The sequence below is a fragment of the Muntiacus reevesi genome, chromosome 15, assembly GCF_963930625.1.
Source record: "Muntiacus reevesi chromosome 15, mMunRee1.1, whole genome shotgun sequence".
NCBI classification, from domain to species: Eukaryota; Metazoa; Chordata; class Mammalia; order Artiodactyla; family Cervidae; genus Muntiacus; species Muntiacus reevesi.
In genome coordinates, this window is record NC_089263.1 from 53,625,481 (window position 1) to 54,186,981 (window position 561,501).

The 561,501-nt window shown below is 47.4% G+C and overlaps 5 protein-coding genes, 1 non-coding gene and 2 pseudogenes across 7 annotated transcripts; 6 read left to right on the forward strand and 2 right to left on the reverse strand.

The window, feature by feature from the left end:
• The first annotated feature begins 24,038 nt into the window (after positions 1 to 24,038).
• Positions 24,039 to 208,123, forward strand: SLC24A4 (solute carrier family 24 member 4). Its single transcript, XM_065906763.1, has 17 exons — positions 24,039 to 24,308; positions 26,379 to 26,489; positions 140,925 to 141,001; positions 144,134 to 144,208; positions 146,962 to 147,046; positions 147,575 to 147,678; positions 148,499 to 148,573; positions 151,287 to 151,312; positions 153,801 to 153,854; positions 155,655 to 155,797; positions 160,914 to 161,083; positions 164,577 to 164,781; positions 189,118 to 189,284; positions 193,734 to 193,848; positions 198,130 to 198,242; positions 198,581 to 198,646; positions 200,709 to 208,123. Exons 1-17 carry the CDS (start codon positions 24,179 to 24,181, stop codon positions 200,859 to 200,861), a joined length of 1,869 nt encoding a protein of 622 aa, XP_065762835.1. The 5' UTR covers positions 24,039 to 24,178; the 3' UTR covers positions 200,862 to 208,123.
• A 21,690-nt stretch (positions 208,124 to 229,813) lies between these two features.
• RIN3 (Ras and Rab interactor 3) lies at positions 229,814 to 360,143 on the forward strand. The gene is made up of 10 exons (XM_065906609.1): positions 229,814 to 230,288; positions 271,080 to 271,287; positions 289,078 to 289,195; positions 319,125 to 319,197; positions 325,291 to 325,382; positions 332,668 to 334,239; positions 336,753 to 337,061; positions 349,387 to 349,518; positions 355,790 to 355,953; positions 358,993 to 360,143. The coding sequence occupies exons 1-10, from the start codon at positions 230,245 to 230,247 to the stop codon at positions 359,311 to 359,313; spliced, it is 3,033 nt and encodes a 1,010-aa protein (XP_065762681.1). The 5' UTR covers positions 229,814 to 230,244; the 3' UTR covers positions 359,314 to 360,143.
• On the reverse strand, positions 255,439 to 255,557 carry LOC136147538 (5S ribosomal RNA; annotated as a pseudogene).
• Positions 360,144 to 367,167: 7,024 nt separating the features above from the next.
• Positions 367,168 to 403,267, reverse strand: LGMN (legumain). The gene is made up of 14 exons (XM_065906230.1): positions 403,148 to 403,267; positions 393,203 to 393,370; positions 383,083 to 383,180; positions 381,888 to 381,969; positions 380,439 to 380,524; positions 379,232 to 379,307; positions 378,524 to 378,586; positions 377,177 to 377,243; positions 376,161 to 376,279; positions 375,985 to 376,074; positions 373,696 to 373,896; positions 371,687 to 371,857; positions 369,528 to 369,595; positions 367,168 to 369,228 (listed from the first exon to the last, which is right to left on the reverse strand). Exons 2-14 carry the CDS (start codon positions 393,338 to 393,340, stop codon positions 369,186 to 369,188), a joined length of 1,302 nt encoding a protein of 433 aa, XP_065762302.1. The 5' UTR covers positions 393,341 to 393,370; positions 403,148 to 403,267; the 3' UTR covers positions 367,168 to 369,185.
• Positions 403,268 to 406,366: 3,099 nt separating this feature from the next.
• TRNAC-ACA (transfer RNA cysteine (anticodon ACA)) lies at positions 406,367 to 406,439 on the forward strand. The gene has a single exon. It is a non-coding gene; the product is annotated as a tRNA-Cys (tRNA).
• Positions 406,440 to 440,650: 34,211 nt separating this feature from the next.
• Positions 440,651 to 441,593, forward strand: LOC136147366 (serine/threonine-protein phosphatase PP1-gamma catalytic subunit B-like; annotated as a pseudogene).
• A 12,135-nt stretch (positions 441,594 to 453,728) lies between these two features.
• On the forward strand, positions 453,729 to 480,668 carry GOLGA5 (golgin A5). 2 transcript variants are annotated; one of them, XM_065906582.1, is made up of 13 exons: positions 453,729 to 453,894; positions 455,991 to 456,567; positions 461,340 to 461,564; positions 462,488 to 462,707; positions 463,179 to 463,302; positions 464,762 to 464,965; positions 468,692 to 468,862; positions 471,278 to 471,406; positions 473,600 to 473,698; positions 474,434 to 474,659; positions 476,653 to 476,758; positions 478,657 to 478,720; positions 480,061 to 480,668. In XM_065906582.1, exons 2-13 carry the CDS (start codon positions 456,021 to 456,023, stop codon positions 480,139 to 480,141), a joined length of 2,196 nt encoding a protein of 731 aa, XP_065762654.1. In that variant the 5' UTR covers positions 453,729 to 453,894; positions 455,991 to 456,020; the 3' UTR covers positions 480,142 to 480,668. The 2 variants fall into 2 exon arrangements, with proteins under 2 accessions (XP_065762654.1, XP_065762653.1); XM_065906581.1 differs by having other exon boundaries at positions 453,730 to 453,894; positions 461,337 to 461,564.
• A 64,032-nt stretch (positions 480,669 to 544,700) lies between these two features.
• CHGA (chromogranin A) lies at positions 544,701 to 557,740 on the forward strand. The gene is made up of 8 exons (XM_065906525.1): positions 544,701 to 544,928; positions 545,712 to 545,758; positions 548,294 to 548,387; positions 549,235 to 549,303; positions 551,795 to 551,893; positions 553,624 to 554,064; positions 554,766 to 555,244; positions 557,375 to 557,740. Exons 1-8 carry the CDS (start codon positions 544,883 to 544,885, stop codon positions 557,456 to 557,458), a joined length of 1,359 nt encoding a protein of 452 aa, XP_065762597.1. The 5' UTR covers positions 544,701 to 544,882; the 3' UTR covers positions 557,459 to 557,740.
• Positions 557,741 to 561,501: the final 3,761 nt, after the last annotated feature.

Genomic DNA, 561,501 nt, shown 5'->3' on the forward strand with positions numbered 1-561,501 from the left:
TGCGTCCCCCTGCCCCCACGTCTGCTGGAAACTTGAAAAGACACCTCAGCGAAACCAAGCTGGGCTACAATGAGAAGGGTTTGTTCCTGAGCATGAGATCTGGGGCCAGCAGAACCTTAATCAATAAACTCAAATTCCAGGTGAGCTTGAGAGGCAGGGGCAGAGTGAGATGCTAGAGCCTGCCTGGCTTGCAGATTCCAGCTGATATAGGGCTTCTCCCAGACTTGGTCACAAACAGATGCGGAGGACATGGGCGACCTGAGATGTTTCATGATGTCCTATTTAGATGAAAATGCCATCTTCTGCCTCTCTATCTCCTTTCATGCCTGAAGTGTCCAATGGCAGGCCAGTCTTTTACATTATTGGAGGCACTGGGTCCCTAAAGCTTCTCTCTAAATAATGGAAGTAGGAGATGCACTTATTGTCACCACCATCCACATCACTCTCCCCGTGTTAATAAGCTGTGCTCTGATTCGCGTTCACAGTTACAAGGGGTTCCTGTTGGTTTGCCATTTAACCCTTGCAATACCCTTGATTGAGGTACGTGAGGCAGAGACGTCCACATTTATAGATGAAGAAATGAGACTCATATAGGTTCAGTGACTTACTCAAGGTCACCAGCAAATACACAGTACAACCAAGGACTCTTATGTTTGGGATGGACTCAGAGCTCATCTAGTCCCAGGCATCTCTTCTCAGATGCCTCTTAGCCTCCTCAGCAGGCAGTCACTTCACCTCCACTTGGATGCTTCAGGCAGTGAATTTACATCTGCACAAGACAAGTGCTTGGTTCCACTGTTTCTCAAGCCTCCTCGTCATTCTGTTCTTCTTTATATTACGGAGCCCACGTCTGTCTGCCTTTATTTGATAACCCTCTTCAGCTACATGGAGTAGGTTGAGCCCTTCTCCATGACAATCGTTTTTGTCTTTGAGGATACTTATGCCTTCCATTCCCAGGTCTTCTTTAAGCCAAACAACTCCCCAAAGTTTCAAGAAACCCTCACACTCATTGTCAACCTTTCTTGAATGTGTTAAATTGTCAATATTTCTTTAAAGATGGAACCTATCTGAAATTGACATGATAGTCTACCTGTGGCCTGAGAAACAGTTGAACTGTTACTATCCCCTTCTTGGGTTAGGACCCTGGATTTGTATTAATACCACCAGAGTCTGCATAAAATCTACCTTTCACCTAGAATAATGATATGTAGGGAAGGTAAGGTTTGATAAACAAATCATAGAATAATGAGACAAAGGAAAGGTAAGACTTACCAAAAGATCCTGGAACAGTAAGTGAGACACAGGAAAGGTGAAATTTGATAGGAAGAAAGCATGGAATGCAACAGTAGAGAGGTTACTCTGGGGACAGGATGGTGGGGATCTTGTAGGTGCTGGAGCTGCTAGAGAGGACAGGCAAAAAGTCTAAGAAAAGAGGCCCTTGGGTCAGCCACGCACCCACCTTCTCTGCCCTCCCCTGCAAGGTCCCAAGGGCTGCTTCCATCCCCCCTCTTGTGATGGCCATGGTGACCGAGGACATGTACAGCAGAAATGGCTCATGGTCCACAAAGTCTGTGCTCTCCTGCCATTAGTTAGAGAACAATAGGATCAGAGCTGGAGAGGCGGCTACCAGTTGAGATGACATTTCCCAGCCCTCCTTACCGGTGGGCGTGGCCATGTAACATTCTCACCCATGGCCTGTGAGCCGCTTGCTGGTCCAGGTCTGAGAAAAATTGTCAGAGCTTCTCTAGGACCTTCTCTCTCTCCCCCTCCGTCTACCAGCTGGGATACAGGATGTGGCAGGGACCCAACTTCAACCATCCCCAAGAAGATAAAATCTGTGGCAGTGGTTCTCAAACCCAAGCTCATCAGAATCACCCAGAAGGCTTGTTAAAACACAGATTGCTGGGCCCACCCCCAGTGTTTCTGGGGTGGGGTCTAATAATCAATTCTAACAAGTGATTTCCTTTTTTAAAATAATTAATTAATTTTAATTGGAGGCTAATTACTTTACAATATTGTGGTGGTTTTTGCAATACCTCAACAAGAATTAGCCACAGGTGCACAAGTGTTCCTCCTCCTGAACCCCCCTCCCACCTCCCACCTCCCTCCCATCCCACCGACTTTGACTGCCCTTCTTCATGCATTGAACTTACACTGGTCATCTATTTTATGTATGGTAATATACATGTGTCAATACTATTCTCTCATATTGTCCCACCCTTGCCTTCTCCCACATAGTCCAAAAGTCTTTTCTTTACATCTGTGTCTCTTTTGCTGTCTTGCATATAGGGTGGTCGTTACCATTTTTCTAAATTCCATTTATATGCATTAATATACTGTATTGGTATTTCTCTTTCTGGCTTACTTCACTCTGTATAATAGGCTCCAGTTTCATCCACCTCATTAGAACTGACTCAAACGTGTTCTTTTTTATAGCTGAGTAATATTCCATCGTGTATATGTACTACAGCTTCCTTATCTGTTCGTCTACCAATGGCTATCTAGGTTGCTTCCATGTCCTAGCTATTGTAAACAGTGCCACAATGAACATTGGGGTACATGTGTCTCTTTCAATTCTGGTTTCCTCAGTGTATATGCCCAATAGAGGGATTGCTGGGTCATATGTCAGTTCTATTTCCAGTTTTTTAAGGGATCTCCACACAGTTCTCCATAGTGGCTGTACTAGTTTGCATTCCCACCAACAGTGTAAGAGGGTTCTCTTTTCTCTGCACCCTCTCCAGCATTTATTGTTTGTAGACTTTTTGATGGTAGCCATTCTGACCAGTGTGAGATGGTACCTCACTGTGGTTTTTATTTGCATTTCTCTGATAATGAGTGATGCTGAACATCTTTTCATGTCTTTGTTAGCCATCTGTGTATCTTCTTTGGAGAAATGTCTGTTTAGTTCTAACAAGCGATTTCTAACAGGAGATACTGCTACTGATAATGAGGGGGCAGTCTGCAAATGATACCTTAAGAATTTCTGCCTCGAGGGGTTGCCTGAGTTTAAGGACCCAGTGAAGATATCAGAGACTAGACCTCAGTGAACCTGGGTACACAGAGGCACCTCTGAGGGATTCCTGAACCATACAGGGTGGAGGACGCAGGAACAAAGTCTGGGCATCTCTGGTCAAGTCGGCATGCAGAAGGGTGAGCCATGCTCTGGCCTCTGCTGTGTGGTGATACAGTTTGCAGCTCTGAGCCCACGAAGCAGGATGTACCAATGACTCAAGATTTTGTTCCTTTCAGGTCTCTTAAACTGGGCTCTGCTCATTTCTGCTCATTTCATTCCTCTGCTCATCCAAGGAAATGTCACCTTGGATGTGGGGTGCCGGCCCCACCCCTGACCTGGGACAGGGAGACACTGTTCTCCTGCCATCCAGCAGACCCTCTGCTGTCAGCCACAACTGTCCTCCTGGGATGGGGGCTGTTTGGCTGCAGGTTCCCCATGCTGACCTGCTGGGGGACCTGTCAGGACCAGCCGGGAGCAGCCCTTTGAATGCCCCCTCTGCCCTCAGGCACTGTGCCAACTCTTCTCCGTGCTTTCTCCTGTTTTGATCCACTCATCTGTTTTATTCATATCCTGAAGGCTGGATTCGCCTCAAAAGGATTTTAAGGTGAATTTGTTTTTTGGCCCTCACAAAAGCCTGTGAGGTAAGGATTATTATTTCCATGTTAAAGTCCTTGAACTGCTGCTTAGAGCTGGAACATAGCATAGCTAGTGGCCATAGCTAATGGCAGAACTGGGATTGGGACATTGATCTTTTTGACTCCAAATCATGTTCTCTCTTCTTCACCAATAGGTTTGTTTGTTTGTTTTTAAAAAAATATATGAAGAATTGATACATATAAAAGAATATATGTAAACTTATGTAGATTATGTACTATGCTTAGTTGCTCAACTGTGTCCAACTCTGTGACCCCATGGACTGTAGCCCACCAGGCTCCTCTGTCCATGGGGATTCTCCAGGCAAGAATACTGGAGTAGGTTGCCATGCCCTCCTCCATGATGTAGGTTATAACCCATAAAAAAAAAAAAAAAATGCCCCCTGTGAACCTGCCCTTGGGCTCTCCATGGGACATGCTGCCTCCACACAGATATTGCCAAGGACCCTCCAGGAGCCAAGCTGAACTGAGGACCTACTGGTTTTTCCCTTTGTTCTGTCACTCTCACCTCCCCTGGGAGTCAGGCATGCCATGCTCAGCTTGAAGTCAGAGAAACCAAGGTGCTGAACCTCTCCCACTCAGACCAGGATCCCAGGTGGGGTCCCAACATGACCTGAGGTTCACAGAGCCCAGGGCTTCCTCACCTGGCTGTTGGTCACAACCTCTGGGCCCATTTTCGAACATGTGGATCCCTGGTCTCCATCCCTGATCTCCAGGGCTGTGGTCCAGGGCAGTATGTTTTCAGAAGTCCATAGATGATGACCTTGGTGCAGCTGGCCCACAGTCCAGGTTGGGGAACAAGGTTCTTGGGCCCCAGGCTACACCGAGCGACCAGGGGAGCTGGGGATGGAGCTGCAGAGCCAAGGCAAACACACCTACTTGGCTTTGCCCCCTGCCAGTTCTCAGTGACCTGCGGCCATGGGAGGGTGGGGGTGGGATGGGCTCCTGATACAAACATGTAAACCTTTTCCTCAGCACTCCCCCCCAAAGGCTGTCATTTCACATAAGACCAAGGTTAATGAACGAGTGTCAAGGGTTTCTAATATTTGTTGTTTATAAGGTAAAATGAGCCTATTGCAAGAGCTGACTGGGGACTCTTAATTCAGTATTCTACTGAGAAGCCTGGCTGTCACCCAGCCCTTGGCATCAGAAATGGCTGGGAATCCTGCAACTTTGGGAAGGAATACACACTGCCAGAGTCCCACTGGTGCTGCCTTGCGCTGCCTGTGTTTCCAGCTTCACCAGTGGCGTTGGTGGCCAGCTGTCTGGTTAAGGCTAAAGTGTGCAGTGATGTCCATTTGCATCAGCCGTTTGGGGAGTCTGTAATTTTCCAATAACCAGATGCTAATGTTATATTCGGGCTTCCCTAGTGACTCAGTGGTGAATCAGTGGTAAAGAATTCACCTGCTCATGCAGGAGACATGGGTATGATCCCTGATTCAGGAAGATCCCCTAGAGAAGGAAAAGGCAACCTACTGCCATATTCTAGCCTGGAAATGCCCATGGACAGAAGAGCCAGGCAGGCTGCAGTCCATGGGGTCGCAAAGAGTCGGACACAACTTAGTGACTGAACAGCATCAATAACATTAAATTCACATGCAAACTATCCACATGCCTGTTGCAAAGGCAGATGTGAACATGCACTTTGGCACCCTCAAATTTGCTTGGATGGTGGCACTGCATGTTACCACACAGTTCCTTTTCTACTGAAAATTGGGACAGGTGGGGGAATCTTTTATCCAATCAGGTTGCCAGGCGACAAAGTTTGAGATGCCTGAGCCTCTAGGCATCACCTCCTAGAGTTGGGAGGGACTTCGGCCCCAAAGTCAGGGAACCTCAGAATCTGCTATGGTTTCTTTAATAAACTAGACCCAAGAGGTAGTGTCTTCCAATTTCTAAGACCAGGCACATGTACAGTGGCTGCCTGCCCAATAACGTGCTATTTCATTTACAGCAGCCCAAGAGCGTGGCTTGTGCGTGTTAATATTGGATTATTTCTTTTCCTAGTTAGCTGCCTCCTCACTTCTCTATCTCCATGGCAACACTTCTCAAACACCACTTCATACTCTGAATACACAATGTAAACAATCTGCAGTTGAACATTTCCCAATTTAGGGGTTTGGAGCCACAGCCAGCAGGCCTGCCGTTAGAAATAAAGGCGAGACTCCAATCCTGGGAAGCCGCTCAGAAGCAGTGCGCTGTGGGAACACACGACAAAAGATGCCCGAGCCAAATTCTTGATGGATAAGGAGCCCAAAAGTCACTCACCAATACTCTGTTTTTTCTTAGTATATGAGGGACTCAGGGTGACTCACTGAACTGGCAGGGACTCCTCTGTCATTCAGAGACAGAGGCCTGAGAGAGAGAGAGAGAAGGCAAGTGACTTTCCTATTGTCACACGGGTTGTGATGGAGCAAAGACCAGAACCAGGGTGAGTCCAGGGAACTGCACATGCTCACCTCACTTGCGGTCCCCCAGAACCCCTGTGCTCACGACAGACATTGTTGGTCCGTCCTGGAATTCTCTCCCGTTGAGCCTAGACTTATGCTTCTCAACTCTAGCATTAACACTCTGGGAAGTCATTGCCAGTTGTTTGGAAATGGCATGTGAGATGGTGATGGGTTGCCATCCAGCATGACCAGTACTAGATCCCGCACCACAAAGAGAATGGCATCAGTGTGGGTCACTCGTATGTTCCAGAAGCCTGGAGACCCAAGAAATAGGAAGAAAAGGCAGAAAGAAAGTAACTCAATTGAGCATTTTCTGGGAGCCAGATGCTGACCAAGGTTGGTGCTCCCTGATGCATATGACCCAAAAGATGCCCATTCAAGGGGCATCAAGGGTTAGCTCAGTCCATGCAACAATCAACAGAGGGGCAGAGCCAGGTGGAGAATGTCAGAGAGGAGCTAAGTGTGGACATAACAAGAAGTATAAGACAAAGCGAGTCCATGAATGGGCTCCAAGGAATGGAGGGGGGAAGCCGAGATAGAAGAACAACCCCAAAGGAGGAAGGTGGAGCCAAAACCAGGAGACCAAGCCCAGTGCTGGGGGTGTGGGGCCTGGGGGGAAGCACAGCTGATAGGCAGAAGTGGGCAGGAGTGTGGCAGAGTAGAGAAACCTTAGGCAGGAAACTGGTGAGGGTGCCCCCTTTCCCCCAGGGGTCTGGTACAGGGGCACTGCTGGTTGTCCAGAGCCGCCTGACTTGGGGCTTCCTCAGTAGCTGGGGGCCACTCCATCTGTGTCTCGTGTCTTGAGAATTGCCTCCTCTGCTGGCTGCAGGAATGTTCCCCGAGACAACCCAGATTGGCACCCCACCTGTGCTTCAGGGAAAGGCATTGATCCATCCAGGCAGGGGCGCCTGGAGGAAAGTCGCATGTCCTTTTCCCCCTCAGCCCAGAAGAACACCCCTTGGTGCTAGAAGGGCCTCAGTGGGCTCCAGACGCAGGCAGCTCCACTGTAGTAACTTCCTCCACTAAAGAAAATAGGTACTCAGCCTGCTAGGTGGGGAATGGTTTAGGACCCCAGTAAAGGGATTGTTTTTTTCTCTTCATCAAAGGAGATATTTTTCTTTCTAGTCTCTACCCACATATAGTAATGCACACATTTTCCACATAGTTATAAGCATTGCAAGGATGATTGTTGGGTTTTTTAAAATAGAAAAATCTCAGACCTTTTACTTTCAAAGTCTTAGCAACACTTAGCATCCTTTGATTTCTGAGCAAATGATCACATGATTGTTGTATCTTTAGCAAAGAACCAAAGTACACCCCTAGTCTTAGAAAGTTGAAGAGAGACTCAGACAGTGGGTCCAGGAAAATGCCACCAGTGGTGTCTTATGGGAGGAGGACCCTTTGCCATTCCAAAGGGTCAAGACTGCGGGAAGTGGATGAGGAGGGGGGATTCCCCCGTTTAGCTGCCAAACAGGCTTTGGAGCAGTGGGAGAATGGAGTCCATGACTTCCAGGTTTTAAACAAGCAAACAGAAAGGGAGGCTCATCCCCAATATAGTTGATGCACAGTTTCTGCCTTGTCATCCACCTCCCAAGGGCCCTGATCCTGCCCCCTCAGCCATCAGAGTGTTGATGACAAAGGAGTGCATGGCCAGTGGGGTTTTGCCAGTTGTCTGTACTCCCAGGGATGGCACATTGGGTTTCCCCGGTGAGACCAGGGGTGGGGGTCCCAGATCTAAATGTCCCTGAGAGTCAGGCCTGGGCTTCAGGTCCCCATTCAGTAACCTGTGCTGGGCTGGTCTTGCCTGGCGCCCTCTTAATGAGGAGGCAACGTCCTCAGGACATTGTCATGGAAGGAAATTCACATTCACATCAAGGTTCTAGGCTGTGATGACCTGGGGATCTCATCTGAGCATTAGACCTGGGACGCTGAGAATGCCCTCCGCCCTCAGTGCCTCGGATATTGTTTCTGCTTTCTGTTCGTTCTCCTGCCTCCTCTCTGAGGAAGGACAAGGCTGATTACAGCATCCCCTGCCAGAGAAGCCCTCTTTGCTGGGGCAGTTTGCTGAATGGAAAGAACTCCAAGTCAGGACACAATGGTCTGGCTTCAACTCTGACTCACTATGACCTTGGGAAAGTCTTGTCCCTTTTCTGGGCCCCAGTTTCCCCATCTGTAAAGTGCAGGGATTATATAGCAGAATTCCTCAAAACACCAGTTCTGTGGGATTATTAACTGGAGGTAAGAGAAGAAAGGAAAGTGGGGCCAAATTAGTTTGGGAAATGTAGAATTCAGCAAAATAAAAATGCCCCATTGCTGTGGATGTTCTCAGCGACTTTAATACACATTGCAGATTTCCAAAAGATTATAGCCTAAGGTATTTCCAAAATTTAGGCTTCCTTAGTGGCTCAGTGGTAAAGAATCCATCTGCCAATGCAAGAGACACAAGAGATGCTGGTTCTATCCCTGGGTCGGGAGGGACAGACAACTCACTGAAGGAGGGAATGACAACTCACTCCAGGATTCTTGCCTGGAGAATCCCATGGACAGAGGAGCCTAGCAGGCTACAGTCCACGGGGTCACAAAAGAGTCAGACACAACTTAGTGATGACAGCATATTTGCAAAATTTATTTAAACACAGACCTTATAAACTCTTTCAGGGTCAGTATTAGAACTCTTTTTCTCTCCTTGGAGAGTCTGCAAAGTCATTGATCTTCACTTCTTTGAGCATCTCAGGCTGTTTGGTTTTTCAGTTTGCTTCTAAAATATAAATAGTCCTTGCAAGGTCTTGGGGGTGGGGTGAGGATTCACCTTAAACCAGAAGCTCTTGAAAGTCCTCAGAAGGTGGTTTTGGTAGGGAAGGGTTTGGTTGGGAAGTTTCTGCCTCCCCGGCAGAAACTGTATTCCAAAGCAGATGTGTCTACTTTGTACACTTTTCCAGGGGGACCAGAGTAAAGCATTTGTCAAATTTTCAAAGGCATTTATACCCCAAAGATGGTGAAGCATTGTGTTCTGGCTCTTGGCAGAAATGGTTTGATTCTGTCGGAATTTGAATGAGACTTTGAAACCTTTAAAAAGTATTTCTTTGTTCATTTTTGGCTGTGTTGGGTCTTAGTTGTGGCACGCAGGATCTTTGTTGAAGTGCACAGGCTTCTTTCTAGAAGAAGCTCGTCGGCTTGTCGGCTCTCTAGTTGTGGCATGCGGGCTTAGCTGTCCCACAGCACGTGGGGTCTTGGTTCTCTGACCAGGTATCAAACCCGAGTTTCCTGCATTGGAAGGTGGATTCTTAACCACTGAATCACCAGGGAAGTGTCAAGACTTTGATATCTTGGTTGTAATCAGGGCAGTGAGGAACAGGGAGCAGAAGTGACTGCAAAGTGGACAGAAGATGGGGAAAACAAGAGGGTCCAGCAGTGACTGCATACGGGGCAGTGCACAGCATTCCTGAGGTTCTTCCCTCTTCCCCCTGTGAGTGCCTCTAAAAATCATCACGTGATTCTTAGTGATGGAACTCAGCTACTGAATATTAATGCTCCAAGGCAGGGAGAAAATTACCACTGCCCCAGAAAGTCTCCATCTCTTACAGGTCGCAGGGCTCCATTTATTAAATTCTTGCTCAAGGGCACAAATGTCCAGAAAGTATCTGTCTCCTCAAGGCCAGATACTTTCTCTTCCTCAAAGACACTGGGGCCCCCACCTTGGATTCTGTACATGAAAACCAGTGAGGTTGCTGAAAAGCTGAGAAACGGTGGCAGCAAACTGCCCTGGTTCCACAGCAGAGTCCAAACAGACCAATGTGTCTGGAGGCACTGGGGCATTCACTGGGGTGGCTCAAAGCAGATTCCGGTGGAACCAAAATCAGAAGACCACATCCACAGAAGAAGACTTTGAAGTGTTAATTCAGCAGAGTTCTGAAGTTTACCACTCTGACCATCCTTTGATCACTGGCCTTTGCAACAGAATACTAATCATAAGTTTATGCATTATTATTTATCAGCAGCTCGGGGGATTAGAATTCTCTCTGCTTGAACGGCCTCATGACTGTTCACACACATGATCCCAGGAAGCATGGGGTTAGCAGCAGTCGGAGGGGAGAGCGTCACTTACTGTGTGTGCTCTCACAAAAGCTCTTTCTTTATATCTTCGGAAATATCTCCACCCTTCAGGTAAGAATTGACGTTCAGAACCTGGGTCAAATGGGGGAAGACAGGAAGGTCAGACCCCAAAGCTAATTGACAGCATTCATCCAAAATCCTTTAAATTAATTTAAAATGATGAGTCATACCCATCTATCCACATTGCATAACAGTCATGAAAGTATTAGTGTTACTTTGGGGGACTCTTTATTATGCAACCCAGTGATGAATCTCCTCTGGGCCTTCAATTCCCACAAAGAGTTGCAGTTTGCTAATTTATTTTCCAGTGGGTTGAGTCTGGGTTGATCCCGGCCTTCTATTTAGCTTTTTGTCTCAGCTTAAGAATCGTGGACCATGTGAAAGCTGCTGTCTGGCCTAAAAACCTTGCTTGATGTTTTAAAAAGACTTTAAATCATCTACCAAAGGAAAATCACCCATCCATTCACTTAGCAGGTATTTACCAATGGCTTAGATGTGCAGGTGTGGGGGGAAACACAGACTGAAACCACCCACCCTGGCCAGGCACCACAGTGACCATTTGCATGAGTTATTTTATGACGAGAGGTCCTGATAAGGAATATGGAACTGACAAGCCACCATCAACCGGAAGAATTTGGGGACAGGTCAATAGGAGACACCAGTCCATAATGTCCTACAAACCTCCCAGAATCCTCCTGGCTGGAATCCACCTTGACTGAGCGATCGGTGCACCATCAGGAAGGAGGCTGAGTAAGAATGATCATCCAGAGACAATCTGGAAACTACCTGTAGCATCATCATGCTTCCCAGGTGGCGCTAGAGGTAAGGAACCTGCCTGAAATGCAGGACACATCAAGAGACATGGGTTCAATCCCTGGGTCAGAAAGATCCCCTGGAGAAGGGAATGGTAACCCATTCTAGTATTATTGCCTGGAGAATCCCATGGACAGAGGAGCCTGGTGGGCTATATAGCCCATAGGGTCAGAAAGAGTCGGACACCACTGAAGCACTTCCACCATGAAAGGTGAGTCCTTGGACAATTCATTTCTGACTGCTAGACAAGAACCTGCTCCTGGGGCCAGGAAGGGATTCTCCTCCGTGCAACACAAACGGGTGAGCTCTGAGCTTCCATCTTGCTCTGGCTTTTCTGGGTCTCAGTTTCCCCACCTGTCAAAGGAGGGCTTGGACATGAAGCCACCTTCTTGGGGCAGGACAATGAAGTGCAGAGATCCTGGATTCAGACTGCCTGGCTTTGAAGCCCAGCTTTATCATTTACCAGTTGGGTGACTTTAGGCAAATTACTTAACCACTCAGAGCCTTGGACTCCTTCATCTATAAACTGATGATTATAGCTACAATTATCAGTAAACTGCTGATCACAGAGTAGTTGGGAGGATGAAGAGGGTCGATAGATATAAAGTGCTTTGAACATTGCTTGGCCCCTGAGCAAGGACTGATAAATGGGCTATACTGTTATGATTGTTCTTGTTGAGGCCCTGGCGAGATGACTCCGTGTGCAGGGCATAGACCCCTCACCATATTCTGGGCTCCCCAGCTGTTCAGCTGGACTGCATGTCCAGCCTCCCTTGCAGCCCTGGCACGTGGCTGAGTTCTAACCTCCCAGTGTGGGTTGAAGTGAAATTGCCACGTCCAGGTCTGACTCACAAAAACCTCCCCTGGAGGTTGGATTTTTCCTGTTTCTCCCTCTCTCCTGCTTCAGTGAAGGTGAGCCTGGCACCCCTAGAAACCCAGTGCTGAAGATGGTGTGGCCACGAGAGGGAAGTGATTGGGAACTCCGTCTCACTGCTTGGAGAAGTGCTGCCTGCCTCGACATCCAGTTCAGACTAAGCCAGTGAGATCTGTGGCCAGGCACCAGGCTAGGGTGGACATTCATGGCAACTCAAGCATCTTTCTGGAGGGGCCGGACCTGCTTGTGGGTGTTCAATGTCTTGTCTCCAAGTTTCTGATGTTATCTGGGTGACTGAGCCAAAGGACACGCAGTTCTCTGGCTGGGGACAAGAGCTTGTATGTCCAGCAAGCCCTGGACTTCTCTCTGGCAAGCTCCCTACAGACAACTGCCCGAGTCTGGCCACCCGGGCTGGCTGCCCTCACTTTCTGGACAATGGGGCTGTATTTCTGCCCAGATGCCACAAAAAGCTACTCAGGTTCCCCGGCAGCAGCCGATGTTCAACGTATTCCATTTCAGTCATCAGGTCTTGGTCCTCGCTTGTCTTCGCCATGGTGGTCCCTTGAGTGGGAATTAGCAGGAGGGTTGTGGAGAAGCCTCCAAAGTGGGCAAAGTGAAACTTTTCCTCATTAGAACTCAAACTGTAACACCCTCCCTGATGAAGCCAGGGCTAGAAGGATGCTCACCATGTGAAATTGGTTTCTGGTGGGGAGTTGTTTGCTGACAGTGTACCTGAGTTGGAGACACATGTGTCCCCGTGGTCCAGAGGCACTTATTAATTCCCCTTGGAATTAACAAGAGAGTGGAGAGTCCCTCTCCCTTTGATGAAAATCTCTTCCAACACTTCCTCTGTCCCTCTCTCCCCACCCTTGTCATTTTCCTCTTGGCATGACTGACATTTCTCCCCATGTATTCAGGCCCTTCTGGAGATGCAGAGAAGTCAGGGCTTTTGAGGTCTGAGCCATTAGAAAGAAAGAAAAGTGAAAACAAAATAGAGCACTTCCACAGAAAAACAAGAACCCAAGCTGGCCTAGCCTTGGCTGAGTGGTACACCAATTATAAAGGAAAACCCAGCTTTTGTGCAATGTCATGTTATATACTGAGGTGGAGAGGTCAATCCAAAAGAAGAAAATTAGCAAGGGTCTAAATTGGAGGGACCTTTAGCTGCGTCCCTTGCCAAAGAGCCCTTCCAACTGTCCCTTGGGGTCAGCCCTACCTGCCTCATTTCTACTCTCAGACTGACAAGCACCAGGTGGTCAGAGAGGCAGTGGGCAGAGGGCACTTGGGCGTCTGCACCTTTGAATGGAGGCTTGGACTGTAGCTGGTTACCCTGGGGATTTTGGCCAAGTCACTTAGTCTGCTTAAGTCACAATTTGACATCTGTGTGGAGGCTGATAGTGGCCCACCTAAATCCCTCCTCCTCTGTTTCCCCAAGAACAGGATCCTCCCGGGCACAGGCTGCTCAGGTAGGCGTTTTCAGGCTTCCTCGGGGAGGCTGATCATGTGACTAGGTTTTCACCAATGGACTGTGAAAAGTGACACAGACTGGGCTGGGACTTCTGACACTGGGTGTTTCTGTTTTGTGCTAGCCTCCTCCGTCCTGTGGATTGCAACCAAGGCATGCTGTTGAATCAGCTTTGACCTTGAAGATGCTGGGAATGCCCTGGAGGATGGCAGAACCACAGCGTGGCAGGAGTCTGCGTCCCTGAGGGACAAGGAGGAGCAGAGCTACCCTACAAACCTGGATGGCCCTGAGGGGGCTCTTGCATAACAGACACTACTTGTTCTCAAAGACACTCTTGTTTAGTCACCAAGTCATGTCCGACTCGTCTGAGACCCCACGGACTATAGCCTGCCAGGCTTCTCTGTCTGTAGGATTTCCTAGGCAAGAATATTGGAGGGGGTTGCCATTTTCTTCTCCAAGGGATCTTCCTGACCCACAGCTCCTGCAGCTCCTGCATCGAAGGCAGATTCTTTACCACTGAGCCACTAGCGAAGGCACTCTAAGACATTCTTCAGTTCAATTCAGTCGCTTAGTCGTGTCCGACTCTTTGCAACCCCATGGACTGCTGCATGCCAGGCTTCCCTGTCTATCACCGACTCCCAGAGCTTGCTCAAACTCATGTCCATCGAGCTGGTGATGCCATCTGATCACCTCATCCAGCTTTGACTAGGTGGACCTGTTTAAACATCTTTCCTCTTCTAGTTGGCCTTGACTGAGGTTTCCCATCATAGTCAGTAACCAGGAGCTGACCCAGGCAGTAAACAAGGACGTAATGTATAGCCTTCTAACTCTGCCCAGTGAACTAGCTAGCACACCTATGAGACCTATTAGAAGGAGGAGCTGTGGCTTGGTGTGGTAGGTGACGGGTATGGCTAATGGGCAGAATACGTGTGTACTTAGTCACTCAGTGGTGTCTGACTCTTTGCGACCCTATGGACTGTAACCCACCGGTTCCACTTCTCCTCCTGCCTTCAATCTTTCCCAGCATCAGGGTCTTTTTCAGTGCGTTAGTTCTTCACATCAGGTGGCCAAAGTATTGGAGCTTCAGCTTCAGCATGTCCTTCCAATGAATATTCAGGATCGATTTCCTTTAGGATGGACTGGTTGGATCTCCTTGCAGTCCAAGGGACTTTCAAGAGTCTTCTCCAACACCACAGTTCAAAAGCATCAATTCTTCAGTGATCAACTTTCTTTGCAGCCCAACTCTCACATCCACACATGACGATTAGAAAAACCATAGCTTTGACTAGACAGATTTCGTCAGCAAACAATCTAGTGCTGGATTTCTTTGCCATGGTTTTTTGTTCACTGTTTAATCTTCTTTCCTCTGGTGGTTGGCCTTGCCTGGGAGTTCCCATCATAGTTAGAAACCAGGAGCTGGCCCAGGCAGTAAACAAAGACATTGTGCATGGCCTTCTACGTCTTCCCAGTGAACTAGCTAGCACACCTACGAGACCCATCCGAAGGAGGAGCTGTGGCGTGGTTGGTAGGTGACGGGTATGGCTGCGGGAAGAGTATGTGTGTGCTTAGTCACTCAGTTGTGTCCGACTCTTTGCGACCCTATGGACTGTAGCCCACCAGGCTCCTCTTACCATGGGATTTTCCAGCAAGAAACTGGAGTGGGTTGCCATTTCCTGCTCCAGGGGAACCTTCCAACTCAGGGATCAAACCCATGTCTCCTGCATTGGCAGGCAGATTCTTTACCACTGAGCCATCTGGGAATGGGCAGAACACTGGCTTCAAATCCTAGTTGTACCTCTAACTCCTTCTGCAACCTTAAGTATGGCACTTAATTGTGAGGATCCTTAGCTTCCTGAAGCATCCGTAAAATGGGGATCTTAATTCTGGCTACGCCTGTTCCCCAGGGCTATTATGGGGGTCAAAACACAAGATGGTGAAAACACCACATATGGCAGTTGCCAATGGGAGAAACAGGTCAAGTCATATTTGTGGAATGTGGAAAATTGTCTCTTCCTTCCATCTGTATTTGCTGAGTATCTACTAAGTCTGGTGAGTGTGCAGGGGAGATGTGGTTCCTGTCCTCACAGAGCTTGGAGTCTGCTGGAAACTATACACAAGGAAATGGCCAATTACAAAATAGCATGATGAATTCTTTGACAGAAGTACAAGGCACCAGAAAAACATAGAAAAGGATGCTCTTAACTCAGACTTCAGCGGTCCTAGGAGGCTTCTCAGAGGAAATGATATATCCTTTAAGATTGGAAGCAACAGAAAGAGTTAACCAGGTACCTTAGTCCAGGCTGCTTTAACAGAAGTACACATAGCAAGTATAAACAACAGAAAGTTATTTCTCAGAGTTCTGAAGGCAGGAAAGTCCAACATCATGGTGCCAGCAGGTTCAGGGACTGATGAGATCCACTTCTGATTCATAGATGGGTAACTTCTTGCTGTGTCCCAACAAGGGGAGAGGGAGCCCTTTGGGGTGCTATTGTGTGTGTGTGTGTGTTTGTATGTGTGTGTGTGTGTGTGTGTGTGTTAGTCGCTCAGTTGTGTCTGACTCTTTGCAACCCCAGGGACTGTCTCCTGCCAGGCTTCTCTGCCCATGGAATTCTCCAGGCAAGAATACTGGAGTGTGTTGCCATTTCCTTCTCCAGGGGTGCTATTATAAGGGCACTAATCCTATCAACAAAGGCCCCACCTTCAAGACTTGATCACCTCCTAAAGGCCCCACCTCCTACCACCATCAAATTTGACAATAGGTTTCAACATGTGAATTTTGTAGGGACAGAAACATTCAGTCCATACCACCAGGAAATGTGAGCTTTGGAGGTGGCAAGGCATGGTCATGGAAAATGAAACAAGGGTCACCTTTGAAGAGCAAGAAATAGCCTGAAAGAGGTTTGAACAGCTGGGGCCTGGAAAGTAAGGGGATAATGAAAGATTGAACTGGAGGGGCCAGGAGGTTCTGGAGTAGGTTGGGTAAAACAATCTTGTCTGCAGCTTGTATGAAATACCATTGCCCAGTTCCAACTCCCAGGTGGTTAAAAAAAACCCAGGTGAATTGAATGCAGCCAGTGCTGAAAGTATTGATTAGATCAAGCCGTATCTTATTTGTTTAGTTCAGGAGCTGGAGGTCTAGCTTGAAAGCAGCAGGGTGTCTCTGAGGATTCTGTGGGAGGAAAGGACATAACTGGATTTTTCCTTTATCCTAGCTGCTGGGTAGTCATTTCCAGTAGTCATGTGCAGATATGAGAGTTGGACCACAAAGAAGGCTGAACACTAAAGAATTGATGCTTTTGAATTGTGGTGCTGGAGAAGACTCTTGAGAGTCCCTTGGCCTGCAAGGAGATCAAACCAGTCATTCCTAAAGGAAACCAACCCTGAATATTCATTGGAAGGACTAATGTTAAAGTTGAAGCTCCAATACTTTGGCCACATAATAGGAAGAGTCAACTCACTGGAAAAGATCCTGATGCTGGGAAAGATTGAAGGCAAAAGGAGAAGGGGGTGGTAGAGGATGAGATGGTTAGATAGCATCACTGACTCAATAGACATGAATTTGAGCAAACTCTGGGAGATACAAAAGGACAGAGGAGCCTGGCGTGCTATAGTCTATGGGGTCACAGTCACACATGATTGAGTGACTGAACAACAACAAGAATAGCTGCTGGATGGAGGAAGGAACGTGATGTAAAGACTGGTTAAGAAGGCTGCTCTGGGGTGCAGGTGAGGAATGGAGCCAGAGCTGATATGGGGGTGACAAGAAGGGGACAAACCTGAGGCCTAAGTGACAACAGACTGGAGGGAAGTGGGGAAGAGGCAGGAAGACAAGATAAGAATGAGCCCCAGATTTCTGACACAGGGCTCAGAATTCCTGAAAAGACTCCAGATATAGACATATGAGTCAGGAGCAGAGAGTGGATAACTTCAGCCAGAGAATTGATGAGCTTTTCTGGGAAGAGGGGTATAAAAAGAGAAGAGAGCCTAGGATAGAGGCACAGAGGACCTAGGGAAGAACTGGTTAGAGAAGGAAGAGAAAAACTATAAGAACACACTGTTAAGGTCTTAAGTTAAGGATGTGACTATTGTAAGAAGGGTGTGTTCAGAGTGTCCAGTTGTGTTGAAATGTATCCACAGGTCACTGGTAGCCTTGACAGTGAAGACAAATGGGAACTTGGGGTGGCACTGAAGTGATGGGGAGAGCGGGCTCCACCTAACAGAGGCAAGTATTCTTTATCTTTTTCACATTCTAACCAAGACGAGTTCATTTATTCATTCCATGAATACTTCATTTATTAAGCACCTAATGTGCTGGGCACTGTGTTCGGAGCTGTGGATAAGACTTCAGGTCCTTGAAGTCCTTACTGGCCAGGAGGAGACAGATAACTCTCATCCATTTCACGAAACCACGTGATGGAAGTGCTATACCGGAGATGCACGCCAGGGGCTTTGGAACAAGCTGGACCTCTATCAGGGAGGGGGAAGGGGCAGGCAAGAAAGATTCCAGAAAGCAAGGAAGCGGATTGAGGTTTGCACTGGTACGGCTCTCATGGGGGTTGCCCACTGCAGAATGCAGAGCTCAGCCAGCAGGGGAGGAAGGTCACTTCCGGCCCCTCCCAGGATGCTGGGGCCATGTGACTAGCTTTAGCCAATGAGTGGTGAGTAGTGGTGTGTGGAGCCCAGAGTCCTCGACTGCCCCCTGAAGTTCCTCTAGAGGGCTTTCTACCCTCGGGCATGACAAGCAGCAGTCTTTGAGACTGGCTGCTCCCAAGTACCCAAGTACCTGCCCTCAAGACACACACCTCTTTATAGACAAGAAACGCACGGGAGTAAAAACTATTTTCCATCCACCTGTCTTAGGTTCATTGGCTGGGCCCTTGTAAATTAGACCAACAAAAGACAGACTAACAAGAGGAAAACAAGTTTATTAACATGTGCATCATGCATACACATGGGATTACCCAGTAATGAGTAATTCAAAGGGGTGGTAAGAACTTGGGCTTACATAACATTTTAATGTACATTTGATACATACAATGGAATATAAATGAAAGTAATTTCATATACACAATAGAATATTACTCAGTCATTAAAAAGAACAAAAGAATGCCTTCTGCAGCAACATGGTGGCCCTAGAGAATGTCATGTTGAGTGAAGTAAGTCAGATAGAGAAGGAAAAATATGACATCCTTTAAATGTGGAATCTAAAAGGAAATGATACAAATGAGCATATTTATCAAACAGAAACAGATTTATATTGCCGGGGGGGGGGGGGGCGGGAAATAGGGGGAAGGGATAGTCAGGGATGTACACACTGCTATGTTTTAAATGGATAAGTAATGCAGTCCTACTGTATGGCAGAGGGAACTCTGCCCAGTGTTATGTGGCAGCCTGGAGGGGAGGGGAGTTTGGGCGAGAATGGATACATGTATATATATGGCTGCAACCCTTTGCTGTCCACTTGAAACTCTCACAACATTCTTAATCAGCTGTACTCCAATATAAAATAAAAAGGTATAAAAGGTACATTTTCAGGGAAGTGAGAAGACAAAGGAAAAAGACTTTGTGTTTCTAGGGGTGGCAAATTGTGGGAAGGCAAATGTAAGGGCTTCCCTGGTGGCTCAGTGGTAAAGAATCTGCCTGCCAATGCAGGAGATGCAGGTTTGATCCCTGGGTTGGGACAATCTCCTGGAGTAGGAAATGGTAACCCTCTCCAGTGTTCTTGCCTGGGAAATCCCATGGACAGAGGAGCCTGGCTGGTTATAATCCATGGGCTCACAAAGAGCTGGACATGACTTAGTGACTGGACAACAGCAACAACAACAAAAATATAAGGGGAGATCAACGGTGGATAAGGGTGAGTTTTAGCAAAGTCTGTAGCTGGATTCCTCTGGTGCTGTCCCTGGGTTGAAAAGAATCTAGAGTTGTTCCAGTGATTAACTTCTGTCCTTCCTGGTAGAAAGGAGGGGGAGCATCTCTACAAATATACTTCCTACATTTAGGCAAATAAGGGAAAGGCAAGTAGAGGAAGCTTTTCTTGTATTTGCTTCTTCTTATTTACCTTCAACTCAAAATAATCCTTATGCCAAAGTGGCATGTTTTGGGGTCAAATATTCTGCTACCCTGAAGCAAACTTTTGTTGTTTTATCATTTGTTATGGTTATCAGGGTATAACCTTGCCTAGTGGTTCTCAAAATATGGTTTCTGGACTAGCAGCATCAGCTTCACCTGGGAACTTGTTAGAAATACAAATTCTCAAGCCCCACCCCAGACTTCAGTTCAGTTCAGTGGCTCAGTTATGTCCAACTCTTTGTGACCCCATGGACTGCAGCACACAAGGCTTCCCAGTCCATCATCAACTCCTGAAGCTAGCTCAAACTCATGTCCATCAAGTCGGTAATGCCATTCAAACATCTCATCCTCTGTCGTCCCCTTCTCCTCATGCCTTCAATCTTTCCCAGCATCAGGGTCTTTTCCAGTGAGTCAGTTCTTCACATCAGGTGGCCAAAGTATTGGAGCTTCAGCTTCAGGATCAGTCCTTCCAATGAATATTCAGGACCAATTTCCTTTAGGATGAACTGGTTGGATCTCCTTGCAGTCCAAGGGACTCTCAAGAGTCTTCTCCAACACCACAGTTCAAAAGCATCAATTCTTCGGCACTCAGCTTTCTTTATAGTCCAACTCTAACATCCATACATGGCTTACTGAAGCTGAAACCCCGGGGTGGGCTCAGCAGTTGGATTCTGAAGCATGAAAACTGCTGTCCTAGGTGTTGCCAACTGATACTGCCATCTGGAAGACACAGCAGGAGGAGTTACAATTCATAGAGAAAGTCATTCTGGTAAACTTGCAAAAACTAAGAAGAATTAAATGGTGAGGCTCTTCTTATCATAGGAATGAATTTTTAAGAAAAAAAAATATTTTACTTATCTCCACCAACTGAGCCTTCCTAACAGAATGGTGAAAACTGGTCACTTGGACGGTCTGCTACTGTGTCACATGACAGAAAACACTCTTGCAGAGGGAATACTCGGAATACAATGTCACTGAAGCCAGAACTAGGCTAACGAAGACAAACCCAGAAATGCACTTTCCATTTGTCTCCATGGCCCTGCTTAGAGAATGCGCCTGGATGCTTTGAATTGAAAAGAACATAAGACCCAATTCTCTCTTCTGCAGGGTGAGTCATTAGAACCGCAGCAAAGGCTATTTGGTAATGGGCACTATTTAAATGAAGCAAAAAGTACAGTTTCAAACGAATTGCTTTTTAAACTGTCAAATAAAAGGAATCCATTTGTGCATGTGAAATTATTTCAAGGGTTCTATTAACTGAGAGCAGGTGAAAGATGTCAAAGAAACGTTCTATTAAAGAACAGGTTAAATGTTTAAAGGCAGACACTGATGACTCCTTTGGCCTGTTTTCTATTCAGAAATGTCTCTTTTCGACAGCCCTACATGAGCTCCATGGACAACAGTTTTAAGAAAATATTGCATGCTCGGTGTCTAAGTCACATCCAACTCTTTGCGACTCTGTGGACTATAGCCTGCCAGCCTCCTCTGTCCATGGGATTTTCCAGGCAAGAATACTGGAGCTAGTTGCCATTTTCTGCTTTAGGGAATCTTCCCAACCCAGGGATTGAACCCAAGTCTCTCTACCACTGAACCACCTGGGAATCCTAGTAATAAGATTCTGTTTTTAAAGCTTCAGTAAGTTTTTTTAAATTGAAATATAGTTGATTTACAATGTTGTGTTAGTTTAAGCTATACAGCAAAATGATTCAATTATACGTATATATGTGTGTATGTGTGTGTGTGTGTTTTCAGATTCTTTTCCCTTATGGGTTATTACAATATATTGAGTATATCTTCCCGTGCTATGCAGTAGGTCTTTATTGGTTATCTCTCTTATATACAGTAGTGTTATATATTTATCCCAAACTCCTAATTTGTCCTCCCCATTCTCCCCCCTCCCCCATCACTTTTTCTTTTGGTAACCATAATTTTATTTTCTATGTCTTCAGGTCTAATTCTATTTTCTAATACAAGTGAATAAGCTCACTTGTATTATTTTTTAGATTCTACAATAAGTGATATATAATATTTGTCTTTTGCTTATTTCACTTAATAATCTGTAGGCCCATCCATGTTGCTGCAAATGACATTATTTCATTCTTTTTAATGGCTAAGTAATATTCCATTGTGCAAATATACCACATCTTCTTTACACATTCATTTGTCAATGGGCATTTAGGTGGCTTCCATGTCTTGGCTATTGTATTATAAATGTGCTGCAATAAACACTGAGGTGCATGTATAATATGCCATTTTGTTCATTAGAGTTGCCTTAACCAGTGTGACCTGAATGCTCTTGTGGATGGGATGAAAGCATATTATCACTTTAACTCTTTTTCTTTTGGCGAAAATAGGATGCCATCGGCTCTTTGATAGCTTTCCAAACGCCACATTTAACACTGTTTTATGGCTTTTTATTTGTTATTGCTAAATAGCAATCTTTGTACAGCCTGGTCATTAAGAAAAATTTTCAAACATATGAAAAGTGGTTTTTTTGTCACCGGCAGGGATGCTTGGCAGAGGTCACCCATATAGAGGGAGGTCCTCAATGGTAAGGCTGCTCTACAGGCAAAACAGATCTCTGAGCTGTTCTATACAAGGCCTACCCAGCTGTTTCCATCTCATTTACTCTAGGGGTTTCCACGGCAATTAGTCTTGTGTTCATGCCTCCAGTATCCGTGGGCACTGAAAAGGGACATCGGAAAATAATTAGTGAAACTTCTCCCTCCCCTGGCCCTCCAGCTACCTCTCACTTGTGTCACTATGCCAGGCCAACACAAGCAAGGCTTAGTTGGAAAGGAACTGTGCAGAACCCTAGAATCAGTGGGACAGATTTGAAAGGGTCACGCTCCTGACACTTGAATGTGCACACAAACCTCTTAGGGGGTCTGGTTAAAAATTCACAATTCTCAATAGGTCTGGGCTGGAACCCTAGAGCCTGAATTTCTTGCAAGCTCCCAGGCAATGCTTATGCTGCTGTGGACCACATTTTGAGTAATGATAAATAAAATAACACACGTTCTGCAAAAACAGTGACTTTTGTAACTGACTCTGTTAAACCGGCATTTATCCAAGGGTCTGGCTCCCCTTTGATTTGGGGTTCCTTGAAAGCAGGAACTGGATCGTACACATATTTTGGTGGTTTTGTTCTCTGACTGGCACTTGGCACTGATCCTGCGCTCGGTGGGTGTGTATTTATTTAATTAAACAGACCTGGCCTTGTTCCAGAAAGGATTTTAAATGGACTTAACCCCTAGCACGCTCTAACTAGGTGCTCGATGGCCGGGGAAAGAAGTCATTCCCAGGGGTTGAGGCCCTCACGCTCAAGGTCCCCACCACCTGCTTGCACCTGGATTACAACTCAGCGGCAGCTCTTCTGAAATTCTGCCTCCTGCCCCATTTTTAAAGCGGTTTACACTATAGGGCCGATCAGAGAGAAGGAGGAAAAACAAAACCAAACCCAGAAAGCCCCGTGAAGCTGTACGGCTCCAGAACATCAAAAGCTCAACTCTCCGCGGCGGGGCGGCAGAACTCTCGGGTTTCTCTCCAGCGGGTCTCCAGCGTTTTGCAGGTCAGCGTTGCGCCCCCGCCGCCGGCTCCCCCGCCCGCCCCGAGAGCCCTGCAGGAGCCGGTCCCCGCGGGCGCGGGCGCCTGTTGGCTTGGTGCAAGCGTGTTTGTTAGCTCAGCTCGAGCAATTAATCTTCTTCTGCATCTCCCGCCCCGCGGGGATGTGGGGGCCTCGGGTCGCCTCGGGGGTCGTGCAGAGCCCGGACTAGAGCGACCGCTCTACGGAAAGCCTCGTTTCTGAGTCCCCGCGGTGCCATAACCTGCTCCTCTCTGCAGCGGCCCCGCAGGGTTAGAGAAGGGCTAGTTTCGGCTCTGTAGGGGCGGGGGGAGAGAAAAAGAGAAGGAGGGCGCTTGTGCGGGTCAGTAGTTGAGCCTCGCCGGGGAAGGGAGGAGCGCACCGGCGAGTGCGCCCTAGGGGAGGAGTACACGTGCTGGGGAGGAGGGGCTGGAGGGGAGGAGAAGGGAGGCGAGAGCTGCGGGCGGGAGGCGCCACGGCCTCGCAGACGCAGGCGCCGGCAGCCGGAGACAAAGTTCCTGGGGAGAGCTCGCCCCCGGAGGGCCGACGTCTAGGCGGCTCGCGGCGAGGGTCACAGGTCCCGTGCGTCCAGTCTGCTTCCCCACTTCAGCGCACTGGGCCGGCCCGTCTCGGCTCGCCGGGAAGCAGGGGAGCATCGCTGGCCGGCGACCGCCGCCAAACTTGGAGGGGGAGGATGCTACGAGTGGGAGCGGCGGCGCGGCGCGCGGGGGCGCCCTGAGTGCTCCCGCGGGCGCCCCCGGGCACTCTCCCAGGGCTGCGGCCGGGCGAGGGCGCCGAGGCTGAGCGGGCAGGTAGCGGCATCAGCGCCGGGACTGCGCCAGCCCTGCGATCCAGGGCCGCCAGCGCCACCGTGCCGGCGTCGCCTCCTTGCCACCGAGCCATGGTGCGCAGAGCGCGCACACCGCGCGCGGGACTCTGAGCTCCGGCCGCGCCGCGCGCCCCCACCTCCTCTCCCGGCTTCCCTGCCGAGCTCGGCAGCGGGCCATGAACCTTTGGCCTGGAGCCCCTGGCCTCTGAGCCTCGCGTCGCCCGCTCTAGTCCACGCCGCTCGGCCCCAAATAGCACTCCGGCCGCTGGGGCTACCCATCCTTTTGTCAGAGGCGGCATCCAGGCGCTGCGGGATGGCGCTCCGCGGGCCCCCTGGGCCGCGCAAAGTTCGTAGGAGGCGAGAGATGCTGCCGCAGCAAGTTGGCTTCGTGTGCGCGATTTTGGCCCTGGTGTGCTGTGCGTCTGGCCTCTTTGGCAGCTGGGGTAGGTAATGGTGCGGGCCTGCCCGAGGAGCTGGGGGGTTTGGGCTGGAAAACCGCGGGGCAGTTTGGGAGGTCTTCCCTCTCTTCCCAGCCAGGTTAGCTCCAAGGGTTCATCCAGTCCCCTCCCCATCGGACAGGTAGAGCGCACCCAGGAGGGCTGATGGCTACGCTCTGAGCGCTGGTGCCTGTTCCCCTGAGCTGCGCGCGGCCCCTGGGGGCTCAAAACGCGGCTGCAGGTCTGTGTTACTAAGGCGAAAGCCTGAACCATTGGCCCCTCGGCGCCAGAGTTCTGTCCCTGGGGGTGCCCAGGGAGCGTGGGCAGCGCAGCGGCGAGGTCCAAGTGTGGATTCTTTTGGCCTGGGGCGGACGAGACTGAATGGACCGCCTTCTACTTTTGTAGAGCAGGGAAGATTGTTCTCCGCGTCCCTAAAAAACCCAGGTTTTGAGGCTGGGAACTGAGTCTCAGCTCTCGCCCCCGCCCCTGCCGAAGGGGCGCCCGGGATGTCCTGACGCGTCCTCTCCAAACCCTAAAAATGGTGGGACAGTCTGTCCCCTGGGGAGGTTGCTGCTGTGCTTCAAAATCACTTTTCAACTCCTCTTAATCCCCGCGGAATTAGTGTTGGTGCCTGGAACCACTATCCACACGCCTTCCATCCGAGAAGAGACAAGGAAATTTGGAAGTTGCTTAGGATATCCAAATTTAAGATGGAGAGAAAAAGAAACTTACAAAAAATGTTAGGGATAGAGTAGGGGATGTGAGCCCAGGTGGAACCTTCAGAAGACAGTCAGGGTGGCTAACGTTCCCATTTTTATGGATGCTGGGGACCCTTTAGTATTGTTTTTAATATTCTATTTTAATTTTTAATGTTCTCTGGCAACTTTATTTCAACTTTGATATTGAAGTATCCTTGATTGATAATGTGTTAGTTTCAGGTGTATAGCAAAGTGATTCGGTTATACATATATGTGCATATGTATATATGTGTGTATTTTCAAACATTTAAGAAAAGGAAAGAAATGCTGTGATTTATCAATCAGAATATGGGGAATAAAGCAGATGCTACCTTCTTGAGTAGTTAGGGACAATTTAGAGAGGCTCATGTTGATTGCTAAAAATCAGGAACTTCATTAAGCTTTATTAAACTTCATTAAACTTTATACAGCCTTTCAAAACTCAAACTTTGTGATTTGAGGATGAAAGATTAAATAAAACTGGCCCTTTCCAAAAGAAATCCAGAAAGGTTATTTGAACACCATAGTACCTGGTGTTTTGCAATTGGGCAAGTTGGTGTGTTTTCTCCCTCAATTACACACCAGAAATAACAAAATACCTAGAGGCTCTTAGATGTCAGCATTATAGAAGAGGTATTATTACCCAGCTGAAGCAGTGTGCACCTCAGGAGAGGTAAATGAATACTTTAAAGGTCTTAAAGTGAGAATTATTTTTTATTTGCTGGATCAGGAAGGCCTTTAGGAGTTCAGCTGCACTTGGTCACCAGCGTTCACACCAGTGATCTTCCTTGTTACTCAGTATGGCCCTTGGACCGTCGAAATCAGTGTCACCTGGGAACTTGTTAGTGCAGAATTCCCCCTCCTGGCCCAGACCTACTGAATCAGAATGTGCATTGCAATAAGTTTCCCAGGTGATTTGTATGCACATTCAAGGGTGCAAAGTCCCGGGCCAGACCCCATCACCTTTCTCCACCTGTTTGCTGACTTTATCCTTCAGGGCAGGGATACCTGAGCATGTTTACTGGCTAAGAACTTAATGGCCACCTGTCTAAACCTTGTATTGCACTTGTGAGGGGCTGAGACCCAAGCAATCTTGGCCAAGGTCAGAGCACATACTGACCTATCTGGGACTAGAAACAATAAACTAGATCTAGGAAACAAATTACTGAAGGTGAGCAGGTGATACTGTGCTTCCAGTCACTGTATCACTCCCTGAAGATGACTTTAAATAGTCAAACAGGGCTGTTGCTGACAGAGCTAGATGTACGCTGTAAGGCCATTGTGAGGATGTAGGTGCCATGTTGATCTCATGGTGTTTGTGACTTATTTTCCAATCCAGGGCACAGAACAGCTTCTGTGAGCAAATATGTTCTCCCAGATACATGGAGAAATAGAAGGCTGATGGCACCAGTGAATGGGACTGAGGCAGCTAAGAATTGCACAGATCCTGGTAAGAGATTCTTCCCAAGGCATTTGACTTGGCCTCAAGATGGTATGGATGTAGACAGTCATAACCAGAGCTGAGAAAAGATGGTTTTGTGACCCTGAATGGGAAAGGGTAGCAATAAGGAGTTGAAAGGTAACGTATAGGCGTTAATCAGCTGTGCTGCTAAGCAACTCACATTCTTTATCCAACAACCGAAAAGGTCACATTTGAGAGTTTTCAATTTTCAATTTTGTTCTCACAATGCTCCTAAAGGGTCAGGGTTCTGCCCCCGCCCCCCATTTTGTTTGGATGTCTTCGTTTTCTTTCCCTTTGGTTGCTGAGTCCATCTGATGGAACTCCAGGGGCAGCACACCCAGCTGCTCTGGGAGAGGACACTTCGGGATGACCCACCAGGTCATACCACCCGGGGTCGCTGCAGGGGGCGGACACGCTGGGGTGCTGGGGCCCCTTCTTTGGGACAGGAATTCCAGGTATTATTGCAACCTGAGAGATGGTTGTGCTCGCCCTGGGAGGTGGTTTGATGTTCCTCTTCTGTCTTTTCCAGGGTGTCAGAGGCTGTAGGGATCCATTCTTGTCTGTTCTCCTTGCCAGACGCAGGCTTTACTTAAATGGGTGGAGATTTCTTCCTAGGCGTTGTACTGGCCAGCCAATGGAAGCTCAGACAGGCCAGTCCTAGGTTTTAGCTTTGGCTTCCAAACTTGGGGCTCCTTGTGAGAAGGACTCAATGGGATGATGCATTTGAAAGCTCTTTGGGAACCATGAAGTTTTATCTCCTTACTTAAAAAAATTGAACTATAGTTCATTTCTAATGTTGTGTTAGTTTCAAATGTACAGCAAGGTGATTCAGTTATATGTATATGCCTATTCTCTTTCAGATTCTTTTCCATTTAGGGTATTACAGACTGTTGAGTATAATCCCCCGTACTGTACAGCACATCCTTGCTGTTTACCTGTTTTACGTGTAGTAGTGTGTATATGTTAGTCCCAAGCACCTAATTACCCCCACCTCCCCACTATCCTCTTTGGTAACTGTAACTTGTTTTCTAAGTCTGTGAGTCTATTTCTGTTTTATAAATAAGTTCATTTGTATCATTTTTTAAGCTTCCACATGTAAGTGATATGATATTTGTCTTTCTTGCTTGATATGATAATCCCTAGGTCCATCCACATTGCTGCAAATGGCATTCTTTCTTTTTTTTTTTAATAGCCAAGCAATATTCCCTTGTGTGTATATCTTCTTTATCCATTTATTTGTTGATAACATTTAGGTTGCTTCTGTGTATGGGTTGTTGTAAATAGCACTGTTATGAACATTGGGGAACATGGGGTGCATATCTTTTCAAATTCTAGTTTTCTCTGGATATGTGCCCAGCAGTGGGGGTGCAGGATCACGTGGTGACTCTATGTTTAGTTTTTTAAGGAACCTCCATACTGTTCTCCATGGTGGTTTCACCAATTTACATTCCCACTGAAGGTGTAGGAGGGTTCCTTTTTCTCCACACCCTATGGAGGTTTTATTTTAGATGGATACCACTCAGCTTTTCCACCAAGTTGCCAAGCAAGTCAGTCTTTTTAGGTGTCTGTTTTCTTACCTATAAAATGGGAAGACTAGAACTTGGCCTCCTACTCTAGGGTTGTTGGAAGAACCGGGCGGGGCTCTGCATGGGGCTGTGTGAAAAAGGAACTAGAAACCCAGGACAAAGGAGCGGGTTAGGAGGGCATCTTCCCGTGACTTATTCTCATGGGAGTGCCAGCAAAGCAGTGCTGGGCTCAGTTGCATCCAATACTTTGTGACCCCAAGGGCTGTAGCCCACCAGGCTCCTCTGTCCATGGGATTCTCCAGGCAAGAATACTGGAGTGGGTAGCCTTTTCCTTCTCCAGGGGATCTTCCCAACTCAGGGACTGAACCCGTATCTCTTGTGTCTCCTGCATTGGCAGGCAGATTCTTTACCATTAGTGCCCCCTGGGAAGCCCTTATTTTCATAGGCAAGTCTTATCCACATTTTACAGGTGGGTAAATACCTAGGGAGGAAACCGGAGTCACTCAAAGTCATGAAACTTTTAAGTGGGGAAGCTGGTCCTGGAACCTAGGCCTGTGGGTCTGAAATGTTTGGCTAGTTCCATGCACTTATGAAGGTCAGGCCCTTCCCTCAAAGCCTATTTTCAACACCATCAACTTCCCTTCCCTCAGAATGCTGTCTGAGGAGCCCATCTGGGACACAGAGGTTTAGCTAAATCTCTAAATTGCTCACCTTCTGCTTGACGGGGATGGGGCCGGGGGAACTTGCAGAGGAGCAGCTGGGATTCCCTTCGAACTCGCATCTGCCCTGGTGACCCAGTGGGCAGCGGTGCTGTCCCGTCATTTCACCTCCCTCAGCACATTCTTCCAGCAGCGGGAAGCGGCTGACGCATGTGTGGACTAACCCGTGAACATGTGTACAGCCAGGAACTGTGGCGGGGGCCCATCCTCTCATTCCAGTCTCCTGAGATGCTAAAATCAGCACCATCCATGTGGGGAACGCTTTTTCACTCTGGGTAAAGGGGGGGAGTGGGTTTTGGACTGAGCTCTCACCAAGCTCTCATCTTGGGCTGGCTACTCCTCCTGTAGCTCCTGTCACGTGTAGTCTGGACACCTTGGCTTAGTCAGGACCCCATTTCTTAGGTTAGAGTCTCCTATGCCCTTCTGTCGCTCCTATCTCTTCAGTGTACTGTCTGATCAAAAATTATTCCACTAACTATGAAGCAGTCAGCCCTATTTTGGGACGCCTGGTTTTGTCCCCCTTCAATGAGGGAAGCAGGGAAACTGGCAAAGTGTTTAGCAACAAGTCACTTGGATTGGGCTTCCCAGGTGGCGCAAGTGGTGAAGAACCCGCCTGCCAATGCAGGAGACATAAGAGACACAGGTTCAATCCCTGGGGTGGGAAGACCCCCTGGAGAAGGAGATGGCAACCAACTCCAGTGTTCTTGCCTGGAGAATCCCATGGACAGAGGAGCCTGGGGGGCTACAGTCCATGGGTTTCCAAAGAGTTCACTTTGTATCAACTGTTTCTGGGATAGTGTCCTGCACATTAGAAAGGATTCAGTAAATATTGGTCAGGTGATGCAATGAAAGTGCCCTTTCCAACAATAAACACCTTAGTGTTTTTGCAAAGATGAGGAACACAGGCCCAAAAGTTTAGTGACTTCCCAGGATCTCTTGGCTGGCATGAGCATCCTGGGGTCACCTGGCTCTGCTTGCATGCCCTCCCCATTGCACTTGCCCCTGCTCTCCGCCCAGCCCAGAGGGGGTCAAAGCCTGGGTTCCCTTCCAGCCTCCTCATCCGAGGACCATGAGAATACCTAGCCCCTTTTTCCATTTCACAAGTGGGCACTTGGTGGAGGTAGAAGCAAGTATAAGAGGCAGCCCATGTCATCAAGCAGATCATAATCGAGTAGAGAAGACAGAAACCCAACCCAGGGCACTCAGTGACATGGGAGGCCTGCAGAGGTCCTCCAGGCAGCAGCCTCACGGGACCGCATCAGGGGCTCAGAGAATGGTGAGTTGAGTCCAAGGCAGTTCTGCAGAGTCTGGGGGTCTAGGTGAAGCAGGCCTTTGCCGCAGTGACAGAAAACCTCCCCAAACTGGGTTTAGCAGAAAAGGGGATTTATTGGCTGAGATCAAAGGTGAACTGTGATGCTCACTTTCTGCCTCTGAGCTCAGGTATCATCCAGCATGCGGTGACTCACACCTCTGGCTTTAGGTCCTCCCAGACCCCAAAGTGCTGGACAGAGTGCTGCTGGCTGAGGCATTTCTGCAGAAGCCCCGAGGTTCTGGTGGGTTGGTGTGACTTGAGTCACATGACTTCCTTAAGCCAGCTGCTTGGCTAGGGGAGTGTTGGGCCTGGACCCGCTTAGTTAGGTCACAGGCTCTGCCTCTGGAGGGATGGAACTGAAGCTTCCTCCTCCAACCTGAACTCCCCCTGGGAGCCGGCAGGGGTAGGCATTTTCAGGAAGTGGCTTTGTAACAGTCCTGTTCTGGGGCTGCTGTGATGAAGGTAGACCGGAGCTTCCTACCAGTTAGTGTCAGGGTGCAGGGGGGAGTGATGACAAGGTGGCATTTGCTGACTGCCTTTTCTTCTACACAGTTATAGGAGCTGCCCATAAAGAACCACAAGTTTCTTGTATCCTCTGAGACATCCACTGTGCATCCCTCCCCACCAGCTAGACTGCCCCCTTCGTGATCTACCAGATGGGATCTTTTAGGGATGTGGTCTCCCCATGCGGTCTCTCCACATGTTTCTTCATGTGGAGCTTGAAGAATGACCTGCTATGTCAGTTCCCAGACCGGAAGCATTGCCCACAGTAGGTGTTCAGCAAACATTAGTTCACGTTGCCTGCAATAGGTGTTCAGCAAACATTAGTTCACGTTTTCATAAGAACCTCCAGGAGGGAAACATGTCTTATTTTCTCTCCCCGCAGAGTGCAACCTGTGCGCCTGTCAGAGAGACAGCGTTGTGTTCTAAAGACACAAATGGGACCCTGCTCTTGTCATCCCTTAAGACTTGAGGTGGAAAGTGGGCTCTTTTCTCAGCCTGGGGTCATTTCTTCAGATCTTGGTGGTGGTTCTGTCTTGTTATTTGTGCTTCAGTGTAATTCCTGCTTGCCCCCCTCCCCCCGACCCCCCGCTGACCCCATCACCTTATCCCATGTTGTTTTTATGACATATGTCTCTGCTGTCTAAAATAATTTAGTTATTTCTCATCTGTCTCCCCTTGAGGGCTACCTAGCTCACTGCTCTGTGTCCAGAAGAGTGATTATTAACCCTGGCCGCACGTTCAGATCACTGAGCACTTTATTTATTTTTGGTTGTACCGAGTCTTCAGAAAGCTGCGCGTGGGCTTTCTTTAGTTGAGAGTGGAACTACTCTGCGTTGTGGTGTCTGGGCCTCTCTTGTGGGGCTCTAGGGTGCACGGGCTTCAGTAGTTGCAGCACGCAGGCTCAGTAGTTGAGGTCCATGGGCTTAGTGACTCCAAGGCATGTGGAATCTTCCTGGACCAGGTATCAAACCTGTGCTGCTTGCATTGGCATGTGGATTCTTATCCATTGTGCCACCGGGGAAGTCCCCACTGAGCACTTTTGAAATGCCTGGGCCCCACCTGGAGTGTCTGATTGCCTTTGTCTGGGGTAGAGCCCAGAAATCAGGGCTTGTTCAGACCTCTCCAGCTTATTCCAAGTTGAAGCCAGAGTTGATGCACTTGCTGGGCTGCAGTCTTGCTGCTCAGGGTGGTTGGCATCACCTGGGATTGTTAGGGATGCAGACTTTCAGGCCCAGCCCAGACCTACTGCAGGGTCAGGGTCTGCATCCTAACGGAATCCCCCGGGGGGCTCCCGTGCCCACTGAAGGTCGGGCAGCACTGGGTTAGAACACTGTCTGCCACGTTTAGGCTTTCAGTAAGTGTCTGAATGTTAAATGAAGGCTCAGACTTAGTCTGACATAGTGAAACACAGTTTGGTTTCTTTTTAAATGTAGGGAAGCTAAAAAAAAGCAAAATAAAAAAAACAAAATAAGCTTCGTTTTGACCACTGAAGTCTATGGAAAAGTCATTTATTTTTCTTCCCCCAGAGGCATTGGGTCCCTCCCTACAAAATGCATGAAATAGGAATGAAGGGCAGTGACCCTGAATCCTGTGGGAACTGCCTTAATTTGGGATGACAGAACAAAGCCTTATAGGCTGGGTGGCAGACATTTATTTCTTCACTTTTTTTGGAGGATAATTGTTTTGCAATATTGTGTTGGTTTCTGCCATACATCAACATGAATCAGCCACAGGTATACATATGTCCCCTCCCTCTTGAAGCTCCCTCTCATCTCCCACATCATCCCACCCCTCTACGTTGTCACAGAGCTCTGGGTTGAGCTCCCTGTGTCCCACAGCAAATTCCCACTAGCTCTGTATTTTGCATATGGTGATGTATATGTTTCCACGCTGCTCTCTCAATTCATCCCACCCTCTCCTTCCCCACCGTGTCCACAAGCCAATTCTCTATGTCTGCATCTCCATCACTACCCTGCAAGTAGGTTTATCAGCAATATCTTTCTAGATTCCATATGCACGCATGAATGTATGATATTTGTTCTTTCTCTTTCAAGAGCAGACATTTATTTCTCACAGTTCTGGAGGCTGGGAAGTCCAAGATCAAGGTGTTGGCTAGTTCCATTCCTAGCTTGCAGATGGCTTTCTTCTTGCTGTGTGCCCATATGGTGGAGAGAGAACTAGAGGTCTGGTCTCCCTTCCCTGTCTTAGATAGGCACTCATCCTCTCATGGGGACTCCACCCTCATGACCTCAAATGAATCTAACCGTTTCCCAAAGGCTGCACCTCTGAACACCATCCCATTCGGGGGTTAGGGATTCAACGTAAGAGTTTCAGGGAGACAGAGACCTTCAGTCTGCATCAGGACCCAAAGGGTTTCCACACATCTCTCGGTGGTGACACCTGGAGTGTTTGAAGACAGTTGAGAGTGGGACCTGTGACTCTGGGAGGTTCTGAGAGTTACAGATGCCTGAGCCTGGCGCTGGACCTGTGAGATCCAGAGATGGGCACATTCTGTGGCTGACTTTTGGAGCTTCTGGGGACCACTTACTCCTCCACCCCCAGTCTTCCAAGGTGGGGTCTTTTGTGTGATTGCCAGCTTCCACTGGTCTTTCCTGATCACCCAACCCAAAGTAGCCTTCTATGTCATTGATTCTCTTGGTTGAGCTTTTAACAGACTCTATATCTATTGTTACATTATTTGCCTCTCTCAACTAGGATATAAGAGACAAGGCTCATTTGCTTTTTAAAACTGTAATAGGTACTTCAGTGTTTCCTTTTGTAAAATGATGGTGGTAAGGGGGTGATAATTGCATTCATTTCATAGGGCTGTTAGAATTAAATGAGTTAATACCCATCAAGCATTTATACACACATGTTCACACATCAGCTTCCATTTTCATGATTATTTTTTTAATCTACTTACCCCGGAGATGACACAGTGCCTGTGTATTATAGGGGCTGGAAAACTATCTGTCAATTGAATTTTATGAGGACAAGTTAAGAAGTAAACATCTTACCACACACTGTTTATTTTCTCTTCTGGAAATACTTTTATGTTTCTTATTTGTTTTTAACCTTTTGGAGGTTTGGGATGCTGGAGGATGGTGTACCTTGCAGAACTTGCCTCTGGATAGAGAAACTGGTTTTGTCTCTTGGCATTTAGGTGGCGTTTTATCCTTTGGCTTCTCAGCTGGGGTGGGAATGCCTTCCCCCATTCTTATACTGCCTTTTTCTACACATTTGAGATGGAACCAGTGGCCCTGCCTCGGCCACGTCACTCCTGTTCATTTGGGCTCCCAACATCCTATGCCTTGTGCTTGAAAAGGAAGAGAGGAGCTTGGTTCCCACCATTGATGCTGAAGGAATTTTCTTCATCATGTTTGATTTTCTTGCTTTTCACATATGTCTTTTGAAAGGGCTCATGGTTCTGTGTCTTTGCTTGGGTGGCCATAACAAAAATACCGTAGACTGGGTGGCTTAAACAACAGAGATGTATTTTCTCACAATTCTGGAGGCTGGAAGTCCAAAATCAGGATACCAGCATGGTCAGGCTCCTGTGAGAACGCTCTTCCTGGCCTGTGTGTCTCTTCACGTGGCAGGAGAGAGCGAGTGAGGACAGCCCTGCTGGCTCTTCCTGGGAGGCCACCAATCCCATCAGGTCCAAAGCCATCCTTCATGACTTGTGTCACCCCGTGACCTCCCAGAGGCCCCATCTCTAACACCACTACCTTGGGAGGGGGGCGGTTAGTGCTTCAACAAAGGAATTTTGTGGGGACACCTTCAGTCCACGTGGAGTAGGAAATGGCAACCCACTCCAATATTCTTGCCTGGAAAATTCCATGGACAGAGGTGCCTGGCGGGCTGCAGTTCATGGGGTCACAAAAAGTCAGACGCGACTGAGCATGCATGCATTCAGCCCATAAGAGTGTCCATAGAGGGAAGGCTGGAGGGACGAGAGGGCAGACAGGTTCTTGAGAGGCATGTGAAGATGAAGGGAGGCACTAGATTTCCAGGAAAGCAGAGGCGTTGGATCACATTCTAGGTAGGGGATCTTTTGCGGTCAGCCTGCCTCTGATCTACTTTCCCTTTCTGTTCTGGGTCAGGGCTGATGTACAGACCAGGGGGACAGGAGAGGGGGTGAGTGGGGGGTGTGATGTCCTGCACATAGCAGCTGGCATTGAGCTGGGTTAAGAGGACACGTGATCACGGAGCAGGAACCCACTGCTGTGGGTCCCTGTAGGCGCCCCCGGTGTAGGGAGCAGAAAGCACGAGAAGGCAAGAGTAGGAGGAGGGGACCCAGAGCTGCAAAAAGTACATCAGGCCGCGTGGGTGTGGAGGTGAGGTGGTACCGGAGACGAGATGAAGTGTCTGGATTCTGAACGAACGTCTGTTCGGAGGCTGCTCCAGCAGGCTTGGGAGACAAGTCACACATCCCAAGTTTGAAAGTTGTTATGTAAAAGCAAACGCTGCTTTGGAAAAGCAAGAATTGAACTTATCCCTGTGGGCAGGGAGATCACGATTCAGTTACTGTCCCAGGCGGCAGAGCAGGCGGTCCAGCCTGGGCAGGGGCTTTCCTGCAAGGAGCAACCTCCAGAGGAGCCAGGTGACTTCTTGGGGCCGTTGTCACCATCTGCCTTGGAACAGCGATAGGCTGGCAGAGCCACCACCCTGATCACAAGTGGAGGCCAAGGAAGAGAGCAGTCTGTCATCACAGCCAAGGGTGATCAACCAAGGGTGATCACTCTTGGCTTTTCTTTGTGGGTGGAGTGGATATGTTAATACAGCAGATCAAGTGGTTTGGGAGCCAAAGTCTGGGTTCTAGTACTGGTCTGCCAAGATCCTACTTGGCCTTTGGAGTCGGTCTCTCCCCTTCTACCCCGCCTCCCTCTCACACACCCCTGTCCCTCTCCCACAACCCCCCACCCTCCAAAGCGAGATTACATAGGATAAGTGCAAAGCCTTCCAGCAGCCAGACAGTGGCCCTGTCCAGGGAGCACCAGCTCTTTCCTTCTTGGACTTGGCAGCTTGTGATGGGGAAGGCAGTTGTGTGGGTTTGAGTCCCAGCTCACCCTTACTGACCAGCCATGTGACCCTCAGCGAGTTATATAATCTCTCTAAGCTTCAGGTTTTCTTTGTTGTAAAATGAGGATAGCAGCATTTCCTACCTGCCTCGTAGGGCTGCTGCAAGCCTTAAATCCCATGATGGATGATTGAAGTATCTCTGGATCGCTGACACATGGTATCTGTGGTCATCCTTGTAATCATGGCTAATACCAGCGTACTAGGGGCAGGAGCTATTCCTTCTGTGTATCAGCTTACTTACTTCTCATAAAAACCCTTTAGGTCAGTGCTATTAGCTTCTTCATTTTGAAGATAAGGAAAAGGCCACTCAGGTTAAGTGACCAGGTCAAGGTCCCCCAGCCAGCAAGAAGAGCCAGGTGTGTGCATGAGAGAGAGAATCCACAGACTTTGTTTTAGAGTCATTTTAGGTTTTTAGAATATTCGAGAGGAAAATAGAATTCCTCTATTATTCCTCTTTTTCCCAGCTTCCCCGTTAATACTTGGCGTTACTGCGGTACATTTGTTGCAGTTGATGAGCCCATATTTGTACATTATTGTTAACCACATCCACAGCTTACATCAGGATTCACCTTTTGTGTGTGCATTCTCTGAGTTGTGATATAGACCTCTAATGACGTATCCACCAGGACAATATCCTGCAGAGCGCTTTCACTGCCCTAAATGTCCTCTGTGGGGCCAAACTTTTTAATTTGGATGGTCTGAATTGTGTGCCTACATCCTTATCCATAATTATGAATAAACCAAGTGGAAAAAAGACAATTTAGAGATGAGGACTTGCGTTGCAATCCCAGCCTCCGTCACTGACTGGGTGCCCCCCTAAAGGAACAGGGAATGCCTGCCCATCGCAACAGCAAACATCTGTGTGGGCCTCTCTTCTTGGTATGCTTCTAATACCAATTTGTTTGCAATCAAAAGTTTTTTTTTTTTTTCTTTTTGCCTTATCCAAACTATGGGGGCCATCTGCTAGCAATCTCGCCTCCTTGCTGGGCCATCTGCTCCCCCCGTTGACTTCCAGATTCTCCGCTCCTGACGCCATGCGGGCCTCCCGCAATCCAGAGCACCCACTCGGCTTCCTCTTGAACTCTGAGGAACGTTCCTCCTTGAGTTAAAAATGGAAATCATTAAACATTGCCATGTGTTGCCTTGGGTGGAAGAGATCCAGCCGTTCAACTCAATAGCAAAGTCAAATACTTGAAAAGGGTTTTTTAAAAAAAAAAAAAAAAACAAACAAGCAAACATCATCCATTATGAAGAGGCCATTGGAGCATAGCATTTGACGAAAAAAGAAGGAAAATAAATGTGCCGGAATAATTTACAGTTTCTTCTGAAAGGGCAGTGCATGTCCCCTTTGGGAAAGGAATAGGAAGGTCACGATATGGCTGAGAAGCAGAGGAGCTCGCTGCCCAGTGGCTTGTCCCTTTGCACATGGGAAGGTGCCCCCAGATTCTGAGTCCATAGCAACCTTTGCTAATTCAGCACAGAAGGGGGCTGCAACTCTGGGTCTCAAGACATTGCCTGAGGACGTAATGGCAATGTGCATTTCTCAACTGTCTACAAAGCCTGAGATGTACTAGGCTGTGAAGCTGGGGGGGATCTAGTCTCCACTGTCAGGGAATAGGCTTTGCATGGAGGAGTCGGGGTCTTAAATAACAGAGTCACCTATGGGAAATATCTCTGGAGGAATGAGTATGGTGGATCAGGGCAGGGGTCCCCTCCTTGGAGAAAGTGATGCCTGATCGAGCACTGGAACGGTAGGAGGTGGCCGTTGAAGGGTGTTCTGAAGTGGAGGGCTTGGTCCATAGAAAGTGCTGCACAAGAAATCACAGCTTTATCTCCTACCTGAGCAATGCTCACTAGCAACCACCACCTCATGCTCATTGGCTGTCCAAGGGGAGAGAGAAAACAAACACCTCCTAAGATTACCATGCACAATAGTTAAGTAATTAGGCTTTGGGGATTTAGCAGGGAGTCAGTGCTCAACCAGGGCTAGGCTGAATCAGATTACTTTGATTTTTTTTTTTCAAGCAGAAGGAGGTAGGGTCGGACAATATGCTGGGGCTGCTCAGGATGAAGTTGATAAATGATTTCACGTTGCCCCCACCCCAAGTCACAATTCAGGCAGTTCACCCCAGTTCACAGGTGGTGCTGGGCCCAGCACAGATGGTAAACTAATAAAAATATTTGCTAGTCTTTCCACACTAGCCTGGGAGCTTCTTAAGGGCAGGGCTGTGTCCCCTGCGTCCTTGGCTCTAGAACTGAGGCCAGAGTCAGGCATGAACTCAGTTTGCGGCAAATAATGATTGGACAACAGAGGTCCCCGTTCTGCCTGGCAGGGAGCTGCAGCCCACGAAAGCACTGTCCCCACTTGCCTGTTGTTGCTTTGGGACAGATCAGGACACCCCGCCAAGAGGAATTAAGAGTTAAGAGCTCAGAGGTTAAGAACATGAACTCTGGAGTCAAAGTGCCTGGTTTCCAATCCTGCCGCTGCCCTTACTGCTTACCTGACCTTGAACTAGTTACTTTATCTTCTAACCTCACAGAAGGGGCAGGGTTTGTTTTGTTCACTGATATAGCCCAAATTCTAGAATAGCACTGTATGTGTGTGCATGTAGAAGCCCATACAGTACCTTCCTCATGGGGTTGCATGTGCTTAGCATGTTAGTCTATGTAATGTACTTACAGGAGAGCTTGGCACAGACCAAGTACTGAATAGATTTTTGCTGCTGAAATTACCTCCTAAAGATAACTCAAATGGAACATAATTTTACAGGATGAATTTTTTAGAACCAAAGGAATGAGGGTGAATTTTGTAAAGGCAGCACTTGCTTCATTTCGAGTAGAAAGGTTAAGAAATCGATATCTGGGCCTATGTGTGCTGTTGGCCTTTTGCATGGTTGATGCTAAGATGGCCCGGACTGTGCAGGATGAAGGAGGCCTCTGTGTGTTCCACATCTGGTCCTTTTTGTGGGTGAAGGGGGACTTGATGAATGCGATCTGGAATTTGGAGATCAGAGTCTGCATTCTGGTCCTGATACAACCTGCACAAATGAGTCATTTTGGCTATTACAGCCTTAGTTTTCTGCCTGTGAAATGGGCATCATGATGATGCTGTTTATCCAAGGCTTTTAAGGATCAAGTGCCAGGTGCTGCACAAGTATTATTACTACTGTTTGCATAGCTATGTTGTTGTTTAGTCCCCAAGGCATGTCCGACTCTTTTGTGACCCCGTGAACTGTGGTCCGTCAGGCTCCTCTGTCCCTGGAATTTCCCAGGCAAGAATACTGGAGTGGGTTGCCATTTCCTTCTGCAGGGGATTTTCCTGACCCAGAGATTGAACCAGTCTCTCCTGCTTGGCAGGTGGATTCTTTATCACTGAGCCACCAGGGAAGCCCTTTGTGTAACTATAATATATGCCTAACCTTTTGAAGAACATTCCTTCATTGTGAAATGGAGAAAATCAATTATTTGGGACTTTTCAGAACTGACTCATTAAACCACAAGTAGGATTTGTTGCAATTGCTGCACATGGCCCATATGCAGGAAAGGCTCCCTTTCATGGAATGTCTGGCTAGAAAAAAAAGATGCAGGAGGCCTTTTAGAACATCTTTCCAAATACCAGCTTTTATGACCCCCCACATTGGTTTATCTCATTTCACTTTATAAATGTCTGACTGTTGATTCCATTATACATGCCTAGTTCAGGGACTAGCCTTTTAGCTGGTTCAATCCCATACCAGCTGGTTCAACTCTGTACTTAAGATTTATGAACGATTTAAGATTTATTAAAATAATCACGTGGATGAAAAAATTACTTAGAAGGCCTCCTGAGGGCAGTTTCTTTGAGCTCAGGTAGGAAACCATCTTTGAGTTTAGTACTTGGCGGCCAGATGAGTGTTGATTGAACAACACTATCTCCTAGGCCCGTGGGGAAGTGAAAACTGACCTAGATGTGACCCTGCCTCCAGGGAGCTCTCATTCCAGTTGAGAGGCTCAAATGCGAAATCGAGTATAATACAAGTAGGAATATGAAGTGTTCCAATCCTGCAGATTAGAACCCAAGAAGGACAGGTAGGTCGTAAATATCAGGATCCAAGAGCATCCTGTCAAAAGAGGGCCCTGAATGTGGGCCTACACATTCCCTTGCTGAGCATTGTAGCAATCCTAGGAAGGTAGGTGGTAGGTGGGTACTGCTATTGTTTTTATTATATTCAGTTTACAGAAGATATGAGGAAGGCACAGAGAGCTTAAATAGTTGGCCCAGGTTCTCCTAACTTGGAATTGGCAGAGCAGGAATTGGAACTCAGGCCACCTGGCCCCAAAGCTTGTATTCTTTGGGGAAGATGAGGAAGTGTCCCCTGGGTGAGGGACAGTTAGGTCTTGGGGTAAGCTTGGAGCACAATGTGTATGGGCGGGTGTGGGAGGCTAGTCATCATGTAACAAGCATGTTGGACCAAGAGACTCAAACATCTGAAGGCCTTTTGACCCCTATCCTGTAAGCAGTGAGGGCCACAGATGGTTTCTGAGCAGCTGTGTGTTTTAGGAAGACGACTTGCTGTCAACATGGGGGATAACTTTAAGGTAATAACTTTAGGGTAATAAGGTGAACATTCTTAGCATCATGCCTAGAAAAAAAAAAAGTGAAGACAGGGAGAACAGTTATGAGCTATTGGAAAGAAATTAGGCAAAAGTGGTCATCTTGTGCTGGATGTGGAGGACTAGATGAAGAAAGGCATCTTCTGCAGGTCTCAGCAGATGTTGGAGGTAGAAGATGTCATTTCTGACCACAGATGCAGATAAAGGGTCCAGACAACCCACCATTTTCCAAGATGGGGGCCTGGGAAGCGTCCGTTCCTTCTTTAGACTTGGACTCCTCTTCAGGGACCCTCACCCAGAACCTTCTATTGAGCACCATGGCTGGTTTCTGTCCTCTGTTTTGTGTTCTGAAGTACACAGACACTCATTGGCTCTCCGTGTGTGAGGCCCTTGGTCAGTGCTGAGGGTCGGGAGAGAAGGCCCTGTTCTCGGTGAGCCCACAGGTATGACTGCCACGTGTGACCTGGAATGACACTCTAATGCCCGGCGTGGCTGGAAGACATCGTGCACCATGCAGGGTTGAGATGTGCTTTGACGCAAGTGGTATTTGCTGGACAGATGGAAGCATGCAACATTCCTGGTGCTGGGTACAGTGGTTGCAGAAATAGGGTGGTAAGAGAGGACCCGGCTGGATCAGGCGTGAGCGTGGCTTTTTTCAGCTGGCTTTGCTCTGGTGGGCCCTGTGGCTGCATTGTGCTGAGCCCAAGGGAGCACTGCTCCTCCATCTGGCTCATACAGGGTGACAGATGCAGTTCTTAGCCTCGGGGAGCACAGCTGACAGTCAAGGGAGCACAGATCCCTCTGCACTCTGCCCCCCGTGTTGGGACACCCGGGTTATGACACTTTCTATATCAGCCAGGCTTAAGCCCCATGGGATTTTCCAGAGGCTTCAATTGCAGAGGTTTTTGCTGTAAGTGACACATAGGCATTTAAACAAAACCAGATTTAGCAGAGAGAGAATTCTGTGGCCCTTGTTCTGGGTGATAGCCAACACTCAGAGCCCCACAGAGTCCCGCTTCTGCAGCTCTTTGCCCACTCTGAGTATGCAGAGGGGCAGCTGAGTGCCTGTCCTGGAAGGATTTGTGTCATCACGAGGACCCCTGGCAGAGTGTCAGCACTCCAGCCTCCCTTTGTGGGCTGGTGGCCTTTTGGTCCTACCTTATTTGGAGGTGAACATCAGGACAGGGACCGTTCACATGCCATGTGAAATGCCCTCTCTGCTGAATGGGCTGCCACAGAATGGCTGATGACCTTGCCTGATCCTCCCCTCCCCCAGGGTGTGGACGAGGATTGGGTGGGGGCTCCCGGGATGCAGGACTGGCCTTACAGGGCATGCATGAGAGCCAGAGATGGGAGTCCTGAAGTTGAAAGGCTAGTCTGCAGTCTGGAGAAGCCCATTACCAGAGAGAAGTGGAACTTCCCTGGAGACCTGGAGGAGTGTCGATAGAGGTGATTAATGGAGTAGATAGAATGACTTAGAAGCAGAGATTAGAGCAGCTAAGTCACTCTGGTTTATTAAGCCTCTGTCAAAGCGGGCTGTGTTGAGAAGGGGCACTTGACATGGTTTGGCAGTGATTTCACCGGGTTGCAGGAGGTTGTACCTGGGGAATCCTCAGACCATGAGGGGAAGAGCCTCTTAAAGGAAACCTTGGCTTGTCAAACAGCCTCCCCAGGAAAATGGAAGCCCCATCACCTGGACTCTTTAAATTAGATGGGCCAGCATGCTGGAGTGTTTATTAGGGAACTGGTAACAGAATGAACTGGCTGTGCTGTTGCATCTTTTCTCTAATTCTGAGTAATTCTTCTATGGGCCTCAGAGGGGGGAAACCCTTGAAAGAATTGCTTTGAAATCTTTTTGGTCACTTAAAAACCTTGCTTGTTTTTCCTTCGCTGGCAAAAAATCCCAATGTAGAGTGGTATGACAAGTATCCAAATGACATGAGGGCTTTGGGTGGCCCATATACATTTGGAGGAAGAAAGAAAGAAGTGGAGGAGATTGGTGTCTAATTTGCAGACCACAGGCACCGGGCAGACACTGCTGCTGCTTCCACAGCCTCCAAGCTCCAAGCTCACGGTGAATATTTAGACACTGTCAATGAAGTCAGAAGGGCCCCGAGAGATCACGGCGCTGCATGTGTTAGAGCACAGAGCCATGCGTCCCCATCGTCAATGTGCCCACGGTCACCTGGGGACTTGGTTAAAATGCAGACGCAGGAGGTCTGAGGGAGGCCTGAGGCTCTGCATTTCTGACAAGCTCGGGGGAGATATCAGCACTGCTGCTTTGGAGTACAGTAAGTCCCCTACCTACGAAACTTCAAGTTGCGAACTTTCAAAGATGCAAACGTGTGTTCCATTAACATCAGGCACGAAAGACATTGCAGCTTGCCCTCTCTCTCCTACTGCTGACGTCCCTTCAGTTCTGCCATCTTCCACCTCCTCTCCCTCCTGCCGTCAGAACCTCTTCTTGCCTGTTCACTCGATGCCAGCCCCTGTATGCTAGCTGTTGTACTCATGTACTTTTCAAGGTACTGTGCTTTAAGATTAAAAATGTTTATTTTTTTGTGATGGTTTTTTATATGTTGGTGTGAAAGGCATAAACCTATTCCAGTACAGTACTGTATAGCCGATCGTGTTAGTTGGGTACCTAGGCTAACTTTGTTGGACTTAAAAAACACATTGGATTTACAAACGTGCTCTTAGATGGAACTTGTTCAAATGGAAGGAACTTAACTGTAGTGGGAGTAGAGTCTGCCTGTCTGAGATATGAGTCCCAGCCCTGCCAGTGAGCTGAGCAGCCTTGGGCCAGTTACTTGGCCTCTCTGAGCCTCAGTTTCCCCAGCAATGAAATGAGGGCTATATTGCTTACCCCGCAGGGGTCTTGGTAGAATTCAGTGAGATCCTCCCATTAGCCGCTTTGCTTAATGCTCCAGCAGCCACATAGCCAGGGTTCGGATATGGAAAGCTGGTACCTAGTGCTTGGTTCAGCATTCTCCCAGTTGCTTCGAGGAGCATGGGTCCTGAAGATGATCTGCCCCACTCCCCATCTCTTGTTCAAAACAGCATTTGTGATCAGATAACTTTGGGGAAGACTTGTGAAGTCTGCCTCTCATGGAAACAGATTGGGTCACAGTAGCATGTTCAAGTTTCTAAAATATTCTGCAGTCAGAAAACATTTAAACTTAAAAATCTGTATCATGGAAAAAGACATGAAAGTTACCATTTAAACCATTTTAAAGTAGGCAGTGTAGTGGCATTAGGTGCAGTTCGCCTAAGTGTGCAGCCCTTACCACCATCCCTCTCCAGAACTTTCTGGTCATCCCCAACTGAAACTCTGGCTGAAACCAGAGCTGACTCCTTTCCCCTCCCCAGCCTCTAGCAGCCCCCATTCTCCTTTCTGAGTTTGACTACTGTAGATACTTTGTATAAGTGGAATCATACAGTCTTTTCCTTTTTGTGACTGGCTTATTTCACTTAGCATAATGTCCTCAAGGTTCATCCACACTGTAGCATGTGTCAGAATTCCCTTCCTTTTTCAAGACTGAGTAATCTGTTGTTGTGTACAGACCACCTTTTGTTTATCTATTCATCCATCATTGGATATGTGGTTCTTTCCACCTTTTGACTGTGGTGAATGATGTTGCTGTGAATATATGTCTACAAGTATCTGAGCTTTAAACTTTATTCAACCTACTATTTCCCAAATATTACGGGAGTTGGGGAGGAGTTTGAATGGAGAAATGCTGAACAGTCTAGCCCGCTCTCTCCAACCCTGTATATTACAGGCCTGGTGGGACTCTCAGGTCTGTAAGCTGAAGTTCTTAACCTGCCTGTATTTTAGACTCACCCAGGGAGCTTTAAAAAAAATTATCCATGCCTGGGTTTCACCCTGGACCAATTAAATGGGGACCTTTAAGGTTGGGACCTGGAGAGAGGTATTCTTAAAGCTCCCAGGTGACAGTAACAAGGAGCTGGGGGTGGGAGGACTTACAGAGGTTCACACACAGTGGCGGTGCAGGGCTGGGGTGAGAGCGGGGCCCACTGAGTCCCAGGATGTTGCGTGCTGCAGTCCCTGCATGAGTCTCCATCACCCAGATCGAGCTCCTGCCCTGGCATTCCTGCCATGGGTGCCCAAGACTGCTTCGCAGTCCCTCGAGTTCCCGTAAACCCAGGCCATATTGACAAGTGTATTTTGTCCCCCTCTGCTGGGGAGGTCCTGCCAGGGGCAGGCCTGCGCATGCATGAAGTCACGTTTGGTGCCCAGACGTGGACTTGCCTCAGCGTGGCATACCTCAGAGCTGAATACAGAGGAGACAAGGCCTTCCTTTGGGAGGCTTTTTGTTTACAGAGGGTAGTAGGAGCACCACAGTTCAAGTACTTCTCATCCAGGAAGATGGCCGTGGATTCTCCTTGTCACTTTGAGAGATTGAGTTTCTGGCTTTCTTGCCGTCGGCCAGATGGCCTGGGCTGGTAAACGCTGCCCCTCCCTGAGACAGGGACTTACCTTAGCAGGATTTGACCTTAGGAGCCATTGTTTAGTGGTCTGCTGTCCATGTTTAACTTCCAGGAACTGGTGATCTTGATTGCCCGATTGTACTTTGGTCTGATGTGTCATAGTGTGGAGGAAAAACTTAAAGGCATTTAAATTGTTTTTTTTTTGGTCTTTTTTTTTTTTAATAGCGTACCATGGACCCAGGAAACGTGCCAAAGGGCTGTTTTTCTTCCAAGTTAAGCCATCCAGCTTGGTCCTCTCTTCTTGAGAGTGCCTGGTCCTGGGGTTTTCTGTAAGGAGACCTTCAATCCTGAAAAGATCATGCAACATTTGCTCTGTCCTGCTGGGTAATACACCGGAAGGCGGGGGTGAGATAAGCACCAGGGGGTCGGCTCCTTTCCTGGGCCCAGGAGCACAATTTGCAGGAGCAGAGCTGGTAAACCCATGGTAACCAAGCCCACACATTCACTTCAAACTGGTAACCAGTCCCCTCAGTAGGCAAGCTGCGGAGCCCAGGGACAGGAAAGTCCCTTTCTGATTCGGCACCTCTGACTGTGGTGTAATGGTGGTGACCTTCTTCTTCACCCTTTCCAGTTGGAGAGAGTGGCACACGTGGTTTGAACAAACTGGCAGAAATGTCTTCAAGCTGTTTTACTCCATAGAGATACGTGATAGCAAAGGAATGATTTTTCAAAAACCCTCACGACCACAAGAAATGATTTCAATTCTTGACCACATCGTTCTCTTAGGGAGTCTTTATGACTTTTTATACCCGGGTCTCTATCCATGGTGCAGAAGGAGGATAAGGGCTGTTTCTTCCTTTTTGTGCATCAGGCTCCTCCATGCCCATCGTCTCCTCCATGCCCAAAGTGGGTGCATCTCCTCCATGCCCAAAGGAGCAGGCGCTCCTTTGAATTGGCTGTGAAAATCTATCACGAAGAGTAGACCATGAAGCCCATTTGCATTTTAGGTTTGAAGAGTCAGGCTAGGAGCCTGTGTGGGTGAGTCGGTCTGGAGCTTACTCTGAGCTGCAGGCTTTCGACATTGATCATCTAGCAACCAGCTTTGCTGGCTGTTGAAGGCACATCACTACTCAGCTCATGCCATTCATGGTGTAGCTGCCTGTTCAGTTCACCTGTCTTAAAAGTCCACCATTTCCCTTTCTGCTGCGTTCCTGGTTTCATATAACCCAGTGTCAATATAGCAACAAGGGACAGAGGTGACCCTGAAACTATGTAGTAGACGCAATCTTTCATGGCTTGTTTGCTATGGTTTGTTCTGGCTCGTCTGTTTGGTCACCTCTTTTCCTCTCCTGTAATTGCACCTTGGGAGTTGTCTTTTGGACACAGTCTGTATCTTAAATGGTAGTACCCTGTTGTCTCTTTCTAGGAGTAGTTGGCAGAGTAAGATGCAGTTTGCAGACTTATCAGAAATTCACTGTCATTCTCCATTCAATTTGAATAATCATTATTTTGATTTTAGCTAATCCTCGAAGCCAGATTTTTCCAGTTAGCTTCTCCCTGCCTCTCAGATTGACTGGGTCCCCCCCCACCTCACACCTCTCCTGCTGCCTCTGGGGTTGAAGTCTGCTCAGACGATCTGCTCACTCATTTATTTACTCATTTGCTCATTTACCCAAGAAATTCAAGAGCCTCTGATGTGGGAAGCACTTTGCCAAGTGTAGATGAATCGAACAGGGCTCACCCTAACATACAGTGTGGAAGGAAAGAGGAAACATGAATCCAGTTATTAGCACATCATGATGAAGAAAGTAACTGCTTTTGCAACAACAACAAAAAAATCCCAAAAGTTAAATGGAAATCTAACTCTTTATTCTGAAAACTCATTCTCACATGAAATAAACATTGCTTGAATGCCCACCCTGTGCAAATACTATAGGCAGAAAGACCAACTCCAATTTCAAGGATCCTAAATTATAATTTGGCATCCCTGGTGGCTCAGTGGTAAAGAATCCTGCAGTGCAGGAGATATGGGTTCAATTCCTGGGTTGGGATGATCCCCAGAGAAGGAAATGGCAACCCACTCCAGTATTCTTGCCTGGGAAATCCCATGGACAGAGGACCCTGGTGGGCTACAGTCCATGGGGTCTCCACAGAGTCTGACATGACTAAACAACAAAGTTAAAATCTGACAGGAAGGTGAACTGTGAAGGACTAACAACTGAAACACTCTCTAGGGATACAGAGGCTTTCAGATCTACATACCTTCAGAGGCAGATAAAGCTGTGTCAAGGCTCAGAGAAGCAAGAGATTTTCCTTCGTGGTTGATCGTGGAGCTGGCCTTAAAGATGGCATGTACAACTTAGACCCCACAGATGGAGGGAACTCCATGAACCTAGGCCCTAATCCAACTCTTTAAGACCCCATGGACTGTTGCCTGTCAGACTCCTCTTCCCATGGGATTCTCTAGGCAAGAATACTGGAGTGGGTTGCCATCCCTTCTTCAGGGGATCTTCCCAACCCAGGGATCAAACCCAGCTCTCCATGCCCTAAGGTAGAACTTTATGTGATTATTTGTTTCATGTCTGCACTTCCTTATCTCCAGCTCTCCCCATCTAGGTAGAAATGTGACTTGCATTATAGAATATTCAATCCATTGATGTTGGACAGGGACATGAAGCTTGCTTTGGCCAGGGGCACATGAGCAGATGTGACTTATACTGTGTCTGAACAGAAGCATTAAAAGCCACTGTGTGTCTCTGCTAGCCCTTTCTCTTTCCCCTTTCTCATGAGGATGGCATGTCCTGGATGGGCCTTATCCTTCTGCCTGGATTCTAGAATGGGAAGACAAGAGAAACTAAGTCATGATTGCCAGTATACAATGCAAATATGAAATAAATGTGTGTTGTATGCCCCTGATAATTGGGACTTGTTTGTTATTGCATCATAACAGTCATCTAGTGAAAGCTGACTGATGACAATCTCAGAATGGTGTGTTTTGCTTACATGTAAAGTGAGGGGAGATTTGTAGAAGAGAAGCAGATGGACAACAGGCTTCTGTTGCCTTAGAAGCAGATGGACAACAGGCTTCTGTTGTCCAGTTAAGGAGTTTGGATTTCTTAACTGAGACAGTGGGAGTTGGGGGAGGCTTCTGAGGGTTGATGGGATGAGGATCATGCTTTGGGAAGATGATTCCAACCTCAGGACAGAGGATGGAACTGGTCCTAGGGAGATGTTTGAGGCTGTTTGGGTTCCAGGCAGAAGAAGAGGAGGGCAGGAACAGTGGAGTAGAGACAGGGTCCCATTTCAGAGACTAGGTCACGGTCAGATTGACATAGACCTGGCAGCTGCCTGAAGGTGGGGGAGAGAGCGGCACAGGGACCATGTTCTTCCTGGGGGTGGGGGGACGCTTTGCCTTGTTAGACCCTCCATAAGCAGGGAGGCCAGCACCATCTGGCCAGCTCACCACGTGCCTCAGTACCTCCTGTTTCCAAGATGCTTCGTTTTGCTGTGTCAAGACGAGAGGTCTGGAGAGACATGCCAGGCATGGGGTGGACTTCAAGTTCACTCCCAGCTTTGAAACTGACTAAAATTCTGCTGCTGCACAAACTGTTTTGCTAACAGGGTAAAGGTGTGACAGGGCCTGACCGAGGAGGCAGATGGAATGCCTGGGGGATGGGGTCCTGTCGGGGTGCAGTCACCCCAGAGCAGAATGCAAGGGGACCCCATGAGGGACTTTGGGATTTGGCTTGCCCCCATTCATCGATCAGTGTGCAGTTGTCCCCTGTGTCCACGGGGGATTGCTTCCAGGGACACCTGCATCCCAGGATGCTCAAGTCCTTTGTATAAAATGGAGCAGCAGAGTCAGCCCTCCTTGTCCACAGGCTGAGGTGTGAATTTTGATCAGTGGTTGGCTGAATCTGGGGATTCGGAGCCTGCAGAGATGGTGTACCAATTATAGTAGCATCACTCCTTCATTAATCATTCAGCAAAGTGGTTGAAGTACCAACTCTGAAGCTGGATTGCGTAGGTTTGAATCCTGGCTCTGCCATTCACTAACAGTGATGTTGGGCAGGTTATTCATTAACCCTTCTGTGCCTTAGTTTCCCCATGTGTAGGATGGTGATGACGTCCCTGAGGTGAGTTGTCTTAGGGTTCAAAGCATTAACATGAGTGTAGTAGTTAGAATAGGACTTGATACACAGTAAGGACTGTTGAAGTAGTGGGGGGTGGAGGGCAGGGCGGTATTTACTGAGCACCTACAAGGTGCCAGGTACTGTTCTAGGCACTGGGGATACAGCAGTGACCAGAGTCCCTGCCCTCATGAAGTTTATTTTAGCGAAGAGGGCAGCACATAAATTTGCAAATAAGTATATGTCTAAGATCAGATGGTAAACAGCACAAGGAGACATAAACTAGGATAAGGAGATAGTGAACAGGGTGGGTTTGGGGGCTTTCAGGGGGCTTTTCTGGTGGTCTAGTGGTGAAGATTTTGCTGTCCAATGCTGAGGGTGCAGGTTCGACTCCAGGTCAAGGAACTAAGATCCCACATGCCTTGGGGCCAAAAAAACCCAAAACAAAACAGAAGCAGTATTATAACAAATTCAGTAGACTTTAAAAATAGTCCACATCAAAAAAAATCTTTAAAAGGATAGAGTTTTCAGAAAGGCTTCTTTGTGGATGGGGCCTCCGTATGGTGAGGGAGGGCTGTCTAGCTGTCTGCCAAAGGAAAGGGAAGTTGTGTTTTTGGCTAAGGAAATAGAAAGTGTAAAGGCCCTGAGGAGACTTTTTCCAGAACAGCAAGGCTATGTGACTGGAACATAGTTTGCTCATTGAAATACGTCCACTTCTTTTTTAAGGAAATTGAAGTTTTCTGCTGCTTTTGCAGGGTCAGTTTGTATGGCAGATGGGATACACAATGGTGATGGAATATATTGTTCTCAAATCTAACGTTTTTTTTGGAGCCTCAGTAACATGAGCATGATCATCAGCAAATGGTCCCATCAGCAAAACGGGAATGGTCTTCCTTACTCCCTTGGGATGGTTGTGGGGAATACATGAGGTCATGCGTCCTCAATCTCAGCCCCGAGGACGTGTTCAGTAAACATTAATTATTAGAAGCCTTGGGAGAGAGTGATCTGAGGGAAGGGATGGAAATGTCTCCCCAGTATAACATGTTGGGTTCAAATCTGAGGTCATAAGGGAGTGATGGATCATTACTGTAACCACCTAATTAAAAAGGCATTATATCCAAGCTGTTATCTATATTGCAGTAATAGCTACTTGTGGTGGTGATTTTACTTGCAAAAGGGGGAAATGACCATGGCAACTGTGAAATGGCATTGAACAAGGGCTGTGGTTCTCAAGTTTGGTTGCTCATTAGACTCATCCGGGGGATTTAAAAAATCCTGATGCTGAGGCCACATCTCAGACAAAGTAAGTCAGAATCCCTGGGTGTGGATCAGTCTGCAGTAGTTTTTAAAGTTTTCCTGGTGATTCAGATGTGCAGCCATGATTAAAAACCACGGAGCTGGGTTGGGGGTGGCGTGTGACCTCTTGTTCTGGAAGATTCTGCAAGGAGACTTGGGGGCTTGTGTGCCAGACGCATGATCCTTCCCCCTGGGATATAGGACTGTGGCAGCGGGTGGTGCTGGGGTAAGAATGACCTCAAGAGTCAGGACTTCACTAAGCTACTTCCTCTATAGTGGTATAAGCTACTTCCATTGCCAGTATGGTTCATTTATGCAGTGGGACATAGCTTGATTTTTAATCTTCTAAGAAAAGTGTCATAAAAATGAGGGCTTTACAGTGGCCTCCCTTTGTGTCACTAAAAAGAGTGCAGGCTCTCCGGTAGGTTCTGATGTCAATCTCCTAGTTCTTCCTTCTGGGGAGTTGGTAATAACCCTTAGTCAGTGTGGTGATGGGAATTAATGTGATACATTCTTGAACCCGTCCAACGTCCTACCACAGATTCATTCCACCTGGTTTGTGTTGGGATGCACCAAACCTTTCAAGGATCCAAAGACACCAGCTGCCTGGTATGTCTCTCTGTGGGTTAAGACCACACTAATGGCGCACACAGAGTCAGAAACACTGGAACTTCAAGGTAAAGTAGCAGTCAGGAAAGGAAGAGGCGTCTCATTAGGGAGTGAGCTTCCAGTTCTTTGTAGTGTTTCCCTTCTTGCTTGGGCTGCCAGGGAGCCCTTATGCTCATTTGCCTTAGACTCAATTAAAAAGAAAAACACTAATTCTCAAGTCCTTCTTTACCATTGCTTCTCCACATAGCTACTCGACTTTCAGCTGTTTTCCGATTTCAAGTATTTGGGCTATAAAAGCACTTATAAAGAAAATAAATGCTAGGTAATTTGGATATTACCCTGTGCCTCAGTAGTTGACTACAGAAGAGCTGCTCTTGTCATGTTCAAAGAAGTTGTTGGGATGTTAGAGCTTCTTTTGTGACCTTGACACCCAGACCCAAGGAGCAGAAAGATTTACTCAGGAGATAAGATGATGCAATGGAGCGAGTCAGGCACTCCGTATCAGATGCACAGGAGTCTGAATCCTGGCTTCTTCATTTACTAGACATGGGAACTCAGGCAGGTTTTAACCTCCTTATAAATTCCTTATTTATGAAATGGAGACCATCCTAGCCTTGCAGGTTTGTTGTGGGGATTGGATGAGTTAAGGCGTATAAAGCACTTGGCAGGATGCCTGGCACTTGAACACAGACACAGTAGCATTTTTATCATGATTATTGCCAAGTCTGGGGTCAGCAAAAATCTTTCTATAAGGGGCCAGATAGTAAATATTTTAGGTTTTTCAAGCTGTACGGTGTCTATGGCAGTCGTTCAACTCTGCCATTGTACGACAAATTTGTGTGTGTGGACGTGTTGCAATAAAACTTTATTAACTCTGAGCTGTAGTTGGTGACCTGCCCTGGGTCACACAACCAGTTGGCAGTTTCCTGATTCCCAAGTCTCTGGGAATCAGTTCCTCTGGACTCCCCACTGCACACCATCATAAACGGAGACTGCACAGTAATTAGTCTCCTGTTGTCCAAGCTATTAGTTTTCTGGGTTAATGTCTTTTTCCTAAGGTTCGTATGAAGACAGAGTTTCATCTTGAGAAATTGGAAACAGGATCAGCATGCCCATGCACTTCCTCTGGGCTTCATCATCATCTTTTTAAAATTTATTTTTGGCTGCACTAGGTCTTTGTTGCAGCACACAGACTTTTTTTCTCTAGTTGCAGTGCTCAGACTGTCCATTGCAGTGGCTTCTCTTGTGGAGCACAGGCTCTAGGGTGCTTGGGCTCAGTAGTTGTGGTACACAAGCTTAATTGCCCTGTGGCATGTGGAATCTTCCCAGACCAGGGATCGAACCCGTGTCCCCTGCAACTGACAGGTGAATTCTTTTTTTTTTTTTTTTGACAGGTGAATTCTTTACCACTCTACCACGAGGGAAGTCCTGGGATTCATCTTCTGATGTGCATGGGGAAATGTTTTTGAAGCACGTGGTTCTGAGTGCTCTCTTTGGGGAAGGCTTGTTGAAACCCAGGGCTGCCAAGGGATGGAGCCAGGTTCTTATGAATATGGGAGCATCATCACTGAGAATGTTACATAGGAGTGAGAGTCTAAACTCAGGAAGGAAAGCAGGCTCTGCCTAAGGTTTAGCCACTGACCTTGGCTGATGATCTGAAGTTACCAGCTCGTAGGGAGGCAGCAATGCATGCAGGAACTTCAGGAAGGCTCATAACAAACCATCATGGAAGAGCAGGCAAAAATGGGGACACTCCCCATTCCAGGTAGGAAGGGTGATGTAAGAATTACTGTGAATCACAGCCCTTCCTGCCCACCTCCCAATTTTCAGTGTCCTAAATAATAAGTGACTGGATGATATTTCTTGAGCGTATAATGCATATTCTTTTTTTTTTTTTAAACATCAGCCCCCACCTTTTAGGGTTCTGCTGGTAGCTCGGCTGGTAAAGAATATGCCTGCAATGCAGGAGACCCTGGTTCAATTCCTGGGTCTGGAAGATCCACTGGAGAAGGGATAGGCTACCCACTCCAGTATTCCTGGGCTTCCCTGATGATTCAATCCATCTGCAATGCAGGAGACCTGGGTTTGATCCCTGGAGAAGGGGGCAGCTACCCATTCCTGTATTCTGGCCTGGAGAATCCCATGGACTGTATAGTCCCATGGGGTCGCAAAGAGTCAGACACGAGTGAGCCACTTCCACTTCACCCACCTTTTCAATGATTTATGTATTTGTTTATGATTTATAAATACATTGGTTTATGTATTTATGTCTATGACTGTGTTGGCCCTTGGTTGCTGTGTGCATGCTTTCTCTAGTTGCAGTGAGTGGGCTTCTCATTGTGATGGCTTCTTTTGTTGCAGAGCACGGGCTCTAGAGAGCGTGGGCTTCAGTTGTTGCAGCTCTTGGGCTTAGTTGCCCCACGGCATGTGGAATCTTCCCAGACCAGAGACTGAACCCCTGTCCTCTGCACTGGTGGGTGGATTCTTAATCACTGGACTATAAGGGAAGTCCCTTTCTAAGTTTTTTTTTTAATTAAACTTTTAATTTTGAGAGCTGTAGATTCACACATAGTTGCAAGAAATAGTACAGGGAGATTCCGTATACTCTTGTTTTCCCTAGTGGAAATATTTTGAAAAACTATTGTGCAGGATCACTGTCAGGATATTGCCACGGATGCAGTAGAGATACAGAACATTTCCATCATCCCAGGGATCCCTCCTGTTGTCATACAGCATTTTAAAGTATAAACTTTTATTGAATTTTGGGGCAGTCAAATAGGATAGCATGCCAGCAGAACGGTTCAATCATTTGAATGACTTTCTTTTTCAAATACTATCTGTGGCTGAGGGTCTTGTTTCCAACAGCAGAATGTCTTTCTGAATTAAGGATAAAGGAGCTTTGTAATTGTCTTCCTAAGAGGCCGTTCTTGTGGGTTTGAGGATGCTCCGTGATGCTGATCTCACAGGACAGACACTTGCCACTCAACCTGGTGGATACTTGGTCACAAGGAATCCTTTTAGGGATGATTGTAGAGGGGAAACTTGCCTGAGCTCAGAATAGTGCGTTTATAAACGATGGCTGCAGGCTTCCAAATGTGTTGCTGTTGCTATTTAGTTGCTCAGTCGTGTCCAACTCTTTGCAGCTCCATGGACTGTAGCCCACCAGGCTTCTCTGTCCATGGGATTCTCCAGGCAAGAATACTGGAGTGGTTTGCCATTTCCTTCTCCAGGGGATCTTTCTGACCCAGGGATCGAACCCACGTCTCCTGTATCTCCTGCATTGCAGGTGGATTCTTTACTACTGAGCCACCAGACCCTATTAAAGTCTCTATCTAGAAAGACAGTGGAGAGTATTAACTGGTGAACTGACTCTGCTATTTGATCATGGGCAGCTAAGTACTTTGTGGGGAATTGCTAACACTGGAGGGTGGAGGAGCCTGAGGAGCCAGTTGCTCCTCGGCATAACCTTGCTGCCAGCTTATAAAGACAGGAAGCTACCAGTCAGATTCTGCCACGTGTGAATGTACAACCGCTAGTAAGATAAATGAGGCTCTAACACACTATCGTTGTAGGTATGCTGAGCACAACTTGTAGGGAAGTTCAAGGTAGAACTGATCATATATTCATGTGTCAGGATTCAGTTAATCTCATAGTCGGGATCAGATAATCAGAACCCACCGTGAGCCAACAGTCGGGTTCAGACCATTTGGTGATCAGGCAGCATCCTTAACGATGCACACTTCACTTCCTAGTTGCCCTGGGTGGGGATGACCTCCAAAATATCTCAGCCTATCCACCCATCTCCAAGGTCACTGATTTAATCAGTGAGAGTCCATTTCTAACACCCAGTATGTTGATCATCAAATTAGGATTCTGGTTACCAGTATATCTAAGTCATTATGCAGATTAGCAGAGTCCCTGAATTGATGGGGAATAGAGGCAGCTGAAGGACCTGGGGTTTGGCCATTCATCATGCTAACTCACTACCCTGGGGGTGGGAATTCTAGATTAGGGCACCGGCATCCTCTAGGGCAGGGGTCCCCAACTTCTGGGATCTAATGCCTGATGATCTGAGGTGGAGCTGATGTAATAATAACAGGAAAAAAAGTACACAATAAATATAAGGCACTTGAATCATCCTAAAACCATCCCTGCCCCTCTTTCCTGGTCTGTGGAAAAATCGTCTTCCACAACACACACACACACACACACACACACACACACACATGCACTGTCTATACTGAAAGCTCAGTAAATTACAGGTATCTTTTAAAAAGTGGCTGCAGGACAGACTGAAATACAGAATGCCACCCTTAACACTTACAGACTGTGGGACTCAGATTTTTTTAACTGCTGTTTCCCCATCCATGAAATAAAGATAAGACCTATCTTAAGGGTTGCTGGTAGAGCTTAAGAAATGTTAGCTGCTGTTGTTAAGTGAAAAGAAATGCTTCTGAGCTTTTCTTCTGTCTCCACTGATATGAACAAGACACGTGCCCTTTAGAATCATTCTTTAGTGCTCCTTCTCTGATGGAAAAGCTATAGGCTTCATTATTGCTGGAGAGATGGGAACAAGAATGGCAGGGGCTGGGGGAGTAATAGGAGGAAAGGAAATGGCATTTCAGCACCTGCTCTTTGATCAACACTGTTGTGGATGACAGTGAACAAGAGTCCTGACCCCCAGGGAGAAGTGGGGGCTCTCCTAGGGAGGAAAGGCCTTGAACAAGAATTCAAGAGTGAGATAAACTGTGAACAGGGGCAAGAGGCAGTCAGAGCATAAAAGGGGCTTGATCTCATAAGAGAAAGCTCCCCCAAAGCAGGGATATTTGACTTGAGGTATCATAATAGACAAGGTAGGAGTTACCTCGGTGGAGAAAGATGGAATATGAAAATGACAGGTGCAAAGGCCCTGGGGCAGGGAAAGGTGTGGTATATGATAGCAATACAGCCAAGTCTGGAGTGTGTAGAGTGATAGAGGAAGAATGTAGGAGGTGAAGGTGTAAGGGTGTTGTTGTTGTTCTAAAGGTTCTAAAGGTCGCTCAGTCATGTCTGACTCTCTGTGATCCCATGGACTGCAGCACACCAGGCTTCCCTGTCCTTTACCATCTCCCAGAGTTTGCTCAAATTCATGACCATCGAGTCTCTGATGCCATCCAACCATTTCATCTTCTGTCATCCCTTTCTCCTTCTGCCTTCAGTCTTTCCCTGCATCAGAGTCTTTTCCAATAAGTCGGTTCTTCTTTGCATCAGGTGGCCAAAGTATTGGAGCTTCAATATCAGTTCTTCCAGTGAATATTCAGGACTGATTTCCTTTAGGATTGACTGGTCTCCTTGCAGTCTAAGGGACTCTCAAGAGTCTTCTCCAACACCATGCTTCAAGAGCATCAGTTCTTCGGTGCTCAGCCTTCTTTATAGTCCAACTTTCACATTCATACATGACTACTGGAAAAACCATAGCTTTGGCTAGATGGACCTCTGTTGGCAAAGTAACGTCTCTGCTTTTAAATATGCTGTTTAGGTTGGTCATAGCTTTTCTTCCAAGAAGCAAGCGTCTTTTAATTTCATGGCTATAGTCACCATCTGCAGTGATTCTTGAGCCTAAGAAAATAAAGTCTGTCACTGTTTCCATTGTTTCTCCATCTATTTGCCATGAAGTGATGAGACCGGATGCCATGATCTTAGTTTTCTGAATGTTGAGCTTTAAGCCAACTTTTTCACTCTCCTCTTTCACTTTCATCAAGAGGCTCTTTAGTTCTTCTTCACTTTCTGCCATAAGGGTGGTGTCATCTGCATATCTGAGGTTATTGATATTGACAATCTTGATTCCAGCTTGTGCTTCATCTACCCCGGCATTTAGCATGATGTACTCTGCATATAAGTTAAGTAAGCAAGGAAGGTGACAATATACAGCCTTGCCGTACTCCTTTTCCAATTTTAAGTCAGTCTGTTCTTCCATGTCCAGTTCTAACTGTTGCTTCTTGACCTACATACAGATTTCTCAGGAGGCAGGTAAAGTGATCTGGTTGGTATTCCCATCTCTTTCAGAATTTTCCACAGTTTATTGTGATCCACACAGTCAAAGGCTTTGGCATAGTCAATAAAGCAGAAATAGATGTTTTCTGGAACTCTCTTGCTTTTTCGATGATCCAGTGAATGTTGGCGATTTGGTCTCTGGTTCCTCTGCCTTTCCTAAAACCAGCTTGGACATCTGGAAGTTCACAGTTCATGCATTGCTGAAGCCTGGTTTGGAGAATTTTGAGCATTACTTAACTAGCGTGTGCTGCTGCTGCTAAGTCGCTTCAGTCGTGTCCAACTCTGTGTGACCCCATAGACGGCAGCCCACCAGGCTCCCCCGTCCCTGGGATTCTCCAGGCAAGAACACTGGAGTGGGTTGCCATTTCCTTCTCCATTGCATGAAAGTGAAAAGTGAAAATGAAGTCACTCAGTCATGGCCGACTCATAGCGACCCCATGGAACTGCAGCCTACCAGGCTCCTCCGTCCATGGGATTTTCCAGGCAACACTGGAGTGGGGTGCCATTGCCTTCTCCGACTAGTATGTGAGATGAGTACAATTGTGTGGTAGTTTGAACATTCTTTGGGATTGCCTTTCTTTGGGATTGGAATGAAAACTGACCTTTTCCAGTCCTGTGGTCACTGCTGAGTTTTCCAAATTTGCTGACATATTGAGTGCAGCACTTTCACGGCATCATCTTTCAGGATTTGAAATTGCTCAACTGGAATTTCATCACCTCCACTAGCTTTGTTTGTAGTGATGCTTCCTAAGGCCCACTTGACTTCACGTTCCAGGATGTCTGGCTCTAGGTGAGTGATCACACCATCGTGATTATCTGGGCCATGAAAATCTTTTTGTATAGTTCTTCTGTGTATTCCTGCCACCTCTTCTTAATATCTTCTGCTTCTGTTAGGTCCATACCATTTCTGTCCTTTATTGAGCCCGTCTTTGCATGAAATGTTCCCTTGGTATCTCTAATTTTCTTGAAGAGGTTGCTAGTCTTTCCTATTCTATTGTTTCCCTCTATCTCTTTGCATTGATCACTGAGGAAGGCTTTCTTATCTCTCCTTGCTATTCTTTGGAACTCTGCATTCAAATGGGTATATCTTTCCTTTTCTCCTTTGCTTTTCGCTTCTCTTCGTTTCACAGCTATTTGTAAGGCCTCCTCAGACAGCCATGTTGCTTTTTTGCATTTCTTTTCCATGGGGTTGTTCTTGATCCCTGTCTCCTGTACAATGTCACGAACCTCCGTCCATAGTTCTGTCATTCAGTATAGGGAATTTTTAAAAAATTTAGCCTTTGAGTAAGTAATGTATTTGTGTGATTCAAAATTTCAAGAGGACAAAAGGTAATACCTAGAAATTCTCTGCAGCCGTCCCCCCCATCCCCCCTCAGTTGTGTCTGACATTTTGCAACCCCATGGACTGTAGCCCACCAGGGTCCTCTATCCATGGAATTCTCCAGGCAAGAATTCTGGAGTGGGTTGCCATTCCTTCCTCCAGGGGATCTTCCTGACCCAGGGATCGAACCTAAGTCTCTTGAATTGCAGGCAGATTCCTTACCGCTTGAGTCACCAGGGAAGTCCTGCTGTCTGGCAGTTACCCATATCTATTTTGCAAGGCAACCCTTCCCCAGTTTTGGCATGCAGCTATACATAGAGCATGGGGCTGTGTGATGGTTTATATATTTCACACAGTTAGCATAGCAGACACATTGTTCTGAACCTTCCCTTGCTATTGAAAGCTATCACAGATCATTAGTAAATTAAATGTGAGTTTCTTCCTCTTTAGCCTGCATAGTATTCTGTTGTAGGATAGGGCTGTGATCTATTGAGCCGGCTCCCTCCTGACCCACCTGTGTAGACAGGTAAAGCAAAAGAGAGCAAGGAACAGAGCATTCCCTGCTGATCCAGTGGTTGGGACTTTGCCTTCCAGAGCAGGGAGTGCAGGTTCAATCCCTGGTTGGGGAGCTAAGATCCCATATGCCGCATGGCCAAAAAAACTAATACATAAAACAATCAGTTGTTATAACAAATCCAATAAAGACTTAAAGGATCCACATCAAAAAAACTTAGAAAAAGAGAGAGCAGGAACAGTGTTGTGATGAGTAACTTAGACGGGGGACTACTGGCCAGAGAGTATGTGAATTCGGGATTTTGACAGCTGGTACCAAATGACCCCCCCATCGAGTTTGTATCAATTTCCAACCTCTGTCCCATGAAGCCAGGGATGAAGACCCCATGGTGTCATCAGACTTGTTGAGGCTGCCAATCCGGCGGCTGGTTGGGGGGTGGGTGGAGTTTTTGCTTCTCACTCATGAGCAAGGTTGAACATCTTTTCCTGTTTGAACCGTTTTGTGTCCCTTTCTGTTTACTATCATTTACATTCTTTTCTATGCGGACACTTAATCAATTGCACATGATGGCTGTCTTGTCAGAAAGGGGAATTGCCCCCCTTGAGGGATCCTGAAGATGAGTTTAGAGAGCCCTGAAGTGGAGGGCCTGGCCCAGCAGGCTAGGGGAGGGGCAGGGGGTGCTCAGCTCCCGAGGCTGTTGTAACCCTCCAGGGGTCGGGGCTCCCACCCACTTGTGCTGCCTACATCTACTGAGATCCTCTCCCCAGCTTCCGGCGTAGCTGGCCTGGACCTGCCTGCCTCTACTGCGGACTTCTCTCCAGCTCCCTGCATAGTTGGCCTGGACAGGGACAGGGACTGTCACCCACAGTCACAAGCTATGAGAACTTGAACTGAATCACCTCCTGGTTTTCCAGGCCTTCCTAGTGAGCTAGGCAATAGGGCTCTCTTGTTGGAACCCAAGGCCATATCTTAGACCCTCCCCTGCTCCCTGGTTGGGTGTCCTTAGCCCCTGGCCACTCCAGCCAGGGGATCGTGGCCCTCACTGTCCTGACCTTGACTGCTTTTCAGTTCATTCATTTGTTCATTATCTATTGGTCTGCCTACAATGTGGCCAGGACCTTTGTAGTTTGGGGGCCACAGTAGAGATGAGAATGGATGAAGGCCCAGAACTTACAGCCCAGGTGGGAGAGGAAACAGACAGGATACCCAGGCAAAGTATATATCCGCTGTAATCGACCCTCTCTTGTACACGCAGATGCCCTGGTGCACCTTGTGAAAATGCAGATTTTAATTCAGGCGAAGCCCGAGATGTTGCATTTCTAACAAGTTCCTAGGAGATGCTACTGATATTGGTCTCCAGACCAGACCACACTCTCGGAAACAAGGCGAAGAAGGTGTTAAAAGCAATGGGGAAGGTTATAAGAATCCACCTTCCAAGGCAGGCGACATGGGTTTGATCCCTGGTCAGCGAACTTAGATCACAGATAGTGCTGGGGCAGTTGAGGCCCAACTACTGAGCCTGCACACCACAACTAGAGATGCTGGGTGCCACATCTAGAGAGACGCTTGAGTGCTGCAGTGAAGGACCCATGCACCGCAACTAAAAAGCTGGATGCAGCCGAAACTTTTTTTTTCCCTAAATTAAAGGGAGGGGGAAAGCAACAGGGGAAAACATAGAGCAGGGAAAAAGGGCCCTGGGTGTTCTTGGGGGTGGGCCAGCGGAAATATCTCATGGGCTCCCCACCCCAGGCCTCGCTGAGAAAGTGATGTGTGAACAGGAATAGGAAGGAGGTGAGGGACAGGTTTGCAGACACTGAGGGGACAGCCAGTGCTCGGACCTCGGCAGCAGGAGAAGCCTGGGTCATCAGGGAGACAGCAAGGAGGTGCATGTGACTGGAGTCTTGTTTAGTCACCACGTCGTGTCCAACTCTTTTGTGACCCTGTGGGCTGTAGCCCATCATGCTCCCCTGTCTATGAGATTTTGCAGGCAAGAACACTGGAGTGAGTTGCCATTTCCTTCTGCAGGGCATCTTCCCAACCCAAGGATCGAGGATCGAACCCGAGTTTCCTGCTTGGCAGATGGATTCTTTACTGCTGAGTCACCAGGGAAGCCTGGCTAGAGTCTGGTGGGGGTCATCAGGAGAGTAGACTGTAGACGTGGGGCAGAAGGTCTCGTAGGCTGTGGAAACACAAATGCTGCCTTCATTTAGATAATGACAGTGGCCCAGTGGGTCTCACATTCAGATCGAAGCCAAGGTCAGAGAAATTTGATGGTTTGTCTGAAGACAGCCCCTGAGCCCAAGTCCTCAGCCTGCAGATTTTTCTACTTGGAGATGCAAACCTGCAAAGTGTGGGACCTTTGTCAGTTCATGCAGAAATTGGTCTAGTGTTTCAAAATGCCTTTTTGCCCAAATATTGGAAGCAGGACTTGCTGGGGAAGGGCAGAGGGGAAGCTCAGGGCAGCTGGGCCTGGGAATGCCATCTGCCCAGGCTGGGGGTGTCCACTGGGGCTGGGCCCCCAGGCTTTGGAGGATCCCTCTCAAGCTGGGGTCGCATGCAGTGGCCTTTAGTGATGCTGGCCCCATGAGCTGGTGGGTAAATGGCCCTGAGTGTGGTCTCGGCAGGAAAGTCTTTCCATGGGCGGGCACTCACCCTTCCTCATAGTCCCCTTGTTCCCTGAGAACTGGGTTCGCCTCTTGGTGGGTGTCAAGCCAAAAGACCCAGCCATACCAAAGAGCCAGAGGAGGAGGGACTTATTACTTGCAGCAAGTAAGGAGAACAGCAAGGATCTTTCCCAAAGGAGTGTGTCCCTGAACAGCACAATTGGGGGGCATTTTAAGCTAAGGGAGCATGCATCTTCATGAGGGCACTTGTACAGAGAGGAACTGAGCATAGACTTGGGACAAGAGTCACGCTAGGAGTCCAGGTCCTAGTTGCTGGAAGTCAGGAGAGGCAGCTGCGTGGTCAGCACCATCAGTTTTCTGGCATCATTTAGTCTGGAGGCCTATTGTCCGAGGGGGTCTGGACCCTATAAAACAGCTTGAGAATGTGCGTCAGGCTATTCTTCACCTTTGAAACAGAACTGGGAGTCTTTGTGATTGATTTATTGTCTCCGTTATGGTTATTTCCCCCAGCCAGGCAATAGCTGCTTGTTCCCGCTTTCTTTTGCTCCCTTAAAATCGTTAAATACTGAGAGCTGTTCTTCTGCACAGGCAAGCATGGAGGCCAGGGTTAGACCACAGAATGGCCTCAGCCTACAATGGCTGCTCTTAAGTCAAGAAAGCCAGGCCTGGTTCTCTTCCCTGGGGACCCCAGCCTTACCTGCCTACAACCCTGACTGGCTGACGTCATATTTATTTCCTTGTGGGTATGTGCATGTTACAGAAGGTATGAAGTATACACTTGCCTCACGTACACCCAGTCTAAACACGAAGCATAGAACTCTGATGACATTAATGTGACATTTGCCATGTTTTTCTCTCTTGCAAACCAGCATGAGCGTGCCGCCCTGCGGACTGTTGCAGGTGGGAAAGCTGAATCTCTGAAACCAGAACTCCTGAATTTGAACCCCAGATCCTCCACTCACTAGCTGTGTGAAACATTTGGCCTTTTGGTGCCTTAGTTTCTCTGACTGTAAAGTGGGGACAGCAATGACAGTGCTTTGGTTGTCGTAAGGATTAGAGGAATTAGTGGATTTCATCGTATGGCGTGGTGCCTGGCACATAGAACAAGCTTAGTGAATTGCACCATGTCCTCCTCCTTGATGACGCTTCAGTGGATCCCGTGGATACAGGATGAAGTCCACTCTCTGTAGTGGGATGCTGTTCAGCTCTCTCTGGCTCCTCTCTTCTCATGCCCCTCGCTTACCTGATAACCCAGGTATACAGATAACCCACTGTCACAATACATTACAGCTTCATGTCCCCGAGCATCTAATGCTAAGCTGAAAAGCTTTACAGCTCTCAGAGTACAGAGAAAGCACTTTAAATGCCAAAGGAATCTTACGGAGATGTTGGCTGCTGATATCCAGGTTTCCCAGGTAACTGGACATGGGACATTTGCTTCTGTTGGGCCTGAGTGGAGTTGTTCTCTTTCTATTTTACTCAGTTGTATTTCTAGCTTTGATGAGTAGTCATTGGATAATTACATCTCCTTTCAGTATTAGAACCACATTTCTCAGTTTCTTGAGACTTACACTCGGGCTATTTCATCAAAAAAGGTCAAGTCAATGCTACAGCCTTCCTTGAAAGGGTAAGATTAGGATCGTCTCTGCCAGAAGGACTTGGCATAATTAGGACCTAGGGAGAAGTTCTTCTAAAGTCAGTAAAGATCCAGACAGAAAGCTTGGTTGCAAAAAGGAATTGGATATCCTGGTCTAAAACCAGAAATTGGTCAGCTGAATTAAATTTCATTTAGGAAGCTTAGCTATGTAGAATACACGTTGCATTTTGGGACTTGAAGAGACATTTGTACACTCACATTCATAGCATTATTCATAGTTGTCAAAAGCTGGAAGCAGCCCAAGTATCCATCAATGGATGAATAGATAAAATGTGGTGTATACGTACAGTGGAATGTTATCCAGCTTTAAAAAGGACCTCCCTAGTAGCTCAGCTGGTAAAGAATCCACCTGCAATGCAGGAGACCCTGGTTCGATTCCTGGGTCGGGAAGATCTGCTGGAGAAGGGATAGGCTCCCCACTCCAGTATTCTTGGGCTTCCCTGGTGGCTCAGCTGGTAAAGAATCTGCCTGCAATGTGGGAGACCTGGGTTTGACCCCTTGGTTGGGAAGATCCCCTAGAGAAGGGAAAGGCTACCCACTCCAGTATTCTGGCCTGGAGAATTCCATGGACTGTATAATCTATGGGGTCACAAAGAGTTGGACACACACTTTAAAAAGGAAGGAGATTCTGATATGTGCTACAACCTGGATGAAACTTGAAGACATTGCATTAAATGAAATAAGCCTCTCGCAAAAATATAATCCTGTGTGATTCCACTTATATCAGTTATTTAGAGCAGTCAAATGATACAGAAGTAAAATGATAGTTACCAGGGGCTGGCGGGAGGAAGGAAAGTTATCGCTTAAAGGGTCCAGAGTTAGATTTTTACAACATGAAGAGAATTCTAGAGATGGAAGGTGATATGGTTGTATAACAATGTGGATGTACTTAATGCCACTGAACTGTGTACTTTAAAAATGATTAAGAGGGTAGAGTTTACGTGTATTTTACCACAGTTTAAAATTTTTAAAGAATATATGTTTCAGAAATGTGACAAGTAAAGGAAGATCATCTCAACCTGTCTTGGGCTGTTTTTAGTGGAATGAAATCAAAAAGTCTCTCAGATCTCCCTAAAACACAAAACTAAATGTGAACAAATGTTTGTTTTTGGTTAAGTTACCTTCTGAGGATGTTCCTGGAAGGCCTGCTATTTAAGGCTGCTTTGGCAGAGAGTGTGGAGTGGAGAGAGAAATTAAAGTTGGTTCTTTTCTCCTGAATTCTCCTCTTCCAAAAATTGCTTGTTTCAGTTCTGCCTAGAGGGGACATAAGGTAGAAATATTGGGTAGGAAACTGGAAAAGAAAAGGAGAGTATGCTCAGAGAGGCCATTTAAATGCATTCAACTGGTATAGGTCTTTCTTTTTCTCCATCTAAAGAGCAAACAGTGGTGACCCATTTTGAAACATGTTTATGTTTAATTAAGTTGACCCTTAGAAATGATGGACTTCTCCGGTGGCTCAGATGGTAAAGAATCTGCCTGCAATGCAGGAGATCTGGGTTCGATCCCTTGGTCGAGAAGATTCCCCTAGAGAAGAGAATGGCTGCTGCTGTTGCTGCTGCTAAGTCGCTTCAGTCGTCTATGCAACCCCATAGACGGCAGGCAGCCCGCCAGGCTCCCCCGTCCCTGGGATTCTCTAGGCAAGAACACTGGAGTGGGTTGCCATTTCCTTCTCCAATGCATGAAAGTGAAAAGTGAAAGTGAAGTCGCTCAGTCGCATCCAACTCTTAGTGACCCTATGGGCTGCAGCCCACCAGGCTCCTCCATCCATGGGATTTTCCAGGCAAGAGTACTGGAGTGGGTTGCCATTGCCGAGAATGGCTACCCACTCCAGTGTTCTTGCCTGAAGAATCCCATGGACAGAGGACCCTGGTGGGGCTACGGTCCATGGGGTCACAAAGAGTCAGACACAACTGACTGACTTTCACTTCACTTAGCAATGATAATAATGCTTGTGGGTTCTGCTGTTTGCAAGCACAGGTTGAAATCCTATGACATAGGAGAAGATATTACTTACTGATCCACCGGTGTTCTGTACGTGCCAGGAGTGGTGGGTGGCTTGACTGGGCTGCCCCGTGACCACTGCTGAGCAGTCTTCACTCGTTCTACAGTGGAGAGCTCCCATATCCAGTGGCCTCCTGGACACCTCCTCTGGGATGTCTACCAGACACCTCCAAGTTCACACGATCAGTGCAGATTCTTGATGTCCTCCTTCATCCCTCCCATGCTGGCCCCAGCTCCTCACCATCTCAGTGATATCACCTGTCCAGGTGCACAAGCTAGAAGCTATCAGATGTCCTTCCTTCCCACACCCCACCGACAGCCCCATCAGGCTCCAAAGCCATCCTGAATCTGTCATTTTCTTCCATCTGTGTTATCACCTCCCCAGTCCTGGTTCCCGTCCTCTCTAATGTAGCCTGGGGTGAGAATCTAACCCATGGGGCCTGTCCTGTCTAGTCTAGCCTAGGGAGCTAGTCTCTTCTAGTCTAGCCTAGCCTAGGGAGCTGTCTGCCCTTATCTCGCCGAGCCTCTTGGGCTCCTTGAGATGAGTGGGGGAGCATCTTACTGAGCCCCCGGCTGTCCCCCCACCAACAATCCACTTTTCAAACAGCCACGATGATTGTTGAATCCTTTCTAAAATTATCAAATACTATACCACATGTGCAAATATATGCATAAAACACAAATATAAGTATGAAAGTGAAAAAAGTGAAAGAGTCGCTCAGTTGTGTCCAGTTCTTTGAGACCCCATGGACTGTACTGTCTGCCAGGCTCCTCTGTCCATGGGATTCTCCAGGCAAGAATACTGGAGTGGGTTGCCATGCCCTTCTCCAGAGGATCTTCCTGACCCAGGGATCGAACCTGGGTCTCCTGCATTGACAGGTGGATTCTTTACCATCTAAGCCATCAGGGAACACAGCATTATAAAGTGAACACTTAGAGAAAGGTCACTCAGGTCAAGAAATGGAGCGTTGTCACAGCCCCCAGGGGCTCCCTAGCGTGTCCTCTGCCAACCACAGCCCTTTACTCCAGTAACCACCTAAGATGTAGTCTAAGATGTAGTCACTGCCTTGCGTTTCCTAAACTAGGTAACACTAGTTTTATTTTGCTTTAAAAGCCTTTATATTAATGGAGTTATATGAAAACACATACACACATTTATGTCTTTTTCTTTTACTCTGTTTTTGTCCATGGGTTCCTTGTAGTTGTAGTTCCTTGCCATTGTGTTTATTTCAGACATTACTGTACATTATTTTATACACTACTATGCATTTTATTGAATGCAATTTATTTATCCACTTGCAGTTGTTAGATGTTTAGTGCTAATACCAGTCATGCTCCTGTATCTATTCTTGTCCATGTCACCTGGTCCATGGGCTAACCCTACTTCTAGGGCAAGCCCTAGAAATGAAATTGCTTCCAAACAGCTTCCACGGGTTTTGTATCAATATACGTTCCCTCTAGTTGCATTTGTGAGTTCTAGGGCACCATGCTGTCATCCACACATAGTATGGTGGCCTTTGTAACTATCACTCTCTGCATGGGGCTGTGTAAGTGATATCTTATTGGAATTGCACTTGCCCAGTGTCTTAAGAGCTGGAACACATTTTCATCAGTCTAATGACCTTTAGACATCTTCTGTGTGAGCTGCCTGTTTTCATCTTTTACTCATTTTTCTATAAGTTGTCTTATTGACTTGTAAAAGTTGTTTGTGTTTTAGATATGGGTTCATTGGCTTTTGCTCCAATTACCTCCCAGTCTGTGACTTGCTTTTTTTTTTTCTCTTAAGGGTGTCTGTTGATAAAGGGAGGTCTAACTTTAATAGAGTTAAATGCATCAGTCTTCCTAGTTGGTATGCCCTGTGTTTTGATAAAGATTGATTTCCCTACCTCAAAGTCACAAGGATATCCTCTTGCCTTGTCTTCTAAGAACTCTGTTTTTAATTTTCACCTTCAATTCTGTAATTTGCCTGAGAATGTGTAAGAAAGAAGTCCAGTGACACTATTTCTGGTGGATAAGCCCAGTGTTCTATTAATGAAGGGTGACCTTTTAAAAATGCAAATCATGGAGTGTCACCTCCTCCTTTGAATCAGCTGTATTTAACCCCAAATAGCTTCTAAACCCCTTACCTCTTTCTTACCCTCCTGTTTAACCATTTTGGCTCTAGGTCTGTTTCTCAACTGGGTAGTATAGCTGAGAGGTCTAAGGCGCTGAAGTAAGGCTCCAGTCTTTTTGGAGTTGTGGGTTTGAATCCCACCGCTGCCAAGAAGCACTTTGGGCTTCCCTGGTGGCTCAGATGGTAAAGAATCTGCCTACAGTACTGGAGACCTGGGTTTGATCCCGGGTTGGAAAGATCCCCTGGAGAAGGGAATGGCTACCCACTCCAGTACTCTTGCCTGGAGAATTCCATGGACAGAGGAGCCTGGCAGGCTTCAGTCCATGGGATCATAAAGAGTTAGACATGACTAAGCAACTTTCACTTTTGTTTCTCAAACAGACCAAGCTCATTTCTGCCTCAGGGCCTTTGCCCTTGCTGGTCTCTTTCCCTGGAATATTCTTCTCTCAGAGTTTTGCCTGGATGTCTCTTGTATCTTTAATATCAGTACCACCCTCTCAGAGAACCTTCTCGGTTTACCCATGAGATCTCTCCCCTCATTGTTCTTTCTCTTGTATTAAAATCATTGATCATGTCTTAAACTATTTTTCTTTAATTTCTCTCTCCCTGGTCAAATATCACATCTTTGAAAGCAGAGATTATTTGGCTTGTCTTCTGCTGTGTTTCTGGTCCCCAAACATAGCCTGGTTAATAGTAGAAGCTCATACACTGTTGAATAAATCAATCACAGTTCTGTGAAATAAATTCTGTGAAAAACAGCCACCAGGTGCCATAAAGGACTTCTGAAAAAATTTAAAAGGTGGTTGATGTATGTCGTGATGATTTTCATTATTGAACGCTTTATGTAGTGTTTACATGTACTTGGCACTGTTTTAAATTGCTTCCTCAGATGAGGAAAATGAGGAAGAGACACAATAAATACTTAAGGTCACCAAATTGGAATGTTGAAGAGCTGGGATTCAAACCTAGGCAGGATTCCTGTGAGCTGTAAAATTCAATGAATGAGAAAGGGAAAAAGTGTGAGAGAGCGTCAGTGTCTCTCTGGAAATTTGCAGGTTTCCCTGGGAAGCAGCAGAGCTTACTGAAGCATCTCCCACTGTGTTGCATAGAGTTCTAAACCCTGAAGATGATCCATTGATAAAAGATGCTGGGAAATGTGTATTTTGTGTCCTTTGGAGAGTCCCAGCCCAAGTTCAACATAATAAAGGGAAATCCTTTATCATGCAGCAGGACCTCTCTCCTGTTGAGCCCAGCATTTCCTCCTTTCAGTTTAATTATCAATACTCCATCAGTTAGTGTTCTAGGAACACATTTTCAACATACAAATAACAGTGTGCTATAATAAATAAAACAGCATGTGTGTGTGCTAGTCACTCAGCCGTGTCCGATTCTCTGCGACCTCGTGGACTGTAGCCCACCAGGCTCTTCTGTCCATGGGGATTCTCCAGGCAAGAACTCTGGAGTGGGTTGCCATGCCCTCCTCCAGGTAAAACAGCATAAATATGTATATATGTATGTATATATACACACACACATATATATATCTTGCTTCTATATCTTTACTCTGGGTTTTTTTGCTACAATAATTATTCATAGGTATGTACTTATTTGCCATGTTATTGATTGTTTTCTGGTTATTTTTGTAGTTTTTTCCCTGCTCTTTTCCCCTTGTGATTGGGTGACTGTCTTAGTGTTGTGTTGGAATTGCTTCCTCTTGTGTATGTGTATCTGTTGTAGGCTTTTGATTTGTGGTTATCATAAGGTTCATAGATAACAATGTCTCCGTCTTTCTCTCTCTCTCTCTCCTGTGTGTGTTCGTGTGTGTATGAAATGTATACATATGTGTGTATATAGAATGTGTATATACACACACATTATTTTAAGATGATGAACTCTTAGGTTCAAACAGATTCTAACAACCTTGTGTTTTTACCACTCCCCACACATTTAATGTCTTTGACATCATGCATTCTTCTTCTTGTATGTGTGTTCAGGCATGTCCAACTCTTTGTGACCCATGGACTGTAGCCCACCAGACTCCTCTGTCCATGGAATTTCCCAGGCAAGAATACTGGAGTGGGTTGCCACTTCCGTCTCCAGGGGATCTTCCAGACCCAGGAATCGAACCCACATCTCTTGCGTCTCTTGCATTGGCAGGCAGATTCTTTACCACTGTTGCCACCTCAGAAGCATATTTTATTTTTTTATTTTGAGTATTCCTTAACTGGGCCTTCCCAGGTGGTTCAGTGGTAAAGAATCCACCTGCAATCCAAGAGAGGTGGGTTTGATATGAGTTAGCGATTAAATAACAACATTCCTTTACTACTAATTGTGGGTATAGATGATTTTATTCCTTTTGTCTTTTAATTTGCCTATGATTTTTGTAAGTGATTGATTTACTGTATGTTTGCTTTTACCAATGGGGTATTTTCTTCGATAACTTTCAGATTTCTAGTCACAGTCTTTTATTTTCCACTTGAAAAAGTCCCTTTAGGATTCCTTGTAAATCTGGTTTAATTGTGCTGAAATCTTTTGGCTTTTGCTTGTCTGTAAAACTCTTTATCTCTTCTTCAAATCTAAATGATATCCCTGCTGGGTAGAGTACTCCTGGTTATAGGTTTTTTCCATGTCACTTTGCATATATTGGGCCATGCTCTTCTGGTCTGCAAAGTTTTTGCTGAAAAGTCAGTTGATACTCTTACTAAGGTCCCTTTGCACACAACTCATTGCTTTTCACTTGCCGCTTTAATATTCTCTTTATGTTTAATTTTTGCCATTTTAATTATAGCGTTTCTCGGTTGGGACCTCTTTAGGTTCATGGGGTTTGGACTCTGTGTTTCTTGCATCTGGATGTCTGTTTCCTTTCCCAGGTTAGCCAAGTTTTTCAGCTATTATTTCTTCAAATAAGTTCTCTGCCCCTTCCCCTCTCTCTCCTCATTCTGGGACCCTGTAATGTGAATGTCAATATGCTTGATGTTGTCCCAGAGGTCTCATAAACTCATTTTAATAACTTCTTTTTCTTTTTTTCTGTTTGGATTGGGTGGTTTCCACGACCATCTTCCAGTTTGCAGATCTGTTCCCCTGTATCATTTAATCTGCTTTATCTCATTTATTGTATTCTTCAGCTCTGTTTGGTTCTTCTTTATATTTTCTAACTCTTTGTTAATCTTTTCGTTGTGTTCACCCATTCTTCTCCCATGTCTGAATATTTTCATGATCATTATCTTGATCTCCACTGGGTAGTTTGCCTATCTCCACTTCACTTAGGTCTTCTGGGGTTTCCTGTTTTTCCTTTGTTTGGAACAGTTCCTCTGTCTCCTCACTTTGCCTAATTCTGTGTGTTTATTTTTGTGTATGAGGTAGGTCAGTTACGTTTCCTGATCTGGAGAAGTGACCTCATGGAGTAGACATCCTATGGAGCCTTGCAGCAGACGCCCCTCTGGTCACCAGAGCTATATGCGCTAGTTGTTTTGTTCAGCCACTAAGTCGTGTCCAACTCGTTGCGACCCATGGATTGTAGCATGCCAGGCTTCCTTGTCCTTCACTATCTCCTGAAGTTTGCGCAAACTCATATCCATTGATCCGGTGATGTCATCCAACCATCTCATCCTCTGTTGCCCCCTTCTCCTCCTGCCCTCCTATATGCTCTAGGGGTGCCCCCTATGTGGGCTCTATGGGGGTGGGGCTGACTGCAGTGGGTGAGCTGGGAGGTGCAGCTGGCTCTGAGCCCAGTTGGCTGCCAGGCCCTGCCTTGTGTGGTGACTCTGGCACCACTATTGTACGGGGCTGGATCCCAGGGAGGGAAGCAGGAGTCCCAGCGCTGCTGCTGGACCACCGGAGGACCCCAGAATGGCAGTCCCAGTTGCTCTTACCCCTCAGTGAGGCTCTCTAGCACGGCCAATAGGTTTTCTCCACCCAGGCTCCTTTAACATGACCACCTCTGTGCTGGGACTTAGCATCCAAGAGCTCTCGTGTGTGCTTTTTAAGAGCAAAGTCTGTTTCCTGCAGCCTTCCGGCTCTCCATACACCAGCCCCGCTGGCGTTCGAAGCCAGATGTTTCAGGGGCTCCTTTTCCTGTTGTAGGACTCCTGGGCTGGGAAGCCAATGTGGGGCTTGGACCCCTCATTCCTGGGGAAGGACCTTTGCAGTCGTAAGTATCCTCTCATTTGTGAGCCACCTATCTGATGATGTTGGTCTTGACTATCCCTCCTCTCCATCCCTCCTCTCTTGTTCCTTCTTTATGTCTTTGGGCTTCCCTGATGGCTCAGTGGGTAAAGAATCTGCCTGCAATGCAGGAGATGTAGGAAACGTGGGTTTGATCCCTGGGTTGGAAAGATCCTTTAGAGAAGGGCTTGGCAACCCACCGCGTTATTCTTGCCTGGAGAATCCCGTGGACAGAGGAGCCTGGTGGGCTACAGTCCATGGGATCGCCAAGAGTCAGACACGGCTGAAGTGACTGAGCACACACACACATATCTCCTCTCCATCCCTCCTGTCTTACTGTGGTTCCTTCTTTATATCTTTAGTTATGGAAAATCTTTTCTGCTAGTCCATAGGTTGTTCTCATAGATAGTGACTCTGCAAATGGTTATAATCTTCGATATGCTCACAGAAGAGATGAGCTCAGGGTCTTCCTTCTCTGTCATCTCAGTCATGCTTCTCTATGTATTCAGTTCCGTTCAGTTAAGCACAACTCTTATTAAAATCTTTGTCCATTTCCTTCCTGTAACATTGTTATGAGTTTTAAACATACCTGACTATATTGAAATCTTTATAAAGATTTCAATAAAAGATAAAACTTTCTATTAATATTTTTGAAAGATTTAAATTTTAATATTTTTGAAAGATTTAAATTTTTGAAAAGATTTTATAATTTTTGAAAAGATTATTTAAAATTAAAACAATTTGATCCTCCCCTTTATGATTTTATGCCCCCTTCACCCAACCATTGATCTGTTCTTTGTATATATGAGCTTGTTTTGTTTTGCATTGATTTAATTTTTTTAATTCTACATATAGGTGAGATCATATGGTATTTGTCTTTCTCTGACTTATTTCACTTAGCATAAATGTACTCAAGGTCCTTTCATATTGTGGTGAATGGTGAGCTTTCGATCTTTTTTATGTCTGAATAATGTTCCATCGTATATATACCACATCTTCTTTCTTTATCTATTTATCTATGGATGGACACTTAGGTTGTATCAAGAGTTTGGCTATTGTGAATAATGCTGTAGTGAACTTAGAGGTGAATATATCTTTTTGAATTACTGTTTTCATTTTCTTCAGATAAATATCCAAAAGCAAAACTGCTGGATCATATGGTAGTTCTGTTTTTACTGTTTAAGGGAGTCTCCATACTGTTTTCCACAGTGGTTGTATCAATGTACATTCCCACCAGCAGTAAGCCAGGGTTCATTTTTCTCCACATCCTTGCTGACACTTGCTATTTTGTTGTCTCAGATAATACCCATTCTGACAGGTGTGAGATGATATCTCACTGTAATTTTGATTAGCATTTCCCGGATGACTAGTGATGTTTGAGCCTCTTTTCATGTGCCTGTTGGCCATCAGTAGGTCTTTGGAAAGAAGGTCAGTTCAGATCCTATCCTCAGGTTGTTTGGGGGGGGGTTGCTTTTGAGTTTGTGTAAGTTTTTAAAATATATTTTTGGTATTAATCTCTTATCAGATACATGATTTGCAAATATTCTCTCCCATTCAGTAGGCGGCCTTTTCATTTTGTCGATGGTTTCCTTTGTTGTACAGAAGATTTTTATTTTGCTATGGTTCCACTTGTTTATTACTGTTTTTGTTGCCTTTGCTTTTGGAGTCAGATCCAAAAAATCACCACCCAGACTTGATTACCAGGAACTCTTGTGTTTTCTTCTAGGAGTTTTATGGTTTCAGGTCTTAACATTGAAGTCTTTAATCCATTTTGAATTTTTGTATACGGTGTGAGATAGGAGTCTAGTTTCATTTTTTTGGATATGGCTGTCTGTTTTCCCCAACACCTTTTTTGCTTTTTAATGTATTTGGCTGCATAGGGTCTTCAGTTGCCGCACGTGGGATCCTCATTGTATCAGGCGCGTGCTCTTTAGTTGCAGTGGACAGACTCTCTAGTTATGGCATGTAGCTGCTCTACTTGTGGCATGTGGCTTAGTTACTCCAAGCATGTGGGATCTTAGTTCCCTGACCAAGGACTGAATCCATGTCGTGATCATTGTAGATTCTCAACCACTGAACCACCAGGCAAGTCCCCTCCAACACATTTTATTGAAGAGACTGTCGTTCTCCCACTGTGTATTCTTGGCTCCTGTGCTGTAACTTAATGAACTATATATATGTAGGTTAATTTCTGGGCTCTCTAATTTATTCCATTTAGCTATGTGTTTGTTTTTATGCCAAAGATTACTTGTTATAATTACATCCTGAGAAGTGGCTACACCATTAAATTTAAAAAAGACTTTAGTTGTTAGATTTCTAGGTGGTTTCTAACTTCTGCTATCATAAATAAATAATGTTGGGATAAATGCCTTCTGTGATAAAGCTTTTAAAAAAACACTTAAAATGGTTACCTTAAGATAATTTCCTGAAAATGGAATTACTTGGGCAGAGTATACACATTTTTAAGGCTTTGCTCTATTAAACTGTTTTTTAAAAAAGAATCATGCCAGTTTGCTCTCTGCAGAGTATAAAATTCTTGGTTTTTTAAATAGATGCCGGTGACCTGTTTTTAATTAGAAAATTCTACTACGAGGTGGATAATGGGTGCCATGAATTTTTGTATTCTTACAATTAAACTTGTTTCCTATGTGTTGAAGTGAGACTGTTGTTCAGGAATCATTCTCCCACATTTCACGGTTTGTATCTTTTCTGTAAATAGCTAAAAAGTCTGTTCCTTATCTGTCTGGGGATTTTGTGGCTTTACAACAAATGTGGATTTAAACAGACTAGAGGAAGGCCTGTGAAGATACTAAGATTCAGCATGGTTGCACAGGGCTTGAGGATAAATAAGAGCTGGGGCCTTGGTGTGGGGGTAATCCCTTCTAGGTCAAGCCCAGTCTAGCATTTGAGACCCTCAAAGGGTCTGTATGCGGTTCCTTCGGCTCACAGTGGAGCTGACAGAAAATATGAATTTACTTCTTCCAGGTTATTTACATTTTAACAGCGTCTTGAAAACACTCCTCTGTGCAAACCTTCAAGGTCTGTAAATGAAGGGATTCCAGGTGCTTTAACTGGTTAGTGGAGAAGATGTTTTGGTCTGAGATGCCTGCCCAGTATTGATAATAATACAGCTTATATTCCTGTTTAATTCCCAACACCCCTGCGCATTTCCTCCTCTCACTTGATCCTCGTGGAGGTGCTGTGAGGGAGGGAAAATGCTCACTGTCTGTTTTTAGATAAAGTGATGCCCCCCTGGACAGGTACAGGAGCGGCTCCTGGAGGAGTCAGTGCTAACTTACTGGACCATCCATCACCACCACTAGATCTGTAAATGTTTTGAGGATGAGTGTCCTTTTATCTGTGTTGGTGGTACCTGCACATTGCCTGTCCTCCAGAGTCATTTATCAGGGTGATGGATAACCTTGATCCTAGGACTCTAGTCTTCCTTCTTCATACTCGCCAGGCTTCCAGGTTACCATGAGGTCTGAGTTTCTACAGCACAAAAATCTCCAATGCCCAACTTGGCTACACAATATCATCTTGTTATTTCAAAGGACAGGCCATTCTGTGTGCGTAAGTAATTAGAATAAAACTGTCCAGCCTCTTAAGTACACAATTGAAGTGAAACGGAACATTTTAATCTTATAAAAAGACATGGCGTTGCCATGCTCCCAGCAAGCTTTCAGGTAGGAGGCGTCAGGATGGAAAAAGCCACAAGTGTTCACGGCCAAAATCTGCCCGTGGCTGGTGAACGTTTCAGGTTGGCCCACAGTTGGCATCGCTCCCCACACGTTTCTCATCTCGAGGATGTTGACGGATTATGTAATAGAACATTTTTTGCTGAAGATAGCATTTGAAACTGCAAAAATGTTCCCAGCACTAGCTAAAAAATGTCTGGGGGGGAAAAAAAAAAACATCTTAGGCTTCAGGATTTCTTCTTGGAAAATGCCAACAGGGGTGGAGAAGAAGAGTAGTTAGGGAGAATGGGGTCCTTGTGAAGGTAAGAGGTGGGGCTCAACTGATTCCCTAAAGCTAAGCTCTCAGCTGCTAAAGTTTCTGGTTGCTAAGTCGCTTTGTAAAGATAAAGCAAACGAAGGTTGAGATGGAAAGGAAGTGAGTGAATGGAGGACGTTTCAGAGGCAAGGGCAGCATGCCAGGAGTCGTTCGGTCAACACATTCAGTAAATCTGATGCTTCCTGGGTGCTGGGACAGCAATTAACTAAAAGTTCTTGTCCTCATGATGCTGTGGTCTAGTGTGTGGGCAAAGAGAAATAGTAAACAAGCACTGTATTTGGTAGAAAAACCAGGTGACAATTACAGAGACGATAAGATTCCACTTGAGTTGGGGGTGTGTGGGGTGGGGGTGGGGTGAGACGATGAGCTTAGCTTTAGTGTTGTTGAATTTGTGGTCTCTGTGGGTCCTCAGCTTGGTGGTTGGAGTTGGAGCCTGGAGAGATGCGGGCTGGATATGGGATCTTCCAGGGTTGGGAGGGGCAAGGAGAGCCTTGCGAAGCATCCCATTCTGGGGCTGGGAGGAGAACCCGCGCTTTGCCTGGCTCGCGGTGCTCAGGGAGGCTCCATCATAGAGTTCCATGGCCTGGAACAACACGGGGAAGTTAGAGTGGACGTGGTCCCCGGACCAGGTAACTTGGGCATGCAGCCCAGGACTTTCCTATCTTTGCTTGGCTGGAGTGAAACAGAAACCCCAGGCCTTGGCCTCCCTGTGGGATCCCAGCCTGATTCGGGTGGCCCTGGGGGCTGACCTCAGGGGCCCTGAGGCCTGACTTCAGGGGCCTAGACCCTTAGCAGCTCAGGCCTAACCTTTCCTGTGTTGCTTCCCCTGGTCTCTGGAAAGAGAACTTCCTTTTCCAACATGCCTGGATGGCAGCATCTTAGGACCACATCCCTCTAGGCTGGGGTGCTGCCTGACTTCCGGCCCCTTCCTGTGCTCTTCGTTCCTACATTTCTCCTCCTGGCACTTCAGTCCTTCCCTTCCTTCCAGTCCCTCCATTCTCAGCTCTCCTGTGTTCACCTCTTGTTGCTCAGAGGGGCCTGGGGGTTGGGTACCAGGTCAGCAGCTGTAGATTGGATTGACTCCACTGAAATTTACTATCAAGTCATTACGCCAATATATTCACACAGCCATTGACGCAAATGGGCATCCCTAAGAGGGATTTTGAGGGGCATGGTAGAGATGGCTTCTGGCTTAAGAGCTTCCAGGGAAATGGAAATGTGGGCTTAAAAATGAGGACTTTAAAAGACAGTTCCCTTTACCCCATCACCACCCCATGTAGCACTGGCATCTGTGCTGGAGTGAACATGTTTTTTGCTCAACAAATTTTGCAGAATGAAGGTGCAAAGAGAGGAGACAGCTTGGGGCAGAAGCTGCAATGCTGTTGGTATTCAGTCGGCAAACACTGAATCCCTACTGTATGCCAGAGGGTGGCGGCTGGCAAGGAGCACGCACACTGAGGCCGTTTCCCTGGCTTTCTCTTAGCCAAGCCTTGTATGCCTCCTCAGTCGCTTCAGTCCTGTCCGACTCTTGGCGACCCCATAGACTCTCACCCACCAGGCTCCTCTGTCCATGGGATTCTCCAGCAAGAATACTGGAGTGGGTTGCCATTCCTTTCTCCAGGGGATCTTCTTAATCCAGGGATCCAACCCGGGTCTCCTGCATTAGAGGTGGATTCTTTACCCACTGAGCCATCTGGGAAGCCTAGTTAAGGAAATTTGGAGTTTGTTGGAACAAAGAAAAAGAAGGATCACCGAGGAGGGGAGAATTCCTCCCATTTCCCAGTCCCTTGTCTCTCCTTGGGTGGCGGGTGCTGTAGCGGGATGTGAGGCGCGTAAGTCAGGCAGATGGCTCAGCTGGTGCCTGGAGGACAAGCCTGTCCCCACCAGGGTCTCGGGTGACAGTTACAGGACGTGAAGCTGGAGCAGACCCGCTGGGTGCTAAGCGCCACATCGGGATGCGGGGGAGTTGCCGCTGGGCAGCGGGTGTGGACGTCTACAGTCCAGGAGAGATTCTGTTTCCGCACTCTGTCCGAAGGCCACCCTGTGTCCTGGGGTCAGGTGGCCACCAGCTCACGGCCAGTGGCTGCTGCTCGGCCAGCACCACTTAGGACACAAGGCCCTTGAGGATGCTACGCCGTGTGAAGGGTTCAGGGTAATGATGCTGAGGGTCTGTCCTCGGCTCTGTCGTCCATGTGACCAGGAGACCGCCCTTGTGAAGGCGGTCACTGCCAAAGGCCCTGCTTTGGTAAAGTCTCCAGAATGCACCTCTGCGCTCGGGATGAAGAAGAAACTTTTCAGCCGAGCGCCTGGTGCTCTGGGCCCGGCTGCCAGGGCCCCTTCCTGCGCACTTCTCGGCCGCGTTTCTCACCCTCGGAAGCTTCCTCGGTGCTCGCTCACCTGTCCCCTTCCTCTGCCCCACATCCTGTCATCTGGTGACTTCAGCTTCTTATTTCAACACCCAAATAAAGAGCTGACGCCCTCAGACTGGGTTACCTGCTGTTGGGTTTTTTTTTTTCTTTTCCATTACTGCTTTTGTAACATAATTCAGTTCAGTTCAGTTCAGTTGCTCAGTCGTGTCCAACTCTTTGCGACCCCATGAATCTGAGCACGCCAGGCCTCCCTGTCCATCACCAACACCCGGAGTTTACTCAAACCCATGTCCATCGAGTCGGTGATGCCATCCAGTCATCTCATCCTCTGTCATCCCCTTCCCCTCCTGCCCCCAATCCCTCCCAGCATCAGGGTCTTTTCCAATGAGTCAACTCTTCGCATGAGGTGGCCAAAGTATTGGAGTTTCAGCTTCAGCATCAGTCCTTCCAATGAACACCCAGGACTGATCTCCTTTAGGATGGACTGGTTGGATCTCCTTGCAGTCCAAGGGACTCTCAAGAGTCTTCTCCAACACCACACTTCAAAAGCATCAATTTTTTGGCACTCAGCTTTCTTCACAGTCCAACTCTCACATCCATACATGACCACTGGAAAAACCATAGCCTTGACTAGACAGACCTTTGTTGGCAAAGTAATGTCTCTGCTTTTTAATATGCTGTCTAGGTTGGTCATAACTTTCCTTCCAAGGAGTAAGCATCTTTTAATTTCATGGCTGCAGTCACCATCTACAGTGATTTTGGAGCCCAAAAAAAGAAAGTCAGCCACTGTTTCCACTGTCTCCCCATCTATTTCCCATGAAGTAGATTATAATAATTAATGTGTCACTTTACTGTCTTTCCAGATGTGCTTAGAAGAGCTTCCCTGTAGCTCAAACTGGAAAGAAATCTGCCTGCGATGCAGGAGACCTGGGTTCGATCCCTGGGTTGGGAAGATCCCCTGGAGCAGGGAATGGCACCCCGCTCCAGTATTCTTGCCTGGAGAATCCCGTGGACAGAGGAGCTTGGTGCTCTGTGTCCATGGGGTCTCAAAGAGTCGGACACAACTGAGTGACTCGCATTACTACTACCACCAGATGTGCTGTGAGCAACTCAGCTCTCCATCCAGCACCCAGCCCGTGGTTGGCATGTGATGGTCCCAAGCCTTTAGCAGAATGGCCCGAATCTGTCATGGTTGTGGTCCCCTCCTTGATGACCCCCTACTTGGGGGCTGGAGAAGGGTGGGAAGGACAAGAGGAAGTGACAGGGGGGAGCCCTGAAGTGAAGGGGATGGGATGACTGCCTTTGAGGGTGAAAGGGAGAGACAGGGACTGCTCGAATGTTTATCCGTAAACACAGGAGGAAACAAATGTGTACACAGACGGCAACACCTGTGCAGGTGTAGGGGGCAGGTGGGGCGATCGATGGTGGCTATAGGCATGAGGAGGTGTCATTGGAGTGCAAGGCCCATCAGAAAACAGCCTTCTGCTCAATTACAGAGGTTCTGCCCCGTCACAGGAGGCCAGAAGCGGGAAGGAAGGACTAAATGCACACTTGCTGTTCCCTTTGCACAGAGAGAGCTCCCCCCACCCAGGGGTCTCCTTCACCTCCATTGGGTATTTCCTGGTGGTCCACAGGAAATCAGAGCACCTCCCCCTCCCCCTCCAATGACAGACTGCACTAGTGACCACAACAGCCTTGGCTCCTGCTTGAGTGTGTCTAGCAGAACCTCCCCCAGCATCCAGCACACACCCGGGGCTTAATAAGTGTTTGTTGAATGAAGCCCCTGCCCTGCTCCCTCCACTGGGGCCCAGCAGCCTGCTGACTTCCCCAGCCCACCCTGTGGGCCCCGTCTCCCTGCCTTGCTCCTGTCTTTGCCTGACTCTCCTCCCTCTCAGCCTTTCCAGCTTCCTTTGTGCAGTGCCTCCCTCGTGAATCCCCCCTGGATATACCCCACAGTGTCAACCGGGCCCTTCTCCTTCTGTATATCTGGGCCACATGGTGTGAACAGACTCACAGTCTGACTACCACTTGTCTGTCGCCACCCCATCCTGGGGGCTCCCTGAAGACAAGAGCCACCTGCTCACCCTTTGGCTGCCAGGACACAGAGTGTTGTCTGGCACATCTGTGCCCATTGGGAAAAGTCTGAGTTAATCTTCATTCACCTCCCAGGGCTGTTGGAGCCTTGATGAGGCTGTCTTGATGAGACTGGGTCTGCAGATCAGCCAGATACCTACAGTGATCTCAAGGCTTGCTATTGTCTTTTTTCCCTAAATATTTTTAAGAGTCAGTTCTAATGAGGCAGATGAACCTAGAACCTGTTATACAGAGTGAAGTGAGTCAGAAAGAGAAAGATAAATACCATATTTTAATGTGTATATATGCAATCTAGAAAAATGGTACTGAAGAGTTTATTTACAGGGCAGCAGTAGAGAAACAGACATAAAGAATAGACATATGGACATGGAGAGAGGAAAGGAGAGGGTGAGATGTATGGAAAGAATAACATGGAAACTTATATTACCATATGTAAAATAGATAGCCAACAGGAATTTGCTGTATGGCTCAGGAAACTCAAACAGGGGCTCTGTAGCAACCTCGAGGGGTGGGATGGGGAGAGAGATGGAGGGAGTTTCAAAACGGAGCGGATATATATATACCTATGGCTGATTCATGTTGAGGTTTGACAGAAAACAGCAGAATTCTGTAAAACAATTATCCTTCAATTTAAAAAAAAAGAATACAAACTTAAAACATTGAGTGAATGAGTGCTAGAAATCTAATGCATAGTGTAGTGAATATAGACAGCAGTTTTTTTTATTATGTTCTTGGTGCTACTTCACTTTTTTTTTTTTTTTTTTCACTGCATTGGGCTGCATGTGGTGTCTTCATTCCCTGACCAGGGAACCTGCACCCCTTGCATTGGAAGTGCTGAGTCTTAACCACTGGACCACCAGGGAAGTCCCAACAGTCTTGTATTATAATCATCAAACTTGCTGTTGTCTTAACAATCCCTGTTTTGGAGCAGGTCTGAATGGGCTCATCGCTCACATGTCCAAATGGTGAGAAAGCCTCCTTGTCTGGCTGGGCTGGCCTCTGAGCCCTAGCATTCGTGCTGGGGAACCAGGCTGGAGCTTCTGGGCGCTGGTTTGTGCTTCTCCCTTCCTCCAAGGCCCTCCCCTCGTGCTCCCCCCTCTAGCACGTCTTAGCTGTGACATGTTTTTGGCTTCCTTCTCACTGTGAAGGCAGGACTGTAGCTACTCACCCCGCTGTCCCCAGGGCCTGAAGCTCAGAGAGGGAGCACAGTTAGGGAACGAGCCAGCCTCGGGTCCTAACATCCCTGGGGTGGTGTGTGCTGTGACAGGGAGGTCCCCAAGCAGGTGGAAGATGATTATAATAGCAGCTCATATTCATTGATGACTTCCTATGTGTCTGCCACTGTTCTTGGCATTTCATGCATAGACTATAACTATTCCTTTTATTGGTTTTTAATTTTTTCTTTATTTTATTATAGTATAATTGATGTGCAGTTCTAAAATTCACTTTTTTTAAAGTCTTTATTGAATTTGTTATAGTATTGCTTCTGTTTTATGCATTTTGGGTGGTTTTTTGGGGGGCCATGATGTATGTGGGATCATAGCTCCCTGACCAGGGATCAAATCTACACCCCCTGCGTTGAAAGGCAAAGTTTTAACCACAGGACCACCAAGGAAATCCCAAATTTCGCCCATTTTAAAGTGTATAGTTTGAGAATTTTGTTCATTGTGTGAGATTCTGTAACCATACTACAGTCAAGATGCAGAAATTTCCTTCACCCCCCAAAACTTCTTCATGCCCACTTTTGTCCTTGACACCTCATTGCAGACAATGATTGATTTGATTTTTGTCACTATAGTTTTGCGTTTTCTATAGTTTCATACAAATTAAATCATACAGTGTGTAGCCTTCCTCTTTGGCTTCTTTCATTCAGCATAAATTTCTTAGGATCCACCCATGGTAACGCATGTCCAGATACTGTAATCCTTTTTGTTGCTGTGTAATATTCCACACAGCATGCTGGGACTAGACCCCAGTCTCTTGTTCTTAGTTCAGTGTCTTCTTGGCCACTCTGTAAAGCCCTCTTCCTAGCTTTGGTTGAGGAATCCGAGCTTTCCATCTGGCTTTGAGTCTCAGGAGTGGAGTGAGGGAGCAGGTGGCTGTCCCACATATCATCCAGGAGTTGTTGGGTCCTTGTTGTCACTTTAATGCCTTCTGGTGCAGCAGGCATAAAGGAAAAGGCTCACCTGAGGTCTTGCTCATTCGGAGGTTGGGAGGTCAGTCCTTTGACACTAATCACGTGAAAGCAGGAGTGCAATCACTGCTTCTGCCCAAGCTCTGTGCTATTTTGGCGAGAGGCGGAGACACACTTCCAGGAGCTATTGAGCACTTGTTACATGAGGTCAGAGGCTGCTATTTTTTAAAATTAATTAATTTTTAAATTGAAGGATAATTGCTTTACAGAATTTTGTTGTTTTCTGTCAAACCTTGACATGAATCAGCCATCGGTATACATATATCCTCTCTCTCTCGAACCTCCCTCCAGGGGCTTCTGTTCTAACAGTGTTGTACTGAGTCGCTGGATCCTCACCACAAGGCAGAGGGAAGTCAAGGTTATTCTGCCCAGTTACTCAGCAGCAGAGCTGGAGTTCCAACCTCAACCCCCAGACATGCCCTTAATCCCACATGGTTTACGGAGCACTGGAATGGAATTTTTACTTTTCCCCAAGGTTGGCCCTGGCCTGGTTTGGAAGATGATGAGGTTTGAGGTAGTAAACTGAAATGCTCTGCCTAAGAAATGAACAAGAATAAAGGGATGCCAGCGGGTAGAAGATAGCTCTCTATAAGAGAAACAGCGAGAAAAAGAGGGTCGCAGGCTGCTCAGGGGGAGAGACTCCCCGTCCTGGGTCGTGGTTCAGAGTGGCTCCATAGGCTCCGTTTCAGGTGGTGTTTGCACTGTTACACCAGACCTTCAATCGCTGCGATGCTTTTTCTGGTCTGGGGTGCTTTGGGGAATGGAAAAGCAGGAGGTGACATCAGAGCGTGGGGCAGAGTGCAGAAAGACCAGTGTTTGATGCCTGTGAATCTCAGGGTGGAGAATGGGCATTTGAGAGAAGCAGAAACTCAGAAGCAGGAGTACTTGGAGAGTTGTCAGAGTATAGTTTTGAAAAAGATAAACATAGTTCTCATACAAATGGAGAGCAAACACTTGTCAAAGACTTACTAAACTCATTAATGACAGAACCAGCAGGATGACAAAGGTGGTTCTAGGAAAGATACAGACGGAAGACATCCCCATGACTGAAAGGATGCTGGAATCCAATTCTGAAGGGAGCTACCAAATCAATGGGCATCCTTTAGGAAGTGAAGCTACCACCTTTGGGATCATCTTTTATCCCTCTAGACAGAAACAAATGGCTGTTTACCAGTTCTCAGTGAGTTATCCTCTAAGTTTACTAAGTCTGAGCCACAATGTTGTGTTTGTTCAATAATGAGTCCTGTCTGACTCTTTGTGACCCCACGAACTGCAGCACACCAGGCCTCCCTGTCCTTCACTAGCTTCCGGAGCTTGCTCAAAAAGATGTCCATTGAGTTGGTGATGCCATCCAACAGTCTCATCCTCTGTTGCCCCTTTCGCCTCTTGCCCTCAATCTTTCCCAGCTTTGGGGTCTTTTCCAATGAGTCAGCTCTTCTCATCAGGTGACCAAAGTATTGGAGCTTCAGCATCAGTCCTTCCAATGAATATTCAGGGTTGATTTCCTTTACAGTTGGCTATTTTGATCTACTTGCTATCCAAAGGACTCTCAAGAGTCTTCTCCAGCACCACAATTCAAAAGCATCAGGAAAAAATTATCAAAATGACATGCTCAGGAGGACCAGATGACCTTTTGCTGAACAGGTTAGATGCTGCTCCAATGTGACTTTAAAGGGACAGCAGCCATTCATCTGCCTTATTTCAGAGTTGGATAATTTTTCCTTAAGTTTTTAGTGACATCTGGGGAGAGGTTCCTCTGAATTTCCTGTCATGGATGGGTTTGGGACTCTCGCTGCTATTTAAATATTAAAGGACACAGGCTCACTGTCAAAGGTGGTGGATTGAAAATACACATCACCTTCAGTTCTTCCCAAAATCCCATTGGAAGACCAGGAAAATGGTTTTTCTTAAGAACTGGAATCCAGAAAGATAAGAAAAAGGAAATATTAAGAATTTTGGAAGCTGGGGGGAGTAGAAATATGAATAGTAAGTCATCTTGCAAGTGGAGGGGACAGCATAAATTGTTGGGGGGAGAGTGCAAGCACCTTTATAAGTGTTGGGGAGGAGGTGGTGGCTGAAGACCCAAGGGTCAGTGGGAGGTCAGGGAAGCAGTTTGATGCCCTCTCCTCACTCCTCCTCCACTTAGGACAACCAGACGACCCTCCCGCTTTCTACTATGGCCAAAAAAAAAAAAAAAAAAAAAAGAGGGATTAGTTTTTGGAGAGAGCAGAGCCAAGAAAAGGGATTAGGAGAAGGTTTAGAGAGCTGGCTGGAGACTCAGAGCTGTCTTCCCCTCTCAGCTTTCAACAAGCTGGCAGCCAATTCTGTACCCACTCAGAGGAGACTGGGAAGTTCTCTGGGGACTGATCAGCCTGAGAGTAAGGATCTGCAGACCTAACCTCCAGAGGTCCCCACCTAAACACCCTGATTGTGCTACGGTGAGATGCTCAGCCACCAGCTTCACGCGTGTGCCCTGCGTGTCCAGGCAGCGCTTCATACCTCTGTCTTGAGTCCAGATGACCAAGGGTCACCTGGTATCCAAGAAGAGCATTGACTTTGTAAGACAAACAGAAGAGAAGCAATTTAGAGTCAACCCAACTATGCCTGGGTGGGGGCAGATGAAATTTGGGGCCCGGCATGTATTCCTAGCATGAAGGTAGATTTTGCAGTACTGTGGCTCAGTGGTAATGAATCTGCCTACAATGCAGGAACTCCTGAAGACACAGATTGGATCCCTGGGTTGGGAAGTTCCCCTAGAGAAGAAAATGGCAACTCACTCCAGTATTCTTGCCTGGGAAATCCCATGGACAGAGGACCCTGGTGAGATACAGTCCTTAGAGATGCAAAGAGTCAGACACGACTGCGGCACTGAACATGCACACATGTAGTATTCTTGCCAAAATCTTTAGTGTGGATCTAATCCCGGGGACACAGACAAATTCTTGTGTGGATCAGTCTGCAGGAAACTGATGTGGAGACCTCAAAGATAGCAATGAGAAGGAAAGTTGACCTAACTCTAGAACAAAGGAGATGAAGATGGTGTGTCTACCAAATGCCATGGTTGGATCCTGAACTGGAAAACGTTTATATTTGCAAAACATATTTCTGGGATAGTTGAAGAAATCTAAATGTGAGCTCTATGTGAGTAGTATATCAAGATTAAATTGCTTGACAGTCACGGTAGTGATGTGGGTAGAAACAGGGTCTCTAAATTTTGATGCTATTGATATTTTTGGTCAGATCATTCTTTGTGGGGAACAGGGGTGCCGCCCTGTACATTGTAGGATGTTTAGTAGAATTCCTGGTCTCTACCCCCCAGATTCTAGTAATACCCTCTCAACTCTTGACAATAGAAACTATCTCCAGACACTGTGAAATTTCTCCTGGGAAAGAAGGTGAGGAGAGGGTAAAATCGCCCTTGGTTGAGACCCCTTGGCATGAAGGAGAGACTTCTTTTTCTAAGGAGAAAGGCATTAAAGTATTGAGTTGGCCAGAAAGTTCATTTGTGTTTTTCATAAGGTGTTATGGAAAAACCCGAATGAACTTTTTGGCCGACCCAGTACTTAGGGCTGAATTTCACTTCAGCAGTTGATCTTCGAATGGTTTAACAAAACAAATGTATGGTACAGAAAAAGTGTGACAAATATTAACTGGTTAGTCTAGGTGAAGGGTACATGGGCGTTACATAATTTTTTCTTTAAATTTTCCTTTAGGTTTGAAAATTCCCACAGTAAGATAATATAACAAATTGGCAAAGGAGAAGTCATAGAACTCAAAAAAATGGCTAAAAGGTAGAAGTGAGAGTCATCTAGGTATGGAGCAGAAATTAAATACAGGAGCTGCCTGAACCTGCCACATATTAACCATCTGACTTTGGACAACTGTGTGACCTCTACAGATTTCAATTTCTTTGTTGGGAGAATGAAGCTCATCATTTCTGTCTTGCCTCCCTCATGAATGGAGAAGGCGGTTGCCGTCTTTAATGTGAAACACATTTCTCTGACCCTTAGACTTTGTGTGAATGGGGTTTATATATATTCATTCATTCATTCATTCACTTGTGAAATATTCTTTGACAATAGTTCTATGAATAAACATGCTTGTCTTAAACAGGAGGGGAAAAATAAGAAAATTAGAGATCAGAAGGTCCAACATTAGAATAATATTCTAGGAAGAGAGGATAAGAGAAATGGAGGGGCAAGTTATTAAAAATAATTCAAGAACAGTTTTTGGAACCAAATTTCCCAATGAAAGCCCACTAAGTCTTTGGCAATGTGGATTAAAATGGGCCTTCCTAAGGCTTCTCACTGTGGAATTGTCCCCAGTGTTTAGTAAAGTGTCTGAAAGTTTCCAGACAAGGAGAAAGAGGTCACATCAGATGTCTTGAAAGACCAGGGAGTGACACCTTGGAAATCCTGGAAAAAAACCACTCCAGCCTAGATTCTCTGTCCTGATGAGCCTCTGATCGAGGTCGAGTGCAGAATAAAGGCATTTTCAGACATGCAGGGTCTCAAATGTATCTCGACATCAGCCACTTTGCAAACACACACTCATGTCACACACACTCTTGGGTCTGCTCCTCAGGTGGCCTTTGGGGCCTGGCTCAGTGTCCCCAACTGGCGCTGGGCCTTCCTCGGCCACCAAGGTAGGGGACGCCCATCCTCTCTCCCACGGGCTCTCGTGTCTGTGCTGTTGGCCAGACACTGACCATCACACCAGGCTGGGCTCCCGGTCCACCGGGGAGAAGATGCCCAGTGGCGTTAGGTATTTCCTCAAGTCCGACACTGGCTATGAACTTGGCCTGTGTCTCAGGAAGTGTAGACTTCAGAGGTCGTGACCCTGACTCTCTCTCAGACTGTTACAGTCGCGAGTGTGTGAATCAAGAACAGAGAGATTTGTTCAAGAATCCAAGGATCTGGGATGCAAGGGTGGCTTGGAAGGAAACAGGCACTGATGAGTTTATGTAAGTAAAATACATTGTGAAAGGAAGACTCCAACCTGTGAACTCCAGGAAGGGCTTTCAGGGTTCTGAGCTGCATTTTGAAGTTGGGGGGTGAGGGTGGGCAGGGCTTAGGCCAGCAGAGGGGGGCGGGGTCTCTGTGAATATGTGCAGACATGAATCAGTACTGGGGAGAGGGCTTACAGGTAGAGGGGTCCCCTGTGAGTTTGAGATTCCTTGCAGCCCTTGGGGACCAGTCAGAGCATATGAGTCTCAGAGGATGGACCCACCTTCCACGCCACCTCCCCCTGAGTGAAAGCAGCAAGGTGTACGGGGAACCCACAGCCAGGCTGGCTCTGACCTTGAGTAGCCACTGCCCACAGGTATTTGCCACTGAGGACCTGAGTCTGACCCAGGAGAGAGGAGTATAGGGGCTCCACTGTGCTCTGCCCCTGGGGGTGTCTCAGAGGTAGGCAGGGTATGGGTGGAGGCTTCTCTCATAATTTCTACTGCATAGAACCACGAGCTCTGTTTGACCATATGGATTGTGAGCTGGGATATCTCAGCAGTGCATCATCAGGGACTTTTAGGCAGTGTTTTTCAGCGAAGTGTGCCCCAGAATCTGGAAAGAGATTCACTTCCTTGGACCATCATCAGGCTCTGAGCCATTCTGATCTCACTTCTCTTGTCCATAGAGTGGGGATGATGTCAGCCTCTGGGTTTCACAGATGTGGGTGGAACATTGCCTGTTGCATTGCATTTGTAATTCCATCGAGTCTAAGAGAACAGGGTTGGGAGCAGGGCATTACTGGAGTTCTTAAGAAAATTGTATATTTGGAAACAAAGGCTCTGGGAGGAGAATGCCTTGCCCAGGGTCCATAGGGAGCCAGGGTTAACTGAGATGGGTACCCAGGGTGCCCGGTATCCAGGGGTGCATGTCCCCTACATGGGGGCCACAGCCCCACTTTGCCTCATTGATTGTTTTGTTCTGTGGTCACTTATCAAACATCCTGAGTGACAGCATTGTTAAGTCTTGCAATAATTATTCCCTTTCCAAGTCTTTCAGATATCAGAGAAACTCACCACGGAGAATAAGGCTGGGGAAGAGATCTGTCTCCACCCCTAATGAATGTCTTTTTTTTTTTTGGCCGTGTTGGGTCTCTGTTGCTGCATGTGGGCTTTCTCTGGTTGTGGCAGACGGGGGCTGCTCTTTATTGTGGTGCTCAGGCTTCTCATTACGATGTCTTCTCGGTGTTTCGGAGCACCAGCCCTAGGTGTGTGGGCTTCAGTAGTTACGGCATGAGTGCGCCGTGGTTGTGGCTTGTGGGCTCTAGAGCATGGTCTTGATAATTGTGGGACATGGGCTTAGCTGCTCTGCAGCATATGGAATCTTCCTGGACCAGGGCTCTAACCCCTGGTTAGATCTAATCCCCTGCATTGGCAGGTGGATTCTTAACCACCGAACCACCAGGAAAGTCCCCCCAGCTGGGGATGAGGGCAATGAACTCCATGGATTTGGACAGCCACACAGCACTTTTCTAATGAGAAAAAACACCCTTCACTTAGCTATGTGTGGGTATGTGTTTAACCATGGCCAATCTTATCTAAAACAAAAAATAAAGGAAATTTCAAACAAGTATAAAATTTGAGATAATAGTATAATGAGCCCCCCCCCACACACACATATCCATCATCCAGGTTTGTGGCCCATCCCATTTTATGGCTATCCCCCTACTTGCCCCTTCCCATTATTATTTTGAGGCAAACTCCACATATACAGGATATCATTCATCAGCTATTCAGCATATATCTCTAAAAGGCTTTTTAATGACATCACCACTATTGCATGCCATTCTTGCATCTGAGAAATGAACTGTTTTTATACTTTTTTCAAACTAGACCTGGGTCTCCACTGCCTCCTTGGGAAAAGAGGGCCCCAGCCCAAATGCAGAGGGGAACTCAGAAGTTCTTTGCTTTCGTTCTTCTCTGGACGTGGCTCCTGGAGACAGAAGAGTGGGTTCATGGGCTGTCAGGAATGATTTAGATCCTGGGTAATTTTTACCCTACCTCTCCTGAGCCCTTGTGGCTCAAGCGATAAAGAATCCGCCAGGTGGCGCTAGTGGTAAAGAACCTGCCTGCCAATGCAGAAGACCTACGAGACTCGTTCGATCCCTGGGTGGGGAAGATTCCCCGGAGGAGGGCATGGCAACGCATTCCAGTATTCTTGCCTGGAGATTCCCATGGACAGAGGAGCCTGGCAGGCTGTAGTTGATAGGGTCGCAAAGAGTTGGATGTGACTGAAGTGACTTAGCACTCAATGCAGGAGACGCAGGTTCAATCCCTAGGACAGGAAGATGCCTGGAGTAGGAAATGGCAACCTACTCCAGTATTCTTGTGTCTGGAGAATCCCAAGGACAGAGGAGCCTGACGGGCTACAGTCCATGGGGTCGCCAAGAGTCGGACACAAGAGTTGGGTCCCTCTTGTGAGATTAAATTGGATCATCTTGAAGGGCGTGATTCTCTGGTCATGGTTCTATAAGTCATTAGTCTCTTGGAAGGTGGCATCAAGTCGCAAAGCTGAACTCTGTAAACAGAGGATGGGTGTTCTCCCACAGCCAGTGGTACTCCCATAGGTAGGTGCCTGGCAGGTGGACACCAAGCCTGTTGTATCTTTTACGGAAAGCTTGGGCATTCTGGAAAGAAGAGTCCCTGGCAACAATCCCCTGCATCCACCTTCTCTTCCTTAACTCTCAGCATCACCGGCTCTTGCCACATTTTCTTATTATGCTCAGTGTTTGAGATCTCAGCCTGAATTTTAAATTCATGTTCTCAATATACTGAGCCTTAAAAAACAGGACATTTTAACACTGTATTACACAAAGTTAGGGGACTTTTAAGCATTGGGTCCAATGTTTTGCAATTTGCTTGCTTGCTCTATTTTTGTTAATAGACCTTTAATTCTCCTTAAACATTTGCTCCTATCTTTTGCTTTTATTAAATTTTGAAATGCACGTGTGTTTTTGAGTCCTCTGGGTAACAAAATGTCAACAGATTATAGAGTACATTTTTTTCCATGCCTGCACTCCTGCAGAATTACAACAGTAATCTAAATCTGATTAGAAATGAGGTCATGACCCCCCAACACTCACCCCAGAACCTCTGATAATAAGACCAGGGAAACATGAGAAATTAAACCAGTGATTAGGTTCCCTTCAAAACAGTTACAACTTTGTGCCAGATTTGTTTCTAGGGCTTAGTAGGATGTATCATTCAGTCCTTATGCCCACCAGTGATCTGAGTGCCTATAGAGTAAGGTTCATGAAGCATGTGATCGAGAGAGAGTTTGGGAGATGCTGTTTGACTCCCACTGGGGATGGCTGTAATTAAAAAGAAAGAAAGAAAGAAAGAAGGGCTGGTAAGAATGTGGAGAAATGAAACTCTCCTATACTGTATAGCTTGTGAGGATATAAAATGGTGCAGCTGCCAAGGGAAATAGCTCGGAGGTCCCTAAATAAGTTAAACACAGAAGGTGTCTGTTTTTACCCCCTCTGTGGTCCATCTGCTGCACGCTGCACGCAAGATTCTGGGCTGGAGCCGAAAAGCCCCGGAAGCCCCTTTGCCAGGTGCTGGGCGGGCCCATTCCTGTCCAGCTCCTGCTGAGGGGTGATGCGTGTGCCCTCGTCCCCAGCTGGGACCTGCAGGTTTTTCCAGGCATGGATTAGCCCAGCACCAGGATCAGCTGCTTAAACCAGCTTTAGTTCAGGTGCCAGCAGAGTTTGGGAGTTCCTGGGACCAAAACCAAAGTCAGTGGTTCTTGACCGCCTCCTAGGGGGACATGTGTCAAGGTCTGGAGACATTCTTGGCTGTCACAACCCCCAGGGGAAGGGATTTTTAAGGGCATCCAGTGAGCAGAGACCAGAGATGGTACCAAACACCGTGCGATGCTCAGGACAGCTGTGAGGACAGATGACTTTCTGGTGCAGAATGTCAGTGGTGCTGGGGCTCAGATCCCTGCGCTGAACACATCTGTCAGGAGGGCGGGTTTGTCTGTTCATGGCTCTGCTTGATCTGGTTGCAGTGCCTGGGCTCTTCATTACTACACTCGGGCTTTCTCCAATTGCAGCAAGCAGGGGCTATTCTTCGTTGAGGTGCCCTGGCTTCTCTTCATGTTGTCTCTTTTGTTGCAGAGCGTGGCACGTGGGCTTAGTTTCCCTGTGGCATGTGGCTTCTTAGTTCTTGGTCCAAGGACTAAGGATCAAACATGTATCCCCTGCGTTGGCAGGCAGATTCTTAACCAACGGACCACCGGGGAAATCCCAGGAGGGCGGGTTTATAATGCCAGGGGAGCACCCCAGAGGGGACCGTTCCTGCCTGCCACACGTGTCCCATTTGTTATCTCAACATCCGCATAGGCACCTCCCTACTTCATGGAGGAAGACTAGTGAGACCCAGGAGGGATCATTGTTCAGGGACCATTAGAAAAGACCCTGATGCTGGGAAAGATTGAAGGCAGGAGGAGAAGGGGATGACAGAGGACAAGATGGTTGGATGGCATCACTGACTCACTGGACATGAGTTTGAGCAAGCTCCGGGAGATGGTGAAGGACAGGGAAGCCTGGCGTGCTGCAGTCCATGGGGTCGCAAAGAGTTGGACTCGACTGAGTGGCTGAACAACCACAGCAACAGGGAACACACCTGCCACGTGGCCAGGCTGGGATTTGAACTGAGGTCTGCCTCACTCCAGGACCTGATTCTTCAACTCTTCATCAGTAAAAGGGAAAATAACACATGTCTAGGACACTTTATGGAGACCAAATGGGTCAAGTATGTTTTATTTAGAAAAACCAACATTACTCACTGCTTCTTGCCTGGGAGCCCTGGGGTATGATCCTTGCTCACAAGGCACCTAGAAATGTGGTGGATTGGGGGCGGGGGGCAGACCTTAAAACAAATTAAATCTATCATGCTAAGGATGAAGAGCTTCAGGGAGAAGGGTGCACCCACACTGAGGAGGTGCTGCCCGAGCTGAGTAGTCGGCCTGAAGAAGAAAAGCAGAGGAAGGTGTTTCAAGTAGGTGGAACAGCATGTCCAAAGGCATGAACCGGCGTGGAGCTGTGGCAGGAGCTGAACGCCAAACTGGCTCTGGAGGCCCAGGTGACGGGAGAGAAGCGTGCTGCAGTAAGGGAACCTGGATGCTCTGCAGAAGGGCTCAGACTTCATCCTGAGAGTGAGAGGGGAGCGACAGTTGCATTCTTGGTCAGGCATCCTGGCTGCTATGTGGAAGAGCGACCTGGGCAGGTGATGGGTCAGGATGTCTGTTTGCTTTAGGCCGTAAAGTTGGGCTGAATCAGTGGGGATGGAGGTGGGGTGGGGAGGAGAGGACAGATTAGAGGCAGGAGGTGAACCAGGCAGAACTCCGTGATTGGTTTGCACTTGGAGGAGAGGTGGGAGGTGTTTCTAGCTTGGTGAAGGGGAGTGCTAGGATCCTACCTAAAAAGGAGGATGCAGGAGATTTGGGGGCAGGAGGTCTGAGTGAGTCACAGTGGGACCAGTAGTGGGGTTTGTCCAACACGTGGTTGAGTGTGACCTCAGGGCAGTGGGTGTGTGTGCGGTCTGACTGATCTCACTCACGTTATCTGTGAGATTCCTCCAAGTTGTGGGAACAACAGCTCGCCCTTTTTCACTGCTGTAATTCTATGATATGACTATATAAGGAATTGGTTGGTCCATCCAGCTCTTGGCGAACATTTAGTTTGTTTGGAGCTATTAGGAATAATGCTGCAGTGAACATCCTTCTGTTACCAACTCCAGTCCTTGGATTCTTTCATCAACAAAAGTGGGTGAGAGGTCAGAGGAGGAATTCAGGGAAGACTTTCTCTGGGCTCCTATAGCCCAGGGGCGTGAAAACAAGTAGCAGGTGCCCTTGCTTGTTCCCTGAGTGGGGGTCGAGCTGATTCCCTAAATGGGGTGAGGGTCAGGGTCGGAGAAGAGGGTGAGGTGGAGGAGGGAGGTAGGCTTAGGTAATCTGCCCACCTTCTTGCTGATGCTGTGTGCTGGGATCATGCCCAGTTCACTGCTTTTGCTCCTGGAGCCTCAGAAATAGCAGTTGATTTGTGGCCTTTTTTTGTATCTTCTTTTAAAAACAGGTTTTATTTATTATTTTTTGTTTTAAAAATTATTTGGCCATGCCGCATGGCATGTGGGCTCTTAGTTCCCCGACCAGGGATTGAACTCATGCCCCCTGCATTGAAAGTGCAGAGTCTTAACCACTGGACCACCATGGAAGTCCTATATCTTTTTGTTTATAATTGTCCCAACCATGCATGTATGCAATTATTATATTTTGTATGTTATAGTTTCTATGTGTTCTGTTGCTTGAGGAAATGTGTGTTCAGGTATAAGTGCAAACTCGGGTTAAGGATGCCAGGTCCCAGCCTATCTCACTTATATGTGCTTTTTGGGAGCCACGGTCTCTCATTTTTGTTGAGTGTTTAGGAGTAGAACTGCTGGGTCATGGGGATGTGCTTGGACATCTTTCACAGGCTCGGCCAGACAGTTTTCCCAAGTTTACCTCTCTTTGCTTCCACTAGGGCATATGGGGGGCTGGTTCCTTTATGTCCTGACCAACATTTCTTTTCCAGTGCCTTGTTGTAATTTTGAGCTTCCCTGGAGGCTCAGACGGTAAAGCGTCTGCCTACAATGATGAGTGGTTCTGGTCACCTTCACCTGTGTTTATTGGTTATTCAGTTATCTTTTCTTCCCCCTGTGATGTGTCTGAGTCTTTGTCCAGTTTCCTATGCCTGCTAGGTCACTTCAGTTGTGTCTGACTTTGTGCAACATTATGGAGTATAGTCTGCCAGGCTCCCCTGTCCGTGGGATTCTCCAGGCAAGAATACTGGAGTGAATTGCCATGCCCTTCTCCACGGGAATCTTCTTGAGCCAGGGGTCGAACCCACATCTCTTAAGTCTCCTGCATTGGCAGACAGGTTCTTTACCACTAGCGCCACCTGGGAAGCCCTCAAGGTTTCTATTATATTGTCTTTTTCTGATTAATTTGTATCCAAGTCTCTTGATTGTCAGATTTGTGCGTTGTGAGTATCTTCTTCCCTTGTGGCTCAGCTGGTAAAGAATCCGCCTGCAATGCAGGAGACCTAGGTTCGATCCCTGGGTGGGGAAGATCCCGTGGAGAAGGGAAAGGCTACCTACTCCAGTATCTTCTTAGATCTTCTAAGAGTATCTCCTTACTCCCATGTGTTTCATTTGCACTCTTACTGCTATTTTTGAATGAAGGTTTTAAATTTTAATACATTCAAGTTAATAATGACAGCAATGAACATCTTTATTAAAACCAAAGCAAGCTGGTAGTTTAGAACAGCAATTCTCAACGTTTTTGAAATTAGGGACCAGTTTCATGGAAGACAACTTTTCCATGGTCTGGTGGGTTGGGATGATTTCAGGATGATTCAAGTGCTGTAGGGTCCGCGCTCCTATGAGAATCTGATGCCACCACTGATCTGACAGAAGGTGGAGCTCAGGCAGTAATGCTAGCAATGGGGAGTGGCTGTAAATATAGAAGAAGCTTTGCTCACTGGCCTGCCGCTCACCTCCTGCTGTGTGGCCCAGTTCCTAACAGACCACTGACCAATACTGGTCCATGGCCCAGGGGTTAGGGACTGCTGGCTTAGAAGACAGAGGAAGCCTACTACTCTGACTAGTGTGACATTTTTTTTGGCCATTCAATGTGGCTTGTGGGATCTTAATTCCCTGATCAGGGGTTGCACCTGCACCCTCAGTGGTGAAAGAGAAGAGCCCTAACCTCTGGGCCACCCGGGACTTCCTGTTAGTGTGATTTAAAATGCCTGGTGTCTTGAGAGGAGAAGGGAGGCCTCAGAGTGATCTTGAGTCTTGGATCACTATTATTTAGGTGGGTCCCCAGGTCTCTGGCTCTAAAGGGGATGCCGTCTGCCTGGCTTCCTGGGGTGTGCGGAGAATCCAGGGAGTTCACATGGATGAGTCGTATGTTCTCAGAGATTCTGCTCTGAACCCAAAGGCAAAAGCGAGGCCCCAAACCACCTCCTCTCTGGCTACAGGGGCAGCCTCGTCCCCCACAGCCACAGCAGGGGCTGCTGGAATAACTAGGAGGAAGTGGATCAGGCTCAGGCCTCAGGTGGGATGAGGGGAAGCTGGGTACCCCTATCCTCTCTGCCTCCCCAGGGTCTCCAAGACCTAGGAGCCCTGGAGAAAGAAGGCTTCAGGAGGCTGGCTGGTCTGGATCCCTAGCACCAGGGATTGGGCCACCCTGGCAGGTGCCTGGTTTGAAGGGGCTGAGGCTCATTCCCACAAGGACCAGCACTCCTGCTGGAAACCCAGATCCCTACCGCTCAGCGCAGCCTCCCTCCCCATCACTTCTGCTCCAGCCACTTGACCTTCCTGTTCCTCGATCACATCACCACTTCCTGCCCTTGCCTAAACCATGCCCTGAATTTATTCTCTCTCCTCGCCCGCCCGCCAGCACCACCCGGCCCTGTTTTCCCGTCGTCCAGGTCTCTGCTCCCTGTCTCCCCCGTTCCGTGGCCCTTCCTACTCTCACCCTCGCCTGCCCTGGTCTCTTCTGGAGCTCGCCTGAAGCTCCCTGATGCTGGGCTGCATGCACGACTGGGTAGGTTCCCCCTCCCTCCCGCACGGACCTCACCCGGTTTGCTGCAGCCCCGTGGTCTGTACGTGTGCCTGGCACGTCGTAGGAAGTCACAAACCCTGAAGATGACAAGGAGTCGGTCCTCCGCCACGGAAGGCGGGACAGGGTGGCTGAACGAATTCCACGACCAGAGGTGAGAGGACCCCCCTTCCATCTGTGCCCTCTGATTTCAAGAGGACTAGGAGCAGAGCTGGAAGCTCCAAAGGCCAGGTTGAATTTTCTAAGAGGCGGCCAACCATGCTCTCTCTCGTAACCCTTGGCCCCGTCGGTCTGAAGGAGGGGGCCAGCAGGTGGCCACGTTTCCCAGCCTCAGGGAGGGCTCTGCCCTGAGAAGCCTGCTTCCTGCCCCTTGAAGTCACGCGTTGCCATGACAACCACAGCCCCATGCTGGGCTCGGAGCAGCGCCAGGTGGCCCTTTGCTGGGGCAGGCAAGTGTAGGTGCGAGGGTGGCTTTCAGGTGTCTGGGCAGACTCGGTCAGTGTGAGATCCTGCTAGCCTGGGGTTAGGTTTTCAGCACCCCACCCCTCACCAGTGGGGCTCCTCTGACCGTGAGAGCAGGACACGCTGCTTTTACAACAATATTGGCCTTTTCAGAATTCCACTTCTGAGACAGGTGAGGTTTATCAGCCCCGGAAGGAACTTGTGGGTCCTATCCAGGGTCCCTCAGCACCCAGGACTCTCAACCTGCGGGCGAGGCTGTTCCCCTTGCCCCGTACATGTGCCAGGCTGGGTGCCCCGTGGGCCAGAGGCTCTGGAGGCACAAGGAGCCTGGGCTGGACATGAGCTGCTGCTGTTTGTGAGCCAGCGACCATGGACGAGAGTGGTGAACCCTCTGAGCCTTGGCTGTCTCTTATGTGAAAGGGGCATCGCTCCTTTTCCTGGGACATGTTGTAAGGATTCAGTCAAAACAGCAATCCCAGGAGGATGTGCACCAAGTAAGGGGTGAATGGCACAGATGCCCACTGAACCACAAAATGCAACCTGATAGTCACTTTAAAAATCTGAATTGCATTTGTATAACAGTACTTTGAAGTTCTTCAATTAGGTGATATTGTTTTGCTTTGCTTTTTAATCTCCTAGGCTCAGGATTTTCAACCATGCCTGAAGAGTGGAATCACCTGGAGAACTTTAAAAAGTTAAAAAAATTATTTTTTTAAATTAAAATTTGAGGTTCCCCATCCTCTCCCAGCATTATGATGTCACCACAGGGGCATAACCTGGGCCCCAGGGTTTTTCCAAGCTCCCCAAGTGATTCCAAGGCTGAGAAGCCCCTGTTTTAGGACATTGTGTCTGTATTTTTTTTAAGAAATATAATTTATTTGTTTATTTTTTTGGCTGCACAGTGCAGCATGCAGAGTTTTAGTTTCCTGACCAGGGATCAAACCCTCACCCCCTGCAGTGGAAGCCTGGAGTCTTAACCCCTGAGCTGCCAGGGAAGTTCCACATGTATTCTTTGATTCACTGCCTTTTGGAAATCTGTAGGACACCCAAGACAGGTAATTTTAAAAATCATGGAGGTTCTTAAAAGAAACTTTGCCTTATTGTGTCAATTTGTATCTATCACCTTGTCTGTTATTTGAAGTGTGTGGGTCAGCTCCCTAACTGAAAATCTCCACTGATTTTTTTTTTACCTCTAGTCCTCTAAACCCCTTCCTGCCTCACGGCTTTTGCACTCTCTGTTCCCTCTTTCTCAACACTCTTCCCAGACCTTGATAAGGCGGGATCCTTGAAATCTATTCCCAGCTAGCTTAAATGTCACCTCCTCAGAGAAGCCCTCTCAGACTTTCCAGTCTCAAGCCACTCTCTCCCTAGTCACACCCTATCGCATTACCCTTCGTGGCCGGAACTGCTATAATTACCGTGTTTATTTCCTTACTTATTGCTGGCTGCTCTGTTCTGGAGCGTGAACCCTTGAGAGCCTCACTCTCCGTTCACTGCTGGATCTCCAGGCCTGGCACGTGGGAAGTGCCCAGTGAGGCCTGCTTGAATGTAAACAGGCTTGAACGTGCATCTCTGGCATTTGTGAGACCCTTGAGCCCAGGCCCAAGGATTGTGTCCCTGTAAGGCTTTTTGCAGGAGTAGAGGCACAAATGGTGCTGATACATAAAAAACACATCAACCAACTTGTTATAGGATGAGGCGTCTAAACTAGAAAGACGGCTCTGTTTTAGGATTTTCTCTAGACTGTTACAGGGAGAGGGGGAAATGAAGAAGGTACAAAATTGTAGTAGAGAGTTCTCCCTTGAGGTCATGTGGATATTCCTATCAGTTCAATTTAGTCACTTGGTTGTGTGTGACTCCTTGCAACCCCATGGACTGCAGCACTCCAGGCTTCCCTGTCCATCACCAACTCCTGGAGTTTGCCCAAATCCATGTCCATCGAGTTGGTGAGGCCATCCAACCATCTCATCCTCTGTTGTCCTCTTTTCCTGCCTTCAGTCTTTCTCAGCATCAGGGTCTTTTCCAAGGAGTCAGTAGTTTGGATCAGGTGGCCAAAGTATTGGAGCTTTAGCTTCAGCATCAGTCCTCCAATGAATATTCAGGGTTGATTTCCTTTAGGATTGACTGGTTTGATCTCCTTGCAGCCCAAGGGACTCTCAAGAGTCTTCTCCAACACCACAGCTCAAAAGCATCAATTCTTTGGTGCTCAGCTTTCCTTATGGTCCAACTCTCACATCCATACATGACTACTGGAAAAACCATAGCTTTGACTAGACCGACCTTTGTTGTCAAAGTAGTGTCTCTGCTTTTTAATATGCTGTCTAGGTTGGTCATAACTTTTCTTCCAAGGATATTCCTATGGATATACTGTAATGCTGCTGCTGCTGCTGCGACCAAGTCGCTTCAGTCGTGTCCGACTCTGTGCGACCCCATAGACGGCAGCCCACCAGGCTCCCCCGTCCCTGGGATTCTCCAGGCAAGAACACTGGAGTGGGTTGCCATTTCCTTCTCTGGTGCATGAAAATGAAAAGTGAAAGTGAAGTCGCTCAGTCACGTCCGACTCTTAGTGACTCCATGGATTGCAGCCTACCAGGCTCCTCTGTCCATGGGATTTTTCAGGCAAGAGTACTGGAGTGGGTTGCCATTGCCTTCTCTGTTACTGTAATGACAGAGGCCAAAACTATTATGCTATAACCATGAAGATGCCAAAAGTCAAATGGTAATCTCTGGGTTGAAGGATAGCCAGGAATTTCATTTTATGATTATTTCATATTTTTAAAATTTTCTCTGGGCACATTTCCTATAACTAGATATATTAAATTTTATATGGGGAGATTTATAGTTTTTCAAGCTTCTGGTACAGTGGTTTAAACACTCTGACTTGCAAATATATATATATAAAAAATATATATACTATATGTATACATACATATATATATACATATATATGTATATATATATATGTACACACACACACATATATATATATAAGTAAAAGTAATACCTCTGGCTCTACAGCTTGCTAGCTCTACCTTAGGCCAATTAACCTCTCTAAGCCTCAGTACATCATGAGAAATGCTGGACTGGATGAAGCACAAGCTGGAATCAAGATTTCTGGGAGAAATATCAATAACCTCAGATATGCAGATGACACCACCCTTATGGCAGAAAGCAAAGAAGAACTAAAGAGTCTCTTGATGAAACTGAAAGAGGAGAGTGAAAAAGTTGGCTTAAAACTCAACATTCAGAAAACTAAGATCATGGCATCTGGTCTCATCACTTCATGGCAAATAGACAGGGAAACAATGGAAACAGTGACAGATTTTATTTTCTTAGGCTCCAAAATCACTGCAGATGGTGACTGTAGCCATGAAATTAAAAGATGCTTGCTTCTTGGAAGAAAAGCTATGACCAACCTAAACAGCATATTTAAAAGCAGAGACATTACTTTGTCAACAAAGGTCCATCTAGTCAAGGCTATGGTTTTTCCAGTGGTCATGGATGGATGTGAAAGTTGGACTGTGAAGAAAGCTGAGTGCTGAAGAATTGATGCTTTTGAACTGTGGTGTTGGAGAAGACTCTTGAGAGTCCCTTGGACTGCAAGGAGATCCAACCAGTCCATCCTGAAGGAGATCAGTCGTGAGTGTTCATTGGAAGGACTGATGCTGAAGCTGAAACTCCAATACTCTGGCCACCTGATGGGAAGGATTGAAGGTGGGAGGAGAAGAGGATGACAGAGGATGAGATGATTAGCTGGCATCTCCAACTCGATGGACATGAGTTTGAGCAAACTCCAGGAGTTGGTGATGGACAGGGAGGACTGGTGTGTTGCAGTTCATGGGGTCACAAAGAGTTGGACACAATTGAGTGACTGAACTGAAGCCTCAGCATTCCCAGCTGTTAAATGGGGATAATTAGTCTGCCTCAGAGTTGTGGTGAGGGTTAAATACATTAATATACATAAACTTTGGTTAGCACATAGTGCTCAGTATGTATTAGCCAGTAGTTTTACTATTACTGGGGTATTAGTGTATTTTAGGTATACCATCTCATATAATCATTTAATCCCCCAAACAAACCTGTGAGGTAGCTGTAGAAGCAGAAAATGAGGAAAGTGAAGCAAAACTTGCCTCTGGTTGTTGTCAGAGCCCAAATGGGGGCGCAGGTTTGAGCTATCTTCTCATGCGCTGACCACCTGACCCTGCTGGGACACAATGAATGGGTCAGTTCTATAAACGGGTCCTAGAGCAATTCTTAGAGAACCTTGTGCCCCTAGAAGTGGCCCTGTGTAAGGATTGTGGTGAGCAGTGATGGGGGAGGGGGTACGTGGGGTGGGAGAGGAGACTTCCCCGTGATCCAGTTGCTAAAACTCCGAGCTCCCAACGCGTGGGGCCCAGGTTTGATCCCTAGTCAGGGAACTAGATCCCACATGCTGCAACTAAAGAGTTCTCATGCCACAGTTGAAAGATCCTGCAACTACGACCTGGTGAAGCCCAATAAGTACATGCATACTTACTTAAAAAAAACAAGTGGCCCTGGAACTCAGAGGGTCAGAGGGTCCTGCCTTGGGCACTGTGCCCCCGCCGGTGGCAGATACAGGAAGGGCGTCCGATCTAGGCCACAGAGCCTCTGGGCCTGGTATGAAGAGTCAGACAATCTGTATCACCAGCTGTGCGTCTTCGCTCTTTAACAATGAATTCATTGGCTAATCTCTCTCATCCACTCCGCCTTCGCCCTGCCTCCCCGCCCCCAGGGTTTTCTGGACAGCCGCAGCCTGTCTGCCTCGCTCCGTGAGCTTTCATTCATAGCACCTCCTAGTCTCCGTAACCAGCAGATATGTTCTTGTCACTTTCATACGTTGAGGCCCTCCGCCTGGCCCTGACCCTGTTCACTAGCCTCATTTTGTGCCCACCTCTGCTGCACACCCTTGACGGACTGGGGCAGGCAGACCCAGGGGGCACAGGGGTGCCCTTCCCCCTCTGCCCCCAGGCCCCACCCCCGTGGCCTTAAAGGCCCAGCTCCCTCTCAGCTGGTAAAGAATCTGCCTGCAATGCGGGAGACATGGGTTCAATGCCTGGGTTGGGAAGATCCCCTGGAGAAGAGAAAGGCTACCCACTCCAGTATTCTGGCCTGGAGAATTCCACGGACCGTATAGTCCATGCGGTCGCAAAGAATCAGACACGAATGAGTGACCTTCACTTTCCCTTTCCAGCTCCCCTCTTATGAAATATTTCCTGTTGACACTCCAGGTAGCCAAGGACTGCTTTCTGCTCTCTTCTGTTCCCACCGTGCCTCCCAACACAGCCCCACGCCCCACGCCCGTCCCCCAGCCCTGCCCGGCCTCATCGTTGAGCCTGTGAAGCTGTTTCCCACTTGGTGTTCCCAGCAGCACTGGCTGCTTCCCCAGGGCAGAGGCTGAATCAGCTGTCAGGGTTGCTTCGCCTGTCAACAAGGTGCCCCTCGTGGAATGGGCTCCGGTGTTTATAAATAACTGAAGATGAAGGCCACTTCCCAGACACCCAGTCCCTGTGCCCTGGGGGCCTCCTCCTGCAGAAACTCCACCTTTAAAAAAAAAAATTTTCTTTTTCTTTTTCTTTAGCTGTCTGTGTAGTATGGAGGATCTTAGTTCCCTGACCAGGGATAGAACCTGCGTCCCCTGCTGTGGAAGTGCAGAGTCTTAACCACTGGACAGCCAGAAAAGTCCCAGAGGCACCTTCTTTATCCACTCCCTCGAGAAGATCTTCAGCTTGGCCCAGAGCCGTGCCTGGCTGGACCCCCCTCCCAGGTGCTAGAGATCGTGCTTTTGGCTGAGAGCCCAGTGACTCTGAAAGATAATCGAATTAGTCTTGACCAAACCGTTGCTCAGTCGGTAAAGAATCTGCCTACAATGCAGGAGACCCTGGTTCTATCCCTGGATCAGGAAGATCCCCTGGAAAAGGGATAGGCTACCCACTCCAGTATTCTTGGTCTTACCTTGTGGCTCAGCTGGTAAAGAACCTGCCTGCAATATGGGAGATCCAGATTCAATCCCTGGGTTGGGAAGATCCCCTGGAGAAGGAAAAGGCTACCCACTCCAGTGTTCTGACCTGGAGAATTCCATGGACTGTATAGTCCATGGAGTCGCAAAGAGTCAGACTTGACTGAGTGACTTTCACTTCCATACTTTCACTTTCAAGCCATTGCAGGACTTCAGCTTGACTCACATGCAATAGGAACAGAATAAACACTGAGTGAAATGAATTTTTGATTACCACGTGAGCACTGTGAATCTTTGCATCTCTCTTGTCCTGTGTTTCTCTCCCCCAGCTCAAGCCAGAATGTGTACTCCATAGCGCCTCTGGAGAGAGCCTGGCAGGCAAGGCCTATGGGGTAAAGTAATGCTGGAAGTAGCATAAGAAAAGAAAATGACAGGCCTCTTTAGGCAGAGGTTTTAGCCTCTGCTGTAATTAAAATTTGCTTTAAATATCAGGACTGCATTTATCAAGACTGAAGGGCGGGCTGTACAGTGTAATGTGGTCACATTTTAGAGCTGATTTTTTTTTTTTTTTTTCAGGGATATTTAATGGAGGTTTTTAGATCAGTTTTGATTTCTCAAAACATTATCTGCGTGTGCATCCGGAGCCTGGTCTTGACTGTGCTGCAGGGGAAATGTGGTGATAGAAAGGTGAACTGGGGAAGAAACCTGTCCTCAGCAGACAGCTGTAAATAATGTAGGTCAGGTAGAAAGGTCTCAGGGTGCTAGGGAAAGGCAGCAAGTTCGGAACCCTAACATGTCCATCCTGGGGGGCTTCATGGAGGAGGTGGCCATCTAGGCAGGCCTTGGAAGACAGGCTGAGGCTGTCTTATGTGGCTGAGGCTCTAAATATGTGTTAACTGCATCTGGGGAAAGTCAGCCCAGGTGGAGGGAGCATGATAAAGACCCAGAAAAGCAGCCGGCTCAGAAGCCAGGAGGCTACCAGATGGGCCCAAGTGGGAACCAGGAACAGGAAAGGGACAGGCTTGAGAAGGGAAGTTGGGGTCAAGTAGTGGAGGGTGTTTGAGAGTCACGGCTCTGGCAATGGCTGCCCGTGGCATGCAAGAGCTCTTGTCACTGGGGGCATTTTCCACTGTTGGGACTCTGGGGATGACAGTAGACACGAACCTGCCAGCTGGTGGATGGTGGGTGAATGCTCCCACTCCTTGAGCTCAGAGGGCAGCTTGTAGGGGCTGGTTACTAAGTGCCCCATCCGCACGGTGCAGAGAAAGGATCTGGCTTCTCTCTGCCTCCACCCCCACTCCCATCTGTTCTTTGAAGCCTGACTCAGGTTGACCAGTGCTAAGAGGAGAGTAATATTTAAGAGACTCAACTGGGGGGGGGGTGGGGGGTGGTTTGGGGAGCACCCACTGGCCGGGGCTGAAATCCTGGCTCTTGCTTGTGCTAACTGTGTGATTTCAGGCAAGTGATTTAACTTCTCTGAACCATCATTCCCCATCTGCAATCGACAAAGTAATTAGGATAGCACCTAAGAGTGGTTCTGAGCAGTAAAGAAAGCCATTAGTGAGACTTAGAAACCATGCCTGATGAATAGCAAGTGCTTTATAAGTGTGGGCTGCTGGTGCTTTGCTTGACTTACTGTCTTACTACCCAGTTTGGGTCATGCCTTACCTCTTAGCATCTCTGCTAAGACACAGTGCCTCCCAGTTCCCAGGTGTTCTGAGAGGGATCTGGAGGTAGTTCCCATGCACAGGAACAGCAACAAGCTCAGCTGGAGGTCAGGGTCGCATAGCTCCATTTAGATGCACATACAGGGTTTCCAGGGCTTTCCTGGTGGCTCAGATAGTGAAGAATCTGGGCTTCCTAGGTGGCTCAGTGGTAAAGAATCTGCAATGTAGGAAATGTGACTTTGATCCCTAGGTTGGGAAGATACCCTGGAGGAGGAAATGGCAACCTACTCTGCTAATCTTGCCTGGGAAATCCCAGGGACAGAGGAGCCTGGTGGGCTGCAATCCATGGGGTCGCAAAAAGTTGGACACGACTGAGTACGCACACGTGCATGACAGGGCTTCCAAACAGTGACTCGGCTCCCACAGCTTGCTCAGGAACAGGATTGGGTGTTTGTCACAGATTCTAGGTGAGCTGGCACCTGTGTAGTCTCGGTGCACACCTGTCTCCAGGTTAGGCTGAGCCGGGATGTCTCAAGGACTGTGTCTGCCTATCCCGTGTGCCTCCCTTCAGCCCTCCGCCTGCTTCCTGAACTTGATGTCTCACCTCCCAGGATTTGTGGGGAGAGGTGAGCGGACAGCAGAGGTGAACCCTTATGGAAGAGGAGGGGCTTCTAGGTGGCAGGACTCTGGATGCTCAGAACTTGTGTCCCTTCAAGGCAGCTACTGCTCTGGTGAGGGTTCCAGGCCCTGCCCTGATTTGGGGAGGTAGGGAGGGGGTATCTAGAAGATCTGTGAGATCCCTCAGAAGGGGAATTTTCAGACTCCAAATCTCCATTCCTGGGAGCGTGTTTCCCATGATGGTTTCATCTTTCTGTGCTCTAGATGCTCAGTGGGAGCAAAGTGGCCCTCCGGGGAGCAGGCGGCACGGAATGTCATATGATAAGCACTAAAATGGAGTAAACTCCGGGAGTTGGTGATGGACAGGGAGGCCTGGCGTGCCTCCCTCGGGGTCCAGGGGGTCACAAAAAATCGGACACGACTGAGCAATTGAACTGACTGAAAATGGTGTTGGAAAGAGAGGGGCCTGGGTTTCACTCATGAGGACCTTGGAAAAAGTCACTAAAACCCTCTGCACCTCAATTTTCTCAACTGTAAAATGGGATCGGACATACTTCCTGAGGTCACTATGCAGACTGACTGAATGCACGTAAAGCACTTAGACATCTTTCCTTCTACGATTCCCTGGGAGAGCCTGAAATCATCAGGGCACCCGGGATCCCGCTGTGAGCAAGACCCGGCCCAGGGGGGTCTGCTTTCTGGGGGAGGATGGGGTAGCCTTTAGCACAGTGCCCGATACACGATAAACCCTCTAAATGATGCGTGGTACCTGCTGTTAACCAGAATTGATGTTATTTAAAGCCAGCTTCTTTCTCCCCTCCCTTCTCCCCTCCAAAGGCAGTCAAATCAGGGAAAGTCAGAGAAGAATGTTGTCCACAGCAGGAGCCAAAGCGACAGAAAGGGGTTTGTTTGGCGTTTCCTTTAATCTGTGTTTAATGTGTAAGCAGATTATCTGAGCAGAACTGGGACTTCTGTGCGGGATGATTTGCCCATCTCTGGCCTGGGCAGCTGGTGGTGGAGTGACACCACAGTTGAGGCTGGGTTCACCATTTCGGTTGAAATTCCAAGTGGTCCTCGGTGGAGAGATGTGGGCGAGAGGAGGAGGGAGCAGTCTTGCACATTGCTGTAAAAATGTGTTCTCACAGCTGCCCATGAAGCAGATCCCCTTTGCCCTTGCAACTGCAGAGGCTCCTGCTCTCACTCCTACCCTCGTGAGTCTGTCTCCAGTCCTGCGGACCCTCCTCCACCAGCCTCCTATTGCGCTGTGGGATCTGAGGGAGAAAATGAAACAGCAGGAGTTGAGGGGGTCTGGGGGCGACAGGCAGGGGTGAGGGGGAGCTGTCTGCCTCTGGAGAGGAGTGTTGTATCACTGGCGTTTGAAGTTATATCAAGTTTTTTTTAATCATGGGAAATATACATAAATTTTGTAATTTATTTTTTTATTTTTTTATCATGGGAAATATACATAACATGAATTGTATCATTTTAACCGTGTTTAAGTGTGCAGTTCACTGGCATTTAGTGCCTTCACTTCGCTGTGCAACCGTCACCACCATCCATCCCCAGAACTTTCCAGACTAGAACTGCACACCCATTCAACATTAACTCCTCGTCCTCCATCCTTGGCGCCCACCAGCCTACCTTCTGTCTGTACACATTCGACTGCTCTGTCTGTGTTACTCAGTTATGTCTGTCTGAGCCACGAAGGAAGCCCCTTTGACTACTCTAGATGCCTTTAAATGAGATTATTGTAGTATTTAGCTTTTTTTTTGGCTGGCTTATTTCATTTGGTATAATATGTGCAAGGTTCATCTGTGTTGTAGGTGTATCAGTCCTGCATTCCTTTTTAAGGGTGAATAACATTCCATGGTGTGTGTTTACCACGTGGTGCTTCTCCGTTGAGTCATAGATGGAATGTGGGTTGCTTCCGCCTCTTAGCTGTTGCAGATAATGCTGCAATGAACATGGAACTACAATATCTGTTTGAGTCCCTGCTTTCATTTCTTTTTCTTTTTCCCTTAAAAAAAATTTTTTTTTGGCCATGCAGTGGGGTAAGTGGGATCTTAGGTCCCTGACCAGAGATTGAACCCCAGTTCCCTGCACTGGAAGCTCAGAGTCTTAACCACTAGATGGCCAGGGAAGCCCCTTTGCTTTCAGTTATTTCAGGTGCATACCTAGAAAAGAAGTTTCTAGATCATCTGGTAATTTCATGTTTAACTTTTTGAGAAACTGCCATACTTTTTAAACTCTTCATGCACCGTGTACCCCTTTATTGCCTGCATCTGGGCTTGACACACCTAGTCCTCCTTCGGTGCCCACTCCTATACTGTTTTCCTCTGTTTTATATAATAAAGCCTTGAGAGAAACCTTAGGACTTGTGTGAGAGAGAATTAGATCTGAAGCGTGAGGAAGACCTGAGGTTGTGTCCTTGTCATGGGAGATGGGCTCCCCAGGACTCAGTATTGAGACCTGCAGCTGCTACCATCCAGCCTGGCTTCCCAGCCACAGGCTCTTTGGTTCTTGGAAGCTTCCGATGGCTGACTTCCAACCTTGTTGGTTGAAGAAGGACCACAGGCACTCACTGGGACACTTATCCTCTGGGCTTGACTTTAGCCAATGGCCTCGGTTGCTTCCTCCCTCGTGGCTCCCAAGCCATGTAATGTCTACACTTCTGCAGTTGCAGATGATGTAGAGATGAGATGTAGAGTAGAGATGCCACCCTTCCCCTTTCTCCTCTGGTACCAAGGAGGAGGAGAGGGAACATCAGAGGTGTCCTTGATCATCTGGGGTGGTCGATACCAGTTCCAGCTGATGGTTCTGGAACTCATGTTGTCGACCCCGAGTGATGTCAAGGCTACTGGTGTTCAGGTAATTGGGACAAGGACTTCGGGCTCTGGGGCAAACCCCCAAAGACCAAGGCTGGTGCCCCGGAGATGTCTCATGCTCACCTCTGGTCAGCCTGCATAGGGAGTGGAGAACACTTCTAGAGCACTTGTCCTGCTTTTGTGTTGCATTTCTTCAAAAGACAGAAAGACCCACTTCCATTTAGATATGCACACTAGAACATTTATGGTAGAAATACCATAATAACTGGAATTTGCTTCAAAATAAATGGGATGAGGAGACAGCGGGAGCCAGCAAACTGGCAGGGATATGAGATGAAACCAGATCGACCCTGAGTTGATAGTGGTTGAAGCTGGGTGGCAGACGCATGAGCGCTGATTACACTATTCTCTCTGTTCCTATGTCTGACCTTTTCCATATTGAAAATTAAGAAAAATATAGCCTTTTCCTCCACCCCATTCTTGGAAGGAAACTAACCTGCGCCAAGCACTTCTTAAGTTTGGACGCTTCTCTAAGCTATTAAATGGTCACAACATACGAGCAGTGGGTGCTGTTGTCCCCATTTTACAGGTGGGTAAATGGAGGCACCTTGACCTTTCAGCAGCTGAGTGGCTTAGCTGGGATCTGAACCAGGTCTGGTTCCCTTACTGCTGCTCTACCCTGTGGAGCTGCTGCCCCTGGATGGAGAGTGTCAGCCCCAGGTCTGTGCAGCCCCTGGAAAACCATGTCCTGGGCGAGCCCTGACTCTGTCACTGTGGCTTTGCCTTCCCCAGGAAGCCCTGCCTGCAGGACCTAGAGATCGTTACAGGAAGAGGTAATGACTCAACCCCGGTCGTTTAACTCCACCGGGGCAGAGCGACTCCCTTGCATCGGCCGGAGCTCCTGGCCCAGCCCCGGGTACCGTGTGCCTCATTAGCACGGTCTCATTTCCTGTGTTCTCCCTGGGCTCCTGAACTTCGCTGTTCAAATCTCCCCTCACCCTGGGTCTCCTGCGTTCCCGGTCGAGTCTCAATCCCAGACATCCTCTTGTACTTCTTTTCCTCCCAGTCTTTTTGGTTTCCTAACTTGCCTCCTCTGCAGATGCCAGCTGGCCGCTCTGCACAGGTGGCTTCGCCCATCCTTTGCAAAATCCATGTATCCCTGCCCCATCTCTCCCCCTCATCCCGGGTTGTTCCCGCTTCCCTCTGGCCTGTGTCTCCCAGCTCAGCCCACACCCGGCTCCCGCCCAGCTGCCCGCATGGCCCAGGCCGATGCCTTCCTTCCACCCTCACAGAGGGAAGTGCGTTTCTCTCCACTCACGCCAAGGCGTGCCCACACCATCTCACCTTCCCCTGAGCGGAGGGCGCAGCTGCTGGCAAACAGGACCTGAATTCCCGGCCTCCCACTCGTTTTCATCAGCCTGTCAGCCTTTATTCCATTTAAGATATTTTTAAACCCTCTTAACACTTTTGCCTTAGTTTTAACTCTCCCCCCCGCCAGTTAAAACATAGCTCTCCTTCCAGTGGATTTTCCCCTGAAGATGTGACAATATATTTTCTTAAAATGGCTTCTGGAACTTGATTCCTTCGCAACACATTTGAAATGAGAACCGCCACAAAAATGATAAAGCCTTCTCCTTGGCTGCACTGTGTACCCTGCACCAGACTAGGTGGGGGAGGGGGGCTCCTCTGTGAACCCCATCAGCCTTCCTGGGGACCCATCTGTATCATTGAACTTACTTGTCACCGGATGAGCCTGGCAGCACTTTTTTTTTTTTTTTTTTTTTTTTAAACAAAAAGCACCAGGTTTACCAGGGAAAACTGCTGTTCCTATTTTGGGAACCTTGAGTTGACTATGACCAGGAGGTGGTGTGGTGTTAGATCGAGATGCCAGCTAGGGTAACAGACCCTCATATTTCAGTGTCTTAGCACAATAAAGGTTTTCTTTTCACTACATAACACTCCAGGGTGTGTTCTTGGCTTGTGGAGCATCTTCCACATGGTCACTCAGGGACCTGGGTTCCTTCCATCTTTGGCTTTCTCTCTCTAGGGCTCTGGGGAAAGAAAATGGTGAAATAAACACACCTGCTGCTTAATGCCCTTGGTCTGAAAGGATGTATCGCTTCCACCACTTCCACTTATGCCCCACCCAAGTGCAAGTAACGTTGGAGGTGTTCCTGGTGGGCTGGCAGCCCCAGCTGGGTTCCTAGCAGGGTGCCAGCGTCACCTGCCAGCCAGGTACGTGCATCATTTAGGATGTGAAGCCCGGTCGAGCCTTCAGATGACAGCAACTTCAGTCAGCATCAGGCTTAGCTGCCTGAGAGACCCCAAGCGAGAACAGCTCTTCTGACCCTAGTTCCATGTTCTCTGTTCTGCCCACTCTCCCCACGGGGCCCCCAACCAGGCCAGGACCATCACCACCAGCTCTGGCTGCATGGCCACCCTCCTCGAAAGTGCCTTTTTCAAACTTTTCTTTCCTTCCCCCCAGTCCCTTATGGATTTTACTGATTCTTCTCTTTCAACAGTATCAGAAACTTTTTGTAGTATAATTTTCCAGAGATCAGGCAGGGTTTCTGCATTTAGAGATGAGTGTGTAAAAAACTAATGTCTTGATCTGAAAAATACATTGAGTTGTCATCTCCTCACTTTTAATTTTAGGATCGCTGAAAGAAGAGATGATCACAAAAGATTTTCTTTTCCTTTTCTTCCAAGTTGCATCAGCATTGCTTGATTTCGTCCTGAGATCCCATCTGCCTGCCACTTGTCTTCTGAATGTCTGGGCCCTGATGACTCCCGTTTGAATCCTGGGCCAATTTTCCATCCTTCACATACAACACTGTTTCTTTTTAATTTTTATTTTTAATTGGATAATTACTTCACAGTATTGTGATGGTTTCTGTCATACATAAGCATGAACTAGCCATTAGGTATACATGTGTCCCCTCCCTCCCCATTCCACCCCTCTAGGTTGTCCCAGAGTTTCAGCTTTGGGTTCTCTGTATCGTATAGTAAATTCCCACTGGCTGTCTGTTTTACTTATGGTTTGACTTATGTGTTGGGGCAACAGCTTCTCGTCTCTCGCTTGTGGCCAGAAGCAGCCTTGTCTCCAGTGACTGCTCCAGCAGAGGGACATGCAGACTTTGTTGATTGCATTTCATGCCCTTCTGGGTACCCTGCGTTCACTTTTAGGACCACTCCCTGAAGCAGGCCTTGGAATGGGAGATGGGTACCCAGGTACCACAGTGGAGGAATCACAAAGCCCTCTGAATTGGTGGCAAAGGGTAAGAGGGAGAAACAGTCAGTTAGGATTGACTTTTCTTTTCCATCATTCAAAGAATCGAGGCTGCTGGTGAGATCGCCCCTTCTGGAAGTTTCTATGGAATGATTTCTGCCTGGAGGCTCCAGGAGTTCCTACCGTTGTCCTTCAGGTGGTTACCGTGTCTCCTGCAGTGCGGTGGGTACAAGGGACTTGGCCCACATGGATACTGGCCATCCGAAATAAGAGGCCAATCAGGTGCCGAGGGAGATGGTCATGGTTTCTACCTAGTTCTATACAAGACAAGATTTTAAGAACAAAGCCATGAGTCCTAATTTTCCCTTATCATTAATTCTCACACTTTGGATTTCGCCATTTACTCTTTTTATAAATTAGAATGTTTTACTTGATTTAGGCAAGTCATATCTATAGGCAACGTTGTTAAAATGCATAAGAAATGCAGACTTCTGCAAACAGTTAACAAGGATCATCAGATGAGAACTTGCTGCACTTGTAACACTGCTTTTATCATCATACATAATCCTACACAAAGTTTAGTTCAAAATAATCATAGAAGAGACTAGGATCATATGTTTTTTCTGTAGAAATTCAGGTTATTCTCCCTATAACTTTGGACACTACTCTGAACCACAAATAGCTGCTTAATACGCAGTCGTGTATGATGTCAGCAATACAATTTACACATCCTCTCTGAATGTGGTTTAATTTTAAATGGTGAGATAGAGTTGAAAACTGGGTACTGACTTGAATACTGTCATTCCAGGCTCTTCTGCTTCAGGGTCAGTTTCCTGGCTCCTTCCACCCAAAGAAAGCAAGGTGCCAATTAAGAGCTGCTTTGATACTAGAGCTGAAGGGTAACTTCCCCACTCAAAAGCCATACATCACGTGATAGGAAGGGAGGGCAGAAAAAACAAAGGGATTCAGTAGGAGAGGGGCTGAGTGACCTCCCATGTGGATAATGTCACCAAACAGTTCTGAACTTGACCCCAGATAGATTTATAAACTGTCCTTCTATTTTTCTTCAGAAATTGTACACCCATCTTTTGGCCTGACTTTTTTTTTAATTGAAAATAGTTGTTTTACAATGTGTTAATTTCTGCTGCATAGCTAAGTTGATTCAGTTATGTATACATTATGTATACATTATGGTTTATCACAGGATATTGAATGTAATTCCCTATGTCTGTCTATAGTTCCCTTGTTGTTTATTTTATATATATTAGTTTACACCTGCTAACCTCAAATTCCCACTGTATCCCTCCCCTCTCCCATCCTCCTTGGCAACCACAGGCTGTTCTCTATGTCTGTGAGTCTATTTCTGTTTCATAAATAAGTTCATTTGTGTCATATTTTTTTTTTCATTTGTGTCATATTTTAGATTCCACATGTAAGTGATATCTTTCTCACTTTATTTAATATGATAATCTCTCAGTCCATTCATGTTGCTGCAAATGGTATTATTTCATTCTTTTTAATGGCTGAGTAGTATTCCATTGTATATATGTATCATATCTTCTTTAACCAATCCTCTGTTGATGGGCATTAAGATTTTTTCCTTGACTTGACTATCGTGAATAGTCCTGCAGTGAACATAGGGGTGCAGACATCCTTTTGAATTATGGTTTTATTCTGATATTAATATATGTCCAGGAGTGGGATTCTTGGATTGTATTGGCCTGACTTTTACAGCCAGTTATTTCTGTCTGACTGAGGAGCTCAGATATCTTGGTTAAGGGTTAATCTTGGCTGTACTACTTTTTAAATATTTATTTGGTTATTTGTGCTGGGTCTTAGTTGAGGCATGAGAACTCTTAATTGTGGCTTGTGGGATCTAGTTCCCTGATTAGGCATCAGACCATGGCCCCTTGCAGTGAGAGAGCAGAGTCTTAACCACTGGACCACCAAGGAAGTCCTTTGACTGCACGATTTTTATCTTGCTCTGAGTTGCCATGAGTGGAAGCCAGGCTTCCCACCCCCACTGCCTCTAACAAGGCAGTGAGGCACAAGTGCTCTCAAGACCAGTGGTTCTCAGAGCAAAGTCCTCAGCTTAACCAGAAGACTTAGGGGGACTCCTGACAGGCCAGAGCTGATGTTAAAAAAAAAAAAAAATTTCCTCTGGTTCTCATGGACAAATGGCATGTGTGTGTATGTGCTAAGTTGCTTCAGTTATGTCTGACTCTTTGCAACCCCATGGACTGTAGCCCGCCAGGTTTCTCTGTCCATGGGATTCTCCAGGCAAGAATACTGGAGTGGGTTGCCATGCCCTCCTCCAGGGGAATCTTCCCAATGCAGGGACTAAAATCATGTCTCTTACATCTCTTTCATTGGTAGGTGGGTTCTTTACCACTAGCACCACCTGGAAAGCCTGGACAAATGATATACTTAGGATTAACTCCAAAAACTTCATTTGCAGGAATTGTGAAGGTTAACTATTACCCGACCTAGCTGTTAAGGACCAAAGGCTAACACTTTTTATTTGTGAACTAAAAGCTCACGAGTGTCTAGCATTTGAGGGCCCTTACTTCAGGATTCTGTAAGAAGTCTGGATCCCACTCAACAGTTGGTGATACTGCCCAGCTCTGACCACACATGTATCCAAATAGAGTTGGAATCTCCTTGACTTGGAGGAAGTTTGCTTTTCGAGTGCCCCTTCTGTTTATTGTCTTGAGATGCTCGTAGTTTTTAATTGCTTCTGTTCTTGCTTTTCATTTATAAGCAAATCCCTATTAGTTCGGCTTCATTGCCAGTTTAGTTTGGTGTGGGTTGTTTGCCTCACAGGTCAATTTGTCACACCTTCATGTCAGAAAGAGACAAATACCATATAGTATCACTTATATGTGGAATCTGAAATATAATACAAATGAACTTATTTACAAAACAGAAATTAAAAACGAACTTATGGTTACCAAAGGGGATAGCAGGTGTGGGGGAGAGAGAGAAACTAGGAGTTGGGGATTAACATATACACACATACATACTGCCATATGTTAATATAAAATAGGTAAGCAACAAGGTTCTATTGTATAGCACAGGGAACTACACTCAGTATCTTGTAGTAGTGAAAGTACTATATGAAATGTAAATAAGTTCATTTGTATTAATTTTTAGATTCTGCATATAAGTGACATTATATGGTATATGGTATTATGGTACTTGCCTCTTTCTGACTGACTTCATTTAATATGATAATCTCTAGGTCCATCCACGTTGCTGCAAATGGCATTATTTCATTCTTTTTTATGGCTAATATTCCATGTATAATAACCTATATTATATTCTGAAACATATATATTTCAGAAAGAATCTGAAAACGACTATATGTATAATTGAATCACTTTGCTGAACACTTGAAACTAATGCAACATTATAAATTAACTGTCCTTCAGTTTTAAAAAGTGAAAGATGTGGGAACTCATGCTCAAAGAAAGACTAGGGTGCAGGAATCCTAAGGAGGGAATGGAGACCAAACCTAGGGAGGATGTAGGGTGACTTCCTGCATCACCATACAGCTTAACGTCGTATTTAAAAGTGGACCCACAGCTTCTTTGTCTTAAGAGTCAGTTTATACCTAGTGCTGCTGCTGCTGCTAAGGCGCTTCAATGGTGTCCGACTCTGCGCGACCCCACAGATGGCAGCCCACCAGGCTCCCCCGTCCCTGGGATTCTCCAGGCAAGAATACTGGAGTGGGTTGCCATTTCCTTCTCCAAATACACCTAGCGCATCTGTAGCTGTTTCTCTGCAATGGGGCAAGATTTATACACAGTGTGTTTGACTTAGTGTTCTGCGTCTTCATCCATCTTCTCTGTTCTTGACTGTGTCTCTCTTTGAGTGTCAGAATTCTGTTTCTTATGTGTACAGCAGTCTGCTGAGCTGTGATGTTAACAGATCTAATAGGGGCATTTGAAGGGCTTCCTGAATCTATGTCACAGCCTCTGCTCACGATGGCCCACCTCCCCGTCACCCATACATCCTATTTCTACCAACATATAGATAAGAATTGGCGTCTTTCTGTAGCATGGAGGGTTATAGGGCACCATCTCCATGCCGGGCTCTGTGCTGCCCCAGGGATTTTAACAGAGACAAGCCACTGGCTCCTGCCTTCAAGATGTTAATAGCATTTTCTCATTGTCTGGTAGGTAGAAAGTATAATTTTCTTATCACTCTAAGTTTTGACTGCTTCTAAGGTTTATATAGAGAAGCATCAGGGGAAAGGAGAAGTTCTCTGCCATTTTTGCTATAGTAATACACACCAGAGGTTCCCTGGTTGTTGCCCTGAGGTTGGAGGATGGTGTGAAACATATCACAGTGGATAATCTGAAATTTGCATTTAGAATGCAGAGGTGTCTGTTCTCAGAGTCCCCCGGAAAATTAGCCTCCCTCTGTGCCTAGCTCTTTCTGCTCCCGCCTGGTTCTCCCGGCTGTGATATTGGAAGGAGTCCCTGAGTCACCATGTGGAGTGACCATCTGTGACTGACGAGGGGTCACAGCCTGGAGATATGTGGGTGTCTGTCTGCGATGAGCAGAGTACCGTTCTGTTTCCTTAACTCTCAGTCCAGGGCTGTTTCCCCCATTGTTAATGAAGGAAAAAAGACCTTTTGCCTGAGAATATTTGCTTTGTCGTCTTGTGGGGGTTGTCTGTGCTCACGAGGGATTTTAACTAGCAAAGGAAGGGGCGTACATGAGTAAAGATGTAGAAGTCAGCTTGGCCAGACGTTGTGTGTGGGACAGTGATCAGGCTACAGGACTGGGGTCCCCCACCCCCGGAGGGAATGACTGGCAAGATTGGAATTGTTATGCTGTTGTTTAGTCACTAAATCATGTCTAACTCTTTTGTGAGCCATGGAATGTAGCCTGTTATGCTCCTCTGTCCGTGGGATTTCCCAGGCAAGAATACTGGAGTGGATTACCATTTCCTTGTGCAGGGGGTCTTCCTGACCCAGGTATTGAACCCGCGTCTCCTGCCTTTTCAGGCCAATTCTTTACCACTGAGCCACCAGGGAAGCCCTGGAATTGTTATCCAGGGCAACAGATTTTGGAAGGAATGAGAAGTGTTTCTGAAAGTTCTGTTTGTGATTATCTAAGTTGCAAATTGGGATTTGAAAAACCTAAAGAGCAAACCCACTTGGTAGTGAAGCTTTTCTGACCTATGTTTTTCCTCAGCCAAAAAATAAAAGCAAATTTCGGCTATTTAGGATTCATAATGTTATTGGACTTAGGTTTGGCCACTTCACACTGAAAAGCCAATAGTTCAAGAGGCAGGTGTCAATAGAAGGGAAAGTTGCTTTAATAGAAAAACCAACAATCTGGGGAGAAGTTCCTGAGACCAGCTCCCAAGATTCTGCTCAGCTGTGACAGTTTTTCAAGGGAAAATGGAGGAAAAAATCTCAGGGAATTGTTGAGGCAGGAGGTTGGGTTCTGGATCGTTCTCCACTGAGTGCAGGCTGGCTGGCTGTGTCTTCAGATGTTACTTTTCCTGTGTGATCTGCCTGCAAGATTGTTTATGGGGCTGATGGAGGTAGAGAGCTAGTCATTCTCTTACTACTTCACTCTTCTATCCTCTTTTTGCAGGTTAGGCAAAGCGTGGTGTGCATTCAGGAAAACATTAATTCAGGAGTTCATTCCAATTGCTTAGTGATCTCATTCCTATAATTAGGTTTTTAAGGTTGAAGGGGACAGAAATGGGTCAACAGGAAAGGGGCAAAAGAGCGGCTTTCAATTTTCCACTGTCAGACATCATTCCATTTCTATGGGATTGAAGGTAAAGGTCCGTCTTCTGTAACTCCTTCATGCTGACATAGGGCGTCATATTCTCAGAGTGGCATATGTCAACGTGGGTGGCATCTCTTTGCTGACACTTTTAGTTGCCTGCTTGCATATCTGGGCAGAGCAAGCTACAATTATTTTTGATGCCCATAAAAATGCAGTATTATTATGAGCAATGATGTTAATTCTATTCTCTTGGGTCCAGTTCTTAGAACTGAGCTAGCCATAGACATGGGGTCGCAAAGAGTCGGACACAAGGGAGCAACTAACACAATAGGCTCAGCACAGCTCCAGGTGGAATACCTTACGTCATGGCTGCAGTCTGGTCTTCGTGCAGTTGGCTTTTTCCCTCTGGTGACAGTACAGTGTCTGTACCGCAACCCGGGAATGTGTATCAGAGACTGAAAGAGGATGTGGCTCTCTTGTCCTAATCATTAGCTGCTCGAGCCTGCTCTTTCATGACTGTGGGAGTCCTGGGAGGCTTCAGCTTTTCTGCAAACAAGAGGCAGGGGACTTAGGGCTTTGTACTTGACATCGGGGGAAGGTGCTGTAAGGTTCTGCTCAGTTTCAATAGAATATGTAGGATTCGATATATACACTATTGATACTGTGTATAAATAGATAACTAATGAGAATCTAGCTCAGGAAACTGCTCAATGCTCTGTGGTGACTTACATGGGAAGGAACCGAAAAAAAGAGGGGATGTACGTATACCTGATTCACTTTGTTGTATGGTAGATACTAACATAGCATGGTTAAGCAACTATACTCCAATAAAAATTAATTTTGAAGAATTTAAAAAGTAGAATATGTAGGATTTGGCTCCAGAGTGGTCTGGAACAGAAAACTTAATGGAGGCCACAGGGAACCCAACCTGACTTCTCCTTTTCGAGAACAAGCCAAGCCTCCAAAATAAGGGCCCAGCAGGGCTGAAGCCTGAGCTCGGGGCCGTGAGCACCGCTGTCACAGCGCCTCCCCCCGGGCCCTGGCTCAGGGCTGAGCCTTGAGAAGGATGGGCTCCTGCTGTCACCCCTTCGGTCCACACCCCCCAGCATAGGCCTCGACTCTGTTTTCTAACCATCCTGGCTGTTTGTGTGCTTACGTTGGCCAGAAACTTGCAAGTGGGCCACTTGGGAGGAGGATAAATTGTCATCAGAAACCACTGGGCAACAGAAAGGCGGGTCAGTGCCACCCTGGGGCTGCGGGGGCCACTGAGGGCCTCCGAGAAACAGCCTGGCACAACCTTGGCAGGGCTGAGAAGAGAGGTGGGCCTGGCAAGGGGCATCCTCTAGAGTGTCAGGGAGGTGGGCGTGTGAGAGCCGTTTTGGAGGAAGAACTGGTGGGCTTGTTGGAGATAGGAGGGGAGGGATGGGAAAGGACATGAAAGGCGTGAGCCTCCAAAGCCTGGTTTTACTGACATCTCCTCCTCTTCCTTGAAGCTTTCCATGCCCTAAGAAAAAGCCTGGGGACTTTCCTGGTGGTCCAGTCGCCAAGACTCCCTGCTCGCAATGCAGGGGGCGTGGGTTCAATCCCTGGTCAGGGAATTAGATCTCACACGCTGTAACTGAGATTTCACATGCAGTTCAGTTCAGTCACTCTGTCATGTCTGACTAGTTGTGACCCCATGGACACCAGGCTTCCCTGTCCATCACCAACTCCCGGAGCTTGCTCAAACTCATGTCCATCGAGTCAGTGATGCCATCCAACTAACTTGTCCTCTGTCATCCCCTTCTCCTCCTGCCTTCAATCTTTCCCAGCATCAGGGTCTTTTCTAAGGAGTCTGTTCTTTTCATCAGGTGGCCAAAGTATTGGAGCTTCAGCATCAGTCCTTCCAATGAATAGTCAGGACTGATTTCCTTTAGGATGGACTGGTTGGATCTCCTTGCAGTCAGTCCAAGGGACTCTCAAGAGTCTTCTACAACACCACAGTTCAAAAGCATCAATTCTTTGGCGCACAGCTTTCTTTATGGTCCAAATCTCACATCCATACATACTGCAACTAAAGATCTCACATGCCACAATGAAGACCCAGAGCAGCTAAATGAGTAAATAAATATTTTCACAAAAGAAAGAAAAAGTGCCTTGCTTCTTCCCAGGACCCTGACCGGCCAGGGGCTTCTCATCTAGGTTCTTCACACTTGTCCCACCTAATGGGCCCAAGCAGAGCCTTTCTGACCCTCATGATGTGGGGAGGGGAATTTCTATGGCTGTTTGGGCATAAATTACCACCGAGAGGGTGGGCTACACTGGATGGAGTTACCACGTGAGGGACCCTTGTATTCCTGTGGGGTGGCCCATCCCTGCCCAACACCTGCCGCTGTCCCACCCTAGGATCCACCCGACCCAGGGCCAGCCAGTCCGAGGAAACCTAGCTGCAGACTTGGTAACCATCCAGCATTTGAGGATGATCAGCGAGCTCCTGGAGGGGGATTCCAGCAAGATTTAGGATCTTAATTAACGACTGTAACAGCCTGGTTAGATGACATTTAAATGCCAACACTCTCCTAAACTGCCTGCTGAGAGCCCTGATAATTTGTTCAGGCCTCAATTGATGGTAAAATGCATTCTCAGTAAGATACAGTTATCTAGACCTGGGTTCTCAAAAGATAACATGTTGTTAATTTCACGTACACTGAATTAAAAATGTCACTCCATGGGTTCTAAATTACGATAAACTTGCTTAGGCAGTTGAATCTCACTTCATCTTTGGCACCTACTAGATAGGGATAGCTGGAGAAGGAAATGGCAGCCCACTCCAGTGTTCTCGCCTGGAGAATCCCAGGGATGGGGGAGCCTGGAGGGCGGCCGTCTATGGGGTCGCCCAGAGTCGGACACGACTGAAGCGACTTAACAGCAGCAGCAGCAGATAGGGATAGGTGGCTCAGAGATCAAAGTGCCTGCCTGCAATGCAGGAGACCCGGGTTCGATCCCTGTGTTGGGAAGATCCCCTGGAGACAGAAGTGGCAACCCACTCCAGTATTCTTGCCTGGAGAATCCCATGGACGGAGGAGCCTGGTAGCCTACCGTCCAGGGTGTCGCTAAGAGTCGGACGCGACTTCTCTCACTCACTCACTCACTCAGATAGGGATAAAGCTTTCCCATTTGGCCGGATGAATCTAAACAGTTCATCTGACTAATACACTCACATCCCTCCCCACAAAATGCTCCTGCCTTTTCCTGGGGTACAGGCCCGACAAAAGCCAAATTCACTCAGTAACAACAAAACTCATTCTGTTTTTCCTCTAAACACCAATACTCACAAAAGAGAAATATGGGTTAAACACATCCAAATCTTCAAGGTCCATTGCCCGATTTCCTTGATGATGGGCTACATTAGTTCCATAACATTTAAGCACTTGATAGTTGCTGATTATGGTCCTCAGATAATGTTTATCAACTTATACTCTTGTTTCAAGGTACAAGGGCAAAGCTGAACAAGATTAATGTTCTCTGGAATAAGTAAACCTTATGTCAAAAGCAAGACATAAAACTGGTTACCCTGGCTTCTAAAAATATCTCTGTGAGGCAGGCAGGATTATTGAATGCTAAGTGTGCTCACAACTTAATTTAGTATGTCTGCTTAGTGCTCTGTCGTGTCTGACTCCTTGCAACCCTTTGGACTAGAGCCCACCCGGTTCCTCTGTCCATGGGATTTTTCAGGCAAGAAATACTGGAGTGGGTTGCTATTTCCTTCTCCAAGGGATCTTCCCAACCCAGAAATCAAACCCACATCTCTTATGTCTCCTGCATTGCAGGCAGGTTCTTTACCCTTTGAGTCACTGGGAAAGCATTTAGTATGACTAACCACTAAATTGGGATGGTCCTGAAGTTACATTTTGGTAGTAGAAACTTCCTGGGTGTATCTCCTTGAGAACAGCCTTGAGATGAAGGGCATCCCAGCTCCTTCACATCACCTAAGTGTGATCCTCAGACCATGAACAAAACCCCCAACTCTAGATCATAGAGGTGGTTGCTTCAAGACTGAGAACATATGTTAGGAAAATCAGAAAGTATTATTCCTTTGAATATTAAGATAACAACCACAACAGTAACCAAGAAATCCCCAAATCTCAGTAGCTTTACCCAGTAGTACTTAATTTTTCATTTGTTCAGCAATTCAGTGTGAGCACTTGGCAGGGAACCTTCCAGGGAATGACATAGGGATCCGGGCTCTTCCTGCCTCCAGCGCCATCTTCAGGTGGCCTCCAGGACCCCCGTGGAAGGAGAGAGAGCGTTGAGAAGAAGCAGCGCTGGCTTCCGAGGGACTTTGGAACAGAAGTGACGCATGGCAGTCACTGGTGGTTTGGCTGATGAAGTCCCCTGGGTGGACAGCAGCTTATGCCAGCAGCAAGCCTGTACTGTGGCAGGGAGCATGGCTCTTTAGGAAACGTGCCCCTCATGCAGTCGTGAGTAATAGTATCCCCCCCCAACACACACACAGACACACAGAGACACACAGAGACACAAACACACACAGACACACACACAGATACACACACAGACACAAACACACACAGACACACACACAGATACACACAGACACATACAGACACATAGACACATACAGACACACAGAGACACCCAGACACACACAGACACACACACAGACAGACACACACACACACACAAACACACAAACAGCAGATTATCTAAAGTTCAGAGAGTACTGGTTGAAGTTTAAGGTCCTAAATGGTCTTAAAAAATCAAGGAGAATTATCATCATCTCTTCTGGATACAATTAGGGCCAACCTTTCGTCAAAATTTGAAGTAGGCATCGTCTCGCTTCGATTTCTTCTTTCTTTTACATCCTTCTAATGCCTTCCTCTGCAGACGCTGCTGAAAACCTCCGTTTGGGCTCTGCATCCCCACCCCCTCCGTTCTGAATTATATCCCTGTTCCTGTATTATATCCCTCCCTTCTCTTAAGTACCGCTGATGCCCAGTATTAAGAGGTGAAGCTGATAGGAGTCATTTATACTAATGTGTAGTTGACTGACAGCTCTTTTTCTCTGGGAAATAATTGCATTTTTAAAAGAACATGTTTGAAAAAGCTTTGCTTTGGGCTTGTCAGACACTCGGTTCAGTGACTGCATTAGAAAGAAGTGAGCTGTGAAACTTAAACACAAATGTAAAAGAAATGGGAAAAAAAATGAACACCGCCCTTGGTGCCTGGATTCTATGCACGTCCATCTCCGTGTGCAGAGAGGAATGCAGTGTAGTGATGACGTGCTAATCACCTCGGTACAGACCCCTATTTTGCCACTTGCTGTGTGACTGTAGACAGGTTACCTAACCTCTCTGTGCCCTATGCTCGGTTATTGCAGAAATTTCTGCCATACCTCAGGGGTTGTGTGTTCCCAGCCAGACAGATCAGGTGGATTAGTTTGCCCTTCAGCAGGGAGTCAGATCATCTCCAGAGAAATGACATAATTTAAGAACAGGGCGTAATAGTTGTTTGTGTTTGTAACGAAGCGGTAAATATGAACATTCAAGTGGGAGATTTTCTATCAGCCCTGAGTGGTCAAGATGGTGCCTGGAATTAAAACATTTAGCATAGGCCTCAACCGCTTCAGTGGTTTCCAGCATTAAGGATTGATTTCAGCCTTAGAATCAGTTTGCAGGGTGACCTGATACAGTGAAGGCAGAGGGAGATATATATATATATATATATACACACACACATATACATATTTACATACATACTCATAATATATAATATACATATACACATGGATGCTCAGTCACTTCAGTCGTGTCCAACTGTCCGTGACCCCATGGACCGCGGCCCGCCAGGTATATGTATTTTGGGGAGGGGGGCCTACGTTTGTTTCTATTATGGTTTCAGACAGAAGTGATTTCCAGTGAACCAAAGTGCTAACTTATAATGGGATGCTCATACCGTACATGTGTGCTTGTCCTTGCTGCAAGAGTGTGTATCTCTTTTGTTTTGCATCCACAAGGAGGGGTGAGTCAGGATGGAAGAAAAAACGGGGGGTGACTAAATTGACCTGGGATTAGAATCTATTATTGTACTTGTTGTGGTTAAATAGAGTCTTCTGGGTTTATTTGTTTAAGGAAGTGGCTTACTTCATTATTTACTTGATTGTCCCAGAATAGCAAGAGTCAGTGCCTGTGTGTTGGAAAGTGCAGCTAAAGCTTTTCTACCTCTGCAAGCATGTGAGTTTATGTTACCTTGGAAGCCTTCTAGGCGGGCTAATTATACTGGGGGTGGATCACTGTTTGTTGCACCTCTTCCTTTGTTTTAGAGCAGGTTAATCTATATCTGTTCTGCCAACAGGGAGTTTCCCTGTGGGAAGACTTCAGGTGGATGTATTACTGTATGCCTTTTCCTCACGTGGGGAACTTTGATGCCAGTATGTGTGGATTACAAGGCATTATTGGCAGGACTAAATAAAACATCCTGGGGGCTGGGGTTTTCTGGGAGAGAGAAGAAGCTATAGGAAATCTGGCCTGATACCATCTGGCTGAGTCTTTGGGGCTAATTGGGGGTGTGAGTCGGAGAAGGCAATGGCACCCCACTCCAGTACTCTTGCCTGGAAAATCCCATGGATGGAGGAGCCTGGTAGGCTGTGGTCCATGGGGTCGCTAAGAGTCAGGCACGACTGGGCGACTTCACTTACACTTTTCACTTTCATGCATTGGAGAAGGAAATGGCAACCCACTCCAGTGTTCTTGCCTGGAGAATCCCAGGGACGGGGGAGCCTAGTGGGCTGCCATCTATGGGGTCACATAGATTCGAACACAACTGAAGCGACTTAGCAGCAGTAGCCGCAGCAGGGGGTGTGAGTGGAACTTTGGGTGGACTTTCTGCAGACAGAGGCGGGGCTGGGTCAGGACAGCCTCTGGGAAACAGCGCCCCAGTCAGTTCTGATAAAGTTCAGCCTCCTCAGGCCTTTCCCATCTCGGTCACAAAGGGGTCCAGCAAGCTGACATCAGCAACTCCAGGCTGTAAGAGGAGGCACTGCTCAGCACCTGGGTGGAGGAATGGACCTGGGGGTGGGGGGTTGCTGGCGCTGTTTCCCAGGGAGCCCGTTTCTGCAGGGCTGGATGAAGATGGAGGCTGTTGGAGGCTGTGAGGTGCAAAGCACTCCTCACAAAGAGGAGCTGCTCAGGAACAAGGAATAGGGAATGCAAATGCACTAAATACTTTCATTATTGGGAGCTTTGCAGCTGCCGCTGACCTTCTGTCTTTTTGTTCGAGAGTAGGTTGGGTTTTAGAACTTTTTACTGACAGATAACATACCTGAAAGTGGACTTAACGCATTTTCCCACACCTTGCATACCCGGTTCACCAGCACGAGATCAAGCGACGAAATATTACTGGCCCCAGAAGGCTGCCTGCACCCCCTTCTGGTTGCCCCAGCCTCCCTGGCTGTACTGAGCCCTTGCTGTATACTGGGCCCTCTTCCACATGTTTACATAGACCGTCTCGCTCCATTTTCTGAACAAGCCTCAGAGGTAGCGACTAAGATTGTGCCCGTATCACATGTAGAACACATAGACACAGCAAGTTAAGAACCTCACCCAAGACCACACCACTAGCAAGTGGTAGACCCAAATTTAGAGGTGGTGAGAGGTCCACCTCCTCTGGGCGGAGATGGAAGACCCTTGGAGGTACTATAGTTTGCATACCAAGAAAAGAGAATGAGCAAGTGTAATTGTTCATTTAGTACTCTGATGAATAAACCATAAATGCATCTGCAGATGGAGGTCTAGACATTTCTGATGCTTGCACATGTGGGAGTGTGTTCACCCCATGTTCACTCAGTACACTTGGTTGTGAGCACCTCTTGACCAACTCTGAGCACTTCTCTCAGTTGGAGACGCACTTCTCTGGCCCAGTCCTCTCATTTACAGATGAGGAAGAGGGTCTGGCCCTCTCGTTACACAGAGAAGAGGTGACTCACGGAAGGTCACACATTCAGTGAGGGTCAGAACTGGGACTCAGACGCGAGGGTGTGGACTCCTTGTATAGATCTCTTTCCTTTCTCCCCTGCAACACCCCTGCTTATCAGCTTCTCCGTGAACACATTTCACAGACACTCACCATTGAGCTGAATAGTGCAGAGCGTCTCTTGGGTCACAGGCTGGGGTCCCCAGCTGCCTGCCCACATCCCCCCTCCAGCCTTGGAATCAAGGCTGAACACTTAATAGACTCTGCTGTCCACCTACTCTCTGTGCCCAGTGAGCTGCTGCTGAGAGCCAGCATCTTCTGTGCCCAGTGGGAGGCCCACCCCTTTTCTGACCATCTCTGAGACCAAGTAATTCCCTTCTCTCATTTAGGCTCTCACCCGACACGCGGTGAGAACCGGCAACCCTCCATCTCTCCCAGCCAGAGCGTCTCTCAGTTGTTTGTATGATGCAGAACCAGGTCCCTGAAGCTCATGCGTTCTCTGAACCCTTAGTTGGCGGGGGAAGACAAGAAATCCATACTGCCTGCTCTCTTCCGAGAGCTTCCTCCAGCTCAATGTGTTGGTGCCCTGGGATTATGTGCCTTCCTTCTTGCCCCAGTGTTATTGGGCACCTGCTGTGTATAAGTGGCAATTTCCAGAGATAAATAAGACAGATGTGAACGCTTTAGATGAGGCCATTTATCAGATAATCCTCTTGGATGCACACTTTATCACATGCAGTTCCAAGAGCAAGGCCTCTGCCTTCCTGGGTTTCAGTCTAATAGCAGCTGGCTGATTTAGGACTTCGGTTGAAAGTGACCAAGACCCAGCCTGGACTGGCATGAGCAAGTGATGGGAAGTGATTGGCTCCTGATCTGGGAGGTCTGGGGCCAGCTGTAGGCATGACTGGATCCAGGGGTCAGTGGGCAGCAACAGGATAGGCCCAGCTCTTTTCCATGCTGGTTCCCTTCCCAGCCAGTTTTGCTCTACACAGGAATCCCGGAAAGTCATGGCCTGCATCTTTCATACTTTTAGGTTCAGCAGAAAGAAAGCTTCCCCTCAAATTCCTGGGACTGACTCTCATTGGATCATTTACCTGTCTCTGAACCAACCATGTAGCCCTAGGGAGGGACCAGCCCCACGCTCATCAAACGGCCAAGAACAGGGAAAAGGTACTCCCTGGAGGAGAACAAGTGTTGCAGGATGCTAAGCAGGCCAAAACAAGGACATCAACTCCGTTGTCCGCCCCAGGACTCTGAGTTCCCAACTCTGATATAATCTAGCTCTCTCTGAGTCAAGCACACCTGCGTTTGGGCCAGGCATGTCTGTCCTCTTGATCACAGGGTGAGTGGCCCCAAGCCTTCCTGACCCGTGCCACCTCCATATCATCACCTGCCTATCCTCATGGCATCTCACAGCCCTCTCATCATTCTAGCCAGAAACCAAAGGTGCGTCCTTCCTGCCCACCCTTGGTCCTCCATCCTGCTGCTTAGGCAGCCACAATATTCGTGCACCTGTCCCTTCCTCTCCATCCTCGAGTTACTCCAGCAGCTTCTGCCTGAGGTCCCTGCTCCTCACCCCCATCTCCCCACCACTCCAAATGATGTTTCTAAAACAGGCATCAGCAAACTGTGGTCCAAGAGCCAAATCTAGTTCCCACCTGTTTGTGGATGGGAACGCTAAAACTGGTTCCCACATTTTGAAATGCCTGAGAGAAATGTGTAAGAGTAATCATTTGTGATACTCGAACATTATGTGAGATTCAAATTTCACTGAGCATCAAGTTTTATCGACACATAGCCACGCCCGTCTTTTGATGTGTGTGTATATGGCCGCTTTCATTGCTACCAAAGCAGAGATGAGTTATTTGTGAGACTACATGGCCCCCAAAGCCTGAAATACTCACTATCTGGCCCTTCATAGAATTAAGTTTCCAATTGTTGGGTTAAAATATTCTAATCCTGTCATCCCTGTGCTCAGAAGCCTTCTAGTGCTCGCTGGTGTCACGGGGACGCAGCTGATTGCCACCCTTGCACTCAGAGCTTCTCCTGATGGTCACCTCCCTCACTTCCTGGGTCCTGACTGCACAGAATTCCATGACTCAGAGGCTCCCTCCTTCCTGCCTCAGCATCCAGTTCATTCCTTTGCCTAGAAAGCTCGTCTCTCCTTCCTGGGAGAGTCCAGGAAATCTTTGGAGCCCAGCTCTCTCATCTGCCTCTTCTTCCCTGAGTCATCTTTTCTGAGTTGGAGGTAATTGTTCCCTCTTCTGCATCCCACTAAAGCTCAGTCCCTGAGGCGTTTTTCTTGGTACAGTCGCCATCCAAACTGCACACGTTGCTCCTCCCCGCTAGATTGCAGACACTGCTGGGTTTATCTGTCCTCCCTTGCGGCTCCCGGCACAAACTCTCCCAGTAGATGGTACCCACTCAGTACTTGTCAGAAGGAGTGGAAGTCAGAGTCTGGTCTGGAATCAGCTTCTGTCTGAGGGACACACCTGCTGGTTGTATAGGAACACATGCGTTGGAATGTGCAGCTTGCCAAAGAAAAATAGGAAACTATTATAAGACAGAATGAATAGGGATTGGTTAACTTAATGAGATGTTAAGCAGGGGATGGGGGGGACGCAGAGGTTTCTGGCATGTTCCTAGGCACCCAGTTTGGGTAGAGAGGGTCCCGTGAGGGAGGAAGACCTGTGCTTAACAGCATCTGGACTGGTAAACCCACTATGCGTAAGAGGCAGAGAGTGGGCATGTCTTAGTTATGGGAGGCAGAGAGAGGCAGGCATCAGTGTTCAGTGGGCAAAGACTGCGGCCACCATTTTAATGTGCTTCCTTCCCTAAACAAACATCTCTCAACTACTGGCATTTGGGACTGTATGATTTTTTTTTCTAAGATTCTTTTTTTCTGATGTGGATGATTTGTAAAGTCTTTATTGAGCTTGTTACAGTATTGCTTCTGTTTTATGTTTTGGTTTTTTGACCGAGAGTCTATGGGATCTTGGCTCCCCAACCAAGGATCGAACCTGCACCCCCTATACTGGAAGGTGAAGTCTTAACCACTGGATCACCAGGGGAGCTCCAGGGGTGCACAGTGCTTGGTTATGGGAGCTGTTCTGTGCATCGTGGGATGACTAGCAGCATGCCTGGCCTCTATACTCTAGATGCCTGTAGCACCCCTGCCCCCAGCATGCCAACAAAAGGCATCCTCAGAGCTCGCCTGGGCAGAGGGACACAGCCATTCCCAGTTGAGAAACACTTTCCCAGGGACCGCTTCTCATGTTTTCTGTGGTGAAAGACTTGTTTCTTTATTTTTACCAATACTCTTGAATATGCTACAGAAGTGTGTTTGTAAAATACTGGAAAAATGAATCACTCAGTAAATGATCACAAATTTGTTTGTCACAACATCAAATCTCTTGCAAGTGATTCATGGTTTATTTGTTTCTTCGCACTCTTGTTCTCCTCCTGTAGTGGACTGCTAACAAAGAGTTTGCAGACCACACTTTAGCACAGCTCTAGACCTGGGAGGAGGTTTAAGAACCTTCACTCTCTGCTCGAGTAGAAGTGAAGGATGGTTGCCGCTGAATGGGTATCACTTTCACACTGTGGCAAAGTAAAAAAGTCATGCGTGGAATCATCGTTAGGTTGGGAATGGTCTGTGGAGTGCCCTTGGGGAGGGGTCTGCAGTGCTGGGCGGGCATGTAGAGGGAGGCGATGGAGGCTGGTGGGAAAGTGAGACTCCTTTCCCGCCTTAGTGATCAGCGTCTCTCCTGCCACATGCAGCGTGTCCCACATGGAGGGGATGAGACCCGGAGGAACTGCGCTGAGGAGTGGTTGGGTCAGACATCTCATTAGGGACCTCTTGCTCTCCTCTTCCTAAGGGGGAAACCGAAGCCACTCTGTCAAAATGACATTTAGTGGCAGAACTGAGGCCAGAACTGAGCTTTCTGGACTCAGTCCAGTGACCACTGTCGATTCCGTTTTGAAAATTGATTAGTTTTTGGCCGTGCTGGGTCTCCGTTGCTGCACGGGCGTCCTCCAGTTGTGACAAGCGGGGACTGCGCTCTAGTTGTGGTGTGCAGACTTCTCATCGCGCTGGCTTCTCTTGTCACCGAGCACAGGCTCCAGACACATAGGCTCAGTAGTTGTGACTCACAAGCTTAGTTGCTCTGTGGCACGTGAGATCTTCCCGGACCAGGGATCGAACCCGTGTCCCCTGCGTTGGCAGGTGGATTCTTTACCGCCGGACCACCAGGGAAGTCCCTCATTATCTGATTCTTGACTGTCTCACAAATCTTAATTTTGTTGCTATTTGTGAAGGGGGAGCACGGGCCTGAATTTCAGTGAACTCATGTGGTTCATTTTATAGTTTGTTCTGTGCTCCGATGACTCTCCTGTTCATAACAGGCTAATAACCTCCTCAAACCTCACAGTGCTTCATGGAAACTAAGGAGCCGAGTAATTTTCCACAAACTCACAAAGGAAGGCCAAGAATAAAATTCAGACCCTAGTGACTCTTCATTGGAAATGTTTTTGACAGAACCTAAGGATGAGAGCAAGCATAGAACTTAGAAAGAATTAGGCAGACTTTTCTGATCTTCTGCGATCTTAGGAAAGAGAGGTTGTGTGTCTAAATTACAACCGTCTGTCACTCAGCGACTGTTTAGTTAAGCATCTACGATGTGCAACACCCTGGGGATCCAGCAATCTGCCAGCCTCCTCCTTTGTGCTTGTCACCTTGCTTCACCCTGTTAGTTGAGCTCCAGTGGCTCAGTGGTCTCATTAGAGCTGTAAGTGTTGACAAGGCCACTGAGGGACTGCCTGGGATTCGTACAAAAGGAGAAGCTGTTGTGTCCTTTTCAAGGGGGTCTCGGTGGGCCTTGCTGAATGTAACTGATGCCCTCAGCCTCTGTTCGTACTCAGTCCTGACCGGAGGCTTCTTGCCTTGAGGCTGCTTGGGGGACCAGCATGGATTAAGTCTGGGAAGAGAGGCAGTTTTATAAGCCAAGGAGAAGGATGGCCAAACAGGAAGCCTCTCGAGTGAGGGCTGGAGAGACAGGGCGGGGCCTCGGAGCGCTGCAGCAGGGTGACTCTGGCCCACAGCTGTGGGCTATCAAGCCAGTGGTGACAGCAGCCTTCAGGTCCCTCTGCCAGGCTGGCCCCTTGGTGTCCTGGGTTGGCCTCATAGAGGACAGGAACGGCTCCTCATTCTCTCTCAGTCCCAATTTGCCAAGATCCAGTGTATCAGTCAAGGTTCACCAGAGAAGGAAAGTCAATAGGAGATACACACACCCTATGTCTGTATGCATTATGCTAAGTCTCTCTAGTCGTGTCTGACTCTTGGAGACCCCATGGACTGTAGCCCGCCAGGCTCCTCTGTCCATGGGCTTTGCCAGGCAAGAATATTTCCCAGGGACTTCAGCTGGGGTGGGTTACCACTTCCTACTCCAGGGAATCTTCCCGACTCAGGGATCAAACCCGTACCTCTTTCATCTCCTGCGTTGGCAGGTGGGTTCTTTACCACTAGGGCCACCTGGAAGCCCCTGTATCTGTATATGTGTGTACATATCCATAAAGAGATTTTTTTCAAGGAATTAGTTCCTATGATTATAGGGCCTGGCAAGTCTGAAAACTGAGGGGCAGGCTGGCAGGCTGAAAAAAACTCTCAGGAGCTGATGCTGTAGTCTTTTTCTTTTAAATTAATTTTTATTGGAGTCCAGTTGCTTTACAGTGTCGACTTAGTTTGTCATTGATCAGTCACTCAGCTGCGTCTGACTCTTTACGACCTCGTGGACTGTAGCCCGCCAGGCTCCTCTGTCCATGGGGTTCTCCCGGCAAGAATAGTGGAGTGGGTTGCCGTTTCCTTCTCCAGGGGGTCTTCCTGGATCAGGGGTCGAATCTGCATCTCCCACATTGATAGGCAGATTTTTTACCACTGGGCCACCAGGAAGCCCTGCTTAAGCTTCTACTATACAGCAAAGTGAGTCAGTGACATATACATATATCCCCCTGTTTTTTAATTTTCTTCCCATTTAGGTCACAACAGAGCATCAAGTAGAGTCTCCTGTACTGTACAGAATTTCTCCTTTTTCTCTTCCAGGAAACTTCAGTTTTTGCTCTTAAGGCCTTCAACTGATTGCACAAGGCCCACCTACATTATTAACAGTGATCTCCTTTACTTAAAGTCAACCAATGATATTTGTTAATGCACATCTACAAAATAGCAAATAGATGGAGAAACAGTGGAAAGAGTGGCAGACTTTATCTTTTGGGTTTCCAAAATCACTTTAGATGGTGACTGCAGCCATGAAATTAAAAGATGCTTACTCCTTGGGAGAAAAGTTATGACTAACCTAGACAGCATATTAAAAAACAGAGACAGTGATTGGCCTCCAACTAATAAAATAATATTAAAAAAAAAAAAAAAAAAAAAAAAACAGAGACGTTACTTTGCCAACAAAGGTCCGTCTAATCAAGGCTATGGTTTTTCCAGTAGTCATGTATGGATATGAGAGTTGGACTATAAAGAAAGCTGAGTGCCAAAGAAATGATGCTTTTGAACTGTGGTGTTGGAGAAGACTCTTGAGAGTCCCTTGGACTGCAAGGAGATTCAACCAGTCCATCCTAAAGGAAATTAGTACTGAATATTCATTGGAATGACTGATGTTGAAGCTGAAAGTCTAATACTTTGGCCACCTGATGGGAAGAAATGACTCATTTGAAAAGACCCTGATGCTAGGAAAGATTGAAGGCAGGAGGAGAAAGGGACAACAGAGGATGAGATGTTGGATGGCATCACTGACTCAATGGGCATGAGTTTGAGTAAACTCTAGGAGTTGGTGATGGACAGGGAGGTCTGGCATGCTGCAGTCCTTGGGGTCGCAAGGAGTCAGACACGACTGAGCGACTTAACTGAACTGAACTGATCTACAAAATACCTCCACAGCAACCCCTAAGATTTATGCTTAATTAAATGATTAGATATATTGCCTAGCCAGGTTGGCACATAAAATTAACCATCACCTCTATCATATAGCCTGGCCCTGATCTCAGGACTGGAGTGTGTCAGAGGTGAAAGGAGAAGCCATTCCAACCTTCCTCCAAGTCCTGTCCTGGCTCGGGGGTAGCCTGAACTACTCGCTCTTGGCAAATCATTCACCCTCCCTTAGCTTTGTCCTTGGGAGAGGAGGCAGTCCTGAGCCCAGGCACCTGCTTCGGCATCTATCTTTCCCCAAGGATTTGCTTGAGCCTGTCCAGATGACCCTAGTGATAAAGAACCCGCCTGCCAATGCAGGAGATATAAGAGATGTGGGTTTGATCCCTGGGTTGGGAAGATCCGCTGGAGAAGGGAATGGCAACCCACTCCAGTATTCTTGCCTGGAAAATCCCAAGGACAGAGGAGCCTGGCTGGCTATAGTCCATGGGGTCGCAAAGAGTCAGACATGACTGAAGTGATTTAGCACTTCTAGGAAGGGGACGTACTGAATGTCTATGTTGGAAATGGTGGAAGTCTTTCCTGGCACATAGGCAGGGGTTAACTTGAGCTCTCTTGACTAGCTGATAATGAGTTTTTACTAAAGGGCACTTAACTTCTAACGAACAGAGTAGCCATAAAATTTATCATCAAACTGGTACACTTGGGAGAGTGAAGGGGACATATTAATCATTTTGGGTAGCTGGTGTAAATAAGATGGTTTGGGAGCATATAAAAGACTGAATAACAACCATTATTATATTGTTCTTAAGAACCCATTAATGCAGAGTGGTCTTCTATGTTCTGTAGATAAAGGTTAATCAAGTCAACAAATAAACACAATTATAGCGTTGAGCTGTGTCCCCCTAAAGAGGTATCAAAGTCCTAGCCCCTGGCATCTGTGAAAGTGTTGGTCACTCAGTCATGTCCTACTCTTTGAGACCCCATGAACTGTAGCCTGCCAGGCTCCTCTGTCCATGGGATTTCCCAGGCAAGAATACTAGAGTGGGTAGCCATTCCCTTCTCCAGGGGATCTTCCCGACCCAGGGATCAAACTCTAGTCTCCTGCATTGCAGGTGAATTCTTTACCATCTGAGCCACCAGGGAAGCCCAGCGTTGTGACTGGGATCTTATTAGGAAATAGGGCCTTTTACAGATGCAATTAGTCAAGATGAGGTCATCCTGGAATAGGGGGCAGGCCCTAAATCCAATGACTGGTCCCTGACAAGAAGGCCATGTGAAAACACAGAAACACCCAGAGGAGAAGCTATATGATGACGAAGCAGAGACTGGAGTGATGTGTCTATAAGTCAAGGAACTCCGGGGGTTGCTGGCTGTCACTGGAAGCCAGAAGAGAGTCAGAAACGCATTCTCCCTGAGTCTCTGGAAGGAACCAACCCGTCCACACCTTGGTTTTTCCCATTTCCAGCCTTCAGAAACACAGAGGTATAAATTGCTGTCATTTTAGGGCACCTGACATGTGGTACTTTGATGCATCAACCCTAGGAAACAAATCTGGGTACATCCTATGTGCCAGGATCTTGTGGAAGTGCCAGGGGTATATCAGGGACCTCCAGCCAATGTGGCCCAATCCCTTGAGGGCTCACGATGTAGAGCCTTGTCCTTGGGACTTGCGCAGACTGCTGGTTTCTATATATTCAGCCAGACAATAATTGTTTCTGCATATTGATCAGACAACATGCTATTTTTGTTTTATACATGAAAGAAGTCTTGCTTAGAAAAGTTATGCCTATGAAAAAGTTGTCTTTTTCATAAACTTAATAGCACTAATGTGGTGCCTCCTGGTGAATGGTTCAGAGTTGTGTTGCTGTGTAATGGACAGGAGTCTTGATGACTGATCCCCTTCAGATATTTTATTGGCCTTTCTGTAAAATGCTCTTGTTGGATTCAGTTGGATTGAGTTGGAAATCAGGACAAGCAGTAGAGAGGCTGGCCCTCGCTGATCATGTCTTGACCATCTGGATCATTACTCTGGCTGGTGGGCCAAGTATTGTGGCTTTTAGTTGGGCTTCTTGGACTAGCTATTGCAGAGGACATGAGTCAAAGTTCTGTTGTCCTGTATGGCTTGGCCAGTATCTGTTTGTATGTTCAGGCTCTTGTCCTGCTGCTGCTAACCAGTGGTGATGCTGAGGAAAGCTCTTGACCTGTGTGGAATTCCATGTTCTCTCTTCCCTTGAAAATGGGAGGTTAAGCTATTGTCAATGGGCAGGACAAGGATGCCCAGCATCATGGCAGGGAGAGAGGTGGAGATGGCAAGGATGGCTTAGAAAATGTTTCTCGGGTGATTTCGGTAAGCCCAGGTCCCCTCCTGAGTGGAGAACAGCTGGGTCACGTGGCATCTGGAACTTCTTCCAGCCATAAAATTCCACAGTGCTTTCTCCTGGAGAGAACAATACTTCCACTGGACCTTCCAATCATATTTTTAGTTTTCGTGGTGCTTAATCTCTTTCAGAATGTACTGAAATGAGAGAGCGGATTTTAGACTCATTTTCATGCTGGTTAAGCCAATGATTTAATCTAATTATTTTTACTCCTGTTTGGGACATGGGAGTGATGCTATAAAACCTATACATTTCAACTGTTGTCCTTGAAAAATATGCAATTCTTTGCAACATTATTTTAAACCATAGAATTTGGGGGAATCATGACTTTTTTTTTTTTTTTTTTTTTTTTTGCATTTGGTTTCTGGCACATGGGTGATTTCTAAAACACAGAAGTTGGGATGATAGAAATTTGAAGCTCTTTCAGTTACTCCCCAGACCGCCCGTCTAGCTTTCATAGTTTCAGAATAAACGTCAGGGCTTAGAATATGGGGTTATTTTTAACCAGGATAGAAAGCGAAGAGAGAATGGCATGTTTTGAGGCATTTTTTTTTCCTTTTGAAAAATTCAATTCACAGTTTCTATTCCCTAAAGGGAATACGCTAATTAGGAGGTTTAAGAAAGATCAACATCTAATGGAAGCACATCTTTGTCCAACACGCTCCATCAGGGAAGGATCATGGCTCAGCATCCAGGCAGCAGTTTGGAAAGCCAGGAACTGGGGAAGGAGACGAGCTAGCCACACCATCTCCTGGTCATCCTTCCAGGTCGAGCCCATCCTAGCAGCTCCTGGTGCTCTGTGATGACCTAGAGGGATGCGATGGGGAGGGGATGGGGGAAGGCTGAAGAGGGAGGGGATACCACATCCATGGAGCTGATTCACTTCATCACACGGCAGAAACCAACACAACATGCTAAAGCAATTATCCTCTGGTCAAAAAAAGAGAAACTTGACATGGTCATCACTCTCTCCACAGGCTTGCTGCCCTTCCCACCTCCCCCAGGTCGGTAACCCCTGGCTTCCTCATGCCTCACCATCACAGCAAGCGTTACTGTCTCTCAATCGTATGTTGACTTGTCCAATTCCTGCCAGACCCTTAAGAGCCCATCCTCAAGGCTCAGCGCCTAGCCTGGTGCCTGACGCATAGTCAACTCTCAAGAAGCCTGTATTGACTTGTACTCATTCAGAATCAGGATGTTTGCTATCCGGCTAACCAGTTACTTTCTGAGTAGCTTTGACTTTCTCCAGAAGACCCATTGCCCTCCAAGGTGAGGCGCTGCCAGGCCTGAGGATGCTCGTAGATGCATCAGGACCTCATCTGCCTGCTCCCAGAGAGTCCACCGCCTGCCAGGTGGAGGCTCAGCAAATACTTGTTAAACAAATTCATACATTTTGCAGCTAGCAGCAATGTCAGCCAAAGTACAGAGCTTTGAAAGGGCAACATGAATTCAGGGTTTCTGAAATATAATGACATCACCCATCTAACTGTGTGTGTCAACAAAAAAGGTCAGCTGTGCCCTAGGGTCTGGTTTATGTTAGAGAACTTGGTAGCTTTTGGTGGGGAGGGGATGACAGATGTCCCCTGTGGCCTTATGGTTTTCCCTCCAATGTTTGCAGGTCTGCTAAGTTGCTTCAGTTCAGTTCAGTCACTCAGTCGTGTCCGACTCTTTGTGACCCCACAAATCGCAACACACCAGGCCTCCCTGTCCATCACCAACTCCCAGAGTTCACTCAAACTCATGTCCATCGAGTCTGTGATGCCATCCAGCCATCTCATCCTCTGTCGTCCCCTTCTTGTCCTGCCCCCAATCCCTCCCGTTGCTTCAGTAATGTTCAATTCTTTGCAACCCTGTGAACTGTAGCTTGCCAGCCTCCTCTGTCCTTGGGATTCTCCAGACAAGAATACTGGAGTGGGTTGCCATGCCCTCTTCCAGGGGCTCTTCCTGACCCAGAGATTGAACCTGAGCCTCTTTTGTCTCCTGTTTGTCAGGCAGGTGCCACCTGGGAAGACTGGGTAAAGCCCTAGCGTTTAGGAAGGCAACTGACAGGAAAGACCTCTTGCCCTAGTCCCCCGCCCCCACCCCCTGCACACAGTCGAGGTGGGGGGGGTGTCCCAAACCAAGAGTGATGGAGAAACCAATGATGGGCACTGAGGTCCACGGGAAAGAATTCTAAGAGAGGGGTTGGGAGTGGCTGCTGAGTCGCTGGCAGCTCCTCCACCCCCACCCCGCAGTGTGGACAGTGCTGGAATCATCTTTGGTGTTCTGAGCTCCGCTCCACCTGCAGACACGTCTCTTCCCCCTCCCCACACCCACCACCCCCAGATTTCTGCGGCTTAAAGGCTTAGGCGTGACCTCAAAAGCCGCTTGTGTGTGCCCTGTTGATTCCTCCCTTCTCCCTGGTGTGGATTTGATCAGGTAAGGCAGGCGCAGCCCCTCTCGACATGCAGACATCCTGCCCTTGAATGTGGTCAGGGGCTCGTGATCCCAGCAAGCCTGAGAGAGAAGAAGAAGGTTTTCTCAGGAAGCCTGGACTAAACTGCACCTGCATTCAGATCCTACTGTGGCCGATCTAATCATGCTCACCCTTTACCCCACTAAGCTGGCTTCGTCTTCTCTTTGGTTTTCACAAGCCGAGGCTTGTCCTCTGGATCAGCGGGGACCGACCTGGTGTGGAGGGAGGAGTCTGTCCATCAGTGATCCTCAGAGTGATGGCCACCTAGCTGGGCTAAGTGCCGTGCATACATTATCTATATCACTTAATCCTTACTGCAGCCTGGCAGGCAGGGTCTGTAGCATCCCCATTAGAGATGAGGTCACAGCCAGGAGGTGTTCAACAACTCCCCAAGGTCATACAGGTAACAAAGGACAGAGGCACTTCCTGAAACCTGCAAGTTATCTGCTTCTGGAGACAAAGCCCTGAGCAGCTGCATAGGCTGCCTGCAGTTGAAAACTGTTGCTGTTGATGACAAAGGTGGGAGGGATGGAGCTCCTGCTATTAATACATTGCTCTGTGGCCTCTACACTTCCCCCCTGCCCCATATGCCGGTTTCTAGAGGATTTGATTCTTGAATTGGAGAGTGGACGGGTCCCAGTTACCAGCTGCCAACGGGGGAGGGCAGGGTGACCATTTCTCTGCTTGTAGCCTTTGATATCCATGCCAGGGCAGACCGCACACAGTAACAATGACTATTTCACCCCCTCATGTGGTAGCAGATTGCCACAGGAGAAACGGGAAGGACAGAGAGGTTAAATGACCCGCCCAGGGTCCCTCAAGCTGATGGGTAGTTGAATCAGGACCCGAGTCAAGTCTCCATGTCCCGGTACTGCGTGATTTCCATCCGCGTTAGAGGGAGCCCTTAACCCTCATGAGAGTCTCCATGCTAAATCCCGGCTTATGTGGTCCCTGAACAGATCATCCCCCTGCTGAGTCTTATTTGGAATACAGGGACATTTGTGGCTGTGGCGCCTGCCTCACGGGCTCAGGGTGTGTCCAGAAGACTTGGGTAGGTACAGAGGGCAATGGGTCATGAGCCGCTCGTGGCTCTGCCGGTTACTCTGTCTCTGCTGGCAGAACTCAGGCCATGATGGCCTTCGCTCCCATCCACAGCCCTCCAGCATATGCATGGGGTCACAGAGCAAGCTGCTGCAGCTGAACCAGTAGAAGCCATTTCCTACCAAGGACAAAGTCATTTATAACCCACATCCCCCTCCCAACTGGAGCCCAGACGATATGTCCTTATAGTAGAAAGGCAGCCTTACTTGTTTCTAATTCTCAAAGAGTGCCTAGGATTGGATAAATCACCAGCTCACAAATCATTGGTTTGGAGAATCAAAAATGGACTCAAATTTTCATGGCAGAAATGTCTGTTTGATCTGCCCTTATATCCCAGACAGTTCCATTTCTCCTGGAAACAAGATCCTGGACGCAAGAATGCCAACTTATTCCCTCTATAATTCTCCATCTCTGAGCCGAGCCTTGAAGCAGACTCCTGCCCTTGAACTGACAGCAGCAATTCTATTAAAGAAGTTTGATTACAGGGGGGAAAAGTGAAAGAATCTATATTTCATTAAATGCTGCTTGTTTTAAAGTGGGAACATTTTCTGAATGTCTGGGGGAGCTAATAATGTTTTCTAGGTCTTATTGGGAGACTTAAAAAGCAGAATTTTTAAATCTGTTTTAAAGGAAAACCCATCACTTTTAGAGCCAAATTATATTCACGGAGTAGGGACTTTTATCCTGGAAGTTTATAATAAGCATTTGGGGCTTCCTAGGTAGCTCAGTGGGTAAAGAATCCGCCTGCAATGCAGGAGACACAGGTTCGATCCCTGGGTTGGGAAGATCCCCTGGAGAAGGAAATGGCAACATACTCTAGTATTCTTGCCTGGAGAATTCCATGGACAGAGGAACCTGGTGGGCTACAGTCCATGGGGTCACAAAGAGTTGGACATGACCGAGCAACTGAGCATGCACTTATAAGCATTTATTGAGTGCCCACTCCGAACCAGAAGAGGTGTCATTCTAGGTGTTTAAGAGTTTTGCAAGAGTAATGAAAGCAGTCTAACAGGATGAGATGGTGTACGTTGTCATTTTTGTTAATATGTGAAAGTCACTCAGTTGTGTCTGACTCTTTGCGACCCCGTGGATTACACAGTCCATGAAATTCTCCAGGCCAGAATACTGAAATGGGTAGCCTATCCCTTCTCCAGCAGATCTTCCCAACCCAGGAATTGAACCAGGGTCTCCTGCATTACAGGTGAATTCTTTACCAACTGAACTTTGAGGGAGGCCCTTTTTGTTAATATAGGGTTGACCAAAAAGTTCATTTGGGTTTTTCCAGAAACCCAGACATACCAGAAACACAGTATGGACACACCTGAATGAACTTTTTGGCCAACCAAATATTACAGCATTGTTTTTTCAGTTGACTGTTAAGGTCTATTGACAACCTACTGTGTGCCAGGACAGTGTGGGTCAATGCCCTCCAGAAGCTTCCAGGACAGCTGAATCAATGAGGACCAGTGATGAGGATATGGGGATGTGGCAGTGTCTGAAGGAGAACCTGCAGAAATGACATTGACAGCATACTCACCTGTTGGTCACCCACTGGGGGCGGTTGTTTTTCAGTCGCTAAGTCATGTCCAACTCTTTGTGATCCCACAGACTGAAGCATGCCAGGCTTCCCTGTCCTTCACTATCTCCCGGAGTTTGCTGAAACTCATGTCCATTGAGTTGATGATGCCATCCAACCATCTCATTCTCTGTTGTTCCCTTCTCCTCCTGCCTTCAATCTTTCCCAGCATCAGGGTCTTTTCCAATGAGTCAACTCTTTGCATCAGGTGGCCAAAGTATTGGAACTTTAGCTTCTACATCAGTCCCCCCAATGAATATTCGGGGTTGATTTCCTTTAGGATTGACTGGATGGTGAGAAACAGTTATTCCTCCATTACAGGTGAGCATTTTGAGGCCAAGAAGCAGATGAGTTGTTCAGACTACTTGGGCATGTCGGGAACAGTATCTGCATCCCGAGTGTTTGGTTCCCAAAGCAGAGGGTTCTCCACATCTCGGGGCTCACCCCAGTCCAGAATGCTGCAAGCCCAGAACGCATGGTGGTACCTACCCCACAGGGGCATTCTTGGGGCCAAAGAAAAGTGCATGACATGGTGCTCAGTGACCTGAGATGCTGCCTATACTAGTGGAAACGTACCTGGCATTGGGGTGGAGACAAGGGTGCTCCTAGCCCTCCCTCCTCCCTTGTTCCAGTTTGGCTTCAGCTCCCCTTCCAAGGCTGACCTGGAGCCTCGCCTCCCATGGACTGTTTTCCCTGCTCTGTGAGGCTCTGCTGAATGAGTGCTCAGCACAGGGCAGAGCTTCCTGGTCCCCACAGTGCCACCCCCTCCCTGACAATGTCACTTGACCTCCCTGGGTTCGCTGCTTCCCCACCTGGAGTGACAGATGCGTTGTGGGCGGGAGGAGAAGGAGAAGGCGGGAGAAGGGACTGACGGGTCCAGACCGGAAGGTCTTTGCAAGATGCTGCCTGTCCCCAAGTTCTGAAGCGACTCCAGCCTCATCTCTTTGTGGAGCTGCTTCTCAGCTCTGACTTGACAGTGGTGAGGGAAGAGGATTCTAGAATCCTGGGGTGAGGATGCTGGTTGGAAGCTCACCATGAACTTGAAACACTTTAAGGCATGTTATTAAAGTTAAGCTCACCATTTTACCGATGAAGAAACCGAGGCACAAGGAAGTTAAGGAACATGTCCCTGTTGATCCAGCCTGTAAATATTAGAGCTAAGAACTGAAATTTGCCATGTGAACTCAGAGCCCGCTCACAGCAAGACAACTGACTCCAGCCTCAGCAAGACTGTTGGTGGGGAATGTGTTTGTAACAGATCTGAGTGTGCGTTGAAGCCAGTTGGAAAGCTCTCTGCTAAGAATGTGATCAGAATCTTTTGACAGAATGAGGAACCATCCCCTGATTTTCCTTTTTGGCATCTTTCGATCTTTTTATGTTTTTTTTTTTTTGGTAACAACTCTGTGCCAAGTCGCTTCAGTTGTGTCCAACTCTTTGCGACCCCATGGACTGTAACCTGCCAGGCTCCTCTGTCCATGGAATTCTCTAGGTGAGATTATTGAAATAGGTTGTGATTTCCTTCAGGGGATCTTCCTGACCCAGGGATTGAACCTGTGTTTCTTCTGTCTCTTGCGTTGGCAGGCGGGTTCTTTACCACTAATGCCAACTGGGGTCACAACTTTATTGAGATATAATTCACATACTATATAGGTCATCTGTTTAAAACATAGAATTCAGTGACTCTTCATATTTAGAATTGTACAAGCATTGCTGCAAACAATTTTAGAAGATTTTCATCACCCCAGAAACACTGTGCCTCTTAGTTGTCATCCCCCAAACACCATACCCTCCAGCCTTAGGCAACCATTAGTCTATCTCCATCTTTATAGACTGGCCTCTTCTGGACATTTTATATTAATGAAATCATACAATAAGTAGTCTTGTGATTGACTTCTTACAATTCTTTCACTTAGCAAAATGTTCTCAAGCATCCTCCATGTTATAAGATGTATCAGTACTTCTTTTTATCACCAAATAATATTCCACTTGTATGGATGTATCACGCTTTATCCTTTCATCAGTTGGTAGATGTCTGGGTTGTTTCTGCACTTTGGTTATTACGATAATACCACTATGAACATACATGTACAGGTTTTGTGTGAATGTATGTTTCTGTTTCTCCTGAGAAGATATTTGGGAGTAAAATTGCAGGGTCAAACTCTCTGTTTAATCTTTTGAGGAACTGCTAGACTATTTTCCAAAGTGACTGCATTCCTACTACTAATGTATGAGGGTTCCAGCATCCTTGCCAACACTTGTTTTTATCTGTCTTTTTGTTTATAGCCATCCTAGTGGTTGTGATGTGTTTCATGCTCCCTTTTTTTAATTGCAAGGGATATACAAACCATGGTCAACTCTAAGGTACTAGAATATCTGGATAATCCATATCCAGCAATGTTTTCCTAAGAGCTCAGATCTGCCACAGACAGAGGAGAAATAGCCAGCCTCTCCCAGGTCCAACACCAGGGGCCTCCACAGTTCCATGGCCAAACCCTAGGGACACTCCTTGAGAACTAACACCTTACCCTGTCCTCTTGTCTTCCAGCGATTCACGAGTTCCCCGCAGACCTGTTCTCCAACAACGAGCGACAGCATGGGGCCGTTCTGCTGCACATTCTCGGGGTAAGTGGCCCTCTTGGGGTGGGACATCCCTCAACTTCCAACGGGGAAGCCTGTCTGCAGAGCACAATGTGTCGAGATCTCACCGTGTTCTTCTAAGAGCCCTCTGAGAACAGGTCATGGATGTGTTTCAACCACAAAGAAATGAAGTCTTAAGGATGTGAAGTGACTAGCTCAGTGTCACGCAGCGAGTGACCCCAGATCCAGGACAAAGATTCACGTCTTCTTGTGCCTCCTTTCCTGCTTTTTATAAAATGGGAGTGACAGCATTTCTTCCCCAGATGTGTAAATACAGGTGAACATGGGTCACATCCTTCAGACATAGCAGGGAATGGGATAATGCTCTCCAGGACCCCCCCACATTTTACCGTCCTGACATAAGTGCGGTTTGAGACTTTGGTGCCCTTCTTCTCAAACTTCCTCGGTATTAAAATGAGCCTGGTGAGCAGCGGCAGAGTTTGAGTAGCTGTTCAAAAAGGCATAGAGGGCTCAAACCTATATGATGGGTAATAGTTGCTCTTCTCTGCATGCAAACTACAGCCCACAGCCATTGCCCATATTTATCAATAAAGTTTTATTGGAACACAGCCATTCTCATTCATTTCTATATCATCTGTGACTGCTTTTCTGCTTCACTGGCCGACCTGAGTAGTTGTGACAAAGACTCCGGGATCCACAAAGCCAAAAAAGATTTTCTGTCTGTCTCTTTTTAGAAAAAGTTTGCCAGCCTCGTTTTCTGATGCAGGGAAATGAAAGCGCTCAGGGTTTAATTTTCTACTTTGGATCAACCACAGCAAATGTTCCTCCCGATGTGGTTCCCTGACCACTCAGCACCATCTGCTTCTATATTTAAACCCAACCAAGTATTCATCTTTGCAAGAGATAATTAAGCAAGGGAAAGCTGGGATTCTCACATAGATAGTAGCCACCTGAGAATAAGGGGTGAGTGAAGTTTTAATTAACAGAATAAACCATTAATGAAAATGAAGATTGTAGGCAAATTTCAAGTGACAGCCTTGTGTATTATTTCTCAAATGGAGTTACTATCTTTCTAGTTTCTCTGGCTTTCCCCTGCCCTCTCCGTTCACTGTTGGGATGTGGGTTTGACCGGTTAGTCCCACAGTCTAGCCCTCTGCCTCACCAATGTCTTGTCAAAGCCTTTTTTCCTGAACTCGAGAGGTCCTCGGGAATTTTGCAGGAACCCTTTTAGAGCAAGCACTACCCAGCTACATCTGGAGAACAAAATCCAGCCCACTTCCTGTTTTTATAAATAAAGTTTTATTGGTAGGCAACCACCCTCATGTCCATGGCTGCTCTTCTTCTGTAGCAGCAGAGTTATGGCAGGCAGTATGGTCCGTAAAGACTCATTAGACACTTTTAAGAAAAAGTTTGCCGAGCCCTTCTTTAGAGCAGGAGAAAACTTGAGCTTTGGAGCCAGGTTTTGTCTGTAGGACTAAGAAGCTTCTCAGCATTCCTGCCCTAGTGAAGGAAATAGTGGTGTCATCGTGGCCTCCTCTCTCTCCAGTGTTTCTGAGATGTCAGGGGAGCCAGAGGCTCTTTGCCTGGGAACTGCTGCAGAGGGGAATTTCTGAGGGTATGAATTTAAGTTGGGATCCTGAGATTTGTAGCAGTGTCTCCTGTCTCTCTCTCTCCTTCCTACACCCCCAGTATTTGTTTCTTTTTGCTTCCCCCCAAAAGATAATCAAATTCAGGGATAGCCGCACCTGGACTCCAGTACACATTTGCCTTGGATGCTGTGGTCACAATTGATAGATCTTCCACTTTATCTGTGGGCTTCCTTAATAGCTCAGTTGGTAAAGAATTTGCCTGCCAATGCAGGAGACACGAGAGACACGGGTTTGATCCTTGGGTCAGGAAGATCCCCTGGAGTAGGGAATGGCAACCTACTCCAGTATTCTTGCCTGGAAAATTCCATGGACAGAGGAGCCTGGAGGGCTACAGTCCATGGGGTCGCAAAGAGTCGGACACAACTGAGCGACTGAACGTGCATGCATGCAATTAATTGTAAAGTTGTTGGGATATCACACCATCTAAGCTGAAGCAGCCCAGCCTTTCCCTTTTTTGTGAATAGGGCATTCATGTCACTTTTTCTTTGAATTAAAAAATGGCTTCCACCAGTGTTCAACATGAAATCCCCTCTCCTTTCCACAGATTCTGATCTTGCCTCTCTCTCCAACCTCACATTAGTCATTTTCCACTTTACTTTCTATATGTTCTGCCTGCACCAATGTCCTTGCTGTTTCTCAAATGCATCAAACACATTCCTGCCTCAGGATGTTTGCATGTGCTGTTTCCCGGCCAATATAGATACTTTATTTGCCTATTTGTCCCCCACAAAGAGGCAGAGGCTTTTCCTGGCATCCTTGTCACCTATCCCTAATGGCTAGAATAGTACCTGTCATATAAGATGAGCTCAGTAAAGTCATGTTGGGTGGACAGGTCAGAGAGGAGTTCTGTAGATAACACCATCTAAAAACTACTGATTGTCTTGCTCTGTCATCAAACAGAAGAAACTGCGACGTGGAGACATGATTTATCCTCAGTCACAAGGCAAAAAATTCTCAGGATCAGCCCTATAATCTGGACTCTGGTCCATGAGTCTCCCAGTGTTCAGTGGCTCAGGTATTTTTAACCTGGACCAACATCAAGCAGCATCCTGGGAAATGCTGGGTCTCAAGTTGTCTGTTTTGGCAGGAGGCGGGCAATTGGTGACAGGAAATGATGCCTTCGCTAAAACTCGAAGAGGGGAAATCAGGATGATGATTAATTTAAATTCTTAAGATAGTGGTTTTAAATGCTTTCCTTCTTGGCCCTTGAGGTTTGGATCTTGCCTGTTGAGGGCCTACTTGTGTGTTGGAGAAAGAGGGTTGCTTGTTAAAGAAGAGAGGAAGGGACACAGGACCCTGTGGACTGACTTTTAGTACCCTCTGATGCTCAGCAGGTTATTCCTCCTGTCTGGGCCCCATCTGCCAGTGAGAGGATTGAGGAAGCGCATTCCAGTGGTGCTGGAATTTTCCTAACCCAAGCAGGCTGGTTTGGAGCGTGATGGATTCCTGGCCATGCCCATTGCTGGCGGGAGTCCTGGCTGATGCTATCTCCCTGTTTCCTTTGCAGGCTCTGTACATGTTCTACGCCTTGGCCATAGTATGTGATGACTTCTTTGTTCCATCTCTAGAGAAGATCTGCGAGGTGCGTGGGAAGGACTTAGGACCTTTGGCAAAGCCTGGGTGGGGGGCTGGGGGTGATGACAGTTGGTGTGTTAGTATCAGGCCAAGATGTGGGGAGCACTAGGACGATGAAGGTTGTCAGGCCAAGTACTTGGCGTTGCTAGTGCAAAGCCTCGCTCTGAAGCTCCAGGTTAAAATTAGGGGGCAGTGTCCTTCCCCAGAGCTTGGCAGAAGAAAATGCTCCCCCAGTGAAATTATTACCCAGGACCTCTGGCTTCACAGCAGGTGCTGGTAGTTAAGCCAAAGCTGGTTAGTTAGGAAGCATTTGCCAAAAACAGCTGCAGGTGGCAGGTACCATGTGGGGCTCTGTGTCCCCAGGGAAGATGCTGAGCTGCAATGGCAGGGAATGCCCTTGGTCCTAACCTTTGCAGCCTGACATTTTCTCCTTTTAATTCTTTTGTTACATTTTCCCAGTCTTGCCCCCTCCTCCCTCAGCTTCTAGCCAAGGAAGGAAAACTGTCTCTGTTTTTAGCATCTACTGTGTTCAGACTGGGGGCTTCCCAGGTGGTGCTAGTGGTAAAGAACCTGCCTGCCAATGCAGGAGACACAAGAGATGTGGGTTCAATCCCTGGGCTGGGATGATCCCCTGGAGAGAGAGCATGGCAACCCACTCCAGTATCCTTGCCTGGAGAATCCCATGGGCAGAGGAACCTGGCAGGTTGCCGTCCATAGAGTCACACAGAGTCAGGCAAGACTGAAGCGACTTAGCCCACATGCACAAGTGCAGACTGATCTGGGTGTCACTGCACTTTATCCACATGAAGTCTCCCAGCTATTTGAGGTCATACTGTCATTGGCAGATTTGCAGGTTGGACATGGATTGTTAGGGGTTGGCACATCCCCATTACTTTACCCTCTGTTGAGCTCACAGCAGGACTGGCTGCTTTTGACCTAGTTCACTAAGTGGTGAGTGACCTGGCAAAAGTGTGCAAAGGCCCTGCCTTCCCTTTGCTCCACACTTGACCCCTTACCCCACTCAGATAAAACCATATGCTCTTTTCCAAGACACTTGTCAGTGACAGAATTGAGCCAGAGGAAGAAAAGAATCAGGAAATGGCTACTGGGATGTCAGGGTTGAATGCTCAACCTAGAGGCAGCCCGCGGGTGGTGGGCTATCACTTCTTCACAGGAGGCCCTCAGGAAAAACAATCAACTGGTCTTTGCAGAATACACACCCCAGAATATGCTGTGGGTCGCAGCAACAAGGTTGGGTCCCCTGCCCTCTTTGGGGTGACAGAAGCACATGGACACAGGACCACATTCAGTGGAGATGCTAGACGAGTTTACCCATCTCCCTAAAAGCACAGAGGTGAGCAAGGGTGATGGTCCTGGCCTCATAGGGAAGATTGATGGAAGAGACCTAGTGAGAGCCATCAAAGGCACTGAGGATTCAAAAGAAGGGAGGGAGCATCTCTGGGGAGAAACCAAGGAAAGCTTCATGGAGGAGGTGGCATTTGGTCCAGGCTTTGGAAGTGAGAAGTTCCACCAGCTGAGCGGAAGGAGAAGGTCATTCCAGGCAGAGGCGGGAAGGCGGCAGGACAGGATATAGCATGGTTTGGATTCTGCTAAAAGTTTTTTAGGTGCTTTGATGGCCAAACCTCTGTGACACCTCCTCTTTGGCAGAGCTAGGGTGGGTGGGCTTCTGTCTGGGGGGGTCAATGCTATGCCCCCATCCCATTTTCCACCAAACCCACAGCTCCAACCCTTTTGAGGACTCCTTCCGTAGCAAGCTTACTGAGGAGGTTGTACTGGCCCAGGGAATGGATTCCTCAGTGACTTCAGAGCCCAGGCTCCCCAGGAGTGCTTTGAGAGGTGGGAGCTGGAGGAGACCAAGTCCTGCTCTGAGCCAGTCTTCCCAGAGGCCTTCTAAGGACCATAGCTGGGCACCTTCAGGTTGGCATTCAGGGGGGCTCAGAATATCATATCCATGGTTTTCCCAAGCACCCAACGCCCCCAGCCCCAAATTCCAGATCAGAGGATGGACCTCTGTGTCCAGAACATGGTCTCACCAAGCATAGTGGGCCTAGATATCTCTAGCCCTGTCCCAGGGCTTGGCAGAAGAAAATGCTCCCCCAGTGAAATTATTACCCAGGACCGACTCAATTCTGGGGACAAGAGGTAAGGTCTATTCCAGTGGGCAGCCAGGTGTCCGGCCTGCCATTGGGAAGGCCTTCTGGGGCCAGGCTATGCACCTGAGTTTTCCACATCCCACAACCTGATGTATTGATGTTCGCATGGTACCCAAGGTCTGCATGAGCACCAGAAGTGACAGGCGCTAGACTAGCAGACTCCCCGATGATCCCCAGCTCCTGTTCCAGGCATCCAAAGGTGAAAAAAACCCATCTTGTCATCCAGTGGGGAAGCATGCACGTGGACCTCAGATCCTCACTGCATGAGTCATGTTTCAGCTTCTCTTCCCTGGGGGAGTGGCTGACTCGTGGTGGCCCTTTTAAAAAGCCTTCATCAAAGAGAGACTATTTAAGTGTTCAGACAATGAACAAAAATTGACCGGTGGGGGAAAGGGAGAGGGGACTCGGGGGTGAGCATCAGGCAGAGTGGGGAAGGTGTGTGCTCAGGATGAGTGAAGAGAGGCCACCAGCCCTGAAGCTTGACGCTGGCTGCGGGTCTGTGCCCCGCGCTCTCTGTAAGAGTCCAGTAGGCGTGTTTACTGCTCCCGCAGTACAGCCTGAGGGTCTGCGGTCGCTTCTGTTTCAGAAACTCCATCTGAGCGAAGACGTGGCTGGAGCCACCTTCATGGCTGCGGGAAGCTCAACACCAGAGCTGTTTGCCTCTGTTATTGGTAAGAAATCCTATCAGCTTGAGACATGGGATATAGGAAGAACCCAGGTTGGATGCCCAGACTCTTGTGGGCATGTTTTTTCAGCTCTGAGTGTCAGTTTTCTCATCTGTAAAATGGGAGACGTGGAGAGAAAGTGAATTAGTGGTTCCCTGGGGTGTGGAGTGGAGTAGGGTACTCACAGGTAGGGGATTTCTTTTTGAAGTGATGAAAATGTTCTAAAATTAGATTGCAGTGATGACTGTATAATTCTGACTACACTAGAAGGCACTAACTTGATATTTTAAATGGGTGAATTTTACAGCATGTGAATTATCACTAAAGCTGTTCCCCAAAATGGGAGGATTGGTGTAGCGGGTCCTAAGGATTCTTCCATGTCTGGTTTTGTCGTTCTCACCAGCATCTTGGGTGTTCCCTGGTAGTAAGAACAAGTGCTGTCCATTCATGGGATGGGGGACACGGAGCTGGCCAGGGTCTGAGGAAGGAGTAGGCCTGGGCTTGCACTTGAGGTTTGTGCCTCTTTCTTCCCAGGCGTGTTCATCACCCACGGAGACGTCGGGGTTGGGACCATCGTGGGCTCTGCTGTGTTCAACATCCTGTGTATAATTGGAGTTTGTGGATTATTCGCGGGGCAGGTCAGTGGTGTCTCTCTTCTCATGAAATGAAATAGGGATAGCGTGGGAGAGACCCAAGGCCCAGCCTTAGCCATGCCTGTAACTCCCCATGGTTTTGAGCCAGGGTGTCCCCTCCGAGTCCATTTCCTCGTGTATGACAGGGGTGTCCTGTGTTCCTTCCACAAGTGAGTCTGAGAGCAGAAAGAGTGGCAGCTGCCCCCTTGGCTGGTCTGGGGGTGGGATGTGGGGCATTTATTTGACAGCAGTAAATATTTAAGAAGCGTCTCCTGTAACGTAACCCTGACCGTGAGCTAGACCCTGGACTTACTTGGGGCCTGTCTTTGGCCTCCCTATGGGTGCATGAAGCTGGCTTTTCGATTCCCTGTCACATCTTCCTGATCCTTGGAGCCACAGGGGGACATTAGACTTGACCTCAGAGAGTTGGGCTCATGGAAGGCCGTGTTTGGCCAAGGGAGATAGAGGGAGGCAGCCAGTCACCCCCAGAAAGTTCTAGCACTGAGAGAAGAGTGAGTATCTCTGGCCTCCCACGGCCACATGGCTTCTCCTGGGATACGTGCCATTTGGTCACCGTGAAGGAGCAGGGGGCAGCTTTGCCGTTACTTATGAACGTGAACATGCTGTCCTTCTGTCCCCAAATATGACCAAGAGCGCAAGGTGGCCTCGAGCAGCCAGACACGCTGTGGTCCTGGTGGACAGTTAAGATGAGCTCCGAGGGCACGTGTCTGCAGCGGCAGGGGTCTGGGGATGATGGGACCCCCGGCTGTGACCCCCCACACCCCATCTCCCCAGCCGGTGACGCTAGTGGCCCTTTGCTCGGCAGGTGGTCCGTCTGACGTGGTGGGCCGTGTGCCGGGACTCCGTGTACTACACCCTGTCTGTCATCGTGCTCATCGCCGTGAGTTAACGCGCCCTCCCCCCACCCACTGTCCTGTCCCTGGCGTTATGACCAGAGAACCCGCGGCACCCCAGGCTGGCCACTCACTGTGGTCGTGTTGACCTACTCCCCACCACGGTGCTTCCCTGCCCCAGAAACCTCATACCTGATGCCTTGGTTATCAATCACATCCAGGTACCACCTTGAGGGCAGAAAGGCCTTGAAAAAGCTAAAGCAGGCATCATATGGTTGATGCAGTTAAGCTCAAGAATGTGCTCATCAGAGGCTTTCAGATCCTCACTTAGAGCCGGTTTCCTAAGGAGCAGAGTTTCTGGTCTCCCAGCTCACTGCAGAGCTGGGAAGAGAGAGACCAGCTGGGAGCCCTCAGGGTAGGCAGCTGGGAGCAAGGATGTGGGCAGAAAAGGCAGAGGGCCTGAAACAGGGACCCCTGAGGGCTGGGGTGACATCATACATAGCACGCGACGGTGACACAGCAGTGAAGCCCAGGACACGGTTTACTGCCGAGGACCATCCGCAGGGGAGCAGTTTCCATCCAAAAGCAGCTTTCAAGTGAGCGCATGAGGGCAGGTCATATCAAGAGGGCAGATGCATGTGGCATGCCCAGATCTCAGAGTATGAAATGTGTTCTAGAATAGTTCTCCACCTAAGGACATCTAGAGCCAACTGGATTTGATAACCATGATCTTTGTATTAATTAGCTTTTGCCATGTAACAAATTTCCCTCAACTCTCAGCAGCTTAAGACAGCAAACATTTATTGCCCCCTTTTTCTATGGATCAGATCTGGGAGTGGCTTAGCCAAGCCCTCTGGCTGAGGATCTCTCACCGGTGTACCAGCCAGAATACAGTTATGGCAAGGCTCCCCTGGACAGCAATCTGCTTTCAAGATCCCTCGTGAGGCAATGGGCGGGCCTCAGGCTGGTCCATAGAACAACTCACATCACTGGGGACTGCTTCCCATCCCAGCAAGGGCGAGGAGGCGCCGAGATGCAAGCCACAGTCTGTCTGTAACCGAATCTCGGACGTGACAGCCATCACTTTTGCCATATTCTGTTAGGAGCAGATCCCTAAGATCAGGCCACATACACAAGGGGAGCTTGAATGTCAGGTATCTGAGAGACAGCCCACCACACCCCCAAAAATGAAAGTTAGAGGTAGAACAATTTACCTATATATGATTTTACCAAATCAGCATAATGCCCAAACTATATCATAAAAGACAAAAGTAATTCTTAATAAAAGAATACATCTAGTGTATCACTGTTTGGGCAGGAAGATGCTAGAACGCTGAGTGATGTAATCTGTTGCCCTCATACAGGAAGTCTCCAGGCCCTATGGCTCCCAGTGCAGGCTGATATGCTGGACTGGCCTCCCCGTGAGTGGTGTTGACATTGATGATGGAATTTTCCAAAATTATGAATGACTCCCGATAAAATCCTAAACTGAGCCAAGTACAGTCATCCCTTTCCACGTGTGTGATAGCTAACTCACTGGAAAATTAAGTATTTATTAAAACTGTGTAAAAATACTTTGGTTTATAAAATGGAGTTAAGTTCAAGGCTCAGGTCATTTTTTTTTTCTTTTTGCTGCTGGCTTAAATATCTAGCAGGAAATTTAAGATGTGTGTCAAATATGGATAACTCCTCTGGGAGAAACATTTTACATGTTCAAGACTGACTGGTGTCCCTGGTCTTCATCCTCTAAATGCCAGTAGCCTTCCACTGGGTAATAAAAAGCTGACACTGTCCCCATAAGTGTCCCCCAGGTTCCCCAGGTGGTGATACCAGGCTCCCCTCTGCCTCTTCCTCAGCCTTGAGTCTGGGGAGCCTCAGAGCAGTGCTCAGCCAGGATGACCCTGTCTGAGTGGCCTCCCAAAGCAGATCCTGTGTGTGCTGCCCTCCCGACAACCAGCAGAGGGTGCAGTGGCCCAAACCCAGTCTGCAGCCCGTGGCCTGTCTTGGCCTTGTGTGTGGGGACCCCAGTGTCTCCAAGATCTGACTGGTGGACACAGTCCCCTCCTGTGTGCACTGGGCCTGGCCGGGGCGGTTACAGGATGCCTCCCAGGACCACAAAGGCATCATTTGTCTGCATCCCACATAGGGGATGCTGGGTGGAGATGTTGGGCAATGTTAATGCCCTCTTACGAAGCTGTGGCAACCTCGCCATCAACCCCGGCCTCCCTTCAAGTGGTACAAGTGGGTCCTTTGTCCTCAGGGCTTCCAAAGGGGTTATTCTTTATTTTTAAGACAATGACACCCTTTCCTCCCCACCCCACCCCACCCCATCCCACCCCACATAGAAGTACCAAAGATGGAGGGAGGGAGGGATAGATAGATAGATAGATAGATATGCAGGCACAGACATACAGAGATACCTTTTCAGTTTTTAAGATTCTTGATTTTAGCAACCCTGTTCCATTAATGAGGGCAGACCCCTGCAGATGGGCCCCCATGGCTACTTGGATTATCAGAAGGCCAGACCAGTTCTCTTTGGAGACCCATACTAGGCCTCACCCTGCAGCATCTGCAGACCGAGGTTTCCACTAAGGAAGAGTCACTTCTACATTTGAGAAGCCCAGACCCAAAGAGAGGTGCCAGCTTTCTGTGAAAATCAGAACAAGCTGGTGTGCGTCTCCTCACGGTACTTAGGGGTCTGTGTATGTTTTTCTTTTGGAGTAATTCTGTCCCCCACTCTTGTTTCTTTTGCCTTCCCAGTTCATATATGATGAAGAAATTGTATGGTAAGTTTTAAACGTTTGTTTCTTTTTCACTTTTCGTTAGTATCCTTGTTTGTTGGGTGCACTGAATCTTTTTAAAAATTCTTTTTACAAATATAAGAACTTGTGAAAGTAAAAAAGGCTATCATTCTTTTGTACTATTTATTTATTCTTGACTGTATAGAGCCTTAGTTGCAGTATACGGAATCTTCATTGCAGTGCGCAGGCTTCTACTTGTGGCGTGGCCCCAGAGTGCATGGGCTGTCTATTTGTGGTGCACGGGCTGAATTGCCTGTGACATGTGGGATCTTAGTTCCCCAACTATGGATGGAACCTACATCCCCTGCATTGGAAGGTGACTTCTTAACCACTGGACCACCAGGGACATCCCCAAAAGGGTATCATTCTAAGCAGTCATAACTTTATCTATCTTTTCAAAGTGACAAAGATTGTTTTCCTTAATATTACCACCCTGCCAGATAGCAAGATATTTTATAAAGCTAAAATAATGAAAGCAGTATGATGTTTAGCACAGAAATAAAGATGGGCCAATGCAGAATATGGAACCGAGAACACAGTAATGGGCAGTTCTGAGTTGGGGCATCATTACAAGGCAGAGAGTTGGGGATGGGGAGGAGGGAAGCCTCAGATTCTGCAAAAACGAAGAATCCATGTAGATCCCTCACACCTTATACAAGAATAAATCCCAGATAAATTCAAGATTTTGCTGCAAAAAGCAAAATTAAAGCATTTCAGGGTAGAATATAAAATTCGTCTTTATGACACTGAGGTTGGAAATGATTTCTTAATTAAGATACAAAAGGCACAAACTTCTAAAGAGAAGGTTGATATTTCCACTGTAACCTTTAAGGCATGAATATATTGGGTTGGCCAAAAAGTTCATTCAGATTCTCCCCATGATGTTGCTGTTCAGTCACTAAGTCTTGTCCACGTCTTTGCGACCCCATGGACTGCAGCATGCCAGGCTTATCTGTCCATCACTATCTCCCTGAGTTTCCTCACTCATGTCCATTGAGTCAGTGATGCCATCCAACCATTTCATCCTGCAGCCCCCTTCCCCTCTTGCCCTCAGTTTTTCCCAGCATCAGTGTCTTTTCCAATGAGTTAGCTCTTTACATTGGGTGGCCAAAGTATTAGAGCTTTAGCATCACATCGTATTTTCCATAATATGTTATGGTAAAAACCCGAGCAAACTTTTTGACCAACCCAATATCTTCCACAAGCCATAAAAACATTCTCTTCGTTGACAGTGATTGAGATCTGTATCCTGTATGTGATCATTTGTGGGAATGTATTCATGAGGCCTGATGTGAGCAGCTGCATGCTATGGGAGCAGAGCATGCTGGTTCTGGGTCTGCCTCACCCTGTGAGCCAGAAAGACTCTTTCTTCTGGGTCTCCTCTTCCTCACCTGTAGACGGAGTTCTGAGGGGGTGGTCAAATTGTTTGCAAACCCCTTTATCGCTCTGCTGAGCTCTGGGCTCTGTCAGCAGAGGAAGAGCTCCCCAAAATGAGTATAGCTCATGCTGGGCACTTAGTAGGTCTTCAGGACACATTACTCAGATGATCCAACAAGTTAAGCCATGGGACTGCCCAGAGGCTTCTGTTCGGAGCTACAGAAATCCCTATCGCGTGTGGGGCTGGATGCTGCTTCTGCAGGACAACAGGGAGAGTGCACCCCAGAAAGGCCCCCACCCCACTGGCCCCCAACCCGTGTTCTACCCAAGAGGCTACTGTGCTCGGCCTGTCTCTTCAGGCAGTTCTTTGGGTTCCTTGCCACCTGACCCCAGCTCCTCTGGTCACTGGCCGGAATCTCGCTTGACCACAGGGCCCTTTAGGATCAAGTCTGCATGACCCCTGGCCACTCCCCTCCCTTCCCTGGGAAGAGGTGCTCTGCTTAGTCACTCAGTCGTGTCTGATTCTTTGCGATCCCATGGACTGTAGCCTCCCAGACTCCTCTGTTCATATGGATTCTCCAGGCAAGAATACTGGAGTGGGTTTCCACTGCCTTCTCCAGGGGATCTTCCCAACCCAGGGGTCGAACCCATGTCTCCCACATTGCAGGTGGATTCTTTACCATCTGAGCCACCAGGGAAGCCCAAGAATACTGGAGTGGGTAGCCTGTCCCTTTCCCAGAGGATCTTCCTGACCCAGGAATCGAACCAGGGTCTCCTGCATTGCAGATGTATTCTTTACCGGCTGAGCTCCCAGAGAAGGCCTGGGATGAGGTGGTTCCTCCCTTTTCTAGGTAGCTAGAGGAGCTCCTCCTGAGTCCCGCTGAGCCCCTGTAGCTGAGAAGACCCCACCCCAGCCTTCTCTGTTACCGAGCGAGTGCCAGATTGCCGGACAGCTGGGGGCTGGGCGGCTCGTCCACCAGGCTGGGTCCTGGGTCAGGGAAGGTGACAGGACACCCCGCCCTGCCCCACCTGCCGCGCCGGGCACTCCCAGCCGCGGGCTTCCCTGGTTCTAACCGGTCTCCTTTCTCTCTCTGAGGTGGGAAGGCCTGGTGCTCATCATCTTGTACGTGTTTTACATCCTGATCATGAAGTAAGTCCACTTTCTCCTCTCCTGGGCTGTCTCACCCCTGGCTCCATGCCTGCTGCGGCCTTTCATCAGAGCCAGAAGAAAACCTCTGTTAGCCCTTTTGGTCATTTTTGGCCACCCCTTTCTACACCCTGCTGGGGCAGCCAAGGTGGGAGAGAGAGATTCAGACTGTGTTTTGGGGTACCGTCCACATTTGGGCCAGGGCGGGCGGCTGGGGGCCGGAGACTGAGGCTGCTCCCCGAACGAATAACAACCAAGGACCTCTCTCTCACCGAATTCCACACCCTTGGCCCCAGGGTGACTGCCCTTGTTTGCTGTCTCTATAAATCCCCTGATAATTTAATGCCGCTCTTTGGAAAGAGCCAGGCAGCTCCAATCTCTCCAGACTCGTAACATGCCACCCCTGGAGGCTGTCACCTTGCACAGCTGCAGCGGCACCGCAGGCCGTTCTGAAGGTGCAGACACTGGGGGGGGTGTGCACCCGTGAGGCCTCCGGAAGCTTCCCCGGGTCAGAATCATCTCGTAACTACCCATGATGAGTAGCAGTCAGTCGTGAAAAGGAAAGTATGACTCATGCCATGATGTGGGTGAACCTTGAGGGCATTATACCGAGTGAAAGGAGTCAGATCACAAAAGGACAAACACCGGGCCGTTCCACTTCTGTGAGGTACTGAGGAGACTCAGATTCCTAGAGGCAGGCCGCAGATGAGAGCTTGATTACCGGGTGCCTGGGGGAGGGCGTCATTAATGATTCCTTGACGAATGAGACCCGAGTTCTGCTCGAGATACTAACAATTTGAGGACTCGATAGTGGCGACCGGTTGCACCACCTTAGAGATGTAATTATGGCCACCCAAACGTGACCCTGAAAATGGAAAATAGTTAAAATAGAAAATTTTATGTCAGATGTATTTTTCCACAATTGAAAAAAAAAAAAAGCTACCCATGAGCTAAGCCACATTCAGATTTTTAATTTTCTCCTCACACCTCCGCAGATAATTAAAAAAGAAAACACCACTGAGGTTTATGAGACTATGAATCCCCACGTTGATATAAAACACGTATCGTGTTTTCTAAAAATGGATGGTAAGCTGTCAAAGCTGCAGGAGAATTGTCTTGAAAGGTCTCCTCTCTGAGTGCCTTTGGGTGAGGCCGCCAGCCCGGGGTCTGGGACGGAGTCTCCCCTCTGTGGGGACAGGGCCTCCGGGCACCCACGGGAGCAAGGCCAGGCCTGGGAGCGCCTGCTTCGAGCCTCTCCCGAGGCTGGGCTGAGCTGCTTTCGTGAGGACAGGCTTATGGTGCGCATAAGAAGGCGTCAGTCCTTTTCTTGAGCTAAAAGGTCTCTTGTGACCCCAGGAAGCCCACTCAAAAGGGGCAGGCCCCATTGTTCCAGGGTTCCTGTCAGGAAACTCTGTCAGCTCAGCTGAAAAGATTAGGACTAACATAAATACTCTATTGACACTATGTGTAAAACAGATAATGGGAAACCTACTGCATAGAACAGGGAACCCTACTCATGGCTCTGGGATAAGTTTAATTGAAAGGAAGTCGCAAAAAAAGAGGGGATATCTCTGTGTACGGAGCTGATTCACTTGCTATACGGTAGAAGCTCACACAACATTGTAAAGCAACTATTAACATAATCGAATAAAAATTAAAAAAAAAACCCTTAGTGCCCCACCCCCTCACCCAAGGCCAAGCTCGCTGCAGGTGCGCAGGGGAGGGGGGTGGGGAGAGGCCCCTGCCCACTCCCCTGCCCAGTCCTTCCTGCAGCTCTGACCTCCCACCTTAACTCACTTGCAGGTACAATGTGAAGATGCAGGCCTTTTTCACAATCAAACAAAAGACTATTGCAAATGGCAACACGGTCAACAGTGAGCTGGAGGATGGTAATGATTACTGTGATAGTAGCTCTGATGACCCTTCCCTGCCATTGCTGGGGCAAGGTAAGGCTGAGCAGACAGGAGCGGGCGAACGTGCCATTAAAACCACACAAACACACACACCATAAGCTGTCACTGTCTCCCTTGGTCCCAGGACCCTACATGAGGAGGGCAAGTGATGTGGGAACTGTGCCTCAGATGGGACAAGAATGAGCCCAGCGTCCACAGTCATGTCCCCAGGGGTCACCCCAGGCCTCCTGAGGAAGACTCAAGGCCTGCCTGGCTTTCCTGAAACACAGTGAACCATATATCTGACCCGGGTCAAAGGCCAGTGGCAGGAAGCTGAGGACTTGGGAAGGTAGAGCAGGTGGGGTCTCCCTGTGGTTTCTCAGATGCCAGACCCAGATCTGGAGAGCTCTGTTCTAGAGAGACCGCTGACTCATTGCCCAGAGGAACAGCAAGGCTGGGAAGGATGCCATGGAGCTGGTGAGGAATTCCAGACCTGCTCCCAAGAGCCCCACTGGAAGCCCCTTCTCCTGGGGGCTGCAGTCTGGTCTCCTCAGCTGCTCTCTGGACCCTTGTCTGGGGATTCTGGGGCTCTGAAGCCAGCCTGAGTCTGTCAAGTACCCCCAAATGTCTGGGCCTGACCAGTTCCTGCCTTGGGAACCTTGTCCTCAATTCTTTTTAGTTTTTGGCTGAACCTTGCTGCATGCAGGATCTTAGTTTGGTAACTAGAAATCGAGCCCATGTCCCCTGCAGTGGAAGCTCAGAGTCTTAACCACTGGACCACCAGGGAATTCCATATTCTCAATTCTTAACCCAGCCAGTTATCTGGTAACTGGTTACCTGGTAACTCCATCCAGCGGGGCAGTTCTGCCAGGGAGACAACAGCATTGATGCCCTCTCCCTCCCAAGACTTATGCTAAGGTCTGAATAGTTCTTGGAGTTAGGATCCGGGGGAAAAAACAGCTTTAACTGGCATTGCCAACAAGTTCCACCCACGGTATTGGTAAAGGTCTCCTTTAACCAGGAAAAAGCACCATGGACCAGCCTCCTGGGGGGTATTTCCTTTTATTCCTCACGGCCTTGGGCAAGTCACTGTCTCTTTTAGGTCACTTTAATTCCTAATTCCTATAGGCTCAGAGGGGACTGTTTGCCCGTGTCTGGGACCCGTAGGGGCCAAAATCTATACTCCTAGGCACTTCCCCAGCCCTCACCCTGGGGTGGATCAGGGTAGGAGATTCCTCACATGTGCACTCTGAGCAAGTGCTGGGTTGGCCAAAAAGTTCATTTGGATTTTTCCGTAAGATGGTGTGGTGAACCCGAACAAACTTTTTGGCCCACCCAATGTGTTCTGTCCCGTCTCAGGTAACCCCCAGGAGGAGGGCAGCTGTCGTGGGTGCTGAGTGAGGGATGGATCTCTCCACGTGGAAGGAGGAAGGGTGCTGGGAAGAGGATATGGGTGCAGCCAGGGTCACAGGCCCACCCCGGGGGGCCCCAGGAAGGAGGCCAGCAGAGCACGGGCCTGTGGCGTGTGCATGTATCTTAGACGTGAGCAGGCTGCCCCAGAGGAGAGCCGTTTCCAGAACAGCCTTGTCGGGGGCGGGGAGGGAACAGTGTGGACGCTGTCTGGGATTTTTAGCTCCACAGACACGGCGGCTCCAAGGCGGGTCCCCACCCCTCACATTTTCTTAAGACAGAGGCTCTTCCTGTCCATCCTCGTACATTGAGATCAGGGTTCCTGGGGTCCTCCGGACCTTCGTGGTGAGGGGAGCGATTCCATGTGCTGAGTCATTCGGGCCAGTGGGAGATGCCCGCATCCTCAGGTGCCAGCCCCGGGAGCTACCTGCTGCCCGTGTGGCTGATGGAGGAGGCTGGTCCCCCGTGCCACGTGTCAGGGATGTGAGCACTTCCTCTTCCAGGCAAATCCAGGCTGCCCTGAGGCCACGTGGGGCCTTTCCCGGTGCTCTCTGATGGCCCCCACTTCTGTATCCATGTCAGTAGGATTTCCCACAAGTTTATTGCTTTCCCCCAAACCTCAGGGTCAAGGACAATTTCTGGAAAATTGAAATATTAGACACAAGACGGTCCCCTAAGGCCAAGGAAAGGAGGGGACATAGGTCTCCCTCCAGCTCTTATCAGGGTGAACGCACTTAGATAAAAGCCAAGGAGGAAACGGGCTGGGGCAGGGTTGGGGGACATAGGCCTGGAATCGGAGAGGTTGGAGCCCAGAGATGCAGGCCCGGATGGTGGCTGCTCCTTTCGGGCCCGTGCTCTTCAGGCCTCCTTCCTGGCTCTCCTTTGGTGGGCGCCTCTCCCCAGCAGCCTTCCTCCTTCCACGTGGAGAGATCCGTCCCTCACTCAGCACCCACGGCAGGTGCCTTTCCCCTGGGGGTTACCTGAGACGGGACAGAACAGATTGGGTTGGCCAAAAAGTTCGTTCGGACCCTCCATCCCATATTAAGGAAAATTCCACACGAACTTTTTGGCCGACCCAATACTTGCTCAACGTGCACACAGGGTGGGGGATGGGGGGCAAGCGGGGCAAGTGTTTGTGACTCACTGAAGGGAACTGTCCCCTAGAAGCAGATTGACTGGGGCAGGAGATTACACCCCAGTGGGGGCTGGGAGTGGCCCGAGGAGAACAGGCCTTCGTGATTTTACCTTTTCTGACAGTGTTGCCACAGAATCTTTCAAACTCAGAGCTCATCTGCCCTGGTCCTCCAGGCAGGTCACATAAACCACCCCATTCAGGGTTGTCAAAGATTGCTGGCTTAGAGATGCTTTCAGGAAGATACACACACACACAAAACCCTGATTTTGCTATTTTGCAGTTTGGGTATTTCCCATAGATGTAAAATCAAACTTTTTTTTTAACCCAATGACTTGACAGGAAAGGAGACGTTGTCTTTTTACCCCGCACTCCTATAAAATGCCATTATGTACTTGAATGCTTTTAAAGATCATGCAGTTCAGCTCACCAGATCAGCACAAGCTGGTGTTCTCTTTTAGGGGGAATAGCATCCTCCAGTTTTGTTCTCCATGCAGTTTTTTTTTTTTCCCTAAAAGTTTTACACATTTTTTATACCACACTTCAATTCTGCTCAAGAAAGCAGAGCACAATACACCAAGAAAAGTGTCCAGGATGGAGGCAGGCAGGCACCCCATTTCCTGTCATGGCTGGGGGGGTCTGGCCTCTCCTTTCTGGCTGTCAGGGGGCCTTGCACATGACCCGATAGCCGGGACCATTTTGACCACCAGCTGGGCTCACTGTAGGACCTTTCCAAGCTTCCCTGGCCCTGGATACAACTCTGTCTTGGAACGGGGAGGGAGCAGGTGATACCTGGCCTTAGATTGAACTTCTGGGGCAACATGGTGACATTGACTGGGTTACCTTCTAAGCAGGTGGTGGGTGGTGCCAGGACGAGATGCCCAAGAAGCCAAGTATCATGGTCTTTCCCTACTCCTAAGCCCAATTGTTCCCCAAGGCGATGCCTGTGACAGGGCTGGCTTTGCCTATGGAGTGTGTGGATGTATTCCTGGTTTCCCCTCCCTTGGAGGTGGGGGCTCCAGAGGACGGGGGTGTCAACTAAAAAAGATGCACAGGCACCAATGTGTAGTTGACAGAGAGATTCCAGTTTTCCTGCCACAGGGCGGGGCCTCGGGCATGAAGGGTCCTGCTCCTCAGGGTAGAACCGAGCTGTGGGGTTCAGCCAGGAGAGGGGCCGTCCCCAAGGCCAGAGGTCCCGAGCATTGAAGTCCCCCTACTAACACCCTCCTTCACATAACCCCCGGCATCTTGGCCACCATCAAGAATGCTGCCCCAGACTCCCGGCGTCCACCGCACGCTAATCATCTCTGCAATCTCTGTTGGCCTTTGTCTCCTTAACACTTCTCTTCTAAATTGTAAGTAATCTGCTTTGACCCAAGCAATAACACATGCATTTAAGAAACAGAACCCACGACTCCAATGCACGCCTCATTGGCGGTTAATATTTGCCTCCCACAAATGCATGGTCCTCCCGGCTTTGGTTCTAACCACATGCCTCCTGTCTGCTGAGCCTTGCTGCCTGTTGGGTGAGGGTGTGTGTGTCTAGTGTGCATTTGTTCGTGTTTGTGCTATTAACTCTCATGCAGGTTTGCTCTGACTGCTGCTAGTTACCCTGGTATCCAGGAAGGACACTCCTCTGGAGCTGGTGACCAGTGGAGAGGGACGGGCATGCCTGCTTTGGCAGCCCCTCGGAGGGGAAAGTCTCCCCTGCTTCTGTGTGCTGTGTTCAGGAGTGTTTCTATTTCTGGACCCTCCTGGGCTCTGGAGTTAACTGTCAAGTCCCCCAGGGACTCCAGCCCAGAGCATGTTCCTGAAAGTGGCGGGGAAGGTCCAGGGACCAAGGAGATTTGGTCTTCAGCCTCATGAGTGGAAGCAAAGGGTCAGAGAGAGTGGCCTCCCTGCTGGAGGATGCTGGTTTCACTGGAGACACTGGTCTTGGCCAGCAGCTCACTGTGCACCCCTCACAAGCAGGCTCCTCTCCTCGGTCTCAGTTGCCTCGTCAGGGCCTGTGAGCCAGATCTTTGACCTCGCTGCCTACCGCCTCATGGAGAACAAATTTGGAAGCATACTGTGTGCAAGGTGGAGATTGTTCCTCTAAAACAGAGCAGGTAGCTTCACAGGAAGCTTAGAACTAGTGCTCTCTGTTACCTCCCAGCCTTTTCCCTTTAGGGGACCCTTGTCCATTTGTTAAGTTTTGTGTGAGCCTCTGTAAATGGTGGGGAAGAAAGGTCCCGCTCAGAGTCATTGGTGAGAGGTGGCAGGGATCCAGTGCACTTGTAGGTGGGCTGCCCCATGAGGCTTAGGTGAGGAACTGAAAGACCCTTGCATTTAGCCAAGACTGGGCCCCAGAAGAGAGGGTCATCAGTCAGCAGAGGGACTAGCCCTGAAGATGTGCGAGTGATCCTGTAAAAGGGGGACCCTGGGGATCTGTTCAATACTTGTGGGGGGTTCAGACCCAGGTGTTTTGCTCTACTAATGGGAGGATCTGCAGCCAGGCTCCCATGTGGCTACCAGCTGCTGAGACCACAGCTCAAGAAGTCTGCACCTTGGGGGGATGTCAGTCACCCAAGCCCTGGGGTTTTGCCCTGGGGGTTCTCAGCCCTAATCATGGCTTTGTGCTCAATATAGTGAAGGAGGAGCCACAGTACAACAAAAACCCAGTGGTGATGGTGGACGAGGTCATGAGTTCCAGCCCTCCCAAGTTCACCTTCCCAGAGGCAGGCTTACGCGTCATGATCACCAATAAATTTGGGCCCAGGACTCGTCTGCGGATGGCCAGCAGGATCATAATTAATGAGGTAAGTTTCCTTCAAGGCCCATGAGACCACTCGAGCCCAAGGCCTTGGATGGGTTCCAGCACTGCAGGAAGCCCTGGCTTGTCGGGACACTTCCTGGCGTTGGGCCCGAAGTGTCCTCTGCCAGGCTGGTGTTTATCACAGCACTTGGTGAAGCAAGGAAGCCCAGACAGCACCCACAGGCAGCAAACGATCCTATCGGGAAGGAGTTTAAGGCAGATAGCAATTGAATACCATGTCTGCCACGTTCCGCTAGGTATTTTGTCAAGTACTAGAGAAAGACTAATTGGAGAAAGACTGGTCTGAAGTACAGAGTTTTCTTTTTAATGTTACTCAGGGCAAAAAAAAAAAAAAGAATGCACACCTATTCTCTATGTTTAGAGCAACTCTAGAAGAAAACTGAAAAACTATAGAAGCCTTCTGGTTTGTCTTCTCAGCATGTGGATCCATCACCTCCTTTGTTATAACGAGATAGTGAAGTGAAAGTGAAAGTCGCTCAGTTGTGTCCAACTCTTTGCAACCCCATGGGCTACATGGTTCATGGAAATCTCTAGGCCAGAATACCGGAGTGGGTAGCTGCTCCCTTCTCCAGGGGATCTTCCCAACCCAGGGATTGAACCCAGGGCTGCCACATTGCAGGCAGATTCCTTACCAGCTGAGCCACCAGGAAAGCCCAGGAATACTGGAGTGGGTAGCCTATCCCTTCTCCAGTGGATCTTCGCAACTCAGGACTTGAACCAGGGTCTCCTGCATTGCAGGCGGATTCTTTACCAGCTGAGCTACCAGTGTTATAACTTATGTCTTTTTTTAATGCAACCTCAAGATAGCTGCAGATTTTCTTTTTCCAAGGATAATTCTCTCTTGATTCCTATAAAGCTAGAGTCATGACCCCCTTCCCATTGCTACCGTTCATACTCCTACTGAGTCACGCCCCACCTCCTTACAATTCTGTCCTTGCACAGCTGTTGCTGAGTCCAAACTTAGCCTGTCACCACAGGACAGGCCAATTAACTGAGAGATTAGGTGTTGAAGCAATGACTTGGACATTATTTGGAAAGCGATTGATTGAGAAGATGGCAGACTAATGTCTCAATAGGACAGAGGTGGGGAGGGGGATAATTAAGTAAATAAAGACCTCTATCTTGCAGAAATCTCCTGGAATGGCCAACCTGGGGGAAGAGGGGTGATGTGTTAATCAGAGGGGCAGGCTCCCCTGAGGCAGGCCTTTAGGGAGGGAATGTGTTCATCTCTTCAGGAAGAGGGTCAGGGTTCCCTGAAAATTATTAGTCATTCAGTCATGTCCAACTCTTTGCAACCCCATGGACTGTAGCCTGCCAGACTCCTCTGCCCATGGAATCTCCAGGCAAGAATACTAGAGCTGGTGGCCAGTCCCTTCTCCAGGTAGGATCTTCCTGGCCCAGGGTTCCCTGAAGCAGGTTATTATGTTTGATTATAATAACAACAGGTGGCATTAGTGGTATAGAACCCACCTGCTAATACTGGAGACAAAAGAAACTCTGCTTGGAAGATCCCCTTGGGTGGGAGGCACGGCAACCCTCTCCAGTATTCTTGCCTACAGAATCCCATGGACTGAGGAACCTGGTGGGCTGCAGGTGAAAAATGTAATTTTTCAAAGGTTGAAGTCAAACAGATCCATCATGGAGTCAGAATTGGTTCTTCCCTGCAACACAGCTATTTGCAGAGTGTTTTGTTTGTTTTTTTTTTTTTTTTTTTTTTTTTCCCTGTTTTGTTTTATTTTGACTGTAAGGAAGACCCCTTACATTTCATTTACCCCTTCTTGGTTAGTAAAATATTATGCCTGGACGTGCGTCTCAGATGTAGATCACTTTTCTGTTTTAGGTGGCTAAATGTTGTGGACACGTTTGTAGGAAAAAAAGTTTTAGATTTTCCACCCAATCCTAGACTTCATGATGTAGGAGTCCCTGCCTAAAACCAATATGAAGCCAGTTAATGGTCAATTCCTCTTTCTTTTGGAAAAATAGCATGTTTCCATTTTAAGTAGTAATGACTTTTTTGCCTATCTTTTTGCTTCCAGTAACCACAAGGATAAGTGTTAGGCACACAGTTATGGAGTATTGCCTTGGGGGCCTGTGTACTGACTCTTGGTTTCCTGCTGATGTAACTGTGAAGGAGCTTTGTGTCCATGTGTGATGATTATTACCCACAGGGCTTTAATCCTAAAGCATAAATATTTTTAATGAGAGCCAGATAAAGATGAGCTGTGCAAAGGCAAACATTTTCAGAAACATGGAAACCTGTTAATTTCTTGGTATGTGGTTTCTGCCTTTCTCCAGTTTAGTAGAAACCCACTGACTTGGCTTCTGCTTGGGTGGAAAGAAGGCAAAGTTGGTCAACAGCTATAAGGAAATAGGGGAGGGAAGAGGTTTGATTGGTTCAGAGGATACCCATTACACATAGCGAAAGATTTGGACAGCAGAAGCCTTTCAGATGGCTACTAACCCTATAAGATGCTCAAATTAAAAGGGAAATGCAAATTAAAACCACAATTAGATTCCACCACACATCCACCAGAATAACTAAAATGGGAAAAATTGACAATATCAAGCATGGACAAGGATGGGAAGCAACTGAAATTATAATCTGTTTCTGATACAAGTGTGAAATGGTTCACCTTGCACCTACCTTACGATCTCACAATCCCACTTCTAGATAAATACCCCAGAGAAATGAGTTCATATGTCCACAAAAAGGCATGGTCATGGCATTCTTCCTGATAACCAAAAAGAGGAAATAACCCAAATACCCATCAAGTGGCAAAGGACATACTGTGTGTTATTCACACAGTGGAGTACTATAAACCCCTGGAAAATAACGAACTACTGATTCATGCCACAAGGTGGATGAACCTCACAGATATTAGGTTGAGTGAGAGAAGCCAAATATAAAATAATATGTCCTCTCTTAATCCATTTATAGGAAATTCAAGTTCAGGAAAAACTTAATTGATGTGTATAAAAGTCAGAATGGGGTTACCTTAATTACCTCTGGAGAGAGGGGACCCTTAGCAAGTTGTCTGAGAGGCTGGAAATGTTCTACATCTTAATATGAACCATCACTGGACCATCATACACAATGTAAATGCAATTATTGCATGATATACCTGAAATAAGATTTTTTAACTATGCAAAGCCTCTCCTGTGAATGTCTTCTGGGGGTTTATGACCATCCACTGGGAACGTCAGAATGTGCTTTTATCCAGTGTCATGGGCTAGTCTGTCAGGTTGACACTAAGAAGAAACCCTGGGCTCTGACCAGTACCTTCGCTGATACTGGTCCGAGTGGAAATGAGCAAACTTAGCTGGATTCTAAGGTCCTGGAGCCATGTCTCAGGCAAACCCGAAGCCAGGGGTGTTGTTCTAGAAACCCTTAAGTGCCACCTGCCTGTGAGGAGCCAAGCAGCAGGGTGCAGCTTTGTCACATGCCTGGGTGTTTGTCTTGCCTACTGTCCACACAGAGGCAGAGGCTGATCAACTCAGCCAACGGCGTGAGCAGCAAGCCGCTTCAGAACGGGAGACACGAGAGCATCGAGAACGGGAATGTGCCCGTGGAAAACCTGGAAGAGCCACAGCGGGACCAAGAGCCCCCGCCGCAGCCCCCGCCGCCTCCCCAGGAGCCAGAGCCCGTGGAGGCCGCTTTCCTGTCCCCCTTCTCCATGCCTGGTGAGTCCTGGGGCCAGGGCTCTCAGGCCACACTGCTGGGGGCTCCGAGGGTCCAAGTCCGGGTCTTCAGGGGCCAGGGCTCTCAGGCCACACTGCTGGGGGCTCCGAGGGTCCAAGTCCGGGTCTTCAGGATGGAGAGCCGGACCCAGGAGGGCGGGGGAGGCTGGTGTGAGGGCCCGGCGTTAAGTCATTCAATGAACACCTCCTCGGTGCTGAACTGTGGGTTAGAGCCGCCATAGGAGGCAGGCACTGCCCAGGGCTGGGGAGCCTGGGGTGCCAGACAGCTGGCCAAGTGGAGGCCTGGGAAATGCCCCAGTAACCCCTCGTAACTGCACACGAGTGCCCGGGGCAGCAGGACTTTCTTGTGCAGTGAGAAAAAGCAAGCACATAGGTTATTTTCATGGACACGCTCAGACTCTCCAGCCCTTCCCGCGTGGGCAGGCCATTTTGCCCGTGTGTTGCATAGTTGCTGGGGCAGGATACGCTAAAGCCACACATGATCTTTAGACAGTTACACCTTATGTGTTTGGCGATAACTCCTACCTATAAATAAGTTAGAGCAGAGGTGGCTCTGCCCCAGGCCCAAGTGTCCTCCCATCTCCCTGGATGGGCCGTGTCATCTGATTGCCAGCTGACCTCACCTTTGCTCCGGCCACACTGGCCTCCTCACCGTCCTCAGGAAGCAGCAGGCATGCTCCTGCCCAGGACCTTTGCACTTGCCGTTTGCTGAAATGTGCCTTGTTCTGCTACCTGCATCACTCGCTTCCTTACCTTCCTCGGGTTTCTGCTTAAATGTCACCTTCTTGGTGTGGCCTTCTCTGACCACCCTAATTTAAGCACTTTGTATATTTTTTTAATCTTGTGTGTCTCCCCGGCCAAAATATCTGCTCCGTGCCAGCAAGTATCTTTGTCCATTTCATTCACTGTTGTATCCCCGGTGCCCAAGCCTGACACATAGTAGGTGCTTAGGAGATGTCCATCAAGTGAATGATTTCAGGAATTTGTGTGTGAGAGCATCCCCAGACACACCCAATCTGTCTTCATCTTTAGCCAAACTCCTCTGCAGTCCATGATGGGAAATGAAGGCCTGAACTCTTTGGCCCCATCTCGGAGGTTTTTTCTTGGTGTCCTGCCATCCTGAGAGGGAGCAGAATTCCAAGATTTTCAAGTCCAAAATTTGACGTTTTTCCAAAAAGATTCCTGTGTTTAACAGCAGGCTCACAGATGGCAACTGATTTGGGAGATGCCTTGGGGTGGGGAGAGGAGAGGAGAAGCAGCATGGTCCCAGGGAGGAAGATGCAGACATGGTCCAGGAAACAGCCTACCTTGCCGGGGGTTCAGATTGAGAAGAAGCTACCCGTCAGGGGTCCTGTTCTCCAGCCCCAGGAAGTGGATGGAATCCCCGTTTTACAGATGTGGGGCCTGACGGGGTCATCACCACCACCCCCTACTGCCACTTCATCTGGATGCTGTTCCTGACCCCGCTTATTGTCCAGGGCTCTGCAGGAAACCAGGGAAGGGACCTGCCCTTTGAGGCAGCTGTCGTTCTGCAAAGGGAGGCAGCCTCATGTTAAGGGCAGCTCATCTTTCCATTTCCTTGAAGCTTTGAGTTTGGCAGGACTGCATTGGGTGGTCCCCGGGGCCTCTCGTCCTGGTGCCAGGATCTGATGCCTCTTAGAGAAGTGGCTTGTGGGAAACTGGGTCCAGCTCCCTGCAGGGACTCTGGGCAGGTCACCTTCTGAGGTGAGGAGCTTGGAATGCTGCTCTCTTCAGGGCTGGGACCAGATCGCTCCCAGGTTCTCTGCACCCATGAACCCCGTTCCCAGGGAGCTCCGCCTTTCCTGGCGGGTGGGAACTTCCTGATGAAGTTGGTTCCACATTCCTCTGCAAGCCAGAGGCTCCGGGACATTCCTCTGGGCTGGCCCGCAGCAGAGCTTCCGCCCAGGGCTCGCCTCTGGAATGGGCCGGGGCTTCCTGTGTCCCTGCGGAAGCTCCCTTTGTGTCCCTGCGGAAGTGCTTCCAGGTGGCGCCCTGAGAAACCGCAAGTACTTCCTCTCCATCTCCTCTAACTTCAATGTGAGAAGCGGGGGCGAGGGAGCAGGGTTGTGTGGCTGCTGCCTGTTTAGGTGTGTCCAGTGGCCAGGGGAAATTGAGGCCAGTGTGGACAGGGGTTCACAGGAATGTGGAGCCAGGCAGCGTGACACAGCACCTGTGAGAAATTCTGCATAGCCAGCTGCAGGTCCTCCATCCACCCACTCATCCTCGTCATCTTTTCAGCTTGTCTCTTGTGGCTCAGTGGTAACGACTCTGCCTGCAGTGCAAGAGACTCGCAGGAGACATGGGTTTGATCCCTAGATTGGGAAGATCCCCAGGAGACGGAAATGGCAACCCACTCCAGTATTCTTGCCTGGGAAATCCCATGGAGAAAGGAGCCTGGTGGGCAACAGTCCATGGGGTTGCAAGGAGTTGGACACGACTGAGCGACTAAACAACCGGCTGTGGCATCACAACGATCTGAGACCGTGGGGAGGCCCTGAGGGGCTTTAGGGGTGGGTGGAGCTAGTGTTCCCCTAAATTGGGGCCCAGGAAGGAAGCTGGGGCCAGGGGAGGGATAAGGGGCAGGGCGCTGGGAAGAGGGGAGGATATGTTCCACTCAGAACTAACGTGTATGGTGTTAGAAAGTGTTCTAGTTTCATTCTTTTACAAGTGGTTGACCAGTTTTCCCAGCACCACTTGTTAAAGAGGTTGTCTTTTTTCCATTGTATATCCTTGCCTCCTTTGTCAAAGATGAGGTGTCCATAGGTTCATGGATTTATCTCTGGGCTTTCTATTCTGTTCCATTGATCTATATTTCTGTCTTTGTGCCAGTACTGTCTTGATGACTGTGGCTTTGTAGTAGAGTCTGAAGTCAGGGAGGGTGATTCCTCCAGTTCCATTCTTCTTTCTCAAGATTACTTTGGCTATTCGTGGTTTTCTGTATTTCCATACAAATTGTGAAATTATTTGTTCTAGTTCTGTGAAAAATACCGTTGGTAGCTTGATAGGGATTGCATTGAATCTATAGATTGCTTTGGGTAGAATAGCCATTTTGACAATATTGATTCTTCCAATCCATGAACACGGTATGTTTCTCCATCTGTTTGTGTCCTCTTTGATTTCTTTCATCAGTGTTTTATAGTTTTCTATGTACAGGTCTTTTGTTTCTTTAGGTAGATATACTCCTAAGTATTTTATTCTTTTTGTTGCAATGGTGAATGGTATTGTTTCCTTAATTTCTCTTTCTGTTTTCTCATTGTTAGTGTATAGAAATGCAAGGGATTTCTGTGTATTAATTTTATATCCTGCAACTTTACTATATTCGTTGATTAGCTCTAGTAATTTTCTGGTAGAGTCTTTAGGGTTTGCTATGTAGAGGATCATGTCATCTGCAAACAGCGAGAGTTTCACTTCTTCTTTTCCTATCTGGATTCCTTTTACTTCTTTTTCTGCTCTGATTGCTGTGGCCAAAACTTCCAAGACTATGTTGAATAGTAGTGGTGAGAGTGGGCACCCCTGTCTTGTTCCTGGAAGCTGTGGTACATATACACCATGGAATATTACTCAGCCGTTAAAAAGAATTCATTTGAATCAGTTCTAATGAGATGGACGAAACTGGAGCCCATTATACAGAGTGAAGTAAGCCAGAAAGATAAAGAACATTACAGCATACTAACACATATATACGGAATTTAGAAAGATGGTAACAATAACCCTATATGCAAAACAGAAAAAGAAACACAGAAGTACAGAACAGACTTTTGAACTCCGTGGGAGAAGGTGAGGGTGGGATGTTTCAAAAGAACAGCATGTATATTATCTATGGTGAATCAGATCACTAGCCCAGGTGGGATGCATGAGACGAGTGCTCGGGCCTGGTGCACTGGGAGGACCCAGAGGAGTCGGGTGGAGAGGGAGGTGGGAGGGGGGATCGGGATGGGGAATACGTGTAACTCAATGGCTGATTCGTGTCAGTGTATGACAAAACCCACTGAAATGTTGTGAAGTAATTGGCCTCCAACTAATAAAATAAAATTAAAAAAAAAAAAAAAGAAAAAGAACTAACGTGGCTGCGGATATCAAGGAATGAGCCCAGGCTGTCTGATGTGCAGCTCTTCTGTGTGGTTGGGGACAGGCTGGGAGGCAGGCACTGGAGGCTAGAAGTCCTGGGTTGGAATCTTGGTTCTACTATTCACCAGCTCTGTGACTCTGGGCAAGCTGTTTCATCTCCTAAACCCCAACTCCTCATCCACAAGATGGGGTGAAGGCATCCTCTGTAAGCAGTACATAGGTCATTATTCACCCTTTCTGTGCACTGTGACACATGGGTGCTCAGTAAGTGTTCTTTTGCATGACATGCATGCATGTCAAGGCGCTTCAGTCGTGTCCAACTCTTTGCGACCCTATGGATTATAGCCCACCAAGCTTCTCCATCCATGGGATTCTCCAAGCAAGAATACTGGAGTGGGTTGTCATTTCCTACTGCAAGGGATTTTCCCAGCCCAGAGATCAAACCTGTGTCCATTATGTCTCCTGCATTGGTAGGTAGGTTCTTTATCACTAGGGCCACCATGGATGACAACATGCTTTAATCACATGGTTTCTGTTACACTCAGCTTCTCACGCTCTCTCCTTCTTGCACCATAAATGATGTTCTAGAAAGTTCACAGGAGTCAGAATCCCTGGAGGTCTGGCACCGTGGCCATTCCCAGAGTCAGGAAGAGGGAACTGGTATCTACTATGCTATCCACCTGTTTTGTGCCGGGCACTGGGCTTCAGGTACTTTGCAGACAAGATGATTATTTCAGTCAGTAAATATTTGGGTACCAGACTCTTATGGGCCTTGGTGATCCAGGTAGAAACAGGACACCCATGGATTCTGGGAACTTCCAGGCATGTGGGTTAAATCTGAGCAGATGACCGCACGATACATTTTATGTATCATCTCCTGCTCTCACCACACAGCTGAAGGGTGGGGGTGGTGGAAATGCCAGCCTGTGGCCCCTGGGCTCTGCCCACCCACATAATGCGTCACTGGACTTGTAGACCAGTGCCCGAGGGCACCTAGCCGTAGCCTGGCTCCCGTGCCCACCCAGTCTGATGCTGGATTTACATCTACACGTGGGGCAGCTGTGCTCTTCCCACTTCAGGCCACAGAGGCTGGTAACTGGGCCTCCTGGGCCAGCTGTTGGCTGGGGGAGAGGAAAAGCAGAAGCAGCTCCTTCTCGCATGGGAACTGTGGTCTGCAGTGCAGGCATTGCCCTGCAATGTCCAGCCAGTGACCCTGAGCCCCAGTCTGGCTGGGGAAAACCCTTAATACATGCTGTTTGTGGTTGATGTACTGCCTGGGACATTCTCCTGCCCCATGGACCACACCCCTTGCCCTCCAACTGAACTCCCCCTGCTCCCGTAAGGGTAAGGAAATCATATCTTGTGTCCGGGATGCTGGCCCTCATGTCCACCATTATTGTAAGTGGCCACATATACTGGGGACTTGCTGTATGTCGGGCACTGAACGAAAAATAGGGAATTCTTACAGGGCTTTTCTGGGGCTTTTGTGTGCCATGTCCTTTTCTAAGAGCTTTACATGTATTCCCTCATTTAATCCTCATGACAATACATAAGGTGGGGATGATGATCATCTCCAGTTTACAGAGAAGGAAACGGAAGCACAGAGAGCTTAGGTGACTTGCCCACAGTCACCCAGTTACTAAGAGGAAAACAAGGGTTTCCAACCTGGGTGGCCCAGACTAACCACTGTCTCTTTGTACTGTACATTTTCATTCCATCCTTGCAGCTATCTTAAGAAGGAGGCATTACCATTACCCCCATTTTACAGAGAGGGAAACTGAGGCTCCAAGAGGCTATGGGACTTCCCGAGTCACACCACTATTATGTGGGGAGCCACCATTTCACCCTGAGCCTCCTGATCGACAAGTGCCACCCCGGGCTGGTCCAGTCAGGAGCAGAAATCTAGGCCCTTGGAGGTTCTTGAACCGTGTGTGTGTTCGTCACTCAGTCATGCCCGACCCTTTCTGACCCCATGGACTGTAACCTACCAGGCTTCTCTGTCCATGGAATTTTCCAGTCAAGAATACTGGAGTAAATATTTCCTTCTCCAGGGGATCTGCCTGACCCAGGGGTCGAACCCAGGTCTCCTGCACTGCAGGCAGATTCTTTACCACTTGAGCCACCGGGAAAGCCCTTGAATGGTAACCGAAGATAAAGTTTACTGAGCACTTCCTATGGATCGGGCAGGGTGGTTCACACACACACTCATTCAGTCCTCAGGACAGCCCTGGAGGGTGGGTACTGTCACTATCCCCATTTCCCAGGTGAAGAAGCTGAGGCTCAGAGAGGTTTATTTGCCCACGATCACACAGGAAGAAGGGACAGCACCCCACACGGGCATTTTTCACCCCAGACGTTCTTAAGGGACAGTACTGTGGCCAACCAGTGGATTCTTCTGCGTCCTGTGGAATCCTTAAGAAAATGCTTGTCTCTGTCCATGGTGTTTTCTAGCTGGTACATAGGTGCCAAGGAGCTTGTCTGTGTTAAGAAACCATGTTAAATTGAGTTGAATTATAGGCCTTTGGGGACCTGGCACGCTCTCTTCAGGCCTCGGATGACACAGCTAAACATTTTCTTCATCAGGAAACTCAGCACAAGCTGTCTGAGGATTTCGGGAAGTTTCTAGGAGGGCTTCTCCCCACCCCACCCCATCTTTCTCTGCCCTACAGGGAACTAGAGAGCCGTGCTGGCTGGGAGAGGAGGGGTCTGCTTAGTTTCTGAGCCCAGTACGGGTGGCTGCAGAAATGGAGCTCTAGAAAACCCCGGGCCCAGCTGTTTCCTCTTAGCCACTGGGCATGGCTGGGAACACGGAGGAGAAGCTGCTGGTGCCGTGGGCTCACGTACATGTGAAATTCCACACCCAATTTCTGTCTGCTCCGGGCCCCCAGAGGCACACAGCACTTCACAGTGAAAATGGTTTGTTCTTGCCTGGGTCGTGGGAGTCGCCAGAGAAATCATACAGTCTGTAGACTGTCTCGTAAGTCAAGGTCACGATCTCAAAGAAGTGGCCTTATCAGTCACTGTGGAGCCCAGAGGTGTCAACTCACACCTAATTAGAACAAACACTGGCTGAGCACTGTAGTTTCTTAATATAGCAGCTTTATTGAAGTGTAATTTACTTACCGTAATAGTCACACCTTTGAAGTACACAGTTGAGTGGCTTTTCATCTACTCACAAAGTTGTGCAACCATTACCACAATCGGTTTTCTTTAGCACCCCCAAAGGAGCCCCCTACCTGCTAGCAATTATTCTTCATCCTCCCCCCCATCTCCTGGCAACTGCTAATCTACTCTGTCTCTTTGGGTTTATCTATTCTGGATATTTTATATAAATGGAATCATTTAATAAGTGGCCTTGTGTGTCTGCCTTCTTTGTTGTTGTTGTTCAGCTGCTAAGTCATGTCTGACTCTTTGTGACCCCTTGGACTGCAGCATGCCAGTCTTCCCTGTCCTTCACTGTCTCCCAGAGTCTGCCTTCTTAGCATGATGTTTTCAAGTTTCATCCACATTGTGTCGGTCCTTCGTTCCTTTTTCATGGCTGAATAATATTCCATTGTATGGATGTGCCACATCTCTCCATCAGTGGATGGACATTTGGATTATCTTCGCTTTCTGGTGATAAGTGGTTTATAAAAACAGCTGCTAAAGTGTAATAGTGAAAGAGGGTTTTTTTGGGGGGGGGGTTGTTTTTAATCTAAATGAAAGCAATATTCCTCTGAATTCTCTGTGGTTAACAACAGATGATCTCTGAATGGTCTCTGAATACTCTGGTTAAAAGCGGTCTGGGGGATTTTAGATCAGCCTTCTTGTATTCCAAAGCAGAAAACTGAGGGGCCGGGGCTTGCCCAGGGGTCAATATTGACAGGATGGAGCCAGACATCTGGGCCACCTGCCCTGGAATCTACTCTGTGATCACCCCACAGCCAGAATAGCACAGTCCAAACTGGGAGGTGGGAGGTGAAGGGGCTCAGGACCTGTTGTGGGTTGGGCATGTGCTGGGGGCCTGAAGTGTCTATGGATGCTGGCAACAGAAGCCCACATGAGCTTCCTTTGAGATAAAAGGGGACCTTTGTAATCATAAGGATATAGGGGTGTGTTCTGGATCCCACAAACAATTGGACTCACCCAGAGGCTGGACTCAAAACCTCCATTCGTGTTGAGGCTCTTCCTGGCTCTTGTCTTCCTTTCACGTGCCTGCCTGTCTCATTCTACTCCTTGGCTGTAGACTGGCTTTTCTCAAATCCACAGTCAGTGCCCATGGCAGACCGTGGCCTCCCACTGACCCCAGACTGACTTTTGCTATTTCCTGCCTCCCTCACTTGGTGTTGCATCTGAATTCCAGAGTCCTGAGAGGGAGAATGCCATCAGTCCAGATGGCAGGGGTCCACCCCTGGTCAGTAGCCATGCTGGCCAGCATGGCTTTGGTGGCCCCTGGGAGGGAGGATTGTTTGGAGAGAAGGGATGCTGAGCACACACACCTGCACCCCTTGTGGGTCTGTGACAGGTGCCTCAGGCATTATCAGATGATGGATACTGATTGTTGATGTGGGAGAAATAGAAATTGATAGACCTAGTAGGTGGGTCCCTTACGCAGTGGTGGGAAGGACACTCCAGGCTGGGTATCAGCAATGACTCCCGCTGAACTGACTGCCACCACCTCTCCCAGAATCAAGGAGGTGGGGGTCTGGGGAGTGCTGAAGTGTACAAGAACTCACACTCAGAGTCACGACCCAGGGACCAGGAGGCCACTGCCACAGCTCTGCTGCCACCAGCAGCTGCCACCGGGCTGCTAGTCAGCCTGAGAAGGCATCCCTGGTGCCCACTCAGCTAGCTTCTGGGCAGCAATGCACCGCTGTAGCCGAAACAGCATCCCCAGAGGCCTGCTTCACAGCCATGCATGGAAAGCAGCAGAAAGGTGGCCCAGCCCCTCAGTCTGTTTTTCAAAGTAAGGAGCCCAATTCGAGTCTAGAACTTCAACTGCAAGGGAGTCTGGGAAGTGCCTCTATGGACACCCTAGGAGGGGGTTGGTGTGGGGGCTGCTGAGGGCTGGCTCAGCATATCCACTCCCTTGGGAGCTGCAGGAATGCCTGGAAAAAAGCCATGAAACTGCTCTTTGCTGATGACTTAGGCCAGAGCAGACCTGGTGAGGGGCTCATGTGGCTTCCAATCTCATAGTGAGGCAGAGGAGAGGGCTGGGCCCTGACTTATAGCTTGGCAGACACATTCTTCATGGAGCTTGGGCCATACACACCTTATATTCGGTGCTTAGAGTCTGCACACAGCCCTGCCGCGTGTCTGGTGTGGTCCCCATTTCCCAGGTAGCTGCACACAGGTTAACCAGGGCCTCAGGCAGGGCTGGTACCCCAGGTCTGCCTGCGCCCTGAGGGCTGTCCTCGGCCTGTCCCAGTGTTGACTGTGGCCAGGAGGGCCCTCTGCCAGGCTGGAGTGTGTGCTTTGGAATACAGGGGCAGCAGGAAGGAAGGGGAGGAGGCAGCCAGCTGCTGTGTCTACGGGGTTCGTCAGCACTGGGAACCCACAGCCCTGCCCTGGATGTTTGCTGGATGTTTAAGGCAAGAGGGAGGAGGATCAGAAAGCATTCCTGGCTCTTATTTCACTCCCCAGGGCCTCCAGACTCAAGGTGCAATCTTCAGAAGCAGGATGGTCAGCTTCGTACTTCTTGCCTTTCTTTTGTTTCCCCATAGATCCTTGGGGTGGGTGAGATGGGGGAAGTTATCATGTCACAGCTGAGGATGGAGTAGCTCAGAGAGGTTGAAGGTCCACCCCCTGCCACAAAGTCACGAGTGACAGAGGACAGACAGCTCTTTGGCCCCAAGCTTTGAGGTTCCTGCAGTGGAGTGCAGAACTGGTCATAGCTTGGGGTCATCTTTAGAACAAGAGAGGTGACTCACCGACCTCAGCTCTGGGACCCACTTACATCTAGTCCAGAAGCTGGTCTGCGCCCGCTGAGGGAGCTCTGGGCCTGGCTTCTGTGCTGGCTGGGGGATCCTGGTCTGCATGCTGGTCTTTCCCCCTTTTCCCAGGGGGAGAACACTTCTTGGGAAAGCATGAACAGGGCCCCAGAGGCTGCACCATGGTGCCTGATTGCGGTAAGAGGGGGAGACCAAGCCAAGGCTGCCTCCCTGGGGACGGCCCTTCACAGCCCCTCACAAGCTCTCTAGTCTCTACACTGGGCTGCCAGTCTCTTCTGGGCCTTTGGTCTCTGTGCACTCAGGCCTGACTGCCCACGTCTCCATGTCAGCCCCCAGCAGGTCCTGCCTCCGACCTCGCCGAAGCCTCTTGTTTTCTCTCACATGCTCCCCTTCTGTCTTCCCCTTCCTCCCAAACCTCAGCCTGGCAGCTCAGCTTAATCACAGCCCTGATCCTATCTACTTCCCACAGAGTACCCCCCTGGTCTCTCCAGTGCCCTTAGGCTCAAAACCCACACTTCAGGGTTCAAGATGGTGTCATTAAGATGGCTTTGGTATTGGACTTCTGGGTCTGCCACTTCCTAGCTATGTGACCTTGGGCTAGACAGCTTACTTCTTGAAACCTGTTTTCAGTTCAGTTCAGTCGCTCAATTGTGTCTAACTCTTTGCGAACCCATGGACTACAGCACGCCAGGCCTCCCTGTCCATCACCAATTCCCGGAGTTTACTCAAACTCATGCCCACTGAGTGAGTGATGCCATCCAACCATCTCATCCTCTGTCGTCCCCTTCTCCTCCTGCCTTCAATCTTTCCCAGCATCAGGGTCTTAAACCTGTTTTAGTTTCCAGAAAAGCACCCAACTCAGTGCTTGACAGTGGTAGGTACTCAGTAAGTGGAACTTAATTGACCATTATTATCAACAAAAGCTAAAATTTAGTGCGTACTCTTTACCAAGTGTGTGCTAAATGCATCTCGTATGTTGGCTCATTTTAGTCTCACAATAGTACTGCGAGGTAAGAACTGTTGTTATCCCCATTTCACAGCTTAGGAAACTGAGATGCCCAGAGGCTAAATACTTTTCCAAGTTCACAGAGATAGAATATGCCGGAGCTGGGGTTTGAACCTGGCAATCTAGCTGTCATTAACCATGAAGTTTCTGTGCCCTTCAGAGAGCAATCAGTTTGATGGTAAGTCTAAGGATAAAACAAAAATGTGTTAGAAGTAACTAAAAATTGATGGTAAGATTCATTCACCCCCAAGGAATAAGAAAACTTTAATGGTTCCGCTACTTAAGAGGATTTTTCTGTTTCAATCACAGCCATGAGCTAAAAGTGTAAGACTCTAATCTGACAGTTGATGACGCTGCCCACCAGTGGGCAGCAAAAGGACTTTCACAGGCTTTGAAATCATGGGACTCAGAGAGCAGACAAGTAGGATGGTACAGAGGAGTCAAGATTTAGGCTCTAAAGACCTGCATTCAAATCCTGGTACTGTCTCTGAGCTTGTGATGTTTAAGTCACTGAACTTCACCAAACCTTACCTGTGAAATGGGGAGAATATCTACCCCAAGTTGATATGAAAAATAGTGCTTGTGAAAACCACCTCCAAAATGTGTACGGCACAACACAAATGTTGAATAATGGTGACAGGACAGTTCTTTAACCCATCCCTGACAGCGTTCCAACCTCAACTGCATCCCCTCACCTCCCCATAAGGGCCAGCTCAGAGGTCACTGGCTGGGCATGCAGGGTCTGTTTGTGGCTCTGCCACTAATTTTCTGTGAGATTTGGGCAGCTCATTAACCTTCATGGGACTTGGTTTTCCTCTTTAACAAAGTGAGATTTATCCCAGGAATGCAAGGTTGGTTCAACGCATGAAAAACAATAAGACATGCTGTATTATTAGAATAAAGGCCAAAAATTGCACAATCATCTCAACAGACAGAGAAAAAGCATTGGTCAAAATCCAACATCCTTCCTTAATGGGGGAAAAAAAACACTCAAACTAGGAATAGAGTGAATTTCCTCAATCTGATAAAGGGCATCTACAGAAACCCCCAAATTAATGTCATATTCAGTGGTGAAAGATAGAAAACTTTCCCTCTAAGATTAGAAACAAGACACCTCTCACCTCTTCTATTCAGCTTTGTGCTGGAGGTTCTATCCAGGGTAAATAGGCAAGAAAAAAATAAAAAGCATTCAATTTCGATAGGAGGAAGTATAAAACTGTGTTCATAGATGACACGACCTTATATATAGAATATCCTAGGGAATCTACCAAAACACAAAAAACAACCATTAGAATTAATAAACTTGCAGGCTCCAAAGTCAATATACAAAATTCAACTCTATTTCTATACATTAACTATGAAAAATGAATGTAAGAAACTTCATTTATAATGCAATCAAAAGCAATAAAGTACTTAGGGATAAATTTAACAAAAATAGAACAAGACTTGTACATTGAAAACTATAAAACATTATTGAAAGAAGATCTAAATAAATGAAAAAACATCCTAAGTTTATGGTTGAAAGAAATAAAATTTTTAAGGTGGCAGTAGTCCTCATATTGATCTATAGATTTCATGCAATCATTGTGAAAATCCATGCTAGATTTTTTGGGGGGCTTGGGGGGTTTTTTGTTTGTTTGTTTTTTGCAGAAATTGACAAGCTGATCCTAAAATTCACATGGAAATACAGCGGATCCAGAATAACCAAAACAATCTTGAACAAAATTGAAAGACTTACTGACTTCAAAACTTATTACAAAGAAATAGTCATCAAGACTGCCTGATAGTGGCATGGGATAGAAATATAGCTCAGTGAAATAGAACTGAGAGTCCAGAAGTATGCCCAGACATTGCAGGAGATGCAGGAGACATGTGTTCAAACCCTGAGTCGGGAAGATCCCCTGGAGGAGGAAATGGCAATCCACTCTGGTGTTCTTGCTTAAAATAGCCCATGGACAGAGGAGCCTGGTAGGTTACAGTCATGGGGTTACACAGAGTTGGACTGAAGCATGAAGAAAGTAAGGAAAACCACTAGACCATTCAGGTATGACCTAAATCAAATCCCTTATGATTATACAGTGGAAGTGAGAAATAGATTTAAGGGACTAGATCTGATAGACAGAGTGCCTGATGAACTATGGACAGAGGTTCGTGACATTGTACAGGAGACAGGGATCAAGACCATCCCCATGGAAAAGAAATGCAAAAAAGCAAAATGGCTGTCTGAGGAGGCTTACAAGTAGCTGTGAAAAGAAGAGAAGTGAAAAGCAAAGGAGAAAAGGAAAGATATTCCCATTTGAATGAAGAGTTCCAAAGAATAGCAAGGAGAGATAAGAAAGCCTTCCTCAGTGACCAATGCAAAGAAATAGAGGAAAACAACAGGATGGGAAAGACTAGAGATCTCTTCAAGAAAATTAGAGATACCAAGGGAACATTTCATGCAAAGATGGACTCGATAAAGGACAGAAATGGTGTGGACCTAACAGACGCAGAAGATATTAAGAAGAGATAGCAAAAATACACAGAAGAACTGTACAAAAACGATCTTCACGACCCAGATAATCATGATGGTGTGACCACTCACCTAGAGCCAGACTTCCTGGAATGTGAAGTCAACTGGGCCTTAGAAAGCATCACTACAAACACAGCTAGTGGAGGTGATGGAATTCCAGTTGAGCTATTTCAAATCCTGAAAGATGATCCTGTGAAAGTGCTGCACTCAATATGCCAGCAAATTTGGAAAACTCAGCAGTGGTCACAGGACTGGAAAAGGTCAGTTTTCATTCCAATCCCAAAGAAAGGCAATCCCAAAGAATGCTCAAACAACTGCACAATTGCACTCATCTCACATGCTAGTAAAGTAATGCTCAAAATTCTCCAAGCCAGGCTTCAGCAATACATGAACCATGAACCTCCAGATGTTCAAGCTGGTTTTAGAAAAGGCAAAGGAACCAGAGATCAAGTTGCCAACATCCACTGGATCATCGAAAAAGCAGTAGAGTTCCAGAAAAACATCTATTTCTGTTTTATTGACTATGCCATAAGCCTTTGACTGTGTGGATCACAATAAGCTGTGGAAAAATCTGAAAGAGATGGGAATACCAGACTACCTGACCTGCCTCTTGAGAAACCTATATGCAGGTCAGGAAGCAACAGTTAGAACTGGACATGGAACAACAGACTGGTTCCAAATAGGAAAAGGAGTATGTCAAGGCTGTATATTGTCACCCTGCTTATTTAACTTATATGCAGAGTACATAATGAGAAACGCTGGGCTGGAAGAAGCACAAGCTGGAATCAAGATTGACGGAAGAAATATCAATAACCTCAGATATGCAGATGACACCACCCTTGTGGCAGAAACTGAAGAGGAACTAAAAAGTCTCTTGATGAAAGTGAAAGAGGAGAGTGAAAAAGCTGGCTTAAAGCTCAACATTCAGAAAACTAAGATCATGGCATCTGGTCTCCAGATTTTTCTGGACTCCAAAATCACTGTGGATGGTGATTGCAGCCATGAAATTAAAAGACACTTACTCCTTGGAAGGACAGTTTTGACCCACCTAGATAACATATTAAAAAGTAGAGACATTACTTTGCCAACAAAGGTCTGTCTAGTCAAGGCTATGGTTTTTCCAGTGGTCATGTATGGTTTTGAGAGTTGGACTGTGAAGAAAGCTGAGCACCGAAAAATTGATGCTTTTGAGCTGTGGTTTTGGAGAAGACTCTTGAGAGTCCCTTGGGCTGCAAGGAGATCCAACCAGTCCATCCTAAAGGAGACCAGTCCTGGGTGTTCATTGGAAGGACTGATGCTGAAGCTGAAACTCCAATGCTTTGGCCACCTCATGCAAAGAGTTGACTCATTGGAAAAGACCCTGATGCTGGGAGGGTTTGGGGGCAGGAGGAGTAGGGATGACAGAGGATAAGATGGCTGGATGGCATCACCGACTCGATGCACATGAGTTTGAGTAAACTCCAGGAGTTGGTGATGGACAGGGAGGCCTGGCATGCTGCGATTCATGGGGTTGCAAAGAGTCGGACATGACTGAGTGACTGAACTGAACTGAACTGAGCAGTAAAAGAAAAAGAACTTTAAAGTCAAAAATTCTTGGTAAGGGTGCCAAAACAATTCAATAGGGGAAGGAATAGTCTTTTCAACAAATGGTGCTAGATAGCTTTTTAAAAAAAGAAGTTGGACCCTTAATTAGCACCACATATGAAACTTGAGATAGACTTAAATGTAGTAGCTGACAATATGAAACTCTTAGAAAACATACATGTACATATTTATGACCATGGTTTCTTATATATATCAAAAGCAGAAGTGGCCAAAAAATGAAAATTAAAAAACAAACTTCATCAAAATTAAAACTTTATGGGATCTATGAAGTAAATGGAAAAACTCCTGGAATGGGAGAAAATATTTGTAAATTATATTTCTGATAGGGACCTAGTATCTGGAATATATAATTCTATATATAGAACTATAGAACTCTTAGAACTCAACAGTAAAAAGACAACCCAGCCTTTAAAATGGGCAAAGGATTTGAGTCAACGGTTCTCCCAAGATTTATAAATAGCCAATAGATCCATGAAAGATGCTCACCATTATTAGTCATCAGGAGAAAGCAAATCAAAACCACGGTGTGATTACCACTCATCACTCAGTAGAATGGCTATAATTAAGAGAGACAACATTAATGTGTTGGCAAGGATGTGGGTATACTGGAAACCTCATATACTGCTGATGGGAACGTAAGATGGTGCAGCACCTTGGAAACCAGGCTGGTAGGCTTTCAGAAGGTTAAATGTAAAGTCACTGTTGTTGTTCAGTCACTCAGTTGTGTCCTAACTCTTCGCGACCCAGTGGACTGCAGCATGCCAGGCTTCCCTGTCCTTCACTATCTCCCCATAGTTTGCTCAAACTCATGTCCCTACTGAATCATACTGTATGGTGCATCAATTCTAGTTATAACTCCTCGTTATATATGCAAGAGAAATGAAAACATATGTCCACAGAAAAACTTGTACATACATATTCATAAGAGCATTATTCATAGTAACTTAAAGGTAGAAATAATCCCAGTATCCAAGTGATGATCAGGTTAAACAAAATATAATATATTCATATAATGGAATATTATTTGGCCATAAAAGGGAATGAGATACTGTTCATACTACAGCATGGATGAACTTTGAAAATATTCTGCTAAGCGAAAGAAGCCAGGCATGAAAGGCCACATATTATGATTCCAGGTATATAGAATATCCAGAATAGGCAAATCTGCAGAGACGGGGTAGATCATTCATAGAGCTTGAGAGGAGGAGAAATGGGGAATACTGGTAACAGGGAGGGGGTTTCTTTTCAGGGTCCTGAAAATCTTCTGGAATTATATAGCTTTCTAATATACTAAAACCACCTAATCATACACTTTAAAAGTAGTGAATTTTATGATATCTTTTTTTTTTTTTTTTTGGTGGAGAACTCAGGTTTATTATGCCGGTGAGCCCAGAGAACTTAACACTCCAAGCTCTGAGCCCCAAACAAAGGGGTTACAGAGTTTTTATACATGTACAGGCATGATTAAGAGAGTTTGCAGGTTTGCAGGGGCTTGGGCAATTGCAAAGAGGAGGACAAGGGTGAGTGAGATAAATCCTAGTTCCTAGTACTGTGAGTCCCTACATTTTGAGACCTACGTGATCAAGACTTTGCAAAGAGCAAGCTGAATTACAGAGGCAGAAGTGAAGAAGGAATTCATAGGACCTGGACTCCATCTGAGGCCTGTCCGTGCTGATCATGCCCGGCCACCTCTCCAGTGTATGATATCTTTATTATCTCAGTTTTTAAATGGAGTCAATCTGGAATGGTGTTTCTCAAGCCAGGTAAGCAGCTTCAGTAGCACCAGGGAACTTGTTAACAAATGCAAATTCTCGAACCACCTCCCCCCGCAACTCCAAAGCTGCCCAATCATTAGCTCCAGGGGATTCTGATTTATATTCCAGTTTGAGAACCACTGGTCTTAGACCTATGCTCTTGTGTAAACACTCCTAGTTTAGGGCCCACAAATATCTGCTTCATCTAGTAGCACACACCCCCTCATACCACAAGTTAACCACTCTAGGTAGTTAATTGTCCACATTATTTTGTTTGAAGTTTATCATTAGCATCTGCATCTGTTCTTAATTTTTTGCACCAGTATGATTAGCCATCTGTTTTGATAGAGTTCATTTGTAAAGATTTTTTTCACATAATTAAATTGTGATTCCCTGCTTCAAAAAAGAAATCTAAGAGGGAAAGAAACACCAGCAGCTCTTCTTTCTCTCGCTTATGTTTGCACATCAGAGTCCACAGTGAGCATCTCTCAGATGTCCTTGACATTGCACTTGAAGGATGGCAGTTGGTGGTGGGTGGGAGGGGCTCATTGTATGTCAGAGGAGTGCCCCTCAGGATAAACACTGTCACCCCCGTAGCCCCCCCAACCTCTTATCACTTTGCCCCATAAATTAGTCTAGGCTTGATGTTAGAGAAATCCAACTCAGGTTGGTTTAAGCCAAAGGACCCACAGTGGCAGATTCACCGGGAGAATCTACCTTCAGGCAAAGCTTGACATTGGGCTCAAGTGGTTACAAGACCCTGTCCATCTCAGCAAGGCTTTCCCCTGCACTGGCTTCATCCTCAAGTAGCTGGCAAAGATGACCACCAGCCGTCCTCGTTTATATCCCATTGGGTTAACCCAGTGTACGTACAAGTGGTGTGTCTGGCTGACTAAGGATTGCATTGGGCTGCATGTAACAGAAAATTTAAGTGACAAAGCCTTCACCTCAAGGGATTTATTTTTAATCACATACTAAGTCCCGAGATTAGGAAGTCTTGTAGCTCTGTTATACCATCGGTGTTCCATTTCTGTTCATCTGTCCTTAGCAGGTGACTTTTGCCTTCAATTTGCCAAGTGGCTCCTGTGGCTTGTATGTTCATGTTCCAGGCAGGAACAAGGAGGAAGAACAAAGGACAAGAGGTGTGTCGAAAACCATCTCTTCTTATCAGGAGGATAGTCACATTTCTGGAAACCCCACCACATAGACATCCACTTACATCTCATTGTCCAGAACTGTCTGTGGCCACTCCTTCCTGCCAGGAAGCCTAGGAAATTAAGGTTTTTAGCTGGGAACCTACTGTCTAAAGCAAAATAAGATTCTATTAATAAGGAGGAAGGGATAATGGGTATTATAGACAGTGATTCTCAGCAAAACCCACACATAGGTCTCTAAATGGGTTATCCACTCAAGCCCAAACCTATGTAAGCCACTCAAAGGCAAGGGTTGTTGACTTGTCCGCTGGTAGATTCTCAGAACCTAGAATAGTGCCTAGCACAGAGAATGAACACACTAAGTATTTATGGAATGCACGATTAGCCAAGCTTGACTCGCACATCCCACCCATAGAACTAGGAAGTAGAGTCAGCCCTCCAAATCACAATGATGTGGCATGAAGGGTCGGTTCCCTAAAAAAAAAAATAGCTTGCTGTTACCAGTAAGGGGGAATGGATGCTGGGCAGAGAAGAACAATAAATGCCCAGCACAACTGAATATCGCTCCAGCTAGCCAGTTCTTAGAGATAGCAAACTACCCATCCAGAACTACACTTTTCATATGCAGACTAACCAAGCCTGAGCCCCGTATTCTGAATCACCGGCCTCCATCTGGCACTCACATGCCAGCAGGCTCTGTTCCCTGGTGCTGATCAACCAGGGTCCCATCTGGCTCTCTCACTGCACGAGGCTCTATTCCCTTGCCCTGATCACCCAGGGTCAAGTACCAGATGACTGGAGACAGCCCTGTGCTCAAGAACCTCCTGAGATTGTTCAAATGAGCCAATCCGAAGCCTGCTCACCCTGCCTTGCATTTGCTCCTGGAAAACACAATAATCATTTCCGTGTCTGATGTCTTACAATGCCTGATTAAACAATAGAGAATACTGGTGGAAGGTGGGGGTAGGGGGTGGAGGGAAGGAGCACAGCATGATCACTGTGAATGTTTTCCACATTTGGACCATGACCCACAGTAACAAATACCTTGTGCGTGCATGCATGCACACACACACACACACACACACGGATATCTATAAAAAGGAAACAGAAGTCTTAAGAGTAATATTTAACACATTATATACCATAGCTATGATACTTTTTTCTTTTTAGGGGAATACTAGATGCCACCCACTTAATTGATTTCAGAATCCCATCCACTAATGGGTCTCATCCAACAGTTGAAAAATAGCCATGGAACAGGTCTAATGGAGCATCGTCTCTTAGTAAACAATTGTGGACCTTGAGGCTTGCTAGCTGAGTGGGGCCAGATCAGATGTCCAAACCAGAAGTGAAATCCATACTAGGCAAACTGATATCAGATGCAGTTTGGTGTCTGTGAAAATAAGAAATTATCCTTTTGCTGTGGCATGTATATGTGCCTGCAAAGACACTCCTAAGCCTGTAAGTGTCCAGGTTTACACTTCCCCAAAGTGAATCCTTCCCTCACATGCAGGGTTTTAGGTCATTTATGGGGATGCCCTCCTTCTCTGGCAGCCTGGATGAGTTGGGATGTGGGTTGAAATTTTGGACAAACTGATCAGGAAAGCTTTCTTCTGTTTGTGCAAGGATTACAAAATACAGAAAAGTGTATGTGGAGGAAGATCTCGGAAGACAGATGTTTTTCTAGGTGTAGCATCTAGAATGAATTTGCTGATTTCTAGCTAACCGTATTTTCATGATTCATAAGCAGGCTGGGTGTTTTTTCTTGGCAAATATGTTTTTAGTGACTTAGGAAGATTCAAGCACAGGTGTTCAGAGCTAAAACTGCCATTGCCAGCCTACTTTGCAATTTCTTTTTAATCGAGCTATAATTTATCAACCATAAAATTCATACTTACAAAGTATACAAGTCAATGTTTTTTTAGTATGTTCACAAAGTTGTGCAACCTCACCACCATATAATTTTTTAATTATTTATTTTTGGCTATACTGGGTCTTCCCTGCTGCACGGGCCCTGCCTTGACAGACATTCCTATCCACTGTACCACCAAGGAAGTCCTGGCTTCTTTCATTTCATACAGTGTCTTATAGGTTCATCCATGCAATGTAGTATCAATGCTTCATTTCTTCTTATGCTTGAAAAACATTCCATTGACTTATATGCTGCATTTTGTTTGTCCATTTGTAACTTCATGGTTATTTGGGTTGTTTCCTCTTTGGGGCTGTTATGAAAAGTGCTGTTATATATATTTGAGTACAGATTTTTGTGGGACGTATTGAGGAATTGCCTACAGTTCCTGACTCAAACTTCCAAAGTAGTGTTGAATAGAAGTTCTAAGAGCAGAGATCCTCATCTTGTTGAAGGTTTTCAGTCTTTCACCATTAAATGCGATGTTAGGTGTCAGGGGTTTGTAAGTGCCCTTTATCAAGCTAAGGAAATGCTTTTCTATTCCTAGTTTGCTAAGTGTTTTATCATAAAAGAGTGTTGAATTTTGTATCAATTGAGAGGATAGTGCTTTTTCATCCTTTATTCTGTTAATGTAGTGTATGATTGAATTTCATATGTCAAACCAACCTAGGGTATGTCAAACCAACCTAGGGTTGTCAAACCAACCTAGGGTAAATTCCACTTGGTTCAGTTCAGTATGTCAAACCAACCTAGGGTATGTCAAACCAACCTAGGGTATGTCAAACCATTCCTAGGGTAAATTCCACTTGGTTCAGTTCAGTTCAGTTGCTCAGTCGTGTTCGACTCTTTGCGACCCCATGAATCACAGCACGCCAGACCTCCCTGTCCATCACCACCTCCCGGAGTTTACTCAAACTCATGTCCATCGAGTCGGTGATGCCATCCAACCATCTCATCCTCTGTCGTCCCCTTCTCCTCCTGCCCCCAATCCCTCCCAGCATCAGGGTCTTTTCCAATGAGTCAACTCTCCGCAGGAGGTGGCCAAAGTATTAGAGTTTCAGCTTCAGCATCAGTCTTTCCAATGAATACCGAGGACTGATCTCCTTTAGGATGGACTGGTTGGATCTCTTTGCAGTCCAAGGGACTCTGAAGAGTCTTCTCCAACACCATAGTTCAAAAGCATCAATTCTTGGGCACTCAGCTTTCTCCACAGTCCAACTCTCACAACCATTCATGACCACTGGAAAAACCATAGCCTTGGGTATAATTCTTTTTATGTGTTGCAAGATTCAGTTTACCAGAATTTTAAGAATTTTTGCATCTATATTCCTAAGGGATATTGGTCTGTAGTTTTGTTTTCTCGATGTCTGGCTTTGGTATCAGGGTACTACTGGCTTCATAGAGCAAATTGGGAAGTGTTCTCTCCTTCTTTATCTTTTGGAAGACTTTGCAAAGGACTCTTCTTTAAACACTTGGTGGAAATACCCATGAAACCATCTTGTCCTGGCTTTACCTTAAGGGAAGTTTTCTGATTACTATTTCAGTTTCTTGTTACGTGTCTATTCAGGTTTTCTGTTTCTTTTTGAGTCAGCTTGTTTCTGTCTTTGTGGAATGTTTTTTCTGTTTCACCGAGGTTACCTAGTTTTTTGGCACATAGTTGTTCATAGTGTTCCTTAATAATCCTTTTTATTTCTGTAAGATTAATAGTGGAATCCCTCTTTAGTTCCTGATTTAAGTAATTTGAGTCTTCTCTTTTTTTCTTGGTCACTCTATCTAAAGATTTGTCAATTTTGTTATCTTTTTAAGAACCAATTTTTCATTTAATTGGTTCTGGGATTTTTTTTTTCTTCCTATTTCACATACTTCTGCTTCAATCTTGATTTTTTCCTTTCTTCTTTTTTTGGACTTAATTGGCTTTTTTGTTTCTTAAAATGTAAACTTAGGTCATTGATTTAAATCCTTTCCTCCTTTTTAATATAGGAATTTATAGCTATAAATCTTTCTCTAAGTACTGATTTCACTTCATTCCATATGTTTTGGTGTGTTTTCTTTTCATTTTCATTCATCTCAAAGTATTTTCTAATTTCCCTTATTATTTCTTCTTTGAACCATTGGTTGTTTAGGAGTGTGTTATTTAATATCTACGTATCTGTAAATGTTCCAGTTTTCCTTCTGTTATTAATTTCTAATTTCTTTCCAATGTGGAAAGGTTGTAGAATAAACTTTACATGATTTAAATACTTAAATGGCAACCCACTCCAATATTCTTGCCTGGAGAATTCCATGGATAGAGGAGCCTGGCAGGCTACAGTCCATGGGGTCGCAAGAGTCTGACACAACTTAGTGACTAAATCAAATCAAAGGTATTGTTGCTTGTTTTATGACCTAACATATGATCTATCCTATAGAATGTTCCATGTGAACTTGAGAAGGTGTCTTCTTCTTGAATGTATATATTAATGTTTTTCATCAGATATGCAAAATTTTTGAGCATGAGTTCAAGTATTCTTCCTGCCCCCTTCTCTTTGCTGGGTTCTGTGTGTGTTTGGGGGCACGCCTTTAACACTCAGGCAGTTTACAACTCCACCTTAGCCTTTACTTCTTGTTTTCTCGGAGTCTCAATGTTAGGCAGAAGTGAAAGCTTAAGGTCTTCTCAAGTCTTTCCTGCATGCTTAGTTGCCCAGCCCTGTCTAACTCTGTACGACCACATGGACTGGGGCCTACAAGACTCCTCTGACCATGGGATTATCCTGGCAAGAATATTGGAGTGGATTTCCTCCTCCAAAGGTTCTTCCCGACCCAGGATCAAATCCACATCTCCTGTGGCGCCTACATTGGCAGGCAGAACCTTTACCACTGAGCCACCCGGGAAGCCAAGTCTTTCCTAAGAATGCAAATAACCCTGGGAACAGCCCTATGCCTGTCATGAAATTTCATATTCCTAGATCTACCTGGGAGCTTTTCCAAGTCCTCTAGGGATATCTCATTCCCAGCGTTTCCTTTTAAGCTTTTTCATTAACCTATTGTTTGTCCAGCTGTTTTCCACCACTGCAGGCAGCACAGTTTTCAACAATTGTCTCTGATAGTTTTCGACAAATGCCCTCAAGGAAAAGGCGATTCACACTGGGTGAGCTCTGATTCAGGTAAAATAAAGACACCTTAAAAGTAGGGTCTTCCAGGAAACCAGCAGACAGGTCAGAAAATGCCAGTCCTCTGGGAACAGACTTGGAAGGAGCTCTAATCCTGTCCTTCCCCCTCTGGTGGATGCCAGGCTACTGGTTTTTCAAGACTGCTCCAAAGCTGATGAAAGAAAATTAAAACAAGGCAAGTTAAAACTCTATAAAGTTCACTGTTGTTACTTTTACCCAGATTATTTTCTTAAATAAACACTCCCTGGATGGCTACAAGGCTTTGGTTAATTTCCAGAGTTCTAAACAAGTTGACTCAGACCATTTTTGCCAATGTTTTCATTGCTTTTATGGAGGAGAGAATTTTCAGAGGTCCTTCCTCCACCAAATCATTGGCATTACCCACAAGCCTGTTTTGAGGGTGCGTGTGCTCAAAATACCCAGTGGCTTATTAAGGATAAGCCACTAATTAAGGATAATTACACTATGCTTGTACTCAGTGGCCACTTTTCCTCAGTTAAATTGTTTGTGGGTTCCCTTGGTAGGGATCAGTGAGGTTATACCTGTCAGCAGAACACCACATTTCAGTCTTACATCTGCCACTGGTTGAGTATGTGACCTTGGAGCAAATGAGCTGAGATTTCTAGAGCACCTTCTTTGCCAAGTTCTTTGTGCTGGGTGTTTTACATACATTGCATCATGTCATTTTTGCAACAACCAAGAAAGGGGTAATGTTCCCTTTTAGCAGAGGAAACTACTAAAATGCAAAATGCTTAGCATTATGCCTGCTTCACATAGCAAATATTCCCTGCATCAACTATTGTGTTGTCACTTACATCTGTTATTGTCAGAGGAGGAAGTGGAGTTGAGGGGATTGCTCAAGGTCATTTGAATTCCAACTGCAAGTTTGACTCTAAAGCCTGTTCGTATTCAACATCCCATTCCAGCTGCCCTGTACAAATTTGTTCCCGCTCTGGGTCTCATTTTCCTCATCCTGTCAAATGAAGGATTTGGACTGACAGTGGTTTTTCAGTCAACACTCAACTGTTTTACTGAGATCACTTCCAGGTCGACAATACAGAGCTCTGTCATTCTGCGAAGTCCGTTGCTGGGAGGCCTATTCATAGCATTTTCTTGTTTGGCGTGAAAAAGTAAACCTACAGGTAGACTGGAAGGTGTGTAACCTAGTGTGTATTTCTCCCCCTTCTGGCTCCACCCCACCCCTCTGCAGAGGCAAGAGGGGACAAAGTCAAGTGGGTGTTCACCTGGCCGCTCATCTTCCTCCTGTGCATCACCATCCCCAACTGCAGCAAGCCCCGCTGGGAGAAGTTCTTCATGCTCACCTTCGTCATCGCCACGCTGTGGATCGCTGTCTTCTCCTACCTGATGGTGTGGCTGGTGAGTGGCGGGAGAGGGGGTGGACTGTACGGACAGCCCCTGCCCAGCATCTGCCAGAGGTGGGAGAGCTAGGATCAAGAGTGACCACAGGCCCTGCTGGATCACCTTCAGCAACTCACCTACCTTAACAGACCTTGGCTTATTTCTTAGTAGGAAGGGATTTCAGCAGAGTCTTATGAAGCCGTGCTGTGTACCATGGACACCCAGAGAGACACAGCATGGTCCACGGTGTCCATGGGAGGGAGGGTTACCTTCACATGGACAGCCTGGGACATGTCACCCTGGAGTGATGGGAAGAGGAATGTGGCAGGGATGGCAGACACTCTCTAGAAAGAGCTCTGGAGGGTTAACCACTAGGCCCCCTTCCTTTTCAGCATCTGTAGAGGAATGTGATGGAGACTGGAGTTGGAGGGAGACAAACATGGCCCCTTTCCATGGCCCCTGCCCAGGGATGTTCTGCTCCCCTTCCTATGTCCAGGCACAGATATAAACTTTAGGCAAACTGTTCTAGTCCTCACAATAACCCAATGGGATAAGCAGTTTTACTGTGCCCATTTTACAGATGAGGAACCTGAGGCCTAGAGGTTGAGTCGTTTGTCCAGTTAGTTATACAGTTAGCAACTATTGCGCAACTAGTTACACAGCTAGTGAATTCTAGAGTTGGGATTAGAACCTGGGTGTTGATCTCCAGAGTCTAAGATCTCAGTCACTCATCTGAATGGCCTCTCAGTTTACGCTTAGAATCTTCAGGCAGAGAGGCTTTGGCATAGCCCCTCTGGTCCCACATGACTGCTCCCTGGGCAAACCTTTCACTGGCAGGGTGGGGCCAAATAGGAGCCCCCCTTTCCTCACTCTGTATATCATCTTGTGGGGTTCCCCCTCTTCCTTTCGCCCACCTGGGGAGCCTGTGAACAGCGAGAAAAGCGGGTACAGAACCTCTGCATTTCTGCTGTGAAGTTCACCTGCAAGCCACTCACACCTCAGTAGTATCCATGCAGCCATTTCACTCTCCTCCTAACACCTGATGCCACCTAACACACAGGGCAAAGGTGTGTGTTGGCCTCAGAGGCACAAGAGCAACATTCTCTTAACCCAAGAGCAACAGTTTGGTGGGAGAAGAAGAACTGTGGGGTCCCGTGGAACTGGCTGTGAATCCTGGTTCTCCCCACTGGAGCCATGAAACCTGGACAGGTGACTCAGCTTCCATGAGCCACAGTTGTCCCCTCTGCGAAATGGACATGATCACCACTGTCTGCAGGTTATTGGGAGATGAAAGTGTTCTGTTCAGGCATCAGGTGTGAGCTAGCAACATAGCAAATTGATCATAACTGTAAATATCAGCCATGTTCACCATGAGGTGCAGCCGACACTGCTTCCAAGCTTATTCAGATAGAGGTTTAAATCCCCATAGATGCCAAGGTGTGTGTTTTTACGTAGAAAAGAAGTTGGAAATAGCTACTAACAGACCCCGCCCCCACCAGAAAAGGATGACAGTCAAAGATGTTGTTGTTGTTCAGTCACTGAGTTGTGTCCAACTCTTTGTGATCCCATGGATTTTAGCACTCCAGACTTCCCTGTCCTTCACTATCTCCCGGAGTTTGCTCAAATTCATATCCATTGTGTTGGTGGTGCTATCTAACCATCTCATCCTCTGCCGCCCTCCTCTCCTTTTGCCTTCAGTCTTTCCCAGCATCAGGGTCTTTTCCAGTGAGTCAGCTCTTGGCATTAAGTGGCCAAAGTATTGGAGCTTCAGCATCAGCTCTTCTAATGACTATTCAGGGTTGATGTCCTTTAGGACTGATTGGTTTGATCTCCCTCCAGTCCAAGAGACTCTCAAGAGTCTTCTCCAGCACCACAATTGCAAAGCATCAATTCTTCAGCACAGCCTGCTTTAGGGTCCAACTCTCACATCTGTACATGACTACTGAGGTAGGGTTAAAGGCCAGCCCGTGCTTACATTTTGATAAAAGGACCCACCAATTTCTTTTACTAAAGTGCATTCCACAAGCAATATTGCAAGTGAAAAAAGTATTTCATGACATTTGAGTGGGTGTGAGAGTTAGGGAAGATCAAATTAATGAATGTGTGAAATTTTTTCTTCTTTTTAATTAATGAAAACAACAGTATTATGAAATCAGTTCTACTAATTAGCTGTGAGGCAGGACATTGAATAGCATTCCCATCCCCCTCACCTTGTCTTGTAAACCCCATTCCTGCTTCTTAAAAGAGAGCCTTGGCAGTGGCTTGGCCAGAGTCATAGGAACCACCTTGCTGCGGCACTCTTACCTGTGATTTGGAACTTCAGCTGGCCTCAGTTCCGGGTAATTGAGTGGTTTACACGGTAGAAAGTGGTGAAGACAACAGTGCCAGGTTAGCCTGATTTCTGCGAAAGGAAGATGTGCCAGGGGCCAGGCGCTTACTTTCCTCATGTCCTCATGGGGGCGCCAGAGAGCACTGACGGCTCACCTGCCCATCTTTTACCCCCACCATCCTTCACATCTCTCAACCCTGGCTTTGGGGAAAACGATTCTTGACTGTCAGTATCCAAAGGGAGGGAATCTCAAAAATGAGTCATCCGATCCAGGACCTTTGCCCAACTGGGGAGACTGAGGACCAAAGAGCAGGTGTGACCAACAAAGTCAGGCGGATCAGCCCAGCTCTGGACTTGGCTCTGCTTCCCTTTCTGAAACCGCAACATCAGGAGTTGAGAGGGCCCCAGGCTGGAGTCCAAGGCAAAGCCACACGCAGGTAGCATCTCTGGTCCTGAATGCTTGGAGTGTGTTCAAATGGTAGTCGCTCAGCCATGTCCAACTCTTTGTGACCCCATGGACTGTAGCCTGCCAGGTTCCTCTGTCCATGGGATTCTCCAAGCAAGAATACTGGAGCGGGTTGCCATGGTGTGTACACACACAGAACCTTCCTTATGTCCTTCCACCCTCCAGCTTCTTAGCCAGGTAGTCCAGTGATACAAGGAAAGGAAAACAAAGGAAGCATCCTCATTATTGCCAGAATAACCCAGGCTCCTATACGTATGACATCTGGTATCACCAATTAAGCACATGTCAGCCACAGCCAGGCTGTGCTTGTGGAGACCTCCCTCATGGTCAGTGTGGGTTAAGCGCCGATGCATCAGCTGTGTGGCTTTGGTGTCCTCAGTCTTTCTCCTTGCACAGCCCAGAGCAGGTCAGTCAGGGCACGCACTGCCCAGTTCCTGGTGATGCAGAACTGAGCACTGTCTTTTCGGGTCGAGCATCTCCAAACCCATCTGCAAGCTTTGTCCTAGGAGGGATATCGTTTTAGTCCACAAGCTCTGGCTTCATTCCAGGGCTGAGCTCTGCCCTTAGAAAGCACACTTCATCTGGGCTAATCACTCACATTTTCTGTGCCCCCATAGATTGCAAGATGAGTGATTGGAAGTGAAGGGAAACATACATCTATGAATGTCTTACACAGCCCATGCACTGTCACCTCATCTTTTCTCTTAATCCTCATTTAAAAGCCCATTTCACAGATGAGGAAACTGAGGCTCAAGGAAGTAAACTAGCTTACCCAAACATTTGCTGGGACTGGAGCCATCAGCTGAGATGTGAACAACCCTGGAAAGATCCTGCTGTTCACATTTTCTAGTTGGGGAGGTGAGCCATCTAAGGGATGTTTTGAGTGAGGTTGTCCAAGTGCTTCTACGGCTTTCCATTCAGCTGCTGCTCACCATTTCCTGAGTGTCAGGCATTTATTAGAGGAGTTATGTGACCATGTTTCAAGATCCTTAAAAACCTGTGTATCCTTCAATCCAGTGATTCTATTTCTTGGAACATTTCCTAAGGATATAATAGTAAGATGAGAACCCAGAGATTTTCACACAAGACAACATGATGCTCAAGAGCAAGGATATATATATACACTTATGTATGTATGTATATATATAATATATGTAAAACACACACATTCATACACTCACTGCTGATCTGCATTGTTGAGTGACAAAAACCAATGCAACTTTGTAGAGCAGTTACCATCCAATTAAAAAAGCGTGATGGCAAGGTTGGAGTGCAGACTTTAGAGTCAGAAAGACTTGGCCTGGAATCCCTGCTCACCTGGCGGGTCTTATTTTAACAGCTCACTACAGGATTTCCTACATTTTCAAGTCTAAGACTCACTGGCTCGTAAAAAGTTTTATAGTGGTTGTCTGAGGGTCTTTAGAAATGGTAGGTGATTTTTACTAATACTTTCATTTGACTTTTTTTCTTAACTTTTTAAAACAGTAAACCCAGATTACTCTTGTAATCTGGAAAAAAGAATACTCAAAAGACAGTTTTTAAAAAATGAAACCATATTCCAGATTTTTCTGTTGGATAGAGGAGTACTATGTTTAAGTTAAAAACACTGTGTTGTAAGCAGGGTTTTCACGGGCGCTCCTCTGTGTGTTGATGTTTCCCCCGTCTTCTGCAGGTGACTATTATTGGATACACCCTTGGGATCCCCGATGTCATCATGGGCATTACTTTCCTTGCAGCAGGCACGAGCGTTCCCGACTGCATGGCCAGCTTGATTGTGGCCAGACAAGGTACGGATAGTGTCTCGGGGCCCCAGCCATCTGCATCACCAAGTGGGCCCTCCCCCCTGCCTGAGTTACAGGTCATAGCTCTCAGGACTGGTTGTCATTAAGTCCTGCTGTGGAGGAAACAGTGATGACTGGAAAGCATCATGTAGATTCCATCCATGGAGAGAATTACTACCAAGATCACCTCCTCTAGACCTCTTGAAGCATCTGTGTGGAGGTGAATAAAAATGGACTTGTTCTGGGAGCTCCCTGATGCCCTAGTGGTTAAAATTCCAGGTTTTCACTGCCAGAACTGAGATCCCACTAGCTGTGTTGCCAAAAAAAATTGAACTTGTTCTGACATCACCAATGTGAGATTGAACAGAGTGGGAGCCCAGAATTTTTAGAGCAAATGCACTAATGTTCTGATCCCAGGCAGGCCAAGTGGGGATATCCTATGTCTCCAGCTATTTTCTGATTCCTCTTCCAAATTCTAGAACTTATATAATGTTATGGTTTGCTTGGTGGATTATCTTTGGAGCTAAGTGCCTTGGGGGTGAGCAGGCTAAGGAACATCGGTATACTCCTCCATGGCAGAACAGAAGGGCTGTGAAGAGCCAGCCTTCCTCTGCTGCTCCTTTGCTACCAGTGAGATAGCATCCACGCCTGGACTTCACTGACCTTCCTCCGTAGACAGTAGTGTGAAAGTATCGGAGGCAGGAAGGGCAAATAGTGGAGTGAAATCTCAGAGGAGACAGGAGAGGAGAGAAGTGTCCAAACAGAAAGGGGGTTCAGAAAGGAGGAAAATGTTTCATTTCTTCAAGATGAAAGAAAGTTTGGTTAGTTGGCTGATCGGTCCTGAGAAAAGATGAAATGAGGGGAAGGGAAGGGTGGGAGTATATTTGTCAGGAGTCTGGAGCCTTGTGGAGAATGGCGACAGCTGGGGACGGCAGCTGAGGGAGATGGAATTGAACTGAGTGACCTTCAAGGTGAGTGTGTTCATTTCCCAGGGCTGTCAAAACCGAAGTACCCCAGCTGGGTGACTTAAAACAACAGAAATGGATTCTCTGGTCCTGCAGGCTGTAAGTCCAAGGTCAAGTGTTGGCAGGACTGTACTTACCTGGAGGCTCTGGGAAGGAATCCTTCCTTGTTCTCTGCCAGCTTCAGGGGGGGTGCCAGGAATCCTTGGCTTGTGGCTGCCTCCCTCCAGTGTCTGCCTGTGTCTTCACATGGTGTTCTTCCCTCTGTGTGTGTCTGTGTCCACAGACACACCAGTCATTGAATTAGGGCCCACCTTAATTCAGGATGATCTCGTTTTAATTGGACCACATCTGCAAAGATTCTATTGGCCAGTTAGGTCACGTTCACAGGTTTTGGGTGGACATGAGCGCGGGCCGCTATTCAACGCGGTCCAGGGAGGAAACGGAACAATACGCCCCGAGGGCCTGGCTGACGTTCGGGGTTGTGAATTTGGGTGGGGTTCCAGCATGAATTTGGAGTTGTACCAGCTCCCACGACACACAGATGAATTCATCCAGAGCTGGGGGTGGCTGGGTGGACACAGTGGAAGGTCAAGGGGCCAAGAGAATGTGCCATTTAAACAACTGGCCTTGGAGTCCAGGCTAGTGGGTCAGGGAAGGGGTCATGATATGAGAAGATTAAGAAGGGGAGAGGAGCGTCCCAGCGTGGTCCAAAGGGACTCTGTAGGAACGAACAGGTGGGGATATCATCTCAGAGTGGCTCCAGTGAAATGTAGAAAGACACAAAGGAAGGCTGACGTGGGGGTGAGAGTGTATAGCTGTCCTAAGGGTGATGCTGATGTGAGTGACAGAGGATCCAGCAGACAATATTAAACATGGATTCTTTATGGTGGAGGATGCAGAAACCTCTGCCCAGAGCCCCTGCATGAGGCAGGAGCTGTGCAGTAAGCTCTAACATGCAGAGACTACATCCTGGGCTCCCTAAAGTCTCACAGCCCACAGTGTGGTCCAGGCTGGCAGCCTCAGCTTGAGAGAAATGCAGAGTCCCAGGCCCCATCCCAGCCCCACTGAACCAGAGTCTGCTTTTCAGCAAGACCCCAGCGAGTTGTTTGCCCTTTATTGTTAATTAAAAAATATTTTATTGGCGTATAATCACTTTATAATGTTGTGCTAGTTCATTCAACAAAATGAATCAACTGTATGTATACGTATGTCCCCTCCCTCTTGGGCCTCCCTCCCACCCCATCCCACCCAGCCAGGCCATCACAGATCACCGAGCCGAGCTATCCGTGTTTTATGGCAGGTTCCCACCAGCTATCTACTTTACACAGGGTAGCGGATACATGGGCTTCCCAGGTGGCTCAGTGGTGAAGAATCCACCTGCCAATGCAGAAGATGCAAGAGACATGGGTTAGGTCCCTGGGTTGGGATGATCCCCAGAGAAGGAAATGGCAACCCACTCCAGTATTCTTGCCTGGGAAATCCCATGGACAGAGGAGTCTGATGGGCTACAGTCCCCGAGGTCACAGAGTCGGACACGACTGAGCGACTGAGCAAACACACAGTATACATGTGTCAGTCCTAATCCTAAACACACATCTCTCCAAAGAAGACACACAGATAGCCAAAGAGGCACATGAAAAGATGCTCAACATCACTAATTATTAGAGAAACGCAAATCAAAACTGCAATGATATGACCTCACACTGGTCAGAATGGCCATCTTCAAAAAATCAAGCAATACATGCCAGAGAGGGTGTGGAGAAAAGGGAACCTCTCTTGGACTGTGGTTGGTGGGAATGGAAATTTGAGTCATGTGCTCTCAAAGTCTGAGAATTGCTGCTCTAAGATTCCTTAGGGGGCTGCACCCACACAGAGCCTGGCAGTCCAACCTGAGAACACACTCGCTCTTCTTTCCCAGACCCGGGCAGGCATTTGGTTCCTCCTGACCCATCCGGCTAGTGCCTGCCTCCCCACCAGGGATGACTAGCTGGCCCAAACAGGAGCTGCACGTTCCTGTTTCACAAGATCCTGGGAGACTGGAAGGCAGGTTTCCCAGAGATACTGCCCCCAGTAGGACTAAGCTGCTAGGATTTCGAAGGCACTCAGATAGGTGCCCAGGCCCGGGAGGGATCTGTGAGGCCCTCGGGGAGACACTGTGGTCTGGAGGTCAGTGGATGACAGCAACAGGGTGGGAGGAGGTGGCCTGGCTAACACCCAGGGCGGGGGGTCGAACAGAGGTGAGGCAGTCGTCTGGTTGCTGGTCTGAGTCTCTGCCAGCGGCTCAGTGACCAAGATGACTTTACGGTTATAGGCGCATGCATTTCAGGCTTATTCTTTCCACGGATGTTTGTGGCCAGATTATGACAGTCGTGTTGAATTTGGGCTAGGGAGCCAGGTTAGAAGAGATTTCAGCCAGCATTAAAACTTTGTTTTCTAACTTTTGAAGCCTCTCAAGTTATTAAGTTCCTAAGACTGTTTGGCTGGTAGGAGGCTGGACAGTGGGGCAGGAGGGGGAAGGTAATGACATAGCCCCTCGCCTCTAAGATGCTTCTAGTCTGTTTGGGAGCAAAGAGTCCACTCTTGGGAGACCAACCAGGCCTAAGACCAGCTGCTCTATCATCCGGGTCAAGTTCATGGTGCCATCGCCTGGATCACAAGTATGCATCGAGGACAAGGCCCCCTCCCTCCCAGAGAAGGCGGGCATCTCAAATAAGGAGAAGCATGTAGTGGGTCATCCCAGAACATAGGCTGACACCCCTGCAGGAGAGATAATGAAGGGCTCTGGGTGAGTTTCCTAGGGCAGCCATAATTACTGCACACTGGGAGACAGGGAGATGGAAACTGATGGTCCCACAGTCCTGGAGGCTAGAGGTCAAGGTGTTGGAAAGTCTGGTTCTTTCTGTCTGCTCCAGGCCTCTCTCCTTGGCTCATAGGTGATGGTCTTCATGTGCAGATGGAGTTCTCCCTGTGTGCAGACCTCCGCACAAATTTCCCCTTTTAATGAAAATACCAATCATACTGAATCAGGATTCATCCTCATGTTAACCTGATTACCCCTGTCCGATTCTTTGTGACCCCATGGACGGTAGCCCTCCAGGCTCCTCTGTCCATGGAATTCTCTGGGCAAGAATGCTAGAGTGGGTAGCCATTCCTTTTCCAAGGGATTTTCCCAACCCAGGAATCAAAACCTGGTCTCCTGCATTACAGGCAGATTCTTTACCATCTGAGCCACCAGACAAGCCCTGTAGAGACCCTATCTCTGAATAAAATCACATTCTGAGGTATTGGGGGTTAGGAATAACCTGTCGGTTGTCCCCCGCAGGCCTTGGTGACATGGCGGTCTCTAACACCATAGGAAGCAACGTGTTCGACATCCTCGTGGGACTCGGCATACCGTGGGGGCTGCAGACCATGGTTGTTAATTATGGGTCCACGGTAAGTTCGTCTCACTTCCTTAGTGAGATGACACCCGACGCTTGTGCTTTACAGGGAGCGAGTGTGGTGTTGGCCCTGCAGCTAAGAGCTGCAGGGGAGGCACTGCCCCCATCTCCTCTGCAGGCTGGCAGCCACTTTGTGCAGAGGCGTCCAGAGCAGCCTGGGGGTGCCTGCAAGAGGCAGCTCGTGTTTGCCTGGAACTCACAGGTGCTTCGGCTGTGAACACCCACCTGTGGCTTCCAGAGGAGGGAAAGGATAAGCCAAGCGCAGCGGGCTCCCAAAACAGATGGGCCCCTGAGCAGCCTAGAGGTTCAGGGCATGTGTGTTTGTTTTTCCAGGTGAAGATCAACAGTCGGGGTCTGGTCTACTCCGTGGCATTGCTGCTGGGCTCCGTCGCTCTCACTGTGAGTTTTTACAATTCCAGAATGGCAGTTTGACACATGCGTGGTTTCTGCACAGTCTCTGAATTCTTCCCCTTGGCCATGAGGGATTAAGCTGAAAAAACATAAATTCACAGACACCCCCAGACACAATTTATGCCAAGAATGTTGGCATCCACCACTACACTTTTCCCTGAGCTGGTGAGAAGTCCCCAGAGGGAGGGACTTAGATTTCCTCTCTTCTTGCTTGCCCAGTCTGTCTCCCCTCAATGATGCAAGTAGGAGACACGTTCCCCCAACCCCCAGCCCATCTGAGCTGCCATGGGGTCTCCGGGCTGGTACCTGGTGACACGGAGGTCTCCTTACTTCACAGGCCCCGAACTGTGGTAAACAATGCCTCAGCTTATTTATTATTTTTTTTTTCATTTATTTTTATTAGTTGGAGGCTAATTACTTTACAATATTGTAGTGGTTTTTGCCATACATTGACATGAATCAGCCATGGATTTACATGTGTTCCCATCCCAATCCCCCCTCCCGCCTCCCTCTCCATCCCATCCCTCTGGGTCTTCCCAGTGCACCAGCCCTGAGCACTTGTCTCATGCATCCAACCTGGGCTGGTGGTCTGTTTCACCCTTGATAGTATATTTGTTTCAATGCTGTTCTCTCTGAACATCCCACCCTCACCTTCTCCCGCAGAGTCCCAAAGTCTGTTCTGTACATCTGTGTCTCTTCTTCTGTTTTGCATATTAAGTTATTGTTACCATCTTTTTAAATTCCATATATATGCGTTAGAATACTGTATTGGTCTTTATCTTTTTGACTTACTTCACTCTGTATAATGGGCTCCAGTTTCATCCCAGCAATACCACTCCTGGGCATACACACCGAGGAAACTAGATCTGAAAGAGACACGTGTACCCCAATGTTCATCACAGCACTGTTTATAATAGCCAGGACATGGAAGCAACCTAGATGCCCATCAGCAGACGAATGGATAAGGAAGCTGTGGTACATATACACCATGTAATATTACTCAGCCATTAAAAAGAATTCATTTGAATCAGTTCTAATGAGATGGATGAAACTGGAACCTCAGCTTACTTTAGTCCATCCTTACAAGCACCTGATGGTTTTCTACTTTGCAGAAGAAATCAGGGCTCGGGAATTAAGTAACTTGTCCCAGGTCACAGGGATAGGAAATGGCTGTTTCCCATAATTGTTCCCATAACTGTCCCATTAGTGCTATTGCTTAAAAAGGAATCCCTTCTTCATGGACCCCACTTTTCTAAAACCTTTTAATGAGGACTAAGATCCACTCCCTTCGTGAAGTCTACAGAGATAGGAAAAGCTGGGATTTGAGCCCCTATTGGTCTGTCTCTAAGGACCCACAGCATTGGAGGTAACTATGATTCAACTCTTGGGGAGCCTTGATTCATGGATAAGAAAGAAAGTAGTTTCAGGATGGAGGGGACATGTGTACACCCGTGGCTGATTCATGTCGGTGTATGGCAAAAACCACCACGGTATCATAAAGTAATTAGCCTCCAGTTAAAATAAATTAATTAATTTTAAAAAAGAAAGATGGTAGTAAAAGGAGGTAGGCAAATATGAAACGAATGTAGAAAGAGAAAGCATTCCAACCCTGTCTCCCAAACACACACACGCAGTCCAAACTGAAGGTGTCTAGACAGTGGGCCAGTGGGAGCCTTGAAGGTTTTGCTAAAGAGGGTTGAGGATGCCAAGTTCTAAAGCAAAGGAAGGAGCCCGTGGCAGACCCCAGCTGTCACTAAAGAAGGCTTGGGAGGCCTGTGCATCCCCAGAAGGGGTGTGCCTGCCCGGGGAGGGCCAGTGCCCTGAGGACAGCTGCAGTGTGTGCCTGGAGCCAGCATCCTCTCATCAGACAAGTCTAAAGCCTACAAGGCTATTCTGATCAAACCAATGATACACCCGGCAGCACCCCTCTGTTCTTGTCCACATTTTGGAGGAAGTGCTGGGGTTCATCGTTCATGTGTGAATTTCCAGTAAAAGCGCCTTTTGTATTTCTCTGCTCCCCGAGCCCAACACTCTCCCTGTCCCCTTCCAGGTCCTCGGCATCCATTTGAACAAGTGGAAGCTGGACCGGAAGCTGGGAGTGTACGTGCTGGTCCTCTACGCCGTCTTCTTGTGCTTCTCCATAATGATAGAGTTCAACGTCTTTACCTTTGTCAACCTGCCAATGTGCCGAGAAGACGATTAAAACAGAGCCACTGCCCCCCGCCTGGGAGCTGTTCTGGACACTCCGGCGCTGGCGTCCTTTTTCCCTGCCCCTCCTCACCACGGATCTCTCCTGCATCGGCCGCCACCGTCCGTTCTTTCATCCATGGGAAGAAAGCGCCATTGTGGTCTTTGTCTGGTCACGGGCCAGGCTGCCAGGCGTCATCCTCCTCCTCGGAGTTCTGCCCCTACAAAAAGGCAAGATTCAGGGGCCGTTGTTGGAGCAGCTTCGCAGACCTCCGAGCCGCCGGCCATAGGGACGTGGCATGTATCTCCTCTCAGACGCTTGGATCAGGAGGACTTCTGTATGTGGGTTGTCTTTCTGTCGCACGGCAGCCTCGGAAATGAGGCGGTCGGTGAACTCAAGGTCTCCTGGGGCAAGTGCAAAATAGGAGCGTTGTTCTCAAGGGGCCCCTCTGGACCAGAGGGTGTGGGTTCCTTGAGCAGCATGTGTTCCTTAGAGCTTCTTAATCCTGCTGGAAGCACTCAAGGTTTGGAGAGAGCGAGGCTCAACCTGTTGGGAGTTTGGGGCCATGACAACAAACATTCCACCCCTTTTCCTGGACAAATTTGGAAGAACAGAAACAGTTGTTCACAGCGGAAGAGAAAAAACAAGTGCATACTCTTCTCACTTTCATTGATGCATTCAGAGAATGAGCAATGACACAGTCAAAATAAAATGTCAGCTATAGATCATCATACTTGAAAAATACCATCACATACCAAGGACCTTGATGGGGACCAAAAAGGTAATACTTATGGGAAACAGATCCTATGTGTATCATGTTGCGTTGACACTAAGACGTTTGGTTTGGAACATAGAGAGAGTAGAAGACTAACATCTAAATGGGTGCTAACTCAGAGACACAGTGGAGATAGTACTTTATAGCCATTCATTCCAGACCTCCTGTGGCATGGGACGCGCTGTCAGTTTCGGTTTTGTCATTTCTTTGTTAATGCCCTGCCCTCAACATCACCCTGTTCAAAGACCCAATTGTTTATATGCCCAACAAATTTCATAGCCTGCTGAACTGGAATGCGTGTGCCAGAAGTAATGGTTAATGACTAGAAGAGAGATTTCCTACAGAACCACCAATTGCTCTCTGGTGAGCTGGAGGCAAGTATGGAAACCGTAACTTGGAAATTTTTAGAGCTAAGGTTCTTGAATCTCATCATTTGCTATGCATGAAAGGCCAAAGATGGGAGGTTAATTCAAAAATAGATAGAAACATATTAAACAATTCTGACTGCTTCGTAGCTCTCAAATCTATATTAAAAAGATTTACGAACACAAACCATTTGTGGTTTCTGAAAAGAAAGCACAATTCATTTTATAGAGAGGTGTTCTTTTTTATTTTTTTAATGTTTCTATTGCAAAGAGTCTATCAGATTTGATGCACTTTTAATACTGGGCTATTTTGCACAGACGACTGTATGGGGAACGCCCCAATGATGGTATGAGGAAAGGAGGGTTTTAATGATTCACTGATAATTAGTCACGGGTGATGAGTGTAGATCCAATAGCTGATTCTTTCCTGAGACACAATGGTTGTAACCCACAGTGGAATCTGTGGCTGTGCTCTCTGTGGCCTCCTGAATTTCAGAAGGAGGGCATGTTTAAGCTTATGTTCCTTAAATTTCCTTAGCATGAGCCTCAGACATGACAACCCCATCACCAGGTTTCTATTCTGGATCCTCATCAGTGTTAGTAGCTACACCAAGTCAAGACTTCTCCTTTTGTTTCTCTTCTTAGATACTCAGTGGTCTTCCAGTTGAGGACAAGGGTCATTTTCCTGAGAAATTAGCTAAATGGGCAGCCAGGGAGCCCCAAGCTTCATCAGCATAAACGTTTAGACGCAGAGTGTTTCAGAGTTGTCGGAACCACTCTGTGCCCGAAGAGAATAGCCACCTGGTCTCCTTTGTCTTACAGCCTCATCTAGGTTTCAGAGCATATCTGTCTCCATTTTTGAATCTCAAAACTGCCCTGTGATATAAGTAGGGATTATTTTCCCCATTTAACAAGAAGTTCAGTCTTGGAGAGGTCAGGTGACTCTAGGTCAATGGCTAGTAAGTTGCAAACAGGAGCCGAGCCCCATGTCACCACCCGGCTCAGCCAGTCCAGTGTGTGGTCATCCTTGGTCGTGCAGGCGTGGGTGTGTCCTTTTTGTTGTCCTTGGGGTTGGCCCTTATTGTTTGAGTCAAAACTTCATCACATTTCTAACTGACATCTGGATGCTCTGTCTCCCATCCTAATATGTATCCCCATCCTATGTCCCTATTATTTTCTGATAAAGATCAAAAAATATTTTTAGCTAGGCCGCATGGGCCTGCTGAGAGCCCTGCTGGTGTTCCATCTTTGAATCCTTATGTAGCTTTCAGAGAACACACCCTCATCACCCACCTCTTCCTCACCAGAACCCATCTGAGATGATAACTATGCTGCAGTTCCAGTCCAAAAACTAATGTTTCTAGTATGTAGAACAGCCCTCCTGGCTAATCCTCTCATGACTTTAATGTGCCAATGTAACTTCCTTAAAGGATCTATGCATTTATTGTATCTAGGAAACTATATATACATGGTAGGTGAAGAAGTCTCTTTTGTAACTCATTATTTTTTCCATTTCAAGTTTAAAGAATTACTTGATTAATTAGGCCTTCATTTGAAAAATAATGCTTTCGTCACTGCACAGGGTTACTTCCTTTATTTTATTCCCAAAGCTAATTAGCACAGGGTAATTACTCTGCTATGAAAATAAGCAATCTGAAAAATAAACTTGGCTCTTTGAATTGGGGGCAGAAAAATGAACCCATTGTACTCAGATAGAAAACGTCTATAGAAGCAGGAACAGGAGGTTCCTGGCATCTCTGGTTTGGATTTGCCTTTGCCAGCCGAGCATAATCTAGGGGAAGGTGTGCGGTGTCCTGAGAGCCTGGCCCTGGAGGAGGGCTCTGGATCAGCTGCAGTGAGAGACTGATGTTAAAGGCAGATCAGAATGGCCTCATTCCCATCCTTCCTGTAACCCATGGTCTCCCGACCTCTGAATTCACCTTCCGTGTGCACCGACCTTGTGAGTTTTCCACTGCTCATTACCTGCTGCTCCTCCCCTCGCCCCACCTATTAGGGCTCATTCTTGCTTCTCCAGATGGCGCTTCGTGGTAAAGACCCAGCCTGCCAATGCAGAAGACATGAGACACCAGTTCAATCCCTGGGTCAGGAAGATCCCCTGGAGAAGGAAATGGCAACCCACTCCAGTATTCTTGCCTGGAGAATTCCCTATGGACAGAAGAGCCTGGCGGGCTACAGTCCATGGGCTTGCAAAGAGTCAGACACAACTGAAGTGACTGAGCACATTACTTTTCCTTGTCAATCTTTTGCTCTTACACACCCAAGCAGCTGACAAGAATAACCCTTCAGGAGCCAGATGGGCATGCCCATCCCTCCAGGGGGAGAGACCCCCTGCAGACCCCGACCAAAGACCCCCTCCTGGGTTTCCCAGGGTCTACATTCTAAGCGAAGAAACTACCCCACCTTTCCTTTTTAAAATTTTTTCTAAAGATTTTTTTGATGTGGACCATTTTTAAAGTCTTTATTTAGTTTGTTACAATATTGCTTCTATTTTATGTTTTGGATTTTTGACCAGGAAGTATGTTGGATCTTAGCTCCCCGAACAGGGATTGAACCTGCACCCCCTGCACTGGAAGGGCTTTGAAGTCCTAACCACTGGACCACCAGAGAAGTCCCCCTCTTCCTTTTTGGGGAGGATTTGCATGCCTTGTAGCATCATTGGGCACTCGGCCCTCAGGAAACACCGGTCTCCACACACAGGCTGGGAATCCAGGAAGAGTGTGGGCCTCCTGGCCTGATGCCCTCCTTTCCTCCTGGCATCTCCCCTCCCTGAGCTCTAGGGCCCCTCCCTGTCCTTAAGGTGGGGGCGGACAGAGGCAAGATGGACTGGGAGAGGGTCCATCCCCCACCTCCTTCCCCAAGTGTGAAATGCGCTAGCGGAGTCAAGGTCTGGAACAGGACAGAGAAGCAGAGACTCCTCGGCTCGGGCTGGCACTGCCCAGTGAGCTCGTGGCCCCCCATCCGCCCTGACACTGAGTGAGTCCTTAGGGGTTGGGCTTGGCCTGTCTCTCAGCCTCACCTTTCCTTCCCTGGTGGGAAAAGATGGTTGTGCAGCATACATGACAGGCTCTCAGCAAATGCTTGTTGCTTGAATAAACAAAGAACTTGCTGGTTAGGGTGAAAATCTTTGGGAAATTTGGGTGTTTTAAGGGCTTCCCTTGTGGCTCAGCTGGTAAAGAATCTGCCTGCAATGCGGGAAACCTGGGTCCCTCGGTTGGGAAGATCCCCTGGAGAAGGGAAAGGCTACCCACTCCAGTATTCTGGCCTGGAGAATTCCATGGACTATATAGTCCATGGGGTTACAAAGAGTCGGACACGACTGAGCAACTTTCAATTCACTTTCACTGTGTTTTATATGGGCTTCTCAGGTGGCGCTAGTGCTAAAGAACCCGCCTGCCAAATGCAGGAGACGTAAGAGACATGGGTTCGATCCCTGGATTAGGAAGATCCCCTGGAGCAGGGCGTGGCAACCCACTCCAGTATTCTTACCTGGAGAATCCCATGGCGGGCTGCAGCCCATATTACCGGGTCCCTCTAATGCCCTGTGAACATCATTTCTGTGTGAACCTTCCTCCCCTTGGGGCAGTTAGCAGATGCATTCAGCATCCCTGAGATGGGTCACGTCTCAGCAGCTTCGTCACCACATGGTGCTCATTCCAGACATTTTTGAAAATGCTCTCTGGGCAGCTCTTGAGTGGCAGGAAGAACGTCATCCCCCATTTATCCCTGGACCCAATATGCTGCCTCTCGCCCCTGCCCTCTATGTGGATTCACCCCAAGTGTCTGGGCACCCCTCCAGCTATGAGCCTTTCTCTCTGCAGCTGGTCACAGGAGCCCCTCAAGTGCAAAGATGCTCTCAGGACCTTCTGGAGGCATATAGAAGGGGCCTCTCCTGTACTGTGTCCGTCATGTGGGTGGTAGAACAAGAGCACCTTGGCACAGGCCCATCCTCCAAGGCCAAGGACGTGGGTGGGAGGAAGATTTTTGTGACCTGGCTCTTGTGGAGCCCCTTCGCCTTGCCGCAGAGAACCGTTCTCCCAAGGGCACATTCCATTTAGGTTGTTGCATTTGCTTCTTAAATAGAGAAAGCCAAATTGGGACACTAGTTTAGTATGCGGTTAATTCCAGACCTCATAGCTGATGGGTCAGTATCCAAAGTCACGTGCTGCCCGACCTCAAGGAAATGGTACCTGCATGAAATCGGGAGAAAAGGTATTTTCTCCCATCTCGCCACCCAGGAGGAGCTGTTTCTTCCATTACAACAGGGAAGCCAGCTAGGTTGTATTAGAGCTTTGATTATTCTATGGGGTTTTTAAAAAAATTCTAACTTTTCACTTGACCAATAGTTCCCAGGTTCCTTTGGTCTCTGCTAAATCCTCATGCGTTGCAGGGGGGCATGCTCGTGTCATCTTTTACCTGCACAAGCTTCCAGGCTTTCCATCACCTCTTATGGTGTTGGCATCCAGTTGTCAAGTGGTGTGTCCTCCACACACTTCATAACAGGGGCTGAGAACTTACCGTCTTCTAATCTAGGAAAACGTCTGCTGCCCGGACACCCTGGAACAGACCCAGGGTCATGGCAGGTGGCTCTGACAGTTAGAAACGCTCCCTGAACCCATGTGAAAGTCAAGCCCTTGCTGGTGTGGTGTTTCCACTGTTAGATTTATGGGTCTGGGACGGGCTGCTGCTTTATTCAAAGCCCTATGACACATGCAGGCCTATCCACACCTATTCCATCCATTGCCAGAATTCAGACAGTTGCTTTTTATGCAGCACGTTGGTTGGGGCTTACCCACAGTAGCAGCCAATAAAGCCTTTAATCCTGGAGAAAGTGTGTACCCTCCCCATCCCACCACTGAAAAATGTAGTTTTTTTTAACTATTGAAAGTATGCTCAGCTTTTGGTCTCTGGGTGTGTGGCTTGGTCTGGTCAACCTTTGTGCATAAAGCGGGGTCCCAGACAACAGAGCCCCACACCCCCACTCCAGAAAGTCCCAGACACCTGGGAGTATCCTGACGAACGTGAAGTCCCCTTTCAACAGGAGCGAGGCCTTTCTTCCCACCGAAAATGGCTGGGATGTGAGCCAGAAGCTCTGTTTTTCCAAATCAGATGTTCTGGTGGGTGTTTTCACTGGCCGCCAGGGCATCCCTGCTCTCACCTCCAGAGGTGCCCTTCTGAACCCACGGGACACTTCCTGGCACTTTCTCCACCTGCCTGGACCAGGAATATCTGGAGGCCCAGGGAGAGAACTGTGGCTAATCCTCTGTGGCCAAGTCTAAGGGAGCCTCCTCAGTAGCTGCTAGTCTGGGAGGCTGGGTGTCCAGTTCGGAGCACACGCTCCCTGGTTGGGTGCCTGCCCTCTGTGGGTGTCTCCTATCCAGCTGCTGCCAGCCCAGAGCAGTTGCTGGGTGTCTGAATACAAAGAGAGCCTTGATTACCTAGAGATGAAACAGGGCTGCCAGCCAGATGGGGCTGGGCTCATGCACAGATGCAGGAGCTGCCAGAGAATGGGCAGCGAAGGCCTGACCCAGCCCAGGGCCCCACAGGGCCACGGGATCTTCCTGGGGCTCAGGTGTTATCTAGCAAATAGCAGGTAGATAGAACCGGAGCTCTCATGCCCAGAAGGAACCCCCCTTAGAAGCAACCAAAACCCAAAACTTCTGAGGCTGTTACACGTCACCTGAGTAAGACACTTCTGGCATGCTGCCATCTTTGTTCATCATCTTTAATGGGCAAAGCAGGAGCCATGAGCTGAAAAGTTGTAAATAATAAATATATTTATCCCACTATTTATTTTTTCAATAACTGTGACCTCCTGCACTGTGAATGCTCTGTGATATGAGATTCTTAGTTTAATAAAATTGTCATTAAATTTGAATGAATTGCTACTATTGATTTCTAAACACTGGCATGAGTTTATTCTTATTGTGAAGACAAATCTAGAGTAAATACAAACTAAACCTTTATAAAACATCTAGCAGTCAGTATTGTAATGCAATCTATGAAAATCTGTACACTGTCAATAAAGTAAATGAACACAAGTTGTCTTTCCCTATAGAGAGCTTCCAGTCATGTTTTAATAGACACATACATATTTGTATTTTTGGAAAGAATTCTTTACACTGGAATAAAAGCCATTTATGGAAACCATTTCTATTTGCATATTAAGAAAAATAAACTTTGAAAAGGATGTGGGTTGGTGCTTTTTAATTATAATTGATAATAAAATGAAGCAGGAAACTCATAACTTACCTTGAAAAATGAAAGTGTTAGTCACTCAGTCATGTCAAACTTTTTACAACCCCATGACTATAGCCTACCAGGCTCTTCTGTCCATGGAATTCTCCAGGCAAGAATACTGGAGAGGGTAGCCATTCCTTTCTCCAGGGGATCTTCCCGACTCAGGGATTGACCCTGGGTCTCTTACATTGCAGACAGATTCTTTACCATCTGAGCCACCCAGGAGGTCCACTTAACTTACCTTAGCAAAGCACAAGTAAATCCAGAATGATCCAGCCTTCTCTTGTCTCATCAGTAATGCCAGCTTTATGGACAGGGCACCCATGGGTTCAGCCATACAGGGCCTCATACTCAGAAAGCCCCCAGGCTCGGTTGTCACCATCTTGAAGTCTTAAATGATTATTTTAAGGAGACCTCACATTTTCTTTTTTTAAAATTATAGTTGTTCAATATATGTTATAGATGTACAATATAATTCACAATTTTTAAAGGTTATACTCCATTTATATTTTTAAAATAATGTTTTAATTCCCTGATTGTACAATATGTCCTTGTAGCACATGTTTTCATTTTGCCCTGGGCCCTAAAAATTATGAATCTGGTCCTGCTCATTAAGAACAAGGTTATGCTATACATAACAGACAAGAGATTGGTATCCTTAGGCAAAGAACTCTTGCAAGCTAATAAGAAAATGGCAAAAACATTTCAATAGAAAAATGATAAAGAAAAAGCAATTCTCAAAAGAAGCAGCATAAATGGCTAATTAACAGAGGAAATTCAATCTCACTGACCACAGCAGAGAATACATATTAAATACAGTAAAATATGCAGGGCCATAGGTCTATAAGGCTTGAAGCAACAAAGTCGGGAGCCGGGTCTTCAATGTGCTTCCCTAGTGGCTCAGATGGTAAAGAGTCTGCCTGTAATGGGTCTTCAAACCTATGAATGCAAAACTGAATGTGACTGTGAGTATTTTTTAGAATGAGAAAAGGAATCACAACAAATTACATGTTTTTAAAAGAAAGTCTCACAAATGTAAAAAAGCCAGTAAAAATACAATAGCATTTTTATTAATCATCTAACACTCCTTGATAATATTTTTTCTACATTTTCTGGCTGTGTATTTTTCATCATCTCTTGACAGTGATTTTGTATTCCCATTTCCTATGAGGATAGAAATATAATTCAGTATTTATCCTGGCATGGTTGACTGAAAGGTTTATTTCCAGTTGGAATTAATAAAGTGGATAACTTCACACAGATTTACTTGCTAAAAATTTTTAGAAAAGAATGTTATGCCATCAGCTGTTGTGTCATGAGAAATTGCAATGGGGGGAGATGTTCTGGTTAATTCCTTCATTTGAAATGTTTCCTGAGTCCCAGCTGTCTCAGTGCCACCATAAACTTTAACATGCATGTGAATCACGTGAATGTCTTGTTAAAAAGCAGATTCTGATTCAGCAGGATCAGATGGGGCCAAAGATGCTATACTTCCAGCAAGTTCCCAGGTGTTGGCAGTGCTGCTCGTCCATGCAGAATAGTGAGAAGATGGATCAATACCAGGGCTTCCCAGGTAGTGTTAGTGGTAAAGAATCCACCTGCCAGTGCAAGAGATGCAGGTATGATCCTTGGGTCGGGAAGATCCCCTGGAGGTGGTAACTCATTCCAGTATTCTTGCCTAGAAAATCCCATGGACAGAGGAACCTAGAGGGCTACAGTCCACGGGGTCACAAAGAGTCAGACATGACTGAGCACAAACGGATTAGTCCCACTCAGAGTGTGAGCTGGACATCTGTGTAGCCTCTCAGACTGTTGTCCATCTGCCACAAGACACGTACAGAAGCTGAGAGTATAAACATTTATGGCAATATGATGAGTCATTTGTGTCTGAACATGTTTTTTTTTTTTTTGAACATGTTTTTTTCATTGCATTTTTCTAGCAACTTTTGTTGTACTCATGGAAACATCTCTACACATGAATTAAAAAATTTTAAATGTTTTTAAAAAGTCTTCCCCACAGGTTCTACTTCAGATGAGAAGTTATACTTCAGATGAGTGTTTAGATGGGTTTGACCCTTTTCTGTATAAAACTCAATCCACACGGTATGAAGTCCTTTGACTTGGTAATTCCAGTTCAATCAGCTCTGAGGATCCTGCAGCCTCAAGTTCTTAATTCTCAGTAGCTCATTGTCCCTCAGTCCATCTGGCGCTGCATGGCTTACAAAAACCAGTGGAATACAGGAGAGTAACAGAAAATATCTCCATTTCACAGATGTAGGAGATGAGGTTCAGAGAGTATGTGTGCTGTGTGCAGGGTCTCTCGTCCACTCACCTTGAGAGCCAGCCTGAAGAGTCAGGCCTGGGACTGCCCAGACCAGAGAAAGGAGAGAGTGGTTGGTGGAATCTTGGAGCTCATCTCCTAGTTGATTTCACAACTCAGGCTCTATCAGCTTGTTTTTGATGTTTTCTCAAACTTGCCCCAGGCACTTCCAAGTTCACCGCGGTGCTGGTGCAGGCAGTCCGATGGTCCCCTGGTGCGAGAAGCAGGCCTTCTCCTGGGCTTTTGTTTTGTCCATTCCCTGGTGACTCAGACGGTAAAGAATCTGCCTGCAATGTGGGAGATTCAGATTCAATCTCCAGGTGAGAAAGATCCCCTGGAGAAGGGAACCCGCTCCAGTATTCTTGCCTGGAGAATTCCATGAACAGAGGAACCTAGCAGGCTGCAGTCCATGGGGTCACAGAGAGTTAGACACGACTGAACAACTTGCACTTTTCACTTTGCTAGCTGGTGTCCTCCAGCCAGAGCCAAGGGCAGGAGTAGATTCTGACCCCTGCTCGTCCCCACCAGTGAGCTCTCTGCTGAGATTCAGCCTACACCCACTGCCTTTGAGGTCTCCCGTCCCACTCTCTGCCCTGAATGCGTCTTCAGACCATGCTACCCCGAAGCTCTGGTTCCTCTCAGTCACTCTGCAGGTTTTAACACTGCAGATTACGTCCTTTCTAATAAACAGACTCACTCTGGTTCTCCACTTCTTTATATCTCCCTCTCTTCTCCTGGCATCTCCTCCACCTGCTCTTTAAATGAAAGTGTTTACCTGCATTCCACCCTGGAGTGTTTCTTCTACTTGGTGGCTCTTAATCCTGGCTGACCACTGGAGTCATCCTGGGAGCTTTAAAACACAGGACTGTCCAATCAAGCTGGCCTGGGCATTAGGGTTTTAAAAGATCCTGTACTGTGCTTAGTCGCTCAGTCATGTCCAACTCTTTGTGACCTCATGGACTGCAGCCCGCCAGGCTCCTCTGTCCATAGGATTCTCCAGGGTTGTCATTCCCTTCTCCAGGGGATCTTCCCGACCCAGGGATCAAAATTCAGGTCTCCTGCATTGCATGCAGATTCTTTATCATCTGAGCCATCAGAGAAGCCCCTAATTTGCAGATAAAAATTACAGGTAATTGTAATGTGCAACCAAGATTCCATTGATCCAACTCAACCTTCTGAGACACAGCAATGATTAACAGCTTCACTGCTGTCCCTCAAGATAGATACTGCCAGCCACAAGTTTCTCTGTCCCTCCAGACCCCCTCACAGACACTTTTCACCCCCTGATGTACTTTTTAGCTTCCCAAGTCCCTCACAGTCAGTATGATCAAAAATAATCCAATTTTTAAAAACTTTATTTTTGACTGTGCTAGGTCTTCATGGTTGCACATGGGCTTTCTCTAGCTGCAGTTAGCCAGGGCTACTCTTCGTTATGGTGCACAGGCTTCTCACTGAGGTGGCTTTTCTTGTTACGGAGCACGGGCTCTAGGCACATGGGCTTCAGTAGTTGCAGCTCTTAGCCTCTAGACCACTGGCTCAGTAGCTGTGGTACACAGGCTTAGTTGCTCTGCAGCATGTAGGATCCATCACCACTGGACCACTAAGGAAGTCCAAAAATAATCCAGGTTTTTAAAGAGATAAATGTGCATAATTTTTTCATAATACCCCAAAACTTGAAATAGCTCAAATGTCCATCAGCAGGTGGATAGAGTAAAAGAGAATATTTAATAACTTACAGAGATGTTGATGTTATCAATAGGGGGAAAATCTTAAATATTGAACTCCAGGTAGTGATATCCTGGCTCAAGTGTTTAGGGGTGAAGAATACTGATGTCTGCAACTTACCAAGATACCTGGGTGGGTCATTGACAGATACGTGATATAGCGAGTTTGGTAGAGTTAGTGGTAGATTGTAGATGGTGGGTGTATGAATGTTCACAGTACAGGGTGTTTTTTTTCTATATGTTTAAAATCTTTCATAATAAAAAGTTGGGGAAAATCACCAAACTCTCCTCCCACCCCCAATCACCTTTTGCTCTTTCCCAATACCTCACCAGTCACCAGCAAAATGTCAACTCCTCCCACTGCCCCTAGTGCTATCTTCTTGTTTTCTCCCTTGCGGTCATTTTTGCAACTTCTCACTCCCTTTCCGTTCCAGCCTTCAGGGCCCCACTGGCACTGTTTATATGATCCAGGGCAGAGGCTCTGAGCTGGTCTCCCTGCCTCCACCCTCATTCCCTTCCCAGTCTAGCCTCCATTCAGCAACTAGAGGGATCTTCTAATGCAGAAATCTGATTCATCTGTCTTCTAGAACTTAGAAGCATTTTGTTGCTGTTCAGTCGCTAAGTCATGTCCAACTGTGTGTGACCCAATGGACTGCAGCACCCCAGGCTTCCCTGTCTTTCAAAATCTCCCAGAGTCTGCTCAAATTCAAGTCCATTGTATCGAAGATGCCGTCCAACCATCTGGTCTTCTGTCATCCTCTTCTCCTCCTGCCGTCAGTCTTTTCCAGCATCAGGGTCTTTTCCAATGAATCAGATCTTCTCATCAGTTCAGTTCAGTCACTCAGTCGTGTCTGACTCTTTGTGACCCCATGAATTGCAACCCACCAGGCTTCCCTGTCCATCACGAACTCACAGAGCTTACTCAAACTCATGTCCATCAAGTCGGTGATACCATCCAACCATCTCATCCTCTGTCGTCCCCTTCTCCTACAACCTTCAATCTTTCAGATTCAGGGTCTTTTCCAATGAGTCAGTTCTTCTCATCAGGTGGCCAAAGTATTGGAGCTTCAACTTCAGCATCAGTTCTTCCAATGAATATTCAGGGATGATTTCCTTTAGGATTGATTGGTTTGATCTCCTTTCAGTCCAAGGTACTCTCAAGAGTCTTCTCCAGCTCCATAATTCAAAAGCATCAATTCTTCAGTGCTCAGCCTTCTTTATGATTCAGCTCTCACATCTGTACATGACTACTGGAAAAACCATGGCTCCCAGTTACCTCGGACCTGCCATAACCTTAATATGTTATCTTCCCCTTTTTCCTGCATGACTCTGCCTAACCTCAGAGACTCTACTATTTCCTCTACTTGAAATGGTTTCCCCACCCCTTGTCCTGCAGAGGAAGGCCCACACTTCTTCTTTCAAGGCCTACCTAGGCCTCCAGGCCAGAATGAATCACTTGCTTCTGTTTGTTTTTTAATTTTTTTTAGAGAGAGCTTGGAAACAGGCTATTTTTTCTTTTGACCATATCCCGTGGCATGTGGGATCTTAGTTCCCCCACTAAGGATCGAATGCTCTCCCCTTGCAGTGGAAGCGCAGAGTCTTAACCACTGGACCGCTAGGGAAGTCCTCTGTTTTGCTTTTAATTATCTTTTTTGTTGTTGTTGTCTGTAAACTTGCTTCAGTTATTGATACTTTTTGACAATTTTGCATTTGGAATTTTCTAGAACAGTTTCATATACTTGCCCACAGCCTCCACCAACTATTGAAGGTCACCAATTTTGAGGTTTCTGTACTACCCATCTTTTAGACCAGTCCTTAAAGCTAGAAAGAGCACAGAGTTTTTGGTCATTCCCTGATTTAGTCAGTAAACATGTATTGAAGGCCTGCTCTCCAGCAAGCCAACTGCTACAAGGTCACTTCAAGGGATCCCCATGTTCTGGGAGGGAGCCAGCCCAGGAGGCAAGAGCACAGAGAAGTCCAGTCATCCTCGCAGTCAGGGAGATGTTGACTCAAGCTGAGCCTTCAGGGATAAAGACAGTCAGGAATCAGGCTGGGAAATATCATACCCACACATGAGCCACGCAGAAGGGGACACATTCTAATCATAGCAAGCATTTCATGGTTTAAAAAAAGTCAATGAATAACCAGGAGAAAATATGACAGAGATGTTCAAATATTTTGTGGATGAAAACAATGTTGTCTGCCATTTCAGTAAACCACGAATGTTGCCCACACCAATCCAGCCAGCCCAGTGCTACGCCAGAAGGGGAATTCAGGATGGAGAAAAACAGGAGTACTGGCCCCAGGTAGTTAAGATGCATATCAAAGGAGTAATTTCAATGAGCCCAGATTCTGGCATCTTCTGATATGTCAGAAAGCATTAAAATCATTAACTTGAGTTTGTGTGTGTGTGTGTGTGTGTGTGTGTGTGTGAGTGAGAGACAGATTAGCAGTAATTATTTGATGTTCAGCTAGATGGGTTTTTTGGGTTTGTTTTCAGCAAACATTTCTATACATTTTGATTCCTCTCTTACCACTTTGGAACCATCCTCAGAGCAACCTACGACTGATTTTCTGGCTACAGTCTTCAGTGCTGCGCTGTGCTTTAGTCGCTCAGTCGTGTCTGACTCTTTGCGACCCCGTGGACTGCAGCCCACCAGGCTCCTCTGTCCATGGGATTTTCCAGGCAAGAATACTGGAGTGGGTTGCCATTTCCTTCTCCAGGGGATCTTCTCAACCCAGGGAACACACCCACATCTCTTGTGTCTCCTGCCTCGGCAGATGGATTCTTTAGCAATGTGCCATCTGGGCGCCTCAAGCAAAGAGGACTACATCAAGCTAAAAAGTTTTTGCATACCAAAGGAGACCATCAAAAAAATGAAAAGGCAACCTTCCATATGCGAGAAGGCATTTGCAAATCTTGTATCCAGTAAGGGATTAATATCCAAAATATATAAAGAATTTAGCAACTCAACAGCAAAAAGCCTATAATTTAATAGGACAGAAGACCCAAGTAGACATGTTTCCAAGGAAGACATACAGACAGCCAGCAGGCACATGAAAAAATGTTCAGTCACTGTCAGAAATACAATCAAAACCACAATAAGATATCACCTCACACCTGTTAGAGTGGCTATTATCAAAAAGGCAAGAAATAACAGGTGTTGACAAGGATGTGGAGAAAAGAGAACCCTCATACACTATTGGTAAGAATACAAATTGGTGCAGTCACTATGGAAAACAGTATGGAGGCTCCTCAAAAAATTAAGACTAGAACTACCATATTCCAACCCAACTATCCCATGTCTGAGTACTTATTCAAAGAATACAAAGACTCTAATTCAAAAAGATGTCTATGAACTTCCCTGGTGGTCCAGTGGTTAATAATCTGCCTGGCAATGCATGGAACGTTGGTTCGATCCCTGGTCCGGGAATCTTCCACCTGCTACTGGGCAACAAAGCCTGTGTACCACAAGTACTGAAGTTTACGTGCTCTAGAGCCTGAGGGCTGCCAGCTACCTAAGTCTGAGCGCCTACAGCCAGTGCTGCACAAGAGAAGCCACCACAATGAGAAGTCCATGCCCCACAACTAGAGTGGCCCCTGCTTGCACAAACGAGAGAAAGCCCACGCACTCCAACCAGGACCCAGGGCAGCCAAAAATAATAAATAAATTTTAAAAAGATATATACACCCTTATGATCATCACAACATTTTTTACAGTAGCCAAGATATGGAAGCAACTGCACATTAAGTGAGGAGAGATAAATATATATATAAGAAAGTGAAAGTCGCTCAGTTGTGTCCAACTCTTTGTGATCCCATGGACTGTCTCCAGGCTAGAATACTGGAGTGGGTAGCCATTCCCTTCTCCAGGGGATCTTCCCAACCCAGGGATCGAACCCAGGTCTCCCACATTGAGGCAGATTCTTTACCAGCTGAGCTACAAGGGAAACCCTATATATATATACATATATATATATATATATGTATATATGTCAGTTCAGTTCAGTTCAGTCGCTCAGTCGTGTCCAACTCTTTGCAACCCCATGAATCGCAGTACACCAGGCCTCCCTGTTCATCATATGAATGCTATAAATATATAATAAGAACATATATAATGAAATACTATATATATATAAATATAATGGAAGACTAAATATGTATAATGGAAAACTATGTATATAAAACTATATATAATGGAGTACTATGTATACATATAATATAAGGTATATATATGGAATACTAATCAGGCATTAAAAAAAAAGATGGACTCTTGCCATTTGTAACAACATGAATGGACCTTGAGTGTATTATTTTAAGTGAAAGGAGTCAAACAGAAAAAAGCAAATACCATATGATTTCATTCATATGCCAAATATTTTTTAAAAAGCAAAATAAAGAACAAACAAAGCCAAATAAAACATGTAGATGCATTGCCAAATTTTAGCAAGAATCCTGCTAAGTCAGTTTAGCCAGATCGCCCATCCTCCATACTGATAACTCTCGATATCTGATCCAGTTTTTCATCCTCCCCTGACTCCAGGTGATGTTTGACTGCACTGCCTGCCTTCAGTAGGAATCTTGTTAGGTCAGCTTAGTCAGAATCCCTCTGACTCTTGATATTTCCTCTAACCAGTATCCCATCCACTGACTCCCACCCTGCTCCCACTTGCCTTTGTTCTATTTAGATCGGACAGGTTCAAGACCCCATGGAGGTGGTCCCTGCGCCCACGGCGATGGCCCTCCTTGAATAAGGCCTGCCTGTTCTTTAATGAGGATCGTGAAGACTGTTTTCTTTACCACTGCCTCATGCTGCCTTGGGGCCTCTGGGAGGAGGCACAGTGCCTGGGGGCCAGAGCCCGCTCTCTGGGCAGCAGAGTCCAGGGGTGGGCAGCAAGGCCAGGCACAGAGAGAGGATGCGTCCTAGATTCGGGAGCCAGATTACTTCCTGTGGGCCTCCTGACCCACGAACCACCGCTAATGTGGGCCTCGGGGCCACAGAGCTGGATGGGGTAGGGGCTGAGGGGCCCGCAGGGTCAGCGAGGCTCCCAGGGGCTGAGCAGGGTAGAGGTGCCACAAGCAAGCTGGCACCTTCCCCTGTACTGGGAAACCCCTCAGGCCGGGACCAGGCTAGGGCCAGGCTCACGGGTGTATGGTCTGTGCATTCACAGAGCCCACACTTAGAAGATCCTACACTTAGACGCTCTTGTGCTCGGTTTATTATTCTACTGCCATTGTCTTGAAATCTGTATCACTTTTTGAGCCAAGGGGTCACACATTTTCATTTTGCGCCAAGTCCTGCAAATCGTGTAGCCAGCCCTGCTCTAGGCCCACCCCCTGTGAGTATCACACACTGCAATGCCGGTAGCCAAGGTTTCTGTGGACGACACCCCTGAAAGGCAGGGACCCCCACGCCTTCCTTTCTGGTCCTCAGCATCAGAGGCAGCATTAATTAATAACAGCTGAATTGAACTCAAACTTCCTTAAGCACACATCTTGGCACCCCTGTCAGGGGAAGAGCATGGGGTGGAAGGCACTGCAGAGTCCATGGAGCTGGGCATCCATTCTTCAATTATAAAAATCAGTAAGTGGGGAAGGGGTTCGCTGGTGGTCCAGTGGTTAAGAATCTGCCTTACAATGCAGAGGACACCAGTTCAGTCCCTGGTCTGGGAAGATCACACGTGCTGCAGGGCAACAAAACCCATGCACCACCAACTACTGAGCCTGCATGACGCAGAGCTCGTGCTCCGCAACAAGAGAGTAGCCCCCACTTGCTGCAACTAGAGAAAGCCCAAGCTCAACAACAAAGACCCAGGGCAGCCAAAAATAAACATAAATTTTTTTTTTAAATCAATAAGGGAAAAAAATAAAAGGGCTTCCCTGCTGGCTCAGAGGGTAAAAAATTAGCCTGCAATGCGGGAGTCCTGGGTTTGATCCCAGGGTTGGGAAGATTCCCCTGGAGGAGGGCATGGCAACCCACTCCAGTATTCTTGCCTGGAGCATCCCCATGGATAGAGGAGCCTGGTGGGTACGGTCCATGGGGTCACAAAGAGTCGGACACGACTGAAGTGACTAAGCACAGCACTGCACAAGGGAAAAAACAAAAAATAAGTCAGAGAACGGAAACTGACATTTGTCACAAACGTGCTACTCAACACACAGGGAGCCACCTTCCATACAATCTTCACAAGCAGCTGTGAGGTAGGCGTCCACCCATCCTCCAGAAAAAGAAACTTGGGCCCCAGAGAGGCTAAGAAACTTCTCCAAGGTCACACAGAGGGCAAGAGTGTCACTGAAAGGGAACTGCACTGTGCGGTTTTGAAGCGGCCAGAGCACGCATCATCTCAGCACCCACCCCACCGCCCAGCACCTCCTGAAGGCAGGGAGTCCACGATGGGGAGTGTTCTTAACCTGAGGTCCCAGGAGCCTCTTGCGGGGTGCACACCCCTCTGGGGACTCTCCCCTGGGACGGCAGCAGAGGCCCAGGTTGGGACTGTGGTCAAGAAGACCAGTGCTGGGTCAGGCTTCCTCTCATTCTGACCGACTTGTTGCTGACCCATGATTCTAAAGGACCCACCCTGGGTTTTCTCATGAGGAAGATGCCTTGAGGACACCACACTTGATTTTCAGAGGAAGTAAATAGTCCCAAAGGGAGAAGTGAAACAGAAATAAATCATGGCCTCTCTCCCACATCGTGATAGAACATCTCTTTTGCCGAGCACGCTGTACAGAGGTTTAAGATATGATCCTTGGGGCTTCCCTGGGGGCTCAATGGTAAAGAATCCACCTACCAATGCAGGAGGGGCTTCCCTGATAGCTCAGTTGGAAAAGAATTCGCCTGCAATGCAGGAGACCCTGGTTCGATTCCTGGGTCAGGAAGATCCCCTGGAGAAGGGATAGGCTACCCACTCCAGTATTCTGGCCTGGAGAATTCCATGGACTGTATAGACCACGGGGTCGCAAAGAGTCGGACACGACTGAGTGACTTTCACTTTCACCAATGCAGGAGACACTGGTTCTACCCCTGGTCTGAGAAGATCCCACAGGCCTCGGAGCAACTAAGTCAGTGTACCACCACTATCGAGCCTGTGCTCCAGAGCCCAGGAGCCAGAACTACGGAAGCCCCCACTTCCTAGAGACTGCACTCTGCAACCAGAGAGGCCACCACCATGTTCTTACCACACCACAGATAGTAGCCACCACTCCTGCACCTAGAGAAAAGCCTACACGCAACAAAGACCCAGCACAGCACAAATAAATAAATAATAAAATACATTTTTTAAAAAAGATACACTCCGTGCCCTCAAGGCAAAAGACAAATGAGGAGGATGAGCTATGGTGAGCGTTTCCAGCTCCTCTCAGTGATGGGCACTTAAGCTTTCTTAGGCAGTAACTCATTTTTCCCTCATTACTATCTTGACAGCTAAGTAAGGTCCTACCTCCAGGCTTCTCTTCATACTGCTTTCACCTCCCCCTAGGATGCCCTTCCCTTATTTCTGCCTGGTGGAACCTTCCTCCAGAAAACCACCAAAGACCAGTGGCTTAAACAGAATAGGATTTTATTTCCGTCTGGTGTAGAAGAAGACAAGGGTGCTCATTCCAACCTGTTGGGGCACTCCATGGTGCCTGGGAGTCAACCTCTTTATCTGTGGTGGCTCTGTCTTCCTCAGGATATAAATTCTGCCTCATAGCACAAAACGGCTGCCTAACTTCATCTTGACTGTAACCTCATGAGAGATCCCAAGTCAGATCCAAGCAGTTAAGCTGCTTCTGAATTCCTGACCCAAGGAAACTGGATATGATTCTAAAAAAAAAGTTTATTGTTGTTTAAAGCTGTTAAATCTGAGCGTAATTTGTTACACATCAATGAATAACTATTACACTGTATATATAGGTTTAGTCTGTTTACTTGACTATTCTGAGCCCCCAGTCTGGACACCCATGGATGAATCAGACAAAGTTAAAGACTGTCACTTGCAACACGAGGAATTACAGGGGAGAGGGTGGAAATCACGTCCTTTGTGTCCTCACCCTTGGAGCCCTTTCTCCACCTTGACACACAGTAGGGTCACAGGACCTGGCACACAGTAGGAGCTCTGCTTTCCAGAGAAAATCTTCTACCTCCTGGCTTGCCTTCTAGTGAGATGAGCCAGCTTAAGAAATGATGAGCTGTTAATGCTCAATGGTCTGGCCTCCGGTCAAAAATGTGGATTCGTTTCTCAGAGGTCACCGTTTCAAAGCCTCTTTCCATTCCCTCACTCCCCATGCTGCCAAGAGGAAGGACATGGAAACCAGGCAAGTGAGAGCCTTTCCTGAGCCAGCTGCCTGCAGCTGGAGAGAAGGCTGCATCCTTCAAGGCTCTCCAAGGCCTGCCTCCTCCTTCAGGGCTCCCAGGTCATCCTTCACTCAGACAGAGGGGCAGCAAAGAAAGAAAGCGATCTTCTTGAGAAATGATTCCCCACACCGAATCTTTATGAACCATACTGTCAGAGCAACTTGAATTATATATATAACTCGTGGCTTTGTTTTCTTGAATACTACATAGGCAACACTCTGCTATGAATTCCACAGAGCCTATTGACTCTCACAGAATGCTTTCACAACGTTTCACCAAACTCTTGAATCTGTAACCAACCCTATGGTTGCAACTGATGAATGACAGGAATGTTGTAAATAACACAATTTACACTAATGGACATAACCAAAGCAAAACAGTAAATACATAGTCAGAATTGTACTCATTCATTGATGACGTGAGGACTTCTCTACACAATTAGACAATAGTTTTTGAAGACTGGAAGAATGTTTGCTTAATTTCTTTGTGCTTTTCATAGCACAATGACTAAAAGAAATACATACTTTCAGAAGTAGCTTTTTTGAAGTAAAATTGACATACAAGAATTGTGCTTGTTAAAGGCGTATATTTGATGTCAGTATATGTAAATACCAATGAAACCATCACTACAATCAAGATAATATAATATAACAATCAGCCACAAGTATTTCCTCATATATGACCTTGTTTTTCTGGTCATCTCTATACAGATGCAGTTGACATTGTTGGCTATCTACCCTACATCCATTCTCTTCTTCCTTCTCATAATTTTGCTAGGGTTTCAACCACCCCCCAGCATGATCTGAAGGAAGGTCATTTCCAAACCCAGGACCAAGTGTGGATCTTAATCAACCTAAGCCAACTGGTGTGTAACATTCTCCTGGTGACTAGGCTAGACATGTGACCTAAGATGGCCAATCACACTGGAAGACTTAGGTTGCATGCTTCGGAAACAGACTTTTCCCCTCTCTTGCAGGATGGCCTCATAGAGCATGATGTCAATTGCATTTGGAAGCTGTCTTAGAACCATAGGAGAGCCAGCCTGAGGTTGAGGTCAATGCTGAGGAGGCCAGAGCAGAAAGAGGGACCAAACCTAAGTGACTAATGGTAACGTTGAGTCTTTTTACTAGGCAGCATCCAAGATGGCTCCAAATAGTCCTTGCTTGGTCTTCATGCCTTTGTTTAAGTCTCTCCTGCTGAGTGTAGGCAGGACCTATGACTTGTTTCTAAAAGAATAGGGCAATGATGATGATTAGGTGGTACGAGGCTGAGACTGTCATCTTTCTGGCAGATTTTCTCCATTACCTTCTAAGCGTGCACACTTTGATGAAACAAGTGGCCACGTGAGACATTTCCACGTGTCCAGGAATGGACATGAAGATGGCCTCCAGCCAACAGCAGGCAAGGAGCAGAGGCCCCTCAAGGAACTGAGTCCTACCGACAGCCAAGTGAGTTTGGAAGCAGACCCTTCCCAAGCTGAGCCTTCAGCTGAGACCCCAGCCCTGGCTAACACCTTGACAGCCGCCTCATGAGAGACCCTTAAGCAGAGGCAACCATCAAAATTTTGCTAAGAATCCCAAGTCACAGAGATTATGAGATAATAAATATGTTGTGTTAAGCCACTAAGTTCGAGGTCATTTTTTTTACACAGCCATAGATAACAAGGCTGTATATTGTCACCATGCTTATTTAATTTATATGCAGAGTTCAGTTCAGTTCAGTTTAGTCACTCAGTTGTGCCCAACTCTTTGCAACCCCATGGACTGCAGCACGCCAGGCCTCCCTGTCCATTACCAACTCCCGGAGTTTACTCAAACTCATGTCCATTGAGTCGGTGATGCCATCCAACCATCTCATCCTCTGTCGTCCCCTTCTCCTCCCACCTTCAATCTTTCCCAGCATCAGGGTCTTTTCAAATGAGTCAGTTTTTTGCATCAGGTGGCCAAAGTATTGGAGTTTCAGCTTCAACATCAATTCTTCCAATGAACACCCAGGTCTAATCTCCTTTAGGATGGACTGGTTGGATCTCCTTGCAGTCCAAAGGACTCTCAAGAGTCTTCTCCAACATCACAGTTCAAAGGCATCAATTCTTCAGTGCTCAGCTTTCTTTATATGCACAGAACATCATGAGAAATGCTGGACTGGATGAAGCACAAGCTGGAATCAAGATTGCTGGGAGAAACATCAGTAATCTCAGATATGCAGATGACACCACCCTTATGACAGAAAGCAAAGAACTAAAGAGCCTCTTGATGAAAGTGAAAGAGGAGAGTAAAAAAGTTGGCTTAAAACTCAACATTCAGAAAACTAAGATCATGGCAACTAGTCCCATCACTTCATGGCAAAGAGATGAGGAAACAATGGAAACAGTGACAGGCTTTATTTTGGGGGGCTCCAAAATAACTGCAGATGGTGACTGCAGCCATGAAATTAAAAGACACTTGCTCCTTAAAAGAAAAGTTATGACCAACCTAGACAGCATATTAAAAAGCAGAGACATTACTTTGCCAACAAAGGTCCATCTGGTAAAAGCTTTGGTTTTTCCAGTAATGATGTATGGATGTGAGAGTTGGACTATAAAGAAAGCTGAGCGGTGAAGAATTGATGCTTTTGAACTGTGGTGTTGGAGAAGACTCTTGAGAGTCCCTTGGACTACAAGAAGATCCAACCAGTCCATCCTAAAGGAAATCAGTCCTGAATATTCATTTGAAGGACTGATGCTGAAGCTGAAACTCAAATACTTTGGCCACCTGATGTGAAGAACTGACTCCTTGGAAAAGACCCTGATCCTGGGAAAGATTGAAGGTGGGAGGAGAAGGGGATGACAGAGGATGAGACGGTTGGAAGGCATCACCAACTCAATGAACATGAGTTTGAGTAAGCTCTGTGAGTTCGTGATGGACAGGGAAGCCTGGTGGGCTGCAGTCCATGGGGTCACAAAGAGTTAGACATGACTGAGCGACTGAACTGAACTGAGATAACAGACGCATTTCCCTAATCTGGGCTGTGAGTTATATGAGACAAGACATTTCCTTCGGTCCACTTAGAGTCGAGGTTTCCTGTCACTCAAACCCAAAAGCATCTTCCTATGGCATATCTCATTCCACTAGCTTGAAATCTCCTCAAGGACAGGCCTTCCATGTCCTCCCAGAGCCTCACTGGTGTCATAATTTGTAGACTGTATGAATTAAAGACATTCTTTTTTTTTCCTTATATTTATTTAGCTGCATAGGGTCTTAGCTGAGGCATGAGGGATCTCTTGTTGCAGCATAAAGATTCTATTTTCCTGACCAGGGATCGAACCTGGGCCCCCCACATTGGGAATGCAGAGTCTTATCCACTGGACCACCAGAGACGTCCCAATTAAGGACATTCTTGACCCTAATTTTAGCTCATCTTTTGACAGCACAAAGCAGGGACAAATCAAACGATGAAACAGGACTCAGAAATGGAGCAGGCTTTCTCCTTGGTTGCAAGTCTTTTTATTTAGACAATAAGAGATTATTAAGTGCCTGCTATTTGCAAATCCCTCCTTTGATTGATGAGGGGAGAGAAAAAATTTTTTTAAAGAGGGCGTATTCCCTGTTCCTAGGGAGCTGGCACTCGCATGCTAAGGATAACAGAGGCATGAGGAACATCATAGTGTCTAGAACTATGTAACGAGTGTGGGTTAAGAGGGCACTTCAGTAGGGAGCATGCAGGCTTCAGAGAGGGACCTGGAGTCAGACGAACCAATGCAGTGCCTGGGCAGGAGAAAGTTTCTCTAAGAAAGATCTTGAAAGCTTTCAGTTTCTGCCACAGTGAAAAGTGGGGCTGGCCAAGGGCAAGTGGGACACCAGACAAGAAGCTGCCCCAATAATCCAGATTGGAGGTTGCTTTAAAAGTTTCTTGGGGTGTGTCCTCATGAGCACCCTTGCTCTCTGAGATTGCCAACCCCTCGCAGCCAAGATGATAATCAGATGATTTCTCCAGAGAACTGGGAATTGGGACTGTCGGACGCTGGTCAGTCTCTATACAGAGGTGACTGAGACTAGGAAACTTGGGGGTTGTGGGGTTGTCTGTCTACAGAGAGGAGGGAAGAAAGACAGGGATCTGCAACTAGAGGACAATGAGGCAGAATGCCAGAGACTGGGATTAAAGATATCCTGCTTGGTTCTAGGGGACAGAAAAGCGTGTTAGGCACTCAGTTGTGTCCAACTCTTTGCGACCCCATGGACTGAAGCCCACCAGGTTCCTCTGTCCATGGGATTCTCCAAGCAAGAATACTGGAGTGGGTAGCCATTCCCTTCTCTAGGGGATCTTCCTGACCCAGGGATCGAACTGGGTCTCCCACATGGCAGGCAGATTCTTTACCATCTGAGCCAGCTGGGCCAAACATTGTCTATCAGGATCCCATCCCTTCTGCATCCATGGAATCCCTGCGCACCTGTGGGTTCCACCAGGCACACCTTCACACGAGTCAAATTCACCTTCCTGCCACATGGAGTCTCAGAGTGGCTGAAGGTACAGAAGGTGTGGTCAGATCCTAAGCCAGCATCCATAGGATAACTGGGCTTTTAGAAATGCTTCTTTAGTCAGGGTCATGTTCCAGAAATCTGATATAGTCCTATAAAAATCCAGAGTCCCAGTTTTTACTCTTTTTTTAAATTGTAAGGCCCTTTATGCACAGGCCTTCATTCCTGCTGGGTGTCTGTCGGGGAGAACTGAGAAAAGGCTGCCACTTCCTCCAGATCTGGGTTCTCAGGTCACCCCGGCCCCCACCCAGTCATGGCAGACACTGTGTTCCTGGCTGACCCAAAGTATACTGATGGATTTTGCAATAATAAAGTTTTTCTCCACCACTTTCAACATATTTCACCAAAGTAACAGGGAACAGAGATGTCGGAGCTCTGGTGGGGGAAGGAGGTCAGAAGATGGAAAAGCCTCAGGAAGAGAGCTGTTTTCTGTGTCTATCTTTGCAAAACAAAATTGTCCCAAACATTTTTATTATATTTCAAGATTTTCCCAGTCAAGAATTCAGGTAGGACTTGTCCAGTGATTCTCCTGGTCCATGTGACATTGACAGAGGTCACTGCATGATATTTGGCTAGTAGATGGGCTGGTTTGGAGGATCCAAGATGGTTTCACTCATCTGTCTGGTCCCTTGGCTGATTTGCCCAAGATTGCCTGCCAAAGTCCAGTAGGATTTGAGCTCATTTTGTTTGATTCCACAGTTTTGCCCTCCTGCCCTCTCTGACCCCAGTCCTTCCCCACACCCCAATAGGCTGACCCACAGGGACTCAACACCTATAGGGACTGACCAATAGGCTCCCAAACCCTCTGGCTTCCAGCTGGCTTTGGCAACTGAAGGGCCCACTGCTTGCTGGAGGTTGGAGGGAGGGAAATGATTCAGATTATTTATTTTCCTAGCTGCATCCCTGGACTGAGGGTCCTTGGTCCGCTCCCTAGGTGATCACTCTACAGGACAGGACTCTCTGCTTCTGGGTCTGGTAACCACTCCTTCTCGTCTTCAGGCTGAGGAAGATAATAGACCTAAGACTGATAGCACAGTCCCTTTTACTTCCCACTACACATTTATTAAATCCTCCTCATGCACATGCTGCAGTAGTCCACCAGGCTCCTTTGTCCAGGGGATTCTCCAGGCAAGAATACTGGAGTGGGTTGCCATGCCCTCCTCCAGGGGATCTTCCCAACCCAGGGATCGAACCCAGGTCTCCCGCATTGCAGGCGGATTCTTTACCATCTGAGCCACCAGGGAAACCCAAGAATACTGGAGTGGGTAGCCTATCCCTTTTCCAGGGGATCTTCCCAGTCCAAGGACTAAACTCATTTCTTCTGCCTCTCCTGGATTGCAGGCAAATTCTTTACTACTTAAGTAATCAGGGAAGCCCTATTCAATTTATCCTAATCAGAAGTACCTGTGAGAGCTGACTAATTCATTTGTGCTTAGTCATAGCACAAATAATTGTTAATACTTATTGAGTACTTACTACATGCCAGGGTCTGTTCTAAGTCCCTTACGTACATTAGTTCATGCAACAGTCACAGAATCCCTATGAGGTAGGTGCTATTACTATCCCATCTCACAGATGAAGAAACTGAGTCACACAGAGGTGAAGTAGTTTGCGTAAGACTGCACAGCCACTGGAGAAGGCAATGGCAACCCACTCCAGCACTCCTGCCTGGAAAATCCCATGGACAGAGGAGCCTGGTAGGCTACAGTCCATGGGGGTCGGACACGACTGAGTGACTTCACTTTCACTTTTCACTTTAGTGCACTGGAGAAGGAAACGGCAACTGGCTCCAGTATTCTTGCCTGGAGAATCCTGGGGACAGAGGAGCCTAGTGGACTGCCGTCTACGGGGTCGCACAGAGTCCGACACGACTGACGTGACTTAGCAGCAGCAGCAGCACAGCCGCTAAGTGGCAGAGCTAGGATTTGAACCCTGGCCTCCTGACTCCAGCCCCTACTCTTGACTTAACTACTCCATAAACTAGGAAAAGTTCTGTTGAACAAATACCCTCTGTTTCCTCAAAATCTGTGTCCAACTCAGAGCAAGATGTTGGCAAGTTTTGAAAAATAAGACTGTGCTGTGAAATGTTTTTCTTTGCTAATCGTCCCCACAAACTTCAGCAAGGTTTGGAGTTAACCTCCTGAAGGTGACTTTCCCATGCAAATTCACACATTCCACCTCTGGATCAAGCCTCACCTGAGTGGAGGGAGGGGAAGGTGGAGGAGCTTGTGGAGGTGAGAGCTACCCCAGGAGGACCCAGAGAGGCAAAGCAGCCTTTCCTATTTGGGGGTAATAAGTTCAAGTGTTTACCTCTGCATTCCTACAGCCCTGCCACAACTGGACATCCTCCAGACCCAGCAGGGAGTGGAAGGTGGAAGATGGGGCTGCAGTCACGGACAGCTTGGAGTCTTTGCTTGATGGTTAACAGAAACCTGACCGAGATTTGGCTTGAGTTTTCAGAAACGGAAAGAAAATATAAAGGACTATATTGGTTCTTATACATGAGATGTCTAATGGTGCTTTAAGCATCTCAGAATCAAGACCTCAAAAGATGTCATTAGGGCATAGTCTCCCTCTGCACTGCTTTCGTTTCTTGACTGTCTTTTGAGCACAATTTTACCACTTGGTGGCTCAAGTAACCACTGGGCTGCCCCAAGCTTATGCTCTCCCAGGATAAGGCCAGTTTGTGGTTGCGGGGGAAGACTGCTGGTATTTCCTGATAGCGCCAGCATAAAGTCCCAGGGAGGGATCTTATTGGTCCAGCTTAGGTCATGTGCTCATCCATGAGCCAATCACTGGGCCTGGTAAGTATAGGGCTCTGATTGGTCAGATTAGATTGGTGTATGTCCTCTACAGTGGGGGTAGAATCTGGTTATCTCCGCATGACCTTAACTGAGGAGGGTTGAATCCTTAAACGGAAACCAGGTCCTGGGGTACTGTTAACCAGAAAAGGTGAGGGTAGAGGAAGGAGCTTGTAGGTGTAAACAGCTGGAGATTTTCACTTCCCACAGGAGTCCTCAGATTCATTCCAGGGAGAGAAGTGGGGAGTGTGAGGATTTGAGAGGAAAAGGGGACCCAGGAAGGAATCTAAGGGCTAGCTTGGCAGAGGCCGTGACCAAAGGGGGCTGCTCAGATTCCTATCTTGCAACATCCTCCTCCACAGTTACCAGCAACAGGGTCAATGTGGGGCCTCATCTGGTGTCCACCAGAGGAGTTCTATCTTCACAGAGGTGAGGAGCAGGCCTTGTGGAGGCCTCTGAGGGCCATGGTTAGAGCCCTGGAGATGGTTTCATGGAATCCAGGCTTTGAGGAGCTTGTCCTGAGTTTCTCATACATGGTCCAGGGAGCGGAGTGAGTGCAAGTCGCTGTCATGTCCAACTTTTTGCGACCTCATGGACTGTAGCCCGCCAGGCTCCTCTGTCCACGGGATTTCCCAGGCAAGAATACTGGAGTGCGCTGCCATTTCCTTCTCCTGGGGATCTTTCCGACCCAGGGATCGAACTCGGGTCTCCTGCCTTGGAGGCAGATTCTTTACCATCTCAGTCACCAGGGAAGCCCACTAGGGTGCTGAGGGAAACCTTTATTTGTGGAGGCCACGGAAGAGTGCGGTTACTTGCAATCCAGATCAGCCTAGAAGGGCCTGGAAGACTAGTCTAGGTGTGAGAGTTGGATGGAGCCTGGGGCCCAGGGAGCCCTGGGAGTGGCCTACAGGCTTGTTTTAGCAACAGCAGAGGACTAATAATAATGGCACCCCAGAGTGCCCCCCTCACCTGCTCCCCTTTATACATATCACTTCTACAGATGAGCAAGCAGGAGTAGGGAGGGCAAAGAGGCCTCGCCTCCGAATGCTTTCCCCAGAGCCCTGGGCCTCAGCCCTATGGCACCTTACCTTGCCATGTGCCTCCCGTAAGTCACCTCCTTTGTCTCAGTTTCCTTATCTGTGAAATAAAGATGTTAGACCAGAGGGTCTAAACGGGGATGCTTGTGGCCACCAGGGATAATTGACAATGTCTGGAGACGTTCTGGGGTTGTTACAAGGAGAGTGTGATGCTACAAGCAGAGTGGGCAGAGGCCGTCCTACAAGATACAAGACAGCTCCAACAACCAAGCATTATCTGGCCCCAAATATCAATCGTGCAGAGGCTGAGGAATCCTGCATTAGACTGAAGTCGCTCTGTAGGGTTCAGTGCTAACCAGTCACTGTGAGATGTTCTGAGGGCAGCCCAGGCTCAGGAGGCATTTTTGAGTGCCCAGGCCTTTAGAAGAGAGGACTCCTGGTCCCACTAGAGTAGCTGTAGTTGTATTTGTGTAAACTGACTGGCTTTCTCCCTCTGCTTGGATCTAAGCTTAGTACCTAGAACAGGTGAATTAGATGCCTAGCTTGACGGAGGAACAGACTGCCTTGTGAGGTAGTGAGTTCACCGTCAGTGGAGGCATTCAAGAGAAGGCAGCGTGGCCACCTGTCAGAGACGTGGAGGAGGCGCCCTGCCTCTGGTCTGGAGCTGTCCTGTGGCATTTTGAGCCTCCTTCGGGCAGGAGGTAAAGCGCGAGAGTGCTCTGCTTAGAGCTCTCCGCTTCCCCACCTGCCGGTCCGGAGCGGAAACGCCTTGCTTCCCACGGGACTCTCCACCAAGCTGCAAACTTTTCTCCAAGTTGTTCTCCCGGGTCTCCGGGAGCCGCCAGAGCGGCGCAGGCAGCACCCAGCGGCTGGGCGCTCCGACACGCCGCCGCCCGCCGCCAGGCCCGGCCCAGCCCAGGGGGCGCGGCTGCGGGGGCTTCCGAGGGCCCCTGGGGGCGGGTGTGGGGGGCTCCGGGCCGCGAGCCGCTGCCGAAAAGCTTTTGACAAAAAAACCCTTGACCACCAAGGCCAGCCTCTTCCTGAAAGCCCCGCTCGCTCCGATACAGGAAGTGGAGGGAGCGAGGGCCCCAGAGCGCGGCGGCGGCTGCGGCGGTGGCTTCCCTACTCGGCGCGGGGCTGGCAGCGGTGCCCGCCCGGGCCCTTCCCTAGGGCAGCAGCGCCAGGGGCATGCGGGCGCCCGGGTCCTCGCGGCCCGCGCCGCCCGGCGCCTGAGCCCCTGCCTTCACCGTCCCGGAGCTACCGGCGGCATGATCCGACGAGCCGGGGCGCCCGAGCGCGCGGACCCCGTGGGGTAAGTGCGGAGCCGCGGCGCCCCCTTCTCCCTCGGTGTCCCCGGGCCCTTCTCGCTCCGCGTCCCTCCCGCCCCCGAGAGCGCTCGGAACTCCGGAGTAGCCCGGCCGCAGGACTTCGGGGTGCTGGACTGAGACCGAACCCCTGGCCGCGACTTGGGCCGGTCCCCCCGGGTACTGCGCGGAAGGGGGCGGCCCTAGTGCCTCTGCAGGACCCAAGACTTGGCGAAACTTTTAAACCCAGAAGTCGCTCGCCGGAAAACCGGCCGGCACGTCCGGGGCTAGGTTGGTGGGTATCTGAGGGTCGTCTCTATCTGTCAGAGCCGAAGAGGAGGGGCTTTGTGAGCGCGGCCCCCTCCCCGGGTTCTGGTCCCGCCTGAACTTCAGATGCGGTCATTCGCGGGCCGGGCCCCTCCAGCCTCCCGCGCCCGCCGCTTCGCCTGTGTCCCGCGCGCGTCCTCGGATGCTGGCCGCGCGTGGGGCCGAGGACCCGGGTCCCCGTAAGTTTGGACACGCCCGCGGCCTAATAGCCCACCCGCCCGCCTAGACCGAGGACCCACCGGGATCCCCTCCCCCACCCCTCTTGCGGATTCCAGGACGGTGACCTTCGGACCGGCCTTTGCGAAGCCTGGGGCTTGGGGAGGGTCCAGGGCGCACGAACTGCGCGTGGCCTGAGGGATCCCCTACGGAAGGGAGGAGGCGCTGCTTGGAATGCGTGAAACCAAACCGGTTTGGGAAGCGGCTTTCGGGAGGGGTCTCTAGCGTCTGGTTTCATGTCCCCCACCCCCATCTCGCACCCTCGGACTTATGAACGTTGCTCAGGGCTGCGCTCCGAAGTAGATTCTCTCGAAAGGCCCAGCCCAGCCGGCTCCCAGGGAAAGCTTCAGTGGGTTGAAGAGGTTCCCGTTCAGAGGCGGATTACTGGGCAAACCTCTTAGAACCTTTCTGAGGATTAAGGATGGTGGGCGCCCTGGGGGAAGCCAGGCTCGAGCTACTTCTGTGCTGGACACCCAGTTGCTGCTTGGCTTAGCTCTGTGACCTCAGCTCCGCGGGCCTCAGTTTTCCCCAGTGTTAAAACAGAGCGACGGGCCGTTCTCCGGCAGCCCCGAATTGGGGAGCAGCTGGAGGTGACTGGCCCTAGGCTAGTGGGAGGGGTGTCTCAGAGGGGCCTGGGAGCACTAGATCCGAATGCCTCCCCTCCTCCCCCTCCCCCATTTCCGTCCCAGCCTGGATCCTTTCCCTTGGAAGTGGAAGGACGAATGTCATCCGCTGGAGGAACTGGAAATTCTGTTGGGGAGGGCGCCCCCACCCCCAAAACCAAATATCTACCGCACCCAATACTGATGGGTGGACCTAGGAGGAGATTCCCAGGGAGGAAGGGGAGGTGAGGGGCCTGGGTCCCGACCTCTGTGACTTCCCATATTTTCCCCAGGTTGACCTCTCTTTAGCCACTTCCTCTTGCCTTTCTCTGTTTATTACTGGGTCAGTTATTAACACTTAACCCCTCTGTGCCTCATTATTTACCTAGAAAATGACGATAAGTAATAACTACCCTTCAGAGTTGTTTTGAGGATTAAATGAGATAATGCATAAGAAGTTTTGCACCTGTGGCGGAGGGCAGACTTTTAATAGTTATTATTATTACTGCTATTATCATTTGTTGATAACCTGTTTGCCGACTGCTTAACTGGGATGGGACCCGCCTTGGCCTCATCTGTAAAATGGGGATAATAATAATACCTGCTTCTTAAGAGTGTTTTGAGGATTGGATGAGTTACTATTTAAGTAGCTATCCACAGACAGCCAAGGATTAACACACCAGTACAAGCTTACTTAGAGCTGTGTGGGGCCCATCCATCACAAATATTAATTGAATATTGGTTTGTTGCTAAAAAAAAAAAAAAAGTTGCTTTATTTAAGAGGATCTTTGAGGTTGGAAGAGTTCCGAGATAGTATTTCATTTAACCTTGTGCCCAGTACAGGAATCCTATTGATAATATTCCTGAAAGGTACTTACATACCTCCAGTGATGGGGAACTTACCACCATTGTCGTAGTCTTTCCAATAGATATCAGAGAAAGTCTGCCTTCTTTAACTTGTACCATTAGAAACCCTGTTCAGAGGGGCCCAATCCTTCTTCACTCTCAAATACTAGAAGGCAATTCTTAGTCTCACTCCTGCATCCTCTGTCAGCCCCTGAGCTGCACATCTGCCCGTGTTACAGTACCCAAAGATGATGAGGGGCAATAATCTATGACCCCCTCATCCCCCAGGCCTCCCCCAGAGCCTGCAGACCACTCAGGGCTGGCTTCCAAGTCTTCAGCTGATCTCAGTTTTCCACCCAGCTCCCAAAGCCCCCTCCTCCTCGCTGGCAGGAGATGGATGTCCAGACAGCTAGGGGAATGCCTCCCACCCCACACCCAGGGGCTTGGAGAGGGTGGCTTGGATGTCAGCCCCCTGGAACAGGAGTATGAGGATCTTGGCAAGCAAGCTCTGTCTGCTGCTTATTGGAAACACCGGCTGGGGAGAAGGAAAATGCAGACAGGCTGCTTAGTTCTCTGGATGCAGACATTTCTCTTCCTCTATGCGTTCAGTGTTCGTTCCACAAGTAGTATCTGCATTAGATGGAGGGGGGGCCCAGCCTTACACCAAGCCCCTGCCAGCTTGCAGCAGACCTTCCCAGAAGGAAAGACAGAAAGTCAGGGTTAGGGGTATGGGAGCCCAGGGGGGCTGTTCTGGAGCAGGTGGTTAGGGAAGGCCGTTCCAAGAAGACTGTGTTTAGCCGAGATCTGAAGGAAGTGGGGAGAGTGAGTCAAGCCCCTGGGGGGTGGGGCTGGGGGGTGGTTGGTATGTCTGACACGGGGAGACCAGGGAGGCTGGAGTGGAGTCGGGGAGAAGAGGACAGAAAAAGGCTAGCTGGTGGGATACAGGCTTTGGAGGGTGCTGTAGGTGAGAGGGGGCCTTGGGTGGGGTTCGCAGAGGGATGGATTTGGTGGATTTTGTATTTGGATTGTATTGAGGACAGATTGTGGGGGGAATAGGGACAAGAAGCAGGGGGGGCCCTGTGGTGGCCGGGAGAGAGGGCTGGAGCCGGGGCGATGGACAGTGGAGACGTGAGAAGCTGGAGGCCCAGGCTTCGCTGGTGGATTGGAGGTGCGGTGAGGCTGCAGAAGCTGTGAGTGCCGGGCGACCAGACGCCGAACTGAGTGGCGGGGTCACTGGGGATGTGTGTGCTCAGAGCCCATCCGCTTCCCCCTGTTTGATAAATTAAGGGTCTGTTTAAGATTTTGTTTGAAAAAAGAGCCTACTCTTGGAAAAAATGTGGCCATCACAGACCTCATCCAGTCCCTTCGTATGACCAGGAAACGGAGACACAGAAAGAGGAAGTGACTTACCCAAGATCAGGGGAGCTGGGCCCAGAACACGGGACTCCTGAGCCTTGGGCCTGCAGGGGGTGGCCCGGGCAAGGCCCCAGGCTTGAGAGAGCCCTGGCTGTCTCCCTTATGCCTGATCCATTGTAGGGGTCCTGCCAAATGCCTCAAGGAGCCCCTCAACCACTTCCAGCGCTACGGTGGGGGCTCTTCCTGGGTGAGACCCACCCAGAAGAGGATCCAGTGATGAATTCAGGGTCCCAGCCACCTCTCTGCTCACTCACCCCGGTTTCCTTGCCATCAGGGGCTAATGCTCCCAGATGGTCCTGGCTGGCACTCAACTGGGATACCCACCCCCTTCCAGACCCTAAAAGAGACTCTGACCCACAGGAAGCAAATGATACCTCACCAGCTTAAGCAAAAGGTGCCTTCCTTCACTTCAGACCCTGAGAAACCCCAGCGCACCCCTGGGAAGTGAAAAGACACCCCTGGGAAGCACATAGGAGGGCAGGGAGTAGGGGTGCAGGGGCTGCTTAGGATGGGAGAGTCTCAGCACGTTTACCCCTGGCCCCCTGCCCATCATCCCCACCACTTGACAGGCCTTATCCTGGGCCCGGGTCCCTATTTTGTCATCTCTACTGAGGCAGCAAGTGTTAAAATACAACGAGATCACCTGCATTTTAATCCAAGAGATCAGGAAATCAAGTCAGAGACCAACGAGGAACGGGCTTGATACTTGAAGGGAGCACGCACCCCGGGCCCTCCGTCTGCCCTCTCGGGTCTCCCGGGAACTCCTTTTTACGGACAGGCATCTGGGTTGGCCTGCGGCGAACTCAGTGGGCCTCCCAGCCATGGGCCAGAGCAGAGGGAAGGGAAGAACAGGTCCCAGACAACCACAAACCCCATCCTTCAGACCCGCTCACAGATTCCATCTGTCACGGCGAGATTCTGTCCTGAGAGGCGTCCCCTCGGTTGTGTCATCCAGGCAGTGACACATAGGCGGAAGTGGGTGGGCAGCCGGGGAGGGGGTGGGGGCAGGTTCGGGGGAGAGAAGTGCCCGAGCAAAGGCTTTGAGGTGGGAAGTGTAGAGTGGGCCCGGAAGGGAAGGGATCTGCCCCCAAGTTATCAGGCATTGGGGTCGAAGGGAGCAGGGAAGGCCAGCTTTGGCCAGGGAGAGATTGGCAGGAGCGTGAAGAGGACTGCTCACGGGGCCCCATTCATTGCCCAGGTTACTCTAGGGGTCCGGGGCACCTGTGTACCCAGAAAGAGCCCAGTTATGGGGGAGGTGACCTGGAAAAGACCCAGGCCAGCTCTGGATCACAAATAGACATGCATCTTCGCCAAAAGAATGGGGTCAGCTGCATGTACAGGATCTGGGGGGACCCTGGCTGGTCATAAAGGTTTGTGGTCCTTCCCATGAGAAGCTAGGAAAATGATGTGTTTTTGTGGTGGGGTGTGTGTGTGTGTGTGTGCGTGCCTGTGCATGTGTGTATGCCTATCAGTCAAGGTTGCAAACTATCTTTTCCTGGGCAGCACTGTTCCTTATTCTGAGATTAGGTCTTCTTCCTGTATTAAACCTCCTTTCTTTTATGAAATGATCGGGCACATTGACGGTAGTTGTTAGTTTTTAATGTCTTTTTGTCAAAATAAGAAGTTGCCGGAGGAAAGTCTGAGAAGCACTGCTCGAGCTGCTTCAGTGGAGTTTATCCATTTTGTCCCCCCTTCACGTGAGGGAGTCGGCCTGGTGATACGGTCCTGTGCTGATTTTGAAGATGCTTCAGGACTTGTGTGCTAAGAACATCAGTAGGGCTGGAGGATATCCTAGGGTCCCACGCTGTTCTGGGGTTTGGGGTTTTCTCTAGGGATCAAGTCCCTTACTCTCCCTGGGCCTCAGTTTCTCTACTGAAAAATGAACTCAGTGATCTCTAAGACCCTGCTCCATCTTACTCAGTGATTCCCTGAATTACTGGCCAACAGGCAGCAGAAGCTGGTATCCTGGAGTGATATGGGAGTGCCAGTTGGAGATGAGACAGCTCTCCTTTCCCCCGATGTTCCTTCTAGAACCATTTAGAACATACTTTCATAAGAAACAAAGACCCGGAAAGGAGACTTCTGGGTTGTCACCCTGATCAAGTGCCTGGAAGAAAGTGTCTTTTCAGTGGTGTGGGGTGATTTTTGAAAAACTCATTTTGAAAAAAAAGAAGTGTACTGCTTTGGGGAGAGGCCCCTGGCTTCCTGGTAGCACTGGCCGCCTGGTCGGTGAGTTGGGAAGGCTCCTTGGAGGGGCTTCTCTGAGTGTGAGTGGCTGTGCATGAGTGGGCCCTGCTCTGGCCCGCTGGTGTGGGAGCCGTGGGGGCGCGGGCGAGAGGGCAGGCGGCCTGGTGTCAGGCACGGGGTTCCTGGCTGGGAAGGCTGCTGCTGACAGGGTTTGAGAGGGGCACGGTCCGAGGAAAGGCCCAGGACGGGGGGCTGGACAGGCCCTTCAGCTGAGGGAAGGGGTTCCCTGCTAGGCAGGCCCAGCCTCCCCACAGCACCCCCACTGTTGCCCCGACAGAGCCAGGCTGTCCGTATGCAGGAGGGAGGGGGGCCCGAGGACACAGTGTATCTGCTACACACACACACACACACACACACAGTGTTAAACAGTGAAACCTGCCCCTTCACACACACACACACACACACACACACACACACTCTGAAACCAGCCCTTTGCCTCCTGCCAGGGTGTTCTTAAAAGAGAAGAAAGGAGGTGGGTAGGTACAGAGGAGGCCTTCCCTTAGCTGGGGTGTCTACAGGGCAGTGGGAAGGCCTTACTGACCCCACACCCGTGTGGCCGTCAGCCTCAGGCCTCGGAGAGAAGGATCTGGAAGCCGCCATCATGACTGCTGCCTCTGTCTCTCCCCACTTGCCCGTGAGGCCCCCGAGCAGCCGCACGCTGGTCCTGAGGCTGGAACAGTCCTGGGGGGCAGGCGCTCCGAGAGCGGCGGCAGGGCCCCTTGCCCGTCTTGCCCGTAGCTCCTGGGGGTGCCCCTAGCTCAGCCTGTATGTGTTTGAAGACCTACCCAGCCTGCTGTGAGCTGTCGGTTCCCTTTTAGAAGAAACGGCCTCTGGAGCGGTTGTGGTCAAGGCCTGTTGCTGCCGTCTGCGCATAGCATCAGCGCTCACTCAGGCCACATCCTATGGGGAAACGGCACCCGCCCGAGGTCAAGGCCCACTGCCTCCCTGACCTGGGACCAGGCAGCGTGAGATTCCCCGAGAACCGGGCTCCACCCGCCAGCCTGGAGCCCTGGGAGGCCCAGGATTCCAGGAGAGGGAGCCGGGAGTGGTGAGGGGCTGCCCTGGAGGGGCTCTCCTAGGGGACACTTACCCCCATGAACGTGGCCCCCATTTCATCACTGACTCTGGGATCTTTATCGAAGCCAAGAAATTTTTATTCCTTAGTTAAGAGATGGGACTTCAAATGCCAGACACCATGCCAACCCCTTGACTGACATTCAATACGAGGTGTCAGGGCCTGATGAAAGGGCCTGTTTCCTCAAGGCAGAAAAGAAGAAAGGGGGATGGAGAGGGACAGCCCAACAGGAGAAGAGGAGACCCCAGGGGTAGCAGAAATGCATTCCCCTCCTGCACGGATTTTCCCAGGGCTGGGTTGTTCCCTGTGTTAATAAATGTGCATCTTCACCCACCTCCAGGGACCAAAGAAGTAAAGGACTTTGTGTCTGAAATTCACAATCTAATGATCTCTGGCTAAAGGAGAAAGTTCTCAAGAAGGAATACACTGGGGATCTCTTTGCCCACCCACCGTAGCCCCAGCCCCCTTAATCTCAGCCAGTGACAGAGATACTGTACATTCCCCTGGGGGTGCTGCAGTCCCAGGTGGTGCTCATGTTAAAGAACCCCCCAATTCAGGAGACATAAGAGATGCGGGTTTGATCCCTGGGTCAGGAAGAGCCTCTGGAGGAGGGACTGGCAGCCCACTCTAGTATTCTTGCCTGGAGAATCCCCAGTGGCAGAGGAGCCTGGCATCCTGGTGGGCTACAGTGCATAGAGCCGCAAAGAGTCAGACCATGACTGATGCGACTTAGCATGCACGCGTTGTGGTTCAAAGCAAAGACTTACCTCTCTATCAGTGGCGTGCTTGATGCTTTACCTCTCTATCTGCATTTATGATGCTTGCTTCTTTCTGTTCATGTCATTTTGACAGAGCAACTGTCTAAAGTATATTCAGGGTTTCTTTCCCCGAAGAAACCATTGGGGAAACCAGTGAAATCTCAGCCATTCTCACCTATCCACCCATGCACCCAGCTCTCCGTCTCTCCATCCCTTTATCCCTCCATCTGTTCCCCCACTACACCCTTCCATTCAGCAAATATTGGTTGGACATCTAGGAGTTTTCAGTTCATCTCCTAGGGGAAGTAAGTGAAATATGCACCTAAGTATAGGGCAGTGTGTACAAAGGGGCTGAGGCTCTGTTACACTTGGCTGTGGTGAGCTGGAAGGACTCCCTGGCAGAGGTGGCGTCTGTATTAGGTCTTGAAGGATAAGTAGGATTTTTTAAAAATTTTTTATTTATTTATGTATTTATTTTCAGCTGTGCTGGGTCTGCGTTGCTTTGTGCAGGCTTTCTCCAGCTGTGATGAGCTGGGGCCGCTCTTCGTTTTGGAGCACGGGCTCTAGGCATGTGAACTCCGTGGCTGCAGCTCCCGGGCTCTAGAGCACAGGCTCAGTAGTTGTGTGCATGGGCTTAGCTGCTCCACCGCACGTAGGACCCTCCCGGACCAGGGATCGAACCCGTGTCTCCTGTACTGGCAGGCAGATTTCTTTACCACCAAGCCACCCAGGGAAGCCCTGGGTGAGTGGGATTTTAACTGAAATCGGGAAGGGTATCTTAGGAGAAAAGCATGAAGAGGGAAAGTAGAAAGGACAGGCTGTGTGGGGGAGCTCTGAAGAGCCTGGTTTGGGGACAGGGAAGAAGGGTTCTTGGTGCGATGGGCCTGGAAAGGGAGTTGGGGCCATGTGGCTGCAGGTGGAGGAGCTGAATTTGACCACAGGTCTGCTCTGCCTCTTAGAGCTGGGCAACCCCGGGCAAGTCACTGACCTGTACCTGCAGGGACTCCTTCCTCTTCCTCCTCTGCCAAGCACGGCGATGATCCCTGCCTTGCAGGGTTCTTACGTGAGAGGATATTCTTGGTTATTTGGGCTATGAGACCAGGTAAGGGCTGCTGCCTGTCTGTGTATGGTGTGTGTCTGTGTGTGTGTGGGCCCGTGTGCACACGCATGCTGTTGATTTTCAAAGCAACATTTTATATCTGAAAAAGTTCACACATAGACATAAAAAATAGTAAAATGTAAAGCATCAAGCACGTCATCTTTTTGAGGCTACACCCAGTCCAAGTGCATGTTTGTTTAACTTCCATCTCTGGTACACGGTTTTGAGCTCTGTGTATTTGTTAGTTTGTGTTCCTCCTTTTTTACTGAGTGTTATTTCCTATATGTATTTCTGCATGCCATACTGTGGAGATATGTTGCCTACCTATCATCTTTGAAGACCTCATCATATTATGATCATATTAATGGTTGGAATTGGCATAGACATATGTCAACTTTTTTTCCAAGTTCCCTCTGTTTTAAATGAAGCTCCTGAAAACTTTTGTGGGTCTAGGGTTTGGGGACCATTTCCTTGTCATCTGCCATCATCTTGGAGTATTTGAGTTCAGGGGTGAAGCAGAATCTGTTGATTGGCCCCCCTGAATTTTAGTTGGGTGTAAATTTTAGCTAAACACCTCCCAATTTCCTCTCAGCTAGATGTGGCTGTGCGATTAGGTTTGGACAGAAAAATATATGGGGAGTAAAATTTACTTGGTGATGTCCTTAAAGAGAAGGGTCATGCCTTTCTGTTTTCCTCTTTCCTCTTGGCTGGAAAATAGACGTAATGGCTGGACTTGAAGCACCCATTTTGGACTCTGGGGTGAATTTGAGAATGGATGTCATGCAGAGTAGAGCAGCAGTATAATATATAAATGTAGTAAGGCTCTCAGACATGTTGGTATATCATCCCAGCCCTGTATTACTTACTCAGATTTATGTATGAGAGAGGAATACATATCTACCTTACTTAAATCACTATTGTTTAAAATTTTCTATCACAGACAAACTTAATCCTGACACACACACAAATTTATCCCTTGTCACATAGCACCAGAGTATATGCCAGAAACACTAAAGCTGCTTTTCAGGGCTACCCGCAAGCCTTTATTTCCTAGTGGAGATGAGAAGGAGGAAAAGGGGGAGAGGGGAGAGATGTTTTGCATCAACTAAGCCGCTTGTTTCAAAGACTATGTTGCAAACTTGTTTTTCCCATTGGGTGTTTGTGAGTTTTAGATTTCACCAGAAGCTTCTGACTAGTTATTCTGGTTTAAATTCTGACTCTCAAACTTTGTGCTTTGACAAGGCTAAATACTGCCGAACAAGGCAGCCATGTCTCTTCCCTCAGCCACAGTTTCCTCATCTATGCTTTATTTTTTTCCAAATATGTTGGCTTTTAAAACATATTTATTTATTGGCTGTGCTGGGTCTTAGTTGCAGCTCACAGATCTTTGGTCTTTGTTGCGGCATGCAGGATCACTATTTGAGGCATGTGGGATCCTGTTCCCTGACCAGGGACCAACCCCTGGGGCCCCTGCGTTGGGAGCGTGGAGTCTTAGCCAGTGGACCACCAGGGAAGCCCCTTTCATCTGCACTTTAGATGGAGAAACTTCCTGTCTGTGCCGCCGTTCTGAGATTTGGTTCTCTGACCAAACCAGCAGGAGAAAGGCTGGGGCCTGCTCCGAACAGTGCTTGCTTGTATCGTTGATGGTTGCCACCATTCATTCATTCTTTCATTGCTTCTTTATTGATCACTTACGGGTGCCAGACTGGGTTTGTGCTGACCGCTGGCCACTAGAGGTCTTTTTTTTTTTTTTTTTGCCACTAGAGGTCTTGAGTGGTCAATTCACCACTCTGCTCAGCCTTGGGAAAGGTTTGCCCTGAGATGGCCAGGGCTTCCCTTTCTAGGGGTAGCAAAGGTCCATTCGGAGCCTCTAAGACCCTGCTCTGAGCTGCCCTCCCACAGCCCAGGATCGTGCTGTCCGTCCACCCCCAGGTTTGGGGAGGCCTTGAGGGCCTTTGTCTAAGAGGCCACAGGTATCCTGGGATTGAGCAGGGTGGGCTGTCTTGAAAGGCTAGGCAACTGCCTTTGAAATAGTTTGAAAGACAGGCTGGGGGCTTCTTTCCATGAGCCAAAGTGGCCCCCATCCTTGGCCCTAACATTGTCAGGCGTCAGAGCTCAGTGTGGGTCTGGTGACCCCATAATCCAGCCCCTGCTCACAGATAAGGCTCAGAGAGGGGATGTGGTTGCCCCAAATTCTCACAGCTGGACCCAGGCTGTTTCCACGGCTCCGTGCAGGTGCCGAGGCTGCTCCTTCACGTGAGGCTCTAGAGGTGGGGGGGACAGTCACATCGGCCTTCACTGGCTGCTTCTCCCTCCAGCCTCCGGGTAGTGCTGAGTGCTTTCCTACTTCAGGGACTAAGCATACACACACCACCTCCAGCCTCCTGCAAAAAGCCTTCCAGGCTGTCTAGCCTCTAAGGCTGTTGCGTACAGTTGTGTAGGCTGTTCACTGCACAAAGGCACCTGCTGAGAGAGGAACAAGGGGCCCCTGAAGTTTCACTCTCTTGCCAAGCCCTGTGTGATGTTAGGTGTGTGTGCGGGGTGGAGGAGGGGTTGTCTGCATCCATGGGAAGCAAGAAGCATCTTTTCCTAGTTTACACAGAAGTACCAGGACACCAGTCAGCGAAGACCCATCAGCCCTGTCGGAGCCTCGCTTCTCAAGCTGTCACGGTGTATTCTTGGTCTGTGGCCCCGCTAGACTGTAAGCTCTCGGGGCAGAGAGTGACTCCTCCTGGCAGGTGTGGTTGCCAGATCCACACTGTCCTGGGCATAGAGTGCTTGACTCAGAGAACTCTCAAGCTAAGCAAGAGTAGGGGCTGGAGAGGAGCGTCCCACGCAAGGCTTTGTTGAATGAATATATGGCAGGTTAATGCCCAGAAGAGAGGTGGGGAGGGATTGACCAGGATAGAGGGCCTCTGGGAGATGGGAAGGGGCCTGCTGGGAGCTTGCAGAGGAGGCTGTGGGCTATGCAAGGCTGAGCAGCAGCGTGAGGTGCATGACTGGGCAGGCCTTCAAGCTCAGCTCTGGGTGGGAAGCCTTGAGAGTAGAGACTGTGGCAAGAGAAACCTGAGGCACGCCAGGCCTGGCCCCGGCTCCACTCTGCAGGGCCAGGGCCGAGCGGGAGCAGTGTGGGTGTTTGCCAAAGCCCCAGCTCCTCCCCAGACAGCTCACCCTTGTCCCAGGATCCCCAGTCTTGTGGGGCTGCAGGAGCGGCAGGCAATGCAATGCCTGAACGATGCAGGATGGTCCCCTGGAGTGCTGGGGTCCCCGGCTGGCTCAGGGGTGTCCCACTCAGACTAGAGCACATCTGGGGGAGCTTTACCGGGGAGGCGAGAGCTGAGCCGAGCTGAGTGACATCTGGGAGTTTCCCGGGCAGCTGTGGGGATGGGGGAACCAGCATGGCCCGGTTGCGGGTACCACGGCCCAGTGTGCCTGGTATTTGCACTGTGCGTGGACCGGAGGTGACCCATGCAAGAGAGGGGACAAGACACCTGAGGCTCTTAGACTGGGACCTGAAGACCCTGGAGACTGAGACAGTCTCGCCCCCCCATTTTTAAAGTTGGGCTGTGTATTGGTTTCCCAGGGCGGCTGTGATAAAGCGGCACAAGCTGGGTGACTTACAACAGTCAGAGCTTGTTCTCGCCATTCTGGAGGCTGGTGTTCTGATCAGGGTGACGGCATCGCCGTGCCCCCTCTGAGACTCTGGGTAGAATCTTCCTGCCTCTTCTTAGCTTCTGGTGGCCCTGGCAGTCTTTGCAGTCCCTTCACTTGCAGTTGCATCACTCCAGTCTCTGCCTGGTCACTGGGCCATGTCCTCCCTGTGTGTCTTCTTGTCGATCCTCTTCTTCTAAGGACAACAGTCATATCAGCTTAGGGTCCCTCCTGCCCCCATTCTAAAATGACCTCATATTAACTTAGATTGGGGCTTCCCAGGTGACACTAGTGATAAAGAACCCATCTGCCAGTGCAGGGCACCATAAGAGATGCGGGTTTGATCTCTGGGTCAGGAAGATGCCCTGGAGGAGGGCATGGCAACCCACTCCAGTATTCTTGCCTGGAGAACCCCAGGGACAGAGGAGCTTGGCGGGACACAGTCCACAGGGTCACAAAGAGCTGGACACGACTGAAGCGACTTAGCATGCACATCTTAACTTACTACACTAGCAATGACCCTATTTCCAAATAAGGTCACATTCTCAGGTCCTGGGGTGCTGGGAGTTAGGACCTCAACATGTCTTTCTAGGGATGCAGTTCGACCCATAACAAGGTAAAATTTTTATGGAGTAAGCTTCACTCTCTTCTGGGAACTTTTCTGTACATTCTGGTAAACGTTGACTTTCGGGTAACCACTACCGCAGTCAAGATATAGAGCAGTTCCATCACCTTCCAAAATTCCCCTGTGCCCTTTGTAGGCAGCCCCTCCCCCGCCCAAACCCTGGCATCATCACTCATCTCCATCCTTGAGTTTTGGTGTTTTGAGAACTTCAGATGAATGCTGCCTTGTGAGTCTGGCTTCTTTCACCTGCCTGAAGGCGTTGGAGACCCGTCTGTGTTGTGTTTCAGTATTATGTTCTTTTTATTGCTGACCATATTTCATTGTATGATGTATTACAGTTTGTTTATCCATTCTCCCACTGTGCCACATTTGGGTTGTTTCCAGTCTGGGGCAATTGCAAATAAAGCTGCTGCAAACATTTGTGTATAAGGTACAGGTTTTGCACAGGAATCACATGGATTGCTTGCATCGGGCTGCTGTGTGAAGAAGGGCCTGGGGTTTGGGGGAGTAGCGCATGGGGCAGAAGCTACTATAGGGGTCGGGGTGAGCAGAGATGGAGGGCTGGCCCAGGATCTTGGCAGTGGGGATGGAGAGATAGGGCGCCCCCAGAGTGTACCTAGGAAGGAGCCTGGTGGTGGGTTGGGTATGCATCATGGAGGCAAGGAGGCCACCTTTATTGCCTCCTGCCAGCCCGCCCTCCACCTGCCCAGGAGAAGGTGCTGTTGTGGCCCAGCGTAGCTGTCTGGATATGAGAACGTTGAGGCGAACAGTACAGCATATCGGTTAGACGTGCAGGCCATGGAGCAAACTGTCAAGGTTCCCATTCTGTACTCCGCCTCAGTTTCCTCATCTGTAAAATGGGGTACTAATAGTTCCATACTCTTAGATCTGCTATTGTGTTACATGAGTTAATGCGTGTAAGGAGCTTGGACAGAGTTTGACACGTAGTAGGTGTTCAAGAAATGTGAGCCATGTCCCATGGTCTTTGGAAAGGCCTCGGTGCCTACCTTCTTGTCCACTCCACTCGTCCCCGGGTCTGCCCGACTTGCTGTGAGACCTTAAGCTGGCTCCCTGCCCTCTCTGACCATTGCTTCCAGCTTTCATGCAATGTGGAAGCCAGAGCCCCACCGTGTGCCGGGCTCTGGGCGAAGCAGCACGTGGCCCAGCAGACCCCCATGGTAGGCACTTCATGGAGACGTGGCTGTGGGTCCTGGTCACGATCCTGTTGGGGCAGGCTGGTGAGAGGCTCTCAGGACACAGGTTTGGGGACTGCCAGAGGCTCCCCTGCAGCTGCCACAAATACCGTCCTCCCCTTATGCCCCCAGATCTGTCCTCTGCCCCTGACAGGAACTGCCCATGGTGGCAGCTGGAAGCCTCAGCAGTGACAGGGTGGGTGCCAGGTGGGGGCCTGGCCTGGGCTCCAGGGCGAGGGGTGTGCTGGGTCCCAGTTCGGACGACACAGCAGCTCGCTCCCAGGCCTTGACAGATGCTGTGTTGTGAGCAGAGTTCATGTCCGGGTGGGCCACAGTGGCGGCCAGCCTAACGAAGGGACGTTTGCAGCCGATCCTCATTACTCACAGATTCTGCATTTGCAAATTGGCCTGCTTGCTGAGGTTTATTCATAACCCCCAAATCGTAGTGCTTTGGAGGTCATTTGCAGCCCTGCTGCAAATTTTTCAGTGATTCCATCATTTTTCAGTGATGAAAAATCTGAACCATCTGAGAACAAGGTGCCTTCTTGTTTCCATCCTTGTCGTGGTCTGTTAATGTTTCTCAAGTTCTCCTGCTTTGGGTTGACGATTTCACTGTTTAAAATGTCCCCCAAGTACAGTGCTTCTCTGCTGTCTAGGGTTCCTGAGGGTGAGAAGGCTGAGACGGGCCCCGTGGAGAAAATATGGGTATTAGAAGAGCTTCGCTCAGGCATGAGTTACCCTGTTGGCCGTGAGTTCAGTGTTAATGAATCAATGATACGTATTAAATAAGGTATCTTTAAATAGAAACACACATAAAACAAGATATGTCTTGATCAGCGGGTGGAAATGTTGTGACCAGCGGTTCATGGGAACCTACCCCTGTGTTTTCCCCAAAAACAGTGGTTTTGTTTCCACTAACTCAGTGTCCGTGGCAAAGTTTGTGGAATGTACCAACCACAGATGCTGAGAGTGGACTGTGTATGCATGAAGTAGGTAAGTCAGTCCCAGCCTCTCCACTGCGCTGTCTGAACGTCTCTATCAGCTGTTCATTCTTCCGGATTAAGAAGTGCCCAACTCATGCATGGTCTGTCTTTAAAATGCATGAGTCCTTGGGGGTAGGTGCCATCCCTCTGTCCCTGGGCCTTGGTCCTCTCTCCCTCCAGTGAAATTCAAGGCTTGGAAAGGACAGTTTTCAAAGAGGGGAGCAGTCAGTGCTAATATGTCACATTCTGTGATTCTCACAGAAGCGTCCTTCTAAGGAGCAGAGTTTTGATCAAGGCATAAAAATCAGGGACCTGTGGTATTTATAGATGACACTAATAGTCACAGCAGTTATGTCAGGCCCCTTGGCTTGTTTGTTCTAGATTTTTTTGGCCACACTGCGGGGCATGTGGGATCTTAGTTCCCTGACCAGGGATCAAACCTGCACCTCCTGCAGTGGAAGCATGGAGCCCTAACCATTGGACTTCCAGGAAATTCCTCAGGCCCCTTTGCTAAGAGTTGTTTCTCAGTTAATCGTCACAGCCCCGTGAGGCTGGGGTTGCAGTGCCCAATTTACAGGCAGGGAAACTGAGGCACAGCAAGTGATTCAGTGGAAGCCCTCAGCGCTCCGTGGCAGACTCGGAGCCGGAATCCAGGTTTATCTGAGTCCGGAGCCACAGCCTTCGCTCGTGAATTCTCTGCGTCCCTGTGTTGCCTCCCAAGATTCTAGGACCTGCTGCCTGCCTTAGATCCAGGTATGCCTGGTTCTAGAGGGAGGGATGCTGCTGGACCCTCCTGGGGCCTGCTGAGCCCCACGGAGGGGATGACCGCCTAGCCCCTGCCCAAGTTAGCCATATATGATGGACCACGTGAAGAACCTCAGAGGTGCAGAAATGGGGGCCTGGCCCCATCTTCCAGTCTCTCCTTTGTCATCCACTGACAAAGTCACATCCTGTAACCCCCACCCTCAGAGTCACTGTTGTTCCGTCGCTCAGTTGTGTCCGACTGTTTGCAACCCCACGGACTGCAGCATGCCAGGCTTCCCTGTCCTTCACCATTTTCTGGAGTTTGCTCAGACTCATGTCCGTTGAATCGGTGATGCCATCCAACCATCTCATCCTCTGCTGCCCTCTTCTCCTGGAGTTGCTGGGAGACACTTTAACCTGGGAGGGGTGGAGTGTGTTTCCTCTCTCCCCACCCCAGTGCCTCCCGAAGGCTCCTGAAGGTAATGAGCCAGGGACCTCGGCCTCCTCGGCTCTTGAAAACTCACTGTGGCTGACTTCCCTTATGCTCGGGCGTCAGGGACCGTGCACCCTGTAAAGTCTGACAGGGAAGGGGCAAGCTCTAAAAGGACGCGGCCCTGGAGGTGGGGTTTCGGGGGCAGGGGGTGGGATGCCCGTCTTGTTTTGGGAGATGGGCCTGGGCCCAGGAGGCGTGCTGCCAGACAGCGTCGGGACTGCCGAGCTGGGGCATGCATAGGACCCTGCAGAGGAAATGCGGTCACAACAGCTGTGAGGTGGGTCGCAGGCTGACTCAGTGTCGCCAGGGGCCGGAGGAACGTGACGCCGCAGCAGCTTCCTGCAAGGTGCAGATGTCCAGAGCCTGCCGCCTCCGGGTGCAGGCTGAGCCCCAGCCAGGGATCGGGTCAGAATTTGGCCCTGACCCCTGGACAGGCCCTGGGCGTGACCCCACTTCTGATTTAGAAATGGGGGTTCATTTTGTCAAAGCACACCCCTCTGACTCTGTGCTCATGTCTCACCCTTCTGGCAAGCCTCTGAAAGAGGGAGGGGTGAGTATCCTTTCGCTTATCTCACTAGTGAGAGAACCGAGGCCCAGAGAGGGAGGGAGGCTTGCCCGAGGACACACAGCCAGCCTGTCGCTGAGGCTGGAACAGAGCCCGGCTGCCTTTCTGGGGCAGAGCATTTCCTGCGCCGCTCAGAGCTGTCCAGCATCGGTCGTGTCCGCAGTGACCACAGACAGAGCTACCGTGAAGCTCCAGATGCAGTCGGCATTTTGTTCTCACCGCGGCTTCTGGGGTCTGTTCTCAGTCTCATTTTACAGACTTTGAAAGGCCGGTCTCAGAGGGGAATTCAGTCAGGCCCCAGACACGAAGGGCGAAGGAAAGAGAAACTTAAGCAGAGATCCAGCAGGAAGGCCTGGGTGAGGACGTGGAGAGCCCGCTTCTCCCCTTCTGGGCTGAGACCTGTCCACCACGGGGCCCCTGCTCCCTCTTCTTGCCTCCACCTCCTAAACCCCGGGTCAGGCCCAGGAGGGGAGGGTTGTGATCACCTTTCCATTTCCCCCAGATGATGGGGGAACCGCTGAGTAAGCAACAGCAGGGCCAGAGGCCAAGGTCACGGTGGGACTTGTGGGCTGCCACGTGGCGGGGGCGATTCCGGAGGGAGGGAGGCCGGCAGGGGCCAAGGACGGGCCTTCCCAGAGCTGACGGGCCTCCTGTTGTCCAAACCTGGTCCACATGGGGAAGGGAAGACAGCAGAAGGGAGGTGGGCGCGGACCTTGGGAGCTCTGTAGGGACGAGCCTGGGGAGGCCTGGGCTGGGATCCATGTGCAAAAGGGACCTTGGCCTACAGCCAGCCATGGGGGCATGGGCAACTCCTGAGAAAAGGGGGCCTTAAACACTGGAACAGATGACCGAAGGCATGGTCTTCCTGAAGAACTTTCCAAATTGGCTAATGATCATAACACTGACATGTGTTGAGTTGTCCTTTTTTTTTTAATCTTCTTTCTTTCTTTCTAATTAAAAACAAATTCCACACATAATATATGAATTCACACACACTGAAAAGATTTAAACAGTAGAAAAGTCTAGACCCGCATTGTCCAGTACATTAGCCACCAGCCTCATGTATCTGTTTTACAAATTAAATTAATTAAAGTGAAGTAACAGTTGCACTGGCCATAGAGCAAACGCTCCAAAGCCACAGGCAGCTGATGGCAACTGCACTGGACGGTGCAGACATGGGACGTTTCCATCACTGCATTCAGTTCTTTCAGGCAGCACTGGCTGGACCACGAACAGGGAAAACCTTGCCAGCTGAAAAATAAGTTCTGGAATCAATTTGGTTCCTTTGGACCTGTTTTATGTATTTAACTATGTCTGGGCATCCACCTTTCCCAGACGCAAGTCTGTCTGGTCTGCCCGGCTCCTTGGCCCTATAAGTGTGACTGTAGCCTGCCAGGCTCCTGTATCCACGGAGTTCTCCAGGCAAGAAGAGTGGAGTGGGTTGCTGTTTCCTGCACCAAGGAATCTTCCTCGCCCAGGGATCAAACCCAGGTCTCCTGCATTGCAGGCAGATTCTTTACCATTCGAGCCACCTGTTGGGACTCATGAGAATGATATTTTGCATTTTTTTCCAAAAGAGGAAACAGACTCAGAGAGGTAAGGGACAGATTGGAACACGTTGGTTTTCTAGGCACAGAGGCCTTTTTCTTCCCTCGGTGTGTCCGGGGTAGCTGAGGGGCAAGCAGCCCAGGTCTCTGATGATCTTTTCAAATCCCTGCCCATTTCACTCAGTTGTATGTGAAGGAGAGAGCCTGCTGAGCACATCGATCTTCCGGGAAGTCTTTCCCCTGGCCATCTTTTCTTCCATTTTAATTGTTTCCTCTGAAATGTTCGCCCATTATTTTCTGATTTTCATAGTAATACACACTCAGTGTAAAAATTTGGAATGTGCAAAAAGAGTGTCAAGAAGGAGACAGAAATCAGTCAATCCCAGGATTAAGAACCGCTCGTGGACCAGTTTATATTCCCAGAGGCAGAGCAGGAGCGTTCCTCCACGGCCCCGGTCCTTGATCGTGTAGGTCTGCCTCATGACAGCTGTTCTCACAGGCTCCTGAAGTTTTAATTCCAGATTCTCTGATTCCTCTGCTCTTGAGAAGCTTTTCAGATGCTCACTGGCCATTTGGATGGCCTCTGTGTTAAGTGCCAGCTCAAGCCTCTTGCCCATTTTTTTATTTGTCTTGTTTTTTCCTTATCAATGTGTAGAAGTTCTATGTATAATCTAGTTCTGAGCACTTTGTGTTACAAGTATCTTCTCCCACACAGGGCATAAATTTCACTCTCTTAATGGTGTCTTGATAAACAGAAAGTCTTCATTTTAATGCAGTCAAATTTAAAGTTTTATTTAAGGTTGAGGATTGTGTGTGAGTGTGTGTTTGTGTGTGCACTGTTTAAGAAGTCTCTCTTTCATCAGATTATGAAAGTATTCTTTATTTTCTTCTAGGGGCTTTTTTTGTTTGTTTGTTTTGCCTTTTACATTTTATCAGAACAGAATCTTCCCGGAACTGATTTTTGTATAAGCTATGAAGAATGGATCACGTTTATTTTTTTCCCATGCAGATAGCTACTTGTCTCAGCACATTTTGTTGCGAAGTTTGTCCTTTCCTCGGTGTTCTGCTGTGACCATATGTACCTCAAGTGACTGTTGGGGATCTGTTTCTGGACTTGTCTCGTCCACTGACCTTTGTGCCTGTCCCTGCCCCAATACCATACCTTCTTCATCACTGTAGCTCTGTCATATTTCCAGCAGCCCAAATTCTACCCCCTTCTTCAAGTGTGTCTTGGATGTTCTTGGCACTTTTCATAAAACACTTTCAGGGTTCTAACTGGAATTGTGCTGATTCGTTCAATCAGTTTGCATAGGATTCATACCTTGAGAGTGTTAAGTCTTCCGTTCTGTTGATGAGATCTGCCCTCCATCTCCTTCTTGTATTGTATGTTTATAACGTTTAATAATCTTACATTGTGAATAGGAGTCTAGAGGGATTTCGCAGAGTGATTAAGAATACAGACTCTGAGATGGCCAGGGTTCCAGTCTCAGCGCTGCCACTTTCCGTAGCTTTATTGAGTTGCTTAACTTCTCTGTGTCTCAGTTTCCCCCTCTGTAAAATGGGAGCAATACCCAGAGTTATCTCATAGGGTTGTTTGAAAAAGTCAACTTAGTTATTATATGCGAAGCAGTTAGAGCAATGCCTGTCACAGAAATCTCTGGAAACATTACTAATTTATGTTTGAGTAGGTTAAACATTTGCAGGATTCAAAATAAAAATACATTTTTAAAAAGTCATGATTTTTTAAAATGGTTTAGGATTTAACTGGTTTAAGATTGAAAGGACATCTTTATAGAGGTTAATGCCACAGACTGCATCAAGGCTATTTCTGCACTATATCAGTATTTTCATGTTTCTTGATTGAAAAAAAAAATGCAATGAAATAGTCTTCCCACCTTTTCCCCCATGTGCCTGTTCCCACCCCTGGCCCACCATTAGTTTCTGGTGTGTTCCTTCAGAGTGACTTTTTGCAAATATAAATAAGCTTTTTTTTTTTTTTTTTTCTAACAAGAGAGCACAGTCTAGACACTCTTCTGTACTTTGCTTTTATCACTTAACCACATATCCTGAAAACCTTTCCATGTCAGTACGCAGAGAGCTTCCTTTTTCTTTTTCTTTTTTTTTAAGTTGCATAGTATTTACAGAGGCCTTGAGTTCATTGATTTGTTGCTGTTGTTTAGTCACTAGGTCCTGTGTCCGACTCTTGCGACCCCATGGACTGTAGGCCACCAGCTCCTCTGTCCATCGGATTTTCCAGGCAAGAATACTGGAGTGGGTTGCCATTTCCTTCTCCAGGGGATCTTCCTGACCCAGGGATTGAACCTGCATCTCCTGCATTGGCAGGCAGATTCTTTACCACTGAGCCACCCCGAGAAGGCACAGTTCTCTAGATCTGCATGTACGGAACTCAGCTCAGTTTCACATCTGAAACCCTGTTAATTAGAACTTTTTTTTTTCAAAGTTCCAAACTGCTTTGATCATTTTTCAGATGGTGATATAGTCCCATGGTTGAAATCCAAAATCTGCAAAAGGATGTACAGTAGGTGAAGTGCCCCTTGAGAGACAGCATCAGAGCATCTTTTGAAAAAACTAATTTTATTTATTTATTTTTGATTGTGCTGGGTCTTTGTTGATGCATGGGCTTTTCTCTAGTTGTAGCAAGTGGGGGCTGCTCTCTAGTTGCAGCGTGCAGGTTTCTCATTGCAGTGGCTTCTCTTGTTTCGGAGCACGGGCTCTAGGTATTCGGTCTTCAGTAGTTGTGGCTCCCAGGCTCCAGAGCACAGGCTCAGTAGTGGTGGTGCACAGGCTTCGTTGCTCCGAGACCTGTGAGATCTTCCTGGACCAGGGATGGAACCCATCTCTTGCATTGGCAGGTGGACTCTTTACCACTGAGCCACGAGGAAAGTCTAGCATCAGAGCACCTTAACGTGCCCATATCACAGAGGTGCACGGGGCCTGTCCATTGCCCTTGGTGACCTGGGTTCTTGTACCCACTGCTTCTAGCTTCAATCTCAGCCAGGAAGTTGGTACCCCAAATTCTGTCTTCTCCAGTAACCACTTCCATGTTCAGTGAAATTTCCAAGGGGTTTTTAAGGGGGCGGGGGAAGGGAGGGACTGTCAGTGCTCTTTCCCTGTGTGTGGCTATTATTGTAAGTCTTATTGTGATAAGTCTTCTAGACTTCTATGGTGTTGGTCCATAGTAGATACTCAATAAATTATTGGATGAATGAATGTATGATAATAACCTCAATGAATGTTTGCTGTATGCCAGGCACTATCCTCAACACTATCCTCAACAATTCCATAAGTAATGCTTATGTTTCCCACTTTTTTATTCATTTTTTTTTATGTTTCCCATTTTAATTGTGAGGAAATTGAGACAGAATTGTTTGGTCATGTGCCGAGGCCACCATGCTGGGATTCCAACCCAGGCTGTCTGGTTCCCAAACCCATGCTTAAACTGCTAGTGGACATACCCCTCAAGGCCTAATCGCACATAGCACTGGGGTCAGAATGGGTACCATCACCTATAAGCCAGGTTCTGACGGCAGTGGGCAGTCCTAACCTAGGCTGGGATGGGGGGAGGGGAGGTCAGCAGGACGAGCAGGCTGAGTCATGTCAGGCTGGGTTCAAGGGTCTGGCTGGGTTATGGAAAGGGGCCGGGACCCGTGAGCCAAAGGTTACAGAGAGAGGATGGAGCTCTCCCCCAGCTCTGGGAAGGCTGTGGGCATCAGGCAGGCAGCCCGGGAGGCAGGCCTGGGAGCCAGGTGGTGCCTGATACATACTGGGCGGCAGAGGCCTGCAGCGCACAGGTGTGGAAAGTTTGAAGGCCGTGGACCCGCTCGACCCCTTGATGTGGGCTGTGACGTGCGAGCTGAGACAGCCAGACCTGTTCTCAGCACTTCCGGGGCCCGGAAGACTTGCTTGAGCTGACTTCCCCTCGGCGAGGCTGTGGGCAGGGGCCCTCCAAGTCCGGTCCCAGCTTCCCGGGGGGCGCCCACTGAGGGTCGGGGGCTTAAGCTGCACCCCACGCCCCACCTCATCTCAGAAGGCCTTTTGGTCCCGGTGAGGAGACACCTAGGGAGCTGTCTCACGACAGGATCCCGGGCACCGTTCTTGGAGCTCCAGTGACTGTGGGAATCCACCAGGGCCTCATGCAGTTATCTGGCCCGTGGAACCGGGCTGGAAGCATTGGTTGAGCATTTGCAGATTATATACATGTGAGCGATGCTGATTCTGCCACTGGCTGCCTCTCTTCCGTCTCCACGTGACTCCAAAGGCTGGGCCAGAGGTGGAGCCAGGCGGCAGCTGTGGCTCAGCTTCCACAGGTCCAGGAAAAAGCACTTGGTGGAGTGGAAGCCACGGAGAAGCTGGCCTGGCTGCCTACCTTCTCTCAGACTGTCTGCTGGGCCGGAGCCAGCCTGGCTTGGCAGAGGGACTTCAGATGGTATGAGCTAGAGGTCGGGTGAGTCGCAGAATCATGGAGTGCATAGTGCCGGAAGGAACCGCAGACTTAGGTCTCATCCACACTCAGACAGTGCATAGCCCAGTACCCAGCCCGTGGCTGACAATACTAGGTGATCCCAGCAGACTTTCTGTGCCGAGACTTTAGCATAACAGTCTGGGCAGCTTCTGCCCATCAACTGGAGTTCACAGGGAAATTCAACCCACTTGCCATTCCAAATCTACAGCAGTCTTCTCATTTTACTGAAGAAGCCGCTGAGCCTGGAGACGGGAAATGAGTAGCCAAAGGTGAACAACACAACCAGACCATGGTCTCTTGAGTCTGAGCTGTCATTTCCTTTGAGTTGTACCCATTCTCCTGATGAAAACAGTATCTGCATGAAATTACTCCTCTCCTAAGCTCTTTATTTCCCTTCATCTCCACATTGTGATCCCAAGCTCAGAATTCAAAAAATTTGCCCATAGTTCCCCAAGAATGTTGTATATGTAGCTTCAGAAAAGTTGAGCTGTCTTAGGTCATGTTAACAGGAGTAGACTGTCTAGATTGAGAGAGGGGATGGTCACGCTCCTTTATGAGCTGCTCAGGACACACCTGGAAGTTATTTCCTAGCTTGAGACTCTACATTTCAGAGGTAGAAAGACAGAAGGATACTCAGCACACTCAAGGGGATAAAAACAGTACAATGAAGGGGTTCAAAACCACTCCATAATTTATGGTCAATTGATTTTCAACATGGTTGCAAAGAAAATTCGATGGGGAAAGAATAGTCTTTATAATAGATGCTGTTGGGACAACAGGATATCCAAATGCAAAAGGAGGAGGTTGGATCCTGTCTCACATCATATGCAAAAATTAATTCAAAATGGAACAAAGACCTAAGTGTAAAAGGTCTCAGAAGAAAACAGGGGTAAATCTTCATGATCTTGAATTAAGTGTTGGTTTCTTAGCTATGACACCAAAGGTACAAGCAACCAAAGAGAAAATAGGTAAATTGGATTTCACCAAAATTAAAAACTTTTGTGTTTCAAAGGACACCTTCATCTTTTCATCAGGAAAATTAAAAGACAACCCACAGAATGGGAGAAAATATTTGCAAATCGAACACCTTATAAGGCATTTAAATATAGGATATGTAAAGAACTTACAACTCAATAATAAAAAGATAATCTAATTCTAAAACAGGTAAAGAATCTTTTTTTTTTTTAGGTTGATTTTTTTTTTCCTTTATTTTTATTAGTTGGAGGCTAATTACTTCACAACATTGCAGTGGGTTTTGTCATACATTGACATGAATCAGCCATGGAGTTACATGTATTCCCCATCCCGATCCCCCCTCCCACCTCTCTCTCCACCCGATTCCTCTGGGTCTTCCCAGTGCACCAGGCCCGAGCACTTGTCTCATGCATCGCACCTGGGCTGGTGTTCTGTTTCACTATAGATAATATACATGCTTAAAACAGGTAAAGAATCTTAAAAAAACATTTTTCTAGAGAATATGTACAAATCGTCAATAATTAATATTCTCAGTGTAGTTTTACATCAGAGAGATGTAAATCAAAATCACAATGAGAAAAAAAAATCACAATGAGACATTCACTGAACTTTTGTGATGATCGTCTCATGATGTAAGTTAGCCAGATCATTATCCTCTACACCTTACACTTATACAATGATGTATGTCAGTTACATTGCAGAAAACTGGAAGAAAGAAACACAACGAAATACAACTTTAAACCCACTAGGATGGCTATAACAAAAAAAATAGCTAATAATGGGACTTCCCTGGTGGTCCAGTGGCTAAGACTCTGCATTTCCAATGCAGGGGCTCTGGGTTCAATCACTGGTCAGGAAACTAGATCCCGTATGCCACAACTAAGAGTTCTCACACTGCCACTAAAGATCCTACATGCCTCAACAAAGAGCGAAGATTCCACATGCCACAATGAAGATCCAGTGCAGCCAAATAAATAATAAATATTTCAAAATGATAATAACAAGTGTTGATAAGAATGTGGAGAAATTGGGACCCCCCCCCCCCAACCCTACATTGTCAGTGGGTTGTAAATTCTTTAGCCATTTTGGAGAAACAGTCTGGCAGTTCTTCACATGCTAAATACAGAGTTACCATGAAAGTCGAGTGACTCTTTGTGGCCCCATGGACTATACAGTCCATGGAATTCTCCAGGCCAGAATGCTGGAGTGGGCAGCTGTTCCTTTCTCCAGGGATCTTCCCAACCCAGGGATCGAACCCAGGTCTCCCACATTGCAGGCGGATTCTTTACCAGCTGAGCCACCAGGGAAGCCCAAGCCGACAGCACCCAGTATTCCCAGGAGTTCTCCCATCCAAGTACTAACCAGGCCTGACCCTGCTTAGCTTCCGAGATCAAATGAGATCCAGCGCATTCAGGGTGGTATGGCCGTAGACAGAGTTACCATATGACCCAGCAATTCTAATCTTAGGTATAAACCCAAGAGAATTGAAAACAATGTCTATACAAAAACTCATATGTGAATATCAGCAGCGTTATTCATAATGGCCAAAAAGTGGAAGAACCCAAATATCCGTCAACTAATAGGGCAAGTACAATGTGCTATGTCCATACAATGCAATACTATTTGGCACTGAAAAGAAATGAAGCACTGGAGCTTCCCTGGTGGCTCAGGGGTAAAGAATCCACCTGCCAATCCAAGAGACGTGGGTTTGATCCTTGGGCCGAGAAGATCCCACGTGCCATGGAGCAACTAAGCCCGTGTGCCGCAATTACTGAGCCTGGGCTCTAGAGCCCAGGAGCTGCAGCTACGGAGCCCACGTGCCCTAGAACCTGTGCTCCACAACAGAAGAAGCCCTCACACCACAACTAGAGGGTAGCCCCCACTAGCTGCAACAAGAGAAGAGTCCCCACAGCAGTGAAGACTCAGCATAGCCAAAAATAGATAAATAATTTTTAAAAACAAAAGAAATGAAGCGCTGATGCATTATGTAAGTTGTGACAGTGTGAAAGTGAAAGTGTTAGTGACCCTTTGCTACCCCATGGACTGTAGCCCTCCAGGCTCTTCTGTCCATGGAATTCTCCAGGCAAGAATACTGGAGTGGGTTGCCATGACTTTCTCCAGGGCATCTTCCCCATCAGGGATCGAACTTGGGTTTCCAGCATTGCAGGCAGATTCTTTACTGTCTGAGCCACCAGGGAAGCCTGGGTGAACTTTAAAAACTTTATGTCAAGTGAAAGAAACTAAATATAAAAGACCACATACTGTACAATTCCATATGGGAAATATCAGAAGGCAAACCTATGAAGCAGAAAATGGTTTGGTGGTTGACACCGGCTGGGGCATTAGGGGGAATGGGGAATGACAGTTAATGAGGACAGGATTCCTTGTTGGGATGGTGAAAATGTCCTAAAATGAATTGCAGTGATAGTTGCATGATTCTGTGATTGTATTAAAAACTATTTCAGTGTACACCTTAAAATAATACTAAAAAACAAAACACTTCATATGCAAATTCACGGAGACAATGTGTGTAAACCAATGTGTGACTCAGTGTCAGACACAGGGGAAAAGCTGGTAAATGTTACCTGTGGATACCATAAGGAGAGGGGGTGCTGATCAACCTGGAGAAGAGCTGACCCTAGAGAATCAGGGGAGGAGTTGTGCTGGCCTTCTCTGCATAGTTGAAGGGCTGCGTGGGGATGAGGCGTGTTGTCCCTGTGGCCTTAGAAGGGGTAGAAAAAGAAGAGGAAGGATTCAGAGGAACAGATTTCATCCCAATAGAAATTGAGGACTGCTTCTCAGAATGACTTGCCCAGTGAAGTAGTGAGCTCCCTGTCATTAGAGGTCTTCAAACAGATACAGCTACATATTGGGATGGTACAGAGGACTCCAGTGTTAGGGGAACCTCTGAGATAGAGGACAGCTGATAGGCTTACAAAGTGTTGTTCAATATTCAGAAATTTTACGCTAGTTGTTAAATCATCGATACCTTCTTATTAGCAGTGGTGGGAATACTTACAGCCATGGCAATCCTCATTCACTACACATCAGGACTTTTTTTTTTGTCACGGACAGGTGCTTAGCAGCACATCACTGATCTAAGCCAACTGCTCCAACAGGTCTTTTGGAGTGCTTGTTACTCAGCAGAACGTGGGTCCACTCCCCACGTGCAGCAAGGTCAATCTACTGACCCCAGGTTGTAGTGAAGGAAAGTCCAACATTTACTTCAGGTGGCAAGCAAACTGCATGAGCAGCTAATGCTCAAAAGGACGACCCAAAGTTCCCAGTGGCTTTCAGGGAAAGGTTTTTAAGGCAATATTTGGGTTGAGAACAGCAGCTCAGGGACTTTCTTCTGATTGGTTGGTGGTGAGGCAACAGGGTGATGTTTTGGGAATCTCCGTCATCAACCTGGTTCCAGCCAGTCTGGAGTCTCTGTGCTTATGATCAGCATGTAGTGACCATCCTTTACCTGGGTGGCTGATCTTAGTTTCCGCAGAACAACTCAAAGATGGGCATCAGATTGTTCTGTGTATCCCTTAAGGAGGGACTAGGACACTTTTTTTTTTTAATCACTGAACTGTTAAGTTGTCATTGCGTTTCTTGATTGACTGCTTTCCCTTTGTTTCTGCATTCCCTCACTTCCCTAAGTACTGACTGTTCAAGTCTGCTCTTTGGAACTCAGGGAAGGCTAGATCAAAGCCTTTTTCTACAAACAAGAAACCGGGGACAACAAGGGGCTTCTGTACCCAGGAAGGCCCCAAAGTGTCCTCAGTTTCAGTTCCCCCTTTTCTCAATCCTGAGGGGAACAGGGGCGGACAAGAAAAGGAATAAAGTTTTGGATAGAGAGGTTAATCATAAACTCATCAGGGAAGCTCAGTTCCCGGGGGCCTTGGTTTCATGCTCATCCATCCACAAAATTCCCAGATTCTCCTTCACCAGGGGGTTTGCCTTCCCTGCCCCAGGATTTGATGAGCCCTGGCTTCTTCCATGAACTGTCTTGAGCTCTTCATCTCATCTGGGAGTTACCACCTAAGTGTCCCCTGTGGCTGAGTTCTTCCATACCCTGTCCCATGACCTTTGCGGCAAGTGGTGTAGATGAAAGAATTAATAATTGATTTCGGGGCTTCCCTGGTGGCTCAGCAGTAGAGAATCCACCTACCAGTGCAGGGGACTCAGGTTCAATCCCTGGTCCACATGCTGGAGGACAACTAAGCCCGTGGACCACAACTCCTGAGCCCACATGCTAGAGGCCGTGCTCTGCAACGAGAGGAACCTCTGCAGTGAGAAGCCTGAACACCGCAACAGAGAGTAGACCCCACTTGCCGCTGCTGGAGAAGGACCTCGTGCAGCAACAAAGACCCAGTGCAGCCAGAAATAAATACATCTTTTAAAAAAATAGTTGGTCTAGAAAGAAATGAAAATTTTTATTTGAGCTGACCTGAGCATTATAATCCAGGAGACCGTCTTTCAGAAAGCTCTGAGAATTGTTCCACCCTTTTAGAGGTCAGAGCCCAGCTATGTAAGTTTTTGAGACGAAGGGCCATACCTAAGTTATTGACAGGTTACACAGTCCAGATCTACACTACAAAGTGTGTAGCGGGTCATGGGTCATCGTGGCCCCTTACAAGATTAAAGAAGGAATGTTATCACCTAGGGAGGTCTGCTTAACACGCTTGCACAACACACCCTAAAGGGGAGGAAGGAGATACAAACTGGCAAGGAAAAATTTTATGTTTAAATTTTCTCATCTCAGGCTTCCTTGGTGGCTCACTGGTAAAGAATCTGCCTGCCAATGCTGGAGACACAGCTTTGATCCCTGGTCTGGGAAGATGCCACATGCCTCAGAGCGACTAAGCCCATTTGCCACAACTGCTGAGCCCACGTGCCACAACTCCAGAGCCTAATGAGAAACCCCTATTAATAGAGAGTAGCCCCCACACGCCGCAACTAGAGAAAACTCCATGCAGCAGCGAAGACCCAACATAGTCAAAAATAAATAGATCGGGTTATTTTCAATTTTCTCATCTTGCCCTAAAAGATGAATTTTAATTTCATTAGTGGCCTAGTCTCCCTGTTTACAGTGGGGGACACTGAGCCCTGGGTGGGTGTTTGTTCATAGCACCGGGGCGTCGGAAGGAGTTCTCCCAGCTCCAGATACCTGCCGCCCGTCTTGCATGTTCCTGTTGGCATCTTCACCTGTAGTCAGAACTCCAAGCTGTCACTCACTCTAGCATCAGCTGCTGCTCCTTGGCCCAAGGCTTGTGGCTGCCACAGTGTGGAGACACACCCCCAGTGACTTTCTCTGGCTTCTGCTCTGCTGACGCAGCTGTCAGGAGATTTTCCTTAAAGTCCCCCAGGGCCTGATTCTTTGGATGGACTCATCTCCATTACCTTTCAACACAGGCCCTCAGGCTCCAGAACTTTCTGAAAAATGCCAAGAAAAACAAACAATGGGAGTCATCCTGGAGGAACTGGCCTGGCAGAAGGGACAGGCCTTAGGTGTTTTTGTTGCAGGGAAGAACCAGTTCTGACTCCATGTTGGAACTGTTTCTTTGACTTGCTTTTCATTGCTGTTGTTACATGCATGCTCAGTCACTTCAGTCATGTCCGACTCTTTACAACCCCATGGACTGTAGCCCGCCAGGCTCCTCTGTCCATGGGATTCTCCAGACAGGAATACTAGAGTGGGTTGCCACGCCCTCCTTGAGGGAATCTTCCCAACCCAGGGATCAAACCCGAGTCTCTTATGTCTTTTGCATTGGCATGCAAGGTCTTTACCCCAGCACCACCATTATAACTATACATAATGGCCTGCCTCAGAGGACCCTGCCCCTCTGCCTGACTGTTGGACTGTATGTGTATAAGTCACTCAGTTGTGTCTGACTCTTGTGACTCCATGGACTGTAGCCTGCCAGGCTCCTCTGCCCATGGAATTTTCCAGGCAAGAATACTGGAGTGGGCTGCCATTCCCTTCTCCAGGGGATCTTCCTGACTCAGGGATGGAACCCCAGTCTCCTGCAATGCAGGTGGATTCTTTACTGTCTGAGTCACCAAGCAATTGTGGGAATAATTGTTAGCCTTTGTTCAGCTATTAGGAAGATAATCTCATCCTACCCATCTGTGAATGGCTGCAGGAAAGATTAACACACCCCTTCCACAGGCTAGCCCACTCCCCGAGATGTTTTGTAAGACTGATGGCCCTTTGTATTAATACTTCACTTCCTCATTGCTTCTCCCTCTCTATTCTGCCTTTTGACTTACTTCCTCACCGGTTCTCTCTGGTTCTGTAAAAGAAGCTGGCATCCAGACCCCGGCAAATGGTTATTTTGAGACATTAGTCTGCCATCTTCTTGGTCAGCCGACTCTCTGATTAAAGGCATATTCCTTGTCTCAACACCTCAATTCATCGGCCTGTGGTGCAGCAAGCAGAGTGAGTTTGGACTCAGTAACATCCTAAGACCCCCACTCTACAATGCCTGGGCTTGTGGCATGTTCTGGAGGACCTTGGGAGAAGGTGCATGTTTCTGACATTTTAAAAATAAATAAATCATTACAGAACTGGCCAAAGCCTCCTTCACAGAGTTCCCAGATCCCATTTTCTTCCAACTCCTCAGAGGTCACCATTGTCCTGGATTTGGTGTGCCTGTGTGTTTACAAAAAACATAGAACTGTTGTGTACACTTTTACACTTTATATAAGTGTTTTCATTCCTTCTGTAATTTGCTTATTTCATTCAACATTGGGATTTTGGTTTGTTTGATTTTAAAACTTCTTAACTTTTTCTTTTAAAATAACTTCAGGCTCCCAGAAAAGTTACTGGAGTAGTACAGTGAATTCCTGTATTGCAGTCTTCAGTCAGATTTATCAGTTATGAACATTTTATCACAACTGTTGGTTTTCTCTTCTCCACTTTTTCTGAACGGTGTGAGAGTAAGTTGCAGGCACTGTGCTTCTTAACTTGCATACATGTCTGTGAGTGTTTCCCAAACATGGCCATTCTCTTACATAACCTCAGCACAAGAATCAATATCAGGAAATTAACATCAATGCAACTGAGATTTCACCCAATAGCAATTGGTTCCTAACTTTTAGCAGCTGTGTGATAGTCCAGGGTGGAAGAATCACAACTTATTTATCATTTTCTCATGTCTGTTTCTCGTGGATGGACATTGGTTGGTCCCATTTCCTCTCACTCTAAGTGCTTCCATTATCAATTGCCACCTTTTCCCTGTGTGTGTCCTGGGAGTGGGGCTGCTGGGGCCTGGCTACAGCACCCCTCTTTTGGATTTTGACAGTCTTTCAGAGCAGGTGCAGCTGTTTTAGTTCTCATGGGGTGCTTCTCCTCCTTGGCGTGCTGGTGGCATTCGGGGGGCTGAGCACTGGGTTCTCACCTATCCCAGGTCATTTCTCATGTTGGTGTGCGTAGGAGAAACAGGGCAGGACCACGTGTGTGGTTAAGCCAGTGAGAATAATGATGTATTCGAGGTGTTCTTGTGTGCCCGATGCTGCTTCATGCACATTACATGTGGCAGGGATTACCAGCTCCATTGCACAGATGAGAAGACTGAGGCCCACAGAGGTTAAAAACCTCACCCTGGGTCACATGGCCAGATGTGGCAGGGCTGGGCCCGAGACTGAGTGAGTCCACGTTTTTCATCTTTGGGCTACGTGGAATGTGAAATGACCACCAAGTCTCTAATTGTAGGGAGAAGGTGGGTGGGGACAGCCATGAGTGACTGCCCCCTCCTCCCCGGGAGTATCAAGGCTCAGCTGGTTCTCCAGGATCAGGCATGAGGCAAACACCCCTGGGGCCTGTGGACAGTTTTGCCCCAGCTCGAGAAATAGCTGCCACTTCAAAAGGAGGGAGGCTTTGGACTTCTGGAAGCTTAGCTTGCACCGGGCAATTCAGTTATGGCTCTTAGAGGTTTACTGTCAATCACTCCCAGGATAATAGCGCAGTGTGCGCATCTCATCTTCTCTACTCCCGAGGGAAACCCTCTCTACCTGTTATACTTACTCCCCATTTCGCAGAAGAGGGGACTGGGGGTGAGTGTGGTTAGACAGGCAAATATCCTCTGAGTGAGTCAGGCGGAGCTGGCTGTGCAGTGTGTGAAGTGACCACCAAGCCGGCTCAGGAGACCCCAAAGCCACCAGCTCTCCACACATTTATGTGACAAACCAGTGTATTTCCACACAGTGATTTAAGATGATTTTAATCATATAAGTAATGCATCATTGGCATAAAAATTTGAAACAACCCCCCTGCATGCATTTCTCAGAAATGACAGTTCTTAATGATGTCGTTGGTCCCATCACTTCGCGGGAAATAGATGGGGAAACAGTGGAAACAGTGTCAAATTTTATTTTTCTGGGCTCCAAAATCACTGCAGATGGTGATTGCAGCCATGAAATTAAAAGACACTTACTCCTTGGAAGGAAAGTTATGACCAACCTAGATAGCATATTAAAAAGCAGAGACATTACTTTGCCAACAAAGGTCCGTCTAGTGAAGGCTATGGTTTTTCCAGTGGTCATGTATGGATATGAAAGTTGGACTGTGAAGAAAGCTGAGTGCCGAAAAATTGATGCTTTTGAACTGTGGTGTTGGAGAAGACTCTTGAGAGTCCCTTGGACTGCAAGGAGATCCAACCAGTCCATCCTAAAGGAGATCAGTCCTGGGTGTTCATTGGAAGGACTGACGCTGAGCTGAAACTCCAATACTTTGGCCACCTCATGCGAAGACTTGACTCATTGGAAAAGACCCTGATGTTGGGAGGGATTGGGGGCAGGAGCAGAAGGGGATGACAGAGGATGAGATGGCTGGATGGCATCACTGACTTGATGGACATGAGTTTGAGGGGACTCTGGGAGTTGGTGATGGACAGGGAGGCCTGGTGTGCTGCGATTCATGGGGTCGCAAACAGTTGGACACGACTGAGCGACTGAACTGAACTGAATGATGTCATACAGAGCTTTCAGGACATTATTTCTGTGTATGTTTATATTTCTCTGTCTCTGTGTTTATATAAATTACAAATGGGTCAACAAACTTTAATGAGCACTTTCTTTGCCAAGTACTATAAGGATACATATGCATGGGAAATTTTTAAAGTTTCTTCAAGAACCAGAATAGTGTAGAGGTTATTAACCCAGACCCAGGATCCAGATTGTCCAGATTTGAAGCCCAGCTCTGCCACTTAGAGGCTGTGTGAACTTGGGCTTCCCTGATGGCTCAGCGGGCAAAGAATCCACCTGCAATGTAGGAGCCACAGGAGCCCCAGGAGCCTTGGGTTTGATACCTGGGTGGGGAAGATCCCCTGGAGAGGAAATGGCAACCCACTCCAGTATTCTTGCCTGAAAAATCCCCATGGACAGAGGAGTCTGGCGGGCTACAGTCCAAAGTGTTGCAAAGAGTCAGACATGACTGAGCGCACACACACGGCCTTGGATGAGCTGTTCAATTTTTTTTGTGCTTCAGTGTCCTTGTCTTTACTTGGACTATCAGGTAGATATGTTAGTTTCCAAGAGCTGCAGCAGCAAGTCATCATGAACCTTGCAGCTATTAACAATAGAAATGTATTTTGTCATGGTTCTGGAGGCCCGAAGTTCAAGACCAAGGGGTCAGCAGGGTTGGTTGTGTCTGGAAGCTCTGAGAGAGGAGCCATGCCTCTCTCCAGCCTCTGGTGGTGGCCATCAATCAGAGGATTTGATGTGATTTTCTTGTGATGTGATTTTCTTGTATCTCTGTGTCTGTTTTGGGGGCTGCTGCATGCAGGATCTTAGTTCCCTAAACTGAGAACCCCTGCCTCCTACAGTGGAAGCTCAGAGTCCTAACCACTGAAGCCAGAGAATTCCTCTATGTCTTTCTATGAGAACACCTCTCACTGAATTTAGGGTCCACCCTAAATCCAGAGAGCTTCTCTGGTTGCTCAGACAGTAAAAAATCTGCCTACAATGCAGGACAGCTGGGTTTGATTCCTAGGTTGGAAAGATCCCCTAGAGAAGGGAACAGCAACCCACTCCAATATTCTTGCCTAGAGAATCCTGTGGACAGAGGAGCCTGGCAGGGTACAGTCCATGAGGTCACAAGGAGTCAGACACAACTGAGCAACTAACACGAAATCCAGAATGATGTCATCCTTAATTACATCTGCAAAGATCCTTTTTCCAAGTGAGGTCATATTCACAGGGACTGGGTGCTAGAATTTGAATTTGTCTCTCTGGGGGACACGGTGCTAGCCACTCCAGTAGGTGTGAGAATGACTGTGTGCCCTGGGCTATCGGGGATGAACAGGCACGTTGCTGCCCTGACTGGCCTTTCCAGGGCCCCGCCCCTCCCACCCTGGCCCCCCCCCCGGCCCCTCCCCTCCCACCCTGGCCCCTCCCACCCTGGCCCCTCCATGTCGTCTGTGTACTGACCCCCTTGTACGGAGTGGTTGGGCCATCCTGTGACACTGACTGCTGGGACCAGGTCTCTTTCTCTCAATAGACCCACTTGGTCCTGGAGCGAGGGCCCTGTCAGGACTGCGGGTGGGATGGAGCTGGCTTTTTCCCAGTCCTCCCCTTCCACCCCCGAGTTCCGGCCAAGTCTGCACAAGGGGGCCTTAGTTCTTCTTCCAGTGATGCGTCATTGGAACTCTCTGAGCTGCTTCCCCGGGGCCCACACAGGCAGCCTGAGGCCAGCGCCCTCGTGAGCTGGGAACTAAGGGGCCTCCTCCCAGACTGACAGCATCCAGCCAGCGCCCTGCACCCTTAACTGACCCCGCACCCAGGTGCCCCTCGGGTGGCCTCTCCACCCCAGAGCAGGACTTTCCTCTCTCCTCACCAAGGTGTAATAGGCCCACGACTCGATGCAGGCAGCATGCCAGGGTGGACACACCATGCCAAGTAACTCCTTCCTCTGGGAGCTGGTAAGAAGGTCCCCAAATAAGCCAGGATTCTGAGCGCAGGCCTGGTCCCCGTGGCCCAGGGCGAGGGATTTCCTGGTGTCTGGCCACCCTGCAACTGGGTGGGGCAGCCTGGGTGTCCTCGGACAGCCCACCCCTTGAATTGAAAGGCTGTTAGGACTGCTAATTAGAGCTGATCTCTCTATTACCCCCATGCAAGCAGAAGGGAAACAAGTCATGGAATGATTTCTGTTTCCAGTGGAATTGCCCTGAAGTTTCTGGGCTCATTACTTTGTGCTAACAATGCCATTCATTACTCCGGGTTCCTGTGGCGAAGGCCCTCAGCTGGAGCTTGGCTAGTGAGGAGGAGGGTGTGGGTGCTGGAGTGGTTGACTGTGCCAGCAGATGACGTATCGGCTGTTGCGTGGGCTCAGTGATGGGCCCTCAAAGTTCAAGCTGGTGTGGCCAAGCTGTTTAATGACAGTGATCATGGCAGTGCAACAGCCTGCATGGTGCCTGCTCAGGGTGTTCACGCCTCTGCCATCCTGCTTGAGCCCGACAGTCCAGCCTAGAGCTTCAGCGTCAGCTTCAGCGTTTAATGGTCACAAGTGGGCATCCAGAAAGTTCAAGTGACCTGAGGCTCAAGGTCATCAGGGACTCAGGGGTTAGGGGGCATCTTCCTGGCCCCATTACCCTTCCTTGGCCTGGTCAGCGAAGGTGTCCCTGCCACTCTGTCCCTCCAGGGCTCTGCTGCTCCTATGACCTGGTGCAAGGCTCAAACCTCCCCCAGACTCAGCTGCTCCTTTGCTAACTTACAGTCCTTGCTGCAGCCTTTGACACTTACTTCCACTCCAGCCTCTGATCCTGCCAAGCCACCACTTTATAGGGCCCTGAGCAAACCCTTGTTACTTCCACCCTCACCCATCCAGAGGGGAAGGAGAACCCTGAACAACTTGGACAATTCCTGGAAAGCAGCATCTTAAGAGCCTTTGGCCTCTTGAGTGGTTTAGTCTGAGTGGCCACATGTAGCCCCTTCACTGCTCATCTCTGGAAGGTTTCTGCACTAACCCCAGGTCTTTTTTGTCTTTCCACCGGCCCTAGCTGAGCTCAAGTTATAAAAGGGATCCTCCAAGTTATTTGTTTCTGTGCCCCAAAATTGGCTTTTTTGTTCATGTCAAGAAATGGTTCCCTGGCACTTGAACTGGGCTCAGATGTTGACTTGGGTACAAGAGGAGTGCAACACACAAAGGTGTACCCCACTCTAAACGTGCTGAGTCCTAAAATCAAGGCTGCAATGTGGGAGAACTCTAGGGAGAGGCGGAAAATAAGAATTCCAACTAGGGAGTTGAAAAGAGAAACAGTAGCTAGCATTTCCTGAATTGTGTGCACTCTGCCAAGTTCCTGACAAATGTCCCATCAAATTTTCACAATTATCCTATGAAGTAAGGAGTATTATTATTTTTATACAAGTGAATAAATGGAAGTCCAGAGAAGTAAAGGATCTGGCCAGAGATCACACAGCCTGGATCCAAGCCTAGGGCTTGTAGTACATCTGGCAGCCTTCTTCTGAAAGGGCCCTGAAGGATGGGAAAACTTTATCCCCAACAGTTTGTTATAAAAAAAATTACTAGACATACAGAAGAGTCAAAATAATTTTGGAGTAAGCACTTACCCTTGATGTTTTTCTTTATCTGCTTTCTAAAGATATTTATTCCTGTTTCTCCATGAGTCCACCTTATTTTTTCTGCTGCATTTTAAAGAAGGTTCTGGACACCCCAGAATATTTCGCACATGTATCATTAACTAGAGTTCAGTATTTCTTTATGGTTCTTTTTTATTGTTTTGGTGTAAAATTTACATATGATAAAATGTAAATATCCCTAGCTAAGTGTACCAGCTGAACTTCATATAAATGGATACATATCATATGTATTTTTTGGCATCTGGCTCCTTTCTCTCGCAGTGTTTTTGAGGTTTATACATGGGATGCTGTGTATCAGTGGTTCCTGTTTGTTGTTGAATATTTTTCTGCTATGTGAGGTACCACTGTCTGTTCATTCTCTGATTGATGGATGTCTGGACCAGTTTGGGGCTATTATGAATAAATCTGATATGAACACTCAAGGAGAGGTCTTTTCATGGGCATACTTTTGCCTTTATTTTGGGTTCATACCTATGAGTGGAATGGCTCAGCCATGGGGCAGGTGTATATGAAAGTTGACTTGAAAAGACTGCCTTTTTTCGAAGTGGTCATACCAATCTACACCAATAAAGTGTGAGCGTTCTATTTACTTCCCATCCTTGCCAACATGTGATGTTATCAGTCTTTTTAATTTTAGCCATCCTAGTGGTTGTATCGTGGTATCTTATTGTGGTTTTAATTTGCATTTCCTTAATGACTAATGATGTCGAGCACTTTTTACCTGCTTCCTGGCCATGTCTTCTTCTTTGAAGCATCCTCAAAGCCCCTTTAAAAAATTAATTTGTGTGATCTCTATTAGATACATGCTTTGCAAATATTTGCTCCCAGCCTGTAGTTTGAGTCTTCAGTTTTGTGGGTTTTTTTTTTTTTTTTTTTTTTTGAGTCTTCATTTTCTTCATGAGGTGTTTTCATGGGCACAAGTTTCAGTGTTGATATGACTAACTTATCCATCTTTTCCTTTATGGTTCTTGCTTTCTGTGTCTCGTCTAATAAATGTTTGCCTACCTGTTGAGAGGAAGTCACAGAGAATCTGAAGGTACTGCAGGTGAACAGAATAGCTGGAGCCAGAGTGTCAAGTGGGGATGTGCAGGTTTTGCAGGGGTGGTGGACAGCAGCCTCCTTCTGTGGGTGGGGGCTCCAAATGGGAATGCCTTCAGTATTAGGGACTGGATTGGACTCTTCCTGCAGTGGGGGCCGTTGAGGGTTTTAGAGTGGGGCAGCTACATGACCACAAAAGGAGAGATGACACAGTCCCTTTGGTGCTGGAGCCTGGGGCAGAGTTTCTACTTGGTCACCCTGAAAGCAGCAGCCTGTACCTCAAGGAGCAGGTGGGACTGCTGGGGGCTAGGGCTAGGGGATTGGGTTCATCTCTGTGGGCCCAGAGGCCAGCCAGGCCCCACCACATCTTAACCAGTCCATTTCTTCTTGCCAAGAAAGACCAGGGTCTGGTGAGAGCAAGTTGCTAGCTTCCGGAATCCCAGGGAAGATGCTTACATATGTGGATTTAGAGCCAACCCTCCCAGTAGATCCAGAAGCCTTAGAGGGACCCTCCCCCCCAACCCTGGTCCCTGACCTCACCTTCTCCCACCCTCACCCTTCTACCTCCTGCCACCCCCAAGCTTCCTCGTGGTTCCTTCTGGACCAGGCAGCTCAGCCTACTGCTCGAGGCCTTTGCTGCCCCTGAGTCTGGAATCTTTTCCCCAGCTGTCTGCATCCAGATGTTACTCAGTCTTTTCAGTGAGGGCTCCCCTGACCCCAGCCCTTTGCTTGCCGGGCTGGTGCTCACCATCTAACACCCCAGGGCACCCCTTCACTGTGTCTGTGGCCTGACTCCTCTCCCAAAGATGAGGGGTTTTTCTCCTTTTTAAGCTGTTTTGTTCTCTGCTCTAACCCCATGCCTGGAACAATATCTGCTGCTTTCAGGCCCTCAGACAATATTCATAGTATAAATGAATTTAAGGCGAACTTTCTCATTTTTTTCAAAGCTTGTTAATCTTGGTTCCACAAGAGAAAATGGGGACCCTTGTCCCAAAAGTCCAGGTCCTACCTAGGCCACCTGGCAAATAGAGGAGTCTTCCAGGCTGCTTCTCCTCATTGTACAGATGCAGATACTGAGGCCCTAAGAGGCAATGGATGTGCTCACAGACTTCACTAAGCAACCTAAGCCTAGTTAGTGGCAGAGAAGAAATGGGAGCCAATTGCTCTCACTCCAGTGGCTGTTAGAGTCCTAACTGGCCTCTGAGGGGAAGCCTGGGGCCAAGCAAGAAGATTTTAGGATGACTATAAAGCCTTTTGGTGCCAGAAGATATTTTTGTGCATCTAAGGAAGGCTAGAAGAACCTGGAAGACCAAGAGTGTGTATTTCTGGGTGATTCTGGCCTCCGCTGTCTTTACTGCTTTCCCAGAGGAGATGTGAACCATACTTCAGGGCCTGGGAAGAGGTCATGTTTGTATGAGCTGGGCCGCCCTGCCCTCAAACTCGAGATGAGACCCAACTCCACAGCCTATGGATGCCCCCAGCGGCCCCTCCCAGCCCCATGACGCCTGCAGCTGCTGGTCACTCCTGCTGGCCTGGTGACCTGGCACACTCTTGTGTGGACCCAGAGGAGAAATTCATAAGAACCCCCGACACACGCAACTTCCAGGGAGGGGGGGCTTCTAGAAGGACTTAGGAGTGAGGAGCATCAGAAGAGGGAATTTTTAGCACACTAATGTTGCTGGATCTCTCACTATATGTATCTTTCTAGTCTGGTCTCTGCAAAACCCAACACAGCTGGACCTGTTTAACCCCACCTTCCCAGCCTCCCCACCATCCAGAGAACTGCCAGGACCCCCACCCTCCTCTCTAGGGAATGCTGTTCCCTCATCAGGACTCCTGGGTCCCCCATGTCCTCTGACCTCAGCAAATGGTTCCACTTTGTCTGTGCCTCTAGCAGGGCTCATTCTGGCTTCATCCTGCCCCATCCTCAGGCAGCTCCTTAATAGCACATGCCGACCTGATCTCTGGTGCAGCATCTCAGGGATACAGGGTGAAGGGGCACCAGCTGCATCTTCCTGGTTTTATAACTGCCCCTTTCTATCCGATGAAGGTTTTCACCCATGGGAAGTCCCCGGTGGTCTGGTGGTTAGGGCTCCGTGCTTCTACTGAAGGAAGCACAGGTTTGATCCCTGGTCAGGGCGCAGCCAGAAAATGAACAAAAACCACAACCACAGTGAAAAAGGTTTTCACCCCTGCAGATACCCGGAGAGATTTTGTTCCTCGGGTAGCAGGCAAACAGACCACGCAGCCCCCACCCCACCCCCGACTCAGAATTTGAGGCACCAAGATGCTGTTCCTCCTTTTCTGGAATCAAAACTCACGTGTGTGTGTGTGTGTGTGTGTGTGTGTGTGTGTGTGTGTGTAGGGGGTCGGGTGGAAGGAGCGTGTTGGGGAGAGTCTGGAATCTCTTAGGTCGGTCCTCTACTTGTCCTGCCGTTTCTCAGGCCTGTGATACTCCTCCTTTCCCGGGGACCCTGACCTGTTACATCCTCATCCTGGGGATTGACTGGGAGAGACACAAGGAAACCTGAAATGTCTGTATCAGCACATCTAACCGAAATACAATGCAAGCCCCTTATGTAGTTTTACGTTTTCTGGTAGTTACACTAAAAAAGGAAAAAGAAATAGGGTGAAATTAATTTTAATAATGTTCTATCTCAGTATGTCCAAAAAGATCAGTTCAATACACAATCAGTGTAAAATATTATTAATGAACTATTTTCTGGTCTTTTTCTTTTCATACCATGTCTTTGAAATCCTGTGTGTATTTTACACTTACAGTGGGTCTCAGTTCAGACAACTCACTCTTAAGAGTTTATATGACTGGTGGCTATCATATTGGACAGCACAACTCTCTGTCTTGATCTGGGTGATGGTTACGTGGGTGCAGACATACGTAAAAGTTTGTCTAACTGTATATTAAAGACTAGTGCATTTTACTGTGTGTAAATTACACTTCAGTTAAGAAGTTGTGTTTTTTTTTTTTTTTTAATTCTCTTCAGGTCTCTGCTCAAATGCCACTGTTTTCCTGAACCCACCCTGGGTTGGAATTAGCTCCTTCCATTGCACTCTCCTCCTGCTATATTTATTCTGATCTTGTACTATAGCTGGTTGTTTCTGTGTGTGTCTTACTCATTTTAAGTGCCTTAAGGTGAAGATCAAGCCTTAAGGCTTGTCCATTTTTTAATTCCCCAAAAGGCCCTGGCTATGCAGATGCTGAATAAGCAAGCATGATTTATTCAGTCCAATAAGAACTGAATCCCCATTTGTTGTCAAGTCCTCTCTGGACCTGCGTCAGGGTGCGCTGATCATTCTATTCTGTTCTCAGTCCTATTCCAGATGTTGGCAAAGGAGAGAGACAGGAAAAGAAGGAGGAAGATGGCACGGGGCCCGGCTTGCCAGGCACTCCCAAGAACTGCCTCCCTCGCCGGGACATCAGCGTCCTGGAGAAGCTCGTCAAGACCTGCCCCGTGTGGCTGCAGCTGGGTCTGGGCCGGGCGGAGGCGGCCAGGATCCTACATCGGGAGGCGCCCGGGGTGAGTGGGGTGGTCTCGTCACCTCGAGGCCAATGGGCGGGTACAGCTGTAAGGAGCTGCTTGGGCTCCCACGGAAAAGGAGCTGCCCTCTAGACGGCCGCCCGTTTGCTCCCTTCTCAGGTTTATCAGCGTTCCCCCCAGAACTCAGGACTGAGGGACTGTTGGGCTGTCCGGTTTCTGCCTTGGAGAGCAGGTGTCCTGCTGCGGAGCCTCGGGCAGCGTGGCTAGTGGGGTGTGTCTGGGTACTTGGGAGTCCCAGGCAAGACTGGCACTTGGAGAACTCAGCCAGGCATCCAGGGACTAGAGAATATCAGAGTTTGAGGGACCCGAGAAATCATTTTACATCCTCATTTTACATGCGAGGATGAGGGGCTGTGTAATAGAATCGAAAGGTTTCTCTTACTTGAGTGTTTTTTTTTTTGGTTTTGAGTCAGGCTCCGTGAATTGGGAAATGGCTTAAATTTTCTGAACCTCACTTTTCTCTTTGAAATGGGGCCATTAATAGTATTTTCCTCCCCATGGTACAAACATTACAGAGGAAGATAGATAGGTACATAATAAAATATGAGTCAGAGCTCATCAAATCCCACTCACCTTCCACCACCCCCATACATGCTACTTCCTTTAAATTTTTTTAATTTGTTTAATTTAAAAAGTGATACATATATGTATTTATTGTAAAAAAAAAAATATCAAGCTGGACAGAAATGATAAAGTAAGAAGTAAAGTGTCTGATAAAGTTCTTTGCCACCTACTCTTTTTCCACTTATCTACTACCCAGAAGTCTTTTTTTTTGTTCGGGGCTTTTTAAAATTAAGGTGAAATTCACATAACATAAAATTAGCTATTTTCAAGTGAGCAACTGAGTATGTTCACAAGATTGTGCAAGCGTCACTTCTATCTAGTTCCAAAATATTTCATCGCCCCAAGATAAAGCCCCATATCCATTAAGCAGTTACTCCCTGTTCCTTCTTCCCCTGGCCCCCGACAGCCACTGGTCTGCATCCAGAAGTCATTTTTGCTGAACGTGTATGTCCTGTTCATCTTGCGTTCAGACCCCCACATCTGTAATAGCTAGCATTCCCCAGGGGGTGAAAGTGTTAGTTATTCAGTCATGTCCAACTCTTTGCGACACCATGGACTGTAACCCACCAGGCTCCTCTGTCCATGGGATCATCCAGGCAGGAATACTGGAGTGGGTTGCCATGCGCTTCTCCAGGGGATCTTCCCAACCCAGGGATTGAACTCAGATCTCCTGCATTGCAGGCAGATTCTTTACCATCTGAGCCTCCAAGAAAGCCATTCACCAAGCTCTTGCTATATTCTGGGCACAGTCTAAGTTCTTCAGTGCAGTTTATCCTCACAGCAGCCCTCTGAGATAGATGTTACTGTTGTGCCCATTTTACAGATAAAGTAGCTGAAACAGCATGCAGCTGAGTGTCCCACAGGCTTGCACAGTGAGCCAGTGCCCGAGCTGGCATTTGAACCCAGGTGGCTGGGGGGCGCCCATGTACAGGTTTTATTTGACACGGATAGCATCACATCTTGTAGCCATTTGTGTTGTTCTCACCGTCAGTGTGGTATGTATCGCTACGCTCTGGGGAATAGTCCAAGCTTCTAAACACAGGAGACTCAGGTGGATAGTGGACTTATTTACCATGGACTGGATAAAATCCATCAAGTTGGCAATTGTACCTGAACTTTGGAATTACTGGAACTTATGGAGAAGATGGTGGCAGAGGATAAGATGGTTAGATAGCATCACCGACTCAATGGACATGAAATTGAGCAAAGTCCAGGAGATAGTGAAGGACAGGGGAACCTGGCATGCTGTAGTCCATGAGTCACAAAGAGTTCGACACGACGTAATAATGAAACAACAACAGCAGCAACAACATGGGGCCTCTAGCAAAGTCCCACAGAGGCCCCTGCCATAGTGAGCGGGGACCAGAGACGCCTGAAGACCAAGCAGAATCCCGAGGGAGCAAAGGGAGGCCACTCCCAGCTATGAGGTAGGCGCCCTGTGGACCTGCCCAGCCCCACCTGAGCCCCAGATCAGCCTGGGAGGGAGTTAGAGGGGTCAGGCAGGGAGACTGTAGTCCTCAGGAAACTAGATCTGTTATTTCATTCCTCCCCCTCCTAAAAGGCTTTCCATTTTGAATTGACTGAAGGCTTCAGAGCAGATGATGAAACTGCACAGAAAATAAAATTGGAGACTCACACCAGCAGGTGTTAGGGTCAGCGTTCCCAGGCTGCAGACCTGGTTGGTTGTCCACTCCCCTGTTAGAATCTGAGGGGAGGCTGCAGCTGAAAAACAGGCCTAAGTGCAAGGTTGCGATGCTGAGGGTGACCGTTTTCTGGACCTTTCTGGGTCATCAGGAGAGGTGTGTCCAGGCCTGTGTGTAGATGGAGGTGGAATAGCGAGGACCTGTCCCAAGGCGAACTGCATTGGGTGTAAGTCATGCCCACTTCACCAAATGGTTCAGTCCTCAAAAAGTTTGCGATAAGCCTTACTCAAAGCAATAGTAGTGGTCTGTGTGGAGCAGGCTTATTAATGTCAGGCCCTGTACCAAGTACAGTATAGCATGATTGTCATCTCATTGAATCCTCGCAGCAATCCTGTGAGGTGGACTCTGCCATGATCCTCATTTTACAGATAATGAAACTGAGGCTGGAGGGGGAGCACCCTTGTTTGTGCTTCCCAAAGTCTAAAACTCAAAGGCTTCCCAAGCTGAGGATTTGATTGCAAGTGGTTTATTTGGGAGGTGACCCTAGTGACCACAAGCGGGGGAAATAAGACAAGAAAGTGGAGACAGCTAATAAAATCAACCCTAACCCTAATAAAGGGCTTCCCTTGTGACTCAGCTGGTAAAGAATCCGCCTACAATGTGGGAGACCTGGGTTCGATCCCTGGGTTGGGAAGATCCCCTGGAGAAGGGAAAGGCTACCCACTCCAGTATTCTGGCCTGGAGAATTCCATGGACTGTATAGTCCATGGAGTTGCAAACAGTTGGACACAACTGAGTGACTTTCACTTTCACGTTCATGCAGGTTACCCCGGGGGCACATGGAGCTGGCTTCTTTTGGGGCACTTTGGGAGTCAGGGTAGAACACACATCTCAAGGTCATTCTGCCCAGAGGGCTGAGGGAGCTGGTGTTAATGACCAACTCCTGAGAGCTGCTGGTTCCAGGCAGTGGGGGATGACAGTTCATGTTCTAGCACCTCCCTTCTGCTGTCAGTATGAGAAGCTCTGACTCTGGCCAGAAATAACTGATGGGCAAAGAGATGCCAAGCTGGCTGCTGGAAGCAGGCCTGGGGTCCACTAAAAAGAGTGGGCAGGACCCAGCAGCATCTGCCGCTGGGAGTGAAGTCACCTGTCCAGGGTCACATGGGTAGTGAGTTACAGGGCTGAGATTTGACCCCAGTCCTAGCTAAGCCAGAGCACACCCCTCACAAGGGCAAAAGTTAGTAGCAGGAAAGAAAAAGAAGTGACTTTCTGAGGTCAACCAATACCAGATGGGTGTGGGTATGAGACATGTACGAAGATGGGTAAACTATGGTCTTAAACACATATGAAGGTGGGTAAACTATTATCTTACCACTGTTTTCTGAGTTTCTGGGAGGGTGGGTTCTATGCATGGATATGAATGAGATGGCACGGGGAGGAGATGTCTAAGTGCTATGTGAAAGGCAGGACAGCGAGGGACCTGGAAGAGGGAGGGAACACATCCAGGTGGACTGATCCAGGCAGACTTCCTGGAGGAGGCAGATGCTGAGCCCTGTGTCCAGAGCCTTGAGTCTGATCCCAGGAGTGAGACCACAGGCTACTGTTAAGACCACAGGTTGGGAGCTGGAGGAGGTCAGCTGGGCCCTTCCCGCTGCTGCCCTCTTACTGCCCCCTCTGTGGCCATAGGGATTGGGGCAGCCCTGAGGACCATAGCACTGGAGGAGACACCTTCTGTTCACTTCTCTGCCCTCACCCCTACTCCTCCCCATGAGCTTCTGTATTTTCAAGCAGAAAGCAAAGCCCTAAGGCTCATGCTCTGATACAGACTTGTCCCACTTTTACCTAAAGTTGTTCTTTGCATGATCTTATTTGATTCTCACAGTGACTTCTTTCTGGTTGGTGTTATTGGCATTTCCATTTCCAGGTAAGAAAATGGAGGCACAGAGAAGTTAAGTCACTTGCCTGAGGTCACACAGCTAGAAAGTGCAGATTCTGCACGGTGTGATCTGCAGGGATGCTGGGAAGGCCCTTTGCTATATATTATCACTCTCAGGGAACTGTCTGAATTTCCATCAGTGCAATAACTTCATAGTTTTTAAAGATACAGACACTCTATAGCCCCCAGGCTGTGAGAGTTCAGAGGGTCCTCAGAGATCCCAGGGCCCCACGCCCTCATGACGCTGATGAGGGACAGTGCTTCATCATGTCTGGGGCCAGTGGTCAGGAGACTGGAGATCCCTCCCCTTTGTCCCAGTTATCTGTATGACCTTGACCACATTCCCCCACCCCCACCCCCGCCCAATCCCTCCCCATCTCCTGCAGCCTGCTTCTCTGATAAGGTGCTGGGAACATATTGGCGCATTTTTGATTTGCATGGACCCAGAGCAAAGGCAGTCAAAAGCCACCTTTATTCATTCTACACCCAAAGGGTGGGGTGTTTTTTCTTTTAGTTTTATTTTAGAAGTCTTCCGTTTACAAAGAAGTTACCAAAGATAGTTCAGAGAGTTCCCTTATGTACTTCTCACCCAGTTTCTCCCACTGTTAACGTCTAACAATAGTCTGGTACATTTGTCACAGTTAATGAACCAATACTGCTACATTTTTACCTAATGTCATTTTGTGTTTCGGGATCCCCTCCAGGGCACCACATCACATATACTCACAAGTCTCCTTAGGCTCCTCTTGGCTGCATGTTTCTTAGACTTCCTTTGTTTCTGATGATCTTGACAGCTTTGAGGAGTATTGGTCAGGTGTTTTGTAGAATGTCCCTTACCCGTGATTTGTCTGATGGTTAGACGGGGGTACGGGTTTGAGGGAGAAAGATCCCAGAGCCAAAGTGCCATTCTCATCCTGCTGTGACTAAGGTACGCATTATCAACATGACGTCACTGTGGTTGTTGACCTTGATCACCTGTCAGGGTCCTCTGTGAAGTTACTCCTTCTCCTGCTTCCATACCGTCCTCTTTGGAAGGAAGAGTGGGGACTTGTGCTCCTCCTCCCTGAGGGTTGAGCATCTGTGTAAATTATTTGAAATTCTTCTGCACAAAGGACCTGTCTCTTTTCCATTTATTTATTTATTCAATCACTTACTTTATCAGTATGGACTCACAGATATTTATTTTGTGCTTTGAGTTATAATTCAGTGTTGTCATTGCTGTTTAGTTGCTAAGTCATGTCCATCTCTTTTGTAGCCCTGTGGACTGTAACCCACCAGGCTCCTCTGTCCATGGGATTTCCAAGCAGAAATACAGGAGTGGGTTGCTATTTCCTTCACCAGGGCTCCCGCAGATCTTCCCAACCCAGATCGACCCTGCATCTCCTGCATTGGCAGGTGGATTCTTTACCACTGAGCCACCAGGGGGGCCCAATATAGCCCAATACTACTATAATTATTTTGTTGCTCAAATTGTTTCAACTTGGGCCACGGGGAGCTCTTTCTGTTTGTTTCTGTGTCCCTTTGATGAACTCCCGTCATTCTGTGTGTGTTTTACTTATTTGTTTGTTTGGAGCACTTCCTCACTTTCTTACACTAAACTATGCTCTAGACTGTCTTATATATTTCTTGCCTTAGTCCTAGGCACAGCCATTTCTCACTGGGGAATAATATTAGAAACTAAAATCTGGCACTCAGTGTTGCTACTGGGGTGTCATTGCTTTTCGACCTCAAGGTGGTCTTTTAATGAATGAAACCTCTTGTAAGATTGCTTTTTGTAGTGAGGGGTTAGCAAGAGTTGCAGTAACCTGAATTGTGATATGGACCAACCACAAGCAAGGCATCTTCCTCTACTGTGAGCCCAAGGATGCCAATTCCATTCAATATTAGTTTGGCAAAAGCATCAGTGAAGCTGCTTTTCTCACCTTCAGGGTGCTAGGACCAGGGTAGAAATCACAGCCAGCAGGTCTGCTGTGTTGCCAAGTGCTATCTCTCATCTTTCCAACAGCCCTGCAGAACAAGGGGTGGGCTCTTTATTTTATTTACTTATTTTTAATTTTTATATTTTGGTCACACTGTGTGGCTTGCAGGATCTTGGTTCCCTAACCAGGGATCAAACCCGGGCCCCTGCAGTGAAAGCACCAAGTCCTAACCACTGGACCACCAGGGAATTCCCGGGGGCTCTCTATTTTATAAGTGAGGAAACTCACTTCTGTCGGTAAGGAACCTACCCTGAGTAATATGGCTACTAAGTGATAGAGTGTGATTTGCACTAACTGCCTTCAAAGACTTAAAAAACAAACAAAAAAAAATACACAAAAAAATCCCACGATGTCTTGGCCTCATCCTCCAAAATGCATATTTCTTTGGTTTAGAGTGGGGCTCAGCCATCAGCAAGGTTTTCAAGTTCCCTCAGTGATTCTGATGTGCAGCCAGGATTGAGAAACCCCACTCTTTGCCAGACTACAATCTCATTATACGTAACAAAGATGGGCTGCATGTCCAAACTGGGCTTCAGCCACCAGACCCCGACCTCCATGGGCACCGATGCCCCTGCACATGTGAACTCCATAAAGAACTAGCCACTTCTGTTCCAGCCCTGAAAAGCATGATTGGAAAATTTCCCCAAGCAACTGGAAAATAGTCCTAAAATAACAAAAGTGGAAAAGCAGACAGCTCTGGATTGACCAGGCCAAAAAGGGATAGTAAAAACAAAACCATTTATAGTGTATTTAGCTTTGGGTTTTTATGTATTTATTTGGAGAGAAGGAAGGGCATGCAGTAGCTGCATTCTCTCCCTAAGCATATTCTGTCCCAGCTGTTACTGAAATCAGCTGGTCTTCCCAAAATTCATCATGCTGTCTGAAGGTGGACAGGGAGGGGCTCGCATGCCACCCAGGGGCTCAGCTCTCCTGGACTGCAGTGACTTACCTATAAAACTAACCCTGAGGTTTGGGAAAGATCCCAGGCCCCTGATGCTGGGAGAGAATCTTCTAGATGGAGAGTCCTGGACCCTTTTGTCCCTCTCCCGAACTAGACTGGAAAAGCCAGCTCAGAGAGGGGAAGTGACTTGCCGAAGGGCACAGCAAGCCAGGGTCAGTACTAGGAGGGACACTGTGTCTGACCTCACGGCCCAGGGCTCTGGCCATGACCCCGCTGTGGCTTCAGGAGGTAGGGATGAGCAAATCCTAGCTCTTCAAAGAAAATTGGATCCTCAGAGCATGGGGTGGGCATGTCACCCATCAGTTTATACAGTTGGGGGAAGAGGATTCTTCTGCTTTTTGCAAGTTCATAATCCAGTGTATTGGGAGAGCTGACAAAAGGGGAATAAATAAAGAGGGAACAGAAGGAGTGGGCTGACTCAAATGTCGGCTCAACAAGTCACCAGATGATGCTTCTACTCATAGAGGAGAGAGGTTGAGTGAGGACGCTGGGGCACAGCAAGCTTTGGCCCTGCTTAATCAGGGGAGGCTTTCGGGAACACTTGCTCAGGGAGGGTCCCAGTGTGGGCATGAGTGTGACCTGCTCCGTCCTAATGACCCCGGGCAGCCCACATGCAGGGATCTTGGTGGTGGACAGAGAAGGCTCCGGGGCCTGGACCTGTCACCTTGTGTTCCCTCTCTGCTCACCTTGAGCTCATCCTTTCACTCGGGGCTGAGACATGAAGTCTGGAGCTGCTAGTGAGGATAGCTTTGCATGTTCAAGGTGCCTGGTGCTCAGTATGTTACTTTTCTGACTATAGAATCATCCAAGAATGAGAAGATGGGAATGCCACCTCCACACCACAGGGGACTCTGAGGCAGGTAGAGACAACATATATTGTGTGCATGCTAAGTCGCTTCAGTTGTGTCCAACTCTTTGTGACCCTATGGATTGTCGCCCACCAGGCTCCTCTGTCTATGGGATTCTCCAGGCAAGATTACTGGAATGCATTGCCATGCTGTCCTCCAAGAGATCTTCCCAACCCAAGGATCAAATGCAAGTCTTATGTCTCCTGTGTTGGCAGTCAGGTTCTTTACCACTAGTACCATCTGGAAAGCCCCATACCATATACTGGGTGCTTATTATATAGCAGGTACTCTACTGAAGTCAGCTGGGCACTTTCAGTATCCTTTGAGGCACTAGGTCAGCTGGGAATGCTTTCAGTTCAAGTAATACCTAGCCTATGGTAGCTTCAACCATAAGGCAACTATTGTTTACCTAATGAGAAATCTGGAGGTTTGGCGTCTAGGGCTAGTTTAGTGGTTAAGTGATGACAGTGAGAGACTTTGTTTTTTTGGGCTCCAAAATCACTGCAGATGGTGACTGCAGCCATGAAATTAAAAGATGCTTACTCCTTGGAAGAAAAGCTATAACCAACCTAGACATCATATTAAAAAAGCAGAGACATTACTTGGCCAACAAAGGTTCATCTAGTCAAAGCTATGGTTTTTCCAATAGTCATGTATGGATGTGAGAGTTGGACTATAAAGAAAGCTGAGTGCTGAAAAATCGATGCTTTTGAACTGTGGTGTTGGAGAAGACTCTAGAGAGTCCCTTGAACTGCAAAGAGATCAAACCAGTCCATCCTAAAGAAGATCAGTCTTGAATACTCATTGGAAGGACTGATGCTAAAGCTGAAGCTCCAATACTTTGGCCAGCTGATGTGAAGAACTGACTCACGGTTGAAGACACTGATGCTGGGAAAGATCGAAGGTAGGAGGAGAAGGGATGACAGAGGATTAGATGATTGGATGGCATCACCTACATGATGGCATGAGTTTGAGCAAGCTCTGGGAGTTGGTGATGGACAGGGAAACCTGGTGTGCTGCAGTCCATGGGGTCACAAAGAGTCAGACATGACTGAGCGACTGAACGGACTGATGTCTTCAAGACCCAAGTTCTTTCCACATTTCTGTTCCCTCATTTTCAGGGTTGGCTTTTAAGGCCCCCGGGTTTGTCACCTCATGGTTACAAAATAGTGGCTGCAGCTCCAGCCATCTCATCCATTCAAAAGCAGGAGGTCATGGGCAAAAGGCTTTCTTCTCTTAGGATCAGTCTTTTTGTCAGGGAACAGATGTTTTTGCAGATACCTTATTGACCCCTCCTGACTGTGAGGGTAGCTGGGGAAGGGAGTGAGTGGCAGAGGTCAGTTAGCAAGGAGAGGGAGGGGACTGGTTATCAGGGAGCTAACTCATAGTGACCATCACAGACAGGAACTATCTTGATCCCATTTTGCAGAGCAAGGAGCAGCCCCAGAGCAGTCACACAGCCCAGAGTGGCCAACTAAGAACCGAACTCTATATAGAGTCTGGCTCCAGAGCCCATGTACTGAAGTCTTACACAGAAGGGCCCCAAGGCCCACCACTCTGAACCTTCCCCTTTCTCTCTCTCTCTTTGCCAGTCCTCTCCTGCACTGTTTTCTCGTCTGTACAAGGGGTAAAATATTCTAAACCCCAGGGAGGGAGTTCTTGCAAGGTATTTAAAACCTCCAGCCAGGTGTCTGACGTAGAAACACGCTCAGCTGACACTTGGTGGGTTGGCTGGGTCGGAGGACATGTAGGAGATTGCAACCCCAGCCAGAAGGCCATAGACTTTGCATTCTTGTCCTGGCTCTGCCAACAACGAATAATGTGACCTCAGGATGTCTTTTTGCATCTCTGGGTCTTGGTTTCTTTAGCTGTAGAGCGAGGAGCTGGATACATCTGTAGCTTTTTAAATTTCCCCACTGAGATCTGGGGGCCCCTCAGCAGCAGCTAATAGAAGGAAAGTGGGAGATACCCAAAGGATGAGACCCTATCTCCTCATACCCCACAGCTATACCATTATCTACTGTGGTATATGAACCACTCCAAGGTCCAGTGGCTTGAAACAGTCACCATTTGATGTTCTCAGGATTCTGTAGGTCAGCAGTTTGGGCTGGGTTCTGCTGAGTGGTTCTTCTGCTGGTCTCTCCTGGGATCAACCAAACAGCTGTAGTCATCTGGCAGCTTGACTAGGTTTGGATGTCCTCAGATGGCCTTGACTACCTGTCTGGCAGGCTGTTGCCAGCTGTGGGCTGGGCCTCATGACTCCAGCAGAGCTGCTCAGCCTTCTGCATGTGATGGTTATGGTTCAAAAGGGTGAACATGGAAGCTGACATGCCTCCTAAGGCCCAGGCTTAGAACTCAGCACCACCACGCTGCTGCATTCTTTGGCCAAAAGCAAGTCCCAGGCCAACCTTCCAGGTGCAGGGAAATAGATTCTACCTCTTGAAGGAAGGAGCTGCAAAGAATTTCTGGCCATTTTTAATCTGCTGCATAGATGATCTTTGATTCTGTCTTCCTAGCTCTTTGTTTGGAAAAAAAAAGATACATAGTAATAATCTTATTAATAAGTATCATTTATTTGTCAAATGAGATTGAAAGTGAAAGTGTTAGTCATTCAATGTGTCCAACTCTTTGTGACCCTGTGGACTATAACCTGCTAGGCTCCTCTGTCCCTGGAATTCTCCAGGCAAGAATACTGGAGTAGGTTGCCATTTCCTTCTCCAGGGGAAGGTACGGTTGCTACTATTTGCAAATAAAAATCTTAGCATGTGGCTTAGTGTTCAGTAAGTGGTAGCAGTCTATAATAATAGTAATAAATATCTTTCAGAGCATACTCTGTGCCAAGCATTCATACATGTGGTCAACAATTCTCATGGAAACCCTGAGAGATGGATATCATTATACTTAGGCTCAGATGAGGAAATTGAGGCCAAAGAAGTAAAAGTAACTTGCCTACGGACACACAGCTGATAAAGATCAGAGCTGGGATTCAAGTCCCCCTGGGGCTCAAAAAGTGGGCTGCCAGAGGATGGGCAGATAGAGAAATAAGATGGGCTTGGGAAGTTTGCATATGGACCCCCCGAGGGTGCTGGAGTGGGAGCTCTGGGTGGCACACCCAGCCCATTAGCCTTCTGGGTGCTCACCTGCAACAACCACTGTGGGCAGCATCTCTGTAGAGGATAAGCAGTGGACACCCAAAGAGGATGAGGGGCAAGGGGAACATGGGCAATTTACTCAGATGCTCTTCTCCTGGTACCAGCTTTGGCTGAACTCTGCTGGGTTTAAGCACAGGAGATGCACCCTAATCTAGAACACTTTGCAGGAGTTACCACTCTGCATATGTTCTTGCAGTGAGTGGTACAATGACACTGTTTTTGAGGTGCTATCTGTGAATACTTCCTGGAAGGGACCCTGTGACTAGCTGAGCAGCTGAACCTCCCCAAAGGGGAATGCAGAACAGACCATCTTATTCCAATGGATAATGACCAGTGCAGACCACTGACCGGGGTTCTGCCTATAGCAGGCTCCTGTGAATGCCCTCTCCCTCACTGTCATCTGGGCAGGGAGGGTCAGAGGACTCCTTGAGCCTCCCTCCCTTCTCTCCCCTTAACATATTCACCTCCCCAAACCCCTCACCCAGTGCATTATCTTAGTTTTTCAGATAAGAGCCCCAGGACTTGGCCATGGTGAAAGGAAGTGCTATAGAAGGCTCTGTGGCCATGCCCAAAATGGTGGGTGTTGGGCACTTAGAATTGGGAAACCTGAGCCCAGCCTGGGGTACTTTCCACCCCAGTCTGCACCCCTGCCCTGCAAGGACTAGTTAACACAGACTCGATGGCAAGAGATAAGTGAGATGTTCTCGGTGACGCCCAGGTCTGCATCTTGCTTCTGCATTTCCTGTTTGCATGTTCTTGGGTTTCTTTAACCTCTCTGTGCCCTGAGTCTTCACCCATCAGAAGGAATGGTAATAGTGCCTACCTCACCCAGCCGCGAGGGAGCTGGATGATGCGAGGTGTAAGGTACCTGGTCCAGAGCACAGGCGTCAGCTGCTGTTTAAATTTCTGCTCCTTACTTGCAGCTGAACCGTTTCTCAAGGAAATCCATTCTTTTTCACAAGAAACACATGTGGTAGACTGAGCCCCAGTTCTAGATGGAGCCCAAGACTGGGAGGTTGAGGAATGTAAACCAGCCATGGTCAAGGAAGGCAAAAGCAGAGGGAAAATAAATTCTTAGTGAGTATCGGTAGAAACCCTTTTATCCCACTGGGTGGCTTCCTACATAACATCTCAGTTACTCCTTCCAACACAGAAGGGCAGGGCTTTGGTTTCATTTCTTGTTTCTGCTAGGTGGTCGTGGGTGTTATTCCAATTTACAGATAGAAACACTGAGGCTCAGAGAAGCTACGGAATGACCCAGGGCCACAGAGCTCATAGCAGGCTGCACAGGGCCCTCTGGGAGCCCAGGAAGAAATGCAGATGGTGACAGATCTTGACTGTCAAATGCGGATTTGACTCTTTCTGCAGCTGGAGGAGTTCCTGTCAGAGGGCTCTTATCTCCCTTCTTTCTCTCTGTGGAACAGGAGGGTGGAGAACAGGGTCAATGTCTCAGCAGAGTAAGGAAATCTAGAAATGGTTACATGCTGGGTGTGAAAGAGCCAGTTAGGTTGCAGGGTGGCATTGCAGGAGGCCCCAGTTGAGGCTGCCAGTGGTGATTTGTCATTGCAGTCATCCTAGGGTGGGGTCGGTGGGGGTCAAATAGTCCAGGAAGAAGGAAGCCATCAGTAGAGTAAGATATCTACGTTGGAGACTTCCCTGACAGTCCAGTGGTTAAGATTTTGCCTTCCAATGCAGGGGGTTATGGGCTTAATCCCCGGTTGGGGAGCTGAGATCCCACATGCCTCGTGGCAAAACTAATCATAAAACAAACAATACTGTAACAAATTCAATAAGGATTTTAAAAACAACCCACATCAAAAAAATAAAAAGTAAAAGATATGTTGTACTGTGGCCCTGGCCCTCCATCTATCTCTCTCTCTCTTGCTCCAATAAAAAATAGTCCATCCTTCTGATAGGTATCCTTATTATCTTGTTTTGTTCTCATGTATTTTTTTGTGGAGGAAAAAAAAGAAAACTGATTGGTGGCATTTTTGTCAATGGGTCATGTTTGAAATCACTTCCTTCCCTCCTGGGCCAGATGGCAAGGGGCAGCTCTGCCATGCACATATGCTTCTGAACAATGACCTGGGCTTGTGTCTCCTCCCACCCCCACCCCGACACACATATGTACGCCACCCTTGTAACGAGAGTTCTTGTCCTCCAGAGACAGAATTTATGCTAGTTTGGTTTTAGTTCAGGAGGGCGCCAGCCTCAGCTCCTGCCTGGGCTCAGGGCCGAGGATCCAGCTTTGCTGTCTGCCTTCCCGGGGCGCCCCTGGCACCTGCTGGGCTCCCTCCGCATGCCCTGCCCCTCACAGCCTCAGGAGGGGAGCCCTGGGTTCAGCCCAGAGTCCCCTCGTTCCTCACTGACCCCCCCCCCACACACACACATTCATTTACACATTCATGCACTTGTGCACACACTCACACACATTCACTCTCCTCTTGAACAGTTCTCTGATGTCAACCATCCTACAGTTGTAGGATGTCCTACAATTCAATTCTGACACTACCCAAAGTGAACACAGACCCCGTAAGTTAAAGGGAAGGTTCCTCCAAAGACCACTCTTACTGCAGATGCCAGACACAAGTGGGGTCCCCAGGATCCCCACACTTCTGACTTGACTACAAATATGACCCCCTCTTTAGATCTGATAATTTGCTAGAAAGATCCAGAGGACTCACTGAAAGCATTATGCTTATGTGGACAGTTTGATTATAAAACTCAAGAGCAGCTGAGCGAGAGACACACAGGGCTGAGGTCTGGGTGGGGAGGGCCCCACGGAGCTCCCATACCCCTGCCCCGTGGAATCTGGGCACAGCACCCTCCACACGTATCAGTGCATTGCCAACCAGGAGATTATATCATTGCCCCGGGCTTGACCTCTTTGCGTCCCTCTTCACTGCCCAGAGGTAGAAGTGGGTCTGTGGGTTCCAGTCCTCTAATTACGTGACCGTCTCTCTGGAGCAGCCCCTTCTTTAACGTCCTATCTGAGCCACCTGTTAACATAAACTCACATGTGGTCCAAAGGGGCTCTTTGTGAACTGTGAAAGCCCCCATCACACAGGAAATTCCAAGGGATTCGGAAGCTCTGTGCCAGGAACCGGGACAAAGGCCAGATGTATTTTTTTATAGCACCCACAGGGTTATTCTCACACATACACACACACACACATACTCAGTCACTCCCACATTCCCTCACACATGCTGATTCCCATGGACCTGATAGGTATGAGGTACCTGGATCTTGATGAAAGTGAAAGAGGAGAGTGAAAAAGCTGGCTTAAAGCTCAACATTCAAAAAACGAAGATCTTGGCATCTGATCCCATCACGGCAAATAGATGGGGAAACAATGGAAACAGTAACAGATTTTATTTTCTTGGGCTCCAAAATCACTGCAGAAGGTGACTGCAGCCGTGAAATTAAAAGATGCTTGTTCCTTGGAAGAAAAGCTATGACCAATCTAGACAGCATATTAAAAAGCAGAGACATTACCTTGCTCACAAAGATCTGTGTAGTCAAAGCTATGGTTTTTCCAGTAGTCATGTATGGATGTGAGGGTTGGAACATAAAGAAGGCTGAGCACTAAAGAATTGATGCTTTTGAACTGTGGTGTTGGAGAAGACTCTTGAGAATCCCTTGGACTGCAAGGAGATCAAACCAGTCAATCCTAAAGGAAATCCGTCCTGAATATTCATGTGAAGGATTGATGCTGAAGCTGAAACTCCAATACTTTGGCCACCTGATGTGAAGAACTGACTCCTTGGAAAAGACCCTAATGGTGGGAAAGATTGAAGGCAGGAGGAGAAGGGGTCGACAGAGAATGAGATGGTTGGATGTCATTACCAACTCGATGGACATGAGTTTGAGCAAGCTCTGGGGGTTGGTGATGGACGGGGAAGCCTGGCGTGCTGCAGTCCATGGGGTTGCAAAGAGTCGGACACGACTGAGCGACTGAACTGAAGCTAATGCTTACCTGTATCTCTGAAGAGAAGCCAAAGTGACCTCTTTTCTTTGAAAGGTGCATTCATAGGGGCAGTTCAGGTCCAGGTGAATATATCAGCTCAGAGATGTTGCTGCTCATAGCAGTCAAGGTTGTGCCAGGAGTGCAGAGAGGCACCTAGAGGCGAGCCCGCCTCCTGCTAGATCCCCCAGGAGGTGCCTTCTAGGTGGGGTGCCGGCACCCCTACCCGTGGCCCATTTCTGCCCCAGAAGCCTCTCTACTGCCTTCCTCCATTCACTGGGTTCGCAGATTGTCTCCAGCCCTATGCGAGGAGAGGCTGGTAACCTCATTTCTGACTCAGTTCAAGGACTAATGAATGCCTTGTATCTCTGACCCCAGGAGGCACTCTCCCAGAGAGCAGACGCTTAAACCAAGAGACCACCCTCTGTGGGCCGGATACGGGGCTCAGGATCTCGCGCTAAAGGGCCTGAGCTCAGATCCCAGGCCCAGCCCTAAAGAGCCTGGTGGGCTATGGTCCATTAGAAGAAAGTGTTAGTTGCTTGGTCATGTCTGACTCTTTGCGACCCCATGGACTGTAGCCCACCAGGCTCCTCTGTCCATGGAATTCCCCAGGCAAGAATACTGGAGTGAGTTGTCATTTCCTCCTCCAGGGGATCTTCCCAACCCAGGGATTGAACCTGGGTCTCCTGAATTGCAGATAGATTCTTTACCATCAGAGCCACCAGGGAAGCCGCAAGGGGCTATGGTCCATAGGGTTACAAAGAATCGGACATGAATGAAGCAACTTAGCATGCATCGACAATTTAATGACATTGAATTAGCAATTCCAATACTGTAGCATTATCATCATAAATTTGTCATCGTTGTTCAGTCTAAGTCAAGTCCAACTCTTTGCAACCCCATGGACTGCAGCACACCAGGCTTCCCTGTCCTTCACTGTCTTCCGGAGTTTAATCACTTTCATGTCCATTGAGTCAGTGATGCCATCTAACCATCTCTTCTGCCTCCCTCTTCTCCTTTTGCCTTCAGTCTTTCCCAGCATCAGGGTCTTTTCCAGTGAGTCAGCTCTTCGCATCAACTGGCCAAAGTATTGGAGCTTCAGCTTCAACATCAGTCGAGTAGTAATCAGTTGGAATGGCAGGGAATTTGGAGCATCGCCCAAGAGGTGGTGGGACAGTGCCTTGGAGGGAGAAGGGAAGAAGCACCATCTCCACGTTCCTCCAGATCCTCTTATGCTTGGGGCCATGTGCTCTGGAGGTCCCAGTGGCCCTGCTCCCCAAATTTTTCTCAGCATCTTTGACCAGGCTCCTGGTGTTTAAAACTCTAACCTGGGCTCTTGGGAGAGGCTTAGACCCCTTGTTGGGGATTAGGGGGGAGGAGTGGGGGGCACAGTGACCAAGTCCTTTCTCAGGAAAGGAAGGACCGACCCTGCCCTGGGGGGAAGACCACTCCTCTCCCTCTTCCCCAGGTGGACGCCATGCCCTGGGAGGCTGGGGAGAGTCCAGAAGGTGTCTGTTATCACCTGGAATGAGGGATGAGCCTGAGTGGGGCCAATGGAGACTAAAAAGAACATTTTTAAAACAACAGAGTCTGTGAAAGGAAGCAGGGGCTCCCTCCCCATGATGGCCTTCGGGGTTGGGGGGCACAGCCCCAGGGCGGCTGTGGCTATGACAGGGGAAAGCTTCAGAGTCTCAGTCCCTTGAGCTGAGCACAGTGGTCATCTGGAGCAGGAGAAGTAAAGGCGAAGCATCTATAAACTTGCTGGCTCTGGTTTAGACTTCAGGTAATGCTTGGTTACTACAGCACAGTTAGGTCCTCAGGGCTCAGAAGCATCATTTTCGACTAGAGTAAATCCACAGGAGAAGAAAGGACAAGTTCCCCCCAGGCGGGATGTGGGGAACAGAGAACGGCTGCAGGGCCTGGGGTCCAGAGCGTGGATACCAGTGACCTGGGCTGAATCCCAGCTCTGCCCCATCAGCTGTGAGGCTTTGGCCAGGAAAAGCCTTCAGGGTGTGTCCTGGGGCCCAAGCCCATACAGGTATTTCCTCAGTCAGTCTTCACGTCAGCCTGAAGAGCCAGGTCCTGTTAGGGTCAGGGAGCATCTCAGTTCCTTCATCTGTGAAGCAGAGATAACAGCAAAACTCAACATCATGGGGTCATTGGGAGGATTAAGCAAGTAAACATATGCAAAGCATTCCTAACAGTTGCTGTCACAGCACCAGCTGTATATTAGTTATTTGCTATTTTTGTTTCCATGGGGAAAAAAATAGTGTGACTTGACTAATATCTATGATTGTTTCCAGCCTCCCCCAGAGCATATGTGGTAGGGTGTGAGTTGAAATTCAGCCGTTACATTTGTGCTTTTCTAAAAGTAGTCCCCAGACCTCTACCTGTACCAGATTCAGCTGATTCCAGACCCACCCCCGCCTCCAACAAACCAGCATCTCAGAGGGTGGGGACACAGGAATCTGCCTTGATTTAGTTGACCTTCACTTCTGTACACAAATGAGAAACTGAGGCTCAAGGATCCACGGCACATGGGCCAGGTGACACATGGCTCTTGGGACAGAACCCCTACTTGTCCTTGGGAATGCTTAACTCCACCCCCCCCACCCCGACTCTTGGTTTCTGGAACCTTCCAGATGACGCCCATCTCACAGTTGTCCTTCCAACCACCTGCCACATCTTTGACTCACGGAGCGCCCTCTTTCTCCATTGCAGACGTTCCTGGTCCGCCGAGACAGCGGCTTGAAGCACCTGGTGCTCTGTGTCCACTTCCCTTCCCTGAACGACAGCTCATCCGAGGTGCTCGAATACAACATTAAAGAAGAAAAATCGAGTGAGTACCATCTTCCCGTTCTGCCTCCAACCATACAGCAGCAGCAGATGCTACACCCTGTAACCACAGACACTCCTCTCAGGCCAGAAGGCTCTAAAATTAGAAGAAGGGGGGCAGCTTTCATCTGCTGAAGTTGTTTGGCCCAGTGTCTTCTGAACTCAGGTTTATCACTCAGAGTCAATGTGTTTCCGCTCACCCGTGTCACAGTTCGATGGCTTTGCTTCCTCAAGGCCCCTGTGAAGTTTCCTTTTGTTTAGGTCATGCTGAAGAAAGGGAAGGAAAAGAGGGGAAATGTCTGGGCCCTGGATCCTAGTGACAGCTCAGCACACAGTGATCTTGGACAAGTCACTGAACCTCTCTGAGACTCAATTTTCATATCTTTCAAACAGACAGAACAGTGTCTTTCTGTGTGTATCACACAGCCTTTGTGAGGGTCAAATGGGCAAGCGCTTTCAAAGACAGAAATCCTGTGTGTGCCCAGGGGTGCCAGGGGGCAGGCTTGGGCCTCTGTGGAAAAATATTTGGGGACCCCAATATAGGGATGGTTTGTATGCAACTGAAAGTGTTTGGGCTTCCCCCTCCTCTCATGTGCCAAACATTAAGATCCAAAAAGCTTAATAGAAGAAATCTGTAGACTATTCTGAGCACCAGCTCAGGTCCTCTTAATAAATGGATCCAAGAGTGTGGGAAGTTTTTTATTCTTGGTTAGCAGCAGAGTAACAACAGTTAAAAAAGGACAAAATATTTAAGTGTTTAGGATAGAAATACATAAGGTAATCAAATGTTTGCATAACTGAATGTTACCTGTTGTTGTTGTTTAGTTGCTAAGTTGTGTCTGACTCTTCTGCAGCCCCATGGACCATAGCCCGCCAGGCTCCTCTGTCCATGGGATTTCCCAGGCAGGAATACTGGAGTGGGTGGCCATTTCCTTCTCCACAGGATCTTCTCAACCCAAGGATCTAACCCACGTCTCTTATGTCTCTTGCATGGACAGGCGAGTTCTTTAGCATTGAGCCACCTGGGAAGCCCAAATATTATGTACATACAGTAAATGTTTTTACAAATATTTATTCAATATTTTAGGGTGCTTGTTTCTTAAGAGACACTTGTGCCTCTTAACTGGGAAGATGTGCCTCAACACTGGGAAGATGCAAAGATTTTGAAAAAGACAGAGTTCTGGCCTCAAGGCTCTCCCAGTCCAGTTGAAGGATGGGGGACATGGTGGGTGGAGAGACACACATCTGCACTTGCTATGCAGCGTGACAGTTGTAACTGCACAGGGAATCCAGCTCAGGGGCGCCGAGGCTGCAGACCATTGTGGGAAGGACTCTGGGAGGATGTGAACAAGAAGGGAATACAGGCAGGATCCAGAAGAGTGAGGATGTTAATTGAATTATATGCTAATTTTCTAGCTGGGGGTGGGGAGGTGGAGGAGAAAGCAAAAGCAGGGGCAGATTCCTCTTCTTGCCAAACACTGAATGGGTGAAACATCATCTGCTCATTTGTGTGTTTAACAATCGGTTATTAAGTGTCTCTGCGTGGTGTCGGGAGCTGCTGTAGGGCTGGGACACAGCAGGGAGCAAAACACAGGCCCTGCTCTGAGAGAGGAGATAATAAATGAGTGAGTGATATAAGGTGATCATCCGATGGAGAGTCATGCTATGGAGAACATGTAAGCGGGAAGATTAGCCAGCTGCTGCAATAACAACAAAAGTTGGAACAGCTTGAGTTCGATCCCTGGGTCGGGGAGATCTCTTCGAGAAGGAAATGGCAACCCACTCCAGTATTCTTGCTTGGAGAATTCCAAGGACAGAGGAGCTTGGTGGGCTACAGTCCCCAGAGTTGCAAAGAGCCAGAGACCACTGGGTGACCAACACTTTCACTTTCAAACTCAAAAGGGGCCAGTTCCTGATCGTGTGCAAGATTCCTGGTCAGTGGGGAAGGCTCATTCAGGGACCCCATCTTGAGCATGCAGCCTCCAATTTCCTGAGGTTGCACATGCATGCATGCTAAGTCACTTCAGTCTTATCTGACTCTTTGCAACCCTATGGACTATAGCCTGCCAGGCTCCTCTGTCCGTGGACTTCTCCAGGCAAGAATCCTGGAGTGGGTTGCCATGCCCATCTCCAGGGGATCTTCCCAACCCTGGGATCAAACCCTTGGCTCTTATGTTTCCTGCATTGGCAGGCAGGTTCTTTTACCACTAGTGCCCCCTGAGAAGCCCTCCTGTGGTTGACTCCATGCCAACCACATGGCAAGGGGAAAGGGGAGTCTTGTGGGTGAGTCTTACCTCAATGCCTGTAAGTCAGTGTGACACTTGTGCTCACGTTCCATTGGTTAGAACTTCCTCACATGGCCACGCCCAACTGCAAGGGGGACTGGGATATGTAGTCCAGACATCTGTCTGGGAAGGCACAAAGAGCCAGGATCTTGGTGAACTGCTCAGAGTCTGCTCCCTGGGTAAAGGGTAAGGAGTGTGTGGGGTTGTTAATTTATAGAGCAATCCTTAATGACTCCTGTCCTACAGCATCCAGCAGGAAAGAAAATGTAGGGATCTCAGAGAGGAAGGAGAATGTTAGAGTTTCCCCAGACCAAACATACGGTGACTACAGAAGGAGTGAGGTTGTTTGGGGCACCCGCTGGCTACACAGACCCTGGGTGCACTTTTGATCTTGGGAAAAGACAGCCATCAGCCTTCCTGCTTATGGACTCATTTCGTCCTGCTTCTTATGGAGAGTAAGTAACCAGGCTTTTGGGGACTTGGCTGCCCAGAGTACCTACAATTGTAGGAATCAAGTGTCTACCATCCTTTAGAAACCCAGGAGTCAGTTGTGCTCTTGAATTTCAACACCAACATTGGGAAAGTAGCTGAAAGTGGGGGTGTTGTGCTGAGCCAGTTACACATCAGCCCATGTGCAAGAAGTGGAAGGAGGGAGCGTGGTTTTAAGGGCAGGCTGATCAGGGAGCCTTCGTGGAGGAAAAGGGGGTTGGGCTGGATGGATGGAATGTCTAGAAGCTCTGCCTTCCGAAATCCTTGGCCCCCGAGCTTCTTTTCCCACCTCCCTGCCCCATCTCCAGGGTAATCACTTCTCAGTCTTCCCACCCCAGTGACAGTCTGGCTGCCCCAGGCTTTCGGAGCCTGGTTGGGAAGCACGCACAAGGTCTAATCCATGGAACCAGATGTCACATCTGGTTGTGTGTCTCATTCTTGAGTAGGAGCCCAAGGAATACGCCAAGGCATTCGGGATGAAGGAAGCTTCCTTCTCTGATTTCATGTCTTCCTCCCGGGGCCACGTGGTAGAATCCCATTTTCCATTTTTAAACCTTTAAAAATGTATGCTCAGCTTAGCTGAAAAAGAGCATCAAAACCCAAACCAAACATCCTTCATGGAACATAACTCTTCTAAATCACTCTTCGTATCCATTCCCTGTGACTGCACAGATGTTGTCTATAGGTTTTGTATGTGTTTCATTTTGCTCTTTTTTTTTTTAATTTTATTCCTCTGCTTCCCAAACCTCAGCCCTGAGATCTGCCCTGAGAGAAACCAGACAACAGCAAGAAAGCAGCAGGTGGTGTGTTTCTTTGCCACGCTGCATCAGCGTTCCACCTTTGTGCTGTCTCCTGTGTGGTACCTGCTCCTTAAGATGATGGTCAAGCACAGACCAGAGAAGCCACACAGCCTATGTTGGAATCGGAGCTCTGCCTTTAACCACCTGTGTGACCTTGGGCCCCTTGCCTAACCTCTCCAGGCCTCTAAGATGGGGATGATAATGGTGCTGCCCCCATAGCGGGCTGGAAGGAGGAGCTAGTGTATATGAAGTGCTTAGGGTAGTACCCAGAGCACCCTAGAGGGTAATAACTGTGTTTGCTATTATCACTGTTGTTGTTATTGCTGTTATTATTAAGGCTCCTTCAGGATTCAGGCAAAAAGAGGGGTGGAATAAGCCTATACACTGGGTTCCAAGGTTCTGGGTATCTCCCAGCCCAGTTTGTGGGGCCTGGCCGTAGTCCTTTGTGGGAGGAAGGAGCCACCAACCTCTTGCATCCTCCTGTGGCCATGGTGGCTGCGGTGGGGGGTGGCCTGAGGAGGAAGTGGGCAAGGGGAAGGCCCAGAGCTGGACCTGGGACCTTTTGTTGGGATTCCCCACACAGAGCTGAGGCGAAGGAAGGAGACAGGGGATCCCCCAGAAAGTGGCCTTATCTGTGGCCCCCCTCTGTCGGCCTTGAATGGGAGAGACCTTTGCAGACCCCCTCTGTGCTTCTGTGCATTTGGGTCATCCTCTAGTTCCTTGTTTTTTGGCAAAATCCTGAACCAGTCCACTCAGGCTAGTTACGCTGTGGTGACAAACGGCCCTGCACTGCAGTGGCTTGTATCCCCACAGGACTGCACACACAGTAAGGCGAGTATGTTGCTCACTCACATCACATGTCAGCCGAGACTCTTTACAAAAACATTTCACTCTGCAATCTGGGCTGAAAAAGCAGCACCCATGTGGGAACAGAGAGGAGGAAGAGAGATGGCCGATTTATTCAGAGGTGGCAGAAGTCACTTCCCATCACATCTCACTGGCCAAAACAGGTTGAATGGCCAGACCAGACTCAGTGGGATGGTAAGTATGATTCTCCCGCCAGTGTGTGACTATCACGGAGGGGTAGCAACTATTTTGAACAACTGTTGTCACCTATTGCATTCCTGATTCCCCTCTGTGCTGCTCCAAGGTGACAAGTGCATCACCACTTAGCTTCATCAGGGACACTCAGAGGCTAGACGTGTATGTGTGGCGGGTAGTGGCTGAGAACTGGCAGAAAAGACATTGGCTCAGGGGATATAGGAGGTGAAGGGGCAGGACACAGGATGGATGGAGTTCTGACCAGCCTTCAGGTGCAGCCTTGCCCCTTTATGGCTGAAATTAACTAGCTGGCTGGGGGACATGAGCTATCTTTTTCATTAATCTGCACCCTTGAAGATGGCAGCAATGACACCTTCATGTGATGGCATTTTCTTCTGGCTGATATATAACAGAAAGTCAGGTGGCCCTGTCTGCGGAAGAGGAATCCTGAGACAGCAGCGGATAGTGTGGTCTGGCCCCTACAGGAAGTGACTGCCCAGAACTCAGTCTGAGCCACTTGGCCTAGTTTCGGGGCAGCCGCACTTCCCTTCTTGCCTATCCCCTATTCCACACCGACCACTGGCATTAGAAAGGCTGGCCTGTTGAACTCAGTTAGGATTTCTTCTTGTTTTGTGCAGATCTCCCACCCTTGGGCCTGTGATTTGGGGCCAAGTAGTTGAATGAGATAAATACACTTGCACTTGGGAACAGAGCCCACCTCAACAGTGAATGTTGTGCGGACTGGTGCTGGTGATTACCACCGCTGGACTGGGGGGCCTTTCAAACCAAGGAGGGGAGAAATTCTAGATGAGTCCTCCCCGGCAGTAGAGATCTGTATGTATGGGAGGGCAGAGTGTCACACAGATTGCCTTTGAGGTCCACACGAGATTTGCTTTGATGCTCTTGGGTTTGACCCTTTCACCAACTGACCCATTATCCTTGAATGAGATTTCATCTGTATTTGGACCAAAATATATTTAGTCCATAAAAGGTAAGGGATGATTATGTTAAAGTCAGGTTTGGTGTGAAGAAGGCAAGCTCTTGATATTTTATCAGGCAGGAGGCACTGTATCATGGTTAGTCTTGTGCTCTTATCAAGGCAAACCTCTTTTGAGATCATGAGCTTTGGAAAGACTGACAGTTCTAGGTTTTTATTCCGTCCCTGGCATCTTCTGACATTAGACAATTATCTTAATATTTCTTTGCTTCAATTTGGAACATCTGCAGCATGGCTGTTGGAGGATTGATGAGTGATCACAGGAGGGATGCGAGGCAGTGCTGCCTGGCACATAGGAAGTACTCAGCCTTGGACCTGTGCTGTTGTGACCTACAATCAGAAACATACATGGTCTTCATCCCCATTCCTGGCACAGAGCTCCCTCAGAATTTTCTAAGTAAAAAGAGCTGTAACTGTGTCTTGAGACACGTAACAAACCCTTTCAACCACACCTGAGTTTATGTCAGTGTGGTGACTTTGGGAAAGTACCTAAGGATGGGGGTTGGTTGCCAGGAAACCAATCATTCGATTGGAATGTTGGACATTTCAGTTCCACTCCCAACCTCTGGGAAAGGGAGAGGAGCTGGAGGTTGAGTATCACTGATGGCCAATGATTTGATCAATCATGTCTGTGAAAAGGAGCCTCCATAAAAACCCAAAGGGACCAGGTTCAGAGAGCTTCCTGGTTTGTGAACACAGTGGAGATTGGGGAGAGCAGAGAAGCTCTGATCCCTTCCTGCATACGTTGTCCTGTGTGTCTCTTCCATTTGGTTGTTCCTGAGTTTTATCTTTTAATACAAACTAGTGATGTTGTGAGTAAATGAGTTTCCTGAATTCTGCAACACACTAGCAGATTAGTTGAACCCAAGTCATCAGAACCTCTGGTCCCATAGGTGATTGGTCACAAGCACAGGTAGCAACCTAGACTTGTGATTAGTGTCTGAAGTGGGGGTGGGGGTGGTGGGGGAAGTTTTGTGGGATCTGACGCTCTCTAGGTGTATCGTGTCAGCATTGAGTTAGACTGGAGACTTCCCTGGAAGTCCAGTGATTAAGACTCTGCACTTCCAATGCAGGAGGGTGTGAGTTCGACCCCTGGTCAGGGAAACTAAGATTCCACATGCTGCATGGCTCAGCCAAAAAAAAAATATATATGTTTTTACATTTTTAGAAATAAAGAATTGAGTTACATTGTAGGACACCCAGTGGGTGCTGGAGAATAGCTTGGTGGTTTGGAAAGCTCAGACACTGGGATTGGTGTCAGAACAGAGGTAACTATAATATCCTAGTGTTGTTTCCTGGACAAAATGCAGTCATGTATGGTGGAAAGCTGTCACAGTGTCTGAGTGTAGTAAGCACTCAATACATTCTAGCAGTTATAATTAGCTGTGGGGTTGAGTAACATGCAGCTCAGACCTCAAAACCATCACTTCCTGCAGCGTCGTGCTCCTGCAGGACTCCTCTAAGAAGTTAATTCATTCTTCTTATCTCATATTGGTTATGACCCATGCAGGTTTTGGCAAAAAAAAAAAGTAACCGCAGTTTGTATTTTTCTATTTTCAGTAATTCCCTTTTCAGCTTCCAGAATTGAGGTTGGCCCAGGAAAAAATGCATCATCAGATACTTTACCTCCAAGAACCTTACTGTAAATCTTTGGTGACTTTGGCTCTTTCTTTCTTTTATAGATTTTTGAATTGTAGTGGTGCATATTTTTTAGCCTTCTTTTTTCACTTAAACATTTTATTACGCACTTTCTCTGTGTTATTAAACATTTCAAAGACTTTGCATCCAATGAATTGTGTGCTGAATGACACTTAGGAAGGCCCTGTAAGACACGGCGTGTGACATTGGCCGACGCTGAGCAGACCCACGTGCACTTAACCAGAAATGGAAGTCAGAGGGTCATAAGAGCTAGAATGTCAGTGTGCACTTTGAGGGCACCAGGAGTTTGTCTGGCTCTGTGGAAATGGAACACCAGGGGAGGTTTTGACAGAGAGAGGAGAAAGATCCAGGACACGTGGCCTCGGAGGCAAGAGAAGAGGGAAGTGGGTTGTGGGGGGGAGGGGAAGTGTCACACCGTCACCAGGCCCCAGCGAGTGACCTCGGCCTGTGTGTACCGTGACTGCCACCTTCAGGGGCTTTGCAGCTTCGGAAGATGTGTCTGGGGGAAGACAGTCCAACTCAGTGGCTTCAGAGAGCTGGGGGTCTCTGCATAGCTACTACCCCTCTTTTAGGGGTGACTCCAGAGGGATTGGGCCCCAGTGCCTCCTGGGCTTCCTGTCACAGGAAAACTCTGGGTTTGGATTATCAACGTTTGTGTCTGGGGCTCCCACCTTCGTTTCCAGCTGTTTCTGCCTCCCTCTGCCACCTTCCATGAAAAACTGCTCTCTGGAAAGTCTCTAGCCAGTAAACAGATTCATACTAACGTGTGAAAGACTACCACCACCATAAAGTAGTGCTCCCAGCCACAAGGGCGTGCATCTCCGTAGAAATAACGTTATTGTACTGATATTACAGGCGTGGAGCGCCAGGCAGAGAGTGGGAGTTGCTTTGCCCTGGCCGTCCTGAAATAGCAGAGGAGGGGGGCACCTGCATCTGACCTCCAGCAATCTCCCCATGCCCACCACCCGCCCAGGCCGGCAGACTTCCTGATGAGACTACTTAGGCGGACAGTGAAGTTCTTATGCGTCTGTTGCCTGATGGAGGCAGTTTCTCCCAGGCTATCTCCACAACGAGGCCCGTGGGAGACAACTAATGCTCGCACCCCCATCTGGCGCCACCCTCCTCTGCACTCAGCATGTCACTCCGCCTCTGTGCTGTGCTTGGGGGTCTCGAAGCCCTCTCCTCTCAGCCAGTCAAGTGTACTCATCTCCAGAAGGGTAGAGCTTCTGTCTGATAGATCTGGGGTCCCCATAGCGTAGCAAAGGGTAGGACCACTGCTCAACCGTTAGTCATACCCCACGCTTGTACAGAGAGTTTCTAGGACCCAGAGAGTGTGCTTTGGAACCCAGTGGATCCAAACTCAAATGCCACCCCTTTGCATTCATCAGCTGTGAGGTCTTGGCCATGCTACTCAATCATCCACCTCAATAAGCCTTGGTTTTCTCGACCGTGAAATGACCTCATAATCAGATGACTTAATTGAAACTACATAGAGCCAGTACTCATGAAAAGTTAATTGCCTCTTCCCCTTCTCTGCTCACCTTCACCCTTGACAGAGAGGTCTTGGAGTCAGAAAACCTGGATTTGCATTCAGTTCTCCTGCTTAATTGGCTCTGGGAACTCAAGCAAGGTGTGACTCCTGGGCCTCACTTTCATCAACCATAAATAGGGTTAAAGATGCCCCCAAGGAAATTACTGTGGGGAATAAACAAGAAAACATTCGGACATACTTGAAACCTGACAGAGATTCTAGAGCAAGCTGCATACTACAGCATCCATCCATCCATCTATTCATTCCCGTGTATACATAACTAGCATCTATTGAGCCCTGAGCTCAGAGGAGACCAAATTCTACTCTCAGAAGGATCACTTGGGTAGCTGGTGGGTTAGAAGAAACAAGGCAAAGTGCTTTTTACAAGTGGGTTTGCAGTTCTCACGGTGTCCCTGCATGGAGCCTTGCTCTGGAAGGAGTGCCCCCAATATTCAGGACTTCTTAGGGATTGTTCCAGGGGAACTCAGATTTGAGGGTTTTTTTTCCAAAAGGGAAAGCTGATTGTTACCTCTGGACACTTTAAAAAAATTTTATTTGCTGTGCCGGGCCTTATTTGCAGCCCTCGGGGTCTCAGTTGTGGCTTGTGGGCTCCCGACTCCTGACCAGAGATCAGACTCTGGCCCCCTGCATTGGAAGTGCAGAGTCTTAGCTACTGGACCACCAGGGAAGTCCACCTCTGAGTACTTCTGAAGTGCCTCACAGATTTGCCTGGCTCTGGAAGCTTCCAGGTAGCTTTCCCACCAGAAAGAGGAACAGCATCAGTGTGAGTTTATGCAAAACCATGGCAGGTATCAATGAATGGGGTTCTAATCTGGCCCCACCAGTAACCTGCTGTGTTACCTTAAGCATGTCACTCAATGTCTCTGGCCACCTGACCTCACCAGGCAAGAAATTGATATAAAATGCCTTAGAAAGATGAAGCCCCATACGGAGAGAAGGTGCTATTCTTGGTTTGCCTGGCCCCAGACATCCCAAGCACTAGAATATGAAGCCTCACCACAGGTGAGGAAAACACATGTTGTTCAGTGTCCCAGGCAACCCAGCCGGCCACTTGGGAAGCCACAATATCATACCTGTCCCATCAACTTCTCCTTTCTGTCCAAACTATTTAAGGAAGCAGTCAGAGATGAAGCCTTCTGGAAAGTTCTGTAGAAATGGACTGGTGACTTCCATGATTTTGTGTGTGCGTGTGTTCATCTCCTGGATATCAAATATCTGCCTGTGATGCAGGAGACACAGGATATGCGGGTTCAGTCCTTGGGTCAGGAGGATGCCCTGGAGAAGGAAATCACAACCCACTCCAGCCTGGACAGAAGTCTGGATGTCTACAGACCATGGGGTTGCAAAGAATCAGACACGACTGAGCAGTTAAACCACCACCATTTCTCTAGATCTGTTAAGAATCAGTGAATAGTTTGCATTGCTTTTACTGGCAGTCCTGAGTCTGTTACATATATTCTTTGTTGTGCTTTTTGCTGTCTCCGCCTTGGTTTACAAAGTGGAAACTTTCAGGGAACTTGCCACAGTGGAACTTCCCCTCTTGAGATGTTTCTTTAATGTAGTCATTGTTTGCAGTTCAAGACTGCCCTGGGCAGCCCCCAGGTGAGACTCGGTTCCGCAATACTAGACCCTACCCTTGAAATCTTATATAGCCTTTGGCCCCAGCTACTGGGGAAACTCCCCATGTACCACACTGTGTACCAGACTCTCTGTGTACCAGGCATGAGGTGGTCTTCATGGAAGTCGTTCCTCTTGTCTTCACCACAGCCCTACGAAGCAGGTGCTAGACCCCCATTTTGCACTGAAGGGAATTGTGCCCAAGGATGAAACTGGGACTGAAGCCAGGCTCTCAACTCCACGTTCAAAGCACCTTCTTCTGAGCCAGGTTGTTTCTTGTCTTACCTCCTGTGGTCCTCATGTGCATGGGTCTCCCAAGTTAGGGGGTGGGGGGGGCGGCACAGAGAGCGAGGGGTCGAGCAGACCATCATGGAATATGCATGAGAACTTTGAAATTACCCTCCGAGTATGTGAAAGTTGTTCAGTCGTGTCCAAGTCTTTGCGACCCCATGGACTATACAGTCCATGGAATTCTCCAGGCCAGAATACTGGAGTGGGTAGCCTTTCCCTTCTCCAGGTGATGTTCCCACCCCAGGGATCAAACCTAGGTGTCCTGCATTGCAGGCAGATTCTTTACCGTCTGAGCCACAAGGGAAGCCCAAGAATACTGGAGTGGGTAGTTCTCCAGCGGATCTTCCCGACCCAGGAATCGAACCAGGGTCTCCTGCATTGCAGGCAGATTCTTTACCAACTGAGACTGAGCTATCAGAGAAGCCCATCCTCAGAGTATGAGGCCTGAGCTAAGAGTATAGCCAGGTGCTAGTGCTTTATTTTCATTGCACAGAGCCAGAGCTGGAAAGAAAGGAGCAGACAGGGGCTGGGTGGCTTCAATAAGGACAGCTATGGAGAGGAGCTAGTGGGATCACCTGAGTTCATGCCCTCTTAATGGTTCTGCCTCTTGATGACTGTCTGCAGGTGGGCTTGTCTCTGAGCCTCGATTTTGGTGGGGTCCTGGGGCCAGGTCCTTCCAGCCCACGAGAGTTCACAGTGCACATCTCCTCCCAACTCAGTGCTTGATATCAATGCAGTGGGAGCATTTACATCATGGAAATTGGAAAATGTCATAAAACTGGGGCTTTCTTTCCCTGGAAAGCTGGTTGTTAAACATTACCAGCACACCACCATTCAGTTTCCTTGTCTATGAAATGGGGACGGTGCTGCCAACCTCATGGAACCATTGGGAGGGGATGTATGTGTGAGCATTTTGCAGACTAAAGCATGATGTGTTTTGTGTGTGTGTGTTTGTGTGTAGATATGCTGCGTATATTTATATGTAGTTTGTTATAATTCTCACATGACAATCTATCTTTAAAAGAGGTTGGGGGCTGTTTCTTTGCAGAAACAGGAAATGGAATTAGGGAGTTGGAACGGCAGGTGTGGCAGAGATTCCCAGAGAAATTGGGTGGATCGTTTGAGATCGTGAAGTCTTTTCTGGTGGAAGCCTGAGGGGTGGGACCAAAGCCCTGTGAGTCATTGAGAAGATGTGATGGAGCATGTTCTGCGGTTTTCTCTGTGGCAGTGGCTGTAGTAGAAAGAACCGACACTCAGGCAGACTCCGATGTGAGGTCTGCTTTGTCACTTACTAGCTGGTTGAACCTGGGCAAGCTCCCTTTTTGAACTTGGTTTCCTCATCTGTGACTTACGTGTTTGGGGAAACCCCTGGTGGGGAGTCCGTGGGTTTTGGCATCTATGGACTGTGTGCTGAGTTTGTGTTGGTTCTGTTCTCTCCTGGGCTCCCTCAGAACTCTGTTTTCAGCATCTTGGGATTCCAGGTGAACCCCTGGTTTGCAGAGTATAGGTCAGGGGTTGGTCTCAGAAGCTCCCTCTATGCAGCCCAGCCTAGAATCTCTGTGTGCCTCCTCCTCTACTGAGTTATGATATGGAATATTTCCTGAGAACTTGGTTAGGAACAGTGAGAGAATGCTAAGGAACTAGGACATTTACAGCAATCATCATTCCCTAAGCACTTTATATGTATTAATTCATTTAATCTGCACATTAGCTCTAGAATATAAACACTATCATGTGGCAGGTTGAAGGTGGCTGTGCTTTTTTTGACACTCTTCCCATCAAAAAGTGGAAGCTATGCCCTCTCCCCGTGAATCTGAGTCAACTCAGACTGCTTTGGGCAATAGAATAAGGCCAAAGTGATACTATGCCAGTTCCATGTGTAGCACTTTTGAGAACTGGCAGCTTCTGCCTGGAGTCTGGGAGCCCTGAGTTGCCATGTAAGAAGTCTGATGATCCTGAGACCACTGTCCTGGAGAAGCCTGGAGATTATATGGACATAGAGAGAGGCCCAAGGGGGCCTGGCTGAGTCTAGCCTTCCAGTTGTGCCTGCCAAGGCGCAGGCGTGAGTAAAGGCTTCTTGGCCCCTCTGGACCAGACTGATCCCCAGCTAGTATCACCAAGTGACCTAGTCAGTGCTAGAAGGAGCAGAAAAATCTTCCAACAGAGCCCTGCCCAAATTCCCAAGCGACAAAATCATGAGCAACAATAAGATGGTGGTTGCTTTATGCCACTAAATTTTGTAAGTAGTTTGTTGCACAGCAATAGATACAGAACAAGTACGATCCCTATTTCATAGATGAGGATACTGAGGCATAAGGAGGCTAAGTATCTCGCTCAAGACCACACATTAGTAGGTGGTGGGGTCAGGACTTAAATCCAGGCAGCCTGGCTCCCCAGCACATTCCTGACACACTGATGTACTGCTCTTGAGTTGAAAATAGGGCTCTGCTCTCAGGGAAACTTCTATCTATTTCGGGGTGCAGGGATCACATACACTATATGATTAAAGAATCACCTGAGACATTCAATTATTCATTTACTCAACTTAAGGACATTAGGCCCTAGGGATACAGAGATGAGGATATTAAGAAAATGTTAGGATTTTACTGTACTCAGAGGAAGGATCCCTGACACTGGAAGGTGAGTGAGACCCCACAGCTCACCTCTGGGGAGTGACAACATGGGAGTTGTGTCTTGAAGGATGACTAGAAGTGTCCTGTTTGAATGAGGGAGGAAGAACACACGAGGTGGTAGGACAGGACATGCGAGGACATGGAGTTACAGGATATTGGGATGTGTCCAAGGGATGTGGTGTCTGCTGGAACGTAGGGTGTGAGGAGGGAGGGACAAGCAGAGATGAGACCATTGGCCAGAGCGGATCACAGAGGGGCATGTATCCATGTCCTGCAGCCCAACCTTTATCTGAAAGGCCACAGGGAACCCCGGCAGAAGGGCGTTAGGGGTGGGTGCTGGGTGGGGTGAGGCATGATCTGATGCACCCTTTAAACAGAAGTCCTTCACCACTGGGGGCAGTGGGAGACCCCAGGGGATAAACACCAGAGGGAGCTCAACTAGGGGGTAGCATGAGGGGCCTGGACCTGACAGTGATGGTCAGTGTGGGGAGGAGGGGACACGGCCCAGAGATATCCAGGAGGAAGAACTGGCTGAGGAAGGCAGAGGAGTCTGTGGCTCCTGGGGCCCCTGGTGTTGGGGACCTGTGGCAGTGTCAGCCCAGGTCCAGGGGAAGACTGGTTGGACAGGGTGACAGTGGGGAGCCACCACGCCAGGGAGAAAGAAGCCCACCACCATCACCCCGGCGCCTGGAGCAGTACCTGGCACATAGCAGGTGCTCGGAAGGTACTTGATGAATGAAAATGAATGAAGCCTTGGGTCCAGGCCTCTGGAGGGAGGGTGGAGCCCGAGGTAAAGCTCTGAGAGTCTCTGAGGGGTGAGATGCTAAGCCCACATCATCTCTCTATGGTGGTCACCTCCTGTGGGGTCCAGAGGCCCGTGTCCACCTCTGGGCCTAGAGATCAATCCACTCTTCGTACTGGGCAGTAAAAAATGCCACGTGGTAGCCGGACCCTTCGACTAGATGACAGGCCAGAGGAACCCAAGGCTCTGTGAGTCTGCTTGCCCGAGGACATTGAACCCTGACCCTGACCCCCGGCAGGTCACGGGAATGTCCCTGAGCCCACAGAGATGCTCCTCTGGCAGCAGCGCTGGTGTCCCTTCCCTGCTCAGGGGAGCACTCAGCCCTAGGTCTGTGGAGGATTTGGGAAATGGAGGCGGTTCTATAAATACCATTCCCTTTCTTCCACTCCTGCGTTCAGAACCAGCAAGGGAATAAAGGATCATAACCTCAGCTTTCCTACCTATGGACTGGTTGAAAGGATGCAGTTTGACCTATAGCCGAAATCAAGTGCCCTAGCATCACACCTCTCATTGAATTTGTTCCCTGGTACCGAAGGCCTCCTCCTGGCAAGGGCCAAGCCTGCTCCAGGGTACTCACACCAGGGCCGGCGAGAAGAAAGCCGTGTCTTGAGCCCAGATGGCTGAGTGTTTACCAGCAGGTGTCTCAGTAGCATCTCCAAGCAAGAGAAATGTCAGTTGACTCAAGACTGGTCCCTTGTGTATTTTTATAATTTATTTTTGGTTGTGCTGGGTCTTCATTGCTACATGGACTTTTTCTCTAGTTGCAGTGAGCAGGGACTACTTCTAGTTGTGGTGCATGGGCTTCTCGTTGCAGTGGCTTCTCTTGCTGCGCCCCCCAGGCTCTACAGCACAGGCCCAGTAGTTGTGGCACCCAGGCTTAGCTGCTCCCCAGCATGTGGGATCTTCCCAGATCAGGGATTGAACCTGTGTCTCTTGCATTGGCAGGCAGATTCTTTACCACTGAGCCACCAGGGAAGCCCTGATCCCTTATTCTTGATACCATGCCCTGTGACTCAGCTGGTATAGAGGACGGGAACATGATTCCTGTGAGGCTGAGGTCCTGGGTTCTGAGTCTTGGTGGACCCTCCAGTCTTGCATTCACTTTGGTTCCAGCACTGATGTCAGGCATCCTTTGCGTGCAGGCAGCTCTAGGTGTGGCACCCACAGGGCTCCTGGCTCTTGCCGGTTGTCCCAGAAAGAAGCAGGTTCATCCTCTTGTGCTGGTTTTCTGAAACTCAGTACTCTTGATGTTTGGAGCTGGATCATTCTTTGCTCAGTTTGGGGGGTGCTGTCCTGTGCACTAAATTAGTAGGTTTAGCAACATCCTTGGAAAATCCCATGAACAGAGGAGCCTGGTTGGCTACAGTCCATGGGGTCGGAAAGAGTCAGACATGACTTAGCAACTGAGCAAGCACAGGCCTCTGCCCACTAGATACCCCTCACCTCATCCAGCCTTGGATTCCCCCCAACAACCTGAGGAGTGTCCACGCCCTGCCACACGTTTCCTGGGGGACAGATTTGCTCCTGGCCAAGCACACTGCTTAAGGCTGTGCTGTCTAGTTCAGCAACCTCGAGCTGCATGGGGCTACTGAACACTACAGATGTGGAGTCTGAATAGAGATGCTGCTGCTGCTAAGTTGCTTCAGTCGTGTCTGACTCTGTGCAACCCCACAGACGGCAGCCCACCAGGCTCCCCCGTCCATGGGATTTTCCAGGCAAGAGTACCGGAGTGGGTTGCCATTGCCTTCTCCAATGCATGAAAGTGAAAAGTGAAAGTGAAGTCACTCAGTCATATCCAACTCTTAGTGACCCCATGGACTGCAGCCTACCAGGCTCCTCCGTCCATGGGATTTTCCAGGCAAGAGTACTGGAGTCGGTTGCCATTGCCTTCTTCGGAATAAAGATGAGCTGTAAGTATAAAATACACACCAGATTTTGAACACTGCATATGAAAAAAAGGACTGTGATGCATCTCAGTAATTTTTTTATATTTATAGCTTGTTGAAATGATGTTGTTTTGAATATGTTGGGTTAAATAGACCATTACTGAAATTAATTTCACTTGTTTCTGTTTACTATTACTAACATGAGTATGGGCAAAATTTAAATTGCACACATGACTTGAGTTATATTTCTATGGGACAGCAGGGTCTCAAGAGCCAGTGGCCCGGTGTGCAGGTTGGGAGCCTGGGCTGAGTCAGTCTCGCTTCTGGTCACATCCTGGTACCACTTCCCAGCTCTGTGACCTTTGGTGAACCACTTAACCTCTCTCAGTGTCACAGTTCTCATAAGTGGCAGCCACTTTCTCCTAGACCACAGATAAGAGTTCTGAAACTCTGAGGTGGGATGAACTTTATAAGCCTCTGAAGCTGAAGGTGGGTTGTTTTCTGGGCACAGTGGTTTCTTGCTGGATCTTCCTGTGGCCCTTGGGGCTGTCCTGCCATCAGGGTGGTGCCCAGGGCACCTCCTTTTCCTCCTATTTTTTCTGTTCCCGGAGACAGCAGTGTCTTTTCATAATGGGTGCAAAGACACCTCCCCGCCCCTATAGTCTGAGCAAAGGAGCAGGCGGATTGCTTTCCCAGCCTTGTAGCTCCTTCCCCATAGATAACTCAAGCCCCAGGATGGTCAGCCTCTGCTCAGCGTCTCCCCCCACCCCTCCCCGTTCCTTCTCCCCCAACACCTCCCTGTGGCTTTACTCTTTATTTAGTCTTCCCTGACACTTGACGGTTCGCACATCTGTCCACCGTCTCCCCTTCTGTTTTGGCGTCTGAACCTATAAATAGTTCTCCGGCAAAGTCCCATCTGCACTGTGACAGCTCCTTCTGTGTTCCTTTTCCCACACTTAAATCCTCATCGACGCGGTTGTTAAAAACGGAAGTGCACTGTCCAAGAAAAAAGCAGTTTTTATTACAGCTTGGACGGTGTGGTGGCAGTGACTGCAGAGATGGCTGCCAACGTGGATTCAGAGGAAATGCTTTTAATAATGGCAGAACCCATCAAGCACGTGGTGTGATCCAGGCAAAGCCCTGGATCTGGGAGAGAAGGAAGGCCCGTCCCCTGCTTTCCAGGAGCTCTGGGCCAGCGTCAGACCCGTGAACACATCGTGGTGTGGGGAAATCGCGCTCTCAAGTGGAGTGTGTGTCCAGTGATGGGCCAGAGGGAGAGGAGCTCGTCCTGCCCAGGAAGCCATCTCCGAGGGGAACCCGGGGCCTGCCGAGTAACAGGTGGGGATGTGTGGTCCATGGGAAGGTGTCCCTGCTAGCTGACAGGTGAAGTAGGCACATTGAGTGTAGGTATGAAGCCCTGGGATGCCTCACCACCCCGCCCCATGTCACTTCTGCTGAGCAAAAGGTGTCTCATGCGCCAGGCTCCCAGGGCTGGTGACACCTGGTCACGACTGGGTCTATGCCCTCAGTCCAGTTCCTTAAACTCTCTGAGCCTTGGCTTAATTTGCTCATAATATGAAAATAGTGGAGTTGTCATGATAGTTAGAAATACAGAGGCTAGCACATAATAGGCATGTGGTAAATGGTAGATGATGATGTGGTTATTAAAACTTTGAAAATGATAACCCTGTATTACTAAATCAGGAAGCTCAAATCTGGACAAAATCCACACTGTGAAGTTGGGAGAAGGAGGCAGAACAGCAGTAGTCCAGGCTTAGAATCTAGAGTCCAGAGAGTGCCGGAATCAAACTCTAGAAAACACCCAGGCTAACCCTCTTTCATTAGATGATGATGCGCCTTCTCTGGACTTCTGTATCCCTGTCTGTGCAATGAGGGAGGTTGGACAAGAGCTGTCTCTAAGAGTCCTTCTGTTCTGGCCTTCAGTGGTTCCCCATCCATTGAGAGGCAAACTTACAGGTACTTGGATCTAGTTTGAGCAAACTAGGGGTATGGTAGAGAACTCAGTGAGAAGGCATTGCTGCCTTTTTCATCCTAAAATTCTTAAGATGAAATCAAGAGGAGATGGCTTCTTATGCCAAGAACAACCAGGAAAGATGGCTGTGACTCATACCCAGGGCTGTCGTGGACAGTTGCCCAGCTTGTGCACTGCCCAAAAGTGCCTGGTAGGATTAAATCCAGCTGGTGTTCTGCTTGTCAGGTTGTGCAGTTTTGTGCAGGGCTGCAGCCACCTGAAGAAAGAGGCCCTTCTTTGCTCCCTCGTTAGACCCCATAATGGGGCACTGAGAGCATGTGGAAATGGCCCCTGCTTGGACCCCTGACCATGGCTGCTGGGTCCTCCCTATCCCTTTCCTATTGGCCTCTAGTCAAAGGTGCACTGGGCAAAGGCTTGCTGTGCCCCACATCTAGTCCTGCCCCAGGGGTCCATATTTGATGGGGGAGAGGGCTCAGGAACGATGATCTTACACTGAGAGGCTTCAGGGTTGCTTGGGACTTTATGGAGGGCAGGCCGGTGAACAGATGAATGAAAGGACTCCAGGGCCAGCCAGTGAGCCAAGATGCCCACCCTGGACCATCAGTAACAGCCAGGGAGACAGAAAGGGAGCTATTTTTGGCACATCTGCTGATCAGCATCCTCTTCCAGGTCCCTGAGCCTTAACTTGCCTCCCCACCCCCCCACCCCTCGCAGTCCCCCCTAGACCTTCCAGAACTCTGTGTCACCTTTAGGGGAGAGGCTGCTAGTCTTCACTCAGGGCCTGTCTGCAGGGTACCACCACTCAGCCTCTGCACAGCAGGTGCAGAGCCCGGGAGGGCTTCAGTTACTCAGATCCTCCCTTGACTGTTAGAGAAAGCAAGTTTCAGAGACTCGAAGGCTTTGTCTCTGGGCCCGTGGAGGGTTGGAGCCAGGAGCCCAGGCCTGGTCAGTACCGTAGGGGTTTGGGCTTTGCCTGCAGTGGGAACAGGCATTTCCCCTGCTCTGTGCTCCCGTCCTTGTATGGTCGGGCAGCCAGTCTGCTCCGAGACCACAGGAGATCGGCTGCCCAGCACGGAACTCTGTTCTCGCTTCTTCTGACAGCTCTGCCCTCTGCTGGAGCCAGAGCTTCCGGCAGCCCTAGTCCAGCAGCCCCTTCCTTCTGGAGGGGACAGAGCCAACTCTCTCGCTTCACAGGTGACCCAGATGCACTGCGGCAGCATCTGGAAGCAAGTGGTGCTGAAGGCGGGCCTGGAACCACTAGGTCCTCTGGACGCCAGAGAAATTGCCACTCTCCCCAGTTCCATGCCTGGGAACAGGGCAAGGAGTTCTCAGCTAACACAGAAAAGTGGGCCTGATGATAGTATGAAATAGTCTTTTTCCTCCTCTGTCACGTACTGTCTAGGTCATGGTTCCTATGGCAACCATGGTGTTGCTGGACAGCAGAGGTCCCTCCAGCCAGAAGGCAACTGTGTGAACTTCCAGCTGAGGATGGAGCTGACGGGGGTGGGAGGGACAGCTGAAAGAATGGGCGTGGTCACCGCAGGTGACCCCACACCCCCACCTCACCCTCACCCCCACACACCCCCCACCCCCCCACCACTCCCCAGCCTCTGGTCATGTTGGCTTTTTATTCTCAGGCTCTGCACTCCTGACCTTTCCTATCAGGGACCCAGCTTGGCAGGATCCCTTTCAGGAAGCAGGTTCAGAATCTATTAGAATCTGTCTGGCAACCCATTCAGGGTGTTATGTTTCAGGGAATGTAGGCTCTGCAGTGTCACAGAAGTCTTTGGGGTGGAGCCACTTCCCGGGCCCACCCAGATTCCCCCAGCCACGTGTGATGCCCTTTTCTGAGAGGTCCGAGACCCCACCTCTCCTGCCAGTAGCGATCCTTCCTTCATCCCTCTGGGGACCCTCTTATGAGGCAGTTCTCATCCATCCAGGGCCCCATTCTGTAAACGTACACGCTGAGACCTTGATACCTGCAGGGCTTTTTCTTAGATAAAAATCAATGAACATCCCTCCTACCCTTACCCAACCACATTTTCAATCCTCAAAAAAGAATGAGCTGGTTGTATTGAATCTCTCCCCGCAGGAGGGAGTTTCAGATAAGTCCTGTGGCCAAAACCGTTGGCAAATTCCCCGTCACCCTGCTCACTGCTAAGCTTCCTCTAAATTTCTAAATCTGTTTCCCCTGATTTCTACAGAGCGCGACCATGATAAATATTTGTCAGTGGTTGAATATATAATGTCCTCTCTGAAGAGTAACTCGGACCAAGTCCTTCCAAGGAGGGTCATACCTGGAAATTAATGGAACAATTCCTGTTGTCAAAAGGAATGTATTTGAACAGAGATCTCTTAGGTTGACAAGTCTGTCTGCCAACAGGGAAGACAGTTTACATTTCCTGAGCAATCTGTACATTTCACAATGTTAAACCGTGGCAAGGTGTATATTCATTCTTTTTGTGATGATCTTTTCCTCAGCAGAGCCCAGGGTCAAGCTTAAGTGGACAGATGCTCACCTTCACTTGCCAGGAAAGACAAATCAGACCTTCTTTAGAGAAGGCAGCTGCCAAGAGCCGTCTCTTTTTAAAAAGAACGTGCTGGAGAAGGGGTTCTCACTGGTCAGGCTCACTCACCTCAGTCACTGGGATTGTGTGGTAAAATTAAGCCAGGTGTGGCTGAAGTTTACCTCTGGACCAGCTATGAAGAACACGTCTGCCCAGGAACTTAAGAGTAAGGTGGCACAGGGGACTTTGGTCTAGAGAAGAGCAATAGCTGGTTAAAGACTCCCTCTTACCTTAGTTATCACAATTTGTTGTGGTTGTGGTTTAATTGCTAACTTGTGTCTGATTCTTTGTGACTTTCTGGACTATAGCCTGTCAGGCTCCTCTGTCCATGGGATTTCCCTGGCAAGAATACTGAAGCAAGTTGCCACTTCTCCAGGGAATCTTCCTAACCCAGGGATTTGAACCCACATCTCCTGCATTGGCAGGTGGATTCTTTACCACCAAGCCACCAGGGAAACCCCTAATTATAACGGTAGATACTGCCAAATGCAAAGACGAGTTGAGAGTTCATTAAAGCAGGTTGGACATATAACTGTTGACTTATTTATGTGACACCATATAAATGCTTACTATTTCACAAATTTGGACAGTATTCTTTTTTTTTTTTTCACTCTTCAAATAAATATTTGAAAGACCCTGTTCAAGGATGAAAAGACAACTGGGAGAAAATATTTGCAAATCACACATCTGACAAATGCTTTATATCTAGATCAGATAAAGAACTCTCAAAACTCAACAATAAAAAACAAGTAACCCAAATCAAAATGAACAAAGGATCTGAATAGACATTTTTCCAAAGTACATATGCAAATAGCCAATAAATCCATGAAAATATGCTTGACATCATTAATCCTTGCAGAAATGCAAATCAAAACCACAGTGAGGGATACATGGGATATATGACTGAGTCCCCTTCTCTGTTCGTCTGAAACTACCCCATTGTTAGTCAGCTATATACCCCGATGCAAAATAAGTTAAAAACACAGTGAGATACCATTTCACACCTGCTAAGATGATTCTAATCAGTAATAGACAAAGTACCAGCAAAGGTGTGGAGAAACTTTTTTTTTAATTTGTGTGTTTATTTTTGTCTGCACTGAGTCTTCATCACTGCTCACAGGCCTTCTATGGTTGCAACAAGCGGGGGCTACTCTCTGGTTGTGGTGCATGGGCTTCTCATTGCAGTGGCTTCTCTTGTGGAGCACAGACTCCAGGGCACGTGGGCTTTAGTCGTGCGGCTCGGGAGCTCCATAGTTGTGGCACATAGGCTTAGTTGCCCTGAGCATGTGGAATCTTCCTGGACCACGGATAGAATCTATGTCCCCTGCATTGGCGGGTGGATTCTTAACCACTGGACCACCAGGGAATGAACGCCTGTGGAGAAACTTAAACATGTTTCGAGTGGAAATGTTAAACGGTGCGGTTGCTTTGAGAAACACGCCACCAGTCTCTTAAATATGTAGAGTTACCATGCGTGCCATGTGTGTGCTCAGTCAGTCAGGTGTGTCTGGCTCTTTACAAACACGTGGACTGTAGCCTGCCAGGCTTCTCTGTCCATGGACTTTTCTAGGCAAGAATACTGGAGTGGGTTGCCATTTCCTCCTCCAGGGGATCTTCCCAGCTCAGGGATGGAACCCACGTCTCCTGTGGCTCCGGCATTGCAGGCAGATTCTTTACCGCTGAGCCACTGGGGAAGCCCATAGAGTTAACTGTAGGATCTAGCAATTCCACTTCTAGGCATATGCTCAAGACATGCAAACAGATGTCCACTTAAAAATTTGTACACAAATGTCAAGAGCAGTATTATTTGTAATAACCAAGGAGTGGAAACAACCCAAATATCTATCAGTGATGAATGGATAAACAGAATGTGGTACATCCATCTAACAGAATACTATTCAGACATAAAGAAGAGTGAAGTGCCACTGATAGCACAGGGAGTGCTCCTCAAAACTCTGTAGTGACCTCTATGGGAAAGAATCCAAAAGAGAGTGGATTTAGGTATTTACATACAGTAGAAACTAACACAACATTGTAAATCAGCTACAGGTGCTCAGTCGCTCAGTCATGTCCCAACTCTTTGTGGCCCCATGAACTGTAGCCTGTCAGGTTTTTCTGCCCATGGAATTTTCCAGGCAAGAATACTGGAGTGGGTTGCCATTTCCTACTCCAGGGGATCTTCCCCAACCAGGGATTGAACCCCAATCTCTTGCATCTCCTGTGTTGGCAGGTGGATTCTTTACCACTAGCGCCACCTGAGAACCAACTATACTCCAGAAAAGTGAAAGTGAAGTCGCTCAGTCGCATCTGACTCTTGGCGACCCCATGGACTGGAGCCTACCAGGCTCCTCCATCCATGGGATTCTCCAGGCAAGAATACTGGAATGGATTGCCGTTTCCTTCTCCAGGGGATCTTCCCGCCCCAGGGATCGAACCTGGGTCTCCCGCATTGCAGGCAGACACTTTAACCTCTGAGCTACCAGGGAAGCCCATACTCCAGTAAAAGTTAACTTTAAAAAAAAAAAAAAAGAGTAGTAAAGTGCTATCGCTGACTCCCGCTACAACATGGACATGGACAAACATTGAAATCATGATGCTAAATGAAAGAAGCCAGACCCACAGGACCACATATTGTATGATTCCATTTATATAAAAAGTCCAAAATAGGCAAATCCATAGGGACAGGAAGTAGATTAGTGGTTTCCAGAAGCTAGGAGGAGGGAGGAATGGAAAGTGACCGCTGATGGGTATTGCATTTCCTTGGGGGGATAATGAAAATGTTCTAAAATTGATTGTGGTAATGTTTGCACAACTCTGTGAATCTACTGAGACCATCGTGCACCTTAAATTGCTGAGTTGTGTGGTGTGTGAATGATATCTTAATAAAATGGTTTTTTAAAAATCCAACATTTGAAAAACTGTCCAGTTAGAAAACAGGAAAAGACATGAATAGACACTTGAGCAAAGAGGATGTACACATGAAAGGGCATTCAGCATCTTTTTGAAATGCAAATTAAAGCCACAATGAAATAACACTCTATACCTAGTGGAATGGCCAAAATAAAAAATAGTGACCACACCCAGCTGACAAGCATGGGGGAAGAAACTGCATCGCTGCTACATAACTGGTAGGAATGTAAAAGGGTACAGCCACTCTGGAGAGCAGTTCAGCCCTTCCTTTGAAAAACAAAGGATGGACTTAACCTTGTGACCAAGCAAATGCACTTCGGGGCATATATCCCAGAAAAAGGAAAGTATATTTTCACGCAGAAACATGTACCTAAGAGTTCCACAGCAGCTTATGCATAATCACTAAAAACCAGAAATTTCCAGATGTCCTTCAATGGGTGAATGACCAAGGAACACCCAGACCATAGGTTACTACTCAGCACTAAAAAAGAATGGCGTATTGATTCACTCAATAACTTGGATGACCCTTGAGGAAATGAACCAGAATGGGAAAAGCCAGTCCCAGAGAGTATGTCCTGTATGACTCCATTTATATGACATTCAATCATGTAATCACAGAGATTGAAAACAGATTAGTGGCTGCCAAGTGTTGGGGTGGATGTGATATGAAATACCTTGATTGAGGTGGTGATTACAGGCAGCTGGGATTTACACATGGGATAAAATTGCATAGTTCTCTACAAACACACACTCATATGCACGAGAGCTAGTATAAACCTGGTAAGATCTGAATGAGCTCTGTGGATTGCACGAAGGATAGCTTCCTGGTTCAGATATTGTCCTCTAATTATGCGCCCTAATATTGACATTTAGGGAAACTGGATGAAAAGTGAAGAGGGCCTCTCTGTTCATCTCTGCAACTTCCTGTGGACCTGTATTTCCAAAGAAAACAATTGCTAAAGAAATAGTTACATAAATACTGGAGAGCCAGCAATGTGCTAAGCACCATGCCTTGTGCTGAGGGTACCATGGAGAAAAAAAGATACCTACACCATTCCTGCCTTGGCAGTTCATTTGTATTACTGAGTGATAAAATGGAATTTCCTAAAAAATGAATCTTCCAACAGCTTTTGGTTCTTTGCGGATTACTCATTTTGGTGTTGAGATTGTAAAGGCCAGAAGCCAGGCTGGTGTGCATGGACCCGGAATCTCCACCCTGTCTTGACTCAGCCTTGGTGGTGAGTCATGAGGTGAAAGGTTTCTTTTTATCTAGGCAGGGTCAAGTCCCATTGTTGTCACCTGGGGACATAGCAGATGGGACTAGCTGGTGCTGTTTTTTCTCCTCACTGTTTGAAAGAGAGACGGTTTAGACAGGGGTCTGGTGTGTTCCCACTGCTCTTTCCACTGAGGAGGCTGGAGGCTGTACACAGTGGAGGAGTCACCACTGCTTAGGTTTTCGGAGGGGAGCAGAGGGAGCCAGCATCCTTGTTGGGAACACCCAGTGGGTGACCCAGGGAGCTTGTCAGTCCTCACGGGGCTTGGAGGGGAACCGAAGTAGCATGAACCAAGAGGACTCTGGAGAGCAGTCAGCCCCTGAGAAACATTTACAAATTTAGAACATTCGAGAAAAATTTAGAGACTCTTCATAGTTTCTCTGCTTACAAATGTCACATATGCTCATTATAAAAGTGCCAGAAAGACATAATACAGGAAGTGAAACTCAGCCCGCTATGTGTGTGTGTGTGTGTGCATTTTCTTTTTTTTCTTAATCATGACTTTATTGAGATGTATTTACTTCATGTATTCAACATCATACAATTCACCCATTTAAAGTGTATGATTTATTGGCTTTAGGTATATTCAGTTGTCCAGCCCTTACCAGGGTCAATCTGAGAACATTTTCAACACATCACAAAAGAAGCCTCGTGTCGTACAGTGTGAATGTACTTGAGCCACTGAATTGTGTTCTTAAAAATTATTAAAATGCTGAATTGTATGTTTTTTATAGTGTGTGTGTGCAGTCACTCAGTCGTGTCCAACTCTGTGATCCTGTGAACTGCAGCCCTCCAGGCTCCTCTGTCCTTGGAATTTTCCAGGCAGGAATACTGGAGTGGGTTGCCATTTCCTTCTCCAGGGGATCTTCCCAACCCAGAGATCAAACCTGCATCTCTTATGTCTCCTGTGTTGGCAGGTGGATTCTTTGCCACTGCTCCATCTGGGAAGCCATATCATGATAGAATACCCTTTTTGCCAAGTATGCTGTACAGAGAAGTTTAAGATACAGTCTTTGCCTTCAAGGCAAAAGACAAATGAGGAGGATTAGCAAGGAACGTGGAAGCTGGAGCCTCCTTGCCTGGGGAGAGAGCTGTAGCAAAGGCCCGGAGGCCAGCAATCGCCAAATCGAGGTGTGGCAGGGTTGGTTCTTCCTGGAGACCTGGGAGAATCTGTTCAGACCTCTCTCCTGGCTTCTGGTGACAGCCGGCAACACTTGGCTTGTGGCTGCATCCCTCCAATCTCTGCCTCCATTACATATGGCTTCTCCTCTCTGTGTCTGTGACCCAAGTCTTTACATGTTTTCTTAAAAGGACACCCATCGTTGGATTTAGGGCCCACCCCGATCCAGTCTGACCTCATGTGAACTTGATTCCATCCGCCAAGACCCTGTTTCCAAATAAAGTCGCACTCAGAGGTACCAGGGGTTAGAATCACAGTGTGTCTTTCTGGGAGACACAGTTCAACCCACAAAAGACAGGTACTTTATTAACTCTGTTATGCAGCTGAAGGGGATTCCAGGTGATGCTAGTGGTAAAGAACATGCCTGTCAATGAAGGAGACATAAGAGGCGCAGGTTTGATCCCTGAGTTCAAGTGATTCCCTGGAGAAGGAACTGGCAACCCACTTGAGTATTTTTGCCTGGGAAATCCCATGGACAGAGGAGCCTGGAGGACTACAGTCTATGAGGTCACAGAGTCAGATATGAATGAAGCGACTGAGCATGCAGGCACGCATACAGCTGAAGAAACTGAGGCTCAGGGAGGGTATGCAATCATGATGGAGATACGTTTACACGTATCCCGCTGCCTGGCGGGGCTCCCTCACGTGCCAGGTATCCCTTTGGGCCCCTGGAGGGAGGGCATGAGCCACGTGGTGGGAGGCCTGAGACTCCGGCCAAGGCACCACGTCCCCCCTCACCCCGCCGAGGCCTCTGCTCCTCTGGGGTCCCCCTGCCAGACAGGCTTTTATATTTTGAACTGTTTGTTTCTTTATTTTTATTCGTTTTGGGGTATGATGAGTCTTCACTGCTGCACATGGGCTTTCTCTAGTTGTGGCGAGTGGGGGCTACTCTCTAGTTGTGGGGCACAGGCTTCTCGTTGCGTAGCTTCTCTTGTTGCAGAGCTCTGCCCCTAGAGCACATGCATGGGCTTAGCTGCTCCACGGGATGTTCCTGGACCAGAGATTCAACCCACATCCCCTGCATTGGCAGGTGGATTCTTAACCACTAGACAAGCAGGGAAGCCTCAGTCAGACTTTTAGCAGACATTTATTATCTTCCAAACTGCATGTCGGCTTCCTTGGTGGCTCAGATGGTAAAGTGTCTGCCTGCAGTGCGGGAGACCTGGGTTCAATCCCTGCATCTGGAAGATTCCCTGGAGAAGGAAATGGCAACCCACTCCAGTACCTTTGGCTGGAAAATCCCATGGATGGAGGAGCCTGGTAGGCTACAGTCCATGGGGTTGCAAAGAGTCGGACACGACCAAGCAACTTGGCTCACTTTTTAAACTGCATGCCACACAACGTGCTAGGTCCTGAGGAGGGCTCAAGTGTGGGCAAAGCCCTGGCCCTGGCAGGAAGGAGCTCCCCCGGGTGTGGCCTTGCTGAGCTATTCCCACGAGCAGGACGGGGAAGTATGAACCGGGGGCTGGGGGTGGGGCAGAAGAGGCCTGGTTACAAAAGACCAAACATGACCTTGATCCTCACTTGTGCTTGGACCAATCTCCTGTTTTCACAGTAAAAAGGGGGACTGGGCCACTATATCTAGAACTCTGTATGGCCCCAGCCACAAAAATGGATGAGCCCTGGTCCTTGCTCCTGAGGAGGGGACCAGAGTGGGGGTACACTAAGTCTAAAGGAACTGAGGCCTTTCCAGAAAGTGCCAGGGGCACAGGAGAGGAAGGGACTGCCTGTCTTAAAAGTTTCATCTGTGTCTGCAAAGGTCAGACCGTGTCTCAGTGGTGAAGGAAAACTGCTCATCGTTGAGCAGGCCTGGTATAAAGAGGCTAGGCTTTTTGCATGCATCACCACTAATCCCTCTTGAAGGATCCATGAGAAAGGTCTTGACTCCAGTTTACAGATGGAGCACCCTCTCTACCTCTCCCAGCTACCAGAGATCTTTTGACCCCAGCCTATAAATGGCAACCCACTCCGCTACTCTTGCCTGGAAAATTCCACGGACAGAGGAGCCTGGTGGGCTACAGTCCATGGGGTCGCAGAGTCCAACATTGAGCGACTTCACTTTCACATTCCCTTGGCCTGTCGGTGCTTCTAAGGTCGGTGATGCACTTACGTGCCACCAGGTGGCATCGTGGACCGCCTCATGTCCATTAGCTCACGGAGGGTGGTAATTCTATGCACTGATGTTTTTCAGACTGGTTTTTTATGGACGTCTTCTCAGTACCTCCAAGAACTGTAACCTACTCAATGTTTTGATTTAAACTCCCTTGTAAAATTTTTATATCTATCCTAATGAGAAACCGTGATCTCTTTGCCATAAATAAATGATGAATGTAATTCCCTGGTGGCTCAAGCAGTGAAGAACCTGCCTGCAATGCCAACCCAGGGAGATCTGGGTTCGATCCCTGAGTCACGAAGATCCCCTGGAGGAGGGCATGGCAACCCACTCCAGTATTCTTGCCTGGAGAATCCCCAGGGACAGAGGAGCCTGGCAGGCCACAGTCCATGGGGTTACAAAGAGTCGGGCAAGGACTGAGTGACTAAGCACAATCTTTTAGAAAAATCATGTTAACTGTTTAGAACCCTGCAGTAGCATATAGAAAGAAGGAAAGTATTAAAACTATTAGAACAAAACATGTTAGTTTGCGTATTCCAATACCCATCTCATAGATCACCAGTGCAGCGGAATGCTGACCTAGGCTTTGGAAGCAGGCTGCGGTCACCTAGATGCATGAGTGCTTAGGGTTGGAAGGGCTCTTCCCTTTGCAGGTAGAGGAACTGGGGCATTGAGAGGGGAAGGGACAAACCCAGAGTCACACTGTCCTCCCCAGGGTTGGAGCCAGTCCTGGGACCCAGCTCCGGCCTTATACCTCCACCCCACGGATGCTCAGAAGAACCTCAGGAAGATGGAAATGAAGTGTGAGGCACACATGTTTCTTGGCCCTCTGAGGCCAGAGAAAGTTCACTGTGGGCTCCACATGCAGAGAGCATCACTTGTCGGGAGCATGGAGCCCTGGGATGAGAGTCAGGTGGCGTGGGGGCGGGCAGCTGCCAAGACCCCTGGTGAGCAGCACAGCGTCTCTGGGCCCCTGACCCTGGTGCTCTGCTGCAGGGCATGATGTGGTACCACGCTCTCCTCTGGGCAGTCCACCCCGGCTTTGGGCCCTGACTGCCACATCCTGGCACCCTGCCCCTCCAGGGAGCCACATCCACCCAGGATGGACTCTCTCTCCCTTGATCCCTCTTTCTTGTCAGAGCTGGAAAATATGGGCATCACCCTCCCTCTTGTGCAGCCAAATCAAGTGAGGTTCTGACAGGCCCAGGGGTTCTGACAGGCCACACTGGACCAAGGAATCTCCTGGAAGCTAAAAGCAGAACAGGAACAAGCTATCCTCTGCTGGCCCCCACAGTCCTCAGAATTGTCAAGTGGAGATGACCCTGAGTATTTAATTAGGGACATTTTCAAGTTCTGCTTTTATAATCTAGAGTCTTCGGTGTTATTTCGCTCAAAATGGTGCATGTGTTATTAGTTAATGCCACTTGCTGTAATAAAGAGGCCCCTGAAATCTTGGGCTTCCCTGGTGGATCAGGTGGTAAGGAATCCACCTGCAGTGTGGGAGACCTGGGTCCGATCCCTGGGTTGGGAAGATCCCCTGGAGAAGGGAAAGGCTACCCACTCTAGTATTCTGGCCTGGAGAACTCCATGGGCTGTACAGTCCATGGGGTCACAAAGAGTCGGACACAACTGAGCGACTTTCACTAAAATCTCAGGATTACCACCACAGAGGTTCACTTCTCTCCTACCTACGGTCCAGTGGGCTGCTGATGTGTTTGTGACTGCAGCAGGCCGGGCCCTGCAGCAGGTGCCGGAACCCACAAGTGAACACAGGGCAGACCCGCACTGACACCCCCTCTCCTCTGACAGGGACACTCATCCAAGCCTCTGTCCTCTCTCCCCAGTACTGTACCTGGAAGGCTCCGTTCTTGTGTTTGAGGACATCTTCAGACTGATCGCATTCTACTGTGTCAGTAGGTGAGTATTCCCGGCCCCACAGGAGGGCATCTCACTGGCAGCAGATGTTCATGCATCCTGGGTGGGGGCGGAGGAGTCACAGGGGAGCCCCCGAGGGAAGGGTGCAGCCCACAGGATGCAGAGAGAGGGGGCAGTCCCCTGGCTTCGCTCTGGTACCCATGAAAGGGAGGGGGGTGCCTGCTCTCCTGCTTGCTTTCTTTAAAGGTCCCTCCCTCACCTCCACCTGCCCCCTCGGCTCACTGCCCATTACCTTCCTGTCTTCTGGCTTTTGGGACAGCTTGGGGCCGGTCCTGTGAGGAACCTGACCCGCCCCCTTGGAGGAGTTCTAGAAGGAACTTCCTGTAGGGTCAACAGGAAGGGCTGATCCTCTCCGTGGGAGAGAGCGTGTGATTTCTGAAGCAGCTGCTGGGTGGAGTGGGTGTCTGTAACCACCCTCAGAACTGCTCTGTTCATTCAGAACTGGTTGCACGTCAACAGAAATTTAAAAATACATTTTGGTGCCAAGAAGCCAACGGCTTAAGCTACAGGGATTTGACCAGGGCTGGGCAGGATGTCTTGGGGCCCAGGGCCCCAGGCTCACTCCTCCCTGCTACAAAGAGACCATTCATGCTGCCTGCACTCAGCCCAGGACAGCCCTCCCACCTACCAGGACCCTGCTGGGCCCAGTGGACAGAATCCAGATGCTGATAATCAGGTGCTAACAGCTCCTGCCTGTAGGGGGCTCTCCAGGTACACAATGAGGTGCTAGGGTTTCACATCCATTATTTTCTTCAATCTGGCGGAAAGTTCCACCCCGTGAAGAGTTCTTTTAGTCCCCTACCTCCCCGGGTTTTTTTGGCTGCTCTATGCAGGGCATGTGATCTTTGATCCCCACCCAGGGATCCAACCTGTGCCCCCTGCCGTGGAAGTGTGGAGTCTTAACCACTGGGGTGCTCTTGTTAGTCCCACGTTACAGATGAGGAAGCTGAGACTAGAGAAGCGAATTGTTCAGGGTCATGCACCTGGTAAATGGCAGGGTGGAGGTTCAAAGCAGAGCACCAAGGTCTGTGGTGTTTGTACAGCCGTCCCACTGTGTTCATTCTACAGTGATTCTGATGACCTAGCATGTCCTTCTAGGCCCACAAAGCCGAGCATCAGGGCTCCCTGGCCCTTTGTACGTTGTGACAGATCAGGTTCTCAGAATCAGGCCCTTTCCTATTCTGAGAAGTTCTACCTTAGTGGAAGATGATAGCCTAGAGTTTGGCCCAAGATAGATGCTTCCAATGAGTGAATGAACGAATGGTGACATAATTGCAGAGCTCAGAATTTGAGCTAATCTTTCTCTCTCAACTTTCTCCTCTGTAAAATGAGAACGCCACCCATGCTGTAGATGCTGGAGAAAGAAATAAGATAAAGGAACAGCACACTGCCCGACACCCAGGAGGTGCTCTGGTTCTAATTCCGTGGGTTGGGCCACAGGAGGGTGTGCTTGGGTGGTGACATCATCTGTGTGAAGCGAGACCCAGAGCCGTGGTCACCAAACACCGCTGTCACCTCCCACCCGCTCCTCCTCTGGCTGCTGTTTCTCCACGTTCCAGAAAAGCAGGTGCTTGTTCACCTGCCCTCAGACACTCAGGGGACCCACTGGGAGGTCACAAGGCTCAGAGCCTGGAACTCCTGTGTTTGATGGGAGGGGGCATCAGCTCCAAGGCCACCTCTCGGGACTGAAATGCTGCCAAGGAAGGGCCCTTGACTGGCAGTGGAGAGCCCGTTCCCGGCTGTGTGACCTTGGGCAAGTCCCCCGACTTCTGCCAGCCCCAGTCACCTCACCTGTCAAGGGGAGCCAAGACGGAACCCCAGAGCGCTAAAGATGTGTTCCTTTGTGCAATCTGAACAAGCAGCCATCTTCAGAACCAAGTGGCCCGGAGGTCACGGGAGGTGAACCAGAGATACACGTTTTAGGTGCCTTTTTCGCCAGCAGGGCCTTGCACAGAGGGGCATTTTGAGATCTGCTAAACACCCAGGTGATACAGGCCAGTCCTGGCTTCAGACAGAGCCTGCTCCCCGATGGGCCCTCGGGGCCGCTGTGGCCTCGGCGCCTGTCCACTGAGCACAGTCCCTGTAAGAGTGTGGACCAGCCCCGATTCGGTCACACAGGATCATGAGGGCCGGTCCTTCTCCAGCGCTCACTCAGGAGCACGTGCTTCTCTGCCCTCGTGGTGGGAGGGCATAGATTCGGCTTCATGGTGCCCACCCCAAACCTCACTGGAACCCTGATGCTCTGGGCTGGATGGTGGATGGTGTGAGAGTTCTAGAGAGTCTGAGTCCCACAGTCACCCAGGGACCTGGTTAACACTTCCAGGGCCCACTCTAGGGATTCTGAGTAGCAGGCCTGGAGTGGGACACAGGAATCTGCATTTATAACACACACACACAATCTGTATTTATAACACACACACACAACCTGCATTTATAACACACACACACAATCCGCATTTATAACACACATATACAGTCCGCATTTATAACACACACACAATCTGCATTTATAACACACACACACAATCTGTATTTATAACACACACACACAACCTGCATTTATAACACACACACACAATCCGCATTTATAACACACACACAATCTGCATTTATAACACACACACACACAATCCACATTTATAACACACACACAATCCGCATTTATAACACACACACACTGCATTTATAACACACACACACTCTGCATTTATAACACACACACTCTGCATTTATAACACACACACACAATCCTCATTTATAACGCACACACAGTCTGCATTTATAACACACACACACAATCCGTATTTATAGCACACACACACAATTCGTATTTATAACACACACACAATCCATATTTATAACACACACAATCTGTATTTATAACACACACACACAATCCGTATTTATAACACACACACAGTCCACATTTATAACACACACACACAATCTGTATTTATAACACACACACACAATCTGTATTTATAACACACACACACAATCCATATTTATAACACACACACACAGTCCGCATTTATAACACACACACACATTCTGTACTTATAACACACACACAATCTGCATTTATAGCACATACACACAATCCGCATTTATAACACACATATACAGTCCACATTTATAACACACACACTGCATTTATAACACACACACTATGCATTTATAACACACACACATACAATCTGCATTTATAACAAGCCTGTCTGCAAACCAAGGTTTGGGAACTGCTCCTAAGAAAATAATACTAACAGCTTAGCCGAGGGCCTCCCGGGGGCATACTTGGAAAGGAGAGGCCATTGCAGGGGGCACTCAAGGGCCTCCCCCAAGGAGGAAGCAGCAGGGGAGTGGGGTGCAGGACGGGGACAGGAGAGACGCCCCACCAGGGTCCAGTGCCGGGGTGCCTGGCCTCAGTGGATCCCTCTCTCCGGCAGCTCCAGAGCACAGAGCAGACCTTGGGGTCCACCGTAAGCCATGGGGCTGGACTTCTGTGCCCCCAAGCCACAGAGACTCAGGCACGTGTGACTCTCTGTAGGGCCACTGGGGCAGGCGCTGAGGCTCCAGTATGCCAGGACAAGCCTCTGGGGGTCATGGGTGCCGGCCCTCAGGAGCAAACCCCGCAGAGGCTGGACGATGGGTGCAGAGCTGGTAAAAAACACTGAAGTGTCTGGAGGGGGGCGGCAGCAGTGACTGGTGCCTCAGGTCACCCAGCTCGGTTCTGAGCCAGGTGTCTGAACCCCAGGTTGTCTGATTCCCGAGCCCAGCTGCCTCTGCCCGGCATAGAGGGCCAGGCCTGTGGTCAAGTGGACGCGGGTCTGCTTTCCTTCCAGCAGCAGCTTCTCCCCTTCCATGTGCGGGGAGTCTAGGCCCTCTCAGTGGGAAGGGTGACACTGGCGGCCAAGCAAAGAAGGGCAGGAAAAGAGTTCAGGTAGAGGACACAGCATGGTCAGAGGCCTGGCAGCGGGTCAGCTGCAGGTTGCTTGGCAATGGCCTCCTGGGGAGAGCTGGACACATGGGTGGGGGATAAGGTGCCTGGAAGGCCTGGAACGCCGAGCCCAGGAGCTGCATGCAGGGCTTCCTTCCCTGGTGCTGGGCGTTGCTACAGCTCACAGATGGATTGCGTTTGAGCAGAACCACGTGGCTGCAGAGGCAAGGGGAGTGTGGACACCAGCTGGGCTCTGCACCCACCCAGGCCCCAGGCAGGGGATGGGGAACCAGGCGGGCTGGGGGCGGTCATTGCAGGGGGGAGTGGGGAGGCAGGGGGAGCCTAGGGAACCGTTGGGGCTCTTGTCGTGGGCATAGGAGTAGGAGCAGGCGTAATGGTTCCCACTAGGTGCCCCCCTGCTGTGCTGTGTGGTCTCCATAGTAACCCCATAAGCGAGCATCACGTCCCCTGTCCGGCCAGGAGATGGAATGACACCCACCAGGAATGGCAGAGCTAGATTTTACCAGGTTCCTCCATCCCAGAACTCATGCTGGTTTTTTCTTTCTCCCTCTCACTTAAATTCTTTTAATGGAAGGGAATTCATGCTTCTCCCTCTACTTTCCTTTTGAGAGTGGTTGACTTTCAAAACCATAAAAGTTACCCGGGATGTGTGAGGAGATGGAGCCATGAGGCATGGAGGGGTTGCAGACATGGTCTCATAGCCTTCCATTCTGGAAGCGCTCCCCAAGTTGCCCCAAAATTTATAGGACCTGGACAGGATGGGGGTGAGTGCGAAACCCTTTGGGAAAGAGAAAGCTAGCCTGTGTGAGCTAATACGATATTAATAATATACATGGTGACTGGTACTTTTAATCCATGGCCCACAACCCACTAGGAGGTAACAGTAGAAGAAGAAAATATATTTGGCCTTAGTCTAGGTTCTGGACACAGAACTCTTAAATTCTTGGAATTTCCTGAGTTGACAGGGGCGTCTCTTATTATTCATAATGAGCCCCTTTCTGTCACACCTGCATTTACGCAAACCCATAAACAGGAGAGGCCCCTAGACAGCCTCAGGTGGAGCTGGTCACCAGGAAGACCAGTGATCAAGGCGAGGAACTTCCAGCCCCACCCTCCCACCTCCTAGCTGATGGACACTTTGAGGGGCTGGGAGGTGCGCGTCCAGAGAGGCGTGGAGGGGAGCCCTTTGCCCTGACCTTGCCTGTGGCCTCTTCCATCTGGCTGTTCCCGGGCTGCATCCTTTACAATGAGTCAGGAAATGTAAGTGTTGTCCTGAGTCCTGTGAGCTGTTCCCAGCAAACTGTCGAGCCTGAGGAAGGGGTCATGAGAACCCCTGACTTACGCCTGTCACTCAGAAGTACAGGTGACCTGGGACTGGGATCTGAAATGGTGGGACTTAGTCCTTAGCCTGTATTAAGGACTAGTAGTTAATTAGTGCCAACTCCAGGCAGGCAGTGTCAGAATTAACTTGTAGGACATCCCTTTGTTGTCCAGAGAATTGGAGGATTGTTTTAGAAAACATCCCAGAGGGGATCATAAAGGCCCTCTCTGACCTGTTTCCCCATCTGTACCATAAAGGTAGGGGGCTGTATAGGCCTCTTCTGGGGGGTCTCTGGAGCGATCCCTGAAAGGGCTGCCATTCAGACCAAAGGCAGCAGATTGTGCTGTCGGGAGTTCCTGTGTGCAAGCTCGCCAGAGGGTGTGCGCGCGTGGTTTCGGGGGAAGCGGGAGGTAGGGTCTGGCTGTGCGTCTGCTGCCACCTTAGTGTGGAATGGCAAGGTTCGGAGGGCCGGAGGGGGTGGGTCCCTTGCCTTCCCCAGAATAGCTCCTTTAGAGGAAGCTGCGTGGGCTTCCCTTCCATGCACCACCCCTCACCATGCCCAAGGAGGGTCTCAGCATCTGAGTCCAGTGGAGACACAGGACCGGGATCTGACCGGTTGCTCCCTCAGCCTCCTGACTCCACCCTTCGGCCCCAGGGAAGTTTCTAGTCTGTGTGGGGATTCCAGCAGCCAGCAGGGTTGCTGGGTTCCTCCTCTCCGGGCTGTGAATTGGGAGGTGGCGGGGCTGAGATTGGACTCCTCCCCAGACTTGACCTCCGACCCCTCGTGTCTCCGCAGAGATTTATTGCCCTTCACGCTGAGGCTGCCCCGGGCCATCCTCGAGGCCAGCAGCTCCACAGACCTCGAGATCATCTCCAACCTAGGCCTGGGTAAGTCCCCTCCGGGGTCAGAGCAGGAGACTGGGCTGTTAGGACCAGGGTTCCCGGGAGGCCTCTCAGGCTGAGCCCAAGCTGGATCCTGAGTCCCAGCTCCCACGGGACCACCTGCTCCCCTGCCCCAGGTGCCGAGCCCCCCAGCAGGGAGACGCTCCCTCTTTTCAGAGTGGCCTGTCAGGGGGTCTCACGCACAGCCTTGCTTGGTCTGAGGGAGCAGCGGCCGGTCAGGGCCCACACAGGCTGACCTGGTGTCAGAGCGTGGCCTGCGAGAAGCCAGACCAAACACCAGGGTCCATCTCAGCATGACCGTGATCATTAACTGAAGTGTGCCCCCCACCCCTTGGCCTGCTCCCTACCCAACCACATGCTCAGCACACCCACCCTGCCCCTTACCCTTCTGACCTTTTGAGGGATTTGGGGGTGGGGGGAGTAAAAGACAAGAGTGTTTCTGATCCTAGTCCTTCTACGTAATAGTGAGAAAAGTTCACACTTCTTGGGCCCTATCCACGGCTTCACTGAGCCAGCACCCACCTCTGACATGGCCTCACCATGGTGGCCCTTCTCTGGAAGCCCATGCTTCCCAAATCTGGGGCCGCCAGGAAGCCAGGCTGGCCACCCCTGCAGGCCCCCATCCTAGGCAGAGGCCAGGTCACATCATGAACAAAGCAGTTAATGGGCCCTTATCAAGACTAAGCCACACAGGGAATATAGTCAATATTTTATAACAACTTTAATGCAGTATTATTGTCTATAAAAATTTTGAATCACGATATTGTGCACCTGAAACTAATATAATATTGTAAATCAACTATATGTCAACTTTAAAAAAAAGAAAAGTTAGACTTACCTCCTGTTCCGGTGGTTGAGAATCCACCTGCCAATGCAGAAGACACGGGTTCAATCCCTGGTATGGGAAGATTCCACGTACTGGGAGGCAACTAAGTCCATGAAACCACAACTACTGAGCCCATACTCCACAAGAGAAGCCACTGCAATTAGAAGCCCGCACACCGAAACTAGAGAAAACCCACACATAGCAACAAAGACCCAGCACCACCAAAAATAAATTAATTAAAAAAGTTTTTAAGTCTAAACCATACCCAGGAACCTGCACTACACATGGCTGAGCCCACTGGTACGTTTTTACCAGTGCTGGTCAAATGGAAGAAAGGTTGGTGGAGCAGGCAGGACCAAGGCATAAATGAAGCTAGAGGCAGACCTGGGATCGGAGGAGATTCCCCTTGGTTCTCAGGCCAATCACTGTCCACCCCCTGGGGGGCCTGTTGACAACAGAGAAAGAGCTGCCACAAGGCAGCTCATGGTCAAAGGCCAGGAAGTAGGAGGAGTCCAGGCCCTCGGATTTCATGAGCGATAACCGTGCTCTAACCTCTTCACCTGCATTGACTCATCAGATCCCCAGACAGCCCAGTACGGCAGGTTGTAATGTTGTAAAGCCCGCTTTATGGCAGAGAAAACAGTCACAAGGAGTTGAGTGACACGTGTAGTGTCACAGGATCCACGGAGGGCTGGGCTGTTAGACTCCAGCCCCCACCCACTAGCTTGTGCTGCCCCGTCACTCTATATCCAGGCTCTCCTGGGCTTGGTTGACCCAGTTTATAAACTTCGGGGCTGGTTTGCAGTTGATGTTGGGAATAAACAGTAAGCTTGGGCCCCAGATGTTATAGTTGCTGGGCTGTTACTCTTCCAGAAGCTTGGGTGTGGGACAGGTGTGTGTGTGTATATGCTCAGTCGTGTCTATTTGTAACTCCATGGTCTGTAGCCCTCCGGGCTCCTCTGTCCATGGGATTTCCCAGGCAAGAATACTGAAGTGGGTTGCCATTTTCTTCTCCAGGGGATCTGCCCAGCCCAGGGATCGAACCCACATCTCCTGCATTGGCAGGTGGATGCTTTACTGCTGAGCCACCTGGGATGGGTGAGGGTCTGGAAACTCATACAGTCCCAGCGACACCCCTCCCGAGGGCTGAAATGGCAGAGGTGACACTCTCATTGCACTCTCTTGGTGCTGTCTTGTGTAATCCTTGCATTCCCATTTTAAAGATAGAAAATCAAGTCTTAGCACGGCCAGGAAACATGTCCAGGATGCTCCAGGTGGCTAGGAGCACACCTGGGAAGTGCACCAAGAGCCTTCTGACTCCCAGCACAGCGGAGCCCCTGCCCCTTGGCCGTACCTTACGAACGTCTCAGTTGTTTGTGCAACGAGCAGTTGCTGGCTGACTTTGAGGTCAAGTTCAAGGGCAAGTGAGATGCATGCACTCCATCTGGGAGGCTTATCACCGAAAGGAGGGTCTGTTTGCAGGCCTCACTGCAGGTGGGTTGAGGCAGGTGCCCCTGGGTTCCACTGCCCCAGGGACCCCCAGGTTTCTCTCACCTGGGGATGGGGTGTCCCTGAACCCTAGGAACGACTATGCTTCTCTAGGGAGAACCATATTCCTTTCTGGAATCGACAAGCCCTTCTATCCGGGCAAGCTTGAACTCTTGGGCAGGTTGGGGACATGAGAGGGGAGGGGCCGTCTGAGAAGCAGGTGGCAGTTCAGGTTGTGTGTCAGCGTCTGCTTCCTTGAGAAGTGGATTTAAATGAAACCCGAGGACACTGCAGCTTAGGAACCAGAGAGTTCTGATCAGGCCTGGTGCCCCCAAGGGCTGAAGCATGGAAGTGAGGCTCATCAGAAGTTTTTCCTGGAGCTGAGGAAGGGTTAATTTTTCTGTTCATCCCCAGAAAGGATAGAGACCCAGAGCTGAAAGGGCATGTCCCATCAGAGACCAGAAGCCTTGGCTCTGAGATGTGCGGACCGCCCCAGGCTTCACCTGCAGTAGCAATGACAAATAAGCAAAGATAAGGGCCGGACGCCCCAGGCACAGTGCCCAGCGTTTCACACACTCTAAGGAAGGCACTCTGTGGCAAAGAAGTGAAACCAACTCAAAATAGCTTAGATAAAAGGGGATTTAGTGAAAGGAAGCCAGGGAATATCCGTGATAGGAGCAGAGGGTCCGCCCAGGTTTGCAGGCAGCAGACGCTCTTCTCTGCACACAGCTCAGCCTCCTTAACCTCTGGTTCCCGCTCCCAACTCCTCCATCCTTGGGGCTCTGATGCCCGCCCCTGCATACTGATCTGCTGACCTTGTCGTTGGAATAAGTTTATGAGGCATTTGTGTTTTCTGTCACTAGTGTCAGCAATGTTTCTTATTCTGGCACTCTACTCACTTTTTACAAAATGAATAGAGTGTCATAAATATCCAGATCATTGCACAAGCCTGCTGTTCAGACAGAGATGATGGTGCTGAAATGGGGTTATTCACCCACAAGCTCAGCACCATGTGATTGCCCAGAACATTTGCTCCTGAGCTGATGTAACAAAGTCTGAAGTTGGCCTTGGAAAAGCCAGCCTTCGAAAGGGTTCTGTAGGTAGAAGTTTGAGACCACAAAATTAACACAGGGAGCAGTTGACTAAACTGCGTGCAGTTAATTCTTCTCAGTGCAAAAGGAATCTAGAGAAAGCAAGTTAGACTTGCAGAGGTTCTCAGACATGTTTGCAGTGCGTTTATGTTTAATATTTCTAAGAAAAAGAGAATATGTGCTATAACTCTTCCAAGTTGGCCTGTAACTTGCTTTTGCCTTTACATTATACAATGAGAACTTTCCTAGTTGTCAAAAATTCATTGGAAAGTCTATTTTGAATGACTGTCTTCACAGCCCACCTTTGGGAAGTCACAGAAACATTCACCCACTGATCTCATCAGACTTTCTAGCAGTTTCCATGGCATCTGGAACACTTGGCTGCCTTTACTCATGCCCTCTTTGTTCCGCTGGTAGCCTGGGGTTCCTCAAGGGTGAAACCTCTGTTGCGTTTGTCCTCAAGGTCTACAACCCAGCACCTGGCCTGGCCAAGGTCCTCTGAGGACTGTAGGCATAGACAGCTGGCAGGGGGCATCTCCAGGTGAGATACAGGAGGCCACAGGGCCGGCAGAACGTCAGCCGCAGTCTGAGGGCGGCACACAGGCAGAGAGGGCACAGGCCCTTAGGGGAACTGCGGCCGCTGAGCGGAGCTTGGCCCGGTGCCGCCAGGCGCAGACGCCCATGGCCGCACCAACCACTATGATTTCATGACAGCGTTCCGCTTCTCCCCTGGCCTTGGCATTCTGCAGAAAAAGTTACCTACTTCCTTTTTTCAAAAAAAAAAAAAAAAAAAAAAAGCATGAAGACCTGAGTTCCCTAATAGGCCCCCAGACCCCACAGCACCGCTCCTTGGGTCCCAGCTTCCCCCACCTCTCAGAGTGGCCTTGGCTTTGAGGCCTCTGCCCTGCGGGGTGTAACCACCAGGCCTATCTTAGGGGCAGGGGAGCAGTGCCTAGTCCCCAGCCTCTGGACGTATTTCCTTGAACCCCGCTGTCTCTTCCACTCTTGTAGGAATGGAGATCTGAGTGGTGGAAAATGTGTTCTTTTTTTCTATGTGATGCCCCCCACCCCTGCTGTCTTGAGGTGGGCAGTCTAACTGGTAGTCCATCACTTACAGAGCTCTTTGCCCTCCTTTTTCCTTTCACCTCTCATGTTCTCATTTCTTTACTTCTTGTCTTTAGACACCCTCCCAGGCCCAGGATGAAACCAGAGGACAGGCCTAGGGCTGGTCTGTCTCATCAGTATGCACCAGGGCTGGGGAGCCAGGGGAGTTAGATGTGGCCTGAAAGTGTCAGGAAAGCTCCACCAAACTGGTGACATTTGACCTGGGTCTTGAAGGTTGAGTAGGAGTTTGCCAGGTGGAGAGGGTGGGAAACACATTCCAAGCAGAGGGAACATTAGCCAAGACCCAAAGGTGGGGCGGTCCATGGCATGTTCAGGAAGGAGTGAGCAGCAGGGAGGCTGGGGAGGAGACTCAGTAGGTGATGCTGGAAAGGTGTAGAGGGTCAGATCCCACAGGGGTAAATGCCAGGCTACAAGTTCAAAAGTGATTCTGAACAAAGAGCAATCAAGGGTCTACGATATGCCCAGCACAGAGCCACGAGGAGCAGAATGGATTGGAGGCAGAGTGGGGACACGGAGGCAGGCTGTGGCCGTGATCTGGGTGAGCAGTAATGGGAGTGGCCAGGCACAGGCGGCAGTTCTATTGACTGCCTGCCCCGTGACTTGCACTTTCTCCCAAAGGAAGGGTCTTTCGGGAACTTGGAGGTGAGCCTTGGGAGCCTCAGCTCACCTATGGGGCTGCTGCCCAGTCCCTTCATCAGTCTGGCTGCCTGCTTGCTCCTTGCTAGGAAGCCTTCCAAGAAGGCTGTGCAAAGTACCCAGGAGAATGGACAGGTCATGGAGGGGTCAGTAGCTGCCCCAGAAAACATAGCACAAGGCACAGGCGGCCATGAGAGACAGCCCTCCCCCGCCTCCCCCGGAGATGGTGGGAGAGCCTGAAGACACACCCTCCCACGGCGGGCCCCCGGCGTCCTCAGGGAGTGAGTGGCAGGAGTGCATATTGGAAAGTCACATGAAAGTTTCTCATCCTTGATACAGCGGAGACAGCTGGCTGCAGCACTTCCAGACATGGGGTCTCTGCCCACGAAGGGGCTGTACCATAAGCCCCGCTCTGCTCTTCTGCAACGGCCCCACCCCAGAGGGATGCACACGGCACTCTCCCAGCTTCTCAGCAGCCCTGCTGTCCTGGAATTACACACTGCTCACCTTGATGGGGTTTCTGACCTCCTTGGCCAGCAAGCTGGTGAACACCCACACCCCTGAGCGTGCCCATCCCTTGGGATGAACACACACGCACCCACGGCTGCCCTCGGCCATCTTGCAATGTCTCCTTTATTCCAGTGTCAAGAACCTGTTGTATTTGTACCCCGACCCTGGCTCTGGGGTGTACGCCACCCCACCCCTCACTCAGGCCAGGAGAGCAACGGGGATGGGAAGTGTCGCAAGTTCCTATGAAGGGCGGCCACGCATGTAACACATCGGCCAGCACCCGGCCTTCAGAACTAGTGCGACCTAGTTCAAACCCCAGCTCCTTCGTTCCCCGACCTGGTGATCTTTCGTCTCTCTGGGTCTCTTATCTTCATTTGTCGCGTGGGGACAACCTGAGGACTTACACCCGAGGCCTGTGGTCAGAAACCCTGAGACAGTCCCTGTAGAGCAAGCAGCCCACACACCCAGGACCCAGCACATGTTTGTTCCTGGTGTTGTCTTTGATGCTATTTTTGGTACTTTACTTACTGATGACTCCTTCCCGGAGGTAAACAGCCTTGGGTGAGACACTGGAGACCTGGCCTCATTAACAAGGAATTGGCACTGTCGATCTCTAAAATTAACAGCTTGGACAAGACCTGGGTTCCCTATTCCTCTCCAGTAGAAGAGACTGCTTGAATGAGTTCGCAGTGACCTGGCAGCCCTCTGACCTTGTTCTCAAAACGTGCCCCTGGGGCCCTTCTTGGAGCATCCTGAGCTTTCACCTGGTTCTCCAGAGGGCTTGGTACCGAAAGGTCGGGACCTCCTGTGATCTCGTCAACCCCCAACTTGGACATCCCATGCCCCTTACCCAGAACAAGCCTGGCTCTGACCATCAGTACCTGGAGAGGGAAAGGCCTGCTCTGGTGGCCTCAGCCATGGGCTAAGTCAAGAGAAAGGCGTGTGCTGGGCCTCAGCAATGCAGGAGCTCAAGCTTTCCAAGCTGAGGGCAAGAGGGCACTTTCCTGCTTTAGCACTGAGATCGACCAGAAGCGGAATCATTTTGCAGCAGGCAGGCGATCCCCCTCTTGGATGGTCAGGTCTGCGCTCACTGGCCACCATCCATAGTTCATTCTTCCTGCTGTGACAACTGCAGTGGCCAAGAACAGGCCCAGAGTCCCTTCTCTGTCGGGACCCCATTCTAGATTGAGGCCTAGAAAGGTCTGGAGACCTGGTCAGCAACGGGAGCTCTGGGCTTCGTCCACTCCATGCCCACACGAGCCTGCACCCCAGATCATGGGTGCCCCTGTGGCGGCTCTCACATGCCAGGGGACAGGACCCAGGCGCGGAGCCTGTCACCGGCGCAGTCCTGGCCCCACCCCGGCACCGCAGGGGAGGACGGCGTGGGGCTTCCCCCTCCCAAGGCAGGAAGTGGTGGGAGAGGTTTAAAACAGTCCAGGAGGGGAAAACAACCTTTGAGCTGGTGAAGCAAACACCTCGCCGCCGGGCCCTCCCTCGGCCCTGCCCCCACGCAGCCCGCAAACACCACCCGGTCGGTCCAGGCAGGGGCCCGGCTTCAGGGACTGACCGCCTCTCCCTCTCTCTTCTCGGACAGGCTTCTGGGACTCCTCGTTGAACCCCCGGCGAGGAGGTGGGAGTCCAGCGGAAGCCCCAAGAGACCCAGCCCCCGGAGTGCCCCCTGCCTCCAGCCTCAAGTCCACCGCCCATCCCGAAAACTGCTCGTGTGAAATCGAGCTGTCCATAGGAAACGGCCGCCTGTGGTTTGTGAATCCGATTTTCATCGAGGACTGTGGCCGTGCCCCGCCGGCTGACCAGCCCCCCGCTGGAAGCTGCCCCTCGCGCCCGGCGCCCCCCACCTCTGACGCTACCTCACCCACCTCCCGGTGGGCCCCCCGCCGCCCTGCACCCCCTCCCCCGCCACTCCCCCTGAACCCCCCGGGCTTCAGCCGGCCTCCTCCCGCTGCTCCTCCCGCCCCGGCCAGTCCTTTGCCCAGTTCTCCCCCGGCGGCGGCTCTCCCGTCTCCAGAGGCTCTTCCACCGTCACCCCCAGCATCCGCCCCCCACTTGGCACCCCATGCCCCAGGCCCCCCGGAGCTTCCAAGCCAGCCACCCATGACAGCCTGTGAGAGGCTCCCACGCCCCCTCGCAGGCCTGGACCCTCTCAGGGAGGAAGAGATGAAGCCGGGGACAGCCGCCAGCCCCTTGCAAGCCCCCGCCCCCCCAGTGCCCACGAAGAAGAGCCTCCCCACAGTTCCCCCCAGACGCCGCATCTCCGAGAAGGTCTCCTTGGAGGACCAGAGCGCAGGGAAGCCGGACAGGGGGACAGCCTCAGAGGGGGGCCCGGGGGGTCCTTCCAGGGCATCACCACTCCGCCTGCCTCCCCAGCAGACCTCAGACAGCCCAGGGGACAGGCCTCCGAGAACCACAGAGCCAGGCCAGGAAACATCAGCCCAAGCCAGCAACCCAGGCAGCGCGCCAGAGCCTCCGAGGAAGATCCGACAAGCCCCAGTCCCGCCTCCCAGGAAGAAACGGGTCTCCCGGCAGCTGGCCTCGGTCCTCCCAGCTCCCCTGGAGACGGCCGAGCTCTCCGCAGCAGGGGAGGCCCCGGAGAAGCCCACGCCTGGTCCCCCCGGAGAGATCCAAGGTCCTGCCTCCCCCGCTGGGGGTAATCAGAGCCCGTGTACCCGGGCAGGGGCCCGACCCCAGAGCGCTCCAGAGTTCAAGGGCTCCCTGGCCTCCCTCTCGGACAGCTTGGGTGTGCCCGCCTCGGCTGCTGACCAGGACTCGTACTCGACCAGCAGCACGGAGGAGGAGCTGGAGCAGTTCAGCAGCCCCGGCATGAAGAAGAAGCCGTCCATGATCCTGGGCAAGGCGCGCCACCGCCTGAGCTTCGCAAGCTTCAGCAGTGTCTTCAATGCCTTCCTATCCAACAACCGCAAGCTGTACAAGAAGGTGGTGGAGCTGGCCCAGGACAAGGGCTCCTACTTCGGCAGCCTGGTTCAGGACTACAAAGTGTACAGCCTGGAGATGATGTCCCACCAGACCTCCAGCACCGAGATGCTGCAGGAGATCCGCACCATGATGACCCAGCTCAAGAGCTACCTGCTGCAGAGCACCGAGCTCAAGGCCTTGGTGGACCCCACCCTGCACTCCGAGGAGGAGCTAGGTCAGTCCGCGTCCAGGGCAGGGGCCGGGAGCGGGCGGGAGCCAGGGACGACCCCAGACAGGCTGCCCTTTCCTTGAATAACCCCTCTGCTGTTCTGCCCCTTCCTTCGGAATTCGGCCCATGGGCCCAGTTAGACGGCAGAACCTCAACCACCTGAGAGTGGGTCGGCCCCCACCTTCAGGATGCTCCTGGTTTCATTAGGGAGACAATCGCTAGGAGCGATTAGTGGCATAAGCAGCGGTAATATGTGTGGCTACTGAGGGCCAGAGGCAGTCTCTGCAGGAGACCTGGTGGCTTCAGAGATGAGGGCACCGGAGAGGGCATGGACCCTCTTGTTTTATAGATTAAGGGAAAGGCCCTGGAAAGGGAAAGCACTTGGCTGAGGTCACACAGGAGCCAGGAGCAGTGGGGAAGCTGACCGCAGGTCCCTGCCTCTGAGTCACCACACCTCCAGCTGCAGAGGCTCTGAGGACTTGGAAGGACAGACAGGAGAGGGGTGAGGGAGGCTAGGGCAGTCGTGTGTTCTCCTGTGGGAGAGGCTGGAGAAGGAAAGGGGAAGAGGGAGGCTGGAGGATGAGGACCAAGACAGCCAGGACCCACTCCAAGCCCAGACGTGGGCCAGCTCTAGGCATGCATGGCAGGGAAGGGTTACCTGGCCTCTGCTGAAACTCAGCCTTGGGGACATAGGCTCCTCCCTCACTCCCAGAGATAAGGCAGCCCAGGTGTCTCTCTACAGGGATAGGACTTGGGACCTCTGCTACCAGGGCCAATAGCCGAGACCCTCCCCTCCATCTGCCCCAGGAATTGAGTAGAGCCAAAAAGACTTCCCAAGAATATTTCACTACTGTCAATCAAAGCTGAGCATTGCCTTGGTATCAAGTTGACCTGGGTTCAAATCCTTGCTCAGCCCCCAACTAACTGTGACCTGCACCAGCAGAGCCTAAGTTGATCCATCTATTGAGTGAGAATTATGACATGTATGTTGCAGAGTGCTGTGAGATCAGAGATGACTAATTCTCACTCTGCTAGCTGATCAGGATGCCTCTTAGATAAGATAGCGTTTGAACAGAGAGGAATAAGCCATGCAAATAGCCATGTGCATTCCTCCAGGCAAAGGGAATAGCAGGTGCAAAGGCCCTGAGGTAGGAGCAAACCTGGCAGGTTGGCAGAATAGCAGGAGGGCCAGGGTGGCTGGAGCAGCCTGAACACGGGGAGCAGACAAGGTCATGAGTGAGAGGGGTCACAGGGTCAGATCACAGAGGGGCTTGTGGGCCATGGGAAAGACTTTGGCTTCTTTTGTGCATGAAAGAAAGAAAGAAAGTGAAGTCATGTCCAACTCTTTGCAACCCCATGGACTGTAGCCCACCAGGCTCCTCCGTCCATGGGTTTCTCCAGGCAAGAATACTGGAGTGGGTTGCCATTTCCTTCTCCAGGGGATCTTTCCGACCCAGGGATCGAACCCGGGTTTCCCGCATTGCAGGCAGATGCTTTAATCTCTGAGCCACGGATTGGGGCAATTACAGGGTTCTGAGCACAGGAATATCATGATCAAACATACCAGAGCACGGTTATGCTGGTTGCTATGTTGCTGCTGCTGCTGCTGCTGCTAAGTCGCATCAGTCGTGTCCGACTCTGTGCGACCCCATAGACAGCAGCCTACAAGGCTCCGCCATCCCTGGGATTCTCCAGGCACGAACACTGGAGTGGGTTGCCATTGCCTTCTCCGTTGCTATGTTGGGTAAAGGAGTAAAAGAAGCCAGGGCAGGAGGCTATTGACATAAGTCAGGTAAGAGATGATGACGGCCCAGGTCCAGGTGGTAGCCATGCAGATGATGAAGAATCAAGTTTTGGCTATACTATATTTTTAAGACTAGAGGCAAATGGATCTGGTAATTGAAAAATACATATTAAGAATAACTCTACTGGGACTTCTTTGGCAGTCCAGGGGTTAAGACTCCATGCTTCCACTGCAGGGGGCACAGGTTTGATTTGTGGTTGGAAAATAAAGATCCCAACTTTGTGGTACAGCCAAATAATAATAATTGTGTGTATATATATATATATATGTTTAATTTTTAAAAAAGAGTAACTTTTTAAAAATGTTAAACATTTACTACATTTGACATTTTTTAAATGTCAAACATTTACTGGGCCCTTAGACCCTCCAGGTACAGTTGCACAGGTTGTAGACGGCACAACTCCCATGTGAATAGGACCCTTTCAGATTATATACTAATAGGCAGCCCTTTGAGAGTCAAATCTGTGCCAGGCCCTGTGAAAAGCATCAGGATTCCACGTACGGGTCCCGGAGGGCTCCGATGCCCTTAGCATTGTGCCTTTCTGTACTACACAGTCTCAGCTGGCAGAACTGTGAGCCAGACCTGCCAGAGCTGTGAGTGTGTCCTTCCAGGGACCAGGGATGGGGAAGCCTCACTGTTGGGCAACAAGACCTGGGGGTGGGATCCCTGCCGCTGGTTTCCTCATCCCACCCTCTGGCTCTCACCCACCTATAGAAGCCATTGTGGAGTCTGCCTTGTACAAGTGTGTCCTGAAGCCCCTGAAGGAAGCCATCTACTCATGCCTGCGTGAGATCCACAGCAAGGACGGCTCACTGCAGCAGCTCAAGGATAACCAGCAGGTTATCCTGGCCACCACTACCACCGACCTGGGCGTGACCACCAGCGTGCCAGAGGTGCCCGTCATGGAGAAGATCCTGCAGAAGTTCTCCAGCATGCACAAGGCCTACTCGCCCGAGAAGAAGATATCCATCCTGCTCAAGACCTGTAAGCTCATCTACGACTCCATGGCCCTCGGCAACCCAGGTAGGTGGGCAGCCGGGAGGGCCCCGGGCTGCATGTTCTCTCTGGGTCCCTGGACCAGCGATGCTGTGTGAGGCTGTGACCCCTTCCCCTCAAGAACTCCAGAGCCATTGAGAGGCATGGGAGAAGCCTTCCCAGATTCAGAGATCTGTTAGGGTGGGAGTAGGCATGGCAGGGGTGGAACTTCTGGGCACCTCTTGTGCTCCCTGGGGGCTGGGAGGAGGCCCGTGATTGGCAGCCTCACTGGAAGCAGGCAAGGAAGCCAGCGCACACTGTGCCTCCGTATGGATTAGGGAAAGGCACTACCTTTGTTTCCTAGGGCTGCCGTGACAGAGTTCCACACACTAGTGACTTAAACAACAGAAGTGTGTTGGCCCACAGTACTGGTGACTGGCATTTTGAGATCAAGTTATCAGCAGGGCCCTACCCCCTCTAAAGGCTGTAGGGAAGGACATGTTCCAAGCCTCTCCTCTAGCTTCTGGGAGTTCTTGATGTGTGGCAGCATCACTCCAGCCTTTGCATGGTATGCTGTCTGTGCGTCTGTCTGTGTCCAGATTTCCCCTTTCTATAAAGATGTCAGTCATGCTGGATTAGGGGCCCACCCTCCTCCAGGATGACCTCATCTTCACTAATTAGATCTGCAAAGACCTAATGTCCAAATAAGGTCCCCTGCACTGAGGCCTAGGTCTGCAACATACAGATTTTGAAAGAACACAGTTCAGCCCTTAATGGCCACAGAAATCAGTTACAAAAGTCAGTTGGGCATTTATGCTGATCTGGTCAGGTGCACCTGAGCTTGGTTGGGCTGGCTTGAGGGTCCGTGTGAGGGGTCACTTGAAGGCTGGGTGGGCTAAGATGGTCCTGCTTATAGGTTGGGTGGTTGATTGGTTGTTGACTGGTCTGGAAAGGGGGTGACTGGGCCACGTGTTTCTAATTCTGCAGCAGGTTAGCCCAAGCTTGTGCCCACGGTGGTAGATGGGATCCAAGTGGGCAAGTGCAGCCTGCAAAGTCTCTCCACCTGGACTTGAACTAGCACGGTGCCACGCTGAACCATTTCACTGACTCCCTGAGTCACAAGACTAGCCCAGATTTAAAGGGTGAGGAACTAGACTTCCCTGCATGCTGAGAAGACCTGCAAGGGAACAAAGCAAGGGGTCCAGATGTAGAGAAGGGAATCACTGGGATCACTTTTAATCAGTTTACCACAGCGCTGCTCCAGGCAGACAAGGACAGGCATCACTGCACCGTGGTGCATACCTTAGTGAACAGAATGTTGGCTGCATTTCATCCCCTGATTACCCCTTCAGCTGGATGTCCTTGTACAGTAAGCAACCTGTGTAACTGTACATGACAGCCATGGAAAGGGAGAATGGAAGGATTGTTACCTCTGTAGCCATACAGATAGGTTCAAATTCCTGATCTGTCACTTACTACCCATATGACCTTGAATGATTTACTTAACTCCTTTATAGGACCCAGTTCCCTCATCTCTGGAAGCTGTTTTACAAAGAGGTGAAACTCAGACCCCTAACATTCCAGAAACCACACTTGGTCACTTGTAAATATTAGAAATAGCATGTGTAAAATGTCAGCCTGCCACACATGATGCCTAGCGGTCTTGCCCAATGATGGCTGTTTGCAGGAAGGGGTTATGCATCTTTCTTGGAGAAGGGCAGGCCAGTTTGGCCACAGACCAAACGAAAGTGTGTGTGTGAGATTGGGGTATGGTGCAAGGTTATGTCAGTGCTCTGAGCCTCAGCTTCCGCCGTGTTAAATGGGCCCAACTACACCCACCTTATGGGACTGTTGTGGGAGTTAGATGAGCCTGCAGTTTGCATGCAGCCCAGTGGCTGGCACTTGCCAAGGACAATTCCCTATCTGCCCCCCTCCACTCCCCCACCCTCCGCCCCATCTGAGCTTCTCCTTTGGGCAGCCATTCTCCCTGCCGTGCGGGGGCTTGGGGCAAAGTCAGGGCCAAGGGCCCTGGAGACCCTGGGATGTTATCAAGGAGGCAGCTTTGGGCCTGTAAAGGGCAGCTGCATCCTCAGCAAGTCCCCTGTTGACTCAGAAACCTTTAGCTTGAACACCCAGTGTCTTGGCAGTGACTTCAAACACCATGAGTTTTGCTGAGAGTGAATTTACTTACTGAAAACTTAGTAGCGAGCAGGGAATAGGGGAGGGAAAAGCTAAATGTGAGGAAGAAGAAGAAGGTCCTTGTCCTCGGCCCTTGCTGGCGGGGGTGGGGCTGGGGGGGTGCAGGGAGACAGGAATATCCCTGCTGATTGAGAAGCCAGCTCCAGGCAGAAATTCAGTGCGGGGTCATGGCTCCGTGTGAAGATTTCCCACCAGAAACAGCTCCACCAGGAGCACATGGCTTTCTGTTCGGGTAGCCATTGCTGCCTGAGCACTGGCCCTTGAACCAGTGGGCTTCCCGTCTCCCCTGTGCCCGGAGCAGGCCTGGGCTGCCCCACTCGGGGCCTCAGCCTCTTCACCTGGGAGGATGCAGCTGAAGAGAAGAGCAGGGATGTGGGGGTTCATTCAAGGACTCGCATTTGAACCCAGCTTCGGTGCTGTAGCCTTGGACTTGAATCTCATGGGGCGTCTGCTTGTGTATAAAATGTAGATGATACGACCAGCCTCTCAGGTTGCCATGCAGGGCATTGGGAGAGGACCTGGAAAAGAAATACCTGGATGGCTCAGGCCCCAAGGAGGTACTAATCTTCCAGAGCCTCCATTTTCTCACTTACAAGGGGGCTGGGAACACCTCTCTTGAGACTGTTGTGAGGCTCAGATGCGACCCGATATGTGCGTGAGTGTCCAGTGGATGAGAGGTTGCAGGAATGACTACCTTCTCACCATGTTCCCCCAAAACATGGAGGCTGAACCCACTCAGTGGTTTCCAAACTGGGTAGGAGGCACCCCAGGGCCCACCAGAGGGACATGAGGTGGGGCTTGCCCCGGGCAGCCCTGCTGGTCCCTGTTTTATACACAGGGTTCCATCTGGGATTCTGTTTGAAATAACCCACTCTGCTGCTAAACTTTTTAGTTTTTTTTTTTTTAAATCTTTCATTTGGAAATAATTCCAGACTTCAAAAACTTCAAGAGCAGGAATAGGACATTAAAATAGAAACATCTACATGCCCTTTGTGGACTGCTAATATCTTAAACATTATTTGCTTTATCATTTTTACCCTCTGTGCATATGTAATTTTTTCCTGAATCATATGAGGGCAGGTTTACATACAACTTGGCCATTTACCCCAAGTTCTTCTAAAAATAGGGGTATTCCCTCACATAACCACATTAAACTCGTCCGCTTCGTAATTTTACATCAATACGGTGTTTTTCTCCATAGCACCTTCTGTACTCCAGGCAGTCAGTGATCTGACAGGGCTTTCTTTAGCACTTCCTCCTCCAGCTCAGGATCCAGTGGGAGGGCAGGGATCGCATTTTACTGTCTTCTTTAATCTGGAACTTCACAGCCTTTCTTTGTCTTCTATGACATTGACATTTTTAAGGAATACAGCTTTTTCCTCCCCACCCCCCACCTCATTGTTTCTTTGTCATGGAAGTTCCGCATTTTGTGTTTGTCAGATGTTTCCTCTTGATGAGACATTTTCAGCCAGATCTCTTAAATTCTCTTCTGACTTGGACCTTCAATGATCTTAGGACCAGACCCTCTACCTCGGGTCTTCTGCTCAAATCCACCCCAGCTCCCCACCCCCTACCCCACCCTGACTCCCCTCATCCCCATCCCCATTCAGCCCGGAGGCTTCCAGCACCTTGCTACTCAGAGTGTGGTCCACAGACCCACAGCGCCCCATGGAAGCCCTGGGAGGCATCAGCGACCCCATGGAGGGCACAAGTCCAGCTTGAGTGCTGCTGGCCTTCACCACTGACCCGCTCTTAGCAGAAAAAAGCCCTTCTCCCCACCAGCCCACATCCCCTATCCCACACCCTGCCCCAGCCCCTCAAGTCCAGGGAGGAAGCTCCACCCACCTGTCTTTCCCACTACACGATGCTGGCAGTAGTAACTGGTACCCGCCAGGCATGGCTGCTGGCAACGTGCTAGGACAGGAGGAAAAGATGGAACTTGGAGATGTGAGATCCTGGGATCATGGGCCAGGCCTTCTTTTCCAGAACGTAGTTGCTCTTAATGCCCGTGATATGGATGGGCCTGGATTCAAGGCTGGGATTTCCTCACTCCAGAGCCTGTGCCTCCAGCACTGTACCGGGCAGCCATGCTGGGAACAGATCCCAGAACTCATAAACCCCGATCAAGTACTTTTTCCAGTGAAGCTGGTTTAGGGCCCGTGTCAGGGAGAGTGGAGAGTTCATGGAGATAGATGGCTTTGGATCGACCTGGCCCTCCTTTCTGCAGCCAGGAGCAGACTGCATGAGGCCTGGTGAGAGCAGTTAGAACTTCTAGAATCATCCCTCCCATTACTTGGATAAACAAGCAGTCGCCACCTCTTCGGTATCTAAGATCAGACATTCAAGGCTGACCTTGCTGTTGGGGAGAAATAGCTTCAAGTCCAAGAACTCCTCCACAAGAGGAGGGGGAAGGAAAAGAGGAATACAGTGTATGCAAATATGGGGACTATTTCTAAAAGAATACAAAGAACCTTCTTCTAATATAGATAAAGAGCAGGCAGCATCCCAGAGGGCAGTGAAGGCCAAGCCGCTGCTTTTTCCTCCTCCTGCAATAGTGTGTGTAGCTGGTTCAGGGAGACCCAGGCGTGTGGAGCAACAGGCCTGTGACATCTACCGAGGGCAAAAAAGAGAGGAAGGGCAGGCGGTGGGTTTTTAAAAATCTGTGTTAAAAAATTCTAAACTGATTTCTGATGACAAACATCACTAATGTTTATTGTAGAAAAAGATGATTAGTATTGTGGTAGATTTCTATCTGGTCTCTTTGAAATAGATATAGACAGGTAGGTAAATAGATAATTAGTTAAGGAAATACTTTCTGCTGTAACAAATAAACGCTGCAATCTCTAACTCAATACAAGTTTATTTCTCACACATGTAGGTCCAGTTGGATAGAGGAGCGGGACGTGGGCTTCATGCCACATAGTCATCCAGGGATCCAGGCTGGGGGAGGCTTTCTAAGTCCCCTAGGCATTGACCTGCAGGTAACAGAAGAGAGACACGTAGGCAGACAGAGAACCTATGTGCCTGGCCTGGAAGCAAAGAACAACCTTGTTTTTATGCCCCACACCAGAAATGGGGTTCAGGACCTTTACGATGTCACGTTCCGAGGACTGCGTGCTAAGTCCCTTCGGTCGTGTCTGACTCTCTGCGACCCTATGGACCATAGCCAGCCGGGCTCCTCTGTCCATGGGATTCTCCAGGCAAGAATACTGGAGTGGGTTGCCATGCCCTCCTCCCGGGGATCTTCCCGACCCAGGAATGGAACCCGTGTCTCATGGTCTCCTGCATTGGCAGGCGAGTTCTTTACCACTAGTGCCACTGAGGATTAGAAGCCACATTGCCCTCCTGTCTTGTATAATAACCATGTCTGACATTTCTCACAGTCCAGTAACCCAGCAGGTACCATGTTAATCACTTTCTGTCTTATTTGGGCTTCCCAGGTGGCCCAGTGGTAAAGAATCCACCTCCCAGTGCAGGAGATGTGGGTTCAATCCTTGGGTAGGGAAGATCCCCTGGAGAAGGAAATGGCAACCCACTCCAGTATTCTTGGCTGGGAAATCCCATGGACAGAGGAGCCTGGAGGGCTACAGTCCATGGAGTTTCAGACAGTCAGACAGGACTGAGTGACTAAACGGCAGCAATAACAACATTCTGTCTTATTCCTGAAACATCACAACCACCCACATGAGGCACGGATGCTGTTGTTATCTCCATTTTATAGTCAAGGAAGTTGAGGCGCGCGGGAAGGTTGAGCTTGAGCTCACTTGAGGGTCATAAGTGAGCGGGTGAGTGCTGACCCTGGGACTTGGATCGAGGTCCTGTGCTAAACTGCCGTGTTCCCCTGCCTCTCCAGGGCACCCTCAGGTCAGAGATGACCTCAGATAGGCCACACCCAATTACAGTAGCCTCATACGTTTTCCAGCCAGCCTGGGACTTTCAGGTTCGGATCTCTGCACCCACAGCCTGCGTGGTCGACTGCCTTGTGGGCTGAGCTCCCTAAAGAGGAACTCAGGAGGCCAGAGCGATTTCCTCAAGGATGTGGTGTTGCTCAAAGCAGAACTGAGACGTAAGCAGCGTCTGCAGAAAGCACAAACAGCCTAGCAAGTCGCTTTGGGAAGCTCAGCGGGAGAGAGGCTGGCTTCTCGTCTCACGTCAGCCACAGGCCATAGGGTACCTCCCTGCCTGGGGCTGTAGCTGTCATCTGTGCAGATGGGAGTTCAGACTGGACTGGTGGTTTTCAGACTGGTCCCAGAGAACTCTCGAAGTGCTGGGGACATCTTGCAGGGGAGAGGAGAGGAAATAGGAGGCCAGCACTGCTGTCCGTCTCTGATCAACCAGAGAAGCCAAGTTCTGTATAAAACACCCCTTAACCAAAGGCTTCCACAGCAAAAGTGAGTTTAAAACCTCCTGTCCTAGATGCTCTCTACTTCCTGCCATCCTGTGTTTTTATCAGATAAATTCATTCATTCAGCAGTTCAACAGACACCTACTGACAATATGAATGTTAACAGGAAAACCCAGCGCCTGTTTTTAGGATGGTCACAACTCAAGTGGAAGACACAGAGCATCCAACAGGTGACAACCGTGCAGTGAGATAAATGATGTTCATTCATTCATTTAGCGAATGTTTTTATTAAACATCCACTGCTGTTGAGGGGGCTTCCCAGATGGCGCAGTGGTAAAGAATCCACCTACCAATGCAGGAGACGCAAGAGACCCGGGTCCGACCTCTGGGTCGGGAAGGTCCCCTGGAGTAGGAAGTGGCAACCCACTCCAGTATTATTGCCTGGGAAACTAACATGGACAGAGGAGGCTGGCGGGCTACAGTCCATGGGGTCGCAGAGAGTCAGACATGACTGAGTGCACACACACACGCTATTGAGGCGCTGGGTATACATGGTGAGCACAGTGTGTCCCTGCCCGCATAAAGCTCCCATTCTAGAGGGAAGAAACAGATGATAAACAAGGAACCGGCGCTTCCTGTTTCCTTGGAAGTGACCATCAGTGCCGGAACAGGCTATTCCAATGAATAAAACTGGCTCAGGGGTCTGGGGAGTGTGAAGGAGTTCGCCGTTCTGGGTTGGGACATCAGGGGAGGCCTCTCTGAGTTCGCATGTCTTTGTTTTTCCATATTCTGCAATGACAGGGCCAGCAAACCCGTCATAAGGGCACTGTACCTAATTGGGGGGGAGTGAGGGTCTTGGGTTAAAGCCTCCTGGAGGAAGGGAGTGGCTTCAAGTGGGAACGGTGCTGGAGGGTCAGGGCCAAAGCACGTCACAGTTGTGAGCTGCCCCAGGATTGTTGCATAGCCACCTACTTTCCATAAGAGCCCAGTCAGCACACTTCAAGGGGCAGTTATGATAAGGTGATGTATTCTTTCCTCTTGATCGGGGTCTGCAGGCCAACTCTGGCCCACCACCTGGTTTTATAAATAAATTTGTGCTGAAGCAGCCACGTCCATTCAGTTACATGGCATCTCTGGCTGCTTTTTATACAATGACTGAGTTGAATAGTTGGGACAGAGAGCACGTGGTGGTTGTTCAGTTGCTCAGTTGTGTCTGACTCTTTGCAACCCCATGGACTGCAGCACACCAGGCTTCCTTGTCCTTCACTATCTCCTTTGCTCAAATTCATACCCACTGTGTCGGTGTTGCTATCTAACCATCTCATCCTCTGCCACCATGTGGCCCGCAGAACTAAAATATCTACTATCCAGCCCTATACAGGGCTTCCCAGGCGGCACTAGTGGTAAAGAACCTGCCCACCAATGCAGGAGATGTAAGGGACTCAGGTTTAATCCCTGGGTGGGGAACATCCCCTGGAGAAAGAAATGGCAACCCGCTCCAGTATTCTTGCCTGGAGAACCCCATGGGCAGAGGAGCCTGGCGGGCTACAGTCCAGAGGGTCACAAAGAGTTGGACGTGACTGAAGCGACTTAGCATGCAGAGCCCTTTACAGAAAAAAAAATTGCCAACCCCTCTTTTAGAAAATGCTTCCTAGAAGACAGAACTTTGTTTTTAATCCAGCCACTCATTCGCTGTCACCAGGGCTCTGAGTCACAGACTACGTTTTGTTATTACTAATATCTCTGGTTTGCAGATAAGAAAAGTGAGGCTCAGAGGGCGTGACCCCAGAAAGCACAGCTGGTTCAGTGGCTGAGACAGGGGCCTTCTAGTCCTCGTGGTTTGTGTGACCCAGGCGTGCAGCTTCAGCGTGTGTTTGTCAGAACTCTTCTTCTCCAAAACCTCCCAGCTGATGAAAACATGCATAAGACCCCCAGCCAGCTCTTCAAAATGTAATCAGCTCCCTGCAGCATCTACAGATGGAAAACAGATGTGACTTTGGCAAAAAAGAAAGCCAGAATCAGCAGGAAATGCGGGCTGCAGCCCAGCGGGCCTCTCAGAGGCACAGCTTGGTGGACTGATCTGTGACCCACCCAAGACAGATGTTCCCATCACAGGCCAGCTGTTTTACACCTGTGCCCCCGGCATCTCAGTCCTATCACCTGAGGCCCCGCTGTGTGCAGGGCTGAGCCCCGAGCCCTAAGCCTTGGGCTCCAGGCTTTTAAGAAGGAGAACGCAGCACTAACTATCTCCAGGATATTGGCTGGAAGCCAGTGCCTTTAAATGATGCTTAAAAGTTGTGTTTGTCCACAAGGAGCTCGCAGGTCAGGGAGCCTGTGTGGTTATTTCTCACCACATCAGAGAAAAGAGACCCAGATTCTACTGACCAACCATGGGACTTGGAGCAAATTTCTATATCCCTAAGCCTCAGCTTCCTCATAGTGAGACTGGACTTGCTGAATCCAAAGCCATTGGTGTGCTAAGTCAGTGATGGTATGAACCATCTCACGGAAGCTAGTTATCTGCGTCTCTTCCCTGCTCCATGTTCATGTTGGTAGCTTGAAGTTGGCCATGGGGGAAATATTTATGCCATGAAAATTGACAAATCTTGCAAAGCAGAGTTTTTTTCCTTCGGAGAGCCTGTTGTTAAGCATTCCCAGCACACCACTGTCTAAGGCCCATAATGGATCCTAGTAACCTCCACCATGACACCACCTGTGGGAGGACATGTGGGGCCAGCTCGCTGTTGGTATCCTAGATCCCAAGCCCTGTGCTGGAGACTGGAAAGGCTGTGATGGGGCAGAGGCTCAGAGAGGTTAAGTGATTTTCCTAAGCTCACACAGCCTCCATCCCTGCCTTCAGGGAGCTCACAGCTCACAAGAAGGGCAGGCTCTGAAACAGTCAAAGGTCTGGGCACTAGAGCAGGAACCATCTATTGAGGATGTGGGAAGACAAGGAGAAGTTAGTAAGGGAAAGGAAGGAAGGGAGGGCGGCCCAGGCGGAGGGAACCGTGTGTGAAGGCGCAGAATAGTGAAAGCGCCTGTGGCGTTCAGCTGCGATTCAGCATAGTAGGGGGTTCTTCAGAGTGTGGCAGTGGGTGGCAGAATGTCATCCTGAGTTGGAAGTTGTCCTTCTGCGTTCCCCCTGGTGTGGGAAGGACTCCTGGAGTCTGCGCAGAGGCCCGTCTGAGTCAGCGCCAGGCTCGGGCTCTGAGGTCCTGGTGGGAGCTCAGCATTCATTCATTCACACTCAGCCAGCACCATCTCCTGCACACACCCTGCCTCCCGTTGCTCTGTGCACTGGGGAAACAGAGAGGACGTTGCTCATGGGTAGGTGGAGGGACAAAGAGATATGAGGTCTGAAGAGTCCCCTGCACGGGGTGGCTGAACACAAAATCGTGGGAACCAAGGAGATGGGCCCCAGAGCCCTCCCTGAGGGTCAGCCGAGATTCTCAAGAGCGTGGGGACAAGGAGAAAAGGGCAAAGCCCGAGGCCGCGGTCTGGAGGGTCCCTTCCCCTTCTCTCTTGAGTCCTCAGACCTCGGGCCAGAGCTGAATAGTCCTTCTGGCTGAATGTCGCTGTCCCCTCAAGCAGGTTTTCTCACCTTGGCGCTGTAGACCTTTGGGGACTGAGTAATTCCTTCCTATGAGGGCTCTTCTGTGCACTGTAGGTTTTTAGCAGCATCCCAGTATGCCAGTACTGTATGCCAGTAGCAAAAACAACGCCAGACATTGCCAAGTGGCCCCAAAGGGCAGAATCTCCCTGGTTGAGAACCGCTGCTCAACAAAATAAACTTTCCTGATTATTGTGTTTGGCGAGTTATCATTGGGTTGGCCAATGAGTTCGTTCAGGTGTTTCCACACCGTCTTGTGGCCAACCCAATAATACAATACCAAGAAAAAAAAAATGATATTCTTGGAGGTAGAGTAAAATTTCAATCAGCATGAGTTATAGGTGAATTCCAAAGGGCACCAGACTGTTTCACATCCGTGTTGCTAGACACACCTTGTTCCCTAATTCATAAATCAAACAAGAAAAGAATCTCCCATGTTCCAAGAATTCTAAGTTATCAACATGAAAAATAAACTCCTGGCACAAAGTATTATGTCCCCTGGAAATCTTCAGTTGTCTCAGGCTCAGAAAGGTTATGAAAGACTTTCTCCAAAACTGACTGATCCTGCGCACAGAGACACAGGAAACTTGAAAGAAGTGACCAGAGAGCCTCCGAACACAGGGCTGGAAAAAGAGGAACAGTGCTCTTCCTTAGTGGGCATCTCCATGGAGGCGGTGTCGGAGCACCCCGCTGTAATTCACTTCACAGAATTCTCACCAAAACCTCATAGGGCGTCATGCTATCTGTGTCCATTCACACTTGACCAGAAATGCAGGCTCAGAGAGGTAGAGCAACTAGCTCAAGGTCACACAGCTGGTAAGGAGTGAGATTCATGCTCTGGGTCTGACTCTACTTTTCAGCACTGGGTGTTACCAGCTCCACCAACCAATTCATTTTTACGGGTGGAAAAACTGAGGCCACCTCAGAAAGCAGAAGAGAGATGTCAGTAATAGCTCAGTTTTCCACTGCGCCCCGTGGGCACTGAAGCACTTTTGTATTCTCTTTCTCATTTCGGTCTCTCAAAAACCATGACAGGCTCTCAGGGCATCTTTGAGGCCCACCTCCACCTCACTGCTTCCCCTAGGCATGTCAGGAGCTCTGAGCCCAGGAACACTTTCCACAAAGAGAGAGAGAGAGAGAGAGAGAGAGAGAAAGAGTGTGTGTGTGTGTGTGTGTGTGTGAGTAGCTCCAAGAAAGCACCTTTCAAGGCCACCACACCCTGACTGCTCAGTCGTGTCCGACTCTTTGCAACCCCATGGACTCTAGCCCTCCAGACTCCTCTGTCCATGGGATTTCCCAGGCAACAATACTGAGTGGGTTGCCATGCCCTTCTCCAGGGGATCTTCCTGACCCAGGGATCAAACCTGGGTCTCCCGCATTGCAGGCAGATTCTTTACCATCTGAGCCGCCAGGGAAGCCCCCCCTACCCCGCCGCACCCACACAAACCAGTAGCGATGGATTATTCCTTTCAGAGGTATTTATGCTTTAGAAGAAACCCTCCGTAAAGGGCACTGCTTAACCCAAAAGACGGGCTTCCCACTGAGGTGGCTAAGCGGTAAGAGAATCCATCTGCCAATGCAGGAGCTGCCAGAGAGACTCAGGTTCGATCCCTGAGTCAGGATGGTTCCTTGGAGGAGGAAATGGCAACCCATTCCAGATATTCTTGCCTGGAAAATCCCTGGGACAGAAGAGCCTGGCAGGCAACAGTCCATGAAAGAGTCGGACATGATTGACCACACAGCCCCAAAGAATGCAGGTTGGAGGCGGAGCTTCAGGCCTTGTGGCATCTGGTCGAGGGAGGGCTTCGCTTTTGCAGGTGGGCAGGGAGACGTGGTCACAGAGACAGGGAGCCTTCCCAGAAGACATCCATCTGAGACAGACAGCTGCTCCTGGGTGGGTCCTTGAAATGTGACGTGATCTTGACTAAAGAGGGCGGAGGGGAAGAGCTGGGAAAAGGGAAGGGACTGGTCTTGCCCACCCAGCAAAGGGCACCTTTCTCGGTTCCTTCTTCCAAAACCCAGGCTGTGTCTCAGGCCTTCTGATGAGGCTGATCCTAGGCTCACCCCGTGTCCTGAGAGTCAGGAGAAAACAGGAAGCTTCCTCTTCTGGGGTGACTACCGCCCACCCACCCAGCAAACCACTGATCCTTGCCCTGGGCAGGGAGCAGCTCCCAAGGAGAGCCTCGCACTCACCACCTTCCACCTCCTTCCTCTCCCAGGGAAGCCCTACGGGGCAGACGACTTCCTGCCGGTGCTCATGTATGTCCTGGCGCGCAGCAACCTCACAGAGATGCTTCTCAACGTGGAATACATGATGGAGCTCATGGATCCCGCCCTGCAGCTGGGGGAGGGTGAGTCATTGTGCCAGACCCATCTCCGGACCCCCGGGGCCCATCACCCACCCCTGACCCAGCCACACCAGGGGCTCGCTGGGCAGCTCAACCCAAACGTCCTGGATACCAGATTCCTGGGGCACGACACAGTGCCTGACACAGTCCCTATCCCGGGGGAGCTCACAGCCTAGCAGGGGAGCTGGGCCAGTAAAGAGACCTCATCACCAAGGCTTGTCAAGGGAGGCCCTGAGGGCAGCAGAGCACAGTACTAAGTCTGTGCAGTCAGAGAAGGCTTCCTGGAGGAGGTGATGTCTGAGCTGAGCACTGAAGGATAAACAGTGACCAGTCAGATAAAGAAGGACAAAAGGCCGTCTTCGCAGAGGGAACCGCCATTGCTGGCAGTATAAACGATAAGGGAAAGATGGTCAAGTTCTTAGGGCTGGCCCTGGGGACTTGACTCAGGCTGCCACTCATCCAGTGCTGGTAGGAAGGGAGCAATGCTGTGGACAAGAGGCCATGCACTCTCCTGGATGAGGAGGGTGGGAGTGTAATTCGTCACACCCTCACTTTCCCTTCCCTTTCCTCCTTTCCACCACTTCCTTCCACCCACTTAGCCTCGGCCACCCCTCCACCAAGAATCCCTGAGGGGCAGCCAGCCCAGATAGCAGCTCTGAGGGAGCCCCGAGCCGCCCTCTGAGACATCACCCCCAAAGGATGGAAAGAGACTCTCAGGCTCCCGGTGGCCCCTTTGGGCTTTGTGGTTCTTGAGATAAGCTGGCCCTCTTTGCATCTGTTTGCCTTTTTAGCCCGAGTTGGTCTCTGGGGTGACGGTATGACGTGTCTAGTCCTGTGAGCTTTGGGCAGCTCAGGGGAGCGTGTAAAGCCACAGAGGATCGGCCCAGCCCTGTGGACTGTTGTGGGGGTCTTAGAGACAGAAAGCCCTTTGCGGAGTGGAAGGATGGAGCGAGGCTGTGGGGCTCCGCAATGGATCTGAGCCCCGGCCGGCCAGTTCCAGGGCAGTGGTCAGCCATGCCCTGGCCACAGTGACCCCTGCTCCATCCACAGCCTCAATCTCTGCTGCCAAGTAGGGCTCCACTCCAGGCATGGTGGCATACAGCGGGGACAGGCCAGGGACATCCTTGGCCCAATACCCTCTACTTATGGACGTGAACCGCCCCCCGCTCAATCCTGCCATAACCTCCTGAGATCCTTCTTCTTCCCGAAACCCACAGAGGGGGTTCAGGTGGGAAAGCTGGAATCCTGTGGGCAGGAGAGCTGGTCTGCTTTAGGGCTTCAGTAAGCACTGTTTTTTTAACTGCAGTATAGTTGATTTACAATGTTGTGTTAGTTTCAGGTATTCAGCAAAGTCGTTCAGTTTTATGTATTTTTTTTTCAGATTATTTTCCATTATAGGCTATTACAGGATATTGACTAAAGCTCCCTGTGATATACAGTAAATCCTTGTTGCCTACCTATTTTATATACATGGCGCTATGAAGTATTTTTGAGACAAGCCAAATACAAATAAATACATAAAGATCTTAAACTTGGGTCACTGTTTCTGACCCAAAACACTGCCTGGATGCCCTGCACACTACCCCTTTACAGACTTAAGAGTCAGGGCCCCCTGTTCCACCTCTGGCACCATGGAGAACTTTCTAAGGAATTCTGTGGGGTGTTTGCTGGAAGGAAAAATGGCAGGAGGTGGACCGGGTGGCATGCCTGCCCCCTTGCCCCTCTCTCTGTTCCTACTCCCAGAGCCAGAGTGGGAGGTCACAGCACCCAGGACAGCCCAGCCTCACAGGCGTTGGACTCTGGCAGAAGGACGATTTGGGGGTCTCCAGAATGAGTAACCCAAGCCTGCCAGCCGACAGACTTCCATCTAGACGTATCTGGGCCCAAGAGCAGGCGACAGAGCCCTGGGGGGGGCCGGGGGGCGGAGTTGTTCTTGAGTTTCCCCCGCTTACTCTCCTGTCTTCACCGGGTGGTGGCCCAAAGGGTGCTCCACATCACCGAAGCCTCGGAAGTACAGTAAAAAGAGGGGCTTGCCTGGGAATTCCCTGGTGGTCCAGTGGTTAAGACACCACGCTCTCACTGCCAAGGGCCTGGGTTCAGTCCCTGCTGGCAGATCCCCACCCCTGGTGCTCTGCAGAGTCAGACATGCCCGAACTAGGGGCAGGCTCCAGGAAGTCCCTACTCTTGAGAACTTCAATTACTCCATATGGCTCAGGGGTAAAGAATCTGCCTGTAATGCAGGAGACATAGGAGACCTGGATTGGATCCCTAGGTTGGGAAGATCCCCTGGAGGAGGGCATGGCAACCCACTCCAGTATTCTTGCCTGGAAAATCCAATGGACAGTGGAGCCTGGCGGGCTACAGTCCAAAGGGCTACAAAAAGTTGGATACGACTAAGCGACTAAGCATGCGCGCGCGTGCACACACACACACACACACACACACACACACACACACACACACACGAGGAGAACTAACACAGAGTATAGAAATAAGGGCAGTTTGGAGGCTGGAATTGGTCCCAGTTCTGCCTCTGACTGGCTGGAGACCTCAGGCAAGCTACTTAACTTCTGTGGCTTGGGAAAGGGAAGGCGTGGGACTAGATTTGGGTTTTCAGACCATCTGGGCACTCCAGCCTTCTGAAGAAGCAGCTGGGGGCAGGAGGAGAGTTGGAACAGCCTTCTGCCTTCCTGTGTTTCACAGGCTGAACAGACAGATCTGAACTCGCCTGAAGCCTATAAGACCTTCATGTTCTTCCAACTGGTTTCACATGCTGTAATTTGGCAAAAACCAGGGAGAGAGTCTCAGTTTCTTGTAGCAGGCTTTTAGAGAGTGAGAGGTCAGGGACTTCCTGCACCAAGCAGAGAGTACTTGGACACTGGGCCGATGGGACCCTGGCCCCTTTCTCCCCTCCCACCTTCTGCAGCGTCCAGCACTCTGGGTAATTACAGGACTGATGGGAGACCCAGGCAGCTGCCGGGCACCTGGCTGGAACCAGCTCAAAATACAAACTCTCCCAGAAGCACCCTCATAGATTCCTCTACCCACATCCCCTCTGCACACTGGCTGACAGCTGGCCATGCTGAGCTAATAATATCTTAAGAGAGGCAATGAGCATTTTCCATCAGGAGCACACTCTCCCCAAAGAGAACTGCCCAGCTTCAAAACTCACGTGCAGAGTCACCTGCCGCCTAGCGGTCATGATGGGAACTGCAGAGGACCCCAAGTCCAAGGTTAGTGGTCTAGGAGAGCCAGGAGGCTGTGGAAAAGCAGGTCGTGAGCAAGCAGGTGTGTGCTGGCAGGGCTAGACTTCCTCCCTTTGCCCAAGAAGGTGGGGAACCTCCGGAGCACCTCCCTTAGGTCACCTAACCACCATGCGTTACTGAGCACTGCACGTTACATGTGTTCATCTCTTTTCACTACATTTGATGGGATCTGTGGATGAGGAAATGGAAGGGCAGAGGACACTAATTCACCTGAAACACAGGGCTGCCTGCTGAAGGCTGAGACCTGGACCCTGCTCTGTGACTCCAAATCTGAACATTTGCAGTCAGCGCACTGCAGTCAGTTCCCCCCTTACCAGCCAGGGGGACGTGATCACCATGGGAAACACGACCACGGGGAATGCCAGCTAGAGGACAGGGACTCTCGGCCAGCAAGGGCTGGAGGCAGCAGGGCTTCCTGGAACACACTGGCTTTGAGCTGGGCTGGAATAGGAGAGCCATGGGAGGTCTGCTGGCCCTTCTCTGATAAGGGGCACTAAGCCAAGCTCCGTGTTGGCCTTGATATTGTTTTTGTTGCTGTTTAGTCGCTAAGTTGTGTCGGAGTCTTTGCGACCCCATGGACTGTAGCCCTCCAGGCTTCTCTGTCCATGGGATTTCCCAGGCAAGAATACTAGAAGGGGTTGCCATTTCCTCTCCACGGACTCTTCCCCACCCAGGGATCGAACCCACATCTCCTGCAATTGGCAGGCAGATTCTTTACTGCTGAGCCACCATGGAAGCCCTGGCTTTGACATACCTATTTCAAAAACTGTCTCCTTCCTGCACTGCCATGAAAGGGCAAGTGATCCTGTGGCCACAAACCCCTTTATCTCATCCCCTACTCACCCCAGGCAGGCTGTGAGGTTTTCCCATACTGTCTGTGGAATTTGTAGCAATATGTAGGCAGCTTCATCCAGTGTAGCAGTTAGGAATGCTTTGGGCTACAAATAACTCACTACATAACTAATAATGGTTTAAATCAGAGTAAGGAAAAAAAAAAAAAAGAAAGAAAAAAAAAAATCAGAGTAAGGGACTGGATTGTCTCTTGCATCAAGAAGTCCTGGAGTTGTTTTTTGTTTTTGTTTTTGTTTTTTTCCATTTTGTAACTGCCTTATTGAAAAGCAAGAGCCCTTCCATCCCAGGCCTCCTCATATTGTAGGTGTTTCCTACCAAATTGGGGGGATTATTTGTATTTTAATTTTGCAATCTGTGACTCTGTACTGTTGAAGGTTTCTCAATTCTGTGGGGTCTCCTTAGAATGTATGTGACTTTGCATGTTGCAATATCACACAGATGAGACAGCCCAAATTTCACTAACACAGCTCTTAATAAATTATCTGAATGAGAAAAAGAAGTCTTGGGGTAAGCAACTGATAATGATGGTGGTTTTTATCCCTGCCATCAAGAAATTGTAGACCCAGCTCTTTCCATTGTTCTTTAGGATGTGAACCTTTGTCTTTGTGCCTATAACCTCTGATCACAAAACAGGTGCTGTGCCTCCAGGTTCACCTCCTGTGTTCCTTCCAAGAGGAAGGAAGGCAAACCAAAACCTGACAAGATATATCAACTAAGTTTATCCCTTACTAAAGGCTTTCCTGGAAGCCCCACCCAGGGACTTCCACTTAGATCTATGTAGCAGCCAGAATGGGGTCTCCTGACCTGTACCTCAAACTGAAAGAGATTCTGGGAAGTGAGCATTTTCAGTTGTGTTACTTACCCCAAACAAGTAGAGTTCAATTAATTAGGAAGAAAAAGAAGATGGGATTTGGGGGGCTCACTGGCAGATGACCCTTATGGCAAAAATCACTGCTCTGCTCTGTGATGACCTAGAGGGGTAGGACTAGGTAGGGGGTGGAAGAGAGGCTCAACAGGGAGGGGAAATATGTATACATATAATTGACACACTTTGTTCTACAGCAGAAATAACATTGTAAAGCAATTATACTCCAATTTAAAAATTAATTTTAAAAAATTTTAACTAAGAATAAATAAATCATTGCCCTGGTACCCAAAGCACTGAGGAGAGGCCTGGTGAGTGGGAGGGAAGCCCAGAAGCTCAGCAAGACTTTGGCCAAGTCACCCCACCCCCTGTAGAGTGAGGAGCGCTACAAGGCCAGTGCTCCTCATGCATTTTAACCAAAGCCTCCAACAAGCAAGGAGAGTAAATTTATAAGTATATGTGCAAATTATTATCTTTAATCATAAAACTTCATGCAGATTTTTCAGTCTGAAGGTGGCACTACTGGTAAAGAAACTGTCTGCCAATGCAGGAGACATAAGAGACACAGGTTCAATCCTTGGGCCTGGAAGAAGAGGAGGGAATGGCCACCCACTCCAGTATTCTTGTCTGGAGAATTCTATGGGCAGAGGAGCCTGGCAGGCTACAGTCCATAGGGTCGCAAAGAATCGGACGCAACTGAAGCAACTTAGCACACATGCACGACATATTTCAAAAATTAAATTACCTTAGGAAACATTAGGTATTAGGAATATGTATGAATTAAGATAAAAAGAAATGGAGAAACGAAGGATGCAAATTTTTTACTTTCTTGAAATTATTAAAAGTGTGTAATCATATGAACATGATTAACATTTCTCCACATATTTTTAAGTTTTTTATTTTTTAAATAAAATGTATATGACACCTAGAGAGAGGTCTCCTGCCCGCCCATGTCTTGAAGGCACTGCTTTCCCCACCCTAAAGACATCCATGCTGTCAGTTTCTTGTGTTATCTTTGCATTTTAAAACTAAAAACTCACTTTAAAGCATCAGTTTAAAAATAAGCAAGAGTTGCGTCCCAAAGGGGAGCCAGCGACAAGCTTTGAGCAGAGCCTTACAGCTCAGGGAGCTTTTGATTCTGCGGTGGACACGGGTCTGAATCTCAGCAAGTGACCAACCTCCTGGCTTGGAGAGGTGGGCGGGGCGGGCCGAGCCTGGGCCGGCTCCCGGCCTTTGCGGGTGGGTGGAGACGGTGGTCCAGGCTCAGCCTCCACACCCTTGCCTGTTGCAGGTTCCTACTATCTGACCACCACCTACGGGGCCCTGGAGCATATCAAGAACTACGACAAGATCACGGTGACCCGGCAGCTGAGCGTGGAGGTGCAGGACTCGATCCACCGCTGGGAGCGCCGGCGCACGCTCAACAAGGCTCGGGCCTCCCGCTCCTCCGTGCAGGTGGGGCCTGGGACCGAGAGGGTGGGAGGGGGCCGGGGAACCTTGCTCCCGGACCATCCCTACTACCTGCCAGTTCTGGAGCCTGCCTCCGCCGCCGACTGGCTGCTCTGGCCGGCCCGCCCAGCCCCCAGGGAGCTGGAAGGCGTCCACGTGGGGAGCAGTGGCCCTGAGCTCCCGGGCCTGCCAGTGTGTGCCGGGTTAGGGGCTGGGGATGACAAGTTGAGGGCTGGAGACTAGAGAAGTATCAGCGAGCATCGGCGTTTCAGTTGGGCACACAAGACAAGGCTAGGAAGAAGGAGACCTTCACCCACCGCTCCTCAGCGTCTGTGATGTCCGAGCAAAGCTGCTAGGGCTGGAGATGGGAACAGTGGTTTCTCCCAGTTAAAAAGCCCGGGAGCTGATCTACAGCCTTGCCACTCGGTGCCCAGACAAATGGAGCAGCTGCCAAGGGTCCCCCTGCCCCTAGCCTGGCCCTCTCCAACCCACTCACCCATCCTTCCCCACTTCTGTCTGTACAGACTCAGGGTTCAAAAGCCACTGGTGGCCAGACTCCTGCCCCGACCCATCCCATTATCCCACACCCCCGAGGCTGCATCAGATCAATTCATTTCAGTTCATTCCCTCAGTCGTGTCCAACCGTTTGCGACCCCATAGGCTGCAGCATGCCAGGCTTCCCTGTCTATCACCAACTCCTGGAGCCTACTCAAACTCATGCATCAGAACAGCTATGAAAAAAAAAAACAGCTCTGAACACGCTGAGCTCAACTCCCTAGGGCTTAGCCTCTCTGCCCATGCTGGTCCATTTCCCCTTCCTCACTGGCTACCACTGCCCATCCTCAGTTTCTCCAACAACCCCTCCTCTGAGAAGCCTTCCCTGACACCCCCCCACCTGCCCCCCACTCCATATGGCATGGGTTAGAAGTGCTTCCTGCTGCTACTTCTTCTATTGCAGCACATATACCCTGTACTGTAACCATCTATGTATAAAGCTGTAACCCTGAGAGAGCAGGCCCTACTGCTCACACGTCTCAGGGGGTCCAAGCCCAGGGCCTGGGACAGAGTGGGCCTGGGGAGTATGCACAATGGCAGGAGTTAGGACAGTGAACCAAGCTGCAGTCCAGAGCTGTGAATAGGTCTACAGACTCACTTCCCTGGCACCCAGAGCACACTGGACCTGAAGCCCATGCCTGGCTGCTTTCCAAATGGCCTTTCTGTAACTAGGAGAGCCCAGGTCTGGGTGGCAAGAGGCTCACGGTATGGAGCCAGCTCTGTACTAGCTTGCTGTGTGACCCCAAGCCGTGTCTAAGTCGCTCTGGGACGCAGATTTCCTGTCAGCACAGGGGGACTCTGGACCGTTTGAGCTCTGCCTCCCCAGTACATGTTCTAACATCAGCCAAGCTGATGTCCCTCCTCCTCTAGTCAGTGATGTCTTGATAATGTTTAGTAACTGGTTCTCTGGGGAGAAAGGAAAAAAAAAAAAGGCTCTGATCTTTGCTTCTGTCAATTTCCATGGTATTACTATAAATACTGCCACCATGGCTGATTTCAAGCTACTAACTTGGCATCACAGAACTTGGAGTTGGGAAGAGATGTACACAGTTGGCTTTCTCAAGCTGGTATGAGCCAGCATAAGTTGGCGATTACAGCTGCAGCACACCAGCATTCCCTCCTGCCTTCTGGGGCAGCTGCCCCTCCACCAACTCTTGGAATATGAGCGCTCTTGGTCCAAGGGTGACCCTCGCATTCCTTCCTTCTTGCTTCTGCCTCGTAGATTCCCAATGCTGAGCATCAGTGAGTCCCACTAAGGAGGCAAAGCTCAGGAAGAGGCTTGGGATGAGACTTATCAGCACTGTTTCTGGGGTCTGAGGAGGGCACCACTGCCTGCCCCCTTCCCAGTGCCTCCTCTGCACCGCACACCCTTACCCATGGAGCCAAAGCCCAGAGCCTGAGAATCATCGGATGTCAAGGGCCCTGGGGAGGCCTGACGGTGGCTGAGGAGAGCTCAGCAGCCACTGAGACCCAGGGAAGCGGGCTGGGCCTTCCCCTCCTAGGAAAAAAAAAAAGAAGTGATCCCAGGGACTCTAGACCCAGAGCCTGGCACTGCTCCGTAGTCATTAATTATCTCCTTTCTGAACTGGGCGGCGTCATCAGGAGCCCGCTGTGCTCTCACCATCCTTCCACAAGGGGGCAGCCCTGCACACACACTTCCTGCCCGCCCTCTGGGCCCTTGGGGGAAAGGGGGATCTTCCAGGCTCTGAGCTAGTTTTCTGTGCTTCACCCCCAGGCACAGAATAAGGACTTCTGGTTTTATCTCCAGTTTATAGTTGAGGAAATGGAGACTCAGAGAGGTCAAGGGCACACAGTAAGTGGGAGCAGATTCAAAGCCAGGCAGGGACTCCTTCCACGGTCTCTGGTGGACCCAGGTGTGAGTGTGCTGTTTTGTGCAAGCACTCCCCATCCCTTTCCAAGTCTTCTCCCCCTGCCCTTTCCTGCCAGCCTGCTCCTGGGAACACCACCCCTCCCATCCCCCGGCCCCTTCAGCCCCAGGGCCTGAACTGTTCAGCCTGCCTTAACTGCTTCAGCTGAGCCATGGAATGCTGGGGGCGGGTCTGAATCTCTGATCTTATTTATGCTGCCCCGTGTGCCCAGCAGAGTGCCTGGAATGCAGGGTCCGGGAAGAAGAGAAAGTGAAAAATAGATTTTTTCAATGACGGCAAGCCCACGGACTGGCCACCAGGGGGCGCGCTCACTCCTTGTCAAGACTCCAGGCCAAGCGACTGACCCAGTGAGAGCTGAGGCTCAGAGAGGGAGGGTCTTTGCCTGAGGTCACACAGCAGGGTCAGCCTCAGGGGCCCCGACGGCCAGCCTCACGACCCCTGCTGCCATCCATCCGCTGTCTATGGAGAGGGATCGGGGGGCCCAAAGAGGACAAGGCCACGCAGCTTCTCCTGTCCAAGCTCCCAGCATCGGGGCGAGGGTGAGACAGGACGTGGGCTTGGCCCCGCCGGTAACCGTGACCCCCTCCGCCTCGCTCCGCAGGACTTCATCTGCGTATCGTTCCTGGAGCCGGAGCAGCAGTCGCGGACGCTGGCGTCGCGGGCGGACACGCTGGCCGAGGCGCTGTGCGCCCAGTGCGCGGAGAAGTTCGAGGTGGTGCAGCCCCAGGACTACCGGCTCTTCGTGCTGGTGGACGGCCGCTGCTTCCAGCTGGCCGACGAGGCGCTGCCGCACCGCATCAAGGGCTACCTGCTGCGGAGCGAGCCCAAGCGCGACTTCCACTTCGTGTACCGGCCCCTGGACGGCGGCGGGGGCAGCGGGGGCCCGCCCTGCCTCGTGGTGCGGGAACCCAACTTCCTGTGAGCCCGGGGCTGCGGCCCCTCCGACGGCAGTGTCCACCCAGGCGGGGACGCCGGCTGACCGGCCTGCACCCTCGAGCCCCACACTCACACTCAGACGCCCCACTCACACATGCACACGCAGAGACACGCGCGCACACACATACACACTTCCAACAGGGATGCCCACACGTTGCCCCGTGCTTGCAGCCTACTGAGCGCGCCTGGGCCACCGTGGCAGCACCATTGTGTAAACAGCGTGATCCGTGGCCCCGGCGTGCTCCCAGGAGGAGGGCGGGAGCCGGGAGAGGCCACGTCCTTCATTAGGCAGAAAGGGAAACGGAAACTCAGAGAGAGAAAGGACCCTCCAGCCCCCTGCAGCACCCAGAGCCCAAGCTCGGCCCCTGTTCACACACAGCCCCTCAGGCCAGTCCGTCTGTCCCCCGCCCCCTGCCCTTACTCCATGCCCACGCGATCCCCAGCCTTTCCCCGGGAGGGCTCAGGTTTGCCCAGGACCGTCCTCAGGAGGAGTGGCCTGGCCACAGCGGCCCCGCCCCCATGGAGCTGGACTGGTTTGGACCGGCCCAGCATCTCAGGAGCATCTCACCCCTGCGTCAGAGCCAGCCCGCAGCCATCCGCACTCTGCGTGCTACCCGTAGCTCCCCAGCCCCTCCGGAAGCAGCCAGACGTACAGTGGGACCTCCGAGCGAGGCCAGCTTCACAGCTACGTGGACGAGCCCAGCCTTGGCCACAGGGAACATTGTTCAGGGCCCTCTCCTTGGTGGGCACCCCAGGACTATGGCGTTTGTGGCAAGAGACACTGTGTGGGGAGTGTTTTAATAAAAGCCCTTTTGAAAATGGCATCTTCTTTTCTCAAAGGGCTAGATCTGCTCAGGCAGCCAGCCCTCCCCCTTAACAGCCTAATCCCCCTCCAAGGTGGGGTTCAGAAAAGCACCTCCTTTCCACTGAGCGCCCTATTTTTACTTTTTACAGAATCTTTGGTTTCTCAGCTGGCACTAGTGGTTAAAAAAAAAAACAAAAAACAAACCTGCCTGCCAGTGCAGGAGACAAACACAAGTTCAGCCCCTGGATTGAACTGGAGGAGGGCGTGGCAACCCACTCCAGTATCCTTGCCTGGAGAATCCCCGTGGACAGAGGAGCCTAGCGGGCTACAGTCCATAGGGTCACAACGTGTCGGACACGACTTAAGCGACCTAGCACGCACACATAGCCCAGGACCCTGGGCTCTGTCTGCCCCTCAGCCTGGTCATTTCCTTTCTTCCTCGCACCCACACTTCCCGTCATTCCTGCCTCTGCTGCCTATCCCAGGAATACCGTTCCATACCATCTTTGCCTGGTCAAACTCCTATTTATCCTTCAAAGCCCATCTCCTCCAGAAAGCCCTCTCTGACTTCCTAGGGTGCCGGCCAGATAGTCCTTCTACATGTCCTCCAGCCCTATGGGCTCATCTCTGTCACAAGAGATAGCTCATTGAATTGCATCTGTCTGTTGATACTTCTGCTTTCTCCACCAGACTTGGACCCTTCATGTCTGGGTCCGTCCTCAGCATTGATTAAAAATATATGTTTGCTGAGTGCCTGTTCAATCTCAGCGCTCTTCTAGGGCCTGGGAGTCAGTAGAGAACAAAACAACGGGCAGCCCTAGCGTCAGGGCAGCGAGCCGTGCCCACGGGCAGGGCAGCTGGACTTCCCTGAATTATATTCCTGGGAGGCAACCTGCTCATTCAGCTGATCAACAAACATCTCTCTCACTGTGGCTCCAGGCCAGCCCTGTGTCAGATGCCGGGATCGCTCCAGGATGCAGCCAGCCAGCCCTGGACTTTCCAGGCCGGGGATCTTTATAACAGACATGAGGAAACAGGCAAATACCCAGACGCTGAGGGTGGCCAGCCATGATCCCAGGTTGCCCTTCCCTCCGCCACCCCCTGGTGCAGACCTTGTCCCCTTCCTGATCTTCCGATGCCCCCTGCAGCCCGAAGCTGAGCTGGCTGTGCTGCCTCGAGTCCCCAGCAGTAAGGCAGGGTGCCCACTGCCTCCCACTAGGCCTGAGACTGGTGGGGATGGGTCAGACGGAGGTCCATTTACCCAAGCACCCTCCTGCCCAGGGGGGCCCAAACTTGGGGTGGGGTTGGAATTCAGACGGTGGATTGGGCATCAGTCTAACTCTGGCGGCGGGCAGGGGGGTTCTTCTGTCCAGCTCCCAGGGAGTGGGCAGAGCCAGTCAGTGACCTGGACCAGGGCACTGTAAGAACCCCACGTGTGCATATGCATGTGTGTGCTCGTGTGTGGGGCCCTCCCAAAAGGAGAGGCCAGAGAACAGGACAGGTGGGGCTACCTGGATCCTGTGGTCTGGAGGCCTCTCTCCCCAGTGGGGTGTGCGGGCCTCATCCAGGGTCGAGAAACAGGGCCTTGGAGGTATTTATGGATGAGGATGTGAAGGCTCAAAGAAACGGGGAGAATTAGTCTGCTCTGATGACCTTAACAAAATACCACACATGGGCCAGCTTAAACAGCAGACATTTATTTTCTCACCGTTCTGGAGCCTGAAGTTCCAAATTGGCTGGTTTCTCCTTGGCTTGCAGACCGCTGCCTGCCCACACAGCCTTCTTTCTGGGCCTGAGCACCCCTAATCTCTTCCTATAAGAACACAGGTCCTATTGGAGCAGGGCGCAGCTGTGTGACCTCACGTTACCTTGAGTAACCCTTTAAGGCCCTGTCTCCAAACGCAGGCACATTCTGAGATGCTAGGACTTAGGGCTTCAACACGTGAACTTGGAGGGGACACAATTAAGCCCATAACAACGGGGTGACTTGCCCAAAGTCACACAACTGGTTAGAGGCCAGAATGAACTCAAGAGTTGACCTACCCCCAAATTCAGGGCTCTCTTTATCCCACTTGGCACTCCAAGTGACCTGTTCGTAGAAAACCAGTCAGATGAGCCTCACCTGCCGGATCCATTCCTGGGCTTGCCTGAGGCCATGGTGAGCATCACAGGGCCGACTTGACCCAGAGGTCCAAGATGCAAGTGAAGCGACCTGGCTTCTCCACGGGCCCCGAGCAAGGAATCAGTGTGTACGAGGGTGACGGGGTCACAGGCCGTGACGTAGAACCGGGACTGGGCCTGTCTCATCCCTGGCATTTGTCCCCTGTGCTCTTGGCTGGCTGGCTTCCTCCCTCTGCTTTTACTGGCCTCTCCCATCACCCCCCAGCCTGAGGCTGGGCTAGGGTCAGCGGTGCTGAGAGAAGCTACGAGAACATCTGCGGAGACCAGGACATGGCCAGGCTCTACAGCTCCTCCGTCCCCAGGTCCTAGCAGTGACAGCTGGGTGCAAAGCTCTGCCGGTCCTGAGCAGTCCCAAACCCGCCCTGCAGACACCTGGCCCATCATGGCCTCACAAGACCTTAACGTGTTGTACCGCATTCTCCCTAGTTAGGAGCAGGCTTCCGCTGGGGAACAGGGACCAGACTGCAAAGGAAGTGGGCAGAGAGGAGTGGGGGGCCGTGGGTGAGAGGAGGGGCAGAAAGAGGCAGAGAGGGTCTTGTGGGTGCAGAGGAGACGTGCCCCCCCTTTCCCCCACAGACCATTTCGCCGGTTTGCAGATGTGGGCACTCTGCGAGCACTCAGCTGGCCTAAATCCAAGAACCAGCCACCCATTGTTCTGCAGGGTCATCTGGCCTGGAAAGCGGGAAGTCGCTGGGCAGGAACCAGGCCCTCCCTTTGCAGGAAGGTCATATGGAGCCTGGTTCTGGGGAAGAAAGCTCTGACTCACAGTGGCCATGGCTTTGCCTCACCCCCAGTTGTCACGCTATTTGCTGGAAGACAGCGACTTCCTAGGAATGCCCTTCCAGGAATCCTCTCTTTGCAGCTGACACAACCCTAGGCCAAAAGGGAGCTCAGATCTGCTTCAAAGTCAGCAAATCTGTTCAGCTGGAAGGCGGGAGGAAATTCTCTTGGTTGTCAGGAGACCTGGATCCCAGGCCAGCTTAGAGCCCTCAGCAAGCTGCTTCACACCTTTGGGCCTCAGTATCCCCATTCTTAAAATAAGAATGATTCTTTCCCCATCTCCCAGGCTTGTCTCAGGGATCACACCAGCTCTCAGGTGGGGGCAGGCAGGCAAAGCCTCAGATCTTTTGATAAAAGGAAATAAATTCAAAGTTAGATATAAGGGCAGGAAAGTTGTTCATAGACAAGGCTCCATGGCTGAGGGGACCCGGGAGTTGAAACCCAGGCTGGGCCCCACTTGTCACCTGGCACTGGACCGTGTCCACCGGAGAAAGGGACACCTTTTCCACATTGTCATGTGGTCTATAGCAGGGGTCCTCAACCTCCGGGCTGTGGACCGGTACCTGCTGTCAGATTAATGGTGGCATTAGGTTAAAAATAAAGTGCACAATAAATGTAGTGCACCTGAATCATCCTCAAACCATCCCAACCATCCTCCCCATCCCCACTCCATGGAAAAATTATCTCCCATGAAACTGGTTCCTGGTGCCAAAAAGGCTGGGGAACCGCTGGTCTACAGGGAGTCCAGGTGAACTCACTCCTGGGGGCAGCTGTGCATATTTTTGGTTTAATGAGAGCAGTCAGCACAGGATGTGCCTGGGCGAGTGGAGGGCGTGTAACCCACCTGGAGGAAGCAGACGGCTTCCTGCCAAAGAGGATGGCTGAGGTGGGTCTTGAAGAATGAAGAGTTGGCCTGGAGCAGAAGGGAATCGAAGAACCCCTGAAGATTGCAGGAACTCTCCACGGTGTTCTTGTGTGTCTGGTGAGACTCATTGACAGCTTCTATTCCAGACTATCTTCTTAAGGGTGTTTGACTAGGGACTCCCTGGTGCTCGAGTGACTAAGCCTCTGAGCTACCAATGCAGGGGTTCGAGCCCTGGTCAGGGAACTGGATTGCACATCCTGCAAGTGAAGATCTTGCATGGCACAATAAAGATCAACGATCTGGCCTGCTGCAACTAAACAGTGCAACAACAAAAAAATAGTATTTTTTTAAAGAGTATTTGACTAGCCTTGGAAGATATAGTTGCTTTCTCCTGGGAAGAGGGCAATTTTTTTTTTCCTGACCAAAATAATTAACTAATGTCTCTCACTTTGAAAGAACGTGTCTCCTCCGACAGGGCCAAAGTGGGACAGGTCTGCTCACAACTTTTCCTAAGCCGGACATTTCTCAGCCTGATCCAGATGCACTGTGTGGACAGCATCTATCAGGGCCCACCTCCACATGCCCCTCAGGGCACTTGGCAGGCCAGGGGAGGCAGCAAATATGAAGCACATGCACCTGGGTGCTGAGGGTGATGAAGTCCCTTGTGATGTTCCCAGGAGTTTCATATCTCCTGCCAGCACATATGACATTGTGGCAGGTGACCTTGTTATCTTGTAGGTGGGGTAAAATCTCTGACTCTTGACAGTTTTGGATGAGGAAGATGGAAGAAAGTGAAAAATCACAGAAAATGAAATAGGAGTGTGCTGTATGCAGGGTCACCGGTCATTTCCAGATCGGGTGTACATAGAGCCTGAAGCAGAGTAGTGGGAGGTGAGGCCAAAGGGGCGGCTGGTCAGGTCCTTGAATGGCCCTGGTTGGCAGCACAGCAAGTCTGGAAATTCTGCACCCACATAGAACAGAACTGGAGGGCTCAGGCTGGAGGCAGCAGCAGTGAGCACTCCTAGCATTTAGATTGTTGTCTTAAAAGACAATGTCTCATGAAGATGCCAGAGTTTCCTGGAGCAATAGCTGATCCCAATTTTGGGACAGGAAATGTAGAATGAAACATTCTGATACACTAGATAGGAAGGAAGCAGTGGAAGATTCTTAGCGTCATGTCAAAAGGGCTTGGGTTGTCAGTCACGGACTCATGACCGCATTCTCCTCTGCCTATCTCCCTGCAACTACTAACCTACTTTGATGTTGTTCAATTGCTCAGTCGTGTCTGACTCTTGATGACCCCATGAACTGCAGCACGCCAGGCTGCTCTGTCCTTCATTATCTCCTGGAGTTTGCTCAAAGTCATGTCCATTGAGTTGATGATGCTGTCTAACCATCTCATCCTCTGCCACCTGATTTGATTTTTGCCTTCAATCTTTCCCAGCATCATGGTCTTTTCCAGTGAGTCGGCTCTTCACATCAGGTGGCCAGTGTATTGGAGCTTCAACTTCAGCATCAGTTCTTCCAGTGAATATTTAGGGTTGATTTCCTTTAGGATTGACCTCTGAAAGGACTTGGGAGTCCACCCTGGGAGTCCACCGGGACTTCCCTGGTGGCTTAGCTGGTAAAGAGTCCACCTGCAACGCGGGAGACCTGGGTTCGATCCCTGGGTTGGGAAGATCCCCTGGAGAAGGGAAAGGCTACCCACTCCAGTATTCTGGCCTGGATAATTCCATGGACCATATAGTCCATGGGGTTGCAAAGAGCTGGACACAACTGAGCGACTTTCATTCATTCAGTCAAAAATGGACAACTTGAGCTTCCATAGAGAAGTGCAATGGATTGAAACCCAATAGAAATATGTAAATCCTCTGGATCTGGCTGCTAATTTGTAAGAGACCTGGGCATTATAAAGACATGATGAGCAGCAGCTTATGTATGCAATCAGTGAAGTCCAGACTGAGAAACTCCACTGATCTCCAGCCTGGACTCTTCAACGGAAATTGGAAAGGGAGGGAAAAAAAAAAAGATGAATCTGTAGAATAAAAACTATAAAAGTGTCCAGGGATGCACACTTGTACTAAAAGCACAGAGAACACAAGGAGAGTGGCTACTTTGGGAGGGAGGAGTGGTGACTGGGATGGAGCACAAAAAGGGCTTCCAGGGCGGCCAGTGTGATGGTTAATTTTATGTGTCAGTTTGACAGGGCCATGGTGCCCACATATTTAGTCAAATATTATTCTGGATGCTGTAGTGAAGGATTTTTTTTGGACGATGTCAACATTTAAATGAGTAGACTTAGAGCAAAGCAGATGACCTTCTGTAATATGGGTGATGGCAGTGATTTAGTCACTAAGTCGTGTCCTACTCTTGTGACCCCATGGACTGTAGCCTGCCAGGCTCCTCTGCCCATGGAATTCTCCAGGCAAGAATACTGGAGTGGGTTGCCATTTCCTTCTCCACGGGATCTTCCCAACCCAGGAATCCAACCTGGGTCTCCTGCATTGCAGGCATATTCTTTACCAACCGAGCTATAAGGGAAGTCCATAGTAACGTGGGTGGGTCCTGTCCAAACAGGTAATGGTCTTAGGAGTGCAAAGACTGATCATCCCTGAGCAAGAAGGGATCCTACCAGCAGGGGCCTTTGGCCTGGACTGCAGTTCCTCCTCCAGCTTGCAATTTTCTATTTACTAAGCCTCCACAGTCATTGATTCCTTCAGGTAATGTCTCTATATGTATACACATCCATTGCTTCTATTTCTCAGGAGAATCTTGACTCATGCATCTGGTAAAGTTCTATTTCTTGACTTGGATGGTAATTACGAGGGTATTTCATCTGAGCATTCATTAAGCATTGTACTTGTTTTCTGGATCTGCTTTTATTTTATAGTGAAAAAGTTAAGTATCCTTTGTATATAAGTATGTAAATATGTAGAAAGGGGATCCTAATGATGAATACAAACTGTTATTTGGGATTTGGCGGGGGGAAAGGGAGTGGCCATGTTTTGCTTTTAAAGTTTCTGTACCTCTTATGATAGAACATGTTTTGGTATGACTAGGGAAGCAAAATGCTGGTCCTAGTTGTGACATACATGGAAAGGTCACCTTTATCAGAAATCTAATAGAAAATGGCTTAACCTGAGGGATGGAGAGTTCCTTCCGCTGGGGACCTAAGAACCACAGGAGGAGAAAAAAAAGTCAAGGCAGTGTGACTTAGGAAACTGTCATTTATTTGAGAAAATGAACAAGCCTCTTTTAACCTCTAGAGCCATGAACATTCAAGTTTCTGCACTTGTTAAATAGTTAAATATATTTTTGTTCTACAGGGAGGACAAAGAAAAAGAGGGAAGCAGGGTTACAAGCGTAGGTAACAGTTCTAGAAAAGAGAACAGAGTTTTCCCTACCTGAATCTTGTGTTTTAAGAGACTCCTTTTAAAAATTCTACTTTTTGAACATCAGTCAGCCCTTAGGGCTGCCCATTCTTGAGCTTTAGTGATAAACATTTAAACACCATATGCTTCTTGTACTTGTTAAAACACTAAAGCTCCCCTAGATTCGCAGGACAGTAAAAGTTCTTTATCCTGGTCACACAACTGACTGTATTAAGACAGCCTCAGAGAAAGGATAACCTGATTGAAAACGGGCCCATTAGAAACAGAAGTATCACCCTGGAATTAACCCTGTTTGACACTATCTCTACTTTCAGTCTCTACCTCCAAACTTTAAAGGCATCTATCACTGCTAAAGAAGACACTACATAAACATATGTGGTTACAAGTGTCCTTGTTTAGTGTTCCTTTTTTCTTTGTTTTCTATTTAAAACAGCCATCTAGCTATATGGCTTAGTTTTAAAAATGTTACTAAAACATAATTAGCAAACCATATGATTCCGTTTGATGTGTACAAGTCACTGGGTTTTAGCACATTCAGAGTTATATAACTAACTACTATCACGATCAGCTTCCAAACATTTTTCTTCACCCCCAAAATAATCCACATCCACATTAGCATTGATTATTTCCACATTTCCTCTCCCCATTTCCCAGCATCACGCATCTACTTTCCGTTTCAGTAGACTTGTTTATTTTGGACCTTAGATACAAATGGAATCATGTAATACAGGGGTCTTAGGTAACTGGCTGCTTTCCCTAAGCTAAATGCTGCAGCTGTATCAGAGCTTCATCCTTTTTTGTTGCTGCTTAATGTTCTACTGCCTGGGGAGAGTTAGTGTTCCTTTTAAATGTCTTTCACAAAGCTACGGTGGGCATCACCCCTTGTGGGACACCAAGCCAAGAGAAACAAGGGTAATGCAGGCACCCTCTGCTGTCAAAGATAACCTCCCAGACCCCATGTGCGGTGTACGGCAGACCCCAACACGTGCTGGGAAGGATCCAAGGGAAATGCAAATACCGACAGAGGAGAGGAGGAAGTTGAGGAAGACAGGGCACTTTCAGATACACCTTGAGGATGGGCCAGGCGGAGGGGCAGGCACTCCAGGGTAGACGCACAGCAAGGAACAAAGGCACAGGAGGCTGAAAAGTACAGCAAGTGGGGGGACGGGGGTGCTGGCAGGAAGAGCCAACCAGTGGGGCGGGGAAGGGGACAGGAGACAGACGGATGGGGGAGGGCTCCCCTAGGAGGGGCCCGGAACATAAACTAGGACGTCGGGGACCTGAAATTCACACTCAGATTCAGTGATAAATCTTTATTTTTTAGACTTGTCCATTACTGCCAAATAAAATATAAAATCAATCCAAAACTACACTATTTTCGAAAAATAGTTTTCCATTTGGGGTTTGTGTCCCTCTTCCAGAAAATCATGTGAAGACTTAAGAGGTTCTGACGTCAGATTCCGCAGAACAAAGACTCTTTCATTGGCTACAGAAGTCCCAGTGAACTTCTCACTCCTTAAGCGTCATGGGCAAAACACCCTCTTAAAAAGCAAATACACCCTTCTCAACACAGAGCTTGAGCTTCCCAAGTCTCTGGGCTTTTCAGAGGATCACACAGGACCTGTAGGTGCTGGGGGAAGTAGGTAAAGGTGGGCAAGCCATCCTGGGAGAGGCCTGGAGCAGGCTCCGGGGGCCTGACCGCATCCCTGGGAGGACCGACAGCCGCTGGGGCTGGGGGAGGGGGCCTCGCTCAGGCTCCAGCTCTCCAGTCTCTGATCAGCACACATTCTAAGGGACGGTGATCACATTCGGTAGAGCTTCAAGGAGGCAGTGTTTCAGTAGTATCCAAGGCACACCTTGTTCATGGCCAATTTTATTCTGTAAGAAACCGGAAGAAGGAGGTGGTGAGCTGGAAGTCATTCAACTCGGAAGAAATGAAGACAGAGAGAACCCACCAGGGAACAGAGACTTGTGTATGACAGACCCGCCCAGTCCAGCACCCCTGGGGATGCATCTGTCTTGAATTCCTCCACAGTGAGAGGTAGAAGCCTGCAGAAGCAAACTACCCACATGTGGAAGGGGATAGCAAAGCTGCATACACCTTCTACTTTCAGAAGGACCCCACCTCCTCACCTTCCCACCCCCACTGACCGTTTAAATGCCAGGTGCTAGCTTACCTGTCAACCGGATAAGGGTTTTCACAAAGGTTGACCAGCACGTACAAATGTCTCAAAGCATACTCGTACTAGAGGAAAACAAACCAAAATGACATGATCAGACATCATCACTTTATAACACAATCAACTCCTAACTTGGGAATACATACAGCATCTAGACCAGTGGTTCTTGGGACTTCCCTAAAGGTCCAGGGGTTATGATTCTTTCACTGATGAGGGCCCAAGGTTTGATCCCTGGTGGGGGAGTTAAGATCCCATAAGCCATCTGATACATCAAAAAAAAAAAAAAAAAAAATTGGGCCAGTGGTCTTGACCTTTACTGAGTCAGGGATTCCCCCTCCCCAACTTTGGATAATCTGGTGCGATTTATAGACCACTTCCCAGGAAAAATGCACGTGCACAGGAGATTTGTAGCACTTTACAGGAATCCTATAGCTCCTTCAAGTCCAGGTAAGGACTTCTGGATGAGAAACTCCTGGCCCTGCTCCCCTCTGTCAGCTCAAACCTCCTCTGGCAGCCTGGCTTTTGGTCTGGAACAACTGACGAGGTATGGTAAGTGAATGCTAAACCAGATGGCAGCAAAGACCGAAATAACTGGGGATATTATTCTTGAAAAGCACTTCAAGGGAATCTATGACCTCACAAGAAGAAAAGCACTTCAAGGGAATCTATGACCTCACATCGCTTTCTGTGATTCCAAAGGGCAAAAAAGTAACACCCGATGATAAAATATTTTTTAAAAATGGAAAATTTAAAGTTATTAAAGAGACTGCTTTGCTAAAAAGTGAACAATAAAACTGAAATTCTCTTAATAATGGAGAACCATCTCCTGAATATAATATTTCCAGGTGGCTCAATCTGGAAAAAATATCTGCCAGCCAATGCAGATACTGTGGGAAATGCCGGTTCAATCCCTGAGTGGGGAAGATCCCCTGGAGAAGGGAATGGCAACCCACTCCAGTATTCTTGCCTGGAGAATCCCATGGACAGAGGAGCCTGCTGGACTACAGTCCATGGGGTCGCAAAGAGTCAGAAGTACTGGAGGGTGATCATGGTCTGCATATCACAGCCCAGACAGAACTTTCTGCAATGATGAAAATATTCTATAACATTCTCAATTCAGTAGCCGCTAACCACATGTGGCTCCTGAACACTTGAAATGTGGGTGCTGTGGCTAAGGCACGGAGTTTTACATTTTGTTTCATTTTACTGAATGTACATTCATGTTTAAGCAGCCACCCACAGTGAGGCTAGAGACTACTGTATCAAGAGCACAAGTCGAAAGCGGGATTTGGCAAACTTTTCTGTCCTGGGCTGGATAGTCAATATTTGAGGCTTTGTGGGCTGTCTGAGCTACTCAACTCAGCCGCACCATGAAAGCAGTCAGAGAGGCCGGGTGACTGAGTACAGCTGTGGCTGTGTTTCAGTAAAACTTTATTTATAAAACACACAGCTGTGGCTGTGTTTCAACAAAATTTTATTTATAAAAATAGGCTGGGAGAAAAAAAAAACTCAACAATCTGTGGGCAGGAATGGGCCGGTGGGTCACAGTTTGGGAATAACCCCTTCCTTGAAGGATCCAAGCATCATCTAAGCGCTGACCAAAAAAAGAGGGGTTTTTAGGTACCTTCCAACCCTGACATTCTACAATCTGCAGAAACCAGGTACTTTCTTCTCCATGCACCAGGGACTGACTTCAGCAACAAACCTTGGGAAGAGGTCAGAACAAACCCAGAAGGGAGAAAACCTGCGTGGCTGGTGTGAGGGGCAGGGGTAAGGGGTGGGACTTGCCAAGGAAAGCCCAGTGTGAAGACAAGGAAGTCTCCTTCAAAGGCCAACAGAAATGGGAGATGAATCGTCTATAACTGGTTAAACTCTCCCAGCCACTGGGACAGTTAAGAGTGTCTGGGACCAAGACTGGGGGGGAGGTCAGTGAATTTGGACGACGTTCCCCCTCTCACATCCCACCAAAGACCACAGAATGGGTCTGCTGCTGTTTCCTTCTACACCACGGGACTTTCTACAAGGCAATGCACCTGGTCTGATACCCACTGGACCACACTAACTCGGGTGTGGAGTTGAAGGTGCAGAGGAAGGCCAAGCTAGTTGGCCACGGAATCCGGGGAGCAGAGGCCGGCGGCCCCGGGGTCTGGGCTTACCGTGGGGTTGTGCCAGTTGAAGCAGTGTGAGCGGAAGTGTGACACGGCTGTCTGGTAGCACGCGTGCTCTGTGAGTGGGGCTCTCTGGGACAGGAGCCTGTCCACCTCAGCGGCGGACCCCGAGACCAAGTTGACGATCTTCCACACTGACTTCTCAATGATGTTCCTGGCCTGTGAAGCAACATTTTTTTTTTACTTATCTTAGAACCCTGGACTGGTTAGATGTTTCTCTCACACCGCCCCCACTCCACTATGTTCAGAGATGCCAACAGATGCTTTCTGCGGCAAAAGATGTGCACACAAGGCTTTACAGCTAGAAACCTCCAGAAATACCTTGCCTCTTAGAGATCTTCTGGCATGATGGGAGTATTTAAATCTAAATACCTGAAGAGCAGGTATGGCCCAGACTGAGGAGGCAGGGGTGGTGGTGGGGCGGGGGGGGGGAGGGGGGCCTGCATAGAAATTGTGTCCCAAAGTAGACTGTGGTCCCATAAATGGTGCTATGTGTTCACAGGCACCTCTGTCCATTCTAGAAACCAGCAGATGCTTAGACAGAATGACACAAAGAGGGAGGGCATCATTTTCTTCCCAGATGATGAAAACCAGCATCGCAAAGGGGCGGCTGCTTCCACATCATCCAAAATATATAATCGAGTCCCCTGACCCTCCCACTCCCCAGCCAGGGTTTGTTCCATTCATGCCCGAACATTCCCTGCCCTCCGTGTATTAGACCAGCAGTTTTCAATTTGTCGTCTAGGACCATGGGGGTCCCCTATATTTCTTGGGGGCTCCATATGTCCTCCCTTTCTCAGCTATGTATCTGTGTGAGGCTATACTTTCTTTATATATTCCAGCCAGAACTACAGAGCCCAACAGAGTGAATGCAGACACAGGAACAGGGATCAAGCTATCGTCTATTATGCTGGGCACAAAACAGAATTGCAAAAAAATGCTATGATGCCACTCGTCTCAGTCATGTTCTTTTGATCTTAGAAAATAATTCTTTTTTATAAAAAGTATATTAACACAAAATGGGTTTATTATTATTTCTGAATGAGTTAATGTTTTACAAATCTCAGTGTTCATTTCTAAAGCAGTAAATACTGATATAATCCACAAAAACAAAAGCTCTTTGGGATCAATACTTTTAAGCATGTGAAAAGGTCTAAGAGGAAAAAATACAAGAATTGTTGTCTTACACTGTGATAGCAACAAAAGAAACCATCCTGGGATAGCTAACTGTCAGAATCATGAGATACATGCATTTAAGACAGTTTACATATTTTTCTTTTTTCTTTCTTAGAAAATTCAGGCCGTGCCCCAGCACATCAGTTCCTGGGCTGTGCTGATTGCGGGGTGGGGGGGGGAGGGGAAAATGGGGGAATGGGTGGGGTGGGCAGAGTCAGCACAGCTGGCTTTGTTGGAAGGACAGTCAGTCTCTGCCAGGTGACTCAAGAGTAAACTCCTAGTGGTTCTACTCACACAGCTTGAATTTGAAAAGAAATTCAACCAGTTCCAAACAAACCCAGTTATCGTAAGATTGCTCAAGCATTTTAGGAACAATTTGGGGCAGTGACTATGATTTCCTAAGCCAGCAGAAATTTTTTGTGGACTGGACCTTTTTTTTTTTTTTTAATATGATTAGCTACTCACTCACCAAGCAGCAAAGTAAAAAATGTCTCCTAAGCAACTAGGGGTAAATAAAGAAACACCCATGTGCCTTGACTTCTTGGCAGAAGACAGGTTCCCTCCTTTTGCTTCCTGCTTCAAAGAGGTCAACGCCAGTTCATCAAGGAGAATAAAGCTGGCCCCTCTCCTGCTCATGTGCGTCCATTTCACAGCGAGCAAAGGAGGGTTATGTTTCCCATATATTCCCATGTTGTAGGAGGAGGGTGACCCCAGAGCTCCGTGCCCTGGTTCCCACCAACACGGAACTACGGTCAGGAGGCAGATGGGGCTCACACACGCTCCCCGGCGAGGCTGGGGCCTGCAACTTCGCCTCCACTCACCTCCAGATGCCTTTCGATCTTCTGGACAAGACGCCTGGACTCCTGCAGATCGTTGCTGCTCATCAGCTTCCTCTTCATGATGGTGAGCGGCACCTCGGGGCTTGGAGTGAGGTCCAGGCGACTGATGGGGGGCAGCGAGATGGGAGAGCTAGCTTTGTGTTTCATACCCTGAAACTGCATCAACTTCATGGCAGAGATGGACTGGGGAGGGAGAGAGAGAGTTGGTTTGAGTGGGAGGAGCAGAGGTGCCAAACGTACCCCGGGTTCTGGAGTCCAAGTTTGCCCCACGTGGTTTCGGGACCACGGAAGGGTCACAGTCACAGCCTGAAAGCACAAGTTCAGTCCTCAGCAGTGGGCGAGGAGATGCATTTGAGCACCTGAAATCCACCGATGATGAACTTTGAAGATGCCTGGCACCCCTTGCAGCAGAACTGCCCCAGTTCCGCCAAGCTTGGACCAGAGTCATTTCAGCCACGGGTGATGCTGGATTGTGTCACCACCACCCCCATGCTCACCCGCCTGCCCCTACTGACAGAAGGAAGATGCAGAGCATCTGGCGGGTTAGAGCTGAGGTCTGAGTCCCCTGACATGGGAGAGCCAAAGCCACAGGGGCGCGGGGTGGGGGGTGTGGGTTGGGGGGTGCGGGGCTGACTTGGTATCAGGGTCTAACAAGCAGGCCCGACTGCCTGGCTCTGTCTGCCCACAGAGGTCACTGCAGACTGGATCCCAATTAAGAGGAAAAGAAATGTTGCAAGCAATCATGTCCCTAAACCAAGCAACACTAATCACTAATTACCAAAACACTAATTTAGAAACAGCTCTAAAACAAAAAATAAAATACGTGTGCATGCTAAGATACTTCAGTTGTATCTGACTCTTTGCAATCCCCTGGACTATAGCCTGCCAGCTCCTCTGTCAGTGGGATTCTCCAGGCAAAGATACTGGAGTGGGCTGCCATGCCCTTCTCCAGGGGATCTTCCTGAGTCAGGGATCAAATGTATGTCTCTTTTGTCTCCTGCAATGGCAGGCAGGTTTTTTACTACTAGCGCCACCCGGGAAACACAGGCATACATACATAGACATATAATGCTTAGAAAAGATCCTTCAGGGGACCTCCATGGTGGTCTAATGGTTAAGACTGCACTCAAATGCAGGGGGCATGGGTTCCATCCCTGGTCAGTGAACCAAGATCCTGCATGCCAAGTGGCACAGCCAAAAAATCAAAATCCTTCGTATCTCCTCAACCAAGAGCAGACATGGCCAATGCTGAGAAAACTACAGAGAACAGAAAGCCTAGGGCAGAAGAGCTGCTGCTGTTACCTTCCCTTCCATCCAATCCCTCAACGAAGCCAGGGTGGTGCCATCTTTGACCCTGCCTCCCCCAAGGCACCCTTCACTGGCTTTTCTCCACTTCTCCACTCCACTACCCTCCTCTCAAAAGCCTGACCAGGCCCACAGCCTCCTGAGTGCATGTCTCATGGCCTGTGACTGGCTCCAGGGCCCTCCCATCCACACGCTGCCCAAGAAGTGCTAAAGGACTTCTGGACTGACTGGCTCACCAGTTCTTCTAGAAGGCCAATGCTTATATCGAAGGAATTCGGCTGGTGAGCTCTCAGATGGTGGCAGGCCACTGGAGGAGGGCATCTGGTCATACAGACGACTGGGAGCACCCCCCCCCATCACCTCCCCTGCACATCCCAAGGGCTGGCCCCACAGGTGGGACTTGAGGCCCAAGCCTTCAGCAGCCACCTAATGTAACTCTGTCAGGACAGCCCTGATGGACTTACCTATTGGACCACCTAGGTCCTTTCACAGCTGGAGGCGATAAACATCTCTAATTTAGAGCCTATGGGTCACGATAACATCCTGCAAGTGCAGGAAGGCTGGACACATCCAGCATGTGGGGTTCCAGGGGGCAAAGCCACAACACTCACAGGATGAGATTATTCGCTAACCTCTCACCAGGCGCTAAGTCTGTGTTTAGTGTTGGGGATGTGCTGCCAACTTTTGCCTCCCAATCACCTTGAGCGCTAGGACCAAGGAGGAGACGGAGACCCAGAGAAGACAGGTAGGTGGCCCAAGCCTCAGAACTTTGTGAGTTTGAACCTGAGTCTGATTCCAAAGCCTGAGCAGACTCTCCAGGACAGAATGGCCGTGAGAGGCAGAGTCAGCCCTGCCTCGGCCATTCCTCACCTGCCTGGATCCCGGCTCTCTTCACTGGGGGATGAATGTTCCCGGCGAGTGAGCCTAAGACTTGGGTGTTGTCAGGCCTGTGAGGCCCCTACTCACCTTGTTCCCATACTGCATGACATGGCTGGTGTTGGTGTGGGATTTCACCAGCTGGTACTGCTTGTGGAGGGTCTCTTTGGTCAAATCCTCCTGCAAAAGTGAAAACGTTTCAAGCCCTCTGACCATCGCAGCTGACACGTAAGCCTCCACTGAGCAGTCGGCCCCCGACGGCTCACCACGTCTGAATCTTCCATCCAGTTGACACTGTACCAGTCACCCAGGTACGTGGACCGCTGCTCATCGTAGTAACAGGCATAGGACGACTCCCTGGGGTTGGCAGCCGTAGTTGCATAAACTGCAAGGAATTAAAGATACCTTTCAGGCGTGTTTTATCCTCAGCTGTCTGAGGATTCCCCTGGAAACTTGAGTTCTTGCTCCTTTCCTGGTGCAATCAAAGCACATCACCTGTGATCAGCTCAGGGAGGACAGGAAGACCTCCCTACATCCAGCCCTGTTCACTCAGTTACAGTAACTCGTCTAAAATTAAAGGTAGAAGAAAGAGAAGACAACTGATAGACACTTTCTGCTACAATGAGTGAGCAGGCATGCTTATTGGGACATCAAACTGTTTTGTAAAAGTGCTAAAAGATCAGAATAGCTGAATCTTGAAGGATATGGACCTCATTTCATTTCCAGAGAAACAGAACATTTACTAATATTAGAGAAACATTTAGGTTGATTGAATTTATGAGCTACCACTTACTATCTAGCCACCATGGACTCAGAGCCATGCTGGATAAATGTCATCACTTAAAATGTAACTCTCCAAAAAAAAAAAAAAAAAGGGTGTAACTCTCCAAACAGACACTATCTTTATCCCCATTTTACAGATGGGGATAACTGAGAGTAAAAGAGGATAAGTCATCTGTCCAAGATGAGACAGCCAGCAAACAACACACTACAAAGGACAGAGGCCAGTCCAAAGACTATAATTTTGGACTTAGCCCTACGAGAACCCTGGCAGAGCATCACAGAGCAACATCACGTCACCCCTGACCACTAATCCTCCAGAAGTAGAAGCCCAGAGCTGCCCACAGGTATCCTCCTACTTCTAGGCACCAGGCTGCCCCAGGCTCCTGCTTCTCTAAGACACTTGGTTCTTCCCATAGGCAGAATCAGCGAATGTCCAATTGCACCGCAGAGCGCGGTGCTCACCCAGCCCAGCTCAGAGGTCAGTGTGCCTACCACCTACCATTGATGTCGGGTGGCAGGTGGTTCATCATGGACCCAGACTCGCAGGCTTCAATGTAGAACACCATCTAGGAGGCAAATGAGACAAGTGAACTCCTCCTGGCCAGGCACAGACCTCTCACCAAGGCCACTTTGGCTCTGCCCACTCTCTTGACCCACTTCTCAAGAGACTTTCACTTTTAGGAGACATATGCGCTGTAAGAAGCTGCTGCCAGAGGCCACAGATGCTGTTGTCACACAAACCAGAAGGACTCAAATTTGTGTATGGCTAGTAGTAGTCGTCGCTCAGTCATGTCTGACTCTCTGCAACCCCACAGACTGTAGCCCACCAGACTCCTCTGTCCATGGAATTCTCCAAGCAAGAATACTGGAGTGGATTGCCATTCCCTTCTCCAGAGGAGCTTACTGACCCAGGGATCAAACATGGGTCTCCTGCATTGCAGGCAGATTCTTCATCATCTGAGCTACAGGGAAGATCCTTGCATATGGCTAATAAAATAAGATGATCTATTAGCTGAAATAATGCAGGAAAAATGGAGCCATACATGATGCTAAGGAAAACTGATTTTCCATCCAATGCAGGGTACAATTTTCAGGAGCAAAACACGTCACTCACACAAACATGCCAGAGCTATGCAGATTCCATACAGGGTGCAAAAGGGGCTAGAGAGGGCCAAAGGGAGAATAAGGTGGTATCTTCCTCCCCAACTACCCCAGACTGGTGATAATCTTAGAAAGAGCAATCTCCAAAGTGTGGTCCCTGGACTAGGAACATTGTTGGAAAGGCAGACCCTGGGGCTTCCCCCCAGAAACACTGAGCCAAATGCTGGGGGTGGGGTCTATACTGTCCTTTTTGTTTTTTTAATTTATTTGTATTTTTGACTGCACTGGGTCTTTGTTGCTGTGTGCGGGCTTTCCCTAGTTAAAGTGAGAGGGCTTCTCATTGCAGTGGCCTCTCTTGTTGTGTAGCACGGGCTCCAGAGTGCAGGCTCAGCAGTTGTGGCACATACATTTAGTTTCTCCCAGGCACATGGGATTGTCCTGGACCAGGGGTCACACCCATGTCCCGACAGTGGCAGTCAGATTCTCAACCACTGGACCACTAGGAAAGTTCCCACACTGTGTTTTAACAAGATTGCCAGTGATTCTGACCTAACAGCTGAAGCTTTAGAATCACAAAAAAGTTATTCCTGGGAGACCAGAGGTCAAGATTGACGGAAAGGACACCTTTTCAAAAAAAAAAACACACAGCCAATCCAGTTAGAAGGCCCATCACAGCACCGTGGGCTCTGCTCCCACTGCCTCCCTCATATCTTTTCCCCAAGGCCACCCCAAGCACGGACATTACCTTTTGGTACATCTTGTGTTTGTACATGTAACGGATGGTCTCATTCAGGTCCTTTACATGAAGCTGAAAGGTAAGAATATGGACACTCAGACCAAACACATCAAGAGAAACCATGTGCTGGATAACCCACTAATCAAGTCCCAGTGATGCATTATAAATTCTTATTTAGAAATCCTTAGAGATAATTATGGTGTACAGCATCCCAGAACATCGTTCACATATTAAAGAGAGGAAGCAGATGTGCCTCCTCATCACCTTATCCAGAGCACTCAGGGCTGTGTTCTATGACTGCGTCTTGTGCAGGCACCCAAGTTGAGGGACAGTGACTGATACTGTGATGTCAGTAGACATGCAGGGAAAACTGGCCACAAGAGACGCCTCTGGATAGATTTCAAACAGCTAAATGCAGCCCCATACTCACCAGCTGCACAGAAACCACCCCATGTAATGTAATGTAAACCATGTAATGTAGGACATTACAGACACACATCACAGGTGCACCGCCGACACTGAGGTTTTGTTTCCTGTTCTCCCTGCCTGCCTTTTTTTGGGGGAGGGTGGGGAGGGGCTACCCTTCTCAGCTTGTAGGATCTTATTTCCCTGACCAGGGATTGAACCCGAGCCCTTGGCAGGGAGAGTGCAGAGGTCCTAACTATTGGAACCCCGGGAGTTCCCCACGGCTTGTTTCTAAAACATTAAGAAACTCACATCTTCGTTAGGAAACACCAGTATTCCAGTGGCTCCGTGATCCGTGAAGTAAACGAACACGTGGTCCCGGGGGCCACTGCCAAGAGACACACAGACAAGCATGAGAGTCGAGGTGGGCCATTTCCTATTCCTGCCTCCGTGTCTCTGAGAAGTCACTCCAGTCAAAAAACTTAAGGAGAAGCCTGAGGATTACAGTCTCCCAACCAGGTTGGAGGAGGAGCACAAGAGACCGCTGTCTGGCCTATTCCCTTTGATCCCGCTGAGTGCTACTCTGAACCACGAGGCACATCCCAGAGCCTGGAAGGCCAGGACGGAGCTCAGCAGACAGCCCAGGGTGATCGGGAGAGTGGGGGCCTTTGGCCATTGGGCCTCATCCCAGGCGGCCACACTCTCCTACCAGATATCCCCAAAATGAGTAGGGGAGCCAGGACATGCCACCAAATGTGGTCCTTCAGTTCCGACTGCCCTCCAGGGCCCTCGGCCTGCACACAGCCTGGGACGGCCACCGGTGCTCCCTCACCGGATGGCCCTGTTCCAAGATGGCAGAGATGTAACAACTCACTCGGAGGCAATCTGGTTTATCCCGCTCGAGATGTCCCTCTCTGCTCTAACTCATTAGGAGCTACCTGAGCGCAGGTCTCCCCTCAGATACGAGCGGAACAGCACCAGCTGCCTAGTACCTGAGACTCTGAGGCCATGCTCCCGAGCTCCCTGACATCATGTCAAAATGCGGCATAAAGAGATGCTACACGGGACATCTCTCACCCACAGCCAGCAGGGCAAGCGCTGGGATGAGTTTTCTTCAACACGGAGGTTTGCTCTGAACTTATCAATGTCCTCCTCCCACTGGGCTGACCTGCCATCAGAGCACAAGGCCGGCGGGAGGCTGGGTGGGGGTCCTACAACCTGACTGTCCGCAGAGCTTCACGCCAGCCTCAGGGTGTTCCAATAGACTAGTAGCAGGTTTAAGCAATGGGGAACATTTCATTAAGAATAACGAGGGACACTGGCTCATAGGGTTAATTTGTTACAGAAACGGCTGCCAAGAGAAGCCACAGGTTCTGTGCAGGCTGTCAGGACAAAGGTCCCCACACTGCCATCTCTCACCAGTAAACAGGCCGGAAGCAAGAACGAGGCCTAAATGAACTCTCGATTCTGGAGTACCAGGTCATTCAGAACAAAGGGACAGCCATAAAACAGACGTTACCTCTTTAAGACCTTTCCAGATCCTACGCCCTTCACTGCTTCTGCATCACCTCTCAACACAGCAAGGAAATTCTTCGGGGTGACATCCTACGAAAAATCGGGAGCTGAAATCAGATGCAGCAGTCACTTCAAATCAGTGTGTGTGCTGAGTCTGTAGCAGAGGGCCCAGGCCATGCCCACACACCTCCAAGGCTTAGGGATGAAGGGCAAACACTCTGTCACCAAGAAGACCCAAAGCAAGGTCAGGGTTCCCAGGACATGTGCGTGACCTTGTCTCAAGCATCGTCTGGTCTTTGGCTGATGCCATTCAGCAAGCCTGCCATTTCTTCTCGACCATTATAAAGTCCAGATGGAGAAACCCAAAGATGTCAGTAGGAAGGGACAAAGAGCAGAGGAAGAGCATGTGGCCTCAGAGACACAACAAAGAGGGAGACGGAAAGTTCTGTGCCGACCTTTGCAACTGGCCTGCCTCCTCAAAGGCTGAATCCCAAAAACATCCTTTAAAGGGGACTTTGTAAAATGGATATCTGATTATTTAAAACAAAAAAACAAATTACAAAAAAGCATAGAGGAAAGAAAATAAATCATCAGAAATTCCACCACCTAAATTTTGGACATTTCCTTAAATAAATCTATGGAAACAATTTCACAAAAATGGGATCATCTATGTTATATGAATGATGTATCTGATTTAATTGTTCTTGAATTTAAAAGAGAAAAATAAAACTGGAAGAACCACTAAACTTCATAGAAATGTTTCTCTCTCATGAGAAATATTGGTTCCTAAAAGATTCCACTGAAATTAAGAAAAAGAGGGTATGAAATCCAGAAGGCTAATGAAATTATGGTGTTTTTAAAAATGTGTCAATGTACTGGGTTGGCCAAAAAGTTTGTTTGGTTAATGAATATGCTGTTCAATAAAGTTCATTGTGAAAATGAAAAATGTCTTTTATTTTTACCTAAAACCAAACAAAATTTTTGGCCAACCCAATATATACCCTCAATCAATTGGGAAGAATACTTTGGAAGTGATATACTATTATAATAATGGTGGAAAACTATCTCAGCAAAATTCAGAGATACTACTTTACACCAGGGCTGGCATTTGAGAAAGCTGATTTTTAGAAAAGGACACAAATAGTTTATAATCAGATTAATGACAGTATCTTAAGAAAATCAGGTATTATGGAAAGAAAACTACTGAGATTTAAAGTATAATAAAACTAGAAATAAAAGATTGGTAGACTACCACTAATACTTTTTTTCTTCTTTCTGCTTTCTTTCAAAATTCACAAAAATTATGCCTCAGGCACAAATCTCAATATAAACACAAAATGCTGGCCAGAAATCTGTCTAATGAGGTCCTGATTCCAGAAGTACAAGGAAGAGGGGAAAATCATCATTGAAATGAAGCAGACTCCGCCGGCTCCAACCCCACACTCCGCCTCACCTCGCCCGTGTAGTCCTTCAGCACGCCGTGGTACACGTCTGAGCCGTTGGGCCTGTTGATCACAATTCCCGGGGTGGGATTGCTGAAAATCAAAGGATGCAATGAAGCACACAATTTGATGTATCTCTGAAATCTGCATCTTCATAAATATGTTCCGGTTATGCATAAAGGACTAAACAGTCATGACTGTCACAGACACTTTTTATCACCCACCCAGGTTCCCAGCATGGTAGTGGTTTTAGTAGCCCGAGGGTCTTGGGGTCCCCCAAGTCCTGAGCTCCTAGCCGGAGCAGTGAAGGGCTGAGCTCTGCAAACTGAGGACAGGAACCCGGGCCCCCGTGTGCCTGGCCTCCTGATGGACACCAGCTTGCATCTTGGAGGGGAGATCTCATCAAGAGATCTGTCAGAGAAAAACAACTTTCAGAGAGAGAACAAAAAACAAGGCTTTCATGCAAGAGCTTAGGCATTAAAGCTCAGAATAGATTAGGAACCATCATGTGATCACTGGAAGGGGCACAGTTGGGAACCGAGGAGCTGGGAGACTAGAGCGGGTTAGAGTCATACCCATACCTGCTGCTGCTTTTTTTTTTTTTTGGCAGTGGAGGAGGAAAGGGTGAGCCACTTGGCATGCGGGATCTAGTTCCCTGACCAGGGATTGAGCCCCCTGCACAGAAGCTCGACCTGTTAACCAGTGCACCACCAGGGAAGTCCCCCATACCTGCTGTTTCTGATCTCCTCAAGAAATCAGATAAGCAGGCATGAGAGAACGGTTTGTAAAATTAAATTCAGCAATTTTTTAAAGAAGGAAATACGTATAGAAAGAAGGGTGGGAGGATCTAAGCTACAAAGGAGCCTATTGTGCACAGGCCTCCGAGGCGCCCTGGCACAGAGGTCAGGAACAAATACCGCAGAACCTAGTGATGAGTTGGTTCTCCAAGCCGAGGGGGAACTCATGCTTTAAAGCTTGCAAAGCCCGAACCTCAGCACCTTCACTAGCATTTGCCATGTCCTTGTCATTGCTGGGTTCCACCAAGTTATGCTCAAAGCTCTACATGAAGTAGGTGGGTGGAATTTCAGCCGGGAGTCAGCTTACATTCTAACGTTAGGCTGCCCATCTAAGAATTCCTGAGAATCTGTATTTTTTTAAAACGCCCTGAAGTTCCTCACCATCAAGTTCAAAGGCCTCCATACTCACTCTTCGGAGTTGGCGATGTCGTCATACATCATCACAATGATCTGCTCATCAGGGATCCCGTTTCGGTGAACGATCTGGTAGGCGTGACACGCATCCGCCTGGGAGAAGGGGTTTTGTCAAGTGTTAGATTTTGCCCGGAAGAAGCCAATTTGGGAGTTTTCATGAGCGACGTGTTCTTTCTCATGGAAGAGGTGCTGTGTCCCAATCCCTACTGGTCAGGTATTTAAATCAGTTTAAAACACATTCATTTACCTTTTTCAGTTCAATTTTTTAAAAATCCACCCTTCACCATGAAACTCTCATCAGGCAGTTAGTGTAATATGTGGACTACACTCACACACACACACACACACACACACACACACACACACACACACACACACACACCTACCACCACCAAACATCTACAGGAAACAAGGGCTCTTGAAAGTCCTGAACAAGTTATTTTCATTTTCCACACCATAGAAAAGGCTCCTGAAAGCACTGATTTAGGGCTGAAGAACAGAATGACAGAATGATAAACCAAGAGATTAAAAGCTTAGCGGTTAATTCTGTATCACACAGGATTCTTCTGGTTCCAGTAACCCTAACTGCCACAGTTGCTGTTCAGAGAACTGTGTGAAAAACTCAAAAATTCAGCTCAGGAACTAAAATGAGGAATGTGTTCTTTAGTCTAAAAAAGAATAACAAGGGTGACCGTAGTAAAGGTAAAAGGAAAACTTTGCTAATGAGATTCCTTGTCCATAAAAAGGTCAAGACAATTTTCGCTTCCTATTTCAGATGATACAGACTACACTCCATGACACGGAAATCTGAGGGCAAAAGGGGAAAATGTTACCTACCTTTCTGCTTTTATTTAATTATGTCTTTCCTAGGGCAGAGTATAAAAGAAATGCCGTGCCCAGTTACTTGCCTCTCTAAAGAAGAGGGCTTCAGAAACTGGATGTCCACAGATCATGTTCTAAACAGCTCTTAGCAGAGCAACTGAAATAAAGCTCACACACCACCAAACCCAGCATTCTGCCTGTAGATGTCCCAAACAAATGGACTTTATAGCAAAAATGGGTGCTCAAAATACAGTTGCTAAATGTTGTTTGGGTGAGTCCAAGACCTGGCATTCAAGAGCTATTAGATGAACAGATAACTGAATATGAAAACATACATTTATGGACTTGCTCTACTTGCCAGGCACTATGCTCAGACTTTCTATGTACCATCTCATTTAATTCTCATCACACCCCTCTGTGACAGTGATTCCCAGTTCACAGTGAGGTCGTCAAAGCTTAGGGACAGGAGGTGACCTGTCCAAGTCACACAGCTCAAAGTGAAAGATCCCAGGCATTCTGACTCCATAACCTGATCTTGCTTTCAGACAATACAGAAAAATAAACTAAACTGTCTGATGTTCATATAATGGGAGTACCATAAAGCTCACACAAATGGAATACCTAAAAATGAATGAAATACAAACCATGCTTCAAGATACATGAATCTCAGCAACATAATGAGAAAAAGAAGAAATGCTAGAAAAAAAAATTCACTATAACTACATTCATATAAAGGTCAAAACAGGCTATAGGAAAGATGATGCTGTTTAGTTAAATACCCAGATGGTAAACTCTAAAGTGAAGTATAAGAAATCTAAGGAACTTGCCCTCTGGCCGAGTCAAGATTAGACAAGACGGGGGACAGTGTACTAACAATTTTCTTTTTCTTCAGTCGGGTACTGAGACAGTCAATTCTTAGGTGGGTTGATATGCAGTCCAGGGGTCCCCAAGGAGAGAGGGGTCTGGAATTCTCAAGGAGAAGAAAAGGACAAAGGTTTTTTTCCTCTACATTCCTTAGTCTTAGTCTCAAGTTTTCATCTTTAAGCCTGGAACTGATGATTACACAACAAACAACTCAGTTTAAACTACAATGTATCGAGGACAGTTTCTCCTTCCTGAAAACCTTCTGGCTAATCCTGTTATCTTAAAATGTAAATTATGAAAAAAAATGTAAATTATAGGAGTGGGTCCAGTAAGATCTTTACAATCTCCAGACATTCTTTTGATTCATTGTAATAACTAATTAAAAGGTATTTAACTCCATTGCTAACACTAGCCAGGAGGTACTCTTTCTGCCCCCTTCTGATGTCTCTGTCAGAAGCTTTCTCTATCTCTTTTATACTTTAATAAAACTTTATTACACAAAAGCTCTGAGCGATCAAGCCTCATCTCTGGCCCCAGATTGAATTCTCCTCCGGAGGCCAAGAATCCCAGAGTCTTTCGTGGCTCAGCAACAAACCTTTCAGTACAAAGTACATAGGTATTCATTTTATTATTATTCTTTACATTGCAGGCACCTTATATAAATATTTGTTTTCTATTTCATAAGATAAAAAATTAAACAAATATTATGTCAGATTTAACCTTTTCAATGAAACTGGAGCGAGCAGGCACACCCACCCACTCACCTCAGTGCAAACCGGCCTATTATTTATCTCTCCTGTTAGACACCATAAAGCAGGTTCACCAAAAAACAAAAACAACTTAGGAATAAACTTAGCAAAAGACGTGTAAGACTTATACACTGAAAATTATAAAACTGCTGAGGAAAATTAAAGAAGATCTAAATACACAGAGAGATATCTCATGCTCATGGATCAAAAGACATACCACCCTTAAACTTTTTAAAAAACTAGCTCAGTCAGTAAAGAGTCTGCCTGCAGTGAAGGAGACCTGGGTTCAATCCCTGGGTCAGGAAGATCTCCTGAAGAAGGAAATGGCAACCCATTCCAGTATGCTTGCCTGGAAAATCCCATGGACAGAGGAGCCTGGTGGGCTGCAGTTCATGGGGTCGCAGAGTTGGGCACGACACCAGTGGATAAGACTCCACACTCCCAGTGTCTCCACTGCAGGGGGCATGGGTTCGATCCCTGGTTGGGGAACTAAGATCCCTCATGCTGTGCAGTACAGACAAAAGATAAAAAAAAATAAAAATAAAATACCTCTCCTCTCCCCCTCAAAAAATTTTTCAAAAAACTGATCAGCAGGGATTTCCTCAGAAATTGACAAGATAATGCTAAAATTTATATGTAACTACAACAGTAAAAATATACACATATACTGAAGAAGACAAGAAAGCTGGAGAACTTTAACTTCCTGTTTTCAGAACTACCCTGGGAAAGGAGAATCTTATCAACAAGTGGTGCTGGGAAATTCTGGATATCTACATGCCAAAAGACGATCTTAGACTCTCACCTCACACCATATATGAAAATTAACTCAAAATGAATCATACTTAAATGTAAGTGCTAAAACAAAATTTTATAAGATAACACAGGAGAAAATCTTGAACTGTAATTGCACAGATGTCATAGATATAACACCAAAAGCGTGGTCTATAAAAGAAAAAAAATGATAAAATGGACAACAACAAAACATAAAATTTTAGTGCTTCAAAAGACACCAGTCAGAAAGTGAAAAGATAAGCAACAGAGAGGAAAATGTTTGCAGAACACATATCTGAGAGAGAACTTGTATGTAGAGTATGCAGAGAACTCTTGTACCTCAGTAAAACAACTGGTTCAATTAAAAACAGATAAAAGATTTATATAAACATTTCACCTAACCAGATATACTGATAAGCACATAAAAAGATGTTCAGAATCATTACTTGTTAGGGAAATGCAAACTCAAACCACAATGAGGTACCACTTCACACCAGACAGACAATAACAAGTACTGGTGAGGATAAACCAGGAAGCTTCATCCACTGCTTGCGTGAATGTAAAATGATGCAGCCATTTTGGAAAATAGTTTAAGTTTCTTTAAAAGTTAAGTATAAATTTACCCTATGACCTGGGAATTCTCCTCCTAGGTATCTGCCAGGAGAAAGAAAAACATTTATCCACACCAAGATCTATACTCAAATATTCTTAGCAGAATGCTTCAAATAGGCAAAAAAAAAAAAGAAAAGAAAAAAGGAAACAACCCAAATATCCATTGAGTGGTAAACAGACAAAATGTGATTTAACTGTACAATGGAATGCTACTTGGCAATAAGAGGAATGAAGTACTGATATGTGTTACACAGATAAAGTTTAAAAACATGACCTTAAGAGAAGCCAGACACAAAAGATCACATTGCAGGGCTGCATTTATGTGATATGTTCAGAAAAGGCAAACTTACAGAATTACAAAGTATACTAGTAGTTGCCTCCAGCTGGGGACTGGAAATTGGCTCAAGGGATCTTACTGGGGAGATGGAAATGTTCTAAAACTGATTTATGGTGATGCTTGCACAACTTGCTAAATGCACTAAAACATCACTAAACACTTAAGATGGGTGAATTATATACGATCTGTAAAATACACTTCAATAAGACCACACATTTTAGAAAATATATTCAACCTATCCTGTTAGTGCTCCCCTATGCTCCCGGGCTCCTCACCACCGCCCTGACAGGCAGCCTCTTTTATGCCCATTTCACAGATGGGGACAGGCTCGGGTAAGGGCTCAGGGCTTCCACCACCATGCCTCGTGCTCTGCCTCCGCACACAGAGGTCTCAAGTCAAGCAGTGATCCTCTCCTGGGTCCTTGGAATTACTTGCTTTCCTCCCAACTTACTCAATTCAAAAGGGCTTTCGGTCAGAGCCAAGCACTCACACCCAAAAGAAATAAAAAAGTAAGGTTAAGCCAAGTCAAGTGACTTGGAGGCAGTGCTAACGGTTACTTCAATGACTTTGCTGGAGCATATCTTATCTCTGCATTTTTTCCCTTAAAAACAGAAATGCCATAGAAGAAATGCCAAGTGAGAGGAAGGTATTGAGCAAGACTTGACCTAAAGGGCCGAGCTCTCTGGGCCACTGAACAGAGACTGCTGACTCAACTCAGCGTAAGGAGCTCCGATGGGATTACTGATACATCCTGTGATTTCCTGGTGGAGGGCTGTCCGGGCCACTGCTGATGCCGCCCCACCTCAGGCCAACTGTAAGCTAACTAAGGGCAACCAGCCCGTGGCAAAGGCGTGTTCTCATCACTGCCAAGGGGTCCACCTTCAAGTCAGGCAGGGGCTGGGAAGAGTTCTCATGGGCTGCTCATTGAGAGGAATATGTATAGTACGCCTTCCTGGCACATGCTCTGAGCTCTGCTGAGGCTAAGCCCTGAGTCCGGGCATTGGGCGGGGGCAAGGGGGCTGCTAACTCAGCTGGTAAAGAATCCGCCTGCAATGCAGGAGACCCCAGTTCAATTCCTGGGTCAGGAAGACCCACTGGACCCACTCCAGTGTTCTTGGGTTTCCCAGCTAGCTCAGCTGGTAAAGAATCTGCCTGCAATGCGGGAGACCTGAGTTCGATCCCTGGGTTGGGAAGATCCCCTGGTTCGGGAACGACTACTCACTCCAGTATTCTGGCCTGGAGAATTCCATGGACTGTATAGTCCAATGGGTCACAAAGAGTCAAACACGACTGAGCGACTTTCACTCACTGAGCCCACCACCACCTCAGATTTTCCAGAGGAGAATCAAGAGGTTTGGAGTGAGATTACATCATTTGTTCAAACCAATACAGCAGATGACGGAAGAACAGCAACTACGCCTAGGGGTCTATGCAAGTCCCGACCGCCCTGCCCAGCACCCGGCTTGTACAAGGACAGCCCTCCTGGGCTAACTGCATTCCCCCAATTCAGTCCTGCTCAACTCTGCTCTCCATCTGTTTCTTTTCTTAAAATATAAAAGTGATACTTTCTAACAAGATGGATTAACTATAAAAACATTATGTGGAGTAAAAGAAGCCAGACACCAAAGTGTGCACATTGTATGATTCCATTTATGAAGTTTCTGGAGACAGCAAGACAATAAAGACGGAAGGCAAATCCTTGGGTGCAGGAGGCTGGGATGAGTACAGGCACGGGGAACTTTCTAGAATGATGGGCGTGTCCTAAAACTGAACCGTGGTAACATTTGCACAACTGTCTGAATTTACTAAAAATCACTGAACTATAAGATAGATGGATTTTATGGCATGGAAACATACCTCTTCAATAAAGCTGTTTCTAAAAAGTGGTAACTACACACACCCTTAAATATATAAAGTGAAAGGTGGTCATTCAGAAGTACAATGACTCCCACTAGACCCTCCATCACCATATCTTTTCCTCCCAACTTCAACATCTACAAGGTTTGGACTTCTCCCTCTCCCTCCCTGCCCCCTCTTGGACCCATGGATGCTCTTAAGGAGGCTCCCGAAGCCTTCCCAGGAAATGGTAGCACTCCCTTCCTCTCCACCACAGCCCCCAGCTCGAGACGAGCAGAGGTGAGGGGACATCAGCATTCTCCCAGCTCCTCCCTCACTTCTTCTGTCCTGTTGCCAACACTCCAGACCTTCTCCTTCAGAGCCCCACTGCCCAGTGGTGACCTCAAGGCTCCCCTCAAGCCCCCTGCTCCCAGTGACTCCTGGCTCACATCTCCTCTCCTCCCAACACGCCCCCCCCATATCCCAACATCCTCCTGACGGCTTATGCAAGGGTGAATTTCACCTTCAATCCACTCAATTTTCCTTCTCGATGCACTCCGATCTCTATACTGAAAGAAACCTTCCTCTAGTCCCATTCCTCCCCTGGTGACCTATGTTCTTCTTTCTCCCTCTCACAAGCCTGTCGGAAGAATAGCCAGTACAGCATCCCTTGTGTGGTTTGCACCAAAGGACCTCTTCCTCTGTCATCCATGCATCAGAATCTGGCTCCTGCTTCCGCCACCACAAGAACCTGTCCTCCAAGACCTTCCTGGCCCATACTCAAGATGCAACATATCCCACTAGCATCGCCCCAGACCCACCAATTCCCTCACTGCCATCCATTCATCCCAGCCACAAATGGAAAACAGAGAAATCCAATTCAATATAACCAACACGTGTTAAATAACCATCATAAAGCATAGAAGAGCGCTCTGCCACGATCTAATTGTGCCCAGTATACTACTCTTCCCTAAACAAACTTGTGATAACGAGTGCTATGTTCACTCAAGGAAAACGTAAACCTCAATAAAAATGTAAGTTTAAAAGTCTGTGCAGGGGGGATAAAAAAAGTCTGTGTAGGTTCTACGGGAAAAGTTCTTTCAAACGCTCTTTTTGTTTTCCCCCACACTTTGAATTTTTTATTTTGTATTGGGGTGTTAACTGGCTACACCTCAAATGCTCTTTTAAATGCTCAGTCTCCAAAGTCAAGACAGCAAGTGTTGACAGTTAGTCAAGGAGAGAACTCAGCCGGCAGGGATATGGGCCGAGGCCAACCAGGATTCAGCAGCTACGCTTCCTCTGCCCAGCTTTAGCGCCAGCATCTGCCCTTCTTTAGGGACAGAAATTTCAGTCTGTGGCCACTTCTTTTTGCTTTACTTGCTTCATTCCATTTTGATATGTAGTAGTTTACCCAGGGAAACTAGCAACACTTTAAAAAAATTTCCTGGGAGTAAAGGGTAATCGGATACCTATGCTGAATAATGTTTAACTAATACATGCTTTTTAAAGTTAGCTGTATAAAAACCAGGGGGTCTGATGAAGCATCGAGTCTGCTATCAGTGACCCGTGTTTAACACCCCATCGTTCTGATGCGTGGTGAGAGGCAGAGGAGAAGGCCGAGATGGGTGGTTACTACTCGGATTGCTCCTCTTTAACTGGGTCAGGTCTGTGTGCTGCGCTTGCGTGTCCGACTCTTTGTGACCCCAGGGACTGCAGCCCACCAGGCTCCTCTGTCCATGGGATTCTCCAGGCAAGAATACTGGAGAGCGGGTTGCCATGCCCTCCTCCAGGGGATCTTCCCCACCCAGAGACTGAACCTGGGTCTCCCGCATTACAGGCGGATTCTTTACCCTCTGAGTCACCAGGGAAGCCGGGGTCAGGTCTGGGTTAAGTATTAAAAAGGTATCATACTGCCAATGAAAATAACTTTTTAATCAAGCCAAATTTCCTATTCAGCTAGCATATAAAAAGCATTCAAGAACTAAGTCACTCAATAATCATCAAATTACAGAGTTGGTATGGAGTTCACCTAAACCAACCCCAATTTAACAGATTATGAAACTGATATCCCGGGAGGGAAACACACATGAGGGAGCCCTGTTAAGCAATCACAAGCACAGACGCTAGGTCTAATCTGGCAGCCTCTGGCCACACTTGGTGACTGAGCATTTCAAAGGTGACCAGTTGAAACTGAGTGAGTGAGTGAGTGAAGTCGCTTTTTGCGACTCTTTGCGCTAAATTCCGACTCTTTGCGACCACATGGACTGTAGCCTACCAGGCTCCTCCCTCCATGGGATTCTCCAGGCAAGAATACTGGAGTGGATCGCCATTTCCTTCTCCAGAAAGTAAACATAAATAGGGAAAAAGAACTGGGCCGACTGCACATAACCCCACAGTGGGGGTCAAATGAGTTCACTTGTGATTGCCTATGCATCTCGTCTCTGAGAACTGAAAGATTCAATGAGTTTTTTAATAACAACTTTATTAAGGTATATAATTCACATATCACACAAGTGAACCTTTTAAATATACAATTCAGTGGTTTCTAGTATCTTCACCAAGTCACGCAAGCATCACCATTCTCTAATTCCAGAACCTTTTTTCATCATCCCTAAGAGACTTCATATCCATTAACGGTCATTCTCTGTTCCCTCCTCTGCCTACACCTTGTCAACTACTAATCTACATTCTGTTTTCACAGAGTTTCCTATGCTAGACTTCCATATATAAATGGAATGCTGTGGTCCTTTGTGACTGGCTTCTCTCACTTAGGATAATGTTTTTAAGGTTCAGCCACGTTGAAGCATGTATCTGAACCTTGTTCTCTTTTATAGCCAAATAATAGTATCTTGTGTGGACAGACTATACTTTTTGTTTATCCATTTATTGGACACTTGGATTGCTTCCACATTTAGGCTAACAAGAATAAAACTGCTATAATCATTTGAGTACAAGTTTTTTGGGGGGACGTGCATATTCCTTTTTTTTCCTGAATATATACCTAAGAGTGGAATTGCTGGGGTCACAGTTATTAACCTTTTGGGGAACTGCCTGTCTTCCAAAGCAGTTATACCATTTCACATTTGCACCTGGAGGCTGCACTTTTAATGTATTTACAAACGTAGATTCTTTCCTCTCTAATTTCTGCCAGGCTGATTTGCTGAGTGCCAGGAAAGATGAGTAGGAAGGGGTGAGGGCAGAGCAGCAGGGTAGGGGTGTGGGGGCAAGGAGACTCATGATGCTGCTTCCAGAGTCCTGTCTGCAGCTATGCGGCCTCATGAGAGTCACCTCCGGTCTTCAAGTCTCGGTTTCCTTATTTATTAAAATGAAGGCGCTAGGCCAGTAGGTCTCAACTAAGGACATGTGGCAAAGTCTGGAGACAATTTTGGTCGTTACAGTGGCTGGGTGATGCTCCTGGTACCTAGAGGGCAGAGGCAGGGATGCTGCTAAACATCTTACATGCGTAGGACAGTCCCCCAACAGTAAAGAATTACCTGGATGGACCCAAGCGTCTACAGTGCCAAGGTTGAGAAACCCTGCATTAGACTGAGGTGACCACATACGGGCCATTTTGAGGAACAGCCAAAATGGTTTCAGAAATGGCTGTACCACTTTACAATCCACTCAGCAATGGGGGCGGGGTGGAGTGGTGAGTTCCATTCTCCACATCCTCATCAACACACTTATTTATGCCAACCTAAGAGGAACATCTGTTCCACTTCTGGTTGCTGGGGGGAAGGGATAGTTAGAGTTTGGGATGGACATGCACACATGGCTACATTTAAAATGGACACCCAGCAAGCACCTGCTGTCTAGCACAGGGAACTCGGCTCAATGTCACGCGGCAGCCTGGATGGGAGCGGGGTTTAGGGGACAGCGGATACCTGTACATGTATGGCTGAGTCCCTTTGCTGTTCATCTGAAATTATCACAATACTGTTAATCAGCTATACCCCAGTACAAAATTAGAAGTTTAAAATAAATAAAATCTTGACAGCTTCAACTCCGTCCCAAAGCAAAACCAAACCAAAAAACAATAAAGAAAAAGCCTGTTCTAATAACAAGGTCCAGGATTGCTAACAGACCGCCAGTGTCATACAGGAGAAGATGAGTCATTTTCTTACCTGGTGCCTATAATTATACCAGCCATTTGATCCTGCGACAATCACCACCCAGTGCTTGCCTCCATCCTCAGGGTCCTCCAGGGGAACAGCACCAATTCCCAGGACCAAGCTGAGCAACACGGTGACTTCCCAAATCATCCTGCCCCGTTGGAGTTCCACTGCAGAAATCTAGGAAGAAAAAGGCAGAGTCAAGCGAAAAAGGAATGACAAAACCAGAAGAACACTGCTGGCCCCTAAGACAAGATCACAGAAAATGGGTCAAACTTCCCTGGAGTGGAGCAGGGGGGTGCCCATAGCGCCCCACCTTCACTACGGGTTGAAGTTAGGAGAATAAACCAAAGAATATTGAGGAAGCTCTTGGGGAAACTTTTTAAAGTTTTTGTCACAACTTGGAATACGGAAAACAAAATTCACTAACAAACTTCACTGTGTTGGAAAAATATCCACCACATACTATGAACTGTTTCAAGAAAAGAACAGACATACAATGTGTGCATAGCAAAATGTGGAAGGCAGACAAAATCTAACAGTAGTTATTCTTGAGTGGTAGATAGGTAGAATTAAGAATGATCTTTCTTTTTGTCTCTCTTTACTACAAATAATATATATTACTTATACAACAAAGTTTGTAAAAATTCAACATACACCTGATGTAAATACTGAGGGGCAATTTACGCGTGTGAGCTATCTGGGTAAACTATAGTCTAACACTGGCAGCCCAAATGAATGTCTTTGTATAATGCTTACAACCCATTTACATTATTCTGTACAAGAGGCTGGGCAAACATTTTAATCCTTGTTTTACTGGATGGGGAGGTTGAAGCAAGAGAGAAGTGACTTACCCAATATTTATGGACAGTCAGCACTGGCCACAGACCAGAACCATGCCTTCTGAATTCCTGGTCCACTCTTTCTGCTACATGGTTCTGCATCTCAAGACTTTATTCTTAATGAGCTGCATGCCCAATTTTACACTTCACGGCCAAAACTTTAAAGAGAGTTTTAAAGCACAAAAGGCAGAGCTAAGGCCGAGTCCTGGCCACCCTGTATTACTCAGACAAGTACGCTGTTTTAATGGCCTGTGTCCTGACTATGTTATTTTTAAAAAAGCCTTCCTATGGCAGAAGCCAGGCCTGTCATTCTGAGATAAGAGGAAAAACAGTCGTTGAGATGTAGGGACTCAGAACAGAATAGTCTACGAGGCTAACCTCTGCCTCTGATGCTTTTTGACAAAGCAGTGCTCATTAACTCATTCATTAATGCATTCACTCATTCATTCACCCACTCAGTCAGAGTCTGCTGAACTCTGACCCTGCCAGAAAAAGCACTGGGGGTTGGGAATGCAGTAGGGACAAGTCGAAGCCTCTGTCCTCATGGACTGCAGAGCCAGCTAAGGCACGAAAGACGTCTAGGAAACCATCCTCAGCATCTGTGCCTAAGACTGTGCTAAACCTCAAAATGATGGGATTTCCCCCCAAGTGAAAAAACAGGAAGCCCTGAGTCTGGTAAAAGTTTTAAAAAGTAAAGACACTTTACTTTTTTTTTTTTTTTTAAAGTAAAGGCCAGCACTTCTCCAAGTTGACTATACGCCCAAATTGCCTGGGGGGCCTGTTAGAAGGCGGAGTCTGACTCAGTAGGCATGGGCAGGGCCTGAGACTCTGCATTTCTGACAAGCTCTGGGTGATGCCCAGGACTACACTTGGCCGCAGTATACCTCTTACTTGACCCTGGCAGGCTCTAGTCAGCTCTGCCCAGAAGCCCAGCTTCCTAGTCAAGAAACTACTCTATCCCCGCATGACTTCTCCCAGGAACTCAATTCTTCACGTGTAAGAATTAAGAATCTGAGGTGGGGGGACTTCCCTGGCAGTCCAGTGGTTGAGACTCTGAGCTTCCAATACAAGGGGCAGGGGTTCAATCCCTGGTCAGGGAACTAGGATTCTGCATGCCACACAGCATGGCCAAACAACAAAAAAGAATCTGAGTTGGTGCTAGATCCAGGTTTCTTTAGCTCCACTACAAAGTCATGGACGCACAGCTAGCTAGCTAGTTAAGTAGCTAGTCGTGTCCAACTCTTTGCGACCCTGTGGACTGTAGCCTGCCAGGCTCCTCCCTCCATGGGATTCTCCAGGCAAGAATACTGGAGTGGGTTGCCATTTCCTTCTCCAGGGGATCTTCCCGACCCAGGGATCGAATGGGTAACTACAATAACGTGCCCCAGATTTGTTTCAAGACTGTCTTGAAATGGTCAAGGTAAGTAACAGATGAGGGCAGTGGACTTCCCAGGCCACCCAGTCCCGGAACCCGCTGGTCTATTAATGTCACTGTGTATGAGAGGATGTTTTCTCATGTCCACTTGACCTGCCCAGGGCTCACCGAGGGATAATAAAAGGGGAAGTGATACAAAGGTATGTAGCAGCAGCAGTGAGGTCAGGCAAGAGACAGTCAAGCTCCCACCCCCAGAGCTCTGCAGGGGCCCCCACACTGGGCAGGGAGGTGTGCCAGTGATAGGGGAGGTCATGCAACCAGCAGCCTCCCAGGAAGCCTTCTCCTGGGGCAGGGGTCAGCAAACTCTCTGTAAAGGGCTGGAAAGTAGGTATTTTCAGCTCTGCAGGTCTCGTCATCCCCATCGCAACTCTTCAGCTCTCCCATTGTATCACAAAGCAGCCACAGACATACAGAAACAGTGAACATGGCTACATTCCAATCAAACTGAAACAGGCGGTCTCTGTGGCCTGCCCTCAGGAGCCAGAATGTGTTCTCAGCCCACATGGCAGGTACAGTCTGGGGTTTTTATCATCTTTCATCATCAGTCATAAAATAGGCTCTCTGGTTTGCATACCACTCTTTCTGAGTGTCTATCATGTGACTCAATCCTGAAGAGGCTGATCTGTCTGGAGGCACCAGTGCCTGACTTCTTCCTTTCTTTTTTGTCTTTCTCTTTTCTTTTCTTTTTTTGGTGCCTCAGGGCATGTGGGATCTTAGTTCCCCTGACCAGGGGTGAAATCTGTGCCCCCAGCAGTGGAGGCTCTGAGCTTTAGTCACTGGACTGCCAGGGAATTCCCCCTTTCATATTTAAATAAAATATACTAGAGTCAAAGGTTGGTCTGCCAGAGCCACAGAATAGACACCACCAGCTCAACTGCCTAAATCAGCAAACAAAAAACACCACCAGGTTGTTTTTACAAATTCCAGTTTACCTTCCATTCTTCTACTAAAACACTAGCAAGTTACTCCTCAGTGAGGGAAAGTACCTTATTCATACACAAGGGACATTTTCAGAGTTAATATTCGGCGATTTTCTTGTCTTTTTTTTTTTATTATTAACACAGAATTGTGGTTCCTTGAATACAATGCCAAGTTACAAGCCTCACCATGTGACACCGACTGGGAAATGCCACTTAAAAAACACAAACACTAATATGTTGGGAAACATGGGGCCTGGGGTGAAGGAAAGATGTGAAGTAATACAATCCTTCCATCACCCTGAGCAATGAACATGTCTCAAAATTGCAGGTTTCAGATGGAAATTTCCTGGTCAGCACTATTCTTGACAAAGTCAAGAGCAGGAAAACAAAGTCACAACTAATCTTGCAGCATGCCTATGAGTCTTGTTTCAGCAGAGTGAAAAGTTCATGAATAAAAAGCAAACAACGATCCCTGGGACTTCCCTGATAGTTCAGTGGTTAAGAATCCGCCTTCCAATGCAAGGGACGCAAATTTGATCCCTGGTTGGGGAACGAGGATCCCACACGCTGCAGGGTAACTTAGTCCACAGGCTGCAACTAGAGAAGCACCACGATGAAGACCCAGCGCAGTCAAAAAAAAAAAAAAGTAAATGATCTCTGCCAAACTGGCCCAGGAAGGCTGCTATTTCTTGCCCGTGGCGCTCCACGGCCCCAGTCACACAGGCGTCATCTTCTACTTCTTCCTATCATCTACTCATCCATCCAACACACAGGGCCTCAGCACCCACCAGGTGCTCACAGGGACTGAACAGGGAGCCAAACTGGCAAAACCCTTTGCAGAGCTGACATTCTAGCAGGAAAAGACAGGTCTGGTGGTCATGAGTGCTGGGGAAGAAATACAGGCAGAAGAGGAAGTCCCGGTGGGAGTGTCAGATATCATTTTTCAAAAAGGGAAGATTGTAAGAAGGTGAGGGAGCTCACCCATTTGTAGCAGCAAAACCCTGGAGGCAACATAAATGGTCATTTATGGGGGCTGTCTGTTGTCGCTGTCCAGTCTATATGTCCATCTCTTTGCAACCCCATGGACTGAAGCACACCAGGCTCCTCTGTCCTCCACTATCTCCCAGAATTTGCTCAAATTCTTGTCTACTGAATTGATAATCCTATCTAGCCATCTCATCCTCTGCCACCCCCTTCTCCTTTGGCCTTCAATCTTTTCCAACATCAGGGGCTTTTCCATCTACAGGGTACTATTTATCAAGTCAATTATCTGTGTGTGTATGTGTGTTAGTAACTCAGTCATGTCCAACTCTTTGCGACCCCATGGACTGTAGCCCACCAGGCTCCTCCATCCATGGGATTTTTCAGGCAAGAATACTGGAGTGGGTTACCAATCCAGGAATCGAACCTGGGTCTCCTGCATTGCAGGCAGACTCTTTATCGTCTGAGCCACCAGGGAAGCCCTAAATCAAATGTGATACATCCTTATGATGGGATACAGTGACAACTTTAAAAGAAAAAGGTAGTTCTTAAAAGTGCCGAGAGTGGGAAGGCCTCTGAGAAGATGCTCAGGGGTATGTGTTTAGTCTGCTAACCATTTGCAGGGAGAAAATGACCCAGGGGAGCTGTTGCTCTAACCAGGGGAGAGGGGAAAGTCTCCCCCAGAGTGCTCTGAGTTGCTTGCTGCACAGGGAGGGAGGGCGGGATATGCGTGGGTATCAATGAACCAAGGAGTGTGCAAGGCACTTTCCCACCCTCACAACAGCCTGTGAGCGGTCTCATTACCCCCTGCAGCTGAGACAGACTAGCAGAGGCAGAGAAACTTGGTGGAAAGTGGCCCTGCTGGGTGACGCACAGATCTGCTTCCAAAGATTGCTTCTTCCACTACCCCACCTCGCTTGTCACACCGCAAAAGCGTTGTTTTTGCGAATATCTCAGAAGCCCCGTAACCACAGGTGGGAGAGCTACACCCCACATTCCGGGGCCTCCAAGTTTCCTCCAGCAGCAGGAGGGTGCTCTTCATCACCCCACTATTTTAAGGCACTTGTGGGTAATCGGTTATAAAAAGGTCTTATAGAGAAGAGCCCATCAAAGGAGAACTTGAACTACACAAAGTCAAAGTCAATGGACAAGCCTTTACAAATGAATTTCACCAGCCTCCAACGCCAGGTCCTCACTGCTCCCACTGGGCCAGCGACCCTCTCAGGTTAGAGGGCTACATGAAGGCACTGATTCAGCTGAAGGACTCTACTTCAGGCACTACCACCAAGTGGGGTCTGATCCAATAGGGGAGGTTTGGGACAGACCCGAGTGCACATGCTAGATCAACTGTCACCAGCAATAGAAGTAACAAGGCTACCGTCTAAATAGCAGGACCAAATTCAAATCCAGGTCTGACACCAAAGCCCAGACCTGAACCACCCCTGTGACCTCCCACATCAGCCCTGTACTTGCTACTTGCTCTGGGTTAGAGACAGCGAACCATTAAAGCCAAGCAAAGCGGCTGGGCAGACAATAACATCTGTAAAGAGCCTTCCAAACCTACAGGTTTTAGATCTTGCTCTCTGTTCTTTGGGGGCTTACGACAAAATCATCATGCAAGTGGTCCCTGGCTGATAACATGCAAAAGAGACAAGGACAGGAGACGAGCCCTCCTTCACCAAACTGAAGTCAAGTTCCTCTGAGCCCGACGAGACTTTGGCCCGCTGAGCACAGGTTTAGCAATTTCCCATCTCTGGCATCTAATCAAGCTTCTCTTAACAATTTTTCCGCCACTGACCCTCCCACTCTACCTACTGGCAATAAATCTCAGTTGTCCTTGATGTATTTGGAGTTGAGCTCAGTTCTGTATGGAACTTTCTCCTCTAATACAATAGCAAGAATAAAATCCATCTTGTCATTAAAAAAAAAAGAAATTGCCTAGGTTACATGGCATGTGGGATTTTAGTTCTCCAACCAGGGATCAAACCTGTGCTCCATGCACTGGAAGGACAAAGTCCTAATACTGGACCACCAAGGAAGCCCCCATCTTGTCATTTTTAACAAATGTCAGGTAAAATTTCTCTTTAATACAGGACAATTACTAAGTTACTATAGTTCCTAAGTCCAGGGAGACCCTGCCTCACCTTAATTGTTCATCTGTCAAATGGGATCGTAGAACTAAATTATTAAGGGCCTATTCAGTTCCCATATCTTTTGATTTTCTGTTTCAAGGGTAAAATGGGAAAGAAAAAGAAAAGAAAATCCAAGTAGTCTTATCTCAAATCTCAAAAAAAATGGATTTTGTTCAAATGAGTGTATCAATGTTTTTTCATAGGGAACATTTATGATTCAGTAGCAAAGCACATTCTAGATTAGAACATGTCCTTCAAAATTACCTAATTCTGATTCTATGGAGGACTTCCCTGGTGGCTCAGTTGGTAAAGAATCTACCTGCAATGATTCTATGGAATTTTTTTTCCCCACAACTCTGTAAACTGTAGATACTAGAAATGAAAATAATTATTGTCTAAAAACATGCAAATGAATTCTATTAAGTGGAGGTGCAAGTGACTCCCCCATTGAAAGAAAGAAGCCAGGTTTCCCATTGCACATTTCAGTATTTCTAATCTACAAATGTACTTTGTACTTTGGAATCTCCTTTCAACTGACTGTAATATGTACAGAGTGATGTTGTTGTTCAGTCACTAAGTCACGTCCGACTCTGCAACCCCATGGACTGCAGCTCGCCAGGCTTCCCTGTCCTTCACTCTCTCTCAGAGTTTGCTCAAACTCTTCTCCATTGAGTCAGGGAAGCCATCCAGCCAGCTCATCCTCTGTCACCCACTTCACTTTTCAAAAATTATCCTTTGAAACTCCAATACTTTGGCCACCTCATGCGTAGAGTTGACTCATTGGAAAAGACCATGATGCTGGGAGGGATTGGGGGCAGGAGGAGAAGAGGACGACAGAGGATGAGACGGCTGGATGGCATCACCGACTCGATGGACATGAGTTTGAGTAAGCTCTGGGAGTTGGTGATGGACAGGGAGGCATGGCATGCTGCGATTCATGGGGTCGCAAAGAGTCGGACACGACTGAGCAAATGAACTGAACTGAACTGAACATTTCAAAATGTACAAGCAGCTAAAACATATTTCAAGATACACACCGTCAAGAAAGATTTTTAAATGTACTAATGACTAGAAGAATTTGATTTTTGGTTAATGGATTTTCCACATTTTTATTTTCACTGCTTATTTGGCATTTGGATATCTTTAAGTTTCTCCCAAATTACTGTTTTTTGAAATCTAGAATTAATAATAGTTTGTAGTCCTTCCCCAAATGAATGAGCATGACTTTTATAACTAGATGTAAAGTATTAAGTTTAATTTTGCTACAACTTATATTTTAAGAAATTGAAGGATACACGTTAAACTACAGAAATGTACAAATGTAATATAAAATACCTGTTACCATCATACAGGTCAACTGTTAATATTCTGTAAATCTGTTAACCCTCTTTCCCCATAAACAAATAAAACATTACAGATAAAACAGTCCCCTATTGTCCAGTCCCGTTCTCGCATACCACAAGGTAACCACTAATGTAAATTATTTCATTCCAATCAATTTATTATACTTTAAAATATATATATCCACTTTATAAACATTCTCCTACTAACAAACATGTAGGTTGTTACCTTTTTTTTTTTAACTCTTAAAATGTTGCAAAAGCATTCTTATACTCATCTCCTTGTATACAAATGTCTCTCTGTACTTCAGGAGTAGAGCCACTGAGTCTTAAGATATATCTATTTTGCTAGCAGCTGTACTGTCCTAAGATATACTTCCAAATATCTGATATCTTTCGAACAATTGATACTCTTGAGAGTAACAAACTTCATAATTTCTAATCTGATAGGCATAAAGTGATCTAATTATGGGTTTAATTTGTATCTTCTGGATTACAAGATAATGTGAGTCATATGTCTAACCATCCAGATTTCAACATCCTTAACATATGTGATGATTTCCCCTTCATAAAATGGGACTCAAATTTTGGCCTAAAGCAATGTCCGCGGTTTAAGGAAAGAAAAAAAAGGCTGGTCATTTCCTTAAAAAAGATAGCCAGTCATAGGTGGAAAACTCAAGAAGAGAGCATTCACCTCAATATATTTTCACTGAATAGTACTAGATATGGTGTTCACTTACTTAAGAGTTCACAACCTTTTTCTCATCTCTCCTCTCTTTCAAATGCAATTGTCTTTAAAAAGCCTCAGCAATTCTCCTGGGAATTACTGCACTGAACTCCCGGGTGTGGCCTCTTTCCAACACTTTTCCACATTAGAGAGTATCTAAGGTATACACTGGGCTTCCCTTGTGGCTCATTGGTAAAGAACCTGCCAGCCAATGCAGGAGACTCGGGTTCTATCCCTGGGTTGGAAAGATCCCCTGGAGAAGGAAATGGCAACCCACTCCAGTATTCTCCCTTGGGAAATCCCATGGACAGAGGAGCCTGGCTACAGGCCATGGGGTCACAAAAGAGTCCAACACTAAACAATAGCAACAACAAAGATACGTATCTACTAAATTCGGTTTCTAGGGCTTTCAGGGCAAAATCAGTCTCTAACAGTAGCACAGGAGGCTTGCAAGATGCGCCTCTCTGTTTTCCACTTATCCACATGAAATCACTTGCTCCAATCAGGCTCAGGACTCCGGGTCCAAAATCAGTGCTCTTTTCCTGCCTTTATCATGCTATTTTCCAGGCGAAATGCTCTTCTCTTTCATCTCACTAGCTCCTGCCCATCCCTCAAACTCCATTCAATTATTCCCTTCTCTGCAAAGTCCTACCTCTTCCCACAAGCAGGGCTAGATACTGCCCTTGAAACACTGGAATGGTTCACGATAAACTGCCTTTCCCCTTTATGAAATAATCCCTGCTTAAAAAACTTAGTAAGGCTCAATCAATGTTTGCAAACTAATGCAGTAAAGACATTACTGTCTGGAGCAAAGACAGCTGGGCCACACCACTCACTACATACCACAGGGCAAGTCTCAAACCATGGACATTTATTTTCACAAAATCTCCTTCTCCCAGCCCCTAGATTCTTGGCACTGAATACCACGTGGGTAAAACCTCAACTCTAACAGAAGTAGGGGACCAAATCCTGCTAATTTTCACTTCCATGGTTCATGTGAATCATTCTGTTAACTCCCACCACTCAAGTCTGTGAGAAGTGGAGTTTTTATGATTTCTCAGAAGGGATGTTTTTATACCTTTGGGTATATTTGCTGTTGTGGTTAACATAACCTCTTTCCCCTTAGGCTACCAAGAACTAACTGGAAACAGATGCAACCTCAGCATTACAAACCTCAACAACCTGAACTGTTTCTAGACAGGACACAAGAGACCCCTCCTGGCATCCCCTGGTTACAGGACCTTAGCAAATGTGCTCTCAGCTCGCGCCTGTTTCTCTCTGCTCTCGGAGGAGCCTGGGCTTCCAGCCAGAGTTCGCTCAACAAAAGGAGCCCCAACCCACCAACCCCACGGGATGCAAGGCTGAGAGAGGTCGCAGGGTTTCCCTGGGAAGTCATCGTTTGCCGAAAACTCCCTTTCGCCCGATGAGAAATGGATTTACTCAACAACAACAACAACAACAACAAAAAGGCCGGGGAAACTGAAAATCCCAGGCATGAAGCCAAGATCTGCGGCAGATGGGCGACCCTGGTCCGGGGCGTTGGGCCGGGCCCCAGGCCCCCTGCCAGGGATGTTGATTACCTGCTGCGGGACCGTGGGAACTCCTCGCGGTGCGCAGCCTCAGAGCAGCCGGCGGCCCGCGTCCTCCGTGCAGAGATTGCTGAGCTGGGTCCCAGCTCCTTGCTTTGAGGGTCGGCTGCGCCGCGGCGATTGGCCGAGCTTCGGGGAGGAGCGTCTTCGAAAGCCAATGGGAGGCGAGAACGAGGCGGTAGCGTCGCAGGAACTACAAGTCCCAGCGAGCCCCCGCGGGGCCTTCTGATCCCAGAGGGCAAAGGAGCCCGGGGAGGACGGTATCCAGTGAATTAGGGCGGGATGGGGTGAGGGTGGGAGGGTGGTTCTGAAGTGTGTGGAACCAGAGGCGCAGTGATTCCCCGGAAGGATCGATCCCCAGCACGCTAAACGTTTAACACTCTGCTTCTAAACCTGTGCACAAATTAGAACCCCGTAGGGTAGTAGCTTCGTAGGTACTGATGCCTCCGCCTCTCCCTAAAGATTTTGAGTTCTTTGGCTGTGTCTGCCTGTGGCCTGGGTTTTGGAATCTTTAAAGAGCCCCAGGTGATGGGTTGTGCAGATCCGTTTCATCCTAGTTAACAACCCTAGGAGAGGGAGGCACTGTTAATGTCATCCTAGCTTTACACACGGGGCAACTAAGGAAAGTTATGTCAGGGAGGTTAATTTTCGGAAGATCACATACCTCTGAAGTGGCAGAGCCATAATTCGGACCCAGGCAGTCTAGTTCCAGAATCCGGTGCTTTTAATCTCTATGCAGTGCTACTTCTCAAACGTTTGGTATTATCTCACAGGGAGAGAAAAGTAAAATACTATACATACAAGTACCATGGTGTGGAGCTCAGAAAGTGGAGTTGACTGGAGTTATTATGAGGGAGTAAGTCCAGTCCTGCCCAAGGACATCAAACACAAGATGTATAGGACTTACATTCATGAGTTGTCTTGTTTCATCTTTTTTGTTTTGGCTGTGTTGGCTCGTGTCAAATTAGTTCCCCCACTGTTGCAGGAAAGGGGACCCCTTCCAGGGCCCAAAACTGGGTTCTTGTCTAACACTAAGAAATTAATTGTCTGAGGAAACACATCTGCTGAAAAAGCAAGAGGTTTTATTGGGAAAGGGCACCCATGTGGAGAGCAGAAGGGTCAGGGAACCCAGGAGAACTGCTCGGCCACATGGCTGGCAGTCAGGAGTTTTATGGTGATGGGATTAGTTTCCGGGTTGTCTTTAGCCAAATCATTCTGACTCAGAGTCCTTCCTGGTGGTGCCTTGTTCAGCCAAGATGGATGCCAGAGAGGAGGATTCTGGGAGGTGGTCGGACATGTGGTGTCTCCTTTTGACCTTTCCCGAACTCTTCTGGTTGGTGGAGGCGTATTAGTTCCATGTTCCTTACCAGGACCTCCTGTCCTAAAACAACTCATGCAAATGGTTACTATGGTGCCTGGCCAGGCTGGGCGGTTTCAATCAGTGTGCTTCCCCTAATACCACCAGGATTAAACTCAGGCCCTCAGCAGTGAAAGCACAGAGTCCTAACCACCAGACCACCTAGGAACTTCCTGATGTCATTTTATAATTTTTTTTTTTTAAACTGCAAATCTTGGGTCTGTGTACTACCCTGGGCCTACTACCTGTTTTGTGAATAAAAGTCTAGAGGAACACAGCCGCACCCACTGGTTTAGGTATGACTGTTCGGGAGAACAAGGCAGAGATGAGCTATTGTAGGAGAGACCATGTGGCCCACAAAAGAATGTGTATACTGTGTGACCATTTACAGAAAAAGCTTACCCACCCTGAGTTAAGTACTTGGCCCAAGATCATAGCTTGGAAGTGACCAGGGGCTTCAAGTTCAGGTCTATCCAACCCCAAAGTCAGTTCTCATGACCACTGTGCTTTCACAATCTTCGTCAATGGGGAGCATAAATGTTATGTGCCACGTGTGTGGGCTTTAGAAACATGCACAACCTAAAAGTTGAGAATTATGCTTTATTCAGTGGGAATTTTTAAGACTTCGAGTCCAGGGGATAGCATCTCAAGTAACCCTGAGAGAACTGCTCCAAGGAAGAGCCAGGTTATATAGAAGTTTTGCAACAAAGGACAAGTAGTCTGCACATCAAAAGGTTATTGTTAAAGAAAACCAGATAACCCAAGTTAAGGAATTTAGCACTTTTCTAGGAATGGGAAGATGCAAGAGTCTGGACTCACTGAAATCAGTCCTTTGATATTGCACCTCACTCAGCACAGTATACTGTTTGCACATCCTGAGCTTCCTTGGGGCTCACCATAGGGAGTGGTTGCTGTCGATATCTGCTAGATGGCAGGTATTTTTTCCGTCCTGGGTTCCCTCTGGGTTCACCAGCTCACCATCTGTGATTGCAGCTCACAATCTGCGATTGCTGGTGATGTAGCATCCATGTTTACTGATGTGTTGTGGCAGGTCATATCCCATTTGTCAGATGTAAATGAGCATGGAGAGAAATTGGAATCAGTTCCTTACACTTAAGAACTTACTGTCTAGTAAGAGAGGCAGAGCGTCCTTAACCACTCCCTCTGTTCACCCAGAATAAATGGAGACCTCTGGCTGGTTGGGCTTTCACACTTGAAATGGAGTGAATGTGGTGGCTTGGTGCCAGGCATGTTTAGGCAAACAAAGGGCCCAGTCCCCCCAGTCTCCCTCAGCAGCACTGTGGGCTCAGAGCTCAGAGCTGAAACAAGAGAAGGTGACTGAAAATTGAGGGGCCCCTGGTGATGGTCAGATGAGCCTTAGAAGATGCTGTAAGGTGGCTAGCCTAGGCCAGCTCTGGGGAGGAGGCTGAGATGCAAGAGTCTTGGAATGGGAACTTGTACATGGTGGACTCTGTCATCAAGTTATCTGGATTCAAATTCCAGTTTTACCACTTATAAGCTATGTGCTAGGCAAGCCACTTAGCTTCTCAGCGCCTGGGTTTCTTCAACTGTCAAATGGAAAAAAAAAAAAAAAAGGCACCCAGACTTCCCTGGTGGTCCAGGGGCTAAGATTTCACACTCCCAATCTCCCAATGCACGGGGCCCAGGTTCCATCCCTGGTCAGGAAACTGAATCCCACATAATGAAACTAAGACCTGGTACAGCCAAATAAATAAATAAAAGAATTTTAAAAAAAGAAAGAAAGAAAAAACAGTACCTACTTAATAGGGCCTCTCTGGGAGTTAAATTTATTAACCTAGTACTTAGCACCAAGTAAATGCCCTATGAGGTCTTCCCTGGTGGCTCAGAGGTTAAAGTGTCTGCCTACAATGCAGGAGACCCAGGTTCGATCCCTGGGTCAGGAAGATCCCCTGGAGAAGGAAATGGTAACCCACTCCAGTATTCTTGCCTGGAGAATCCTATGGATGGAGGAACCTGGTAGGCTACAGTCCACAGGGTCGCAAAGAGTCTGACATGACTGAGTGACTTCACACACACACAAATGCCCTATAAATACTAGCTACTCACTATGTTAATAAGATGCCTGTGGCTGCTGAGCTATAAATTAAAATTCCCAGTGAGGAAAAGAAGATAAGGATATGAATTTCAGCACTGCCTGGGCTCCTGTACCCCCTCACAGAATGTCACCCAGGTAGGGGTGTGCTCTGCCAATGGGAAGCACCAGGAGCAGAGGTCAGCATACAGGCGGCAGGAAGGTGGCAGGCCCCCTGTGGACACAAGAGCATGGGGATCTCCCCATCAAATGCCCCTGGCCAAATTCTCATGGGAAAAGTCACCATCTGGGGACTCTTGCCACCGTACCACATAAGCAGAGGTTAATGAGGCTCAGCCGGATAGGGATGTGGTGGATAGCTGTCACCACAGATAAGAACCCTGAGGAACCATGGCAGGTTCAAAGTCTTTTCTTATCTAATGGTGGGAGATTAAGTGAGAGATTATGATTATAAAGCAACAAGAGTTGGGGAGAGTGTGAAAGTAATTGGTTAGGTCTAGAGCAAGTTTATCAATGCTTCTCAGCATTAACATATTTGAGACCCAGTTATTTTTTTGTTGGTGGGGAGGTGGGGTTGTCCTGAGCATTTTAGGATGTTTAGCAGCATCACTGGCCACTACCTCCCCAATGCTGGAAGCGCTCCTCTCTCAAGTTGTGGCAGCCAAAAACATCTCCAGACTTTGCCCAAAGCTTTACCCATGGTGAGAACCTCTAGTTTAGAGAGAGAGCAAGCTGAATATATCATTCACTCATTCCATTTGATGTGACGGTTAAAGGCCTAGATGGTGAATCCAGATCACCTGGGTTTCCATTCCATCTCCACCACTTCCTGACTGTGTGATCCTGGACAATTGCTTCACTTCTTTGTGCTTCGCAGAGCTGTTGTAAAGATCAAATGAAATAACATGTGCTGTATGCTCAGCCTCTTCTGTCGTGACTCTTTGCGACCCTATGGACTGTAGCCCACCAGGCTCCTCTGTCCATGGGATTCTCCAAGCAAGAAATACTGGAGTGGGTTGCCATGCCCTCCTCCAGGGAATCTTCCTGGCCCAGGGATTCAACCTTCACCTCTTATGTCTCCTGCATTGTCAGGCGGGTTCTTTACCACTAATGCCACCTAATGAAAAAACTTAGTTCAGAGTCCAGCCAAGTGTCAGCTATTCACTGAGTGCATGATAAGTGCTGGACCCTAGCCTGAGCCCCGAGGGTCCCTACATTCAATTCCTCCCACCACAAACAGACTGGACTTGTTTTAAACTTAAATATTTCAATGAAAGTATAACATGCATAGAGGAAAATGCACAAATCATAAATGTACAGCTCCGTACATTTTCACAGAGCAAATGTATCCAGGTAACCAGCCCCTGGATGAAAACCTGAGCTTGGTCAACACCCTAGAAGACACCGTTAGGCCTTCTTCAGATGGTCTTTTTTTTTTTTTTAATGGTCCATACCCTCCCTTCCCCTAAGCATTTTTTTTGTAACAACCTAATTTTATTTTTTGACTGTGCTACATAGCATGTAGAGGTCTAGTTCCCTGACAAGGGATCAAACCTGCGCCCCCTGCATTGGAAGCTCTGAGTCTTAACCACTGGACCATTAGGGAAGTGCCTCCCCTAAGCAGTTAATTATGCTGTTCCCTCTAGCTCCTGATTCCCTTTGTTTTTACTCTGACCAAGTACTGCTTATTCCTTTTTCCCCCATTTTTTTATTGTAGTAAAACATATATAACATGTGGTGGTTTACTCGATAAGTCATACCTGACTCTATGTGACCCCATGGACTATAGCCTGCCAGACTCCTCTGTTCATGGGATTCTCCAGGCAAGAATACTGGAGTGGGTTGCCATTTCCTTCTCCAGATATATAACATAAAATGTGCTTATTTTAACCATTTTCATATGTGCAGTTCAGTGGCATTAACTACTTTCACATTGCATGCAACCCTCACTACTCTGTTTCCAAAACTTTTCATCACGATTTTCAGCTCAAAAACCATCCCATCCTTCCAGAACAAAATTCCACTGGCTCGCATGGCCTCACTCCTATCCCCATGACCTCATTTCCTGCCACATCGTTACTCCTCTCCGGCCTGATGGCTTTCTTACCTTTGTGTATGCCGCTCCCTCTTCCTGGAATGCTCTTCCCTTTCCAAACACATAGCTCGCTTCTGCTCAAATGGCACCACCTCCTCAGAGATGCCATTCTGGGCCTGCAGACCTAAAATAGTCACACAAACCTCCACCATTCCCTAGCCTTTTACTTTGCTTTACAATCTCACTTTATACATTTGTTAATTTCCTGGGACTCCAGTAAAATTTAAACTGCTTGAGGGACTTCCCTAGTGGTCCAGTGGCTAGGCTTCCATGCTCCCAATTCAGGGGGCCCGGGTTCAATCCCTGGTCAGGAAACTAGACCCCACGTGTGTGCCACAGATAAGACCTGGCACAACCAAAGAAATAAATATTTTAAAATAAATACGCAAACTTCTTGAGAGCAAGACCCAGTCTATCTTATTTATTTCTATATTCACAGCGCCTAAAAGCGTAAGCTGTCATGTTATAGATACTCATTAACTAAATTTATCAATTGAATTAAATGACATGATACAGGTAAGTGCTGTTTGCTGTGCTCCTTTACTCAAGGGAGGCACTATCTCTTCTTGGTTGTTTTTTTTAAAGAATTTCCACTCAAGCAGTAAGCATTTATTTACCTGTATGGTAGGCAGTAGTCTAAGAATGACCCTCATTCAAGTCCTCCTTAAGTATGTGTGAAACCTCTGAATATGATGTGATATTATTCCTGTGATTATGTTATATGGCAAAAGGGCGACTATCTGGACAGGTGAGCATACTCTAATTGTAGGAGCCCTTTAAAAGCAGAATTTGGTCTGGCTAGTGCTAGAGAAAGTTGTCAGCTTGAAGATGGAAGGGCCACCAACATTCAGGCAGGTCGAGGAGCTGAGAGTGGTCTCCAGCTGACAGCCAGCAAAGGCGTGAGGACACCATTCCTGCAACCACAGGAAAGTAATTCTGTCAACCAACTGAAGAGACTTGGAAGTGGACTCTTCCCCAGAGCATCCAGGGAGGCATTCAGACTGACCAACCTCTTGATTTCAGCCTGTGAGACTCTAAGTGGAGAACCACATGGAGTTCACTGCTGATGGCCACGAGGCTATGTAAGTCTGCCCTTTCTCCAGACACTGTTTGAGAAAGAGAGGAGGGAATAAAAGGTATGTTCATTAGAATGCAGAGTCAGCTCCTCTGACAAAGACCAAAGTGACAGTGACACAAACAAGATAGGTTTCTCTTGTGAAACACAAGTGTTGGAAGTCCAGGGCTGACAGATTGCCTGGTGTTAGGGACCCAATTTCCTTCTGTCTTGAGCATTTCCATTCCTAGATTGTTGACTTTATCTGGTCCCAAGTGGCTCCACACCATGTCACATTCCAGGCATCTGGCTGGAAAATGTACATGCACATTGGCCAGAACTGAGGCACATGGTCATACCTGGCTTCAAGGGAGGCTTGGAAGTGCAGTCTCTAGTTGGGCAGCCATGAACCTGGCTAAAACTCAAGAGTTCTATTGCAGGAAGTAAGAGGGAATGGGTATTTGGGGATATCCAGCCATTTCTGCCAAGAAGACAGCCTGAAAAACTAATCAGTTTTCCCCCCCCAAATCTGAAGGAAAGTGACTTAAACCAGAAGAATCTGAGAAGCCTCTAACTGGCAACTTTAAGCCATCTCTTGCCCTTTCCCCTGACAAAGATTCAGATGGAGGAAGTAGAGGTGTGGTTTCGATCCCTGGGTGGGGAAGATCCCCTGGAGAAGGAAATGACAACCCACTCTAGTATTCTTGCCTGAGAAATCCCATGGACAGAGGAGCCTGGTGGGTTACGTCCATGGGGTTACAAAAGAGTTGGACATGATTTAGTGACTAACAGCAACAACAGGACCTGTTAACAGAGTTTATCATTTAGTCGCCTTTAAAGGATTAATTAACTAACAAAATCTATGGAGTAGAGGCTATAACTATTTCCATTTTACAAATGAAAAAGTGAAGGCTCAGAAAAGTTAAATAAATGGCCCAAAGTCTATAAGGGAGTTTAGCCTGGAGAGCAGGGGTCAGGAATCAAGCTGGTCTGGGGCTTTTCTCCTCCAAGGATGTATCAAGGTTATCTTCATTACCTGGTGGGATATGCTTTTCAGAAGGACCAAGGTAGGAATGTCTCTTGATGAAGGTGAAAGAGGAGAATGACAAAGCTGGCTTAAAACTCAACATTCAGAAAACTAAGATCATGGCATCCAGTCCCATCAATTCATGACAAATAGATGGGGAAAAAATGGAAATGGTGACAGACTTTATTTTCTGGGATTCCAAAATCTCTGTGGACAGTGACTGCAGTCATGAAATTAAAAGACGTTTGCTTCTTGGAAGAAAAGCTATGACAAACCTAAACAGTATATTAAAAAGCAGAGAAGTCAGTTTGCCAACAGAGGTTTGTATAGTCTAAGCTATGGTTTTTCCAGTAGTCATGTAGGGACGTGAAAGTTGGACCACAAAGAAGGCTGAGCTCCGAAGAATTGATGCTTTTGAACTGTGGTGCTGGAGAAGACTCTTGAGGGTCCCTTGGACTGCAAGGAGATCAAGTCAGTCAATCCTAAAGGAAATCAACCCTGAATATTCATTGGAAGGACTGATGCTGAAGCTGAAACTCCAATACTTTGGCTACCTGATGGGAAGAGCCAACCCATTGGAAAAGACCCTGATGCTGGGAAAGATTGAAGGTAGGAGGAGAAGGGGGTAACAGAGGATGAGATGATTAGATGGCATCACCACCTTGATGGACATAAACTCTGGGAGATAGTGAAGGACAGGGAAGCCTGGCATGCTGCAGTCCATGGGGTTGCAAAGAGTCGGACATGACTGAGCGACTGAACCACAGCAATGAGGTAGGAATTTTGACTACTCTTCTTTTTTTTCTTTGACCGCCTTAGGTCTTAGTTGTGCCCATGGGCTCGTAGTTGCGGTGTGCAGGCTTAAATACTGACAAGTGGGATCTTAGTTCACCCAGCAGAGATTGAACTCGCATTTCATGCATTGGCAGGGGGATTCTTAACCACTGGACCACCAGGGAAGTCCCCTGACTGATTTTGATACAGTGAGTTCTTTAAGGGGAAATACTGAATTGTAGAAATGAACATGTGCGTGTATGTGTGCTAGTAAACACAAGGCTTATTGTGAAATCTGTGACCCACCCAAGAGAAACCCACAGTTTTTCAGACTCATTTCTGGCCACATTGTATGTCACCACCATAGTCCTTTTCTTTTTTTTAACTTCCACTTTTTTTCTTTCTCTAAAATCACTCTTTTAATGTAAAAACATGTGCATGGGAGGAAAAGTCTTGGTTTTGTGGAGTCAGATTCAGGAGCAATGACACATGTCTCAGACCACCAGTGCAGAAAAAAATATGTAAAGGTCCTTTGTATCAAAGCAATGCTGTGGACAGTGAATCACCTGACCCTTTTTAGATGACTTTCCATATATTTTGCAAAACAAATCAGGATATACTTCAAAGACAGGGACAGTCCATAGAAACTGTCAGATCAGTTCCCTAGAGCAAAACCTGAGAGGTGATCCCTGTGTAAGTGCATTGTTGAAGATGTGTTCTCAGGAGGAACCCGGGGGGGAGTGCGGGAAAGGGACAGGGCAGAGGAAGGAGCTCTGCAGAGATGTGGGTTCACGAAGAGGAGATCTTCAGCCTGATCCCGTGGGAATCTCTGAACCACACCTGGTACCAGAAAGGTTGTTCCATCCAGAGGCAAGAAGGCTGAGCTGTTATATACCCACATTGGCCAGTTGTCCGTCATGAAGAGGAGTTTAAACTCCTGGGCGTCTCCTGATGGGGGACAGCTTCCCTTCACCAAAGGCAGAGTGGGAACCAACCTGAGAAAGATGCAGAGTGAGTTCTTAGCAGCCAACACCTGGTAGTTCACTGGCTGAGTGAGGGATTCTGGGCAGGGCAACAAGAGCCCTACACTTGGAACCGTCACAACTTATGCATAATACTTAAGTCAGGTATATATGATAGTCTCTTGGTGTGCTATTCTGTTTACTTATTTATTTAGGTTATTTTTTTATTTGTTGTATCTTTTTAAAAATAATATTACTTATTTATGTACTTACTTGTATTTGGCTGTGCTGGGTCTTCCTTGCGGCACAGGATTTTTCTCTATTTGCGACAAGTGAGGTTACTCTCTAGTTGTGTTACACGACCTTCTCATAGCTGTGGCTTCCTTTTTTGTGGAGCACAGGCTCCAGGCACACAGGCTTCAGTAGTTGTGGCACATGGGCTTAGTTGCTCCATGGCATGTGGGATCTTCCCTGATTAGGGATCGAACCCGTGTCTCCTGCATTGGCAGGTGGATTCTTTACCACTGAACCACCAGGGAAGCCCCTAGTCTGGTTATTTTTTGTAAACTTTATTTTTTAGAGTAGTGTTAGGTTCACAGCAAAATTGAGAAGAAAGTACAGAAAATTCCGTATACCCCAACAATCAACATGACAACCAATGAACCTACACTGGCACATCATTATCACCCAAAGTCCATAATTTACATTAGGGCTTACTCTTGGTGTTGTGCCGTCTATGGATTTTGACGTATGTATGATGATATCGATCCACCATTACAGTATCATACTGAAACCATACACAATGGTTTCACTGCCCTAAAAATTCCCTGTGCTCTGACTGTTCATCTCTCCCTCCCCTCAACCCTTGGTGACCACTGAACTTTTTACAGTCTCCATTGTTTTGACTTTTCTAGACTGTCATTTAGTTGGATTCCTATACTATGTAGCCTTCTTTCACTATGTAGTGAAAGAAACATTGGTTTCTTTTGCTTAGTAATATGCATTTTTCCCATATCTTTTCATGCCTTGAGAGTTCATTTCATTTTAGCACTGGATAATACACCATCGTCTGAATGTACCACAGTTTATTTATCTGTTCATCTACTGGAGGACACTTTGGTTGTTTGCAAATTTTGGCAATTGTAAATAAAACTACTGTAGACATCCATGTGCAGACTTTGTCCGAACATAAGTTTTCACTCACTTGGATAAATATGAAGCACCGCATGGAACAAGTATGTTTACTTCTGTGAAAAACTGCCAAACTGTCTTGCAAAGTAGCTATGTCTGTACCATTTTGCATTCTCCCCAGTGATGAACAAGAGTCCTTATTCTACATTCTCACCAGCTTTTGGTGTCTTCAGTGTTTGGGATGTTGGCCATTCCAATAGGTGAGTGGTAACATCTTATTGTTGTTTTAATTTGCAATTCCTTAGTGATATACTGTGTTGAGCATCTATTCATATATTTACATGTCATCTTCATATCCTCTTCGATGAGGTGTCTATTCAGGTCTTTTGCCCATTTTAAAAAGTTTTCTATTGTTAAGCTTTAAGAGTTATATCTATATATATTAATAAAGAGTTATATAGATATCCAATAAAGACTATTATCCTCTTTATCAGATGTCTTTTGCAAATATTTTCTCCCAGCCAGGGAATGGAATAGAATGGGGAGTGACTGCTAACAGGTACAGAATTTTCTCTTTGGAGTGACAAAAATGTTCTTAAATTAGATATTGGTGATAGGTGTATAACTGTGAATATATTAAAAACCACTGAGGGAATTCCCTAGTGATCCAGCGGTTAGGATTCCACCCTTCCATTGCAGGGGGCATGGAGTCAATCCCTGGTTGAGTACTAAAACCCACAAGCCATGAGGCATGGCCAAAAAAAAAAAAAAAAAAAAAGAGGGACTTCCCAGGTGGTCCAGTGGATAAAACGCCAAGTTCCCAGTGCAGGGGGCCAGGGTTCAAGCCCTGGTCAGGGAACTAGATCCCACATGCAGCAACTAAGAGTTTGAATGACACAAGATCTGCGTGCCACAACTAAGACCCTGTGTGTTCAAATAAATAAATTTTAAAAAACCAGATATCTAATTTTGGGAATTCTCTGGCAGTCCAGTGGTTAGGACTCATCCCCTTCATTGCTGAGGGCAAGGATTCGATCCCTGGTTGGGGAGCTAGGATCCCCCTAGCCGCACTGCACAACCAAAAACAAGAACAAAACAAAACAAAAAAAACCCCTGAATTGTACAGTCTAAAAGAGTAAATTTTATAATATGTGATATATATCACAATAAAGTTTTTAAAAATTTGTGTTTTAGACCTAAGAGTTATAACAATTTTAATTGAATATTTTTATAGTCATTTGTAACAAAATGTTGGGTTTCAGGTCAGAACATGACTTCCATATTTACATAACTTTAGTGTTCCCCTCCCTCTTTTTAAACTTTTTAAAAATTGAGGTACAGTTGCTGTACAATATTATATAAGTGACAGGTGTACACTATAAAATGAGTGTTAGTCACTCAGTCATGTCCAACTCTCTGCGACCCCATGAACTGGAGTCCAATAGGCTCCTCTGTCCCTGGGGCTTCCAGGCAAGAACATACAATATTATATAAGCTATAGGTGTACACTATAGTGAGTCACAATTTTTGAAGGTTATACTCCATTTATAGTTATTATAAAATATGGCTCGATTCCCTGTACTGTACAGTAGATCCTTATAGCTTATTTTATGCAAAATAGTTTGTACCTTTTAATCCCCTTTCCTTATACTGCCCCTCCCACTTTCCTTCTTTCCACTGGCAACCACTAGTTTGTTCTCTATATCTGTGAGTCTCATTCTTTTTTGTTATATTCATTAGTTTGTTGTATTTTTTAGATTCCACATGTAAGTGATATCGTACAGAATTTGTCCTCTCTGACTTATTTCACTTAGCATAATACCCTCTGAGTCCATCTATGTTATTGCAAATGACAAAATTTCATTCTTTTTAAGGCTGAGTAGTATTTCACACACACACACACACACACACACACACACATATGTTTTTGTTATATATTACGTGTGTGTGTGTTGTTATTCGGTTGCTTAGTTGTGTCTGACTCTGTGACCCCAGGGACTGCAGCACACCAGGCTTCCTGTCACTCACCATCTCCTGGAGGTTGCTCAAACTCATGTCCATCAGGTTGGTGATGCCATCTAACCATCTCATCCTCTGTCGCCCCCTTATCCTCCTGCCTTCAATCTTTCCCAGTGTCAAGGTCTTTTCCAATGACTCGGCTTCTTGCATCAGGTGGCCAGAGTATTGGAGCTTCAGCTTCAGCATCAGTCCTTCCAATGAATATTCAGGATTGATTTCCTTTAAGATTGACTGGTTGGATCTCATTGCAGTCCAAGGGACTCTCAATAGTCTTCTCCAACACCACAGTTCAAAAGCATCAATTCTTCGGTGCTCAGCTTTCTTTATAGTCCAACTCTTACATCCATACATGACTACCATAGCTTTGACTAGTAATGTCTCTGCTTTTTAATATGCTGTCTAGGTTGGTCATAGCTTTTCTTCCAAGGAGTAAGCATCTTTTAATTTCATGGCTGCAGTCACCATCTGCAGTGATTTTGGAGCCCAAGAAAAAAAAGTCTGTCACTGTTTTCATTGTTTCCACATCTATTTGCCATGACATGATGGAACTGATGCCATGATCTTCATTTCTGAAATGTTGAGTATTAAGCCAGCTTTTTCATTCTCCTCTTTCACCTTCATCAAGGACCTCTTTAATTCCTCTTCGCTTCCTGCCATATGGGAGGTGTCATTTGCATATCTGAGATTATTGATATTTCTCCCAGCAATCTTGATTCCAGCTTGTACTTCATCCAGCCCAGCATTTTGCATGATGTACTCTGCATATAAGTTAAATAAGCAAGGTGACAATATACAGTGTTGACATACTGCTTTCCCAATTTTGAACCAGTCTGTTGTTTCATGTCTAGTTCTCACTGTTGCTTCTTGACCTGCATACGGGTTTCTCAGGAGAGAGGTAAGGTGGTCTGGTATTCCTATCTCTTTAAGAATTCTCCACAGTTTGTTGTGATCCACCCAGTCAAAGACTTTAGCATAGTCAATAAAGTAGATGCTTCTTTGTGGAATTCTCTTGGTTTTTCTATGATTCAGCAGATGTTCGCAATTTTATCTCTGGGTCCTCTGCCTTTTCTAAATTCACCTTGAACATCTGGAAGTTCTCAGCTCACATAGCATTGAAGCCTCCCCCAGAGAATTTTGAGCGTTACTTTGCTAGCATGTGAAATAAGTGCAATTGTGTGTATTTTGAACATTCTTTGGCATTGCCCTTCTTTGGAATTGGAATGAAAACACCTTTTCCAGTCCTGTGGCCACTGCTGAGTTTTCCAATTTTGCTGGCATACTGAGTGCAGCATTTTGACAGCATCATCTTTTAGGATTTGAAATAGCTCAGCTGGAATTCCATCACCTCTACTAGCTTTGTTTGTAGTGATGCTTCCTAAGGCCCACTTGACTTCATATTCCAAGATGTCTGGCTCTAGGTGAGTGATCACACCATCGTGGTTATCTGGGTCATTAAGATCTTTTTTGTATAGTTCTTCTGTGTATTCTTGCCACCTCTTCTTAATATCTTCTGCTTCTGTTAGGTCCATACCATTTCTGTCCTTTCTTGAGCCCTTCTTTGCATGAAATGTTCCCTTTGTATCTCTAATTTTCTTGAAGAGATCTCTAGTCTTTCCCATTTTATTGTTTTCCACTATTTCTTTGCATTGTTCACTTAAGAAGGCTTTCTTATCTCTCTTTGCTATTCTTTGAAACTGCATTCAGATGAGTATATCTTTCCTTTTCTCTTTCCCTTTCACTTCTCTTCTTTTCTCAGCTATTTATAAGGCCTCCTCAGACAACCATTTTGCCTTTTTGCATTTCTTTTTCTTGGGGATAATTTTGATCACTGCCTCCTGTAAAATGTTACAAATATACATCCATAGTTCTTCAGGCACTCTTTCTATCAGATCAAATCCCTTGAATCCATTTGCTCACTTCCACTGTATCACTCTAAGGGATTTGATTTTGGTTATACCTGGGCTTCCCTGGTGGCTCAGATGGTAAAGAATCCGGAGACCTGAAATGCCGGAGACCTGGGTTCGATCCCTGGGTTGGGAAGATCCCCTGGAGGAGGGCATGGCAACCCTCTCCAGTGTTCTTACCTGGAAAATCCCCATGGACAGGGGAGCCTGGTGGGCTACACTCCATGTAGTCACAGAGAGTCGGACACAACTGAGTGATTACGCACAGCATACAGCATACCCGAATGTCCTATTTAAGTCTGAATTTTGCAATAAGTAGTTCATGATCTGAGCCACAGTCAGCTCCTGGTCCTGTTTTTGCCAACTGTATGGAGCTTCTCCATCTTCAGCCGCAAAGATGTGTGTGCATATATATATATATATACACACACCGCATCTTTCTCCGTTCACCTGTCGATGGACACTTCAGTTTCTTCTGTACCACTTTCTCTTTTAATTTACATTCTCTGATTTTATGCATCCTTAAAACCTACCTTCAATCTTTTCTGGAATTAAGACTAGATGTAAATAAAGAAGGACAATGCCTGATTCATCTTTGCATTCCCCAAGTGCTTGATCTTTGAGGGTCTAGACATTTTCACAAGTGCCTTTGCAGTATATTTTCAGCAGCAAGAGTAAAACTGAGACTGTGGTGCTGAGGTCCAGCCCCAGGGGTTGCAAGTCACAGGTTCATTCTGCTGAGTCTTGGGGAAGTACCCTCATTTACCAGCACAAATGGTCAACATCTCCTTTGGCCAGTAAGCCCTTAGTCACTTGACAGATGCACTTCACTGACTTTGACTGTCATGTGACATGTGGGCTGATCTGGGTCAGGTCACTGATCAGACTAATTGAGCTCAGTGGAGCCAGGCATTTCGCCTAGAACTATGTCCTGGTTGAAACCTCTATATGTTTTAACCTGCCTAGAATGTCATACATTTTTTTTGCACTGATGGGCAGATAGATAAATTCTTCACTTCCTAGAATCAGAAGGTGCCTTGGAGGAGATAGTGAGAGTAGAAACAAAATGAACTACCCAGAGACTGGCTCAGTTCAGTTCAGTTCAGCTCAGTCCAGTCGCTCAGTCGTGTCCTACTCTTTGTGACACCATGAACCGCAGCATGCCAGGCCTCTCTGTCCATCACCAACTCCTGGAGTTTACCCAATCTCATGTCCATTGAGTTGGTGATGCCATCCAGCCATCTCATCCTTTGTTGTCCTCTTCTCCTCCTGCCCTCAATCTTTCCCAGCATCAGGGTCTTTTCAAATAAGTCAGCTCTTCACATCAGGTGACCAAAGTATTGGAGTTTCAGCTTCAACATCAGTCCTGCCAATGAACACCCAGGACTGATCTCCTTTAGGAGACTGGTTGGATCTCCTTGCAGTCCAAGGGACTCTAGCTAGGCAATCTTAAATGACAGTTCCAGTGCCATAGGCCTCTAGCCCCTTTTCATCATGAAAATGAGAGGGCTGAACTCAGGGATCCCTAAGACTTCTTGCAGCTGTACTGATTAGCTGGTATACAGCTTCTGAACTCTTGGATCTCACAGATCATTACATTTCCTACAGACTTTCCAGAAATGACACAGAATGTTTACTTATTACTTACCAAGGATGGACAATAAAAAAACAAACAACTATTACTGCCATTTTCTATCACATCACTTCCAGAAAGAAAGGATACATTAACTTAAAAAAATAGTGAGAAAGAAATAATCTCAGGATAAAAGAGTTTTTGTTAAGAAAGGGGATGGACAACTTTACCTCAGCATGTGCACTGTGTACTCATTACGTCTTTCTCGTTTTAAAAAACAGCTTTATTGAGATATCTAAATGTCATACAATTCATTCATTTTAAATGGACAACTCAATAACTTACAGTAAATGTATAGATCTGTGCAACCATCCCCACAATCTAATTTTAGAACATTTCCATCATCCCCCAAAGACCCCTTATGCCTATTTGCAATCATTCTCTATTCACAGGACCAGGGCGTAGCAACCACAAACATACTTTCTGTCTCTATAGATTTGCCTTTTCTGGATATTTCTGGCTTCTTTCATTCAACATAATATTTTAACAGTCCTTCATGTTGCAGTATATCCCAGTACTCCATTGTTTTTTGTGGCTTAATATTATTATATTCCTTTATAATATAATACAATATGTGTTGTAAGGATATATACATATTTTGTTTGTCCATTTATCAGTTTTGGACATTGGGTTGTTTCTACTTGTTGGTTATTGTAAATAATTTCTGCTATGACCATTCATATATGAGTTTTTGTGTGAACATATGTTTTCAGTTCTCTTGGGTATAAACAAACCTACAAGTGGAATTACTAGATGTGATAAGCAGAATGCATGTGTATGTGCTGTCTCTCAGTCGTGTCCAATTCTTTATGACCCCATGGACTGTAGCCTGCCAGGCTTCTCTGTCCATGGGATTCTCCAGGCAAGAATGCTGGAATGGGTTTCCATGCCCTCCTCCAGGGGATTTTTCCAAACCCAGGGACTGAACCCGTGTCTCTTACATCTCCTGCATTGGCCAGTGGGTTTTTTACCACTAGCACCACCTGGGAAGCTCCAATAGGCAGAATCAGTTCTGTGGCTCAGTCGTGTCTGACTCTTTGTGACCCTACGGACTGCAGCTCACTAGGCCTCCCTGTCCATCACCGACTCCCAGAGTTTACTCAAACTGATGTCCATTGAGTTGGTCATGCCATCCAACCATCTTATCCTCTGCCATCGCCTTCTCCTCCGGCCTTCAATCTTTCGCAGCATCATGGTCTTTTCAAATGAGTCAGCTCTTCATGTCAGGTGGCCAAGGTATTGGAGTTTCAGCTTTAATAGGCAGAATAGTGGCCCTCCAAAGATGCCTATGTTCTAATCCCTGGAACCGGTGAACATGTTTCCTTATGTGGCAGAATGGAACTTACAGAGCCGATGAAGGATCTTGAGATGGGGAAATTATCTTGGATTATCAAAGTGGGCCCAATATAATCACAAGGGTCATTATAAGGGAAAGAGGGAGGTAAAAGAGATAGTGTCAGAGTGATGTAGCATACGAAAAACTCATCTGACTATTGCTAACTTTGAAGATGGAAGAGTCCACAACCCAAGAAAGGCAGGCAGCCTCTGAAAAATCAAGGAAACAGATCACCCCTAGAGCCTCCAGAAACCCTGGAAACACCTTGAAAAATCAGTGAGACTGGTTTTGGACTTCTGACCACCAGGACTATAAGAGAATACATTTGTCTTGTTTTAAGCTACAAAGTTAGTCGTAGTTTGTTACAGCAGCCCTAGGAAACTAATACAGTAGGTCATAAGCTAATCCTAGCTCTGGTTTTGGGCTTTTCTGATGGCTCAGATGGTAAAGAATCTACCTGCAACGCAGGAGACCTGGGTTCGATCTCTGGGTTGGGAAGCTGCCCTGGAGGAGGGTGTGGCTACCCGTTCCAGTGTTCTTGCCTGGAGAATCCCCATGGACAGAGGAGCCTGTCGGGCTGCAGTCCATGGGGTCGCGAAGAGTCGGACACAATGGAATGACTAAGCCTAGCACAGCTCTAGTTTTACGTCACTAACAGACCAATTTAGGGAGATAGTGGTGGTTGGAATTAAGAGCGCAATTTGCCAGATGTATGGGTTCAGATTCCAACTCAACTACTTACTTGATATGATCTTTTTTAAAAATAATGAACTTTTGTTTATTTATTTTGGGCTGTGCGGAGTCTTGTTGCTTCGCAGGCTTTTTCTCTAGTTGCGGAGAGCAGGGCCTGCTCTCTGGTTGTGATGCGCGGGTTTCTCGTGGCGGTGGCTTTCCTTGTGGAGCACGGACTCTAGGGCGAGCGGGCTTCAGCAGTGGCTCCCGGGCTCAGAGCACCAGCTCAATAGTTGCGGGTCAAAGGCTTAGCTCCTCTGCAGCATGCGGGGTCGTCCTAGATCAGGGATCAAACCCCTGCCTCCTGTATTGGCGGGTGGATTCTTTACCACTGAGCCACTAGGGAAGCCCACTGTATGTGATGTTGAGTAAGTTTCCGTAACTTTCCTGTTCCTCAGTTTCCCCATCTATAAAGCAGAGTTATTAACAACACCTTTCTTACAGTCTGTTATGAGGATTAAATGCCTGGGACTTAGCACAATACCTGGTATATGGTATATACAGAACTATTTACTATTATCATTATTTATATCGTCTTCCCAGAACAAAAGACCAGCTATATAGCCTGTCCCAGAAATGAAACCAAACATTTGCTTAAACCTTTCAAATAAACTGTCTCCCCCGCATCAAAACCTCAAAGTTCTTAAGACCAGTTTTCCCCTAGAGAGAAGATAATGGTTTCAAGGAAGTCCCCTCCCTGGAGAATTATTTTTGAGACAGCTTTGTCCAGCCTCCTAACTGAAGAAGACAATGACGTTCTGCCAAGATGTTCTTGGCAGAGCTAATTTCCTCCACCACATCTTGCTCAGAAATCCCTGCTTGGTCCATGGACAACTAGCTGTCATGTGTTTTTATCCAGTCCCTCAAAACATTGTAAACAGTTTGCAAATTTTGGCTGACTACCAAATGAATGCATGCGAGTTGACCAGAAGAACACTATGGTTTCTACTTCTGGTGAAATTCTTTCTAGAATAAATGAAATTCCTTTTGGACTTTTGGATGTAGAGTAACTTTGGAGGTGATAAAGCCCAGGGCCCTGATTTTGCCAATGAAGAGACTGAGATACTGAAGGAAACATCACAGCTAAGATCATGCAGCAGGTTAGCTACAAAGCAGTCTTGAACATAGCTCTTCTGGTTTCTAGCCCAGATGCCTCTCCAGATGTTATACATCAAAAAGTATAAGATTTGGATCTGAATCTGGGCTGATCTCCAGCCAGCCCTGAAAACCGCTTGTTAAATCAAGTTCCTGGTATCATAGTGTCTCATTTTCTTATACTTTCTTTCCCAAATAAAAATTCTCCTCCAATTTCGGTGTTCAGTAAATAAAAGAAATGCTATCAATATTTTCTCTCCTTACATCTTCTTTATACAGTCCCAATGAGTGTGAAAAGACATTGGCAAAAGTCACTGTTATCTTTGGCCTGTATCCTAGAACTCATGATTTCCCCAAACTAAGGATTGCATAAACAATGAGACCTGCTTGTGACGTTCGGCAAAGCACACAGATGATTTCAAAAGTAAAAATAGTTAACCAGAGTTCCTCTTTTTCTTCTTTCTCTATAACAAAGCACTTGGTTAAAAGTGAGATTGCTGAGTGAGGAAATTAAAAAAAAGAAGCAGTAAATGGCTAACAAAGTTTTGCACTCAACTAAAAACTGCCAAACAAGTTCATGCTTTCATAAATGAGTGAACAGACCCTGAGTCGATGAAAAGTTTTGCAGAGTGTGTGAGTAAATCCAACACTCATCTGCTCAGGGATGATTTATGTTCATAAACTCCCAGGGCTTCTGCTTGTTTAGTTGCTAAGTCATGTCTAATTCTTTGAGACCCCATGGACTATAGCCTGTCTGTCTATGGGATTTCCCAGGCAAGAATACTGGAGTGAATTGCTGTTTCCTTCCTCAGAGGATCTTCCTGACCCAGGGATCAAACCCACATAACCTGCTTGACAGGTGGATTCTTTACCACTGAGTCACAAGGGAAGCCCTTCCTTTATCCATTCAGAGAAAGACCTCTGGTGTCTTCATGCTAGTCCTACTCCTGAACAAATGCTCTTTTGTTACCAAAAAAAGAAATTCTTTACCTAAGTCCTCTCAAAGATCTCTCTATTTCTATATTTGGATCTTATTTCATTACACTGACTAGGAATTTTAGTACAATATTAAATAGCAGTGAGTATCCTGGCTTTTTTTTTTTTTATATCCTGGCTTTTTAAAAACATAATTCACTTTGTTATTTTGTTTTATTTCTAAGGTAAGACAAGACTGTACAATAACAAATGCCCATATATCCACATTCCAGCCTTAACAAATGATAACATCATGCCATATTTGTTCTGACTCTTAAAAAATCTTGTATCTGATGGCCCCTCTGTCCCTGCTTCCTCAGCCCAGAAGTAACTACTGTTATAACTTAGTTTATTATTCCTGTAAATTTTTGTACTCTTGATAGGCATGCATATATCCATAAAAAGTACAATTAAAAGAATGGAGAAAATAAATGCATATTATTAAGTGAAAGCAGCCAAACTGAAAGGTTTACATACTGTATGATTTTAACTATAAGACATTCTATGGTTTAGTCACTAAGTCGTGTCCGACTCTTGCAATCCCATGGACTGTAGCCTGTTAGGCTCCTCTGTCCATGGGATTTTCCAGGCAACAATACTGGAGTGGTTTGCCATTTCCTTCTCCAGGGGATCTTCCCAACCCAGGGATTGAACCTGGGTCTCCTGCACTGCAGGCAAGTTCTTTACCAATTGAGCTATCAGAAGTCATTCTGGAAAAAAACAAAGATATGGAGACAATAAAAAGATCAATGGTTGCCAGGGTAGGGTTGGGGGAGGTGAAAATGCAGAGCATAAAGGATTTTTTAAGGCAGAAAAATACTCTGTATGATATTGTATGATGGTTTTATGTCATTATACTTTTGTTCAAATCCATAGAATATACAACACCAAAAGTGAATCCTATGGTGAACTATAGATTTTCAGTGATTATAATGTGTCAGTGTAGGTTCATTCTTGATAAAAATTTACTGTTCTGGTGACTGATACTGATAATGGGGGAAGTTACGCATGTGTGGGGACAGGGGTATTTGGGAAATTTCTGTGCCTTCCTCTCAATGTTGTTGTAAGCCTAAAACTGCTCTAAAAAGATAAAAGTTGTTTTACAAATGACTCAAATTCATTCCTTTTGATGGTTGAGTAATATTCCATTGTATATATGTATCATATTACAAGGAACTCAGCTTGGTGCTCTGTGGTGACCTTGCTGGAGGCAGTAGGGGTGGGGTGGGAACGAGGCTCGGGAGGGAGGGGATTGTTGTTTTCCAGTTGCTCAGTCATGTCCGACTCTTTGCAACCCTAGGACTGCAGCATGCCAGGCTTCCAAGTCCTCTAGCATCTCCTGGAGCTTGCTCAAACTCATGTCCATTGAGTCGGTGATGCCATCCAACCATCTCTTCCTCTGTGGTCCCTTTCTCCTCCTGCAATCATGCCCAGCATCAGGGTCTTTTCTAATGAGTCAGCACTTCACATCAGGTGGCCAAAGTATTGCAGTTTCAGCTTTAGCATCAGTCCTTACAATGAACATTCAGGGTTGATTTCCTTTTGGATTGGCTAGTTTGATCTCCTTGCAGTCCAAGGGACTCTCAAGAGTCTTCTCCAATACCATAGTTCAAAAGCATCAATTCTTCAGAGCTAAGCCTTCTTTATGGTCCAACTCTTACATCCATACACAACTACTGGAAAAACCATAGCTTTGACCTTTGTCAGCAGAGTAATGTCATCTGGTCAAGGCTATGGTTTTTCCAGTGGTCATGTATGGATGTGAGAGTTGGACTGTGAAGAAAGCTGAGCGCCAAAAAATTGATGCTTTTGAACTATGGTGTTGGAGAAGACTCTTGAGAGTCCCTTGGACTGCAAGGAGACCCAACCAGTTCATCCTAAAGGAGATCAGTCCTGGGTGTTCATTAGAAGGACTGATGCTGAAGCTGAAACTCCAGTACTTTGGCCACCTCATGCGAAGAGTTGACTCATTGGAAAAGACCCTGATGCTAGGAGGGATTGGGGGCAGGAGAAGGGGATGACAGAGGATGAGACGGCTGGATGGCATCACTGACTCGATGGGCATGAGTTTGAGTAAACTCCAGGAGTTGGTGATGGACAGGGAGACCCGGCATGCTGTGATTCATGGGGTAGCAAAGAGTTGGACACGACTGAGCAACTGAACTGACTTGACTGCATGGATATGCCACATTTTAAAATCCCTTCAATGGTTGATGGACGTTTTGGTTGTTTTCACTTGTCTCTTATAGGTAATGCTGTGATGAACATTCATGTACAAGTTTGTTTGTGGACACACATTTTCATTACTCTTACTTACACACTGAGGAGTGGAATTTCTGGGTTATTATTGAAACCCATTATTGTAGCTCCTTTTTTTTTTCTTTCCTAACTGCTCCATATGGCTTGTGTAATCTTAGTTCCCCAACCAGGGAATGAACTTGGGCCGTGGGTGATGAGAATGTGGAGTTCTAACCAATGGACCTACAAGGAATTCCCTCTTGTAGCTCTTTTTGCTCTTGGTGTATATGTCTGTGGGAATGTGCTATCAATCACTTTGCATTAAAGTGACTTGAAATAGTTTCTGCTCTGTGCTTATGCCACAACTCAATGTACAGCTGTATTTTTTTTTCTTTTGATATGGGGGATTTATTTTTAAACAATTTTGTTTTATATTTATGTGAAATATTCATATGGTCTTCCTGCCTACCTTCTTTGCTTCCTTACTTAAGAGCCCAGCTGAGAAGTGACTGAACAGGTCCAAGTGAGGAAGGCAGCCAAATTTGGAGGTACCCCAACAGCGATCAGGGTTCATACAAGACTATAGGCCCAGGACTTCCCTGGTAGTCCAGTGTTTAAAAATCTGTCTTGCAATGCAGGGGACGTAGGTTGGATCCCTGGTTGGATAACTGAGATTGTGTATGCCTCGGGGCACCTAAGCCCACACACCACAACTACTGAGTTTGCATGCTCCAGAGCCCACACAACACAAGTAGAGAATCCATGCATTGCAACGAAAAATCACATGATGCAACAAAGATCCCTCGTGCTGCACCCAAGACTTCATGCAGCCAAATGAATGAATAAATATATTTTAAAAGATTATGGGCCCAGCAGGTCAGTGCCCTGGCAGTGGAGTCTTTGGCTAAGAAAGTGGCCGAACTGGGCAGTGACAAAGCAGGGTTGGGAGATTACGTATATAAAGTGGGATTGAGCAAATACATAAGTATGTTGAGGATAATAGATAGTGGAAGGCAAGTTTCTCATTGTCAGAGGGGAGAATTAGAAATATGAAAATGGGAAGTTTAGAATGAACCTTATGCTGATGGATTGGAATTGGAGGTATTGATGTGAACTGACGGTTCTCAAACTACAAAGATGTAGAAGTAAATAGCAAGTAACAATAAACATACCTAATCCCCAGATCTTGGTTTCTAAATCCTATTTTTTTCTAGCAAAATGAAAAATGACTGATTTTAGAAGGGCACAGGGAGTATAAGAAGAGCCTGAAACATTTTGTGGCTCCAGAAAGAAAAGAGATGCTCTAAAACTTATAGAGACACTGTAAAGGACGAAAAAGTCAGATTCTTGGCCAATTTGAACATCAATACAGTTAATAAGAGTAGCAGATTGTATTACATTGAATAAAACAGGAATCTATGCATCTACATTGATATCAATAAAAGAATGAAGTGAAAAGAAAGCACTTACTTGCAGTAGAATGCTAACTAATAAATGTAGAAGGAATAATGGAATAATCAGAAAATCATTATTTGGCAGTCATCATAGCAATAATTGGGGTTTCCCAGGTGATTCAATGATAAAGAATCCTCCTGCCAAGCAGGAGACGCAGTTGTGAAGATCCTCTGGAGAAAGAAATTGCTACCCACTCCCGTATTCTTGCCTGGGAGATCCCATGGACAGAGGAGCCTGGCAGACTATGGTCCATGGGGTTGCAAAAGAGTTGGACACAGCTTAGTGACTAAACAACAGCAATAGCAATAATCAATTTAGGTAAGACACATCAATGAACGCTAAATCTAGCAGATGAACCTAGGTTGAGAAATTTACATAGGATATTTACATAGTCTTGTAGTACCTCCCCACAAAATAATTATATCTTCTAAAGGAAAAACAAGTAACTTCATGATGGAGAATCTTAGCAGAGAACATTATCTTTCACTATGAGGATGGAGCACAACTATCTCAGCTACCCAGCTGATGGCCCTTTGGGTGGTTTACAGTCTTTTCCTATCATAAATAATTTGCAATGAATTTTCTTGTATATGTCTCCTTTTGTATTTTTCTCTGGACATTGTTTTTGCGAGGTAATTTGACTTCAGGACCCCACCCAGATAACTTTGCTTAGGATTAAGATGATTCATTCATTTTTTTTTTTAATTTACTGAGCATTGCTCTAAGTGCTTTAGAGTTTGGAAATGAATAATAAAGCAAATTTCTTGCTGCCATGGGGCTTGCCTTCTAGTGTTGACACGGAAATGGCAGAATAAGGGAATGATGAATGATTGGTGATTGGGCCGTCAGGATAGGGAGGCTGAAAGAATTCAGCAGATTCTATGAACATCTCCGAGTGGAGGAAACAAGTGCAAAGGCCCTGAGGTGGGAGTGAACTTTGTACTTCACTCCTCCTCTACGGAAGAGGCAATGAAATCAGCCGAGGCTCTGCTATTGGTGGAGGTTGCTTGCAGCCTGTGGATCTAGTACATTTTCCCCTGAAGAGCTGCCTTCACCAAGGGCATTTTCATGGGATTTCACAAACGATCCAGGGGTGAAACCGGACCCTTCATAAGGTGAACAAGATACTTCTTGTCTGCTCAATGCCTGTTCTGTGGCTCCTCAGCCAAGATTATGATTCCACCAGCATGCTCGGAATTCTTTCCTAGCACTGACTCATTCACCCCTCCAACAAGCCTGGGAAGGCAGAAGGCCCAGAAAATAAGAGGCAGAGCTGGGTCTGCACTGGGATTTCAACCAGGGTTTGGATGAGACTTCTACTCAACAACTCGGCTTTAGAGCCTTTGTGTTCTGCCTTACGTCTTCCCTAACAACACCCATCACTGAGTCAACAACCACCATCTCCCCCCATTACGGTCTTTACTGACATCAGAACCAAACTCCTCGCTCCTGACTCATTGTCAGTTTCTCCTGCACAATGCCTGTCATGATTCTCAGTAATTCCAGTATGCCCATTGCCAGTCCTTCCAACATCCTGAACCCATATTTCTATGTCATATCCTAAAGTAGATCGTGTCATTACCAGCGTATCAGTCTGCTCAAGCTGCTATAACAAAATACCGTACACAGAGTAGTTTAAGCAATAAAAATTTATTTTCTCATAGTTCTGAAGGCTAGAAACTCAAGATCAAGATACCAGTTGATTTTTTTTCTGGTGAAAGCGTTCCTTCTGGCTTGCAACCATCTCACCATGTCCTCACTGGGTGGTGATGTGAGGATGGGAAGGAAGAAAGAGCGCTCTCTGGTTTCTTTTCTTATAAGGATACTAATCCTTTATCATCAGGGCCCACCTGTATGACCTCATTTAACCCGAATTAACTCCTTACAGGCCCTATCTCCAAATATAATCACATTGTGGATAAGGGCTTCAATACATGAGCTGGGGTTGGGAGGGGGACACAATTCATAGCAACCAGGAACTCCCAATCCTCCATAATCTCAATGTCAAGCATCCCCTTCTCAGCCACTTCTTCTTGCCTTCCACTTCATCCTCTCCAGGACCTCTGCAGTCACCATCGTTGTAACCCTCCAGACTCTACAATCCATTTCACCCACCATGTTTCCCTGTCTGCCACTTACCTTGTGCCCTCACACCCATTAACCCACTTTAAATTCCATGACCACTTTCATAGGCTTTCTCGCTTCCTCACATTTGCTTAGCTGAACCTGGTTAACCCATTGTTTCCCCTGCTTGGCCTAGGGTTTATGAGGCAGAATGTCACTGCAAGGCATTGTGTTAACAGGCTGCTATAAATTCATGACCTCCAACTGCAAGTGAGCCCTGGAGATTGTCCAGAAATCACCCAAATTCTATTATGTAAGTTTCCAGTCTGCCAAGTGATGTTTCCACATTCTCTCACTCCTTTTTTTTTTTTTTTTAATATTTATTTATTAATTTGCTTTTCGCTGTGCTGAGTCTTCATTGCTTCGCGGGCTTTTCTCTAGTTGCAGCAGGCGATACTTCCCAGCTACTGTGTGCAGGCTTAGTTGCCCCGCAGCATATGGGATTTTCCCAGACCAGGGATCAAACTGGCAACCTCTGCAATGCAACGCAAACCTTCAACCACTGGACCACCAGGGAAGCCCCATTCTCTCACTCCTAAAACCCCATGACCTCCTCTGCAATCATCTTCAGTTGGTAATCTCATTTTCTGTTTTTCTGAGAAAAGTGAATCCATGTGAAAAGAACCTCTTACAAGCATCCCCAGCACATCCACCCTACATCTATGCTTGCAGAGTCTACTTTGCTTCCTGTTAGGATGTGCAAACAAAGCAAGAACAAATAGCATCTCACCCTTCATTTAAATTTGCCGAGATTAACCCACAGCAGCTGCTAACTAACAGGGCACTTGTACTTCAGACAAAGAGATGATGGCAATAACAGGATGAAGCACTCTGTGTTGCAGACAGAGGAAATTAAAGATGATAACAGGCTGCTCTGTGCTTTGGACAAACAAGTACTTAGATAGTCTGATGCATTTCAGGGAGAATTCTTATGAACCCTGCCTCTTACACCTGTTGTACATAGAAAAGCCTATAACCATTAACTTGAGACACCTGTTCTTTTTGACTAGTGGTAACATTTTGCCAAGATGTATGCTGACTGAGTGTATTCCCTCACCACAAAAATCACATAAAAACTAGCTTCCCCTTGCTTCTGTTAAAAATTACTTAGTTATTTATTTGTCTGTACTGGGTCTTATTTGCAGCTCCTGAGATCTTTTATCTTTGTTGCAACATGGGGAAATCTTTAGTTGCAGCATGCAAACTCTTCGTTGCAGCATGTGGGATCTAGTTTCCTGACCAGGGATCAAACCTGAGCCTCCTGCATTGAGATCAAAGAGTCTTAGCCACCGAACCACCAGGGAAGTCCTCTCCCTGCCTCTTTGGAACAGTTACTCAGAGCTATCCGAGAGGCTATCTCCCAGGCTACAGTCCTTAGTAAAACCTGGATAAAACTTGACTCACAGCTTTCAAGCTGTGCATTTTTCTTTCAGTTGACAGGTGGACAGATTGTTCATGTTCCTAGCTAAGGCATCCCCCTGACGCATGCCCTACGTGTACCATCCCCTCTCAGCAACTCAAGGGCATGGCTTCAACTTCCCTCTCGCTTTTACATTATCATTTTTTCTTTCTCCTTTGGAGTTTTCTTGGAAGCGAGAAAGATCTGTATTTTCTCCAATCTTTAAAAAAAGAAAAGCAGGGAAAGAAAAAAATCATCTTTTGACCCCACTATCCCCTCTAGAAGCTGCCCATTTTTCTTTTCCTTGACAACAAATTCCTTAAATGATCAGACTCACTCTTTCCAATTTCCCATGACACACACCCCCCATGCTTTCTCTCTAGATAGATAGATAACAGATAGGTACAATGGAATACCATAAAATAATGAAATTTCCTCATTTAACAATGTGGCTAAATATTGCACCTTATATTGTCAAAATGAGCCAGATACAGGAGAAAACAGACACAAAGTCTCTGTGTATGTAAAGTTCATAAACAGACAAAATTAAACTAGATGGTATAGCAATGAAAATTTAAGGGTGCCAACTAAAAAAAAAAAAGCACAGTGTGCAAGTTATGAATTAACTTTTACTTGGGGCAAAATGATGACTATGGCCTGTGAGACAGCATTTCAGATAGCTCTGAGAATCTTCTCCAAAGAGGAACAGGGGAAGGTCAATATACATGTGATTTGGGTGAAGGGGAAGTACATGCAATCAAGCACTTTTTGCAGAAGGCTACTGCTAGTCACAAGGAGCAGACATCACCATGAAGGATTTCAGTGCTTTTCTAGATATGAGGAGATACAAGAATCGGGTTCATATTAATAAAATTGCCCCATATTTGAGACAATTTGGCTCATATTAATTAATAAAATTGAAATATCTGAAAATATCTATCTGAAGGCCTGTTCTGCTAGTTTTTTCTATAAGACAGAGTGCCTCATTTTTGCTCTCTACCCTGAACTCATTTCAGGAGGTTCTGAAAGTCAGCAACAGCAGAGGCTCATAATTTTAATCCTTGTAAGGGTAGATGGCCGGTGCCAATTTTAGGTGACAGGGGATAGAACTTTCTCTGGTGTTCTGAGACCCAATTTCCAGTGCCTATGGAAAACACACACACACACACACACACAACCTAAGAGCTGTGATCTGGGTTTTATTCAGGGTTTCACTGAGGATGGTAGCCTGAGAAACACCCTCTTGATATCTCTGAAGATCTGCTCTAAAAAGATAGGGGAGAAGCCACTGTATATATGAATTTTCTTTTCTAGGAAAAACATGAAGTCAAGTAAACATCTTGGTGAAGGATTACTGCTCATCACAAAGAGCAGGAATTTCAAGTTAATGATTTTAGCACTTTTCTATGTATGAGAAGATGCAAGAATCTGGGGTCACTGAAATTTTTCCTGAGGTATGTGTCTTGACTACACAGGGGCCTGTTCTTAACTATCTGGAACCTCATCTTGTTCATCCAAAGCATTGGATGCCTCACCTGCTTTTTCACTCTGATTCCTCTCAGGGTGCACAGTCAGTGAGCACCTGCAGTGAACTGTGAATTAACTCTTTGTATAACTGGAGGATGGGTGACAATCTTTGTTCCTTTTTTTACACCAACATGGGAGCGGGTGTTCCCCATGTAACAGATGGTTCTCAGACACTCACTGGGTGTCCTGGAATTCAATTCAATTCTGGCACTGTCTACTTGAAGACAGCATCAGACTCCGCAGGTCAAGAGTTCAATCCTACAAGACTGCCCTTTACTCACCTCAGCGCCCGACTTCAGAGACCAGTCACAAGTCCAAATTCTTATCTGTGTTATCTTCTGCTGACCAGCCAGCTAAAGACTGGAGCTTCCAACACCCTTCTGTGGATTTCAGATGCTAGTTGCAAGTCCAGGTTGTTAACTGGACTTCTTAACAAACTGACAATAAATCAGAGGTCTTCAAAACGGCCTCCTTGATAAATTTGCTAGAATTGTAGCAGGAAGGGGAACCCCTTCCAGGGCCCCAAAGTGGGCTGCTCTTGTCTACCACTGAGAAATGAATTATTCAAGGAGACACCCATGCTAACAAAGAGACTTTATTGAGAAGGGGCGCCTGGGCGGAGAGCAGCAGGGTATGGGGACCCAGGAGAACTGGTCTGCCTTGTGGCTCACGGTCTCGGGTTTTATGTGATGGGATTATTTTCTGTGTTGTCTCTGGCCAATCATTCTGACTCAGGGTCCTTCCTGGTTGGATACGCATTGCTCAACCAAGATGGATTCCAGCAAGAATTCTGGGATGTTGGTAGGACATATGGACCCGATGTCTTCTTTTGAAGGAAAGAAAGTGAAAGTAAAGTCACTCAGTTGTGTCTGACTCTTTGAGACCCCATGGACTGTAGCCTGCTAGGCTCCTCCCTCCATGGGATTTTCCAGGCAAGAGTACTAGAGTGGGTTGCTCTTTCCTTCTCCAGGGGATCTTCCTGTCCCAGAGATCAAACCTGGGTCTCCTGCACTGTGGGCAGACTCTTTACCGTCTGAGCCACCAGGGAAGCCCTGTGTCTTTTTTTGACCTTTCCCAGGTTCTTCTGGTTGGTGGTGGCTTGTTCATTCTGTGTTCCTTACCAGGACCTCCTGTCACAAAATAATTTATGCAAACAGTTACTATGGTGCCTGGCCAGGGTGGGCAACTTCAGTCAGTGTTTCCCCTAACAGAATGGCCCACAGAGAGACATGTTACTTACTAGATCACTAGTTTATTGTGAAAGGATGCAAATCAGGAAAAGCCAGATGGAGAACTGCATACAGTATTACCAAACCTAACTTGGATCTGCTTGCCCACTATGCAGCATGGCCGATGTACTGACATCAGGTTATAGTGAAGGAAAGTCAGCATTTATGGCAGGGCCCAGGGCCAAGCTCATGCTTGAAAGACCCAAACTCCTCCGTGGCTTCCAGGGAAAGGATTTTAAAGGCAACTTTGGGGATGAGGGCTGCAGGGTGTATGATGTTTTTCTGATTGGTGGTGGTGAGGGTGGTGTTGCAAGACTCTTAATCATCCACCTCCTGGTTCAAACAAGTCTGGGGTCAACATGCTGTGGTCAGCATGTGGTCACCATCAGTATGTTGAACAGGGGAAGAGTGGGTGGGGGTATGGTGAGGTGGGCTCTTCACTTCTGCAGAACAACTCAAAGATATGTGTCAGGTTGTTTTATATATGTATCCCTTGAGGAGGAACTAACACTGTCTCACTGCTATTGCTGAACTATTGTTTCTTGATTGTTTTCCCTTTGTTTCTGCATCCCTTCACTTCCCTAATTAGTAACTGCTTAAGTCTGCGCTTTGGAACTCAAGAAAGGCCTCGGAGACCACACCCTTTTTATACAAACAAGAAAGAGGGGACACAGAGGGGCTTTAATATCTAGGAAGTTCCCAGAGGGCCTTCTTGTGTAAGTTCCTGCTAGTTACAAGGAGTGGACATCACCATGAAGGATTTCAGCGTTTTTCTAGATGTGGAGAGATACAAGAATGGGGCTCATAAAATCGTCCCCTGAAAATATCTCTATGAAGATATGCCCCCCTAATTTTTCTCCCTGAGCGCAGAGTACCTCATTTCTGGCCTGAACTCTTTTCAGGGGGTATTGAACGTCAGCAGCTGCAGCAGCACATGATTTAATCCTTGTGGAAGCAGACGGTGAGTGCCTATGGCAAGTGCCAACTTATAATTGACAATATCAAGATGTACGCATACAATACATGTTCACATATTAAAAACCACGGGGAGGCACCATTAGACACCCGCCAAACTGACAAAATTTGTGAGGTTGGACAAAACCATCATTTTAAATGCAAAAAGGAGTTAGAAAGAAAGTAAAAAAAAGTCTAAGAAATCTGCTGATGGCAAGGTCAAAACCAGATTCCAGAGGCGAAAGAGCCTTGAGGTTAATGACTAAAACTGACAGAAAGAAAACATGCTCTGGGCGGAGAGGTAAAAAGCTCCTGGGAGAACTGTAGCCTGTGGCAGCCCTCACAGGCCATTCTCATGTGAATTTACTCTCCTTAAAGTTTTTGCTCTATGTGCCCCCGCCCAAAACAACTTCTGTCCAGATCACCAGAAACCTCCACACTTCTAAATCTACTAGTCATTTCCAAGATCTCTCATGCTTGATTGCTTATCTTATCATGCTTATCATGCTTGATTGCTCACAGAAATTTTTTTGATGTGAAATTCACATAACATAAAACTAATAATTTTAAAGTAAAACTCATGGCATTTAATACACACAATGTTGTGCAACCACATCTCTGTCGAGTTTCAAGACATTTTCACCACCCCAAAAGAAAACCCTCTACCCAAATCAACGCTCACTCCCCACTCCCCACCCATCTGCTCTTTGTCTTTATTTATCTACTCTGCGTATTTTGTATTATGCCATCATGCCCTTTCCCCGCAATTTGATGCAGCTGATCACGTCCTCTTCCTTTAAACATTTCCTTCATGAGGCTTCCAGGATCCCCACGCTTCCCGGTTTTCCTTTCCCTGATCTCCGAACATTGGAGGTCCAGGGCCCAGTCCTATGCGTCTCCTTGTCTCCGTCCCTTCTTAGTCCCTGACTGACTCATCATGGTTTTAAGTTCCATCCATGCGCTGATGACCCCAAGCTTTTCTCTCCAGCCAGGGCTCTCCGCAGAACTCCAGACTCACACCTGACACCTCTCCACTTGGCCTGTCATACTTGTCCGGATCAAGTCTGAGCCCCTGGCCTCCCCACCAAGCCTGCTCTTCCTGATTCATGTTAAGTCCTCCTTGGAAGTCCTCCAGCAGAAAACCTTACAGCCTTTATCCTTGATACTTCTCTTTCCTTCCTTAAAAAATGTATATTATTTATTTATTTAGGCCGTGCTGGGTCTTCGATGCTGCACATGGGCTTTCTCTAGTTGCAGCGAGCAGGAGCTACTCTTCGTTTGGTGCATGGGCTTCTCACTGCAGTGGCTTCTCTTGTTGCTGACCACTGGTTCTAGGCACATGTGCTTAGTTGCTCCGTGGCATGTGGGATCTTCCCGGACCAGGGATCGAACCTGTGTCCCTGGCATTAGCATGTGGATTGTTTACCACTGGACCCCCAGAAAGAGAAGTCCCTTGTCTTTCTTTTATTCCCTACATGATCTGTCAGCAAAATCCTACTGATGCTCTTCAGAACAGCTCTAGAATCTGACCACTTCTCGTCACCCCCACAGCCATCATTCTGGGGTGGGCACTCTCCTTTCGTACCAGGGTTATTCCAGTAACCCAGAAACTATTGTCCTGCTCCTGTCCTTGGTCCATGTCAATCCATTCTCAACACATCATCCAGAGGGACCCTGGTTGTATTGGTCAGGGTTCTCCAGAGAAACAGGATATATGTATCTATGATGAAGATATGGAATTAATTCATGCAGTTATGAAGGCGTGAAGTACATGCTTCAAGTTGAGACCCAGGAAGTTGGTTAGCTTTTCAAATGCTAACTGCATCTGGAAACACCCTCCCAGACACACTCAGACATAATGTTGAGCCCGGTATCTGGGCGTGCCCTGAACCAGTCATGTGGACACATAAAATTCACACTGAATTGCTAAACAAGTTAAAGCATTTCTCTGCTCAAGATTCTCTAAGGGCTTCCTAACACTTTTAAGATAAAATGCAGAATTCTCACATGGCCTAGAAGGACCTGTATTATCTGAGCCCTGCCTGCCTCTCCACCATCTCCTCCAGTCTTTCTGCCCCTTATGCTCGGGTGGTTCTGGCTCCCTTTGCCCCTGACCCATGTGTCGACACTCATTCTCCCTTCTGGCTGCAACACTCTTCTTTTTCCCACCACATGTCCTCTGGGCTCACTTCTTTTCCTCCTTCAGGTCTTTACAGAGCTGTCACCTCATTCAGCCTTCCCTAACCATCCTATTCAAAATTGCAACTTCTGTTCCAAACACCGCCCCTCCTTCCCTGCTCTGTATTCCTCCATAGAACTTACCACTGTCTCAGATGCCAGAATTTGACTTTTCTGTCTTCTCTCATTAGAATATAACCTTGGTTCCTTTGGTTCCTATTCCCAGCAACTAGATTTGTACTAAGCACATGTGAGAGTGTTAGTCGCTTCAGTCGTGTCTGACTCTTTGGAACCCTATGGATTGCAGCATGCTAGGCCTTCCTGTCCCTCACCATCTCCCAGAGTTTGCCCAAGTTCATGTTTGTTGCATAGGTGACGCTGTCCAGCCATCTCATCCTCTGACGCCCTCTTCGCCTCTGCTCTCGATCTTTCCCAGCATCAGAGACTTTTCCAATGAGTTGTCTGTGTGCATTAGATGACCAAAATACTGGAGCTTCAGCTTCAGCATCAGACCTTCCAGTGAAATTCAGGGTTGACCTCCCTTAATGCTCAATAAATATTTGTTGAATCAGTCAGTGAATGAATTTTCCAAAAGCCAGTTTCAAGAAACAAAAGGAGTTTGTACTGACCAAGAGAAAAATTTCTTATTGTTCATAGAAAGGAGAAACTTTTAAGAATTCCACTTCTAAGTCTCTGACTTAGAGATCCCACATGTATTCTTGTAAGAGAGTGGCACGATCTTGTGGATTCAGTCCCAGACCTGTGTGTGCTCCTACCCACTGGTAAGATGGACAGAAGACTGGTCACACTGCTGCAGGAAGGGAGACCTTTCCTAGGGCCCAAGAGTGGACTCTAGTCTAACACTCAGGAACCAACTGTCCATGGAGACACATGTGCTGATAGGAGACTTGGGAAGCGGCGCCTCGGGAGGAAAACAGAAGGGTAAGGGAAGCCGGGAGAACTGCTCTGCCGTGTGGCTTGCAGTCTTGGGTTTTACGGTGACGGGATTCGTTTCCAGGTTGTCTCTGGCCAATCATTCTGACTCAGGGCCCTTCCTGGCGGCGTGAGCATCTCTCAGCCAAGATGGATTCTAGCACGGAGGATTCTGGGAGGTTGGTAGGACGTATCAGCTGGTGTCTGTGTCTCCTTTCTCCCTGGGACCCTTCCCAAATTCTGCTGGTTGTTAGATCCGCATTCCTTACCCAGGACCTCCTGTTGTAAGATAACTCATGCAAGTGGTTACTATCATGCCTGGCCAGGGCACGTGGCTTCAGTCAGTCATTCTCCTAACAACACAGTGCAGTGGGGGCCACAGGAGTGAGCAGATTGAGGTGTGTTCACACACCCAGCCTTATGCATTAACTCACCAATTTATTCATTCCTCAGGTCTCCCTGTTTATAACGGTCAGTTTCCTTATCTATCCACACAGTCTCTGAGCTCCTCAAGAGCAGATGCCATGTCTCCTGAATGCCTCGCTGTGGGATGGGTGGGTGAATGAACGACAGTGAGTGGGCAGAGTGAAAGAAGGCCAGCAGCTGGGGAGTTCACAAGGCTTGTCTTCAGAATGGTGGGGACACCTGTCTGGACAGAGCGGAGGGTATCTACTGGGGGAATAACATTGGGTGAGTGAAGCTGGGCACTGAGTCCCTGCTAGGCTGCTGCGTTCCCTAATTGTGGGAGAATAAGCCAGTTGAGAGAGATGTGAGCTGAAACCAGCACACATTTACTTGGCTACCCCTCTTGTGTTCAGATGGCAAATCCCCAAATCGTGATTAACAGTCAGTTTACAAGAGAATGATATCAAGGACCGGCCATGCCCCCTTCCTGGGCACCATCACGAGGCTCGGGAATCCTTCTCTCTTCCTCTGCCCTCTGTGACCAGGGAGCCCCACTCACTATCCCTCCATCCTGAGGCCGTCACCTCCTTCTCAGCCTCCTGGCTCCTGAGGCAAGGGGGCTATGCTGGCCCTGCCCCTTGGTCATGCCACCAAATTCACACACAACTGCAAAGGTGATGTCTCCCCTGCGGAGTGGTGAAGACCCCTCCTCTCAGACCTGGGGAACTCCACCAGGCTTTTCTATGCTTGCATGTCAGGAATGCCTCCAACATTGTAGCAGAAGGTACCACCTCCGTGTCCCTGAGGTCCTTGAAAACCAAGTAGGGTAGCTACTTGAGATAAGTTTGGGGAGGAAGGAGGCAGATAGGCCTTGTGGTTTAGGCAGGCTGGCATGGAGGGGTACAGGGAGACATGGCAAGGCCCACATCTTCATTCTGCAAGGAACTAGGACTTTAGATGCGGGCTGTGGGTGGAGAAGAATAAGTAGAAGGTCACGCAGGGGAAAACTCAGAGGGACATAAAAATCATACTTACCATTTATTAAGCTCCTGTTGTGTGCCAGGTATTATGCTGGAAGCTTACATATGCAATAGATTCTGAGATACCTGCCTATCTCATGGAACCAGCTCCTCTAATCCACAGGGTGGGACCACTGCATTCATTCGTTTAACAAGTATGTAAGCACCTACCAAGGGCTTCCTGGGTGGCGCAGCGGTAGAGAATCCGCCTGCCAGTGCTCTTCCTGCTTGAGACGCGAGACACGGGTTCGATCCATGGGTCAGGAGGACCCCCTGGAGAAGGAGATGGCAGCCCACTCCGGTATTCTTGCCTAAGAAATCCCATGGACAGAGGAGCCTGGTGGGCTACAGTCCACGGGGTCGCAAAGAGTCGGACACGACTGAGCGTGCACATGCAGAGCAGGGAGAGAAGCAGAGAGAGAAGTAGAAAGCCCTGTCCCAGGTGTTAGGTACACAGAGAAAGACAGGTGTGGTCTACGCTTTCGTGGAGGGGAGATGGACACTAAGTAAATAAACAACTAAACATATATACACACTATACAAATTATAATAAATTTGCATAATTATAAGTGTACAAATTATACAAAATGAAATTAGCATAAATATTATAAATGGAAAGAATGAGGTACCATGTGGGGAAGGACAGGAGCTAGTTGACTCTGGGTGGCCAGGGAAGCCTCCAGAAGGGGAGAATTTTATACCAAGACCTGAAGGATGGGAGGGAACCGGTGATATGAAGTGGGAACTGTGGGTAGTGGGAGAACAGGGGACATGTGGAGAGGAAATTTCCAGGCAGTGGGAACATCAAGGCCAGTGTTCTTGAGGGTGGGATGGCCGGACTCTGTGAGTCTAAGGAAGAGCAGTTTCAGATGGAGCTGGCGAGGGCAGCTTGGGCCAGATCCTGCAAGGCCTTTGATGCAGCAAAAATAGAAATAAGACTTTTCTCACAAATAAGGGAAATAAGAGAAAATGAACAGACTGGAGAAACAGCATAAACAGGACCAAAAGAGTTAAGCAACCTTTCTTACTCTTTAGAGGTTACTACTTCATCAAGCTAATCACACTCTGAGTCTATGTGAATTCTATCCTGCACTTGGCGTTCTTTTCCCCCACACCCTCCTTTGTAACACTACCTTGAAACATTCTTCATTTCAGAAGGAATGTCATGGACAGATAGATCACTGAAGAGAGGACCAACCCCAGTTATACCGTACACCAGCTCTGGCTGTGACTGTTTTGAAATTTTGCAAAAGAAAGAAGAATGCAAGCCTGTCACTGCCTTGAGCCTTATTTCCTTCTCCAGACTGCAAGCCCTGACTATAAAATTTCTCACTAACTCCTCCAGGGCAGGCATAGTTTTGGAACCACTAGCCTTCTGGTGTTGCCTCTTTGCCTGGCAAAGAAATAAAGTTATGCCTTCTCTTTCCTCCAAACCCCTGTCTCCATATTTCTATTTGGCATGGGTGCATAGAAAGCAGAGATTTCCAGCAACGCCTTGTGGGCCAGAGTAGGGAGGCTGGGTTTCATTTTACACACTGTTATTTGATGTGTTGATTTTAAAAGTACATAGATTATTGAATCACATAATCTAAAAATATTTTGATAACTGTATATCAATGATTTCCAATCTAGTTTCTTTTATCATCCTGTGCATATTATTTTATGTATCTAAAAATGCAATTCTGCCTCAGGATTCCAGTGGGGAGAGAAAGAGGATGCAAGGAATGAGGTGGCAGGAGGGGACCCACTATGGCTTCTGCTAGCACCTTCACCACCACCACCTCAATGCCCCTGGCTGTGGGAAAGGTGGTGTAAATCCCCAGGTGTGAGCCCACGCCTGCAGGAGGGTCAACTGTGAGTAGGTGATGGCAGGTACAGATAAACTCAACATCAACAGCCTCAACTAATGGCTGCTGCAAATGAGAGGGTCTAAGCTGTGCAAGGATGTCTGGCTACAGGAGAATGAAAAAAAAGAACTGTGCTTAAAGTTCCACCAGATCTTTCTCAGTCAGCCCATCCTACTAGAACTTGAAGCATTGCTCAAAATAGTGGTGTATACCACAGGCAATACTCGGATTTGCTTCAACTTTTGGAGTATGGTGGTTTCCCACTAGAAAGCAAGCTATAGTGGGGGATGCGGACTTTGGAGATTATCTGCCTTTTATTGGCTAAAGAAAAAAATCGATTATCCAGAGACTTTTTTTCTTCGCAGAAGAAACCACAAATGTGCCAGTATCAATAGAATGTATGGATTTTGTGATGAATGTAAAAGATACAATGTTACACTATGTTTCACAGACTGCTTTATCTGTTTACCAGTAGCAGCCTTCACCTTCCTGGACAAGAAAATACTCTGCTGTTCTGGAGGTTTGTCACCAGATCTTCAATCAGTGGAGCAGATTTGGAAAAATATGTGACCCTCTGATGTACCAGATCAAGGTCTTCTTTGTGACCTTTTGTGGTGTGACCTGGTAAAGTTGTCTTAGGCTGGGATAAAAATGACAGAGGAGTGTCCTTCACACTTGGTGGAGAAGTGGTTGTCAAATTTTTCCATGAGTATGATTTGGATCTTATATGTAGAGCCTATAAGGTGGTAGAAGATTGGGTATGAATTTTTTGCCAAGAAGCATTTGATCACTCTGTTGTCTGCACCCGATTATTGTGGAGAGTTTGACAATGGAGATACCACACTAAGTGTGAACAAAGTCTTTTTCAGATTTCAAAACTTGCACAGAAAAAGAAGCCGAATGCCAGGAGATCCATTAACCATCTCCAAGCAGTGTGATCACAAAGCAAGCAAAGAAATAGGTGTCATTTTGACACTGCTTAATTGGGACTCGTGATTAGAGTATATGACCTTCATTTTTTAAATTATGTGGATTGTTCAGCTTGCTCAAATAGTGTTGGTGAGCCTGCTCCTTCCATTTTTGACTTAATGAATGATATTTGCTTGTTATAACAGCAAATAAACAACTCTCCACACCCAGGAAAAAAATATTTTGTCTTTTTAAAGTTTTTGCTTTGTTTTTTAATCCTCTGTTCCTTTTGCAAACAGCTTTAATGATGGTATTAAACCTGAAAGCCTCTGGACAGTTTATCCTGTCTAGGAGGTAAGTGTACAACTAATCTGTTTTAAATTCACTACAACCCATGAATAATGTGAATGTTCATTTTCTTTAGGATATAAAAAGAGCCCTAGGGTGCTCAATCTGTACAAGTTATCATCATAAAAGGCATACTGTTGATACAAACCTCTGTGAACAAAATATTTTTAAAACTTTATTTCAAAAGGATTGCTTTTTAATCTTACTGTCTTGTCATATACACACATTTTTATAGCTGTCCAAGTTGGGAGTAACTTTCAACCTTGCCAGCATCACTGGTATGATATGTATTTAATTAAAGCACACTTTCCCTTTGTTGTTGTTGATTAGTTGTTATGTCCAGCTCTTTTGCGACCCCATGAACTATAGCCCACCAGGTTCCTCTGTCCATGGGATTTGCCAGGCAAGAATACTGAAGTGGGTTGCCATTTCCTTCTCCAGGGAGGGATCAAACCCACATGTCCTGCATGCGAATTCTGCAGGCAGATTCTTTACCACTGAGCTACCAGGGAAACCCTATCATATACTTAAAATGATGATTAAAGTCATTATTTTAAATGTTTCTGTCTTCCCTAAAGCCAAAATTCTTGTTGAACGTTGAGTGTCTACATATTGACATTCCTCTGAGTGTAAGGTGACTTAACTGTATACACAAGCTACTTCCTGAGAATTCAAAAACAGGATTGGAATTGGATACTGAATTGGAATAGCAATTAGTAACATAGCGCTTCTTAAGCTATTAATTATTAAAGTTAATAACCTTTTGTACAATTTCAATATAGCCTATTTATTAAGTAATCCTGTAGAGTTACATCAGGTCTGAACCTGTCCATTTAGAAAGCTTCAAATTACAGAAATAATGTTGTTCTAAACAAGTGACCAATTATGCTTTCTTTGCTTTACTTTCTTTATTCTACAGTGAAGTTGAGGCTTATAAATCAAAACAAAGGAACCAACCTACTATCCACTAGTTCATACAGAACTTACAGTATCTATGACTTTTTAAAACTGTGATCTGTTAAAAAGAATTGTTTCAGCAGATGACTGTCTATGATATCATGGAATGAAAATGAATTCAGACTTCTTAAATGATGAACTTGTTAAAAATAAAACAGTGAAGACTTCCCTGGTGGTCCAGCGGTTGAAAATCCTCCTGCCAATGCAGGGGACATGGGTTCAATCCCTGGTCTGGGAAGATTCCACATGCTGCGGGGCAACTAAGCCTGTGTGCCATAACTACTGAATCCCATGCGCCCCAGATTCTGTGCTCCGCAACAAGAGACATCACCACAAGGAGAAGCCTGCACACTGCAATTAGAGAGGATGCTCCACTTGCCACAACTAGAGAAAGCCCTCTTGTGCGCAGCAACAAAGACTCAGCACAGCCACTGCTGTTGTCCAGTCGCTAAGTCATGTCCGACTCTTTGCAACCCCATGGACTGCAGCACACCAGGCTTCCCTGTCCTTCACCATCTCCCCGAGTTTCCTCTAACTCATGTTCATTCAGTCGGTGAGGCTATCCAACCATCTCATCCTCTGCTGCCCTCTTCTCCTCCTGCCCTCAGTTATAAATAATAAAAATTTAAAAATAGAAAAAATTATTTAAAAAAAAATAGTCACACAATTCTGCAAAAGGGTTCATGGCACAAAGAAGATAAGATGTAGGTCCCTTCCCTGCACCCAAGCAGGATTGGTCTTCCACAGAACCCCAGAACCTCAAAGTGAGACTCTTAAAGAACAACCAGGGAACCCCTTAGTGGTCCAGTGGTTGAGACTTGACACCCTCACTGCCAGATTGGGTTCAATCTCTGGTCAGGGAACTAAGATCCCACAAGCCTTACAGCATGGCCAAAAAAAAAAAAAAAAAACCCAAACAAAAAACACCCAGTACAGGTGCAAAGACATTTTGAACTCCCTAGGAGCTACATCAAGAGATTCTAGATGGGACACAGGGAAACACTGAAAGCGGATCTGCATACCCTCTGCCCCATCTTCACCCTCTTCATCCACAGTCTTTGATCAGGAGCGCTTCACTTGTATGTACTTTATGTATGAGGCATAGACATAAGATTTCCTTTAAAGAAAGAACACCATGGTATAAAAATCACTCACATACACCTTCAAAACCACTAACCACCCATTTTACAGATGAGGAAACTGAGGCCCTAAGAGAGAAAGGGAGTTGTTATGACACCAAAGCAAGGCACAGCATGTGTTATTTCCAGGAAAATTCAAAGCCTCTTCTCCACCCAGCCCTGCTGCCCACATGGGTTCAAATGGGGGTGGGAGGCCTCTGAGCAGAAAGTGCTCATGACATGCTGAGAGTGCGGGGTAAATAGGGGCCTGGGAGGTTTCATCAGGAGTGCCATGGCAGAGGGACTCACCTCCAGGAGCATCTTAGCATTCCAGACGACATGGAAATCACCAGAAATGGTCTGTCAAGCTGGAGGAACTCCCAAACAGGTACAGGAATATGAAATTCCTGGGTGTCATCTAGAGCAGATTCATGGAATCTGTGCTTTATAAACAAAACAGTCCAGCAATCCTCATTTTACCTGTTAATCCAAATATAATATGCATGTACATATTTTTAAGTATTAAGTGCCTCCTGCTGCTGAAAGATAGAAATGCATAAGGAGGTTCACAATTTCATCCTTCAGAGCTACTTAACAAGGAGTAGAATCATAAAAACCTGGAGTTGAAGGAATATAGGAACCTTCTAATGAGGGTCACAAGATCTCTGGAGAAAGCCTGCAGGGCTGGGCATGAGACATAAACGAAGGGTGTCAAGTGATACTGAGAGGCAGGGCTATGAAGACATGGAGAGTGCATTAGGCCTCCAAGGATGTTCAAAGTTAAGAATTGTTTTAATATTTAAAAATAGATTCTTATTGTACAGCGTTCAGAGGGAGCATACCAAAGAGGATTCATTGGAGAAAAAAACACCCTTTCCCATATGTTGCCCAGCCAAGTTTTCTAAGGAGGCAAAGAAACAGATTTTACTCATAAAAGATATTTGTACACAAATGATAGCACACAAACACCATTTTTTTAACTTCTGTTTTTTTTTTTTAGACATCATGTGTTGGTAAGATCCTGGAGCTCTTTCTATATCCTTCAGTTAAATTCAGTTCAGTTGCTCAGTCGTGTCCAACTCTTTGCGACCCCATGGACTGCAGCATGCCAGGCCTCCCTGTCCATCACCAACCCCCGGAGTTCACTCAAACTCATGTCCATGAGTCGGTGATGTCATCCAAGTATCTCACCCTTTGTCAACCCCTTCTCCTCCCACCTTCAACCTTTCCCAGCATCAGGGTCTTTTCAAATGAGTCAGTTCTTCACATCAGGTGGCCAAAGTATCGCAGTTTCAGCTTCAGCATTAGTCCTTCCAATGAATATTCAGGACTGATCTCCTTTAGGATGGACTGGTTGGATCTCCTTGAGAATCCCTTGAGAGTCCAAGGGATTCTCAAGAGTTTTCTCCAACACCACATTTCAAAAGCATCAATTCTTCAGTGCTCAGCTTTCTTTATAGTCCAACTCTCACTCCATACATGACTACTGGAAAAACCATAGCTTTGACTAGACAGACCTCTGTTGGCAAAGTAATGTCTCTGCTTTTTAATATGCTGTCTAGGTTTGTCATAACTTTCCTTCCAAGGAGCAAGCGTCTTTTAATTTCGTGGCTGCAGTCACCATCTGCAGTGATTTTGGAGCCCAAATAAATAAAATCTGTCATTGTTTCCACCGTTTCCCCATCTATTTGCCATGAAGTGATGGGACCAGATGCCTTGATCTTAGTTTTCTGAATGTTGAGTTTTAAGCCAACTTTTTCACTCTTCTCTTTCACTTTCATTAAGAGGCTGTTTAGTTCTTCGTTTTCTGCCATAAGGGTGGTGTCTGCTACATAACTGAGGTTATTGATATTTTTCCCAGCAATCTTGACTCCAACTTGTTCTTTGTCTAGCCCAGTGTTTCTCATGCATGAGAAATATGTTATATGTTTCTTATATGTTTCTGCATATAAGTTAAATAAGCAGGGTGACAATATACAGCCTTGACGTACTGCTTTCCCTATGTGGAACCAGTCTGTTGTTCCATGTCCAGTTCTAACTGTTGCTTCTTGACCTGCACACAGATTTCTCAAAAGGCAGATCAGGTGGTCTGGTATTCCCATTTCTTTCAGAATTTTCCACAGTTTGTTGTGATCCACACAATCAAAGGCTTTGGCATAGTCAATAAAGCCGAAATAGATGTTTTTCTGGAACTCTCTTGCTTTTTCGATGATCCAACGGATGTTGGCAATTTGATCTCTGGTTCCTCTGCCTTTTCTAAATCCAGCCTGAACATCTGGAAGTTCACGGTTCGCATACTGTTAAAGCCTGGCTTGGAGAATTTTGAGCATTACTTTACTAGCGTGTGAGATGAGTACAATTGTGCAGTTGTTTGAGCATTCTTTGGGATTGCCTCTCTGGGATTGCAATGAAAACTGACCTTTTCCAGTCCTGTGGCCACTGCTGAGTTTTCCAATTTTGCTGGCATATTGAGTGCAGCACTTTCACAGCATCATCTTTTAGGATTTGAAATAGCTCAACTGGAATTACATCACCTCCACTAGCTTTGTTCGTAGTGATGCTTCCTAAGACCCACTTGACTTCGCATTCCAGGATGTCTGGCTCTAGGTAAGTGATCATACCATCATGATTATCTGGGTCGTGAGGATCTTTTTTGTATAGTTCTTCTGTGTATTCTTGCCACCTCTTCTTAATATCTTCTGCTTCTGTTAGGTCCATACCATTTCTGTCCTTTCTTGAGCCCATCTTTGCATGAAATGTTCCCTTTGTATCTCTAATTTTCTTGAAGAGATCTCTAGTCTTTCCCATTCTATTGTTTTCACTATTTCTTTGCATTGGTCACTAAGGAAGTCTTTCTTATCTCTTCTGGCTAGTCTTTGGAACTCTGCATTCAAATGGGTATATCTTTCCTTTTCTCCTCTGTTTTTTGCTTCTCTTCTTTTCACAGTTATCTGTAAGGCCTCCTCAGACAGCCGTTTTGCTTTTGCATTTCTTTTTCTTGGGGATGGTCTTGATTCCTGTCTCCTGTACAATGTCACAAACCTCCATTCATAGGTCTTCAGGCAGTCTATCAGATCTAATCCCTTGAATCTATTTGTCACTTCCACTGTATAATCGTAAGGGATTTGATTTAGGTCATATCTGAATGGTCTAGTGGTTTTCCCTACTTTCTTTGATTTAAGTCTGAATTTGGCAATAAGGAGTTCATGATCTGAGCTACAGTCAGCTCCTGGTCTTGTTTTTGCTGACTGTACAGAGCTGCTCCATCTTTGACTGCAAAGAATATAATCAATCTGATTTCGGTAAATTGACCATCTGGTGTTGTCCATGTGTAGAGTCTTCTCTTGGTTGGGGGAAGAGGGTGTTTGCTATGACCAGTGCATTCTCTTGGCAAATGTCTGGTAGCCTTTTCCCTGCTTCATTCTGTACTCCAAGGCCAAATCTGCCTGTTACTCCAAATGTTTCTTGACTTCTTACTTTTGCATTCTAGTCCCCTATGATGAAAAGGACATCTTTTTTGGGTGTTAGTTCTAGAAGGTCTTGTAGGTCTTCATAGAACCGTTCAACTTCAGCTTCTTCAGCATTACTGGTCGGGGCATAGACTCTATATCCTTACATAAGAACTTTTGTTTTTCTTTTCTTAAGAAAACATCTGCATAGTATTCCAGTGCAGGAATATACCAAGTTTTTTCTTTTTCAAATAAACAAATTTTTGTTTATTTGGCTGCGCCAGGCCTTAGTTGCAGCACACAGGATCTTAGTTGCAGCATGTGGAATTGAATTCCTTGAGCAGAGATCAAACCTGGGCCCCCTGCACTGGAAGTGCAGACTCTTAGCCAGTGGACCATCAGGGAAGTCCCCCCAAGATTTTAAATCAATGTACATTTAACTCGTTTCCAATACTGGATATTATAAGCAATGCTATAGTTAATATTTTGTATATGTGTGTATACTCACACATATACAAAATTATTAAGTAGGATAATTTCCTAAAAGTTGAAATTGAGAAATCACTTTCTCAAAGAGTATGTGTATTTTTTAAATTGTTTTAATTGAGGGATAACGTACTGACAATAAACTTAACAGTTGTTAAGTACAGAGCTTAATCAATTCTTACATACAATGTACATTGTCAGCATCCTAGAAGCCTCCATCTTGACCCCTCCTAGTCAATGTCTGGCCCCCCAAAGGTAATTACTATTATAACTTCTATAATCATATATAAACTTCACCTGTTCTTGACCTTCATATTAATAAAATTATATGGTATGAGGTCTTTTGTGACCGCCTTCTTTTAACTCGACACTATTTAACTCAAGTATGTCTTGATTCATCCATGTTGTGGCGTGTATAGTTTCTTGTTTTTCATCATACATGTCTTTTGATGGAACTTGCCCCCATTTGTCTTGAGTGGAACTTCTGACTCATAGGGTGGCCCTATGCCTGGTCAAAGAGAAGGCCTATATTTAGGTTCTGGTTCTATCACTTAGAGTTCTGTTGAAAATGCATGAGTGTTCTAGCAGCTCCATAACTCACCAGTACTTGGTAATTTCCATCTTTTTTACATTTTAGCACTTATGGTGGATGTGAGAAAGTATTTCTTTATTGCATGGCTCTAATATCATTTACTTCTATTCCCATCCAGGGAAAAAGAAATACAACGAATCTAGGGAACCAAACACCTGCATGAATGAATCGGTGATTAAAGAAATGTTTATTGAATTTACATCTCCAAAAACCTTATTGATTAAATTCAAACACAGAGACAGAATTTGGAGTTTTAAAGGGATAGTGCTAAGCCTTTTGTTATTAAGACATTATACATCTTTCATAATATTTTGATGTTAAATGTATTATTTTTTAAATCTAGTGTAAAGATGGTGGATATTTTTCTATGGTTATGAGGATTCCATTTTGGTGAAAAAATATAAGAAAATTTTATCAGCTATTTTTTATGTACCTCTGTGTTTGAAACTTAGTTATTTAAAACATATGTCTGTAAAGTCTATGCTCAGCTAAAAAACAGTATTTCTTTCTGATTTTAATTTTGCATTTCTCTGATGATTCATAAATAGTGTTGACCACTTTTCCCTGTGCTTTGACCAACTGGATATTTTCTCTTGTGAAGTACTTATTTAAGATATTGGTCCGTTTTGGTTGGGTTGATTGGTCTTTCTTATTAATTTGTCAGAGAGTTTTATATATTCTGAATACAAATCCTTTGTCAGATATATGTATTATAAACATGTTCTACCAATCTTTGACTTGCCTTTCATTCTGTTAATGTTTTCTTGGTTTTTGCTGTTGCTGCTTTTGCTTTTTTTTTGATGGAAAAAAATTGTTAATTTTAACAAAGTCCAAATTTCAGTCTTTTCTTCTGTGGTTAGTGTTTTTTGCATGAGTCTTGTAAAGGCAAAGTCGTAACCTCTTTCTGTTGGTTGTGCTGTTTCTCTAGCTAACGTAGCCCAGTTCCAATGACTTCTGGGTAGTAGGTCTGTATACACTGACTCTTAGGAAGTATGGGTGGGAATTCTTGAAACAGTGGGGTAGCCTGCCCACTGCCAATTTTTTCATATAGGAGATCTGACTTGAATTTCATTTGATTCATCCTTATCCCTTCAATGATTAACAAGATTGTTTCTGGAGTCACACTGATACAGGTTTGAATTCCAGATGTACTACCAACTCCCTGCATGACTTCGGGAAAATTACTAAACCTTTCTGAATCTCAGGGTCACTATCTGTTAGTGGGGTATGTATTCATCAGATTTCATTAGGTAAGGCTGTGTAAGAAACCATTTCATACAGTATACTAACACATATATATGGAATTTAGAAAGATGGTAATGATAACCCTATATGCAAAACAGAAAAAGAGACACAGATGTACAGAACAGACTTTTGGACTCTGTGGGAGAAGGCGAGGGTGGGATGTTTCGAGAGAACAGCATTGAAACATATATATTATCTAGGGTGAAACAGATCAACAGCCTAGGTTGGATGCATGAGACAAGTGCTCGGGCCTGGTGCACTGGGAAGACCCAGAGGGATCGGGTAGAGAGGGAGGTGGGAGGGGGGATCGGGATGGGGAGCACATGTAAATCCATGGCTGATTCATGTCAGTGTATGACAAAAACCACTACAATATTGTAAAGTAATTAGCCTCCAACTAATAAAAATAAATGAAAAAAAATGTATCTTAGAAAAGATCAGCAAGAAAATATATGATAATCTCAAACAAAGAGTCAGAAGTTTTAGATACACAGAAATAACTGAATTTAGAGCTGATAACTAATCAAGAAGAAGGCATTTGGTGAATGCTTTTTGTATAAACTTTATATATATGGAAGGTCGTGTGTATGTAAAAAATAAATTGTGAATAACTGCTAAATAAATAAATAATATATGAAATGTCAAAAAAAAAAAAAAACCATTTCAAATATTTAAAAGCCAAGTTTTCTTTTTTTGCTCATGTGGCTCATTGGACTTCACACGTCTTTCCTTCCAGAACTCAGGCTGAGGGAGCAGCTCCATCTGGGACAGGGCGTACTCATGAGAGAAGAAAAAGATCAAGAGTGTTAGCAGAAATACATAATGGTTCCTAACACAACTGCTTGGATGTGGTGAAAGATACTTTTAGTCACATTCTATTGGCCAAAGCAAGTCACATGATCAAGCCTGACATTAGTAAGGCTGGAAAGGACATTCTTCCTAAGGATGCATTGCAGCCACATGGCAACAGGTGATGATGTATAATCCTTGTTGACCTGAAACTAGACTACCAGGTATTTCTCCAGCAAAGATGGGTTTATTTGGGATCCATAGAGGATTACAATGTGGGGTCTACAACCATGGTGAGTCACTTGCAAGTCCCCAAGGGAAGGAGAATACTTTTGTAGGAAAGGAAAGAAAAGTTGGAGGGCTATAGTAAACAAACACCTTTTCATTGGCTGACTTGTTGTCAGGACAGAAAAGGGATCTTTCTGTTTGTTGTTGGGCTGTGCTAGGTCATGGGTTGGGAGAGCTCCCCCTCTGGTCTCCCAACTCTATTTAATTCAGGTTTCTGTTTCTCTTAATTTTTTACATCGTTAACGTTAACAGGCTTTTGTTTCTTAATTTTTTACATCCTTAACACTCATTTAAAAGCTGGGTAAAACAATGCCACCTCAGTTCAGTTCAGTTGCTCAGTTGTGTTTGACTCTTTGCAATCCCATGGACTGCAGCGCTCCAGGTTTCCCTGTCCATCACCAACTCCTGGAGCTTTCTCAGACTCATGTCCATTAAGTCGGTGATGCCATCCAACCGTCTCATTCTCTGTCAACCCCTTCTCCTCATTCATTCAGCCTTTCCAGCATCAGGGTCTTCTCCAATGAGCCGGCTCTTTGCATCAGGTAGCTTTGACTAGAAGGACCTTTGCCAGTAAAGTAATGTCCCTGCTTTTTAATATGCTATCTAAGTTTGTCATAGCTTTACTTCCAAGGAGCAAGCTTCTTTTAATTTCATGGTTGAGGTCACCTACCACAGAATAATAACAATTCCTTTCTTATGGCAGCTGTGAAAATGAAACAAGGTGAAGCACGTCCAATGCTTAAGAGAGTACACTGTGTTATGAGGGCATAATAACTTAATGAGGCCATGCTCAGTCACTCAGCATGTCCGACTCTTTGCAACTCTATGAACTGCCTGTAGCCTGTTCGGTTACTGTGTCCATGGGGCTTTCTCAGCAAGAATACTGAAGTGGGTAAAAATGCATTTTTGTTTAGTTGCTAAGCTGTGTCCAACTCTTCAAGATCCCACGAACTGTAGCCTGCCAGGCTCCTCTTTCCATGGGATTTCCCAGATAAGTATACTGAAGTTGGTTGCCATTTCCTTCTCCAGGGGATCTTGACAACCCAGGGATTGAACCCAAGTATTTGCCGACAACCATATAGTCCAACGATGGTTTTGTCAGCCCTCATGTACAGATGTGAGAGTTGGACCATAAAGAAGACTGAGCACTGAAAACTGATGCTTTCAAACTGTGGTGCTGGAGAAGACCCTTGAGAGCCCCTTGGACTGCAAGGAGATCCAACCAGTCAGCCCTAAAGGAAATAAACCCTGAATATTCATTGGAAAGACTGATCTGATGCTGAAGCTCCACTACTTTGGCCAGTTGATGCAAAGTGTGAACTCACTGGAAAAGACCCTGATGCTGGGAGAGACTGAAGGCAAATGGAGAAGGCAGCGGCAGAGGAGGAGATGGGTAGACAGCATCACCAACTCAATAGATACGAATTTGAGCGAACTCCAGAAGACAGAGAGGGACAGAGGAACCAGGGATGCTGCAGTCCATGGGGTTGCAAAGAGTCAGGTACAACTTAGTGAATGAACAACAACAAGCTTAATAAGGGCACAATTACTATTACAGACTATTATTATTATTTCCTTATGCTGAAAATTATCTGTTTACTGGACTGGGCTAATCCTGACTTGACAAGAAGAAAAGAAGGAGCTATAATTACTCCCAATATTTAATTCGGAGGCAATAAAACGTTGAGTCTAAGGGCACAGGCTTTGTAATAATGTGGGCTCCGTAATACCGGGCACATGATCTTAGACAAGTTATTTAACCTCTAGGGTCCTTTGGACTATGTTATATAGACTTGTAATTAGGGCCAAATTAGCCAAATCCTAAATGGCAACCCACTCCAGTATTCTTGCCTGGAAAATCCTATGAACGGAGAAGCCTGGTAGGCTACAGTCCATGGGGTCGCAAAGAATCGGACACGACTGAGCCAATTCACTTCACTTCATGTACAAAGTGACTTCCCTGGTGGTTCAGACGGTAAAGCGTCTGCCTACAATGCGGGAGACCAACGTTCGATCCCTGGGTCGGGAAGATCCTCTGGAGAAGGAAATGGCAACCCACTCCAGTATTCTTGCCTGGAAAATCCCATGGACGGAGGAGCCCGATAGGCTACAGTCCACGGGGTGGCAAAGAGTCGGATACGACTGAGCGACTTCACTTTCACTTTCTTTACGTTCAAAGTAAGTGTTGAGTATTTGTTGAATTACTAAATGTGGATTTTAGACTTAATCCAAATATTCAGTGAACAGCTTGCATAAGAAAACTACAATACACCTGTATGAAAAGTCCTTTTACTGGCCATTTCTATCTTTTGGGTCTCAGCTCAAATGTTTCCTCCTCAGAGAAAGACCGCCCCTGACTACATCATTTAAAGTGCTTCTCTCACCTCCAGTCACTTATCATCTTGTCTTTACAGCTCTGATAAAGCTCTGAAACTGTCTTATCCATCGGCTGGTTTACCTAATAAGCCTCTGCCACTAGAAAGTAAGCTGCCTAAAAACAGAGATATTTTCTCTACTCCCACCTCCTGCCGCAGGTCTCAACACCGTCTTTTGTAAATCTAGGCGGACGGAGGAAGAACCGGTAAAAGTAAACGGCAGCAGAGACACTGGCGTCTCAGTCCTCTTAACCCTTTCCAGGTGGAGCAGGACCGCCCCTGCCATCAAAGAGGCCCGCAGAAGGGACCGCCCCCTTGTGGGCGTGGCCTCCAATGTTGTGTCGGCCGCATGCGGGCCGTGGTCCCAGTGAGGCGAGCAACGTCACACGCACGCAGGCCCTGCCCCTTTCCTTTCTCGCCACAGGCGGAGAAAGGGCGTGGCCAGGCGCGAGGACCCCACAGCCGGCGGCGCTGCCGCCTGAGTCGCCTCCAGGTGGCTGCTCTAGGTTCCTGGCCGCTCAGGCAGCTCGGAAGGCACTCTGTTTTGGGGTCCTCGCTGCTCTTCCACGTCTCCCGGAAGAGTAGCTGGGCCGTGGCAGGTCGGGGACCGGCTCTACTAAACGTGAGCCCTCTCCCGGCCCGCTGCTGAGGAGGGGCGGCCTGGGAGGGTGATCAGGCTGCGGTGCAGCCGCTGCAGAGCCCTCAGGTGAGGCGGCCGCGGGGGCCCTACGGCCCGATGGGTTCCTTTGGGGCGTTAACGGCCTTAGAGGCGGGGGCGGCAGCCCCTAGACGGAGACCCTGGTCTCTGCGTCCTGCTAGGGGTTCAAGAAGTGGGAAGGAGAGCCCCCCCGGATCTCCGCGGACGTTGCTTGGTGCCCTCCCCTTTCCTGCCTCCGCGACCTCAGCCTGGTTTGGCCTGTCTTCCCCCTCCGGAGGCTCAACGAAGTGGGTGGGAAGCAAAGTTGGGGGTTCCGACAACAGACTCAAGGGGACCGACCAGCTGACCCCCAGCCTCCCTTCCTCTGTGTTGACACTTGGCGGGCGAGCAGGCCCTGCCCCCGCCGTCGGCCGACCGGTCCCCGTCCCACGCCCTCTCGCCCTGTTTATTCACCTCGGTGTGGGCCATTTATTTTCTGGGCAGAATGACTTCAGAATTCCACCTCGAAAGTCTCCTAGAGTTTTTCTCTTGTCCATAGAGGAAATGCCCAGGGCCCGTCTTAACATTTAATTGGGTACTCAGTCCTAAGGCACAGGCTTTTGTTTAAAAGTCCTTTAAAACTTTAAAATGGGAGTCAAGATGTAACAAATTATTAAGTATGTTTTGATCGCCTTATTAGGAGAGATAATTTGCCCCCTAGTTACCACCAGTGTCTAGTTGGGAATAATACATACTTTATAGGGAGTTTAATATGTTCGGGAGCATGTCCCTTCCATTTTCATTTGATATACATAAACTCTGTGAAATACTTGGGCATATAATCATCCCGTTTTGTAAGGAACAGGTTTAGGGGGTGAGTTTCTTCTTGAGGTTATTCAGGTGCTGGGAGGCTAGATTGAGAAGGCAGGGGTTAAAAGTGGGTTTGGCTGACTTAGATTTGCCTGTCTGAGCTGCTGTCTAAACTCTGGGATCTTTATCTTCCGCTCCCCCCCCCCCTTTTTTGTGGGGAAAAAAAGGGGGGGAGTATTGCTACTTAACACAGAATGTGGTTGTGAAAGTTATGTGTGCTAAAGATAATGTTTGCAGGGCATCTAACAAAAATTAATTCCATTCAGCAGTATTTATGGTGCCTACGGTATGCTGAGAATTCACTGGTGAGCAAAAGACATGGCCTTTACCTACCCACTCTCTTCCTCTCCTTCCCCAAGAGGGAGAGATAGAGGGGGAAGGAAACACATACAAAACATGAAGGGCTGTTAGGGAAGAGAATGGTGTGTGTACAGACAATGATAGAACCTAATTTAGATGGGAAGAAAGAGCTGGTTTTGAAGCAGATGACGTTTGGGTGAAGACCAAGAACGAAAGAGTTAATTGTAAAAGAATGCCAGCACCGCAGGCGAAAGAAACAGTGTGCACATTCAAGAGGTGGTTGTTGACTTTTGTTATATACTACTCTCCTATGTCATGGAAACTAGTTATTTCATTATTTTGATTGATTGCGGCACTGGATAAGTACCCAAGTATATATATCAAAATGAATGGCTATGCAATCATCTTGTTTTATTTGGAACTTAGCCTGATGTGCATATGGTAGGTACAGAAAATCCAAGTTATTGGAGGTGTGTTTTAAACGTGTATATGCACACTTAAATTATCCATGATAGTGTTGCAATTTAACGTTGAAGTAGCTTTTGTATTAATCAGAAGTTTCTTGAAGTTTTAGCACTTTAGAACAAACTTCAGAAAATTATTTTTATTTAGTTGTCCTGGAATTTTGCCATATTATTTGACATTCAGTGGCTTTTTTGCATTAAGATTTACACATTGTTGAAATAGGAATGATGGTAGTAGTGGTAGTTGTAATTATGGTAACAACAACTACTAAAATGAGTGCCTACTATGTGCTCGGCATTTTCAAAATGTTTTTTAGTGTATTGGTTCATCTGAAAACCACCCAATAGTATAAGCACACTTATCTCCCTCATTTTCTAGGTGAAGTGTTTCAGTTAAATAGTTTGCTCAAAGTTACGTAGTAAGAAGCAGGTTAGGCTTTCCAACCCAGGACGTTCTTGCCTCCAGAGGCTGGTCTTAACCACTGTGCTCTGATGCTCATCCTCACTGATCTTTTTACGTCCTTCTTACAGGTTCACCAACAGGGCTATTCTGCTCCCATCATGTCCTGGTTTGCTGATCTAGCTGGAAAGGCAGAAGATCTTTTGAACAGAGTTGATCAAGGGGCTGCAACAGCTCTCAGTAGAAAAGAGAACACCAGCAACATCAGTTATAGCAAAAATACTGACTATTCTGAACTTCACCAGCAAAATACGGACTTGACTTACCAGACTGGATCTAAAACTACTTACATTTCCTCAGCAGCTGATAACATTAGAAATCAAAAAGCCACCATCTTAGCTGGGACTGCAAATGTAAAAGTAGGACCTAGGACTTTGGGTGAGACCTCCCATCCTGTTGAAAATGCATCTGCTCCTAGGCCTTCATCCCAATTTGTTCGAAGAAAAAAGTCAGAACCTGATGATGAGCTGCTGTTCGATTTTCTTAATAGTTCCCAGAAGGAGCCTACCGGGAAAGTGGAAATCAAAAAAGAAAGGGCCAAAACCCCTGTCTTGCAGAGTTCTCGGACAACCAGCGTCAGTTCTGTGAACACCAGTGTAACCACCGTCAAAACTGCTGAAGAAAATCCTTCTGGGAGCCACAGCCACGGTAGTTAATTAGGCCTCTGTTTGTTTTAGAGTTAACCAAACTGGATGTGCTATCATAGCCTAAAATGTTCTGGTGTCATTTGTCATCATCTGGGAGGATGACAGGGCAGGCACTTGTTACCTCCCTGTGGGTAGAAGGGCAGGCTGTCTGAAATGTGTGGCATGAACACGGGAGACAGCATGGAACACTGTCAGTCAATGTACGGTTATAGTAGGGACTTTTGAATGTTGTCTGTGGGTAACTTGACCCAGAAAATTTTGAAATCTGGAAGAAAACATAATTTTGGATTTGGAAATGTCTCCAATTCATTTCTCTTTGTCATTTGTGTTATAAAAATGACAGGAGGCTGTACTTCATTTACATTCTGGATTGTGAGGTTTTTGGTGTGTTTTTCCCCCTGCCTTCCCTGAAAGTAAAGCATAAGAAACTGAACTTTGATCCAAGTTGGAGAGTTGAAGGCATTGACCTAGTAGTCAACTAAAAACTTAGAATTCTGGTTTTCAGTTGTTTCATCTGCTATGAAATTACCTCAAAATGTACACCTTCTCACCTGCAAAAATGATATTTACATGATGATTTGGCTAATTTGTATACCTTGAAGACATTTTAAAACAACGAACATGATAAATTCTTGCAGGGATTCTTTATAGAGCTGATAATTCATGGTAGCTTCTTGTGTTCTTAAATGTTAAAGCCTCTTACACAGTCTTGGGCTTCCCTTGTAGCTCAGTTGGTAAAGAACCTGCCTGCAATGCAGGAAATCTGGGTTTGATTCCTGGGTCAGGAAGATCTCTTGGAGAAGGAAATGGCAACCCACTCCAGTATTCTTGCCTGGAGAATCCCATGGACAGAAGAGCCTGGCAGTCTGCAATCCATGGGGTCGCAAGAGTTGGATACAACTTCATGCCTAAACTACCACCACACAAGTCTTGGCTCTTAGTGAACAAAATTTTCTTGTATTTCAAGACAAAAAAGTGGTAAAGAGATGGGTTTTGGGCTTTCAAGACAGACACATGCACTGGCAGTTGGTTTAAGTACAAGCAGTCCTAAATTTCTTCTCAACTATTTTTTGATTAATTTTACAGATGCTTATTGAGACTCTAATGGGCCAGGATACAGAATTGAATGGGTTATAGTTTATTAGATGAGATACACATGTACACAGATAATCTACATGTAGTATAGTAAATGCAGCAGTTGAGATACGGTCAGAGTATTGTGGAAGCATTGTCTTTTTTCTTATTGCTTCGTAGATACTCTTTATATATGAAGATATACGACAGTTCTTTCTTCTCCTCCAGTTTTATCATATGTTTTTCCTCTTTCTATGTCTCAGTGAATAGAAGTTCTTGATATAGGCTATTCTTGGGACTTTTGTACTTCCATATGCATCTTACAACTTGCCAAGTGCCACAAAAATTCTGTGGTCTTTTTATTGAGAGTCCATTGCTTCTATATAGATAGTTTGGTAAGAATCAGCATTTTTACAATGTAGAATCTTCTAACTTATTAACATGGTGTAATTTTTTTTAGATGTCTTTGATTAAGGTTTTGTTTCTTCCATAAAGGCCTTGCATACTTTTTGTTAGTTTTATTCCTGAGTAGTTTATATTTTTTTAAAACTCTTATAAATAGTATGCTTTAAAATTTTTTTACTTTCTGTTGGTTGCTATATATCGGTTTATGTAAATATGCACACATGCATGCACACATACACAGCAACCTAGACACCTCTTAGGCTTCATATTTTTCTGTACATTCATTTAAATTTTCAGCAACACAATACTATCACCTGTGGATAATAACTGTTTTCTGCTTAACCATTTTATCTTTTTAAAAAATCTTTTTCTTGCCTTATTACATTGGTGAGTACTTGAAAACCAATTGTGTGTCTTGTTCCTTGTCTTAAAAAGAATGCTTTGACTGTTTCAGTTTGTGTTAGGTTTTTCTTAGGTACTTTTTATCAGGTTAAGGATGTCTCTCTGTATTTCTAGTTTGAGTTTTTATGTTGAATTTTAGCAGTTTTCCTGTAAGTATTGAGATATCACGATCTTTCTCCTTAATACTGATACATGGTATACAAATCAGTTGATTTATTTTATTTAAACCTAAAACCAAACTTAACTTTCAGTAAATGTTTGCTGAAACTCACTAGTGAAACCATTAGGGTCTGGGGTGTTCTTAGTGAAAGATTCAATTATTGATTCAAGTGATTTTCCATTTCTTTTTAAATCTGTTTTTGGTAAGTTACATTTTTTTCCCTAAGAATTTGTCTATTTCATATACTTTGTGGAGGATTATATTTATTTAATTTTAGGAAAGTAATGTGGTCACAGCTGAAATTTTAACACAGACACTAATCATTTATAGTAACCTTGCAGAAATCAAAGCTTGATCACAGATACTACCTGAAGAATACCAATATCTGGCACTGTGCTAAATGCTTATTTTTTTAAACAGTGCTAATGAAGTATAACTGATATACAATAAATTACACATTTTTAAAGTGTACAGTTTGATGGGTTTCAGCATCATGTACATTTAAAAATTTATTGACAATGTAGTTATAGTGTTCCTCTCAGAAAATTGTTTTTGATCACGTCAAGCCTCTCTAGTATGTTTCTTTTCTATTTTGTTAATTTCTGGTCTTTATTATTAATTTCTGCTTTTTTAGGTTTATTTTGCTGTTTAATTGTTATGATGGGTGCATAACTTATTAATTCCTTTGTTTCATTTTTAATGTAAATATTTAAGGCTATAAATGTCCTTCTAAATACTGCTTTAGATAATATCTTATAGGCTTGGATATATACTTTATTTCCTTTTAAAATCTTATAAAATTGAAAGTAATTTTTAAAACTCTCTCATTTTTTATTCATTAAAAATATCTTTATTTTGGAGATTTCAAATACATCAAAGTAAAGATTGGTCATTTCCCTCCACCCCCATACAACCATTTATCCAGCGATGATAATCAGTAGCTTGTAGCCATTCTGGTTTAATTTATACCCTCTCATTTTCAATCTCTTTCTTTACCTCTACCCACCACAGAATTATTTTGAAGTAAATCACAGATCTTATATCATTTCTTCTATAAATATTTTATTAACTCAATATAAGTTTTAAAAACATTTACACCATTATCACCATAAAAATGTAATAATTCCTTGTATGTGTGTTAGTTGCTCAGTAGTGTCTGATTCTTTGCAACCCCATGAACTGTAGCCCACCAGGCTCCTCTGTCCATGGAATACTCCAGGCAAGAATACTGGAGTGGGTTGCCATTCTCTTCTCCAGGGGATCTTCCTGACCCAGGGATAGAACCCAGGTCTCCTGCATTACAGCTGGATTCTTTATCATCTTAGCTACCAGGGAAGCCCCAATAATTCCTTGGTATCATCTAATATCTAGTCAGTACTCAAGTTTCCTTTGTCTCATCATTTTTACATATACTGGAATGTGCAAATCTTAGTTGTATTAATACAAACGGCTATACCTATGGAACTCACACCTTTATTGTGATAAAGAACATTTCCTTTGCCTCAGAGAGTGCCTTATGTCCTTTTTTAGTTAATCTCCCCACCCATCCTGCAAGTACCCACTGTTACCATTTCTTTCACCTTAGATTACTTTTGCCTATTCTGAAACTTCATATGTTTGCTAGCAAAAAGTGAGATCATACAGTGTGAATACTTTCTTACCTGACTTCTTTTATTGAACACGTTAGTGAGATTCACTCATGTTATTGAATATATTAATTTTTTTTTTTGTGGTATTTTACTGTAGTATGCATATACCACAATTTATCCACTCTTTTTTGGACATGGCGGTAGTTTCCAGTTTTTGGTTTTTGTTAATAAAGGTGGCTGTGAACATTTTTGTACTTCTCTTTGTGGGAAAATGCTTTCATTTCTCTTCAATAAATACTCAGGAGTGGAATTACTGGTTCAGGTGGTAGGTACATGTTTAATTTAATAAGAAGCTGTGAAAACTTTTCCCATTTTCCCCAACAGTCAGTCTATGAGTTCCAGTTGGTCCATATCTTCACCATCATTTTGTGTTGTTTTTTTAATTTTAGCCATCTAGCAGATTCTTGTTGTGGTTTTAATTTGCATGTCCTTTATTACTAAAGATGTTGAGAAAATTTTTCATTTAGATATAGTTCATTTTTTAGTACATACTTAATTTTGGGGGAGCAAGTGAAAATTGTATTTGCATCATATTTAGTAACAAATTAGAAACAAGATAAATCCAAAGCATTGAGTATCTGAATTAACGAGTATATCTTTGGGTAAGGCAATATAGATTCCAGTTTGGTGTATAACAGGTTGTCCTGACCTGTTATTACTCACTGCCTTGAAACCCACAGCTCTTCTTTTATGCCTTTCCATTATTTTTCAGTGTTGAAACTTCATCCTTGTTTCCAAAAATGATTCATAGACAAAAAGGAGACCAAAACCATTTTTACCTAAACCCCAGTACATAAATTATCTCTGCTTTTCCCTTTCCCAGAACTATATTCTTCTGTCTGTTCTTTATCACTATTCATTCATAATATCCAGACTTTGAGGGTCCTTAGAAATCTGGAGACTCTATGTGTGAGAATGGAATTTCGTCCGAGGGAAGTCTCTTTAATAATTTAAGTTGATTTTTTATGGTGTTTTAGTGTAGCAGTTAACTTGAACCAGAAGACGTTCTACCACAGTAAGCTAGGAATGCATATGTAAGGAGTGTTCCAATGTTACAAAGATGTATTTGCTTTCTTACAGCAGCCTCTCATGATTCAGATTCTGGCCATGAAGCCCACGAAGATTCTTCAAAGGAAAATGTATTATCAAATGCTGCCTGTACTGATCCCAACCCAGTGCCTAATGATGATGGCAAATCACATGAACTGTCTAACCTTCGCCTGGAGAACCAGTTGTTGAGGAATGAAGTTCAGAATTTAAATCAAGAAATGGCCTCATTACTTCAAAGGTCCAAGGAAACTCAAGAAGGTAGAGCTTTATCTAAATTATACAGGGTTAGGAATGTAGCATTTCAAAAAATATACTAAAAACTTGGTTGCATTTAAACTGTTAGAAATATTCTATATGAGACTTGTAGAATAGTATTTTCATGGAAATAGAGAGCCCAGATTTGGAAATGCTACTTGTTATCCACCTGAAACAGACCACTGGTTTATTTGGTCATCCTTTAGAAACTGTGAATAGGAAGATGTATTAAGACTTGTTAAACTGACTTCAGAAGCTTCACTCTTTCCCAGACTAATTTAGGCATAGAAATATTTCCCAGAGACCCTGTACAGTTTGCTTCTGTATTTAAAACAAAGTGATTTTTTTTGCTGTTAGGCTTACAATTACAGATGGTGTATAGGGTATGGAGATCTATATTGCATTGCTCTTTCTGCCCCACCAGTTTTCTAGGTTCAAAGCACATTTTTGTTTTTTTTGGTTTTTTTTGCCACAGTAATGGAAAGAAACAGATTCCTCTCCAGTGTTTATCTTCGGATTTTTTGTTTCTTTTGATCCTACTGGGGTATACATTGTCCACCCTTGATTTGGATTTGCATTCTTTCACATCTATAGCAGAACTCCCCAAATCCACTGACTGTTTTAGTCTTGTGAGCTCTCTACTGTCTACTGTTTTGGCTTCCAAATGCTTTACAAAAAAAAAGTTTCTAGAAAATCAGCTAACTTCATGCCCCTTTCCAACCAACTGTAATATAAGGTATGAGTATTGGCCTTGAAAAATGCAGATCCCTCTTGGAGCAAAAAATTCAAATATATTTGTAAGCTCCTAATTTTGGCAATAGGTACTAAAGGGATTTAAAGGAGAATCTTTGTGTGCTCTGAGAAAGACATGTTTGCTTATATGGAGACATTTCCATCTTTCTTTTCGTTTCTTTTCTTTTTCTTAGAATTAAACAAAGCAAGAGCAAGAGTCGAGAAGTGGAATGTTGACCATTCAAAGACTGATCGAATAACTCGAGAGCTTCGAGCCCAAGTCGATGACCTGACTGAAGCAGTGGCTGCAAAGGACTCCCAGCTGGCTGTGTTGAAAGTGAGGCTCCAGGAGGCTGACCAGCTGCTGAATACTCGCACAGAAGCACTGGAAGCCTTGCAGAGTGAAAAATCACGGTAGCTAATTCTATTAACAATGAAAAAATGAGCTGGAATATTTATCAGTGCACATAATGATAAACATGGTAGTCATACCATCTTGTGAAATTTTCACTTTGGAAATTTGCAACAGGGGAAAATGTAGCTTTTGGTTAATGCTGGAAATGTGTGTGATTAAAAATAGATGTATTATTTGAATCTTGAGATGCACGGTTAGCAAATTCTGAATTTAAAAATATTTGAGGAGCAGTGTCATTAATCTTTTGACATACAATAACATGTGGTATGTGCTTGTATTTGGATGCCTAAAAATATAGATTATAGTCTGTTGAAAGGGAAAAAGACTTCTCAAAGTCTTTTTTCTCAAAGAATGTTTTAGTCAAAACCATCTTTTTATGTGTGCTAATTTGCTGATGCTCTAAAAATTATTCTACCTTTTCGCTTGTATACATGGAGATAAGTTATTTCAAGTGATGTATTTTCCTTTAGAATAATACAGGATCACAGTGAGGGTAGTAGCTTGCAGAATCAAGCTTTGCAAACTCTCCAGGAGAGACTGCATGAAGCGGATGCCACTCTGAAGAGAGAGCAGGAGAGCTACAAACAGATGCAGGTTAGAATGGGGACAGCGGGGCACTGTTTTCTTTTTTAATACTTATTTTTATTTACTTGTTTATTTGGCTGCACTGGGTCTTAGTTGTGACATGTGAGATCTTTAGATGTGGCATGTGGGATCTAGTTCCATGACTGGGGATCGAACCTGGGCCCCCTGTACTGGGAGTGTAGAGTCTTAGCTAATGGACCACCAGAGAAGTTCCACGGCTATTTTATTATTTGAATGAGGAGGAATCACTTTATATCATTCATAGCACATGTACTGTAATAAAATTCTGCAGTGTGTTTCAGAAAATTTTGTTTCTGTGACAAAAACTAAGTATTTGGATATTTATCTTGATCCTTGCTAAATGTATTTACTTTTATATGTTGAAAATGTAAAACACTACTTAGTAGTCATTAGATGCATACATCTCTTCATTCAATTTGATTGTGCAACAAGCACTACCATTATTTGATTAAAAGCTAATTTGAGGAATCTCATTTATTCTTTTTATTTAAGCTTTTGCTGATTCCAAGTTAATCTGATTCTGTTATTGTAAGAGAAAATTGTATATCATATTTATTTAGAATTATACTCTTAAGTGAATTTTTGCATCTAGTTTAGTGATTTTTCAGCTCTGACTCAGACAGTAAAGAATTTGCCTGCAATACAGGAGACCAAGGTTTGATCCCTGTGTTGGGAAGATCCCCTGGAGAAGGAAATGGCAACCCACTCCAGTATTTTTGCCTAGAGAATCCCATGGACAGAGGAACCTGGCGGGCTATAGTCCATGGGGTTACAAAGAGTCGGACACGACTGAGGGACTAACACACACACAGCTTTTGAAAATAAGGATAAAATATAAATAATTCTCAGAACTAAATTTAGGCTAGTAAGGAACAGACCTTGTATTCTTTAGAGTGTGTTTTTAAACTTTCTTATGCTAAAAAAAATTACATTGAATAGTTTAGTAGATAGTTTGAAATAAAGGAAAAAATGTTAGCCATGATATTAGAGAAGATGTAGCTGTGTAGCTGTGTCTTCCATTTGTTTTCTAATAGACTTTCTAGTTTTCTGTAGACCTTTATTCATTGATCAGTTAGTGTCAGATCGGACCTGGTATCCAAGTGATCAGATTCACCTGAGAAACTGATTAAAAAACAGATTTCCAAGCCCAGTCTTAGAAATTTCAATTCAGTTGAGCCCAGGGAAGGCCTTGGTTGGCTATATTTTTTTTTTTGGCTGTATTTTTAACAGACTTCCTCATTGATTTTGATGCGTTGCCATGTTTGGGAACCACAACGCTAGAGTTCCGGTGCCTCACTTCCTAACAAGTGAAGAACTTTTTTTTTTTTACCTCCCTATTTCATGGGCTGAGCTAATAAATCCCATAAGATATCTAAATGGATGGTTGTAAACTCTCTCAAAGCAAAATGATAGTAAGTATGATATAAAAATTTACCATTTACCACAGAGTGAGTTTGCTACACGCCTTAATAAAATGGAAGTGGAACGTCAGAATTTGGCAGAAGCAGTTACGCTGGCAGAAAGAAAACACTCAGATGAGAAGAAGCGAGTGGATGAGCTACAGCAGCAGGTCAAAGTGCTGAAGTCCAACTTGGCCTCCTCTAAGCAAGAATTAGCTGACTACAAGCAAAAAGCTACTCGAATACTCCAGGTAAGCCTGAGATGCCTGTCTCAGGTGACTGAGAGACTCCCGGAAGCTCTTTGTAGATCTGTGAGGTGCTTCGTCCCTTTTGACTGGGCTGGCTTACTTCAGTATCTTGTTCCTCTTAGAAATATTATAAAAAAGATGAAATGTTTCCTCTTTCCACCACTTTTTTTCCTTTTAAGAAAAAATTTCATCCTTCTACTACTTGGTTCAGGTCTTCAACCTGTCGCCTTAATCACCATGATAATATCAGTGTTTGTCTTTAAGAGTTGTTCTATTCTCCCCTGTTGATTCTCTTTTGAATTTTTCAGAGTGACTGGCCTAGGCCTCCTCCTGCTCTCAGATCTCCTCTCCCACCTTTCCACCTTCCCTTTAATTAATTCAAGACTGTAGTCATCTAATGTGGCTTTCAACTTCTCTTTCCTTTGCCTTTCGTATCAGAGGGAAGACATGTCCTTTCATTTTTTACCCGCCTTGGATAATTTTTTGCCTCTACGTTGATTCCTTCCACCTCATTTAAGCCCATTCTCCATTAAGTCTGTCCTGTGTCTTCCTCTGTGTCTTTGTCTCTGCTGCCTTCTTCTGGCTCCTCTTGCTCAAGAGCATGTGGTTACTTAGTGGAAGAACAAAGACTAGATCTTGAAACCCTTACCTGTGGTGGAAGAAACATTGCTTTTGGCCCTTTTGATCACTTTGATCCATTTCTCTGTCCTCCTTTCATTTAATGCCAAACTTGTCAGAATTAGGGCTTCCCTGATGGCTCAGCTGGTAAAGAATTCACCTATAATGCAGGACACCCCGGTTTGATTCCTGGGTCGGGAAGATCCACTGGAGAAGGGATAAGCTACCCACTCTAGTATTCTTAGGCTTCCCTGGTGGCTCAGCTGGTTAGGAATCTGCCTGCAATGTGGGAGACCTGGGTTCAATCCCTTGGTTGGGAACATCCCCTGGGGAAGGGAATAGCGCTACTCATTCCAGTATTCTGGCCTGGAGAATTCCATGGACTGTATTTGTATAGTCCATGGGATCACAAAGAGTCGGACACAACTGAGTGACTTTCACTTTGTCAGGATTAGTGTTCTGTCTCCTCCATTTTAGAACTATTAACTATAACTCCTTCATGTAATTTCTGTCCCCACTACATTTCTGAAATTGTCTTCTCAGAAGTCTTTAATGACCTAAATATTTTCTGTCCTCTTATTGGTTTCCATCCACTTTGATTTTGGTAGAATATTTTGACCCTGTGAACCCTCCTACCTTCTTGAAAGTTGCCTTGTAATTTTACTTGCACGGCCTCAGCTCTGTCTTCTCTTTACTGCTGTTTCTCTTGGGTGCTCTTCTTCTCTCCTCTTTTGTTTTTCTTTCTTTCTTTGCTGTTATTCTTTCTTACTTTGCTTTGTCAGATACTCTTGGTTCTGTCACTTGATGTGACTTCAGTCTGGCTCCAACCCTAACTTCCTACCTGGTTTCTAAATGCCTGCTGTGCTTCTCTTCTCGGGATATGGTATTGCAAACCCCAAATCAACTTCCCCCTCATTCTCCTGTTTTGGTAAATAATATTGCTGTCTTCCTAGAAAATGAAGCTTGAAACTATAGTGTCATTTTGACTTTAACCCCTGCCTGCTATTGGCTAGGAGCGACTTTTTTTCTACCTCTATGAAATATCATATCTGTCTCCTTCATACTCTTCTATATAATTATTTGTGTTACATTAATGTAATTTGTTAATTTATCTAAAAGGTCCTTCATTGAGCACCTAACTATTCACTTGCACTATGATAGGTGCTAAGGATACTGAGCTCAAAAGATGTGTCCTCTTTCTTAAGGGAGCATTCAATTTAGTGGGACAACGCTGAGGCAATTGATATAATGAAATTATTGATGCAGCACTGTGGGAGCTTGAAGGAAGAAGCGCTTAACACCTGTCTGGAAATGTCAGGGATCACTGAAGATCTGTATGAAGAGAAACTTGAAGGATAAGTAGGACTTGTGATCGGGCAGAGATTTCAGATAGAACAGCCTATGCCAGAGTAAAGGGGGCCCAAGGGAACATAGTATATTTAAGGGTTTACACTTAGTTCTCTGTTGCTGGAGCAACAAGTGTTAGAGATCAAGAGACAGGAGGGAAGACTCAAAGACAGCCAATGTCAGATTGTGGAAAACCTTGCATACCAAGCAGAGGAATTTTGATTTTATCCTGTAGGTGATGGTAGGGGGTGAGGTGTTAGAGAATTTGAGCAACATGATCAGATTTGGCTGTAAGAACTATGGCAGCCATGAAGAGGTGAGTGGCAAGTTGATATCTAAGATGGCATCTAGGATGATTCCAGGTTTCTGGTTTGAGTGTTCCCCTGTACTACCAAAGGGAAAACAGGAAAGACAGCAGGTTAGGGTTGAAGATTATGATAAACTATGGTGAGTTTGCAAAGCTGATGTGACATTGAGGTGACAGTATCAGGAAGGCCGTCAGAAATGCAGGTCTGAAGCTCAGTAACGAGGTCTGCTTGTTAGCCACATGGAGGTATGGAGATACAGATCTAATCCTGTTTATTATAGAAAATTTGAAAAATGCAGAAAAGCTTGCAGACATCACCTGTAATTCTACCACATAAAAAGGAGAAACTGTTTTTGATGGAGGAGAGTTAATATTAATATTTAAGGTGAAGGTACCAATGGTCCTTGCTGTTACTGGACTTGGATTACAGCACATTTTCAGCTAGTCTTCCCACCTCGAATCTCTTCTTCCAACTCATCCTTATGCCAGGTATCAACAAACTTTTTCTGTAAAGGGTGAAATAGTACATATTGTAGATTTTGAGGGCTGAATGTGGTTTCTGTCACATGTTCTTTGTCTTTACTTTTTTACAATCCTTTGAAATTGTAAAAGCCATTCTTAGCTTAGTGGGCTATGCAAGAAAAGGCCACAGGCCAGACCTGGCCCATCAACCATAGTTGTGAACTATGGTTAAAGCACCGCCAGATGTACCCTCCTCAAATGCTTCTCCGGTCATAGCACTTCCTTATCCACTTTCTGGCAATTGGTTTTAGCCTGTTATCTGAAGGCCCCCCAAAATTGGTCCTAACATGCTATCTGACCGCTTCTCAGAATACATTCAGGCTCTCATGCTTTTTGATTTTTATTCTTTGTCCTCTGTTTTCTGTACACCTTTTAATATCTTAGCCTTTTTCCAGGACCAGTACAAGAGCAATCTTTTGAGTAAAGCCTTCTCTTCCTCAGAAGTGGTTTTTCCTGGTCAGAACTCCACAAGTAATCTTCCTCCATCCAGCCTTCTCTCAGCTTGTGTTTACTGCCTTCTGTTGGATATTTGCCACTTCTCTTTTATTGTTAAGGCAGGGGGTGCTATCTGGAGTGAGACATTATTTTTATTACACTTAGCATAGTGCCAAACCCACCGTAGGTGCTCCGTAAATATTCGTTGAGTGGAAAATGATGGGAGGGAAAAAAGCATAAGAAAGAATGAAGAGAAAGTTTGAGATTACTCTTGTTAGTAAGTTTTCAACAGTGACATGGTCCTGGGGACTACAGTCCAAGAACACTTTTCAGCAGGGCTCTGTTTCATTTTTACCCCTATGATTTAACGTTCTGTGGTCCTTCTCTGATGGAGAATATAATTTAAATATTCCCATTGTGCTTTAATTGGTGTGTGGTAGATGATATTCAGTGTACAAGCTAATTTCTGCTTTGCTTATTCTTTTTTTTTTTTATGACAGTCTAAAGAAAAACTGATTAACAGCTTAAAGGAAGGATCTGGTTTTGAAGGCCTAGATAGCAGTACTGCTAGCAGCGTCGAACTAGAGGAACTTCGGCACGAGAAGGAGACGCAGAGGGAGGAAATACAGAAACTGATGGGTCAGATACATCAGCTGAGATCCGAGTTACAGGTAAGAGTGGTCACAGTGCAGCTTCACAGACAGCCGTTTACTCCCGGGTATTAGTAGTTTGAGAGGTGATGGATTCTGTATTTGGGGGGAAGGGTATTAGTAATGTGTGAAACTGCGGGGATATTAGATACCAGATAGAAGTGGATCTGAAGCAGCAGGCTTCTTGTCCATTGATCAATTTACAGTTACAGGAATAAGAAACATAGGTAACCTGACTCATTCGTTCAACAAATACCAAGAATTTGCCGTGTGCCATGCATCTTCTAGTCTTAGAGTTACACAGGGACCCAGACAGAATGTTTATTTTATGGATCTAACATCCTAGTGGTTAAAAACAATTAGATTTGGGTTTACTTCTAAAATAAGGATGCTTTTTAATATTAGAATGGGCTTAGGGATGATCTTTTATAGTTTCATGCATTTTCTTATAATTTATTGTTTTGTGTAATTAATATATTTAATCTAAAGGTAAAATTGGGCCACTTATTTATCTTAAGGGGTCTTTGACATAGGAGGGGCCTCTGAGGATGAGAAAGATAAAGTGTGGGATAATGAGCCTTCTGTTTTTAAAAAAAAGAAAAAAACTGTCTGCCAAGAATGTTTATCCATGCATCAACTTAGGAAATTATTGATTTTTTAAGATGTACATGAACAACAGTGAAAAGTGCGGAAGTGGTAAGAATGGCCTGGCTTGTCTAGGGTATAAGCTTGACTGTCCGATCTAGATGCAGATCCTGTATCCCGGCTTTGACGCTTAATAGATCTGTTACCTTGCAGCCCCACCACCTCTCACTGAGCCGTAGTTTTCGCCTCTGTAAGTTGAGAGCAAGGTTCTATAGGGAACCTACGTGTAAAGAGCCTTGCATTGTTCCTGACACATAACAGGCTCAGTAAATAGTAGCTGCTGTTATTTCAGAGTTTTTTTCTTATTATCCTTTAAATTTTAGGATTTTTTTTCTATAAATAATTTTGAATTCCAAAGACTTCAGTCCCATGAATTTGAAATTGAATAAACGCTAAACTTTTTGATATTTTCATATATATTTTTCATATATTCCATGTCTTTTTGGTGAGATGGGAAGCATGATTTGTTTTAATATCTCATCCCTACCCCAGCATCACTGATGACATTGACACATCTCTACCCTTTCTCAAGAAGTTTATGCAGCTGATAATAAGGGCCATAGTATTAGGTCTGGCAAAATGGAAGAATTGGTAGTAATTGTAGTAGCTGTCATTTGCTGAGCACTTAATGTGCCAGGCACTGCACTAAGCACTCGACATATATCCTTTCATTTCTTCCTTCTTTTAACCCCCTGAAGGAGATGATGGATTCTCATTCTACAGTCTGAAGAAATCTAGGTGTGGAGAAGGAGAGTAACTTGCTGTGACTCGTAAGGTGGCAGAGCCAGGATTAGAACCCTGGTCTGTCTCATGCCAGACTCTGTACCCTTAACCACACTGCCCACCTCTTGAGAATTCGTCTGATTTAGTCAAAATGATAACAAAGATTAGTCTACTTTCTACTAACCCCGAAAATGGTAAGGAAAAATAATTTAACCTATTGCTGTTTCCCGCTACGTCCACACAGTAGTGTGAAAGAGTATTTTACCTTGATTATCTGGGAGTATCATTAATTTATCAGTTCTTTTCAAATGATATGTGAAGTGTGCAGAGTTTGTGGAGTTGAGCATATATACACAGTGTACCGAAAGATAAAAAGCAAAATTGAGATGCCAGTTTTTGTCTCATGTAGTACTATATGAACAGACTTAGGTTTACCCCATAGAGGGGAAAATACAGAAACCTAAAGCAGGTTCTTGCCACTAGTGGATTTCGCAAATAGTCTAGAAGGTGGTCTTGTAATTTGAAGAAGTGAGAATAGTGACACCAAAGGAAGAAGTTAGAAAGAGAAGTATGGGAAGATGTGGAGGTAGAGAATAGTAATAGAGCTAAAAGGAAAAAAAAGAAAATAATATGTTAATCTCAGGTGATATGAGAAAAAAGTTATATTTTTACTGTCTGTTGATTTCTGATACCCACACATGTACAAAAACTAATTATAATCTACAGTTTTAGGGGACTAAGGCAGTGAAGTCCTTCTTGATGTTATATTTCTATTTCTCTTGAAATTGTTAGCTTTTGAACAGAGTGAAATCTCCCAGTGAGCTGCAGTCTGCTCATGCCCATTAAACCGAATGGTTTCTGCCGCAGCATCCTGTTCATTTCTCTCACCGTTTGCCGTGTTACATAATGAAGGGTCAGTTTATGTGCTCCTTCTAGGCTGTGTCTGTCTCGTTCATCTTTATCCCTCTAGCGCCTGCGGAGCCCCGTTCACAGCACGTAATGACCACTCAGTAAATACTGAGCTGAACAGTTCGTTATTGCTTTCACATGTAAGGTTCATCTTTTTAGGATATTGAGGCTCAGCAGGTGAGTGAAGCAGAATCAGCAAGAGAACAGTTACAGGATCTGCAAGACCAAATAGCCGGGCAGAGAGCAGCTAAACAAGAGCTAGAGGCAGAATTGGACCGACAGAAGCAGGTACGGATTTTTGATTGAGGATTCCCAAGGAAGGCTGTTCACCAGCAGTCATATGAGGTGATTTCTAGTAAAGCAGCTTACTGAAATGCTTAGAGCTTGAGCTCAGAGGTCCCTCCGACCTTATTACTACCCCACCCTCCTCATTGTTTGTTTAACAGATGAAATTTTGAGACATAGAATGACTTTGAGACTTGCCTAATATACAGCTAATTATAGAATAGAATCCAGGATTCCTGTCCCAGAGTCCAAAATTCTTTCTACTGCTCTGTCTATTTTTTTTTTTTTTGGTCTATATTTTATTGTATCTTCTTGTCAGAGTGTGTATGTTAGAACACTTAATGACATCAGTTGATTTTCGTATTTTACCATATTTTACTTTCTAGAAGCAATAGTAAATTTTATTTACTAGAAATAGAAATACGACATTAGTGCCATTATAGACTGCTCTTTCTGTTTGAGAAAAAAATGCTTGTCACAGGCTGTTTTTACAAATCATGCTTAAAATTATATTTCATTATTCAATTAGCAGTTGTCTGCTCTCCAAGTCAAATTATATTACTTTAATGTACTTATATGATAGTTTCAGTATTAGCAGAGTTAAACATGTTTATAGCCACATTTACATAATAAGAATCTATATTTAATATTCATAACATTTATAATTTACTGAGTAACATCATTATTATAGGTACTTAGTATACATTATCTTATTTCATCACAATGAAATCACTGTGCTTTTCATTTTACAAAAGAGAAAGCTGTTTGTATATTTCTCAGTGCATCACATAACATTTCTAGCTTTGCCTACTTATATTCTTTTTAAATATTTTTTCATTAAGATTTATCATTTCTGAAACTGGTTCTATTCTTAAAGATGTGTTTGTTTTTATTATGAAAGTGATTGTTTCCTGAGTAGTAAGAGAAAAATTCACTGAGTAACAATCTGTAGGGTACATCATAGACTGTCTTAGATAATTTAGTTATAGGATTAGCTGTCCTTTCAGAAATTGCATTTTAATTTACTTAAGTCTATATTAAAAGGCAAGAATTTGATGTTCTTGATGGTTAGTGAGATAACTTTCATTTTATTATGACCCATGGTTTTAACCACTCCACTTCTAGTGCCCTTGTCTAAGATGAGGCAGTTAAGTAGAGGAAAGTGGAGCTGAATGTAGCTCTAGGCTGTTTATTTAGTAATCAGATGTTCTGGATGGGAAGTACTTAATCTTGGGATCAAATAGTCCTTAAAGTAATTTAAGTACTTCCAGCCTTAAATTTTGTGCTAGCCTAGAGCTTAAAAGAAACCAGCAAACCTTCTTATAAATTGCAATTCCCCTACCTAAATACCGTCCTCATTTCTTCTTCTCACTGAGTGCAGTTTTTTCAACCTGTGCAGTGAGCAGGTTGAGTCCATATCACGTGTGCGTCTTCATTCAGCTCCCTTTGCGTTGTCTGCAGTTAAGTGATGCTTCTGAAGGTGCCTAGTAAATGATTTACTCTTTCTTCCCTATCATCGCTTTACTCTTTAATTCTGACCTGACTCTTACTGATTGTGTCCATTGTACAGACTAGTTTGGTGCAGTTGTTAGTGAATTTGGAGGTATTTATTTTTTTCCCTCTCTCGTTGTTTCATCAATGATGAAACAAAACAGTTGCAGGATACTGCCTAATAAAAATAAGCCCATGAAAAACTGCTCAAAATCATCAGGGAAATGCAGATTGAAACCACAGTGTGATTGCACTACACGCCCCCATAATAGCCACCCTCACAGAGACTGGCAGTACCTAATGTTGGAAAGGATGTGGGAGAACTGGAACGCTCTCATCGTCCTGTGGGAATGCAAAATGGTACAGGTATTTTGAAAACCATTCAGAAAATAGTTTGGCAGGTTTTCTTCCAATATGGTAGGCATTCACTTATCATATGATCAAGCAGCTCTGTCTCTACATAATCTACCCAAGAAAAAAGGAAACATATGACTAATAAAAATATGTGCTTAGATAGTCTATCATATACAGATGGATACCTCATGCTGAAGTGTTAGCTTCTCATCGTATCTCTTGAAGTCTGTTCAGTATATAGGCAGCACATAGTGATGGAGTGCTTACTTTGTGCCGGGCACTGTTCCAGGAACTGGAGATGACATGGGAAGCACTGGTTTAGCTTTTGTTCATTTGTGCCTCACTGTGTAGGAATTCCGCTACATAGAAGAAGATCTGTATCGGACAAAGAACACATTGCAAAGCAGGATTAAAGATCGAGAAGATGAAATTCAAAAACTCAGGAATCAGGTATGAAACAGTATTCACAACTTGGGGAAAAGGTATCATTGTAAAACCTATGTTTTTCTAAGGATACATTAAGACCCCTCCCCCCACCCCACATTTTCACCTGAGTCCTATTTTTGGAGTCATGATATGTTATTTTCAACCTGATACAGAATTTTCACCTAATGCCATTTGACTCTGCATTTGCTCTGTTCTTCGGCTTGCTTCTTATACAAGTATATTGTAACCAGTCACCCAAGGAGCGATTAATTACTCTAGAGTTTCATATCTTCTAACCTCATCGGTGGTTTTGCTGATTGCCAGTATTGCATTTGTGGTTTCCTGAAAAAATCCAGTGATAAATCTTCTTACTAACAGGTCTTTCATTAAAGTTACTGACTTTTTTTTTCAGCTGAAAATGCAAAACATAAAAAAATAACATGTGCCTCCCACTCACACGCACTTACACATATAAAACCAAAACAGAAGTTTCACAAAATAATACCCTATGTGCTGTGCCCTCTATGTATTACTCTGTTCTATTGTTGTTTTTGTAAGTGGTGACTGTGACCCACCAAATTGATTTCCTGACCCTCTGAATAAGTTAGAAAATCGCTTCTATAGATGGTGAAAAAATTGTAGAGTTTTGAGAAATCGCTGAGTGCCACGGATTCCCTGCAGGAATGTAGTAATGTGGTCTCTGTGGTGTTCTGTGCCTTTTGTTTGCTATAATAATCTTACGAACACCTTGCCTTTCAGCTTACCAATAAAACTTTAAGCAACAGCAGTCAGTCCGAGTTAGAAAACCGACTCCATCAGCTGACTGAGACTCTCATCCAGAAGCAGACCATGCTGGAGAGTCTCAGCACAGAGAAGAACTCTCTGGTCTTCCAGCTGGAGCGCCTCGAGCAGCAGATAAACTCTGCTGCCGGAAGCAGTAGTAACGGGTCTTCTATTAACATGGCTGGAGTTGACAGTGGAGAAGGTAAAAAAGGGGGGGGGGGGGGGGCAGGGGGCGGGGAATCCCCAAGGAATATTTCATTGCTTTAATTTCCAACCTTGCTAATTTGAACATGATCTGAAGAGTGACAGAAAGACATTTTTGTTTAAAAAGAAGCTTTGTCCAGCAGAACACCCACTTTTCTCCTGGTGTGAGACTTGGTCTATATGCTGTTTGATATGATCATTAGCGAACTGGACAGCTGATTCATATCCCTCACTGGTTTGGAACCTGGAGAAGGAGGTCCAAGGACACTTCACAGGTTGTCGAGGACAAATTTAATTCACCTGAGAGGGGCTTTCAGGACCCTTAAAGTAAAAGTTGCTTTAAAAACCATAACTGTGGATATTAAAGTTAATATACAGTCAGTCACATCAGTATGTCCATGCCCTATAATTTAAGTAGAGAAGTATGTAGATTCTTAAAATACATGATCAAGAAGAATGTTGAAGATTTAAGTATAAACTTCAGTCGAAGTGCCTACTCAGTATCAGCTGCTGTTGCAGAAATACAGTGGTCAGCAAAAGAGGCCAAAATCTCCGTCCTGTAGATCTTACATTCTGGTGTCATGGGGGACCACAGGGGAGGTGACATGCAGTGAACAAGTTATGTGAGATGGTGATGCATGCTGAGACAGAAGTTAGACAGGAAAGATGTACAAGGTGCCGGGTGTAAGGATGGTCTAATAACTCAAATAGGGTGATAAAGGAAGACCTCATCGAAAAGGTGACATTTTATTGAAGTCTCAAAGGAAGTACGGTGGTAGACTATGAAGAGATCTGCAAGAAGAGTATTCCAGGCAGAAAGAAGAGCAGGTGCAAAGGCCCTGAGGCAGCAGTATAACTGGCATAGTGCAGGGGGCAGGGCAGCTGGGGTAGACTGAGTGAGGGGGCAGACCTTGGGAGGAGGCTGTTGAGGGCTGTGTCAGGACTTTCACTCTGAATGAAATAAGAAGCCATAGAAGGGTCTGGAGAGGGGTGGCTGAGCTGGCCTATCTGTGTTAACAAGATGTCTCCAGCTGCTGTGCCAAGAATAGACTGCAGAGAATGAAGCTCTGAGGCAGGGAGACCAGGGAGGGACCATGGTGTTAACCCATGTGAGAGAGGTTGGTGACTCAGACCAGAGTGGGGACGGTAGGCATGGGTTCAGGATTTATGTGAAGGGAAGCAGATAGAATTGCTGGCAGATCAGATGTGGAGTTGGAGAGACAGAAGTCAAAGTGTTTGGAAAGATGGAGTATTTATGTACTTAGATGGGGAAAACTGCAGGAGGAGAAGATTGGCAGCAAGGGCAGCAAGTCAGGATGATGGTTTGGGGCGTGCTAGGTAGAGGTGTCCACCAGACATCCACATGGAGATGGAACGGGTACTTGGACGAGTCTGGAGTTGGAGGTGGCCTGGGCTGGAGATACAGAGTTGGGAGTTACCAGCTTTGTAGAAAGAGTGTGCAGCCTCATTTTTGCTGACCCAGGAAGAAAATGTCCATTAGCGCTACCTCTTGACAACACTTGGTAAACTCTAATTTTTTATAATTTCATGGGAAAATAATTTTCTTGGTTTTTAAATTTTGACTTTTGTGGGTATGGAAGTTTAAATATTTTAACTTTTAAAAAAAATGTTTTCATCTTTGGTTATATCGCTTAAAAGTTGCCCTTAAGAATGTCTTCCACATGTAATGTAATGTATGAAAGGCAAAGTATTAGTCGCTCAGTCGTGTCCGACTCTTTGCGACCCCATGGACCGTAGCCCACCAGGCTCCTCTGTCCGTGGGATTTCCCCGGCAAGAATACTGGAGTGGGTTGCCGTTTCCTCCTCCAGGGATCTTCCCGACCAGAGACTGAACCCGGGTCTCCCGCATTGCAGGCAGATTCTTGGCCATCTGAACCACCAGGGAAACCCGATATAATGTATGTTCAACTATAATTTTGTTAGAAAATTGATTTAGTGTCTGTACACTAATTATTTTCTTATTTAAACAGGCACACGTCTGCGAAATGTTCCTGTTCTTTTTAATGACACAGAAACTAATCTGGCAGGAATGTATGGGAAAGTCCGCAAAGCTGCTAGTTCAATTGACCAATTTAGGTAAGCTGTGCCAGTATCAATGAGCAATGGACTGTATTTTTATAACATTTTCCAGTGGTTTCATAGTGAGTCCTGTCCAGCAGAGCTGATATAATTATTCATTTATTTACCTACTTACTTAACTTACTTCTATGGCACTTAGCTTGTGGGATTAGTTCCTATGCCAGTGAACCCACACCTCCTGCAGTGGAAGCGTGGAGTCCTAACCACTGAGCTACTAGGGAATTCCCAAGCTGATGATTAAAGTGATGATTACCTTACTCCTTTCATGATATTTCAGTGTCGTGAAATTTCTTTAAGAAGTCTGCCAGTGCCTGTATTTTATTGAAGGTGATTAACCCTGGCCATTTCTCTCCTTTCTATAGTAAACTCTTTTTAAAAATTCATTAAATTTCATTGAGAAAGCCTCTGTCATGTGAATACATCCATTTGAACATTCTGTCTCCCTTATCACATGATTAGAGTTAAAAATACTATATATACAAATGAATAGTACTGATTTTAATATATATTATATAAATAGTATATACATGTATATATATGTTATGTATATTTATAAAAAAAACTTTTTATACCAGCAGTCATCCACCTTATAAAGAAAATGTTTTGCCAGTGTATGTATATCACCTTGAGAAGGTTTATGTCTAAATAACCTAAACTCTCTGGCCTTTTAGTTTTTGTAATTAAACATAGTTTAAATGAATTGTTGCACAATAGAGCAATCTTTTCTTACCTTTTTGTGTCAGAATGGAGCTATGGTGTTAAAAATAAGGAGGACGATTTACTAATTTGAATTCCTGAAGCTATGGGCTTTGGGTGCCATAGTTACTATCTCCAAATTATTGAGCATATCTATTTCAACTATTGAGTAATTCAACATACATATTAATTTTTAGAGAATATATATGCAAGGCATTGTGCTAAGGATAATGAAAGAAGCAGAAGGTCTTGGAAGAAAGGTGTATTTGTACATGTATTTGTTTTAGGGAAAAAATGTTCCAAAAGGCATGAGTAGTAACATCTGAACGTCATAATGCTTCCCACTCTTACTGGAAGTGTTTACCTGGATTTCTGTAATTCTGAACCTTTTAGAAGTATGTGTCTATGCAAAAGCTCCCAGATTAGCATAGAGGTTAATTCCAACTAGACTCTTTTTTCCTGTTCATGTGTTCACACTTGCCTTTGGTTCCTAAAAGAAAAATGATTGCTAAAGAGACCAAGTTTGCCTTCTACAGTTGTAACTAGAGAAGTAATAAACAAAATAGATCTAGCACTTCCGTGGTGGCACAGTGCATAGCAATCCATCCACCAATGCAGAGGACAAGGGTTCGATCCCTGGTCCAAAAAGATCCCACATGCGGCAGAGCCTCTAGGCCTGTGCGCCGCAGGCGCCGAGCCCGTATGGTGCAACTGCTGAAGCCCGTGTGCTCACAGCCCGTGCTCCGCAGCGAGAGGAGCCACTGTGATGAGCAGCCCTCGCGGTGCCACAGAGCGTAGCCCCCACTCGCCACGACCAGAGGAAGCCTGCACCAGGCGACAGAGATCCAGCACAGCCAAATAGATAGATAATTAATTAAAAATAATTTTTTAATGTTTTATTAAAAATAAATAGATCTAGAATATTCATATCGGAAAAAGAATGAAGAGAAGTAGCTTGTGCTGAAAGTGTAGCAGTTGCCAAATAACGATAAAAGTATTTGCTCACCACTGTGGTATTTTATATGTCATTACAAGTGATCATTTAACAGTCCACTATAAAACAAAATCAGTCTTTCTCATGGTGGCCACACGGTTTAAATGAGTAAAGTTTTAAAAACAAAGAACATGAGACATTATCCCAGAAACACGTGTGTTGAGTGTAACTCTCTCTTCTCTCTCCACCCCCACCGCTTGCACAGCATCCGTCTGGGGATTTTCCTCCGAAGATACCCCATCGCACGAGTTTTTGTGATTATATATATGGTAAGTAAACTTGTTTGAGGAAATAGTGCTGCATTTGATTTTTAACTAGTTTTTTTCAGTCACTCATCTTTTTGACTAAATGTTTAGCAGTCAGTTTTGAAAGAGTATAGAATTCATCCCTGATAACTTTTTTTCTTAAAGTATGCAAGTAAAGTCAATCATTCATTATGTCTAAAAAATAAATTGCTCAAAGGCTTTTCCTATAATAAAACTGTAGGGTAGTTTAATAGTTGCGTGTATTTCTAAGCCTCTCAAATGATAAAAATATAATACAAAACAATTGACTTCACTTTTATAAAAATACAATACAGAACAATTGACTTCATTTTTATCTTGAAGTAAAGTTTATTTCCATACATTTTGCTTTATTTCCTAGAGGGATCTCAAAGTTAATGTATATTCTTTTAGATTTCTTAGCTCTAATAAAATGCTTATCATAGTTTGGGTTGCTATGTCTTATGTTCTGTGAGCCTACTAACTGTTATGAGTGGGGTTGTCTAAAAGTAGTTGAACTGAATTAAGACAGGCAGTTTTGAGAAGAAATAAAAGCACACCTAGAAATTTCTCCCTGTGATCCACTAGAGGGAAGAGTTACTCCTTTAAATAAAAAGTTTTTAATTTGAGAGGGACGGGTAGTAGAGCAAAAGGAAAAAAAACAGTAACATCAGAAAGGATTCAGAACATGCCCACATCTGGGTCGGGAGATTATGAGGATCACAGGCACCCTCTATGAGCATGAGATGCGATGTTGCACATCTGGCATCCGAGGTGCTTTGTGATGGACCCTGCTCGTGTCAGCACCACCGTGAGGGAGTTAGTGAAAATCTATCACTGCAGGTCCTGTGCTGGACCCTAAGTCAGCCTCTGAAACCTGACACACTATTCTCATCTCCTCTTCACCAGATCATGGCTAAACCCCCTCTCAAAATATCAACCATTACTCTGCTATAACAGAGACCCGTTCCAACCAACGTCATATACATCTAACACTTTAATCAGGCCATCTCCTCTGTATTTTAATCCCTTGATCGGTTAGTTACGTGTACATGCGCATGTTCTGAATGTGCTCACGACTTTGCTCCTCTGAGCTGAAAATGCTGTGGCTGACATCGTTGCTCTTTATCACACTTCACTGGACTTATTAGCTCACTTGACTGCGTTTCTTCCTTGTTTCTCCAGTAAACATGTGGAGTGCCTGCAGGGTCGCAGACACGGTAACAGCAGGAACGCAGAGACACATGAGAGGCGGCTCCTGCCCTCAGTACACTCAGTACGCTCGGTGGGCCTTTGGGGAGGGTTGATTTATTGGCTAATCCGTAGGTTGTTTTTGCTTTCTTTAGGCTTTGCTTCACCTCTGGGTTATGATTGTTCTGTTGACTTACACACCAGAAATGCACCACGACCAACCACGTGGCAAATGAACGGAGCCTGGTTGATTCAGTGATCCGTCATCTTTCTGCAGACTTGGGATCTGCGGAAGGGTCGCTTGCCTAAAATTCCTGAGAGGGGCGTGCAAGATTATTTTATCACTACAAGTATTGAACTTTCTAAGTTATTGTACAAGTACTCTGCTACCCAAATTCCTCTGATTTCCTTTGAATGGTAAGAGTTTCTGAAACAAAAATAACTTAATAAGCTCAGCTCTGCTTTTTCTGAGGTCAGCGGCACAGTGTATGTATGTACACAAAGAGAGGCTGGGGTTGGACACCTCTGGACAGGCTTCCTGTATTTTAGGTGACACTCATTATGGGTTATAATCAGGGAAACTAATTGTATTTAGTGATATAAATAAAATGTTTTCTTTTTGATAATTCAGTCTGCCTTGTATTTTCATATATTTAACTTTGCAAATGTAGATTTACTTTTTACATGTTAAAGGCCTGATTGGTATAAATCTTTTATAAATATGTGAATAAAATTGACTGTGCATTTTTCTTTTTCAAAATAATAGTTTTTCATCCCCATTAAATAAGACCTTTCCAGATGGGCGTTCATGAGTAGAGCCAGAAATCAGAGCCAGTGTCACTTGGAATTGCATTAGTGGTTTATACACTCTTTCCTCCCCATCCCCACCCTGTGTGCTCTCTTCATTTTATTTTTCTTTTTAAAAAGAAAAGAGTTTCTTTTTAAACTTTTTTTTTTTTTTTGCCAATCAACAGTGTGGTGACAGTTTCAGGGGTCAGCAGAGGGACCCATCCATATGTATACATGTGTCCATTCTTCCCCAAACCCCCTCCCATCCAGGCTGCCACACAGCACAAAGCAGTCCTGTGCTATTCAGTAGGACCTTGTTGGTTATCCATTTTAAATACAGTGGTATGTACATGTCATCCCAAACTCCCTAATCCCTAACTACCCCTTCCCCCTAGTCCCACGCGCTCCCCCCACCCCCCCCCACCGCCCCACCCCAGCAACCAGAAGTTCATTCTCAGGCTGTCTTCCTTTGATTCTTACTCACTCATCCATTGTCTTCCTCCACCCCTTTTCCTTTTCTCCATTCTCTACCTTGGTTTAGCTTGGGACATCCATCAAATTTGTTTTAACAGCACTGCATTTTTAAAATACTCCAGATAACAAATTATTCTTTAAAAAGGGACATTCTCTTTGCCTGAAGTCCAGTATAATGTCTGTTTTGGCTTTCTTTTCTATGTACATGTCTGAATCCTCATTTTGTCCACGCTAGGTACTGGTGGTCTCTCTTTGTATGTAAGTAGCATATGGAGATCCTGGGCTGGGCACGGGTATAGTGCTTCCTATCAGGAATGTTATTGCCTTTGCAGTAGCCTGCCAGTGCCTAACCAAAAACCTGACCAATTCTGTTCTTATTGATACTGATACTATGACTTTAATTGTCCTATAAATTCTTCAAAGGTTTTGGTATACTAACTGTGTATGTTTCTTATTTTTCATCAGCAAATTGAGTTTTAAAGGTCATGTTAGGTGTGTTCAGGCTTTTTTTCCCAACCATGAATAAAAAAGAGAGTTCCATGCCATCTAAAAGTGGATATGAGATTTTGGAGTGTGGGGTAGAGATGTATTATTAAATCTATATGTCCTGGTTCTTGGTCAGGTGTCATAGCCTATCAGTCTGAGCTGGAAAGTCAAGTCTGATGTCAGAGTACAGTTTAGACTTATTAATATCTTTTAAAGGTTTTTTTTTTTTTTCCCTCTGCTAATTTGGAAACATTTCTGGAAAAAGATTAAAACCAGGTTGCATAGTTGAAATGGAAAACGGCACATGCTTCATCATCATGCATGGCCAGACTTCCCGTCTCCGCATGTCCTCCTGGCTTTTGTTGGGGCAGCTCTAAATCTTTTGTTGAGTTTTTACACATTCTTGGCTTTGGAAATAGTTTGACAAAGTGTTTCCGAGATTATTTCTCTGCAGTTACTTAAATCTTTAATTGAGTTTCAGTTTCAGTATTCTTGACCACTGACACACTAGGGGATTTTTTAAAGTCTCCCGTTCACTTATCCTCAGATAACACAAAACCTTCTTGACCTACTTAAAAGGATTGTGTGAAAGCTGAATTTTTTTGCCTTCTCAATGTACTGCTTTGTATTTATGGCTGTCAGTTGGAAAATAAGATTATTTTCTTATTGTAAGGAAATTTCCCTTTCTCTAGACTTTGTTCTTGCTAAAACCTACCATTTCTCTTGCTGCAGAACAAAAACTTCAAAGGAAAAGTATGGGTTTCGTTAAAGTGTGGAACTAGGTCTACCCTGGTTAGTTTTATAGTCCCAATAAGGGAATAAAGTCTGGGGCTGGACAATCTAGCCTTCATTTAGAAAGACTTACGTATAGTCAAAGCTATGATTTTTCCAGTACAAATGTGAAAGTTAGACCATAAAAAAAGCTGAGTGTTGAAGAATTGATGCTTTCAAATTGTGGTGCTGGAGAAGACTCTTGAGAGTCCCTTGGACAGCAAGAGACCAAACCAGTCCATCCTAGAGAAAATCAACCCCGAATATTCATTGGAAAGACTGGTGCTGAAGCAGAAGCTCCAGTACTTTGGCCACCTGATGCCAAGAGCCGTCTCATTGGAGAAGACCCTGATTCTGGGAAAGACTGAAGGCAAAAGGAGAAGGGGGCAGCAGAGGATGAGATGGTTGGATGGCATCACTGACTTAATGGAATGAGTTTGAGCAAACTCTGGGGGACAATGAAGGACAGGGATGTCTGGTATGCTACAGTCCATGGGGTCACAAAGAGTCGCAAAGAGTAGGAACGACTTAGCAACTGAACAACAACATACAACTCACCCTGGAGGGGAGAATCCAACCTACGTAAGTATGCCTCGCTGGGCTCCAACTCTCTGCTGCAGGAAGACAGCTGTATTAGAAAAGGCCCATATGGGCATCTGGGTCTGGGTGGAAGTAGAAGGACAGAACAGGTAAAGCCAAAGCAACTGTTGGCCTGAAGCACTTCAGTTTGTGATTGGTCAGAAGAAAGAAACGACAGAGTAGTGTCTTAGTGGTTATTCTGAACACAGTAAGGCTCGTATTCCTAGGAACTCTTTCCTGAGTGACATTATGGATTGAATGGTTCTGGACTTCCATGGTTCTAACGTGGGGTCTGTCTTCAGACACAGACTCCAACACAAACACCTCAGAGTAAATGAAATGTTCTTTTTTGTACGAACACTTGTTTGTCAAGGGTGTTACATACAGAAACCTCATTTGTAAAAGATGTCTCAAAGGAAACAAGTGGTGGTAAAATAATTTTAAGCCACAACAAGATAGGTCAAATTACGTGCCCCTTTTTGCTGGCCCCTTCTAGGAACTGGGAATAGAGTGGTGAACAAAAGTCCCTGCCCTCGTGGAGCTTACCTTTGGCGGGGGGTGGTAAGACCACAAACGTATGCATGACTTGTCCCTCAGAGTTAAATGCTGTGATTAAAAATAAAATGAGACAAAGGTATAGAGGGAGATGGGGAAGACGGGGGAAAGTCCTCCCTGCAGGAGTGACTCTGGTGCAGAGCTTGAAGAAGGTGACAGGCCATGCAAAGTGGAGCGGTTTAAGTGCAAAGCCCCTCCAAGAGGAACATGCTTGGTACAAGCAAGGAACAGAAGGGTCAGGAGGCCAGAGTGGCTGGAACACAGTGAGGGGATGTGGGGTGGTGATGGGGAGGGGCAGGTCAGTGTGGGATAGAGACCTGTAGACCAACGTAAGGACTTTGAAATCCCATTTAAGTTTCTCCTCAGTAGCCCCTCTGCCTCTGAAGTACCACCTTATTTAAACAGGGAAAGGCTTTACAAATCTTATGTTTTAGAAATCTACAGACTTACAGGGACTTCCCTGGTGGTCCAGAGGCTAGGACTCCATGCTCCCAATCCAGGGGGCTGGGTTCCATCCCTGGTCAGGGAGCTAGATCCTACATGCTGCAACTGAGTTTGCATGCCACAACTATTGCCCCCACATGCTGCAACTAAGACCTGGTGCAGCCAAATAAGTAAATAAATATGTTAAAAAAAGAAATCTGCAGATCACAGTTGCTCCACATGAAAATGCTAAATTTGCTGAGGTGAGGACAGGCTGAACAGGAAGGGGTGATTTTCCTGAGCAGTTACAGAGAATACCAAGTCAAAGAATTGGTACTTTCCAACATAATTCCTTGGTCTCCACATTCATAATTGATGCTTCATCTTAGTTCAAGGACAAAGAGAAAAGTGAAATCCAAGAGCAGAGCCCTTCATGTCTGAAGGCAAATGTCTCCCATCCTTTGATCCACCAGCCTTAGCACAGCTTACTGTCTGGCATTCCACGCTCAGGCTATCAGAGCTCATAAAATGATATTTCTGATCCTGTGAACAGAGATGTTATTATTTTGACCACACCACACGCCTTGTGGGACCTTAGCTCTCCAACCACAGACTGAACCTGTGCGCTTGGTGGTGAAAGCATAGAATCCTAACCACTGGACCACCAGGGAAGCCCCGAAGACAGTATCTTTTTTATCCACTATTATATCCTTAATGCCCAGAGCAGTGCCTGACACAGTCGCTCACTGAACTTCACTGACATTCAGGCGAAACACTAAACTAACATACGACTCCTTTAGAGCTCCATGGCCTTCCCTAGCATCTGCCCTGTTCATGCCGCATCTCTAGTTTCCAAAACTGAAGCCAAGAACAGAAAGTAACCAGCTAGGTACGTTGCTAGAAGCGAGGATTTAGACTGGGCAGCTTGTCAGGGTTTTCACAAAGAAAGAAAAGCCATATGAGTTTAAAATACAAAAGCAAAAGGTGACCAGCGGATATTGCTAATCCCAGATGTTCATAGTCAAGACCTTTAATCATCAGGGAAAATTCAGTCATGCTTAATGACTCTCCCCCGAAAACACAGGCAAGGCTGTTTGCAGTGGAGAAGACTTCTGACAGCAAGAAGATATTTAGATTCAATTTTTGAAAGTTCTGCCAAGCAACATGCAGATACCTTTAGGTGCTTTCCTAATGTCGAGTTTCCTCTCTACTCCGTTGGACCTCTCCCCTTTAGCCGATGAACTTTTTGCTCGGTGGCACTAGTTAAACTGAATTCACACAAAGTAATAAGATTGATGCATATAGACCTATCAACTACTAGCAATTTGCTTTAATTCACAAATGTAGCTTAAGTCAACTGAAATCAAGATTTAATTAAAACCTGGACTTCCCTGGTGGAACAGTGGGTGAGAATCCACCTGCCAATCCCAGGGACACAGGTACGATCCCTGGTTCGGAAAGATCTCACTTGCTTCGAGCAACTAAGCCCATGCACCACAACTACTGAAGCCTAAGCACCATCCACTGCTACTAGAGAGTAGGCCCCACTTGCCACAGCTAAAGCTCGTGCAGCAAGGAAGACAATGCACAGCCAAAATAATAATAATAATTAGTTAATTCAAACGTTAAATGTAATTGGGGCTAGAATATGCATACTCAACATGGGTTGATATCATCTCCAAGGGGGGTGAAAATTGATTCTTAGGTGGGGAAATATATTGTTTTTATATATAAAGCTCAGATATACATGCAGGTTTTTTTTAATTCTTAGTTCACTGATTCCTAAAATGTTGATGTTCACTCTTGCCATCTCATGCTTGACCACATCCAATTTCTCTTGATTCGTGGACCCAATATTCCAAGGTTCCTATGCAATATTGTTCTTTATGGCATCGGACTTTACTTTCACCCCAAGACAGATCCACAATGGAGTCTCATTTCCGCTTTGACCCAGCCTCTTCATTCTTTCTGGAGCTATTTCTCTGCTCTTGCCCAGTAGCATTGGGAATATTGGACACCTGCTGACCCGGGGGGGTCGTCTTCCAGTGTCATATGTTTTTGCCTTTTCCGCTGTTCATAGGGTTCTCAAGGCAAGAATACTGGAGTGGTTTGCCATTCCCTTCTCCAGGGGGCAACAAAGGATGAGATGGTTGGATGGCATCATTGAGTCAATGCACATGAGTTCGAGCAAACTCCAGGAGATAGTGAAAGACAGGGAAGCTTGGCATGCTGCAGTCCACGGGGTCGCAAAGAGTCAGACACAACTTAGTGACTGAACAACATACATGCAGTTTGTAACAGTATATCTGTGACATTAAGATTTTATTGGGGTGCAGAGTAATAATGAAAAAAAAAGGTTGAGAAATTCTGGACTAGAAAGATAAAGTAACCTAGGTCCTACCCTCGTGAAGCCTACATTCTAACTAAGGAAACTGTATTTTGAAATCATGCATGATCTGCCTTCACTACCTCATGAACTGCAAGCCACACACCCCCCCACACACACATCTTCTATGACCCTCCAGTCTTGTAGTGTTCTAGTCTATTGCTGTTCCAATTATTCACCGCCTCTTCCTATGGGAAGATTTAATTTCCTGTCTGGCTAATGTCAGCCTTGGCCACATAACCGGATTTACTTTCATTGCTGAAAGGTGAGTGGAAGGGACATGAGCCATTCCCAAACTTTAAGTATCATCTTGTAGTTTTGCCCTTCAACTTGTTCCTCCACCATAAGCCCAACATATTCTAGACAGGGGCTACTTCTTCAGTCTAGATCCTAGAATGAAGAGGACATGGAGCAGAGCCAAAACATTGCACGTGTCCACAATGGACATATAGCTTGAACAAAAAGTACAACTTGGCTTTTGTGAGCCCCTGAGATTTTGGAGGTTGGTTGTTAACCTCATCATAACTCAGCAATAGATGGCTAATGGACCTACCAACGTATCCTGCTCTCGCTTCACCTCCATGCCTCCTCTATGCTTAGGACACTTCCCTTCTTGGTTCCTGGCCTCTCCAGTTGTTGGCTTACATGCCTCTTTCTCTATTAAGTCAGAGTTCCTCCCTTCCCCTCCCTACCAAAAAAATACCAGGCTGGGTGTCTCTAGTAGGCAGAATAATGGCCCCCTATAAAGTATGTCCATGTCTTCATTCCTGAAACATATAAGCATGTTATGGCAAAAGGAACATTGCAGATGTGATTAAGGATTATAACAAAAGATTATCAATTAACGAGCTATGCCCGGGTGTAAACATAAGGGTCCTTAAAAGATGGGAGAAGAAAGCAGCAGAGTCAGAGATGTCATGTCAGAAGTAGAAGTCAGAAGGACTCAATTGCTGGCTTTGAAGATGGAGGGAGGAAGGGGCCATGAGTCAAGGAATGCAGGCAGCCTCTAGAAGCTAGAAAAAGCGAGGAAGCAGATTCTTCCCTAAAGCCTCCACTAAGGAAGAAAGCCAAGACCTTGATTTTGACCCAGTGAGACCCACTTCAAATTTCTGACCTCGAAGACTATAAGAGAGTAAACTTGTGTTGCTTTGAGACACCAAGTTTCTAGTAATTTGTTATAGAAACAATAGACTATAAGACAGTGTCCTTCCCTGGTAGTTCCCGAAGCATAATACTGATGTTGACTTGAACTGCCTCTTCACTTTCCATCACCCCACCATTCTGGAATGAACAAACAACCAGGACTAATGAGGAACAGTGAAGGGTGGCAAAGAAGTGTAAACCTAAGGCTGGATGCTCCTACTTTCTGGTTTGCTTAAATCAGCTGTACTGGGCAAGGCACTAAACGTTAATGATCCTCAGTGTCCTCATCTTTAAGAATGGAGAAGCTGAAGAGAAACACACAGAATTTCCCCCAGGTAAAAGAGCATTTTCTAAGTTGAAAGTGTATACAAATGTTCGTTTGTTTGTTTTTTTTAATCAGATGCTGTTTATTTTAAAGATGGATGGGACTGAGAAAATGGAAAACAGCCCTACTGACATCCGCTCAGCCATGTTCCCAGCCAAACATGAACAATGCTCAGAACAAGACATTGGGAAAGTCACTCTTGTCAGTCCCCAAATTCCTAAACACCCCAACACGCTCTCTGGCATGCATTCCTCCTTTCTGAGCAATTGCTGCTGTTTCACCAATAACAACTCAAGCCCCATTAAATCTCCCTTTAGATGACAATCACTTAAGTACTCAGTCACCCAGTTGCCCCTTCTTCTTGACAGCATTCCACAAAGGGTGACCCACTCCAGTGTTCTGGCATGGAAAACATCATGGACAGAGGAGCCTGGCAGGCCACAGCCCATGGGATTGCAAACAGTAGGGTACAACTAAGCACGCACACACACACACACACACCCCCAGAGGAGGCCCCTGATCTTTAACACACCTCTGAATCATCGAAAACAAACCCTAGAAGAAGCCCCTCTCATCTCCCCTGCTGAGACACTCCCGAGGACACCATCTCCTCGGCTACAGCAAGCTTGGTACACCTAACTTTGGGGGTCTGTGTTGTGTTTATATGTTTTGACTTCAGGTGTGGTCTTTGGTCCATTGGAAGCTCTTCATAATTTTAAATTCACAAAGAAGCAAACAGATTAGGAGACCCATCAAGGTCCTCCAATTAGCTACAAAAATGAGATCAAACTTGTCTTGTGTTTATTTTCATATAACCATGGACTTGGGCTATTTGATTACTGAACATGTCAACTCACCAGATCTGTCTGGCACCCAGGCTCCTATTTCTCATCGTGGCTAGAACCTTCCAGTAGCTTTTAGTCGCTGGAGAAAAACTGCCATATTTTTTCAAATAACGCTTAGTCCTGGGCCAAAGCCAGATATTCTGATGAGAGTTAATTGTTCTTTATCAGAGTGAGAGGAAGCAGGTGTGTGTTCCCTGCTGCCATCTGATTTCTTCCGTTGAGATCTAGAAGCAGACACTCCATCAGCTGCCCCAGCAGGAAATTACCCTTCTGTAGAAGGTAAACAAGAGGGTTTGCTTTATTTTTAGCCAGAATATTGGACCTAAAAAACATTTCCAATCACTTGTTTTTTTAAAATCTGATTATTAGAGTAATATTCCTGTTGTGAAAAGTACAGAAAAGTGTAAAGAAGAGAGTATCATTTATCCATAGACCCACCACCCTAAACAAGTAAGTCTTCACATTTGGGCCTGTTTCCTTCCAGTCTTTTTTTTTTTCATTGTGTATGTGTGTGGTCCAGAAGTGGAGAAAAAACAGCTTATAGTGGAATTTACACCCTATATACAATTTTCTATTTTAATCGTATTTCTAAAATATGTACTACATGCTCATTAAAAAACTTATAAGCGTGTGTGTGTGTGTGTGTGTGTGTGTGTGTGTTGCACAATCATGTCCAACTCTTTGCAACCCCATGGACTGTAGCCCACCAAACAACTCTGTCCACGAGATTTCCCAGGCAAGAATACTGGTGTGGGTGGCCATTCCCTTCTCCAGGGGATCTTCCAGACCCAGGGATGAACCCAGGTCTCCTGCATTGCAAGTAGATTCTTTACCATCTGAGCCACCAGGGAAGCCCAAAGCAATATCATATGCAGAACGAAAAGCTCTAGTGCATTTTTAGCACTTTATCATCCAGCCACTTCCCAAGTATAACTCCTCTTAAATTAGGAAGGAATGATCACTGCTGCTCAATTGTAAATACTCAGTTAATGAGAATTTATTGGTGGGTAAGTGTAGGTGTGGCACTTTTATCTATTTTATTTTATTTTGGCCACACCATGCAGCATGCAGAATCTTAAGTTTCTCCACGAGGGACTGAACCCAAGCCCCCTGTGAGGGAAGCACAGAGTCTCAACCACCGGACCGCCAGGGAAGTCCCAGTGTGGCAGTTTTAGAATGGATTCTTCTCTGCTTTTGTGGCAGACAGACCGTAATTTGATCACCAATGATTTCCTGCCTCCTGGGGCCCATGCCTTTGTGTAATTCCCTCCTCAAGAGTACAGATGGGATCCCTGGCCTGCTTCTAACAAATAGAAAATGGCAAATGTAATAGGATATCCATTCCTTGATTCGGTTACATGATAAGGCAAAGATGGTCGGATGTGTCAGCCTCATGATTACATTACCTTATGTAAGATTCCATCTTAGCTGACTGGGTTCTCCTTGTTGGCTTGATGAGGTTAGTGTCTGTATTGAGGAAGCCCACGTGTTAACAGACAGTGCGTAACACATGTAAACTTTAGGATCTGATGGCAACCTCCCAGCTGACAGCCAGCAAAAAGCCAGGTCTTTGGTAATACAACTGCACGGAAATGAATCCTGCTCACAGCTTGCACAGACTTGGAAGCAGATTCTTCCCCAGTCAAGCCTCCCAATTAGCCTGGCCAACATCCTGATTATAGCCTTGTAAGATCCAGAACAGAGCCCAGCTAACTGTATCCAGAGTCTTGACCCGCAGACATTTGGGGATAATAAATGTGTGTTGCCTGAAGGTGCTAGAATTGTGGTAATTTGTTACACAGTGATAGGAAAGAAATACACCTCATCTATGCATTTCCAGAGTGTAGGGCTAGGACTCCTTGGTTGCAAGCAACAGGCACCAGTTCAAACTGGTAAAAGGAAAACCTAAAGGTTCACCCACTTGGTTCCCAGAGCCGACTCCCTGGAAAAGACCACGATGCTGGGAAAGATTGAAGGCAAAAGGAGAACTGGGCAGCAGAGGATGAGATGATTTGATGGCATCACCAACACAATGGACATGTATTTGAGCAAACTCTGGGAGCTAGTGAAGGACAGAGGAGCCTGGCATGCTGCAGTCCACCGGGTCCCAAAGAATCAAACATGACTTAGTGACTACACCACCACCACCATTAACACAGTCAGTAAATTTGGCACTGCGCAAGGATACTATTTAATATCCAGTCCATATACACATGTTTATAATAGTCTGAAACATGTTCTTTGCAAGCTGTTTAAATTTTTTTCCTGATTCAGGATCCAAGATCCAATCCAACATTGCACAGCCCCCCAGTCCCTTTAATCTAGAACAGCGCCCCTGCCTGTCCTTTCCTTTGGTCCTTCTTGCATTGATATCTTGAAGAGTGTGGCATGGTTTTCTTGTCACAGGACCCACAACATGGATGTATGTTTCTTCCCAGTTGGATTCAGTTTTAACATTTCAGGGAGGAATTCTAAAGCGGATGATGTCAGGTCAATATATCCGTTCAGGAGGCACCAAATGTCAGTGATGCTAAGTTTGATCACTTAGTTAAAATATTTCCTGACAGGTCTCTCCATCATAAAAGCATATTTTTCCTTTTTTTGTTGTTAATAGGTATTTGGTGGAGTGGTACGTTAGACCATGCAAGTATCTTATTCCCCAACAAACTTTCGGTAGTTATAGAATGCACTGGCAAAAAGAAAAAACAAAACAAAGCAAAAAAAGAATGCACTGTCAATCCTTGCCTGAATTATTATATTGGTGGTTATAAAATGGTGACTTTTATTAATATATCACCATTTTTCATACTATGTGTGCTGACCTTTTTCTTTCCCACACTCTTTTTTTAATACTATTACTGTATATTTATGAATTCCTTTTTCTAAAAAGTGTTAAAATCCAGTGCTGTCATTCTTGCTGATATTTAAACTGGCCCAGGTTTGGCCAGTGGGACCCCTTCAAGCCAATTCCCACGTCCTTTCCACCTGTCCCCTTCATCTTGGAGTACATCTTTGCTTTCCAGCATGCCAAGATGTTCCAGTCTAACCTGGAACATTCCCTGCCCTTGACCTGGAATCAGCCATTTCTGCAAAAAGCATTCCTTATCGAGGAGAGTGATAGAAACCAAGATCTCAACATTAAGACCTCCCAGACAATTTTTCAAGTTGCTAACCCTAATGGCAGGAAGCAAAGAAGAACTGAAGAGCTTCTTGATGAGGGTGGAAAAAGCTGGCTTAAACCTCAGCATTCAAAAAGCTAAGATCATGGCATCTGGTCCCATCACTTTACGGCAATAGGTAGGGAAAAAATGAAAAGAGTGACAAACTTTATTTTCTTGGGCTCCATAATCACTGAGGACAGTGACTGCAGTCATGAAATTAAAAGGTGCTTGCTCCTTGGAAGAACAGCTATGACAAACCTAGACAGCATATTAAAAAGCAGAGACATTACTTTACTGACAAAAGTCCATATAGTCAAAGCTATGGTTTTTCCAATAGTCATGTATGGATGTGAGAGTTGGACCATAAAGAAGGCTGAACACCAATTCAGTGCTTTCGAATTGTGGTGCTGGAGAGGACTCTTGAAAGTCCCTCAGACTGCAAAAAGATTAAACTAGTCAATCCTAAAGGAAATCAACTCTGAATATTCTTTGGAAGAACTGATGCTGAAGCTGAAGCTCCAATGCTTTGGCCACCTGATGTGAAGAGCTGACTCACTGGAAAAGGCTCTGATGCTGGGAAAGATGGAAGACAGGAGGAGAAGGGGACAACAGAAGATGAGATGACTGGATGGCATCACCAACTCAAAGGACATGAGTTTGAGCAAGCTCTGGGAAACGGTGAAGGACAGGGAAACCTGGAGTATTGCAGTCCATGGGGTTGCAAAGACTCAGACATAAGACTCAGACATGGTGACTGAACAACCACCACCACATAATATTTCCAGTAACTGGTTGTATTACCATTTAACTATTCCATGAATACTGGGTACTCTGAAGAGAAAAAACCTTTCACTATTCAAAATAACACTGTGATGAAACAACTTGGGCACAAATGTGTTCTTTGAACTGAGAATGAGTGACTGAGGGCATACCCCAGAGGGGAGTCACTGGGTTGGAGGCAGAGGCACATTTCAGACTCGCTCTGCTAATCACCCAAGTGCCCTCCAGAGAGACAGGGGCCAGCTTGCCGCCCGCCAGCAGCGGGTCAGATTCTTAGTACACTCTTACCTGCAGCAAGTGAGGGGGACCTCCCTGGCGGTCCGGTGGTTAAGACTGCCCCTTCCAATGCAGGGGGTGCAGGTTCGACCGCTAATTGGGGAGCGAAGGTCCCACATGCCTTTCAATCAAAAAACCAAAACATAAAGCATCTTACCAAATTCAATAGAGACTTTAAAAATGGTTCACATAAAAAAAAAATTTTTTTTTAAGAGCGAGCAGTTCTTTAAATCTGATGGAGAGCATTGTATCTCATTGGTTTTCTATTCATTTGATTACGGGTTAGGCTGAATATAATCCAGTAGGATATTTTTCATGTTTATTATTTGAATGTGTTGTATAAAATCAGGCCATTTTAATAGGAAGAGCTGACTCATTAGAAAAGACCCAGATGCTGGGTAAGATTGAAGGCAGGAGGAGAAGGGGACGACAGAGGACAAGATGGTTGGGTGGCACCACCAACTCAATGGATGTGAGTTTGAGCAAGCTCTGGGAGATGGTGAAGGACAGGGAAGCCTGATGTGCTGCAGTCCATGGGGTCGCAAAGAGTTGGACATGACTGAGCGACTGAACCACAAAAGCCATCCAGCAATGGGCCAGCTGCTTCCAAACAAGCTTCTATAGACAGAAAGGCTTTGATCACATGCAACATACTGTGACTTTTAATGCCACCATTGTCTCAGAACTTCTCTGGTGATCTAGTGGTTAAGACTCTGTGATTCCACAGCAAGGGGCATGGGTTTGATTCCTGGTCGGGGAGCTAATATCCTGCATGCTATGCAGTGCAGCCAAACATTCTTTTTTTTTTTTTTTTTTTTTAATATTATTTTATTAGTTGGAGGTCAATCACTTTACAACATTTCAGTGGATTTTGTCATACATTGACATGAATCAGCCATATAGTTACATGTATTCCCCATCCCAACAAACATTCTTTTAAAATGTGGATTGAAAACGTAAATGTGAGACCGGGTACTGTAAAACTCCTAGATGAAAACATAGGCAGAACACCCTCTGGCATAAATCACACCAGTATCTTTTTTCAGTCAATCTCCCAGAATAATGGAAATAAAAACAAAAATAAACAAATGGAACCTACTTAAACTCAAAAGCTTTTGCACATCAAAGAAAACAATAAACAGAATGAAAAGACAGCTCACAGATTGGGAAAAAACATTTGCAAATAATGTGACGGACGGTGGAATAGTCTTTAAAATTTACAAACAGCTCATGACACTTAGCCACATCAAAACAGACAACCCACTCAAGAAACGAGTAGAAGACCCAAATAAACATTTCTCCAAAGAAGATGTACATATGGCCAATGGGCACATGAAAAGATGTTCAACATTGCTAATTATTACAGAAATCCAAATCAAAACTACAATGAGATATCACCTCACACCAGCCAGAATGGCTATCATCAGAAAAATATCCACAAACAATAAGTGCTGGAGAGGGCATGGAGAGAAGGGAAGCTTCCTACACTGTTGGTGGGAATGTAAATTGGTACAGCCACTGTGGAAAGTAGCATGGAGATTCTTTAAAAAATTAAAACTAGATCTATCATATGACCCCGCAATCCCACTCCTGGGCTTATATCCAGAGAGAAACATGATCCAAAGGATACACACATTCCAGCGTTCATTGGAGCACTGTTTACAATAGCCAAGACATGGAGGCAACCTAAATGTCCATCAGCAGAGGAATAAGGAAGGATAAAGAAGATGTGGTACATATTTACAATGGGATATTACTCAGCTATTAATAAGAATGAAATAACGCCATTTGCAGCAACATGGATGGACAGAGAGTGCCATACTGAGTGAAATAAGTCAGACAGAGAAGGAGAAATATAACATCCCTTATGTGAAATCTAAAAAGAAATTATATAAATGAACTTGCTTACAAAATAGAAACAGACTTGCAGACTTGGAGGATGAACTTACAGATGCTGGAGGGGAAGCATGGGGGAAAGGATATTTAGGAAGTTTGGAATGGACATGTATTCATTACTGTATTTTAAATGGGTAACCGACAAGGACTTACTGTATAGCAAAAAAACCCAAAACAACCCACCACTGTTTCAAAGTAGTGAATGAGTGTAAACAATAATTCAAGATATCTGCAGCAATTAATACGATATCAAAATATCTGTGGCTTTCGTTGGAAACAAATTCACAGGTGTAAATTTGTGGTTTGTTGTCCATTTTCATAATTAAAGGAAAAGGCTAAATTTAATTCAAAAATAAATAATGATGTAACTTGCCCCATTTAAGTCCACAGGTCCCCTGAATTCTATGCATAGACCTCTCAAGGGCCCAACAGTGTTTAACAACCTCCGCATCGACGGAAGGACCCCAGATCCCTGGGCCCCTGCTAAGAAAGTCACCTGATGACCGCCCACTTGTTTGAGTGAACGATAAATGAATTCTTTTCCTACTGGGCCACTGAGATTTGAGAGTTTGTTACAGCAGCTAGCATTGCTTGTTTTGGTGGTGGTTTAGTTGCTAACTTGTGTCCGACTCTTAGCGACCCCATGGACTGTAGCCCGCCAGGCCCCTCTCTTCATGGGATTCTCCAGGCAAGAATACTGCAGTGGGTTGCCATTTCCTTCTCCAGGGGATCTTCCCAACCCAGGGATCAAGCCCAGGTCTCCTGAATCACAAGCAGATTCTTTACTAACTGAACCACCAGGGAAGCTAGCATTGCTTATCCTAACTAACACAGAAATCAAGCCTTAGATTCAAGAAGATCAACGAACCTCAGAAAGATGTGCCAGGACGAGAACCTGGCGGTCGTATGCCAGGGCCAGTCACTTAGCGCCCCCCCATCCCCACCCCATTATCTTCCTGGCCGTGACCCTGGGAGTATGAGGCCTGGGTGTGTGGCTTTGTGCGGCATTATGATCTTTCTGAGCTTCAGATACGTCAACCTTCTGTTCTCTTAATAAACGAACACAAGACTAAGACAGAACGGTATTTGGAAATGTGTTGGAGAAAGAAAAAACACAAGTTCAAGGTTAGAGTGAAAAATAACACTGTTAAGACCATTCCTCCAGCAACAAGTAGTGGGAATTATGGACCTGCAACTCAGGCACACCTGGCTCTGCCACTTGCTCGGCAGGTCCCTAGGACTTTCTGAGCCTCTGTCTTCTCATCTGTAAAATGGCACCCAGCCCCTGCAGTGACTGCAGAGATTAGATGAGATGGTGTAGGCAGCTGGATCTGATTCTGCCTGGCATGCAGCAGGCCATGGGTATCCGCCAGTGTCTCCTGTTCACTGGGAAAACCCCAGGGCTTGGAGATAGGAAGGCTCAGAGCAGTTTTGCCAGGCCACCTGGTGAAAAGAGGGCATCTTCGCAAGCTCCACTTCCTCGTTCAGTCTATGTGGACTGCTATTTCCTGCCAAGGCTTAATTAAATCCTGGAGCAGTGAGCACAGATAATTAACGGTGAGGCTCGTTAGGCGTGACTTGGGTTAATGTCTATGACTGTGGAAGATCCTAGTCATGGGCAATTAGTATTTATCGTGTAATTAGAGAATGTTCAGTTGGCAGGAAGTGGGTGAGCAGCTTGTCTGTCTGGGGCAGCAGATGGAGGACTCGGTCTCGCCTGGGCATCGCTGGCCGGAAATGGGCCGGACCGGGGCAGGAGTCCTGGGAGAGGCTGTGGCCAAGCTGCTCTCTGTGCGTGGAGGCCACACAGACAGCTCGAACTCTGACCAGCTCTGCCTTCAGCTGGCGGCTTTCAGCTCAGGGTGTCAACAAACAAGAGAAGCTGGATGGGGTGGATATGAACTTTGAACTTTGAGTTTCCATAAAGTGGAAAAAATTATACAATATTTAAAATTTACATTGCAGCTATTTAAGTTCTGAATAGATAATACAGTCGCAACATTAAAATGTATGAAAAGACAACTGCAGAAACCTTCTTCCCCCTGACCCCCATCTGCCCAGTTTCCACCCATCCACAGCCAAGGGTGACACTGGCCTCTACCGATCTTAGGATTCTGATCCTAGGATTTCTTTTCCAATGTGGAGCTTTGCATGTATAAGTGAATCCAAATATGTACCGTCTTACCGCTTGAAAACACCTTAGCATATAAATATATTATTGTTTTGATTCTTGCTTTTTTTTTTTTTAACACTAAAACTTTTCTTTGGGGCAGTGAAAGAAACTGCTCTGTGTGACATTATAATGGTGGATAGGTGTCACTAGAAACATGTCCAAACCATGGAATGTACAAGAGTGAACCCTAATGTCAACTATAGACTCTGGTTAATGATGATGTATCAGTGCCAGTTCATCAGCTGTAATAAACATACCGCTCTGTGTGGGCACTGATGGTGGAGGAGACTGTGGTCTATAGGAAATATCTGTCCCTTTGGCTCAATTTTGCTGTGAACCAAAAATGTTCTAAAATATAGTCTTTTACATTTTTTTAACTCCATTTTTTTAAGTTGCATGGAATTCTGCTGGACAGATATATCTCCCTTTTTAAACTATTTCCTCCTAGTGGACATTTAGGCTGTTCCCAGTCTTCTGCTCTGACAAATAATACCCCAGTGAACAACATCGAAGGGACGATGACTATCGTAGTCTTTCTGAGGGCGTCCCTGCAGGTCAAATGCTGTGACACAGAGACCTTGGCTGGAAGGACAGGATGGTCCACTCTCTCTTGGGCTACTGTCCTGTGCTCCGTTTGCCAGGAGGAGAGAGAGAAACCCCGGGTAACCCAGCCCTGTAAACAGTTGTGTGGATCACTTCTGTGCCCATTCCACGGGTGAGGACGCAGTGACACAGCCAGAGCTGGCTGCTGGGAACTGTGTCCAGTTGGAAGCATGCCCAGAAGAAGGGGGCACAGGGCTGGGCAGACCGCCAGCAATCAACCCCAAGGGAAATCCCTGGACCAGAGCATGCTGGATCAAAGCATTGGTTGTTGTTCAATTGCTAAGTTGTATCCAACTCTTTGTGACCCCACCTCCCCCACAGACTGCAGCACACAAGGCTTCCATGTCCCTCACTATCTCCCAGAGTTTGCTCAAACTCATGTCCACTGAGTCAAGGATGTCTTCCAACCATCTCATCCTCTGTTGCTACCTTCTCCTGCCTTCAATCTTTCCCAGCATCATTTCTAATGAGCCGGCTCTTCACATCAGGTAGCCAAAGCACTGGATCTTTGTGCTTTGATCAGCATCAGTCCTTCCAGCGAATGTTCAGGGTTGATTTCCTTTAGGATTGACAGGTGTGTTCTCCAGGAGACTCTCAAGAGTCTTCTCCAGCACCACAGTTTGAGAGCATCAATTCTTTGATGCTCAGCCTTCTTTATGCTCCAACTTTCACATCCATACATGACTACCGGAGAAATTTTATAGCTTTGACTATACAGACCTTTGTCAGCAAAGTGACATCTCTGCTTTTTAATATACTGTCTAGGTGTGTCACAGCTTTTCTTCCAAGGAGCAAGTGTCTTTTAATTTCACAGTTGCAGTCACTACCCACAGTGATTTGCAGACTGTGACTACAGACACGAAAGCTCCACAGGATAGAGACGGGAACATAGCGCGTTCTGGGTGAAATGTGCTGGAGAGACAAGTATCTCTTGAAGCATGAGTTCAAAAGAAAGGCATGAAATTTGGGAACCTTTAACCAGATTACAGCTCTTAAAGAGAAGTCTCAAAAACAAAGCAAAACAAAAAACCCCACAAAACACAAAACAACCCAGGAAAATACCAAGCGTTGGCAAGGAGGTAGAGAAATCAGAATATTTTCTGCACTGTTGGTAGGATTTTAAATGGTCCTATTGCTACTAAAATAGATGACCGTATGATGCAACAATCCCACTTCAGGTATATATTCAAAGGAATTGAAAGCAGGGACTCAGATATTGTTTGTATGTTCTTTGCTATATATTCCCAGCTGTATTATTCACAATAGCTAAGAAATGGAAGCAACCCAGATGTCCATCAGTGCATGAATGGATAAGCAAAATGTGGTGTAAAAATACAAGTAATATCATTCAGCCTTAAAAAAGAAACTCTGACATGTGCCACAGCTCGGATGAATATTTAAATAAAACAAGCCAGTCACAAAAGATAAATACTGTATGACTTTACTTACTTATGCTATCTTAAATAATCAAATTCCTTTTTTTTCCATTTGTTTTTATTAGTTGGAGGCTAATTACTTTACAATATTGTAGTGGTTTTTGCCATACATTGACATGAATCAACCATGGATTTACATGTGTTCCCCATCCTGAACCCCCCTCCCACCTCCCTCCCTATCCCATCCCTCTTAAATAATCAAATTCTTAAAAACAGAAAGTAGAATGGTGGTTGTCAAGGGCTGGGGGAGGAGGGAGATGAGTGAGGAATGGTGAGTTGATGTTCAATGAATACAGATTTAGATTTGCAGGATGAAAAAGTTCTGGAGATCAATTTCATAACAATGTAAATATACTTAATACTACTGAATTGTGCATTTAGAAACAGTTAAGATGGTAAAATTTACGTTTTTTACGACAATAAAATTGCATTAATGTACACTTGAAACTAACACAACATTATAAATCAACTATACTTCAATAAAAAGTTAGTATTGAAAAAACTTTTTAATGCATTAAAAAAGAAAGAGAGAAGTGTCTGGGATATCTTTAAAACATTCAGTCTCTTTAAATTAAGGCTTCCCAGGTGGTACTAGTGGGAAAATATCTGCCTGCCAATGCAGAAGACAAAAGAGATGTGGGTTCAATCCCTGAGTCAGGAAGATCCCCTGGAGAAGGGAATGGCAACCCACTCCATCATTCTTCCCTGGAGAATCCCATGGACAGAGGAGCCTGGAGATCTATAGTCCATGGAGTCGCAAAGAGTCGGACATGACTGAGCAACTGAACACACACATCCCCCTCTAACTTAGCTGCTCCGTTTCTTAGCAAGTGGGAGGAGGACCTATACAATTATTAAAGGGTCAACAGTTCAAGGAAGGCTGTATTTATATTAGCAAAAATTGAAAACAACTCCAATGTGAGAAATGAAGGCACAGTTAAGGAATGGTGACATTCCCAATCAATGGAAAAATATTACGGACTTTTAAAACAATGCACAAGAAAAAATGCTTACAGAAAATTTATGAACACGAACAAAGCAAAGTCACAACTAATTAAAAAAAGAGGAATCAAAGTGTTATGTACCATGCTGTGTCAAACCAAAAATGATGGTGGTGCAGTGGGAAAGAGTCTGCCTGCCAATGCAAGAGACGTAGGTTTGATCCCTAGATCAGGAAGATCCCCTGGAGGAGGAAATAGCAACCCATTCAGTATTCTTGCCTGGAAAATCCCATGGACAGAGGAGCCTGGTGGGCTACAATCCATAAGGTTGCAAAGAGTCGGACACTACTGGGTGACTGAGCACGCTTGCACACTCACAGTCACACACACACACGCACACACACACATGTACAAACATGGGAAATGACAGCAGAATGCACACAGCATAATCCCCATAAAGGGTAACAGGTGAATGATTTTCTTCCTTTTCTCTTGGTTTCCCTCAGTTTCCAAAAGTTGGTATACAATTTTTTGTCATGACTAACTCCCCATTTGTGGATAAACAAACTGCAGTACCTTCAGACAATTCATCACTAATAAGAAACGCCCCATTAAGCCCTCAGATGACAAGGAGGAGTCTGAAAGTCAGATGCTGAGTGAAAGGAGCCAGTCTGAAAAGGTCACAACTTTTTTACTTGTATGATTCCAACTAGACAACTTTCTGGAAAGGGCAAAAAATGATGGAGACAGTAAAAAAAAAAAAAAAAAAAATGAGCAGTTGCCAGGGGTTAGGAAGGTAGGGGAGCAGGACTAGATGGGGGGCCCAGGATATGTTTAGGGCAGTGAAACTCTTCTGTATAACCCTGTGATGGTGGCTCCATGTCATTAGACATTTGTCCAAAACCCCAGAATGTGCAGCAGGAGTCAGCTCTGCGGGGAAGTGCTGTTGAACAGGTATAGAGTTTCAGTTTGGGAGACGATGGTAGGGATGGTTGCACAAGAATGTGAAAGTCCTTTATGTCACGGGACTGTGCACTTGAAAATGGTTAGAATGATCAGGGCTTCCCTGCTGGTCCAGCGGTTAGGACTCAGCCTCCACTGCAGGGGACAAAGGTTTGATTCCTGGTCAGGGAACTGAGATCCCACATTCTGTGCAATGTGGCCAAAATAAAAACTTTTTTTTTAAGGAACAGTAAATTCTATGTTATGTGTATTTTACCACAATTGAAGAAAAATTGTGAACTCTGCAAACTTTGGACGTTAGGAATAGTAACTCACCAATTGTAACACACATGTCACAGGAAAGAAGCGGTGTGTAGGGGAGTCTGTGGGGTCCGGAGGCGGGGACTTAAAAGGGACTGTCTGCACTTTCTGCTCAATTTTTCTGTAAACTGCAAATTGCTCTTAAAAAAAAAAAAAACTATCCATTAAAAAAAAAATCCTCCCTTCGCTTTAGCCTGGATTTTGTCAACAGCCGTCTCGCAGGCTGTGTGTCTTCCCAGTGAGCCTGGACAGGTTCGTGCCGGGAGAGCGGGGTCAGCAATGAATCACTCCTTGGGTCGGAGAGGCGACTAGTCTCAGCCTGGCCCTGAGAGCAGACATTTGTCATCCTGGCGGGATGCTGCTATCTCCAGGGGCACTCAAGGGTTGGGGACACTTGTGAGCGTGACCCGCCCTGGGGAGGTCAGCGCTCAGACAGTGTCAGAGCTGAGCTGGCGGGATGGGGGGATGTTCCCGGATATCGGGCCCAGGGGTGGAGGGACAGAGACCATGAACCCACCACTCCCCTCACTGAGGTTCCAATTCCAGCCTCCAGACCTCCAACACCTCATCTGCAAATGGGACAATAACCTTCTTTTCGGGACAATAACCTTCTTTTGCTCTCGCCCCTGCCAAATCTCCCACGGCCTGTGGGATGCTTGGAGGGGTCCAACCCTGTGTTGGATGCTACATACGTCCTGTCCCTGCTCCACAGGGGAGAAGGCAGGGGCCACAGAGAGGGCTAACGCTCTGCTTCAGGGCACAACTCCCTCCTGATTTGGTGAGACTGGGCATCGGAGACCTGATGCACTCTGAGGATTGGCTGGAGTGATTTCTAGAGGTTTAAGGTCACCCTGAACCTTCTTCCAGAAAGATCCTGTATCCAACGGCCCTGAGATTAAGGTTGCTTTTTTTTTTTCTTGCTCTGTATTTATTGTTTTTAAATAATTTACAATGGTTTAAGTAATTGCATTTATTGTTGTAAATAATTTACAAGAAAACGAATCAATGTTCTGGGTGGAACATTTAGACTATACAGATACACAGGAGAGAAGGAAATTAACTCGAGTCACACCACCCAGAAATTCTGCTCTGTACATTGTGAAGGACACCTTTATGATCCTTTACGTCACTTGGCTCTTCACTCACCCATTAAATAAACTCTTATTACCATGTTCTGGTTGTCAGGTCGTGTCCTAGGCCCTGGGAACACAGTATTATAACAAGTAAAATTGGGGGACTTCCCTGATGGTCTAGTGGTTAAGAGTCAGCCTGCTAATCCAGGGGATGTGGGGTTCAACGCCTGGCCTGGGAGGATCCCACATGCCTTGGGGGCAACTAAGGCCGCGAGCTGCAGATACTGAAGCCCTCGAGCCTACAGCCTGCGCTCTGCAACAGGGAAGCCATTGAGAACAGAAGGCCTCGCATCACTGTTACCCGGGCCAAGCTCACTCTGCTCGCTTCACGACAGGCCAATGAATCCGAGGGACAAGGTGCTGAGCCAAGGAAGAGGCTTTAATCAGGGAGCCGGCAGACTGAGAAGATGGTAGGCTAGCGCCTCAAAATAACCATCTTTTGGGGGTCTGGATGCCAGGTTCTTTTATAGAGCAGAGAGAAAGAGGCAATGAGGAACTAAAGTCAAAAGGCAGGATAGAGAGGGAGATACATTGGGGAATAAAGTGAAAGGGTCTTCAGTCTGGTGACACATCTCCAAGGGAATGTCCAACCTTCAGAAGGGGTGTGTGAATCTCTTCTATTCACAGCTGGGCAGGGACAAGCACTCTCTCCATGAGCTGAACAAAGGCACTTTAGTTTACAGTCAAGCAGAGGGGCAGGGTCCCCAGGCAAGCCACTGAGTATGATTATAATAATAAAAGCAAGTCAAAGAATCAGTTTCCAACGTGGAGTCAGAATTGGCTTCCGCCCTGCAACCCCACGACTAGAGTGTAGCCCCCGCTTGCCCAGGCTAGAAAAAGGTCATGCTCAGCAACAAAGACCCAGTGCAGCTGAAAATAAGTTGAGAAAAGAAATTTAAACCATAAAATAAACTTTGGTTCCTGACCTCAAGGAGATTTAAATGAAGACACACACCACACACACACACATGCACACACACAGTCAGCTTGGTTTGGCTTTGACTAGTTTTCAGCATAATGATCATCAAGAACAGGATGTCTTGGGACATTCCCCACCCCCCCCTGCCCCCAACTTAATGTATTATGAAAATTCCCATGTGATTAAATATAGTTTCACAGAATCATCTAAATGGCTACACAGTGTTCCATTCTGAAAATGTTGCCATCATTAATTTCACCAAATCTATTGTTGAACATTTAGTGCTTCAGTGAAAACTTGATCACGGCATCTTTGTGCGCAGCCATGGTTTTTTCTTTAGGCTCGCTGGCAAAAGTCATGTCATTATTTATTACCTAAGTCTCCTCCAGAACACAGAACTGCCTTCCTCTCTTTCGGTAGGACAAACGTCCTCCTGCAGCACTGAGCACTGTCAAGTACTCTGAGTTGTTTTTTTTTTTTTTTTTCCACTTTTTGATGTAAGTTTAAATTTACAGAAAGACTGAAAGAATGGTGCAAAGAAATTCCCACTTACCCGGATTTACCCCATCTGTTCACCTTCTCCCTTTTTTCTGAACAATTTGAGCGTAGGTTGCATGTATCATGACCCTTTACCCCCATATATTTCACTGTGTGTTTCCTAATAACCTGTTACATAACCACTGGACAAAGATAAAAATCAGTAATTTAGCCTTGATACAATGCAATCCGGTGCTGTGCTTCGTCGCTCAGTCATGTCTGACTCTTTGTGACCCCATGGACCGTAGCCCGCCAGGCTCCTCTGTCCATGGGGATTCTCCAGGCAAGAACACTGCAGTGGGTTACCATGCCCTACTCCAGGGGAACCTCCCCAACCCAAAGATAGAACCCAGGGCTCCCACACTGCAGGCAGATTCTTTACCATCTGAGCCATTTCTAACCCATAACCCATATTCAAAAGTTACCAATTATTCTAATAATATCCCTCCCATCCAGGATCGATCCAAATGCAGGATTGATTATACATTGGGTCTAGTTTTCATATCTCTGGTCACCTGTTATCTGGAGCACTCTACATTAAAAAAAAAATCAGTCAATTCATTCTTGTATATATATAATTTTTTGGTTGCTGTAAGCGGGGCTACTTTTTGTTGCGGTGCAAGGGCATCTCACTGAGGTGGCTTCTCTTGCTGTGGAGCACGGGCTCTAGCACGTGGGCTCAGCATTGTGGCTCACGGGCTTAGTTGCCCCAAGGCACAGTGGATCTTCCCAGGCCAGGGATCAAGCCCAGGTCCCCCACACTGGCAGGCGGATTCCTAAGCAGTGGACCACCAGGGAAGCACGCATTACACATTTTTAATACTTTCGCCAACATGACAGGTCCCACTAGTCTCCTGTTGTAATTTTCACGAACTTGATATCTGGTGACGCTGCACACTTCTTCTGGTGTGGATTGTTTATCCTTTTTCTTTCAGGCACTGCGTGGTGCTGTCTCTATGCATAGGGGTGTCCTCTCTCTCTCATGGATTTATTTGAATGCTTTAGGAATCAGACATGGTCTTTTACAAGCAGCCCCTGGCCTGGAGAAAGAGTAGACTTGCCACCTCCGGCTCCTCCCAGCGCCCTATCCCTGGATGAGCCTTTGGCCAAGGGTTTTGAAATAGTGCAGTTGTCTGATTGGAGCGAGGACACTCCATCCATCCTTCTAAACTCTGGGGAGGACAAATGTGATTCCTGTTTGGGTTTGACACTTCCTGTGGGATCTGACCCTCCGCCAGGCTGGGCTCTGTTTCCGAGAGGCCACCTGCTAAGCGTCAGCAGCCCCCAGGGTTGCTATTGATCAATGGTTCCTGGAAACCCAGGCTGCTCTTTGTCCTGGGAAGAACTGTGCGCAATGGAAAGCCCCCCAGGGCGTGCGGCAGGGACTGGACTCTGACCAGCACCAGGCTGCCCCTGCCCAAGATACACAAGCCCTTAACCCAGCTGAGCCCTGTCCTCTCCTGGGAAGAGGGTGAATGCCAAGGCTCACGGACTCTGAGACATCCGCCAGGGCATCACTGCCCGTGCCAGCACCTCTCCAGGGTACCTCATCACTTGCAAATGTTACTTTGTATATGTGCTGTATCTGTGCCGTGCTAAGTCGCTTTCGTCGTGTCTGACTCTTTGCGACCCCACGGACTGTAGCCCGCCAGGCTCCTCTGTCCATGGCATTCTCCAGGCAAGAATACTGGAGTGAGTTACCATGCCCTCCTCCAGGGGATCCTCCCAACCCAGGGATCGAATCCTACTTTCTTATGTCTCCTGCACAGGCAGATGGGTTCTTTATCACTAGTGCCACCTGGGAAGCCCTACTTTATATACAGTTTTTATTAAATCAGTTATCTCTCTTTTGAGGAGTCATAAAAAATAAACAATAAGGAAAAGAAACTTCAGTATTCATGATCTGACTCTTCTGAATCACATTGTCCCCCTTCTTTCATGCAGTGATTTTTTTAATAAGGGAAATTTTAAACACACAAAAGTTTGAGGAAATAGGATAATGAATCCCCAGGCAATTGTCATCATCTCTGGTCTCACCCACAGCCCCCTCCTGGATTAGTACACAATTGAATTCAAGACATCATATAATTTCCTCTGTGAACAGTTCAGTTTTTGTCTGCAGAAGATAAGGCCCTTTTGTTTTCCACATCATCCTAATATCATATCATACTTAAAAAATAACAGTGACTTCTTAATGCCTTGAATATATCAAGTCAGTGATAAATGTTATTTTTCTATCATTGGTTTGTTCAAATCAGGATCCAAAAGAAGCTTACATTTTTCAAATCAGGACCCAAAAGAAGCTTATACATTCATGTCTCTATTTTGTTGATACATCTCTTAGAAGTCTCTCTGTTATCCCATCCTCATTTTCCCCCTTACATTTGTTTGTGGAAGAAACTAGGTCATCTGTTCTGCTGAGATTTTGCATTTTGTATTTTTCTGATTACATTTTACAGTGTCATTTAACATCTCCCTCTCCACTCTATTTCCAGAAAATTGATAGTTAGAGGTTATTGGTTTTTTTTTAACACTCCAGAGAAAGACTGTCTCTCAGATGCCTCTCTTGGTCAATGTGAATGTCTCTTAAAGGGGGTTTGGAAAGGATTAGAAATGACTAAGATGTTGGGATGGTGAGGTGAAGACCTCCCCCGGGGTAAAGCCATTTGGGGTGGACAGGTCCCCCTCTGGCCTCACTGCTCCTCCCTGGTGCTGACTTTCTGGAATCATTTGGGTCAGAAGGCTTCCAGGGTGCATCTCTGATTGGCAGCAATGAACTTGACCCTGGCTCCTCCAGCCTGAGACCTGAAGGCAGCTGATTCACCTGGTACGAGGTGATCCCAGCCCCCTGCGCAGCCGCTGCCACACCCTGAACACGGTGCCCACGGGTGGTGGCTGGGAAGCCTGCCTCTTTGCAGATGTCCCAGTAGTGTTTAGAGCCACCTGCCTCCTGGTAACGTTTACTGGAACATTTATTCCCAAGACCCTGAGTATTGCTCCTTCCTTAACTAACCCAAAGAGGGCACCAGCAGGTCTTCTCATGCACAAGTCACAGCTCCTAGAAACAGTTCCAGAAGGTTCCAAAGGTTTCTTCCCTTTCATTTTCTTTTTTTCTTTTTCCTTTTTCCCTTCCTTCTTGCTTCCCACCTTCTTCCTATTCTGTTTTTTTCTCTCCTCTTTTTAAAAATTAATTTTTGTTGGAGCACAGTTGGTTTACAACATGCTAGAGTCTGCTTACAGCAAAGTGAATCAGTTATGCACACGTGTACATTGTTTTACATTCTTTTCCCAAACAGGCTATTACAGAGTATTGAGTAGAGGCCCCTGCGCTGTACAGTAAGTTCTCATTAGCTATCTAGCCCCTATTTTATATATAATAGTATGTGTAAATTAATCCCAACCTCCCAGTTTATCGCTCCCCCCATCCCCTTTTAATAATCAACTCAGCCGTTTTTCAGTGCACTAGAGGGAGCTGCTATTTAACAAAGCCTGCAGTGCGGGGTGATCACGTGAAGCTGAGTTGCATGAAGCAGATCTGCCTCCATGGGATTGACCTTAGCACCCACAGAACACAGATAGGCGAGGGATAAGTTCAAGTCCTGCTTCTGTCATCGTGTGGAAGACCTCCCTTTCATCTTCCAGCGGTCCTACATCCTGACTGCCACTCAGCCCCTGTGTGAACTTGGGCAAGTGGCCCAGCCTCCGTGAACTTTCCTCATGAGTACTGTGTGTTAGTCGCTCTGTCATGTAAAACTCTTGCGACCCCATGGAATGTAGCCCACCAGGCTCCTCTGTCCATGGGATTCTCCAGGCAAGAATACTGGAGTGGGCTGCCATGCCCTTCTCCAGGGCATCTTCCCGACCCAGGGATTGAACCCAGTTCTCCTTCACTGCAGGCAGATTCTTCACCATCTGAGCCACCAGAGAAGCCAAGATTAAATAAGCATAGAGTCCGATGTATAGAAAATGCTCCATAGCTTTATAATTTATGGAGACAGAAACGGGCTCAGAAACTGTTTTCCCTCTCGGGTCTGAGTATCTGGGAAACGCTAGTCTATTCATGCTTACAACCTGTGAGCATTCACGGTTGGGGGGGTAGCTTTATTGTGGGTTGAAGCTGTATTTCCCCCGGAAAGCGACCTGCTCCTCCCCTGGTGACGCAGACCTAACGGGCCCCTGGGAGGTGAGGCTGATGTTCTGCTGGAGGCAGGAGTATCTCAGGGTCTGCTCTCCTCTGGCTCCACAGGCCACGCTGGGTCCCCCTCCCGCCGCACCCGCACTCCAGCCCTTTCAGCAGCGGAGGGAGGGCTGGCTTCTCCGTCGAGGCCCCAGCCCACGTGTCTGAAGGAACCTGGGGGTTTCCAGGCAGGCTCGGAGCACCTGGGTGCGGGGTCTTCATGGGCTCCCGTGGGTGGGGAGGAGGGCACGAGCTGGGGCAACAGACGTGACAGCAAACAGGCCTGAGAGCCCAGCCCAGACTTGAATAAAGCGAGAGGAGCCGGTCTCTGTGGCAGGGTCGCCGCTAGTGGGTTCGGATGTTTTCATCAGGGTAGGAGGGACAGGGCTGGGGAGGCCCTTGTCACGCCTGCAGAGGAACCCTTCCCCCAGTCTCTGCTGGGGCAGGGACCGTCTGAGCCCATCCCGTAGGCGAGGTTTGAGGCAGCTTGGAAGGAAGGGTCTTAACTCCAGCTTCCAGAGTCTCCCGTAAACCCAGAGCAGCCTGTCCGCAGGATTCCGGCTTCTCAGGTACTGCTGACCGACCAGCTGGGGCTGGGCTTGGAGAGACTTCACTCTGCTTGAGGCGCAGGTGGTGGGGGCGCAGGAAGGATGCTCATCTTTATACAACGGGAATATCTTCTCCCTTAGAAAAAGATGGCAATAGAGGAGAGGTCATCCTCCCTTCTTCCTTCCAATGGAAGAAACTGTGGCTGAGAATTTTCCATCACAGAGGAAAGCTCTAAATCCTTAAGTTGAGGAAGCAGCGCGAGTCTTGAGCAGGGTTAAAATAAATGATCCTATAACTGGAAACACTGCAGAGAAACTTCGGGACCCTAAAGTAGAAGAAAAGAGCTTAGAAGCTCAAAGAGAAAAGACAAACTGCTTACAAAGGAACAACAGCCTGTTAACCATAGCAACGGAATCTAGAAGATAGTGAAATGCTATTTTAACGATAGTTTGAAGTGCTGGGGGAAATACAATCATTAATTTAAGAATGAGAGAGATACAGAGATTGAGAAAGCTATAAGAAGGAATCTTGATCAAATCAGTTGAGAAACGTGGATACGTTTAAACAAATATTCACTGTAGGAAACAACAATCACAAAAATGACTAATTTGAGGAAGCTAAAAAATAGAGATATTGATTAATGAAGACACTTAAGACAACACCTAGGGCAGAATTGGAGGGAAAACACTTGAAGGTCTTATTATTATTTGGAATAAAAGATAAATTCTGGCTAACTTTAGACTTTATTAAATCAAGTGGGTTAAGAGTAACTGTTAGGGAAGGAAAATATGATGCATAACTTTGTACCAGTAGAAGAACAAAGGGGAAAAAGAAAATTTGATCAATTCAATGAAAGACACAAAGGAAAGAAAAAAGATGAAATAGCCAGGTAAACAGAACATTGGAAATAAAGGATTATATATAAATTTAAACCAACACTAGTCTCAATAAATGTAAATGAACTAAATTGCTGTTTAAAAGGTAAGGACTGCATTTCAGAAAAATCCGCTGCCTACTGATAACAAGAACTCAGACTCCTCTTAACCTTACAGACTCAGACCCTGACTCCAAGATACTTGTCATTTGTCATGAACATTTTTTTCTTTTTCAACATTTAAAGTGCTTTTTTCATCTTCCAACAGTCAGATCTGATTAGCTCATTTATACAGATGAGGAAATCAAGTCTGTGATAAATTGCATAACATCCTCAGCTAGAGTGTGATAGGATTTCAACCCAGGTCAAGAGGACTCCAAGTTTAATGGCCCTTTAAAGCCCTAAATCTGCACTCCCTTCTTCTTTACCTTGTTCAAATGTCTCCCTTGGGACCCTTATGGCTAAGGGTCATAATGGATGAGTCAGACCATCAATTAGAGTTACTTCAGTAATGTCTGTACAGGCCACTAACCTGCTTAGTCCCATGCACTAGAACAATATTGTCTTAATTCTTGTTCTTTTATATTTTCACACTAGGTAAGACTCATTTTTCTTTTCAACTGTTTAAACTGTATTTTTACATTTATTTTCCCATGTTAACTTTAAAATGATTATGCCAAAATTTAAAGACACAGAACTCTACTGGTATTTCATTCAATTCATTCAGTACTCACACTTTTAAAATAATTTCCCTCATTCAGTATTCTTAAATGACATTTATTCTCCACAGATTCTGCAATAACCTTCCCATCCCCACAGAGTTTCACCGAACTTGGGTTTTCTAAGTAATTAAATTGTATGTTCTTCAGATAATGCTACTGTGTCTATTCCTTTCTGGGGATTATACCTCTTATTACTGTTTATGTTTTTTTGCATTGGTCAGAACCTCCAAAACACTATCAAATAATAACAGTGACTGCAGTAGACCCTGCTGAATCACTTACCCCAACCTCCATTCTCTCCTTCCTATTTGATTACAGAACCCTAACTTTTAGCTGAATACATTGCTTCTCAGCATTCTTTGCAGCTACATGGGACTGTGTGTCTAAATTCTCATCAATGAGATGCCAGCATAAGTGTTGTGTGTAACTCCTTCACAGTCCCTGTCTTCTGCTCCCTTCTATCTGCTGTTGACTGGAAAGGTTGATGTGATGGCTGGGACTCTGGCTGCCATCTTGGCCCACTTGGTAGACAGAATAATGACCCTTAAAGATGTCCATGTCCTAATCCTTAGAACTTGTGGATTTGCTAGTTACGTGGCAGAAAGAGTTTTGCTGATATGATTAAGTTAAAGGTCTTGAGATAGGAAGATTATTCTGGTTTATCAAGATGGATTTAATTGTAATCACCAGGGTCCTTATGAAGAAAAGAGGAAGGCAGGAGGGTCAGAATGAGAAAGTGCAGTGTGACAATGGCAAGTTGGAATGATGCAACTATGATCCAAGTGCCTCTAGAAGCTGGAAGAGGCAAGGAAATGGGTTCTCACATAAAGGCTTCAGAGGGAATGTAGCCCTGCTGACACATTGGTTTGTGCCCAGTGAGACCTGCTAGGACTTTTGACCTCCAGAACTACAAGGTCATAAATTTGTGTTGATTTAAGCCTCTGAGTTTGTGGCAATTTGTTAAAGCAGCAATAAGAGACTCGTGCAGACCTAAGGCTGGAAGGCAAGCACCAAGATGCTGGAAAATATAGCAGAAATTTTGTCCCCTAATCCCAAGGGAGTTGCCCTGGATTGCCTACCTCCAGGTTTCTTTTGCCTGACAGAAAAATTTTTTTCTTGTATAAGGCATTATTTTTCAGGTCTTTGTTAATTCACAAGAATAATACTTGATAGAGGGATAGAGACCACCTCATTTTAATCTTGATTTTAATGAGAATTACTCTAGTCTATCATCATAAAATATGATACAAGCATGTAAGTTAAACTGCTTGTTCTTTATTGTGTTAAGAAAATCTCCTTATACTTTTAATTTTTAGTTTCTAAAATAAAGACTAATTTTTATTGAATGCGCTTGGAGTATCTACTAAAATATTGTATAGTATGCTTTTCCTTGTATGTATTTAATACTGATATACTTTATTTATAGATTTCAATTCTTGAGATAAATCCTACTTGGTTATGTCATAATTTTTTTTTTAATGTATAACTGAATCTTAACTACTGAGAAATGTAGACATTTATTCCAGACATCAATGTTGTTTTTGTTGTTTAGTCGATAAGTTGTGTCCAACTATTTTGTGACCCCATGGACTGTAGTCCACCAGACTCCCTGTCCAGGGGATTTCCCAGGCAAGAATACTGGAGTGGGTTGCCATTTCCTCCTCTGGGGGATCTTCCCGACCGAGGAATCAAACTCGCTTTCCTGAATGGCAGGTGGATTCTTTAGCACTGAGCACCAGGGAAACCCCCCAGCCATCAATATGATCAGCTAAAAAAATCTACTATAAAGAGGGGAGGAAAAGTGAATATATTTCTATATATTATTGATCAGTCTATAGATTTTGCTTTTTGTTCTTCAGATATCACCTAGGGTTATGTTGGCCTTGTAAAATAAATTGGGTAGGTCTCTATTTTTCTGTTTCCAGCAAGTGTGCATATTCCTTGGGATTTTGTTCTTTGACAGTTTGGAAGAATTCATGCATAAGAAAATCTGCAAGGAAAGAATTTTTAAAATAATAACTTTGCCAGTTTCTTTCCTCTCCACTAGTCCACTCAGGTTTCCTTTTTCTTGAGTGGAGTTCTGAATTTGGGTATAAGCTTTATCACTGATTGCCTGTGTTTGTTCATTCATTCATTCACTCATTCCATTACACCTTTTAACACTAATGGGGCTTCCCAGTTGGCACCAATGGTAAAGAACCCACCTGCCAATGCAGGAGGTGTAAGAGAGGCAGGTTCAACCCCTGGGTCAGGAAGATCCCTGGAGGAGGGCATGGCAACCCACTCCGGGATTCTTGCTTGGAGAATCCCATGGACAGAGGAGCCTGGCGGGCCTATGGTCCATGGAGTTGCAAAAAGTTGAACATGACTGAAGTGACTTCACACATGCACGCATGCACATGCTGAACACTGGAGATATAATGATGGGCAAAATAAAGAGAATCTCTGCCCTCAAGGCCCTCGCAGTCTTCAGGGGTGAGAGACCGCAAACAGGCCAAGAAACAAGACAAGAAAATGCAAGTGGAGGCAGTTCCCTGGTGGTTCAGTGTTGAGGACTCTGTGCTTCCATTGCAGGGGGCCTGGGTTCCATCTCTGGTTGGGGGACTAAGATCCTGTAACCCACATAGTGAGGCCAAAGAATGAAGAAGAAAGAAAGAAATGCAAGTGGTTATTAAAAAGAAGGAACGAAAGAAAGAGAGAGAGAGAAAGGAAGGAAGGAAAGAAGAAAGAAAGAAGTTAAGAAGGGGCTGAGACTATGAATAGGGGAAGGCCTGTTTCTGGATGGGAGTTGAGGATAACCTCTTGGGCAAACACTGTGCCCAGATACCCTCGGATCCCATCAGCTCATCTGTGGCCCATCCTTGTGCATGGACACTGCTTCTCAGGGCTTCCATAAGCTTTCCTTAAGGAAGTGCCCTTGGGTGGAAAGGGCCTGGGGTTTACATCCGTCCCCCAGGGGACTCGGCCTCAGACTGTAGGAGTACAAAGCCAAACCCCTTGCCTGGCGTCAAGGAAAACTCCAAGCTGTGATTTACTCTCCAGGGGCCCCTGTGGGGTCAGGACTGAGATCGCACACTTGCTCAGGGTCTCCCCTTTGCCTGGCCTGGATCCCCAGCTCCATTCAGTCTCCTTTCCCCACTCCAGCATTGCTTAATTAATCGCTCACCCATGCCTTCCCATCTCAGGGTTTGCTCTCTGTGAAACTGACCTGTGACAGTCTCTGTGAGCAGATGATTCTGAAACCAAGACATAAGGTGTGAGAAGTAGCTGATCCCGGCGAGACAGCAGTGAGTGGTGTCCTGAATCGAGATCTTAATTCCCTGCCCAGGAATTGAACCTGGGTAGCCTGGATGAGATGGGTAGCCAGGAATCCTAGTCACCAGACCAGCAAGGGCTAGAGGCTAGAAGCGATTTTCCCCTGGATCTTTACCCCCAGTGAAGAATGCATGCATCATGGAGGCAGAAACTAAATGCAGGTACAAAGTTTATTATTAGAGAGACAGCATAACAACAAGTGGGAGCGCGCACAGAGAAATGGTTTCTTAGGTAAGATAGAAGCAAGGCAGAGACGCCCACCTGGAGAGAAAGGGCATGGGTGTTGCCCCTAGTGAGGAGGAGCTCAGTAAAGGGATGGTTGCGTCGTTTACATGTCAGTTCTTCCACGTCTTTGTTTACTTTCAGGCCAATTTTCTTTTAGGCCTAAAGGCAGGCCGATTTCTTTTCCCACACCTGACCTACCTTGGGACCCTCCGCTAAGATGGATCTTGAAGTAAAGGCTTCTGGGAGGAGCAAGACTCATTATTGTTGCAGTGAAAAGGAAAAAAGAGGAATGAATTATTTTTCTTTCCCTTTCCTGAGAACAAAGAAAGCAAAGAGAACAGTGAGCAGGACTGATCATTCCTAGTTTTTATTTTAACTGTTCCTAATCTGTAGTTTGTAACTAGGTTTGCCTTTCTGCCCCTTAACTCTGCACAAGCTACATTTTGCACCTATTGTCCTTTGACTCTCTGTTAATTACAGCCTGTTTCTGGTGCTCACCTTTAATGCACTCTCTTTGCAGACCACCCCTTGTAGTTTTTCTCTTTTTGCTCTGTAGAAAGAAGACCCCAGGGCTACCAAACTACCTGACTCAACTACTGGGTTATCTGACACCAGTCTTTGACTGTTTTTGAAACAATGCAAGAGGAATAAGACTACAAGACCGCTCAAGGAATTGGGGTACAGTTCTTGAGGCACAATCCTCTCCCCTCCATGGGCTGAGGATTAAAGCCACCTTTCTATTTCCTCCAAAATCTGCATTTTTCTATTCTGCTTTAGGGCGCAGAGAATGCCAAGATTTTGGATAACAACATTATGACCTGGCGTCATTCCTTGACTTTCGACCCGCAAGGAGCGTTTCTGTGCCTGTGTAGCATCGCCCTTGTCCCAAAAGAAGGGGGAGCAGAGATCTCTGATCTTTTACTCAAATAGGGTTTTGCCCCTCTTTGTCCTTGCCACGACTCTTACCTTGACTAATTACCATGACTATTACCTTAAGGTGTTTACAAGAGACAAACACTGGCTACCTACCCTGTTTCTATTGTCACGTCCATTTCAGAGGGCAAACAGGAAGCTGCCTTAACTGGAGCCTACTTATCTCTTGTCTCAGGAAATGTTAGTCATAGGTATCCAGCCTGAAGCCCACTTCTTCGTGCCCCATGAAGTGCAAACAGGAGACCAGTTTGTAACCTGGAACCCATCTATCTCCTGTCTTAGTCAGTTAGGGAAAGAAACCAGAGAGGGCTGGGATGAGAAAGGCTGAATTGGGAGAGGGGGAAGGGACTAGCATGTGCAAAGGCCCTGAGGTAGGAAGAGGCTTGCTAAATCTGAGGCTTGAAAATGAGATTTGTTTGAGAAATGGTGAATGGGTGGGAGGGAAGACATGGCAGCATCGTGTACCAGCATCCTTAGATATTATCTTGTAGGTAGTGGGGGCCGAGGAAAAATTCTGAGCCAAGGAGAGGCAGGATGAGGGTGGTGTGCTATGCTGTGAACCTGAGAGCCAAACAGTGCATCAGAAGCATAGAGGATATCAAGATTGGGGATAGAGAGATCATAGGGGCAAGTGGGGGTGGCAATGATTTTGGCACAAAGTTATGTGGGCCTTGGTGGCTGGGGGGAGGAGGGGGAGAAAATTACAGAGAGTGATTAGGAGATAAAATGGAAGAGGCCCAGTAGCCTGAGTAGTATAATGGAAAAAATCGCAGTTGCAAAAAAAGATGCAGTTTTGCAGAAATGACTCCAATGAACAGGAAGTGAAGACTTGGGAATAAAGCATTCTTGGATTTGAACTTAGGTGGGGAGGTTCACCTCTTTGGGCAACAGTTTCAGCATCTGTGAGAGGAAGGTGTACCTGGGCCCTGAGGATTGTTGGGAGGAATAGATGAGAAACATAGGATTCATCATGTTTCTGCTCTCTCATCCTTTCAAAATGGGAGGGCAGAACCAGAAAGACTTTCCTGGAGCAGCCTCTCAGCACCAACATTCTGTAGCTTTTATAATCTGACAAACCAGGGGCTGAGAATACAAAAGCCATGTGTTTAAAGAAGTGTGCTTTCCAGGTAAGAAGAGCACAACTGCTGTCAAAGGCGTTAAGTGGTTTCTGAACGGCTGCAGTGTGATTAAATTCACCACTTAACCAAATTGCTTTCTCTTGCCTTGATGGATGCAATTGCTCGGAGATGAAGGGGCTTAATGTGCAAAGCTCCGCTTGCCTGCATGACTAATGAATTAACTGTTCCTCTTCCTGCAGCCTCCTGCCTGCTGGCACCCAGCCTGTTTGCCTGACCCTGGCCGGTCCCCTGGACAGAGATCTCTGGTGTCGTAGATCACCACGAGGATGGCCAGTAAGGTGTTCTCATTACGTGAAGTCTTGGCCCCCCAGTTAGCATGTTCTCCCCAGAGCTGACAGTGTTCAGGGAAGTCTTTCAGGAAAGAGACAGCAAGGTAGGGTAAGAAGAAATCTTAGGGTTGACCTCTGGAGCCAGTTCCCCCACTTACTAGTGTGGGACCTCCAGCAAGTGACTTAATCATAGGGAGAGCTCCAAGTTCTAAGCATGTACATGCACCAAGAGCCTTGCTGGGTGCATTTCCACACTCTCATATTGCACTTCTTTCTCAAGGCTATCAGCAGCTCTAAAGGTAGATGGTCTGTTGATCTCCATCCAGTGTTAGTGCAACAGCAGAGCCTCAGGAAATGATCTGTGTAAAATGATGACTGTAAGAAACAATGAATAGTTGAGGAGATGATTGGGTTCATGGTTTTCCTGGTGGTTAAGAAGGTAAAGAATCCACCTTCAATGCAGGAGATTCAGATTCTATCCTTGGGTTGGGAAGATCCCCTGGAGAAGGGAATGGCTAGCCACTCCAGTAATCTTGTCTGGAGAATTCTATGGACAGAGGAACCTGGTGGGCTACAGTCCCTGGGATCGCAAAGAGTTAGACATGACTAAACAGCTAACACCTTCACTTTTTTCACTTTGGGTGGATAGATGGATAAATGAAGGGATGGAGGATAAATAGATGAGTGGAAAGATTAATGGATTTGACAGATGGTAAGAAGAAAGGATGAATGGGTGGAGAGTGAAAGGATGGATGAGTAGATGGATAGAAGGATACATGATGGTTGATTAGAAGGATGGATGGAAGGAAGGAAGAATGAAAGGATGGGTGAAAGAATGAAAGGATAGATGGGAGGAGAAAAGAACTGAAAGATGGATGGATGCCTGCAGACTGGTCCTCATAGGGAGGTACCAATCTGAGAGGTCAGTCCCCAATTTTTTTGCCCAGAGACATTCAACATGTTTCTAGAAGTGACCAGGAGTCCTAAACTTCTCTCCCTGGAAAATAATGGGTTAGACTAGTTGATCTCTGAGGTCTTCATTTTAGTTCTTTCCCTTGTGACATTAATTCTTAAGAGAAGAAAGGAAATGATAATAGTCAACACAATTTGAAAGCTTACTCAAAAACGTCATTTCATATGAGCCTCAAACAACCCGTAGCAACTTCAGGGCAGCTGTATTTTTATCTTCCCCATGTGACAGATGGAAACACTGAGGCTCAGAATAGTCACACCTGGTATTTAGAATGTATTTTCTAGTCAGATGGCCAAAATTATTAATTAACTTCTCTGTGCTTCTGCTTCCTCATTCAAAAAATAAGGCGAAGTGCATGGCAAGATTGAAGGCAAGAGGAGACGGAGACAATTGAGGATGAGATGGTTGGATGGCATCACTGACTCAATGGACTTAAGTTTGAGAAAACTCTGGGAGATAGTGAAGGACAGGGAAGCCCAATGTGCTGCAGCTCATGGGGTTGCAAAGAGTCAAACATGACTTAGAAACTGAACAACATCAATGGCAAAGATTAATAAAGTCATTTATTCATTCATACCCACATATAAGGAAACTACCAGGCACTGTTGCTCTAGGCACCAAAGATGCAGCAGGGAACAAAAATTCCCAGCCTCTACCCTAATGGAGCTAGTATGCTAATGGAGGGAGAAAACAACGTATGACAAAGGAGAGTAAGTTACCGAGGATTATAGAAGCAAAAATGTTTGGAATCCCTGGAGTATTTAGAAGGCTTCACAGTGGAGGTTGTTGACCTTCGGGCTGGGTCTTAAAGAAAAAATAGGATTTTATCACGTAGACAAAGGAAAGGTAGCTTTGTAGACACACAGAGAGGAACTCCAGGCATAGAAGTGGGGAGGGCTTTTGGATTGGAGCCAGATTTGAAGGGCCTTGCATCCCTCCTTGGCAGACACAAGGAAGCCCATGAAAGACCTTAGCAAGGGAGTGACAAGATAAGGCATATCTTTCAGGAGAGGGGGCGGCCTGGAGGGTGGACTCGGGTGTGGAGAAGATGACATGGTCCCAGGCCAGGAGGGGGTTGGAGGCACAGCTATGAATGAGACCATCCAGAAGGGCGTCAACTGCAAAGCTAAGAGGGACCCGAGGCAATGTCAGCCTGGAGAGAGCATGAGGCGGTCGAGTGGTCAAAGGAGGTGGATCCTTTGCTACCCCCAGCCCTGGTCCCTCTGGTCTCAGCCTGGGGTCCACGCCCTGCCTCTCACTCCTTCTCGGTGAGTCGGTTAAACCTTCCCCTCTTCCTGGAACCCAAGAAGCACCTGGCTTAGCCTCCATCACTGCAGAGACCCCCCTCCCCAATCCCCCATCATCCAGCTTCAGCCAGACCACCGGGAGACCAGAGCGGGGAACTCACTACCGGGAAGGGTCTCATCACCCTGGTGGGGTGCATCCATCTCCTTCCCCCTCCTGCTGGCCTGCCCCGCCCAGGCCCTGCCCTTGCTAAGCAAGGCATCTCAATCAACCCCCCTGGGCCTTTGAGGGTTCCTGAGTCCCAGAGTCGGAATTCTCTACTTTCAAAAAGAAATGAGATTCATTTTTTTATTTGCAGTTTGAACAAGTCAAAAAGTGCTTGTCTTATTTTTTAAATCAGATAATCCAGAAAGACAGAAAGGAAATTTAAATTCTTTACAGTCCTATTCCCCGGAAAGTCAGTTACCATCTTTGTATTCTTCCAGAATGTTTTCATTGATAGGCCCATGTGGACGCCCACACACACCTTTTTTTGTGTGTGTGAAACAATAACAGCAGCGCACCATACACTCTGTTCTGTGAACTGCTTGTTATTTTTCAGTTACATCGTGAAACTACTCAGCACACCTAGATCTCCAGCAGTGTTTTTTCTCAAGGGAAGAATATTCTGTGTTGAGAAAGGGTCTTGACGGAATCTCATCCCCTCTGACAGATATTTAGGGTCAATGCCCCCCAAGACACTTTTCCTGTATAAGTAATGTTCTGTGTACATCCTTGTTCATAAAGCTTTGAGCAATAAAACGGGACTGTTCAAACTTGGGGGTTAATATGGCCTCTCTGACTCAGGTCATGAAGGAAATTGATTTTGATTTTCAAAGTCGGTAGGGATTAAATGAACAATGGTTGCCAGGCAACCGGTGAGAGGGGGCCTCAGAGAGGAGGCCAGAGCAAATGGGAGCCTCCACCCCCACCCCCGGGGACCCAGAGCCTCTCAGGCTGTGTTTCTAGGTAATAAGCCCCCTCTCTCTCTGCCCAGGGAATCCTTGGTGGCTCAATGGTAAAGAATCCATCTGTTAATGCAGGAGACTCCAAAGATATGGGTTTGATCTCTGAATTGAGATGATTTCCTGGAGAAGGAAATGACTACCCCCTCCAGCGTTCTTGCCTGGAACAATCCCATGGACAGAGGAGCCTGGTGCGCTACAGTCCATGGGGTCGCAAAGGTTGGATATGACTTAGTGACTAAACCACCACCCACAACCCACACTGCCTGGAGCCCCCAGCTCCAGCCATAGTCCCTTCCCCACCTTTCCCTCCCATTGCCATGGTGTTAACCTTGGACCTGAAGCTATTATCAGGGTCCTCCTGGCTGTGGTTCTGGGGGAAGGGGTGGAGCAGCCACCTGCAGGGGTGGGAGAGATGGTGCTACTTCCTTCTGGATGAGACTCACTCACGCAGGGCAAGGTGGGGCTGGTCTTTCTCTCCAGAATGGCAGGGGGGCTAGAAAGCTGGCCTAGTCACAGCCACCAGGTGGCCTGGTTCTGCACCCCTCAAGAAAAAGTTAGCTGCATAGTTGTGTTCAACTTTTCGATCCCATGGACTGTAGCCTGCCAGGCTCCTCTGTCCATGGAATTCTCCAGGCAAGAGTACTGGAGTGGGTCGCCATTTCCTTCTCCAGGGTACTCCCTGACCCAGGGATAGAACCTGGGTCTCCTGCATTGCAGGCAGATTCTTTACCTACTGAGCTATTAGGAAAGTACATACCCCTCAAAATGGCCCCTAAGAATTCTCACCCACATGTGTAGACCTCCCTAGGCTAAATAAGCCAACCTGTACAAGCCACAGGACATTGCAAAAGGTACAGTGAATGTCTTCTGAGGCCAGGTCAAAATTAGAAGCCAGCTGCATGTCAGGAGGACATTCAAGCAGCTCTATGAGAAGCCTATGGAGTGAGGAACTGAGGCCTCCCGCCAACGAGTGTGCATGTGTGGTACGTTACGTTAGTCATGTCCGACGCTTTGCATCCCTATGGACCTCAGCCCATCAAGATCCCCTGTCCATGGGGATTTTCCAGGCAAGAATATGGGAGTGGGTTGCTGTGCCCTCCTTCAGGGGATCTCCCCAACCCACGGGTTGAACCCACATCTCTTGTGTCTCCTGCATTGGCAAGCGGGTTCTTTACCACTAGTGACACCTAGGAAGCTCCTCCTACCAACAGCTATCATCAGTTTTCCATTTGTGTGAAGGAGCCACCTTGGAAGCAGATCCTCCACCTGTTGGATAAGTCTTCTGACCTGGTTGCCATCTCGTCTCCAACCTCAAGAGAGACCCTGGGCCAGAACTATTCTGGGATTCCTAACCCTTACACACTGTGAGACAATAAATGTTTATTACTGTTTGAAGCCACTACATGTTGAGCTAATTAGTTACACAGTAATAAATGACTAACACTAGCAAATCAGTCAATCCTAAAGGAAATCAACCCTGAATATTCTTTGGGAAAACTAATGCTGAAGCTGAAGCTCCAATACTTTGGTCACCTGATACAAACAGCTGACTCATTGGAAAAGACCCTGATGGTGGGAAAGATAGAAGGCAAAAGGAGGCGGGGGCAACAGAGGATGAGATGGTTAGAGAGTGTCACCGACTCAATGGACATGAACTTCAGCAAACTCCAGGAGATGGTGGAAGACAGAGGAGCCTGGAGTGCCACAGCTCATAGGGTTGCAAAGAGTTGGACATGACTTTGTGACTGAACAACAAAAACGCTAACAGAATTCCTTAGGGAAACCTGCTGTAGTCCAGGGACTGTGTCTGGGTGATCCTAGAAAATTCTTTAAAACAAAGTTTTCATGTCAGAATTCAAGAATGGCGCCCAAGAGACACTAACCTTGGTAGATGTATTAGTGAGAATTCTTTCTGTTACAAAAGGCAGAAACTTGGGACTTCCCTGATGGTTCAGTGGATAAGACTCTGTGTTCCTGACGCAGGGGTCCTGAGTTCAATCCCTGGCCAGGGAACTAGATCCCAAAAGACTCCACATGCTGCTACTAAGAACCAACACAGTCACATAAATAAATAAATATAATTTTAATATAGAAAATTAACTAATGAGTTTACGCAAATAGAAAATGTAAGTGAGGACTTATCATTAGACGGTGTGATTTGGAAGAACGGAGTAGAGTTAGCCGTAGGCATGGTGGGATTGGGGTTTACACACGTCCAGGCTCCCAAAAGTGCAAGGGCGTGAGTGGAGAGTGAGCCGATGGTCAGGGAACCAGAATCTCCAGTCAGCATCCTCTGGACTCTGAAAAGGACGGCACGTTGGTGTCAGAGGTGCCTCTCTAAGGTCAGGAGAGCGGAGGGCTCCAACATACCTGTAGGCTGTCCCCACCTGTTCCTTAAATCTCCATGTTCTCAAGCTTCCACTCTGCATCCTCCCGGCCTCATTCCACCTCTCCCCCTCAGCATCAGTACCTCCTGTGTCTAGCACCTCTGGACATCCCCACCCAGCCCAGGGCCACTGGCCCTCATCCTTGCCACATTTACCCTCATTTACCCCAAGCCTTCTGGATTGCAGCAACAGGCAGCACCGTCCACCTGGCCATCTGAGTCTGAATCCTCACTTCTTCCCCGCCTCCTCCCTCTGCCTCCATCCCCACCCCACCCAGATCTGTCCACACTCTGTCCCTCTGCCTCCATCCTGCTCCAAGCCATCACTTCTCTCCCGGATTACCGGAACCATCTCCCCACTGGCCTCCCCGCTGCCAGTCTTACCTCCCTGCCTCTCCCCTGTCCCTACCACACAACACTCCACCACCTCCTACTTCTACCTCCATCACTTGGCCGGAGCTATGCACTCCACCTGAAATTTATTTATTTATTTTGGGCTGTGCTGGGTCTTCATTGCGACATGGGCTTTTCTCTAGTTGCACCGAGCGGGGGCTACTCTCTAGTTGTGATGTGTGGGCTTCTCATTGCGGTGGCTTTTCTTGTTGTAGAGCATGGGCTCTAGGGTACTCAGGCCTCAGTAGTTGTGACTTCCGGGCTCGAGAGCACAGGCTTAAATAGTTGTGGCATGCATGGGCTTAGTTGCTCCATGGCATGTGGGATCCTCCCAGACCAGGGATTGAATCCATGTCTCCTGCATTGGCTGGGCTTCCCAGGTGGTGCTAGTGGTAAAGAACCCGCCTGCCAGTGCAGGAGACACAGAAGATGTGGGTTTGATCCCTGGTTCAGGAAGATCCCCTGGAGATGGGAATAGCAACCCACTCCAGTATTCTTGCCTGGAGAATCCCATGGACATAGAAGCCTGGCGAGCTACAGTCCTTTGGATCACAAAGAGTCAGCCATGACTAAAGCAGCTTAGCACACTCCCACATTGGCAGGCAGATTCTTTACCATTGAGCCACTAGGGAAGCCTCTATTTATTTTTAAAATATTTTTTATCTATCTGGCTGCATCAGGTCTTAGTTGTGGCATGTGGAATCTTTAGTTGTGGCATTCAAACTCTTGGTGACAGCATGTGAGATCTAGTTCTCTGAACAGGGATAGAACCCGGGTCCACTGAATTGAGAACTTGGAGTCTTAGCCGCTGGACCCCCAAGGAAATCCCTCCACCTGAAATTTAATTCCCCACTCTCATCTGTCAACTGCACTCCCCTTTATTCTTTAGATCTCTGCTCTGGAGTCCCCTCTTCCAAGAAGCCCTCCTGGATGATCCAGAGCTCATTATTCCCTCCTAGGTGCTGTTGCTGAACCTACCACGGGCTGGTTTGTAGAGTGGTTATGAACGCAGCGTCCTGAGTCAGAAATGGGATGTTAGCCCCACTACTTAGCAGCTGTAGGACAGTCTGGGCAGGGACAGAGTGGGGCTGGCAGCCAGGGGAAGCCCTGGTGATGGGAAAAGATGGCGTTACCCACTTTAGGCAACAGAGAGGGAGAGAAGTGCAGGCAGGGTGTGGGTGGAGAGCAAGCCCAGCCCAGAGTGGAGGCGTGGGGAACGGAACTGATATCTGTGGGGCATCTACCTATGCCAGGCACTGGGCTACACTGTTTACATTACCTCCCCTAATCTTTGCAATAGGAGGTGAGTATTATTACGCACATTATTTACATTTAGAAAGTGAAGCTCAGAAAGTTTTTGACTTGATGGAGACAGAATCCAAACTCCACGTCTGTTGAACTCCAAAAGCTTCTAGCTCTGACACACGAAGACCCAGTTGAAGGGTCCTGGGTTTCTCAGGAGGGGAGCAAAGTGAGAATTTAATCAGCCTGGCCCACTGTGAGATATCCCCTCCCCTGTGTTTGGTGATAGTCTTCTAGTAATACAACCCAAGATGGTCTTGACTTTGAGGTTTCCTCTTCCCAGCTGTGGAATCAATTCAATCCCACTTAACTCTAGGTCAGAACAGGACAGCTTTCCCCATCCAGAACCTAGTCTCCATATCATGCTTTGAATGTAATTGCAACGTTAAGTCCCAATTTATCTTGCCATTCCCCCCCACCTCCAGCTGGTGCAACATAAGCATTGTCATGGCCAACAGCTCACAGCTCCTGGTGTTGAGTGAAGGGTGTGACATGGGGTGGGGTGTACTCTTCCCTTTCTGGGGATAATTTCCCTCTGTCTCTCTGCTCAGCTCAACAACCAGCCACCTTTAGCCTCCCCAGCTAATTAACCCTGAACTTTTCATCAGCCCTGATTAGATTCATCTAAGCCAGTCCAAGCAACAGGAAGTCTGGCTTGGACTCCAGCTGAGAGGAAGTGGCTGACTCAAGGGGGTGCAGGGCAGAGGAAGAAGGGACTCAGAGTTATCAGCAGCGGGGGAGGCAGAGAGAAATCAATGGACTCCCTTGGAAGCCACATGGGACAAATTTAATCATTTAATAAATATTTAGTGAGGACCTACCGTGTACCACCTCTGTTCTTGACATGACAGCAAACAAGACACATGAAGTCCCCACCTGTCCTCATGGAGCTGACAGTCTAGATAAACAAGTAGAGAACATTTTTTGGTGCTGATAATTGCTATGATGAAAAATAATGTCTGACCCGCCTTCCTGTTAAAGTCTCATGGAGCTTTGAAGCCTGCTCTCACCCCCTCTCTGACTTCTCCTGCAGGCAAAAGCCCTCAACCTTCCCTTTTGCACTTCTCTTGACCATGGCCCATCACCTGCTTAGCGTGCTGCTGACACTTTGTTATTATTCTTTTACAGAAAAGGAAGCTGAGCTGCACAGTGAGAAAGTGATGGAGGTGGGATTAGAGACCAGATCTCCAGGCCACCTCCAGTTCCATGTGCTTCACCCTGCCCACAGAGAGGAGGTAAAGCTAACAGGTGAAGGGGAGGCTCTGTGTTTGGCTGAGACAGCAGGAGCCACGCAGGTATCTGGTGGCCCACACACCCTGGACACACAGGTCACGTCCACACGAAGTGTCCTTATTGTACCGTTCTCACTGGGGACCTGAGGGTGACCGGGAGTCAGGGATGTGGGCCCCAGAATTTCACATTTGTACCGAGTTGGGTGGAATAGGTGAATTCAGGTGCCTTCAGGTCAAATGTCCTCATCTTGAAGAAGTCACAGATCCTCCAGCCTACATTTATCAAACTGCTATCAGTGATCTTCACTAATGTGAAAGCCTCCAAATACAAAACAGACACCAGAGGAGATGCTTTGTTCAAAGCATGGCCACTGTCCACCAACCCAGACCCACGATACTTCTGTGCAGCCAGGGCCTCAGTAGAGTACAGTTTTAGAACCACTGAGCTCATCCAAACTCTTCTTTGGAGAAATGGATAACTCGAGGCCAGACAGTGGTCTAGGGACAGAACCTTTAAGGAGATCACTTGAGATTGGCCCCAAGGGATAAGATGGGAATGGCTTCCCTTTTGGCCACAGTGCCCTGCTTCTAAACATAGGGAAGTGAGTAGAGGCCTCTATCAGGGACAAGAGTTACCTGGATGAGAAGAAACGCCTGGGTTTCAGGCTCCCAGGCCAATTCACTTTGGGTTTGGTTTGTGAACCTGTCAGGATGAACCAGGTTATGCTGCAGTAACAAGCACTCCCAAAATCTCTGCTCAAAACATCAAAAGTTTATTTCTCTCTAATACACAGAAATCCACTGCCAGTCTGGGCAAATCTGGGGTTACTATCCCCTGTGAAGTGACTCAGCAATCAAGCTGCTTTAATCTTCAGGCGCTTCCTTCTCAACACTTGACTGCAGGGTTGGTGGGGACAGGGAGGAAAATAGGGAGACTGGCCCTGAACTACTTTCATTCAGAAGTAAAACCTATCACTCTGCTCACATTGCATCAGCCAAAGAAAGTCACATGGTCACACAATTCAAGAGGGGAGACTGGGATCACAGAAGGATGATAGTGTACATCCAGAAATGGTTGGTGAGCCCTAAACCTGCCAACCACTGTTTCCAGATCAGCAAAATAGGCAAAATAATATCTACCATCATTCCCTCACTCATTCATACATCTATGTGTTCAATCCACTGATTTTTATTGTGCAAAGTGCCGGTGAAAGAGAGATACAAGAGTGGAACTCGGGTCTCCTGGCTCCTAAGCCAGGGCTTCACCATCCTCTTACTCATACTCTCTGCCAGCCTGGCTCATATTTTGGTCTCAGTTTGTCTTCTCCCTAAAGCAGAGCCTGAGAAAAGGATTTGGGAAGAGGAAATTTACTTGAGAAGTGAGCCTGGGAGGCTACAGTGAGGGAGTGAGAGAGAGAGGCAAGGCAGGAGGGACGCCAACACACGTGCATGCGACAGCCAGTCATCGGCGTGGGCTCCGTCCCACCAGCGATTCCCTGAGGGCTTGTGTAAAGTGCGCCTCGGAATGGTCCTGAGTTGGGGGAGGCTGGGGCTTGGTCCCACTGACCGCCATTCCCCCCAAGAGAGGGAGGGGTGTTTCTGGGGAAGTGAACCCCCAATTCATTGGGGACAGTGCTGCTGCTGTGGTCTGATCGGGGCTGCGGGAACAAGGTTCAAGGCACCAATAGCAGCCACTATAGATGCTGACGGAAAAGCCATGCCTATCACGAAGCCATATGGAAACCCAACACAAACAGCCCTGCATTGGCCAAACAATGGGGGAGAGCACAGCTCGGGCCAGCTGCTGAGATATTTTCTTCTAACCTCCTTTCCCAACTTGGAAGGAGGTAACTCCTCCACATGAAAACAACCAGGAGAAACAGCAGCACGGTGATGCCAACTGGCTCGGGCACAGGGACAAGACAGCAGCAGCTACAGGTGCCCTGGGCTAGGTTTCAGGCTGTCTTGACACAGCCTGCCCAGATGTCAGGAAGATGTGAATAGGACACACAAGGACCGAGAAACAGGTCTATTAGCGCACCTCCTGTGGTCAGCATGTCTGGGAGTCAGAAGACACCACCCCTGTGTTTGAAGCCTCCAACTTCTTTGAGAGCCTTCTACGGTGAGAGTCTGTGTGGTCCAGGCAGAAGAGTTCCAGCCTTGGGAGCAGATGCTCTAGGTTCAAGTCTTGAGACTACCATAAACCACACACTCACCAAGACGGATGGACAGATCAGAAGATTGCGTGTGAAGCACACAGTTGAGAACAACAATGGGAGTTGCCATTGATCCTTGCCAGAAGAAGGCTCAGCCTCCACTCTACAGAGGAGGTGCCTGAGATCAGAGGCAAGTCCCAGGTGTTGTCCTTCAGAGCAGGCACCCCTGAATCCCTCTGAATTCAAAGTTCCTCTGATCCTGTGGTTCTGAAACAAACTCAAAGGCAGCTCTCCAGGTGGGGACATCACAGAAAGACCCCTGCGCTGGCAGCATGACCCCAGGGTAAGGTTGGGCAGGCGTGGTGATCACATGACCAGGCCGTGTTCCTGGAAAAGTGCAGAAGACTCAGGGGTCTCAGAAAGAGCCAGGGAGTGAAGGGCAGGGCCACGGATGGCACAAGGAGTCTTGTTCTTGGACTGGTTTTGGTTTTCCCCTCAAGGTGGTCTTTGGGGTCCATGGGAGTCCATGATCTTATTGTTGATGAGGTCTGAGGTCAGTAGGGTGGGAGAGTCAGGGGAGGCTCCAAGGGGAGCTGACCTTTGGATTTGATGGGTAGGGGGAGGGAAGACGTCATTGTGCCCAGGGCTCCAGAGATACTAGAGGGAATGGAAAGAGCCCAGGCCCATTTCAGCAGCGCGGACCTGCCAGCTCTGTCCTCTCACTTCCACCACATCTGGATTTCGAGAAGCGGGCTTTCCTGGCATGCCATCCTGCTCACATCCTACGACCCTCTCACCCAGCTCAGTGCCCACCTTCCAGACAAAGTGTAGGAGGGAAGGGGCGTGCTGTGTGGTGGGACAAGGCTGGCGGAGAAAGGAGCCACAGATCCACGCTGAATGTTTCTCAGAGACCTCCACCTGTCCTGGGGCTGCTGGGCGGGCCCCCCAAACCCACATACCTCAATCCTGAGCATCTGATCCTGTGCTTTGGAGCCAGCCAGCAGGCCCCAGGTCTATGGACCCATGCTTGTTTTTGCGGTTGCTGTTGCTGTTGCTTAGTCGCTTCGGTCGTGTCCAACTCTGTGCAATCCTATGGATTGTAGTCCACCAGGCTCCTCTGTCCATGGGATTTTCCAGACAAGAATACTGGAGTGGGCTTCCATTTCCTTCTCCAGGGGATCTTCCCGACCCAGGGATTGAAACCACATCTCCTGCATTGCATGCAGATTCTTTACCACTGAGCCACTAGGCAATGTTTTTGTGGAGCCTTATACAAAAGGCATAAAGTTGTGAAAGACTGATGCTGGAGTCAGGGACCAGGGAAAGGAAGCGGTGACCTTCCCTGGGGAAGGGTCTTAACTCTTAGATCAGGTCATATTTGGATGAGCCAGAGATCCAGTGATGATTCACAGCTGCCCAATACAACCCCTAGCACACAAAATCCTCATCCTTTTTCTGTCTTCTTTTCCTCATCCTGTACAGAGAATAATGACGGTACCTTCCTCAAAAGGCTGTTGTGGGATGAATGAACGAATACATGTGACAGGCTTAGTACAGTGTTTGGCATGTAATAAATTCTCAATGGATGTTAGTTGTTTTTTGATGGTTGTTATGATGATGATTAATAACGCATTCATTTAAGTCCAGAGCCTTATAGGTATTTGGTTTGTGTTGGATGAATGATTGAAATAAATGTAAGTGGATAAAATGTTAGCAGCAAATGACATCAAAGATTGAAACAGACACTGATTTGGTCTGATTACTTATTATGATCTGGTATCCATGGAAACTGCTGAATAGTGAGGCTCAGAATAGAGGGTTTTCCTCTGTACTGAATAATCAAGGTACACGTGTGGCTTCTGCACTTTGCAAGCCACAAAAGGGGCAGATTCCTTACCCACCTTGCTCATCTCTCTCCTTGCCAAACAGTAAACTCCTCCACGGCAAGGACCACAACTCATGGGCGCTCCAAAACCAAGTGCTGGCATGGTTGCTGGAACATAGTACGTGCTTATGAATTTATATTAAATGAATGAAAGAATGTTACCTGATTAACTCAGAAAATGACAGGAATAAACCTTGAACAAAGGATTTCAGAACCTGGCCCTAGAAGGGACTGGGAAAGGTAGGGGTTAATTATCACCCCTTGAATTGTATTAGATTAGATGTTAGAATGATTCCGGTTACTGAAATTGGGGTAGGCTGTGTCTGAGTTCAAAGTGGTGAAGAGCTTGGACTTCAGAGTCCATCAAATCTAGGAGGAAATACTGTCTTGGCCATACCCCAGTTTTGTAAACCTTAAGCAAGTTATTTAATTTCTCTGGGACTCAGTTTCACTATCTATAAACTAGGCTTGAAGATACTTGCTTCTCAAGGATACTGTGCAAAGCCATTGGTCCCCTTGGGAAGGGAATCATATCTTTTTTTTCTCCCCTTTAAATTATTTTATTCAATACAAATTATGTTAGTAGTATAAGTGGTTAAAAGAAGCAAGCTTTGAGTGAATTGGCCAATTTGCCCAATAGGCTATCTGGCAAAATGATTCTTAGAAAGTTGGTTTTTGGCAAAGCAGACCTGATGTTCTCATATCCCTATGACCATCTCTGCCAGGGGTGGGGGTGATGACCCTTGGTTAAGGATTCCGTGAAGGAGAAAGCAAATCTGCTTTCTCAAGGGATTTGGAACCACTTGTGGTGTGTGTGATGGCAGAATTCTTTGCAGAGTGCGGTGCACGTGTGAGGACTGTAAGGATGGCTGGAGTAGCAGAGAGAACCCAAGGCTGAAGCCCGGCTGAAGCAAGTTTCCCAGCAACAGCGACAGGATTCAGCAAAGGAAAGACCCAGAACCCCAGGGGGAGCTTCATCCACAAGGCCATGAACCCAGGAGTCAGGCAGCCTGGGTTCAAGGCCTGCCTCTGCCTCTCTCTACTGTCTGAGATCCTGGCAGTGACTTCACCTCACAAGGCCCCAGGGCCCTTCCCTGGTTGATGAGGTGGTGTGACAGCGATGGAGTTGGGGTTGGGACGAGCCTGTGAAGCGCTCAGTCCACCCGGCCCTGGGGCACAGCAGCACCCAGCAAATGTGGCTCCCCCTTGCCCAGTTCTCCACAACCTCTCCAGCTCCCACCTGGTCTCGGGGGGCAGTGAGTCCTCCTGCCTCAGCCGGTCCAGTCTTGGTTTGCAGAGTGTGTGGAGAGAACACACCAGAAGGACGGCAAGGGAAGGGGGAGCAGGGTGACCCCCTTACCGGGGAGGTCGTTATCGCGGGAGGCAGCAGCCATCATGACCCCCATTTCACAGCGGGGGTCACAGAGGCCCTGTCGGCACCGGGCTTCACATCCAGGCCTGTTCATGCTCAAAGCCGGTGCTCATTCAGTTCAACCAGGGTCCCTCTTTGGTTCTGCCTCCAAATGCAGTGTGGGTCCCCCTGGGCCTGGAGGAGAACACACAGACAGAAACCAAGTGGGTGCTCGTCCCAGCCTGCTACCCCCCTCCCCACCCCCACCCCGACTCATCCCCGGTTCCTTCCACCCCCCGACAATGACCTCTTGCCCTGGGGTGCTCTCCTGGGATGGTGTTCCTGTCAGCCTCTCCAGGACACTGGGACAGGGGCAGAAATCACCAGCCTGGCCTGTGTCTTCTCAGCCACAGATAACAGCGACATTAGGTAATTGCATTTGGCCCTTATCTCCATCTCACCCTTTATTACTTCCCCAGGGAGGTGCTGTAACCATGGCCTCTCTGCCAATTAAGCCAGTCTCCAGGCTGCAAGTACAAGCTGAGGGACCACTGTCGGGGAGGGGAGATGACATCTTCAGGTGGCAGGGACATCCTGTCCCTCGGCTCAGGACGTGCTGACAGGCCCTGGGGAACTCCTGGGAGCTTGGCCAGAGCCCTGCTGAAGAAGTGCTGGATCCAGAGGAGGAAGTGTGGGTCGTGCTGCGGGTTCTGCCCTAGGCTTTGCTATGTGACTTCAAGCACAGCACTTAACCTCTCTGGGTTCTAGGTTTTTCATGAGTCAGATGGGGACAATAGCTCTTTCCTGCATAATAATCAAGCCATCTTGGAACTGGAAGACATCATGTATTCCATGTATTCTCGGTGTGTTCTGGATTCTTGTGGCAGCTTCTTTCTTTAAAACAGCTTTATTGATGTGCATATTTAAACTGCACAATTTGGTAAGTTTTGACATGTGTGTACCCCCGGGAAGCCATCACTGTAGCAAGATAATGAACACATTCATTCCCTCCCCACGTCTCCTCTCGGCCCTTTGTGACCCCTCCTTCCCCCCACCACCTCCACATCCCCGGCAACCCACCACTCATCTGCCTCTTATCACTAGAGATTCATTTGCATGTCCTAGAATTTTATAGAAACGGAATTATACACTATGTACTTTTTCTGGTCTGACTTCTATTTTGAGATTCATCCATATTGTGTATTTCAGCAGTTCATTTCTTTTTATTGCTAAGTCATACCCCATTAATGGATCTGCTACGACGCTTTTGTTCATTTATCTGTTGATAGATACTTGAGTTGTTTCCAGTTTGGGGCGATTACAAATAGAGCTGCTATGAATATTCATGTACGAGTGTTGGATGCTTTCGTTCCTCTTGGGTAAATACCTAGGAGTGGAATGGCTAGTCATATGGTAGGTGTTTGTTTAATTTTTCAAGAAATGACAAATTGTTTTCCAAAGCCGTCGTACCATTTTACATTCCCAACAGCAGTGTGTGAGTTCAAGTTCTTCTACATCTTCACAAACACTTGGCGCAATCAGTCTTTTTAATTTTAATTTAATCCAGGAGGCGTGTTCGGCTATCTTACTGCAGTGCTGCTCCCAGAGAAACACCCGGGCGCCCAGGCCCCCTGCCCAAGGCCAAGTTCTCTTTCTTAGTTAGGAGGTGAGGCATGGCATGGAGACCCCTGGAGTTCTCTGCATCTTTCGTTCTTCCCTTCTGCTAGTGGAGAGGCTGTGGGGGATGTTAGGTGACCTCCCAAGTACCTTGGGATCCTGGAAAAATGCATTTGAGACCAAACTCTCACCTTTGATAAAAGTTCTCTGGCCTCTCAGTATCATTGTCCTGTGTCCAGTTGGGCATTTATTATTAATTGGCATTCAATGCCTCAGGAATAAGATCTCTTGCTGGGATTCCAGGTTAAGGTGGTGGAGTAGCTTGAACCACCTGGCCTGGAGCCAAGAGGTCTGGGTTTGGGGTGGGCTTGTGGCTTCTTCAGAGCACCCTCGTCATGAGTATGACAGCAGCTGAAGGTCTCTGATGCTCTCCAAGCGGGGAGGCTCCCTGGTTTGAGGCCAAGTCAGTAAGCTTTTGCCCCTGAAACCTGTCCAGGTACAGATCAGGTACAGAAGAGCTGGCACGCATGGAACAAAATTCATTGTTTACATTTTGGCACAAATGCTTCTCACCAAGAGCATTCCACTTGAAAGAAAGCTGAGATGTTGTTAAAGTCACCTGGAAATAAGCGTCGAAGAACGGGAGGTTTCAGATGTCCTCCTAAGATGCAGTGGGACGGAGAGAACCAACTTGTGGACACAGAGGGGGAAGGAAAGGGTGGGATGAATTGAGAGAGTAGCATGGAAACATATACATCACCCCACATCAAATTAGATAGCCGGGGGGAATTTGCTATATGACTCAGGGGACTCAAACCAGGGCTCTGTGACAACCTAGAGGGGTGGGATGGGGTGGGAGGTGGGAGGGAGCTTCAGGGAGGAGGGGACATATGTATATCTATGACTGATTCGTGTTGATGTATGGCAGAAACCAACACAGTATTGTAAAGCAATTATCCTCCAATTAAAAGTAAATAAATGTAAAAAATATGATACAGTGGGTATCACAGACTGAACCCTCGCATTATTCTTAGCAATCAGAAGTGAGGCCACCCACAAAGAAACTGTCTTGAGTTTCATGTGGGAAATGTCCTAGATTTTCTTGGTTATTTTAAAGAGCTTGGGAGGAAGGATTCATGGAGACATGGGAGACATAGCCAGTGACTCAGGAGCCACCATTTCAGCAAAGAAAGAGATTGCTTAGAAAATCAGGCCCAAAGCCCTCTCCTCATCATTTCAACCGTTTATAGAGGAAAAATGGAGGCCCAGACAGGTGGATGGACCTTCCTCATCCAGTAATTATGAGGAAGAGCTTGGACAATGTCTCTTAAAATGAGGCAAGATGTAAGAGTCTAGTCCCATGAAGTAAGGAGGGCCCTTAACCACAAAGATATCATTGCCAGGGACTTGATGGAGTATGCACGTGACTCGCCTACCATCCAAGTTCTCAGAGCTGGAAAAGGTCTGACTATTCAGAAATAAGACTCCATGAGATAAACCAAATACATCAATTAAGAAAGAAAACAGAAATTCTAATTATTCCATGGTTATCTAAAAATTTCAAAAGTTTGAACAAGCTTGGGGGCGGGGCGGTAAGTTTAAAAGCTATGACCCCCTGAGGCCTGTCAAACAAAAATCCTTAAGCAGTGTCCTGGGTTCCCTGGAAGGCGGTGATTGTTCAGGACCATAGACAGCGGCCAGGAAGTTGCTCTGGTTAACATGCATTCCTCTAAGAGAACACCTCCTTTCATCCACAGCAGCAGCACAAATCAGAGAGTTTGTGGAGCATCATTTGAACTCAACTGCCTCTACATGAAGAATCAGGACAAGCATATTCCCAGGGTGGCATAACATCTATGGGGTTCTTGAAGCTCCCAGATCACCTAGACATCTCCCCAACCAATATCCCACCTTGTAAGAAATCCCACCATCATCCTGGTATTTGAGTTAAGCTATTTTTCATCTCCATAAACACACACACACACACACACACACACACACACACACACACACAGAAGTCATGTTCCTATGACTGTAAGGTTGAGGGTGATTTGAAGCAATGTCTTCCTCCTCCAAAGGCTTGAGATCCAGTTGAGCAGAGAGAATATTTGCCTATGAAGTTAATCCTCTGGCTAATGTGGTAGCTGATAATGGTCAAATAGTGGTGCCTACAGTAAGGGCTAAAAGATCTCCCTGGAGTGGAAGGTGTTGAGAGGAGGTGATCTGAGCCTGAAAGTTTGGGAAAAACAAGCAAGAGTAGAAGGCATTCTTGGCAGGAGCACGTGATAAAGGTCTGGAGGCAGGAGAGTGTGACAATACATGTGACACAGGGGAGGTGGAGAGGCGTCAGGACAGTATTAGGGCAATGTGGCCGACAGGGGTGGGAGCAGAATAATAAAAGAGAAGCCAAAGAAATATGAGGGGACCTTTCTGAGGGTGTGAATTCCTTCCTTTTCTGGAAGATGAACTTCAGCGCACCCTCATATTCTTAGTTCCTCTCTTCCTTGAGTGATACATCCTCACTGCCCTGGGGGTGTCCAATCACCCCACTTCCATGCATCCCCCATACTGTAGAGTTTGCTCAGCTGCTGGAGCCTAGTTTTTGGCACCTCCTCTTGGGGAGTGAAGGTCGGGGAGCAGAGCTTTGAGTGCGGGGGAACAACACAGAGGTGAGATCCAGTTGGAGAAGGACTGGAGAAGTGTTCTGAGGCAGGTAGACAAAGCTGAGGACGCCAGGGTGAAACCTGGACTTTGGTCTTGGTTGGAGGGAAGGTCCGTGATTAAACCCCACCCGGTCCAGAATTCCCTACTGTCTCCTCCAGGGTGGGGACGCAGGAGAAGGGTAGCCCTGACGGCTTGGGGTCTCTGAGCCTGGGGGGCTGGAGGACTGAACAGCCTCTGCTAATTGGATCTGAAAAAGCTTTGGGCAGCAGAGAAGTGGCTCGAGTGGCCTGCAGGCCCCAGCCAGCCAGGTGCCCCCTGTGCATCCGTCCAGGTCGGTGCTCCCAGGAGCCCCTCTGCCGGAGCCCCTGGTCTGCAGCTGGGCTGCCTGGGGAGAAGCAGGGTCTGATGCTGGGGCATCCGCTCACCACCTGCCTGTCTCTGGAGGGCAGAATCAGTACCACTCAGGGCTCCAGTGCCCCCACTTCCAACACTCCTTTTCTGGGCCCCCACTTTGTAGAGCCCTAGATGCAGCTGCGGGGAGATTGAGAAACTTAGTCACCTGATGAGAGACTTCCCAAAGTTACAACAACGAGAGTCTGAGTGACTAGGCACTCATTGCGGGCAGACCCTGTGTCAAAACACCCAGGACTCAGCCACTCTGTGAGCCTCTCAAGAGCCCCAGGAGGTAGAAACAGTCATCAACGTGCCCATTTTACAGATAAGAAGACGGAGGCACTCCAGACATTGAGTTGCCCAGCCCTGCTGATGCCGAAGCTTGAAGGACGTGGCTCATTTAGTCAGTCAAATACAAAGTGGAACCACACAAACCAAGTGCTCCCCCAGAGGACAGAGCCTGAGGCCGAGAGCTATGACAGCCACCTGGGTCCCCCAGGAGCTGTGCTGGGAGTTTCCCTCCTGTTATCAGCACCCCAAGACACCCCAGACCCAATTAGCACTAAGAGATGTTGGTGGCTGAATTCTCCCCATTCGTTTCAGAGAAATCGTGCCAAAAATTATTTAGGCCATTTTGTAGAATAGGAACAAGAGCCCAGCAAGGTTAAGTGACTTTTGTAAGGTGACACAGGAGAACCATGCAGAGCCAGGATTCAAGCCCAGGTAGGACTCTGAAGTGCAGTCCTTTCCACCATCCTAAGCAGCTTCTGGAAGTTGATCAGCAGTTCTAGGGACCAGGATCACCCCCAAATCGCCTGAAGACTCTTTCCTGAGAAGCCCTAGAGGTCAACCTTTTTGGGGGGGGGGCTATAGAATTGAGAAGTTGGGCATCTCTGATCTCGAGGCATCACCCTAAAAAAGCATCCTGCTTGGAGTCAGGTGCCGCAGTGGCTCCCTGAGGCAGCATGGCTGCAGAAAGGAGGCGGGTTACAGGGAAGCCCTCTAGGGTCTCAGTCTGGCCCAGGCCAGGTCCTTCTTTTCAACTTCCTCTGTGTGCCTCGAGCCCCCAGGGCTTGGCCCCCATGGCGCCCTCCCTCTGCCTTGCCCACCACCCTCTTGTGCTAGAGCCCACCAAACCCTTTGTTCACCCATGAGGCCTGTAAACCGCTTTATTAGATCAAAACAAACATCTGCCACAGAAGAAAAGCAAAACCTTAATTAGAGGCCGCTGGGGATGTTTGCAGAGACAGATGGGAGAGGATCTAATGAAATCACCTTGTACCGGCCTCTGTGCAGACCTCACAGATAAAACACCACTGCCCAGCAACGGAGCTTCGCTACCTGGAGGCCCGATAAGGGGCTTGGAGGAGCTGCGTGTTTGGAAAATATGATTTTGTAAGCAGGGCCCAGGGTATGTTGACTCTGCCCGAGGCCCTGCACCCCCCATCAGATGAGCAGCTGCCACTTTCCCTGGGGTGCAGGCAGGAAGCTGCTCCTAAGGAGCCCCTGGCAGGGACTCCCAGGTGCACATGTCCTGAGCCCCAGCCAGAGGAGCAGTCGGTCACTCCCTGGGATCTGGTGTTTAACAAAGGGGACATTTCGGAGCACCTGGGGCACGTAGTGGCAACAGCTTTCTCTTCTTTCCCTGACGCCTGGTTCAGAAGCATCTCTGTAGGCACCTTGGAATGAAGTGGGGGGTTAGGGCTGCCAGGAACCTGCGAGGTTTGGTAGGCACATCTGCACAAGGCCTTGTAGCCTCTGGGTGACTCCCACCTTCTGCTGTGCATCTTCTCCCAGGGACTCACACTTTCTCCCAAGTAAAAGTCAAAATCTTCACCAAGGCCCCGTAGGCCCTACATGATCTGGCTCAACACTCTTGTCTCATCCTCGACTACTCTCTGCCTCACTCGCTCTCTTCCAGCTGCCTTGGCCTCTTTGATCTGCCTCAAACCTCCCAGGTGTACTCCTGCCCCAGGGCCTTTGCACTGGCTATTCATTCTGCCCAGAATGTCCTCCCAGATATCCACAAGGCTCTCTCCCTTGAAGTCCTCACTCGTTACCATCTCAATGGGGCCTACCCTCACCACCCATTTGATGAGGCCACACCCTCCCACCCTGCTTTTCCCAAGCCCCTTACTCTCCTGCTTCTTCATTTTCCCCAGCATCACTACTTTCTAACTTACTGTATAAAGTACTTATTTATGTTTTAATGTTTTTTAACCATTTGTTAAAATTGCAGTATAGTTGATTTACAATGCTGTGTTAGTTCAGGTGTATAGGAAAGTGATTCAATTATTCATCAATATATATCTGTTTATTTTTAGATTATTTTCCATTATAGGCTATTATAAGACATTGAATATAACTCCTAGTGCTATACAGTGGTTCCTTGCTGTTTATCTATTTTATATAGAATGGGAAACACTAGAGATCTCTTCAAGAAAATTAGAGATATCAAGGGAACATTTCATGCAAAGATGGGCACAGTAAAGGACAGAAACAGTAAGAACCTAAGAGAAGCAGAAGAGATTAGGAAGAGGTGGCAAGAATACACAGAAGAACTACACAAAAAAATGACCCAGATAACCACAGTGGTCACTTACCTAGAGCCAAACATCCTAGAGTTGAAGCCAAGTGGCCTTTAGGAAGCTTTACTACAAATAAAGCTAGTGGGGGTGATAGAGTTCCAGCTGAGCTATTTAAAATCCTAAGAGATGACACTGTGAAAGTGCTGCACTCAATATGCCAGCAAATTTAGAAAACTCATCAGTGGCCACAGGACTGGAAAAGGTCAGTTTTCATTCCAATCCCAAAGAAGGGCAATGCCAAAGAATGTCCAAACTACCGTACAACTATCGTGTTCATTTCACATGCTAGCAAGGTAATGCCCCAAATCCTTCAAACTAGGCTTCAGCAGTAACTGAAATGAGAATTTCCAGATGTACAAGCTGGGTTTATAAAAGGCAGAGGAACCAGAAATCAAACTGCCATCATTCATGGATCATGGAGAAAGCAAGAGAGTTCCAGAAAAGCATCTGTTTCTGATTCATTGACTACACTATAACCTTTCACTGTGTGGATCACAAAAAACTGTCGAAAATTCTTAAAGAGATGGGAGTACTAGACCACTTTACCTATCTCCTGAGAAATCTGTATGTGGGTCAAGAAGCAACAGTTAGAACCAGACATGGAAGAACTGATTGGTTCCAAATTGGAAAAGGAGTACAACAAGGCTGTATATTGTCACCCTGCTTATTTAACTTATATGCAGAGTACATCATGCAAAATTCTGGGCTAGATGAATCCCAAGCCAGAATCAAGATTGCCGGGAGAAATATCAACAGCCTCAGATAGGCAGATGATAACATTCTAATGGCAGAAAGCAAAGAGGAACTAAAGAGCCTCTTGATGAGGGTGAAGGAGGAGAGTGAAAAAGTTGGCTTAAAACTCAACACTCAAGAAATGAAGATCATGACATCCAATCCCATCACTTCACTGCAAATGGGGGAAAAATGTAAGTGGTGACAGATTTTATTTTCTTGGACTCCAAAATCACTGCAGACAGTGACCACAGTCATGAAATTAAAAGATGCTTGATCCTTGGAAGAAAAGCTATGACAAACCTAGACAGTGTATTAAAAGCAGAGACATCACTTTGCCAATAAAAGTCCACATAGTCAAAGCTATGGTTTATTCCAGGAGTCACACATGAATGTGAGAATCAGTCCATAAAGAAGGCTGAATGCCAAAGAACTGATGCTTTAAAACTGTGTGCTGGAGAAGACTTTTGAGAGTCTCTTGGCCAGCAAAGAGATCGAACTAGGCAATCCTAAAGGAAATCAACCCTGAATATTCATTGGAAGTACCGATACTGAAGCTGAAACTCTAGCACTTTGGCCACCTGATATGAAGAACTGACTCATTGGAGAAGTCCATGATGCTGGGAAAGACTGAAGGCAAAAGAAGGGAATGGCAGAGGATGAGATGGTTAGATAGCATCATTGACTCAATGGACATGAGTTTGAGCCAATTCCAGAAGAGAGTGGAGGACAGAGGAGCCTGGCGTGCTCCATGGGGTTGCAACCAGTCGGACACGACTTAACAAATGAACAAGTCACATCCAGGTCCTTAGCTGCAAGGGGACCTGGGAAATGTAGTTCTTAGTTTTCCTACCTCTACCCCCCAACCCCTAGGTTGGAATGGAAGTTGAACAATCTAATCCACAGTGCTCTCCATATGCTCACAAGGTAGAGAGTCCCTGACTTTGCTTTGCCCCCTGCCTCTTGCTATCAGTGAACTACACTATAGCTCCCGCCACCCACTCAGCTCACTGCTTCATCTAACACACAAAACCAAGGCAGTATATATACTTAGCTATAATCATAACACATTCTGTGTGTGGATCAAAATTTGGCAGCAAATCTGGGAAACTGTCATGGGGAGCTACGAGCAGTGGGTAGATTGAGAAATACTGGTTCCCTGGTGCTCCAACATGGGCCTAAGATGGGCTGCTAAGCCCACCTTCAGAGCAGATCCTCCTCCTCTCTGATTCCCTCTTACTGCATATTTGATGGAGAGTTAACCACATCTTGGCTTTCTGTCCCAGGTCTTTGCATTTCAGCAAGAGTGATTCACAGAGAGAAGATTAGTCTGGGGGAAAAGATGAAAACTTGACCATGGCATCAGATGAGAGGTATTTGCTTTAACTAGAAGCAGTTCCAGAATATCAAGATAAGAGGCACTCAGGAGCAGCGATCTGATTAGAAATCAGATTGCTGGCTAGAGAACTTGTTCGAAGATTTATATATAAAGCCATGACCTGCTTTTTATGGAGATGGCATGTATAGCCTTGGAGAAATAAAAAGAGCCTTCCTCCATGCTTCGTCCACCTAAAGCTGAAAAAACATCAATCGTCTCTCTCAAATATGAGAAACCTTAGAAAGCCTGAAGGCAGTAGTTTGGGATGGGGGTTGTTGGTAAAGACCAGCTAAATATAAGGCTGCTTGAGGGCATAAGGCATGGCAAAGGGAGGGTGGGGTGGCACAAAGTGGGGTCTGGTCCCCACACACCACCATTTCCTAGCTGTGTGACCTTGGAAGAGTTCCTCTGTCTCTCTGAGCTTCAGCTTCTGCATATGAAAAGCAGAGATGATGATATCTTAGCCACGGGTTTATTGTAAAGATGAAATAAAATGACATGCATAAACCCTATAGCAGATGTCAGTGTCCCACCTCTGAGCAACTTTGGAGGTTACCAGTAGACAATTCCCATACCTGCCAACAGCTTCCAGTGTTTCTCTGCCTGAAGGTATTCTCTGGCAGTGATGGTTTGCTTGGCCCTTTCTTAGAGCAGACAGGAAGTCAGCGTCTCTAGGAGAGGCCCTCAGTGAGGAAAGGGATTCAACAGGTAATATCTCAGCGTCCTCACCCCAGTGGAAAAATCCTGGGGTATGCCCTAGACAGTTTCTCAAGAAGTCCCAGCTGGACTGAGTCTCCACTACACTCAGTAGTAACTTGCTTATCAATACTCATTTCATTGTCTTTGGTTTTTTTTTTTTTTTTTTTTTTCTTTTCCTTGTCTCACTTTCCTTCTCTCTTATTGCTAAAATCACTTCCAAATGATGCATTCTCAGATTGTGGTCTTAGGGTCTGCTTTTGGGGAAATCCAAACAAAGATGAGCGTCAAACCCAGTGCCCTGCTCCTTAAAAGGGACCCAACCAGCACCATACAGGGTTCCTCCTAAGAACCACAGCCCAGAAATTATTTGAGTGGTTATTTTCTCAATCCTCCTAACAGAAGTGTATAATTTATATCATGCTAGATGCTTGCAAGAGACACTCATTCATGAGGAATGCCTTAGGGTGTTTGGGCTCCATTCTCTTGTTCAAACTCCATCTGTAAGCAAGTATGATAACGGCACCTACTCCACAGGGCTGCTGCGTAAAACTCTTAGAACAGTGCCTGGTTCTAAGTTTTCAGCAACGGTTAGCTGTTGGCATCACCCCCAAGGGTTGGTTGGTAGAGAGTACACACTGTCCTCCAGTATCCCAGCTTCCTTCAGCAATCAGAACCTGTGGCTGCCCAGTCTCCCCAAACACTAGGTGCGTCCACGTGCCCAAGTCCTAGCCAATGGGTTGTGAGAAGTGATACAGGCAAGGTCTGCATCAGAACCTTACAAAGAAGCTGCTTGACCTCCATCTACCCTTTGCCCACTTTGAGACAGTTGAGAAATAATGGCAACTGGAACAGCTGCCTTGATATCAAAATATATGTTGAGGATAACAGAGCCACTGCGCAAATCCCAAGTGTTCACTTCGGGGCTGTTGTGGGAGGGATAAATTAGACCCCAACTTATTTCATGATATTTTAGAGTTTTTCCTTCCAGTCACTTCTCCTCACTTAACCGATCCAGCCCAAAGACAAATATGGGGTCAACAGATGTGAGTTTTTGTCTTCTTTCACTTATCCATTGTGTTGACCACGTGTCCAGCACTGTGCCAGAAACTAAAATCAAAAGAGGAGCAGGATGCAGACCAAATCCCGAGGAGCTCAACGTGTAATGAGATAGAAGGATCGAGAGGCAAAAAACGCCAGCCTTCTGTGATAAATGCTCACACAAGTGTTGTGGAGGCAGAGAGGAGGGAGCAATTAGCTCAGGTCCTAAAAAGGATGGAAGCATTTGCCAGGCTATAGGGGAGGGAGTGGGATGGTGATGGGAGGCATTCCAGGGAGTGGTAACAGCACGTGAGAAATCATGAGAGATGGGGGTGATGCGGGGAAACATGGACATCTGAGCAAAATGAGCTCTAGGTCTGACTTTACCACTCACTGGCCTTATAGCGCCCTGCAGGCTCATGCTTGTATCCTGGGTCAGTTTCCATATCTGCAAAGAGAATAAAAAAAGTCCTGCTCTAATTTAGGCTTAGGGGTACTGTAAGAGCTCAATGGTGGAATGTTTAGAAGAGCTTATAAAGAATGGTGCAAATGCTAATCACTGGCATCATCACTTGTGAAGCTTAGTTTGGGACATTTTTGCATGTTGGTTACACTCAGCTTCAGGGAGGCAAATAGGCTCTGGGAGAAGAACTAGTGCTCCAAGGAAGGTGGCAGGGGCTCTGAAACTTCCCAGGAGAAAAACCCACTTAGCTTGGAGAGTGGTTCAACTTTCTTCATGGCTTTTGGGCAATGCACATCAAGTGTCCTAAAATGTCCATTTTCTTTGACCGAGAAGTTCACCCTCTGTTACATGAAATGATACAAAAGAATTGCAAATGCTGCAGAGGTTCATGCACAAGGTTGCATGCTGCAAACCTCTGCACCACGTTCAGGATGACCTACATCCGAAGGGCCTGAGGTCCTTAGGCTTTCAGTGTGTTCAGCTGAAGTTTTCCACTGGGAACCGTCCTTCACCAGTGGAGCAGCCTAAACAGAGACTATAGAACATATACTTTGTCTATTTTTGGCATTATTTGATTATTTTTAATGACTGAATAACATTCCATTATGTAAACATACCATATCTTCTTTATCCATTCGTCTGTCAATGGACGTTTATTTCCATGTCTCGGCTATTTTAAATAGTGCTGCTATGAACACAGGGATATATGTATCTTTTCAAATTACATAATTTTGCCTGGGTATATGCCTAGGAGTTGGGTTGCTGGATCATATGGTAACGCTATGTCTTAGTTTTTTGAAGAACTCTCCATAGTGGCTGCACCAATTTACATTCCCACCAGCAGTCACCAGCATCAAAAGTTTGTTAAAATTGATTTTTATTGGAGTATAGCTGCTTTACAATGTTGCATTAGTTTCTGCTGCACACCAAAATGAATCAGTCATACATATGCACATATCGCCTCTTTTTTTAGTTTTCCCTCCCATTTAGGTGACCGCAGAGCACTGAGCAGACGTCCCTGTGATATACAGTAGGTTCTTATTAGCTATCTATTTTATACACAGTAGTGTATAGAACCCTGGAGAAGGCAATGGCAACCCACTCCAGTATTCTTGCCTGGAGAATTCCATAGACAGAGGAGCCTGGTAGGCTACAGTCAATGGGATCGCAAAAGGTGGACACAATTGAGTGACAAAACTTATTTAGTGTATAGAACATATACTTTAAAATGATCAATACTGTCTGGGTCGTGGGAGCACGGGTGATGTTCTGTATTTCTGTGCATTTCCAAGTTTTTGAGACAGACTCCATGTTACTGTTCAGCTCTAGTTTCCAGACCATTTTCCCTCTGTCTCCCTCCGATTCCTCCCTCTGGGCATTTGGACTTGCGGTCCTTCTACCTAGAGCCCTCTGCCCCTGGAACACACAATGTCTCCCCCACCAACTTCAGGGCTTTGCTTAAATGTCACTGCTTTGGTGAGGCCTCCTTAGATCCACCTGATTTAAAACATAAGCCAACTCCTCCCCCAGCTCACAGTCCCCCCTTCCTTGCTTCATTTTTGTCCACAGCATTTGTTCCCACCTGACATACTTCGCATGCCTACAACAGCTGAGCGCTGCTCTAAGGTGTTCTAAGCACGTGTGTGCTATTCTCTCTGTGTGTGTGCTCAGTCTTTGCAACCCCACAGACTGTAGCTCACCAGGCTCTAAGTGTGTAGTAGGTGACTAACAAGTAGTAGTTAAATGGATGACTAAATGCATGAACAGGACCACTTCAGTTTCTCCTGGCTTCTGCCAGGTTCTGCTTTGGGGTGGGAATAGGCACAGGCGTGGGGCAGGTGGTGGGAAGTAGCAGCAGCAGATGGGAGGGGAGGGTTACAGGAAGAAGGAGGGGCTCTTAAATGATGTCACACCGAAGGCCAGATACCAGCTTCTCCATGTTGGGGGGCCACGTGGCAAAGGGCTCTCAATGTGGCCCCCAGGTTGACAGCAATATTTGTGACCAGAACATAAGGGCCCCAGGGCAGAGAGAAATAAACCAGGAAACCAGCCTTACACACAAAGCACCAGGTTTTGAGAATACTCAAGAAAAGGTAGAGGCTTTCCCGGTGGCTCAGTGGTAAAGCACCTGCCTGCAATGCAAGGAGACACAGGAGACTCGGGCTCTGTCCCTGGGTCGGGAAGATCCCCTGGAGGAGGAAACAGCAACCCACTCCAGTATTCTTGCCTGAAGAATCCCATGGACAGAGGAACCTGGTGGGCTGTAGTCCATGGGGTTGCAAAGAGTCGGGCACGACTGAGCATGGACACATACATACACACAAGAGAAGGTAAGAGCTGTTCTCAAACACACACATGGGTAACCAGCCACAAGAAGGTGAGCCTAAGGGGTTGCACTAGGTCTCCTGAGTATAAGTTACAAGGGCTCCTATTTTGGTTTGGGGTCAAGAACTGTTCCCTTCTCCTCCCTTGCCACCCTCCATGAGTGCTGTCCAACAACGGCCAGAGTCCAGGCTTCACTTGTTCGTGGGTTGAACTTTTAATCAGTGTATTCAACAGTTATCAGTTAAGTGGATTTACTCTGTGTCAAGGGTCCTGCTCGGGACTTTGAAAGCAATGAAGACTAAACATGATTCTAATAAATAAATACATATACAACTAGAAACTGTGAAAGCAGAAAACTGGGTTGCCAGAGAGAGATCTAATTCAGACAAGGGGTCAGGGACCTCTAGAGGACCTCTAGATTTTTGAGGGACCCCAGAATGGTGACCATGCCTCCAGCCAGTGAGATGAAGGGAGCCCCCCTCCAAAGGCCCGCAGATGTAAGGAGTGGCGTGTTAGAATTGGCGGGGACCTCAGCGCACTTTGGAGGAACAGGAGGTCCAGAGACTGGAAGTGACTTGCCCACAGACACACAGCAGGTCGGTGGAGCCGTCGAGAGTTGGACGATCAGCTGAGTCCCCTGTGCCACCTCCTGAAGTCACAAGTCCGCCTGGCTGCCTCACCCAAGAACTGTGTGCTATGGGGGCCACCCGCAACAGCAACGGGGTAGGGGGTGAAGCTGGGGGGGCGGGGCGAGCTGCTGCCAGACCCCCGGAGGGATGGGGAAAGGGGTAGGGGCGGGTCCGATGACGTCATTTCCGGGGCCCGGGGTATATAAGCGGGGCGCGAGCATGCCCCACTGCTGCAGTGCCCGAGCCCGGTGCGGAGGGCTGTTCGACAGGCAGACGCACACGGAGACCTCGCGCCGCCATCCACCCCCCATCCCGCGCCAGTGTCGCCGCAGCCCGCCCAGAGCGAGCAGTCCAGCCGTCCTTCGCCCTAGCGCGCTCCGTGGCCGGCTCCGGACCGCCAGCTGCTCGGCGCCCCGGCTTCGCCATGCGCTCCGCCGCGGTCCTGGCGCTTTTGCTCTGCGCGGGGCAAGGTGAGCGAGCGCGGGCCCTTGGGGGAGAGGTTCCTGGACGCCCCTGACTGCCCTGAGGTCCAGGCACCGCGCAGCGCCGCGTGCCCCTCCTTGCCTTCCCTCCGGCGCGGCGAGTTTTCAGCGCCACGGACAGCGCCCCGCCTCCCACCTGACCCCGCAGAGTGGCCTCGGCGCAGAACCCGCAGACCTGACTCTTTGACTCCGACTCCCGACCCCGCGGGACAGGGCTCCCTGTCGCCCCCACCCCACGTCTGGGCTGCTTCGGGGCCAGCGCCGGCTCTGCGCTGTGGCTGGCCAAGGTCATTTGGGGAGATGGGAGGACCGCTGTTGGCTCCCCTGTTCTCCCTTCTTCCTCCTGCTCCCCACCGTCTGTCTGCCCTTGACTTCTACCTCTCCCAATCCTCCTTCTCCATCTCTGCCGCTCACTTCACCCTCTTTTCCATCACCTCTGGGGTCTCTCTGCCTCTCCCTCATCCTCCCCCCACCTCAGTCCCACCCAGCCACTGGCCTGTTTTCATAGCTCTTGGCTTCTGCTCCCACACCCCCTCCAGAGCATAGCTTTCCCAAAGGGAAGGATTAAGGCTCTCAGTGCAGCCTGTGGGAGCCACCCCCATGAGGGTAGCAGTTGGGAAGGGAAATAAAATCAGCTCCACATCTCATTTTAGTGGGGGTGGTGTTAGGGAGGAGCGTTGGGGTGAATGGGCCCCTGATGAACCCGCTCTGGAAGGACTGGGTTCTCCCCTCAGAGCAGAGGAGTGACCCCCGCTCTCTTTTTCTTCCTAGTCATTGCCCTGCCTGTGAACAGCCCCATGAATAAAGGGGACACTGAGGTAAGAAGGGGCGTGGGTTTGCCCTGGGATGGGGGGGGCAGAAGACCCCAGTGGACCCCTCAAAACCAGATCTTGGGCAGCTGCAGGAGTCTGGCATCAAGCCAGGGGCCAGCACTGCGGCTGCTGAGCCTGGGGACAGCTTGCAAAAGAAGATGTCAAAGTCTGCTAGATTTCCCTGCTTGCCTGCTGCGGGGCCTTCCCCGGCCTCCTCTGAGCTGGGTGTGCAACCCAGCGGAACCTGTGTCTTACCCACTGGGCCCAGGGGCCAGGCCCACTGTCTTGAACACTCCAAATCTTGTAGGCTTGCCATGGGCTGGTGGGGGTGACTTCTCTGAGGTTGTCCACTGTCCTGCGAGAACAGTCTTCATCTGCCTGGCTTCGGCCTCCCCATTTGCTCTTCCCCAAGGTTCTGGCAGCAATACACCAACCCCATCCCACAGTTGCTAAAGCCCTGGCTCTCTCAAAGGACCACAACAAAAACATTCTTGATCATGGCTCCTGCACCCAGACCAGTTGGGGCTTCTGGTGGAGGTCACCCAGGAAAGGACTTGTAAGACATTGATGGGGGCTTCTGTGGCCAGCAAGAGCCACTGTTTGTTGGGCATATTCCCAAAATTGATTCACATCTTGAACTGGGACTGTTTTTCCAGCTTCTGATGTTCACAGATATCTCCACTTGTGAATTAGAGAAATTCTACTCCCTGCCTTTTCAGGAACTATTTTCTTTAGAGTGGCTGTAGTTGAAACCCAAAGCATCAAAGAGATTTCAACCTCAATGTGCTCATTTAAAATTTCCTATTCACTAGTTACGGACAGGCGTAAATTGCAAAAACCGCTGCCACTCATTGTAGCTGTGTCATCTTAGGAAAAATCCCTTGAATTCTCTGAGCTTTCCGTTTTCTCGCTATAATGATATTTCCTTTGAGGGAAGTTGTAAGGAATGAAAAAAAAAAAAGAAAGAAAAGTAGCTCAGTCATGTCTGACTCTTTGCCACCTCATGGACTATATAGTCCATGGAATTCTCCAGGCCAGAATACTGGAGTGGGTAGCCTTTCCCTTCTCCAGGGGATCTTCCCAACCCAGGGATCGAACCCAGGTCTCCCACATTGCAGGCAGATTCTTTACTAGCTGAGCCACCAGGGAAGCCCTGGTAAGGAATAGGACTCCTGTGAATTGCTGACACATAGTTGGTCCTCAGTAAATGAGCATTTTTATTCATAGCCTAGAGCTTCCTTTCCTGACCTCCCCATCATTCTTGGGACCTATACCCAATTCGTCTTTCCCAGAATCTGTCCTCATGGACTGGTGGTTATCTGATATTCCCAGTGCAAGGTTTGTGGTTGCAGGAAGGGTGGAGGCTATAAGCCATTCCTTGCCAGATTCCTTATGAGAGACACTTTGGCCATCATATTTTCAGCAGCCTGGGTCAGAGACACCAGAGCAGCTGGTGAAGACCTGCATGTTCTATCTAGGATGCCATGACTACTGTAGAGCCTGTCTGCCAGTTTACTATCCTGGATCCTTGAACGGGTTGCCTTGGCATCCCATAGACACAGCCTTCCACCCCCTCACTCCTCACTGTGTTGCCTGATGCTTGTCTGACACTTCCTGCTCCTCTGCCCAGCTCTAGGCAGCTGAAGCAGGCTGGAAATTGCGAATCCCTCCCTGACTGCGTCTGGCACTCCATGTGTTACAGAGTATTTCCTCATCTGTGCCCCATCACCCTGGGAGGGGAGTCAGAAGGTCTTCTCACTCACATTTTACAGAGGTGGAAATTGAGGCTCAGAGAGGTCAAGTCACTTGCCCAAGATCACACAGCTAGGATGCCACACTACAGTTGGCACCATCTTCAAATATCATCCGTTTATCAGCTGTCTGATTATCCATAGCACCTTGCTGGCCACTGGGCAAGACTTTCAGAGAAATAGCTGCTGTTGACCTGGGATGAGCACCCAGATACAGTAGATGTATGCCCACATCCAGCCAGGGAATTCACCTGATGGGTGAATATGGAGCCAGGCTGTGAGGCTGTCACTCCCTGCATGTGACAACCCCATAGATATTTAGAGACAGTTTTCCAAGTCTTGTTTCCAGGCAGGAAAGAGCCAGGAAAGGTCTTTGTTCTCCTCTGGGTGGTCCAGAAAGGCTTCCTGGAGATAGCTGATCTTTGGAGCATCTGCAAGACTAAAGTACTTTTGCAGGGCTACACCTCTAATGTCCAGGAGCAGCTTCCCCATCTGTAGAGAAACACTTGGGATGAGAGCGTGCAGGGTACCCACCCCCACTTTAGAGGGGCTCCTGCTGGCCAGGTAGTTGGAGTGCCTGGCACTTGGTAAGCACTGTGTGTGGATTTTTAGTATTAGTGCTATTATTGTCTGGCTTAGAAATCTCAGCTGTGCCGCTGAGCTAGGTATCCATGGACTCCTGAAGACAAAAGTGAGCGTCATTATGTCCTCCTTAGAAATTTGCCTTGGAACTTCCAGGGGCTGAGCTCCATGCCCAGACCAGCCCCAACTGGCCCCATTCTGTTCCCAGGTGATGAAGTGCATCGTCGAGGTCATTTCAGACACGCTGTCCAAGCCCAGTCCCATGCCGGTCAGCAAGGAGTGTTTTGAAACACTCCGAGGAGGTACGGGCCAGGCTCGGGGTGAGGGGCTGCTGCCTGCAGGGCTGGGAGGCAAGGACATGAGTGTGTGGTTTTTGATGGAAATCAACAGTTTAATTAAGTAGTCACTGACCATGTGCCTACCTTAGCCAGGTCTGTGCTGAGGTCTGAGTGGTACAGAGAGATGAAGAGCTAACAACCCCTGTGTGCCTGGAGCTTACAGTCTAGCAGAGGGGAGTGATATGAACACAGTTAACTAGAATTCTGGGCAGAATGAAACCAGGGCTGGGAACAGCAAGCCCGCAGAATGTGAGCTCCCTGTGGAGGAAGATTTTGTGTGCTAAATCCCCAGGGTTGAGGACAACCACTGGCACCTGGATACCCTGTAGATGTGTGATGAATAAAGGAACACCAAGGGCGGGTGAACATGATAATGGCAAAGCTTATGCAAGGAGGCAGTCAGTGTTGGCTGGATCCAACATTAGCATTAGGATTGGGATTTAAGAGAAAAGTGGGAAATCAGTAGGTAGCAAAATGAAAAAGAGGGTACTCCAGGTGAAGTAGACAGCACTAGCAAAGGCATGGAGATGCAAAAACAGGTTGTGTTTGGAGACATTCCTGTATCACTGCAGGAGATGCCATCTCTTGGCAGAAGTCTGGGTGCAGGGACAGTGGCTGACCTTCCTGATAAGATAGCAAACTTAGAAAGGAAGTCATTTCAGAAGTGTTATCTCCAGACCCAATCTTGCTGCTACCACCAGGGTTTTGAGTTTCCAGAATAAATTCCTTGTGCTCAGCTGAAAATATTGATGGCAATCTCTTTCTCGGCTGTCTTCTGGAAACCACCCGTAACGACTCCCCTTCATTGTAGATGAACGGATCCTCTCAATCCTGCGACATCAGAATTTGCTGAAAGAGCTCCAAGACCTCGCTCTCCAAGGTATTTTCCAACCACTGCACATGAATCTGGGTGAATTCCAGTACCTAAGAGTCAGAAAAATCATGGTGGAAGGTTGAGCAAGATCTTCTTTCTGATCCTCACTTACCACCTTTTTGTTATAGGGTGGTAAGGTGGGGTCCTCTATGCTGCTTGGCCCAGTCTATCATTCATACACTTAAAGAGATCAAGGCCCAGAGAGGTTGAGTAGCCTGTCCAAGGTCACACAATAAGTTAAGGACATCCCAAGACCAGATGCAGCTCTTCTAAAACCCTGTGGTCTCTGGAGTTCAGCCATGTTAGAGGGGGCACTTTCAAGACTCGGTTACAGAGAGGACTTCTTTTCTCTGTTTAATGGGAAAGAAACTGGTCTCCAGGAGAGAGAAGGGGCCCCTTTGCCCTTGTGAGCGTCTGCTCAAAGCGGAGATGGGAGAAGCAGGATCTTGCTTGCCCCGAAACACAGCCCAGACTTCCAGTGTGCTTTTAGAGTGCAGTGTGTCTTCCTCCAAGAGGTTAACAAAAATCTACTGATGCTGTTGGGAATGGAGTGGTTTTGTGAGGTAGTGAGCTCCTTGTCACTGAGGATATTCAAGCAGAGCCCAGGTAGGATACTGGGAATGGAGGGTTAGGCTGATGTCGTCCCACGGAGTTAGCTACTCTGCCCAGCCCCAGGCTCCTTCCTGGGTTCCTGTGCGGCACAGAAGGCCTCGCTGGAAAGAAATGGGTCCTGGGTTCTGGCCCTCCACCTCCCTGTGGGAAGGGGCTATTTACTTGGGGGTGGGGACATGGGCATTCTCCTGCCTCTCTCTGAGAATGGGCCCTCGAGCAGGAGTCTCGTAGCTCCCTGCAAAGAAAGTAAAGGCTCATCTTCAGGGCTTGGCTTGGGTGGGGTGGCCTGGGGTGGAGGGCGCAAAGGCTGGCCGGGCTCAGGGAAGACCCCTACTCTGAGGCCTCTGGGGCAGACTGGGCCACATGTACGAATGGAGAGCGATTTGGGGGAAGAGGCGAGTGAAAATAACCACAGCTAGAAGGCTCCCTGAGGCCCTCCCCAAGTTAGCACACCGTTGTTCCTCTCGCTCACTTGTCCTGGAAGACAGACATCCACTGCACGTGGTTGCTAGGATACAATATGATAATTTTTAAATTAATTACTGAATGACTGGCGTTATATTTAAATAATTAAATGTAATGTCAGTGAAGACTATGATAGGAGGATATGTCCCGAAACATCTGTTTACACACATACACATGTGTGTGTGTTCAATATAAACGGTGTCCAATATACAGGTACATTGTTGTTTTGTGTTAAAAGAGGATGAGATAAGTCTACATGTCTGTCCATCCGTCCATCCATCCATCCATCTAGCTATCCACCGACTCCCTCTTCTGTATTCTCATAATGTCTTCTGCACACCTCTACCCTAGCATTTATGATGTGGCCACCCTGTTTTATAGATGAGCACCCAAGTCTTGGATTACCCAGGTCACCCAAGGTCATAGAGCAAAGAATTAACCGGGAGGTGTGAACCTTGGTTGGCCAGGGTCCAGATCTGGGCATAATCCCTGGTCCACCTTCACCATGTCAGGCACCTCTGGCCACCCCAGAAATTCCCATCATAGGAAAACCAGCATTGGCTGCAGAGTTGGCCTGGCCAGGGCCACCGTCAAGAAGCAGGGGTGGGTGGAGATGGTCAGAGGAGGCAGCGCAGCCTGGGCTGATGCAGGAAGAAGGGTCTTATGCTGACCTTGGGCTTGGATACAGACAGGTGTTCGGCCTGGGCTTATGGGGGTCCATGGGGACAGGTGTTGCCTGAATCAGGAGCCCCCACGAGGGGACAAGCAGTCACTGTTGCCTCCTGCTGCAGGGTCCCCTAGCCCAGGGGTCCCCAATCTCTGGGCTGCACAGCTGGAAGTGAGAGCAGGCAAGCGAGTGAAGCATCATCTGTATTTACAGCTGCTCGCTATCGCTCTCATTACTGTCCGAGCTCCGCCTCCTGTCAGATCAGCGGTGGCATTAGATTCCCTTTAGAGCACGAACCCTACTGAGCTTGAATCATCCCCAAACCATTCTCCCGTCGACCCGATCTATGAAAACATTGTCTTCCATGAAATCAACCCTTGGTGCCGAAAAGGTTGGAGACCGCTGACCTAGCTACCAGCCAGGTCCTGAGGGTCCCCCACTCCCTGCTACTGCTCCTGGAGCCCTCGACTCTGAGTCTTCACTACTCCATGAGGCAGCAGGCAGGGAGCATTCTTATTTCACAGATGAGAAGTGGAATTTGGAGAGGTGATGGGGTCATGTGATGGGCCCTAGCTGGGAGGGGGCGGCCAGCCCTCCCCTCCCGACCCCCCCAGCTTCTGCCCCCTCAATCTCTCACTGGGTAGGCCCAGAACAGGCCCAGTTGTACAGATGAGGAAAGAGAGGCCTCCATTCTCACAGCCAAACATGCGGGGCTTAGACCAAACGGCGCACTTTTCCCATTTTCTTATCCAGGAGCCAAGGAGCGGACGCATCAGCAGAAGCAGCACAGCAGTTACGAGGCTGAACTCGCAGAGGTGCTTGAGAAGCCGAACGACCAGGCCGAGCCGGAAGGTCAGTGCCGACCCGTCTGGCCAGAGACCAGGGGAAGGAGAATGAAGAGAACAGTGGTTACAGTAGACCGAGGGTCCCAAGGAGTCAGAAGCCCCTCCTTTGGGTCCTGGAAGGAAGCTCTTATTTCCTTCTCTTTCCAAATGGGGACACTTGAGTCCCAGGGAGGTTGAAGCACCTTTCCAAGGCATAACTGGAGATGGAACGTCTCACTCCGCAGCCCTTGATGGGTCGTATCTGCCCACCCCAGGCGCTAGCACTCAGGCAGGAGCCCTGGCAGATGGGCGGCTTTGACTCTTCCCAGTGGCTGAGGCAGTGCCTCTCCTCCCAGGAATTTAGTGGTGCCCTGGCATAGCCTAGGGGCAGCAAGATCCCAGAGGAGCAGGTGTGAAATACTAAATGAATCTGGATCATCTTTTTTTTTTTTTTTAATTTTTTTTGACTGCTTTGGATTTTGGTTGCAGCATGTGGGCTTTCTCTAGTTGGGGTTAATGGGGGCTACCCTCGAGTTGCGGTGTGCAGTAGTTTTAGCACACGGACTTAGTTGCCTCACAGAATGTGGGATCTTCTCAGACCAGGGATTGAACCCATATCCCCTGCACTGGCAGGCGGTTGCTTAGCCACTGGACCACCAGGAAAGTCCTGGATCATCCTTCTTGAAAACAGAGAGCTTTTAGGGGTCACAGAGATCATGGCTTAGGTCAGAGGGATGCTCCATTAAACTCACTTTTCTGGCTAGAAACAGTCACATGCTTGTCCTCGCAGCCCTGCTCTTTGCACGTGGAAGGTGAGTGAACGGGGCCAGTTCCTAGAAGCAGGGACCTCAGCGGTCATCCTTCGGGGCTGAGAGGGGAAACCTGCCGGCGTGCCCTCACGTGGGTCAGGGCTGTCACCCTAGTGGCTGCTTGAGGCACGGCAGGGGCTCACATGTTCTGGTTCCATGGAAATGAGTGTCTGACTGACCCTGCTTCTCTGCCATGGACTGTAGGAGGAGGAATAGGGTAGCATTCATTGGGGAGACAGCCATATGTCAGTGCAAAGGGCACCCTGTACTTGGCATTCGGAGGTTTGGGTTCAAGGCTTAGCTCTACCATCTGAGCACAGACATGTCACCTTACCTTTCTAAGGGTTGGTTTGAGTTTCTGTAAAGTGGGCATGGGAGCACTTCCACCTGGAGTCCTGGAGTCAAATGGTGGAATGGACTTGGTAGTGACTTGTTCGACAATAATCATTTCTAGCAATGGGAGGGATTTTTACTAGATGAAAAGCTGTCTTCAAAGCAGGTACAAGTAAATGCCTTTTAATGAAAGCTGACAAATACTGAGGAATTGAATACTTTCACAGGACGCTCAAGATAGAATGCTTGCAGAAGGGACAAGGACGTCACAGTAATGGTGCCCATTACACAGAGAGGTTAAGGAACTTGCCCAAGACCACACAGCAGTTCATCTGCTGTCTTAATTTTAAATTCAGGGCTCTAGCTTCTGGGGTCATTTTCAAGGGGTCGTCACATCCTCCTTCGAGAGTTAGAATTACAAAAAAGAAACACAGTCCCATTGTGCTGAGGTCAAACCCAGACGTGGAGAGGGCAACCCTAATTCTCTCATGTGTGTGTTGGGTTGGGCTTGCTGGAAGCCTAGAGATACAGTGACTAAGATCTGAAATTGGGCCCGGGGGAGATTCGATGTGCAGCCTGGTCCTCAGGGCATGACTTTGTTCTGTTGTTTCTGTAGAGGGGACAGAAGAGGTGTCCTCCAAGGATGCTGCAGAAAAAAGAGACGATTCTAAAGAGGTGGAGAAGAGTGATGAAGACTCGGATGGAGACAGGCCTCAGGCCTCCCCAGAGCTTGGGCCAGGGTCCAAGGTTGAGGAGGACAACCAGGCCCCTGGGGAGGAGGAGGAGGCCCCCTCCAACGCCCACCCCCAAGCCAGCCTCCCCAACCCAAAACACCCAGGCCCACAGGCTGAGGAGGACAGTGAGGGCCCCTCCCAGGGTCCAGCCAGCAGAGAGAAGGGCCTGAGTGCAGAGCAAGGGAGGCAGGCAGAGAGAGAAGAGGAGCAGGAGGAGAAGGGGGAGGAGGCCGAGGCTGGAGAGGCCGTCCCGGAGGAAGAAAGCCCCCCCACCGCAGAATTTAAACCACACCCCAACCTCGGCGGCAAGGAGACGCAGAGGGGTGAGACTGTGTTTGATGTCTGAGACTTCAGCAGATATGTTGGGGAGAGGGGGATGAGTGGGAGGGCGGTGCCCTGATCCATAATCTCATTCCACCTTCTCAACAACCCTGAAAGGTAGGTATTACTCCCATTTGCCAGATGGGAAACCAAGGCTCAGAGAGGTTAAGTAATTTGCGCGTGGTCACACAGCTGATTTGTAGTAAACACAGAGATTCCATCCCAGGTTTATCTGGTTCCAAAACCCTGCATCTCTCAATAGTCCACAGAGCCCCTCTCCACCCCCAGGAGGGGAGAGGGGCTTTGCAGGGTGAGCGGGTGGGATTTGGGAACGGAGGGGCAACATGATGGGAGGGAACAGGCTTGTCTGGGGACACTTAGCCTCAACCAGGGGTTAGGAAAAGGTCCTGGCTCCCCTTGAGGGCCTGGTCAGGGTCTTTCCTTCCTCCCCAGCCGGGCGATCCCTGGGTCGGGTCTTCTGGCATGAAAGGGCTAAAGGAAGAGGTGACTTGGCGCTTTGGGGGTCTTGTAAAGCGTGGTGTCGAGGTGGCCTTTCCGTCCAAGGGGAGTCTGTTGTGAGGCTGAGCTGGACCCGGTGGACAGGGTCTGTGGTCACAACAGCGGCTACAGAGAGACTTAAGGGAGCGGCAGGGGCCCGGAGAGGTGGCAGCCGCTCCCTTATTCTCCCACTCTTGTCTACCAGCTGCTCCAGGTTGGCCCGAGGCTCTGGCCGTGGATGGAGCTGGGAAGACGGGGGCTGAGGAGGCCAAGCCCCCGGAGGGGAAGGGGGAGCGGGCACACTCCCGGCGGGAGGAAGAGGAGATGGCAGGGGCCCCTCAAGGCCTCTTCCGTGGTGGAAAGAGCAGGGAACCCGAGCAGGAGGAGCAGCTCTCCAAGGAGTGGGAGGACGCCAAGCGATGGAGCAAGATGGACCAGCTAGCCAAGGAGCTGACAGCCGAGAAGCGGCTGGAGGGGGAGGAGGAGGAGGAGGACCCCGACCGCTCCATGAGGCTCTCCTTCCGGGCCCGGGGCTATGGCTTCAGGGGTCCTGGGCTGCAACTGCGGCGAGGCTGGAGGCCGAGCTCCCGGGAGGACAGCGTGGAGGCCGGCCTGCCCCTCCAGGTGCGCGGCTACCCGGAGGAGAAGAAGGAGGAGGAGGGCAGCGCCAACCGCAGACCAGAGGTTGGTATGGGGTGGGAGCCGGCCCTGGGCCCCGCTGGGGGGCATGAACCCAGACGTGCTGCCCCGCATCCCCGAGGGGACACTGTCCCCTTGGAGTCAGGACTAGAGAGGCGCCTGGATAGGGGGCGCTCAGGAGACTGGGAAGGCACAGGAGAAAGGGCGTGTGGTGGGGGGGGCACCCAGGAAAACTGGCCGACAGGCAGACAGAAACATTCAGATCAGCACACAGAAGCTGAAGAGCTGGTGAGTGAAGCGGATCCTAGAGGCACTGGGAGGGGCCTTTGTCCCAAAGGCAGTAGGGAGCCTCTGCAGGTTTGGAAGCAGGACAAGGATGGATGACGTTTGGAGCTTTGAATGGACAGAGCTTTGGGAACTAAAGGACCTGGCGGGGGCTGGCCTGGGAGGGCCATTTGCTGCCTGGGGGAATCCAGGCTCGGGGCATCACTGGCCTTGAGAGCTGGGAGGGCAGGACAGGAGGGGACACTTAGGGACAGGTGGTGTCTGGGGAGGCCCTTCCATTGGCCCAGCCGTACCCTCTCCTGACCTCCAGGCAGTTCAACCGCACCCTCCTCCCAGGTTCAGACCCTGCCTCCCGTCCCGATGGCAGAGTGGGGAGGATCTGGTGGTGACGGGTGGGGGAGGCATGGGCATGTGCCAAAAGACTGGGGGTCTGCCTCCTCCTAGGCTGGGTGATCTTGGGCAGGTCACTCCCCTTCTCTGAGCCTCATCAGTTCCCTCATTTGTGAAATGGGGGTAAGAAGTCCTTTCTGCCCACCTCATTATCATGATCAGAATGCACACAAGCTTTGAAACCCTGGCCATGCCGAGGGCTACTTGGGAAGCTCAGAGGGGTGTGGAGACATGATATCATGGGAGGGAATGGGTTGGGACTTTGGGGCAGGCTGGCAACACCACCTTGGAGCTGGGGGAGCCTTCAGGTGGCGGGGGGCAGTCCATGGGGTTCAGGCTTTAGTTCTCAGGGGGGCATCAGGCCCTTTTGGGGGCTGGGGTGTGTCCAAGGCCCTGGCCCCAGTGTTCCTCTCTGCCCACCCAGAAGACAATACGGCCCTTTCCTCGGGTCCCCAAACCGAGGGGTCTGGGCCTGGGTCCCAGCAGTCTGAAAGGGAGAAGACTCCTCATTGGCAGCTGGTGCCGAGTGGTCGTCTGCCTGTGTCCCCAGGGACGGAGGGGACAGGGCTTCAGGAAGCAGCCACTTGCCCCCCACCCCTCCCCAAGGCTGGGCACCTTTCATCACTGCCTTCCCCACCCTCAGAAGCTGGGGAGAGCCAGGGGCTCTGAGGGACTGGCTGGCTTCCCTTCTCCACGGGCAGAGGGGCCCTTGGACTACAGGCAGGAGAAATGGGGACCCGAGTCCTAAGGATTGGACAGGACAGGGCCCCCCGACTCAGCCCAAAGGTCTTAGAAAAAATGACCCCTGAATCACAGAACTCCTGCCTGGGGGGTTACTCCAAGATGGGGGCCACTAGGGTCCCCATTTCATTGGCAACCATGGTCCGTCTCTTCTCACTGGGGCCCAGGTAGGGACTCCTGGAAAACCAGCCCTCTCAGTCAAAGCTGGGGTATGGCTGACTCCTGCTGTGACTCTGAGGGCATGCTCTTGTGGGCATCAGTCCCAGAGGGTCCTCGCCTGCCCTGGACCAGCCTGGCAGCCAGAGCTTGGGGACCCAGTGACAGGGACAGAGGATGGAGGTCCCGTCCAGGCAGTGCTCACGTCCTCAAGCCTGTGTGCTGGCCCCCTGCCCCTTGGATAGGGAGGCATGCAGCAGACAGGATACCCAGGCACAGCCTCACCTTGGAAGCCACTGTCACAGCCTTAGCCTCGGGCTGGGGGGCTCGAAGCAGCTCTGAAAGGCACCAGAGGCTTGGTTTCCCACATGCCTGCCCAGAGCCACTGAGGAGGAGGTGGAAGGTATGAGGTTGGGGCACACACTCTTGCACGCTGGCTTCTCAGAGCAGCGCAGCAGGGCAGCTTCACTGTCCCCATGAAATAGATGAGGCTCAGAGAGGCAAAGCCACCCATCCGAGGTCACACAGCTAAGCCGGGAGCCAATAGGCTGACTGTGCGCTCCACGCTCCAGCGCCCGGGTGACTCTGGGTGTTCTCTCCTAGGACCAGGAGCTGGAGAGCTTGTCGGCCATCGAGGCGGAGCTGGAGAAGGTGGCCCACCAGCTGCAGGATCTGCGGCGGGGCTGAGGCGCCGACTGGCCCCACCAGCCAGGGCCCCGAGACACCCCGTGGGCCCGGCTCTGTTGTCCCTCCTGCAGGTCCCGGCCAGACGGCCCCGGGTGCTGCTTCTGGGAGGGAGGCCGCCCCCAGCCTGCCCAGCCCACCCTGTTGCCCCCACGGTCTTTTCCTCCTGCTCCTGACCCCTGCCCCAGTGCACCCCTCCGCAAGGCAGAACCCCTGCCTTTCAAGGATTGTCCTGTCTCTGAACACAGACAGCCTTCTCAGTTTCCCTTCCACCATTAGAGCCACTGGGCCTAACTGCAATAAGTACTGACCTTTAGGCAAAAGCTGAGGACTCCTGACTATATTGTGTATGAAATTTATCTAAGGAAAATAAATCTGCTCTGGGCTCTTTCCTGTTTCTCTGAACTTCCCCCATCTTGACTCCCAAGTGGGGTGGGATGTATGGATTCAGGCAGAAGGACAAGGGGAGGTTCAGTCCCCCTGGGGTGACTCTGGGCCGCTTTTCAGTACGGGGATTGGAGGGCAAGTGACTCTGCTGCTCAAAACATCTGTTTCCTCATCTGTGAAGTGGGGGTGCTGACACCTGCCCCAAAGTGCGTGTGGGATTAAATAACACTTCCCCCATCTGCCAGCCATACGTGAGCTGGGTCAGGCAGGGACGGGGCTGGTTTGGGAAACAGCCCCTGCTCTGTGCTGGGTAGAGGCCCTGACAGCCCCAGGATGGTACCTGCCACCAAGGCCACAGGCCCAGCCAGCTCTGAACTTCCTGACTCAGGCCTCTGAGCTGCAGACCCCTCCCTCGGCACAAATCTGTCATCTCCTCTGACCTGATACATGCACGGGACTCTGGGGCATTTGAAGTTCAATGGTTCACTATAGCGCGGTAGTCTTATTCTCAGCTTTGAGAACGATGAAACTGAGGCTCAGAGGATGAGATGACTCATCAAAATCTCAGGCAAGAGTGATGCCCCATACATGTAACCACAGGGGCTGCAGGATTATGAATCAGAACAGACAGGCTGATCTGCTGGACTGGAGTGGACCAGCTGATTATCAGGGCCAATCATTCAGTCATTCATCAAACGCTTATGAGCCGCTGCCTTGAGCCCAGCAGGCCTGGGCACACAGAAATGGCCTGGTCGAACCCTGACTTCAAGAAATTCACCGCCTGCAGAACGTGGGTTTTGACATCAGACTGCAGTTGGAATCCCCAGCCCAGCTAGAGAGTTTGGATGAGCATTTCTCGTGCGCTTGCAGCCTCAGTTTCCTCATCTATAAAATGGGGATACTTTTTAGCTTCTCACCAGATCATGGCAAGGATTCGAGGGGTCTAGACAGCCTGGACCAGAAAACCATTGCAGTGATGACACAAGTCGTTTGAGGGGTCTTGGCAAGTCTGGGCCTCTCCTAACCTGGCGAGTGGGCCCACTGCTGTTGACGCCTGTCCGTGAAGCACAGAGGGACTCTCCAACGAGCTGGTGCCATGAGGTGTTTATTCACATTTCAATGAGACAACTTTATAACCACCCCCCCCACAACCCTTGACAGTTATCGAAATAACAAACATGACACTAACTGAATTCCACTAGTCAACTGTCAGCACATCCACCTCCAGGAACAATTAAGAAATAAAGAGAACATGGGACACCTCGTCCCTGAAATACCCCTTCCCGGAGATGGGCCACCTGTTGCTATCATCACATGGAGCAAATATGCAACAGAATCAAAACAGCCAGTGGTTCTTGGTTTTTACAGAAGCGATGATTTTATAGACAGTATGTATAGATTCATATAAACATTATATACATACATGTGTAGACAGATAAAGTACAAGTCAGCTTGGGGTTCTGACAAGCATGGTTCGTGAACGGGATCAAAACACGTAGCATTTGTCAAAAGCACAGGTGTCAGCACTGAAACTGGAGCTGCCAGCGTCTTGGGAGCAGCTTTCCCAAAGAGAAAGCCTGCTGCAGAGGACTGGGATCCACACCGGAAGCCGAGGTGGGTTCGGCTGTGGGAAGGAGACAGTCCCTTCCAAGTCACCAGATTGTGGACAACTGGATGTAGAGCAAAAATGCAACCATTTCCGGAAAAGGCCCCAGGTGGCCTTGGATGGGACCTGGTGGTGGGAACCAGAAGGAAGAGGGCCTGGAGCTTCCACGCCAACAGGCAGCTCTCCAGTGAACAGCGTGTCGGGGGAGGGCCATTCCGAGGCAGGGGCACCGAGCCTGTGTCGCAGAAGGTACCACCAACGACCAACGGGAGAACCACCTGTCTGAAGGCCTCTGCTGCAGCATTTCAGACTCAGGCTCTGGCGACGGTAGGACTATGCCTACAGCACAGGGCGTGGCCAGGCCCCAGGGGGCGTGGCCAGGCTTCCTGAGGGTGTGGCCAGGCCTCGAGGGCGTGGCCAGGCTCCCAGAGAAGGTAGATGCCCGGAACCTTCAATGCTGGGTGCACTCCTCTGTCTCGTGGTAAGCCACGTTCAGGGGATGTGTTCCTTCAGGACACTCTGCTGGGGATCTCTGGAGCACGGGGGCCCTTGAGCCGTGGCCCAGGAAGGGAGAGGAGCTATCGGGGGTCCCACTGGGTGAAGGATCAGTCTCTAGGGCGAGAGGAGAGGGCAGATGCAAACCCCGAGGATATCAGAGGAGCCATTCAGTGGGTTCTCTGTGGACAATGTGATTCCCTGAGCCAAGGCCCAGTCCCCCTCGCAAGGACAATGCATACAGTCTCCCTTGGTCTCAGAGGGGCCGCCTGGCAGACAACAGCTGCTCTTCCCAGCTGGCTTGAAAACTACAGCTTCCTGCCAGGATCCTTCAATCTGCCATAAACCGTATTTGGCAGTCCTCTGGATAGAGAAGAATCCTCTCTCAAGGTTGTTTTCTCCCTCACTGATGGGATTAACTTAAACAATACCCCCACATAACTCCTCAGGAGACAAACCTAGACAGCATATTAAAAAGCAGAGGCATTACTTTGCCAACAGAGGTCTGTATAGTCAAAGCTATGGTTTTTTCCCGTAGTTATGTATGGATGTGAGTTGGACCATAGAGAAGGCTGAGCGCAGAACTGATGCTTTTGAACTGTGGTGTTGGAGAAGACTCTTGAGAGTCCCTTGGACTGCACGGAGATCCAACCAGTCCATCCTAAAGGAGATCAGTCCTGCATATTCATTGGAAGGACTGATGCTGAAGCTAAAGAAAGTTCCAAGTACTTTGGCCATCTGATGCGAAGAACTAACTCCTTGGAAAAGACCCTGATGCTGGGAAAGATTGAAAGCAGGAGCAGAAGGGACAACGGAGGATGAGATGGTTGGATGGCATCACTAAGTCGATGGACATGAGAGTTTGAGCCAGCTCCGGGAGATGGTGAAGGACAGGGGAGTCTGGCATGCTGCAGTCTATGGGATCACAGAGTTGGACATGACCGAGTGACTGAAGAACACACTCCTTGGGACCTCCGACTGTGTCTGCCTCCTGCGGGTGATGCTGAGGAACCTCTCGCCCAACCCTACTCACCCCCCACCCCCCGCAAACTCAGACACCTTCATGCCAATGGCAACTTGTGCCACCAGGCTCTCTTGGGGAAGACAGACATCCAGCACCCACACTCAGTCGGGGCTTGAGTGCGTGTCAAACCACATTACGCTGTAACCTGCAAGTAGAACTCGGCCTGTGGCCACTGCTCCAGGCTGCGCAGGGCAGAGACCTTGCAAGGGACCCTCTGAACCGACCCGAGGCCTCAGGCAAAACATGGTCCTGCACTTGCTCCCGGAGCCGTTTGAGTCAAGAGGGCCTTCAGCAGCCCCAGCCATGGACCACAGCCAGAGATGCCACAGGGCCAAGGCCCCAACAAGCCCACCAACTAGCCAACAGAAGCTGGGGAAGGAGTCCCAACACTCCTGCCCCCGACCCCCAGTTTACCAGCAGTTTACCAGCTGCTCACCAGAGCAGTCCCTCCCCATGGGCCCTCGAAGGTTCTGAGACTGATCAGAGGTGGCAGCACCAAGCCCTAGTGAAGAAAAGGCTGCAAAGGCAGAGAGC

Bases quoted from the DNA above. Each gene is read 5' to 3' on its own strand.
- SLC24A4 (XM_065906763.1), top strand. From the start codon at position 24,179: ATGGCGCTCCGCGGGCCCCCTGGGCCGCGCAAAGTTCGTAGGAGGCGA. The intron at 141,002-144,133 runs GTAAGTGGCCCT...TTTCCTTTGCAG, and splicing joins TTCTGCTGCACATTCTCGGG to GCTCTGTACATGTTCTACGC. The intron at 198,243-198,580 runs GTAAGTTCGTCT...TTGTTTTTCCAG, and splicing joins TTGTTAATTATGGGTCCACG to GTGAAGATCAACAGTCGGGG.
- RIN3 (XM_065906609.1), top strand. From the start codon at position 230,245: ATGATCCGACGAGCCGGGGCGCCCGAGCGCGCGGACCCCGTGGG. The intron at 289,196-319,124 runs GTGAGTACCATC...CTCTCTCCCCAG, and splicing joins CATTAAAGAAGAAAAATCGA to TACTGTACCTGGAAGGCTCC. The intron at 355,954-358,992 runs GTGGGGCCTGGG...CTCGCTCCGCAG, and splicing joins CCTCCCGCTCCTCCGTGCAG to GACTTCATCTGCGTATCGTT.
- LGMN (XM_065906230.1), bottom strand. From the start codon at position 393,340: ATGATTTGGGAAGTCACCGTGTTGCTCAGCTTGGTCCTGGGAATTGGT. The intron at 379,308-380,438 runs GTAACGTCTGTT...GTCTCTTGGCAG, and splicing joins TCTGGAAAGGTCTTAAAGAG to TGGCCCCCGGGACCACGTGT. The intron at 369,229-369,527 runs GTAAGCTAGCAC...GGTTTCTTACAG, and splicing joins AACCCTTATCCGGTTGACAG to AATAAAATTGGCCATGAACA.
- GOLGA5 (XM_065906581.1), top strand. From the start codon at position 456,021: ATGTCCTGGTTTGCTGATCTAGCTGGAAAGGCAGAAGATCTTTTGAAC. The intron at 471,407-473,599 runs GTACGGATTTTT...CTCACTGTGTAG, and splicing joins AATTGGACCGACAGAAGCAG to GAATTCCGCTACATAGAAGA. The intron at 476,759-478,656 runs GTAAGCTGTGCC...CCGCTTGCACAG, and splicing joins AGTTCAATTGACCAATTTAG to CATCCGTCTGGGGATTTTCC.
- CHGA (XM_065906525.1), top strand. From the start codon at position 544,883: ATGCGCTCCGCCGCGGTCCTGGCGCTTTTGCTCTGCGCGGGGCAAG. The intron at 544,929-545,711 runs GTGAGCGAGCGC...TTTTCTTCCTAG, and splicing joins TTTGCTCTGCGCGGGGCAAG to TCATTGCCCTGCCTGTGAAC. The intron at 549,304-551,794 runs GTATTTTCCAAC...TTTCTTATCCAG, and splicing joins CCAAGACCTCGCTCTCCAAG to GAGCCAAGGAGCGGACGCAT.